Source organism: Hypanus sabinus, chromosome 27 (assembly GCF_030144855.1).
Source record: "Hypanus sabinus isolate sHypSab1 chromosome 27, sHypSab1.hap1, whole genome shotgun sequence".
Taxonomy (NCBI): domain Eukaryota; kingdom Metazoa; phylum Chordata; class Chondrichthyes; order Myliobatiformes; family Dasyatidae; genus Hypanus; species Hypanus sabinus.
This window is the reverse complement of record NC_082732.1, coordinates 21450758-21934233: the sequence shown is the minus strand read 5'-3', so window position 1 is coordinate 21934233 and position 483476 is coordinate 21450758. Positions and strand designations below refer to the sequence as shown.

Sequence of the window (483476 nt, the reverse complement as noted above, 5' to 3'; positions counted from 1 at the left end):
ACCAGATCTATCTTTATCCATGAAGAAGCTGAAACTAATGGTGTTATGATCACTGGAATCAAAGTGTTCCCCTACACACACTTCCGTCACCTGTCCTATCTCGTTTCCTAATAGGAGATCTAATATTGCATCCTCTCTAGTCGGTACCTCTATATATTGATTTAGAAAACTTTCCTGAACACATTTTACAGACTCTAACCCATCTAAGACCTTTAACAGTATGGAAGTCCCAATCAATATGTGGAAAATTAAAATCCCCTACTATCACAACTTTATGTTTCCTGCAGTTGTCTGCTATCTCTCTGCAGATTTGCTCCTCCAATTCTTGCTGACTATTGGGTGGTCTATAACACAACCCTATTAATGTGGTCATACCTTTCCTGTTTCTCAGCTCCACCCATATGGCCTTGGTAGACAAGCCCTCTAATCTGTCCTGCTGTAACATTTTCCTTGACTAGCAATGCCACCCACCCCCCCCCCCCCCCCTACCCTTCATCCCTCTATCACATCTGAAACATCGGAACCCTGGAACATTAAGCTGCCAGTCCTGCCCCTCCTGTATCCAAGTTTCACTAATGGCTACAATGTCATAATTCCATGTGTCAATCCACGCCCTCAGCTTGTCAGCCTTCCCCACAATACTCCTTGCATTAAAATAGACACACCTCAGAAGATTATTACCACCACACACAACCCTTCTATTTGTGACTTTGCATGAACCTTTAACGTCATTTATTTTCACCCCTGCTCCACTATCTGCTCTGGCACTCTGGTTCCCATCCCTCTGCAAATCTAGTTTAACCCCCCCCCCCCCAATAGCACTAACAAACCTCCCTGCAAGGATATTGGTCCCCTTGTAGTTCAGATGTAACCCGTCTCTCTTGTACAGGTCTCATCTGCCCCAGAAGAGGGCCCACGATCCTGAAATCTGAAACCCTGCCCCCTATACCAGTTTCTCAGCCACGTGTTCATCCTCTAGAGCATCCTATTCTTACCCTCACTGGCACGTGGCACAGGCGGCAATCCTGAGATTACCACCCTCGAGGTCCTGCTTTTTAACTTCCTACCAAGCTCTCTATACTCACTCTTCAGGACCTCTTCACTCTTTCTTCCTACGTCATTGGTACCGATGTGTACCATGACATCTGGCTGCTCACCCTCACATTTCAGAATGTTGTGCACACAATCATAGACATACCTGACCCTGGCACCCGAGAGGCAGCAAACCATCTGGGAGTCACTGTCACGACCACAGAACTTCCTGTCTGTACCGCTATCGAGTCCCCTATCACTACCGCTCTCCTCTTCTTCAACCCTTTCTTCTGCACTGCAGAACCAGACTCAGTGCCAGAGATCTGGCTTCTGCAGCTTGTCCCAGGTAAGACATCCCCCCCAACAGTATCCAAATCGATATACTTGTTGTTGAGAGGAATGGCAGGGGAACACTGCTCTGCCTGCCCTTTCCCCTTCCCTCACCTGATGGTAACCCAATTACCTGTATGCTGCTCCTTTGGCATAATTACCTCCCTGAAATTACTACCTATTAACTCGTCATACTCCCGAATGATCCGGAGGTCATCCAGCTCCTGCTCCAGTTCCCTAACACGGTCTGTTAGGAGCTGCAGCTGGATGCACTTTTTTCAGGTGGCATTGTCAGGGACACCAGAGGTCTCCCTGTCTTCCCACATCCTGCAGGAGGAGCATTCCAACATCCTGCCTGGCATTCTCTCTACTCTAAACAGACAAAACAAAACTTACCGGAACCTACTCTCGTCTCTGCCTGTTCATGCTGAAGCCTGTTGAGCCAAAGCCGTCCCACTCTGCTCCCTCTCACTCCGCTGCCCGCTGGATATGATGGTCTTTTTTTTAAACCCTTGGTGCTCTGTGTCATGCACCTGCACAGTCTAGCCTCTTTTCCCCGAGCAGTAAATAAAAATGACTTCTCTCTGAGATTCCTTCACTCATTCACTCTTAGCCTCTTGCTTCGATTTAAAATTCCTGGGACAAAATTTTCCACGCACAAAGCCATCTCGATGACCCCCTAATCAACCAATGCATTTCCAAATTCTGTTGGATCCTATTTCTCAAAGGCACAACAATACCCATCCCTCACTCTACCAGTACCTTACCCTTGGCTATTATTGATACAAATATCTCTGCCAGGACCCCAGCAATTTCTTCCCTAGCTTTCCACAATGTTCTAGGATACACCTGATCAGGTTTGAATGGTTTATTAATCTTTATGTGCTTTAAGACCACTAGTACTTATCTTTCATAGTGTGCCTTTTTCAAGACATCATTGTTCTTTTCCCCAAGTTCCTAGCTTCCATAGCCTTCTCCATGAGAAATATTCATTTAAGACCTTGCCCCTTCCCACTGCTGTCTGTAAAGAGTTTGTACGTTCTCCCCGTGACCACATGGGTTTCCTCCAGGTTCTCTGGTTTCCTCCCACAGTCCAAAGACGTATCATTGGTTGGTTAATTGATCATTGTACAATGTCCCCTGATTAGGCTAGGGTTAAATCGGGGGACTGTTGGACAGTGCAGCTCGATGGGCCGGAAGGGCCTATTCTGTGCGTAGATCAATAAATAAATAAATATCCTTTGGCTCCACACACAGATGATCACACATTGATTGTAAAGGAGCCCTATTCTCTCCATACCCTTTTCCTCTTGAAACATTTATTGAATATCTTAGGATTCTCCTCTACTTATCTACATGTCCTCCTTTAGCCCTCCTGACTTCCTCTGCCCACAGCATAATGGGAAATAAAAAAGGTCCAACAAAATCATCAGCTCCAAAGCACTATGACTAACGTACATGCCAGATATGTTGGTACGAGAAGCAAGTGATTTGGCTTGATCATGTCAGCAGTACAGACAACAATCAGCTAAACAACAGAGCCTGTACAGTGAGTTTGAAGAACACAATAATAAGGATCATTGTTCTAAACTCTGCAGCAAGAACAGCATCCTTGTGGCAGATGATGATGCAGTTCATAAAACAATATACCAGAGCAACATAACAAAGAAATCTGGACATCAAATTGAAAGATCCCCTCAACCCAATGTGTAGAAACTGATCTCTTATTTATCAGTAATAAATATACTTGTCATTATTGCTTGGACAAGATGAGAAAAAGTGAATGAAATCTAGATTAACAGTAGTTCGCTGGAGAGTTGCTTTAATACCCGACTACCAAATTAACGGAGTTCCAATCTCATATTGTTTGGTCCATTTATTTTAAAGTATGTTTCTCTCCTTTTCAGTTTGAAGTTCCTACATTCCAAATACCAGTCCCTGAATGGAGACCTACTTTGTGGCCTCTGCCAGTGCCACCCTTGTCCCTGCTTAAGAGGCGTGAGTAACAGCCGTGGGTGACTCCTCCCTGACACTGTCCTTCAAGGAATTATCAAAACTCTACTACTACTACTATTTGTCTTCTCCCACCCAAAGGCACAACTATAGTAAGAAACTACTTCAAAGGATAGCCATTAATATCCATTTCACTACCTGTGTTACTGGTAGGCTACTGCACCATCTCCTTAAATCACTTCAGTAGCTTTAATCGCTAGTTCCCATTAATGTGAAAAATGCAACATTATTTTAGAGAAGAACATTAGCCAGGAATCAGTGTTTCTCTCCTTCATTTCTGCATGTACTTTTCAATTTTCTAGTGTTAGAATTTCAGTTAGAGATTACCTGACACACTTTAAATGTCCATGGATACGCTTCCAGTGCAATTATTTTCATATCTTCTTCAATCCTTTCCTTCAACATGACCATCTCTTATCCTTTATTCACCAAGTAATCAGGCCAGAAATACACTGTATTCAATTCAAAAGCTCAGGAGCAAGCAATTTGGGACAAAGGCAGAGCAAGAGGCATTAGGTTGAGTAGGTAGTCTCAATGTGGAGCTTTATCATCTAATTATTGATATACTTTCTAATACTAATGCTTTATTGTTTTCTAAACTGTGGAAATTTACTGAAATAAAATTACACCCTGACATAACCAATTGCTCATACAAGTCAACTCTTTCTTTGCATTATTCAAAGTGGATAGCAACGCAGAAGTTAATTTTTTACACTGGGAGGGAATTGGGGACATTTGTATCACAGAACCACAGTGTTTCACTTGCCCAACTACTGGTATAATTCCAGTGTTTGTGTGCTTGTGTGCAAAGCTGGACCGGCGCCAAGATAGGTACTTCAACCAATCTATCACTACTCATCCAGAGAAAGATGTGTTAATATTCCTGTTAGGAAACGTGACAAAGACAACAGTTTGTTGCATGTTGAATCAGTATGTCTCTGGCTCCGTTACCAGCATTATTTTAACTCCAGATAGAAACACCTTGTGGATCATCCAGCTTTTGAATTTTCTTCGTATGGCACAATCGGGATCCACTTAAACTGTGTTCAGATTTACTTCTGTCTCAGTCATGGCCAGACCACACATCATCATTGCCTAGACTTGGCTATCATCCTGGTCCTTGAACCATGAACGGCTTGACACATTAAGGTAGTCCACACCCAACTGGCTCAGTGGAGATGGAGTATATGAAGATGTTGCAGCATCAGAATTTTCCATTGTTCTGCCATATTGGATAGGATCTGAATGACCAAAACTGTTAATACCACTAGGTGATGTTGTTTCTCTGGAAGAAAGGAAAGAATATTGTGATTACAACAAGTATAACTATTTACACTGATATACTATCTTTAATGTTACAAAAAGTTCTAATATACTTTATAGATGTGTTAAAAATGGAAGCATGTTAGAAGGGTGAGTAAACGCTAAGTTAAAGATTACAGGACTTTATAGAGGATCTTACGAGAGAAGAGAAGAGTAAGTGAGTTATGGTGGGAACTCTAGAGCATAAAGCTCGAGTTAGAAGAACAGAATGGTCTTGAAGTGCTTCTCAGGCTGCAAGAAGCCACATGATAATGAAAGGATAAGCTATCAACATAAAAAGAGAGCAGATGCGTTTACATAGCACTGCTTATGATCTCAAGACTTCCCAAAGGATTTCACAACCATTGGTTTTTAAGTGTAACCACATGCACATGAATTTTGTGCATGTTAAGCTTCTGGAATAATAATAGATAAACTGTTTTCATTGATGCTGTTTGAGGGTTAAATATAGCTGAGAGAAGCAAATAATAGAGGATAAAATCAAGTCACGGAAAGGAAAGTGTGGGAAGAAGTTACAGCAAGGATTTGGAGAAAATAAATAATTAGTTCAGAGATAATTAGTTGAATCAATGGGAACAATGCATGCACCTCTATTTCTAGCTCAGAGGAAATGAGGCAAAGTCAACTGCCTTTTCATTTAGCAAAGATTAAGGAGCAAACTTGGAAATTTGTAGATCAATGTGATCATCAGTACACCAAACTGTTGGATGGTAGGCATGGTTTGTTTGTGGTAAGAGTTAATTTTCCACTTGACATCTTTGACTTTCCAATTATTTTGTTGGAAGGTGGATGCACAGAGCTGTATTCATTTTTGTTCGTAGTATAATTACTTCAAAGTTCATGGATTAAGTTGGGAATTAATTATTGAGAAACTATACTTGATCTTCGTGCAACATAGCTTAAAAAGAGATTAGTTAAAGTTCCATTTCACGATCATTACTCAGTGATTACTGTGATAAATACACATGCCAGGAGATTGGATTTGTTGTGATGCTTTGCATACTATGCTAATGCATCATACGGATTAAACATATGGCTCATAGGTCTATTAGCCATTAGGAAGGGATGGAAACTAACAATTAAAATAATATCTGTATTTATTCATAGTACCGTGTTGAAGTTAGGAAGTTGTCATTCATTACAGAGGAGTCACTGTACAGAAACTTGCAAGGCTCATCAGCAAAGGATACAGATAAACTGTCAGGTTGATGTAACTTGCCAGGATCCTATTAGGAAAGTACAGACAAAATGTAAAACTCATGAAGGCAGCAAAGAAGTGGTGTTCTCACTATACTATTAAACATTATAGCATTCCATGATTGGCATATATACTTCAACCCTTTACTCATAAGAACAATGCTATAATTCCCTAGGCATGACATAAAACCAATTTTAAATGAGTCTAGTGCCATACATACATCCTTTGTTAGCCCATTACATATTTTATTCCACATTCTGAGCAACTGCAAAGTGTAAAAGAAAAAGAGCAGTTATTCAAGTGAACCCCCCATGGGGAGTTGGGAGGTATATGTTTCAAGATTCATTATTGTTTAATGTCATTTCCAGTACACTTGTGTAAAGAAGAATGAAATAATTATTACTCCAGATCTGATGCAGTTAAAAAAACACATTAAGATAAAGATAATTAAAAAAAGCACAATAAATATAAATACACAAGATAGGTTATATACATAGATTGATTGTATCTATGATTGTATGTATTGATTGGCTCTAGAAATCGTGGACGCATTGGTAATCATTTTCCAATGTTCTATAGATTCAGGAACAATTCCTGCTGATTGGAGGGTGGCTAATGTTGTCCCACTTTTCAAGAAAGGAGGGAGAGAGAAAACAGGGAATTATAGACTGGTTAGCCTGACATCAGTGGTGGGAAAGATGCTGGAGTCAATTATAAAAGAGGAAATTACGATGCATTTGGATAGCAGTAGAAGGATCAGTCCGAGTCAGCATGGATTTATGAAGGGAAAATCATGCTTAACTAATGAGTTTTTTGAGGATGTAACTATGAAAATAGACAAGGGAGAGCCAGTGGATGTAGTGTACCTGGACTTCCAGAAAGCTTTTGATAAAGTCCCACATAGGAGATTAGTGGGCAAAATTAGGACACATGGTATTGGGGGCAGAGTACTGACATGGATTGAAAATTGGCTGGCTGACAGGAAACAAAGAGTAGCAATTAATGGGTCCCTTTCAGAATGGCAGGCTGTGACCAGTGGGGTACCGCAAGGTTTGGTGCTGGGACCGCAGCTGTTTACAATATATATTAATGATTTAGATGAAGGGATTAAAAGTAACGTTAGCAAATTTGCTGATGACACAAAGCTGGGTGGCAGTGTGAAATGTCAGGAGGATGTTATGAGAATGCAGGGTGACTTGGACAGGTTGGGTGAGTGGGCAAATGTATGGCAGATGCAGTTTAATGTGGATAAATGTGAGGTTATCCACTTTGGTGGCAAGAACAGGAAGGCAGATTACTATCTAAATGGAGTCAAGTTAGGAAAAGGGGAAGTACAACGAGATCTCGGTGTTCTTGTACATCTGTCAATAAAAGCAAGCATGCAGGTACAGCAGGCAGTGAAGAAAGCTAATAGCATGCTGGCCTTTATAACAAGGGGAATTGTGTATAGGAGTAAAGAGGTCCTTCTGCAGCTGGTGAGACCCCACCTGGAGTATTGTGTGCAGTTTTGGTCTCCAAATTTGAGGAAGGACATTCTTGCTATTGAGGGAGTGCAGCGTAGGTTCACAAGGTTAATTCCCGGAATGGCGGGACTGTCATATGTTGAAAGATTGGAGCGACTGGGCTTGTATTCACTGGAATTTAGAAGGATGAGAGGAGATCTGATTGAAACATATAAGATTATTAAGGGATTGGACACGCTGGAGGCAGGAAGCATGTTCCCGCTGATGGGTGCGTCCAAAACTAGAGGCCACAGTTTAAGAATAAGGGGTAGGCCATTTAGAACAAAGATGCGGAAAAACTTTTTCACCCAGAGAGTGGTGGATATGTGGAATGCTCTGCCCCAGAAGGCAGTGGAGGCCAAGTCTCTGGATGCATTCAAGAGAGAGTTAGATAAAGCTCTTATAGATAGCGGGGTCAAGGGATATGGGGAGAGGGCAGGAACGGGGTACTGATTGTGTACAATCAGCCATGATCACAGTGAATGGCGGTGCTGGCTAGAAGGGCCGAATGGCCTACTCCTGCACCTATTGTCTATTGATTGTATGCCCATAAATTGATGCTAGCACAGGAGTGTCTGTACATAAAGTGGCTCTGTCAGGAAGTGGTGGTGGGGCTGTGGAGGGATGAGTTAGTGGGCGGTGGTGTTGATCAGCATTACCGCTTGGGGAAAGTAACTGTTTTTGAGCCTGGTGATCCTGGCACGGATGCTACGTCGCCTCCTCCCTGATGGGAGTGTGACAAACAGTTCATGAGCAGGCTGGGGGGAACAACTTGGTTCAGGTCTTGGGGGGGATGATCAAATCATAGGGTCTTCATTGTAGGTTTGGTGGGAGATGGTGGGTTGTTTTTCACCACTGGATAATGAGATAGGGTGAGTTAAGGAGCCTTACCCAAGTTGAGTTCCCAGTACCAAGCTGAGGGCTGCTCTGGGCAAACCCCTTTAAATCACATTGCTGAAGATAATAAAGTGTTAATAAAACTTCGTTGTTTGAACTTGACCAATGACACGTGCAATCACAATATGGACTCATTTCCTCCATCTTGCATGGGGAATAACATTAATTGTGTACCTGACGTGGAAAATGCATAATTGGTGCAATTTATAACATATGGAGTTGGCGCATGGCCTAGTGGATAAGGCATCGGTCTAGTGATCTGAAGGTCACTGGTTCGAGCCTCAGCTGAGGCAGCGTGTTGTGTCCTTGAGCAAGGCACTTAACCACACATTGCTCTGTGATGACACTGGTGACAAGCTGCTTGGGTCCTAGTGCCCTTCCCTTGGACAACATCGGTGGCGTGGAGAGGGGAAGGCCTGCAGCTGGGTAACTGCCGGTCTCCCATACAACCCTGCCCAGGCCTGCGCCCTGGAAACCTTTCAAGGTGCAAATCCATGGTCTCACGAAACTAACGGATGCCTATAATATACGATGGGAAGTCATTGATCAAATTTTCAGAGGAATGATATGACCAGAAAGAACTGTAAAAGTATACCACTTCCGTGGGGGGGAGGGGGGGAAATTGAAGCCATAATTAAACATTTAGTTTCTAATGGAATTTGTAAGCAAATATCTAAAAAAATTAAGGAATTATTTTTGTAGTTCAGGGAGATACATTGTAATAATGATTCACTTGGCTTCTGTTGAGTCTATTTAGCAGAGTTAATATAACATTTATTGGCAATTGTGAATACAGGACACATGCACGTTATAAGCATGCATGGTATTGACAGTTCTAAGTTATTAATAATGACTCCTTTTCAATTCGTAGAACCATATAAGAGAAGCTGATACATGAAGCTTACTGACATTATCCAATAGTCTGTGAACTTCTTACAGACAAGTAGAGCCATGGAGCTATATGGCACGGATTCAGGCCCTTTGGCCCAATGCATCTACACCCACCCAGCCAATCCCAATTTCCTGTGTTTGGCTCCATACTCCCCAAGACCCACCCTCCAAACACCTATTCAAGTGCTTTTTAAATGATACTATTGTGGCTGCTTTAACCAACTCCTCAAGCAGTTCATTCCACATACTTACTACTGTGCATGAAGAAGTTGCTCCTCAGGTCCCTTAAAAACCCTAAGACTATGCTCCCTAGTTTAGGGCTACTTGACGAAAAGATGGTAACATCCATCTTATCTACTATGCCTCTCATAATTTTAAATATTTCTGTAAGGTTGCTCTGTTTTATATGATGTATTGTGCAACATATTGTTTTCTTATTCGAGCACTGTCAGAGTATTAGGTTTGATTTCTGAGGGGGCATGACCTCAGAAACAAAATTTATATTTATATAATAGTTTGATTTGCTAATAAGCACTAGCTTTTGGATTCACAACAGCCTATCTGTCATCTTCTACATGTAGAAGGTAGGTAGCAGAAGTTTCTGGTGTTGTGCAACCTGTCTCTGAAGCCACCATTCAGCACTCACCACCTAGGTATGCACGACAAATTGTGAGATTTTCCCTCTGCAAACTGCTCAAACAGGGGTAAGATTGCACTGATGCCATGACATTGGAAAGGCACAAAGGCAGTTTAAGGCTTGTAATTCACAGGTCTCATTGGAATTGAAAGAAAAAATGTGAAATGGTTGGATAGTGCAGGAACCTCTATCCAGTTTACTCTGTATCATGTACCGTCTTAATCATTTTCAGAGAGTTCTCCAGTGACCCAAGCCGTTCACTCAACTTCGTTGTCTCTCCTTGAAGTTGTTTGCTCTCCTCTTCTAAAGAGCTAATCCTAAAAAATGAATGATGGGCAGATGATCAATATCTGCTGCACAGGTGTCAGGCAGGTAGCCTGAATTATGTTTATTTCTCTTCTTCCTTATGCCCACAGTTTTCACCCTCAACGTCACCTTTTGTTAAAAGATGTTACATATTGCTGGATGTTACATAGTTACATGTTACATAGATGTTACATAGTGCCCTCAAGGACACAGTTATTATTGACTATTCTTCACATGCAAGTCTAGATGGTGTATGTCTAAAAATAATTAACACATTTTAGCACAATTTAATTCTCACCCAATATCCGCATACATAGCAGGAATTACCAAATGATGAACAGGCTAGCTAATGCCCTTCTTCCAAAGACAAAGGGTGCTGAGGCCAATATCTTGGCCTCAACTGTGAGATGCTGACCGGCATAAACAAACAACATAGACTGTGGGATCTTCACATGTTGAAATTAACTACAGAGAGTTGTATACTTAGTCAGCTCTATCATGGGCATCTTTAAGGAGCAATGCCTCAAAAAGACAGTGTCCATCATTAAGGAACCCCATCAACCCCATGACATGCCCTCTTCTTATTGCTACCATCAGGAAGAAGGTACAGAAACCTACAGAAACACACACACAATGATTCAGGAACAACTTCTTCCCCTCCGCCATCCAAGTTTTGAATGGACGTTGAACCCATGAACACTACCTCACTGCAATTTTTTTTTCAATTTTTGCACTACATATTTAATTTAACTATTTAATATATATACTTTAACTCATAGTTTCTTTTCTCTATTACTACGCATTGCATTGCACTGCTACCGTAAAGTTAAATTTCATGACATATGCTGGTAATATGAAACCTGATGCTGATTCTGATATGCAGCAACATATGTCACAGGCAAATCATTTATTATGCATCTGTACCTGCTTGCTTCACTAGCCAACATCCTCTCCAAGCTTTAAATTGAACAACAGAATAGGGAAAACAGATTCTCTGTCATCCATCCTAATGGACGAAAAGAGAGGCAAAGAAAAATGGATGGTTCAAATGCAAAGAAATCATTCCACTTAACAACTAGTCTACCTTCAGTTTTAGACTTGAACTTGTTACTTTCACTGAGACTGTTCCTTAGGGCAAAACATGGGCTGCTACAGCCTGATTGTGGAAGGACCAGTCTGCTCAAACCATATTTCCTTTTCTAACGCTGTCCAACCCAAGACACGAATTGCACCAGCATGCTATTGCCCCCAGGTTGTCTCAAAATTTCAACCATTATCTTGGAACTTCTTCTCTTTTATATATTAAGATTTTCACTGTATTTCTCTTCATAATACAAAACAAAGGCAACAACTGCTATCATGATATCATCAGTGTTACTCACAACATAAAGACGGCAGCACAGTCTGCTAATGGGCTTTTTATTCCTGCTACTAAGAATTTCAGACCCATTGTACCACCTGGTTATGGACTACACTTCAATACAGCGCCTTAGATAATTAAAGTACTGCAAACAATTGTTTTACAAGTCATTAACATGTTTTCAATCCCAAATCTGAATAAAAAATGTTTCAGTCAAATGTTAAACAACACACTCATACTTACATCAATCTGTTATTCAACCAATTATCTTTCCCATCTCCACTCCTTAAGCAGCATTTTGTATTGAGTTCCAGCCTCCCATAACTTTACCAGCTTTACTAGTTCTGGCAAACTATCACAGGTGCATTACCAAAATATTTCTATTGGCTACTCACTAACGTGCCTACATTTTAGCCTTTACTGGACAGCATTCAGAATCAGGAATTGCTAATATGTTTACTATTTTTTTAGCCAAGGAAAACTGAGGCTAGATGTAGCCACAGATACTGTGGGTATGATCAACTAACAGCTTTCAGAATCAAACAATCCACACACCTGCTCAGCAGTATGGGCAGCAGATATCAAAGACTTACTATTTTCTCGACCAGTTTACACAAATATATTGTGCCTTCATATCTGTTGTGGAAAGCAATGTGTTGGATGTGGAGGATCATGGGGTGATAGGTAAGGATACAAGGGACTCTATCACTGTTAAGGTGGTGGGAAAATGGGGTGAATGTGGATGCTGAGGAAATGGAGGAGATGCAGCATCAATGGTGGAGGAACGGAAACCTCATTCTCTGAAGAAGGAGGACATGTCCTGGAAAGGAAAGCCTCAATCTGGGAACAGATGCGTCAGAGATGAAGGAACTGAAAAAAGGAAATGGCATTTTTACGGGAGATAGAGTGGAAATCGGTAGGCTTATAAAAGATGTCGGTCGATAGTTTGTCTCCATAAATGGAGACAGAGAGATCGAGAAAGGAGAGGTGTCAGAAATGGACCGTGAATTTAAGGGCAGGTAAAGGTTGGAGGCAAAGTTGAGTTCAGTATGTAGCCAACGAAAAGGCGGGCATAGCTGGAGCCCATGCAGGTGCCTATGGCTACCCCTCGAGTATGGAGAAAGTGGGAGAAGCCAAAGGAAAATTGATGAGGATGAGGACCAGTTCTGCCCAACCAAGGAGGGTGATGGTGGAGAGGAACTAGTTGGTTCTCTTATTGAGAAAGAAGTGGAGAGCTTTAAGACCTTCTTGATGGAGGACAGAAGGGTATAGAGACTGGACATCCATGGTGAAAATGAGGTGGTCAGAGCCAGGGAATTGTAAGTTACTGAGCAGATTTGCCTGGTTGTATCTTTAAATATATTATTTATTCAAAACATTTCAATTTTAAAAATGGACTTTAAAAGGTGTGATTGGGTTGGCTCATGGCAGATGAGTTTGAGCAAAAATTCCAGTTCAGAATATTTCAAAGCTCAAAGTCTATTTGCTATCACTGACAGATAGCATTTTGATACTAACTTGCTAATCCAATTCCTGCAATAAAACTGGACAATACAGAACCATACCTGCTAAGCAACATCAAGTACTGACCTGGATGCTGGTTTCTTGCATTTCCTTTGGGATTGCTCGTTAAGACTTTTTGTTGATGGTGCCGACGTGTGCGCACCAGGGCTGGTGGATCTGAGGGAATTGGGGAAAAGAAAAATTATAATGTGAAAAAGAGCATTTCTTAATTATCTGCTTAAGTTATTTACACTGGATGGTAGCACATTGAATTTCAATGCAGATGGTTGGTGGCAACTCAGCTGTGGTTGGCAACTCATCCAGGAGAAGGATTTCAAACTTGGCTTACGTATTGACTGACAGCGACAACGTAGGCAGCTAGGACACGACATCTATAGTCTACCCTGACCAATGGAGGGCCTCAAAAGCACATTTGATTAATTTAAAAATAACCAAAAATTGAAGTAATTCATGTAAGACTGACAATTATCCTATTAGAACTTGACACTGCTGAACAACCTAAAGCAAAGGAAGTCAAATATGTTTCTGTGATTTAAATAACAGCAATGACTTGTTTTGGCAAATTTTATAGAATTCAGTATCTAGGTCCTAGGCTTTGGAAATCACTTCTATATCTTTCCAGTTCATCGTGCTTTGATGAGGTGCCATATGACTTCACCGTCAAACATTTTTAAATATTTTCCTTCTTGATCATCTCTTCTAAATTTGGGATAAGTTTTGCTGATCAAACCATTACCTCTTCTGTTCACTTATCAAATGAAAAATGTATAAATGCACATTTAAATTAAGAACAAGAGTAGGCTATAGCTCTTCTGCAATGTAACTCATGTTTAAGGTCTATACATTTGGTTCAATAATATGACTTCCCTTAAAACTGTCATCAGCCAGAGGGAAAATAGTGGCAAATAGATTTCTATTACTGGGAAATTTGCGAAAGCTATTATTAAAGATAGCATAACAAGGTTATCTTTGGGTTGAGAAGTGGTAGATGAAGTTCAATATGAAAAGTGTGAAGTGATAACAACTTGGAAGGTCATACTTGAAGACAAGTGTACAGGTAAGATTCTTGGCAGTGTAAAGGAACAGAGGGATCTCTCAAAGTTGCTAGATGGTTAAAAAGGTGTGTTATCCATCACTGGCTGGGGGTTGACTTCAAGAGCAGTGAAGTAATTTTGCAACTCCATAAAACTCTGGTTAGTCTACACTTGGAGTATCGTATATACATTTGAGTCCTGCTGAAGGGATTCGGCCCGAAACATCAACTGTACTCTTTTCCATAGATGCTGCCTGGTCTGCTGAGTTCCTCCAGCATTTTGTGTGTGTGTTGCTCGGATTTCCAGCATCTGCAGATTTTTTCTTGCATGGAGTATCGTGGTCAGTTCTGCTTGCCTTGTTACAGGAAATACTTGGAAGTTTTTGAGAAGGTGCAGAGGAAATTTACTAGGATGCTGCCATGTCTAATGAGGAAAGTCTGAGCAAGCTAGGCTTTTTCTTTGAAGCAATAAAGGACGAGAGATGACTTGATAAAGGTATATAAGATGATAAGAGGTTAGCAATGGCTAATACAAGACGGCACAATTTTAAGGTGAATCAAGTATAGGAGGGATGTCAGAAGTAGGTTTTTTTTTACACTGAGAGTGCTAGGTGCGTGGAACATGATGCCAGGGGTGCTGGTAGAGGAAGATACATTATGGACTTTAAAGAGTCTCTTATGATAGGCATATGGATGAAAAAAATGGTCAGCTGTGCAGCAGGGAAGAAGTAGATTGATCATGAAGTAGATTAAAAGGTCGGCACCACATTATGGGCCATAGGGCCTGTACTATGCTGTACTGTTCTATGTTCTAAGACACTAAGAAAAATTCTGTCATGAGACAAAACAATATGAACTTCTGAAAGGGTAATTGGGTTTGACCAATTTATTAGAGTTCTTTGAAGAGGTAATGTGTGCTGATAAAGAGAAACTGGTGTATGTATTGTTCTTTAATATCCAAAAGGTATTTAAAAATCATGTATACAAAATTTTTGGTGTAATAATCACACTTGAAAAGGCAAAGGTTTCATCAACAAAAAATCTCAACTTTAGAAAAGATTATTGAGATGGAAAAAATATTAAAATGTTTGAGAGTACAGTTAGATGTACTTTAATCAGGATCTTGCCTTGAAACATCAACTGCTATTTCCTCTCCATAGATGCAGCCTGATTTGCTAAGATTCTCCAGCATTTTGTGTGTGTTGCTTTGGATTTCCAACATCTGCAGAATCTCTTGTGCTGAAAGACTGCTTCTCTGCTTGTAGCTATCTGATTGTTAAACCGATTAGACCACTCTGCCAATTGTTGATCGCTTCTGGCTGTTTGTATTATTGTCTTGTAAATTGCAGGTTATTATTGTGTTGTCTGTGTTTTGTGCTGGGCACCGAACAACAATCAATTCTGGTATGCTTCACGTTACTGCCAATAAAGCGATTCTGATTCCGATGTCTGTAACTGGGTCCTTTTGCACTTCCCTCCTTCAGGTATCACATCAACATGCACACATCATTTTAAAATAAGAAGGGCGTGAGAAAGTTATCGAAGAAATAGAACAAACCCCAATTAAAGACCAAGGGGCTTGGGGATAAAAAGGAACGATATACATTGTAAACATATCCTGAAAAATAAAAATAAAATTTACAAGACAAAGCTCATTTGGTACATCAAGCTGACTGAAGCACCTTGCTACAATGTAAGGCAGATAACTACCATCCATCGATCATATAAAAATAAACCCAGTGTCTGCCGTGCTTTGCAGTTGCAAAAGAGTTATTCTGAACAAGACTAGACCCTGCTTCTGTCTGTTTTGTATAATAGCAACATGCTTTTGATTCTATGTCAAATGAGCTGACAATTACTATTATAGGAAAGGGGCTTATGAAAGAAATGTGTTTTTTCATTCTACAGTAGTAGGATTTTAAAATAATTCTAAAAATCTGGCTCATACCATCAGGTACTGACCTAGCATCCTCCACAGTCTGCTCAGGTTTCTGGTCTCCTGAATAATTTCCCTCTTGCTTAATTAAAAAGCAAACCTTTAAAACCTGAATAATTATGCATGCAGCGTGTGTACCTGTGCTTTACATTACAGGAATTGTTCCGTACAGCATTCTCTTGCTCACTTAACTGCTGTAGAAGATCTTTCCTTTCAACAAGGAGTAGATCGTTTTCATAAGTAACCTTCACATTCCAGGCGTGTTCCTGCAGGGTGGTGAGAAAAGATATTATGAGCATGAACAAATATTGTCAGTGAGAGAATGGCTGAGTGTTTAGGGAGCATGCACCCAAGTTCATTGACTAGACCTTGAAATATTGAGTTCACTCCCAGAAGGAGGAGCTATGTGTGGGGTGAGTGGTAGAAAAGAGTGGAAGAGCTTCAGGGGCAAGACCTAGAATCAATTGGCAGGAGGTGATGGACAGGGTATCTTTCTATATGCATTACCAATGCAGGAAAGAGTATCAAGATCTGACATATGTGTGAACAACAATTTCACCTGTTCTTCAAATGTTCTCCCATAAATTAACATGCTCAGACATCTGAATATTACCCCCTTCACAAACATACAAACACAAACACACAAAACAATGAATCACTCAAATGTAATAACAATATCACTGTTGCTTTTTTAAAAAAATAAAGTAAGCATCTCTTGTCAAAATTGATTGACATTACAGACAAGATTGCTATGAAACAGATGGGTGTTGTCCTCATTGTGAAAGTGCTCCCTTCCATTCTGCCAGTTGATGTGTCTCTGCCCCAGTGGTGCAATCTTGCACGATGGTGCCTTTAAGATGCCTTCCTTTAACCTGAACTTTGGTTTTCTCCGGACCACGGTTGGCAGGCAAAGAACACAGAGCAGTACAGCTCAAGATAGGGACTTCAGGCCACAGTGTTGTGCTGTCCTTAGATCTACTCTAAGATTAATGTAACTTCTCCCTTCTACACAGCCCTTCATTTTTCTTTCTTCCATGTACCTATTTAACATCCCTAATGTATTTGCGTTCACTACTGTGCTTGGTAGTGCAATCCATGCACCCACCACTCATTGTGTAAAAACTTCCCTTTGACATTCCCTATATTTTCCTCCAATCACCTTAAGATTATGACCTCTCATATTAACCATTTCCATCCTGGGATGAAAAGGCACTAGCTGTCCACTCTATCTACACACCTCCCATCAAGTCACCTCTCATTCTCATTTGCTCCAAAGAGAAAAGACTAGCTCACTCAATCTCTCCTCATAAGACATCCTCTCTAATCCGGACAGTATCCTGGCAAATCTCCTCTGCATGCTCTCTTTAGCTTCCAAATCCTTTCTATAATGAGATGAGCGTACAATTTCTTAACAACCCTTTCAACATGCACAGCAATTTCGGGATCGATGGACATGGGCCCTGTTAGGTGCCCCAGGATTCATATTTTCCGTGGACAACCACTTTAAAATGTTGGGAGAATGAGTCTGGCTTTTGGACACTGTGTGCTGCTAATGAGAGGGAGAGAGAGAGAAGAAGGGGGGCGGCACCCAGCCCAGATGTGTGAGAGAGAGACAAAGATTTAAAGTTATGGCTCCATAGCTGATTATTTACTTTTGCTCCAAGGACACTTTCTTTGCCTGCTTGTAAGATTCTTGCTGAGACAGCAAGGCGGGACCAGGTGATAGACGGCTGGTGCCCAGCAAGTGATGATAAAAAAAAAGCAGGTCTGCTAAGACACAGGCAGATACACCACGGGACACTGAAAGAGCGTTGTGCACCCACGAGAAGGTGGGGGCTTGTGTGTGTGTCCACCCTCGCCTGGGTGACAGGCTTACCACTGAAGAACAGTCTGGCCTGGTATGGAGGGGTCACAGTCGATGATCACAACAGGACAAGAAGACAACGGAAGGTTTGCCTGCAACTGCATCACCTCTCGCTCTCTCTCTCTCCCCAATGGTACAACAGCAACTATCTCAACCTAAAGCTAAACTGAACTGAACTGAACTCTGCACCATCATACAACTATTCAGTTATCCCTAGACTTCGATAGAGCGTGGTTTTGATTCCTATTTCCACACCTCTGTATATATCATTGCTAACCTGTTTTATATGTACTTGCATTTTATAGTATTGTATTACTTAGTTTACTAATAAACACTTTGTTACAGTAATACCAGACTCTGACGTATTATTCCATTTCTGCTGGTTTGGTAACCCGGTCACGGGGTACGTGACAGCCCCAAGTTCCCTCTGTTCCACTACACTCTTATGAATCCTGCCATTAGACTCTGTACTCTTTCTTTCTTTTTCAATCTTTTTATTGAATGTCATATATATATAAAAAAAAACATGACATAATAGACTCTGTACTCAGTCTTCAAGTTGAACCTTCCAAAGTGCATCACTTCACACTTTTCCAGACTGAACTCCATCTGTCACTTCTCAGCCCTGCTCTAAAACCTATCGATTTCCCATTGCAACCTACAACAATCTACTACACTGTCCAAAACACCACCAATCTTCGTGTCATCTTCATCTCAACCACATCTCCCCTAATTTCACAATTCGGCTCTAATCCTCTCTCCAACAGCCAAAGAAAAAAGATATGTTCACCTTGTCCTCACGTTTTATCCTATCAGACCCAACATTCCACACATATTCCATATTTCCTTATGAAATATAAGACCATTTTAGATATTGAGCCAATGCCAGTTAAAGAACAATTGTCTTCTGCATTAATTTTCCCTGTAACCTATTCTCCCAACGTTCAATAGTTCAACTTAATATCAGAGAATGTATACAACATACAAATTGAAATTCTTGTTCACAGACATCCAAGAAAACAGAAGACAGCCCCAAAAAATGTGGCAGTAGAAAGGTTAGAACCCCAAAGCCCTACTACTTCCTCCCACACACAAGCAGCAGCAAAGCAATGACCCTCCCCTCCCCCACTTATTTCAGCAAAAAAGCATTCCTATTACTTACAACCAACTCTAACGCTCTATCATGGCGGCAATTCACAGAGATCAGTTAACCTACTAACCCAGATGTCTTGGGGATATGGGAGAAAATCAGAGCACAGAGCATGGGGGGAGTCCCATGTGACCAAGGGGCAATATGTAGGCTTTACAAAGGGAGCGCTGGAGGTCAGGTCTTTTTTTTTGTTTTGTTTTTACAAAAATAGCTGCTACTCTTTGGATTTACCTTCTCCATCAGGTTTTTCACCAGTTTAATCTCCGTTTCCAGATGTTTTATTTTACTATCCCGCAGCATCACTTCACGGATAAATATCTCCTTAGCTTTGCGTAGTTTCTGTTTGTGTCGCAATTGTTTCTCATTATAGATTCTGATGAGGAAAAAAAAAACAGAATTTGGATTTATTTGCAATCTTCATGTCTTAAGATGTCCCAAAGTGTTTTGTATGAAACTAAGTCATTCATCTAGAATGTGCTAACACAGCAACCAGCACTAATGAAATAATCACCAGAAAACACTTTAAAGAAGTAGGATATCATCAAAGATTCTAGTGGAGCAGCACCTAAGAAAATAATAGAAGTTCCATGAACCAGAAAACATACAAACTGTGCATCTTATAGTACAATTGCCATATTTGTTATCTCAATCCTATTGGTGTACAAAAATAGCATTCATTATAGAAAAATTATTTGCTAACTGGGGTGGTGGTATGACCATTCAAAGAGAGTCTTATAAAAATGAAAAGAGGCAGTGGCTGACAATGTTTAATATATTACTGCTGTGCAGGTGAATCTGATTATATTAACGGACGTGGGTAAAAGTTAAGCCGCCCATTGAAGCTTCTGATGCTATTTCACTATCATATCAATATAGGTCAGAAATGAGCTAATTCTGCTATAAACATCAATTGCATGCTATTCCGATTCCATGCAATGGTCTCTCTCACTTTTATTTTTAATCTCAATTCCTGTGCAATATATTGAACCTAAGCATCTACTGCTTAGGAACTTGGATTTACGTTAGAGTTGCTACCATGGATGACCATGCCTCTAAAATCCTTTTACTTTTTTCATGAGGAATGAACATCTCGTTTTAAAGCTCAGTATCACTAGAGCAGTTGTTACGACAAATCAGCAATTCTTACACTTCCAGTTCTGCATTTAAAATCTTCATGCAGTTTAAAAAAGAAGCTGTGCCTAGACAACATGGTTCCTTCCCACAGTATTACCATCCCTAACAGGTGGCCCGGTCAACTTACCTGACTTGCGAATCTAATTGTTGGAAAACATTCTTCAGTTCTTCCTTAAGCTTGTCTATTTCTTGTTGGCGTGAGCACAGATCATCTGATAACTTATCATTAGTCTTCTGAATACAGAGATTCTACAAGGAGAATGGGTTCCATTAGAATTTAGAAATACTAATTAATTTTTTAAATTAGAAATATTTGAAATAATATAGTGACCCAGTTAGAAAATGTATGGGTTCTTCATTCTCTGACAACTGAAAGATGCACAAGAGAACAGTATTTGGGAGCAGGGAGGGGGCAATGCAGTTTTAGCTGTTCCCTCTCTCTCAGCATGAATATTCTATCCCACTAAAAGTATTTTTAATGCAATTGAATAGCCATTTTGTACTTTGTTTGCAAATACAGTATGCTTTACATGACACTGACTCAGAAATTTGGCAAGGATGAGGGAGCTGGTGAGCAAAGTCAAATAGTGTGGAAGGAAATTAGGATTGGCAGATCAAGCGATTGGCCAAAAATAGCAGAAGTGGGGATCTCAGGGCTATAATTATGGGTCTGGAAGATCAGTCGGAAGAACACTATTGAGCTGAGGAGTTGGTTGGATATATGATTAAGGGTTTGCGATCAGTGGATAAGCTATCAGGGCCCTTGGGGACTATGAGAATGAGGGGTGAGTGGGGGCCAGGGAACAGAATGGGGTGCAATTACTCAACAAACTGCAAAGAGATAGATACCAGGCAGAGAACCAGATGTGGGAAAAGTCTTTTAACTAATGCTGAACCATGCCTCGGCTCTCTGGTTAAGGCCTTCAAGGATTTTAGTTTCTAGATATTTGATATTACTGTACGTGTCCAGTAGCAATTCCAAAATTTATCGTAATTAGTAACTGGTTCAAATTAAGTTCACTTAAAGATGCACATAAATGTTAAACTACTGATATTAGAAGAATTTCCAGGCCTATTGATGCACCATCAATAACTCTCGGAGATGTGAGGCGAGATATAGGCTTTTATTGGCTGGAAGAAAGAACAAGCAGCAATTGACCACCACACTACATCCTGGAGACTGAGACTGGGACTGTGACTCCAATCGCCTTTATACCGGGGTCTGTGGGAGGAGCTACAGTCAGTGGGAGGAGCCACAGGAGCAGTTAGCTGGATGGCATGTCCAGACAGGTATATGTAGTTCACCACACCTATATGTGCAGTCGAATGAAATCATCCCATTGTATAATCTCCCAAGTGTGTTTCTGTCTGTATTCCAGCCTCTGACACATTCCTATTCCCAGAGTGCTTAAAAGGCTCAAGCAACTCCTGGGCAGACAGAGTGATGTCTCGGTACAATTTCATGCCAAATGATGTGTGGGAGGGAAAATGGAAAAAACAAAAAGTCACCTCCCATGGACAATACAGCTGAGGTTCACTCAGTTCTATTTCACCCTCAGATGCTAACCTCAGAACACATGGACTCTTTTTCTTTTTCCAAAACCTGCAGCTGTGCCCCCTGTTGATGCAATTGCAGCTGAAGATCACATTTGCCACGTGATAAACATCCTTCCTTTTCTTGCATTAATTTTAATTGTTGCTGTAGCTCTTCCACATTCTGATCTGCACGTTTCCTACAAGGAAAGAGTAATGGTAATAGTAGCATGTTTAAATATAGAAATCCCCAATATGTACATATAGGAAGGGTAGAAATGAAGTCCCAAAAAAGACACAAATGATATTCTCTTGCTTTTCAACAAAAGTAAGTTCAGCTAAAAACAGCACTGATTTTTCATCATCTTCCAAGAATTCCTAAATGGATCAGACAGCCACAGTATACATGGAGCCATCCCCACTAAAAGTTTGCACCACAACAGTGCTCTTGATCTTCTAATCCAAACACTTGGAGGTGTGCACCCCGCTTTACAAAGTTACTCGGCATCCCAAATTACTCAGCTGCTCAATGCAGCATCAGAAAGCTGAGCAAATCCCTGCACGTCCCTCAACATGTAACCTCCTGTGGCTGGGCAAGAAGAGGCTGCCTGCACAGGCTGGAGTAGCAATGGTGTTGAAGTGTGGGCTCTGGCTGGAAGAGTTAGTCTAGGGACTGGCAACATCAGTTCTAAGTGTTGACAAACATGGAAACTGTGCAGTAAATTCCTAGCAATGGTGCACACTCACCCTTCCAGCCAGATTCAGACTGGCATTCCCTCTTCACACTGGGCAGTGGGGCAGGATTCATTGCTGGATCTGTGCCAGGTTCCCAGCACAGCAGACTCAGCAGCAGGGAGGGCAGGAGTAATAAACTGAAAACATTTCTGTCTACATGTGTAATGCTGTAATGATCCATTTTCAGACTGATTCCACTTGTCTTGGAAATGCATCCTGACAGGTACAGGACTAAGTGTTACCTGCTACCCATCAGCCCAGGCCTGAATATTGTCCTGGTTTTGCTTCATTTGGATGCAGATTGCTTCATTATCTGAAGAGTCGGATGCTGCTGAACATTGTACCATCATCAGTGTACATACCTACCTTACAAATAAAGGAAGGTCATTAACGAAGCAGCAGAAAATGTTTGGAAGCTTTGGCACGGGGAGCAAACAGCTAAACCCAAATCCACCCTGTTACCAACAAGGGGATCCACAGAACAAAGTAAAGATAAAGGATATGATCAATTTTTCCTGTTCCTAGCCTGGTTAAACTGAAGCCTGGCACCTCTGAAACAGCCTGACTAAATCTCCAATTTAACCCAACTCAGAGTTTTAACACTCAATTCCTATCCTGTGGCACAATTCTATTCAGCTATTTGTTGGTGGTGTATCAAAGCTATTGCAGCATTGGCCACCAGAAAATGTATCCAGAGATATTGCTGTAGAATACATTGATTCAGTTCATAATTTGGACTTTGGCATTAGATTAACTTGTTACATCTGTTTCAAACTTTGGTTAGACCATATATTGTGTGCATTTCTGATCACTGTATTACAGGGAGGATGTGGAGCCTTTGGAGAAGGTGTAGAAGGGGTTGTTGCCTGTATTCAAGTATGAACTAAAATAAGATAAAATAAGATAAAATAAAATAAAATAAGATTGCATAAACTTGGATGGTCAAAGGTCTTATGGAAATATTTAAAATTATGAGAGACATATACAGGTACATAGTTAGTCTTTTTCCCAGGGTAGAAATGTCAAATACTAGAGGATGCAACTTTAAAGTGAGAGGAAGGAAGTTTAAAGGAAATTTATGTGGTTAGTTTATTGTTTTACAAGAGGTGCCCATTACACACTGTAAGAAGTGATGCTGATAGTGTGTTCAATTGACATTTAGGCAAATGTGTTTAGGCAGGGAATAAGGGATATAGATCTCACAAGGCAGATGTACAGTTTAAATTAGCATCATGATCAGCAGAGACATAGTAGGCCAAAGGCCTGTTGCTGTGCTATTTCGTTCTATGTTAATATCAGCGCACTATCTGATCTATATATCAGCCTCGGCATCCAACACAGCGTTCTCCGCTACTTCCGCCACCTTCAATGGGATCATACCACCGTGTATATCATTGCTCCCCTCTGCATCTTCTGCAGGAAACACTCCCTCCGTGACTCCCTTGTCTATTAATTTCTCTGCAATAATGTCCCTCCAGGCACTTAGCCCTGCCAGCAGCCAAAGTGCCGAAGCCTCACTTAACCTATGAATTTGCTGTGCTCTATTGTGTCTGGTGCTCCTGATGTGGCCTCCTCTACATTGGTGACAGTGGCTATAAATTGTAGGCCACTTCATCGAGTACCTCCTCTCTATCTGCCAGAAGTGGAACTTCCCAGTGGCCAAATAGTTTAATTCAATTCCCATTGCCATTCCGACATGACAGTCCATGGCCTCCTCTTGTGCCATGATGGGGCTACCCTCAAGGTGGAGGAGCAAAACCTTATACTCTGTCTGGGTAGCCTCCAACCTGATGGCATGAATATGAATTCTCCTTCTGGTAATTTTCTCCCCTCCCCTCTTCTATTCCCCACTTTCACATCAACTACCTATTACCTCCCCCAGTGCTTCTCCTTCTTCCCTTTCTCCATTAGTCCATTATCCTCTCCTATCCATTATCCTTCCTCTCCAGCCACTTGCCTTTCCTACACACCTAGCTTCAGCTACCACCTTCTAATTCCTGACCCCCCACCTTTTTATTCTGATGTCTTCCCCTTTCCTTTCCAGTCCTGAAGAAGGGTCTCGGCCCAAAACAGCCAATGTTTATGCTGATTGACCTGCTGAGTTCCTCCTGCATTTAGTGCATTTTGCTTTAGATTTCCAGCAACTGAAGACTTCCTCATGTTTATAATAAACAAAGTTACAGTAACAGGGCACTTGTCTCTTCTGAGTTTACCTCTGAATAGTTTCCGCTTGTAGCTGGTTGCTGAGTTTGTCTGCTGTTTCTCTGCTTTTCTTAAGTTCAGCTTCCAATGTCACCCTGTCCGTTTTGTGAGCTTCTGACAGTAATAGTTGATGCTGAATGCTGCTCAGTTGCTGCTGTAACTCTGCAGTCTTCAGGTGCAGGATAGATTATTTGTGGAAGTAAGAGAAGGACAAAAAGAGAATAATAAAACATTGTTCATTGATTCAGAACAAGATGATCCCAAATAATAGGCTAATCAAAGAAAATTTAAATGAATATCTGGGCAAACAAACTTGGAAATGACACTTGGAATGAATAGATTTTTTTAAATGCTATTTTATTTACTAACTAATATACTTTGCAAAAGATGCACAATGTAGATCCAGAATCCAATTCAATTATTTATTGTGATTATAATAAACTTAATAGCTAAGTTGCACCTCTCCATTAGTTCTACATTAGTTCCTGTTTTATCAATGCATCTGACTGGGTAGAATACAAAAAGACTTTTTAAACTGAAATTACATTAGGTGTGATTTTATCCAAAAACAACAAGGGTGTATATGAAACAAGCAAAAATCTGCAGAGGCTGGAAATCAAAGGAACACACACAAAATACTGGAGGAACTCAGCAGGCCAGGCAGCATCTATGGAAAAGAGTAAACAGTTGACATTTCGGGTTGAGACCCTTCATCAGGACGGTCAGTATATATCTGAACTGACTGAAAAATGTTAACCACATGCATGCATCAATGAAAAATCCAAAACTGGCATCCATTGACTTAAATGCAATTTATATCCCTGCTTTTCACTTCCTATTTGCCATCAGCTTCAATCTGATTGATTGTTCTGTCCCTCTTTTTGTACCTCTGTTCATATATGGCACACGTCTCCTCTAGAAGAGACATGTTCTAACCAATCTAGAGAAGACGAAGCTTGCATCCTAGAGTTACCAGGAACTTATGGTGAAAGATGAATGTTTTGTTTTGCCACTGGAATGAAAAATCCATCTTATCATTTGGAATATTAAACAGAAATATATACTGAGAGATACAATGCCAACATTTGCTATCTATAAACTGCTCTAAATTTTTCTTTAAGTATAATCATGAAAGGCAGAAACACAATCTTCTGCTACAAGTGAAACAGATTCTACCTTCTGATCAAATTATTTCCAATCAGTCCATTTATAATACTTTACTTTTGCTTTACCATTTAACGTTGTAATTAATATGGCTCATGATTAAATGTCAGGATTAATTGATAACATTTCTGCAACTTTGGTTGTGACTTTCCCTTTTTAAAAAGAGCCATCTCAGAACCACAATTCACTCTGAGACAAGACACTGTAGCACATTCCATTCCATGGATAAACCCGTGAGTTCAGGAAGAGAACAATGATATCCTCAAACTGACTGACATTGAAGGTGTTGGTAACCATGAAGTGTACAGAAGTAGAAAAGTCCTTTGGCCCTGACCGTAGGACATGATGGGAAGCAAGGAAATGATTGCTGTAGCTCTGGCAGAAATTGTATGTATCTTTGTAAGCCATGGGTGAGGTAACAGAAGACGAGAATGGATAATATTGTGCCATTATTTTAAAAAAGACGTCAAGGATAAGCCAGTGACTATAGGAACTATAGGCCAGTGAGCCTTACATTAGTGATGGGTAAGTTACTGGAAGGTATTTATTTGAGTTTGGAAAGGCAAGGGCTGATTAGCAACAGCGTGACTTTGCTTAGATTGAATAAGCTTTATTGGTCTGTAAGGTTAGAACACATCAGAGTGAGATGGCCAAATGATACAGAATCAGCTCAGTGGGGAAGGCAGAGGCTAGCTGTAAGGTTGCATTTCAGATTGGAGACCTGCGAACAGTGGTGTGCCACAGGAATCAATGCTGGGTCATCTGTTTATATGACATATAAATTAATCATTTGGATGAGCATGTAGGTGGCATGATTTCTAAGTTTACATATGACATAAAAATTTGTGGTATCGTGGACACTGAATAAGGCTGGCCAAGATTACAGTAGCATGCTGATAACTAGGAAAATGGGTAAAGGAATAAGAGATGGAATTTAGCTCAGGTGAGTGCAACATGTTGCATTTTGAGAAGTTAAAAAGACTTCTACCCAAAATTTTATAAATCTTAAACCTTTGCTAGGACATAGACAGTAAATGGCAGAGCCCTGGGGAGTGCTTTCCCTGAATATGGGCTTAGTAGTGTAGAGGACATATAGCAGGCTTGATTACTTCAATCACTTTAAGTTCCCTGGCCCTGATCACCTCATTTTCGCTAGGTACATCCAGTCCCTGTACACTTCTGTCATCTTACAGGAAGGCCTCAATACTCTCTGCTTCTTTTTGGACAAAAGACCTAACACCCCTATCTCCCCTCCCCCCAGTTCCACTTAACACAACACTCCTCCATCTGGCAGAACTGGTTCCTCACCTTCAACAATTTCTCTTCTGGTTCCTCCCACTTTCTCCACACCCAATATGTAGCCATGGGCACCCACATGGGCCCCAGCTATGCCTGCCTTTTTGTTGTCTACATGGAACAATCCTTGCTCCAATCCTGTACTGGTAATGCTCCCCAACTCTTTCTACGCTACATTAATGACTGCACTGGTGTCCTTTCTGCACTAACGCTGAGCTCAACAATTTCATCAATTTTGCCTCCAACTTCCACCCTGCCTTCAAATTTACTCTAATCTCTCTCTCTCTCTCTCTCTCTCTCTCCCTCCCCCCCCCTCTCTCTCTCCCTCCCTCCCTCTCCCTCTCTCTCTATTTTATAAAGGTACTGACTCTCACAACTACTTGACTATACCTCTTCCCAACCTGTCACTTGTAAAAAATGCTATTCCCTTTTCTAAGCTCTTCAATGTCACTGCATCTGTTCTCAGGATGAGGCTTTCCATTCTGGAACATCTGAGATGTCCACTTTCTTCAAAGAATGGGGTTGTGCATTCACCACCATCAATGCTAACTTCACCTGTATCATCCCCATTTCCCATACATCTGCCCTCATATCATCCTCCTGCCACCTTATCAGGGATAGGGTTCCTGTTGTCCTTACCTACCACTTCATGAGCCTCTGTATCCAGCACAACATCGTCTGTGAATTCAGCCATCAACAACAGGATCCTACCACTAAGCATATCCTTATCTCCTCACCTCCCAGCTCTCTGTGATTCCTTTCTCCACTCCTCCTTCCCCACTGACCTCCAGGGTAGCACTTACCCCTGCAAGCAGGACAAGAGCTATATGTGCTCCTACACCTCTTTCCTGCCTGTGTGGCTTCCATCTTGATGGCATGAACATTGATTTCTCTACCTTCTGGTAATTTCACCCTCTCCCCTTTCTCTCTTATTGCATTGCCCATTCTGATTCCCCTCTCACCCCTCCTCCTGCCCATCACTTCCCTCTGGTGCCCCTCCTCCTTCCCTTTCTTCTGTGGTCCATTTCCTCTCCTATCAGGTTCCTTTTTCCTCAGCCCCTTCACCTCCCAGCTTCGTAATTCATCCCCCCTCCCCACCCACCTTCCCCCTCACTCGGTATCACCTGCCAGCTTTTACTCCTTCTCCTAACCCCATTTGCTTATTATGGCATCTGCCCACTTCCTTTCCAGTCATGATGAAGGGTCTTGGCCCAAAGCATTCACTGTTTATTCCTCTCTATAGATGCTGCCTGACTTGATGAGTTCCTCCCAGCATTTGCTCAATCCCCTCTGTAAATGGCAGACATTGGATGTGAATAAGTTGCATGTGGCACTGAGTATAGGAGTTGGGACATCACATTGCAGCAATATAAAACACTTGCTAGACTGTGCATGGAGTGCACAGTAGTGTGAAGATATGGTCACCACACTTTAGGAAAGCTGTTTTTTTTAAGCTAGAAAGAGCACAGAAAAGATTCTCAAGGATATTGCTGGGTCTGGAGTCATAGGAGCAGATTAGATATGCTGGATATATTTTACCTGGAGTTAGGAGATTGAGGAATGACCTTAAATAGGTTTATAAAATTATGAAGATATCCAGTATATACATACATGGTCTTTTTCCCAGGGTGGAACTAGAGTGCATAGGTTTAAAGTGAAAGCAAGATCTTTCCACACAGAGCTGGTGGATATACAGAAAGAGCTACCAGAGGAAGTGATACTTGCAGGTACAGTTACTGTACAATATTTTAAAAAACACATGGGCAGGTACCTTGATAGGAAAGTTTCGGAATATGAACCAAACTCAGGCTAATGGCATTTTCTTAGACAGGCATTTCAGTCAGCACAGACACGTCGAGCCCAAGTGCCTGTTTATTACTACTATGTTGACCCAGGCCTAGGGGTCCACAGTCGGGCACGATGACGGACTCTCCACTCCTCCCTCTCCCTCATTAGTGTGTTCAGCTCATCTACATTAGCCACGCCGCCATCTTCTAGGAGCGTGTTGACTATAGTCTTGGGAGGGTGTCCAGGGTTCATCCTCCCATGCGATGACTAGGCTGGCAGGTAGCTCAGGGTGGCGTAGACAGTGCCCAGCTAGTTGCAGTCTTCTCTCCTCGATTCTAGCAGTGAGCATCGGTAGGTCGTCATAGAGCTCAACATTCGTCATGTGCTGTTGCCAACTCACGTCAAGAGCCATCCGGAGCATTCGTGTATAGCAACCATCTAGTGACTTTCGCATGGTCTTGGTGAGTGTCCACGTCTCACATCCGTACGTGAGAATGGACTCTATGACTGCTGTGATGATCCTCTTTTTGAGCCCTCTGGTCAGGTTCAACCTCCAGATTTCCTTCATGGTATTCATAGTCCTCCACGCCAGTGCCTTCCATATCTTTACGTCCTTCTCCAAACTCATCATTCTTGACCCGAGGTACTTGAAGTCTAAGACTTTCTTAATGGTATCATTCTTTACGGTTTTGAGAGAACCTTCGTCGCAGTTGAACACCATGTACTCTGTCTTTTTAGCGTTTAGGTGAAGTCCAACTTTATTGCACTCAATTTCCACTTTGGTCAGTAGCTGCTGTGCTTCCTCCATCTGGTCAGAGAGCAGGACTATGTCATCTGCAAAATCGAGATCTGTGAGCATCACTGGTCTGACCCTGGTTTTATGGTAAAACCAAGCTTGTCATGACCTTTGGTAGCTTGATGTAGAGCATAATCAAGGAGGATAATAAAGATGTAGGGTGCCAGAGTGTCTCCTTGCAGCACACCAGCTAGGAGCTCGAACACCGCTGTTTCTCCGTCTGGTGATACCCCCTGGTGCACTTCAGTTAACCAGGGAGGAGCGTGTATAGGCACCCAGCTGAACTAAAAACAAAACCTGTCAAAAGGCAGTTTAACTCCTTGTGCATCAACGGCCACCCACTGTCTGTGTGAGGAGTGGCACGTCACACAGTCTTTTGTTTTGTGCCTTGTGAGGCATTATGATGACAGACAACACAGCAAACCCTATACTTCCAGAGCTGGGCATGCTCTGGAGCTCTGCAGAGTGCCCAGACCCTGGGCTGGACAGGCAGTATGAAGACGCAACCTCAAACCCTATGGGGAGGATTGAGTCCAACAAGGGGGCCAAGCGAACTGCGCTAAGGTAAAAATGATTATCTCAACCTTCAATGCAAATACCATCCACCTCTTGCCTTGATGCACAGAGTTGGCATCACAGGCAAGTAGATACGAGATCTCCATCCTGGGGATCCAAGTACACCGTCATGTACACAAAGACACAAGCTTCACAGAGCTAGAGGGGATGCACCTCATCACCTCTTCTGCATGGAAAGAGCTGGCGACGATGTCAGCACAAGGCGGAGTAGGGCTGATGCTGAACCTCAAGTTGAAGAAGGCTCTGAGTCAGTGACAGAATCATTACTGCAGAATTCGATGGAAACCCAGTGATCTCTGTCATCGTCTGTTACTCCTGTACAACTGCAGCGAGGAGAAGGAAGTGGAGACCTTCTACAGTAAACTTCACAAAGCTGTCACTTCAATACCAGTACATAACTTCCTGGCTATGCTTAGCGATTTTAATGCCCAGGTTGGACTGGAAGATGGTCCATACTCATACCACGACTTTACCAACAGAAATGGACAATACCTAGTTGATATCAGCCAGGAACACAGTCTCACTGCCGCCAACACACAATTTAAGAAGTGAGCTGGCAAACTGTGGACGTATGTAAACAGAGCCTCCCTCAACAGGAAACATCTCAATTACATCTTCGTCAGAACAAAATGGTGTAATTGTGTGATCAACACAGAAGCCTACAGCATCTTCAGCTCGGTCAGTTCTGACCACAGAGAAGTGTCAATGCAAGTGAGACAGAGACTGCAGCAACCCAAAGCCACAGGTCCCAAGGTGAAGATAGGCTGGAAGGCATTCTCCTCACAACCTATTCTTTAAACCCAGTACACTGTGGAAGTGAGAAATTGCTTCGGCCCACTGGAGAGGGAGGATGAAGAAACTGCCACCGACCACTATCAACAACTCATAGATGCACACACAGATGCAACAAAGAGTCTGCCTACTGTGAAGCGAATCAAAAAGAGCCAGATCTCGAAATATCCTGATGTTGTCACAGCAAGAAGTGTGGTCTACCCTGAAGAAGTGTGGTCAATGTTTGTCGTGCCGAACTTAGAAGGAGCAAAACAGAAGAGCTAAGAGACAAGTTCAAGACAACAAAGAAGAATTGCTTTGCCATCTACGACCGACTGAAGGAAGAGGAATTAGCTGAGAGGATTAGAGGGGTAAAGGCTGCTAGTGAAGACAAGCAGCATGGAGAAGCATGGCGCCTAGTCAATGAGATCAGCAGACGGAAGAAGTCCCCATCAGGTCAAATAAGTGGTAGAACAGCAGAGGATCGTGTCCAGACATGGTTTACCCACTTCAAGAACCTGCTGGGAAGCCCTCCAACAATCACGGAAGAGGAGGACATACCCATGATACTAACGCAAATCGACATCGATGACGGCCCATTCACCATTGAGGAACTGAAGGCGGCCAAATATGCACTCAAACAGGGCAGGAGCGCTGGACCAGATGGGATACCACCAGATGTCCTTAAGAACTGTGACCTGGACAACATCTTGCTGGACATACATAATACGACACTGACAAAAGGTGACAAACCAGAGTAGTGGTCACTCTCAAACATTATCCCAGTCCCCAAGTCTGGATCCCTCATGAAGACAAATAACTACAGTGGTATCAGCTTCACCTGCTTCTTAGCAAAGCTATGCAATCAGGTGGTCTTGAACAGGATTCGCACCACCATTGACCTAAGCTAAGATTCAGTCAGAATGGTTTTCAGCAGAAGTGCACAACAGTAATGCAAACACTTACTCTCCATAGAATCATCGAGGAAGTCAGGAAGAACAACCTACCAGTCATGCTTACTTTCATCAATTTTCGCAAAGCTTTTGACTCCATTCACCGAGGGAAAATGCTGAAGATCCTGAAAGCTTACGGAGTGCCAGACCGTCTACTGAGAACAATAGAGTCCAGCTATACCAAGACAATGGCGAAAGCTGCCTGTTTCTATGCTGTATAACTCCAAAAATCTGGGAATCTAGAATTATTTTAATAGTATCTGTCCTACCCCAGTTATAGCATTGTTGCTGTATCCTAATATGACCAATGTGTGGATATGGACAGGAGATACAGATTAGATACAACTCAGGTTGGAGGAACAACACCTTATATTCCATCTGGGTAGCCTCCAACTTGATGGCATGAACACCAATTTCTCAAATTCCGGTAATGGGTCTCCCACACCCTTCATCATTTCCCATCCCCCCTTTACCTCGCTCACCTTATCTCCTTGCCTGCCCACCACCTCCCTCTGGTGCTCCTCCTCCTTTTCTTTCTTCCATGGCCTTCTGTCTTCTCCTAGTAGATTCCCTCTTCTCCAGCCCTGTATCTTTTTCGCCAATCAACTTCCCAATTCTTTACCTCACCCCTCCAACCCCACTCCCCAATTTCAGCTATCATCTTGTGCTTCTCCCTCCTCTCTCCCCACCTTCTAAATCTGACTCCTCAACTTTTTATCTCCAGTCCTGCAAAGGCCCGAAATGTCGACTGTATTCTTTTCCCATAGATGCTGCCTGGCCTGCTGAGTTCCTCCAGCATTTTGTGTGTGTTCCTCAGATTTCCAGCATCTAGAGATTTTCTCTTGTTACAGATCAGATAAGTTTTAGATTGATTTGTATATCACTCAGACACACACACACGCTAATGCCTTGTGCTTTACAGAATAAGTCTCCAGTCTCAGTCATTTTGCTGCTTTGAGTTACCTCCCCTAATTTTTTTCCTAACCTTAGCTCAAGTTCACTGCATCACCCTCCCTTCCTTTGATACTGTAACACAAGGAAAAGTGCAAAACTATTGATTTCAGTTTCAACATGATACGATTTTTAATGGAACTCAGTGTAATGATAAAAGGCACCCAAAAGGAAGCATCTTTTTACGGCAGATACATGCTTAAGGATTAAATTAAAAGAAAACAAAATAACCTCTCCAAAGTAAATTCAGAATCACCTCCCACCTTTTTCTCTGCACGCATATATCTGTTCTTTTCTGCTGTGAGATCTTCTTGTGTGCTCTTTAACTGTTTTGCAAGATGGAAGTACTTGCTGGATTCCAGTTCCATTTCTTTTAGTCTCTGTTGTTTAATTTCACATTCTGATTTCAGCATTATGTTGTGTTTGTCCACATCTGATAGACTACACTGCACTGCATTTAAATCCACTTTCATCTATGAATAAAGAATTATGGATATTTAAACACTTTATTATGTCCTTTACAAATGTTCCGTTGCTAAATCTACACCAGATCTATCTACTTTCTTTTGCAACTCTCACATGTTGCAATTCAATCTACTTCAATATTTACACGGCAGTCTATTCCACATTTCAATAACCTCTACATGAAATGTTTCTTCTCATTTTTGCATTTGCTTTTTGTACTGGATCTTTCAATCACATCTTAAAACCATCCCTGCCCTGGTATCTCAATAAAAGTATATCATTCCCTGTAATGAATAGCTGGCTGGTAAGCCCACTACAGATGCTTATAGCTGACTTACTGTTGCTGACTTCCCTGACGATGACCTGGACCCAGGCTCATCAATTCTCTTACAAACTCAGAAGGAAAATCTTTAGATTGTCTCACAGCCAAGAAGCTTTCAGCATGATGAGATGGTGGAAGTGAACAGAGGCCAAGGTGAGGTTCAGTAAAGTTATTTTTCGTATTTTTTGACTTATTGCACAGTTAGAGCGATGGGAATGGCTGTCAGGGCAATGGAATGCCCCTCTTGTGGGATATGGGAAGACAGGGAGACCTCAAATATACTGGATGACTCCATCTGGAAGAAGTGCACCCGACTGCAGCTCCTTACAGACCATTTTGGGGAACTGGAGCTGGATTTGGATGACTGAGGAATGAGGAGTAATGGGAGTTACAGAGGGGCACTCACATAAATGTTGCAGTTCATAGGTAGCTGAGTAACTGTTAGGAGAGAGACGGGGAATAAGCATCCAGTAAAAAGTACCCATGTGGCCATTCCCCTCCATAACAAGTGTACTGCTTTGGATAATGTTTGTGGGTGCATGAACTACTGGGGGAAAGCTGCAGCAGCGAGGTCTCTGGTACTGGGACTGGCTCTGTCGCTCAGAAGGGAAGAGGGGAAAAGAGCAATCCAGTAGTGACAGGAATTCTTTGGTTATGGAAACAGACAGGAGACTCTGTGGATGAGAATGATGTTGCCTCCCAAGTGCCAGGGTCAGGGGTGTCTCGGATTGAGACCACAGTATTCTTAAGGCCGAAGGTGAGCTGCCAGAAGTCATTGTCTACATTGGTACCAATGACATAGGCAGGAAGGGTGTCAAAGTCCTGCAAAGTGAGTTCATGGAGTTAGGAACCAGGTTAAGAGACAGGACCTCCCGGGTGGTGATCCCAGATGGTGTCACATGCTAGTGAGGCAAGTGATAAGAAGATGATGCAGATGAACATGTGTGGGGGTGGGGGAGGAAGGCAGCATATTTTTGGACTATCAAACTCTCTTTTCACGCAGTTGGAACTTGCACAAATCGGACAATTTGCATCTGAACCGGAGTGGGAGCCAGTATCCTTGCGGGAAGGTTTGCTGGTACTGCTCAGAGGGTCTTAAGGTTAAATAGCTTAGGACTTTATTACCTGGAGGATAGGAAAATGGGGGGAAGCCTCACAGAGGTATACAAAATTACCAGGGGTATAGATAGGGTGCGTGCATGCAGACTTTTTCCCCTCAACTTGGGTAAGACCGGAACTAGATTTCATAGGTTTAGGGGGAAAGGTGAAGTATTCAAAGGGAACCTGAGGGAAAACGTCTTAACTCAGAGGATGGTGTGGGTGTGGAGTAAGCTGGTAGATGCAGGTTCAATTGTAATATTTAAATAATAGTTTGAATTGGTACATGGATAGGTGGGGTTTGGTGTAACATGGCCTGGGCACATGTAGATAGGACTAGGTAGATGATTAGGTTGGCATAGACTAGATATGCCAAAGGGCCTGTTTCTGTAGTGTAGTGCTCTACCACTCTATTATACAACACACATGTGCAAGGTCTAAACTGTTTGCAGTAACGGCATCTCAAGCAAAGTAAATGTTGGCCTGTTATGTATTTACAATTAATGTACCCATTGTAACACCACTTTCTAAGCCACACTATATTGTTTAAACAGTCACCATGCTGAACAAGGATGCATCTTGAAACTAATTTCTTGATTGCAACAATCATCAAACTCATACTTGCCAGCAACTCAGTTCCTACAACTCAGAAGGACTTAAGGAATCAACGTTCTCTTCTTGTTTGTTTTACTCAAAAGACACTAAGTTTTAGATTCTTAGTTTTGATCATTATTGCATGTGGCACTCACCCTGGTATTTTCCTGACCAAGTAGAGAATTTTGATTTTGCAGATCTATTAGTTGTTCTCTCTTGTACTTCAGTTCTTTCTCAGCGCTGCTGCACAGGTTGTGCACCCTCTGTAAGTCCTGTCGCAGTTGACGTGACTCTTCTGCGTAGCGGGCCAACAAGGCTTCTTGAGACTGCCAAATTAAAAAGAATGCCTCAGTTTTCAAAAAGAACTTCAATGTTATTTACACTTAACTCTACCTTCTGTCTTTCATTCTCCAGGCTAAATAACATCAAGGCCAATATGTACATTGAGAACTACTGTTCTGTATCCATTCACTGATGTGGATGGACAAATAGTGTTTGAGGATACAGCAACTGACATAAGCTTAACACTGATAAAATGCAAGCTGGATATTCATTATGTTGGAAACTAGGGAGCCGAATGTGCAAAAGTTACAGCTAAGACGATTTTGAGCCACTTATTCATGCCATAGAATAGCATGCAATGACCACAAGGGAGAATCTATCTGCCAACTCTTGATGTTCAATTGAACTACCATCTTTGAGTCTTCCATATCATTAATCAGGAGAATATTTATACTGGGGACTCAGTAATCTTATAGACCAGAAGCTCAAATGGATCAGACATGTAAACAGAAGAAAAGGGCAGAGGTTGAGTATTCTGTTGCAAGTGCCTCACCTCTTGAAACCTTAAAGTCTTTCCTCCATCTACAGAGTCAAGTCAATTACATGCTGGAATGCACTCCCCTTACCTGGATGAATTCAGTTCTAACAATTTCCAATCACCTTGTCACCACCAAGGACAAAGTAGCATATTTGAACTACTATCCCATTAACCCCACCTTAAGTATTCATTCTCACCTCCGCATGTAGACCGTGAATGCAGAGTATACCATTTACACAATGTAATATGCATGTGAACACCACAGCCCACAGGTTTTCCTCCAAATGGCACACACCAATATGAGTTGGAAATATACAGCGTTGCTGTTTTTGTTTCTTAACATTGGATACAAATCCTGGAATAGCGCTCTTACCACAAAGACAGGACATTTTCAAAAAGGTAGTTCACAACCTTCCCAAGAGCAATTAAGGACGGACATCAATTGCTTTCCAGTATTGCCCAGATCCCATACAAACTTAGCTTACAGGAAGATTAAATCTAGGACATTACTGAGGTCCCTTATTTTGAGCCCAATAATAATACAGTAAGCAGGTTTTCACTGATTACATGGCGTCTACATTGCTGACAAGCGAAAAGCTCCTGAACTAGATGCTTATTCTACAAAATTACCCAAAAAATAAAGACAGTAAAATGTAAAATGTTACCATGAAGGGCAGTACTACTTTCTTAAATAAATGTTTTAATAAAAGGAAGATACAGTACACTAGGGTGCATAAATGCCAAATTCAGGAACATTAATAATTCAGATTTTACAGCCTAAATATGAGTTTACACCCTTATCAGAGGTCCATTGAAACCATTCTAGTTTGTGTAGTCCAAAGAATTCCAGGGTCCTAGTTGCCTCCAGAATAATATGAACATAATTAAAATTAATTGGAATTTGTATTGATACCTTTAATGCTTTCAAATACAACAGATCAACACAGCACGGTATTCTACTCCAAGATTGATCTAACCTTCTCTTCTCACACAGCTCTCCATTTTTCTTTTATGCATGTGCCTGTCTATAAACAAATGGATGGTGACGCTTTGCATGCAGTTCTGATGGGAATCATCAAATATTTGTGTTAAGAACTACTACAGCTGAGATCTACAGTCACATATGGGTATTTTAGTAAGCAGTATTGTATTAAGCTATTAAAAAATTTATTGACGCTCAAAATCAGTGGACCCCGGACTGTAGACTCAGTTACAAGTGCAGTTCCTCTTTAAGAAAATGGAAGCAGGGACTGCACGCTACTCTACAAGTATGATTGAAATACAGTGGCTTTAGAGCCCCCACTCGATTATCCTGCTGCCAAGTGTACAGCCTCTGGAAAATTAAAATGAAGACTTCAGAGCAAAATTGCAGTTCCAGAGGAACATCAGGGACTGCTGTGTACTTTGCTTCACAGAAATGTGACTCACCAGCGCCATTTCTGACGCAGCACTGCAGCTAAATGATTTCTGCATTCGCTGTAAACACATGCTAGTTGAGTCTTTTAAAGGTAGAGGAAGTGGAGTATGCTTTGTGATTAACTCATCATGGTGCACAGATGTGGTGGTTTTGACTCAGATCTGATCATCTGACCTGAAACATCTAGCAGTCAGATGGCATTCTTTTTTACCTGCCAAGGGAAGTTTATGCCATCATCCTGGTAGTGCCTCAGGCCAACATCAGGCAGGCACTGGAGGAGCTGAACACCATAACTACCAGACACAAAACAGTGCAGTCCTGTCAAACAAACAGTGCCTTCCCTGTCATTGCAGGAGATCTCAACCAGGCCAGCTTGAAGAAGTCTCTGAACAAATACCACCAACATCACCTGTGGAACCAGAGGGGCCAACACACTTAACTACTGTTATACCACCATCAAGAACGTTTCCCATGCCATCCCATCGGATCACTTAGTTATACTTCTACTCCCAGCGTATAGGCAGAAACAAAAGACCACAGCGCCAGTGGCAAGGACCAAGAAGGTATGATCAGTGGAGTCAGAGGAGCACTTACAGGACAGCTTTGAATTGGACTAGATAATATTTAGGGATTTATTTTCAAATCTGAATGAATAAGCCACAGTTGTCACTGACTCTATGACGACCTGTGTGGATGAGTGTGTACTTTCGAGGAAAGACCTGATACATCCAAACCAAAAACTGTGGATGAACCGGGTGATTCATAGTCTGCTGAGGGCATTCAAAACTGATGATCCAGAACAATACAGAAGTCCAGGTACGACCTATGGGCAGCCATTTTAAGAATAAAAAATAATTCAGAACAAGGTTAGAGATGAAATCAGATGTACGTCAGCTCTGGCAGGGTTTGCAGGACATGACTTCTTACGAAGCAAAACCTCACATCACAAATGGCTCTGATGCTTCACTCCTAGATGAGCTCAATTTCTGTTATGCACACTTTGAAAGAGAGAATAAAACCACCCAGGCAAATCCCTGTGGCATCTGGTGACCTTGTGATTTCGGTCTCAGGGGCCATCATGAGAACATCTTTCAAGAGGGTGAACCATTGAAAGGCATCAGGCCTCAATGGTGCACCTGGAAGAGCTCTGAAAACCTGTACCAACCAACTGGCAGCAGTATTCAAGGACATAGAACCATAGAACCCTACAGCGCAGACAACAGCCCATTCAGCCCTTCTAGTCTGTGCACCTTCAATTTCTCTCTGCTGTAGTGGGAGGTTCCCACTTGCTTCAGAAAGGTGACAATTATATCAGTGCCCAAGAAGGGCAGGGTGCATTGTCCCAAAATCTGTCACTCAATGGCACTCACATCTACCGTGAGATTGGTCATGGCTAGAATCAACTCCTTCCTAAGCAAAAATCTAGACCCAATTTGTCTCTCCCCACAATAGGTGTATAGTGGATACAAACTCACTTGCTCTCTACTCAGCCTTGGATCAGCTGGACAATAGTAACACCTAAGTCAGACTGCCATTCATTGATTACTGCTCAGCGTTCAATACAATCATACCCTCAGTACTCATCAACAAGCTCCAAAATCTGGGCCGTTGTATCATCCTCTGCATCTAGATCCTTGATTTCCTCACTGGGAGATCACAGTCTTTGCAGAGCAGATTTAACATTCCCTCCTTATAGACAATCAACACTGGCGCGCCACAAATATGTGTGCTCAGCCCACTGTTCTACTTTCTCTAAACCCACGACTGCGTGGCTAGGCACAGCTCAAAAAGCATCTATAAATTTGCCAATGATGCAACCTTTGTTGTTAGAATTTCAGGTGGTGGCAAGGCAAGTTACATCAGCTGGTTGAGTGGTATCGCAACATGGAATTGATGGATTGTGGACTTCAGGAAAAGGAAGTTGAGAGAACACATCGAGGGATCAGCAGTGAAAAGGCTGAGCAGTTTCAAGTTCCTGGGTGCCAGCATCTCTGAAGATCTGTCCTGGGCTCAACATACTGATGCAATTACAAAGAAGGCACAACAATGGCTATATTTCATCAGGGGTTTGAAGGAACTTGGTTTGTCACCAAAGACATTCTCAAATCCCTACAGATGTTTCATGGAGACCATTCTAACTGGTTGCTTCGCCATCTGGTAGGGAGGAGCCACTACAAAGGATCGGAAAAAGCTGCAGAAGGCTGTAAACTCAGCCAGCTCTATGATGGGCACTAGCCTCCCCAGCATCAAGGGCACCTTCAAAAGGTGATGCCTCAATAAGGTGGCATCGTTCATTAAGAACCCCCTTCACTCAGGACATACCCACTTATTGCTACCATCAAGGAGGAGGTACAGGAGCCTGAAGACGCAGACTCCATGTTTCAGGAACAGCTTCTTCCCTCAGCCAACAGATTTCTGAATGGACAATGAATCCATGAACACTACCTCACTCATTATTTTCCTGTTTTAAACTGCTTATTTAACTTTTCTATAAATACTTACTGTAACTGAAAGTTCTGTTTTATTATTGTGTACTGCAATGTATTGCTGCTGCAGAACAACAAATTTCATGACATATACCAGTCATATTAAACCTGGTCCTGATTCCAAGTTTCCTAAATGTCCTTAATGCATCTGCCTTTACCCCGACCCTTGGCAGTGTGTTCCAATCACCCACAACTCTTGTTTAAACAAACACTACCTCTGACATCCCCCCCATACTCTCCACCAATCACCTTAAAGTGATGTATCTTATCTGTATCCATTTGTAAGCTATACTATCCACGGCACCACTAACCTTCATGACATTTGCAAACTGACTAACCCACCCTTCCACTACTTCATCAAAATCAGAAAGAACAGAGGTACTAGAACAAATTCCTATGGAACAACATTGGTCACCAAACTTCAGGAACAATACACACAATCTACTACCACCCTCTGTCTTCTGTAGACAAGGCAATTCTGAATCCATGCAGCCAGAATGCCTGCTGACTTTCTCAATAAGCCTACCATGGGGTATGGGGTACCAAGTGCCTTCTTAAAATTCATATACACAATATCCATTGCTCTACTTTCATTAATTTGTTTTGTTACTTGTCAAAGAATTTGGACTTAGGATGAACACTCTGCCTCTCACAAAGCCATGTGTTCAGTTCTGGTCATCTTATGTTGCTAGGCATATTCTGAACACTGATACTGAACCATATTAGGAGTTGTTAGAAATTAAAACAGAAAATGCAGGAAAAACTGAGCAGGTCAGACAGAGAAACAGTTAATAGTTTACATCTGGGATGCTTCATCAGAACTGGAAAAAGAGAAGGAAGTTAGTTTAGCCAGCACAGAAGATGGGGAAGGGTTGGGTGGAACATACAGTAAAAATGGATGACCTAATATGGCAATTAAGATTTTTATTGGTGTAATGTTTTACTAATTTCGTACAGATGGTCCACAAAGCAGTGATTTAAACTGTATGGTGGTTCCTACAGAGTAGCGGAGGCCACATAGTGAACACCAAATACAGTACACAAGACTGAAAGAGGTGTAAGTGAATCACAAGCTTTATCAGGAAAGCTTGTTTGGGTCCTTTGTTGGTGGAATAGGAAGAGATGAAAAGACATGTGTTACATCTCCTGCAGGGGGAAAGTGCCACACAATAGGGACTGGTAGTAAGGTGGGGGAGAGGTAGAGTGGACCAGCGAGTTGCAAATGGGGAACAGAAGGGAATATATGCCCACCTTTTCTGCTTTTTAAAGTAAGAGCTTTCTCTCTTTAACAGTTTTGATGTAGAGTTCCCAATCTGAAACATTACTTATTTCTGTTTCCACAGGTGTTTCCTCAACCAGCTTAGTACAGACAGAGTTATAAGGCCAGAAGTCCAAAAATTTAATTAAATATATGTTAAGAAGTATCCTTAAAAACAAAAGGAAAGAGAGAGAATGGTTTAAGGAATAAATTAAATAGAGCCTAGGCAGCCATAAACCTTACAAAAGGTATTAATTGTTGCTATTAGCTCCTTTTTCCTGAATTGCAAACCTAGATAAGAACCTTCAAAGGTTAGTATTGTCACTGCTTTATTGGACAACAGCTATAAAGCAGAAATTTAGATAAGAAATCCAGGATGATCATTCCATTTTCCATTTATATGGTACCGAGGTGGAATTGTAGTGCTGTAATTCTTTTGCGAGTTGATATTTCAGCACAGCTTAAGTGCTTCTGTCAAATTACTAAAAGCTATCACAGAGAATTAGCAGCAATAATCTTTGAGAATACTTCTTAAGCTTCATTTACCTTGAGTTTATTGTTTGATTCCTCAAGCTGTAATTCTAGGGTTTGTTTCTGCTGGCAAGCATTCTTCTGTTCGAATTCTAGGGAAGACTGCATCTGGCTCACTTCCATCTTTAGAGCCTGGAGCTGCACCTAAAACAGAAGTCAGTCACTTATTGTTTTGAGCAGAAAAGACATAGTAACCGCAGAATGGCGAGTGGCCTTCAGATTGATTCTCTGGTGCTCTCATGCAAGAATGTTTTATTACAGGTGCCTTTAATAATGTTGAGATGGTGCATGCTTTTCACTGCAATTCGTGCTCATTACATAGGGTGATTCATTCATCAGTAGCGGTATACCATATTATAAATGTAATATTATGAAGCCTCGGAATTCTACGCAAAAACATCTGAAATTAAATTAAATAGACCACAATTTTGAACACAGCAATATCCCACAAACAATGAGGCAAATAATTGACATTTTTACATAACTCAAAATGAGGAGGGCTAAGGAAAGAGGCGTAAATGCCCTACTAGATTAAATTGGAGTGTTCAACTTCACCCTAAATAGGCCAAGAGAATCAACAAAGTGAAGTGTGATGCACAATCTCCAGGAAATGAAATAAGAGATTGTGTATGTTGCATTAGAATTGTTTCTACAGAGCACTTTAGAAGCCATAGTGGGAACTAGAAAAGTGGGACAAAACAATGGGTCAATTAATGGGTCATTATCAACACAATTCTTATCAATTAAATTCCATTTCTAAAGGTGCCTAATAAAATATTACAAATTCAGGAAAGTATACATTAACTGACACAGTAACTTGTGTTGAAAATGAACTTCCACGTTGGCCTTTAGAATGACAAGATCATAAGACATAGAAGCAGAGACGCTATGTAAACCTGTATTACTTTTTTATATTTGGTTTTTATCTCTTAAATGATATTAATCATGGCACACAACTTTTTTCCCAAAAAAGCAGTAGTGAACCCCCTAAAAAAAAAGACTCAGCATGGAGCTGCATCTCAAGCCTGCTTGGCTCTTCAATGAACGATTGTGAGTTCTGAAATCAGCTTCCTCCACTTTTAGTCACAAAACAATGATTCAATCTATATTTGGTTCCTCCAGAGTAGGGGAAAATTGGCCTGAATATGTGGAAGATCTTTAGGATCCTTGACCAAAATGACAAATACAACATTTACAGTGTAATCTACCTGATTGATGCTGTCTTCCACTTTTTCTTTGGAGAGCATTAGGTCATTCAGCTGTTTCTGTATGTTACATACTTCATGGGTCAGGCGCTGGTTCTCCTGTTGGCAGCTTGCCATTTGTTTCCGTACTGATAAGTTCTCCTCTTTTAGAATTTTGTTTTCCTGCTGGTAGCAGATGAACTGCTGCCGTATGGTTACGTACTCCTGATTCAGAATCTGGCTGCCCTGCTGGTTGGTACAAAACTGCTGCTGCAAAATAATCTTCTCCTGATTTAGCTGCTGATTTTCCTTTAGCACTGTGTTGAGCTGCTGCTGCAGACATTCTACTTTCTTTGCAGAATCGTCAGTCATTGTCTTGCTGAGAAATTGAATGTTAGGGAGACAAAGTTAGCATGGCGTCATTAGCTTCCTTTCAGTGGAAGCTGAAGGAACAGCATCTCATACTTTTCTTGCATACTTTTGAATCTATGGGCCTGGACAATTGAGTTCTGCAACTTCAGACCATAAGCACAGCTTTTTTTTTGCCACAGCATGTGCTGATAATGATTCTGCTGTTAAAATTTATAGCAATGGCACATCAACCCATCTCTTAGCTTATCACTTCCACTCTCTCATTTGCTTTCTCCATCACCAGCCCTCAAACCTTAAACATCATTTGGAATTGTTCAAAACCCACCATCTATAATAATTTTTCAGTTTAAAGTGACTTGGAAGCTTTCTCTCTCCATTGATGCTGCTTGCTCAGGTGTGTGAGGCAAATTCTGTTATTATTTCAATTGTCCATCATGTTATACAATGTTCATCTGATTCTGGCATTTTTAATGTAGGATGTTCAGCATAATCTTTATTATCACTTTTTTTGTAAAGTTCCGAAAGTTATTTTGCCTCTTTCTTTATAGCAGAGACAAGGATCAAGTACAGGAATGCCAACTCATTTTTACCTTGTTTGGTCTGAAGACAGTGAAACCATTTGCACTATCTTTTTGCACTACCTCTGAGACCAAGAACTTCCTCATTTAAAATGCACGACATTGAATATCTGTAATAACAACAGGAGCTGGCACGGAATTTCAGTAGGTCAAGTAGTTATCTTAGAGAAACAAATAAAGGTAACATTTTGGGTCCCATGATGATGTTTGTATATTGGATGACTCTCCCAGCATCAGGTATGAGCCACATCCTTCTATCCCTGAGATAAGAATGTAAGTAACTAAGCCAAAACTAAACACGTAGTTAATTCTTCATTGTGTTAGGTTCAAAAAGCCAAGATAGCTTGTTAATTGATTGACACCAAGCATTTTCTTAATGAAGCAAAGTTTGTAGATAAAATCTTATAATTTGGATAAAAATGGCTCAATTTTAGTGTTCACTGCAAATGTTACAATATTTACTGTTAATAACATTTTTCACTCTAACCTGTTTAATGCCTCTTCGAGTTTGAGTACAGTGCTCTTCAATTCATCTATCTGGCACAGATAGCCATCTGCCATATCTTTCCATTCATTGCTTGATGTCTCCTTCTGGCTTTTGCAGACGCCTTTGTAATCCTCCACTACCTTGCTGAACTAATAAGTAAAGTCAAACTAATTCTTACTGAATCTGAATTACAATATATTACAAAGAAAAATGAAGAGTAAGTGGACTATCTTTTGAATTACAACAGTTCAATTCATTCACCCATAAAGCATAGTAAAATACCAACAATCTTTACAATGTTGACACTGCTCCTTGGATCATCCTTCAACTAATTTCCTTATTGGCACAAGATAGAAGATATTGATTCTAATGTTTGGGTAAGTATAAATTATTTAAGACAGGGGTTCCCAACCTTTTTTATGTGGTGGACTCCTACCATTAACTGAGGGGTCCATGGACCCCAGGCTTGCATGTATTATCTCGCACATAAGTTTAGAGCAGGGTTCCCAACCTGGGGCCCACAGACCTCTCAGCTAATGGTAGAGGTCCATGGCACAAAAAAGGTTGGGAACCCCTGGTTTAAATCATCCTTAATGAAACGTGGATTGCAGTAAATATCAACTTCAAATGCAGTATTGCTATGTGCACACTGACAATATACAAGAGAAAAAGAGTGCTCAACACATGGAATTGACCTGGAAAAAGCAATGAAGACAGGAACTCTGAATTGTTCAAGAAACAGATGTGACGTCAGAGGATTGCTCTTTCTGCACTGAGATTATGGTGATAATTTACCCATAGCATTTTATGATCTTGAAAGCAGACAAGATGATTATGTTGATAGAACCTTTTTTATGCATAACAGCTTGCTAAATCCTAATAACAGGTTAAGAAATATAAGATCGCTGGGGTTCCCAATCTTTTTGTGCCATAGATCAATACCATTTAGCAAGGAGTCCGAGAACCCCAGGGTTGGGAATCCCTGGAATATAGGAACAGCACTGCTCCTTTTATCCTTCAATTCTTCCATTCAGTTAGATTTATGGATCATCTCCTCTTTAACTCTTTTTACTCTCTTTGATTTCATAATTTTCAATACCCATGCCTGAAACAAAATGGTTTTTGAGGGGTGGGTAAAATAGTTCACAGTTTCCACTGCACTTAATATAAATAAACAGTACTTGAATGGCCCGGCTTTAATTTTAAGGATATACACTCCAAATGGACTTTCCCAGAAGAGGGGAATTTTTTTTCCATTCATCTCATTCTGTCAATAATTTTAATTTTGCTTTATATATTTAACATTTTACAGTTATCCTTCATGGCTTTCTGTTCACACTCGTGTTCAGTGCATATGCATGTAGACTATTAACATATTGGAGTGAAAACCATATGACTGTTTAATTTAATTCTAGTTGGATCCCATCTGGAGTTTGACATTCTGTTCTGAGCATCATATCTCAGGGGTGGCATAGTGATGCAGCTAGTAGAGCTGCTGACCACAGGGTGCTGTCCATGTGGAGTCTGCATGCTCTTCCTGTGACCACATTATGTTTCCTCTGGGTACTATTCTAATCCAAAGATGTGTGGGTTGATAAGTTAATTGACCAGTGTAAACTGCCCCTAGCAAGTAAGCAGTTGTAGACTCTGAGGGGAAATTAATGAGAACATGAAGAGAATAAGAACAGATTTAATGTAGGGTTAGTGTAATTGGGTGATTGATGGTCACCATGGATGTGGAGGGCCAAAGAACCTGTTTCTGTTCTGTATCCGTTACTCAAATAACTTTGTTGGAGGTGAAGTGCATAATGGTTAAGCTGTAAAGGAAAGTTCCATGGACTTCTGTTTAGAAATATAAAGGCAAATGGTATGTTGGCATTCATAGCAAAAGGATTTGAGTACAGGAGCAGGGAGGTTCTACTGCAGTGTACAAGGCCTTGGTGAGACCGCACCTAGAATATTGTGTGCAGTTTTGGTCCCCTAATCTGAGGAAAGACATCCTTGCCATAGAGGGAGTACAGAGAAGGTTCACCAGATTGATTCCTGGGATGGCAGGACTTTCATATGAAGAAAGACTGGATCAACTAGGCTTATACTCACTGGAATTTAGAAGATTGAGGGGGGATCTTATTGAAACATATAAAATTCTAAAGGGATTGGACAGGCTAGATGCAGGAAGATTGTTTCCGATGTTGGGGATGTCCAGAATGAGGGGTCACAGTTTAAGGATAAAGGGGAAGCCTTTTAGAACTGAGATGACGAAAAACCTCTTCACACAGAGAGTGGTGAATCTGTGGAATTCTCTGCCACAGGAAACAGTTGAGGCCGATTCATTGGCTATATTTAAGAGGAAGTCAGATATGGCCCTTGTGGCTAAAGGGATCAGGGGGCATGGAGAGAAAGCAGGTACAGGGTTCTGAGTTGGATGATCAGCCATGATCATACTGAATGGTGGTGCAGGCTCAAAGGGCCGAATGGCCTACTCCTGCACCTGTTTTCTATGTTTCTATGATGGCATAATACATAATTTTCCAACATTCATTCATTCGTGTCACATGATGTGGGTGATCGTGTTTTTTCCATGACCGTGATTGTTCTTGGGAAATTTTACTACAGAGGTGCTTTGCCACTGTCTTCTTCTGGGCAGTGCCTTTACAAGACGGGTGACTCCAGCCATTATCAATATTCTTCAGAGATTGTCTGCCTGGTTTCAGTGGTCGTATAACCAGGACTTGTGATGTGTACCAGCTGCTCATAATACCATCCACTACCTGATCACATGACCCTGGTGGGGATGCTCAGGTGCTATACCTCCTTTGATGTATCTCCACCCCGCCACCCAGTTTCCAACAGTACAAGTGTGGAAATTGATTGGAATACAACATAAACACAGTCTCCCTGGTCTTCAAGGTTTTCCCAAAATTTAACTAGACATTTCCCATTGAGAATCACTCTGGCTCCAACGAACTGTTTCCACATCTAACATGCACGCAGTCATTCTGTGTAGTATCACCATTTAATTTCTCTTGGCAACAGAATTTCTATTGTGTTGCTGGGAGATATCACATTATTTTGAACCAAAGCCGATCTTTTGTTGGTGACTTGCGCCCCACTAAATTTTAACAACATTGCTTACTCTGAGGCTACAACATGAAAGCAATTCCTACCCATCTAAGTGCTGGAAACCCAGATTCAGATGGGTTTCCTTTTAGTTATTTTCTTACCACTTCAAACATTTCGCTCCCCACAATACAAATCCCAATATCTTACAAGCCATGTTTGATGCCCTTACCCAGCTACCCCTCAGCACAGGCCACCCTCCTCAACCCATGCACCCATCTCCTGACCCAGTCCCCAATCCTTTCCTCACATACTGTCCACACAACCACAAAGCACAACTGTCCCACTCACCAATAGCTATTTAATACAGGTCCCACCAATTTCAATTCCCACTGCCTACTTTTGCTCTGGATCCCTTCTAGAACATGATATTGGACACTACACCCCCAGTCTCTCTCCCTACAAACCCCAATGAGCTGTAACCAAGTTTCTTTTTGTGCTCCACCTTAGCGAGGGAAGACCCTACATTAAGATTAGTTCAGTAGTGATTGAGATCTAGAAACTCAGTTGCTATTGTACTTGCCACCTTTTTGGACAGTTACTGGTGCAGAGTGTGGCTGTTAAACAACACGGCTCTACAGAAGCCAGAGAATATATATTCATAAGTCAATATCCCTACCTTGTAAAGAGATGTTGAGACACTGATGATCAAAGAAGTTGACAGACTGAATGGAAAATAAACTACTTTCTTTTGTGAGGTAATATAGAAATAGGAGGGAAAGGAAATTATTAGAGCTAGACCTTTTAGGGTTGTTGTCAGGAAGCTCTTTGTTCTAAGGTCAAAGGTAATCTGGAATGCTCTCCCTCAAATAGCTGGAGCCTAGGATGATGGATACATTTTCATTGGGCAAGCATATGAAAGATCATAAAGTTTAAATGTAAATTAGTCATGATCAGATTGAACAGTGGAATATGCCCACGAGGCTGAATGGTTTATTCCTGTTCTTATATCCTGTACTGGGTGGTGGGGTGAAGGTACATCTCTACCTAAGGAGGCTTAAGGTGCTCCTTCCCTCTGCTAGGCTGCAGGTCACCTTTGGGCAAGGTGTAGCATCTGTTTAGCAACGCCCCCACCCCCTGCCAATCAGAGTCACATTAATCCATGGGAGCAGGTGGTGGATGGTCGTATAAGCAGCTGCTGCATATCACAAGTCCTGGTTATGCGACCACTGACGCCAGACGGTATCTGAAGAGTATTGATAATGGCTGGGGTCACACTGCCCAGAAGAAGGCAATGGTAAAACCACTTCTGCAGAAAAAATTGCCAAGAACAATCACAGTCATGGAAAGACCATGATCGCCCATGTCATATGACACAGCATATAACGAATGAACAAATGATATCCTGTATGTGAGGTTGTTCTCCGGCATAGGAGCCCCTTTGATAGGACTGCATCTCTCAGAAGGGGACAGGAAGTAAATGCGCCTGATACATTATCCTTGCACTAAAATAAACTGAGCATCATAAATGAATTTCATTGCAGGGAATATACATCTTATAAAAGGCATGTTATAGTTTAGTACATACTATCTATAAGCAGGGGGTTAGGGAGATAACATTGTATATGAAGTTGTTATCTCAGGACTAACTCCAGTAAGGGTTAGTGACCACATATTACATTGATATTGCACATTAGCTGCTGTCAGGTAAGATCCCTCCACCTTCTCCTCTAGAATACAGTTTTCCTTCTTCATCCTTTCAAGAGCTTGATTTAATATTTGATTCTGCTCTGCTGCTGCATGATAATTCTTCAGCTCCAAATTCAGATGATGCACTTGGGTTTTGAAAGCTTCCAACTCCTGTAGAAAGCAGGAAACTTCATTAAAATAGTACGGTCTAGAAATTATAGACACAAGAAACTGTAGGTGCTAGAATTTGGAACCATACACATGAAAGTCGGAGGAACTCGGGCATGTCAGGCAGCAGAAAGGTGGACAGTCAATGTTTCATCTGGACTAAAAGACAAAGGCCAGTATAAAAAGATGAAGGGAGGGGGTGGGGTAAGTGGATCCTGGTGAGGAGGATGATAGACAAATGGGAATAGTGCCAGAAGTTGGGAGCTAATAGGAGGAAATGACAAAGAACTGAAGATGATGAAATTTGATAGGAATAGAAGGTGGGGCATGAAATAAAGAGAGGGAGGTGGGAAGAGTAGAGGACTGTAGTGGGGAAGGGAAACAGGTGGCAGGAGTGTCTCGATAATAGGCAAATGGAATTGGAGAAGGGGAAAGAGACAGTGTGATGGGGCATGGCTAGGTCAGGAGGAGAGAGAAAAACGACAGGGAGAGCAGCTTGACAATGGGCAGAAGATGATTGAGTTTTACAGGAGGGGCAGATGGTGCTTCCTATTATGTTTGGAAGGCACACCGCACAGTTGTTTGGAGGTAGGTCATGTTGTAGTTATGGGGCCACTGATGCAGCAAAACATAGTAGATTTTCCTTCTGAATATGTGTAAGAGTTGCCATTTCTGACCAAGTCCAGTTTTAGGGGAGTTTGAGTGGGGAAATGAGGGGTCCAAACTAGTGAGTGTGGAGGAGGGGTGAGTGTGGAGGACTTGAAGTGGTGATTAATCCTTGGAAGATTAGAGCCAGGAGAAGATATTCTGCCAGCAGAGAATCAGGGCCACAGAATATCGGCCAGTCAGAGCCTTGGCCAATGAAGGTGATGGGAGTCTGATCAGTGGGTACTACAAGACTTTAAATTACATAGTTGCCATGGTGGTGTTTGAATTTGAGTCTCTAGATTATCAGCCCAAGCTTTTGGATTGCTGACATTAAAACATAAAATGCTGGAAATCCTTAGGAGGTCAGACTACATCTGTGGGAAGAAAAACAGCGTGAAAGTTTAAGGCCAATGAATTGCTGGTCACCTGACTTCATTGTTTTACTACCATTGATAAAGAGGAGCTTAAAAGAGAGGACATTCTGTATCTTCTGCATGATTTTTATTCCTGAAATTTATATCTTAGGCTTTATATTTTATTTTATATTTTAATATTTATATTTTTTTATTTTATATTTAATTATATTTATATTCAGCCCTCCAATAATTTAGGATTCTCCAGCACTGTACTTTTCAGCTTTGTATTCACCTGTGGATGTGGAGTTTGTGTCTGTGTATTTTGACCAGATATCTTTTCCTGCTGTTTTTTTTAAAAAACTATTCACTTGCAAAGTATTTCAGATCTGAGGAAGGGATTATATCTTAACCATCAACTAATTTGCTTCTTGACTGATGGTGTTTGATTAGTTTCTTTTGCATTTTCTGTACTTACAAGATATTTGAACTCATTTCAGGTTAGTTCTAATAACTACTTGTACCTGTGAAATGTCTTCAGCATAGCAAAATTCCCCTAGGAATTTGCATCAGCAGGTCAGAATTAGAATCAGGTTTGTTATCAGTGACATAAACACAAGAGATTCAGCAGACTCTGTAAATCCTGAGCAACACACATATACAATGCTGGAGAAACTCGGCAGGTCAGGCAGCATCCACGGAGGGGAATAAACATTCGATGTTTTGGACTGGTTTTGCCCCTCCACAGATGCTGCCTGAACTGCTGAGTCTCTTTAGCATTTTGTGACTCTATTATTACTGACATACGTAGTGAAATTTGTTAACATAAGAGATTCTGCAGATGCTGGAAATGCAGAGCAACACACTCAAATTGCTGGAGGAACTCAGCAGGTCAGGCAGAAGCTATGGAAATAAATAAACAGTTGACATTTTGGGCCAAGACCCTTCTTCAGGTCATGAAAAGAGGGGGGGGGGGGAGACATCAGAGTAAAAAGATGGGGGAGGAGAAGGAGAATGGCTGGAAAGTGATAGGTGCAGCCAGATGAGTGGAAAATTAAAGGGCTGTAGAAAAAGGACTCTCATAGGAGAGGAGAATGGACCATGTGAGGAAGGGAAGGGGAGGCACCAGGGGAAGGTGATAGGCAGGAGAGGAGAAGAGGTAAGAGGCTAGAGTGGGGAACAGAAACAGAGAAAAGAGGAAGGGAAAACAATTAATGGAAAGAGAAATCGATACTTATGCCATCAGCTTGGAGGCTACCCAGACAGAATATAAGGTATTGCTCCTCCATCTTGAGAGTGGCAAGAGGAAGCCATAGACCAATTATGTTGAAAAAGAAATGGAGATGCAAATTTAAATGGTTGGCCACCAGGAAATTCCACTTTTGGCGGATGGAATAGAAGTGCTCAACAAAGTGGTTCCCCAGTTTACGCTGGGTCTCACCAGTGTAGAGGAGGCCGCATGCAATAGATGACACTGACAGATTTGAAGGTGAAATGTTGCCTCATCTAGAAGGACTGTTTGGGTCCTGAATGAGGAAGGGAGGAGGTGAAAAGCAGGTATTGCTTTTCTGTTATTTCCAGGGATATGTGGCAGGAGGAAGATTAGTGGGGAGGGACAAATGGACAAGGGAAACACAGACGGAGTGTTAGCTGCGGAAAGCTGACCTGGGGTGGAGGTAAAATGTGTTTTATGGTAGGATCCTGTTGAAGATGATTGATGTTGCAGAGAATATGTTGGATGCAGAAGCTCATGGGGTGGTAGGTGAAGACAAGAAGAATTCTGTCCCTGTAAAGGCAGCGGGAAGATAGGTGGGTACGGATATCCAGGAAATGGAGAAGATGCGGGTGAGGGCAGCATCAATGGTGGAGGAATGGTCGCAGATTGCACCTTAATTTCCAAAAGAAGGTTTAAAATCTTCGAAACTATTTTTATAATCAGGTCACAGCCCTATAGAAAAGATAGTGGCAGACCTTCCTATCCTACAGATGAAGTTCCCACATCCAATGCCAAATTAAGTAATATCCACATAGTCCCACCTCATCTTCCCGTGTTTTTGACTGCTCAGCAGCTGCTAGTGTAGATTCCAACTGCTCCCGCTTTTTAATTTCTTCATCAAGCTTTAGCTGTGTGCTCTCCAGTGCTTCCTGACTCTTCTTTATACGCTTTTGAAGGGAATACAGAGACCAAATTAAATGATAATTGATAAAATACAGTATATGCCCTTTCAATCATAGCTTCTTTTAGAAATGCCTCATGTCTATTTGCTAAAGAAGCTTTTCTGCTAACAAGTTAGTGCCAATGATGCTGAAAGGCAGTCATCAGTTAATGTTTATGTGGGAACCTGGGCAGTAAACGTAAAACAATACGAGTCCAGGCCCAATTCTGTCCTCTTACAATGTCCAAAATGAATATCCATTAAAATCTAAGTCACAATCCCAAACTGATTCTTTTTTATCAACTCTAGATCAGAGTCCTCGAAGAGGACCATAACCTTGTCATGGTTTGGAGGATTGCATGCCTCAATGACCCAGACAGTGACGTTGACTGGAGTCTGGGCTTCACACTTTGGCTCTTGGTACGGTCACCCATGTCAAACAGGTCAAAGGGTAGAGGCCAGACTAAGAGTGGTCCACCGGTCCTTCAGGTTCAGGACTAGCAACCTTGACTGGTAAAATAAAATCGTAATGGAAACAGCAATGAAGAGTCCTTCTATACAGACAGGGATGGAGGGCCTTCATTGCTGCCCTAAACTCCAGTGGCATAACAGGAAGTATGTAAGTAAGTTAGATCAGAGTGCTGATGCTAAAAAATGTGCCCATTTCTTCAAGATTGACACTGAGATTTTTCAACAGATAGCAGAAATACAGTTTACTTTCAGCTTTTTAAAAAAATTTATATTGCTTGTTGGGCACAGCTGGAGGTTTGAGAGATCCCATTTAACAGTGATTATCAAAGGTACTCCTAGCATATGCTTCAATGTCCTTAGCCTTTGCTATAATTCCAATACTCTAATTGAATTTTGTAGGAGGTGTAACAGAATCTAAACAACCCCAGAGCCAGGGGGCAGCTTGAAACAGAGAGAAAATCAAAAAAGGTCATTGTTAATGCTGGGGCATACTGGTGCACTGAATAGGGGTATTCAGAAGGGTATTCTTTACACCACTTCAGTTAGGTTGCTCCCAACATACTAACAAGTATAAATCAAATACCATTTTCTATGTTAGGTGAATCATTTTACACAGTCCAGGGGAAATTCTTGCTCACCTCCTGGACATCTGGGTTTATATCTGGAAAATGACTTTTGGCTTTAAGGTCCTTGTATTTTCGCTTCAGTTTTAGGTAATCAGCTTCCATAGTGCTGATCTGTGAATAGAGATAGATAGAAAATAACCCTCAGAAAAAGATTTAAAACATTCCCAGAGGCTTTTATAGAACATGTGAGTTAAGAAAAGCTGTCAAATTCCATTTCTGACACAGAACCTAACACAACACAAGACAGCCTGGTTACTGTGCTTCACCCCAGCACTGAGCAGTCCTCTTTGAAGCATACAATATATGTGATACCCTTCATCAAAATACTCCAAAGTTATATTGAACTATCCCATTACAGATGACTCCCTGCCTTCCTAGAAAACCATTCATTTGCAATTGTTCATGCCCGAACCCATGTTTCCCATTGAATCCCATGTAACAAGTGGAGTTGCGTTCCTACAGGATGTTTTCCCTGAAGATAAACAGGTACAAGATAATATCAACTTTTGCTACAATGCTTACTCTGAAATGATGTTGCATTGTATTTGACAGATTATTAGCTAGTACAGAGTTAGATGTTTGGTGTGAGGTGGATCCCTTTGGGGAGGGCAGAAGTTGCAGACAATGACGTGTTTGATGCGTAGGCTTGTTGTTGGTAGATAAGGACAAGAGGCCACTACTGTTGAAGAGGCGGGAAGATTGTGTGAACACGGATGTTCGGGAGGTGGAGGCCATGATGGTGAGGGCAGCATCAACGATGGAGAAAGTGAAACCACATTCTTTGAAGAATTAGGACATTGCCGATATCCTGGAACAGAAAACATTATCCTGGGAACAGATGTTGCAGAGACAAAGGAACTGAGAAAAGGGAATAGCATCTTTACAGGAGACACAGTGGGAAGAGGTATAGTCAAGATAATCGGCAGGTTTATAAATGATGTCAGTCGACTGTTTGTCTCCAGAGATGGAGATGGAGAAATCGAGAAAGGAGGAGGTGGTGTCAGAAATGGATCAAGTGGATTTAAAGACAGGGTGGAAGCTGAGGGCAAAGTTGATGAAATGACAAACTCAGTGTGGGTGCATGAAGCAGCACCAATGCAGTAATCAATGTAGCGGAGGAAGGGTTACAGAGCATTACCAGGGAAGACTTGGAACATGGACTGTTCAATGTAGCCAGTAAAAAGCAGGCACAGTTGGGATCCATGTAGATTCATGCTTGTGGACTGAAGGGTATTCTTATACTTGTTAATAAAGGATGCCAATAACGCTGTTAAACAATAGGACTAGGTTACAAGCAGGGGTTGTTGTGACAGGCCGTAACAGCTTGGGCTCAATTCAACAAAATGTCTGCTGTAAAAAGTCAAACATATAAAACAAGTGAAATAGGGAAAAACGCTTAATAAAGAATCTACCAGTTACCTATTAATGAAATCTGATCATAGTAATTCTGAAAAATACAGAAAAGCTCATTTTGAAAAGCTAGTTTTCCACACTAAGTTCAGAGGGCAAATATTTCCCACTCCCTTAATTCAGGAATCTTGACATTTCTTTTCCATCCAACCTCAAAATTCACTGTCCTTTGCAGCATCAGTATTATCTTGGAACACATCACATTTGTGTAGAATTGTCTGTCTGTAATGAAAGTAAAATCGAGGACACAGGCTGCCACAAGGATGGTAATTCAAAGAATCTTATTACTTTTCATGGATTATAACCACTCATTTTTTTCCCAAACAAAATGTACTGTCATTATATCTGCCCTTTCTGTCTGAGGTTTGTCTTAGTCTATTGTGTGCTTCATTACCATTCCCATCAGAATCATTTTTCTAGAACAAACACCATTTTAATTTTACTTCCCTATTTGCCTTAAAGATTTTGTAAGTGCCAAGTGAGGATAGGCTTGGGTTGATCCCCTCTTGTCAGTCAACTCTTAAAGGTTTACGTAGTGAGGGAATTTCATCTAGACACAACTAAGAGAAATGATCAGATAAGGTCTCTTCAATCCAGACCTGAATTTCATAAAAATTGTACTATAAAAATACACAGGTATATTATAAACCCACCATAATCTTCAATCTACACAAGAGTGATCAATTGTCATTTTCTATTCAGACTAACCTTGGCTTTGAGTACTTCCTTTTCACAGTCATTGCTATGCCTGTCATCTTTTGAATGATTCTGGTAACTTTCCACAGTGGATTCAAGCGTCTCCTTCATCAGCATCACCTCTTCAAGCTCTTGTTGATATTTATGCAACTTGCGCTGCAACTCATGGTTCTTGGATTCAAGCTGATTAATCTCATGGTGGCATCTGGAGCACAAACACAGTTCTGCCTTTTAATTTAAAAATATTTATTCTTCCACTTTTGATGGCATCCTTCCTTTTCTATTAATCCACATCATAGCAGGATTTCTACCCTTTATAGATGACCTCAATAAGTTATTAACAGAATACTTGTGACAGTATTCAAGTCTGGTCTTATTCTCAATGGGTCATTACAAGAATGCAGTTTGCACCAGGGATTACTAAACTGTGACCTTGATAGGAAATCTGAGTTTCAACTCAACTCTACCACCAGGTAAACTCAATGGTGCCTTCATTAACAAACAAACTAGACAATAACATTTAGGAAAGAAAAACAATAAACTATTATATTAATAATAATTTACTGTTACCTCTCAAAATGTTTAACATATTATATATTGTGATATTGGGAAAGACAGATTCTTCTTGGCGATGCTGTTTGAGAAGGAATGTTAGAATGGGCAGCCTGGTAGCATAATGGTTAGCACAGCGCTTTACAGTACTGGCGATTCAGGTTCAAGTCCCACCACTGCCTGTAAGGAGTTTGTACGTTCTTCCCATGACTGTGTGGGTTTCCTCCAGGTGCTCTGGTTTCCATATTGGTTGGTAGGGTAATTGGTCATTGTTCGGGTTAGGGTTAAATTGGGGGATTACTGGGCGGTGTGGCTTGAAGGGTCGAAGGGCCTTTTCTGCACTGTATCTCAATAAATAACAAACAAACAAATAAATAACTAAAAAAAAAGGTTAGGAAAAAATTAACTAAGAGAATACCATATTCCTCGGTACCATAATGTGTCAATTACATGGGACTTCACATCATGACCTTCTGATTAAGTGATTAACTGAACTAAATTAAAGAATCAGTCTTGTTCACTGAAGCTTCACAAACTGAAACATTCATAGACTGATTTACCCTCATGTGGCAAGATATAAAGCTACATATTTTTCTATCTTATGTTAAGTTGTCTAATTTCTCTGGTATATTCTGGTGGTTCTTCCTGAAATGATCCCATTTTTTCTATGTAGTCTGCCCTAATAAATACACAGGAAAACTGAAAAGAAGCAGAAAAGGAACTAAGAATCATATCCTTGAGATACCCAAAATATTATGCAGAAACGTGTACACATTAAAGGTTCAATGGAATTGCATCACATTTGTTTTGAAGGTCTTTAGAGGTATAATTCTTCAGTATAATAGAACCAGAAGTTGGCAGTCCATGAGATAATCAGTTGAGGATTTTAATTTCAAGATAGACAGGAGATTGCAGATATTGGAATCTGGAGCAAAATACAAAATACTGCAAAACTCGGAAGGTTGGGGAACATCTGCAGAGGGAGATGGGACAGGTGACATCTTGGGTCAAGACCCTTTATCTGGATTGAGAAAGTAGAGGGGTTTTGCATGCCTGAAGTTAAGGTTTGCACTGGAATGAAGAGTGTGTTAGAACTAAAAGGGAGTGCTTCTTCCAACTTCTCATTACTGAGGAATCCAGTTCATCTATCTCTCAGTAGTTATACATTGGTAGTGCTCTATTAGCAATCTTTCCAGATGAGGTGTGGCAAGGTCTGAGGCTGCCACAACACTGCTAATCTTCTCTATACAGGAAATCATATTATCTGCAAAAACCGTGAATATTTTTCATCAATAATAGTGTTCAGAAACAGCTAGAACAGAAAATTATTAAGTAATATAAATATGAAAAATGTTTTTAGTGAAATTATACATCCTGTGCCTTTCTTGTTTCATTATCTTTATACATGTGCTTCAGTCTTTGAGCTACACGGCAATGTTCTATGTGACAATAGTCTACTTTCAATCTCACCAATATCTTTGACTCATGAGCACCTCTCAATCCAGCTGGACTAGGTTCACAATACTTGAAAATTCAATTGAAGCTGCAGTCTGAAATCAGTAGCTGTGGTGCATTAGTGAATGTTATGTCTCTCAGGTCATGGTGGGAAGTGATTTGAAACCTACTTGAGGGAAAAGCATCAATGACCTAAACCTGCACAGTAGCTAACAGGGCAGATGGTTTAATAGAACGTTGGCACTTAACTGCTCCACCACTATTTCCAGTTTAAAGGCACAGCAAGGAGTATAACAGCTTTACAATTTCAGGAAATTAACTGTAGATATCAAATGTGCAGCATTTTGATCATTTGCATCGTAAATTTTGCCTTTTGATGGCTTGGCTTTAACTTATAAGATTGTTTCCAAGAATGGTTCTGTTTGACCTATTCCCTTCTCTCTCAAGTGTTATACCACCAGGTAAGGCCAATTTGTCTCCAAGACTGCTCTTTTTAAAGGTAATTTGATTTAAGATGCTGTTATCAGAATGAATCAGTAAAAGGTAATCAATTCTTACTAACAGAAGGGGAAATCAACCCAGAGGTTTAATGAGCATCAAGGAAGAAATCTGGTAAAGTGGAGGTGGAGGATGGGTATCATTTCGTTTGGGATGGTCATTTGGAAGAGTGAAAAATAAATGCTGAAGAAAAACTGCAGTTGCATTAACTGAACACCTTGGGCCTTATCTCAGATATTGGGACCAATGCAATAAAAGAGACCTTTAAAAGAGCTAGAGATTAGTTTACATCAACTCACATATGTAGCAACCTTTCCAGATGAGGCATGGCAAGGTATATGTAGCATAACATGTTAACAGTATCGGTGTACATGCAAATTTGAAGCAATTTGCTTACAGAACTACATGATGAATTTGCACTGAATAACTGATCTCAAACTTACACAGTCACTTAACAAAATCATTATGGTGCCCTCAGAGAGTGAGGTAAACAGTTAATAATACTAACACAACATCAATAGGCAAACCATCAATGCAGTCTAAACAGAATTAAACAAAAAAAAACTAGAAAGGGACACAGGAAAATGAAATTGAAACAAATGGAGGCTTCAGTGAAATAATAATTTTTGAGAATTACCCACAGAATAGTTACAAGAAGAACTGGAGATTCTTTACGGACATTTTAAATTATGTGATAAATTATGGTTTCTGCATTGTTATATTCTGATTATTGCAGGCATCATTTTCCACTGCTTTAATTGTACATGTCTAGTGGATTTTTGAATAGTTTGTGGGGCTCCTATTAAAAGTTAAAAAAGATAAGACTTTGAGCAATTTAGCAACTTTACTGCCATTGAGATGGAGATTTTAAGGTAACCTGATATCCTACAAAATATCAGAAGTAAAAGTTAGAAAAGGGGTCCTTATTTTTATAAATTTTATAAGTTTCTCCTTCCTAGCCAAATGAAAAGTGGTGTGAACAAAAAATGTGCTGCAAAATTGGATGAAGACAGAAAGTAGATACCCGTGAAAACAATGTATGAACTGTCATATCTTGATATTTATGATGCTTTATGCACTCGCTGAGAGAACAGCCAAAGGAGAGGGGTAGCTTATGCAGAAGCTGCTAATCAAGCAGTGTTAGGAAGCATTGTTAATTATATCTTTTCTACAAACCATATGTTTTACTAAACTGTGTTAAGAAAGAGAAAACAACAGAGAAGCTTTACGGATATTGGGCAGAGAATATGTAAGTCCCTAAACGTAAATCTGTCATTCATTCTTTGGGATTTTCTTCTGTTTCAAGGATCTCTGCAAAGAGTTAGAATTTCAGATTGTATATTGTATACATTCTCTGAAATTAAATGGAACCATTAAACTATTTAAAATGTCAAAGCAGGATGATGAAGAGAATCATTAGGCACATTGGTATCTAATGCCAAACAGGCAGTGAATACCTTCCTTTAAGCCACTTAATAATACCCTATTTTCAATAGAATGACATTATAAGCAAATAGCATGAACTCAAATCATTGGATCAAAGAGACTCCACTGAGCTACTTCTGGTTAACTTCAAGATAACACTGTTGCTTTTCACAGCATCATGAAAGGCGTTCCTGAGAGAGAGCTATCTTGGCATCCCTTTTTCCTTATTTCCAGTTCTCTATAGTACAGGATCTATGCACCTTCTGTGGAGTTGCTCTGTTCTTGGATGATGACTGTCATAAATTGAAGGGGGTGTATCAGAGGCAGTTGATGCTCGTTCCAAATCTTGGTTAAGGTCGTCCTGAGTAAAAGAGATAAACAATGAAAGTGAAACTGGTAATCACAATAAACAGTGGAGATGAAACCTACTGGTTTAAGAAAGGGGTTGGACTTGGTATGAACCATGACGCTGCCTGCAAAAGAGAGACGGTGTTACGCGGAGGAGGTGGGCAATCTAACAGTGACTGATTGCCTTAGTTGCTTCTGTTATGATCGCAAGACTCTGTAGGACATTAATGGTGTGGAATGACGCAAGTCCAATTCATTGGTTTACTGGCAAACAGCAGGGGTGGATAGTGGAGGAGCTGGGTGGCCTTGGTCATAGAGAGGAATAGGCCTCAAGCTGTGGTGTCGCCTGTTTTAGAGCCGCCAAGGGGGAGCGTCTGAGCTGGGAGTGCAGGAACTAGTGTGGCCCAGCATCCATGCTGGAGTCAGTGCTGCCCCCCAGTGTTTGCTCAGCAGAAGACAGGCTGTATTGCTTTCAACTGCAGACTGCTGCAACATTCAGGGATCAGGCTTTCAGACTTTCTGTGTGACTGTATTTTGCCATTAGCTTATTTATGCTAAATGTGCCTTGTGCTGTGTATGTCTTTTGATACTATATTTTGCATATGAGTAGAGAGATAAGGGATGTCTAGTCACAGATGGGAGTAAATAATCACTTCTTCAGAGCATAATGGTTGACTATTTTGTGGCTTTCAAACTAAATGGAAATGAATATAAGACGCAAGCTTCTTCCATAAATACAGAGTGAACTGAAGAGGAATATTAAACCAAAGAACTAAGTACCTTGTTTCTGCCAGACCTACATTAGTTACATAATCACCAATACAAATGAACATTAATGCAATTAATCTGCACCAGGTGCTCATTCATTTTCCAGATGAAAGTAACTACTTTTCATAACCTTTCTTATAAATACTTCTATTTCAGTCATCTCTTTGAAGGGCATGTCCCACCCATGGCGCCATTCTGTAATGGTACATTTAGACAATGTAGCTTAAGGTTACCGAGACCAAATTTAGCAACTTGATATGTACAGCTCACTACTATACAAGACTAGGCATACTGTAGCTGCGCGGTGGGAAGTGTGCATTACAGCCTGGTATGGGAACACCAATGCCTTTGAGCAGACAATCCTACAAAAGTCGTTTAATAGTCATTTACTGCTATTTATTTATATTTGCATTTCACAGTTTGTTGTTCATTGATCCTGTTTACAGTTACAGTTTTATAGATTTGCTAAGTATGCCCACAGGAAAAAGAATCATATTGTGACATGTACGTAAGCTGATAATAAATTTTACTTCAGACTTTGAACTTTATATATACTAAACAAATAGGAAAGCAGGTTTTCTTTACTACTTACCCTAACAAGTAAATTTGAGGATTCATAGGATTTTTTTTTCTTACGAACAGGTGTTGAATGACTTTCTATTAAAGACTGGTCTTGGATATCCAGTTTTTGACCTGGATCCCACTAGGGAAGAGTGAGGAACAATAGAAGAATAATTGATCTTGTATTTGATATACCTATTTTGATAATAAATTTGAACTTCAAATGGGGGGAAAAAGGATGTCTATTTCATTCATTGATTTTTGGAGTTGAACTCTGCTGCTTGCATCTAAAAATTACAAAATACAATTCATGAGGGGCCCTGCAGCAAGCATATATTAACAGTCAATAGATTTCTTTACAGATCAAAGAAGTAGTTAGTAGTGGGCAGTTCAGAGCTGGCTACCATTGGATGACAGCCTGATGACTTCCAGATAATTTTCTTCTGCAGTTTGGTGGTGCAACATTAAGACTTTATTATCTCAGGAATAATGGAACCTATGACTAACGTCTCAAGACAAAGTCCTAGTGTGCCTGTAGCTCTCCAAGAGAAGCAGAATAAGGGGAATTGTATTACGATTGTGTAGGTCATTCATTCAAGGGACTGCTTTCAGAGAGTGATTGGACAAAAAATTGACCCAAATATTAAGTTAAATTGATTTTAATTTGTATACCATTCATCCATTTATTGGCAACTTACAACTACACTGAGGTCTGTAGAATTGAAAGATGGTTCAACGTGTTCCATGTGGTGGGGATCACTGCCTTGTCCAGTCTGTGGTGGTTGGAGCTTTTGAAGGCTTTCTACCTGTTCAGAAACATGAAATATACACGTAAGCATTTACTACAGAGACAATATGAGCTGAAGAGGAAAGGTAAGCAACAGAAAAAAAGGAATGAAAGAAAAAGTGAGAGTATATATTCATGAGTGTGAATGAGATAGAGGCTAAAGTAAGAAGCAATTGAGAGATGATGTGTATGACAGAAAGATTTTGAATGAGTATCTGAGAAAGAGTGTATTAAATGTTGAAACTTTGAGAGAAAGAACATGGGTGAGTGTGAATGTGACAGAATGACAATGTGAAGAGAGAGGGAATGTGTGAGTGAGAGGGTGAAAAATTGAGGCAGAGGGTGAGTCAGTGTGAGTCAAACAGAACATATCAGAATCAGGTTTAATATCACAGGCATACATCATAAAATTTTAAACACAAAGAATTCTGCAGGCGCTGGAAATCCTCAGCAACACACACAAAATGCAGGAAGAACTCAGCAGTCAGGCAGCATCCATGGAAATGAGCAAACGATCGACGTTTTGGGCCGAGACCCTTCTTCAGCACAGGAAAGGAAGGGGGAATATGTCAGAATAAAAAGGTGGGAGTGGGGGAAAGTGATAGGTGAAGCCAGGTGGGGGAGAAGTAAAGGGCTGGAACAGGAGAAATCTGATAATAGAGGAGAGTGGACCAAAGGAGAAAGGAAAGGCACCGGGGGAGGTGATGGGCAGGTGAGAAGAGGTAAATGGTCAGAATGGGGAATAGAAGAAGAGGGGAGTAGATGGGATTTTTGTTTACTTTTTTTTACCATAAGGAGAAAACAATATTATGCAATAAGGTTTGTGGCCACCCAGACCGAGTATAAGGTGTTGCTTCCCCACCCTGAGGGTGGCCTCATCTTGGCACAAGAGGTCTTCCAACCAGCCCTTTAATTCACTTGGTCTATTTCTGACACCTCTCTCCGCTTTTGTTGATCTCTCTGTCTCAACCCTGCAGATAAAATGTTGACCAACATTTTTTATAAACCTACCAATTCCTACAGCTATTTTAATTATATATAATTAAGATAACAAGTTTTTTCAAAAGTGTTGCTTTCTCAGAATTTTTTTTTTGTTTATAATAGACTGCTTGAAGCAAAGCACAAATATAATTTCAGAATACTTGTATCACGTAGGAATTTGGAGAAACAGCAGATTAACTTTTATTGAATATAATGTTTTTAATTGCATAATGGTGCTAATGCTTTGTAATTGTTCAACTAAGTTGAAAATATTTTGTTAATGATTTTCATTTATACTCAGTGTCTGAGGCTCCTCGCTTAAGTGTCCAACAATAATTCACCAGCATTGATGGATTCCAATTGCCCTGGTATCTTTTCTCCATGACTGCAATGTCCTGGTGAAACCTTTCACTATGCTCGTCACTAACAGCACCAAGATTTGCAGGGAAGAAGTCTAAATGGGAATGCAGAAAATGAATCTTTAGTGACATGTTGCATTTCATGGTTTTATATGCTTGAAGCATGCTTTCAACCAGCTGCATGTAGTTTGGTGCTCTGTAGATGCCGAGAAAAATTTCAACAACTTCCTTGAATGCCTTCCATGTGATTTTCTCCGGTCCCACTAGAAATTCCTCAAATTGCCTGTCATTGATGACCTGTTTATTTGTGGACCAACACAAATACTTTCCTTAATCTTGGAATCAGTTATTCTGGGAAATATCTGTCTCAAATATCAAAATCCTTCATAGAAATTTTTGTGCCTGGTGATAGCAGATTCCATCCTTACAGTCCTGAACTCAATAATTATTACTAAAACCTTTCCTGCCATGAAGCAGCTGCACCATCTAAGCATGCCCAAGCATGCCTGGACAAGATAGGAAACTTTCCAGCTTACATTGTAGGCGACATTTTAATTGACTTGAATTATGAATTAAAATAATAAACATAAGTTTATTTTAAAATGGTGTGTGATAGGGAAATTTCATGGTGATTTTCATGATCAGTAGCCCAAAATTCATTAAGATACACCTAAAGGTATTCAGGAACCAAAATCTTTGTTGTCCAGTGTATTACCTCTTCTCACCCAGCTCCTGTAAAAATGCTATACCCTTATCTTGTTTGCTTCGGCTCCCCCACATCTGATCCCAGGATGAGGCTTTCCTTTCCAGGACATACTCCTTCTTCAATGAGTGGGGTTTCCATTCTTCCATCATTGATACTGTCCTCACTTGCATCTCCTTCATTTTATGAACATTTGTGTCATCCCATCTTCCTGCCGCCTTAACAAGGACAGAGTTCCTGTACTTACCTAGCACCCCTTAAGTCTCTGCATCCAACACATCACTCTCTGCAACTTCCACCATCTCCAAAGGGATCCTACCACAAAACACATTTTACCTCCGTTACCCCCCCCCCCACCTATACATTCTGCAGGGTCTGTGATTCCTTTGTTAGTTCTTCCCTCCTCACTACTCTACCTCCCAGCACTTATCCCTGCAGGCAGCCAAAGTGCTACATCTGCCCAAACAGTCCTTTCAAGTGAGACAATGCTTAATTTACAGATCTGCTGGGTTCATCTCTTGTGTTCGGTGCTCCCAAAACGAAGACCTCTACATTGGTGAGACCTGACGTAACTTGGAAACCCGTTTGTCAAGCGCCTCTGCTCCATCCGCCAAAAGTGGAACTTCCCGGTGGCCAAGCATTTAAACTCTGATTCCCATTCCCATTACATGTTGGTCCACTGTCTCCTCCTGTGCTAAGATGAGGCCACCCCCAAGGTGGAAGACCAATACCTTATATTTCATTTGGCATCTTCTCACTCCTTTATCACTTATCCCTGATAAGTGATCTTCCTTCCCTTTCTCCTCTAGTCCACCTTCCTCTGCTTTTGGATTTGTTCCTCTCCAGCTCTTTACCTTTCCTGTGCACCTGGCTTCACCTATCACCTTTCAGCTTCCACTCACACCATCTTTTTATTCTGGAATCTTCACCCTTCCTTTCCATTCCTGAAGAAGGAGATCAGTCCAAAGTGAAAATCATTTGTACATTTCCATGGATGCTGCCTGGCCTGCTGAGTTCCTCCAGCATTTTGTTTGTGTTGCTTAGATTTCCAAAATCTGCAGACCTCCCCATCTTAAATCTGTCTAAGGAATTTTCCTTAACTCAATGATAAAAATGATAGATTTTTCAGAGGCGCCATCTTTATTCTTACTAGCTTCACATTCTTTGCCACTTCTTTACCTCTTAGCTTCCTTTCTCAGCTCTTTATGCAGGCTACTTAGAATTTGTATCACATAGTGGAATAGAAAATGTTTGTTCTCTGACATTAAGGTATGAACATCCAATTTTTTGAAAAAAAAGTAGAGCTTTTATGAGTGGCTGCATTATACCAGGTATGGAGGCCCCAATGCACAGGATTGAAAGGGGCTACAAAGGTTGTAGGTTCAGCCATCTCCATCACCAGCTGAAGCCTCCCATGTTAAAAAGCTGGCATCCATCAGTAAGGGCTATCACCACCCAGAACATGCCTTCTTCTCATTACTACCATCAGGGAGAAGATACAAGAGTCTGAAGACTCACACTCAAATGTTTTGGCAATAGCTTCTTCCCCTCTGTCATCAGATTTCTGAAATGGTCCATGAACACCACTTGGCTATTTCTCTTTTGCATTATTGAAATTTTTATGTAACTTGTAGTAATAACTTATGTCTCGCACTATACTGCTGTCAACAAACAACAAAATTCACAACATATGTCATGATAAAAACTCTGATTCTGAAACCGAATGGCCAGAGCTGTAGTTTTTAGCGTGTAATGATCACAGTTCAGAAATAATCCTATATGCATTTCAGCTTTCTAGTTAGTTTGCTCCTTGCAGCAAAGAAGAAGTGATTTTAAAGGCAGTGTATGGGATCATGCCATTGGAAGGAAGCAGTTAAGGGAGACCCTGGTATGATGTTCCCCATGACAATGGGGAACCTGCTCTGTTGCAACTATAATTGGATTTTTCTCTTTTCCTGAAGGTGATCAGGATTATGGTATGCCCTCCTCTTCCCAGATGTAAGTTATGAGTCTGTAAGTTTGACACTGATTTTTTTTCTCTACTAAGTTTTAGAACAGATTCATTTTCTCTAAAGGCTTTGTTTCTCAAACCTTTTCCACCACATAACGAGCAGTCCAATGGAGTCAAAGATGCCTGTGTCAAGGAGAGAGTTACGGTTGAGAGTTCTTCAAAGTGCTCTTTTCAGGGGTAAATAATTGCTGCTCTGCTTAAATAAATTTATCTTCATTAGTTGGGTATGCCTTTGAACGTATGAGCCAAGCGTCCACACATTACACGGTTATCAGTGATTTGGTGGACCTCCCACACACTTTCCATTCAGTATCTTTTATTTATAACATATGACTACTTTGAACCTTAGCATCAGATGCTTGTGGAGCTCTTCTCCTACAGGTATGGTGGAATTTGCAGTCCTGGAACATCTTTTGTTTGAGGTTCCTCAGACCATAAGATCATAAGAAATAGGACATTTGGCCATCAAGTCTGCTCCATCATTTTATCTTGGCTGATTTATTATCCCTCTCAACCCCATTCTCCTGCCTTCTCTCGGTAACCTTTGATGTCCTGACTAATCGAGAACCTGATCTACCTCCGCTTTCAATACTCAATGACTTGGCCTCTGAGGCTGTCTGTGGCAATGAATCACACAGATTCACCACCTTCTGTGAAAGAAATTCCTCCCCATCTCTTCTCATTGCATGTCAGTCTTTTCTGAGGCTATGCCCTTTGGTCCCAGACACACCCAGTATAGGAAACATCTTCTTTACATCCACTCTATCCAGACTTTTCAAAATTCAATAGGTTTCAATGATTTCCCCGCCCCCCCCAATTCTTCTAAACTCCAGTGAGTACAGGTCGAGAGCCATCAAACACTCAATATTTAACCCTTTCATACTTCTAATTGTTCTCATAATCTCTTATGAACTTTCTCCAATGTCAGCTCATTTTTATCTTAGATAAAGGGTCCCAAAACTGCTCACAATACCTCAAGTGCAGTCTGACCAATGCCTTATAGAGCCTCAGCATTACATCTTTGCTCTTATATTCTAGTCCTCTCAAAATGAATGTTAACATTACATTTGCCGTCTCTTACCACCCACTCAACCCATAAGCTGACCTTCAGGATCCTGCATGAGGACTCCCAAGTCCCTTTGTACCTCTGATTTTATCCTATACTTATCTCTTTTTACTTAAAGACATAGATTATTTACTGTTTAGTAAATAATCTATGTCTTTACTTCCTCTACCAAAGTACATGACCATACACTTCCCAACACTCTATTCTATTTGTCACTTGTTTGCCCATTCTCCCAATCTGCCAACGTCCTTCTGCAGACTCCCTGCCCTCTCAACACTATTTACTCCTCCACCTATCTTTGTATTATCCACAAAATTGGCCACAAAGCCCATCAATGTCATTATCCAAATCATTGACATATAATGTGAAAAGGTCCCCTATGGAACACCTCTAATCACTGGCAGCAAATCAGAATAGGCCCTCTTTATTTATTCCTACCTTTTCCTTCCAGCCAATCAGCCAATCTTATATCCATTCCAGCATCTTTCCTGTTAAGCACCCTCCATGTGCAGCACATTGTCAATGGCTTCCTGAAAATTCAACTGAACAACATCCACTGACTCTTCCTGCCTGTTACGTCCTCAAAAAATTGCAACAGATTTGTTAGGCAAGATACCCCCTTAAGGAAAGTTCAGCTATTTTATCCTGTGCCTCCAAGTACCCCAAAGCCTCATCCTTAATAATGGACTCCAACATCTTCTCAGTCACTGAAGACAAGCTATTAGGCCTATACCCCCCTTTCTTCTGTCTCCCTCTCTTCTTAAAGAGTGGAGTGACATTTGCAATTTTCCAGTCCTCTGGACCTATTCCAGAATCTAGTGATTCTTGAAAGATCATTACTAATGCCTGCACAATCTCTTTACCTACCTCTTTCAGAACTCTGAGATGTAGTCCACTTAGTCAGGTGACATATCAACCTTCAGACCTTTCAGCTTCCCAAACCCCTTCTCCCTAGTAGTAGCAACTGCACCCATTTCTGCTCCCTGATACTCTCGAATTTCTGGCATATTGCTACAGTTTTCCACAATGAAGACTAATGCAAAATACTTATGTTCATCTGCCATTTCTTTGTCCCCATTTGTCTACCTCCCCAGCGTCATTTTCCAGTGAACCACTCTGCCCCTCTATTTATATATCTGGAAAAATACATTTGGTCTCCTCTTTTATATTATTGGCTAGCAGCTTACCTTCTTATTTCATGTTTTCTCTCCTTATGGCTTTTTAGTTGCCTTCTGCTGTTTTTTAAAAGCTCCCCAAACCTCTAAATTCATACAATTTTTTTCCTATATTGTATGCCCTCTCTTTTCCTTTTATGCTGTTCTTTGACTTCCCTTGTCAGCCATAGTTGCCTCATCCTCCTTTTAAAGTAGTTAATCATTTTTGGGATGTACTACCTACAGCATGAGCCTCAAAACACTGGAGGGATACCACAAACATTGTTTCTGTAAAATCCTCTAAATCTATTGGCCGGATGGGTAGGCCAGATATCAGAGCTCTCTCATGGCAAGAAATTAATGGCAGAATGGAATCAAGGATGCTTTCAAGGCCTCTTTAACAAATTGAGTAATGTTGGTTGAACCCGAATCAATTTTGAGCATTCAACCAGCATGCAATAATTCTGAATATTTCCAATTTCCTCAGGAAAAGCTTAATTTTACATTTCTCTAAAAGATCAATTCCAAAAGAACCACAAGTTTTCATCCCTTTTCATTAGCCAAACACTCCAAAGGCTGGGACAGGAACCCATCAAGAATCAGACAACTTCACAAAAAATGGAGTTAACATTTAAAAATGCAAACATGAAGTAATCTGCAGATGTTGGAACTTCAAGCAACACACACAAAATGCTGATGGAACGCAGCAGGCCAGGCAGCATCTATAGGAAGAATTACGGTCAACGTTTTGGGCTGAGACCCAAGACATTTTAAAAATCAGTTCTACTTTTTCAATCTTTTTATTGAGTTTCATATCAATATAAAAAAAACATAACATAATAATGAATAGGTTATGAATACAATAGACTTAAAATTACATTGATAATAGGATAATAATATCCCATTAAACATCAACAACAAAAAAGTACATTAATCAATCGAGTCTATATAATTATATATGAAAAAAAAACAAAAATAATCATCAAAAGAAAAAGAAAAAAAATTAAAAATGTGTAAAAGAAAATATATATATGAAACAAACACTAAACTAAAACTAACATGGGCAATAATAACAGTTTATAAGTATATGATAGTGTCAAAGAACTCCGGAACTCCATACCTGAACAAGAATAAGCAGAGAGAAGGTCTGGGAAAGGCCAAATTAATTCATATTGAAATGTCGAATGAACGGTCCCCAAGTTTCTTCAAATTTAATTGGAGTCAAAAATAGTGCTTCTAATTTTTTCCAAACTCAGATAAGAAATAGTTTGAAAAAGCCACTGAGACATGGTAGGAGGATTTACTTCTTTCCAATTTTGTAATATAGACCTTCTGGCCATTTTTGTTACAAAAGCAATCATTCGTCTGATTGAAGGAGAAAACTGATTACCATCCTCATTTGGTATACCAAAAATTGCAGTAATAAAGTGAGGTTGTAAATCGATGTTCCAAATTGAGGAAATGGTAACGAATATGTCCTTCCAATAGTTATGTAAAGTGGGACATGACCAAAACATGTGGGTCAGTGAAGCCACTTCTGAATGACATCTGTCACATTGAGGATTAATATGAGAATAAAATCGAGCAAGTTTATCTTTAGACATATAAGCTCTATGTACAATTTTAATTGTATTAAAGCATGTTTAGCACATATAGAAGAAGAATTAACCATTTGTAAAATTTTTTCCCATTTATCTGTTGGTATATTGTATCGAAGTTCTTTTTCCCATTGTTGTTTAATTCTATCAGACATCTCTGGTTGTATCTTCATAATCATGTTGTAAATAAAAGCAACTAATCCCTTCTGACAAGGATTTAAGGTAAAAATCAAATCTGAGAAATCCGTTGAAGTTGAGTTGGGAAAAGATGGTAAAACTTTATGTAAAAAATTTCTGATTTGTAAATATCTGAAGAAATTAGATTTAGGTAATTTAAATTTATTGGAAAGTTGGTCAAAAGACATCAAAGTATCTTCAAAAAAAAGGTCACGAAAACATTTTATACCTTTCCTTTTCCATATGCTAAAGGCTTGATCTGTCAAGGAAGGTTTAAAGAAAAAATTAAATAAAATAGGGCTATCAAGAACAAAGTTTTTCAGAGTAAAAAATTTCCGAAATTGAAACCAAATTCGTAATGTGTGTTTAATAACAGGATTAAAAATCAGTTCTACTATATACTAGAACAACCCTAAGTTAAGAATCTGCCTTTTACGCTACCTCATTGGACAGGAGATAAGTCAATCACTTTATACCTTTACGCACCTTATATCAGCCAGCTCTGATCATTTTGAATGTTTCTGCTACGATCATGTCAAATTGGCAAATAAAACCACAAACATTCTACCAATTTGACTAGCATCACTTGTGCAGGAAATATGTCTTTTATTTCCACCGAGACCACATCACAATGACATCACAGAGCACCTCCACTCACCAGGATGACACAACACAGAAGTTTTCAAGTTTTCTTTTGTAAGGGTTCATCTTTTAATTCTGAAGGACAATGTCACTATACAAAAAAAAGGTGCTATAATCATCTGAAAATAAATCATGAGCGTATGGCATTAGAAAAGTCAGGGCAGAAATCTCATCTTAGGGATTCCTTTGGAATGTATGATATTCCTTCTGACAGAATTTTTACTTTATTACATGTTTGATTTGGAAAAATATTTTATGTAGTGGAATTTATGAATTTCTAAAATTATCTCTTGATTTTTCAGTATCATGGTGTTTATTACCCAAAGTAACTGTCAGTTTTATATGACAGAACAATAGGCCATTTCCAAAGTGCCATTCATGTTTGCATGAAATTAGAGTTATGTGTCAGACCAAAAACATAAGTTCGGAATACCTTCATTGTTAACAGATGTTGTATACAAATATTTTTATTCCAGGGTTTATTTTAATTTCAATTAAATTCAAAAACAATTTTAAATTCAATTGTGATAGCTACATTCACAGTATTATATTACTGAACATGCTTCAGTGTGATCATAAGAATGCATTATGATACTTGCTAAAACACCAATACTACATGCAATGAGGGTTTCATTCCTCAATCATTAGGGTCTCCTAGGTTAATGACGCTAAACAAAAACAAACACTTCACATGCGAGTCTGTCAAGGTTACCTATTTTACTTATTACTCCTGGTTCAGCCTCCCCTACATCGATGAGACCTGGCACAGAACAGGAGACCGTTCTGTCGAGCACTTTTTCTTTGTCCCCTCTACTGCCACGATGAGGGCAAACTCAGGTTGGAGGAACAACACCTTATTTTCCATGGGGTAGCCTCCAACCTGACAGCATGAATATTGATTTCTCTCACAATAGAGAGGGGGTAATTTCCCCCTCCTCCCTCCCTCATTCTGGTTACCTTCCCAACCCTTCTCTTCTCACTTGTCCATCACCCTGCTCTGGTTCCCCACCTCTTTTCCATTCTTCCTTGCTCACTGTCTTCTTGTACCAGATTCCTCTTCTTCTGCCACCTTCTTACTTCATCACCCCACCCACCTTCCTCCTCACTTGATTTTAGCTATCATCTACCAGCTTGTAATCCTTCTCCTTCCCTTCCTCCAACCTTGTTATTCTGGTTTTTACACTGCCTCCCCTTTCTTCCAGTCCTAATGAAAGGTGTCAGCCCAAAACATCAACAGTTTATTCCTCTCCAAAGATGCTACCTGACATGCTGAGATTCTCCAGCATTTTGAATGTGTAACCCACCAAAATTAGTACTTTTCTATAGTTTCTTTGTTATCAAAAATAAGCAATAGGAAAATATACAAATCAAATTATAGTTTTTATAAACACAAAAGATTCTGCAGATGCTGGAAATTCAAAGCAACACATAGAAAATGGTTTCCTTGTTTATGAAAAAAAATTATCTTTAGTTAAAGGGTAGGTTTTCTTCTTCTTCACTGATAGTGGAAGGAAATATTTTGGTTGATCTTAAAAGAATGCATCTAGTTATCATTTAAATAAAATCAGATGTGTTCTATAAGCAGCCAGTACCTTTTCTCACTGCCAAACTATGTGAACAAAAATCACCTGAATAGTCATTAATACATGATAATCCACATACCCTATTGCTGCCCTCTTCCATCTGTAAAATTCAATTCCCTTTCTCATTTGTAACCTTTCTTAACCTTCCAGTACTTCTCAAATTAAAAAGTACACTTTTCTTACCTACTTAGCATACTTACTGTGTTAAGAGTCTCAGCCAGAAACATTGACTGTTTACTCTTTTCCATAGATGCTACCTGGCCTGCTAACTTGCTCCAGCATTTTGTGAGTGTTGCTTTGGATTTCCAATATCTGCAGATGTTCTTGTGTTTATTCTATTTACTGGCCTGTTACTCCCTCAACTTATTCTCTTTCACACAATCTCTGAACTGAAATTCCTCCTATCCATCAGATCTTCCTCCTTTAAATCATTAAAATTATTACCTATCATTAGTTTCTGATTTACTTTATCTTTTACACGTCTCAGTGTGGGTCTGAGATCTGGAATTTGTTTCTTAGCAATAAAAAGCTTTATTCAGATGTAGGATACTGACGTTCTTGAATGCATTTACAACAGTTTTCGACTTTTTCTGACAAACTTGATCTTAAGGATGGTGTACTGTTCAAAAAAAGCTAAAGAATATAATTCTATAAATTTGATTTTCTAGATCACAGCTCAGAATCTTGGATACATAAAATTTAAAATAATCATTTGTACTGAAAAAAAAATGTTTGCCCACAATGGTGCAAGAAACTTACTGTTTCTAAGAGAGATTTCCGTTCAGTGTCCAACGATTGTACACGATGGCGTAATGTCTGAATTTCTTGATCCAGTCGAATGTTCTCTTCTTTCGCTTTGTCTAGTTCTATGAAATCTGTGAAAAAAACAAGAAGACTTGATTTTCTTTCAGACTGTGTCTTCCCTTCTTCAGACTCATTCACCTCCTCTGCAACTGGTCTTTTCTCTTCCTCAGGCACTTCCTTCACATCTACATCCACAGGTGGTTCCTCTCTAGTATTAGGTACTTGCTTTTCTTCTGTGGAGGTTGGTTTGTTTTTCCCAAATATTTGCTTCTTTTTTGCAGATAATTGCTTCTCACTTATAGATAATTGTCTATCTTTCCTTGGCTCTTTCTGACCTGCACTGAATATTTTCGAATCCACACCATACTTATTCCAATCCACATCATCTTCAGACAATTTTTTATCTTTTATAGAAAACAGTGAATCAATTATAGTGGATTTCTTCCTTTTTCCAGACATTTTCTCAAATATTGCAACCAAGTCCTTTGGTGCCATAAAACAAATCCCCTTCTGTTATGTCTGAAACATCCAGCATTTAGCTTGGAGTTCCATATTGCTCCAAAATTTATACATCAGTGCATCAGAGAGGAAAGGATAACATTTTGGGGCAATCACTGGGACATCATTAGTTTTATATTTATCATTGGCCATGTAGCCATGAGACGTCAACAGGCAAACAGCTACAGATTAAGAAAAACTTTGTGTACAAATTAACACAGCCATCATGCAGCAGTGATGTCATGCTTTATGATGCAAAAGTGTTCTTTCTCCTTTTCCTGAAGACTGGTGACATTTCAGCTTGTGTCTTTTAAGTACTGGACAGCTGAGTTCAGCAAGGAGTAGCAATGTTTTGACAGGTATGGGTTATGGCCGCTTCTCAAAAGAAGAGTTAATATATAAAGCCATGAACTAACAGATATCTACTACCACATAAAATAATACTGAAAACACTGTTACCAGCCTGACTTGGGTATGGACACAGAACTCCAAGTATTCAACGGACTTATATGAACAAATATGAGGTAGGTCTCACATTTTAGGACTATGTCCAACTCAAAGTATGCTTCTTCTTACCTTCTCTCCTTAAAATAATGCGATTTGTTGGGTAATGTTGTTCCATACACCTTGGAGCTTCTACGTGTACAAATCTAATTAAATCTTGTTGAGTAAATGGGAGCTTTCCTTAATCTTGTTCAGGTCCAGTGACCATAGCTGCACATTTTCTAGTAAAAGGTCTTGAGAAACCTGGCCATTCCCCCCCTCATTTTCTGACTAAAATAATCTAACACTAACTAGAAGTCAGCTAGTGCTCCATGGAGATCATGCTTTAATATAAGTGAAAACACACTTACAGCATCCTTTTTGATCATTTATTTATTGAGGTCATTGCCATTTGCATTTTTACAGTGGAATTCATTGAACACGAAGAGCTAGACCCCATCAATTCTACTGACTCAGGAAGAATAAGATCAGAAAATACAACAGCATTTTTAAAATTAGCTTGGCACACTGAAAACAAATTAATAAAAGAATTCTATTTACATAATAGACAAAGATTGAGGTTGATGGCTGTAAAATACTTTAATAACATGAATAATTGGAGTGCCTTGAATTTCTTGACACTGTTTTATGATGTAATGAATCTGTAGAATTCCACAAAATTCTTAAAAATTCTTAGCACCACACCACTGGTATTGTATAGCTGCATCCATGACATCCACAACCAGTCGCTTGTGTATCAAAGTTTTACCAAAATCCACTGTTTTATGTACACTTCCCAACCAGAGACACTCAGCTACCATGGAACTAAATATCTTTCTTTCAAGACTATCAATTTAAAGCGTAAAATTCCACTGAATATTTTTGCAGCATGATAATTATTGATGCTAGTTTGTAATGCCATTCCCATAGTGAAGGCAGACAAGCAGGCGAAACTTAGTTTAAAGTAAATTTTTGTTTTGCATACAGCAACTGTGGAGTGACATAGGAGGTTACCACTCTAAAGCATTATAAATCAGATATCAATGTGACATTTTCTACCTGTAGCTTCCTGAATAATAAGTTAGCAAGATAGCAAAGAAAAGCCTGGAACATTGTGTATAGCAGAAGTTACAGGACCATACAAATTAACAAGTAAGGTGGACAAACTGAAGGTGTGGACTGTCTCTAGGAAATAGGATATTGTGGCTATTATAGAAAAATGGCAACACAATGTTTCAGGGAATAGTTAAGAGTGGAGGTGGTGTTGCCCTTTTGATAAGGAAGGACATTACAGCAGTTCTTAGAGGAGATGTTTTAGAGGGACCGTCAAACAAGACAATTTAGGTAAAACTTAGAAATAAGAAGGAGATTGTCACCTTGGTTGTGTTACATTAAAGATCGTGGGAACATGAGAAGCAGATTTGTTGAGAAATTGCACATAGTTGTGAGAATAATAGAGTAGTGCTAGTGGGAGATTGCAGTTTTCCTGGTAACAATTATGCCACCCAATAGATGGGCAGAATTTGTAAGGAGAATCCAAGACAATTTCCTCATAAAATATAATGGAGGAACTTACACAAGAAGGAAGCAAAACTGGACTTCCTCTTAGGGAATGAGGTGAGCCAGGGAACAAGTGGCAGTTAGGAGGCACTTCAGTGACTATAATTTTATTTGTTTAAAAATAGCTAAGGAAAAAGGTAGAATGGGTCCAAGGTTAAAGTCTTGATCTAGAGCAGGACTGACTTTGAGAGCATTAGGCATGATTTAGCTGGGATCAGCTGGGTGACTCCATTGGTCAAGAAGGGTAGTAAGGATAAGGAATTACAGCCCACGGAATCAGGAAAGCTACTGGCAGGAATTCTGAGGGACAAGATCCACCATCACATTTGCTCATCAAGGCCTGTTCAGCATGGTTTTGTGCATGGGAGGGCATGTCTGAGGAATCTTTTGGAATTTTTGAAAGAAGAAATTAAGGTGATAGATGAAGGTAGGGAAGTTCATGTTATCTGTTTGGACTTAAGTAAAGCCATTGACAAGGTCGCACGTGGCAAGCTGATATGGAATGTTAGAATGCTTAGGATTCAAAACTGGCAGGATGGTAGGAAGTAGAGGGTGATGGGATAAGGTTGATTCCCCACTGGAGGACCGACTAGTGGGATTCCCCAGGGGTCAGTGCAGAGAGCACTTTTACTTATATAAATTATTTGGATACAAGTCTGTGTGCATGATTAGTAAGTTTGCTGAGGATATCATATTGGTCTTATCGATAGTGATGCAGGTTACAATGAATTGCAAAGACATTTTGAACATTCTGGCAGCTGAGCTGAGGAATGGCAAATGAATTTTAACTTAGGTAAGTGTGGGGTGATGCATTTTGGATAGATAAACCAGGATAAGACTCGTATAGTAAATGACAGGGCTTTTTTGAGTGTTACGGAACAGAGACCTGAGAGTACAAGTACACAATTCACAGGGTAGTGAAGAAGGCGTTGGCATGCTGGCCTTCAGCAGTAGAGTATCAAGTTTAGAAGCAGGAGTATTGTGGTGTGGTAATTTATATCACTGATGAGGCTCTTATATCTCCTCCCTGCTGGTAGTTATGAGAAGATAGCATGTCCTGGATGATAAGGGTCCCTAATGATGATTGCTACCTTCTTGGGGCACCACCTTTTGAAAATGTCCTCGATGGTGAGGAGGCTAGTGTCCATGACAAAGTTGGCTACAACTCTCTGCAGTTTTTTTTTCTTGCATTAGAGCCTCCATTCCAGGCAGAACCAGTCAGAATACTCTCCACTGGATATCTGCAGAAATTTACTAGAGCCTTTGGTGACATTACAAATCTTCTCTAATATCTAATGACATATAGCTGCTGGCATGCTTTTTTGTGATTGCATTAATATGTGTCACTACTGACCGCTCAGCGAGGACTGTTGTGTGTTTTCCCGATTTCCCCTTCCTGAAGTCCACAATCAATCTCCTCAATGTTGAGTGCAAGGTTGTTGTTGTGACACCAGTCACCCAGCATACAAACGTATGTTAAAGATAACGTGGTTAATTGCCTCTCATTTATCAGCAAAATTACGGAAAGTGTTGCCAGCGGAGTTATCAAGCTGCACATAGTACTGATGACCTACTCATAGATAGATGCCAAGCTGGATTTTCTTCAATACTATTCACTAAAGAGCTGAGTTCCAAAATGAGGCCAGATTGACTACTCTTGAAATAAAGGCATCACTTGTGGGAGTGTGTGATCAAAAAGCCTGCTAAAACAGTAGTCAATGGACAGCAAGGGGCAAATATTCCAATGCCTGGTGTCATGTCACACACACAAAAAGGGAGCTGTTGCCACTGGAAGTAATTTATCTCAGCCCCAGGATGCCAAGGCAATGTCCTCTTCAGTAGTTGATCTTCTTTCATCCTAAGATCAGAAGGACTGTTTGCTTGTAATTGCCCATAGTTGAATTCTATCTGCAGTTCCTCAGAAAATGAAGAAGACTGAAAATGTATGTAACAAGACCCTCATAAATTTTAGGCAACTAAGTACCAGGCCATGACTAATTCTAATTAAAATGAGTTTAATTTTCTATCCTTGACATTCAATGGCATCACCATTGCCAAGTTCTCAACAATTTCATGGGGATCTCCATTAATTACTCAATTGAACCAGCTGCATAAATACAGTGGATCCAAGAACTGGTCAGATGCAGGGGATTGTGTGATGAGTGGCTTTTCTCCTGATAGTCTGTAAGCTTTTCACCATCTTTAATCAGGAGCATAATGGAATACTTCATAAATGAAGCTAGATATGACATACAAAAGATTTCAGAGCCAAGTTGATGCTGTTCTCCCATGTACTTCCAGCAGAATGTCACTCCATTTCTACTCCATAGCCACCTGTCAACCACTCGCACTTTTAGTACCTCTATGTGGTAAGGAGATGTTTGCCTGACAGAATCAGTTATATTGATATACTAACTCATTCAGCATGAGAATGCAGTCTGAATTCTAAAATTACTTCAGTTACCTGAACCGTGGGTAATTTCCAAACAGCTTACTACTGAACTAAAGGAAGCACGTTCTGAAAGGAATCTTTGGTTTTCAAACAGAGTCCCCAGATATGTATATCTGTACTGCTTGACTGTTTTTTGTTTGTTTGTTTAGCACACACTAGTTGTCCATTGCTACACTCCATTATTGTTCTGTACATGAGTCTGAAGCTGGAGTCCTGTCTTGCTGGGATAAATCATCACTCAGAGCTCATGGAAGTTTGGATCAAGTGCAGGATCCGAGACCCAACTGAATTCATTGGAAGTTCTAGGCCTACTGATTGGTGGTAGGGGAGGGGGACAAGGAATGTTACATCTTTCCAGATCACTTTACCTGATAAATAATTAAACCCGTAAACACTGAAGTGATTTAATTAATGTTTTTATTTTAAAAATCAATTTTCAACAAGTTTAATAGCTTTTAAATGTCTCAAAACCAAAGCTATTTAAGAACCATTAAAATACTTCACAAATTTGAATCAATGTTTTGCCCGCAGTTTTGATTTTGGTTAAACCAGTCTCAAATATTCAAGAGTGGGATCTCAGCAGTCCAACGTTAGAGGTAGATTTACTATCCCGATACGGCAGGTTGGCTTGACAACAAATGAGATCCTTCACATCTGGACCATATAAGTATGGTTGTGTGAGGACTGTGAGTATACACTTCAAATAGTGAGCCAGTCCAAGTGTGCCCAAAGTTGCCAAACATAGAAAACTGTACCCATTGGTGTGATTACTGTGTGATCACTCTAGCATGACATTTCATTAGGAAAGCTTTGTATAGCAGCAATTTTTAGTTTACCTGATAATTTGACAATTTTCCCATGCACTGTGGACGTTGATGGAGCAGAAAGATTTGAGGGCATAACACAAGAGATTCTGCCTGATCAATTGTTCCGTGTTGATGAATGATATTCACCTGAAACGTCGACTGTTTATTCCCCTTCAAAGATACTGCCTAACTTGCTGAGATCCTCCGGCATTTTGTGTGTGATTTGAGGTCAGTTTGTTTTAACCCACACTCACCAGTGCTGCAGTGTACTTTCTTCTCCGTGTCCAATTCATCCGTTAGTCGACGTATCTCCTCGTGTGCCATCTGTAACCGGTGTGCTGCTTCATCCAGGTCCTGTTCTGCTTGTTCCCGTAGTTTCCTCTCTTTATTTAAGTCAACTTCGTGGGTCTATGGTGTTAATCAATGCAAACAATCAAAAATGAACAGCTGAGATGCTCAAGAGTCACACAGACATATGGGAAGAGTGATCAACATAGACTGAAAAATAAGTAGAGGAAACTTGTAAAACCCCAGGAGTACCAAATCTCAGTAGCTGTCTGGCAAAACTACTGACACTACTTTTTCAGGTTGATCTTCCTCCTTTAGAACCTCCTCAGTTATTATTTCTGAATAATTTGTTGATTAGAACCTTTGTGCTAAAATAATGAGGATCTGTGTTGGGCAAATAGAATGCAATGACATTTTGGGCTAGGATTCAGATTCCACGTAAGGTACAGTAGCCGATTTCAGGTAAAGAACCATTCCAACTCAGGTCCTATTTCTGATTACAATCCAATGGCCCTCGCTGGAAAATGCAAGAACGTGAATGTTGACTAGAAGTGGCTTGGGAATCAGCTGGGATATCAAATTCCTGGTGAAATACGGAGGGCCATTGTGCAGACTTGCATGATTATTTGGATAAGTGGTTGAGATGACTGTGCCCAGAAAATGTTAGTGGCAGGAAGCCTCCACAAGGTGAAAGTAAAGGGTGAAGATGGAATGTAGAGAAAATGCCACGAACATTCTATGCCATGCATTGACAGAATTTATATTCACATAATGAGTTTCTAATTTCAATTATTCTATTATAAGGAGATACGCAGTTTATTAACATGCATGAAACATAATTTCCATTCAAGAAATTGTGGTAAAACAACACATTACCCATTGTCAGTCCCTCTTCCTTTTTAGCATCTTCTCTATGAGCTCAATGTAGCAGATAAATAGTAAATCTAACATTTGCAGAAAGAGTACATGCATTTTAATTCTAAAGTTCCATTTATTGCATTAATTATTGACTTTACAAGAACTATCACATTAGAATCAAGCTATTTGCACAGATTTAGTTGATCAGTATAGATAGGCATTAAACTAACATTCTGGTCTGTTAGGGAATAAGGATAAGAAAAGGAATTATTAGGAAGAGGATAATTTCATACATGCAAATTCTGGTTATTGCAGAAGACATGCTAGGACCTGGTGAGTGTTGCAATAACATCTGGCGTTCTAGCATATTCCGAGTCTCAGACAGAGCAAGGCAGTAGGAATCTACAGAATCCCATAAAACAACATTACGCATCAGAGCACATTTGTAATTTAATAAAGTGGCTGGAAACAATAGTGTATCTTGGAGTTGAGAATAGGGTTTGTGTCCTAGGAAAATGAAATCAAAGAAACATGACTGCAGCATCCAATTGTTTAAAATTTAGCCAATATCTTTGCTGACCACTCATCCTGTTGCAGCTGATTTATCTGATGTATACTTTCAGAAGTCCATTGACAAGGTGCTACACATGAGGCTGCTCCACTAGATAAGAGCCCATGGTTTTACAGGAAAGATACTAGTATTGAGAGAAGACTGACTGGCAGGAGGCAAGGTGGGAATAATGGGAGCCCTTTTTGGATGGCTGCCAGTGGTTAGTGGTGGTCTGCAGGGGTCAGTGTCACGGCCGCTTCTTTTCACATTATATGTCAATGATTTAGATGACGGAATTGATGGCTTTGTAGCCAAGTGTGTGGGCGATACAAAACTATGTAGGGAGGCAGGTAGTGCTGAGGATGCAGGGAATCTGGAGAAGGACATAGACAGATTCAAGGAATGGGGAAAGAAGTTGCAGATGGAATGCAGTGTTGGGAAGTGGATGGTCATGCACTTTGGTAGAAGGACTAAAGGCATACACTATTTTCTAAAGAGGGAGAAAATTCAGAAAACAGAGGTGCAAAGGAATTTGGGAGTCATCGTGCAGGATTCCCTAGAGGTTAACTTGCAAGCCGAGTTGGTGGTAAGGAAGGCAAATGCAATGTTAGCATTCATTTTGAGAGAAGTAGGATATAAAGGCAAGGAAATAATGTTGAGACTATATAAGGAATTTGTCAAACCACACTTGGAGTACTCTGTGCAGTTTTGGGCCCCTTATCTAAGAAAAGTTGTGCTGGCATTGGAGAGGGTCCGGAGGAGGTTCACGAGAATGATTAGGAAATGAACGGGTTAATGTACGAGAAGCATGATTTTAGAAGAATGAGGAGGGATCTCACTGAAACCTGCTGAATATTGAAAGACCTAAATAGAGTGAATGTTGAGAAGATGTTTCCAACAATGAGGGAACTTTGAACTAGAGGGCCAGTCTTAGAATAGAAGAATGTCCTTTTAGAACAGAGCTAGGAAGAACTTTTTTTAGCCAGAGGGTAGTGGATCTGTGGAATTCCACAGACAGTTGTGGAAATCAAGTCATTGAGTATATTTAAAGCAAATGTTGATTGGTTTTTGATTAGTCAGGGTGTCAAAGGTTATGGGGAGAATGAGGTTGAGAGGGATAATAAATGAGGCATGACAGAATGGTGGAGTTGACCGAATGGCCTATTTCTGCTCCTATGTCTTAGGCCTTATGGCTTCTTTGCTTTAAAACTGATCAATGATATCATCTACTTTCCTTGCTTCAAAACTATTTTAATATGAAAATAGATCAAAATTACCAAAATGAATTGGGCTATGGCAGGAAAATGGATGCAACAAACTTTAATTGACCAAGGCCTACAAGCAGCTACCAAATTACAAAGATTCTGTTGAATTTGAAAGTCTTTCTGTTTGAGTTCTGATTTAAGTTCTGTTGTCCAGAGCTACGACAGAAATTGGGTGCTTCATAGAACATAGAGAAGGGAAAGGTCTTTTTACCTCCAAATCTGTGCTGACCATAATGCTAATATACACTGTCAAAATGCCTTTTAAACATTGTTATGATACCTGCTTCTACCCCTTCCCCTAACACTGCATTTCAGGCACCTTATATTGTGGGGAAAAAAAACTTGCCTCGCTACTCTCCTTTAAACTTTCTCCCTCTCACCTTAGACCTATGGCTTCTAGTATTTGACATGTTCATGCTGAGTAAAAGACTTTGACTACCTACCTTATCTATGCCTCTCGTAATTTTATATATTTCTATCAGGTTATCCGGGTATCTAAAGCCCTCCTTCCCACAGCAGCTCTTGAGCTACATACTCATCTGTACTATCTTACTATTCCTAGCCTCTTGATTAGATTCGGTACTTGTGGAAGGACGGGCATGGAATGAAAGAAATTCAAAATGCAAAAATCTACAGATGATGTAAATTTGATATGTACGTAGAAAACACTGTAAATACTCAGCAGGTCAGGCAGCAACTATGGAAAGAGAAACAAAGTTTCAAGCTGATGACTTTTCATCAGGTGAAATAATCATTAGGGTTCGCTCTCTAACTTATTTTGTGCATTATATTCAACATTTTGATTAAACAAGCACGAACTGAAGAAACCTCCATGGTTAATGAGTTAACACATGAGATACTGTTGCATGTGAGTGTGGAGTAGATCTTGAAGGATAGTGAGGAAAAAGGGCAGGAGGCATCTCAGTTAACTTCCTGATACATAACATGTAGGATAAGTGACCAAAAAGCTGAATGTGATGCTGCCTGACTTGTCACATGTTTCCAGCAATTTCTGATTTTATTTCAGAATTCTAGCATCTGCAGTTGCTTTGATTTTCACTCACCTCATGATTGCAAGGTTGAAGGCAGCTCACCACCATCTTTTCTAAGGTGTTTATGGAAGGGGAATTAAATGCTGTCTCAGCCTGTGAACCCACATCACTTATATAAGAGAAAAAAAACTAAAATCCTGTCACTTGGCATCTGGCACAACACAGGATGTAGTGCATTGGAACATCACACTGACAGCTCCTGTGCATTTCTCTTACTTTTCTTGCCAGTATTCAAATTCCAATTGACTACATTCTATATCAAACTATTTAAGGTGTATTTCTATATTGCATCTTTGAAACAACAGGGAATATAGCCTTTTGCCTCCTTGCCTCCCACTATCCTGAGTTCTGAGTAACCAGACTTTACCTGTTGTCTGCCTTTTCTCTGCATCTTATAATTCTTCTCACCTTCATTCCTCATCCTAATGTAAGATGCTCAGCCAGAAAAGTTAACCCTGTTTCTCTCTTGATAGACGATATTCATATTACTATGTACATTGAACATTCTGTGTTCTTACCTCAGCGTTTTACGTGTGCTTACTTATGAAGGTTATGTTGATGGGTATATGTATATGGAAAGAACCTCTTCATTCTTTATTACAAAAGGCAACAGCACCAACGAGCAATTGTTTTCACTCTATCAGATACTGTTCGTACAAAATGAATAGAACTATTTTCTCATTTCAACACTTTAAATTAATCTACTTTAATGTGCTGAGCAGCAAAGTAAAGTATGACACCAGCAAGTCTTTTTACTTTGACATTAAAGTTTATAAATGCAGAAGGTATTGTTTCAAGGAAGAGAATATTTTAGATGCAGAGTATGTATGTTTTGCTGCCTTGCTCTGAATAGACAGAGCCAGTATCATAAAAGGTGCATTCTGGCTATGGGCTGAGAGTAGGTCAGACCTACAGCTATGTCTCTGGAGACAGTGTGTGCCTGCTGACGGATCCCAAACAGCTTCTTCCATGGGCTCAATGGTTGAGATAAAGGATCCTTTTGAAACAATAAGGTAAAAATTTACAATTAAAAGTGAAAAGTCATAGAAAATAGAAATAGCTTCCAATGATAATGAAATAATAGACAAGACATTAAAGATAAAACTAAAGATATCCTTGAAATCAAAAGCCAGTTGGCATTTTAGTGCTAAACTACTACATCCAAGTTGTGGCTAGATCACGACATAATTCCCAAACCAACTACTCTCACCTGGTGTCTCAAAGCTCATTTACTAAGGATACCTCTGACTTAGTGTCTCGCCTGAATACAGATTTTCATTCTTTTCTCTTTCCCAAAAGCAAATTACTACCGCTAGTGTATATATTTTCAGTGGCCACTATATTAGATACATTTGCTCATTATCTAATCAACCAATCATGTGGCAGCAACTCAATGCATGAAACCATACAGAATTGGTCAAGAGGTTCAGTTGTTGTTTAGATCAAATAACAGAATGGGGAAGAAATGTGATCTAAGTAACTTTGACCACGGAATGATTGTTGATGCCAGACGTGGTGATTTGCGTATCTCAGAAGCTGCTGATCTTCTGGGATTTTCATGCACAACAGTCTCTAGAGTTTAAAAAGAATGGTGCAAAAAACAAATCACATCAAGTGAGCAGTGGTTTGGTGGGCAAAAACACCTTGATAATTAGAAGTCAGAAGAGGAAAGGCCCGACTGAAACAAACCTGAAATAAAAGCTTCAGTAACTCAAATAACCATGCTTTACAACAGTGCTGTGCAGAAGAGCATTTCTGAATGCACAAGTCACAGATAAAACCCTCTCAAACAATGATCACACCTACATGGAGCACTGTCGGAGGGAAGCAGCATCCATCATCAGGGGCTCCCATCCCCCAGGCCAAGCTCTCTTCTCACTGCTGCAATCCGGAAGAAGGTACAGGAACCTCAGAGGACTCACACCATCAGGCTCAGAAACAGAAATTACCCCTCAGCCATCAGGATCTTGAACCAGTAGGGACAACTTCACTCAACTTCACTTGCCTCAACACTGAAATGTTGCCACAACCTACGGATCCACTTTCACAGACTCTTTATCTCATGTTCTCGATATTTATTGCTTATTTATTTTTATTATCATTTCTATTTTTCTTTTGCATTTGAACAACTTCTTGTTTGTTGCACATTACTTGTTTGTCTGCCTTGTTGGGAGCAGTCTTTCCTTAATTCTATAATGGTTCTTGGATTTACTGAGTATGGCTGCAAGAAAACAAATCTCAGGGTTGTATATGATGACACATATGTCCTTTAATAATAAATTTACTTTGAACCTTGAACATGTCTAACCCTGAAGTGGATGGACCACAGCAGCAGAAGACCATAAACGTAAAATCAGAGGCCACTTTATTAGGAACAAGAGCTACGTAATAAAGTGACCACAGAGTGTGGATCACAAATGTCCTCAGCACTTCACTTGGAAGACCATCTTTTATAAATAAATCTAAGTTGTTAAACAGTCAATGGAAAGGCCATCATTCAAATGCAAGTCTAATATTTTCAGTTTTACAGTTTATGCTTTCCACTGATTTCTTTTGTCATGTGCTCAGTTTGGGAATTTGGGGTTACACTCACCTCCCTGTTACTCTTCGATGCCTGCCCTGTAATTGCATACACAGTGCCTGAATGCAGAAAATAAACATCAATGATGTTCCCTACTATTTTCAATTTACAAACACTGTGCACTGGATTAGACCTCTGGACCTCAATATCTAACATTCAAGTATAGCACCATCAGGACAAAACAAAGAGCACCCAGTGAATTTTAAATTTTGCTACAGAGTTTTACACAAGCCATCAAACACCACTGCAACTGTCATAACGTTGTCATTCCAAGATTTGTTTTTGAACCAGAAATATAACTGAGATCAGGGCACCTTGCATGATTATGCCACATGGGGAGCCGTGGCCCAAGGAAGGTGAGATGGGATAGGGATGGGGAAGTTGAAGTGAAGAGCAAACTTGCACATCAGCAGTATCTTTAGCATGTGTGTACACTCATGTGTATTGCTCTCCAATAAGTCATCAGACAGATGTGGAAATCAAATATTTTGTTTTTGCATTGTCTTAGATGGCCAAGAATCTGTGAAAGAGATCACCTAATTCTGCACAGATCAGGTTTTCAGCCTGAGGCCCTTGTTCCTAATAACTCAGTTACAAGTTATCTTGACCAATCTCAGACATAACAATTTAATTCTGAAGCCATATGTAAATTATCCTTACTTTGGACAGAGTATCGTTGACCTTATAACATGCAGCAGTCCAAGCAACTACAGTGTAAAATGTCAACTAAAACAGTCACGCAAGGCTTTCAATACATAATTAAAAAGTCCTGCCAAACTTTCCTTAATCCTTAAACTTTTCAGCCTTCTACTATCCAAGTCTCATACCTGAAATTTCTCAGCTATTTTTATTAATACTTCTCATAATTTTAGAACACCCAAGAAGATTTTATTCATTTTCCTCAATAAAATCACTTCATTCTTATTAAACAAATTTATCTTCATTTCTCATCTGCAGACAAGATCAAAATAACTTTCTTATCAATAAGTGACATGTAGCAATCGCACTACAACAATTATAATTGTACAATCATGTTACTGAGACAGATTGATTAGGTAATGACACTTTTTGCGTTGCAATGAATCTCTCAGCATAGACCACAATAAAATTAAAACATGCTTGCTAATCCTGCTTTCTCACTGTCCTTCCCTTGCTCATTTGTGATTAAACCTCTTCCAACAATAATTTCCAGAAAATGAGCAGCTTAGAATGTTTCCTTTCTTCTACCTCAACACAATACATTAAGCCTAAACCTGGAAAAGTGCCACTGCAATAACAGTTTTAAGTTTTCTTATTATATGCTTTTCAGGTTAGTTTTCCATTGGTGAGGTTCCCAATTTAATTAGTGGATTTTTTAATTATGTTGTCACTGCCAAGCTGTAAGATAGGAATTTAGAAATGATGGCAGCTTATAATCACCATTTGCTGCAAAAATTTGTTACTTGTCAAAGCAAGAAAATAATTTTTATCCTTTCAGTTTGATCTGAGTTTGAAACCATGGTTTAGAAATTAAAGGGAAATGGATGATATTTCATTAAGTGCAGTCTTTAGCACAATATTTCAATTTCAATTTGATGAATGAAACCCTTTTATTACTCTGTCAAAGAAAGTCTTAGTTCCATGGAGGATAACAAGAGCATCAGGGCACTGTGTTCCATAAAGGATGAACATACTTTTGTCATAGTTTCCTTGGTATGTTGCATGGATTCCCTCTGCTGTTTCAATTCCTCTTCAAAGGTTTGCTGCATCTGGTTCAGCTCTCTCTATAAGACAAAAAGCTTCATGTATGTAACATTTGCATTGCCAACATATGCAAAGATCATGAGGAAGTCAATCTGACTTCTTTAATAGCTACTGCACAATTAGCAAACAAAGCTTCGATTTTGGTTGGCTCACAAACCCAATAATTTAATTGTTGGCCTTTGCTACAGTACAATAAAAATCAGTCTTTCTGTTGTCTATTGTGTTCTATAGGTCCTGCAGAAAACATCACAGGAAGTGCTTTATCTTTGTAAAGAATAATAGCAACTCCAGCAATGAAGCAGAGTAATATTTAATTGACCAGAATTTCAATTTCTCTGTAAATTTTCATTGTTAATGGAGGGGATTGTGGGAGAGGTAATTCCTCTGGTAAGGCAGAAATCAGAAGTTCCATGATATCATTTAATGCAATTTTGCTTCTTGATCTATTTCAACATTCTAAAATAGTATGTAGCAAAAGTAAAATAAAAAAGTGCAGTTAGAGGCCAAACCAGAATATTGAGTGAATAATAGAAATAAACTTATGATAAATATTAATCAATTTTAAAGTGTATAACCGTACAATTTTATTTTAATGTTTCCCTTTTTGTGGTCAAACTGTATTTTTCCCCACTTAAGTTAGCAATTGGAAGAAAACAGAAATTAACAGAATATTCCACTTTTGAAAAATTATTCAAAATTATAACTTCTGAATAGAACAGACTTTCTTCTTTTAACTACATATCATAGAAACAGCATAGCAGTTTCTTACCTGCAATTGTATCCCATGGGGATCCCCTTTAAAATTCTCCACTTTCCTCTCTGCCAGTTCCAATTTTTCCAGCAGTGTGGCACGCTCCACAAGAAGGTAGGCTACTTGCTCACTCGAGCCACCGTGAGTGATCGCTGCAAGTCCTTCCTGATGCAGCATCTCCTGCACTTCCTTTATTTGTGTTTCTGCATATCCATCAATCCAAAATTATTTGAATTAATAATGACTAATAAGATTTTTTTTAAATCACTGAAATTAAAATTAAATTAAATCACTTCAATCACTTTCCTATAAAACCTTGTATAATGAAGGAACAGGACCAAGTGCAGGGAAATGGAATTACTATAGATAGGTACTTGATCGTCAGCATAGACATGGAGTGTTGAAGGAGCTGTTTATATGCTATGTCTGTCTGTCTAGGTACCATATTGGACGCGGATGTTGGTGACCACGGTTTTCCATACAGATCTATCCCTCATTCCTTGGATAACTTCCATTTCCTCAATATGTAGCCACCTGGCTAGGCTTTTGATGTACATAAGTCCAGGTCTTCCTCTATCTTTCCAGAGAGTATGAGTTTTTCTAGTTCATCTTTCCGCATGATGTGTCCTAGGAATCTGAGCTGTCGTTCTCTTACCGTTGGTATGAGTGATCTGACTGCTCGGGCTCTTCAGAGAACTTCTTCATTTCATGTGTGTGTAGTCCATGGTATTTTTAAAATTCTCCTGTAGAACCATAATTCAGCTGCTTCTAGTCTCTTTTCCATTGCTGGGGAAATGGTCCAGCATTCACTTCCAAAAGTCAGGACAGAATAAATGTATCACTGCAGTATTCTGTTTTTAGTGTACATGCTCATCTTTCTGTCTGTTAACATGGTCTTCATTTTCTGGAAAGCTTCTTTCGCCATTGCTATTCTGTATTTGATATCTGTGTCACACCTGCCATTACTTGTTATTTAGCTGCCCAGGTATCTGAATTTGTTGACTTGTTTGATGTTTGTATTTCCGATCTTGATCACACATTGTGGGATGTTTGCCTTTCTGGAGATGACCATGCTTTCTGTCTTCTTGGTGTTGATTGTGCTATATTACTTTATAACTCTATGTATAGCCTAATGTTATGAATCTATTTACTTTGCAATCTAACTTCAATGAAAATGAAGTGAGATTGAAAATACACAAGATAAAATGTACAAATAACCTTATCATATGCAATAGCATTTACTGTAATGGCCTATGCCAAATTTGAGTAATTTTCACTTGAGCATATGCGACCATTCATGCAGAAGCAGGTTTTCATGTTCATAGTTGGCGGGTCTGTCAATCCTCCCAACAATTAACCACCCCACCTTCCAATGATCTCCAGTGTTCTTCTCCCACTGTTTCTACTCCACCACAATCCTCTCCTAATTCCAACTGATCCTTGTACTCACTATCTATTCATAAACTATAAAGTCTATCATTTCCGTTACCTGAGTTCCGTGGTGCTAAGCTATCATGTTCACGTGCATTCTTCGCTTCACATGAGGGCGATAGCATCAAAAGAAATCTCAATAGATACTATATATAAATCTAAACATAGTAATGATCTTTTAAAAATCATTAGACTCTGGCATGGTGCCATAGGATCGGAAAATTGCAAATGTCACATTTTAAGAAAGGAGGAAGGTAGCAGAAAGGAAATTATAGTTAGCCTGACCCCAGTGGTTGGGAAGATGTTGAAGTCAATTGTTAAGGTCAAGATTATGGAGTACTTGGTGACACAGGAAAGGACGAAGTCAGTAGGGTTTCCTTAAGGGAAAATCTTGCCTGACAAACCTGTTGGAATTCTTTGAGGAGATTATACGTAGAATAGATAAAAGGTATGCAGTGGATGTTGTATAATTGGACTTTCAGAAGGCCTTTGACAAGGTGCCACACATGAGGCTACTTACGAAGTTAAGAGCCCAGGGCAGAAAGTTACCGGCATAGTTAGAGCATTAGTTGATGGGTAGGAGTCAGCAAATGGGAATAAAAGGATCCTTTTCTGGTTGACTGCCAGCCACTAGTGGTGTTCTGCATTGTTGGGACCACTTCCTTTTATGCTGTTTATCAATTCTTTAGATGACGGAACAGATAGCTTTTTTGCCAAATTTACAACTGATAAAAAAGATTGATAGAAGGGCAGGTAGTATTGAGGAAACAGGTAGGCTGCAAAACGGACTTAGACAGATTAGGAGAATGGGCAAGAGAGAGGCAAATGAAATACTATGTTGGAAAATGCAAGGTCATGCACTTTGGTAATAGAAGTAAATGTGCAGATTATTTTCCAAACAAAGAGAAAATACAAAAATCTGAGATGTAAAGGGACTTGGAAGTCCTTGTGCAGAACAACCTAAAGCTTAACTTGCAGGTAGAGTCGGTGGTGAGGAAGGCAATTACAATGATAGCATTCATTTCATGAGGTCTAGAATACAAGAGCAGGGATGTGATGCTGAGGCCTTATGAGACACTGGTAAGGCCTTACCTTGAGTACTGTGAACAGTTTTGGGTCCCTCATCTAAGAAAAGATGTGCTGGCTTTGGAGAGGTTCCAGAGGAAGTTCACAAGGATGATTCCGGGAATGAAAGGATTATCACACGAGGAGCATTTGATAGCCCTGGGTCTGTATTCGCTGTAATTTAGAAGGGTAAGGGTGGGGAGGGATCTCAGTGAAACCTCTCTAATGTTAAAAGGCCTAGACAGAGTAGATGTCGAAAGGATGTTTCCCATGGTGGGCAAGTCTAGGACAAGGAGGCAGAGTCTCAGGATAGAGGGGTATCCATTTAAAACAAAGATGTGGAGACATTTCTTTAACCAGAGGGTGCTGAATTTGTGGAATTTATTACCACAGGCTGCTATGGAGGCCAGGTCATTGAGTGTATTTAAGGCAGAGCTTGATAGGTTCTTGATTGGACATGGCATCAAAGGTTATGGGGAGAAGGCCGAGGAATGGGGCTGAGGAGTGGAAAAAATGGATCAGCCATGATTGAATGGTGGAGCAGACTTGATGGGCCAATGGCTTAATTCTGCTCCTATGTCTTATGGTCTTATAAGGATATATAATGGAAATATTTCAAATAAAAATATGTGCAAAATGGGACTCAATTATGTCAGTGTTCTATGTCCACTTAGCTCTTGACAGTGACTCCACACTTGCAAATTACTAAGTATTTAAAAATATTTCATATTAGTCATGAAACTATATAAACGAAGGCTTGGTGCAAAAACTATAATCTAAAGTAGAAATGCAAACTTTACCTCAACTAGTTTCCATTCTCCAGCGACTTTGCTGTGAGTAGCTTCTAAGTGACTGATTTTGTTAATAAAAATAAGAAATGTCAAGTCTTCTGACATTTGGAATTCTAGCACACTAATAAGAGAATATTTTTAACAGGTACAAAAAGCAAATGGTACATTAGGCTTTATTGCAGTGATGTGGTATATAAAAGTCACAATTGTACAGGACTTTGTGGATACTTGAAGAACTATGTCCAATTTTGACTCTTTATGCAGGGAAACATATCGGAGGGTTGCAAGGAAGATTCACTATTGATTGCCCATATAAAAGGGCTAGCAGATGAGCAGAGTTTGATTAGAATGGTCCTTTCTTTCCTGGAGAATAGGAGGAGGAGGAGTGAGAACATTGAACACTATAAATTCTTAGCATTCAATTTGTTAAGCTCACAAAAAGAATGATTTCTCTAGTTGGTGATTCTAGAATAAGAAATTCAAATTTGAGGATAAAGGATCAGTTCTCGGCTCACCACCAGGTTTGGGTATGCTGGCACTATGAGTTCTTGGGCACTAAAGGAATCAAGGGATATGGGTACAGGATGGGAATATAAAGTTGTTGGAGAAGTTCAGCGCTAATATATTGAACTAGACAACGGGGTGACCCGTTGGGGGTGCCCTTTGAGAGAAAAGTAATGCAGTCTGATGTGACCAGAATGAACATTAAATTTTCAAGAATGCTATTGGTATTGCTTTGTTTTGGAAATTGAAGATGAAAGCCGCAGTTTATTAAAGAAGAAAGATGCATAGCAAGGCAAATATAGCTCCTCCTGGTTTAACGATGGACACTTCTCGTTTTTAGTTTTCTAGTTTTCCTCTGATGGATCGGAGAGTCGGCTGACAGCTCACCCCAACTCCCCCTCCCTCTGTAGAACCACTATCAGTTGTCCCTACTTACCGTCTAACCTGGGTTTCAACTCGACCATACGAACTACAGCTCCCACAATGCTCATTGGGACTGACAGACTAAACGCAGACACGGTCCCTTTCCGTTGGTGTGGGTGGGTGGTGTTGACGGGTTATCACATGATATGTTTGAAGAAGCTGAGCATTTCCCAGTTTAAACTTTTGGAAATACTGTTCAGTTTCGTCCCTAGCTCTGACTGCAATCTGCTTTTCAGTCATGGATCCATTTCTATCCTGCAGTTCCAACATCAATTTTTTTTTAAAGTGGTGCCCCCTCAGATTTTTGTAATTTATGATAGTCAGCTTGAAGATGAACACTAATATAATTTTAGACTACTTGCATCACATAGGAATTAAGAGGAACAAGAAATTAACTTTCATTGAATATAATGTGTTTAATTGCATAACAGTGCTGACGCTTTGTAATAGTTCAACTAAGCTAAAAAAAATTTTGTTGATCTTTTGTGCGAGTCTTTTTGCTTACATTTCTAACAATAATTAGCCAGCATCGATGGATTCCAGCTGCCCTGATACTGTTTCTACATGATTGAATATCCCATTGAAACCTTCCAGTGTACTCAGATACAAAGCAGTAACACCAAAGCCTCTAAGATGCTGACTATTCTTGATGATGTGGTTGGTGCTCTTGTAAATGGACATTACCGCTGTCCTTTGACTGCAGCAAAGGGTTTGATGGGTGTCTCGAAGCACGTCATGATGATAAGATTTATTTGTCTCTTATTGATGGGTGGCAGTGAGATCTGTCCCAATCCTGCACATGCTGATGGTGATAAGTGACCGCTTGAAATAGAGCTCCCTGTCCTTTTGCTTCTGTTGGTGTCCCTGCTGAGGCTGGTCTTCCGCATGCATCGTGGTGTCGCGTCCTGATTCCCATGATGGTGGATCGGCTTTCGGGTGAAAACGGAGCCATTGATTTTGGCAAGTGAACAATTTTATACAAATGTATAACCCTGAACTTTGCCTGCATTCTGTAAGTTAGTGCATTTAAGTCGATTTAGCCAAAAAAAAATGCCGCTGAAATACACCATTTGCGCTAACTGGAGGTCACAAACAGACAAACAAAGCATGAGAGCTTTAGTAGTATATAGATGGCGAAGCATTAGTAGTGACCTATCGAGAATCACTAGATTCTGGAATGATTCCAGAGGAGTAGAAGATTGCAAATGTCACTCCCCTCTTTAAGAAGGAAGGGAGGCCAAAAAGAAGAAAATTATAGGCCAGTTAGCCTGACTTAAGTGGTTGGAGAGATTTTGCAGTCTATCATTAAGGATGAGGTTTCAGGGTACCTGAAGGCACATGGCCGACATCAGCATGGTTTCCATAAGAGGAAATCTTGCCTGACAAATCTGTTGGAATTCTTTGAAGAAATATGAAGCAGGATAGACATAGGCGGGTCAGTTAATGTTGTTCACTTGAAATTTCAGAAGGTCTTTGACAAGGTGCTACGCATGAGGCTGCTTAATGAGATAATAGCCCATAGTATTACAGAAAAGATTTTAGCATGGATAGAAGATTGCCTGGCTGGCAGAAGGCAAAGAGTGGGAATAAAGGGGCCTTTTCTGGTTGGCTACCAGTGACTAGCGGTGTCTTGCAGAGGCTGGTATTAGGTCTACTGCTTTTCATGTTATATATTAATGATTTGGATGATAGTATTGATGGCTTTGTGGCCAGGTTTGTGGACAATATGAAGATAGGTGGAGGAGCAAGAACTCTGCAAAAGGACTTAGACAGACTAGGAGAACAGGCAAAGAAGAGACCGATGGAATATAATGTAGGGAAGTGTATCAATGCACCATCAATAACCCTCGGAGACGAGAGGCGAGATATAGGCTTTTATTGGCTGGAAGAAAGAACAAGCAGCAATTGACCACCACACTACATCCTGGAGACTGAGGCCGGAGCGGTGTCTCCAATCGCCTTTATACCGGGGTCCGTGGGAGCAGCCACGGTCAGTGGGAGGAGCCACAGGAGCAGTCAGCAAGCAGGGGGGCATGTCCAGACAGGTATATGTAGTTCACCACAATGGTCATGCACTTTGATAGAAGGAATAAAGGCACAACAGGGCTTTATTAAGATCAACCTAAGCTTTGATTCCATCCCCATGAGTCAGCTTGCTGAAATATATTAACCATAGTTAAACATTACTAACAGACAGTTGTAGACAAGAAAGTTACTGATAACAGTGAATATGAGTAAGGAAAGAGGTAATGGAAATGTGAGCACATCTCATCTAGAAGGCCACAGCTTCTAACAAACAAATCCATGGCACAATGACTGTGTGTCAAATTAGAAAGGGCACCATATTCTGACCTTGCTCCAGCTGCAGCTGTTGCAGTTTTGCCTTCAGTAATTCATTCTCCCGCTCATATTCGGCCATCACTGCCTCTTGTTCCACTGATAAATTGCGTATATGATCCACATAACTATCCACCTACAGAAGGAAGACCATTCCCATGTCACTTTTAGGCAATCTAGTTATGACTACCTAAGAGAGAAAATGAAAAAGAATCAAGTAACTGTAGCCCGGTTAGAAAATGTTAGGATTTATTATTAAGGAAGAAGCAGCAGAAAAATAGTTGATTTTAATGATAGGTTATATTCAACCTACTTTTCATGGGGAAATTAAGAAAATGAGGTTTAGGAAAATGAGAGGGTAATCTCAAAGAGACATACAAGAATTCAAGGGGGCTGGACAGAGTAGATTCTGTTGACAAGTCTACAGCAGGAATGTATTTAACTCAAAATAAATCAATATTGGATCAGGTGATTCTGTAAGGGCCCTTCTATAGTTTTCAAATTTACAATTTCATGTCTCAAAAAAAATGTGAGGAACAATAGAGACTTCAAATTTTTTACTGAACTTCTAAAACAAGTCATGAGCTGAAGGAAATTCAGGAGCTATATTAACCTAAGGAAAGGAATGGAGTTTTTAGACCAGGCAGCGACATGTGTTGTGGAATTTAACTTACTGGTCTCTTCACTAAACACTTGAGCTCTGGCTTTCAAAATGATTTAAAAGTTGACAAATAAATACTAACCATGGGTACACCAAATCTAGTTATGTAAGCAAAAGTTTTTAAATGCATTAAACCTCAACACTAGAGGAAACCCCACTCACCAACTTTTAAAAAATGCTGATAAATTCAGAACTTTTCCCTCAAAGCATTTTTGTTGCAATAACAATCAAACATCAAATTGAATGGCATTTCAAGAAAGACAATAGACTTGTACACAGTATTGACCAACTTACAAACCTGCAAGAAAGAGATGGAATAAAGATAGTTGCATCACGGGGCAAGATTGCATTAATTGAAATGTGATTCTTATTTTATAATTTGGATCAAACTTTAGCAACTCACAGTGAAGGCATAGAGAGAATTGATCCATCATATACTCTTTTGACAGATCAAGCAGCAAGTGGGGTTTAAAATCAGATAGAAATAAAGAAGGCTGATGTAAATATGTTTCAAGTTAAATGAGAAGAATGTGTTAAAGTGAAGAGTGTACAGGTGTTTATACAGAGAATAAAGCTTGGAAAGAACTTTGTGTTCAACTGTTTTGTGAACCATCCCAGATAGGTTTGAGTCAGCTTAAGGAAAGTGAAGTCAGTCTAGATGTGAAGATGTTTACCCTTGTGGTAAAGAACTGAGGAACTTTCTGTCATGATGAAGTCATTCACTTAAGACTGTGATGAAGGGGAAAGATGTAATTCTTCGTAATTCTCTACTCCAAATATACATGATAGCTAAGTTTTTTGGACCATTGAGGAATCAAGGCTAATGGGGACTGGGTAAAAATGGACACTTGAGGCTAAAAATCAACTTCAGTGAATGGTGGAGCAGGCTGAGCAACCAGATGACTTAGTTGCTTGTATTCTTTGCATTTTTGATTGGTACTGGGTGTAAAGAACTAAGGCTTAAACAGAGGAAACAGGAATTTTGGCAACAGTGAGAGATTAAGTGGTGTTAGAATTCCAAGAGATTATTGAGACTTTATACATGGTGAGTGATGAGCTCAGATAATCCAAATAAAACTTGCAACTTTAACAATGGTGAAGAATTCCCAAGCAATTCTAAACCACCTCGGAGGCCACCATCCCAGGACCATTATGTACAGTTTTACTGTGTAGAAACTTTTAAACACTATGATTTACTGAACAGTTGAAGAAATCTTAACAACCAACAAAAAAACACTTTTCCTTTCAGAGTAAGAAAACTGAGCTGGAGAAGTTAGCACCATCTGAGGAAAGAACTAAGAACTCAATTACCAGACTGGATATAGTGAGTACTTTTGAAGAAGGAAAAGAGACACCAATCAACACAGATTCAATGGTTAGCATGAAAACAATTGCTCATATATACTTCGTCTAATAAGGTTCCTTAAGGTTATCATAGCCAGGGTTGTGGCGGGGGGGGGGGGGGGGGGGGGAGGGTAGTGGTGATAAGCTCCTATTGCCTACTAAATGCTCCTAATGGTATGTGTTTCAAATAGTCCCTGACAACCATCCAACTCCTGGCCTTCACATGTGGCTTAGCTACTAAGCCTGGCAGTATCATTTCTACTGATGGGAGAAGGAGCAAAGGCAGGTTACTGCTGGCTTAAAACCAGTCACTTCGGGCAGATGGGGCTCATCAGCCATGGTTGACAGCTCATCTAGGAGAAGAAAAACTCAGATCTTAAACTTCCTCTGCTTTGCGGCTATACCCATTCATGGCGAAGGCTCCAGGACTAAACCTCAAGGAAAAATCTGGAGCTGGAGTTCTATGTTGAGCTCAACACTGACTGGCAACTCCTGTGACACTTCTGGTGCCAAACTGTATCAGTCTCTGCCGTTCATTTGGATTCATCAGCTGCGTGGAGAGGGGGAGCCTGCTGTATGAACAACAGCTTTCTCTGCATATCATACTGCCTAGATTTGCATACTGGCTCATGTATTATGTAGACAGCTAGGGTGCAGCATCCATTGTCAACCCTGACCAAAGGAGGGCCTCTAAAGTCCAATAAAAGTTGCAGATAAGAATAAAGCTGTTACAAGGGAACCTATCACATAAAAGATTTTGATGACAAATATCACCTCTTTCATCTCAGCAGCTTGTTGTTTTTGCAGATCTTCCAGATCCTGTTTGGTAGATTGCAACATGGCCTCAGACCGCTGATATATACGCCAGAGATGACACAAATACTCATTTCCACTGCAGGCATTAATGTTAATTCCATCTTCTCTCAGTCTATTTAGTATATCCTCCAATTCCACTTTCTCCTGAAAAGAAATAGCATGAGTCAAGGACAGTTTACTAATTTTTGGAGAAGAGTTATTTTATACAGTGAAAATCTAATTTTCTATTTATTCAATATATTCAATATTTAAAGATGTATATGATGTGATTCTTTCTATATTCATAATAAAATTGCATTTCCTTAGTTAATCTTCATGCAAAATTGTAAAGGGTCTTCACTTCCATAGTGCCTTTAACCAATGTCCCAATACCACATTCTATTATTTATATTGACAACTAGGTTCTTTCCCATCAAGTACTTGACCCGAATAAGTGATGCCAAATTTACTGATAATTCAGAAAGAAAAAATGCATCTTTACTGTGAAACTGATCATATGAATGTCATTACTGTTAAGGCAACACTGTTTTCATCATCTACAGTTTCATTATCTTCAGATCTGAAACACGTTGTTCTCTGAAAAGGAGAATCATCTTGATACAGAGGTCTATACCATTGTGGACTCTACATTATTTGAACTGGAACCACAGCCTCTGAAGATATACTGCTCAAATTCTCATTTAACAAAACCCTCTATACCTGATCCATTATCAACATCAATTTGTATCATTAAAGCTTTAATTTATGCAGTAACTTTCTTGCCAGCTTCCCCAAACCAACTCTCCAAGATTTAGAAATCCTTGTATGCTTCTCAATGCCTGCCAAGCTCAGATACTGATAATTGAAGTTTAAAATTGCTTACTTTGAAATCTCACTGAAATAGGTATCTAAAATAGATTTTGAAAAAGCACTGGGCAAATACTTAAATACTGATATTTCTAAACCCATCGTGGCTCTCATAAAAACATTCTTCTAAATAACCTAGAATCTCAGAATATGTCAAAAAGATAACAATCTCAGAGTTAAGAAAATAATCTAGTAATGTTACATAGAAAAAATTAAAACCATCTGAACCAGGATACGGTGTTATAACAATAGCAACAAAAAGCAGGCATAATGCGTTTAAAGTATGTACACCATTACCTAGAGGCTCTCCCAATTAGCAATGGTGCATTGAAGTAACACTGTGCAAATGGCAGCCTCTACATAGCTGGTGGAATAAACCGAAGTCAATAATAATGAGACTAGTCACAGTCAACATGGACTTATAAAAAGAAATTCATATTTGATATATCTGTTAAGAGTTTTATTCAACTTGTAATTAGAAGAATAGATAAAGGACAAGAAGTTGAAGGGTTGAAATTGGACCTCCAGAAGCCATTTTGTAAGGGACCTTACAAAACAAAATTAAACAAAATTAGAACATATAGAATTAAGAGTAATACTAGTATGGAATGAGGAATGATTAATGAACAGCACATAAAGAAGATAAACAAAGTAGGACAAGCCTAATTCTTCACCTAGGTATTATGGTCTTTCAGTGCCAAGAGATGGAAAGGTGTCGGTGACACAAGTGAGACTGCAGGTGTTGGAAATTAGGAGCAATACTCACAAAATGCTGAATTGACTAAGCAAGTCAAGCAGCATCTATTGAGAAAATGAACAGTCAACAGTTCAGCCCAAGACCCTTCAGCAGGGCTGGAAAGAAAGGGAGCAGCCAGAATAAAAGGGGGAAGTCAGTAGGGTGGGGAAGGAAGAGAATGAGATGAGAAATTGAGAGGGATAGGTGGAGGAAGCAAAGGGGTGAAGAAGTCAAACTCTGATAGGAGAGGACAGTAGATCATGGAATTAAGGAACTGACATGGAGAACAAGTGGGAGGAAGATGAAGATAATGGGCAGATTATGAGGGCAGGGGACAAAAAGGGGAAAGAATTACTTTTGCTTTTCTTTGACCTTGTTTTGACAGGGATAAGGGAAATAAGGCTAATAGGACAATCAAAGGGGACTAGCTATTAGAAGTTAGAGAGACTGATGTTGACGCAATCAGGTAAAAAACTACCAAGACAAAATATGAGATGTTGCTCCATATCTATATCTGACAATGGAGGAGGACTTGTCAGTGTGGGAATGGGAAGTGGGATAAAAATGGCTAGCTACAAGGAAATCCTGCCTGTTGCAGTGGACAGAGCAAAGGTGTTTCACGAAGCAATTCACAAACCTATGTCAGGTATTGAGAGGTCTTTTGCACAGATTATTGTAAAGTAACATACAGGTACAGCAAGTAACCAGAAGGCAAAATATTTCTATGGAAGTAAAGTACATGTGCACAGACACCATTCTTGTAATATTTGACACCAGACTTGTAATATTACGTACAGAGCTGGGCTTCCTACCTGTGACCGAGAAAGCATAGCAATGGCTCCCGAGATTAGTTCCTGTGATGAAGATTTTGTCCAATGCATTGAAATTAAATAAATTGAAACTGCATTTTCATGATTTTAGGAAAAGATACATGATCAGATTGAATCAGCAAAATTCTTATGGGGCTTGAGAGGGTAGGTGAAGATTTGATGTTCCCTTTACATTGTATTGAACCAGGTGTCACCATCTCAGAATGAGCTGGCCATTCAACATTGAAAACGGCATGAAATTTCCTCCTTCATAGAAGAATCTTCAGAATTCTCAAACCCACTCTGAAGATTCAGTTATTAAGTATGTTTAAGGCAAAGATCAATAGGCATTTAGATATTAAAATAATCAAGGTATATTGTTAGTACAGGAAAGCAGTCCAAAGGTAAAGATCAGCTGTTAAGTTACTGGACAGAAGAGCTGGCACTATTTCTACTTCTTCTTTGTTCTGCCCTTATAGAAAACCATAATGAGTAGTGAAAGAGTACAAGTAGAAGAAGGAATGGCCTAGAGTGTGTGGTGGAGTCAGATGGTAATGTGGAATCAGGGGGCATAAAGGGGAACAATATTGAGATATCAAGTATTAAATATATTACTTGTGGTTCAGAAATGGAATGGATGGTAGAGTTGAAGAGGAGTGGATGCACTTGAGGAGCAATTACACAGAATTTCCAGCATAATTGTCAGACAAGCAAGTAGGAAGCCTGAAAAACATTAGCACTATGTTTTAAAAATACTGAATTTTCTTTTATATGCTTTGAAATATCTTGAGCTTGTGAACAGACGTAGATCATGGGAAAGATGAAACATTTTAAAATCTACAAAAACCATCCTGTTCATGTCTCAGAAAAAAAGTTTGAAATCCTAGTCCAATTACAATCTTCTCAGCTACTCCCTCAATTTGAACCCTTTTGGTACATCATAGATAATAGAATTAGGGATAGGCTATTCAACATCTCATAGCAATTCCACTATTCATTAAGATCGTGGCTGATTATTTGATCCAAGCAACACTTTCCAACACTAACCCCAGATGTCTTAATATTAAAAAGAAAGCTAAAGAACTGTGCTCAATAATTAAGTATTTGCAGCATTGTTAGATGTCTCTCCTTCATTGGCTGCTCAATTGCTAGTCAAGTCAAATCAAGTTACTTTTATTGTCATTTCGACCATAACTGCTGGTACAGTACATAGTAAAAATGAGACAACGTTTTTTCAGGACCATGATGTTACATGACACAGTACAAAAACTAGATTGAACTACATAAAAAACAACACAGAAAAAAACTACACTAGACTACAGACCTACCCAGACTGCATAAAGTGCACAAAATAGTGCAGGCATCACAATAAATAATAAACAAGACAATAGGGTAATATAATCACAAGACAAGACAAGGCTAACATAATGACCCTCATTCATAAATCCATTTTTCGCTATATCTACTATTTGGCCTAAATTTCAAGCCCTGGGCATGCATTTCATTCTTTCAGCTTGTTCTTTGCATTATTGCTCTTTCTATACACCATCTCATTCCCTCAGTTTAACCTTAAAAACTTGTAAAACTTCCATCTGGAAGTAACTAATACCATTGTCTGTTTGATGTCTATTTTTGAATTCATATATTAAATGCTTAATGACTTTAAGAAGATTTCTAATTTGGGTATTGAGCTGACTATTCCATAAAAACTTTAAGAAATACAATCTGAAGAGACTCAGATTACTTTTATCAAACTTTACTACCAAAAGTAACTCTATAATGAATAAATCCACAGAATAGTACTTACAGAAATGGTCAATGACACTGCCATATTCCAGTGCAGCTCCTGCAGCTATCCAAGGTACGCTGTATCAGGCACCTTACACTTACAACTTCTTACTATGTGGCACAGTAAATATAACACTGGGATGGACCAGAGTGTTACCATGGAGTAGCTCCATTTTACCCACACTGCAGTGGTAGGAGTGCTATTTGGACTAGTAGTAACATGCTCTTCTACAATATTGAATTCTAAACCCTATATCTGTACAATAGTAAACTTAATTGCAGATTAATCTTACATCAAAGCCAGGGTTAGAGCAGCATGGGGTATTCCTGCACAGTGAGTTTTAAATCCTGTAAATGAAGCACTAGCATTCTACATCCAGATTGCATTGATACTTTGCATTGTATAGCCAAAGACAATAGACAACAGGTGCAGAAGTAGACCATTCAGCCCTTTGACCCTGCACTGCCATTCTGAGATCATGGCTGATCATCTACTATCAATACCCGGTTCCTGCCTTGTCCCCATATCCCTTGATTCCCCTATCCATAAGATACCTATCCAGCTCCTTTTTGAAAGCATCCAGAGAATTGGCCTCCACTGCCTTCCGAGGCAGTGCATTCCAGACCCCCACAACTCTCTGGGAGAAGTTGTTTTTCCTTAACTGTCCTAAATGACCTACCCCTTATTCTCAAACCATGCCCTCTGGTACTGGACTCTCCCAGCATCTGGAACATATTTCCTGCCTCTATCTTGTCAAATCCCTTAATAATCTTATATGTTGCAATCAGATCCCCTCTCAATCTCCTTAATTCCAGCGTGTACAAGCCCAGTCTCTCTAACCTCTCTGCGAAAGACAGTCTGGACATCCCAGGAATAAACTTTGTGTATCTACGCTGCACTGCCTCTACAGTCAGGATGTCCTTCCTTAACCCTGGAGACCAAAACTGTACACAATACTCCAGGTGTGGTCTCACCAGGGCCCTGTACAAAAGCAAAAGGATTTCCTTGCTCTTGTACTCAATTCCCTTTGTAATAAAGGCCAACATTCCATTAGCCTTCTTCACTGCCTGCTGCACTTGCTCATTCACCTCCAGTGACTGATGAACAAGGACTCCTAGATCTCTTTGTATTTCTCCCTTACCTAACTCTACACCATTCAGATAATAATCTGCCTTCCTGTTCTTATTCCCAAAGTGGATAACCTCACACTTATTCACATTAAACGCCATCTGCCAAGTATCTGCCCACTCACTCAACCTATCCAAGTCACCCTGAATTCTCCTAACATCCTCATCACATGCCACACTGCCACCCAGCTTAGTATCATCAGCAAACTTGCTGATGTTATTCTCAATGCCTTCATCTAAATCGTTGATGTAAATCGTAAACAGCTGCAGTCCCAATACCGAGCCCTGTGGCACCCCACTAGTCGCCACCTGCCATTCCGAGAAACACCCATTCACCGCTACCCTTTGCTTTCTATCTGCCAACCAGACCGGATTTCCATAGCATTAAAAATAAGTTGTAAAAGATGGAAAAGTGAGGTAAAGGACAAGAGATTTCTGAATCCCAGCTGTCAATTAAATATTGCAAAAAACTACAGCTTTAGAGTAGTTCAGTATTCTCCTCAACATTTTATAATTCTCTACAAAGCTTAGGCTTATTACAACTTTAAATATGTTACCATGCATCCTCAGAATTTTGGGGTCCACTCTCTCGGCCGAAAACATCGTCTGTTTACTCTTTTCCATAGATGCTGCCTGGCCTTCTGAGTTCCTCCAGTATTTTGTGTGTGTTACAAGAACAAAATGTTGGTGTTCCTCGTTTAACCGAAGATGGCAAAAGTCATCTGAACACTGAACACTGTTTCAAACAAGAGAAAATCTGCAGATGCTGGAAATCCAAGCAACACACACAAAATGCTAGAGGGACTCAGCAGGCCAAGCAGCATCAGTGGAAAAGAGAACAGTCAAGGTTTTGGGCTGAGACACTTTTTTTTGTCTTCCATACAAATGAAAATGGCTCCTCTGTATTTTTCCATTTACAGGACATTGTTTCCTCTCTTACTCTGCTAAATCCAGGTGGTGTCCTGCTCTATATAGGACTCAATGCCTCAGCTAGATTATTAATACGAAACAAAGACAAAAAGACTTGTACATATTGCTTTCTTTGCAATTTCAGTATGTTCTGAACTGTATCAAGTGTCCCTGAAGTGCAGACCACAAGGATTGCTCTGGTTCATCTCTATCTCCTCCAAGTACAAATAAGTATGGGCAATAAACAATTGCCTTGCCAACAACTACAGCAACATACCATAACAAAAGGATCGACTCTAATGCAGTAAAGCATTTTAACATAACAAGCTCCCGCAGACAGCTTCGCGATTAATCACTAAATAATCTTTTTAATTGATCAAGAAACTAGAAACTACACCTGAAGTCTAAAAACCAGCCAACAGCACAATTCTTAAATAAAGACAGAAAACCTTGGGAAAGACTCAACATGAGGAGCAGCAACTATGGAAAGAGAAACACTTAGCACTTAAGGTCCAAGATACTTCATCGGAGTTGGGAAAGTGAGAAAAAAGATATTATAAATAGCAGAAAAGACAGAGAAAATGGAAGGGTTGAACGGGGGAACTTATTTCATAAAATAAGACAGGATGATTAAAAATGTTAGTTAAGCTCAGGATCAGTACCTTTGTGTGTAATGTGTTGTTTATGGTAAGTCTGCAGGATATGCACAGCAGATCAGAAAATACAAAAAAAATTGGGAAAAGGAGAAAGGAAAAAGTCAAGCCAAAATAAAGGTAGACAAATATGCCCAGTTCTAATACACGCAGAAAGAAAATATTAGTCAACTATTTGGCGAGTTTGATACTGAGTCCTGCAGGTTGCAGTGTCTAGACAACAGATGAGGTGTTGCTCCTCAAGTTTGCATTTTGTGAGGGCTGGCCATTTTTGCCTACTAGCATTTTGTCTGAAAATGTCCTCTCCCCTCCCAACATCCCCCACCCCCACCACTGTATTATTTTCTTTTGTTTAGTCTGGTCTGCTGGTTTATTACTATTAACACAAATAATGAATTTTAATTACTGGCTTTTTAGTTAACATGTTTCAGGGGAAAGAAAATTGGTGTACAATGTACACTACTAGAGAGGTAATGATGGGTACAATTTGACATCTTAAGTGTAACAAATGTATAGTTAACCATAATTGCTTTATCATACTGCCACAAGCACTAATAGGTCACTCAAATGGAGCCTCAGAAGCTGCAAGAAATAAAAAAAAAGTGCAAAGCACAGAAAACCAACAAAACATTTACAGAGAATCCCCACAATCTAACAAATTGCAGTATTCAAGCACATTGACACACCTTTTTGATTAGGACACCAGGATAGAACCCCAGCCATGAAAGAGTTGCAAATCCTTAGACAAGTTAGAACATGTCAATTAAAATAGCTAACGAGCATATATCGATTTCTTAGCATACTATACAACAGGAACATCAGACTAGCATGCTCAAACGTGGGTTAATATTTTACTGTGATTCAATACACATTTACAAATTTCCCGAGAAAAGGATTGTATGAACATTCCCTTCAAAGTAAAAAGAAAGATCAGATTCCAAATTCATTTGTTAAAGGAACTGTATTATCCACATCATACCGTAGAGATGTGTGGTGGAGTGAATATACTGGTTGTATCACAGCATGGTGTGGAAACACTAATGTCCTTAAATGGATAATCCTACAAAAAGTAGTGGATACAGCCCAGTCCATCATGGGTAAAGCCCCCCATTACCATTGAGCACACCTGCATAGAGCACTCTTGCAGGAGAACCACCACCACCCAAGCCATGCTCTCTTCTCGTTGCTGCCATCAGGAAGAAAGTACAGGACTCACACCACCAGGTTCAGCAACAGTTATCACCACTCAACTATCATGATCTTGGAACTAGTGGGATTAGCTTCACTCGCCCCATCACTGAACTGTTCCCACAACCTACGGATTCACTTTCAAAGGTTCTTCATCTCGTGTTCTAGATACTTATTGCTTCTTTATTTACTATTTATTTTTCTTTTGTGTTTGCACAGCTTGTCTTTTGCAGATTGGTTGTCCATCCTGCTGCGTGTGGTCTTTCATTGATTCTATCATGGTTCTTGGATTTACTAAGTAAGGCCAAAAGAAAATGAATCTTGGGGTTGTTTATGGTGACATATATGCACTTAGATGATAAATTTACTTTGAGCAGAAGCTACCAGTCATTTGAAGATTAGAGATAATATTTTAAAATTACATTGCAGCAAATAAGTCAGTATTCCTCCAAGGAAGAAGCCTCTAACACTAATGAGAGAAAGCCACGTTTTTAATGGAAGGGAACTTTAAGTCTGACGGCAAAAATAAACCAAGATAGATTCCTTCTCTGTTGCAGTTTTCACCCACCATGGCAACTTGAGAAGTGAGCTATTGTCACCTATTGTCACCCTCCAGTCTATAAGGTCTGGAGGTTGAATTTCTAGTTGTATTGTAATACCTCGCACCTGACTGCTTTGTCATTATCACCATGCAAAGAACAGAAACACTAATACCGCAATAAGATCTGAAATGGTAGATTAGATTTGTCTGCTGCAGTCTCTAGAATGGAACTTTAAAAAGTTGACACAGGATTTCATAAATAGTCAATCTAGATATTGAGCACTCTTTTAAAGATTGCTTACATCATGCTTTAGCCATATACTCTAAGATAGTACTTAGAGACAATTACCTCAGTAAAATTTGTTTTGTTTCTAATGCAAAGCGGATAGGGAAACTTTCATTGATGTCCAACTAATACACAAAACTGCACATGTATTTACGCCACAAAGACATGTTACATTAAAAGAGGTCAATGAGTTTGTTATGTCTTTGAGGGTGTATGACTGGCCCATCCAAACACTTTCATCCTCGAATTATTTTATGCCACCTTGTGTTTAATATCCAGTTCAATTCCCTCATGCCTTTGGTCAATGACATTGAAATATCTATCTTTTTTGGGTTCAAGGATAATTTCTAGCTCAGATTTCTTTCATTTTCTCTCAGCTACTCTTCATAACCTCTTGTGCTCGCAGACAGAATTGTTTAACCATGACGATATTTTACTAAGTAATTTTTTTAAACCATAAGGAAGGTCACTATGTTTAATATGGTTGTCAAGTTGTTGTTGAAAGAATCAACCATTTCATTTACTGAGCAGTTTAAGATAGTCATCAGGAATCATATCAGGTGCAATTCCACACCCTCCTCACACACATTCCTCTAGAAATTTACATATTGTGTCTCTGTAGATGCATTTACAGTCTCCAGATAAAGCAGAAAAGAGTTCTGCCTGACATACTACAAGATCAACAGCCCTACGTATTTGTTGTTCAGGTTCTTTATTACAAACAAGAGGTAGCACCACTCTGCTTCTCCTTAACTTTACCTTCCACCCAAGTTCCTGTTAAAAATCCTGGCCCCTCTTAACCTTATTCCACACGTTTTTGCCATTGGATTGGGTGATAATGGGAACAAAGATCAGGTAACATGGTGGAATGACTACATTGTGAAAATGCTTTAAAGTAGAAGAAATAATATAATTGAATTCTCCATTTAGTTTTTCTAGTAGAGGAAAAATTGAGTAAAAGACTCATATTTTAAACTTAAATAGGAGCAACTGAGCGGCCAGGAAAGCATTAAAATAAACTGGCAACTTAGTTTAAGGGATCAGTCAATCAACATGCTATGGCAGATATTTTAAGGGAGCTCAAAACACACAGAATGAATATATTCCCCTAGAAAATTTTAAAAATTCCAGAGGGAGAATCTACCATCCAAGGTAGATTGAAAAAGTTAAAGACAGTATTAAACTTAAAGAGAATATTTAAAAAGACTGAAACATTACCAAGAATAAAGAAATTAAGTAATAGAAATAAAAATAGATAATATTTTTGAAAGAAAAGTTAACAAAGTGCGGGTCAATCCACAGTAAATCACTCTGGAAAATCTGATGGAAATCAAGGATATTACCGATAAATTTGCTAATCAGGATACAAGTGACATCCCACAGACAGCTGCAAGTCAATAATTAGAAGTGAAGGACAAATTCAGGATAATTACAATCACCAAGGAGTGGCACTGAACAAAAGTGTGGGAGCTACCCTAAGAAGGCTGTCATAGGCTGAATCAGTACACAGAAGGGAGACTGAAAATCCGGTTGAGTAGTATCATAACAACCTCTCACACAATGCCTGCAAGAGCAAGGATCTGATTATAGAGGAGAAGGAAACCAGAGGTCCATAAGCCAATCCTTATCGGAGGATCAGAACCAGAGAGAGTCACCAACTTTAAATTAAGTGTTATTATTTCGAAGGACTTGTCCTGAACCCAGAACGCAAATGCAATTATGAAGAAAGCATGGCTGGTTGCACCTCTAATTCCTCAGGAGTTTACAGATATTTGTAATGATATCTAAAACTTTGACAAACTGCTATAGATGTGTGGTGGAAAGAATATCGACTGCTTTCATTCCAGCCTTGTATGGAAACACCAATGCCCGTGAATGGAAAATCCTTCAAAAAGTAGTGGATAGGGCTCAGTCTATCACAGGTACAGCCCTCCCAACCATTGAGCACATTTACATGAAACACATGTATTATTATTTCTTCTTTTTACATTTGCACAGTTTGTTCTCTTCTGCCCTGTGGTTGAATGCCCTACTTGGATGATCTCTCATTGATTCTGATATAGGTACTCTATAGATTTTTTGAGTATGCCCCACAAGAAAATGCATCTCCGTGTTGTATATGGTAATATATAGGTACTCAGATAATAAAATTTGCTTTGAACTTTGAAGCTCCTGGGACCTGATAGACATCAGGAAATTGCTACTGAGACAGTTGAGCACTTGATTTTCATTTTCCAACTTCCCCTATACTGTATTTGGAGAAGGTTCCATTTGATTGAAAAATAACAAATGTAAATCTTGTTTACAAATGTAAAAATGTAAAAAGGGAGATAAGAATATGAAACTCCAAGCAATTTAGCTGAGATTTGTTATAGGTGTTACGTACCCCGTAACTGGGAGTCTTACCAGCAAAGATAGAAGTGTCCGTTGGAGTCTGGTGATACTATTTTCAACAATACTTATTAGCAAAAATATACAAAATAATATCAATGTGAATATACGTTAGCAATACTAAACCTAAGAGTGCAGGTATAATAATAATCACTAATGAAACAAGCTCTATCGTTGTCTAGGGGATAATGAATTGTCAGGTGGAAATATAAAGTTCAGTTCAGTTCATGCAGGCTGAGGTAGTTGTTGATGTGTTGCAATTGTTGGAGAGGGAGAGAGAGAAAGAAAACGGGTGAACAGTAACAGCTATTATCTTGCCAACCTCCCTTTACAATTTTGATCCGTCGATGCGTTGTTGTTGTGGCCATTCATGTATGACCCCTCCGTCCTTTAACTAGACCATTCTTCTGTGGTGGACTCGTCACCCAGGCAAGGGTGGACACACATACAAGCCCCCACCGGTCTCGCTACAAAACACTGAGTTAAAATTTACCAACCCTTCGTTCGGTCTCCGATCTCCCACCCTATCTCGTGGGGGTTCTGATGCTCACTAGCGTTTCTCCTGGTGCGTCTGAGGGGTGTTACCCCAGACCTCACTTTTATCCCCACTCACAGGGTCTCAGGTGTTAATCAGGTTGGGATGATGTAACCCATCAAACCAGCCCACTCTGGTTGCCCCCTGAGGGGTTTCAATGAATAGAACAGTACCAAGTAAACAATCTTTCTCCACAAGACAATAGCAGTAAATCAATCAGTAGGAGACGTTCCACCTTAGCTGTGTCTCTCTCTCTCATTAACTTTCAGGAGCTGTTATCAATAACAACTGCCCTGGCAGCTTTCCTTTGTCTCTCTTACTTCCTTGATAACAGCATCGAAATAGTAGCGATTTGCGATTCTCCAAAAAGGGGGGGGGGTATGGGCAACTCTGCACCCTTCTGCCCAGAGTTGTTCATCCTTCGTAACACCCCCATCCTTCTAAGAATTTTCACCAAAGGGGAAAATTAACTAATACAGAGTCTTACAAAATTACAGAATCTAACAAAATACAGAAGAGTTTTTTTAACTACAGAGCAATACAGATATACATTCAACTTAGCATCTAAACAGTTAGCGATTACATTGTCACTTCCTTTAATATCTTAATATCTTGTACCTTAATAAATTCATGCAGCATCAGACTCCAATTTAATAACCACTATTTTTATTCCTTTTCTTCAGCAAAAACAAAACTAAAGGGTTGTGATCTTAAGTATATATTACAAAATGTGAACCAATACATGTGTCATTATTCTGTAGTACATTACTAAAGTTTATGCAAATACTAATTTTTTATTTTACTTTTAAACTCAACAGTCAATCTTCCATGGTGTTGTCTTTATTATTTACATGCTTTGTTGAAATCCCTCAAAACCAGATCCTGTTATTTAAAGTGGCATTTTGTCAATCTTTGCCTCTTTTCCATTTAACTCTCACGTGGTTAGCTTGCTCACCAGTGTGGAATAGGCTTTCCCATACTCCTTTCATAGGAGTTATTTTATCAACAATGTTTTCCAAACTTAGCCCATCTTCTGAACTTCCACACAATTCTTTATTTTTAAGCAAGTCATTAGTTTTATCTTCAGGACCCTTCATTTTATTAGTTTTCAGTTTAACACCTGCAAGTGGTTTACCTTTAAATTCCAAAACAAACTGTAATTGATCCACAGGCACCTTGTTAACAAGCCATTGTTCCTTCAGCCTGGTTACTGCTTCTGAAACCAATCCAAACTTTAAATTTTCTTTATTTAATTTAGGCACTACACTTTTCCCTTCTCCTTCAATAATAATATTCACATCACCAGCTCCCATCTCCTCACTAACTTTTAACACACCTTCTAACACAAACAACTGAGAATTCTCACTTCCCACTGGTACCAAGGTTAACCCTTTCTTCACTGAACCAAGTCCATCTGAACCAAAAGGACTGCATTCCTTTTCAACTAAATCAGATACCTCAGACTTTTTCTGAGTTTCATTGCTCGGTTCAGTACCATGTGCATCCACATCTTGAACACACTCAAACGGGACGTCTACCTCTTCCAGGCTTTCCATACCAATCCCTTTTTCAAATTCTAAGTTCCCCTGATCCTCCCAGTTACTCTCTGGGCAACTCCCATCCGCAGTAAACTCAACCCTGCGGGTTAAAACAATTTCATCTGCTAACCCAGCAGACTCCTTCAAGGTAACGGCATTCTTTTCATCTAGGACTGCCCTCATGTCATTATCGGGAACACAATTAAATTTTTCAACTTCTTCAAACAGTTCCGTCAAGCCAGACAGATCATCCATGTCCAACCCTGGACCTTCTAACTGCCTTATCTGTTTCTCATCTTTACTCTGTGCCTCTATAAATTCCCTCTTGGCTAAGGGTAGGTCTACCTCCTCTCCTTTACTCTCTTTCACCTCCCTATTCTCCGTTTTACCATCCCCTAACCCCTCTTGGTACAGGGTCGGTAAAAACGTCTCAGCCAAATCGACACTGGACTGATTTAAACTGGTCTCTTTTTCAGCTGCCTTTCTCGACATGCTGCGAGTGATCGTGCATGCAGGATAGATCTTGGAATCTAGGGGCAGGTCCTCAGCCTTTACAGGCTTGCTCATCAGCTTCCTTGCTGAACACACCTCACCCCCTGCTAAATCATTACCAAGAAGGACGTCCACGCCGTCTCTCGGTAATTCTGACCGCACCCCTATTTCAACTGGTCCAGATACCAGGTCACAACTTATAATGATCCCATGTAAAGGTACAGCTTCTGTCCCTTTTCCTATGCCTCTCAAAACTACCTCTCCAGTCTTAGGACCAAAATCTAGAACCTTACTGATCCTCACTGGAACTGGGGTTTCTCCCTTTTTCACAGACACGGTCCCTTCTGAAATAAATTTCTCATGCCCCTCTCGTGTTTTATCTACCTGGGCCTTTGTCGTCAATTTGCTGATCGACACAATACACCCTGTAGGGACTGCTGCGTTCCCTTTTCCTGTCTCCTTCCTCAGAGCAAAGCACTTAGATGCAATATGACCAACCTTTCCACAGTTAAAACAGGTCAAGCCAGGAACCCTCCTGCCAGCCTGCCTTTCTTCCTCCTTCCCTTTACCACTAGCTCCCGGCTTATTTTCTACCTCAGCCAGCGGGCCTTCTCTACCGTCCCTACAGTCTTTCTGGTAACTCTTATTCGAGGAAAACTTTGTCTTGTGGGTTAGGGCATATTCATCTGCGAACCTGGCAAATTCTGATATAGACTTATTCAGCTTCTCGTTCAAATACATCCGGATATCATCCGAAACACAACCTTTAAATTCCTCAATCAGAATTAGCTCTCTGAAATGATGGAAATCCTCCTCCACCCTTTCTGCCGCACACCAACGATCTAAGAGCACACCCTTCTCATAGGCAAACTCTGCATACGTCTGATTCCACACTTTCTTTAAATCTCTGAACTTCTGTCTATATGCCTCAGGTACCAACTCGTAGGCCCGAAGGATACCCTGTTTTACTTCCTCATAATTTGCAGACTTCTCCACAGACAACGCCGCATATGCCCATTGTGCCTTCCCTTTTAACACACTTAGTAACAACGCCACCTACTGATCTCTGGGCCACTTCTGATTCACCGCCACCTTTTCAAAATGCAAGAAATAACTATCAACATCTGTCTCCTCGAATGGAGGTACTAACCTAAACTCCCTACTAACATTAAACTTCTCCTCTCGGTCTGCCCCGGGACTCTTCTCTCTTGCTTTAACTTCTCCATTTCCAGCTCATGCTGCCTTTGTTTCTCCTTCTCCTCATACTTCCTGTTTTTCAGCTCTTTCCTCCTTCTCAGCTCTTTCTTTCTCCCTTTTCACTTCTAACTCCTTTAGCTGGAGCTCATACTCCCTTTTCTTCTGTTCCACATCCAGCCTCAATTTTTCCAACTCTACCTGAGCCGTCCCAATAGCTAGTACCTTTTCAGGGATATGTTCCAATACCTCAGCCGAAAACACATCCTTCTCAATATAATACTGATGTGGCCCTCCACATCTCCCACTTTTTCATTGATGACCTCACCTCTGTGAGATTTAATCCTTTCGCAATATTTACAGCCCGATTCACTGGCCCTCCAATTTGGTATCAAATCCCGGACGAGCCCCCAATTTGTAAGTACCCTGTAACTGGGTGTCTTACCAGCAAAGATAGAAGTGTCCGTTGGAGTCTGGTGATACTATTTTCAACAATACTTATTAGCAAAAATATACAAAATAATATCAATGTGAATATACAGAGAATATACGTTAGCAATACTAAACCTAAAAGTGCGGGTATAATAATAATCAGTAATGAAACAAGCTCTATCGTGGTCTAGGGGATAATGAATTGTCAGGTGGAAATATAAAGTTCAGGGGAGAGAGAGGGGGGGGAGAGAGGGGGGGGAGAGAGGGGGGGGAGAGAGGGGGGGAGAGAGGGGGGGGAGAGAGGGGGGGGAGAGAGGGGGGGGAGAGAGGGGGGGGAGAGAGGGGGGGGAGAGAGGGGGGGGAGAGGGGGGAGAGAGGGGGGGGAGAGGGGGGGGGAGAGGGGGAGGGAGAGGGGGAGGGAGAGGGGGAGGGAGAGGGGGAGGGAGAGGGGGAGGGAGAGGGGGAGGGAGAGGGGGGGAGAGGGGGGGGAGAGAGGGGGGGAGAGAGGGGGGGAGAGAGGGGGGGAGAGAGGGGGGGAGAGAGGGGGGGAGAGAGGGGGGGAGAGAGGGGGGGAGAGAGGGGGGGAGAGAGGGGGGGAGAGAGGGGGGGAGAGGGGGGGGAGAGGGGGGGGAGAGGGGGGGGAGAGGGGGGGGAGAGGGGGGGAGAGAGGGGGGGGAGAGAGGGGGGGGAGAGAGGGGGGGGAGAGAGGGGGGGGAGAGAGGGGGGGGAGAGAGGGGGGGGAGAGAGGGGGGGGAGAGAGGGGGGGGAGAGAGGGGGGGGAGAGAGGGGGGGGAGAGAGGGGGGGGAGAGAGGGGGGGGAGAGAGGGGGGGGGAGAGGGGGGGGGAGGGGGGGGGGGAGAGGGGGGGGGAGAGGGGGGGGGAGAGGGGGGGGGAGAGGGGGGGGGAGAGGGGGGGGGAGAGGGGGGGGGAGAGGGGGGGGGAGAGGGGGGGGGAGAGGGGGGGGAGAGGGGGGGGAGAGGGGGGGGAGAGGGGGGGAGAGGGGGGGAGAGGGGGGGAGAGGGGGGGAGAGGGGGGGAGAGGGGGGGGAGAGGGGGGGGGGAGGGGGGGAGAGGGGGGGGAGAGGGGGGGGAGAGGGGGGGGAGAGGGGGGGAGAGGGGGGGGAGAGGGGGGGGAGAGGGGGGGGAGAGGGGGGGGAGAGGGGGGGGAGAGAGGGGGGAGAGGGGGGGGAGAGAGGGGGAGAGAGGGGGAGAGAGGGGGAGAGAGGGGGAGAGAGAGGGGGAGAGAGAGGGGGAGAGAGAGGGGGAGAGAGAGGGGGAGAGAGGGGGAGAGAGGGGGAGAGAGGGGGAGAGAGGGGGAGAGAGGGGGAGAGAGGGGGAGAGAGAGGGGGAGAGAGGGGGGGAGAGAGGGGGGAGAGAGAGGGGGAGAGAGAGGGGGAGAGAGAGGGGGAGAGAGAGGGGGAGAGAGAGGGGGAGAGAGAGGGGGAGAGAGAGGGGGAGAGAGAGGGGGAGAGAGAGGGGGAGAGAGAGGGGGAGAGAGAGAGAGAGAGGTAACAGCTATTATCTTGCTAACCTTCCTTTACGATTTTGATCCGTCGATGCGTTGTTGTTTCACGTATGACCTCTCCATCCTTTAACTAGACCATTCTTTTGTGGTGGACTCATCACCCAGGCAAGGGTGGACACACACACAAGCCCCCACCGGTCTTGCTACAAAACAGAGTTAAAATTTACCAACCCTTCGTTCGGTCTCCGATCTCCCACCCTGTCTCGTGGGGGTTCTGATGCTCACTGGCATTTCTCCTGGAGCGTCTGAGGGGTGTTACCCCAGACCTCACTTTTATCCCCACTCACTGGGTCTCAGGTGTCAATCAGGTTGGGATGATGTAACCCATCAAACCAGCCCACTCTGGTTGCCCCCGAGGGGTTTCAATGAATAGAACAGTACCAAGTAAACAATCCTTCTCTGCAAGACAATAGCAGTAAATCAATCAGTAGGAGACGTTCCACCTTAGCTGTGTTTCTCTCTCTCATTAACTTTCAGGAGTTGTTATCAATAACAACTGCCCTGGCAGCTTTCCTTTGCCTCTCTTACTTCCTTGATAACAGCATCGAAATAGTAGCGATTTGCGATTCTCCAAAAAGGGGGGGGGGGCAACTCTGCACCCTTCTGCCCATCAGAGTTGTTCATCCTTCGTAACATAGGGAACATGTTTGAAGCAAACATTGAGGATCATTCAGTAAAGTTCGAGGTCATGACCAATTTATTAAATTTCTTTGAAGAAGTAACATTTACACTGAAAGTACAGTAAGATTTCTAGAAGGCTTTGATGTGGTTCCTTATCAAAAGTTATTGTAGAAAGAAAAGTTTACTGTGTAGGCTGTAAATACATAGAACGTTGGCTGGTTAATAGGAAACAGTAATTATGAATAGATTTGTTTCTGAATGGCAAGGTGCAAAAAGGTGTAGCACAAAGATTGATGTTAAATTCTCACCTTTTACAAAGTATATAAACAACTTGGATGACAGCAAGACAAGAAATATGAATGCTAAATTTGCTGGTAAGATAATAAGGTCAAAAATGTAATACAATGCAAACCAATGTGAGAATGTACAATTTTGGCAGGTAAAATGAGAAAGAAAAACACATTTTCTAAATGTCAATCAATGCTAATGGAACATTCCCTGAATTTAGGGAATGTTGTAAAATTAAAACCAATGCCCCAACGCTGTAATCATTTCTAAGAGAAAAATACTTTTTCAACCAACACTGTCACACAGAGTCAAACTGTTATGCAGCACAACATACATGTTCCATTATTCTAAGATCACTGGAACCTTTTATCAGCACAGATCATTGGTTGAAAGCATTAACTCTGCTTCTCACTCCACAGATGCTGCCTTACTATATATTTCTGGCATTTTTTTTTGTTTTCAATTAGCAGCATGCCTTGACGTCTCTATGCCTAATTTTGTGAAGAATGAGTTTGGCCATTTCATCCGAATTCTGCTGCAGGCAGTCCTTGGAGCAAAACTAGTGCAGAAGAATGTCTTTGATCTCAGAATAATCTACATAGAATGTCCTACAGACCCTACAAGGAAATAGATAAGGGTCCCATGTATGGTTCCCAGAGCAGACTGAGAGTTATTTAGCAGAATGGTTCTTTAACAGAACATTCAAACAAGCACCAATGTCTTGGAGACACAAAAGAACGATGAAGAATCTTGACTGAAATGTTAAATGTTCTCCATTGTTGCCCGATTTGCTGAGTGCTGAGTTCCTCCAGCTCCGGTTGGTGAAGCACCAACATTTTGGCTGTTGGCAAAAAGCATTCTTCTCAGTTCGTCCAGCTCAGGTCCCAGAGGCATTGCACACTACACACGAAGCTGGCTGTGGCAGAGGTGAGACTGTCATCTGTCCCTTACTAAACCATGGGTTAATGAAGAGATACTGGAAAAAGAGTGGTCTTTATCAAAGTTTATCCAAAGGTGTTAGTTAACACAGGACTGTATATTATAAGGATTGCCTCTATGGTTGCCTACTGGGGTAAGCATCAAGTTCTACTGGAAGATAATTCATTCAATGAAGAATTCCTAGAAGTCGATTGGTGAAACAGATAAAGGGCAAGAAAAGGGGGAATCTGATAGAAGACAGAAGACCACGGAAGAAAGGAGAGGGAGGTGATGAGTAGGTAAGAAGGGGAGGTGTGGGAGGGAAACAGAAATGGGGAATGGTGAATGTGAAGAAGGGGGCATCACATCCCTCTGGTGCTCCTCCCCTTCCCTTACTTCCACGGTCTTCTGTCCTCTTATCAGATTCCCCCCTCTCCAGCCCTTTATCTCTTTCACCAATTGGCCCCACCTTGTTCTGACTTCCCTCTTCCTTTCCGGTCCTGATGTAGGGGCTCAGCCTGAGATGCCCGCCGTTTACTCTTTCCCACAGATGCTGCCTGGTCTGCTGAGTTCTTCCAGCATTTTGTGTGTTGCTTCCTGACAAAGAATGATAGCTAGAACCAGTCAAGGTGGTTTGAGTATCTCAGAAACTGCTAATTTCCTAGGATTTTCAAGCACAAGTCTTGAAAGTTTACAGAGAATGGTGTGAAAAAAAAAACAATTTAAAAACTTCCAATAAGCAGCAGTTCTGTGGGCAAAAACATTTCGTCAATGAGCGAGATCAGAGGAGCCTGACCAGACTGGTTCCAGCTGACAGGCAAACGACAGTAATTCAAATGACCGCGCGTTACAACAGTGAAGTGCAAATGAGCACCTTCGAACGCACAGCACGTCGTACCTGGAAGTGGATGGGCTACGGCAACAGAAGACCACGAACATACACTCAGGGGCCACTTTATTAGGCACAGGGGGTATCTAATAAAGTGGTCATTGAGTGTATGTCATATACTTCTGCTATAAGGAAGAGGTAAGTAAATCAAATACCCATTCGTTGTTCATTTATCACAATTCGTGCATGCATGGTTACTAAGTGAAAATAAATTGGGTTCAGTTGGCCTTTACCGTCAAACTACCCGCCAATATGTAGATCCGGAGCTGTAGGCACCGAGGAATCCCATATTTTGTGAACCATGAGGGCACAACGCTTGAAAGAGTGAATTGAAATTGCGTTTTAATGTTTACCTCCCCACTGCCCTCCATCTTCCACCCTTCACGCTCAGCAGGTTCCTTCGACAACTCCTGCTCCTCCACCTGTCAGGCCGTGTCCCGACCTCATGATGCCGCCGCCACACCGGCTGATGCACCGAATCGATGCTCCGCCGGCCTCCGAGCCCCTTTCTCGCTACGTTCACGACAACAGCGAGGATGGAGAATTTGGGCCAGGGCTGCTTAACGACGCTGTTTCCGAGTTGAACATTGAAGGGGACCCCGCTGTATTGGATGCAGCACTGACAGTCGCTCCACCCGGGACGTGTCAGCATCCACGGCGGCCCCACCTTCCCAGCGCGGCGCGGCCCCGTTACCAGGCAGCTGGCACAGCCCACCCGAATAGTCCAGGGGAGGGCATTATTCAGATGTCTTCCAAATGTTGTCAATTCGCACCAGTCTCACATTACCGTCAAGGTCCAAGTCTAAATAATTAATAAAATAATTCCTGATTTTAATTGTCAATTAAATATCTTTTAACTTGCAAAATATATCGTGAATTAATTTAAGTACCCCCTCTACCGACGGCAATGAAATTAACCGGCCGTTGTCCGAGTAGAAAACAATTCCGGGTTGACAAATAAACGCAAAATAAATAATGAATTTGCTGCACATTCGAACTACAACAATCTAATAAATAAAAAGAAACATCTATCAGCATATTTAAAATCTGTGGAAAAGCAGTGATTAATATTTCATGGTTTGTCTCTGTCCTGCAACGGAGAACGATAATAATTTTTGAAGGTGTTTGCCGGGGGACATTAAGGATGGGAACACCAACGACTTCCTGTTGGAGACCATGCGAAGGTAAGAAACAGGTCTGGATTCAAGGGAAGGGATGTTGTTGGAAGGAGAAACGAGTTTTGTTCGGGGAAGCGGAGGAATGGAAAAGATTAAGGGTTTTGTTTTCAGAGGGGAAGAGTTCAGGTCAGGGAGGGTTCCTGGTAATAGAGGCGCGGGAGCCGAAGGCGAGAATTGCCGGCGAGGAGATGCGTCGCCTTTTTCCGCTTCAGCATCTCGATGCGCAAGATATTCTGCAAATAGTGGAGGAACTCAGCAGGTCGGGCAGCATTATTAGCGGAAAATGAGCAGCCGACGATTCAGGCCGAGGCAGCACAAAACGTCGACTGTTCATTTCCCTCTACAGACGCCGCCTAAAGCACTGAGTTCTTCCAGCATTTTGTGCGTGTTCTTCAGCTTCGCGAGTCGCTTTACCGCCAGCAAGTCTTTATTTAACTGCATGGTGCGCGATCCCACGACCCTGAATGTAATGTCAACTGGATAACTGTTGTAGGGGGCTGCAGATGTTGCACTGTGGAGCAACATATAAAACAATTTCTCCCCTTTATCTTTCACTTGGATGCAATCTGAATGAGATGTAAACCTGCATAAATTGTGTGAGAACTGTCAGTTGAATTGCAGTTGGTGATTAGAAAGACCTGTTGTCGAGAAGATTTAATGCCTCACCTCCTTTCCTTTGTCCACTCTTCTTTCCCATCAGATTCCTTCCTCTCCAGCCCTTTACTTTTCCCACCCTCTTGGCTTCACCTATCACCTTCTAGCTAGCCTCCTTCCCCTCCCCGCACCTTTTTATTTGGGCGTTTTCCACTTACCTTTCCAGTCTTGGAAGAAGGGTCTCAGCCCAATATGTGGACTGTTTATTCATTGCTATAGATGCTGCCTGGCCTGCTGAGAACTGCAAACAGATCGCTTAATACCATAATTAAGACTTGTGCTTCATCCCTTTAAGACCATGATAAACATCCTATTCAAACCAATCCATTTGAAAGTTTAACCTGCTCACTGATTGACCTGCTAAAGGGTCTGGACCCAAAACATCGACTGTACTCTTTTCCATAGATGCAGCCTGGCCTGCTGAGTTTCTCCAGCGTTTTGTGCATGATGTGATAATGATAATGAAGATAATCTGTAGATACATTTCAGTCGGGTTGGAGACTGTGCCATAAAACTTGCTCATTAGGTATAAAGAATACCTTGATTTTGTACATTGCTGTACTGGTCTGCTCATGATTGTGTAAAGAAACACTAAATTCTGCATTTAAAAATATACAGGAATATGTGTACATAACCATCTGTGCCAATAACACGTACATTGAAACACACAGTGAAATGCGCTGTTTGTGTCAACGACCAGTACAGTCTGAGGATGTGTGGGGGCAGTCCACAATTGTGGTCATGTTTCTGGCACCAACTTAGCATGGCCACAATTTACTAATTTGGGAGAAAATCAGAGCCCCCAGGGGAAGCCTACGAGGTAAATGGGAGAATGTGCTAACTTCTTGCAAACAGTGGAAGCAATTGCAGCCTGGGTATATCATTGTGCAAAGTAAAAGCATGATGTTATCTAAATTTGTTACTCTTAGACTAAGTATTTTTTATATAACTACATTTTTAATTATTGGTTGCTTTGCCCATCTAGTAGAAGAAAGCCCAGGCAGCCGCAGAGGCAGCAACAGGATGATGACAGTGATGACCCCAAGAAGTACAGCAAGTTACCAAAACCAGATATTGTGAGTATTAAAAAGAAGAGTATGTGGTAATCCTTTATGTTACTTACATTACATGGCTTAATGTGACATGGACTTGTATGTGGAAGTGGTCGATTTGCTTCAACCGTGGTTTCAAAGGTTTAATGACCTTGTGCATGAGAGTGTAAATCACGTACACATCATCCATAAGAAAGATCAAAAGTCACCCATCTATTATATTTGTCAGACCCAGTTATCCTCATCTGCACCATTTCATTTGGACTACTTTGCATCAGTTATTATAATTGAAGCCTGTTTGCTAGAGCAGCTATAGATGCTCCCAAGTATTATGCCTCTATGAATAGAGATATCTTGTTGAGTTGAGGGGTGTGACAGAACAAGTTGCAGAGCTATAGGAAGGGATGGTCTGATTGCTTCATTAGGAGCCAGTGTCGTCCTGGTGGGCTGAATAACGCTTTTGTGCCTAGTATGTTTGGAATCAACTCAGCAGCACCTCTACAACCAGACAGCTTTGGTTCTGATTACAGCAAGAAACTTCTCACTGTTTATTCCCAACAGTCATCTTCCTATTATCTCCAACAGTCCAGATAACATCACTTGATAATACCTTTAAATTTCTATTAGCCACCATGTAATAAAAAAAATCACCAAAAGCAAGGTGGCCTAATGGGTTCCAGCAATCTTGGAGCAGTTTTAAAAGGCTTTTTTTTTAATATAGCCATTGTATGATAGCTATGGAAAACCTTTATATAGTTGCAAGAAAAAGTTTGTGAACCCTTTGTGAACCTGGTTTCCTACATTAATTACTTATAAAGTGTGGTTTTGTCATCATCTAAGTCACAATAATAGACAAACACAATCTACCTTCAATTCTTTAGTGATCACATTGTTTAATCGTGCACAGTCCAGGCTGGAAAAAGTATGTGGAGCCTTGTACTTAATAATTGGTAGAACCTCCTTTAGCAGCGATAACCTCCACCAAACGTTTCCTGTAGCTGCTGATCAGATTTGCACAATGGGGAAGAGAAATTTTAGACCATTCCTCCATACAAAACTGTTTCAGTTCATCAATATTTCTGGGATATCTTGCATGAATGGCCCTCTTCAGGATATGCCACAGCATTTCAATTGGGTTGAGGTCTGGTCTCTGACTTGGCCATTCCAAGACATGCATTTTCTTTTTAAACCATTCTTTTGTTGATTTACTCTTGTGTTTTGGATCATTGTTTTGTTTTGTCATCCAACTTCTATTAAGCTTCAGGTGACGGACCGCTATCCTGACATTCTCCTGTAAAATGTCTTGATACAATATTGAATTGGTTGTTCTCTCAATGATGACGATCTGTCTGGGCTCTGAGTCAGCAACGCAGCCCCAAGCTATGATGCTTCTTCCACATGCTTCATATTTGGGATGAGGTTTTGGTGTTGGTGTGCAGTGCCCTTCCCCCCCCCCCCCAACATAAAAGTTTTAATTTCTGCTAAAAAGTTTGACTTTTGTCTCATCTGTCTACAGAACATTGTCCAACATCTAGGTGGTCTTTTGCAAGCTTGAGATGTGCAACAATTTTATTTTTGGGGAGCAGTCGTTTACTCCATGGTGTCCTTCCATGAACACTTCTTGTTCAATGTTTTTATAGTGGACACATGAACAGAGACTGCAGCAAGTTCTAGAGATTTCTGCTGGCCTCTTGCTGTAACCCTTGGGTCCTTTTTCACCTTCTTCAGCCCTCCATGTTGTGCTCTTGGTGTGATCTTTGCAGGGCACCCACTCCTGGAGAGAATAGCAACAGTATTGTATTTCTTCCATTTTTGTAGGCAATTTCTCTTACTGTAGACTGATAAACACTCAGGTCTTTAGAAATGCCCTTGGAGCCTTTTGCAGCTTCATGCATCTCTGCAATTCTCCTGAGGTCCTCTGAAAATTGTTTTGATTGAAGCATGGTGCAGATAAACAGATGAGCAGGCTATGTCGGTAACCTGACTTTCCTTTTTATAGGGCAGGGCACCCGACCTCGACAATCCAATCTCATCTCATTGGTTGGAGCACCTGACTCCAAATAGCTATTGTAGATGGCATTATCCCCAAGGTTCACATACTTTTTTGAACCTAGGCTGTGATTGTTCAGATGGTGTACTCAGTTTAACGAAAAGTACAATTGTTTGTGTGTTACTAGTTGAGGCAGATTGTATTTGTCTATTATTGTGACTTAGATGAAGATCAGACCACATTTTTTGGGTAACTAATGTAGAAAACCAGGTAATAGCAAAGAGTTCAAACTTTTTCTTGCAACTGTATTAAAAAGCATGCTTGTTCAGTCTCAGCTCTCATACTGTTTAATTTTGAATGTACTGAATGAAGGATGTCAAGGGTACCAGGAAGAAATAAATTAATTATATGAGGAGATGACGATTCTCGTAGTAGTCCAGCTTAAGAGATTTCACTTAAAAACTACAATGAATTGCTTAGTTTGTTTAAGGAATAACTATTTGCACTGGAGGAGAAAGGGTGTTGAAAGCAGATTCATTAGTAATTTAGATTAGAATAGTGGTCACCAAACTTTTTAAGCCCGAGATCCCCTACCTCAGCCTTAGTAAAAGGCAAGATTGACCCCACATCAATTAGCTACACGCATGCGCACCAGGACAGAAAAGACCAGAAGTAAAACCCCACAACTCGGAAGTAGAAATAATATACAAACACGGGGGGGGGGGGGGGGGGGGGGGTACCCATCCTTTTTTTTTGCACCGCGGACTGGTTTAATATTGATAATATCCTTGTGGTCTGGCCGACGGGGGCGGGGAGGTGTTAAACACAACTGGAATACAGCGATACTCGAAGCAGGTTCCCTATGTACAGCCTATTCTAGTTTTCGCGGCTCGGGGCTTCTGTCCCACTTGCTCACGTTTTTTTCCACTGAGAAAACCCAGCAGGTTCATCTTTAAGTGCTGGGTGCTTGGACTCAGGGTACTGAAGCAGTTTTGAGACATTGCCTCATTAGACAGCCTCCGGGCCCGAACTCAGCCTCCCACCCACCTGCCGCCAGGTGCCTTGGCCAGGTGTGGCTGGTCATGGGTGGGGTAAGAGGACAATGTCAGGGCCGTAGGTCCCCGTTCCGGGGCTGCGGCGGTCACAGTCCGGAGAGTGCGGCTGACCGAGCAGGAAGTGCGACAGAGCACCCGCCCCCCTTGTAGGATCTATCGGCCGACAAATGTTTGTTTCAGTAGATCGCAGCGCGGTAACTACTCTGATACTTACAAATCGCTGAGTCTGAATTAGGTTGTCTGTGAATATTTTAGCACTGGGTTCCCCATGAACATTCGGTGTGCTAAACAGGTTCAGAAGCAGCGCTCCAGGCCAGTAGTGAGGGCACTTCCCGCCAGCTGCCCAAGGCCAACCGGTGATCCCTGGCGCGAGGGTATCACTGCGTTTAGTGCCTGATGACTTTGCGTGGCTTCAAGTTCAACAATGGGCTGACAGTGAATGAGGAAAAGTGCAGCTGACTCATATCGTTTCCTCGCGGCCCGGTGGTTGGGGACCACTGAATTACACTGCGTAGTGCGGGAGAGCTACACGCATGCGCTCTGGACAGAAAGAACGAAACTAAAACCCCACAACCTGGAAACAATCTCTCAACAGTATTTTTTTTTCCCCTTTTTTTTCGGGATCAACTGGGAAAGTCTCAAAGATCGACTAGTCGATCGCGATCGACGGGTTGGCGACCACTACATTAGATTATGAGGGCACTCAGTCCTCATTTATTGTCATTTAGAAATGCATGCATGCATTAAGAAATGATACAATGTTCCTCCAGAGTGGAACAAAAAAGCAGGACAAACCAAAGACTCACACTGACAAAACCACATAATTATAACATAGTTACAGCAGTGCAAAGTAATACCATAATTTGATAAAAGCAGACCATGGGCACTATTTTAAAAAAAGTCTCAAGTCCCGATCGACTCTGATAGTCCACGATATCAGGCAGCAAAAAGGGAGAAACTCTCCCTGCCATAAACTTCCAGGCACTGACAACTGATGCATTGGAAGCACCCGTCCACAGCAGACTCTGAGTCCATCCGAAAACTTCGAGCCTCCAACCAGCCCCTCCGATACAGCCTCCCGAGCGCCATCCTCTGTCGAGTGCCTTTGTCCTCGTCCCGGCTGCCGAAACAAGCAAAGCCGAGGTCTCGGAAGCCTTCTCCTCTGGAGATTCCGGACCGCACAGTAGCAGCGGCAGCGAAGCGGGCATTTCAGAAGTTTCTCCAGATGTTCCTCCACGCTCTCACGTCTGTCTCCATCAAATCAGAATTATGCACGGATCCCTACTTAACAAATACCAGATATCATTCACCAGAGAGGCCGCGCGTGCTGTGTCGCGCCGCCATCTTCTCCTCCCTCCCTCATTATAATTTTCAAAAGGAAAGTGAATAAACATTTTAACGGCTTAAATTGTCAGGGAATTAGATATATCAAATAACTTTGAGAGGATCAGTGACTGTGAGGTTTTTGGTTATTTAATATTACCAGCACCTGCAGTGCTTTGCTAGTGTGAAAGAATTAAAGTAGATTCTGGGAACAAATAGAAACTCCCTGCTAATATAGCTTTAATCATATTTTAAAATACGAGGTTTCAGCACAGCCAAGTTATTGGAGAGATGGCAAGTAAGTTTCTTCAGAGGACTACGTAACGTAGCTGTTAGCACGACCCCACTGCAGCTTGGGGCATCGGAGTTCAGAGATCAGTTCCGACATCCTTTGTGAGCAACTTTGTACATTCCTTCCCTTGTGAGCATGGCTTTCCTCTAGGTGTTCTGGTTTCCTCCCACAGTCCAAAGATGTACCAGTTTGTAGATTAGTTGCTCATTGTAATTTGTCCTGTGATTAGGCGGGGTTTAAATAGATGGGTTGCTGGGTAGCTCAGAAGGGCCTGTTCTCCACTGTATCTCCAAGTGAAATCAATAAATCTTATGGGATTATATTTGCATTCCATTGAAGAATTGGGAGCAAGTTGATCCAGACTTTTAGTCACTGATTTTGAAACCTTGGAACTTTGAATAGCAATGGGGTATCTTGCAGGCTTGGTTTAGTTAGTTAATTTTTTTGTGATTATGATGTTGAAGTGTGAGATGGATATGATAATTGTGTTTGGATTGAAACCACTTACATTTTCCTTGTAGAATTCCTCAGAGTATTATAATGACGACGTTGATGAATTTCACGAGAAGAAACTTGAGGTAAGTGTGAAATACTACATAAAAGTGACTTGACTTGTCTATAATCTTTACAATAAAGGGGGAAAAATAAGCACAGATGAAATTGTGTTAGTTAGTTTCCTGTGATGTTATGGTAACCAGATAATTTGATTTGTAAACCACAGGTGAAGTAGAAGTAGGGGTTTGGTGTGGAATTAACAGAAGTTCCAGAAATTCGGGAGTTTAATAAATTATTCCACAGCGCCAGCTGAAACTCACTGGAAAATCAATGTTGCTGTGGGAAGGAATGTGATATGAAAGTATGACACAATTACAGTGCAATTGCCATCATAAATGTAAGCGTAAGATTTAAAATATTTATAATTAGCAGCAATATTGGGTAGTTTGGGACATAATAACGATAACATATGTATTGCCACACAAGAAATTTGCTGTGCATTTTACTGATTTTTCAGTGTGAAACATTGACAAAATACTACCTTAAAATAATCTGTATTTGGGGAAAGTTGTAAAAGGAGGAGCAGGAAGACAGCAGTTTTTATACAAGGTAATTTTTAAAGTGCACCCAAAGCAGTTTTAGCATCAGGAGTCCAGAGGTGCCTTGATGCTCTTTGTTTGCAGTGTGGATAATCTACAATTTTGTTTTTCAGAAGCTGCTGGCTGATGGACCTGCACGTGATAATTTGAGTGAAGATTCACTTGATGAGGTGTGTATGTCCAATTCTGCTGGGCTGTTGGTCAAGCTTCTGGGAAAGCCTTTTGAGTAATGTCTAAATTCCCTGTCGAACAAGTAGATTAAAAATCAGTCCAGAATTTTTTTTTCTTCTCATCACTTTGAGGGAAAACAGGAATTGTGGAGCATTCCAAAGCATGTTTTTGCTGATGAAATAGTTTAAACTCTTGCCTCTGTTGTAATGTAGGCAACACTGAACTACTGCAACAACTCACAATCAGACCATGGCTATATAAAATAAACAATAATAATGTGGAAGAGTTTCTCTTACTGGCCTTCAAACAAGCTTTCCACTGTTATTTGAACGGCCAGACAACCTCAACTGAAAGATGATATATCTTATGTTGTGCTGAAAAACTAGCCTAGGTTTCAGTGCTTGACCCAGGAGCTCTCTCATGCACTCTTTAAGGTACTAAAGAAAGTAGTCAGTTATTCAAACCACCAACAAAGGTCTTGATAGGACCAGAAGACAATGAAACTTGTTGAGAATCTTATTGGAGATCTGTGGGTGTTACATTTCTGTATGCAGTCCGGGCTGATTGTGTATGTGATGGATGTTAATTATGTCATTTGTAATGTAATGCAGCTAATGGTTTTTTACATTGCCAGTTTATTCAACTAATAACAAATAAAATGTATGACTTCATTCTACTTTGTTTTTGTTTACTACAGCCAGCTCAAAGTGTAAACACTTTCATCCACTTTCTGCAAACTGTTAGTTGAAATTGGTTAAAGTGGCTTTATTTGTTCACCTTATTCACTCACGCACTGCTCTTAACATGTGTGCATGATGTTTCTGAATTGGGATGTATCGTGCATGACAATATGAGGCTTCATTGGCCCTCCTAAATCTGATACAATTACTGCAGTCTCCTAAGAACTTGTCCAACCCTTCCATCTACATCAATAATCTTAACCCCTCTTGTTTATTTAACTCGTTTGATTTGGCGTTCTGCATTCCAGAGGGCCTTGAGTGTTCTGCTGTTTACTTGGGGCCATCTGTAGATTTTTACCACTTTACATTTCAGTGGTTAATGAGAGTGAAGAGAAAGCAGCTATAATATTGAATGAGAGAGCTGGTCCAGAAGGCTGTATGGAATATCCTTTTTCCTATTTTTATGCTTTCACTGAGTTAAAAGAAAATTGCCGACAAACTCTTGTGTTTGATACTGTTCAGTATATATTTCCCTTCTGTTGTCATGCAGCAAGAGTATATTACTAGAAATTAATTTATTAAGCACTAACAGATTGGATCAAATATATGGCTACATATTATGTCCTTTTAAAACAGGAAGAGGTAATGCCTCTGGACCTTGCTGATTCTGATGAAGATGATGATGATGAGGGAGAGGCAGAAGCAATGGAAGAAGATGATGAAGATGAATACGAGGAAGAGGTTGACATGGATAGTGACCTTGAAGGCAAATTGGAAGAAGGTTGGTTTAGGTCTGGGGTATTATCAAACTTTGTGTAATCCATCAGATGACTAATTTCTTTCCATGCCCAAGCCCACCCTGAAGCTTTTGTGGAGACCTGGAGAAATAATCCATAAATGTTACTCTTAATAACAATCAATACATGAAGATATTGCTGCAAATGCTGAATTTGTTTCTTCATAGTAACATTCATTGTTGCTACACCTTTTTCTTTTGCAGGTCTCCCAAGTGCATTGGCCTGGGGACAGAAGAAGAAATCGTATTATAGTACTGATTATGTTGATGAGCTTCCTCGTAAGTACTGGAATTTGGCCTCTTTGGCACTGTGGCTAGCTCTGAGGCTCAGCTGGAGAGTGTAAAGTCAGGCAGAAGAGTGGTGACAAGAAACTCATGAGTTGGCGACGGACAGGTGATTCTATGCTGTGGCAAAGAGGTGAAAAAGCAGGATTTCAAAAGTAGTTATCTGGATTACTCCTGGTGCCATGTATTGGTCAGGGCAGGAATAGAATGATAGAACAGATAAATAAGTGGCTGAGGAACTGGTGTAGGAGACCGTTTTGGGTTCTTGGATCATCGGTAGGGTAGGGTTGATTTGTACAAGAGGGATGGAGGTTGCACCTTAACTGGAGTGGAGTCAACCTGGTGGCTGGGAGGTTTGCTAGAGCTTCTGGAATGAGGGTAAAACTAATTTGACAGGGGATGTGAACCAGAGCACCAGGTCAGAAAGAGGAGCGATTTAGAGGAAGGTAGATATGATGACTAGTAGGAACAGGAAGGAGTGAGGTAATAGATACAATGGGACAGATGGATTGAAGTGTTTGTATATTAATACTAGGAGTATTATGGGCAAGGGTGATGAGCTTAGAGTATGATGTTATGGCCATAACAGTGACCAGGTTGAGAGAGGGACAGAAATGGATGCTTAATGTTCCAGGTTTTCAGTATTATAGAAAAAAAAGAGGAAGAGGTAAAAGGGGTGGGGAGAGTGAGTTGTGCTATTAATCAGAGACAATATCAGAGGTGATATAATGGAGGGCTCATCCACTGAGTCTATATGGGTAGAACTCAAAAATAAGAAAGGTGCAATCTCTTTGATGGCATTATACTATAGACACCACCACCCCCCCCCCCCCCCCCCATAGCCTCCAGGACATTGAGGAACAAATATTTAGACAGATCAGCGAGATGGGTAAAAACAGCAGATCTGTTGTAATGGATGACTTCAACTTTCCCAAAACAGACTAGGATCTCAGTGCAAAATGAGACAGAAATTGTCAAGTACATCCATTAGGGGATTTGTAACTCAATAGGGTCCAACTAGAGGTGGAGAGGGCTGCACTGGACCGGGTGTTCGGTAATGAGTCTGGCCAGGTGACAGTTAGGGAATAGAGACCACAACTCCTTAAGCTTTAAGACAGGTTATAGGTAAGGATAAATATATACCTGGCAGGAGTATATCAAATTGAAGTAGGGCAAATTATGCAAGTATTAGGCAGGAACTAGAGAGCATTAATTGGGAGCAGCTGTTTTTGGGCTGACATGTAGAGGGTGTTTAAAGACTGCATAGAGTACAGGACAAGTACATTCTAGTAAGAATAATGGCAAGATAAGAGAACCTTGGATGTCGAAAGAGGTGGTAAATTTAGTCAGTAAAGAAAACAAATGTATGTAAGAAGCTAAAATCAAAGTTCTTGATGATTATGATGAAGCCATAAAAGATCTCGAAGGAATTAGGAAAATCAGAAAGGGTCATGAAAAGTCTTTTGTAAGTAGCATTAAAGAGAATCTGAAGGCATTCTATACATGCATCAAGAGTAAGAGGATAACTGGGGAGCAGGAAGGATCACTGAAGGATAAAGGAGGGAATGTACTTGGAGGTGGAGGATGTAAGTGAGTTCCTAAATGAGTGCTTTGCATCAGTATTTACAAGGAGAAGGACTTCAGTGTGGAACGTGCTAATAACAAGAGTATTTCGAGATAAAGGAGGAGGTAGTATTTGTTTTCTTAAAGAATATTAAGGTGGGCAAGTCCCTAGCATCTGATGGGATATTCCGCAGGTTACTGAGAGAGCTAGGAGATGAGGGTGCCAGGGCCTTGATTAATATCTTCATGTCATCTGTAGCCACAGGCAACGTCCTGCAGGACTGGTGAGTAGCTAATGTTCTATGGGATAATCCTGGAAACTAGACTGGTGGCTCGTGTCAGTGAAGCTGTTAAAGAGGATTCCTAGAGATCCATGGCTTAATTAGGGGCAGTCACTATGGCAAGTTGTGTCTTACTAACTTGATGGAGTCTGTATAGAGCTATAATTATCCCTTCTACCTATTTGTTACCATTTATTGGATGTTGTGTTATTTTAAAATTTAGCAGAAGTTGGCAGGTTTTTGTCATTGCGCTTTTACTGGTACCAGAAGAGAACATGCATTAAAACGTCCTGTGTTTTAATATACCTTTCTCTACTTTTTAGTCTGTTTTTATTTCTGTAGCTGTTAACTGGATTTTCAGAGGGTATTCTGTCCTTCCGTTTGCAAGGACAGTTCAATTTTATATGTTTTTTTTTCTCCCAAGACAGATGCCTTGTCATCACTGTCATAGTCAGAAAGAGGCGACCACTCTGAAAATGGGCTTCTACAGTTCTAACACCCCTGTGGCGTATTGTTGTGTATCTGAACTGAGGCAATGCAAACTCACCCTAATGTAGATTTTAACCACATTGACCCACAACTTCAGAAATACAACATACTGTCTCTGACTTGTAATGAGATCTTTGAACCAATAGATACAATGGGGTGGTTGAGATTTATAGGAGTGTTTTGTTTTAATTTGATAGATGTCTGGTTTGTCTCTGGGTGGCATGCTGGCCGTGCTTTGATGTAGTTGGACTTCATAAACTGGTCCTGGGAGATATGGGGAGGCAGAAGTTTAGGAATTTTCCTTATTTGCCCTTTAATATAAAAGTCCACTGTACAAAGTTTCAAATCTTTCTCAATTGTATACCCAACAATCTTGAGATTGTATGCAAGGAGATATAGTTCTTTATGGTATGATCTCAGCGTTTGCTGTTTACACACTTGCAGGTGGAAAGAAACAAGCAGAAGCTCTGGCTGAGGCTGAGGAGGAGGAACAAGAAGCTATAAATATTCAGAAACGGTTGGCAGAGAATCTGTCTGAGGATGACTTTGGACTCGATCTTATTCAGGTAACTAACCGGGCATGTGGAGGTGTGAAAGATTTTGCCACGAGCTTAGATGTGCCAAGATAATTAGTGAGAACTGTCATTGGAATCAATTTCCTGCATATTTTGGCACAGTATTCTAGCAATTCCTAGGCTGCCTGTGACACTTATTTCTGAATCATTTTAACTATGTCTGTCTTCTAGATGTTAGTGGTATCTTCTTCATTTTTAAAACTTATATTGGATCAGGGTGAAACCACCATTTTCCTGATTCTGTGTTTGGGGCACACCTCTGCTGATCCTTTAAACTCAGTCAAAAAAAAAGATCCGATCCATTTTTGGCTGCTAAAAATGTAGATTTTAAGGCAGTGGCTTTACAAGACAGGTAACAGCCATTATCAGTACCCTTCAGAGATTGTTTGCCTGGCATCAGTTGTCGCATAACCAGGACTTGTGATATGCACCATCTGCTCTCATGGCTTCATATGACCCTGATCAGGGAGGCTAAGCAGGTGCTACACCTTGCCCAAGGGTGACCTGCAGGCCAGCAGAGAAAAGAAGGGGCTTGAACATCCTTTGGTAGAGACCTATCTCCACCCCATCACCCGCTGATTTCCTCCCTAGTAAAAACAAGGTAACCCTCAATACCTTTTGAATGAGATTAACCATGGTAGTTCAACGACAGGTAGAAGTTTTTTTTTCCTGTTTAGGATGTACTTTTCCTCCAGTTACTGGATCGCCTATACAGAGATGCATTTTTGAAATCTGTCAGAAGGTCAGTGATGAACCACACTGAGTGGTAATAAGTGGAGGCATGGGTGCACCTGAGTTGGCCTGGTCTTCTAAACTGCCACTGCACCTGAACCGTAATCTTTGTATTAATTTTGGCTTTTCATTCTCTGGACCCTTCTCTATAGGATCTGAATACTTTTTTCCAGATTAGAAGAGTTGTGTATTCTGGTCCTTTTTACAGAAGTAAAGCTGTTTTCATCTTAAAACATATATGTATTCTTATTTTACATTTGAGCTCAAAGCTCAACCTAGCTTCATTGAATCTCAACTATCTGCCCTAAAGGCATCTTTATTCACCCCCTGCTCCCTACCCTTTTTCTCAACTGCAAATGACAGGAATATGTAAGGTCCTCTGCAAATGCAGTCAACTTTGTCTGTGCTGCTGGAAAAAAGGCATGAATCCCTGACAGGAAATGGTCCTGTTGCTTGTATTTGATTTTTGTTGCTGACCCTATCAGCTAATCTCAGTCAGGTTAGACTGAGCTGAGGTCTGCTTTGTATTTGGTGGGAAGGAAATCACTAATGGTAATTTTCCTTTGACTGCTGATGAATCTGCAGCATTTTTTATATGGATCCAGGTGATAAAATTTCCTGCCAGCCTGAGTACAAATAAAGATAAGCATTAGGACGAGGCATCCATGGGGTTACTGCTCGTCTGCATTCTGGAATGAAGTAAGGTTTGCTGAAAAAGTCAATTTGATTATTACAGAGTTTTCTCTTCATAGGCATTCGCCCAAGAGCAGGAAGCAGAGAAGGCTTCTGGGAAGGATCTGAAAATTAAAAAAGATTTGAACAAAATGTCCCAGAAAGAGAAGCTGAAACTGCTGAAGAAGGAGTCACCTGAGCTGCTGGAACTCATCCAAGATTTCAAAGAAAAGGTCGGCTAAGCTTGCTGGTTGCTTGAGTTCATTGAACTGTTTTACTGTGTTTTCCGAATATTCGGTGGCACACAGAAAAAGTTGAAAATTAGTAAAGTAGTAATATAATGTTCTAGAGGTAAAAAAAGAATATTTTAATGGATTCTGATTTCTAAAGAACAAGTAATATTATTTCATTGACAAACATGGTGTTTTATTGGTGAGGATTCACAGAGATTTTATAGTGCTAGTGCATTTAGACCTTCTATCCATGCTGAATTCCAGGTGTCATCCGACCTGAATGTTAACATTCCCAAATGGGGACAAGTTCCTTGGCTGATTTACCACTGCGTGAGATGAAGACCTAACCTTGTGAACATTAATGGAGATGAAATGAGGGGAAAAAGTGTGAAAATGGAAGGTTGAATATAGTACAGGATTTGGTTCTTTCAAACATCGGCATCAGTTACTGTTAGTTATTAGGGGATTAGTTAGCTTAGCATTATTCTGATCAGACTCTTTAAGTTCTTTTCCTTCAAAGCCAATACTTGTAGCTCCTTATCTGCACTGGGAAAAATTATAGATTATAAATTTTAAAAATTGATTACTCTTGGCTTTTGGGAAAGTACATGTTTGACATTATTGGTCAGGCTATAATTCTTCACAAAATAAAGAACTGTTGAATTAAAAGAGATCTGAAGTGGAGCCTGGATTAGAATGAAATCCTGTTGACTGTCTTTATCTTTTAAACAGTTGTTATTTCTTAAATATAAAATAATTTTCCAGTGATTGTTTAATGTAATAGGCAAATGGACTTCTTTCCCTTTAAGGCAAAGCATGTCTGAAGTTTGCAGATGTAGAAATATTTCTGTTTGTGAGTTACCTAGGAAGTAAGATAGTTGGATATTTCTGTTTTAGCTATTGGTATCTTGCTTATTAGGATTGTTTTTAAAATTTCTGCAAAGCAAACTGATAGTTTTGTGATTTCTTTCTTGCAGCTTGTAGAATTGAAGGAAGAGCTGCAGCCTCTGATGGAACTGGTGCAGAATGGTAGGATACCGGCAGAGAAGGTATGCTGAGAACATAAACGCAATATGTGGTAGGTGGGGATCGAGGGGTACAGTGTGCCTTGATTATATTGTAATAAATTTTGTTCATTTCACAGGATGTCCTGTATGTACAGACAAAGTACCATCTGTATCTGAAGTAAGTTTCTTTGCTATAATTTTAGAGAATCATGACCCTTTTCAGAGCATGATACTCTTGGAGATAAAGTAAATTTAATAAAGCCCAATTTGATAGCCATTGATCAGGTGGCTAAGTGGAAATTCCAATGCAGCTGAAAGCATTTTTTGACTAATAATTTAAACAATGCCTTGTGATCTAAGAGTGTCAATGCCATGTTAACATTTTTTGTGCATTTCTTGGAAAGTTATTCATGTGAACATCTATGAGCATGACATTGGCCGTCTATATCATGGAAGTGCCAGTATCAATAGGACAGGTGTTCTTGGATGTGACTGGTAGTTTTTATAAAGAGCCACCATTCCGATGAAAATTTCAGACCCGTAGATCTAGCAGAGAATTGGATGTCCCATTAGTTTCAATTGGATTTCTCGACCTGTGGATTAGGAAGTAAAGGATAAAGTGGGCTTTAAAATTATTCATTGAGCATCTCATGATTATACTTTTTGATGTTATTATTTCCAAAATAATAATGTTATTAAATTTATTGACAGCAACTTTACTTCTCCAAATATCCTTTTTAAATTGTTTACAGGCTTTGACACAACAAAACTCTGCCCCTGCCTTTGCTTTACATCAAAGCTGTCAGAGGACAGGGCTTCTATACTCTGTTACCCGAGGCCCAGTTGATGATCTGCCTCTCTACAGGAAGACTTTAGGTTCAGACCAAGGGAATAATTGTGAAACATAGTTTACTTAAGATTACATACAGTTTATTAGCAAGCTTGCGCCTCAGTTGATATTACAGAGCCCCCACTCATAGAGCCTTGAAAATCTGTAATCAAATGAGCTTGAGCACTGTCTGGGGCTGCTTGTTAAACATTTGTCATCACATAGTACTCTGATCATTGCCAGGCATCATTGATTAGTGGTTACAACAAAGCAGCTTTCTCATGTAACAAGCACTCCTTCCTTGCAGAATAGTTACCTTGCAGCATTATTCGCACAGCATGACTAGCCAAGCTGCGAAACAAGTCAGTCAGGCTTTAGCCCTTTTAATTCTGTGTATAATTTCTCACAGCGGCCTTCAGCCAATTTGGTTGGCTTTCTGTGTTTGAGCCAGCAGAGAATGATTGGATACATAAATAGTAGCTCCATGTGGTAGGCACATCTGGAAGACCTGCGCTTATTGTATAGAGTTGAGAGCTCTTAACATGGAAAATTGGGATTTCTTGTACTGTACCTGAGTTTTGTATTAAATAAATTAGGACTGTGACATACTATATAGAAAAGAGAACATATGTACTATTACTAATGAAGTGTGTGATCTACAGCTACTGCACAAACATCAGTTTTTATCTGGTCCTGAAGGCAAAGCGAATCCCAGTTCAGAACCATCCGGTGATTGAGAGACTGCTCAGCTACAGAAATGTGAGTACTATGGAGCTAAGCTAATCCAGGGTCATTCTTTTAATATTTTTAACCTATTTGTTACTGTTTATTGTTTTTCTTTTACATTGTGCTATCCATGACTAAGGGCTTGGGATCAATCTGCGTTCTTGTTTCTACCTTTGGCGTCATACAAGGAATTGTTAGACACCTTATAAGACTAGATGCAGATGCTCATCTCTGCTTTTCTTTCCTGTCTTTCCTTGTCAAACACTCTCCATCCCCAAGCACATCAAATTCATGAGATGTTGGATGGATTTGATTGAATTGTCTCATTTACATCTCAGGTTACATTACTTGAAGAACCTGATTGCTGGAGTGTGAGGCCTTTAGTTAAACAGTACCTCAATTGTGGTAATTTACAGAGGATAACAATAATGTATTTTATCCTTCTAGCTGATTAATGACCTGCCTGTAGTGGATGTGAAACTGCCATCTGATATCCAGCAGAATTTAAGGCAGAATAATAAAAATCTTAAATCAATTAGTGGAAAAGATCAACATTTCTCCAAATTGAAGAAAATGCCATCTCAAATGAGTAAACAACCAAAAGCCGGACAAAGAACAAAAGTAAAGGCAAGTATAGAAGAGATTGCTGTTAATTAGAGGTGGCATGATTCTAATTGAAGCATGGGGGGTGGGGGGTATCAGATGTAAACTCTCTACAAATTTGAACATTTCCTACTTTGGCTGTAGCTGTTCTAGAATGTTGATCGCTATTTTGGAAGCTGAAAATCTGGTGAGCTGAATCTCTGTAGTATGCAAGTCAAATTGATTATAGTATTTATGAATTCAAAACTATTTCAAACATTTCCCTCTAGGCAGATCTTATGAAAGTTTAAAGTCAGACAATAAGCTTAAAGCTGTCACAGTTACACTCATCCTTTAGCCATATCTCTTTCTCACTCCTCCTGCCCCTAGCGTTTTAGCTAAAGAGTTAACAATCTACATAGTCTAGTCATTTAAGTATTGGGAGTTATTAAAAGTAATTATACCAGGTACAGTGGGGAAAGTGTGTTACTGACTGATATTTCAGAGATCTGGACTATTGACACAGTTCCAATCTCATTGTGGGAATCAGGGCATTTGGGTTCAGTTAATTAATTACTGATAATATGTAGTACAGAATAGTAAACATTGGATTTAAAAAATAACATCAGGAAAAGATATGTCATTTTTTCTTAGCTTATGTGACTCTTGTAGTTAATTCTTAGCCATCCTCTGAAATTCTGCTGTGCTTTGGAGGTTTCGTGCCTCAGTGACCCGGAGAGCGATGTTGGCTGGAGTCAGGGCTTTATGCTTTGGCTCTTGGGAGGGTCACCCATCCCAAACAGGTCAGAGTAGAGGCAAGACTAAAAGAACGGTCCACTGGTCTCCAGGTTTGGGGACTGTATTCATGGATAACAACCCTGACTGGTAAAACAGAATTGTTATGGAAACAGCGATGAAGAATCTTTCTACATCTGAGTGCGACGGTATTCCTGAGTCATAATGGCAGTAGAGAGATCCTCTGAAATGACCTGGGAAACAACTTAATTCAAGAGCATTTGGGGTAAAGGTCATAAATGCTGATCTTCTCAGCAATATGCACACCCTGTGATTTAAAATGTTTAAAAAAAATCGAAGGGAAAGTACTTAAAAGTCTAACATGAACTGCAAGACTTAAAATGATTTTCTGAATGTTTTGTGAAGTTAAATGTTAACAGGTGTATCATTTTCTGTAGATGTAGATGTGTTCTGCCCTTTCATTTGTTCGTAAGTAAATGGGATTAATGTTTTAATGTAGGTCACTAGTGAAGAAGTGTCTAAGGATCTAAAATATGATATGAGTGCCGAAGCAGGACTGCTATGTCATAATAATATGAAAGACACTCTGCCCCAGAAAAGAAAAATGGAAAAAGACAGGTAAGGAATACTTAGGGTTTTAAAATATTTCCTGGATTGAATCTAATCAAGAGTGACTGTCAAGGGATACATTGCACACTAGATGAGAATAAGCTCCCCAAGTTATTTAATGAGCAAACATTGTACACGTAACACTAGTCTCAGACAGCCAAAAAAGATACACCAACTTAGAGAAGTGCAGTTGAATGGATATGTTGGACAAATGCATGATATTAAATATATTACTTAATAAGAGTATAGACTTTAAAATAACTAGTAGTATTTTTTTTAAAAATGTGGAAGTGCAAGCTTCTCAGGATGTTAGGTAGTAACTATCTCACACATCCAGTATTGGGCTGCTTGTATCTGCCATGTTGTTAGTAGTTTGAAATGGTAATCGCACTTACAGATGTCGCTAAAAAGGGAGGCATTGTAATCCTGGGAATAACAGTGGCTGCCATCTTTATAGTTTAAAAAAATGTAGTATTTAGTGTTGTAAACAAAAAAAAAAAAATCATTTTATGAATGGAGAGAACTGTTCATGTTATAATTATTCAACATTTCTTCAGTTTGATTCTCTGGTAAGGTTGAAATTACACCATATCAGAGAAAGAATTGGGTAATAATGTAAAAAAACAAATTGAGGGCGAGCTTTTTCTAATTGTATTTAGTTTCTTTTTAATTTATACTTATTTGTTCATGATTGCCTCTGTATCTTTTATTTCGTGATGCTACCTGCTTAAGTATTTTTGAACATGCAATAAGTGAGCAGGGTTTCCTTAAAGGGAAATCTTGCCCGACCAATCAGTTGGAATTCTTTGAGCAAATAGCGGACAGGATGAACAAAGGAGAGTCAGTGGATGTTGTTTACTTGGATTTTCAGATGACCTTTGACAAGCAGTCGCACATGAGGTTGCAAAGCAAGATAAGAGCCCATGGTATTACAGGGAAGATAGATGATTGGCTAACTGAAATGAAGCAGAAAGGAATAAAGGGGGTCATTTCTAGTTGGCTGCCAGTGACTAACAGTTCCAAAGAGATTGGTGTTGGAATCTCTTCTTTTTACATTATGTATTAATGATCTGGATGGCAGAATTGATGGCTGTGTAACGTTTCCTTCGGGTGTAACGAACGCCGAATTTAACGTCCGGATAAACCACAGCCAATGCAAACCAGATCGCAGTAAGATTAACCATTTACTGTTCACTCTTCACATTAACATATGGTGAAAACTGTTGATAAAACAATACAAGATTGATACAGTATTTGTTCCTTCCTTAATATCACATTTCAAGTGTAAATACTTGCAAAGGTGACTATAACTACATTACACTAAGGTGCAGTATACAGGGAGAGTTTACCTGCTCCATTGACTACTTTAAATACACTTCCATGCAAACTATCCGCGACTCTTTAACTAACGAAAGCATAAACATTATCTACCGTCGTTACTTCTAACAGGATCGGCATTAACATCTTAGTTCAATATATCGATTATCTATTAACTTACAGCGTTGCTCTCACTGTGATTTCTCATGCCTGCAAACAACTTCTGCTCCGGTGAGCCTCGTGGAAAGCCCCCACCCTCGCGCTAATTTCAAACCGGTATTTTCCCACAAGACGCGGCGAAACCGGATGTGACGTCATCGCATGCCGATGTATTTTACATGCAATGAATATACTTTAAACACTCCTAATTCTAACTAGAAAATACTATTGAATGAATTACTAAGCGAAAATATTATAAACTAAATAACTGTCGTAAAGACAGCACAGGCTGTATGGCCAAGTTTGTGGACAGTGGAAGGGATGACAATATCAAGGAAGCAGGGACTACAAAAGGACTTGGACAGGTTGGGAGAAGTGACAGATGGAATACAGCGTAAGTTTATGTACCTGGGTAGAAGAAATAAAGCTGTAGACTGGTGGTTCTCAACCTTTTTCTACGTGTGCCCCACTTGTGACTTCCTTTTACCTGTGCGGCCCCCACCCTCCCTTAGTTGCTAAAGTTGTTTTTTGGTCAACTGTATTAATTATTCTAATATATAGTCAGTATTTGTTTTAACAGGCTATAGGTATTGTATGTTAAATATGTTACAAGTGTATTTGGAAAATGAAAGCTCTGAATAGTATACTTTATATAATATTCTTCCAAGCACAAATGAAAAACCACTTAATATAGTCACTTCAGGTATTTGGTGAGATCCTTGTGACGGAGGCCAACTAGTGAGTTTCTGAATATCTGATTGCAACTTGGTTAAAGATAATTGAAAATTACCTTTGATTATGTGCTTTTAATAATTTGACTGAAACCATGTTCAACTAAATAAGAGGCGGGAAATCGAATTAAACCAACTGGCTGTGTTTAGCAGATGACCCCACAGCAGTAAATGCAGCCTTCATGCCACATTTTATACATATTATAACACGTACAGGTCAGTGGAAGGCAAACAGAATCGGCCTCCTGCAGCATATTCGCTGACTGGCCTTGCTATAGATAGCCCCATCCAGTCTGCAATTTGTGATTTGGAGGTGGATACAGTTGGGGGGAGGCTAGGCTATCTCATTTGCATCATCTAGCGTATTTTCCCATTCATTTCATTTAGTTAAATTAGATAATTCTCTTTTTAAATTTACGTATTTTAGTAATTTTTCATTAAGACAGTAAACTTGTCATGGCGCATTCAGAAACTCCTATCGCGGGGGGGGGGCGTCAAGTGATGACGTAGGGTCGAGACGTTGGGAATCCAGCTCCCTCGTAAAAAGTAATGAAATAGGGTTTAAATGAAGAAGAGTTAACAAATATCTACTAGAAACTATTTATAAGTAGCTCAGGATTATCTTTTGATATGGCTCCTAAACTGAGACAGAAGAAAGCTACTACTTCAAAGACTGCGCAAATCAGCGGAGAAAAAGGCCTAACCGTCTCAGTGAAGCCTTGGACTCAAGTTGGATCTCCTCCCGGCGAAGTGCATGGCACTTCTGATGATGCGGGACCAGAAGTTGCAGCAATGTCGGCAGTCTCCAAGAAGAAATGGCAAGAACAACGCATGCGCGAAAGTATGCATGAACAGATATTAACAAAACTACAAATCCCAACTACGGTTGGAAGTGAATCGGAAATGGAATCAAACTCTTTGGGAAATACAGAGGAAGAAGAGGAAAAGAAGGAAGAGATTAAAGGAGACATAAAAGATATTCTAATATATGTTATGAATTAAAAGCTATAAGAAGGATGCAGACTAAACTCGATAATGTGGTGGAAAAACAAAAGAAGATGGATAATAAAGTTAAAGAGATGGAAGTAAAAGTGGAAGAAAACACTGAAAGAATAGATAAGATAGAAGACAATAATCTTGCCTGGACAATGGAAAGAAAACGGATGTTGGAAAAAATAGATGCGCTTGAAAACTCTAGTAGACAAAATAATATCAAAATTGTTGGTCTTATGGAAGGTACAGAGGGAGAAAATCCAATAAAACTCTTTCAAGAATGGATTCCGAAAATGTTAGAAATGAAAAAAGGAAGCCAAGTAATTGAAATTGAAAGAGCACACAGAGCTTTAAGACCAAGACCTCAACAAGATCAAAATTCAAGATCAATTTCAATAAAATGTTTAAGGTACCAAGATAAAGAAATGATCTTGAAGGCAGCTATTCAAGGTGCTAAAAAGAGAAATGGGCCATTGATAATAGGAGGGAAAAGAGTTTTTTATTATCCAGACATAAGTTACGATCTTCTGAAGAGGCGGAAGGAATTTAATCAGTGAAAAAATCTTTATGGGAAAAGGGCTATAAATTTTTATTGAGCTATCCAGCAAAATTGATAAATTTTCCTGGATAACGAAGAAAGAAGATTTTTCGTTGACTACCGGAAAGCAGAGGAATTTGTACAAGAATTACCTGATGTCCACGAAGAAGTAAAGAATTATTAAAATGAAATGGACTAATGATGAAGACTGTAAAAAAAATAGTTGAGGAGTATTAATTGGGAGTAGAGACATTAATTTTTTTTTCTTCACTAATATATTTTCTTTTTTTTTGCGGGGGAGCTGGAAGAGCTCCTGATCGATGGCTGCGTGTTTCACATGTACAATCATGACGATTGCCATGACTCGTAAAATGTGGGGGGGGGGGGTAATGTTGTGTTCTTTTTATTCGCAACATTAGTGGGGGGGTACTTTGTTTTTTTTCTTATATTTTAGTTATCTTTCTTCTATTTTTCTTCTTTTTTGCCTGGATGGTTGGGGAGAAACTCATAGCAACAAGGAGAATTTTAAAGAGTTCCCAAGGTATTATGAATGATTAATTTACTTAATTTTTTAAGTTTTAATGTTAATGGAATTAATGGACCTGTGAAAAGAAAAAGAGTTTTAACATATATTAAGAAAATGAAAGGAATGATATATTTTTGAAAATTTGGCTCCCATCTCTACAAAAGATAGGATTAAATACATAGGTCCTTTGAAGATAAAATGATAAAGTAATTGGGGTAAGTAAAAATAAATATTAAAATTATTTTGAACTCCATGGAACATGTGGGGATCCTCCGATATCCAGGCAATCTTTCGCTCTTTTTTTTCTTTCTTTAGATAAGGGTTAATATTATTTTTCTCACTATTTATCACCACATTTATTCTTTGTAATTTTCTAAAAATTAATAAATAAATAGATTTTTTTTTGCAAATTAAAAAAAAAACTATCTCTCTTAGTTTCTTGTTTCTTACTTGTGGCCCCTTGGGAGGCCATATGGGCCACATTGCTCAGAGAACCACTGCTCTAAGCAGTGGAGCTCCACTCTGACATGTTTATATCCTGATGCTTTAACACTGGGTTTTATCTTTCAGTAATGAAAGCACTGCCACGGTACAGGAAATGCTTGGTGCAGATGAAAAGAGAAAGATCACTTATCAGGTATATGAATTGCTTCTAACTTTGTCATAGTTTGCTATTTTCTGCTTTAGTTCAAAGTAAATATATTATCAAAGTACATACAGTCTTATTATAGTCTTATTATATGTAAGTCTTACAATAAGCAATAGTCTTATTATATATAGCTAGGATGCCCAAGACTTTTGTCTAATATATTTGTCAATGTGGAGCGGAGGCTGATGTTAATCTGGCTGAGGCAGGTGCTGGAGCAGACACACACAGTCCTGAAACACCAGGCAAGATCATTTGATTCCAAACAACTTGTTTATTGATCATTACTGAATATCCCTCTTGCGCTTCCCCGCTCCGTCCCCTCTCCCCTTTTTCCAAATCATGATTCCCATCTCCCTGCCCACCTTCCCACCCTTAGTCCACAATAGAGACCATATCAAAATTAGGTTTATAGGTTTATCATTACTCACATGCATCATGAAATCAGCCCGAAATGTTGACTGGTTACTCTTGTCCATTGATGCTGCTTGGCCTGCTGAGTTCATTCAGCATTTTGTGTGTGTTGTCATGAAATTCGTTGTTATTTTTGCAGTAGTAGCAGCAGTAAGTACAATACATAAAATTACTACAGTACTGTGTAAAAGTCTTAGGCACCCTAGTCATATATGTTAAGATTTTTGTATGGTACTGTACATGTCATCATATACAGCCCTGAGATTCATTTTCTTGCGGGCAACGGGAAACACATTAGAATCAGTGAAAGACCACGCTCAACAGGACAGACAAAAACCAAGCTAGAAAGAACAACAAACTCTGCAAATACAAAAAGAAAGAAAAAAAAATAAATATCAAGAACATGAGATGAAGAGGAGTTTTCTAACCTTTTTATTCAGGGGTTATCTCATTTAATAGAATTTCCCATGTTCCATGAGTTTATATTGATGTTGACTATTCATTTTTTTAAATTACCCTTAATCTTTATCAAAGAGGAGTGCAGTTGATACTAGCTTGGATTTTGTTGTTTTATAATGTGATATTGGAAGCTAATCATTATGTATGAGGTTGTTTGTGGCGAATCCCAAGTCAGCATGAACAAACTAACACATGCATACATGCATTCCAATCAAAACTGCATAATAAAATTGATTCTGTATCAACTTTTGTCTTTACCTACTCATCAATGTCACTGATCACTTTCGTCTGGAGACTATCATGCATATTGCTGCTTAAGTTTTTATTTACAACATGAAAGAAATTATTTACTAACCAATTTGATCTTAATGCCCATCTTTCTCTACAAATCTACAGATAATTTTCAGTTTCCTGTTAACTACAATTCTGTTCTTGTATTATTTATCTTGCTTATTTGGTTAAAAGTTCCCTTTCTGTTAACTATTTTCAGCATCGCTCTGGAATTATTCATAAATATTTATCATACATCCACTTTTTTGGTTTGCAATTGCTGTCTGTTTTGGGCTGATTTCACCAAGCTCTGGCCTTGGTTCCCACACCTTTCCCTTTGTAGAAACATATCTGGCTTGTACTTAAAACAGTTTCTCTTTAAATGTCTCTTACTGATCCATTACAAAGCACTGTTGTTCGTTGGTTTCCCTTTACTTTGGCCATACTTTCAAAGTTGTGCTTTGAGATAAAGAGCTTACTATAAACCAGTGCTCTTCTGTTATGAGCAGTGCTTCCAAAATGTTGTCCCACTTGACTTGCCACATATTCCTGATCAGTGTGGAAATATTTTGATTTAATGTCATATCTGTTAGTCATTATTAGGTAATTGAAGTATCCCAATATCACCTGCTGTTTGATTTCCTTGCAATTTGCTGCTGTTGCCATTAGATGGCCTATTAAAATATTCAGCGTGACATAATTGCAATCTTACTTTTTAAATTATTCTTATTAATCATGTATTAACATATATTTTAATATTTTTTCCTTTTGCTTCATGCTAGTTCCCAGTGCACTTGCCAATGTTGTGTAAGCTCTTCAAGGCCTCATTAGTAAATCAAACTAGCAGGCCTGACCTACTAAGCTGCAGTTCATACATCTTGAACGGATCACTTCTGTGAAGGAAATGGTCCCAGTGCCCTTAGAATCAGAAGTCCTCTGACTTGAGCAGTATCATGTTTTTAATCATGTCAAATTTGTTTCCTTTCCTGAAGTCCTCAAAGTCTGACTGGAAAACTTCAAATTGCTGCCCTATATTCTTTGTACTGAAAGTGTATCATACTTGTCTCTTTCATTGTCTCAGGGTCCAACATCTTTCCCTTCCTCCTGACAGAATATTGGAACCCTTACCCTAGTGGTAGGCTGGAAACACTGCAAGCATTAAGTGTCAGTTTGAGTATGGCATATACCCCTAAAGATTCCTCCACTCACACTCTCTGCCTTCCCCTTGAATGCCCGCACACATATATCCTGAATGCACTCTGCCTGCAGGTTGACCATCTTTTGAGCTTGATTTTGAGGTTTGATTACCTGGAGACTGTTTTGGATATCTTTTTCTACGAACAGAATATTCAATTATAATGATCAATTATTGTAACCCCGCCATAATTTTCTCCAGTTACTCACTAAACTTTGCATGGCATTCACAGATCGCCAAAAATAAGGGTCTCACACCCAAAAGGAAGAAGATTGATCGTAATCCTCGAGTCAAGCACAGAGAGAAATTCAGACGAGCCAAAATCCGACGGAAGGGTCAGGTAAGTGAAAGAGTTGCTAAGATTTTATTTTTGATTTAGGGTTATCAATATCCTGTAAACATCAGACAGAATGTTGGGCGCCACAGTAGCATAGCTTTTAGTGCGATGCTATTACAGATCAGGGCATTCGGGAGATCGGAGTTCAGTTCTAGTGCCGTTCTGTAAGAAATCTCTGTCAATCCTTCCTGTGGAATGTGAGGGTTCTCAGATGCTCCGGTTTCCTCCCACAATCTAAAGACTTAACCTGGTAGGTTAATTGGTCATTGTAAATTGTCCTGTGATTAGGTTGTTAATCGGGGTTATGAGGTTGCTGGGGCAGCGTGACTCAAAAGGCAGGAAGGACTTATTCTGTGCAGTATCACTGAATAAATAAATAAACATTTTAAGTGTCTCAGTTGTTAAATTACCAGCAAAAGGAGACCTCACATATTCTTAAATGAATAATACTAGAAATGGCTCCCTTGGTATTTCCATGAGAGCGTTGGTCAAAATGTGTAAAACACAATAAGCAATACAGTGCAATGTTTTAAAATAGAACAGAATCTACAAACCCCATTTCCAGAAAAGTTGGGATATTTCCCAAAATGCAATAAACAAAAATCTGTGATGTTAATTAACGTGAACCCTTATTTAACTGACAAAAGTACAAAGAAAAGATTTTCAATAGTTTTATTGACCAACTTAATTGTATTTTGAAAATATACACAAATTTAGAATTTGATGGCTGCAACACACTCAACAAAAGTTGGGACAGAGTTAAAATAAGATTGAAAAGTGCACAGAATATTCAAGTAACACCGGTTTGGAAGATCCACATTAAGCAGGCTAATTGGTAGCAGGTGAGGTATCATGACTGGGTATAAAAGTAGCGTCCATCAAAGGCCCTGTCTTTGCAAGCAAGGATGGGTCGTGGCTCACCCCTTTGTGCCAAAATTCATGAGAGAATTGTTAGTCAGTTCAAAAGGAACATTTCCCAATGCAAGATTGCAGAGAATTTAGGTCTTTCAACATCTACAGTACATAATATTGTGAAAAGATTCAGAGAATTCAGAGACATCTCAGTGTGTAAGGGGTAAGGTCGGAAACCACTGTTGAATGCATGTGATCTTCGAGCCCTCAGGCGGCACTGCCTAAGAAACCGTCATGCTACTGTGACAATTATAGCCACCTGGACTCGGGAGTACTTCGGAAAACCATTGTCACTTAACACAGTCCGTCGCTGCATCCAGAAATGCACCTTGAAACTGAATTACGCAAGGAGGAAGCCATACATCAACTTCTATGCAGAAACACTGTCGAGTCCTCTGGGCCCGAGCTCATCTCAGATGGACCGAAAGACTGGAGCCGTGTGCTGTGGTCAGCTAGTTTTAGGAAAAAAAAACGGGTGTCAAGTTCTCTGTGCCAAAAATGAAAACGACCATCCTGATTGTTATCAGCGAAAGATGCAAAAGCCAGCATCTGTGATGGTATGGGGGTGCATTAGTGCCCACGGCATGGGTGAGTTGCATGTATGTGAAGGTACCATTGACTCCAAGGCGTATATTAGGATTTTAGAGAGACATATGTTGCCATCAAGGCAACGTCTCTTCCCGGGGCGTCCATGCTTATTTCAGCAGGACAATGCCAGACCATATTCTGCATGGGCTACAACAGCGTGGCTTTGTAGTCACAGAGTGTGTGTGCTTGACTGGCCTGCTGCCAGTCCAGATCTACCTACTATTGAAAATGTATGGTGCATCATGAAGAGGAGAATCAGACAACGGAGACCACAAACTGTTGTGCAGCTGAAGTCTTATATCAAGCAAGAATGGACAAAGTTTCCTTTTGCAAATCTACTACAATTAGTATCCTCAGTTCCAAAATGATTAATAAGTGTTATTAAAAGGAAAGGTGATGTAACACAATGGTAAACATGCCTCTGTCCCAACTTTTGTTGAGTGTGTTGCAGCCATCAAATTCTAAATTTGTGTATATTTACAAAATACAATTAAGTTGGTCAGTAACACTATTGAAAATCTTTTCTTTGTACTTTTGTCAGTTAAATAAAGGTTCACGTGAATTAACATATCACAGATTTTTGTTTTTTTTTGCATTTTGGAAAATATTCCAACTTTTCTGGAAATGGGGTCTGTAGTATTAAACAGATCTATTTTAAATATTCATTCAGAAAAAACTAATAATTTTAAGGTGAGAACCCATCACAGCACAGTAAGGGGAAAATCAAGCCTATCTGAATAAAGGCGTGACACCAATCAACTTTCATAGCAGCTGCCTTGATTAGCTCCCATTCACTAGCTTAAACAGTTCATCATTAGTGAACTGCAAAATGACTTGCATCAGGAAACAAATTGCCAAGTCTTCGACACACCAAGCTACAGCTTCTACCACTTATGAGGGCAAGGGCATAGCCACATTGGAATGCTTGGTAATTCTTCAAATCAAACACAGTACTAGTCTCCTTCATTGTCTCAGGATCCAACATCTGACATCCTTTTCAGATGGCAGCAGCTTGCCACCATCCTAGGAGAATTGGGGATAGGTGATAAATTGCTATTGAGAACAAATGGTAGTCTAGTTTTCACACTGAATTCTACATGGAAGCTTTTGGTGATGCTGCATTATTTGTGAATGGCTTTGAATTTTACACCTAGTATGTTTCTTGCAATTAAGTTGTAACTATGTCCTAAAGTATTAGACTTCAATGGTAAAGGAATGTCAGCATAGGACTTTTTCAGAATTCCCCCCCCCCCCCGCCCCCAATTTAAAGGTATAGAAATCCACAGAATGCTTTTTACAATGGTGAGATCTTGATTGATGGAACTTTTTATACATCACTTTTATCAGGTGCGAGAGGTCCGCAGAGAGGAACAGCGATATTGCGGTGAGCTGTCAGGTATCCGGGCCGGAGTTAAGAAGAGCATCAAGCTTCATTGATCTTGCTTCTGTATCAAATATCTTCAATTTGGAAATTAATGTATCAGCTACTCTGCCTCTAAAGTATTTAGAGTTTTGTAAAGAATTTTGTATTTTACAGTTTATAAATTTACTAAAACAGATGTACCATGAATGGACTTGCGGATAATGTAATTTCAAGCTATTAAATTATTTGTGCATCCAAGGATGATTTTTTTTACAATTGTCTTCAATACTATAGATATGCCCTCTTCCATGGGAACTAGCATCTTGAAATATGTTAATACACATATTCTTACCACTATTGCAGACAGAACAATGAGTAAAGATAGCAATGAATGAGTAGGAATGTTTTAATTCCAATCTGTACACGGTGCATATTTAATACAACTGAGTTGGTGTGTCGTGACAATCATCAAAGAAGGGAAGTTAGACAGTAAACTAGGTACATCTTTGCTTTATTTAATATCAGGGTTAAGATATCTATTGTATTCACCAGTCTCTACAACTATAAAATATTTGATAGGTTAATATTCTGAAGTTCACATCTCATTAACAGTATTGATAGATTTACTCCTATCCCATGACAATGAAGCATTTCTGTACTGAAAAAAGCAACGTTGTGCTCTCCTCAGTTATAATAAGTTCCATCTGTTTAGCAATAAGATCCCATGTTGCTTTTTAATTAGGCATTAGCAGGACCAAGGAGGAGCTCGAAAACCTGACTGCTGCTCAGATTTAGAATTATCCAGACTAAAATTAAGTACATTTAAAAAGAACATTAAACAAAACACCAGTTCTCCCAGCTGGTTTTGTTCACATTTGCAAGATTTTGTCCTTTTGTTCCATCGTTCCAATAGTTCATTCTATCAACTGTTCCCTATACATCTCCAATACAATACTTACTCAGGATTTGTGTTCTTTTCTATAAAATTAGTTTGACATTCACTTAAATGTTCCACAATCTTCTCTTCAATTTCTCGATGTTGCTTCGCTTCCTTCTCTGAAAGTGCGAGATCAATTTGTGAATTCTCGGTGACTATGAGTACGTACACCCTCCGCGTTTCAAGAATGTTGGCAACAACCACCTGATGTCTGTAAGTTGCTAAAGCTTTACGTGCTCGAGCAACCAGCTGTGACGAGTCAGTCTCCAACTTAAAGGATGTGACAAATGCATGAGGAGCCCAGTCCTTCACAAGAGGAGCAAGCATCTTGGGTACCATTTGCATAGTTAACTAAAACAAAATATAAAAATAACGGTTAAATCACCATGATTTCTACATTCTAATATTTTCCTACAGAATGTTTATTGCACTTCAGTTTTAATTTCTTTAACAAATTTATGGGGCAAGCCAATTAGAAAAAGAAAACTAGTACAGGTTGAGTACCCCTTATCCGAAAAGTGTTTAGAATTTCAGAATATATAATGAGACAGCTTGGGATCACCATCATTTCTGACTCCAAATTTAAGTGCTACCGGCAATCAGTCTGTCTTAAACTTGATCATCACATATGTATTTAACAGTAAAAATCCCATACCATTATAACAACAATAATATAATGTGTGCAGGTAACAGCATCGGGAGAATACCTGAATCAGCTGTTGAACAACAACAAATAATGGCAGGCTTTCAGTCTCCACCTACAATGGCGTGTTTGATTAAAAGTCTACAGTGCACTATTTGCATTTTACTTATGTTTTTGTAAGGTATATAAACAATCAGCATCGTAGACTTGTTCTGGTGTTAGATTTTTATCAGCAATGTTCTTCAATCAATAAATTTCTCTGCTGATTTGTGATCAGCAGACACTTTAAAAATTTAATGCCATGCCTGTCCTTAATTTTCTGCAACCAACCTATAGAATATTCACAAATACCTTCAATTTTCAGTTCATCATGATAGACCCTTGCTTGTTTCATTATCAGTACACCTTTTAAGTGGCATTATTTTCACTGACGCTGACAAATCTGTTTCAAATACATGATTGAAATTTGTATTATTTTTTACTTTAAGCAGTAATTTTCTATTTTTCATTAACTTCTGTCCATTGCTTAGGTGAGGTCACTTTCTCAGAACCGATGTGCAGAGATCAGCGCTTCACCTGGGAACCTACCCAGCACTTTGTGGAATTTTCCATTTGTGACCGCGCTCAATTACTGGATTTCGGAGGTTTTCCAATTTTGGATTTTCAGATCGGGGTGCTCTCCCTGTACAAACTACTCCAAAATGCTTCAAAGTAGGAATTCCCCATTTATAATAAAAACTACTCCAGATGTAGTCAGACACTTAAATCACCTGCAGAGGGCTAGCACCCGACTGAATTTTATGCTCTGGCATCTCTGATGCAGGAATGAAGAAATCCGACACGGCTGCTGCAAGGTAGAACATTGCTCTTGGTCCTATAAAAAGATGTATAGAGGCATACCACAAGTTAGTCAATAGATTCTCCTGACTTCTAAATCCTGTAAGAATTATTCCGTTCTACTGAATAGATCAATTGTTCTTTGCCCAGACCACTATTTCAGAAAGTTCATGGAACTCAGTATCTGGAGTAAGTACCCCATCCACCCGCCACCCCACTCGGGATAGGGTTCCCCTTGTCCTTACCTACCGCACCACCAGCCTCCAGGTCCAACATATAATTCTCCGTAACTTCCGCCACCTCCAACGGGATCCCACTACCAAACACATTTTTCCCTCCCCCCCCCCCTCTGCTTTTCACAGGGATCGCTCCCTATGCAACTCCCTTGTCCACTCATCCCCCCTCCAACCCTTCCCACCGATCTCCCTCCTGGCACTTATTCTTGTAAACGGAACAAGTGCTACACCTGCCCTTACACTTCCTCCCTCATCACCATTCAGGGCCCTAGACAGTCCTTCCAGGTGAGGCGACACTTCACCTGTGAGTCGGCTGGGGTGGTATACTGCTCCTGGTGTGGCCTTTTATATATTGGTGAGACCTGATGCAGACTGGGAGACCGTTTCGCTGAACACCTACACTCGGTCCGCCAGAAAAAGCAGGATCTCCCAGTGACCACACATTTTAATTCCACGTCCCATTTCCATTCTGATATGTCTATCCATGGCCTCCTCTATTGTCAAAATGAATCCAAACTCAGGTTGGAGGAACAACACCTTATGTAACGGCTGGGTAGCCTCCAACCTGATGGCATGAACATTGATTTCTCTAACTTCCGTTAATGCCCCTCCTCCCCTTCTTACCCCATCCCTGACATATTTAGTTGTTTGCCTGTTCTCCATCTCCCTCTGGGTGCTCCCCCCCCCCTTTCTTTCTCCTGAGGCCTCCCGTCCCATGATCCTTTCCCTTCTCCAGCTCTGTATCATTTTTGCCAATCACTTTTCCAGCTCTTAGCTTCATCCCACCCCCTCCGGTCTTCTCCTATCATTTCGTATTTCCCCCTCTCCCCACTACTTTCAAATCTCTTACTATCTTTCCTTTCGGTTAGTCCTGACGAAGGGTCTCGGCCCGAAATGTCGACAGCGCTTCTCCCTATAGATGCTGCCTAGCCTGCTGTGTTCTACCAGCATTTTGTGTGTGCTGTCGCTTGAATTTCCAGCATCTGCAGGTTTCCTCATGTTTGATCTGGAGTAAGTGGTTTAATTGTTACTGCAGCTATACACAATGTCAGTGGTAATGCATATTCAAAGAAAATTATTCTGTTTACGTAAAGAACACAAATCTCAATTGAATAATGCAAATATCATCAAATCTAACGGTCAAGATGGCGTCTTCATTCCACACTCCTTCGGTCGACATCTGGATAGATCATGAAACCAGGTATTCCACTTCTTTTATGCCTTTTACGTTTAGTTTTCATCTTGAGTGTGATTCTGGAACTGTTGGAGCCTGTGATTTGCAGTTTGGAGATCGTTTGGTTATTTCAGCGCTCTGCCATCTCCGAGGGGATTCTGTGAGGCAGAGGCAGCGTGTGGGAACCTCATGGCATGAAGGCTGCAAGCCGATGTTCAACTCCATTTCACTGATTAAAGCAACAAGGGAGACTGAAACACTGGCTGCTGGCCTTCTTAAATCCCTCTGCTGTCGAGGGGGGAGGATGACTGTCTTTTTATCGCTGGTGAAATTGAAACACAGGCTACCTTTGGGCATTGCTCTGGTGCCAGAGAGGGGAGACTTTTATTGGTTGGTGAGACTGAATTGCCAGCTGCCTGCCTTTTAAAATCGCTGGGGGATTTGCTCTGCTGCCAGAGAGGGAAGACTGCCTTTTTAAATCGCTGGTGAGATCACTCTGCAATGAAGAGGGAGACTGTTGCCCAGGTTTTCTGCGTTTTGTATGTGGACTTTTTTTTAGTCTTTTGGGTTTTTATGTTTCTTGCCTGATCTTTCTCGTTTTTTTGTGTGTGGGAAGGGGGATTTAGAGGGTCGATGTGCCTGTTCCATTTTTGTTTGGTTTTTTTTGTGTGGGGAGGAGGGATTTGGGGGTTGATGGTCATGCTGCCGTTCTTTTCTTTCTTGGTTTTGTGGTAACTTCTAGGTTAAAAGAGGATCACTCGCCAACTTCATGTCCAAAAGAACAAATTTATCTGGGATGGCAAAACCGATAGTTACATACAGAGGCTTTCACTGAACCATCCGGCATGACGGCAAGCTATACAAACCACCCCCCCCCCCCACCTCCAAACCCCGGGACCAGCCTCTCTTTACGAACAGCTTCCCCTGGTGGGAATATTCCTATATTACCATTATCCTAATTAGTATTAACTTATTTTTATAATCCTCACATTACAACAGGTTTTGTGCTATCTGGAGAAGAAAAATTTCAGAGTTGTATACTTTGATACAAATGAATCTTTGAACCTTTTAAATATCAAACTGACTTAGACTAAGAGCTGTCTTTCCTCTATGTACCTTAAAGGCAACTTCCCAGATTTAATGACAGTCTATGAAAATATTACAAGCCTGATATTTCAAAAATGTTATTACCAACTATCTGAAAATTCACACATTAAATACAATTTCCTTTTCTAGGATTCCTTAGATGGTGAATTCTAGAAATCTGAAACCAAAACAGAAAATAGTACATTATGCTTCATCTAGAGAGAGAGAAAAAAGGAATTAATGTCTCAGGTCAAAAGACCTTTTTGAGTTACATAGAACAATACAGCACATTTACAGGCCATTCGGCCCACAATGTTGTACCAACCCTGCCTCCCATATAACCCTCCACCTTAAATTCCTCCATATACTTGTCTAGTAGTCTCTTAAATTTCACTAGTGTATCTGCCTCCACCATTGACTCAGGCAACCTTTTTATTAAAGGTTATAAACCTGAAGCATCGATTGAGCTTTCTCCCAAAATGCTGTACAACGATGCCGACTCTGGTAATCATGATTTTCTAAGTGCCTTGTACTACCACTTTGCTGACAGGTTCCCATTAATCTCTGTCAGGCTAACAGACATGGGGCATGGGGGGGGGGGTCCTCAATTTCTTCCTCTCCTTTCACAGTAGCAGTGTTATCTCTGCTACCTTGCAATCTACTGTGTTTTTTCTGGAATTCTTTGGAATTCTGAAAAACCATTACTATTGCATCTATCAATCTATCATCGTTTTCAGAACCCGGAGCATGTGTGAATTCAATAGGCTGAAGAGCCTGTTTTTGTGCTACCTGGTTGATATAAAGGAAGGGAGGATTGATGTATATTGCACAATATTGGTCAAAACAAACACTGCAGTTTGGAAAGGGATGGTTTTTACTGGAAGTATCATCAAATGGGGCAATATGACGAGATGAATATAGTAGCCATAGATTCCCAGAAAACTGTGATGAGGGAGTCACGTGCCCACAAGCAATAGAAGGGGCCAACAGAGAGAAAAAAATATGCAAAGCAAATTTCTAATAAGTGTTAAAATAACATGGGATTTCAACTAAATTAATATGTACTGGCGGAGAATCACTGACCAAGTCTCCCCGGATTTACTGCGTTGAATGTCTTATTTCACTCTGAAATAGCCTATCCCTTATTTTGAGACTGACCGCTCGTACTACGCATCAAAGCTGGGAAAATATCAACTCCGTCGACCTCTGGAAATTCTGTATACTTCAATGAAGTCACGTCATTTTCGAGACAAGGTTTAGCTTGTTCAATCTCTCCTCATGAGACATCTGCACCCCAAGAACCAGTATGGTAAACCTCTGCAGCACTGTATAGCAAGTAAATCCTGCTTTCAATGAGGAAACCAAAACTACACAGTAATGGTCTCACCACGGGCATTAGTGTTGGAAGCAAGCAGAACATTTACTAAAAAAGGGAAGTTACAGTACGATAGCCAAAACAGTAGTTAGGCACCGCTACATATTCCAATAAAAGCAAACCTAAACTGCAGATACCCTACAAATATGTGATTGCACTCGTGAGATTACAACGGAATAGCTACAGAACAGCTTGTTGCAAGGACAAAATACAAAGCCTTCCAAGTTGTAGGAAATCCCTGACAGACTCTGTACACATACAAAAACAAACACTCTTTAAACGTTCTCCTACCAATGGGGTTAAGCGCCTGAGCCGCCGCCCTGAGCAGGTACAAGTAATCAGACAAGGTGTTGAACTCCATGGACAGGAGCAAGCCGGCTTCTCGTACGGCGGTGTAACGCTGCAACACCGGCACGATGTCCGGCAGCACTGACTGGTCAGCTTCCACCCGCCAGCAGGTGGACGAGGCGTCCTGCACGGCCTTCAACGTGTCCAAGATATTGAGGCCAGAGTAGCGCCGGGAAAATGGGAAGAGCGAGCGGTGGCGGTGCAAGAAGATCACGGCGTAGCCCAGGTTTAGGAAGTACTCGGCGGACACGGCGCCGCGCCAGCCGCTGCTGAAGTTGTCCAGGAAGCGGACGGTCCGCGACTCAAGCGGCACCTTGGTGCCGCCCGAGGTCACCAGCACCACCCTGCGGCCTTGGCCGGCGTGTTGCAGCGCGAACTCGGCCATAGCCTGGGCCGAGGCGTCCGCGTTCGGCGGCGGTACGCAGTCGGAAAAGAACCCGGTCCATTCCGACTCGCCCTCTGCCTCAGCCACCACCGCCGCCATGACAACTGGTTCCCTCTCTAATAGCAACCGGCAGCGAACCGTGCACCCACTCAGTCTTCCGCCCGGAGTTCTCCCCTCCAGGGTGGCAGTCATTGACTTCAAACATCATTAAACAGCACTTTGATCATTTCGATTGTTCTCGTTTACAATTGAAATTGGTTTGTGATATGATATTTTTGTAGGTGAAGCAAGTTCTAGATTCTGTGGAGTGCTCGACAACGTGTAAGTCCGTAGCAACGAGTCGCAAGTCCCTAGCAACGTGTCCCAAGTCCTTAGTAACACTGCACTTCAGGAGCTGAGAGGGTTTCCGATAAGAATTGATCTCCCAAGATATCGACATGCTAAGTTCCTCTATTTATCCGCTTGCTAATCCCAAGGGTGTCAAAATGGAATGTGAGATATGCCAAAAAACCGCTCACGTTATGTGCACCCAGTGCAGGGTTACTTACTACTGGTGAGTAAAGGCTTGCGTTTCACCGTGGCTAAAACCAGTTAGGCAGCTGACCAAACAAGAACTATGGGGAAGGATTCCGACTCCATTTCAGATTTGTTTAAAGTTGCTATCAATAGTTGAATGAACTAAAGTACCCATTTTACAAAGGAACAGAGAAAATAAACTTAATCGTAAAGAAAACAACGAACATCTGGGGTTTGCTAGACCTATGAAATTGTACTGACAGTTAAAGCTTTCCAGAGTACAACAATTTTCATTAATTTGTGATTCAGACAGAGCAGATTTATGAAGGCATCAATTACAAAATATTCAAATACCAATAAAATGACAATTCTGTACAAATGCAACTTCAATGATAATGGGAAAACATCTAGCACGTTGGTGAAAACAACTGTAATCAGTTTTTTGTTACTAAAGGTGAAATTTTAAGCTGGTACTGGATTAATGCTGAAAAGTACAATATTCCTTTAAAAAAGAAAATGCAAATACCTCAAATAGAGTCAGATCAGTTGCTGAATTTACTTGTAAGTGTGAGATTTTATTTTTTAAAAGTTCATTTTCTTATCCACGGCTTAATTTTCTGGGCAAAATAAAGTATTGAAAATTTCCATTGAAAAAGAATATCAATGAGAAATGATCAAAATAAATCTGCCTTAGGGTTAAATTCATTCTAAGTCCGCTCTGCAGAAGCGGAAGTTTGCGTAAGTCTACTGACGTTGTTGAGATAAGGTGTAAGTGGACTATGAAACTAACATTATTCTGTTAACCAACACATCTTTAAAATCTTCTTCCAATTCCAGTGTTAACAATATGTGAATAGATTGTAGATTTCTTGAGTCCACGTCATAATTTAAATCTCTTTCCATCATTTCCCAAAGATCCATCCTATCTTATTTTCACTTCCATACCTTGTGCCCTCTGCAAACTCATCACTTTTGGCATCTACTTTCTGTTGTCGAAACCCCATTCCTGTTATGCTGTTGACTACCCAACTTTCCTTCTTGCTTGCTATCTAATGTCACTCTCTAATCTTTCTTTCCTTTCAGTTACCATCCCTTCACTGTGCATTTGAGTTTCATTCCCAAATCTCCCAATCCCACAAGTCACATACACTCATCGGTTGGCATCTTCAGGTCCCACGTTGACTACTAGTTCGCCAAACCTCAAATTTAAAATTCTCAATCTTATATTCAAGTCTTTCTTTGACTGCAACCTCACTATCTCCTTATTTTCCCTTCAACATGAAATTTTCTCTTTCCTTTGATTCCTTCATTGCTATGTTCACAAAGACAGTATGCTTTCAACCATCTAGAATTCCCTTCTAAATTTCTGCATTTCTCATGTATCCTTTGACCATGCACCCTGATATCTTCTGCTTTCTCTTGGTGGCCCACTTTACAGTATACCTGCTTGCTTTGTACCAGATCTTATTTTCATAGATGCTGCCTGACCTGCAGAGTTCCTCCAGCATCTTGTGTGTTACTCTGGATTTCCAGCATCTGCAGAATCTCTTGTGTTTATACTTAGGAAGTAGTTTTAATAAAAATATTGAATATAAATATGCCATGCCATCTGGAGTTTCTCTATTGGACATTAAGCCTGGGACTGTCTGCCTATTTCAGTGATTATGCTGGATGTGATAGAAGTATGGCACTTTTGAAGAAAACCAAACCTTTTCCCCAGAGAACATTTCACACTTAACTAACACCTCATTGGTCATTTCATTACTCCTCTTTGCAGGAGGGATTGACATGGGGCAAGTTGGATAAAACAAAAATCACTAGCCAGATAGGTATAGACTGTATAGTATTGAGTCTAGAATGGTTCTATGAGATATGATTAAAATGCAACATCACAACAACAACCATTTGCTCAATATATGGTCAACACATATTTATTGACTGAGCCAGCTTTTGTGCATTCCTTCGTTACGGATGATCTCTCATCAATAAGTGCCCATAATTGTCTTCTCTCAGTGATGTAACACACCAAGCAGCGGATTGGAATGGAATCCATGAGAAGATTTGTCAGCTTCTGATTCCAGTACGGATGCCACTGCCATTCTTCAGCTCTAAAAAGGAGCGAGATCACAGTAAGGAGCAGCTGGTGCAGAGACAGGTAAACACCGAGTATCTTTCATCTGCTTTGTTAATTCTTCTTGCTCAAGTTTTCTCTTGTCCTCTCCACTAACAGCAACCATAAATGTCATCCTGTATATGTGATTTTAGGCAGAGTTTTTCCAAAATAACGGCCAGGTGTTGGGAAAACGTCTATTCCAGTCTGCACTACAGTCCTCAGCAGCACTTTACACCAGGAAGGCTGTCTTTTACTTCAAAATTTGAAGTAAATTTTATTATCAAAGTACATATATGTCACCATATATAAAGAGATCCATTTCCTTATGGGCTTACTCAAGAAATCTATAGAATAATAACTATAACAGAATCAATGAAAGACCACCCAACTAGGGCGTTCAACCAGAGTGCAGAAGACAATAAGATGTGCAAATGCAAAAAGAAGAAGCAATAGTAGTAAATAAATAAACAATAAGTATCGAGAATATGAGATGAACAGTAAGATTAAATGTAAGTCCATTGTTTGTGGGAACATCTCAATGACGGGGCAAGTGAACTTGAGTGTAGTTAATCCCTTTTGTTCAAGAGCTTGATGATTGAGGGGTAGTACTTGTTCCTGGACATGGTGGTGTGAGTCCTGAGGCTCTTGTACCTTCTTCCTTATTTATTCCTTTACTGAGGTGTTAAACTTCTATTCCTACTCCCGTTGTTTTCAACATTATCTGAGTCAGCACTGATGAGAAAATAGACTCGGGACTTGGTTATCTATATGTCTGAACTTGAAGTGGGCAGTTAACAACTTAATAGCCTGAAAAGCCACATTGAAGGTGCACTCGAGCGAGGCTCATTGTTCAATGAAACAAGCTGTATACACCCTGCAGCTCACAAATATGGGCTTCTGTCATGGAGAAAGTGGAATTCACAAAGCAATCTGTAGGAGAGAAAAGAGATGTATATGAGGAGAGGAGTGGTGAGAAATGACTGCACTGGGGGATGGATGGCAGGAGGAGAGGGGGATTGGGAGCTTGGTAAAACAATCAATCAGACAGTTGGGGAAGAGTGATTGATGATGGGTGAATTGGGAAACAATTAGAAAAAGAGGAAATAGTCAGGGATTCTGAAAGATGGGAGCCTGCTTAATAGTCCAGGAAGGATACATCTATAGGGAGATAATTGGGGAAGGAGAATCATTTTGGTGGGGGTTCAGTGTGAGGAGGAGGGCAGTAGTGAGGAAAGACCTGAGAATGAGGTTAGGCAGTGCAGTTGAGAGCGTGATCACTGATGAAAATCAACAAAGGTACCTGAAGGATAATGGAAGCATAGGACCTCCCAGTCACATTCCTGATATAGTCAACCATCACTTTGAAGTAGGCTGAAGTAAACCTTGACTCTCCGGTTGAGCCTTGGTTCATTGTGCAGGTCTACACCATTAATGGGCAGCAATAGAGCAAAGGACATAGGAGCAGAATTAGGCCATTCAGCCCATTGAGTCTGCTCTGTCACTCTATCACGGCTGATCCTGGATCCCACTCAACCCCATACACCTGCCTTCTCACCATACCCTTTGATGCCCTGATCAATCAGCAAACTATTCACTTCTGCCTTAAATATACCCATGGACTTGGCCTCCACCACAGTCAGTGGCACAGCATTCCACAGATTCACTACTCTCTGGCTAAAAAAATCCCTCCTCAATTTTCAGGCTGTGTCCTCTAGTTCTGGATATCCCCACCATAGGAAACATCCTCTCCACATCTACCTTATATAGTCTTTCAACATTCAGTAGGTTTCAATGAGATCCCACTGCATTCTTCTAAATTCCAATAGTACAGGCCCAAAGCTGCCAAATGCTCCTCATATGTTAACCCCTTTATTCCTGGAATCATCCTTGTGAATCTCCTCTGGACTCTCTCCAATGACAACACATCCTTCCTGAGATATGGGCCCTAAAACTGTTGGCAATACTCCAAGTGCAGCCCAACTAGTGCCTTATAAAGCCTCACCATTATCTTCTTGCTTTTATATTCTATTCCCCTTGAAATAAATGCCACCATTGCATTTGCCTTCTTTACCACAGAGTCAACCTGTAAATTACCCCAAACATGAGGAAATCTGCAGATGCTGGAAATTCAAGCAACACACACACAACGAAGGGTCTCGGCCCGAAAAGTCAGCTGTACTTCTTCCTTTAGATGCTGCCTGTCCTGCTGCGTTCCACCAGCATTTTGTGTGTGTTGCTATAAATTACCCCTATGGGAATCTTGCACAAGAACTCCAAAATCCCTTTGCACCTCTGATGTTTGAACCTTCTTCCCATTTAGAAAATAGTCCGCACTATTAGTGCAAGCCAAGTTTATGAAAATGATATTAAATCAGTCAAGGTTTCATGGATACATTCATTTGTCACATGGTACATTGGAAAAAATAAATCTTCATTAGCTGTTGGAAGGATTTAATGCAGGGCTGGAAAAAGAGCCTTATACTGCACCTTAAACATATAAATTGTGTGTCGCTGCTTAGTATGGACATTAGAAAAAGTGATCAATAATATTAAGAGACTAACATTCAAATTCTTCTGAATATAATTTTGTAATTTCTTCTTAAGATGTATCACAAGAAAATAATCTAAAACAATATTCTAAGAACAGATCCAGAAATATAAATTCAGAAAAGAATGAGTTTTATAAAGCATTTGAATTACATCTCCAGGATCATCCAAAGTGCTAAAATGGAAACAAGGCACTGGGATTATAATGCTAACAAGCATGACAGCCAAACAGCACGTAACAAATTATCACAATGTCAGTAATAGAAAACAGTGGTGGTAAAGAAAGTGGAAAAGAGATAATAGGTCTCTCGAAGTAAGTGACGAAATTTATTACCACAGAAGTGCAGGTAGATGACAAATCTGTTCAATACAAAAGGGTACCAAAGATGATTTGGAAATACAAATGATCTCTGGAGAGAGTGAGTCGTAATCATGTATTGCTTGATTAAACCTTGTAATGATTGGATATTGACAGAGGGCAAGTTTTCCAATGAATCACAGGGAAAGCAATGTCAGAATTAGTTTTACATTTCTTAAGATAAAACAAAGGAATTTTGGTATTTTGGTGGAACTGTTATGCACCCTAACTGTGTATAAAAATGTCTTGTAATTTTTTTTTTTACAATTTCTGCAATTGGAGACTGTGCAGACCACACCCATAAGGTGATTAGGCCCTTCTCCTACTAGGAGATTGATTGAATGAACACAGTGCTACTGGGGCATATGCACGTATGTGATTTTTTTTGCACAAGAATGATCTGTGAATGAGTCAATTTTCTTGAGCATGAGTCAAAAAATAGATAGATGCCTGCTGAAAAAAGTAATACAATAGCTATGGGGTCTTAAAATATACTGAGCAAACCAAATCAGATTAAATAGCATAGAGGAAAAGAAACATCTGGAGTGTACAAGAGATTGTTTTCTAGATCAGTATGTTGAGAAACCAAAATGGAAGCTGGATATTTTAGATTTAGTGTTGTGAATGAAAAAAGATGAATTAATTCTTTCTCCACGTTTTGTCACTTCCCCATGCAACAGCAGGAGATTCAATACCTCTTCTTTCACCTCCTCCCTCCCTGCCACCCAGGGACCCAAAGTCTTTCTGGGTGAAGCAGTGATTCCAATCCAGTGTAGTGCATTTGGTGTTCATAATGTAATCTCCCCTACTCTGGAGAAAACAACTGCAGGTCGGATTAATGTTTTGCAAAACAGCTGCATTCCGTTCACGGGAGTGACGGTGCTGCATTAATACCCTTATTCCATTCCAGTCTGACCTCTTTATCTGTGGCTTCTTGCACTGTTCCAGTGAGGCCCAACAAAAGCCTGAGAAACAATAGCTCATTTCTGTCAATTAGGTATACTGTATTAAGTAAAAAGTCAACCTATATTCACAAGGCAGTTCACAAGGAACTTCATTCATAACTGATCATTAAGTTATGTTTGTCACTTGGAAGTGTGAGTTACTTGAACTGGCGTTAATAAAATTTTTTAAAATGCATCCAGGGTTCTTGCTTCTTGTCAGATTGTTGTACTGATTGTAATCCTTGTCAAAATACATTTATATGTGGAATATCAAATGTGGTTACATTGCTCTCCCATTGTTGAACAGCTTGTCAACATCCACTTTCTCAATTAGCACATGAAGCTTGGGGCATGAGGTTTGATGGAGTACCACTAAATTGTTTCTATAGAAAAGCCTTTCAGTAAAAGTTGAACTACAAAATTACTCATTTCTCTTAAGTGGATGTCTTTAGCCAAGCACATTATAGTCATAATATTAATTGGTTGCTGTAGAAAGTAATATACTTAACACAAAAAAATTAATGTTAATTAATACTTAGACTTACTGTATGAGGAACATCCCGCAGCTCTTGGGCTGTATTCCCCGGAGTTCAGGAGAATTGGGGGGGGGGGGGAATCTCATAGAAACATTCTAAATGTTAAAAGGCCTGAATAGATTCGATATGGCAAAGTTATTTCCCATGATAAGGGAATCTAGAACAAGGGGGAACAACTTCAGGATTGAAGGATGCCCATTTAGAACTGAGATGCGGAGACATTACTTTAGTCAGAGGGTGGTAAATCTGTGGAATTTGTTGCCACGAGCAGCTATGGAGGCCAAGTCATTGGGTGCATTTAAGGCAGAGATAAGTTCTTGATTAGCCAGGGCATCATAGGGTATTGGGAGAAGGCAGGGGAATGGGGCTGATTGGAAGAATTGGATTAGCCCAGTATTGAATGGCGGAGAAGACTCGATAGGCTGAATGGCCTACTCCTGCTCCTATATCTTATGGTCTTCTTTTTCTTTGGCCTCCTACAGTGTTTCAGCACCTCATCATCCATCTAGACAGGTTGCGATGTATGGGAACCTATGATGAATTCAGCAGTTGCAGTTTGCTGGCCTTTCCTGTTTATGTCAGTGCTCTCATATAATGCCAACCTCCTGTGAGATTAACTTACTTTGGCTCTCTTTACACAGATGCATGTCAGATCCGCAACGTAGTTTCAGTATTATCTCTTCCAGCAATTCTTGTTCTCTGGTTCTGGTAATTCTAACATGTTCTTTGCTTTCTTTTCTCTCTCCATAACAGTTGGCAATTAAATATTTGTTACCTGGACAACCTTTGAATGTCCTTCTGTTCTCTCTGTTCTTTCCACTCTCTCCAACTTAAAACATACTTGTTTCTCCCCCCTTTTTCCAGCTCTATCAACTGGGCTTACACCTAAAATATGACCTTCTCCTTCTCTCCACATACACTCGTTGACCTGGTGTGTATTTCCAGATTTTCTGTTTATCTTTAAAATTTCCAGCATCTGCATTTTCTAGGTTTAATAATATTTAACACTGATGGTTTATATTTCTTCCTAATGCTTTTGCTTTTACAGAAATATCTCATTGATCTGACACGAACTGTGGCTCAAAAGCTTCTGTTTGAGGGTAAACATGAAAAGGCTATTCCTGGAGCCTTGCAGTCCATGCGCTTTGCATCTGCTGTTTACGGCAGCCTCTCCGCTGAGTTAGTGCCATCGCAATTACTCCTGGCTGAAGCTAGTATCGGTAAGAATGTTCAATGTACTATGTGGATTGCCATGTCACCTGTGAGGAACTAAACAGTCGTTAAACTACGTCATCACAAACTGTCCATTTTTGATATTAAGAAGATAAATACAATTGTTTCCTAAATGGCACGAGGACCTGAGAAACAGAAAAAAATATCTAAGGGTCCAAGTACAGAAATTTGTAAGAGCTACAGAATAATTGCTATAACAATTTTCAAAAGTGGATTGCTTACCTTTATGTTGGAGGGCTAGAAGTCGCATTACAGTGGTTGAATTCTAGAGTACTGTGGTTCTAGGCACTGAACTTCAAGAAGTGAGGACAGAGCAGTTTCACCAACATAATTCTCAACTAAAGGGGTTAAATAATGAGGGATGATAGCATAAATTAGTTGTGTGATCAGTTAAGTATGGATTGCAAAGGAATTTAATTGAACAGCTTATTAAAGGAGTGGACTGGAACACTTAGAAAACCATTACTTCTTCATTTGATTGCTTGTGGGGTTCCCACCTCCCCCCCACCATTTTCATCTTCTTGCTTCAAAATGTGTGACTAAGGCATACTTCCATGAAAAAAAATTGCATTGCCATGGCAGTGATTCTTCTTGGAACTTTGTCAACTCCAGAATGGAGATTGTGTGTGGAAATATTGAACATTTGATCCCTTTGATGTATATTAATTTGTAATGTTGAGGCTTTATAAAGCACTGGTGAGGCCTCACTCAAGAGTTTTGTGAGCAGTTTTGGGTCCCTTATCTAAGAAAGGATGTGCGAACATTGGAGAGGGTTCAAAGGACATTCATGAAAATGATTCTGGGATTGAAAGGCTTGTCATATGAAGAGCATTCGATGGCTCTGGGCCTTTACTAACTGGAATTCAGAAAAATGAGGGGTGACCAATGAAACCTATGGAATGCTGAAAGGCCTCAATAAGAGAGGATATGGAGAATGTTTCCTAAGACCAGAGGACCCAGCCTCAATAGATGGTCATCCTATTGGAACAGGAATGAGGAGGAATTTCTTTAACAAGAGAGTGGTGAATCTGTGGAATTCGCTACCACAGGTGGGCTGTGGAGGCCAAGTCATTGGGTATATTAAGGCAGATTAGTCCAAGCATGAAGGGATATGGGGAGAAGGCAGAAAACTGGGGCTGAGAGGGAAAATGGATCAGCCATGATGGAATGGCCTCGTTCTGCTCCTATATCTTATAGTCTTAATTTTCAGAAAACTAACAGATTTTAAAAGGAGGATGTGCTTTCTTTCATTGAACTAGAATCCCATTCATTGAAAAGTGCTTTATAATAATTTTTCTGTGATTTTCTCATACAATAACAGCAAAAAATTGAATATTTCTGGAGTGTTAATAAAGCATTTTTACTCTGGTTCCGATATTTGTTGAGAGCCTTTTCCAAGTGTTTATCTTATATGTCTATTGAAAGTCTGTGTGTTTAGCCCCCTGCTCTACCCACTTTATATTTATAACTGTGAGGCTAAGTACAACTCCAGGTTTGCTGACGATACCACTGTCATTGGCTGAATTAAAGGTGGCGTCGGATCAGCGTATAGGAAGGACTGAAAGTCCGGTTGAGTGGAACAAATCCCTTTAAAGGAAAAGACTACAATAAGTAGTGGATACAGCTCAGTTCTTCACAGGTAAAGCTCTCTCCACCATTGAGCACATCCAGAAGGAGCAGTGTCACAGGAAAGCAACATCCATCATCAAGGATCCCCACCATCCAGACAGTGCTCTCTTCTCGTTGCTGTCACCAGGAGGAAGTACAGGAGCTTCAGGACCCACACCATCAGGTTCAGGTGCAGTTATTACCCTCAAACATTAGGTTCTTGAACCAAAGAGGATAAATTCACTCAATTTCACTCACCCCAACACTGAACTATTCCCAAACCTATGGAGTCACTTTCAAGGACTTTCTATTTCATGTTCTCAAAATTTATTGCTTGCTTGCTTATTTATTTATTTATTTATTTAATATTTTGTATTCAGAGTTTTTTTTTGTCTTTTAGAAACATAGAAACGTAGAAAACTGACAGGCCCTTCAGCCCATAACATTGTGCCGAACATGTCCCTACCTTAGAAATTACTAGGCTTACCCATAGCCTTCTATTTTTCTAAGCTCCATGTACCTATCCAAAAGTCTCTTAAAAGACCCTATCGTATCCGCCTCCACCACTGTTGCCGGCAGCCCATTCCACATGCTCACCACTCTCTGCGTAAAAAACTTACCCCTGATATCTCCTCTGTACCTACTCCCAAGCACCTTAAACCTGTGTCTTCTTGTGGCATCCATTTCAGCCTTGGGAAAAAGCCTCTATCATACGATCATACACATCTATCAGGTCACTTCTCATCCTCTATGGAAACGAGCAGTCAATGTTTTGGGCCAAGACCCTTCGTCAGTCCTGCTGAGTTCCTCCAGCATGTTGTATGTGTTGCTTTGACCCCAGCATTTGCAGTGTATTTCATGTTTACTCTCATCCTCTGTCACTCCAAGGAGAAAAAAGGCTGAGTTCAGTCAACCTGTTTTCATAAGGCATGCTCCCCAATACAGGCAACATCCTTGTAAATTTCCTCTGAACTCTTTCTATGGCTTCCACATCCTTCCTGTAGTGAGGCGACCAGAACTGTGCACAGTACTCCAAGTGGGGCCTGACCAGGGTCCTATATAGCTGCAACATTACTTCTCGGCTCCTAAATTCAATTTCACGATTGATGAAGGCCAATACACCATACGCCTTCTTAACCACAGAGTCAACCTGCGGCGCTGCTTTGAGCGTCCTATGGACTTGGACCCCAAGATCCCTCTGATCTTCCACACTGCCAAGAGTCTTACCATTAATACTATATTCTTCCATCATATTTGACCTACATTTATCTAGGTTGAACTCCATCTGCCACTTCTCAGTCGTTTTACATCCTATCAATGTCCCACTGCAACCTCTGACAACCCTCCACACTTTCCACAACACCCCCAACCTTTGCTCCATCAGCAAATTTACTAACCCATCCCTCCACTTCCTCATCCAGGTATTTTATAAAAATCATGAAGAGTAAGGGTCCCAGAACAGATCCCTGAGGCACACCACTGGTCACCAAACTCCATGCAGAATATGACCCATCTTTGCCTTCTGTGGGCAAGCCAGTTCTGGATCCACAAAGCAATGTCCCCTTGGATCCCATGCCTCCTTACTTTCTCAATAAGCCTTGCATGGGGTACTTAATCAAATGCCTTGCTGAAATCCATATACACTACATCTACTGTTATTCCTTCATCAATGTGTTTAGTCACATCCTTAAAAAGTTCAATCAGGCTTGTAAAGCACAACCTCCCCTTGACAAAGCCATGCTGACTATTCCTAATTATATTATACCTCTCCAAATGTTCATTAATCCTGCCTCTCACTATCTTCTCCATCCACTGAAGTAAGACTCACTGGTCTATAATTTCCTGGGCTATCTCTACTCCATTTCTTGAATAAGGGAATAACATCTGCAACCCTCCAATCCTCCGGAACCTCTCCCACCTCCATTGATGATGCAAAGATCATTGCCAGAGGCTCAGCAATCTCCTCCCTTACCTTCCACAGTAGCCTGGGGTACATCTCATCCAGTCCTGGTGACTTATCCAACTTGATGCTTTCCAAAAACTCCAACACATCCTCTTTCTTAATATCTACCTGCTCAAGCTTTTCAGTCTGCTGCAAGTCATCACTACAATCACCAAGATCCATAGTGAATACTGAAGTAAAGTATTCATTAAGTACTCCTCCGGTTCCATACACACTTTCCCACTGTCACACTTGATAGGTCCTATACTTTCTCTTCTTATCCTCTTGCTCTTCATATACGTAGAATACCTTGGGAATTTCCTTAATCCTGCCCACCAAGGCCTTCTCATGGCCCCTTCTGGCTCTCTTAATTTCCTTTTTAAGCTCCTTCCTGTTAGTCTTATAATCTTCTAGCTCTCTAACATTACCTAACTCTCTGAACCTTTCGTAAGCTTTTCTTTTCTTCTTGACTAGATTTACTACAGCCTTTGTACACCACGGTTCCTGTACCCTACCATAACTTCCCTGTCTCATTGTAACATACCTTTGCAGAACTCCACACAAATATCCCCTGAACATTTGCCACATTTCTTCTGTACCTTTCCCTGAGAACATCTGTTCCCAATTTAAGCTTCCAAGTTCTTGCCTGATAGTGTCATAATTCTCCGTACTCCAATTAAACATTTTTCTAACTTGTCTGTTCCTATCTCTCTCCAATGCTATTGTAAAGGAGATAGAATTAAGATCATCCAAAATGCTCTCCCACTTTTGCTTGTGGGTTATGTGATTGTCTTGTTAAGAAAGGGTTTTTCATTGATTCTGTGGTGTTTCTAAGTATTTACTGTGAATGCTCAGAAGAAAATGAATCTCAGAATTGTATACGGTGACATATATGTACTTCGATAATAAATTTACATTGAACTTTTGAACCTAGCCAGTTAGTAATTAACAGGTCAGAAATCAGAGCAGAACTTAATATTGATTCAATCTACCAACCTGTGCATGCTGCTTTACATTGCTTACTACAATTGCCAACCAGAATCAGATTCATGTCACTAACACATGTAATGAAATTTGTTGTTATGCAACAATTAATTTTTTATGAAAGACATAAAATTAGTATAAGCTACAAAAACACAAATTGCGCAAAAGATGAATAGTAAGATAGCGCTCATGGACCATTTAGAAAACTGATGGTGGAGGGGAAGAAGCTATTCTTGAAATGTTAAGTGTGGGTCTCCAGGCTCCTGTACCTCTTCCCTAATGGGAATAACACAAGTTCCAGAAGATGAGGTTCTTGGATGCCACATTCTCAAGGCAGCTCCTCTTAAAGGTGTACTTGATGGTGGGAAGGGTTGTGCCCAAGATGGAACTGGGCAAGTCTATGACCCCTGCAGTCTTTTGCATTCCTGTGTATTAGCACCTCCATGCCAGACTGTAATGCAACCACTCAGAATGCTCTCCACTGTATATCTATAAAATTTGCCAGAGACAAATCTCAAACTCCTAAGAAGAAGACCCACTGGCACACCTTCTTCATGATTGCATCAATGTGTTGGGCCAAAAGTCAAATGAATTATATTTATTGGGCTTGTGTGTTAATGCACAGTTGGTAAATATCTCCGTTTTCTTCTCAGGCCTTGGCCGATTGTATGAAGCAGAAGAATATCTATCTCAAGCTCAGTGGACAATGATGAAGACCACGGAGTGTATTAATGCCATTCAATACAAGTTATACCGAAATCTGGGTCTGCTGTACACTGCCAAATGTGAATATGACAAAGCACTCTGGTACTTTGCTGATGATGTAAGTATTTGAGAAGAAATCAGTTGACAAAGAGAAACATTAATAATATTCTTTCTGTTTCATTTTTTTCCCTCCCTCCAATCTGGAAGCACAAATAAGGTTTGTAGAAATACATCCCAGTCTTCTTAACCAAGTATGTCACTAGTGTAGCTTCTGCCTAGCTGAAGGAACTGATGGAGATAGCCACAGTGTTTAAGCTAAATCATTCAAATGCTTCCTGGCAACATTTTTATCCTATATTTAGGCACTATTTTGTGCTCTAGGTCCTTCCACTCTAGCTCAGTTGTTTATGTATGGTAGAACACAGTGGGTTCAGGAGCCTCTGTTGAGACTCGAACACAAAATCAAGGCTGATACTCCAAAGAAGCACTGCATTGGCTGAATTAATCATCTCAAATATGTTAAACTGAACCTGATCCATTGCCTGAAGTAGTATTGTGAACTACAGATGGGAGTTGTTCCAGATTTATTTTGTACATATTTGGCACAACATTGTGAACTGAAGGGCCTGTATTGTGCTGTAGGTCTTCTATATTTCTATTCCCAAGGCAACATTACTAAAAACACACTGACTGATCATGTATCAAATCTGACTATGTAAATTGACTGCTGCATTTCCCACATTGCAACAATGATCACATTTCAGATGCTCTTTATTGACTCCAAGGAGCACTATATAAATCTTGTTTTTGTGTAATGAGGTACTCCTCATCCATAACTATTGACATGAATAATAACGTCACCTTATCTCGATCCATCACCCTTTCTCATGAACAGAGAAATGAAGAAGTGTTTTCCTTTCCTCTGTACACCATACCTCAGCCCCTTTTCAGGCTTGTTTGCACAGTGAATGTTTATTCTTAAAATATTCAGCATTATCAGCATGATTATTATCCTCCTTTTCATGGTCATGAGTCAAAGAGTTGTACTGAGGGCTTTAACTAACTGAGATGAGAGGTGGAGCCCGCTGAGAGAGAGAGGTGGGGAGGGAATTTTAAAAAAAAACAGTCAACATATAAATAGAACAACAAAAGAGAGTAGAGGAAAACATAAAGGAGGACATTAAAAGGAAGAAAAGGTTTCAGAGCAGGGTCTGAAATATAAACCATGAAGTGAGAATAAATCATATTAAAAATGAATTAGACTGCTTGCCCAGCAATCCACACAGTGACCATAATGAAACATAATCATGTGCTGGCAAGAACTGGCCTGCTAGGATTTATTGAGACATGGCTACAGGAGAAGGAATTAAATGTTCCAGGTTATAGCATATGTACTTAAAATGTTTGAGAGGGGAATAAAAGGAGAAAAGGTAGCAATACTTATCAGGGATAAAACAGTGGCATTAGAAAGGTAAAACATTGCAATAAGGAAGACAAATGGGCTAAAAGACAATAAAGGAGCAATTGCACTAATGGGCACAGCAGTGTAAAAAAGGGAAATATATATGCACATCAATTAGGGAATATGCATAAAACATTTAAAAAATCACAGGGAATTTAAGCTATCCCAATATTACTTGTTTATGAGATAAATGAAGAGGAGGTGGAAATGGTGTTTCCACCAATTTGTAGAGGTCTCTTTCCTAGCTCAATATTTGAAATATTTAACAAAGATGTTTGTCTATTGCATAAGGAATGACCTAGAGTAGGTAGGGGAGGGGAACTATGAGGCAATATTGATCTTAACATTATGCACTGCAAAATCATAACACTATGCCAAGAATCAGGTTAATAAAGTGGAGAAAAACTGATTTTGAAAGGCTGCAAACTTGAAATTAAATGGGTAATAGTGTTGATACCTCAATTAGAACATTGGAAACAATTTTAAATGGTGTATAAATGAGTACAAGAATGTTTTAGTACTAGGAAAGAACATCTCAACACTCACAATGCCATATATAGATTTTTTTAATCAATGCAAGATTTTGATTGGGTGAATACAGTGAAAATGATTCAATTAGGCAAAAACAAATCTGAAGACTATCAATATAGAGACTAAAAAAATCCAATAAGCAATTCAAAGAGAAACTTTTTACCTAAAGAGTAGCAAGAATGTGGAACTTGCTACCCCTGGAAATGGTTGCAGAAAATAGTACTGATGATTTAAGCTGAAGCTGGGCAAATACATGAGAGAAAGGTACAGAGGGCAATGCTGGTAGATTTAGATGAGGAGAGATGAGAAGGTCTGGGATGGAACATGAGTGCTGCTGTGGACTAGTTGGGCTGAATGGCCTGTTCTATGTCTCAAATTCTGTACCATTCTTCCCTGCTTGGCATACATTTTCCTAATGAATGTTCGCTCTAAGGACATCTTTTTTCCCAAATCTGATTCTTCACTTAGCAGGGATTTCACTCACTTCAACAATAGTGGGAAATTGATTTCATTTCTTGCAACATTACTGGAGCCTCCTTATAAATTGTCATACAGTAGTCAGGCAGTGAGTTGCACAAATACAACAAGCAGTGAGGTGCCTCTATCTGGAAAATGACAGATGAACAATAATGTTAGGGAGTAACTCTAGCCAGGAGGGCATGAATTCCACGCCCCGCTCCCCCGTGACAAACTGGCAGAACTGAACCGACTAAGTGTGGATCAATAAAGTGCCATTGTGTCATCTTCTTCCTTCAACACACCTTCTGAGTACTTCATTACCAAACTAAATTTTATCTACAGGAAATAATAGTAATCTGCTTCGCACTTATAAACAAATTTTCAAATAACAAAGGATACTATGTCAATTAGGGAGACCTGTCTTGCAATCTAATCTAAAGGTGTGCTGTAGAGATTCCAATATGCATTTCCCTCATAATATAAACACTAGGGCAGGGTTTAGTGGGGGGGGGGGGGGAGAAACACAGGTAATCAGTCTTAGTGCATCATGTTTTGATATATATCAAGCAGGAATGGGCATAGCATAGATGAATTTATGATTAAAATTTGAGCTATTCTGCTTGTTCACTGGCATTACTTGACAGAACAAAATATGTCATTGAATGTAAAACTATTTGAAAGAAACTAATGGCAGAAATTTACCTTTGACAGATTTACCATGCTACTCGGGTATTTGGTGTGTCCGATATTCACGTAGCTGGTGGGTATTACCATATGGCCAATGTGTTTTACAAACAAGAAAAGATGGACATAGCAGACTCACTGTACTCAGAGGTAAACATCAGAATTGTGTAACCAGCATAATTAGTCAGGCTAAGTGGCAATTTACCCATACTGGGAACAGCTCCATAGGTGTTCAAAGTAAGTTATATTACTTGATGGTAAATCAAAGTACATATATGTCACCATATACAGTCCTGAGATTCATTTTCTTTGGGTTTACTCAATAAATCTACAGAATAATAACCATAACTGAATAATTGAAAGACAGCTCACTAGAGCATTCAACCAGTGTGCAGAAGAGAACAAACTGCAATACGGAGTTAATAATATTAAATAAATAAGCAATAAATATCAAGAACATAAGATGAAGAGGCCTTGAAAGTGAGTCCATTGGTTGTGTGAACATTTCAATGATGGGGCAGGTGAAGTTATCCTGTCTGATTCAAGAGCCTGATGGTGAGGGGTAGTAACTGTTCCTGAACCTGGTGGTGTGAGTCCTGAGGTTCTTGTACCTTCTTGCTGATGGCAGCAGCAAGAAAACACCATTTCCTGGACAGTGGGGATCCCTGATGATGGATGTTGCTTTCCAGTGACAATGTTTCATGTAGATGTGCTCAATGGTTAGGAAGGCTTTACCCATGATGTGACGGCTGTTCTCTTCCTATACTTGCTGACATTGTCTTAGCCCAGGACAATTCAGCTTCTCTCTTAATATGAAAATTCGATTTCCAACAGCAGTTTATACTAAAAGATATAGGAGCAGGATAAGGCCATTTAGCCCAAGTCTCCTCAACCATTCAAACATTCTGATTTTTTTTCAACCCAATTCTCTGCCTTCCACTGTAACTTTTAACTTTCTTACCCATCAAGAACCTATCTGTCTCTGCCCTATATATACCCAATGACTTGGCCTCACAAACATCTGGCAACAAATTCCAGATTCAGCTTTTTTTGATCAAGAAATTCCCCCTCTTCTGTTTTGAAGGAGCATCCCCTTATTTCCGAGAGGCTGTGCTCTCAGATTCTATACTCTCTTACTAATGGAAACATCCTCTCCATATCCAGTCTTTCAGTATCTGTTAAGTTTCAAAGAGATTCCTCTCATCCTTCTGAATTCTGTCAAGTACAGGCCCAAAGACATTAAACAATCCTCATATGTTTATCCTTTCACTCCTGGGTTTATTCTTGTGAATCTGCTCTGGATCCTCACCAACACATCTTTTATGAGATAAGGGGCTCAAATTTAATCACAATAATGATTAATAGAAACTTAGAAGATACGTTCAGAGCCCCTTTATAAGACTAAACAGGATTGGGAAAGAGAGCTTAGTTTTAGTATTTCTAGTGAGAATTGGGATAGAATTCTTCAATTAGTTAATACATCATTGTTATGTGCCAAACATTCACTAATACAATTTAAGGTTGTACATAGGGCCCACATGTCCAAGGATAAATTAGCTCATTTTTACTCTCATATAAGTCCTATTTGTGATAGATGTCATTCTGAAATTGCGTCTTTAACTCACATGTTTTGGTCGTGTTCATTGTTGGAGAAATATTGGAAAGCTATTTTTGATATTATATCTGGGGTTTTGAATATTGATTTACAACCTCATCCTATTACCGCAATTTTTGGTTTACCAATGTTAGATTCACAGCATTTATCTTCTTCAGCCCGTCGAATGATTGCATTTCTAACTTTGATGGCTAGAAGATCTATATTGTTGAACTGGAAAGAAATTGATCCTCCCACTGTATTTAATTGGTTCTCTCAAACTATGTTATGTTTAAATTTAGAAAAAATTAGAAGTGGTACTTTTGAGACTTCTATTAAATTTGAAAAGTTATGGAGACCATTTATTCAACATTTTCATATGATGTAATATGACCCTTTGCCAAGTACATTTGATTTCCCAGCTTTTAGCTTATGGATTTTGAGAGGACCGGAAGTGACGGCATTGATGAATACTTATTTTTGTGAGATATTATAAACAGCCCACTTTTTTTTTTCCTTCTCTTTTGTTTGTTTTTTTTTCTTTTATATTACTTATTAGCTATAGTTATTAGATTAGATTAGTTAGTTCTGCATTATATAAATTTTTTTTTGTTTTTTTTCTTTCTTTTTTCTGTTTTTTTATATTATACATTATGAAATATTTAGATTTACTATGTCCATACATATATCTTATGGCTTATGTCTTGGTAAACTCATTTATATTGTAACTATTATGTATGTTTTTTTTTCATATGTAATGGAATGTGTATGTTGGTAATTTCTTTATCAATATATCATCTGTATTTTGTCCATATTATTAATATTAATAAAAAGATTTAGAAAAAAAAAACTTAGGTGGTTTCCCAGTACCAAGTCCTGTGATATAATCCTTAGCCAAAAGGAACTAATGCCAGTTGTGGTTCTCAGCACTAAGCAGATGAACTGCATTAACAGATAACTGGGAAAAGTTAGGTAACCAACGTGGTCATGATTGAGTTACAGAGAAGGTGTAGGAGGATATGAACAAGCTATATGAATAGGTGAGGACATGGCAGATAGAAGACAATGTGGAAAAATATAGGGTTGGAGTACTAGAGGAGAGATATCTTTTTGGGTCCTAGTGAGAGCACAAATGGAATTAAGAGATTTATCAGTCCAGAATTCATAAGAATAAAAGGTAATCTCAATATATAGTAAACTTAAAAGGGTATGACAAGGTAGGTGCACAGTTAATATTTGCCTCGCTGACTGGTCTAGAACCAGGAAGTAAGGCCTTAAAATAGGGGGCTGGCCAAAGTGGACAGAGGAGAAATTTCTGACCTAGAAGATGAGAAATCTTTTACATTCTCTACCTAGGTGGGTTACTCATTTGCTGAGAATAGTTAAGAAAGAGATTGTTGGCTTTTAAAATATGAAGAGAAACAATCTATATGTGTATAGTGCAGAAAAGTGGCATTAAAGTTAAAGATCAGCCTTAACCGATTGAATGATGGTGCAGACACAAGGGACTAAATGACCTATGCCTTCTGTTTCTTGTGCTATTAATCTCACAGAGTCACCAAGAGGCATTAATTTAATTCATTAGCCATTGTTAATATTTCAAATTTACTGCTAATAACTTCTATACATACAAGCAAAAGTCGTATTTCCTGTCGAAAGATAGGTGTAGTGAATGAATTATGTAACCTGCATAAAACCAGAGTATTTTAAATTATAAAGGCAATATTATAGCAGGAAGGGGACTTTTTGGGACTGGAAGATGAATTGAATTAATTTGTTTTGCTTAAACTGGAGCAGATTTAATCTTGATCTAATCACACCTGAATACCTGGTGCTCAAACAAAATGCCTGAAATAAGAAAGTGATATCATGGACAGGCATCTCTGCTTAAATTCTGAAAGAAGTTAAAATTGGCAACAATTCTTTTTATGTAGGTTATTGCAATTTAATTATAGGGATGGGTGGGAATATATTTAGCATTTTAGGACTTTGTGCATAGGTTTGCATTATTAAGACCATAAGACACAAGAGCAGAATTAAACTATTCAGCCTGCTCCACCATTCAATGATGGCTGATGTTTTCCCTCTCACCCCTATCCTACTACCTCTCTCCTTAATCTTTGATGCCCTTACTAATCACTAACCTGGCAACCTCCATTTCAAGTACACACAATAATTGGGCCAACACATCTGTGGCAATGAATTCCACAAATTCACCTCTCTTTGGCTAAAGAAATTCCTCAGCATCTCAGTTTTATAGGGACGATTTTGTATTCTGTGCCCTCTGGTCCTAGACTGTCCTATTATTTGGAAAAAATCCTCCCCATGTTCATTCTATGTAGGCCTTTCAATATTCAGTAGGTTCAATAAGATCCCTTCCCCTGCCAATGAGTACAGGCACAGAGCATTCAAACATTCTTCATACGTCAACCCTTTCATTCCTAGGGCATTCTCATAAACCTCCTCCACTGACAGAACATCCTTTCTTAGAAATGCAGACCAAAACTGCATGCAGTGCTCCTAAGGTGGTCTGACCAATAGCCTCAGCATTATTCCACTGCTTTTATATTTTGTATAAAATATATCCTGCACAAGAACTCAAGTCCTTTTTCACCTCCGATTTTTGAGTTCGCTCCTGCTTAGAAAAGTCTACACCTTTGTTCCTTCTACCAAAATGGGCCACCTTACACTCCCTACACTGTATGCCATCTGCCACCTAATTGCTCATTCTCCTAACTTGTCCAAATCTTTCTGCAGACTACCTGCCTCTCCAACTATCTTTGTATCATCCACAAACTTAGCCATCAATTCCATCATCCAGATCATTAACATATAACATGAAATGAAGTGGTCCCAACACCGACCCACATGGAACACGACTAGTCAACAGCAGCCAACCAAAAAAGACACCCTTTATTCCCATTCTTTGCCTCCTGCCAGTCACCCGATCTTCTGTCTAAGCTAGTACCTCTCCTGTAATACCATGCGCTTCTACCTTGTTTAGCAGCCTTGTATACAGCAACTTGTCAAAGACCTTCTGAAATCCAAGTAAATAGCATAATTGACTCCTTTGGCTAGCCTGCCTGTTATTTTCTCAAAGAATTCCAACAGATTTACCAGGAAAGATTTTTTTAAAAAACAGAAACCATACTGACTTCAGTCTATTTGCCTCCAAGCTCCCCAAAACCTCATAATTAATAATGGACTCTAACATCTTACCAACCATTAAATTTGGGCAAGCTGGCCTATAATTTTGTGTCTTTTGCCTTCCTCCCTTCTTAAGGAGCAAAATGCCTCCACAATCTCTTCAGCTACCTCTTTCAGAACTCTGGGGTGTAGTCCATCTGGTCTGGATGTATTCATGTTGGAGAATGAGTCATATAAATAAACTAACTTGAACAGTATTTTTGTCTAGTAAAGAATAAAAAGTTCTCAAATGAATAAATATACAAAATATTTTCATGCAGGTGACCAATATCTGGAAAAATTTCTTGGCTGAACTGGTTGAGACAGAAATACAAAAATCTCTGTGGAAAGCTGGCCTCAGTTCACCAGAATCTGGCACCAGCCTTGTTGATATGGAAGATGTTTTTGGTTAGTGCCTACAACATTGTCTCTTTTCTTAAAGTACAGTACTTATACAAAAAGCTGTGAAAGTAACATGAAATGAAACCAGTCAGTCAGTCAGTAACATGAAATGAAACCAGAGAATATTAAGGACAATGTCTCCAAGGTTAGAATCTGGAAGTTTTTTTCCCCAAATTCTCAACACTTAAAATCAAAATTCTCCTCACTCATCAAGAATAAATATTGAATTGACAGCCCTACTTTTAACAAAGTTATCATGTAGGAACCAGATTAAACTGAATGATATTGGAAACCACTTGCCGAGGAGTGATAAGAAGGCACAGAGTGTTAATTGTCAAACAATTAACATAAATTATTGTCTTCAGAGTGTGAATAGGGAAAGGATTTAGTGTAATAAAAAAATCTAAAAAGGTAAAATAAGTGTAGCGTTTGGAAGTTGTCTAATCATGCATTTGGAATATTAGGGCCATAATCTCTAATGCTCTTACATCAGAATTAATTTTTATTTAATTGAATTTTTTTTCATTCTCTATCATGGTCACCAACCCTAGATGAAGCATAGCACCACGAGGTTTGGAAACTTCTTATAGCTCACCAAAATTACCATGTTATTTAAATGTTATCTAAACCAATAAAGCTATTGACTGTTTGACAGTGCAGACCGAAACAGTCACAAACCATCCTCTCAAAACAACAGAAGTGGTGGCAAACACTCTGCTAGATTTGTCAGGAGCCATCTAAAAATTTGTTGTAATGGTTATTAGGTATTCTCAACTCAACTTTTCAGAGGCAAAATATTCACAATACTGTATAAAATCTTAACATAACCTCTTCCTCATCTTTCAGTAATCAGTTTCTATTCTCATTGACTAATTGGAAATTGATTTTCAGGGTTCAATCTGATGAAAATAATTTTAAATACTTAAAACATCTCTATTTTGCTGGGAATAGTCTTGTATTATAATACTCATAGTTTCTCATGCCTGATACTGGTATTCCAGTGAATATGCAATCTCTATTTGGCTGCAAAATCGAATACCCCTGAAGTAGCAAGAATTGAAGTGATGTGACTTGGCTATTACTTTGTACAAATTCCTAATTAACTGGTCTGTATTCTCCATTCCCTTTGCTAAGACTTTAATCCTATTGATTAAATTTATGCTTCTGCCATTCCACAAGTCTCTCCAGCAGAGGTCAGCAATAAGTAACCAGAAACGAGAGTTGTGGCTAATCTTTCTCGGTCTCTAAACTAATTGTACTCCAGAAATTTTTTGTTCCAGATGGAAAATACCTTCAAGTGATATGTCAGGTCGGCTTAACATGTTACTGGATCCAATTGATAGGCAGGATAATAAACTAAATTTTATACCAACCATCTACCTACAGTATAGTTAGCCATTCAGGTAAAGCAATGAACCATATGAATTTACTCACTCGAGTGTTTTCCTTCTCTACTAGTTACTAAATGTCAGGAAATACAGAATGGGTAAAGTATTTCAATGTCAGGTATGTAACTGAAACCTGCTGATCAAATGGTACACATACCAACCCTCTGAGTTAACTTGTGCTAAAGCCACCATTTTGAAGATACATTGCTCTCTAATATGTAGTATCAGCTTACAACCAAGTCTAATGCACAAATAGTGATTCTTTTACTGTTGTATATTCTTTATATCTTTCATAGTTCACACATTTATCATGCAATTATGCAAAAGGTATTCTTTGGACAACTATTTCCTTATTTTGGGTGGTTTGCAGCACATAGCTACCCATGGTTAAGGATAATGCAGCCCCTCAGAGAGGAATGTATGCCAGCTGTTCATAGAAATGTATGGACAAGACCCAGCTATGTAGTTTCTTCAAGCCTCCTCTCCTATTAAATGAGATAATAGGCGATACGTGACAACCACATACCTACCTATTCCCTTGTACCTTAACTGTTAATAAAATGTATTAGTATCAGACTTAAAAGTTGCCAATTATACATTCAATTGCCCTTTGTAGAAGAGAACTCCAAATTGTGAACAGAAGCGTTACCTTTTGTCCTGAAATGGATGACTTACTCTTTTAGTGTACTCTCCTTGATCCCTAAACAATGGAAATACTTTCTCCATTCTTAAAATACCTTAAACTTCAGTAAAACCATTCCTTCACTCTCTCAATTCCAGGGAATAAAATCCTAGTCTACAGCATCTCTCTTTATAATTTAATGCATGGAGACTAGGATATAGTGTCTTCACCATGTTTCATCCTAGTCCACTATTTCCTAAGATGTCAGAATCAGAAGCAAATCAGGTTTATTATCAGTGATGTTTATCATAGAATTTAGTGCTTTGTGGTAGTACAGTACAGAGACAAATTATTATTATAAATGACATAATAGTGCAAAAAGGGACTGTTCAGAAACCTAACGGCAAAAGGGGAGCTTTTCCTAAATCATTCCATACCTTAAGCTCCTGTACCTCCTTTCCAATGGTACAGAGAAGAGGATATGTCCTGGATGATGAGGGTCCTTTGTAAATAATGCTGCATTCCTTAAGCACCATTTTTGAAGATGTCCTTGATTGTGGAGAGAATTATGACCATGATGGAATCTACAAACCTCTACACCCCTTGCGATCCTGCACATTGGAGCCTCTACCAGGCTGTGTTGCAACCAATCAAAATACTCTCCCACTAAGGAAATTTTTAAGTCTTTGATGACAAAGCAAATCTCCTCATTCCTAATAAAGTAGACCCACTGGTGTGCCTTCTTTGTGATTAGATGTAATGTCAATAATTGCTTTTTTATTATACAAGCTTTTAAGAATTTCTTCTGAGATTTTAATTGTTTTTCTGTATTGTTTGATTCTGCATTTAAGATGCATCTCAGAAAGCAGAAGCAGTCAAGATCCTACATGTGATTTTTGACATGAGGAACCAAGAGCTCCTCGTGAAAAACGGCAAGATTGGAAATATTGCTCACACCCTGGCAAGGCTTTATTATCTGTTCCAAGACTTTAGCAAGGTAAACTTCACATTGCTGTTTCAGGACAAAAATTCACTACCATGCACAAGTCATTAGAAATTGACGCAAATAGACTTGACTGTTGACTAAATCGTTTTGGACACCCAGCAGTAAGGAGGGTGTCACTTAGCAGTATGGAGTGCAGAGGAGATTGAGATGTCACTGGGACTGGAGGGCTTGAGTTAGGAGGAGAAACAGGATAGGCTAGGACATTTCTCCTGGAGCACAGGAGGCTAAAGCATGACCTTAAAAACTTGCATAAAATCATGTGGTGCATAGATAGAGGATGGTCACAGTATTTTCCCCCAAGGAAGGAGAGTCTAAAACTAGATGACATAGATTTAAAGTGAGAGAATTGTAGATAAAATTAATAGATTGGGTGAAATAATGCTACAAGGATGGTCTTTCATTTTCACTCTATAGAAAGGATAGAACCAAGAACTTTCCATTGGATGCCCGACCCAATGTATACTTAGGTTTCAGCTGGAATAGAGTGCAGATAAAAAATGCATGAATGGGTGGCTGGAATGCTATTTGGATAAGCACAGAAACAGACCCTTGGTTCCAACTCGCCTATATCCCACCTTACTATCTATCCCGACTTGTCCAACTGCCTACCTTTGAAAATATCACTAAGCCAGGGGTTTCCCCAACCTGCGATCTATGTACTCCTTACTTAATGGTATTGTTCTCTGGCATTAAAAAAAGGTTGGGAACCCCTGCTCTAAGCCTTACCAAACTATGTACCTGTCCAAATGGCTTTTTAAATATTGTAACTGGATCCTCATCTGCAACTTCCTCTGGTAGCTCATTCCACCCTCTGTATGGGAAAAATTGCCCCTCAGGTCACTTTTAAACGATCCCCTTTCAGTTTAAAATTATGTCTAGTTCCGTACCTTTTAATAAGACTGTGATAATCCACTTACTTATGCTCCTCATGATTTATATACTTGGATGGTCATCCTCCAAGCTTCATCCACTCCAGTAAAAGTACATCTCAGCCCATCCAGTCTCTCCTTATAACTCAAGTCCAACATATTCAGCACCAATACCTATGGCACTGTACAAGTTATAACATGACTTTCCAATTCTTGTACTCAATACCTCAACGATGATGGTAAACCTACTACTGTACCTTTTTCATCACCCTACCCTTCCTGTGTGGCGACTTTCAGGGAAAAAGAAGTATCTGGACCCATGTGTTTCTGTTAGGTTCTTGGGGGGGGGGGGGGTCTTCACTTGAAATATTCTGATTTTCTTTGAATTGTTTGAAAGGATTGTGTTTAAAGCTGGGATCAATACAGCTTTGAAGTCAAGATTTAGGATGGAGTGAAAGGTGGAAGTCTGTGATCTTGTAGTGTAGATTTGAGGTTGTATGGCCTCTTGCACAAGATTCCTGTAGGGTAATAAAGAACAGAAAAATTTCTGTGTTAATCAAAGGCTATTTATGTATCTTCATTTAATGGTCTCATGGCTTGTTGCAGGCAATTGAATATGGGGAACTGGCTTTGGAAGACAACAAGATGTTTGTACACAAAAAAGAGATTGCAACAATCCAACATCTTCTCACAATGGCTAAAAAAGCACTGTCATATCCTGGTGGAAAGGGACCGTCTCCTTATGATTGGGCTAACTCGTGCTAAAAAATTGCTATATTATTATGTCAGGTTATTAATTTTGAATGCCAAAATGGAGATGTGGTTACATTTTCAAACACCCACATGGAAGGGGACTGAGACTTTCCAATATTTTGGCAATATATTAATAAAAACAGAAAACTATCTTTGTGTTTCTTGAACAAAATATTACAGCAAATGAGATTGTGAGCATTACCTGCGGCAGTTAAAAGCCAGTATCATACAAAATAAATGAGTCAACCCCACAGCCATGTATTTATAAAACACCAAATGTTTCACAATGCTATCACAACTACTGTACAAGTCAGTGTTTTGTGTTAATACATCAACTGTGTTATGCATAGCATAAAAGTCCTCGTGAATGGGAGTGGTGGGGTAGGAATACAGAGTTAGGAATACAGAAAATGACTAACCATCTTGGTTGACACCAAAATAATTCCCCGGTTTTGGAAATCTGAAATCCAACCCAAAATTGATCAAAAACTGCAAATAGCAGATGAACTAGTGGAGAGCAACCTAACACAGCAGGGGTTTTCCACCATTGTAAAGTGGCAGTGCAGATTTATCAAAAAGGTAGCACCAACACTTAATAATGACAAGCATACCAGAATAAAAGTTACTAAGCACTGTTAGAAACAGAACAGAATCTACATTTATTTCTATTGTTATCTGTTATATTTGGTATTTCAATAAAGGCAACTGTGTAACAGTAAAGACAGAGGTGAGTATAACCTCTACACTACATACCAATATCTTGTACACTTAGAAGGATAATGTACTTGACCAGTGTTGTGGATGTGCACTGAGCTATGTTCCTCCCAGTCCCACCATGTCAACTTGTTTCTTTTGGTCAAGGGAGGCACAAGGCAGATTTAGAAAAGACAAAATATTGAGAGGTCTAGGCAGGGCAAATACGAAGAGCATACATTTAAGATCATTAAGATTATGGAGTGGGATGGGGTGTTACACTAAAAAAAGAACTAGAGCTCTGGGGATTTGGAACTTATCCCCAGAGGATTAATATCCTCTGTAATATCCTCAGAGGATTTGGAACTTAAAGAACTGTGGAAGCTGAGATCTTGTTGTTTAAAACAATGTCTACATGAACAAACTAAAAACAGGCTACAGATTAAGACCTTGAATCAGGAGGATAAAATAGCCAAACGTGCCCAATATCCTTCAGTCTACTAAATAATTCCAAGACTGGCTCTACCCCTAGAGTCATCATGCCCATGTCTCCAGCCACTCACTTTAACAATGTTTCTCAATGAACACAGCATCTTTTTTTTTCCCAGCATTAATTCATAGGATGAAGCAAGCAACAGCCCTATTAATTCCTCATCCTTTTTTCCAGTCCTGGTGAAGGTTTCAGCCCAAAATGTCAGCTGTTTACGCTTTTCCATGGACACTCCCTGGTCTGCCAAGTTCCTCCATCATTTTGTGTGTGTTGCTTGGATTTCCAATGTTTGCAGATTTTCTTGTCTTTGGTGCTATTTTTAAAAATGCCAAAAATAAAGGCCATCTCTATGATTAAAGGAATTAAATTTTATGGGAATCTGGAACTTGATGTCTTCGAGGCTGGGAGAGCCAGAATCTCAGTTTATAAAGTACCAGGATGGGCACTTGATGGGCCACGATGTACAAATCTAAGAGCTGGGCACTTCTGTTAGTCCACATGGTTTTTCTGGTCAAAAATGACCAAAATCCCACCCATGATATCCAATAAATCATTGTCAAAATTTACAAGTAGAAAGCAAAGAACACTGGTTCTGAAGGCAGTTGTGGCGTACAAAACCAATGAAAATCCAAAACCAACTTCTAAGTGCAATGAGTGGTTAAATGTTGAAATTTTACAAATTCTTAGCAATATGTTTTCAAAAAGGTTGTTTCACTGTAGTATAATACATCAGTGCACAATGTAACCGTTTATGGCTCAATTGTTGGAAAATACACAGCTTAATAAATGTTAGTTTCTGTGAATCATTTTATTACATTCTAGAAAATTTGAAACAAATTTTAAATCATGATCAATGTAACTAATACTACAGCTGTGACTTTTCAACTAGTTATTTAAATATCACTTGAGGGAGTTTTAAAAACTGCTAGATCCATAAAACATTCTGTAAGCTCCAAAGTGATAACTGCAAAATGGTCTAGGTTGATAGATGACTAACATTCTTTGGGGGAAGAAAAGCGCACAAACTTGGATCTATAGTGTGGTGTTGCTTAACAAATATAATATTACAGTTTTTATTATTAATGTTTAACTCAAAGAATATGGATTTATTTTTTTTAATATTCACTACCTTGTGGACCTTGCACAACTATTTAGTTCCATAGAGGCCAAAAGAAATGCATGGTGTAATAGTGGTTCAGAATGTAATCATGCTACTGCCAAAACCACAAGGGGTGAAATGGGGGAGGAAGGGGTAAGCAACATATTTAAGGCCCTTTTAGTATTCTGCTGAAATTATATACCCTGCACATTTTTTCCATTTTAAGAGTAGCATCTAAATAGAGGTATCCTGTTATTCTATCATGTATTGTTTGAAGTGCTTGCTTTTAATCTGAATCTTAAAAGACAAGAATATTCTAAGAATGTGAAAGTAAATGTTATCATGTTTTCTGTCATTTGTGTAGTTCACATCACAACCATTTATCCATCTACAAACGTAGTAAAACTCCAGTTGGTTTATTGTTAAAAATTCACATACACATAGGAAGGAAAGTACAATACTGATTTCAAGAATTCAGTTTACTTCCATTCAAATGTTCATGAACCCACTACCAAGTATTCTCAATTTCATTAGTCCTTCAAATTTTCAAATAATGCAAGTCAACCACTTACCATTTAACCACACTCTTCACATCTTTACAAATCACAAAAAAACATACATATGCGCTCTCTCTCTCTTTCACACACACACACACACGGAATGCAAAAATAAATTAGTAACCCACTGTTGTAATAGATGACTGCCAAAAAAGACCAAAATAGAGAAGAGTTTGTTTCTTCATGGCAAAAGCAAAAGGATAGTTTGCATTTATGGCAAAGGATATCACTCATATCATCAGAATCAAAATCATAAAATGAGTTAATATGTTTTATTATACCTTTGGGCTGCAGTTACTCAGATGTCAACAAAAAAGCTGTACAACAAAGCGGCGCAAGTAGCACATAAAGTAGCACCAGGTCTACAAGTGGAACATTTTCTATTTTAGTTTCATATTCAAATGACAAATCACAAGTAGAACAATATTTATTAAAAAGTAAAAATGTTTTTTAAAAAGTTTAAATTTATAAAATATCATTTTCTGTGAAAAAAGATGAAAAATTTACGCATTTATAAATTTTCAAATTCTAGCTGCCAGTTGGACAAGATAAAAAAAAAGCTACAAATTTAGGTTTATAAAAATTCACAACTTATATACAAGGTCCTTTTGGTGCAAATCATTATTACACCATTCAGAACTGCAGCCCAAGGGTCTAATAGATTATCTGAACAGAATGCATACTCTAATTTTATTTTGCACTATTTGAATGCCACAGTCACTTTTACAACTCCTGGCTGTTTGATCCTGAAGACAAGGTAATTGCACATTCCACTACTGGCAGATCCTAAATCACAAACCATGTTGCAAGTGCAATGTAAAATCAAGGATATACATTCTGAAAATAATAAACTGCATCACCTTTTAGCTTACTGTAGTTTACCCAAAAAGAAAAAAGTAGTGGGTTACTTTTCACAATACATTGACCAGAATGGAAATGGTGCTAACTTATCCCAACAAGGATGACTGAAAACAAGTGTAATGCACATCTCCCAAGCTATCTCCAGTAAAAGTAATTTACACAAAATCATCAAGAATTGATATGTAAAACTGCCTCAATTATTTTCCTAATGTTGTCAAGGATACCTGGTTGTGCAAATGCCTTATACCCTATCTTATTTGTGGCCTTCTGACTACTGCATCAATCACATTTGAGCAAGGCACCCAGTCTAGCATGCAGGCATACTTTCACAAAAAAACAATTTTGCTCTAAACAATGCTCTACAGAGAAAAGCAGTTAGTAAAACCATCAATAAATTCAACTTCATAGCTGTACAGTTCAGTGCATCAGAACACTTACAGCTTATTCATACAGTGTACATTTTCATACCTTTCCCTCCCATTCCTACCCCAATGTTTAAAGAACACTTTATGAAATAAGCTGTAAAAGCATAAACTCATTTTCAGATGTTCAAATACATTTTTCTCTTAAATACAAATGATTTAATTCCTACCTACGTAAATATGCATAACATATTATTTATGCCCGAAGAATAAGACAGGGTTTCCACTCCTGCTCTCCCTCAGTTGATCTGGAAACACACCCAAGTATCAGGATTGGCATAGTTGTCTCAGTTTCACACTCTAAAATGAACTGCTCTGAAGTCTGCTAGTGCAAAGTGACAGGTGTTGGAATGTGATTCAACACTAAATCAGGAATTCCAGGTTTTTTCCCCCCGCTTTATTTCTCTGCCTGTTCTATCATGCCGATCCTAGAACACCCACTTACAATTTCAAGGATTATGTTAAAGAAATCCTCTGAAGGTGTTGCAAGTGCTAAAGATCGGTAATAATATTTCTGTTCCAGTGCTCACATCTCAAACCAAATTAGAATGAAAGGATATATTTTCTGCCAGCGTCTCCCATCTAAATATTGTGCAACATTTTAGTATTTTTGGTACAGAGTGGTGGATCTCATAACTAAAGTTATTATCGTGTCCTTATTTGTTTCCTCCAATTATTTCTGATAACTACATTGCACTGGGTTAGCAACTACATGACCCTTGTTTGTTGTTTACGTTCAGAACACAATCCATAGAAGGGAACATTGTGCAAGTAAAGAAATACACATCTGTAAAAAATTCCACAAGTGTATAGCTTGCAATGTTTAATTTTTGTTTAAAATCACCATTAGCAGATTATAAAAGTAAAATCAATTTAAATTTTAGATTTGCTCAACAGCTAACTGCATATCATGAATTATCTCACAGGTTCACTCAAGTGTTAATGTCTTATTTTAACCAGGATACTTCCACTGTGCAAACCATTGCATATGCAACTTGTCACAGTATTACTAAGTAAAAACTTTAATATTTTAAGTTACTGAAAGAGATGGGGCAGTGCATCAAAAACACTCCTGTTGCTTCCTTATCACCATTTTCATGCTGAACTACTGTTTTTAAAAAAAAAATTGTCACTCTTCAGTTGCCAGAGTTAATTACACTAAATTTTTCAGGACTTATTTGTGCAAACAGAGAGGCCCTTCATTCCCTTAAATGCTCTGAAATTGCAAACCATCTCTACTTGTATGTAATTTTCTATCAGTTTAGAACTCTCCAATTTCACATAAAAACCGTATGTGCTCCATTAGTTACGTCTCTCCCTCAATAACATTAAGACACTCCCCCACTCATTTACCCAAATTTTAGATGTTCACAAAGATGACAGAAAATTCCAAATTTAAAGCCACCTTTGTACAGATGCATAATTTCACAAGGGCACAATTCAAAGAGAACACAGAGAAAAAGAAAAAGTCATTAACAGTGCATGTGAAAATGTGCCTTCTTTTTTCCAGTTACAATTTAATCTAGATTAAAACCTTGTCATTCTTAAAATATCACTTGTACAGAGAAATCAAGGAATTTCTTTAGATAAAACATCAAGGCTAACCCATGTTGTTAGAAAAAAATGTGAGGATTGTGAAAGTATATTGTTTGTGCAATAAATGTTAACTGCACAGAATTTTCTGTTTGTTGTTGAAAGCATTCAGAAAAGTGCAAAAAACAATTGCATCTTCTCCTTTGTTTTTACTTCGGTAAAGATTAGGTGACAGTTATACTTGGTGACTCTCAGGCACTTCAAAGGCAAGTTTGAGTAGCAAACATTAGTAGGCTTTATGACTTGGAGTCAAAACCAGAATATTACAAACACTACTGGAAATAAGAACCAAATCTGTTTTAATTTTTTGGTACTGTTTATACTTCCTCCTGGAGATTAGTTCCCTTGTCCCTCTAGACCAGGCACACCAAAGTCAAAGTGATGTATTTATGTCTTTAGTTGTCAAGAAATTGTATGCAAAAATATTTAAGATTTTTAGTCAATGTTTAACTGCATGAAGTAGGTCCTTTTTTACTCCTTAATGCAGCTGAAATGTTTCCAAGAATTGTTAATATTTATTGAAAAGCGGGAGCTGGAGAAGAGTTGAAGTAGTCAGATTATTATTTGAAAGTAACGCCTGGAATTTGAGATATTTTCCAAAATAGATGATGTTTAAAAATTGCAGTACATTATATACTTTATAGAAGTAAATATTCACAAACCATCTGAAAAAGACAATTACTTCAAGGAAATATTGGTGCAAATCTTTCAGCTCCTTTAAAACTGCAATAATTTTCAAGTTAATTGAATTATATATAATACATCTGCAAAAAGAACTAGCTTCTGAAAATCAGAATAAAAACAGAAAATGCTACATGCAAGAAAAATAGATCTAAAATGGTATCTCTGTTTATCTCGTTCCATAGATTATGTGTGTCCTGCCAAGCATCTTCACCACTTTCTCTCTATATGTTGGGTAAATGCAGTTCTCCCAGAAGGAATTAATTAAATAAAACATAGCTGTTGTGCAGACACAAATCATTATGGTCTTCATGTACCCATCACTGCAGTCAGAACCTGTCTTTTACTGCTTTAATTACTCACAGATCAACAAACTACTTCCGAGCTTTCTTGGATAGCAATGGTGCAGAGTGCCTAACACCATGTTTGCGTTAATATGTAAGCATTTGTGAGATACATGTGCAGCTTATTGTGGAGCATGCAATCATAGTGAGTCCTGTATACAGTAATACTTCTATTACATTTAGAGATCTGGTTTCTTTTCAGCATCTCAAGCCAATTTCTTTGGGCAATAGGCCAAAATTCAGCAAATGAACAAATCCTATGGCCAAATCAGGTTACTTCAATCCCAATGTAATAATTATTTTTAATACTACATTGTCATTTTTTAAAAATTGGTATATTTAATCCATTAATGTGGTTAGTATGCAGTTAATCCCACCTACTAATTGCCACTTAATGGAGCCATTTTACTTGATTTTTTATTATGCAATAGCTAGATAAGATGATGGCTTTTAAGTATTTACAACAGTGATGATGATAAAAGCTTATATTTGAACTATTTTTGAATCTCTAGTATTTCTAAATAAATTTTTTATGCTTGCTGACATTTATACTCCAAAAGACACACAATCAGTAATGTGCACTCAAACTCACTAATTTCTGAAACTCAAAAAGCACAATATAATGCTAATGTATTAATCATATTGGAATCTATAATTCATAAATACAGACACTATCTTTTTACAACAGAGGCTCAATGACCATCTTTGCAGCTGGCTTCTGATATATCTGAGATAATCCAGTCCATCTCTCTATAATCACAAATTTTGTGGATATTACCTATCTAACAGATAGTGGTATTTTGGCATATAAACATCAAATTTGTGATTTTGAATTATGTAAAATGATTTTTGAATTCCTATTAGCTTTGAGATACTATGTATGTGTGTGTATATGGCGCCTTGTGGACTTCACCTGTTAAATCAGCTGGTTACTATGCAGATAAGCATTTTACATTTCAGCATAATGCACAATAATAAACAGGGTAAAAATATTGGAGACAATAGTTCAAATGGGACAACTAGTTTATGTTCATTTTAAACTGTAATGCTGGTATAAGTGTTGGGAAGCAAAATTAAAATGATTGAAAACACGGGCTTCATACCACATATCAACTTAGTTACTCGTGAAGCAAAAGGACATTGTCAAAGAATGAGACTACAAAACCCATTTATTTCCATGTTATGCCTAAGATTGTTTGTATGGAGTTACAAATTAATCAATTGAGTTGATAAAAATGAAGAATTTATTGATCTCATAACTGAATCTCCACTAAGATACTCTCACATTAAAACAAAGGGAAACTTCTTCCAAGCAACTTATTTTCCCATTGTTTCTAGTCTCATATCAACATAACCTCCCTTATCCATTAATTTGCCTGGCAGACATCATATTCCAAACTCCAAAATCTATTCAGATTATCAGATGATTAACCATGTAGTTTTTCACACTACCAATTAAATTCTCTAATTTTCTGCAAGATTCTATTTTCTGAATATTTTAACCCTACAATTTAAAAATCTTCTGTTTAATGAGTGGAAGAATCAAAATTGCAGTTTGTATTATATTTGGTGTGTGCTGTAATTTTTCCCCATCATCCTTAATTTGTTTTGAAGCCAACTGAAACACAAGTTTATAAGTGACTACATGCTCCAGTATACTGTCAGTATAATGTCAGATTTGTTAATTAGCACAACAAGCTTGAACTGTTCCCACCAAAATTCCTGAAAAATGTTCTGTATAGGCAGATTTTATCAAGTAGCTCTGCTAATATAGCAAACAGAAAACAAGGAACATGAAAATTACCTAATCTAAGGAAAGGAAAATAACATAGAAGGGCAGTTCATTGTACAGAGGTAAGAGATTGACTCAAAATGTAGAAATTCAACCATGCCAACATAGGGAGATGTCAAGTAGAGGCAATGCATTTCCCAACTAGAACTGATGAAGGCTTTCCCCCCACAACATTAACTGGTATCTGCCTTTAAGACATTAACCAATTACCTTCTTATTGCAAGGCAATGTCTTTTAATCAATCATCCTATTGTGTTACTGATTTAAGTTTAAAGGTCGTGGATAACAAATACTTCCACCAACCCCAATGGCATCAAGACACGATAACCCACCTGGAGTGGATTGATGGTTGTAATCAATCAGGGTTATGCACAAATTCAGACTTAATAGTTAAAAGGCAAGAAAAAAAATTACATCACATCCTTTTAGATAATTCTTTATCCTTTTCATCCAGCTGAGCTAGGAAAGCACTTCTGTTTATACCTGTTAGTAGAGCTTCCTCTTTTCACTCACTCAATATTTTAATTTCAGTATTTATGAGATTGTTCATGTTGTAGCCTGGCTCAGGCAGTACAGTGTGCATGGACCTGGAAACAGTAGTGTCAGTATCCCTGACCTCCACTATTTCAGGGTCACTCTCGCTGGAGCTCGATCCCACACTCATAGTGAATACACTCTCTGGGACGGAGCTAGCAGGAGCCCCCACCTCTGGCTCACTTGTTTCACTAGCACTAGAAACTACAGAAAGAAGTGACATTTTCCTGGTCAGTCTGCTTGGCAGTAGCGACAGGGCATAGTCCGCTATGATACTACTTACATCCAAATTGCAAGCTTTGTCAAAGGCTTTGAAACCTACATTTGCATTGGCTTCACACACTACAAATGAACCATCATCTTTTCTGAGCAGATCAATACCGCAAATGTCCATGCCCAAAATATTGGAAACCTGGATTGCCAACTGCTTGCCCTGCTCACTCAACTGGTACAGCACACCAACACCTCCTGTCAAACAAAAAAAAACATCAGTTCAGAACTCAAAGAAATGATAATTATTAACAGTATTAACAAAGAGAAAGACTATTTGTACATGGTTACTCATGAAACAATTGTTTTCTACATGAAGCCTCTAACTAGATTCTGTGCTGCAAAATTAAAATTCAGACTTCTAGTCCAAGATTATTTTAATTTGAGCTTATCTAGAGGCAGTGTGTGGGTCTCAAGATAGTTTCTCAAGGTTGATATAGCTGGTGGAGGTAATGGAACAAGCTCCCACTATCTATTAAATGTTCACATATTAAATGTTCACAATGTCATATGCCTCAAATAGCCACTCACAAACAAGTCCAGCTCCTGGCCTTCACGTACGGTTTAGCTACTAAGCCCGGTGGAATTATTCTACTGAGAGGAGAAGGGGAAAAGGCGAGTTACTAGCACCTTAAATCCCATAACTTCAGCCAGATGGGGCTTGTCAGTCATGGTTGGCAGTTCATCAAGGAGGAAAACTCTGATCTCAAAGCTCCACTGCCTTGTGGCTATACCCACTCATGGGGAAGGGTTTGAGAATAAACCCCAAGGGAAAAAACCTGGAGCTGGAGTCCCTAAGGCAGCCTTATGTTGAGTTCGACACTGACTGGCAACTCCTGCAATGCTGCTGGTGCCAAACTGTATCGGTCTCTGCCGTTCCTTTGGATTCATCAGATGTGTGGAGAAGGGGAGATTGCTACATGGGCAGAAGCTTTCTCTCCATATTGTACTGACCAGGCTTGCACATCTAGATAGCTAGAATGCAACATCCATGGTTGACCTTGACGGTGGCCTCACAGGGTCTCAGATAATAAATTTAATCAGCATACACTATATCAATTCCACAAATCTTGGATTAAAGTCATTACTTTATTCCTAATACCAAATGCCAACGTTTACATTTTGTGCTCACTTACATAAATCATTTTTTGATGGTAGAATGTAACAAGGGATCAAATATCACGTTGGCTTTTGCTGCAAGTCAATTTGAATACAACATGGTGACACCTTACGACAATTGTGGTCCTGGTATGATTATACTGAAATACCATAAACAGCTCTAGTCTCCCTACACATGGAACTTTGCACTTGTGACAAAACAAGCACAAGATTTCTTAGACTGACTCCAGGGCAAAGGTTTGTCTTAAAGGGAGAGGTTAAATAAGATGTGCCTATATTCTGTAGAGTCAGCAAAAAAAACTTATTAAAATATGAAACAGTTCACGGAACCCGGACTAGGTAGATGCAGGGATGATAGTTTTCATGGTTGTAGTATCAAGAACCCATCAAGATAAAAAAGCAGCCCATTCAAGACAAATAAGAAATTTTTCATTGAGCTTAGTAAATGTTTATAATTCTTTATCCAAAAAGGTTGTAAAATCTGATTTGTGGAGGACACTCAAGGCAAAGACAGATAAATTCTTGGATATTGAAGACTTAAGAGATATGGTGAAGAGTGTTGCTGAAGTAAAACATCGGCTATGATCTTATTGCTTGGTGTGCAACTACAAGCCAAATAGCCAATTCATGCATCTATTCATCTCTGGTTTTTCTTCACCAAACCATTCAAACAAAAATACAAACCATTCTCAAATTGGGCCATGTTCTAAAACCACTATTGACCTCCTCATGCAGCTACTCCCACAGTGCTGCAAGACAGTGAATTTCAGAATATTCTTTTTAAATGGCAATATATGTCAAAGGCAGCATTAATGTAAGATTTACAATGAAAACATGGAGATATTGAGCTCATTGTTTTGCAGTTTTGTCCTTCTTAAATGTCAAGAGGAGAGGCTGCTGATATAACCAAATTTCTGTCATTGTATATGCCATTTCAAGTTCAAGTTTAATTTTTATTCAACCATACATGAATATAGCCAAATGAAACTGCATTACTTCAGGGCCAAGGTGCAAAACACAGTACCGATAGTCACACACAGCACAAGGCACATTTAAGATAGCAAACACATGCAAGATATAAATAAATACAGTCACACAAAAAAAAGTCCAAGCCCCTGAGTCCATGAATGTTGCAGAAATCTGTGTCGACCACAATACAGCTCGTCTTCTGCCGAGTGAACATTGGGGACCGACTCCAGCTTGCACGCTGCGCCACACCACCTCTGGTGAAGTGCAGCAACTCCGACATCTCTCTCCTGCAATCAATGCCACGCAGGTTCCCCGATGTCTGCCCCGATGAATTGGATTTGCAGCATTCCACATTAACAATGTCCAACAGGGTCTTGCGATCACAAGATGGTGCATAAGCTGGATATCATGTTTACCAAGAGGGACAAAAGAAAAGCTAACTGTTGCCTTGATATGGTTGAGCTCATTGAGTGCTGTTATGACCACACCCATCCAGACAAATGGGTTCATAAACCTCACGTGAACCTTTTAAGTACAGAAGCTCATGGATTACCAGACAAGCTATTTATTACCAAGTCAATAGCTTCTAGTCTATGCTTGATCAATCAAACTGTGCTCACTGATGCTCCTTAAGATATTGATGATTGTGCTTTTAAAGTTCAGTGGAAGTTGGCTTTGCCTGTTCTTGCTAGAGGTAGTCATTATCCTGAAGTTGCAATACGGACATCACCAAAACTTAACAGTGCAACCACTGATTTTGCCCAAAGCCTTTTTGATCACAGGAGTTCTGAATGGAGCTCAACACAAACTATATGCAAACACAGGCCCTCCCTGCATTACAGACAGCTTACTTTTGGACACCTTGTACATACAAATGAGCATTACGGAAATCAACAGGAAGGATGGGATCGATTTTCTGGCCACTGCCCCAGGGACAGGGCATTTTAAATCTGCTCTCCCTTTCAAGGGATAGGGTCAAGCTGAACAGACCGACTTGCACACTCTTGAGTCTGGCGGCTACTCTTCCTGTACCTTCTGTTTTATTGTCACAAATACATCTGTGATCCTTTTTCACATGCTTTGTTCACTTCCAACTCCCAACCAGTTTTAATTATGAACATTTTTCAGGAATGAAATCCTATTGTGACCTGGAATCTTTTTATAACTCTACTCCTGACCAGAAGCTGTTGAGTTTGTTATGAACAGTAATGAATCGGCTAACATTGCCAGCAGAAAACTAGCAACATCTGTAGGCATAATTAGAATCTTCAATTTGTAATTCCTTGTTTTCACAATACAACAAATGGATGATTTTCCCTCTGCCCCTTAGTGTTATCCTGTACATTTCATCCAGTTCTGGCTTTTAATAGTAATGGAGACAATCTGTTGAAATTTATTAAAAATGTCTAGCAGCAAAATCAAATAATGCATTTGAAGGGAAATTAAATTATCCAGATATTATTATTTTACAAATGTGCACTTCAAACTACAGTTACTTTAAAATATTTTAGTTTGGGAATAGGGGTAAATTTGCAAGTTGCTTTGCGCATGGTGTGAGATGTTAATAGACAGAATTCCTACTAAAGATAGTCTCATCAAGAAGAGCTCTTCGATCAGGCACAGAAGAAATACAAGGTAGTTGGTGAAAGGTGAAACCGGGAGTGGGGAGGGGTGAAGTAAAGAACTGGGAAGTCAATTGGTGAAGGAGATAGAGGGCTGGAGAAAGAGGAATCTGCCACCTCCAACAGGTGACCACCATCAAGCACATCTTTTCCTCCCCGCCCCCAACTTTCTGCAGAACCTTTATGCAACTCCCTTGTCTATTTGTCCCTCCACACTGATCTCCTTCCTGGCAATTATCCTTCCAAGCAGAACAAGTGTTACACCTACCCCTGCACCTCTTCCCTCACTAACAGCCCGGGCCCCAAACAGTCCTTCTAGGTGAGGTGACATTTCACCTCAGTCTGTTAGAGTCATCTACTGTATGCAGAGCTCCTGGTGCGTATCGGTGAGACCCACCGTAGATTGGGAGGCTGCTTCACTAGCACCTACACTCCGTCTATCAGAAAAAGTGGGATCTTCCAGTGGCCATGCAGTTTTATTCTACTTCCCATTCTGACGTCAGTCGTGGCCTCCACTCAGGTTGGAGGAGAACCCACCTTCTCCCCACACCAATCCCCATCCCCTTTTCCCTCTCTCACCTCATCTCCTTGCCCATCCATCACCTCCCTCTGGTGCTCCTGCCCCCCTTTTCTTTCTTCCATGGTCTTCTGTCTCTTTCACCAATCAACTTTCCAGCTCTTTATTTCATCCCTCCCCTTCAGGTTTCACCTATCATCTTGTTTCTCTTCCCCCCTCCCCCTATCTTTTTAAAGCTACTCCTCAGTTTTTTTCTCTCCAGTCCTGCCGAAGGGTCTTGGCCCGAAATGTCGACTGTTTACTCTTTTCCACAGATGTTGCCTGGCTTGCCAACTTCTTTCAGCAACCTGCATATGTTGCTAGGATTTCCATCATCTGCAGAGTTTTGTTTGTTTGTCACTGCTAACATGTAGTATTTTTACAGTGGGCAATCAGTTTGATGAGTTGCATCCCAGCAATTTCCATTTACTATGGATTTAGACCCAATTCTGCCATTGCCTCTAGACCCAAAAGCCAAGATAAGGGCAAGAATATCTGCTCTCTTCGCCTCCCAGCCCTTCCCCCACACTATCACTTTAGTTCTGTGAAAACAGTGATTAGAAATCAAATCAGATTTAATTGTGGACAGCTTTTATTTTGTGATTATATGCCTCAACTTTTCCCATCTTAACTCACATCAAAGTTGGGAATTAAAGTTTGTATAAATAATTCTCTACTGACTTTATTAACAGAGATTCTGGAGGAGCCACAAGTTTTCAAGTAAGACTTCTAAGTGCAAAATCTCACCTAGTGAACAATTGCTTTGCATTCTTCCATCAGTGGAGCAGCGCAACATCGCACCAATTACTCGGCCTCCCACCATCACTACACGGATATCCTTCCCATGAGATTCCTTTACATATTTCTGGAAAAGGTACGGAGCATCATGTCGTATTAGGTGAGATAAATCTGATAAATGATGCTTGTCTCGTGCCAGGAATACTGCTTTACCTGAAGGGAATGACAAACAAGTAAAGCTCTGTTTACATTCTGTTCCACTATGTAACAATGCACAATTTCTGTCAGAACCATAAAGAATAAGCTTTATTATTTTTTTATTTAAAAAGGGGCACTAGCATTTTCTATAAGCAAACTATTTTCATGATCCAAATAAGCTGCACATTAATGGAGTGGAAGAACTTTCCTGTTCTGAGTTTTGCATGTATGCCCTTATGGGCATTTTGAGTGCAGTCATTGACTGCATGCACGTTTTGAAATAGAACATAAAGCTACACCTGTGTGAATCCCTACAGCGTCTGGTGATTCTGTGATCTCAGTCTCCATTGATGTTCTAACATCAGCTTCCAAGAGGGTGAACTTCACAAGGTGTTAGGCCCTGATGGTGTACCATCTGGCGGGGTTGTTCAAGGAGATCTTCAATCTCTCATTGCTGCAGTTGGAGGTTCCCACCTGCTTCAAAAGTGCAACAATCATACCAATGCCCAACAGCAGGGTGAGCTGCTCAATGATAATCGCTCAGTTGCACTCACATCTACTCTGATGAAGTACACTGAGAGGCTGGGGATGGCTTGAATCAACTCCTGCCTAAGCAAAGACCTGGACTTGCTGCAATTTGCCTATCACAATAAGTCTACAGTGGATGCAAACTGCAGCTAAGTTGGTGAGGCCAAATTTTGAGTATTGTGCACAGTTCTGCTCACTTACATACAGTAAAGATATCAATAAGATTAAAGGAGTATAGAGAAAACTTACAAAGATTTTGCTGAACTTGAGAACCAGAGTTGTATGGGATTGTTGAATAGGTTAGGACCGTATTCCCTGGAGCATCAGATATTAAGGAGAAATTTGATAAGACATATACAAAATTTATGAAGGGTATAGATAGGGTAAAAGGCTTTAAGTATTTAAGGATGGTTTAAGGATGAAAGATAAAATGTTTAAAGGGAACATGAGAAAAAACTTCACCAGTGAGTGACACTCACATCTACTGTGGTGAAGTGGTTTGAGCGGTCGGTTTTGGCTAGAATCAATTCCTGCCTAAGCAAGGGCCTGGACCAGCTGCAATTTGACTATTGCCACAATAGGTCTACATGTATGCCACCTCACTGGCTATGCACTCAGTCTTGCATCACCTTGATAATAGTTATACAATACCTATATTAGGCTACTGACTATATCTCAGCATTTAACACTATCATACCCTCAATTGTAATCAACAAGCTCCAAAACCTGGGTCTTTATACCTCCCTCTGCAACAGGATTCTTGATTTCCTCACTGGGAGACCAGTCAGTGCAGGTTGGAAATAACATCTACTCCATGCTGACAATCAACACTGGTTCATTTGAACGATGAGTGCTTAGCCCACTGCTCTATTCTCTCTACACTCATGATTGTGTGGCTAGGCACAACTACTGTTGGCAGAGTTTCAGAAGGTGCGAAGCAAGCATATAGAAATAAGATAGATCAGCTGGGTGAGTGGTGTCACAATGACAGCCTTGCACTCAATATCACTAAGACCAAGGAAATGATTGTTGACTTCAGGAAGGGAAGGTCGAGTGAATATACACAGAGGGAAAGGTTGAGCAGTTTCAAGTTCCTGGACATCCGCATCTCTGAAGATCTATCCTGGGCCTAATACATTGAAGCATTTACATAGAAAGCACGACAGCGGTTATATTTCAATGTGAGTTTAAGAAGTTGATATGTCATCAAAAACACTAGTTAAACTTCTACCAATGTACCACGGAGAGCATTCTAACTGGCTGCATCGCTCTCTGGTATGGAGGGGCCACTGTACAGGATTGGTAAAAGTTGCAGAAAGCTGTATATGCCAGTGATATTAAGCCTGATTCTGATTTCCATGAAATACCAGCAATGCTGTCAAATACTAGTTTGAAAGACACCATCTGTTCTTGAAATCAAAGCAGGTGAAGTCTTCATGAATAAAGTGATCTTGGTACAAGTCCATGCAATGTGCAGCTGTTTTAAAAAGTCCTGTAGACATTCAGTGACCCTGACCCTCATGAGAACAGTTCAGACATGAGAGTGTGCCTGATGGTCACATACCCTAGGTGATGACAGCTTTGAAAACTTAGGGCAATGAACAGAGATCAAAGCTGGATATTGTGCCTATGAAGCTTTTCACCCACAGGCTTGTCCTTGCCTCTAACTTAGAGGCCTCTATCCTAGACCGATGTTATGTTAGCATAATACTACTTCCAGTGTTGCTAACATTATCCACATTGTTAAATATCAGAGAAAACACTTAACTGAAGCTAATTCTGGACTTTGGAAGGTGTATGAGAAGTTTGTAGTCAGTTAAAAAGTTCCCCAATGTAAACTGGATGTTCCTTTAAGTACCAAAAATAGCAGCAAACTAACTATGGGAGTGAGGCCTTTTACATTGGTAAAAGGCAGTGTACAAAGGAAAGCGTCAGTTCATGTACACCTTTTGGTGGGATATCTTCAGCTGTACTAAAATAAACCCAACATGCAAATGCCTTAGGCAATTTTGCAGTTGGTAGAATTTCACTTTGTACTATTTGCTGGTGATCTACTCCAACTAAAATTGAGTCTACACAAATTGCATTTATAAAATGACCAAGATGCAATCCAGTTGTGGATTCTTGGCAGAATACATATGTGCTGGGACAGATATGACACTTCAACAATTCAGCCTTCACAAATATATCCTATATTTAATCTCCTTCACCCCTTTTGGCTTTTGTCCTTAAGGAAAGTGATTAATAAAAAAGTAAAACTAAAATTTGAACCTAAGTTTTTACTGCCTACACACTCAATGGCAAAATGAAATTTGTATGTACCTCGATGACCTCGTGTGTTTTTAACAACTACTGGATATCCCAAAGGTTCAGCTTCATCAATCATTTTTGCAAAATTTTCATGACCACCTGTTGTAAAAATAGATAGAAATTATGGGTTATTGTACAATCAAGAACATGACCGCATTCATTAATCCCCAGTTTTCTCTTTCCACTTGTTAGTGTAAAGGAGAATATTCCCCACCCCATTCTTTTCACTCAATTTACTCAAGATGAACAAAATTATAAATTCACCTTAAATTGAAACTATACTAGACTTTTGCTAGCTCTACTTCATTTGACCTAAAACACCTACCATCTTCTCAATCAGGTCCAGCATTCTGGTCCCAAATGCTTCCACTTTTATTCTTTGCAAAGAGATGTAAATAGCAGGAATATTGGTTTAAAGTCTAGTAGGACATACAGTTTTCATAACAAAAAGGAGGTAACTAAGTTTGGCAAGAAAACACATTTATAGTTTCTATAGTGCTCTAAATTTAGAATAATAAGGGTGACATCTATTGTAGATACTAGAGTCACAGCATTACATTACAGAAAGTGTTTCTGTGCCAAAAAGAGTTTTAATTGTTTATTTATCTATTAAATTCAATCAAAGTAAAATACTGCTTAAAAGCTTGCAGGATAGTCAAACTGATCCATTTCTACCTACCATAAGAGAAAGTGTCAGGTAATGGTATTCCATGACCAGCTAGTTCCTGGAACGTCCAGAACTTGTTAACACAGTGCAATATGGCCTGAGGTCGATTGGCCAAGCGACAGCCCATCTTTTCAAGGTGGCGCAATAATGTTATATCACTGTCATTCTGTACTGAAGGAGTGGGAACTCTTACCACCACCACCTGAGGGTAACTGGTTATCAGCTCCTGTTTGATACGCAGTCCTGCAAAGATCAATAGAAAATAACCATCAATAGCACTACACAAGTATTTAGTTACAGTATAATTTCATTCTATTAAAAGATGACTGTGAAAGTTTCTGTCACAGGAACATGAATATATTTTATATAGTTTTCAAATATATCACTTAATCAATTCCAAGAAGGTACAGCAAAACAGGGTTAATAGCAAATAGGTACAGAGAATCTTTGGGTTATGCAAGGATTGTCCAATCCTGAGAACTGGCCATAATCGGATTTTTCCCACAATACAAAAATGAACCATAAACCCCAGTGTTGTACAGAATATCTGCTGTGTGCCTGGGATCCTTGCAAGCTCCAGGCACAGAGCTCGAAAAAAGCGACATAACAGACTTTTAACATCGTAAACCAGCGAGTAGTTTGTTATCTCTCCCCACTCGTTGGAAAATGGAGTCACCTCTTTCTCCCTTATTACGGGAGAGAGAGCCTGCAGCATGTTAAATTATTGGGTGAACAATGTAGTCTTTAGGGTAACTGCAAATCTGTGTCTTTGCTACCGCTTTTCTCATGCTTGAGTGCTGGTAGCAGGAGCGCTTTATTTTTTCCGTTGTGGGAGGGGGATTGTTGCTCGCAGCCGCTTACATGCGGGGGGGGGGGGGGAGACTTTGGGGTTCTAACATTTAACTGTCATTCAGTCTTTTGGGCACTCCTCTGATTTTGCAGATGGTTGCAAAGAAAAAGCATTTCAAGATGCATATTGTATACGTTTCTCTTACATTAAATGTACCTTTGAACCTTTGAATATACTTCCTACAATTTATTCACTCCATCAACCATCTTACGTTAACCATTATCCATAATTATTTGAACACATACAGTATCCTATCAACGAAGACCATGAAGCAGTTTAATATTATTTGTTAGTCTTCTATAAATTTTTATGCAAGAAGTTGCAAGTTGCAAGATTTCTGCAAGTCTGGTGTTTTGTAACCTGTGGAAACCCAGTACAAGGAGCTTTCATGTCTAAGCTATCTCTCTGGCACTCAACTCATTATTTCAGCACATCATAACTGCAGTAGATTAGTAAAAAGTTCACAGGTGATGGGTTCTGTAGAAAAGAACTTTGATCAAAGCTGTTACGCAGGTTGACTCTGTGGTTAAGAAGGCATATGGTGCATTGGCCTTCATCAACCGTGGGACTGAGTTTAAGAGCCAAGAGGTAATGTTGCAGCTATATAGGACCCTGGTCAGACCCCACTTGGAGTATTGTGCTCAGTTCTGGTCGCTTCACTACAGGAAGGATGTGGAAGCCATAGAAAGGGTGCAGAGATTTACAAAGATGTTGCCTGGATTGGGGAGTATGTCTTATAAGAATAGGTTGAGTGAACTCGGCCTTTTCTCCTTGGAGTGACAGAGGATGAGAGGTAACCTGATGGAGGTATACAAGATTATAAGAGACATTGATTGTGTGGATAGTCAGAGGCTTTTCCCAGGGCTGAAACAGCTAGCAGGAGAGGGCATAGTTTTAAGGTTCTCGGAAGTAGGTACTGAGGAGATGTCAGGGGTAAGTTGTTTTTTTTAAAAAAAAACGCAGAGAGTGGTGAGTGCGTGGAATGGGCTGCCAGCAACTGTGGTGGAGGAAGAAACAATAGGGTCTTTTAAGAGACTTCTGGATAAGTACATGGCACTTTGAAAAATAGAGGACTATGTGTAATCCTAAGTAGTTCTAAGGTAAGGACATATTCAGCACAGTTTTGTGGGCCGAAGAGCCTGTATTGTGCTATAGGTTTTCGGTTTCTATGATAAACTAACAAAGCAAGGAAAGTCAGCTATTTTAAGTTGTAACAAAAGTATCTTCAGGAAGATAAATGAACAGATTGCATTGCAAATTCCCCTTCATTAAAATTTTGTAAATGAACACCACACTTGATTAAAGGGAAAGGCATTGGTTAGATTTATTGCAGCATTAAAAAGAACAAAATGCAATACAAAACTGAAAGATCTAGAACACAGCACAAGGACCAGTACAGCACAGGAACAGGTGCTTTAGCACACAATGTTTTGCCGACCCAATTAAATTAGTAATCAAATGGCCAAATGAACTAATCTCTTGTGCATTTACAATGCTGATATCCTTCCATTTTCCTCATATCATGCACTTACCTAAACAACTCTTAGAAGTCCCTAATGTATCTGCCTCCACCATCACCCCAGGACATGCATACCAGGCACCCACCACTGTGTAAAAATCTTGCCCCTCACATCTCCTTCAAAATTACCCCCTCACCTTAGATACATGCCTCTGATGTTGGCTATTTCAACCATGGGAAAAAGATACTATCAGTCTACTCTATGCCTCTCAATTTGATAAACCTATCAGATCTCCCCTCAACCTCCACCTCTCCAGAGAATACAAACCAAGTTTGTCTAACCTCTCCTTGTAGCACATGTCCTCTAATCCAGACAGCATCCTGGTAAACCTCATATGCACCCTCTCCAAAGCTTTAACATCCTTCCTGTAAGGAGGCAATCACAACTGTATGCAATACTCCAGATGTGGCCTAATTTGAGTTCTATAAAGCAGCAATATAACTTCCTAACTTTTGAACTCAGTACCTTGACTAATTATAGCAAGTATGCCATATGTCTTGTTAACCACCTTATCAACCTGTCTAACTACTTTCAGGAAGCTATGAACTTGGATTGCAAAATCCCTCTGCTCATCAATACTGTTAAGGGTCTTGCCCTTAACAGTGTACTGTCTCTTTACATTTGACCTACCAAGGTGCAACGCTTCACATTCGTCTGGGTTAAGCTCCATTTGCCACTTCTCTGCCCATAACTACGAATGATCTATATTCTGCTATATTCTTTTGTCAGTCTCCTGTGCTATCCACAACACTACTAATCTTTACATCTTCCTCCAGGTCATTTATATATATTAAAAACAACAGAGATCCCAGTACAGACTCCTGCAGAACAGCACTAATCACAAACCTTCAACTCAAGTAAGTCTCTTTGACCACTACCGTTTGTCTTCCATGGGCAATCCAGTTCTGAATCCAAATGGCCAATTCACCATGGATCTCATGGGTCTTAATCTTTTGGAGGAAAAATCTAGTTACTTTTAAGGATCAAATTACTTTTCATATAGATAACTTTCCATTAGAGAAAAGCTCTAATGCTGATTCTCTGTCAGGGAGCAACATGGTTCACAGTTTATGCACACAATTGTAAAAGAAGTTATTTCTAAAATGGTTTTGAAAAGGCTGTGGAAAAATTATTCCTGAGTCAAAGTTTAAAGTTCAAAATAAATTTATATGTCACCATATACTACATTGAGATTCATTTTTTGCAGATAATTACAGGAAAAAATACAAAAGAATTTTAGAAAAAACTATACACAAACAACCAATGTGAAAAAGGCAGCAAATTGTGCAAATAAAAACACAGAACTTGAGTTGAAGTGTTTTTAAAAGTGATCTGTAGGTCACAGAATTACTTCATAATGGTTGTAGAATAAGTTCTTCAAACATTTGGTGTGGGACCTAAAGCTACTGAAACTCCTGCCTAATGGCAATAATGAGAAAAGGGCATGGCCTGGATGCTGGGGGTCTTTGCTGATGGATGCTGCTTCCTTGAGGTAACAGTCCATGTAAATGTACAAAATGGTGGGGATGGCTTTGCAGCCACTTTCTGTAGCCTCTTCTGTTCCCCGGCTTTAGTGCTTCCATACCAGGCTGTGATACAACCAGGATTCACTTAACTGTGTATCTATAGAAAGTTCTCAAAGTTTTCAGCAGCCTGCCAAATCTACACAAACTTCTGAGAAAGTAAAGGCTGTGTGAAGCCAACTTTGTGATGACACTTATGTGCTAGTCACAGAACAGATTCTCTGATAAACTGTACTGACGTCAAGGAATTTAAAGCTACTGATCCCTCTCCACCTTCATCCACCTAATGAATACTGGCTCTTGGACCTTCCATTCCTTCCTCCTGAAGTCATGATCAGCTCTAAGGCTTTACTGAGTGAGAGTGAGAGTTTGTTGTTGTAGCATCACACAACATTTTTAATCCTCCTCCAATACACCTTTGATTTGGCCAACAGTGGTGTCATCAGCAAACTTAAATTCAGTACTGGAGCTGTACTTAACCACACAATCATAAGAATAAAGTGAGTACAGCAGGGCAAGCAATTTGAGGATCCATCATGAATATTTTCATGCCACAATGTGGATTTTGTTAACCTGCTAGCTTCTCCACTGTAATACAACTACCAGAACTGGTAGTTATATTTCCCCAGTAACCCACAACACCACCACTTTATCATTTCCTGTCAGTGCCCTTGTGTACAGACATCTGTATCTAGTGTCATTTTACGTACATACAATCAATGTATACAAGTTACTTTATGCATTTTTAAATTGTTGTGGTCTTCATCTTATTGTTTTTTGCTGCACTGATTCACAGTAACAATTTTGTTCTTTACACTTGTATAGTGGAAACGATATTAAACAATTTTGAACCAGAAGTAATAAATATGAAGAGAATTTACCATGACAAAGTGCAGCCTATCAAATAATCAACTTAAAGGTCTTGTCACCCTTTAATAATTGCACCAGCATGCCAATGGCATTTTGAATATTTATTTCCCCTTTGAAAATTAGAAAACTTAAACAAATGCAATTTAAACCTATTATATGTAATGCTTTCAGATGATGATATGGATTTTATACCCAGGAAAATTTGAGCATCAGTCAGTCAATTTGAAACACTTGGGTCTTTATGGCTTTATATCTTTAAGAATTTACAGAAAGTTTAATATGCCCATTTTATGGCTGGCTCCTTCAACCAGAATAAGACAGTTTTAGAAGTCGACACAAGACAGAATGTAAGAGCAAAGTTTGCTGATTACTGTATCAGCCTGATAAGCGTTTGCTGTAATCAGCATTGTTATGACTCGTGACAATAGAAATTATTTGTTCCATAGAAATTCCTTTATAATATACCCTTTGATATTCTTCCCTCAGCAACAGTCCAGATAAAACCATAGTGGTTAGCATCCAAAAATATTCACATAATTGTTACACAATTTTGGATGAATAATTTACGATATCAAACCACCATTTTTAATATTGATTAAGCAGTAGTTTGGCTTTTATAAACCAAGCTTGAAATAAATAGAGACACACCTAACAGATTATAAATTCACAACTGAAGTACCTCTGGAGTTTTGGAGGTTTTTAAATAATGTAAATGGCAGTCACAATACACACACACACACACTCAAAATACGAAAAGGGTTTTAAAAAATAAATTACTGTGTAACTAATTTAAATGAAGTACAGACTAAATTAGAAGACCATCAATACCTCCACAATACTACAAAACTGTATTAGTTCCTAATTATTACTGACTGAGGAATTAATCCAATGTACACTGCCACGTTCTTTTGATTGTATGTAAATGGAAATAAAAGTCAATACAGATACCTAGTTCAGATAATGGGTTGGCTTCATACAATACTTTTGATGATTGCATCTGCCAAATCTTCATTTTTATCATAACATTCAAGACCATTGTCAATATCTTCACAATTCCTAACTTGAAGTAGTGAAATAGTTTCATTTTCACTCCTAGATGTTTCTGGCATCTCCAAGCCTGAATGCTTGAAAACACAGTGAGCAAAATAGTTCTGAATTGTCTGTTTGCTTATTTCTTGCCAATTATCAGTTGACAAAAATCACTGGTGTTTTTTTTAAAACACAGACACAACCAATGCTATTAAAAACTGTTCGCTCCAAGTATGGTGTAGTGTCTAACAACCACACAAGTGCTTGCGACAGACACTAGTTAGGAATTGTTTGACAATGGTCTTCTGTCTCAATTATGCAGCATAATTTGCCAAATAAACAAAGGGAATCTTGGCTATATTCTTGATTAATTTTTGTTCTTAAGAGCTGTCCAAATAAGCAACTGCCCTGATCAACTGATGTCCTAGTTAACCAGAAACCACTGTATTTGGTTTAGTACTCTTTTCATGCAGCGTCCTTGGAGTACTCAGAGAAAACTTCCATATTTCATCAAAACTAGACTGAAACCCAAATTTCAGATAGAGGGCCACAGGAAATTCTCTAGTTCTATTTTCTCAATTACTTTTTGTTCTTTAAGAGTTGTCCCAAATAAGTGGCTGCCCTACTTAAGGGTGATTCAATTAAACGGAATCCACTGGTATTTCAATTAGCAAGCACTTGGTACTTCTAGGGAGTCAAAGGCTAGTTTGCTTAGTTTTTACTTGCGCATGAAAACTATCATGCCAGGACCAAATCTTACGAATTACAGTGCACTCATTGGATAGGGAGACTAGATCTGTATACAGCATTTCAGATGTGGTAGAGTGTAGAATTCCACTCCTGCTTCTATTTTTGATGTTTTAAGGTCAGATATTACATATGGAAAGTAATACTTTATACAGCAAAGTTATGTAATTCAGCATCAGATTGTCACAAATCCTGATAGTCAGGCATCTGGCTCAATCATTGGTCCACAAACTGGGGTATACCACCAGAGTTGGGATTTCAGACTGCAGGCCAGAAGTGCATTTGGAATGTGGACTGGGATCTGCAACAGCAAGATCCATGAAATTAAAGCTGAGATTCATTATGCCTGTATATTTTGTGCTCCCTTGAAACTCACTGGGTGTACTAGAGAATTTATTGTACTATTGCTACAAAACAAATGGGGGGGGGGGGGGGGAAGTGCCCTGAAAATGTGCTAGACCAACACCAAATTACCACCAATGCTGGTTAATGGTGTTTTACTGTACTACATTTCAGATGTGCTCTTATCAATGGAATATATAACCTCAAAATAAACAATAGCATTGTTAGTTTTCCCTCATCATGTGTAGCACTGGCATACCATTTTTTGAAATCATTCACTAGGAATCCAACCTTTCTGGATGTCAGTGTTCTGCAATCTTTCACCAATTAAATTAGTTTTTTAAAAAAAAATTCCTGTTAAAATGGACACTTTTCCCCACGTAGTCCTGCATTTAGCATTATCTTTGTCCAGTCTTCCTTTATATACCTCTCTTCACAACTTACTTCCTTTCCTACCTTCGTGTTATCAGCAATTTACATACCACCTTTAGTACACCAAGTAATTTAAATAAACAGTAAAATATTAACACTCCAACATCTATCCTCAAGGCATATCGTTCATTTTTACCAAATGGAGTAAAAAATCCCTATTTATAGTCAACCAAAAATCTTTTCACAAAATAAGCTTTCACAATAACTTTTGTTGCACCTTAACAAATGCCTTCTGTATATTAAGCATTGCACATCATTGGTTCCCCATTAACTGCAGCATATCACTTAGAGTCACAAGGTTGTACAGTTTATAGAAATGGGTTATTTGGCCCAACTTGTCTCTATCAACCATAACGCCAATCTATGCTAATCCCATTTGCCCACATTAGGCCCTTATCCCTCTATTCCTTTCCAATCCAAGTACCTGCCCGAATGCCTTTTAAACATTGCAATCGTATACATCTCCACCTCTGGCATGTTGTTCCAAATAATAACCACCCTCCTCTGTTTGGAAAAACATACCCCTCAGATCCCTTTTAAATCTAACCCTTCACCTTAAATCTAAGCTCTCTAGTTCCCCTCACCACCTTAGCAAAAGGACCATCTATCCTCTCTACAGTACTGTGCAAAAGTCTTAGGCACATATATAATTAGGATACCCAAGATTTTTGCACAGCACTGTATTTGTCAACGTGGAACATAATGCAAGTTTTTAAATCTGGCAGGGTCGAAGGATGTTGGGAATGGTGAGGGCAGATCCTACAGGAGAGGGTGGGACAGGAGGTATAGGAATATCAGGGGCGGGGGGGGGGGGGTTGCGCAGGTACAGACACACCTAGCCCCAAGACACCAGGCAAGGCCATTTGATCCCAAACAATTGGTTTACTAATCACCACAGAATATCCCTCTGGTGCTTCCTGCTTCCTCCCCCTCCCCACCCCCAAACCATGATTGGCCACTCCCTGCAACACACACAAAATCCTACAGGAACTCAGCAGTCAACATCTGTGGCTGAGATCCTTCAGCAGGACGCAGGCTCTCAGCCTGAAATCAGTGACTGTACTCTTTTACTGCTGAGTTCATCCAGTATTTTGTGTGTGTTGCTTGGATTTCCAGCATCTGCTGATTTTCTCATTTACGATTCCCCTCTCCCTGTTCCCTGTCCACTTCCCACTAATTCCGCAAGAGATCCATACCAGAATCAAGTTTATCATCATTCATGTCATGAAATTTTTTTTTATTGTGGCAGCAGTACAGTGCAATACATAAAATTACTACAGTATTGTGCAATTGGCTTAGGCACCATAGCGAGATAGATATGTAGAAACAGAGAGACACACAGAGGTACATATGCCTAAGACTTCTGCATAGTACTGTATGCCCTTCCTAAATTTTATGAACCTCTTATGAAGTCATGCTTGAACACTTTACATTGCAGTGAGAATAAAACCAACTTAAAACAATCTTATAAGCAAAGTCCCCATTCCAGTCAATATCCTAGTGATATTTTTCTGCACTCGTTCTTATGTTACCATACTCTTCCTATAATGCAGAAACAAGAGCTGTGCACAATACTCTAAGTGCAGCCTTATCAATGTTCCATGCAGTGTCAACATCCCATTTCTTACAGTCAATGCCTTAGCCAACGAATGCCTTCTTCACTACACTATCAACCTGCGTCACCATTTTCAGAGAGCTATTAATTCTTACCCCAAGGTCCATCTGTACATCAACATTCCTGAGGTCCTTGGTTTACTGCACGTGTCCTCTTAGTTCTTTTTCATGTCCCATATCTCACACTTTGACTCATTTATGTCTCTCTGTATTCTCACAACCTTCTGCAGTTTTATTTGATTTTCATAAACTTGGATCCAGGTTGCCAACACACCTTAGATCCCATGTGTCCTAAACTACTGGGCCAGTTGCACATAAAATGTACTTACCAATCTGCCTTAACCAATTCCCTTAGTTACTGCCTTGAAAATTTGATCAGATATTCAAGACTGACATTCCCTTGCACAAAAGAATGAGCACTCTGCCATGACAGGAGAATAAAACGAGGTATAGATTTAAGATGAAAGAGGGGTCAATGGAAAAAGCTTCCTCTCCCTCCCTAGAGAACATTGCATATATGGAACAAGCTTGCCAATGGAGGTGGCAGACAAATGTATAGTTACAATGTTTTAAAGATGTTGGTACATGAATAGGAAAGGTTTGGTCGGATCCAAGCAAATATGATTAGTGTAGATGGGTTTCTCATTTAGCATGGACGAGCTGGGCTGAATGGTTTTCGCCCCCTCCCCCCCAGCTTTACAACTCTGAATCTATGTTAACTCCTTTAAAGAATTCCACTGAATTGGTCAAATGTGACTTGATTTCTCCTGCACAAGACTATGCAGGCTCCATGTTTACTCCTTCTTCCAGGAAATACAAAAATCAGTCAAACTTGTCTTCAGGTTTGCTAAACTTTGTTGATTTTGCCACTTTAATCATAACATTTTTAAAGCAACCTATTTGCCTTTTTTAGAAACAGATTTTTTAAACCTATAACAGATGTTAAGTTGACAGCAGATTCCTGCTTTCTGGCTTCCTCCGTTTTGTGAATAAATTTACATTTACAATAAAGTTATATTTGCTATTTTTCCATTCCAAATTGGACCTGCCCTTAATCTAGAGAACCACATAAGGTTAAAACCAACATATCAATTACTTTACTTGTCACTTTTAAGACTTGAAGCTAAAGTCACCAGGATCTGGAGACTTGCCACCCTACATATTTAAAATTTGCTCAGTATTACATTCCAGGTGATTATAATTGTTTCAAATCCCAATTTACAGCTTTTTCTGTTAGATAACTTATTTCCTCCATATTTAAAACTGATGGAAGATTCTTGTTTCATTTATCTGCTGCCTCTTTGTTTTCAATTATGTCCCTTTACTCACTTGCAACTTAATTTTTTTTTAATGTATTTGCAGAAACTCCCATCTGTTTTCATAAATCTGGTTGGCTTTATGCCGTACTCCAATTTTCCTTACTCATTAGTATTTAACCATTTGTTACTGCTTTTATATTTATGCAATTAAACCAATCTGCCATCAATCTTTGTGTAATTATGTAATTTTTCCTTAAATTGGATGCCACCTTTAACTTCCTGATTAATCTCGTATACTGGGAAAATTTAGAATATTTGTGCATTCTGGGAAAAAAATTCAACTTAATGTCTCACTCTCAGTACAATAGCTTTGACAATGCTAGTTGAATGGCTATATTTATTTAATACATTGCAGCATTTTAATTTTAGGTCAAAATTTATATCATGGATTAAATTAATATACCATAAACCCTTGGCTTCGGTCTTTACCAATAATCAAAGATCTCCTTTTTTTTTCAGTTATTCCGTGGTACAAGGCAAGGCTGTCCTTTAAGTCCTTTACTATTTGACATTGTTTTGGAACCTTTGGCTATAGCCATTCGTGAATCACCTAATATTTTGGGTATCACTCGTGGGGAAGGGACGTATAAGTTATCATTATATGCTGATGATTTGTTACTATAACATATCCGACCCTGAGAGATCTATTCCTGCTATTTCGTCCTTGCTTGCTCAGTTTAGTAACTTTTCTGGTTATAAATTGAATTTTAACAAGAGTGAACCATTTCCATTAAATATGCAGGTTCCAATTTATTAACATTTACCATTTAAAGTTGTCACAGATTATTTTACTTATTTGGGTATTAAAATTACCAAAAAACATAAAAGATTTATTTAAAGTTAATTTCTTACCTTTAATTGACCAAATTAAGCAACTTGCTACCAGGTGGTCTCCATTATCTTTGTCATTGGTTGGTTGAATTAATGCTATTAAGATGATGGTATTACCCAAATTCTTATATTTATTTCAACCATTACCAATTTTTATTCCTAAATCTTATTTTGATATTATTGACTCCAAAATATCTTCCTATCTGTGGCAGAATAAAAATCCTAGACTAGGCAAAAAATATTTACAGAAGCCCAAGAAGGAGGGTGGTTTGGCTTTGCCAAACTTGAGATTTTACTATTGGGCAGTTAATATATGATATTTAATATTTTGGACACAAGAGTCGACTATAGCAGCTTGCCCACAATGGGTAAATTTGGAATGTAAATCTGTACAAGACTTTTCATTGTTTTCAATTTTAGGATTTTCACTTCCTTTTTCTTTATCTAAATTGAATAAATAAACAAATAACTAATCCTATAGTCAAATATACATTGCGAATTTGGTTTCAATTTCGTAAATTTTTTGGTTTGAATAAGTTCATTTTATCAAGCCCTATAATATCTAACTTTTTTTTCGGCCCTCTTTTATGGATCAAGCTTTTGTTTTATGGAAAACAAAAGGTATAACATGTATTTGTGATCCATTTTTGGATGATAGCATTATGTCCTTTGAACAGCTATCTAATAAATATAATTTACCTAAAACTCATTTTTTTTGATATTTGCAAGTTAGAAATTTTTTGTATAACGAGTTACAGTCTTTTCCGAAACTATGTCCATCGGACATTACGGAAAGAATTTTAGCTCTGAATCCTTGTCAAAAGGGTTTAGTAGCTGTCATTTATAATATGATCATGAAAATACAGCCAGAAGTATCAGAAAAAATTAAGAAGGAATGGGAAAAAGAACTTCATTGTCTTATACCCACTGAGCAGTGGGAGAAAATTTTACTATTAGTCAATTCGTCTTCTATTTGTGCTAAACATGCCCTAATACAATTTAAGGTTGTACACAGAGTTCATATGTCTAAGGATAAACTTGCTCGATTTTATTCTTATGTTAATCCAACCTGTGACAGATGTCATTCTGATGTTGCTTCATTGACCAATATGTTTTGGTCTTGCCCTTGTTTGCAAAATTATTGGAAAGATATTCAGATCTATTGAAATAATACTGAAAATATCAATTTCCAACCGCATCCTATTACTGCAATTTTCGGTTTACCAATGGCAGATAATAGTTGTTTATCCTCCTCATCTCGACAAATGATTGCATTTGTTATGTTAATGGCTAGAAGATCTATTTTATTGAATTGGAAAGAAATTAATCCTCCAACTATATTTCAGTGGTTTTCTCAAACTATCTCTTGTTTGAGCTTAGAAAAAAATTTTAAGTGTTGTCTTTGATCCTTCAGTTAAATTTGAAGAAACTTGGAAACCATTTATTCAACATTTTCATATGAGTTAAATTGTCTTTTCCTAAACCTCACTTTTATTATCCTTAATTATTTGGATGGAGGTTCAGAGTTATTGGCACTACTGTATATATTTGACATTATGCAATGGCCCATGTTGGTTAGTGTTTTTTTCTTCTTTTTTTGGGGTTTTTAAAAAATTTCTTTTGTTCATAAATACTATGAGTTTGGGAGGTTATATATATATTGATTATCATATATTTGAATGCCTACTTAAACTATTAACTAAATACTCTCAAACTCTCTGTATTCATGTTTCATTTATGTTTGCTTAAAAATTAATAAAAAGATTTAAAAAGAAAAAGCTTTGACAATGCTGCATTCCTTCAGTAACGTATATGGATACAATTATGAAAAAGGCATGGAAGCGGAGATTTGGTACGTCACCAAAAACCAGCAAATTTCTAAAGACATACAGTGGAGAGCCTTGACTGGCTGCATCACCACCTGGTATGGGGGCACTAATGCATAAAATTGGGAAAAGCTCAGGGGATTGTGAACATCCAGCTAGCTCCATCATGCGCACTAGCCTCTCCACCAGAGGACATCTTCAAAAGAGACACCTCAAGAAGGCAGCATCCATCATGAAGGACCCTCACCACTGCAGGAGCCTGAAGACACATTCTCAATATCTCAGGAACATGTTTTTCTACTCCATCAGTTCATGAACCCGAACTCTATTTTTCTCTTTATGCATTTTTTAAACTCCTTACTTTAACTTAGAACTATTATAATATAGTACTGCTGCCACAAAACAATTTTCACAACATATCAGCAATAATAAACCTGATTCTAATTCAGTACTATATTAGTCCTTAATATTCTTTGGTCTCAAGTCTCTGCAGTAGAATCTCAACCCAAAGACTTCTGTCTACCACTAAATTACAGCTAACTAGGTTAAATACACTTCAATTTATCTTCAAAATTGTAAATTCTACAAGATCTTGGTATTATAATTCAGAATTTCTATAAAGCAGCTCTAATAATTAGCCTTCTACTGAATTCCAGCCCACGAAAATTCAAAGATCAACCACTACACAAGAAATATAAACACAAATACACTTGTTGCCTGAATGTTGTTGAGATTGCTCATGAATTGTAAGGAGGAAGGAAGTAAGGATCAACTTTATTAGCAATATGCATTTACATATGTTAGGATTTGCTGTGGCATTGGTGTGACATGTAACAAAAAAAATCAATTACAAAGCTAATCTAAAAATAAAGAAAAACTTTGAGATTTAAGTATGGATATGGACTAAAGTGTATAAACACATAAAAGTGAAGCTCCAGTAACTATGATCTACATTAACAGTGTCATCACAGGTACAGTTCGAAATTACTATTATATTTGTTTGCCTTCAGGGTTTGAATCAGAATGAAACCTAATGAAACACATAGAAAATAATCCAAATGGAACAAGCTTCATAACTACAGGGGTAAAGGAATGGGAAGGAAAGAAGGTAGAATATCAGGTTTGGATAGGCCACCAGCAAAGTAAAACAACTTCTGTTGTCCAGAGACTCATGAAAATATTTACATAGCCACACTGTAGCATTTAGCGCATGTTCATGAATAAGACACATCAACTAAATGGGGCCAAGCTACACGTTTTTACTTTGTGTTTGACGTATTGTGAAGCTGCAGCACTAGACAACCTATATTGCATGGTGTTATTTTCATATTCTTGCATACAACACAGAATCGAATTGTTTATGATATGTATTGGCCCATGACATTAAAAATCTCAGTGGCACAGAACTCTGTACCAAATCATCTGTCAATACTCTTTCCCACTTACAGAATGAAAAATAATTTATCACACATCTTTTGTTCGTCAAAAGGTGATATTTGATGTGGACTGAAGGAGGTGGAAGTAGGCCATTCAGTCCATCACAGCCACTCCACCATTCAGTAAGATCTGATAAAAATACTCTTGCAATTTCCTACCATGTTGATGATTGAACTAAATTAGGAATTGACTTTCAAAGAAAGTTTTTTTTAAAAAAACACCTTGAGATCCTTCTTGAATATAGCACCTTTCTGGCTTCAACAAATTTCTGACACCTGACAAAATTGTCTAATTCTCCATTAATAACATAAATGCTGTGAATCCAGTGGAGAATTATTTTACGTCCTTTAATTTAGCTGGGGTTTCATCTCATTGGCTCTTGCTGTGCAATTATTTTGGAGGGAGGAATGAGTCATACTTGAGTACTTTAATCCCTTGGATGGCATATTTTAAAAGCAGTTCTACATATTCAAGATTTGGGAAGTATGTCTATCGATAATAAAGAATCACTTTCCCTTGAATGGAGTTTGGCATCTGCAGAAGCTATCCAACTTTCCTATCCTGCGCTACCGAGGTTTACAGTACTAACAGTAGGGGAAGTGGTGTACAAACTTGCATGATACAATGAATAAAATGAATATGAATGAGAATAATGGTCTTTTATCTGCCATATGCTTGCAAGTTTGGCAGCAAGAAACTTACAAAAGGATAAAAGACAACAAAAAGCAAGTGAAAATGATTTTGTTTTTATGGGGTGGGGAGACTAAAGTCATACTGACAAATAGTGATACTTACAGATAGTGTATGCTTTATATTGCTTGATGTATTTGGAAAAGCTGATAACTGGATAATGAGCAAGTAGGCCATTTGAATTTTCATGGCTCTCTTGAATGAGATGTACACTTTAAAAAATTAAGTTATACATTTTATTTTGATAATGCTTTGTTTAATGGAAAGATAGAATGAGTGACTCTTTGCACTAGTCATGCAATAACTACGGGGAAACTAGGAAAGAACACAATGTTCTAATTTGTGTCAAGAAAACTTAAATTTATACCAACTGTCCCAGTTTTCTGTCAATTAAAGAAGAAATAGTTGAGTGTACAAGTGCAATTCCAAGGCCACCAGCAGGCCAGGGATACTTCTCAAATGCACAAATATCATACCCCTGTTATGGTCAATGTATGGCACTCTATCCAGTAGGTTGCAAGACTCTGAACACAAAATCTAGATTGATATGCCAGTGCATTGCTGAAGTAGTGCTGTATGCAGGTGATCTCATGAGGATGACACTTTAAACTGTGGCCTCATCCACCCTCTCTAATGAATGTGTGAACCACTCAAGACAATATTTCAAGGAAGAACTAGGGAGTACTCCACTGGACAAATTAATATCGACTCAAGTTTAAAAGAAAAAGATAAGCCAAAGTTTGTTATACTAGAACTATTGGACTCTTGTGTACAAATCAGTTGTCAAAAATCACAGTATAAATGCAGAGTTTTCTTTCTCTATTGGACCAATTTAATTTAGTAATTACTGCTTATGACAATATATTGGCAGAGGATGCAGTTGGACACAACAACTGTCAACTAAATTTAATTATAAGCATTCTGAACTACATTTTATCAAACTGGAGTTGCTTGAGATCGACTTGATCTGTAACAGAATTAGAAACCTATACAAAAACATCTGGATGTTCACAATGGAATTAACCTTTGTAAGTCCTCTTAAACACATGATTGTCCAATTATGCATTTTCACTATTTTACTTGTCTGCATCTTTATCCATCACACAAGTCACCTCCATTTGGAAATAAAACAGTTCTTTACTTTCTATGGACTATAATAGGACATCTACAATATGCAAAGTTAGTAAAAGAAAACAAAAAAATAGGGTAGGGTTTGTGGTGGCTGGGCACTTGAGATCCATCACAAGACAAAAAGACTGTTTACATAACATGATTAACAGCTTATACTCCCTACACAAATAACACTTCTTTGCCACATTAACACTTCCATTTGCCAAAACCTTCCAGCATTGAAATTGTAATTTCAGATTTAATTTGAAATGTCTTTTTTTTTAAATCACAACAGTAAAATCTATTTGAAGGTCATAGAAAATTTCATCAATTGTTTATTCTGGTTTAAATTGACTTGTTTCCCCAAAACAACAGTTGGCTCATGGCAGCATTTAATTTTAAATACACGTACCTTGGAGTCATCCAAATCAATGAATTAAAGCAGTGTATAAAACGCTGTGGAGAACAAGACTGCGGTAACATTTTGATGCCAAGGATACATGATTTAAGACTGATTTGAAACTTAACCTCAAACTTGAAACATATGCAAGAATATGTTCTGTTGGAATGGAATGTGGGTGTCAAAGTAGTGTAGCTGTTAGCACAACACTATTTACAGCTTGGGGCAGAGTTCAGAATTCGATTCTGACATCATCTGTAAGGAATATGTATGTCCTTTGTGGAATGTGTGGGTTTCCTCCTGGTGCTCCAGTTTCCTCCTGCATTCTAAAGACATACTGGTTACTAGGGTAATTAACTGGTAAGTGTAAATTGTTCCATGATTAGTCAAAGGTTAAATCAAGGGTTGCTGAGCAGCCTATTCTGCATTGTATCTCAATAAATAAATACTCCAAGGAAGTTAGAAATAACAAGGGCCGACTGTAACAAAAAATGAATAGTATGTCACAATGTATAATGTTGAATGACTTATAACATCAAAATTCCTGCAGTAAATATATTTATAATGTGCTTTTTGAATGTGCTTGATGCCAAATTAATATTACAGCTGGAAGTACAAAACCTTTAAGTAGGATCCCATTCAAAGCTAAGCTTTGAGAGGATAGTAGACCTGGGCTTTTATTCCATTTCAATACATTTATACTCCCTTTAGCAAGGTGTAACAATTTGATTACAAGGTTACTTATTCTCAGGAAGGCAATGAGTTAAATGGATTAGAAGATTAAATAAAAGTATGAAATTAGAAAAACTGGAAAAAAATTCAAGGGTAGTGAAAAACAGAGTACCGAGGAAATTATTCTAAACAAAAAATGCTACATGGTACCTTAAAGGCATTCCATAAACACCAGAGATTCTACAGCCACTGTAAACATTGAGCAACACCCACACATAAAGTGCTGGAGGAACTCAGCAACTCAAGCACCATCTTTGAAGGGAAATAAACAGTCATCATTTCAGACTGAAATCCTTCATCTGGACCTTCCTGATGAACAGTCTTAGTCTGAAATGTTGACTCTTTATTCTCCTCCAAAGACACTGCCTGACTAGTTGAGTTCCTCCAGCACTTAGTGTGTGATAAATTAAGGGCATTGTACTCCATCTCTGAGATATAGATCCACTAACCTTAGTTAAAGAGAATTTCGGTATAATAACAGCATCGCATTCTTTTGAAAAGTTTATTTTATTTATTTAGGAATATAGTGTGATATAGGCCATTTGAGCCATGCTGCCCCAGCAATCCTCAACAGCACTAATTTAATCCCAGCCTAATCACCAGACAACATACAATGACCAATTGAACTACCCGCTACGTCTTTGAACTGTGAGAGGAAACCAGGGGATCCAGAGAAAACCCAGGAACTCCACTGGGAAGACAAAGGAATTCCTTAGAGGACACTGGGAATGAATTCCAAACCCCAACACCCCAAGTTGTAATAGTATCACGATAACCTCTACACTAGATATGAAAACAAGCCAGGTTCAAGGCACTTGGCTGGGGTTTTAATTTCATAACCAAACAGACTTCTCTTGACCAGTGACAAATTTTTCAGCCACAGGAACAGAGTAAATTTTTAATTTTTGCAAATCCTTTAGAGTACTAGGTATATTCATAGATGTGCAGAAAAGTTACCAATTGGCCGCAGAAAGATTTACACTTGTATTACTTGTACTCAAAAAAATGAAATAATCAAGAAATACTGTGCTGCTAAAGATAAAGGGGACACTTTCAAAATGCAGGTGTTCAATTTCTTTGGGATGCAGTCCATTTGGGAATCCAAGAACATGAGGGTATAAATCACTTATTACAGATTAAATAATTTTAGAATGAACAACATGCAAGGAAATATAACTCACCACTGACTAGGGTGAGTGAAGTGGAAGAACTGATAAATTTAATAAATACAGAAGGGTTGAAAAGCAGAGATAAGGTGTACATTAGGCAAATGTACTTGATAAGAGGTTTATCTGAACATTATAGGTAGATAATTAAATATCCAAATTGCTAATTTCCATACAATCTATTCAAAATCAATTCCCTCCAATCTTGCAAAATTATAACTTGATAGACTGGAAAAGATAGCCATTCAACATTTTACATATTCTACCCCTTAGATAATATTCTACCCAGAATCTGAATTTTGCACTATATATTTCCCTTTCTTTCAATTATCTAACTGGGCTTCTGCTCCAATACTGCCTATAAAACAGTATGTTGCTGTTTACTTAATTACCTTTGGTAACATTTGACACAGATCCCTCATTAACTGAGCATGCATAGCTTTTCCTTCATCTGGTAACTTTACTGGTAAACTTGTTGAAAAATGGATTAGTTAGACATGAACTACCATGCACAAAGCCATATTGACTATTCCTATCAGTCCCCATCTATCCAGTTCCTTCGACTACCTTCCTATAACTTATCCATTACTAACGTCAGCCTCACCAGCTGACAATTTCCAATCCTATTCTTAGAGCCTTTCTTAAGCAGTGGAACAATATTAGCTATCCTCCAATCCTCCAGCACCTCACCAGTGGCTAAGGACATTTTAAATACAGGCAGCCCCCGGGTTACAAATGAGTTCCATTTCTGAGTCCATCTTTAAATCGGATTTGTACGTAAGTCGGAACAAGTACATCCAGTATTATTTAGCGTCAGTTCGTCAAACGCTTGTCCTAGTATATAGTATAAATTTTACCTTTCTATGCATATAAAACACTTAAGAAACATATGTATTCCAATAATTAAACCACTGCGTTGCTTAGTAATAATTGTCGCTTTCACCGGGGCAGGACCTTTCACATGCTCCATTATTCTCACTTTATCCTTTAAGATTGTTTTGATCGTTGACTGACTGTAGCCCAACGTTTTTCCAATGACCGATGACATTTCACCTCTTTCCACACACTATTATTTCCACTTTATTTTCAATTGTGATTGCTTCCTGTCAACGGAACAGAAACACTGTGGGCATTGGGTCTGGAGCTCCGCCGGGTCCTAAAGACCACCGCACTGAGACAGGTTAAATGGGACAAGTGGGGGCTGTGCTGGGTTTGGGGTATTTGATCCTCCACAATATTCCGTGTGGGAATTTAAACTGGAGGTGGCAGTGTTTTTTTTTTAAATGAGGTCGAGTTGCGAGCTCGACATCTGTCACTGGATCAAACTCGGGAACCTTCGTTCTCGAGCCCGGAGCTGATCTCACTGCACCACCAGCTGACTGGAAAAGTGGGGGGGGGGGGGGGGGGGCTGGGTCAGGATGAATCTTGCCAAGAAAAATTTAAACGAAATACAAAGTTACACACTCAGTGTCAATGGCAACAACTTAAAATGGTGGACGGTGTTCTCCCTCCTTGGTTCGTAAGTACGAGTTGTTCATAAGTGGGACATTCGTAACTCGGGGACTACCTAGACCTCTATTAGGACCCCTGCGATATCTGCACCAGCCTCCAACAAGGACCTGGGGACTTATCCACCCTAATTTGCCTCAAGACAGCAAGTACTGCCTCCTCTGTAATCCATATACTGTCCATGACCTCACTGCTGCTTTGCCTCACTTCTATAGACTATAAATACAGATGCAAAAAAATCAATTTAAGATCTCCATCTTTTGATTCCATGTATAAATGCCCATCTGTGTGTGCTCTTCCACCAGCTGCACCATTTATACACTCCTATTGCAGCATCAAGTTAAGTTAGTTAACTCATGTAATCGAGCTTGTAAGTACTTACAAACTAATCACGCTATAAAATGAATCAAAAATGTCACTCTTTTATTGTAGAGGTGAGCAGTTGTTAATGAGGTAATAAACCACAGTTATTCCTTATCAAACACTGCTGCAAAAATAATAATAAATCCCTCATATGGATTGTAACACACATTTAAAAATAAATTTTTCTGAAGCATTTGATACTTGATTTTCAGTGTTAATGTTTATTCTTTTCTTCATTTACTGTTATGTAAATGTGTATAAAAAATTGGAAATTGTCCCATTCCCCTCCTTGTTTACACCAAGATTTTAAAAAAAATATTGGCTCCTTTGCTTTATCATATCACAGCTGCAGAGGGGATGGAACTGTAAGTATGAAAATTACTTACAGTATGTAAATTGAAAATTACTAGATAGATCCTTCAAAGCTTTCTTGAATTCAGAGGTGAGTACCACTACCATTTGGGTACATAAAATCTGGGCCATTCACAAATTTTCACTGAGTTAGTTGCTCATGATGCAGAAGTCCCTCAGCATAAAACTGACAACCTCACTTGAGGTTAACATGGAAGCTGAAAAATATCACAATATGATTACCTCAGTTTTTGATTTAAGCACATTGTTAGCAAAGTGCAGGAATGGCCATAATACTACATACTCTCATGTTCTTGACTTAGAATTTGATGTGGGTATAGGAAGAGAAGTGAAGGATGGAGACAAAAGACCTGGACAAAAAAAAATGTTAGAAGAACTCTGCAGGTAAAACTCTGAAGGACAAATGATGAATCAGTACAATAATTACAGAAATATTAGCAGAGACTTCAGATTAAATATGATGAAATCTTTGGACTCACTTGAATTTTGCTTGATTTTGTCCCTTCCTGTAAAAATAATACCTATCTGATTTTCAATACTGAGCAAAATTCACTAAGAATTTGTGAAGTTTTTTCTGGAATAGGCAATGCAACATCTGGACAACTCTGAGGCAACATCCCCTGGAACAGCAGCCAAAGAATTTTGCAAAACAGAGCTAGAGATGTATGCTCAAAGTTCTGTATTTTCCCTAAAGACACCCAGCATTGGCCAATACCCGTCTAGAAACGGCTGCTGTAACAAGCAAATTATTATGAATTATACTATGAAAATTGCAAACTGGTTGAAACAAAATTTATAAAACAATTACTTAAAAGATTTCCATGGTCAATGGTATAAGGAACTTTTATTCATTTGTTTGGTGTTCATGTAATGTACAAACTCAAGTTTTCCAATACTGTCCTGTCTAAAGGCATGTTTCATCCTGTGCCTCTTCTATTGCCTCAGCTCTTTTCCCTTCCATTCTAGTTTTAAGAAATGCAAGCTCCAACAACTTTTATATAAATGTCCCTCCATGATGATCTTTCTCCATAAATTTTACCCACTGCCTCACCAGCTTATGATGAGCTTCATCTGCTACTGATACTCCATCATCCCCATTTCTTTGGTCACAAGTATTTATGGCAGACACTTCTTTAACTTTCTATCAAACCAAGTGACTACCTCGAAATCATTTCATTACAAACTGTTGATATTATATCAACTATTTCAATTTTTCCAATCTTCTTACTCGATCCGATCCTCCTATAAACTTGTATGTATTCAAAGGTCAATACCAAAATTGTGACTAAACACAATGGGCAGCACTGTTATTGCTTGGGAAATCTAACTTTACTTTGCAAATACTACAGGAGGCCTCAAGTAGTCCTATGAACCAAGACTCCAGACTCTGGTCCCCTCAATTCCATCCCTGTTAATATCCTGGGAAGTGAAAGTCAATTAGATGAACTATATAGAAACATAGAAAACCTACAGCACAATACAGGCCCTTCGGCCCACAAAGCTATGCCAAACATGTCCTTACCTTAGAACTAGCCAGGCATACCCATAGCCCTGTATTTTTCTAGGCTCCATGTATCCATCCAGGAGTCTCTTAAAAGACCCTATCGTTTCCACCTCCACCACTGCTGCCGGAAGCCCATTCCACGCACTCGCCACTCTGAGAAAAGAATGTACCTCTGACATCTCCTCTATACCTACTTCCAAGCACCTTAAAACTATGTCATCTAGTGCTAGACACTTCAGCCCTGGGAAAAAGCTTCTGACTATCCACACAATCAATGCCTGTCATTATCTTGTACACCTCTATCAGGTCACCTCTCATCCTCCGCCGTTCTAAGTAGAAATGACCACGTTCACTCAACCCATTCTCATAAGGCATGCTCCCCAATCCAGGCAACATCCTTGTAAATCTCCTCTGCACCCTTTCTATGGTTTCCACGTCCTTCCTGTAGTGAGGCAACCAGAACTGAGCACAGTACTCCAAGTGGGGTCTGACCAGGGTCCTATAGAGCTGCAACATTACCTCTCAGCTCTTAAACTCAATTCCACGATTGATGAAGGCCAATGCACCATATGCCTTCTTAACCACAGAGTCAACCTGCACAGCAGCTTTGAGTGTCTTATGGCCTAGAACACCAAAATCCCTCTGATCCTCCACACTGCCAAGAGTCTTACCATTAATACTATATTCTGCCATCATATTTGACCTACCAAAATTGACAGCCTCATTCCGATCTGGGTTGAACGCCATCTGCCACTTCTCAGCCTAGTTTTGCATCCAATCAATGTCCCGCTGTAACCTCTGACAACCCTCCACACTTTCCACAACACCCCCAACCTTTGCTTCATCAGCAAATTTACTAACCCATCCCTCCACTTCCTCAACCAGGTCATTTATAAAAAAATCAAAGAGTAGGGGTCCCAGAGTAAATCCTTGAGGCACACCACTGGTCACCAGTGTCCATGCAGAATATGACCCCTCTACAACCACTCTTTGCCTTCTGTGGGCAAGCCAGTTCTGAATCCACAAAGCAATGTCCCCTTTGATCCCATGCTTCCTTACTTTCTCAATAAGCCTTGCAAGGGGTACTTTATCAAATGCCTTGCTGAAATCCATATACACTACATCTACTGCTCTTCCTTCATCAATGTGTTTAGTCACATCCTCAAAAAGTTCAATCAGGCTCATAAGGCATGACCTGCCTTTGACAAAGCCACGCTGACTATTCCTAATCATATTATGCCTCTCCAAATGTTCATAAATCCTGCCTCTCAGGATCTTCTCCATCAACATAACAACCACTGAAGTAAAACTCACTGGTCTATGATTTCCTGGGCTATCTCTACTCCCTTTCTTGAATAACGGAACAACATCTGCAACCCTGGAACCTCTCCCATTCCTCATTGATGATGCAAAGATCATTGCCAGAGGCTCAGAAATCTCCTCCCTTTCCTCCCACAGTAGCCTGGGGTACATCTCGTTCAGTCCTGGTGACTTATCCAACTTCATGCTTTCCAAAAGCTCCAGCACATCCTCTTTCTTAATATCTACATACTCAAGCTTTTCAGTCCACTGTAAGTCATCCCTACAATCGCCAAGATCCTTTTCTGTAGTGAATACTGAAGCAAAGTATTCATTAAGTACCTCTGCCATTTCCTCCAGTTCCATACACACTTGTTTGGTCCTATTCTCTCACATCTTACCCTCTTGCTCTTCGCATACTTGAAAAATGCCTCAGGGATTTCCTTAATCCTGTCAGTTAAGGCCTTCTCATGGCCCCTTCTGGCTCTCCTAATTTCTTTCTTAAGCTCCTTCCTGCTAGCCTTATAATCTTCTAGATCTCTATCATTACCTAGTTTTTTTTAACCTTAGTAAGCTCTTCTTTTCTTCTTGGCTAGATTTTCATCAACCTTTGTACACCACAGTTCCTGTACCCTACCATCCTTTCCGTCTCATTGGAACGTAACCAGGCAGAACTCCACGCAAATATCCCCTGAATATTTGCCACATTTCTCCCCCAAGTTTCCCTGAAAACATGTGTTTCCAATTTATGCTTCCAAGTTCCTGTCCAATAGCCTCATATTTCCCCTTACTCCAATTAAACATTTTCCTAACTTGTCCGTTTCTATCCTTCTCCAATACTATGGTAAAGGACATAGAATTGTGATCACTATCTTCAAAATGCTCTCCTACTGAGAGACCTGACACCTGACCAGGTTCATTTCCCAATACCAGATCAAGTACAGCCTCTCCTCTTGCAGGCTTATCTACAAATTGTGTCAAAAAACTTGCCTGAATACACCTAACAAATTCCACCCCATCTAAATCCCTCACACTAGGGAGATGCCAATCAATATTTGGGAAATTAAAATCTCCTTTACTATTACTCCTTTCTAGAATCTGTCTCCCTATCTGCTCCTCAATGTCCCTGTTACTATTGGATGGTCTATAAAAACACCCAGTAGAGTTATTGACCCCTTCCTATTCCTAACTTCCACCCACAGAGACTCCGTAGACAGCCCCTCCATGACTTCCTCCTTTTCTTCAGCCGTGCACTGTCTCTGATCAACAGTGCCATGCCCTCACCTCTTCTGCCTCCCTCCTAGTCCTTTCTGAAACGTCTAAAGTATACAAAAAGTGCTTTTATAGGATTAGATCAGAGTTTGAGTATTCTGTGGGGGAAAAAAAAGATCAGTTGATGGGATGCTCATTTACCTGGATGAATCATTTAAGATGAAGCAGCACTCTTGGCTGATACCTCATTCAATACAAGCTCTCAAACCCTCTGAAACTAACTCATTGACTCAGCAGTTGTACTGTCTGCAAAATAGCATCTCCTAAACCATTAGCCTGTACCAACAAGAATAATAAAGCAATCTTCTGCAAGTTCCTTCTAAGTCCCACACACAAGAGCACAACAGGACAAAATGCCAAGGAAGATCATTTAGCCTAATATGCATTCACTAAAATCAAGGCTGACCTTTTAAATTGGCACCACTTTCTTTTATTCCCCTAATGTCTTTAAAAAAAAATCTATTGATCCAATAAGCAACTTAACCCTTTTGGCCTTCTTGGGTCTAGAATTCCAAAACATTTACCACACACTAGGTGAAGAAATTGTTTGTCATCTTCATCACAATGGGCAACTACTTATTTTGACTTGATGCCAAACAGACTTGCAAACATATAGTTATTTTATTCCAACATTGCAGAATCAAAATCCAAAAAGAGTATCATTACAGCAAGGACTGCAGGAATTCAAGCCAGCTTATCACCATTCAGAAGCAGGTTTATTATCACTGACAAACAGTATGTTGTGAAAAGTGTTGCTTTGCAGCAGTACAGTGCAATACACAAAAGACTATAAGTTACAGTAGGAAATATAAAAAAAATTAAAATGTGCTAAAGAAGAACAGGAGGTCATCTTAATGAGTTCACTGTCTGTTCAGAAATCTGATGGTGGAGGGGAAGAAGCTGTTCCTAAAGCTTTCTGTGAGCCTTCAGGCCTCCTACCCCATGGTAGTTATGAGACAAAAGGCATATCTGGATGGTGATGGATGTCACCTTCGAGAGACATTACCTTTTAAAGATGTATTTGATAGTCAGAAGCTAGTGCCCATAATGGAGCTGGACCCTAGGCAGCTTTTTTCAATCCTGTGCATTAGTATCAGATGGCAATGCAACTAATCAGAATGCACCCCATGGTACATCTGTAGAAATTTGCCAGAGTGTTTGCTGACATACCAAATCTTCTCAAACTCCTAATGAAATATAGGCACTGGTGTTCCTTCTTCATAACTGCATCAACATGTTTTGGTCCAGGCCAGATATGTTGACAACCAGGAACTCGAAGCTGCTTACCCTACTGCTGATCCCTCAGTGAGAACTGGTGTGTGTCTCCTGATTTCCCCTTCAAGTCCACCATCAATTTCTTTGCCTTAATAACACTAAGTGCCAGGTTGTGGTTGACACCACTTAACCAGTCGATCTATCTCACTCCTGTACACCTTTCTGTCACTATTTGAGATTTTTCCAATAGTGGTGTCATCAATGAATTTGTGGATGACGTTTAAGCCACACAGTCACTCGTGGAAAGAGTAGAGCAGTAGGCTAAGCACACATCTTTGAGGCGCATTGCATTGACTGTCAGCGTGGAGATGTGACTTCTAATCCGGATTATGGTCTTCCGATCACAAAATCAAGGATCCATTGAAGAGGAAGCTAGAGTCCCAGTGTTTGAAGCTTGGTGATGAGTACTGAGGGGATAATGGTGTCAAACACTGAGCTATAATCAACAAACTGCATCCTGACATAGGTCCTTCTGATGCCCAGATGGTCCAAGGCTGAGTGGAGAGCCTGTGAGGTTACATCCGCTGTAGACCTACTGAGGTGGAATACTGTGGTGGTAGGCAAATAGTAGCGGGTTCAGGCCTGGTAAGGCAGAAGTTACTTCTAGCCACGATCAATCTCTCAAAGCAGTTTAAAGTAGATGTGGGTACTACTGGGCGATAGTTATTGAGGCAGCTCACCCTATTCTTCTTGAGCAGCATGACTGAAGGAGGTCCTTTTGCAACATGTAGGAAACTCCAACCACTGCAATGAGAGATTGAAGATGTCCTTGTCACTCCAGCAAATTGGTTGGCACAGGTTTTCAGTGCTCTGCCAGGAACACCATCAGGGTCTGATGCATCTTTCTTGAAACATGCTCTGATGTCAGTCCGAGACAGATATCATAGGAATTTCGGATGCTGTAGGGATTTGCAGAGGTATAGTTTTATTCTTCTTTTCAAAGCACACAAAAAAGGCAATTTAGATCATCCTACTTGATTCTAAGGTTTTGACTTGTAGGAAGAAATGGCCTGCAAACCCTGCCATAGCTGACGTGCATGATTCTGTCACTAACTTCTGTCGGTCATACCTGGACATCTTGTAGAGTCCTGGATTAGCAGTCTTGAAAACCACAGATCTAGCAGTAGATTGCAAATCTCAGTTTTGGGTTGGGTATACACATCTACACAGGTCTTGATGAACTCAGTGACAATTATGGCATTTTCATTTAGATTTGAAGATGAAATCTTGAATATGGTCAGATTCAATATGGTAATTTCCAAGATGGCGGCACGACGCAGCTTGCAGCGGCCACTCCAGAGCTGATTATCTGTTATCTGTGAAGTGGGGTGCCGTGTGCAATCATAGTCGATTGAAAACGGACATGGGAGCACAGAGGAACATTGGGAAATCTCCAGGAAGACCTTCTTTGTTGCTGCTGCTGCGAGGTCCGGGACTCTGCTGGGAAGAACAGGCCCCCAGTCCTCAGGGTCGCGTCGCTGATGGTGGGGCCATCTTAATACACTCGGCAGAGGATGGTGCTCGGAGAAGCTGTGCCGGAGGGGATGGTCAGAAGCTCGGAGGTTCGATGGACTCGGAGTCCACTGCGGTCAGGTCGCTTTCGGTGTGTGCTGTGTGTGAGGCTGGGTTCAACGGAGCTTTCATTGTGTGCTGCATCTGCAAGGCTGAGTCAGGCGGCGCCGTGGAAGTCCACAGCGGGGGTATTCCCTTCTGCCGCTGGCGTGGGATGGCGAGTCTGTTGGGACCCTGGGGACCTGTGGAAACTGTGTGGTGATTTCTTTTGAACTTATAGTCCTTTAACATCTTTGGACTATTTTTACTGTACCCATGGTCTGTTTTTTTTTAATCAATTATGCTATTGTTTGCACTGTTGTAACTATGTGGTTTTATGCAGGTCTTGTAGCTTTAGTTTTTGGTCTTGTTTGTCTGGTGGATTTGGAGCTCCTTTCCGGGAAACGCACTAAGACAGTAGCGCGATATTAATACGCAGCAGCTTCTCCGGACTCTGGATTGGGGATTGCCAAACGTTATGTGGATTTTCTGGTGTAGTCTGTTTTGTCATATGCTTTTGTGATATCATTCTGGAGGAACGTTGTCTCATTTTTTTAACTGCATTACGTTTGTGGTTTCTAAATGACAATAATCTGAATCTGAATTCAAAGCAGTCCTTTAAGCGCTCCTCTGCCTATCTTGACCATATTGTTGCATTCCTCACCACTGGTGCTGCAGTCCTCAGTCTCTGCCTATGTACCCGTAATAGAACTATAGCCAAGTGACAAGATTTGCCAAAGTGTGGATGTGGCAATAACAAAACAATGAAATAACGTAACAATGAAATACTGAGCTTGCCAGCTGTACTCAAGTAAAAAGTAATCAATTACCTACATAAATTTTCTAAAAATATTATGCTACCAAATGCCAAACAAGTATATTAAAACTGAACTATAACTATAGTTCACCGGCTTTACACCAAATCAAAGGCAAGCTATTGAAGAAATTCACCACACAAATTTAGTCTCAAAGCGTGTCTCCACATCTTCAGATCTGGCTAAATAAAGTCTTTGACTTCTGAATATACCAAAGTCATTCAATAAATAGGCAGGAAAATAAATAACAAAACAACTGCTTAAAAATGCAAAACATTATTAAAGAATTACCATTTGAAATTTTGTCATACTACATGCTGACAGACCTACTGCAACTTTCTGGCATTGTTTTAATTTCATATTTATGTATCTTTTGTATTTTTCCAAAATACATAACTAATTTAAGGATATTCTTTAGTATACTACTTAAAGGCTTACAATTCCCTCAAACCTATTATTTAACTTTGAAGAATCTTCTTGCATTAAAACCTTTCTACAATGGTTCTCTGAAATCTTTGACTACAATCCAGCAATCAATAGTTTAACATTTATTTGTCATCCACAGATAGAGAACAGGACAAATTGCGGTGCATACAAAGCATAAACGTTGCAGGGATTTCAGTGAAAGTATTTTAGTTATCAAGTAGTTGAATTGCCTTTGTCTGTATACATGAAAAGGACAATAGTAGGAATTCCCTATGTCAGTAGAAAACGATCCATTAATTCAAGCTGCAGTTACTGCAGTGTTGACCCCACCCCCACAGTCTGCTCACGTAACCATGCATACACTTCTCTGCCAACAGGATCTGCACTCTTAGCAACACGGGTTACAAAGCACCTGAAAATAATTAAATGGATTCAATACATTTGATACTGGCTTCCCCAGTTCTTAGATTTAAAAAAGTACACTTAGTTCTTATACAGTTCACTCAGTCCAAATGCACAAAGAACTAGTAACTGTGTTTTGTTTAATTCCATTCATGCTCTCTTTTTCCTCCCCCAATCTTCTCCCCACCCAAATAATTTCATATATTAGATCTCAAATTGAATACTACTTTTGCTTATTACTGCATACTAATTTCTGGCAGCTCATTATTTAACTGGATTGTTCTTCTCAGAGCAGTAAGATTAATAACGTACTCAACCACTTCTTCCAAAGGGTCTGTTAATGAATCCAGGCCTTCCATCTTACTTGACAGGAAGACCCACATTCCAAAGTAACTATGATATTATTTGTGCGTCTGGTTACTATATTTGTTATTAAAGTGATGCTATACTAGATTAAATGAAAAGCCTGTGATGCTTCACTACCCTTTTCACTCCTCCCCTTAAAGGTGATAGCTCACCACTCAGCTTCAGAGTTTTTACTTTTTGCTAAATCTCATCTAAGTGGCCTGGCCATCTGGAATTCATTTATGGTATCTATTTTGATAACATTGAGTCTACATGACAAGGAAGGATGAGAGACAGGTAAGAGCATTCAACTAGTTATAAGGATTAAAGGCACATTTGAAGATTTTGGTATTACATACTGAGTCAGGAAAAAAGATACACAACTATACAGAGCTGATGAGGATAATAGAGACTCAGAGGTTATCAATGCATAGGATTAGCCTCAAGATAATGCCCAGGCAGATGATGGAGATTTATCTGTCTGGTGCTTAAATGGAATAAGTCATTAATCATTCAAAAGTGGACATTAGAATCATCAGTAGGATACTCAAGACCCACTTCAATAATCAAAAAGATAGCTACTGAGTTGTGGATGAATGCTGGTCAAGGTACTGTATACATTTTCAAATACTCTCCCCAAGTTGCAGCATAAAAATAAGAAATAGGAAATAGAACCAAAGATAGATATTGAAGGAATTTACAAGCAGAAACTGAAACCAGTGCAGTGAAGAAACCAGATATGACTCACTGTGTTAAAGGGTGCAAATAGGCCGATAAAGATGGAAAAGTGAAATGTATGAGTGGACTATCCATCACAACAGTTCTAGTGGACATCATTTTCTTTAGCACATGGGATAAATTCAGCTTTGAAGCAAAGTACAAGGCACTATACAAAATGTTAATGTCATGGAGTAGAGAACAATGTATTTTATGTTCCAGAAACATCCATTGTTAAGATCATGAATAGCTTAGAGTAGACAATATCTTATGCTGAATTTCGTCTTCAACTTGTGCAGAATTGACGGAAAGAGAATGTTACTAGTTCATTTCTGAACACAAAATACAGTGATTCTTCTCACATAAATGGGTGGTCATGCACACAAAATTATTCTCCATCAAATCGAACTACATTATTTCCAAATACATAAATGCAATATGTCCGAATTCAGAATGAAAATCAAATTTAAACGTTTTATATTAGGTCTTAAAATGTAATGACTCTGGTCTGACAAAATCCCTTAATCTGTCCCATTTAAATTCAACGTAAGTTTCTTCACTTGGCAAATAAGATTAAATTCGTTAACACCCTGCCAAAAAAGTAGACCCAGTGTTCATTTCAATGTTCCAGCAGCAGAAATGCTAATTTTCTAGTCCACTCCACTACTGACACAAAGCTTAATCCCAGGAGTTATTTCGTATTATGGTGATAATATTTCAATGCAAGCAAGCTTTTGCATTAACTATTGTGAAAATTACCAAAGGAAAATCTGGACTTGTATTTAGTTAAGATACTAAGCACATTAGCTTAATATAAAGCTGGAGTAGCTGTAAGCTTTATACGAAGCAGTCAATATAGGTTGAGCACCCCTTATCCTAAATGCATGGGGCTGGAAGTGCTTCAGAGTTTGGAATTTTTGTGTCTATATAGTGAGATGCCTCCGGGATAGGACCCAAGTCTAAACAACATCTATTTATATTAGAGATACAGCTTATACATATATCCCCAAAGTAGCTTTGTATAATATTTTAGTGCACAAAATAGTAATGCTTACATTGAACTATCAGAAAAGTTAGTTATCACTAACTTGGCCACCAAGGTGGGACTTCAGTAGCTGTTTGGCATCGCCATCATTCCTGACCCTGATTTTACCTGCTACTGGTAGAAGTCTTTGTCTTACACCTGTTGCTCACACACATGTACTGATGCAGCTGTTCAGTGTGTTACATCAGCAATAATCTTGGCAAACTCAATGAGTTTCTCTGCAGCTTCATGATGAACAGTCACTAAATATTCACAATTACCTTCAACTGTCAACTTATCGTGATAGACCTTTGCTTGCTTCATGATCAGCATACCATTAAGCAGCATATGTTTACTCTGATGCAGAAGAATCCACTCTTTCAATGCAAAATCAGGATCTTCAGTTTTCACTCATGCAGCATTTTTCTATTTTTCATTAACTTCTGTCCATTACATATGTGAGGTAACTTCTCAGAATGGTCTGTGGTGCCCAGAGACCTGCGCATTCCATTCTGCACCTTGTAGAATTTTCCATATGTGACGTCACGTCAGCGTTCAGAAAATATTTTCTTTTTCAGGATTTCAGAATTTCGGATAAGGGGAGCTCAACTTATATATTTTGTTCAGGTGCTGCAATGCATACGTAACTGTACAACATAAACTTATCAAGAATTCTGCAACATTTTAAGCTATCAAGTTACCACTGAAAGGGAAAGTGAAGGTAAAGAAAGGAAAACAGCAAACCATCAAATAATAAAAAAAATTAGAATAATATGGCACTTCAAAAGCAAAATAACTCGAGGCATTTCACAGGAGCCCTGATAAACAAGATTTGACAGGAAAATCAGGGAGATCTGTATAGATGACAGAAAGTTTGGTCTGAGGTCGACTAAAAAAGGAGCATATTAATAGGAAAGGAACCCAATTCATTTACAGGCAAACTTTCAAATTCCCAACTGGCTAACTTCTGACTCTCCACTTGCCACAACAGTCCTGCAACGACCAAAATACTCATCCAACCCCAGCTTCAACACCTTAGCCCCCAGTGAAATTAACTTCCTCAGTCATCCTTGCCAATTCCTGGTTTAATCCTCAATATCACACTCTTAAGTTCCAAAGACAACATAGTACTTATCAAGTATGATTACTTAAGATTATCTACAACTTCTATTTCTCTTCAGCAGTCTTCTCAGTTTTCCCTCTTCAATCTCATTCATTCTCCTCTCCAGTAACAGCCTTAAGCAAATCGTTCACATTGAGGCTACATCCACACTACACCAGATAAGTCCGTAACCAAAGCTTTTTCTCTTCGTTTTTACCCTCCGTCGACACTATAACGGCATTTTCATCCCCCAAAACTGGAGCTTTTCAGAAATGCTGTCCAGGGTGTGTAATTTTGAAAATGCCACTTGGGCAGATCTGTGTGGACGGGGTAACCAGAGAAATCTGAAAACACTGTCAGACAGCAGCACACCATTTCATTGTTTTCCTGAATGCAACCCGCCCACACAATCTAACAATTTCAGAACAGACAGCAATGAGACTGAAGCCAGAAGAGTTAGAAATGTACTCACCAAATACTTTGACCCTTAACTTACTGAATAAATAAGTATACTCACTTTGCCGTTTTCCATCCTTGCTTTTATGAAGGTGGTTTACCTATTTATGCAAGTACTTCAATAGATGTGTAACAGCCTAATGTAACATTGTACGGAAATACAACATAATACTGATGTTTTACACATTTAACAAGGTGCTTTATTAATGCAACAGAATTAGTCAGTTTTTCAATATTCGTCATCAGCTGGTTCATACTGTCGTGAACTCTGTCGGTTGCCTCCATACGCTCCAGTAGTTATTTTTTACTGTTAAGTCCTCCTGCGCGAAAGCCAACAGCTGCCCGTCATTTAAATTTTTATAGTCTGTAACTGCACAAACATGCACTTTCACAGCAAGATTCAACACCAAACATGTAGCTTGTTTTCAGTAGATGTGCCCTGCTCAATGAGCAGTAGGAGGAGATTCACCGAAATTTCCCTTTCAATGTGGATAGAGATATTTTTTAAAACGCTTGGTGTGGATGCTTATTGTTTTTACTCGAAACTGGTGTTTTCAAAATTATCCAGTCTAGTGTGGATGTAGCCTGAGACAAACCAGTTAGCTTATCTCCTGTCACTTACCTTCTTTTGCTCATTGATCCAAACTCGTTACAGCATTCTCCTTAGTGAACTCCTATTTTCTAGCAACACACAGCCTTTTACATTATTATTCAGTAAGCTTCCATTTGTGTGCTCTAAGAATGCATACCAGTCTTGCTGTTTACAAAATAGACACCAAAAATAAATGCCAGGAAATATGACAGGGAGGTTAGTAACAATGGATAAGCATCTCCACTGACTATAGGATAAACAAATGAAGCAACTACTTCACAAAGTCAGTAAGATCAAATTATTGACACAATAAATTAAAACATGGTCAAATTTATCTGACCATACTGCGAAGGAAAAATGTGCAGTCCAAGTTCTTTGGTTCATTGAATTTAACTAAAGTTTAAGCAATTTTTTTCTTGTTTTAAAAAAACTCAATAAAGTACTGCAAGGAATGGCTAACTTTAAATCTTTACTGATCTTTCCATTTTCATCTCTGACTTACTCCTACAGTACCTGATCCTGTTTCACTCTCCATACTTTGTCTTTCAAAGCTTCAGTGCAAAGCTGATGTATGCAAACTTCTTTCTTCCTTATCCTAAATCCATATGGAATACTGTGTTGATGAGCTCAATGCCTTTTAGGCAGGCTTTGAAAGGGAGAATTAAACCATACCTCTGCAGCATCCTGTGATCTCTGTCTTTGAAGCTGATGTTGGTATGTCTTTCAAAAAGGTGAACTCTCACAAGGCGTCAGCCCCTGATGGTGTAACTGGCAGAACTCCGAAAACTTGTGTCAACCAGTAGGTGGGAGTGTTCAAGGATGCCTTCAATCTCTCACTGCTGCAGGAGGAGGTTCCCAGCTGCTTCAAAAGGGCAACAATCATATTGGTGTCCAAGAAGAGCAGGGCGAGCTACCTCAACGACTATCGCCCAGTGTCACACCACACATCTACTGTAATGAAATGCTTTGAGAGGTTGGTCATGGCTAGAATTAACCTCTACCCAAGGTCAACAGACAATAGGTGCAGGAGTAGGCCATTTGGCCCTTCGAGTCAGCACCGCCATTCAATGTGATCATGGCTGATCATCCACAATCAGTACCCCGTTCCTGCCTTCTCTCCAAATCCCTTGACTCCGCTATCTTTAAGAGCTCTATCTAACTCTTTCTTGAAAGCATCCAGAAAATTGGCCTCCACTGCCTTCTGAGGCAGAGCATTCCAGAGATCCACAACTCTCTGGGTGAAAAAGTTTTTCCTGAACTCCGTTCTAAATGGCCTACCCCTTATTCTTAAACTGTGGCCTCTGGTTCTGGACTCCCCCAACATCGGGAACATGTTTTCTGCCTCTAGTGTGTCCAATCCCTTAATAATCTTATATGTTTCAATCAGATCCCCTCTCATCCTTCGAAATTCCAGTGTATACAAGTCCAGTCGCTCCAATTTTTCAACATATGACAGTCCCGTCATCCCGGGAATTAACCTCATGAACCTATGCTGCACTCCCTCAATAGCAAGAATGTCCTTCCTCAAATTTGGAGACCAAAACTGAACACGATACCCTAGGTATGGTCTCACCAGGGCCCTGTACAACTGCAGAAGGACGTCTTTGCTCCTATACTCAACTCCCCTTGTTATGGTTCTAGACTCCCCCACTATTGAAAACATCCTTTCAATCAGAAAGGACCCACTGCAATTTGCCTATTGCCACAATAGATTTACAGTGTGTGCAAACTCACTGGCTCTCCACTCAGTCTTGGATCACCTGGACAATACTAATACTTAAACCTGGATGCTGTTTATTAATTATAGCTCAACATTCAACACATTCATACCTTCGGTTCTAATCGACAAGTTCCCAAACCTGGGCATCTGTACTTCACTCTACCACTGGATCTTTGACTTCCTCACCAGGATATCACAGTCAGTGCAGATCGGAAATAGCATTTACTCCTTAATGACAATCGACACTGGTGCACCTTAAAGATACTGCTCTATTCACTCTACACAACTATGTGACTAGGCACAGCTCAAACACCAACCATAAATTTGCCGATGACAACTGTTGTTGGTAGAATTTCAAATGGTATACAGCAGTGAGAGAGATCAGCTAGTTCAGTGTGTCACAAGAACCTTGCACTCAACATCAATAAGACCATGGAGTTGTTTGTGGACTTCAGGACATGCCCTCTTCTCTTTGCTACCATCAAGGAAGAGGTTCAGGAGCTTGAAGAACACACTCAGTGTTTCAAGGAATTTCTTCTTCACCACCATCAAATTTCTGAACATTTGTTCTTATGTATCTCACTAGTCTGCTCCTGCACTCTATTCATCTTTTCCAGATTAATCCCATGATCTTCCTTTGTTGTATTTTGACATTCCAAGCCTTTATCGTGGATCTAATGCTAAATTCAATCTCTCTGAAAGGTCCAGCCAAACCACTTTCCTTGTTGTACCATTTACTTTTCAGAAAAGGAGATTCAGTACTTGTAAATTATATATTAATATAGAATTTCCCCATCACTTTAACAACACTACAAAAGCTAATAAAACACTTCATATTAACATCCTCAATAGTATGCTTTTCTCAGGTTTAAAAACAACTAGTTTCTGACAGATCACAGATATTACACCAACTCTGCTTCTTAAGTTTTCTGACCCAAGAAGCTTCTTATTCTACTTTAGCTTATCCTTTACTATAAGACCATAAGACAAAGGATCAGGACTCTGCCCATCATGTCTGTTCTGCCATTTGATCATGGCTGATTTATTTTCTCTCAAAATAACTCACTGCTCTTGGGATCCAGTACCAATCTGATTTTCCACCATCTACCAGCATATTGAAAACCTCTATAACTGCTGTAATATCACAATAGTAATGGGGGATTATTTTTACACGCCTTTTCTATCTCACATTGAAATTTCTACTCTACATCCTGGCTACTTATTTAGAGGCCTATTTATAATTCCCATTATAAACAGGCCTTTTCACCTGCAGATTCATAACTTTACCCACAGAATTTTATATTTTCTACTCCTATGTCACTTCATTCTAAGGATTATTTCATTTTTTAAACCAACAGAGCTACCCCAGTCCCTTTGCCCACCTATCTTTACAATAGGATGTGTACCCTTGGAGGTTTAGCTCCCAGCTGCAATCTTCTTTCAATGACAACTCTGTGATGCTCACAACATAATACCTTCCAATTTCTAGCTGCACAAGGGCACCTACTTTGTCTCATATACATGCAATCAAAATATAGCATCTCAAGTCCTACATTCACATTTCTTCTCAATTTTGTCTCCATATTGTCCAAGTTAAATTCTTACCCTTTTCTAAACTTTCTGCCTTTTTCTTTCATCTCAAAGCATTTGGAACCTCTCCTGAACCTTTTTCTTTTACTTTATCCATTCTTTTCCAAGCTGTTGGACCCATTCTCCCATTTAGTTTAAAGCCCTATCCACAGATCCAGTTATGCAGTTTGCCACAAAATGAGTCCCAGCATGATTCAGGTGGAGCCCATCTCATCACAAAAGCTCCCTCCCTCCTCAATGTCCCATGAATTCAAACACTCTTCTCCCACACTAATCGTTGAGCCATGTATTTAACTCTGTGATCTTAATGATCCTCTGCTGATCTGCACATATTACTTCTTTAGTTGGGCATTTTAATTAGTACTTAGCTACCAAATATGCTGTTCTTCCTGCATAGTTGATACCGCGTGGACTACAACAAATGGATCTTTCCCTTTCCAATTCAAACTTCTCTGATGGTCAGATGAGATGTCCCAAACCCAGGCACCAGACAAGCAACATAATTTTTGGGACCTTTCATCTTTGTGGAAGAGAATTGTGTTTATTTCTCTGACTATGCTGTCCCTCCTTACAACCATATTTCTCTTCTCTCTTGCATCTTGGCTTACTGAACCACAGTTGCTCAAGCTTCCTTCAGCCCCCACTCTCATCTGCATAGTGAACAAGAACCCCAGACCTGTTGGACAAGTTCAAAGGATGAGGCTTCTCCAGCACCACCTCTTGGATCCACCTACCTGCCACTTACAATTACACCCTCTAGTAGTCCCTGACCACATTTGAAGTAGTTAATCTAATGGTTGTGACTGCCTCCTAAAACAGTATCCAGGTAACTCTTCCCTCTCCCTGATGCGTTCGAAGCTCCAATTCCAGGTCATCAACTTGTTGCCAGAGTTCTCCAAGAAACCAACATTTGTTGCAGATGTGGTCACCAAACTACAAAGAGGTCCACTAGCTCCCACAACATGCAGCTACAAAACATCACCTGATCCTGCATGCCTACTTTATTTAGTTAGTTGTAATTTGTCATCTTTTTATTTAACTGTACAAAAAAAAATCACCTCTTCTTACCTGTGTCTCCTTGCTGAAGCCTCTCAAGCCAAAGCCTCAAAATTCCTACTTCCACAATGACCATCCTACCTCCTTTTTGATTTTTCCCCTTATAAATCTTAAATATCTTGCGACTGTTAAATCGTAGTCTTTGCTACTTTTGGATCCACATCCCTTGTTATTGCATTCAGATCATAATCATTCATTTCTATTTTCATCATTGATGAATACATTTTTGATACCATTTCCCATTTTCCTCGTCTCTTCCACTATTACTTCTTAATATTTATTACTGGAAAAAAATAATTCAAGTCACCTAGGACCAGCCAGTGGTGTTGTGACATCAGCGCTGAACTCTTTGAGGCAGATAGTCCCAAGTTTGAATCCGGCTGGGTCCCAACCTGGGCAACAGCAGTATCTGCGTGGAAGAAAAGCCCAGCAATCTACGTCTGTACCTTGCCACGAAAACCCTATGGACAGCTACACTATCCATAGGGTCACCACGAGTCGACAACGACGCAACAGCACTTAAAGTTAACTGTCCAGACTTTGATGCATTATTAACCAAGAAAATGATTAACTCCATCTTTTCTGCTGACACTTACAATTACCCCTATTTTCATGCCACTAAGACAATGAGAATTTGGGGAAACAATCAGCCACAGTAACAAGCAAATGTGAGGCAGTGAAAACAGTTGTTAGGAGGCAAACTATTGAAAAGTTCCACTAACATTTTGGTCAGCATGAACTTGAGCTAAAGGGCCTACACTCAGTGGTCACTTTACTAGATACACCTTTTTAGCACTGGGTAGGATACTCCCATTGCTTCCAGAACAGTCTGACATCTTTGCAGCATGGAATTAACAAGGTGCTGGAAACATTCCTTGAAAATTCTAGTCCATGTTGACATGATAGTATCACACAGTTGCTTCAGATATGTAGGCTGCACATTCATGCTGTGAATCTCCTGTTCTACCACATCCCAAAGGTGCTCAATTGGACTGAGATCTGATGACATTGGAATACACTGATCTTATTGTCAAGTTTGTGAAACCAGCATAAGATGACTGGTGCTTTGTGACATGACACATTATCCTGCTGGAAACAGCAATTTCCCCGCTGGTAGATTCTGGCCATAAAGGGATGCACATGGTCAGCAACAACACTTAAGTTGTGGCATTTGAACAATGCTCAATTAAATATTAAGGGCCTAATGTATGCCAAGAAAACATTCCCAAGAAACCATTACACCACCAGGCTGAACTGTTGACACAAGGTAAGATGGATCCATGGACTCAAATTCTGACCCTACCATCTGCATGTCACAGCAGAAATAAGAGATTTGTCAAACTAGGTGATGTTTTTCCAATCTTTAACTGTCCAGCTTTGGTAAGCCTAGGCCAGGGGTCAGCAACCTTTACCACTGAAAGAGCCACTTGAACCCGTTTCCCACAGAAAAGAAAACACTGGGAGCCGCAAAACCCGTTTGACATTTAAAATGAAATAACACTACATACAACGTTTTGTTTTGCCTTTATGCTATGTATAAACAAACTATAATTTGTTGCATTTATGAAATTGATGAACTCCTGCAGAGAAAACGAAATTACATTTCTGCATGCAACAAAAACATTTTGAACTCCGAAAAAAAGACGTTGGGTTGAAGGTTACTTTTAAGTAAAATACTCAACGTCTATTTGAGTCCTTCTTGTATTTATGAAAAACGCCAAACTTAAATTTGCCACCAGCAGCAAACCAAAAATAACGTCAGCCAGCTGTCAACCTGAAAAATGAAAGGACTATTTCACTGAACAATGAAAACATATGAATATACGTAAAATAATAGGCAATTAAAATATTTATCATACTTGTTCAGGTTGACTCACACCTGACAATGCAGTCGTATTCAGTAGGGATGGATCGATGCTTAGGGGAGTGACCGGGAAGGATAATGTGTTTTTTTCCTCTCTGAACTCACAGAAGCGTTTCCCAAACGATGTTTGCATTGCGATGATTGCAGAATGTAAATACTCCGAATTTATCATGTCGTGACCTTGTTTGAACTCTCTCAAATTGGGGAAGTGAGACAATGTGCCTTTCTGTAAATCTCTGGCAAGCAACGTCAACTTGCGCTCGAATGCCAAAACATCCTCCAACATGTGCAGGGCTGTACGTCCTTACCCCGTTGAAGAGCTGTGTTCAGCGTGTTCAGGTGCGCTGTCATGTCTACCATGAAGTGTAGCTTTTCCAGCCACTCTGGCTGTTCCAGCTCAGGAAAGTTGAGCCCTTTGCTGCCCAGGAAAGTTTTCACTTCTTCCAGACACGCGACAAAGCGTTTCAGCACCTCCCCTCTGGACAGCCAGCGATAAAAACACGTTGTAGCGGTGTGCTACACGCAGTCAGTAAACTGCAGTCAAAGATAGCTTTATTCGAACTAAACAGCCTTGCTTTTAAGCCTCCCTCAACCCGCCCCCCATGGGCGTGGATGCTGCAAAAGACACGTACTCACAAACCCCCGTAGGCTATCTCCCTTAGCCTGAACGCTGGCTAATTGTGAGCCGGTTCGGATGTGTCAGGAAATGGGTCGCCACAACGTCTTATTTAGATTGTACAAGATCACCATAATCTTCAAATTTAGAATTACATTTCAAAAACTAACAAACTAACATAAAATACATTTTAATTAAATACTGACCATGTAGCGGTGTGCTACACGCAGCGCTAAAATTACGACACGGAGTCGGTAACTGCAGTCGAAGGAAAAAACTTTATTCGAAATCTTCAGCCTCACTTTTAAGCCTCCCTCAACCTGCCCCCCCCGTGGTGCAGAGGCTCCAAAGCTCTGTGCTCGCAAACCCCCGTAGGCTATCTAATTGTGAGTCGGTTCGGATGTGCCAGGAAAAGGGTCGCCACAACCAATTATTTCCCAAAGCAACAGGGAGCCGCAGCACAGACGTAAAAGAGCCACATGTGGCTCCGGAGCCGCGGGTTGCCGACCCCCGGCCTAGGCCAACTGTAGCTTGAGTTTCCTGTTCTTAACTGACAAGAGTGGAGTCCAATGTGGTCTTCTGCTGCTGTAGCCCATCAACTTCACAGTTCGACGTGCTGAGCGTTGCATTTCTGCACACCACTATTGTAACACGTGGTTATTTGAGTTACTGTTACTTCTGTCAGCTTGAACCAGCCTAGCCATTGATCTCTCTCATAAGCAAGCATTTTCATTCACAGAACTGCCACTCACTGGATGTTTTTTCATTTTTGGCACCATTTTCTGTAAACTCTAGAGATTCTTGTCATGAAAATCTCAGGAAATCAGCAGCTTCTGAGATACTCAAACCACGTCGTATGGCATCAGTGATCATTCCACAAAGTTACTTAATCTCATTTCTTCCCATTCTGATGTTTGGTCTGAACAATAAATGAACCTCTTGATCATGTCAGCATGTTTTATGCACGAGTTGCTAGTACAAAATTGGCCAATTAGATATTTGCCTTATGAGCAGGTAGCCACTGAGTACATTTCCATGTTGGTTAATTCTGTGACTTGAGTTTCACCATTTCTCCTTTGTACATTCTGTCCCCATCATTTCGAAAATTTCTCTCCTGATCAAAGATTCAAATGTACCAGCGGCAACCTAATACCTAATAACTTAGAGATATTCATGAGAGCCCTGATTGGTTGGCTACTTGACCATAACTGATTTACAATTGACATCTAACCTGTGTTCACCTCACATCTACAGCTATCCAACTATCAACAAGAAGCATTCAAGAATGCCTGTCCAATCTACTTCTCTTCCTAGCATTCCTAACATTCTTCAATACGTAGTCCAATGTTAAACAACAATTTAGAAACTAATGCATAATCTCCTGACATGCAGGACCACAACAATGAATGCTGTATCATCATAGTGCAGAAACAAAACTAATTTCTCCTGAGCTGAAGCAGTCCCAACAATTGATTTGAGCTTCAGTAATCTGTTACACATCAAAATCACATGCCACTTGACTTCAACTGAGTACTCAGATTGTACATCTGGACTTAGTCTGAACAGCACAGCAACTAATTCCAAAACTGTTTAATCTACATTCTTTTCACAGTAAAAGATCAACATGAAAATACATTTACTCAGTCATGACAATTAATTCAGACAAAATATTGCTGCAGTCAGTCTTAATAAAACACCCAAGGTACATAATCAGAAAAAAAGTACGTCACACAAGTTAAAAATATTAAACAACTACAACAGATCTGACCCAGTTCATGACTTACTCCATGCAACAGAGTTTTAAAACAATCCTCAGGACATACAAATAATTCCTACAGCTCTAAAAACTATTTCCACTCACTCCTTCCAAGGCCCAAATGAAGAGACTAAACAGGAAAGTGGTAATATCACAAGAAATGTATGTCAACATATTCCCACCCCAGTAACACAGGAATGTTAGCCCAAGGTGAAAATGAACGATACATATGACAATAAACAATGGGGCCATCTAGAGGCATTGAAAATTGGAAAGAGACAAAAAAAAATCACAAAAATAAAACAATGAATCTAATATCAAGATAATAGGCTTTAATCTACATTAGAGAAGCTGTCCTGTAGCCTTATGTTGAACTTCATTGCCACAGGGTTGGGAGAAAGACAACTGTATGAAAGTGGGCCACAAAAATTAGTTATAGATACTTGTAAGCTCAAGTCATACATCCTGATTAAGCAATTAATCTACATTCTGTCTCTCCAATAGCAAGATGATTGCATTCTGCCCGACAAATGCAGTATGGTAGATTGAAAACAGCACAACTAAATTTCATCTTATTACAAATTCCATCCATTCAAGCCATTTGCAAACTGCATTTGTTTAGATCTTCCCCTTTTCCTTTCCATTTAAAACATGCTTATACACCGGTTTCTCCCTGTTTCCCCCCCCCCTCAAGGTTAATGATGGCAAAAATATGATTTTGTTCTTCATAGACACTGCCTTGCCTCCTGTACATTTCCAGCAATTGTTTATATTTCAGATTTCAGTATCTTACCTTCATACTTTTAAGAAAGCAAAAATCAATCCCCTCTCATTATGATCTTAAACTTTGTTAACCTGCACTCCACTTTCTCTAGCTGTTACCCTTTATTCTGCAAGCTATGTAATGATTTGATCTGTGTGAACAGATCAAGCCAGGCTTTTTACTGTCTCTCAATACATCTGATAATGTCAATTCCAATTCCAAGCTTTCAGCATGCAACCATGCTTTGAAAGCGCAAACTATTTTGTTCTATGAAATTCACTGCAAAACATCCATGAAGTAGAAAAAATTTTAAATTTATAGATGTGGAAAAGACAAAATCTTGCTGAAGATTTACAAAGATCTGAAAAAACCTCAAAGCTAATTTAAAAGCAGCCTGCAGGTTTGGTTAATGCCAACAAACACATCAAGACCATTCAACAAATAAAATGGCTGGAGGATTCAACGCAATTTCAGAATGATTTAAACCTGGAAGGAACAGATTCCTGAATTAAAGAACTGAACAAATAGAAGTCAATATAAACAGTTTTAAAATTTCAGATATGGATTTTTACTGTCTTTTACCCAGTTCATTTTCACAAATTAAAAATATATAACTAAAACTTGTTTACCACAATGACTCAGATTGAAATCACGTCAGAAACAGAACATGCTGTACTCACATATTGACAAAGAACTTAATGTACATATGATGCATGATTCAAGCCTTGAGAATGATTTCCTTTTCTAGTTTTGTCTTAAATGCAGCAAAAGTTAAATCAAAAGTCACAAAATCATGAGAGAGCAAAAAGGTTTTAATTATTTAAGTCAATACCTGGTGCACAGAATTGTCTCTCTGGTCGTTAGCACTACAGGAATGCTGGAGTATTGGCCTTCCCCGTGGTACTCTTCTCTCGACGTTGGGTTTCATTGACTTCAATGAAACCAGGGTTGATAATGCAGCAACCACTTAGCACCTTCAGAAAAAGATTGGGGTGGAATTTTGTCTTTGGTTGAATTCATATTTAGTCATAAGACTAAAATAATTCTTGGCCATAATTCCTCAGTGTGCTAAATCCCAGGTTCAGACTTAGACCCCCATGCAAGTTTTTACTTTATTCTTTAGAAAAATGAAAACAAGCAAGCAAAAATAACCCACTAGGTACCATGCTTAAAACACTCAATACATGTTAAAGTGAACATGTATTTGGCATACAAACTAAGATTGAATTATAAAACGTAGTTCTGAGAGAAATTTAATTCTTGTACATGACAGACTCCTTCCAGTTAAGATTCTGAATTTCAAACATGGGTGCAAGTTTATATATATTCCTCTACATGTTAATTTATACAAGACACATGCTTATAACCATTTTATCTGAAATATTTTTTAAAAAAGAACCTTTCCGATTCACTGCTAACACAACAGAATATGGGATACAATATTCAATACTGAGTCAGAATTTTTAATTTTAATCAAAAGCATTTTATTTTCCAAGCAAATATGCCCTAAATATCCTTGTGATCGATATTACATCATTCTTTACATCAGCCCCTTCGTGTACTGGAAACAACCTCCATCCCAGAGACCTCAGTGGATAAACTAAATTGACATTTCAATGGAGTTATGAAAGAATGCTGCCAAGTTGATTATGATACTTTTTTTGTGAGAGATTAAATCGAGGTTCCACCTACTCTCCAAGATGAATGCAAAGGATCCCATGGCACTAATTCTACTAAAAGCAATCTATTCCAGTATCTTGGCCTATATTTTTCTTTAGAACTAAAATCATATAATTATAACCTGCTACTCATTGTATGTAAACTAGCTGCCATGCTTTCAACAACAGCAGCTATAATTTTTAAGAATCTCTGGTTAAAATTTAAACTGCTAAGACATCCCAAAATAGCAAAATATTCTAAATAAAAAGTTTCCATTTTCAAACCATAACGAAAAAGAAATGCTTAATGATAGTTCATAGTTTAAAAAAATCAGGGGTAGGGCAAATGAATATTATAACTGAAAGTTTTTTAAACTACAGGAAGCAATCAGCATATATGATTCAGGAATTCAAAATACAGTAAATTGTGTGTTTTAACTATCCAATCAAACAGACCAAATATTTAGTCAACAAACTACTAACTGTATACTGTACATTTCGTAATATAACATATTCGTTTCTATGTATTATGTGACTTGGTCAATAGAGAACATCAGCAAAGTTCAGTAAATTTATTATCAAATTACATACATGTTACCATATACTACCTCAAGATTCATTTTCTTGCAGGCATTTACAGAAAAAATACAATAAAATTTTACAATATACTATACATAAACAAAGATTGCCAAACAACCAATGTGCAAAAGAAGAAAACTCTGCAGATGAAACCAATATTGAGAACACGAGTTGTAGAGTTCTTAAAAGTGAGAGTCTGTAGGTCACAGAACCAGTTCATAGTGGTGAATGTTATCCATGCTGCTTCATGAGCCTAATGGTTATAGAATAATAAGAGTTCCTGAAACTGATGTTGTGGGACCTAAAGCTACTGAAACTCCTGCCTAATGGTAGTAGCAAGAGGAGGGCATGGCCTGGATGGTGGGAGTCATTAATGATAGATGCTGCTTTTTTGTGATAGCATTCTATGTAAATATACTCAACGGTGAGGAGGGCTTTGTCTGTGAAAGACTGGGCTGAATCCATCAACTTCTGTGGTCTTTTCCATCCCTGAGCATGGTAATTTCCATCCAAGTCATGGTGCAACCACTTAAGGGTACTCTGCCCTGTGCAGCTATTAACATTCTTGGTGAAATGTTGAATCTACGCAAACTTCCAAGAAAGTAGAAGCTTCTTTGTGATACTTACGAGCTGGTCAAAGGACAGATCCTCCAGAGAGACATCTGACATCTTTAGCTCCATCACACTGAACACTGGTACCCCCAGGCCATTGCTGCTCACACTGCTGATGCACACCTGCACTACTAGAGTCAGCTCTAAAAACATCATTAAGTTCACTGATGACACAACTGTGGTTAGAGATCAGCAACAATGATGAGTTGGCACACAGAAAGGAGATGGAACGGCTTGTAGGCTGGTGTGAACACAACAGACTTCAGTCTCAAAGTGATGATCGAGAACTTCAGGAAGGTGGAATCTGGCCACTCCCTACTGCACATCAACATTTCCTCCATGGAGAGTCAGAAGCACCAAATTCGTTGGAGTGCACATCATGGACAATCTCACATAGTCCCTCAACACCTCCTCTTTAGTCAAGAAAAAATCTGTAGCGTCTCCACTTCCTGAGGGGATTGAGGCAAGTGAAGTTCTCCACGCCCATGCTAACCACATTCTACCAAAGCACCATTGAGTGTCCTGACCTGCTGTTATCATCGTTTGATGTGGAAATTCCAAGGCATCTGATCGCAAGACCCTGCAATGAATTGTGAGGACTGCTGAATCACTGGGGGTCTCTCTCACCACCCCTATACAGGACACATACCAGAAGTGCAGAGTTTGCAGAGCCCTCAGCATTGTGAAGGACCACACCCATCCATCCCACAATTTCTTCGACGTCCTACTGTCAGGAAGGAAGCACTGCAGTACAAGAACAAGGACAGTTCTGCTGGTAACAGCTTCTTCCACCAGGGTGAGAGATTGCAGAACACACTGCTGCCACCCAGTACACATTATGACAGCACAGTCACATATTTACATGTTGTATATTTAACTATATGTCATATATGCACTTTATCTACTTTTACATGTACAGAATATTACCTGTTAATATTATTGGGTTAACATTAATATTGTTTTATATGCCATATTTGATATATGTACAGTTGTTTTGCACCTTGGTCCCAGAGAAACATTTTGTTTAGCTGTTGCCAAGGTATTTAAAACCACTAACCCTCTTCACCTAAGTTTCTCTAATTTTGACTGGCGCTTGGACCTACAGCTTGCTTTGGTTTAGCTGACATTGGGTGGAGGTTGTGGCAGTACTCAACCAGACTTTCAATCCTACTTTTATGTTATCAGCAAACAAATACAACATTGGAGCTGTACTTAATTGCACAATGCTAAGAATAAAGTGAATAAAGCTGGGTTCACACAGCCCTATACTGTACCTGTGCAGAGTGAGAGTGTGGAGATATTTTTGCCAATCTGTTCTAACCAGGCTCTGCCAGTGAGGAAATCAATGAATCAATGATTCAGCTGCATAGGAATATTCCTCTGCACCTTCCAGGGGTCAATTCCATGTTAGTAATAATTGCATTAAAATAAATTATTTAATCAGTCCAAATCCTAAGCACCAACTACCCAAGTAGTTTGTGAATGTTCCCTTTGGTCATTTTTTTGCCTATCATATTAATTTTGTGCTCTCTGGTTATCACCTTTTAACTACAGCAAACAGATTCTTTTACTTAATCTAGATAATCTTTGCAACAAAAAACACACACAGATCTTACTAGTCTCCAAAGAGAACAACCCTAGTTTCCCCAGTCTATCCATTTAATTATGAAACTTAATCTATTGATACAAACCTATTCCTTTTAATTTTGCATGCTTTTTAGGGAATAAAGTTCACTGGTTTAGCACAACTTACTGGAGTTTGTATTCTGTACTTCTATTTCTATGGGAGTATAGCAAGTAATATGTCTGTCTAAATAGGCAGAAAGCAAACTACCAATGACAGGAGTCTTAATAATCAGTTGACACAGAATTAAAGATGGTCGACAAAGAACCAGTGGCAACACGTGGGAAAATGTTTTATACACTAGGTAATGACCTGGAAATCATTGCCTCAAAGGGTAACAAAAGTAGATTCAACTACATTGTCAAAACACAATTCAATAAAGAAATACTGACAGTCATGACAAGATTTCCACTAGGGTGTTTCAAAGCACTTGACAGTGGGGGGAAAAAAATGAGATAATTGGGAAACAGGATCAACTATGTGGCTCCTTCAATGATCCAGCACAGGTAAAAACTGATCAAATTGCCTTCTCCAGTGAAACATCATTTCATGACTGAACTCAAGATTTGAGGTCAGTATAATATACAATTAGAACCTTTTAATTACTAACAAACTTCCAATGCACCTGCTGTTCCACATATTCAATCCACCTGCTTTCATTTCAAAGCACTGTATTGCCATGAAGATTAGTGACTTGGAAATTCTTACAGTATGCTTATTCCAGTATTAATACAATGTTAGTAATTTCCTTGCCCTATTTCAGAAACTACGTATTGAAATAAAGTTTATTTGTTGCAGCCAGTTCAAAACATTGCTCATTAATCCCTTACATAATGCTATTTTGTTTCAGAAATGAACATTTTCTACATCAGCATTTTTCTTCAGGAAATAGTGGCTTCCAGTTAATTGGGCCATCAGTTAATCGAGGCAACCACTTATTTGGAACAGCTCTTAAAGAATAAAAACTGATCATGAAAAATGGCTGGAATTCCCTTAGTTTATTTGGGACACTATGCCACTTAATGTGGACAGGAGAATGTTGTTAAACGGTTTCTCACTACTGTCTTTCGTGTGCACTTGTGTGGCTATTAGCCACTACACCATCGTGCTTATGTTTGTTCAAAGAAGTGATTTTTGTCACTGATAGTTGGTGAGAAATATCAGAATTGTTTTACTCACTGCGGTTTCAAACATTAAGGCTTGGAGATGCCAGAAACTGCTGGGAGTGAAAATCAAACTATTTCATACTTCAGCAATTAAGAAATTATGAAGAATCGAGCTATTGAAAATCATCTTTAATGTTACATTGAAAATGAAGATTTGGAGGATGCAATTGTTGAAAGCTTTGTATGAAACCAGTCTCTTATCTACACCAGGTGTCTGAGCTCATTTTATTCATTTATAGTCAAAAGAACATGGCAGCGTACACTGCATGAACTCCATCAATAACTTAGGAACTACTACGGGTTGAGCAAGCCTTATCCAAAAGGTTTGGGGCTGCAAGTGTTTCGTATATGTATGTGTGTATACACACATCTTATACATACACCCTGAAGCATGTACATATACCCTAAATGCAGCACCAAACACTAGAACATCAGGACTGAGAAACATAAGGGAGAAGGTACACCACCATTGACATTGTGAGATGGAACATCAGAAGCAGTAGAGGGATCTGGAAGCGAATGCTCTCGGGATAAGGAGGCATTGTGCTGGACAACTTTTTAAAATGCTTCTTCCAGTGTCGCCTGCCTCATTAACAAGGGTTTTTGTCAAAGCAATCTTTCTTTGATTTTATAAACTGATATGATTTCTTGTTCTGTTATGAATGTACATCACCACAGCCCTTTAATTTCTCTGCAGCTTTGTGATCAGCACTTTATCACAAATCCTTGAAAATTTAATGCCGTGCCTTTTCTTAAATTTCTGCAACTAGTCTGCTGCAGTCACAATTAACTTCAATCTTCAGTTTGTTATGATAGATCTGTGCTTGTTTCATGATCAGCTTACCATTAAGCAGCATACGTTCACTCTGACACTGACAAACCCACTCTTTCAATACACAATAAGATCTTCATTTTTCACTTTATGCAGTGCTCTCATTAACTCCTCATTACTTTTAACATAGCATTTTAAGAATTTCTCCTTGTTTCTTAAGGTTGTAGATGGTGGTCGCTCCAACAGCATACTCTTAACAGATGCTTCACACTTACACCACTGTCAAATTTTTCCAAAGTTTTTCCTCTTCCTTTTCACTATTACCCTTGGGGAAAACTACAGGCCTTTTTGACATGCTCAACACCTTCATAACACAGAGCAGAGAATAAGCACATAACACATGGCAATCACCGTGAGTAATGAATGAAGGCCTAGCTACATTGAAAACAGGGTCACACTCAGGGCATGCAATGTCAATTCTCAGAACTATCTGTGGTGTGCAGAAACTTGTGCATCACCTGGAAATCTTCCCAATGCCTTGTGGTATTTTGCATTTGTGACATCATGTCAACGCTCAAAAGAATTACAAATACTTTTGAATTTTTGGGTAAGGGGTGCTTAATCTGAACAGTTTTATAGCATAATAGCAGTATTGGTGGTGTTCTAATTTGTTCTGTATTTCAGTTAGATACATAATGTTACTCCGTTTGTCTTTTTTTTTAAAGCACCTTTTTAACTATTTCCATGAAACTCTGACTAACTGGGGCAGCCGCTTAACTGGGCCAAAATGTACTCGTCCCAATTAACTGGAAATCACTCTACTAACTTTTTTTTTTACAATCCAGTCTAGCCAAATGCCCTTTTCATGTGAATGCAAAAGTTACATTTAACATATATGAAAGTTCCTCACTTTTACCAGTTGAGTCATACTTTATTTTTGTAAATACACAGTAAGAAGTGAAATGTCATGAGGCTGCAAAGATCCCTGAAGGAAAGCTTCTGAAAATAGATTGTCTCCTACTTTAAAGAATGCAGGCACACAAGTTTTGCTGCTACACGAATCTGAAGTATCAACCAAACACAAGTATACATTCACACTTGCAACAGGTATTTGGCTTTATTATAGAGTTCTCAAAACTACCAGGCATTCATACTACTGCATTCAACAGGAAAGAGCAGATGACTATATGACTGAAGAAATGGCGTGGAGGAAATGTCTTAAGTCACTGGAAACCTGTTGTGGGGAAGCTGGAGTATGCACAAGCTGGATAGCTTGTAAATAGAGATGGGCCAGTACTCAACTACCTTGAGAAATGAAACTGGCAGGTAGCGGAAGTGTCAACAAAGGAGAACTTTGGAACAGTGACCATAATTCTGCAGATTTCCAGTCTGTTATGAAAAGTGGTAAGATTGGTCTACAAGTCAAGGTCTTGAAGTTTGGTGAGGGGTGGTAGCCGGGAAGGATGATTTCAATAGCGCAAGGGTGGACGGAGAACATAGAAATCTACAGGCACTTCAGCCCACAATGTTGTGCCAACCATGTAATCTACTCTAGAAACTGCCTAGAATTTCCCTACCACATAGCCCTCTATTTTTTCAAGCTCCATGTACCTATCTAAGAATCTCTTAAAAACACTATGATTCTGCCTCTACTACCATTGCTAACAGTGTATCCCACACACCCACTACTGTGTGGAAAAACTTCTCTGACAGTCCCTTTGTACCTGCTTCCAAGCACCGTAAAACTATGCCCCTTCATGTTAGCCATTTCAGCCCTGGGAAAAAGACTCTGGCTATCCACACAATCAATGCCTCTCATCATCTTAAACACCTAACAGGTCACCTCTCATCCTCTGTCGCTCCAAGGAGAAAGGTCAAGTTCACTCAACTTATTCTCATAAGGCATGCTCCAAACCTGAACCTGACAAAAAACAGACCAGAAGCAGATACTTACAGGTAAAATGAGATCTGACAAACGGGAGTTTTCAAGAAAATTTAGAGATTGTTGACCCCAGGCCAACAGGACCATGAAATATCCTTGGCAAAAAAAAAAGGAAAATCCCAAGATATTTATAAGTATACTCGGAGCAAGTGGATAACCAGGAAATGTGGGTACCAATAGAGACCAAATGGATAATCTATTTGTAGAGCCAGGTAATATGGGCAACGTCCTAAGTGAATATTTCTCATCAGTATTCACAAAGGAGAAAAGCACAGATGATAGTGATTTCAAAGTGTATGTTAATGGTCAGTAGCAAGTCAGTATTAAGAAAGGGAGGTATCAAATGTCATGAATGCATGAGTGTAGACACTATGGTTGAGATCTATCCCAGGATACTAGCTACAGGAAGCAAGGGAAGGGATAGCTGGTACCCTGATGAAGATTTTTTTCATCTTCATTGAGGTACCACAAGACTGCAGAATAGATTATGTTGTTTATGTATCTGAGAAGGGCAGCAAGGATAGCTGAGTTATTACAGGCCAGTGAGCTGTGGTTGAAAAATTTTGGAAAATTTCTGGTCAGATCCGAAAGATGTTTTGAAGACATGCGTGCAAGGGGATCAAAGTGAAGAAAAAGGTAACAAGGAAGTACAGTTTTTAAACAGCTGAATTAGCACAGCTGCTACTCAAAAGCTATTAAGTTTACCAGGATGGAGGTTGAAGCAGAAAGATAACACTGGTAAGGGCCCATATCTTCTAAACCTTTCCAATCCATGTACCTGTCCAAGTACCTTTTAATTGTTGTTAATGAACCTGCATGAACCACTTCCTCTGGTATCTCAGTCCATATAATGACTGCTCAGTCTCAGTGAAAAAGTTGCCTGAGGTTCCTATTAAATCTTGTTCCTCTCACCTTAAATCTAGGTCCTCCAGTTATCAATTCCCCAAGCCTGTGAAAAAGTCTGTGCACATTAACCAAGTCTTCCAGCATTTCTCCCATCACTAATGATGATACATTCAACTAGAGCTACCACAATTTGCACTGTAGTTTCACAGGGTTTTTGGAAGTAACTAATCAGGCTTTGGAGATTTATCTACCTTTAAGTTTTAAGACATCCAACACCTTCTCTACTTTAATGCAGATTACTAGCCAAGACTTCCATTAACCATCAAGTTATGTCCTTATGTCTCTATCCACAGTAAAGTCCTTGCTCATCTCCTGTGACTCTAACAAAGATGTCCACTTTGGTCTTTGATGGGGCTCTATTGTCTCCGTAGTCTTTTTATCTTTATACACTTAAAATCTAATTGATTTCTCAATTTTGTCTGTTAAAGCTTTATCATGCCCCCTTTAGCCTTTCTGATTTTGTTCAAGTTTGTCATCTGACTGTACTCTCCAGACCACAGTACACCCACAAAAAATATCACACATAGCACACAGGAAAATATTACCACAAATAAGTTAATAAAATTTAATTCAAAGTGCAGGTGGTGCATAGCACAGGTGACAGTAAACAGCTCAGTGTCCTAGTGACAAGACCTCAATGGTGGCAGGATATTTCATTAGTCTCACAACAGTTACCAGTCTGGCAGTCCAGTCCTGATGCTCCTGTACTTCTTTCTTGGAAGTTGTGGGTCAAAGAGATTGTGGGATGTGTGGCAGGGTTCCTTAATGCTTCAGGCCCTTTGTATACAAGGCTCCTTGTAAATGTCTCAAATAGGGATAGGGAAACCCCAATGATCCTCTTGGTGATTTTTGTTATCCTCTGTAGGGTCTTGTGGTCTGATGCTTTAAAAATATTGTAATGTGGCGACACATTTCCTGGCACATCCGAACCGGCTCACAATTAGATAGCCTACGGGGGTTTGCGAGCACAGAGCTTTGGAGCCTCTGCGCCACGGGGGGGCAGGTTGAGGGAGGCTTAAAAGTGAGGCTGAGGATTTTGAATAAAGTTTTTTTCCTTCGACTGCAGTTACCAACTCCGTGTCATAATTTTAGCACTGCGTGTAGCACACCGCTACAGTAACCCTATACTCCTGGAGGGATTCACTTAATTTCAGCTGCTTATACCTGACCCATGGCTCCTCCTTAACTGATCAAAGCCTCAATATCACTTGTTATCCAAGTACCCAACTTCTGCCAGGCTTGCCTTGCACTAACAAACATCCATATTTTCAATTCTCAAACTCTTAACTTTTAAAAGCCTCCCAATGCCAGATGCCCCTTTGCCTCAGAACAACTTACTGAATCAATTTTTGAAACTCCTGTCTAATTGTCAATATTTGCCTTGCCCAAATTTAGACCTTTAAGCTATGGACCAGATCTGTCACTTTCCATAACTAATTTAAAATTAATAAAACTATGGACACTGGTCTCAAAGTCCCTTCCCACTGACACCTCAGTGACCTGTCCTGCCCCATTTCCCAAAAGTAGGTAAAATTTTACCATCTCCTACATGGGGCCGTCAAAGTCTTGTATGAGAAAACTTCCCAAACTCATTTAATAAATTTCACCCCAACTTAGCCCTCAACACGATGGCAGTCCCAGTCTATAATCAAGTAAGTTAAAATCCCCTACTCTGACAATCGTGTTATTCTTGTGAGTTCCTCTAATTCCCATCTCTATTTAGGAGACTCTAGTACAACCCTAACAAGGTGGTCTCCCCCTTCTCAGCTCCACACAAAGCCACTTGATGATCTCTCAGTAATTTTATATTGGACTATCATGTTCTCAATTAGAAATGCAACTCCCTCTCCTCTCTTTTTTCCTCCTCTATTCCACTATAAAATGCAAGACTAGGAGTAGAATTAAGCGATTTGGCCCATTGAGTCTGCTCCACCATTTCTTCATCGCTGATTTATTATCCTTCTCAACCCCATTCTCCTACTTTCTCCCCCCATAACCTTTAACACTCTTACTAATCAAGAACCTATCAACCTGTTTTTTAAATATACTCAACCTAAAGGACTCATATCCACATAAATTTAGCTGCCAGTCCAGTCTCTACTTTATCCATGTTTCTGTAAATGTTATAATATGGCAGACCAATATATGCATGCCTTGAGTTCATCCATCTTAGTTGTCAAGCTTCTTGCATTGAAATAAATAATTTTATCAGAGTCTTTCCTCACTCCCTGCCATGTTACTGCTTGGCAGGTCTACTGATCTAACTGTCATTAAATTCTTTCTCATTTCTGGCCTTCCATCAGCCTCACTTCTGCTTTGGATCCCACCCACCTACCAATCTAGTTTAAGCCATCCTTAGCAGCACTAGTAAATCTGCCTGCCAATATACTGTTCAAGTGCATCACATCCCTCTTGCACAGGTCATTTCTATCCCAGATGAGACCCCAACGGTCCACAAATTTAAATCCCTGATCCCTGCACCAACTTCTTAACTGTGCATTCATCTGCAATATCCTCATATTCCTACCCTTACAAACACTTAGCACTAGGAGATTATTACTATCCTTGAGATCTTGCTTTATATCTTTTCTTAACACGTTACATTCACTCCACAGGACCTCATCCCTTTTCAACCTATGTAATTTGTAACACAAATTACAACAGGCTGAGAACAAACAGGCTGTTCTCCTGTTTCATGAGAAATGTTCTGCAACCACTCAGGCATCCTTGCAGGTGAGTAATACACCATTCTAGAGCTCCTCTTGCAGTCAGAGAATCTCCTGTTGGTCTCTCCATTAAGTCTCATATCACCATAGTCCTTTCTGCCGTCAGCCTTCTCTGTTAATCCTCAGAGTCAGTCCTGGCTGCTGCTTTCTCCTGACGTTTAAGGGCAATGGCCACAGCAGAATCTTGCACTCCATCTACCCCTTCTGCCTTTCCTAGTGGAAAGACTACTACCTGCAGCCAGGTACAACCACCTCACTGAAACACTTACACATGATGCTCTCAGCATCCTGGATAATCATTAATGTATCAAGCTCTAGTTCCATAGCACAGTTACTAGGAGCTACAGCTAGTCACTTACACCAAGAGTAGTCCTCACAGTCGTAAGTTCTCCCTGCAGGACAAGCATACCCCTGTCCTAACTGCCATCTTAATGCACAAATCGATCCTGGTGAATCTGCTCAGTGATCTGTGCATATTTGGAACTCCTCATTACGTTTAAAACAGATAGATTTCAAATCAGTAAAAGCATCAAAAATTATAAATAAAGCTCAGTAAGCTCAGCTCAGACAGTCCTATTGAATGGCTTTACAAAGAGGCTGCTTCTTCTGCATTCTGCCCTTCAAGGGTCATGTAGGTTACCATCCCTACCTATTTCGCCATCAATTAAGCATAGGCTCCCAGAAAGTTTTGGTAAGAAGTGAGCCAGGAGAATGTTAATCTGAATGTTGTACCTTTTTAAGGATTGCTTCTTGAAGTCAGACATGCAAGTTTTGTACCCCCTCTTTTATGAGATGACATTTTCCTTTATTCTTGGTAGTTTCTGACTAGATTAATGTGAAGCTATTTTATGCATAACTGCTGTTCACACAAGGCTTATTAACTCCAAAGAGGACTCTGCTGAAACCATTCACTGGAAAGGTGGCTGGGTTCCCAGTCTGGATCAATCTACTTGTGACTTGCACAATATTCTGTCCCATACGCACAGGGAAGTTGGACTTGATCATTTAAATAATGTTCAGTTTGATCCTTCAGAATCATTAAAAGCTGTTATTTTTCCCCCAAAAAAGAACCAACCCTAGTAACATAATTCTATTCACATGGCACAATATTAAAGTTTGGACATTATACTGATATTTACATCATCTGGCCAATCCAGACAGAATGAAAAGCGGCAAAGTGTACAAACTGTACAACTTCTGCCCCAAAAAAATCCTCACTAACAACAGGTGTCCTATTACTGTCATTGCATCAGTCAAGGCTGCAAAGATTGCACTGTGTGTGAAATACAATATGTGTATCAACTTTCCATTTTAATACTAGTTTGTTAAGAACTTCAAACTTATTTTATCATTTATTGAAACCTGTAGTGACATAAATTTCAATATTTGTATATTTGTAAAATTATGCAAAATAACTATACATAGTTCACAAAATCTGTACCTCATTACACCTAATAGTTGTATTAACTTCTATTTTGAACCATATGCATTCACTATTCAAAAAAAGGTGTAAATTCATTTCTGTAAAATAAAAACACTAAATCCATTATCTGCAAGTCTTTTCAATCATTTTAATAGCATGGAGTAATTTCATCAGATTTGATACTTTACAAAAAAATTTCAGGGTGTTCCATCCCGATTTTGTGTCGCAGAGGAAGCAATGTGCTTTATTAGAGTAATATGGTAAATGGCTAGCACCATCAGGAATGAACAAAAACTATCTTTATAACAGTATAAAACATGGAGATTCAAAAAAAATGTTTCAATATTCACACAAAGCAAAAAAGTCTTCCTATTTGGCAATATATTTTTGTAACTTGACTACTCCCTGAAAGTAGTTTATTCCCCCCCCCCCCCCCCAATAACTGTTGAAGTGATCTGTGGAAAAGTCTGGCCATTGCACTACAGGTCAAATTACTGTTGTCATGATGCAGACTCTATATTGAGGATGATTAAGTGGAGATTGGACACCCACTTTTCATAGGCTATTTTAAATGGAATCTTAAGATTCTGATTCACTACTGATGCTTTATGCCTGACTCCCAGGGACCACCTACATTTGTCTAATTAAGCAAGCATTAAAAAATTAGCACCTCATCTTCTAATCAGATACTTCTGAGCATCTCATGCTCAATGCTAAATTCAACAATTTTGGATGAAAATAGCAAACTTGTCTTTTGGCACTTCTTTTACTCTTTATTTGCCTTATATTGGGCGAATTTTCAATGTTTTATTACTCCTTTTATCATTTAATCTCTTCTTCCATCCTATTTTCATCCAATTTTTAAAGACTCCTAAATGTAATTATCTGTCCAGTTTTGACTAAAGTCACAAGCCTGGAATGTTAATGATCTTTCTTTATTCCACCCCAGTCGCTGCCTGGCAGGAATTTTCAGCACTTTCTGGTTTTGCTTCAATCAGGTTTGAACTGTGCAAATTACAGGAGACCAGCAATGACAGAAAGGAGAAAGCTGATTCGCCAAAAGGTGTCAGTCTGGTTGGAAAGCAATGAACTGAAATGGGGAAATGCGCCTGTAGTGTGTACTGCGGATACAGATAAAGTATAAAGATAAAAATTTCGGAGAATGTACAATAAGAACGCTAGTGATCAATTACTTTGGAATGGGTACAGACGGATTTCACATACCCAAAGCTCCTTGCTCGATGGTGATGACTATCTCGTCCATCAAGACCATGCGAAACTCTACCTCCTCCTCGGCGCATTTTTGGCGGAGAGCGCGTTCGATCTCCTGCTGAGGGTAATCCTGCAGGATCCTGCGATCTGTCACGAACCAGACGCGGGCGGACATGACTCGCACAACAAAACGGTCAGCCCAAGAGCGAGCGAAGAGGGGGGAAGATTAACAGAGGACGGTGTTCGGGGAGTGGGAGGCGGTGATTGATGAGGAGCGGAGCCAGCCTGAGGCAACGGTCTGGGATGGAGCGACGGAGGGGCGGGCGCCACTTCTCCGCCCGCGGGCTCCGGTCCTCCTCAGTCGCCCAGGGCGAAAAAGACAGCCTGTGAAAGTGAGGGATGGGAGGGAGGAGGAAAGAGAGAGAGGAGAGGGGAAAAAACACGCAATCGTTAAACCGGGAGTAGGTGTCAGTCCCGACCCGCAGTAACTGACTAGGGGGAGGGGGAGGGAAAGGTGGAGGTTATGGGGATGGGGGTGGAGTAAAGGAAACGGTTTCTATTCACTCTCTCCCCTCAATTACATTAAAGAGAAAAATTTCGAACCGCCTCAAGTGAAGGGTCGTCCCCTCCTTCCTTCGATGCCCTTTAATGGGACGGATAACGGTTATTTCCTTTGTTCGACAATGTTTAGGCGACTTTCTCTCTCCGGTGGTGCGAGAGCCTCCTCGGTCGCTCGACTACCGCGGACCGCGCCGGGCTCCTGCCTCCCTCCTGCCCCGGTTTTGTTGTGAGTTGGGCGACCCGTGGGAGGGAGGCGGGGCGCGACAGCGCGGCGCGGCCGGGCTGGGGAGGGGGGCGGGAAAGTGGGTCAGCGGGCGAAGCAGCCGTCCAGTGCGCAGGCGCCCAGCATCCCTGTGGAATTTCCACCCCCCCCGGCTTGAAGCGCGATGTAGAATCGTCCCCACCCCCCCCCCCCCCACGCGCCGGGCGCTCGCGCTCGTGTCTCTCTCTCCCCCCCCCCCCCCCCACCACCGCCGCGCTCTTCCACGCGTGAACGGGTGCGGGCACCTGAGAATTCACGCACGCGCCCTCCCGTGGGGGGGGGGGGGGTGCGCATGTCAATCAAAGCCTCCCTTCGTTTCCTTCTCTCCCCCACCCGCTCACCACTTTAAAGAGAAACTGACCCTCACGTTTCTGTGCACTTCGTGAACGTGCGCCCCTCCTCCATTCACTGTGTGGGCATACCCGGGGTACTGGAATGTCGACGTCTTACCCGTCACTTAGTGCGCTAGCGATTTCGACAAAAGATCAGCGCATTTTGATGCATCTACCTGCTTAAAAAATTAAACTGGCTCTGCAACTCACTGCTGGCTTCCGATCAACGCTGACACGTCTGGGTGACAATTCGCGTGGTTGCAGCCTCCTCTGTGGGCGGGGACGTCTCGGGTGTGCGCTTCTCTGGAACGAGAAAAATAGTCCTCGCTCGATCGCAGGGATTTTGCGTGTGTTTGGTATGGAGACAGTGAATGTAGCGTCTAGTCCTGGGAACCGGGCAGAACTCGCTGTAACCAGATACACGGAAGGATGTGGTATTCGGTAGAATATGCCGGAATAACGACGTAGCCTCAGACAATTTACAATACGCATATTAAATACATACACTGTAGATACGTTATTTTTGTTGCATGCGAATTTTCCCGATAGAAACCGTAATCAAATTTTTAAATGTGACATTGTTCTGATGGTTGGTGTCATTGTGTTTCATACGATTTGGATCGTTGAAACATGGCAACGCGGGGTAATTATCGCCACTTACCTGTGCGAGATATGCAGAGGTATCGTTAAATTGAACTCAATTCCTCTTCAAAAAAATTGTTGTAGCTGCCCTTCCATCGAATCAAGAATTGTCTTTAGTTTCTTTTTTTAAATAAAGCAACGATATTAGCACCAGTAACAATAAAAGGTAGCTTTTTAAAAACTTAAAACCAGAAGCGTTCTGATGAAGAGATATCGACCTGCTGCCCGACCTGCTGAGGATCCCCTGCATTTTCTATTTTCATCTCGGACCTTTAAGTGTTTCAGGAGAGGAGTCAAGTATAAATTCTAGAGATTATAACAAGGACAAGTGAACAAATCATTGCAAATACGGAATAGGAGATGTGTGCAAAGCCAGTCCAGAAGCAGATTGACCCCAGGAACACTGAAAATTTTAAGAAGCATACAGGAGATCGGTAGAGTGTAAAGAAAAACAGTTAACGTTCCGGGTTCTTTGTCAAAACTGATAAAAAGGAGATGTTGCAAGGCTGGAGGGTGTTACAGAAAAGGAGGAGGAACTTAAAGAAAATAAGAGTTTTAAGTGCAAACAGGAATGTTGGAAATTAGGTGGCATCTGTACACAGTTCATGTTTCAGGTCCAGGATAACTTGGAGAAGTAAGAAAACAGGCATATTTTAAGTAATAGAGAATGTAAGTAATGGGGTAAAAAAAAACAAATTAGCTATCTGTGATAGGATGGAGACCAATGGTGATCCAAGTACGTGGTTCCCTGGAAGTATTATCACAGATAGAAGGTGGGGGGGGGGGGGTGAAGAAGGCTTTCTACACACTGCCCTTCATCAGTCAAGGCACTGAGCATAGAGTTTAGGATGTCATGTTGCAGCTATGCAGGACATTAGTAGGCCACATTTGGGATATTGTGTAGTCCCTGTCCTATAGAAAAGGTGCAGTTGGAAAGAGTACAGGGGAAGATTTAAGAGCTACTGAGACCCGCTGTGCAAGTTGAGGTCTTTTTCAATGGACCATACGAGAATTTATACACTTTTTATAAAGGTGTATGAAATCATGAGGGATATAGATAGGGGCAATGCAGGCAGTGTTTTTCCCAGGGTTGGGGATTCACAAGAGCGGAAGTTTAATGTAAGGGGGGGAGATGTGAAATGGGAACCTGAGGGGGCAACTTTCTCACATAGTGGAATGAGCTGCCAGAGGAAGTGGCTGAGGCACATATATGAACTTAGATAATGGGACTAGATCAGATCAGACTAGATCAGATGGCAGTCTTGTTCAACATGGACTCTGTGACTCTTGTTGCTGGCTGAGAAGGCTGGTGGCTTGTGACTGTATGGAATACTTCTGAAGTAGTTGAGGACAGAGGAGAGAGAAGTGTGGACCTATTGTGACACAAACTGGAAAGGCAGTTTATCTAAAATTGTTGAATTCGTTGTTGAGTCCTGTGGCTTGTAATGTGCCTAGTTGGAAGATGACATGTTATTCCTCAAGATTATATTCCTCTTTATTGGAAATGGCAGCACTACAATTTTTGTAGTAGTTGAAGTGATAGTGAGAGGGCATTTGGGAGATAAGATACTAATGCTGTATGTTTTATATTTAATGTTTCAGTAATTTTAAGTAACATTGTAAATGCCTTGATTAAGCATTCTTTGTTTACATAATTACTTGCAGATTGTACACAAAAGTACATGAATGGCATACATCATTATGGCACCACATCATGTGTGCATATATCGCAAAAAGTAAAAATGATTGAGACACATTTATCCCTGAGCTCCCTGTGTTTTTCTTTCCATTAGTTTTGGATTTATAAAACCTAACAGTGGAGACAAGTAAGTTTTAAAATTAACCCGAGACGACTACCTACCTATTGAAGTGCAGTGAGACGATTGAGTTTTTTTTTAAAAAGTGCAGGATGATGTTTGAGTTTGTAAAAAAAAACAGAACACGCTGTTTCTTTGCAAAGGGCTGAGGAACACAGTCGAGTTTTTAAAAGGCAGAAAATAGATGAAATTCATGGGTTCATCAACTGTGAATACGGGTGATAGTAATCATAATTTTTTTAAACAAAGCATAAATAGTTGGCTACATCAGAAAGATAGACATGTACAATTGCAAAAGAGGTAACTGGAATATGTAAACTGAGCAAATTGAGTAGTATATTGAAGCAAATGAAATATCCAGTGAAAAGTGAATGCCAGTTTTACTGAGTGTAATAGGTAGAAAAACATACAGTTTGCGTAGAAGCTTGACTGCTCCAGCCAAACCAGCCACAATGAGCTTTGCTGATATTGTGAAAGTAATGTAGGAACATTGAGAACTGAAACCATTTCTGATTGCAAAACATGTTAGGTCTCATAATTGGAATCATCAACAGCATGCAGATTGGTGTTCTATTTGAAGCTGCAACTTCACTTTTTATCTTTGTCTCTTTTCGGTGCAGTCCATTTATTTTTGTCTGCCCATTGGAAGGGGAGTCCATTTCAGAGTACGTGGCTGAATTGAAGAAATCATATGAACATTGCCATTTCAGTAATGGGCTTAACGATGCACTGGTAGATCATTTAGTTTTTGGGATCTTACAAGAAAGCATTTCAAAATAGCCCCTAACTGAAGCACAACTCACATTTAAAACAGCAGCCGGGGCACAGTTGAGTTGCAGCCAGGAATGAATGTGTAAAAAATTGCAACATCTAAACAGAAACTGGAACAAATTGTGCTACCATTGTAAAAGGAGCAAACCTACACAATGCAGGTTTAAAGATGAAACTGGCAGAAAATGCAACAAAGTAGGACACATACAAAGAGCACGTCAGGCAGACAGAAATAAATGGACTGCACAGAAAAGATAAAAAGTCAAGTTGCAGTTTCAAATAGAGCACTAATCTGCATGCTGTTGGTGACTGATTTAATAATGAGGAGTGCGATACCTGACTGCATAGCAGTGAGATTTACAATGTGAAAACTAACAATAGATAAGCAACATGTGAACAGCAAATTAATTAAAATGGAATTGCATTCTGGCTCCGCTCTTTCAGTCATTCCCCAAAATGAGTTTTGAATGGGATATCAAAGATACAGAACAGAAGCCTGCAGATATCCAGCTAAGAATTTATACTGGAGAAAAGATAACTCCCGTGGGCATGACATTCCTAACAGTGAATTGCAACAACCAAGCCACATTTGGCTTATATGTTGTAAAAACAGGGAGGCCAGCATTGGCTTAGACTAATACAACTTGATTGGCAATCCATCCGCCATTTGCATGCCACACCCCCTGCAATAGAATCAATTGAAAGCGAATTTAGAAAGATATTGGATAATGCTGGTTGACATCATGGGGCATAACAATTCACATCCAGCTAAAGCTATACTAAAAGACTGCTGGGAACATAATAATACAAATTATAATAGATTATATTATGGATCGGGGGATGCAGTAGCACAAAAATATGGTCTACACAAGCTGGAATATAGCCCTACAGTTCCATTATCTGATGTTCCTCCATGGCTCTTTACAATACATACAGTGGATATAAACCTGCAACAACTTTTTAAAAAGTCTAAATGTGGAATCAAACTGATAGAACAAGAATATATAGACTTGCATTTTAGAAACAAATTAGTAATATTTACGGATGGATCAAAAGACTCTAGGTCTGGCCACACAGGGATTGCAGTCTACATTCTTCAGTGCAAAACTAGCATTAGGAAAAGAACATCAAACCATTTATCAGTGTATACAATATAGCTAAACAATCACTCAAATCGTCTATAATAGAGGTCCAGATCCCTCTAAGCAAAGCAGAAGTCAAAAGCATTATAAAAACACGTATTGAGGAGACATGGCAGAAGCACTGGGATGAGAGTGAAACAGGGAGACAACTGTACAAAATACAAAGGCAAGTCCGATACCAAAGAATCTCAGGTGGCCATAGAAAGATAGAAGTGATCGTCAGTCGTTTAAGAATTGGTCACAGAAGTTTTAATTACACATTATACAAAATAGGGAAACATCCAACTGGGTTGTGTGAATACTGTAATCAACCAGAAACAGTTGAACATGCATTGATAAAATGTAAGTATGAAAGAGAAAGAGTGAAGATGATAGGAGCGCTTAAGATAAACAAAAAAAATTACTGTGAGTACAGAAGGCATTTTAGGTGGGAGTTCAAGAGAAACGTAGACCTATATCATGAAGTATCTGAAAGACTCTGGTTTATTATATAGAATTTAGGGAATGCAATTCTTTTCATTCCTCCTGTTTATCAAACGATCCACACTCCAGTCGAGTAGGTGGCAGTAATGCACCTTAAAGCTGGTTTGCCAACCGCCATAAAACAACAGAAGAAGAAGATGAAGAAGATTGGATAATGCTGCAGCAGTGTTCAGGGATGGCTGTCATGACCCCTTCGGACCGGCGAAGGACACCGGTAGGCGGCAGGTCTCGACGAACTTGAACATTATTATTAGAGTTCTTTAATGATTACTGTTATCATTAAGTTGCCACTGTTTTCGTCATGCGAATACGATTTCCCTATGCTTCCTGTTCTTAAGTGATTAGGTTTTGATTTTTGACCCGCACGAGTTTACTGTGTTTTATTTTCTATTCAAGGTTATTCTGGACCGGCGCTCTTCGCTGAGTGCTGGATTCCAGTTCTGTGTTCTCAAGTCCCGAGTAAGCGAACTCTTAGTTTAACTATTCCTTCTATTATTCTCCGAATAAATCGTCGTCGTTAGTTTCTGTTATGGAGCCCTGAGTTTACTTCGAACTGAGGTCGGCTCGCCTCAAGACCGTTACAGTAGGACTCAGACAGCTCTGGACCCAACGGAGAATTGAACAACTTCGCACGACATTGGCCTGTCGAGGACAGGTAGTTTGGACGGCAAAAGTAATTTCTGCAGGAGATACTTAACCTACACGGGAGATTCACGTTCCTCGGGGATGGAGTGTGGTTCCCAGTACTACCGTGGAGAGTGAATTAGCCTGCCGGCCTGGAACGGTACAATAAGAATCCCGAGTCTCGCTGCGTGTTCTTAAACCAATGCTCCTTGACTTTGAATTAAAACCCGCGTTCCCCCGGACGTGGGTGAGGTGCCCTGTATAATTTCCCTCCTCTCGGGTAGGGTCCTAATCAGCAACGGGTTTATGGGAGAAGGGTGCTCCAGCGTGTTAATGATAGAAATTTATTTCTGAGAATAATAAAGTGTGTTCTCTTTTATCTTGCCAGGGTTCAGAGGCAGACAGCAGACTCCTCCAGCCACGTCAGGGAACGTGGTCCGCGGCCGACTATTCCGCACCCGAGCGGGTGGAACAATGAGGCTCCGGTGGCTCCGTTTAGACGGGATTGCGACCAGGGACCAGATGGGGGATTTCGATGAATTTGTGAACATGACCATAAGACTCGACGACCGTATTACTGAAAGGAGGGAGAGAGGTAGCGAGTTTTCAAAACTTTGTGATACCTACTCCGGTTCCTCAATCCGATAACCACCGCGGATCCCCGCTGTCGACTCCGGAATAGCCCATACAACTTGAAAGAACCCAGGTGACCCCAGCGGAACCGGAGAGAGACGCAGGGGGCAGTGGCGTTGCTTATGTTGGGCAAGGCCGGCCGTTTCCAAGTCACCTGCCCCGGGTTATTGGGGAAATCTCCCAGGACTGTGCAGTGAGCGAGGAAATCCAACTATCTGAAGTCCGTCTCTCTTGCTCTCGTTTCGTCAAGGCCCGGAGTGGTTTAATGACTACCTTAATAATTAAGCCATCACTGTTTTTCGTGACGCTCGTTATGTGACTACGGTTTCCCTATGTTTCTCGTACTTAAAATGATTAGTTTTTGGTTTTTGACGCCCATGGGCTTCCTGTGTTTTATTTTCCCTTTAAGGCTTGCTGGACCAGTGCTCATCACTGAGTCCCAGATTCGAGTTCTGTGTTCTCAAGTCCCGAGTAAGTGAGCTCTTAATTTGATTATTCCGTGTATTATTCTCCGATTAAATCCTCGAGTTCTGAGTTTAGCACCTGGGTCTGCTCCGCTGAAGATCCTTTACTGCGGCCATGGGGAAACTCAAACGTATCGAAGGTAAAATGGCGTTAAATGAAAATGCCACAAAGTTTTGCAAAGAACATCCGGTTCCTTATACCATCCGTGATATCGTAGCCGGTGAGCTGGATCGCGTGGAGGCTGAAGGAATTCTTTCCAAGGTTGAGTGGAGCCCCTGAGCAACGCCAGTGGTCCCAGTAGCCAAGAAGGATGGGCCTGTCAAGACCTGAGGTGATTTTTAAGGTCACCATCAACCCAGTACTGAAAGTAGATCAATACCCTCTGCCCGGGATAGAGGACTTCTTTGCAAATCTTTCTGGAGGAGAACACTCAGTCAAGTGAGTCTGCAGATAGAGATGGAAGAAGAATCTAAAGTTTCTCACCACACACACTCACAAAAGGCTTTATCACTATAACAGCTTGTTTTTGGAGTAGCACCTGCACTCTGGCAGAAAGCTGTGGATCAGGTGTTGCAGGGCTGCTCAGGTGTCCAGTATTATCTGGTTTTGTTACCAGGTGCTCAGTATTATTTGGTATTGTCACCCAGGTGTCCAGTATTATCTGGTTTTGTTACCCAGGTGTCCAGCATTATTTGGTATTGTCACCCAGGTGTCCAGAATTATCTGGTTTTGTTACCAGGTGCTCAGTATTATCTGGTATTGTAAGGATGAAAATGAACATCTACAGTACAAAATCTCAAGACTGCTTTAAAAGGCTAAGATTATGGGCTCAGAGCATGATGCAACAAATGTGAATTCTTTATCACACCAAACATCGCTTGCTGCCTTGCAAACTGTGTTGAGAATCCTCTTCTCAAGGACTGGCACCCGACAACACTCTGTCAGTGACAGTGAAACAGTTTGTTGCCAAACAGTGAGTCATTCCTGGTAATGAATGGAATAGGATGTATTGCATCTGAATTGTGCTACGCAGCTACGAATGGTTCGGTGGAAAAAATTTGTCTAGCGTCTAAAGAATGCACTGTGAGTGATGTCAACAAAATGCATTAGACTGACACTGAATCAGAAGCTCACCAATTTCCTCATTGCATATCGCCATGAAGCATGCTCCACAACCAGCAACTCACTAGCTATCCTGTTACTGGGTCAACCCTTGCACACACACTTGGATCTTCTCAACCCTGATCTCAGGGTATGCAGGACAAACAGCTGAGACAAACTAAGGACTCCTCAAGGAAGTAGGTTCATTGTTTTCACAAAATACACTGCAGGTACTGGGGTCAAAGCAACACTCACAACACACTGGAGGGACTCAGCAGGTCGGGCAGCATCCGTGGAAATGAACAGTCAATGTTTTGGGCTTGACAAAGCAGTCCCACAATCTGTGTCGGGTCTCACTGATGTAGAGGAGGCCGCATTGGTGAGACCTGACGCAGATTGGGGGACCGCTTTGTCGAACACCTCTGCTCCGCCCGCCACAACAGACAGGATCTCCCGGTTGCCACCCACTTCAACTCTGTTTCACATTCCCATTCAGATATGTCCATACATGGCCTCCTCTACTGCCATTATGAGGCCAAACTTGGGTTGGAGGAGCAACACCTCATCTACCGTCTGGGTAGCCTCCAGCCCCTTGGCATGAACGTTGAATTCTCCAACTTCCAGTAATTCCCTTCCCCTCCCTTCCCCCATCTCAGTTTCCTTCTGCCTCCTCCTCCAGCAGCCTCATTGTTCCACCTCCTTCTACTACCCATAGTGCTTTCCACCTATATTCCTTCTTCGCCTTTGCTGCCTATTCCCTCCCTGCTTCCCTTCCCCTACCCCTTGATCTTTCCTCTTATTGGTTTTTCACCTGGCACCTTCCACCCTCCCCCCCACCTTCTTTATAGGGCCCCTGCCCCCTCACCCTTCAGTGCTGACGAAGGGTCTCAGCCTGAAACATTGACTGTCGTGTCCACAGATGCTGCCCGACCTGCTGAGTTCCTCCAGCATGTTGTGCAGGTTCATTGTTTCACTCCTGAACAAATAATCTTGGTGAGGGACTAAAGGTGATCAAAAGGACAAAACTTGACCAATTTTCTACATGGTGGGGATTGGCTCTGATGTCATCTGGAAATGACACTTTGATCATTTGAAGTGCAGAGTCGCTTGTTTAAGAAAGGTGCCCAGAGCTGTAAGAACCACTTGCTGCGGTCCCAGAGTCAACTCCTACAAACACCACAGAGGAGGCCCCAGAACCTGAGATTGTCTCACAGCCACAAGTCTCATTTGCCAAGCAGAGTGACTCTCCTTGTCAGGAAAGACATTATCCCACAAGAGTAACAAAGCCACCACAGCATTTAAATGTTTAGGCCTGTACGGGACAATTTAAAATTTACTATGCTGCGGATGTCTATAGTAATTGCATTACATAAGTATTCTGTGTGTGGATGCCTTGAGAATTGGAGTTTATAACTAAGCAGAGTGGAGTGTTGTGAATTTAATTCAGTTATATTTGAGAGGTATCGCAAATATATTTAAGCTTTGTTTACATAATTCATCACAGGTTATATGTAAAAATACTTGAATAGCATATGTTATTGCACCACATCATATGTGTGTGTCTTGCTAAAAGTAAAAACCAAGTAGACATGTTTATCCCCAGGCTCCTGTGTTTTTTTCCAATATATTAGTTTTGGAGTTACAAAACATAACACTATAATTTTTAAAGATGAGTGGAAAGGAATGAAGTTAGACCAGAAATAAGGTCCTGAATTGGGGAAAGGCATACAAGCAGGTGGGTCTACATCCAATGTATGGAAAACATTCAAAAATGAAAATTGAGAGTTGAGAGGCAAGTGCAGTGAATTCCAAGAATCTTGGATATCAAAAGATATTGAGTGTTTGATTTTAAAAACAAGCATGTTACAGGCATTGAAAACATGACCTTGTATACACCCCTCAGGAGTATAAAAATGTAGGAGGATACTTACAATAGTGGGAGGAGAGCATTAAACATTAGTGGAAAACAAGATCATTTAATGTATGTGAAGGATAAGAGGGTAATCACTGAATGATTGAGGCCCATTATATGCCAAAGCAGTAGTCTGTGCATGAAGCCATTTTCAAGTGAAAATAAATATTTAAATGAATATTGATCTTTAGATTGTGTTGGTTGTTATTGCAAATGGCGCATTTCACTGTTTTGATGTATGTGTGAAACTCTTCACACTTACTGTTAGAAAGGAGGCACACACTCAGCAATTTAGGAACAGCTTCTTCCCCTCTGCCATCCAATTTCTAAATGAATGTCGAATCCTTGAGCACTACCTCACTACTATTTTTTTGCACAGCCTATTTTAACTTGGCTAATAGACATGTATGCATAATGTAACTTAGTTTTTTAATATATTTATCAGGCATTTCATTGTACTGCTGTTGTAAAGTTAACAAATTTCACAGCATATGTCAGCGACACCAAACCTGATTCTGATAAATGAATCAGTCATCTCTTCAAGTAGCCAGAGAATTTTATAGCAGGTGAATTTATGGAAGGGAACAATAAAATTCTATATGTTGTCATTATACTGTAATTGATTTATTATTATTTTATTTCTTCTAAATCATGTATTGCATTGAACTGCTGCTGTTGAGTTAACAAATTTCACGACACATGCTGGTGATAATTTACCTGATTCAGAATAGCAAATGTGAAACCTTTATTCATGATAGGCAGTGAGGGTAAACCAAGTAATTATAGGCCTTTGAATTTAACATTCATGACATGGAAATAGTTGGTGAAAAAAATATGAAGGACAAGATTAATCAATGTTAGTCATCCTAGTTTTGACCAAATTGTTTGAAACTTTCAAAGAGGCAAAGTGGTTGATATACTTGACATGGACTTTGATATGTCTGACATCATGCATTTAGTGTGCATGTGATCCAAGACAATTAACAGATTGGATCCAAAATTGACAAGGTAATAGGAGACACATGGTGATGGCAAAAGTTTTGTTCGTGACAAGAGGTGCTGGGAACCTTACTGTTTGCTACTATATATATTAATAATTCAGATATGAATGTAGGTTATGATTAGTAAATTTGCAGAGGTCACAAAAATCAATAGGTACATTTAATGTCAGAAACGTATACGATATACATCCTGAAATTCTTTTTCTTCACAACCATCCACAAAAACAGAGGAGTGCCCCAAGTAATGAATGACAGTTAAACGTCAGAACCCCAGCTACCCCCTCCCATGCACAAGCAGCAGCAAGGCAACCATCACCCCCCCCCCAACACCAGCAAAAGCATCAGCGCCCCCACCGAGCACTCAAACGTGCAGCAAAGCATCAATAAAGACATAGACTTGCCGATTCACTCCAAAATGTGACCCTGAACTGCCAGCGCTTGTTAATTCAATTCTCCATTCCACTTCTACTCTTAACAAACTGTAAATCATAACATTTTGCAATACTGGAAATAACTCAGTATGTCAAATATACCATATGTAGAGAGAACAAAGAAAATGATTTCACATCCACATGGTTGAACCTTAATTGCTGTCTGAAAAGGCCTAGCAAACTATTCAATTGTATCCTCAGTGGAAACCATTCAACCTCAAAAAAACATAATAGTGTAATTGGAGAGATCACCAAGCATCAGTCAGATTTGGGCCAATAATGCAAATTCAAATCCCATTTCAACCAGAGAATTTGAATTGATCTAACAGTTTTTGTTCACTAATATGCCTTAGGAAGGGAAATCTGCCTCCCTTTATCCCATCTGACCTATATATGACTCAGGCTCATATTATTGACTCTCTACTGTTCCCTGAATTGTTCTAGTAAACCATCTCTTACAAAAAGATTAGTCTGGACAGATTTCCCCAGCATCAACTAAGCACCACATTTGGACATGGTAAAGTCTGTTCCAGATATTGAAAAACTATTGCCACTAATTTCCTGAGACTGGAGTCAAAATTAGGAGAACTGTAGCGCAGGCAAGACAGACCTGATGTAGTTATACTTGCCGAATCATGCTCCTACAGCCAATGAGCTGTATTCCTGTATCACAATCAGGACCAATCCAGCAATGATATTCAGCTTGGAGAATGACTCTGGAAGTAATCAACATTGTTTTCAAACTCCACGAAATTTCATGACATGAGGCCTAGCAATGGGTCAGTATCCTCTCCTGATTATGTCCTCTGTTCTCCCAACTGATGAAGCTGTACTCCTCCAGTTGAGGAACACTCAAAAGAAGCATGGAAAGTAGAAAGGAAATATAATGGATTCTAGGTACAATGATCACAACCAAGAGTATCTCAATAGACAGCTGTAACCTTTTAACCTCTTTAAACTACCTGTATTAGGCACACCTGTCTGTCAAAACACTAATAGGAATGAGCACTTCATAGCCCATGTGAGAAGTCCCAACTTTACATCCAGGACACCGTCCATAGTGTGCGGCTCAAACCTCATACTAAATGGGATAGACACAGGCAGATCTGTAGTTCAAAATTTGGGCTTCATCAGGCACTGTGACCTTCAGCAAAACATGATCGTCCTATGGCAGACAAGTTCTTGCTCTATCACTATTATCAAGCCAGGGACTAATGCTAGTTCCATAAGAAGTGCAGGTACTGTATGTGTGGCACCAACATTGTGAAGTTACAATGCAGGACATGATGCTTGCTCCACAGCATAAACGGCTAAGCCAAAGTTAAGCAATCTATAAAAGAAAGATCAGATCTCTGCAGTCCTGTTATATCTAGTTGTGAATTTGTGGCAGACAATAAAAAAACTAAGCAAGAAGGTCCAAGGAAATCTCGTCCTCACGGAGTTCGGGCACGGCTTAAACCAGATTTAGGCCTCAATGACAAGACTGTGCCATTTGCAATCATCTATCACCAGGAATGCAGTGCATCATCCGTCTGTTTCCTCCAGAGCTCAGTTTGATTCATTCACATGACAAAGCATTGAGAGCGTTGATTGCAACAAAAACTGTGGAACCAGATAACGCCCAGCTTTAGTATTGAAGACGTACTCCAGAGCTCCTCCTCGAGCTGAGCTGTTCCAGTACAACACTGGCTTCTGTCCAAAACTATTATGACTGTTATAAAACAGTTATCAGTTCCTGTTGTTATAAGATGCTTCAACAGATCTCTAAATGATAAAGATGAACTCTCTCTCAGTCTGCCTCTTCAGGCCCTTACTCTTTACTTGTCTATCTGCATTGCATTCCCTCTGCAACTGTAACATTATATTCCACATTCTGCTTTTTGTTCTGTATTATTTATCTCAATGGTCTCATGTATGGAATGACCTGTCTGGATGGCATGCAAACAAAACCTTGGCGTATGTAACAATAAAAAATTAATTGCCAATTAGCAAAAAAAAAGACACTCAATTATTTTCTATTGATAAACAGCAAATCCAACCTAACTAAATAACACAGAGTCAATTTCAAGTCATCAGCAAAGAAATAGAAAGTGCTACACGAGTGAATCTGCAGATGCTGGAAATAAATAAAAATACAAAATGCTGGCAGAACTCAGCAGGCCAGACAGCATCTATGGGAGGAGGTAGTGACGACGTTTCGGGCCGAAACCCTGCTGAGTTCTGCCAGCATTTTGTGTTTTTAAATAGAAAGTGCTGTTGACTGTGGGTCAAGTAATAACTTGGTTACACTCTGCTCAGCATTGCTGAGTTTAGGTTTTTTTTACAGGACAGCTTGGCTCCCCACACTGCCTAGTGGTCATAGAAAAGTACAGCACAGAAATGCCCTTTGGCCCATCTAGTCCATGCCAAAACCATTTAAACTGCTTACTCCCAATGTCCTGCACAGAGACCACAGCCCTCCATACCCCTACCATCCATGTACCTATCCAGCCTTCTCTTACATGTTGAGCGAGTTCTATGCACCACTTGTGTGGCAGCTCATTCCACACTCTCATGACAGACAGACGTACTTTATTGATCCCGAGGGAAATTGGGTTTCGTTACAGCCACACCAACCAAGAATAGTGAAGAAATATAGCAATATAAAACCATAAATAATTAAATAATAAGTTAATCATGCCAAGTGGAAATAAGTCCAGGACCAGTCTATTGGCTCAGGGTGTCTGACACTCCGAGGGAGGAGTTGTAAAGTTTGATGGCCACAGGCAGGAATGACTTCCTATAACGCTCCGTGCTACATCTCGGTGGAATGAGTCTCTGGCTGAATGTACTCCTGTGCCTAACCAGTACATTATGGAGTGGATGGGAGTCATTGTCCAAGATGGCATGCAACTTGGACAGCATCCTCTTTTCAGACACCACCGTCAGAGAGTCCAGTTCCACTCCCACAACATCACTGGCCTTATGAATGAGTTTGTTGATTCTGTTGGTGTCTGCTACCCTCAGCCTGCTGCCCCAGCACACAACAGCAAACATGATAGCACTGGCCACCACAGCCTCGTAGAACATCCTCAGCATCGTGCGGCAGTTGTTTAAAGGACCTCAGTCTCCTCAGGAAATAGAGACGGCTCTGACCATTCTTGTAGACAGCCTCAGTGTTCTTTGACCAGTCCAGTTTATTGTCCATTCATATCCCCAGGTATTTGTAATCCTCCACCATGTCCACACTGACCCCTTGGATGGAAACAGGAAAATGTGCTAAAGCCTTTCTTTACGACCCTATCTACCCGTGACACCACTTTCAATGAATTATGGAGCTGTATCCCCAAATCCCTTTGATCTACCACACTCCTCAGTGTCCTACCACTTACTGTGTAAGACCTAACCTTTTTGGTCCTACTGAAGTGCAAAACCTTGCATTTGTCTGCATTGTTTCATCTGCCATTTTTCAGCCCATTTTTCCACCTGATGCAGATCGGTCTGCAAGCCACAATAGCCTTCCTCAGTGCCCATTACAGTCCCAATCTTGGTGTCAACCGCAAATTTGCTGATCTAGTTGACCACATCATCCAGATCATCGATATACTGTAGATGATGAAAAAAAAGGGCTCAGCACCAATCCCTGTGACACACCACTAATCCCAGGCCTTCAGTCAGAGAGGCAACCATCTTCTAATACTCTCTGGCTTCCCCCACAAAGCCAATGTCGAATACAATTTACCATTTCAATTTGAATGCCGAGCGACTGAACCTTTTGGACCAACCTCCAATACGGGACCTTGTCAAATGCCTTGCTAAAGTCTAGGTAGACGATATCCACTGCCCTGCTTTCATCCACTTTCCAGGTAACTTCCTCAAAAAAAAAACTAAGACTGGTTTGACATGACCTACCATGCACAAAGCCATGTTGACTATCATTAACCAGTCCCTGTCTATCCAAATACTTACAGATCTGGTCTCTTAGAATACCTTCCAATAACTTTCCCACAGCTGATGTCAGACTCACCAAACTTTGATTTCTTGGTTTATGTTTCAAAATTTTTAAACAGCGGAACAACATTGGCTATCCTACAATCCTTTGGTACCCCTCCTGTTGCTAAGGATGATTTAAATACCTCTGCTAGGACCCCTGCAATTTCTGCATTTGCCTCCAGTAGGGTCAGAGGGAACACCTTGTCAGGCCCGAGGGATTTATGCACCCTGATTTGCCTCAGGATAACAAACTCCTCCTACTCTGTAATCTGTACAGGGTCCATGATGTTGATGCCAATTCGTCTCACTTCTATAGACTGTGTCCAATTCCCAAGTAAATACAGAAGCAAAAATATTATTTAATATCTCCCCCATCTGTTTTGACTCCACACAGGGATTACCATTCTGGTCATGCACAGGACCAATTTTGTCCCTTGTAGTACTGATACTAGAACCTATCTGGAGAATCCGTTAGGATCCTCCTTCAACTTGTCTGCTAGGGCAACCTCATGCCTACTTTTAGCCCTCTTGATTTCTTTTTCAGGTGTTCTCTTGCATTTCTTATAGTCCATAAGCACCTCATTTGTTCCTACCTGCTTTTTCCTCCTTTTTTCTTGTAAGCGGGACCTCAATATCTCTTGAAAACCAAGGTTCCATACACTTGCTACATTTACCTTTAATTCTAACGGGCACATTTGAGCTTTGTGCTCTCAAAATTTCACTTTTGAAGGCCTCCCACTTACCAAGTACACCTTTGCCAGAAAACAATCTGTTCCAATCCACACTTGCCAGATAATTTCTGATACTATCGAAACTGGCCTATCTCCAATTTAGAGAATCGACCCGCAGGCCAGACCTACATTTTTGCATATTTACTTTGAAACTAATGGCATTGTGGTTACTAGATGCAAAGTGTTCCCCTACACAAACTTTTGCCACCTGCCCGGTCTCATTTCCTAATAGCAGTTCTGGTATCACACGGTCTCTCGTTGGGATTTCTATGCACTGATGAAGGAAACTTCCCTGAACACATCTGACAAAATCTAACCAATTTAGTCCATTTACAGAATGGAATCCCCAGTCAACATGTGGGAACTTAGAATCACCTACTATAACAACCTGTCGAACCTGACGAACAGTCCTGACGAAGGGTCTCGGCTCGAAACGTCGACTGTACTTCTTCCTATAGATGCTGCCTGTCCTGCTGCGTTCCACGAGCATTTTGCGAGTGTTGCTTGAGTTTCCAGCATCTGCAGATTTCCTGGTGTTTGTGTGTTATAAAAACCTTGTGTTTCTAGCAACAGTCTGATCTCTTTGTTCATCTGAATCCCTAGGACAGTTGGGTGGCCTGTAATATAGCCCCACTAACATGATCATACCTTTCTTATTTCCCAGTTTCACCAACAGCACCTCATTAGATGAATTCTCCAGTCTGTCCTGATGGAGCACTGCCGTGACATTTTCCCTGGTTATTAACGCCACCCCTCCTCCTTTAACCCTTCCCTCGCTGCTATGTCTAAAACAACGGAACCCCAGAATATTGAGTTGCTACTCTTGTCCCTTCAGCAACCAAGCTCACTAACAGCTACAACATCATAATTCCAGGTGTTGATCCATGCCCTGAGCTCATCTGCCTTTCCTATGATACTTCTTGCATTGAAGTATACGTAGTTCAGGGCACTAGTCGCAGTATACTCAACCTTTTGATTCTTGACTTTGTCGGAGGTCTTACAAGCATCTGCCTCCACAACCTCTCCTCTAGCTGTTCTGGCACTCTGGTTTCCACCCCCCTGCAACTCTAGTTTACACCCCACTGTATAGCATTAGCAACCCTTCCAGCTAGAATATTAGGCCCATTTCCAGTTCACGTGCAAACCGTCCTGTACAGGTCCCACCTTCCCTGGAAGAGAGCCCAGTGATCCCAAAACCTTATGCCTTCCCTCCTACAGCAACTCCTTAGTGCTAAACTGTATAACCTTCCTATTTCTGGCCTCACTAGCACATGGCACAGGTAACAATCCTGAGATGTCCTGCCCTTTAACTTAGCACCCAACTCCCCGAACTCCCTATGCAGAACCCCGTCACTTGTCCTACCCATGGCATTGGTACTTACATTGACCGTGACCTCTGGCTGTTCACCCTCCCACTTGAAAATGCTGAGGGCTCGATCTGAGATGTCCCGAACCCTGGCACTCAGAAGGCAACATGCCATCTGGTAATCTCATTCTCACCCACCAAACCTCCTTTCTGTTTCCCTAACTAATGAATCCCCGATCACAACGTGCCTCTCCTCCCCACTTCACTTCCGAGACACAGAGCTAGACTCAATGCCAGCTACCCAACCACTCTGTTAGGTCAACCCACCCCCACCCCCAAAGGTATCTAAAGTGATGTTGAGGGAAATGGCCACAGGTGTACTCTGCACTGGCTTCTTAACCCCTTTCCCCTTCCTGATTGTCACACAGTTTCCTGTGTCCTGCACCCTGGGTATAACCACCTCTCTGTAAGTCCTATCTATCATCCCTTCAGTTTCCCGAATGATCCCGAGTTCATCCAGTTCCAGCTCCAGCTCCTTAACACGGATTGTAGAAGCTGCAGCTGGATGCATTTCTCAGTTGTAGTCGTCAGGGATGCTGGAGGTCTCCCTGCCTTCCCACACTCTGCAAGATGAGCAGTTAACCATCCCGCCTGGCACGTCTACTGTCCTAACTGAGCAAAAGTAAAGAAGGGAGGGGAAAGAAAACACCACCTACAGCTTTTCTTTTTGTGCATTCACTGACTGAAGCCTCAAAATCACCAGTCTAACTAACTCTGCCCACTCCAATGATGGCTGCTGTGCTTGCCACACCTTCCTTTAATTTGTTCCTGCTAACCAATCCCAAACACTGATAGGTCATTGGTCAGAACTCCAAAAAAATACTGCTGTATTTTGTTGCCTTTTTATACTCCGTTAGCGAGCCTGAGCGAAATTCCCTCCTCTTAAGCTCCTGATCTCCCAATCAGTCGCTGGTCAAATCATCCATGAGTTGCTGCCTTTTTCTACTCTGTTAGTGAGCCTGAGTGAAGGTCCCTCCCGTCAAGCTTCAGATCTCCCAATTGGCCAGAGCTCCATCAAAAAATCTGCCACGTTGCTGCCTTTTCTACTCTGTCAGTGAGCCCAAGTGAAAATTCTTCCTCTCGGGATTCTGATCTCCCGATCAGAAGGTTATCTTTACTAATGTTTTCATGGATAGGTGCAGTAGGCAGAGAGATGAACTGCATGTAAAGTACATTTATACAGGGCATTGAATCTCCTACATTTACAGATCCAGTGATGGAGGAGTCTAATATGTTGCCTGTAAGAAATGATTCTGTAAATACGACATGCCATGCAATTGCTTGTTTTGTCTCTGAGATGACCCTCGCAGTTCAGGCACACCTCCAAATGTCTGCATCAACAGACTGAGCGGGAAGCCTGAAATCAGTGACAAAATAAATAAATAAATCACTGCCAATCTATCCATTCACCCCGCCGCCCCCACAGAAACTGCTTGATCTACTGAGTTCCAACAGTAGGTCGTTTGTCATATGTCCATTTTAGCTTTTACTATATTTTCATACAGCTGTGGAGATGCCAAATGTCTTGCTCAGATTTAGCTTCTGTGTGGGTATACTGTATGGCTTGCTCAGATGTCAGCTGTTTACACTGTGTGGTGAACTACATATACCTGTCTGGACACGCCCCCCCCCCCCCCAGCTGACTGCTCCTGTGGCTCCTCCCACAGACCCCTGGATAAAGGCGATTGGAGGCACTGCCCCTCCCTCAGTCTCCAGGATGTTGTGTGACGGTCTCTTGCTGCTGACAGTGCTTTCTTCCAGCTAATAAAAGCCTACCTTGACACACGACTCCGAGAGTTATTGATGGTGCATCACACTGGTTCAATTGATCTTCTCATACTTAAGGAGCAAGACTTCATCCTCTGGAATCAGACTTCCCCAATTCCACGTAGTCACTTAACATTGCATTTACATCTCTTCTAAACCAATCCTTTTTAAAATCCCATCAGCATTGACTTTGGCCTTGTACTATCTTTTCTATCCTCATTCATTTTCTGCTATCTTTCATTTCATTACTAACACAAGACATAGAAGATGTAACGGGGAATTTGACTCTTCATACCTGCTACACCATTTCACAAGATATTAGTGGATCTTTCTACTTTACACACCATATACCAGTTGGTTGAGTGGTGTCATAGCAACAGCCTTGCACTCAGTGTTAGTAAGATCAAAGAGCTGATTGTGGACTTCAGAAAAGGTAGAACACAAACCAATCTTCAGAGGGATCAGAGATGGAGAGAGTAATTTCAAGTTCCTGGGTGTCAATGTCTCTGAGGACCTAACCTGGTCGCATCACATTGATATAGCTATAAAGAAGGCAAAACAGCAGCTATATTTTATTGTTTGAGGAGATTTGGTTTGTCACCTAAATCACTCAAAAATCTTTACAGATGTACCGTGGAGAACATTCTGACTGGCTGCATCACCATCTGGTTTGGGGGAGCTACTGCACAGGATCGAAGTAAGTTGCAGGAAGTTGTAAAATTAGTTAGCTCCATCATGGGTACTAGTCTCCGTAGTATCCAAGATATCTTCAAGGAGCAGTGCCTCTGGAAGGTAACGTCCATCATTAAAGATCCTCACCACCCAGGACATTCCCTCTTCTTATTGTTAAGCTTAGAAAGGAGGTACAGAAGTCTGAAGTCACACTCAATGATTCAGGAACAGCTTCTTCCCTTTTACCATCCAATTTCTAAATGGACATTGAACCCATGTACACTACCTCACTACTTTTTTTAAAAAAATTGTTTGTTTTTGCACCACTTATTTACACTTAACTATTTAATATACATATACTTACTGTAATTCAGTTTTTCCTATATATCATATATTGCATTGTACTGCTGCCGTAAAGTTAACAAATTTCGTGATAGATGCCAGTGGTATTAAACCCAATTCATTTTCCAGCCCTATTTCCACATCCCTTAATTATTTTAACAGTCAGAAATCTATCAATCCATCATCCCGTGTTTTGAATGCAACCAATAATAGTGTCGCAGCAACCTTCTGGGTAAGGGAATTTATCCGCATTTCAGTTCTAAATGATTGAGCCCTTATTATGAGAACAATTCTTGGCTCCTTGACCAGAGGAAGCCTCTTCCTTATATCCGCATTGCCAAGCCCCTTATGAATTTTAAACATTTCAAAGACATCATCTCTCATATTACTAAACCTGAACATACTCAATCCCTTATGACAGACCTGCTATTCAGGAATTAGTCTGATAAGTATATACTGCACTCCCTCTAAAACAAGTACATATTTTGTCAGGTAAGAAATCCAAAATTGTACTCAAAACTCCAGGTGAAACTCACCAAGGTCTTACATAAAGGTGATAAATCATCTGTATTTTTGTTCTCAGATCCTGTTGCATCTGCCTTCCCCAATATCTTCTGCACCTGTCTGTTTGTTTTCAGTGACTTGCACACATGGACAGCCTAGTTTGTTTAAATATCAACTTTTCTTGCTTTAAAAGTACCTAGCATTTCTGTATTCTCTTCCAGAGATTAACGTCACTTTTTTTTCTACAATGTATTCCATTTGCCAAATTTTGATGCTTCAGTAAGACTGCCTTTATTTCCTTGAAGTCTCTTAGCCTCCTTATCATATGCAGGGTGGTGGTGGGTTATGGAATGAGCTGCCAGAGGATGGGTACAATTACAACATTTAAAATATATTTTGACAGGCAAATGGATAAAAACATTTAGGGGGCTATGGGTTAAATGCAAACAAATGATACCAGGCTCAGGTAAACAACTTGGTCTGTCTTTGCTAATGCTTCTTTCTTGTATTTCCTCACCCATGTTGGACTATTGGTTCTCCAGAATTGCCATATAATCATTAGACACAGGAGCAGAATTAGGCCATTCGGGCCAGTTAGTTGCTCCCCCATTCAGTCATGGCTGATTTATTTTCCCTCTCAACCCCATTCTCATGCCTACTCCCCATAACCTTTGACATGCAAGAACCTATCAACGTCCATCTAAAATATACCCAATGGCTTGCCTTCAAAGCCACCTCTGGCAATGAATTCCACAGATTGGCCACAAACTGGCTAAAGAAATTCCTCCTCATCTCTATTCTGAATGTGAGGATGTGCCCTCCCCACCATTCTAGATGTTCTCCTAATGTGAGGCTGTACCCCCTGGTCCTAGACTCTCCCACCGTTGGAAACATCCTCTCCATGTTCACTCCACCAAGGCCTGTCAATGTAATCGCCTCTCATTCTTTTAATCTTCAATGAGTACAGGCCCCGAGCCATCAAACACATCATGTTAACCCTTTCATTCCCACTATCATTCTCATGAAACTCCTCAGGACCCGTTCCAATGCCAGCACACCTTTCTCTTAGATAAGGGGCACAAAACTGCTCACAATACTCCAAGTGCAGTCTGACCAATGCCTTTTAAAGCCTCAGCACTACGTTCCTTCTTTTATTTTCTAATCCTCTTACATAAATCACCTGTCCTCTAGGTTTAGGGGTCCAGCTCAGGGCTAACAATCTTGACTAGTGAAAAAAAATGGTTACAGAAGGACACTTCGACATCTGAGTATTCCTGAGTCTCCACCCAGGATTTGCACAACTGACAATAGTGAAAACCAAGAGGAAGCTACAGGCACGATGAATGAAATCCTGAACACCACTAAGACCTAGACCAAAGTTGTTTTTTGGAATAAGTGAGCCATGTACAACACCAGCAAGCTAACACAGATGATTGCAGAAATGTGTCATTAAAACCTACATATATTGGGTGTCAGTGAAAGCAGATGGACAGGGTTTGGCAGACTAAAGGCAGGAACTGGTTAAACGGTTTTATACTAAGGAAGGGAAGAAGGTCAGCATCATTTTGAAGAAAGGCATTGAGAAGTGCTTGCTTGAGTGGAAATCATTCAACACTAGGTTGGTGAGAGTGAGGCAGAAAGGGAAGCAAATGAATATGTCTGATCCAGTATTTTGCTCCAACTAACGATAGTGACATTGAAGAAAAGGATGTCTCCTATGAACAGCTGCAATCAGAGGTAGAAATAACACCACACCATGACCTAATCATAGCCACGGGAGATCTAAATGCCAAAGAGGGAAATAACAACACACACTTCACTAGGATCATGGGCAACATGGATGTGGGACAATGAATAACACTGGTGAAAGACTGGTGGAACTCTGTGCCATGACAATCTGGTTATAGGAGGGACCTTCTTTCCACACCATGAAATCCACAAACTGACATGATGCTCACCCAATGCACGAGACAAGAAACAGTTTGACCATTTGATGTCCAATGGCACATGGAGACGATCCTTGCGGGATGTAAAGGTGAAGAGAGGAACGGGTACAAGAAGTGATAACCACCTTGTTGTAGCAGTGATGAAGCTCAAGCTGAGAAGCACTGGGACCAGAGCACGTGTACAGGGAAGTTTTCTCGTTGAAAAGCTCAAGGACACCAGTGTGAGATCTGCCTTCACCATTCAGCTTAAGAGCAGATTCCAGGCCTTGCAAGACCTTGATGAGGATGTGTCAGTAGACAGGATCAGCATATTATAGAAATGGATTGTTTCAGTCTTCAAGGCATGCAGCAGTCTTGTGTAGGATACTGTTATGAGTGATGAACAGATCTGATGGACAATGGGGTGCAGAGTTACCCATCCCCCCCCCCGAGAATCACGAACCATTACTGTTACTATGCTGCTCATGAGAGAGAGAGAGAGAGATGAAAATCATGCAAGAACATCTTCTACACATAAGAGAGGGGAGAGAGACTGTTGATTTACTGTATTACAACTTCTACAAGGGTTATCTATCTTCTACTATTTTGCTCGTTAACATTCCTCAGGAGACAGCAGGAGTGGCCAGATTTGATGGACACAGTCATTCAGAGTTGATGGATGGCTGACACCCCGTGAGTAGGGATAAAAAGACAGGTCTGGAGAGACACCCTTCAGGCACACCAGGAGACACACCAGTGGACACTGATTGAGTGTTGGAAACCCACAGGAAAGGTGGGAGCTTCAGAGACCAAACCAGGAGATCGGTCAGTAAACTCACAGTGTTACAGCAGGGCCGGTGGGGACTTGTGTGTGTGTGTGTCCACTCATGCCACAGTGACGAGTCCACCACAGACGAATGGTCTAGCTGAATGACAGAGGGGTCATAACGACATGCCGGATTAAGAAAGGAGTAAAAGGTTTGCCTGCTGCAACAGTTGCTGTTACATCTCTCTCACTCTCTCTCTCTCCTACGATTACAACACAACAACCATACATTACAACTCAGCATGCATGAACTGAACTGAACTTTATACTTTTCTATGACAATTCATTTACCCCTAGACAGCGATAGAGCCTGTTTATTATCGCTTACTATTATTCCTACACTTTTAGGTTTATTATTGCTCACTTGTGATATATATATATCATATATATGCATTATTGGTATTGTTTTGCTTATTTTACTAATAAACACTTTTGAATACAGTACCACCAGACTCCAACGGATTCTTCTGTCTTTGCTGGTCAGACACCTGGAAAGCTGGAAAGAAGAACAAAAAAATGAGTACAGCAGGATACATGGCAGCCTTAGAAAAAAGATGGAAAATTAAGAAGAAAGTGTTTGATGCAAAGTCAAACTTAAGGTGAAACTTCAACTAGCATACACTGAAGCTAACAAAAAAGTGAGGAGACTTGTAAGAAAGGGTAAGAGTCTACACGGAAAGCCTTGCAGAGGAGGCCGAAGCAGCAGCCAAGCAAGATGATCAGGGAAATGTATAGAAGGTTTCTAAATTGTTATGTGGCAAGTTCCAGACCAGATCCAGTGGCCCTGTGAGAGATAAGAATGGTCTGCTTTTGACAACTGAGAAAGAGCAAGAAGCATGATGGAGAGAGTATTTCAGATAATTACTGAATGCACCACCAGGAAATGAAAATCCTGACATACAAGAGGCAGCAGAGGACCTAAACATCAACACAAATCCACCCAAAAAAAAGGTGTGATTAAATCATTAAAGAACAGCAAAGGTCCAGAACCGTACTGTTCAAAGCTGAACCAGAAGTTGCAGCAGCCACTGGTTACTATAATTTGGGAATGGGGGGTGAGTACCCAAAAACTGGACAAAGGGGGTTATTGTTAGGGTCACCAAGAAAGGAGTGCAAAGTGATTGCAACAACTGACGTGACATCACACTTCTGTCAGTGCCCAGCAAGATTCAGGTCAAAGCCACTGTCCAATGGATTACACATACTGTCGGTGTGTGCTTGAGGAAAGGGAGAGCTGGCATCAGGAGAAGCACAGGCTCTGTTGACCAGGTCATCATGCTACATAGCATCATTGAACAGTGCACAGAGTGGCAGACTGTGTGTGAATTTCGTCGACTTTGAAAAGGCTTTTGATAGCATCCACAGGGAGAGCCTCTGGGAAATTCTCAGATCATATGGAACCCCTTCCAAAATTGATGAACTTGTCCAGAGATTATGCTAATTTCACCCGCACAGCTGGGAACTACAATCTGATCTTTGAAGTCAAGACAGGAGTCAGGCAAGGCTGTGTGTTGTCAGAAATATTGTTTAACCCGGTGATTGACTGGGTTATGAGACAAACAAAGAAAGCTAAGCAGAGGGGCATAAGTTGGGCTCAATTCTCTAATTTAGAAGACCTTGACTTTGAGGATGACCTCACGTTACTATCACATACACACCGGCACACATACCAGAGAAAACTCAGCACATGTGTACCTTTGGTGGACAGGTTGGACTCAGAGTCAACCAGCGAAAGACTGAGATCGTATCCTTCAGTGTCGAGTCTCCACCTCCCTTCAAGGCATATGGTGCTCACTTGCCCTGCACCGGCAGATTCACCAACCTGGGCAGCATCATGTGGCAGGATGGTGGGACCAAGCACAACATCCAGTGCAGACCCAGCAAAGCTAGAAGCATCTTCAGATCAATGAGCAACATATGGGGATCAACCAAGTACAGTCCAGACCAAGGTGAAGCTACATCAGAGCCATGATCTGTCCACACTCTTGTACAGGACAACGCTGGCGCGTGACAGAGAGTGATCTTGTCAAGCCATCATCATTCAACGCCATGAGACTCCGGAAGAACCTCTGGCCAAGAGAGATCTTCAACCATGCCCTATTCCTGCAGTGTCACCAAGAAGACACGGCCACAATCATCATGAGGAAACCCTGGAGATGGATTGGGTACCTGATGGGAAGACAGGCCAACTCCATCATCAAGACAGCATTTCAATGGACCCCTGAAAGGCAGAGGAAATGTAGAAACCAAAGACAACTTGGTGCCATACTGTAGAGGCAGAAATGAGGACCATGAACCACAACTAGAGAAGATGGCCAAGGACAGACAGAGATGGAGGACCTTCATTACTGCCCTAAATGCCAGCAGCATGGCAGGCAGTAACTAACCAGGTATAAATGAAAACATTGCCTTTGTCTTCCTTACTACCAAATCAACCCGCAAGCTAACATTTAGGGAATTATGGATGAGGACTCCCAAATCCCTATGCACCTCTGATTTCTGAATTTCCTCCCCTTTTAGAAAAGAGTCTCAGTCTTTATTCCTTCTGCCAAAGTTCATGACCACACATTTCCCTACATTGTATTGCACCTGGCACTTCTTTGACCATTCTTGCAATTGTTACGAATGTGCCACAACTCTGAGGGGCTGAAGGGTACAAAGTAGCCCCCTCCTTTGTGAGAATCACAAGATCGCTATTAATTCAGGTCTGGGACCCAGGAAATGAGAGAGAGACGTGCAGAACACACAAGTTTGGAATGTGTCCTGGCCTCCGAAAGGCGGAACCATTGATAACGGCTATTGTCTCTTGGAGACGGAATTATGTATTGAGTACTGTACTATTCATCGAAACCCGTCAGGGGACAACCAGAGTGGTCTGGTTGAGGGATTGCATCATCCCAACCTGATTGACATCTGAGACCCCATGAGTAAGGATAAAAGAGGGTCTGGGGAACAACCCCTTCAGACGCACCAGGAGAAACGCTAGAAATCCCGTGACAGCATTTAATAGCGACAGCCGGTGGGAACTCGTGTGTGTGTGTCTATCCTTGCCCGGATGACGAGGCTTCCACGGAACGGCTTAGCTAAAGGACCGGCTACAAAAACAGAACTCTTGAAGGATCGACATCATAAAAAGGAAAAGCTGGCAAGTTTCGAACATCTGTCTCTCTCCAACCAAAGGCTGCAGCCTGAATGAGCTAGTGACTTTTATATTTCCATTGGACAATACATTATCCCCTAGACAACGATAGAGCTTATTTCTTATTGATTATTATTATACCCGCACTTTTAGAGTTAGTATTGATGACGTATATTATCTGTATGTTTGCATTGGTATTATTTTTGTGTATTTTTACTAATAAATACTGTTAAAAATAGTACCATCAGACTTCAACGGACCTCTCTATCTTTGCTGGTAAGTGACCCAGTTACGGGGTTCGTAACACAATCTGTCCAGGTCCTTCCGTAGATTCCCTGCTTCTTCAACACCGCCTGCCCCTCCACCCATCTTCATATCATTCTCAAACTTGGCATAACGCCATCAATTCCATCATCCAGATCATTGACATACAAAATGAAATGAAGTGGTCCCAATCCCGACACCTGCCGAACACCACTAGTCACCAGCAGCCAACCAGAATAGGACCCCATCACTCTAACTTTTCGCTTCTGTCCATGTTAGTACCTTTCCTGTAATACCAGGGGCTTGTTCAATAACCTCGTGTCCAGTATCTTGCCAAAAGCTATTTAAAAAAGCAAGTAAACAAAATCCACTGACTCTCTGAAGAGTATCTTGTCTGTTACTTCCTCAAAGGATGTCAGATTTGTCAGACAAGTTTTTCCAGTAAGGAAACCATACTGACTTTGGCATATTTTATCATCTGCCTCTAGGTACCTGAAACCTTATCCTTAATAATGTACTATAATATCTTTTTAATACTGAATTGGGATGAATTGATCCTGCACCTTCCGAATTACTCCCAGAAAATTTACTTCGCTACCATCATCCACTTCCAATCAATGCAGACCAGCTCCTCTATTATGCCTCTTTAGTTCCCTTTACTCTACTGTAACAGCGATACAATCAAATCGGGTTTATTACATAACAACCAATCCAGAATTGCCTTTTCAGTAGTGGGCTTGACTACAGACTGCTCTAAAAAACCATCTAGTAGAGATTTAACAAATTCCTTCTCTTGATGTCCAGCGCCAATCTAATTTTCCCAATCTACCTGCATATTCAAATTCCCCATGGCCATCATAACGTTGCCCGTTTTCCATGCCTTTTCTATCTCCCAATGTAACTTTGGCCAGTTGGTGGTGTAGTGGCATCAGCACCGGACTTCAGGGCGAGAGGTCCTGAGTTCGAAACCAGCTGGCTCCTTTCCATCCGTGCTGGGTTGAGTGTCAAGCTAGCAACTCGACCTCGTTAAAAAAAAATGCTAAAGAAATGCCGTATGATGAGCAATCACCAAAAGTGATTGGTGCAAAAAGCTTGTCATGATGGCACCCTGATGACTCCACCAGGAGGGGTTAAGGGCTCCCTTTACACCCCCCCCCTTTATTGTAACTTTTACCTGGCTATTTATTTGGAGGCTTCCGTGTAACTCTCATCGAGGTCTTTTTACCCTCGAAGTTTCTTAACTCTACACTCATGAATTCTACATCTTCTGGGCCATGTCACTTCTTTCCAAGGATTTGATTTCATTTTTTACTAATGGAACCTTCCCACCCCATTTGCCTACCTGCTTGTGCTTTCAATGTGATGTTTATTGTTGGATATTAAGCTCCCAGCCATGATTTTCTTTCAGCCACAATTCAGTGATGCATGCAAGATCAAACCTATCAATTCCTAACTACACCAGAATCACCTACATTACCACCTGTACTGCATTCATTCGAATATGACACCTTCAGTGTTTCACCACCCCCTTCCTAAATTTCTCTCCAAGTTGTTTGAAGTTAAATCCTTACCCATTTCTAAACTTACGTCTTAATTTTTAATTCTGGCGAATCCTGCACTATCCATCCCTTTTCCTTTAACCATACTTTTCCAAGCTGTTCAAACCACTCCCTTCTATTTAGTTTAAAGCCCCATCCACAGCCCTCGTTGAGTGATTTGCCAGGATCTTGGTCCCAGCATGGTTCAGGTGCAGACCATCCCATTATATCCACACCCTCTTCCCCAGTACTAGTGCCAATGTCCCACAGATTCAAGCCCACTTCTCCCACGTATTTAGCTCTCTGGTCTTGCTGAACCTGTGCCAATTTGCATGTGGCTCAGGTAACAATCCAGTGATTATTACCTTTGTGGTTCTGCATTGTAATTTAATCCCTAGCTGCTCAAATTCACTCAGATCCTGCAGCGGATAGTGAGGTCAGCTGAGAAGATCATCCGGGTCTCTCTTCCCACCATCACGGACATTTACACTACACGCTGCATCCGCAAAGCAAACAGCATTATGAAGGACCCCATGCACCCCTCATACAAACTCTTCTCCCTCCTGCCATCTGGGAAAAGGCACCAGAGCATTCAGGCTCTCACGACCAGACTATGTAACAGTTTCTTCCCCCAATCTCTCAGACTCCTCAATACTCAGAGACTGGACTGACAACAACTTACTGCCCTCTACTGTGCTTATTGTCTTGTTTATTATTTATTGTAATGCCTGCGCTGTTTTGTGCCCTTCATGCAGTCCTGGGTAGGTCTGTAATCTAGTGTAGTTTTTTTTCTGTGCTGTTTTCATGTAGTTCAGTCTAGTTTTTGTACTGTTTCATGTTGCACCATGGTCCTGAAAAACGTTGTCTCGTTTTTACTGCGTACTGTACCAGCAGCTATGGTCGAAATGACAATAAAAAGTGACTTGACTTGAGTAAATGTGACCACTTTCTATATTATTTCTACATCATTGATACCCACATGGACAATGACAACTGGATCCCTCCCCTCCTCTCCCACTCCAGATTCCTCCGCAGTTCAGGTGAGATGTTGCAAACCCAGGCATCAGGCAAATAACAGCCTTTGGGCCTCTCGATCCTTGCGGCAGAGAGCCATGTCTATTCCCCTTACTATACCATACCTAATTATGACTGTGACTGTTACGTGCTTTTACTCACAGTACGGATGGCCATCTGTTTAACCAAAAAGAGGGAAAGTGCATGAGATGTCCAAGTACTACCTCATGTGGAGATAGACCCGTTACACAGTTTGGAGTGCCACGCGTTGCCACGAGAGCCAGTGGAAGCACCGCCGGCCACTTTAGCCCAACTTCCATTTACAGTTGAGCTATCCTGCTTTTCAGGACTCCATTTTGTCTTTCAGTTGCCTCAGTAGATTGTAGCTGGTAGGGGTAAGCAAATTGATGCTTACACTGCGAGGCTTTTGTCAACTCGTGTATATATTTGTAAAGTGAGTATATAGTTGTAAAGATTATCTCATGGAATCTAAAATGGGAATAAATTCCCAGAATAAAAATTTAGTAGCATTTAAAACATCATTTCTGTGAGTTTGATAAGTCTCGACCAACTGAGAAAACAAGTATACAGTAAGTACATAATTGTAACCCTTACATTTGGGTAATTAATTAAAGATGTACAAATGCCCTCCAAGGGTATGGCCCAGAAGCAGCAGATAATGACAGTGTCTTTCAGGATTATGCCTCCGGCCAGTGATAAAGTTTGCTGTTACTTTTCTTGCTATGCTTGAGAATCCTGATGCATGCCACTCATTTTCAATTAAACTCACCGTCCTTTAAGTCTTGCACAGAGTGTGCTTCAGCCCACGAAGTCCTTTCAGTCTCTGATGCAGCTCGCTGTAATTGTACTGGTTCATCAAAAGAATTTGAAGTATTGGCAGCCTGATCACACTGGGGTACCATGTGGCCGTAAGAATTTGCATATGCTGTCCTGGCAGCGGAATCAATACATTTTTTGCCTTTAGTTATTTCAGATTCAGATTCAGTTTATTGTCATTTAGAAACCACAAATGCAATGCAGTTAAAAAATGAGACAACGTTCCTCCAGAATGATATCACAAAAGCACATGACAAAACAGACTGCACCAGAAAATTCACATAACGTTTGGCAATCCCCATAACGTCATCATTCCTAGTAATATGAACACACATTTTATAACAGTTAGAGGAGGCTTGGTCCAAGAGCAGTGGAGACAATTTAGTAGTCACTGATCACTTTAACAATAAACTGCAAAATAACAAGCCACAAGGGAACACGCAACAAGAGAGAATAGATACTTAACATGACAAGGTAACTGAAGGCTAGGAGCAACTGGATGAGGCTGGCTGGTTTGATGGGTGAATAAGGACAGTGGATAAGAGCTGGGTTTAAATAGGCTGCAGGTGATGAGTTGGAAACAAGCGGCAGGTGACTCCTGTTAGCTGGGTGGAGACTGGAGTTGCTTGTATGTGCAGGTCTGACAGGACCCCTCCTCCTTTTACTGAAGGTGATGGCTCAGTTGAGGTATTCCTGCAGGAATTTGGTGATGTCAAGGGCTTCCTCCATTTCCACACATTTACAGGGTGGGGTCACCTGAGGTTGCAGGCAGGTGAGTCCTCAACTCGGCGGTGAACTAGATGACCAGGCGAAGTGAGGGTTGTGACTGGAGAGCCGGGGTAACCCAAGATGAGAGAGGTTGGGTGAGTTGAATGGGCTTGTGGTGCTCTCCGATGTTCATGTCCACACCCTGACCATCCCAGACCCCAAGGTACATCCATCAATGGCCATGATGCAGAAGGGGTGTGAGATAGGCTCGACAGGGAGTCCAGGTATCATACTCAGAGTCTGGTCCAGAAAGTTGCTTGCTGTGCTGGAATCCACCAAAGCCTCCTGTGTGTGTGTGTGTGTGTGTGTGTGTGTGTGTGTGTGTGTGTGTGTGTGTGTGTGTGTGTGTGTGTGTGTGTGTGTGTGTGTGTGAGTGTGTGTGTGTGTGTATGTGTGTGTGTGTGTGTGTGTGTGTGTGTGTGTGTGTGTGTGTGTGTGTGTGTAGAGCTGTCAGGGTGTGGACAAGACAGAGAGAGAGTCAGGCTATGGTGCTGGAACGAGGGACTGGGGTGGGGAGCTTACCAGATAGAAGGCCCCTCCTCTCTACCTGCTGGTGCTGTTTATCTGGATGTTTGATTGGCTGCTCCTCAGTAGGCGCACAAGTTGCTTCTCCCCCAATGCTCACACTCTCTGGGGTTTAAGGGAGCTCTCCCTCACTGCATGGGTTTGGACGCATTGCTGAAATATGCAGCCTGCAGCCTGAAATATTTCTGGGAACGGAACTAGGGTTCCGGCTGGAGATCTGAAGGGTTGGACCATACGACACTGGTCAACATGGAGGGACAGAATGGTGAGGCTTTCAAGGTCGGTGGGCATCTCATCTTTAAAATGCTCCCAAGAGGCCACGATAGTAATGGGCCAGCAGTGCTTCCGCATCCCAGGTGTGAGGGTCCTGAATTCCACGGTGTAATCCAGCGCCAAGTGCAAGCCTTGACACAGGCCTCTACCTCCTCTCCGCATCCCGGATGGTCGAAAACCTGGTACAACTCGGCGGTGAACTCCTCATATTCACCGCAGATGGTGCCCTTATTGTCCCAATTGGTGGCCCTAGTCAGAACTGACCCAGTGAAGAGAGAGATGATGAAGGCAATCTTGGCTTGATCCGTAGAATGCAGAGATAGCTGCAGCTTGAAGTGCAAGATGCACTACAGCAGGGATCCTTCGAACTGTTTGGCATCGGAATCCAGTGCGCTGAGGGAGAAGGCTGACGGTTGCTTTTGAGTATTAACATGTTCCAATATTCCACCATTACTCTTCTTTTGTGTACCAAGATGAATAACTTAATATTTTTCCACAATACCCCTTGAACCCCTCTTTTATCGTTCTTCCTATTATCCGTTTGATCATGGTATTTTGTTCCTTGGCCAATCAGGGACCCAAGCACTGATTCCTGTGCATTGCATTTGTCACAGATTTAAATAGTCACTGGATCTGTGAGTTAATACACATACAATATACATTAACACGCAATTACAAATAGGGTTTTACTGAGTAGAGAGATCCAAAGTCTCCAAGCCCAAGTTAAATTGTTCCCAAATGTGAGCAGAACAAATATTCCCCAATACATTAGCCACATTTTAATTGAAAACCCAAATGTTTTAATTGCATTTTTGATTAGTAAGCTAAAAATCAGTAATGGACACTGTAACATCAGTATGATGGTTTGAGAGCTGATTAAAAATTCTGGCATGAGATCGGTTACTCTCTAAGACATACAGTAGATTATTTCAGAATAAAGGCTGCCAGAAAAAGAATTTCAGGATGTATGTTGTATACATTTCTCTGATTTTAAATGGAACTATTGAAAGTCTGCTTTTCCTTTGTGTTTCTGAGAACTTGTTTGCCTCTTAAAGCCACTGTAAGAGATGCTCCTTTGCACAACGTTATTGTTTTATAAGAAGTACCTTTGTCTTGTTAGCTTAAGTCCTCCAATATCTTTGAGAGCAAGAAAAAAACTGTTTTATTTACTCCTCGGTCTACAGAATGGTGGTAAGTATGTTAAGTATATTTGCATAATAATACACTTGGGCAAATATTGTGAGGGTTGTGGGGTCCAAGAAGAATGTGGTAGCTTACCTCAATGATTATTGACCAGTAAGACTGATATTCACTGTGAATGTCTTCAAGAGGTTAGTCATTAAGCATATCAACTGGCTGAGGAGTGACTTGGATCTGCTCCAATTCACCTATCACAATAACATGTCAACAGCAGATGCCAGTTCATTATCTGTTCACTCAGCTCTGAAACACCCGCATAATGAGCAAGTGCAACAGGCAGTGAAGAGGGCAAATGGAATGTTGGCCTTTGTTACAAGGGGAATTGAGTACAAGAGCAAGGATGTCCTTTTGCATTTGTACAGGGCCCTGGTGAGACCACACCTGGAATATTGTGTATGGTTTTGGTCTCCAGGTTTAAGTAAGGACATTCTGGCAATTGAGGAAGTGCAGCGTAGATTCACTAGGTTGATTCCTGGGATGGCAGGGCTGTCTTACGCAGAGAGATTGGAGAGATTGGGCTTGTACACACTGGAATTGAGGAGATTGAGAGGGGATCTGATTGAAACGTTTAAGATAATTAAAGGATTTGATAGGATTGAGCCAGGAAATATGTTCCAGATGTTGGGAGAGTCCAGTACCAGAGGGCATGGATTGAGAATAAGAGGTCAGTTATTTAAAACAGAGTTGAGGAAGAACTTCTTCTCCCAGAGAGTTGTGGAGGTGTGGAATGCTCTGCCTCGGAAGACGGTGGAGGCCAATTCTCTGGATGCTTTCAAGAAGGAGCTGGATAGATATCCGATGGATAGGGGAATCAAGGGATATGGGGACAAGGCAGGGACTGGGTATTGATAGTGAATGATCAGCCATGATCTCAGAATGGCGGTGCAGACTCGAGGGGCCGAATGGTCTACTTCTGCACCTATTGTCTATAATGAAGGTGCATACATCAGGATGCTCCTCATTGACTACAGCTCAGCATTCAACGCTACTATCCCCTGAAGTTAATCACTAAGCTCCAACACCTGGGCCTCGGTACCTCCTGTGCAGCTGGATCCTCGATTTCCTCACTTGCAGACCCCAGTGAGTACAGATTGGCAACAGTATCTCCGCCACACACACGATCAGCACAGGTTTACCTCAGACTGTGCGCTTAGTCCCCTGCTCTGCTCACTTGCTACTTATAATTGTGTGGCTAAGTACAGTTCCAATGCCGTATTTAATGAAGAATTGGTATTTAGAAGGGGGATTGAAAATCCGTTTTGAGTGGTTCCTCAACAACAACCTCTCTCTCAATGTCAGCAAAACCAAAGAGCAGATTATCGACTACAAGAGGAAGAAGCTGGAAGTCCACGAAACAGTCCTTAGCAGAGGTGGAGAGGATCAATAGCTTTAAATTCCTTGGCATTAACATATCAGAGGATCTGTCCTGGGACCAGGTCGTAAGTGTCATCACAAAGAAGGTGCCACAGCATCTGTAGTTTCTTAGAAGTTTATGTAGATTCAGCATGTCTCTAAAAACTCCAAGAAACTTATATAGATGCACTGTGGAAGGTATCCTAACTGGTTTCATCATAGTCTGGTACTGAAGCACCAAGGTCCAGGAATGGGAAATGGGAACGTGGTAGATACAGGCCAGTCCACCACAGGCGAAGCCCTCCTCAACAGTGAGTACATCTACATGAAACACTGCTACAAGAATTCAGCATCCATCATCAAAGACTCATTACTAGAAGGAGGAATAGAAGCCTAAGGTGCCACACCACCAGGTTCAGGAAGAGCAGTTACCCTACAACTATCAGGCTCCTGAATCAATGCAGATAACTTCAATCACCACTACACTGAACTGATTCTAAAACTTACGGACTCTTTAAACTCAGGCTCTCAGAATTATATTTACTTGCACAGTTTGTCTTCTTTGCATATTGGTGCTTGTCAGTTTTTGTTTATTTATATGTAGTTTTTCAAAAAAAAAACTGCTGCATTCCCTTCTTTTTCCTGCAAGAAAATGAATCTCCAAGTAATTTATGATTACATCTACAGTACGTACTTTGACAATAAATTTATTTTGACCTTTTAGTGTTGAGGGAATGATCGTACATGGAATCATGGAATAAGTCTAAAAGCAGACATTCGGTCCATTGTCAGCTCTTTGAAAGATTTATCAAATTTGTGCCAATTATGAACTTTGTTCTCCATCACCTTGTAATTTTTATCTATCAAGTATTTATCCAATTAGCTTTTGGAAATTAGTACTGAATGTCCCTCCATCACTTTTAAAGCACAGCATTCTCATCAAAACTTACTGCATAAAAAATGTTTCATCATCTTAACTCTCTTTTTCATAAATGTACTTATTTTGTTAAAAGTTATTTTGTTAGATAAAACTGCAACTCTTTGTCTATTTGTCGAATAAGGGTGCTTAATAGTACTTACAAACTGAAGTGATTTGTTTCACTGCCCTGCTCTTGTCTGTGAAAGCCGAGGTTTCTTCAATAAGACCTGACCTGACCACACCTGACCACAGATCAGAAACAGGCAAAATGGAAGAATCTGCTCCGAAGGAAGTGGTAGCAGAGGAATGGCCAGAGTTGAAGTGGATTTAGGAAATGAAAATCGTGTTCGTCAAATATGTCAAAGATTTTTGAGTTTGCAACTGGTTGAATAAGGGAACCAGTGGAAGCAGAGAATTTGAACTTTAAGAAGATGCCACACAAGAGGTTATTAAGCAGAAGTGCAATTTCTGGATGATTTCAGGATTGGTGCTGGAACACAAGCAGTCCATAATCTTTACCAGTGGTTTAGAAGCAGGCATCAAGTATAACATACCCAAGCTTTGAGGCTTGGAGAGGCCACAAGGAAATAAAGGCATGCTAAGGTGATGACATGGCAGATGGGATATAACATGGAAGATGTAAGATTTGCATTTTGTTGGGAAAATATGAAATAGAGTACTATATAACTGGCCAGCTGGTGGCGTAGCGGCATCAGCGCCAGACTTCGGAGCAAAGGCTCCCGCGTTCGCAACCAGCCGGCTCCCTTGCACGCTTTCCATCCGTGCTGGGTTACTAGCAACTCGGCCTCATAAAAAACACCGTCACGACAGTGTCCCGATGACTCCACTCAGAGTTAAGGGCTTTCTCCTTCTTCTTCTACTATATAACTGGTGAGAAACCCAATGGTCATAAAATTCAAAGAGTTAAATAGTACAAAATAGTACAGTGACATCAATGGAGTGGAGTGAGCGGTCGATGATTCAGGCTGGGATGCTTCGTCATAAATGGAAAGGAAGGGGTCAGAAGCCAGAATGAAAAAGTGTTCTTCAGCTCTTCCACCTATTCATTCCCAGCTTCTTATTTCATGCCTCGCTCCCCTACCCATTCACCCACCGCCCTCACCTGGTCTCGCCTAACATCTACCAGCTTGTTCAGTTTCAGCCTAGACCAGTGTTAAAATAACATTTGATGAATGACAAACTTAAAGCATGTCTGTCCAATGGAATGCTATTCTGTGAAAAGAAGTAGGTGCTTCCAGCAGCATCCTACTGCAAAGAAGTCTGAAGGAATGGGGATCAGTTGTTCCTTGGCAATTTCCTGATACAGTACACGTCACACTGGAACTATCAATTGACAACCACTGAGTACATGGACTTTGTCGCTGCAATAGTGAGGTGTCGCTGCTGGATTAATGCTGCCATCTTGTGGGCCTGAATTGCAAGGAAGAATTTACTAGAATCAGAATCTGGTTTAATATCACTGGCATGTGTCATGAAATTTGTTGTTTCATGGCTCCAATGCATTGCAATACATAATTAATAAAACAGTATATAATAGTTAAATGTGTATATTTGCAGAGTTAAATTAAATAAGTAATGCACCATGTTCATGGGCTCAATGTCCATTCAGAAATCTGATGGTAGAGGAGAGGAAGCTATTCCTGAAACACTGAGTGTGTGCCTTGAGGCTTTGGGAGCCCCCTCCCTGTTGGTAACTATGAGAAGAGGGCATGTCCTGAGTGGTGGGGGTATTAGTGATAGATGCTGCCTTTCTGGGGCATCACTCCTTGAAGATATCCTGGATACTGTGGAGGCTAGTTCCCATACTAGAGCTGGTTGAGTTTACAACTTTCTGCAACTTACTTTGATCCCGTGCCGTGAACCCCCCACCCCCACCCCGCCACCCATACCACACAGTGATGCAGCCAGTTAGAACGCTCTCCATAGTACATATGTAGAAATTTGCGATTGTCTTTGGTGACATACCAAATCTGCTCAAACTCCTAATGAAATATAGCCACTATTGTGGCTTCTTTGAAACTGCATCAATAAATTGGGTCCAGAATAGATCCTCAGAAATGTTGACACCTAGGAACTTGAAATTGCTCACTCTTTCCACTTCTGATCCATCAATGAGGGCTACGGTGTGTTCCCTCATCTTACCCTTTGGCCTTGCTGATGCTGAGTGCAAGATTATTGTTGCAACACCTCTCAACTAGCTGATATATCTTGCACCTGTACACCCTCTCATACAGATCACAATGGTTGTATTGTCAGCAAATCTATAGGCAGCATTTGAGCTGTGCCTAACCACACAGTCATGGGTGCAGAGAGAGTAGAGCAGTGGGCTAAGCACACATCCTTGAGAGCTACACAGACAATGGTCTTCCAGTGAGGATGTTAAGGATCCAGTTATAGAGACAGGTACAGAGGTCCAAGTTTTAGAGTCTTTTGGTCAGAACTGAAGGAATGATTATGCTAAACACTGAGCTATAGTCGATAAACAGCAGTCTGGCGTAAGTATTGGTATTGTCCAGGTGATCCAAAACCACGTGAAGAACCAATGAGATCACTGTAGACCTATTGTGGCGATAGGCAAATTGAAGTGGGTCCAGGTTCTTGCTGAGGCAGGAGTTGATCCTTGCCGTAACCAACCTCTCAAAGCACTTCATCACTGTAGATGTGAGTGCTACTGGATGATAGTTATTAAGGCAGCTCACCCTGCTCTTCTCGAGCACTGGTATGATTGGTGCCCTTTTGAAGCAGGTGGGAACTTCCGATTGTAGCATGGAGAGATTAAAAATCTCTCATTGCTATGGTCAATTCTCAGACCTCTCCCCTTCTGTCTTTTTCCATTCCACATTCTCACCCCTTCTCTTCTCCTCAACTGCCTATCATCTCCCTCTGGTGCCCATTCTCGTTCCTTTTCTCCCATTGTACGCCATCATCTCCTTTAAAATTCCTTCTTCTTCAGCCTTTTCCACCTATCATTTCCCAGCTTTTCACCTCATCTCCCCTCCCGTACCCACCCACCTTCCCCCTTCCTCCTCACCTGGCTTCACCTGTCACCTGCCAGTTTGTACTCCTTCCCGTCCGTCTCCCACCTTCTTATTGTGGCTCCTTCCCCTTTCCTTTCCTGTTCTGACGAAGGGTCTTGGCTCAAAACATTGACTGTTTATTCCTCTCCATAGATGCTGCCTGACCTGCTGATTTCCTCCAGAACTTTGTGTGTGTGTGTTTTACTCCGGATTCCCAGCATCTACAGAATCTTTTTTGCATTTATTACCAGAAAGGTACTTTGAATTCGTTGAACTTGAATTCAAGATAGATACGAAAAAAACACACACAAAATGCTGGTGGAACACAGCAGGCCAGGCAGCATCTATAGGGAGAAGCACTGTCGATGTTTCGGGCCGAGACCCTTCGTCAGGATACTGAAAATATCAAATACACAATATTACACAAACATCCCTATTGCTCTTCATTATTACAACCAGCTGCCTTTTAATCTCATCTTTAGTTCATTTATACCATTTTTATTTCAGAATCAAGAGGATATAGGTTCTATACAATGTAATCTGGTTCTATACTTTGATATAATACTGAGGAAATACTGCACAGTCAAAGATGAAATATTTCAGTGAGGGAAATATTCTAAGGCTCTGAGTAACTCCTTCAAGTGTACATAAAAGACCCAATTATACTCTTCAAAAGAAGAAGCAAAGGAGTTTTCTTCCAGTACCTTATCCAACATTTATTCATCAACGAACTCCAAACAGATTTTCTGACTTTTGACTCATTGCAAACGGGCCTCCATGTATCCTCACATTACAGCGCAGAGTTCATTCAATCATTGGCCTTAAAGCATAATGGGATATTTTAACATCAAGAAGAATATTGCAAGCTGCAGTTTGAAACAATGAAGACAAAAGGCAAAATCCATTCCATGTGTTAATTATGCTTTGTGTGAGGAAGACCTGGTATCATTCTCAAATTTACCACTTTATGATCTACACCACCTTCTGTTCTTACCATTTGAGGTAGGGCTTTCTTAGTTGTTTCAATATGACGTAATCTTCTAATACAAGCATTTGTTTCAAGGTCTTGAATAATTCCTTTGCAACTTAGTGGCAAAACGGGAAAATTGGTTTTAGTATGTCATCCGTCCATTGACGTGTGCTGCTTTTTCCTCGCGGTTCAGTCTTAATGTTTGGAGGGACTCCAGCCCCATTCAGTGTTAGGTCAGAGAGCTATAAAGTTTAATGATGTCAGCTGGAGGTTAATGGACTCTATGAAGAAAGAGAAAACAGAAGCTGATAAGGAAAGTGTAGGTAGAATGCAAAAAGTAATCTAATATGATGTACAAAATTCGGATGGTAAGAACTTCTTTTGATATGCAAAAATTTAGCTATGTGAGACTGTTGCAGACTAAAACTTCAGGCATTCTATTGGAGATGAAGGAAATGGCAGAAAAATTAAAGTACTTTGAACTTGTAATCATGCAAGAAAACTCTGATCCAACAGTCTGGGATGAACTGGAAGATCAAAGACAGTGGAGTTAGTATTAGTTTTGGAGCTTTAGTGTTAAAATTAGTATTGGAGAAGTTAGTGGGTTTGAAAGACACTAAAATCCCTGTGATCATGTGACCTGCATCTTCTAGTTCAAATGCAGTGCATTTAAAGTTGTATCCTTAGATTCTAGAAAAACTCCTATAGATTGGAAAGCTGGAACTGCTCCCACACTTCCTTATCTATAAAAGGAGGGAGAGAGCAAACAGGGAGTAAACCAGTTTGCCAAATATCAGTAATAGTGGAGCTCATAGATGAAGAAGATTAGCTTTATTTTTCACAAGAAACATTGAAACATACAGTGAAATTGCATCAATTGCATACCTTTGCATCAATGACCAACATAGTTTGAGGACGTCCTGGAATTAGCTGCAAGTTACTAGCGCCAACATAGGATGCCCCCAATTTACTAACCCCAACCCTTACTCATATGTCTTTGGAATGAGGGAGGAAGCTGGAGCACTTGGTGTAAATCCATGTGGTCACGGGGAGAACGTACAAGCTCTTTACAGACAGCAGCAGGAACTGAACCGTGATTGGTGATTGCTGGTGCAGTACATTACACTACTGTGCTAGCTGTGGGATATATCGTTTTGCAAATGGTAATAGCGCACAGAAAAATAACTGTAAGATTGCACACAGTTAACATGAAGTTATGAAAGCCAACCCTGTTATAACTAGCAGAGTACAGTATATCAGAGGAACCGGTGAGTGCTGTGTATTTGGACTTCTATGTGCCTGTTAATAAAGTGCCTCAGAAGAGATTATCAAATAAGATTAGTGTGCTTACTATTAGGAGAAATGTGCTGGTGCAGATTGAGCATTGGCTCATGAATAGAAAACAGAAGATGGGAATAAACATGTAATATTTGGGTTGACAGACAGACAGACATACTTTATTGATCCCGAGGGAAACTGTGAATAGGGGTAAATGCAGCAGCCCCAAATATCATAATCTGGATCATGTGTTCATCTGAGGGGAATCAAAGATAATGCTTCCAAGTTTGAGGCAATATAAAATTAGATAACAATGTAATTAAGAGAGGTAAACAAAGAACTTTCAAGGAGATCTAGATAGGTTAATCAAGTCACCGTAAGTCAAGGTAATTTTCATTTAACTAGGTACATGTATGCCATCAAATGAGACGGTGTTTCTCTGAACCAGGATGTAAAGAACAGTACTACGCACAACACACAATAACTTAAGAATGTTAGGATAAAATCTACAGATAAATTATACATAAATAAACAAAGTAAAGTGCATAGATTAAGTATTGTCAGGTGCAGAACAGATTAACTAGTGACACTTGGAATGTGATGTGGCAGGGAGTTCAGAAGCCTAATGGCCTGACTGGAGAAACTGCTTCCCATCCTGATTGTTCTTGTTTTTATGCATCGGAGTCTCCTGCCTGATGGTAGAAAGTCAAAGAGGATTCTGGATGGATGGGTGGGATCCTTGATAATACTAAGGGCCTTGGTAATAATTGATGATACATGGCAGATGAAATATAATATGGAAAATGTGAGGTCATCACTTTGGTTGAAAAAAATAGCAATGGTGAGTAATTGAGGGGTGTTGGCTTTCAGAGGAATCTGGCTTTCTTGAAAATTAACATATAGGTACAGCAAGCAATCATAAAAGGAAACATGTTGGCCTTTGGGGGGGTACAACAGAGATACCCTGGTTCAGTTATATAGTGTCTTAGTGAGACTGCATCGGGAACATCGAGCACTCGGCTCCGTCTAAGGATAGATATATGACGAGTCACTGGATTGAATGCTTGGATGACAGGTTTGTTGTATGAAAAGCAATTAAGCAGGCTGGGTCAATGCACCTCCTGATTTTAGAAAACTGAGAGCTGACCTCATTGAAATGTATAATGTTCTTCAGGGATTGACAAGGAGCATGCAGAACACGAGAAAAAAAGGAGCAGGAGGTGGCCACTGTGCCTCTCGGGCCTGCCCCACTGTTCAATGTGCTCAAGGCTGAACTAAGGTGGTTTCATTTCTTCCACTCTGCCAGCTCACCTTAACTCTCACATGCATATACCTATCTCCACCTTAAATATATGTAATCATTTGGCCTCTACCACTTTTGGGGCAGAAAATTCTGGAGATTCTCTACCCTTTGAGACTGGTGGCTTAGTGGCATCAGCGCCGGCCTTCAGAGCGAAGGCTCTTGAGTTCGAATCCAGCCTGCTCCCTTGAAGGCTTTCCACCTGTGCTGGGTTGAACATCAAGCTAGCAACGCAGCCTTGTAAAAACAAGAAAGCCTGCTAATAAAACGCTGTTATGAAGGTGTCCCGATGACTCCACTCGGAATTAAGCACTTTCTTCTTCTTCTTCTTCTACCCTTTGAGAAAAGAAATTTCTAAACACCTTAGTTCTAAACGACCAACCACTAACTTTGGTAGCTATGACCCTTGTTCATGACTTTACCATTTGTGGAAACATCTCATCGTCTATCTTGTTAAACCCTTTACAATCTTATATGTTTGAATAAGGAGTTCCTTGTTCTTCGAAACTACAAGGAATGCACACTGTCCAGCCTCCCTTGATTTTTCAGACCCCTCATCCTAGTAATAGCACTAAGGAATCTCCTTTGGACTGCCTCCAAAGCATATGCACAGTATTCCAGGTGAAGCCTCATCGATATCGTGCACAACTGCAACAGAACCATCCTGCTATTAAATGCCAAGCTTTTCACAATGAAGGTTAAAATGACTATACCCATGACTGTGTGGCTAGGTGTAGCTCAAATACCATCTATAAATTTGCTGATGATACAACTAACGTTGGTAGAATCCCAGATGGACACATGAGGGCATACAGGAGCGAGATATTCCAACTAGTGGAGTGGTGTCGCAGCAACAACCTGGCACTCAATGTCAGTAAGATGAAAGAGCTGGTGGTGGACTTCAAGAGTAAGACGAAGAAACACAAACCAATCCTCATAGAGGGATCAGAAGTGGAGAGAGTGAGCAGCTTCAAGTTCCTGGGTGTCAAGATCTCTGAGGACCTAATCTGGTCCCAACATATTGATGCAGTTATAAAGAAGGCAAGACTGTGACTATACTACATTAGGGGTTTGAAGAGATTTGGTATGTCAACAAAAACACTTAAAAACTTCTATGGATGTACCGTGGAGAGCATTCTGACAGGCTGCATCACTGTCTGGTATGAACTGAAAGAAGCTGCAGGGGGTTGTAAATTTAGTCAGCTCCACCTTGGGTACTAACTAGCCTACAAAGTACCCAGGACATCTTTAAGGAGCGATTTCTCAGAAAGGCAGCGTCCATTATTAAGGACCCCCAGCACCCAGGGCATGCCCCTTTCTCACTGTTACCATCAGGTAAGAGGTAGAGAAGCCTGAAGGCACACAGTCAATAATTCAGGAACCGCTTCTTCCCCTCTGCCATCCAATTCCTAAATGGACATTGAACCAGTGAACACTACCTCATATTTTTAATATATATATTATTTCTGTCTTTGCACAAATTTTAATCTATTCATCATACATGTACAGTAATATATTTATTTATTTACTCTTTTTCTCCTATATTATGTATTGCGTTGAATTGCTGCTGCTAGGTTAACAAATCTCACGACATGTGCTGGTGATAATGAACCTGACTCTGATTCTGATCCTAAAGTTTTGCATGCCTTCTTAACTTGTTGGACTTGCCTGGTAACTTTTTTTTTGCCCGGTACATTTATTAGAACATCTGGATCCCTCTGAACTTTACTCATTTGCTGCCTCTGTGCTATTCAATAATAGTCCACCTTTTGATTCCTATTACCAAAGTGTATGACTTCATTCTTCCCCACGTTAACTTCCAAATCACAATATCCTCATGACTGCTTTCCCTTCACCTATTTCCCCTTCATTGGCAAATCTCGAAGCTTAACATTTCATTCCCTCTTCCAGGTTATTAATATAAAACAACACTACTGAGTTCCTAGAACTGATCACCGGGGTTCTCCACATGTCTCAAAAGTCTCATTTATTCCAATTTTCTGTGTTCCACATGAGAGCTAGTTTTCAATCTATGCTAACACATACTCTTAATTTATGCGCTATCCTCTTAAGTAGCCGTTTGTCAAATATCAGCTTCGGGCTGTGCAGCCCAGGAGTACTGGGGTGCCTGAATTTGGGACCTAGAATGTGGCACAACTTGATGCTTGGACAATTGAAACGCCAGTCCAGACAGACTGGGAGCCCAAATGTCGGGTATAGAGGCAAAGGCCAGGCTTATTTTCACTTGCTCTCCAGCGAACGTCCATTCCTTTCTCTGCAGTGCCGAGGCTGGCGACTGAGCCGGCTGCTGTGCGATCCTGCCCTGCTGGTGTGGAAACTGGGAACTGAGGCATGGTTTGGGCCTACTCCGGCTGCTCTGGGAGCGGAGATGGGACTTGGTCTAGTTCGGGATCCAGTTGGCTTGCTTCTATTGCTTGCACAGTGTGATTTTTTTTTCCTCTCTGTTTTTCTCTGCACAGTAGATTTTGTTTTTTTTTTAAATATTGGGTTATTCGAGTTCCTTGCTTTGAGGCTGTCTATAAGCAGACAAGTTTCAAGGTGTATAATTTAAACATTCTTTGATAATAAATGTGCTTTGAATCTGTCAATCTTTGAATCACTTGCAAATCTAAGTATACTACATCTATGGGTTCCCCTCTATCAACACTCTTTATCGCATCCTCAAAGAATTAGAGTAAATTTGTCAAACGTGATTTACCTCTCATTAACAAACAAGAGAAAATCTGCAGATGCTGGTTTACCTCTCATCAAACCACATTGTCTAGCTTTGATAATATTCATCTTCCCAAACTGATTAGTTATTTCCTTTCAGTTAGTTAATTTAGCATCTTGCCAACAATAGATGTAAAACTAACTGCTCTTCCGTTCAATTCCCTGCCTTTGGTCTTTCTTGATTTTTGAACACAGGTGTCACATTGGTTGTTTTCCTATCATCTGATATCCTCCAGGAATTTACCAAGTTTTGAAAATTTTCTTCCTATGTGTCCACTATCTCAGTAGCAACTTCAGAGTCTGGTTCATTATCGCTGGTACATGTCATGAAATGTGTTCCTTTGCAGTAGCAGTACTTTGCAATCCATAATATTTTTTAAACTACAAATTATAATAAGAAATGCATGTAAATATTAAATTAAGGTAGCAGTGCAAAAAGAGAGCAAAGCAATAAAGTAGTGGGGTAGTATTCATGGGTTGTATATCCATTCAGAAATCTCATGGCAGAGGAAAAGAAGCTGAAGAGTTGAGTGCGTGCTTTTAGGCTCCTCCTTCTTGATGGTATCAATGAAAAGAGAGCGTGTTCTGGGTGATGGGGGTCCTTAATGATGAATGATGCTCCCTTGAGGCTTTGGCTTCTGAAGGTGTCCTGGATGATGGAGATGGCTGCGTTTACAACTTTCTGTAGCCTTTTCCGTTCCTGTGCAGTGGCCCCTCCATACCAGATGGTGATGCGACCAGTTAGAATGCCAGGAGAATGAAGGGAGAATATCAGGTGGTGGAGAGCACCCTTGTGGCCATTCCCCTCAACAATAAGTACTCCATTTTGAGTACTGCTGGGGGATGACGACCTCCCTGGAGGAAGCAACAGCGGCCGTGCCTCTGGCACAGAGTCTGGTCCTGCGGCTCAGAAGGAACTGAAGAGGATGGCAGCAGTGATAGGGGACCCTAGAGTCAGGGGACAGATGGGTGATTCGGTGGGTGCGAAAAGGAAACACGAATGGTAGTTTGCCTCCCGGGTGCCAGCGTTTGCAAAGTTTCTGACACATCCTCAATATCCTGAAAATGGAGAGTGAGCAGCCGGAGGTCGTGGTGCATATTGGTACCAATGACATAGGAAGAGAAAGGGAGGAGGCCTTGAAAAAAGAATAGAAGGAATTATGAAGGAAGCCGAGAAGCAGAACCTCAAGGATAGTAATCTTGGGATTATTGCCTGTGCCACGCAACAGTGAGGATAGGAATAAAATGAGGTGGCAAATAAATGTGTGGCTGAAGAATTGGAGCAGAGATTTCTGGATAATTGCGACCTCTTCTGGGCAGGTGTGGCCTGTACAAAAGACATGGGTTGCATTTGATTCGAGGGGAACCAATGTTCTTGCAGGCAGGTTTACTAGAGCTGTTGGGAGTGGTTTAAACTAATATGTCAGGGGATGGGAACCAGTATGATAGAGCTGAGGATGAGCCAGCAGGTTTACAAGCAGATGATGGGTGTAACATGAATGTAAGGAAAGACAAGCTAATGATTGTGTACAAATGGAGACAGAGCAAAGAGTTGAATTGTACCATAGAGACAAAATTCAAAAGGGCAAAGAATGCAGGATTGAAGGCGCTGTATTTAAATTTGCGTAGCATTCGGAATAAGGTGGACAAAATTGTAGTGCAATTACTGATTGATTGATATGACATTGTAGGCATCACTGAATCATGGCTGAAAGGAGGCCACAGTTAGAAGATTAACGTCAAAGGATATACTTTGTATCGAAAGGGCAGGCATGAAGGCACAGGCGGTGGTGCGGCTCTGTTGGTAAGAGAGGAATTACATCCTTAGAAAGAAGTGTCACTGGGTTAGAGAATGTTAAATCTTTGTGGGTGGAGTTACGAAACTGCAAGAGTTTAAAAAAAATTATGGCAGCTCTTTTTCCCTTATTAGGGAGAGGGAGAGCCTGTGATGTTCAATTACCAGATGAACAAGTAGTCTTTCGGATGCTGCAAATCTGTTGCACATTTGCGTGCTCGTTCGGGGGTGCTGATGCTTTTCTTTGCTGGTTGGGGAGGTCATTGCCTTGCTGTTGCTTATGCTTGGGGGGAGTTGGGGGGGCTTTGGGGTTCTAACACTTAACTGTCATTCATTCTTTGAGGGCACTCCTCTGTTTTCGTGGAAGTTTGTGAAGAAAAAGAATTTCAGGCTGTATATTGTATGCATTTCTCTGATTTTAAATGTACCTATTGAAATCTATTGAAATAGTAGCCAAGATGTGGGGTTGAAATTGCAAAAAGAGGTGAAAAAAAGGCATGTTAATAAGAGTGATATCACAATGGTAATGGAGGACTTCAGTATGAAAGAGGATAGGGAAAATTAGGTTGGTATCGGATTGCAAGAGAAAGCTTGTTAAATGCCTATGAGATTGCTTTTTAGAGCAGCTTGTGCTTGAGCCTACTCGGGGAAAGGCCATCTTACATTGGGTGATGTGTAATAACCCAGATCTTATCAGGGAGCATAATATAAAGGAACCCTTGGAAGGCAGTGATCATAATAGGATTGAATTCAGACTGCAATTTGAGAGGGAGAGGCATAAGTCACGTGTATCAGTATCACAACGGAATAAAGGAAATTACAGAGGCATGAGAGAGGAGCTTGCTAGGTGAATTGGAGGAGGATATTGGTATGGGTGACGGCAGAGCAGAGACGGCTGAAGTTTCTGGGAATAGTTCACTAGGTGCAGGATAGATATGTCCAACAGAGGAAGAAGTTCTCAAATGGTAGGGGTAGGCAACCGTGGCTGAAAAAGGAAGTTAAGGACTGCATAAAGGGTGTATAAGATGGCAAAAGTGAGTGGGAAGTTTGATGATTGGGGAGCTTTTAAAACCCAACAAAAGGCAACTAAAAAAAACTATAAGAAAGGAAAAGATGAAAAATGAGGGAAAACTCACCAACAATATAAAGCAGGATACTAAAAGTTTTTTTCAGTTATATCAAGAGTAAAAGATAGGTGAGAGTTGATGTTAGCCTAATGGAAAATGATGCTGGTGGGGTAATAACGGAGGACAAAGAAATGGCAGATGAACTTAACAACTACTTTGCATCAGTCTTCACTGTGGAAGACACTAGCAGTGTACCAGAGCTCTGTGAGTATCAGGGAGCAGGAGTGAGTGTCATTGCTATTGCAAAGGAAGAAGTCCTTGGCAAACTCAAAGGTCTTAAGGTGGGTAAGTCATCTAGCCTGATGGACTACATCCTAGAGTATGGGTATATTTAAGGCAGAAGTTAACAGTTTCTTGATTGGTCGGGGGGTAGTCGAAGGATATGATAAGACAGGTGTATGGGGTTGAGTGGGATCTGGGATCAGCCATGATGGAATGGTGGAGCAGACTCAATGGGCTGAATGGCCTAAATCTGCTCCTATGTCTTACGGTCTTAATGCTCTCTACAGAACACCTTCAGAAATTTTTGAGTGTCATTGGTGAGATATCAAGTCTTCTCAAATTCCTAATAAAATATAGCTGCTATCTTGCCTTCTTTGTAATTGTATCTATATATTGGGACTAGGATAGATCTTCAGAGATCCATGAACGGCTCACCATTTCCACTGCTGATCCCTCATTGAGGACTGGTGAGTGTTCCCCTTGATTTCCCTTTCCTGAAGTCCACAATCAACTCCTTGGTCTAACTGACGTTGAGAGCAAGGTTATTGTTACAATACAACTCAAACAACTAATCTATCTCGCAACACACACAAAATGCTGGTGGAATGCAGCGGGCCAGGCAGCATCTATAGGGATAGGTACAGTCGACGTTTCGGGCCAAGACCCTTCGTCAGGACTAACGGAAAAAAGAGATAGTAAGAGATTTGAAAGTGGGGTGGGGGGAGACCCGAAATGATAGGAGAAGACAGGAGAGGGAAGTTGATTGGCAAAAGGGATACAAGGCTAGAGAAGGGGGAGTATCATAGGACAGAAGGAAGAAAGAAAGGGGGAGGGGAGCACCAGAGGAAGATGGAGAACAGGCGAGGAGTTATTGTGAGAGGGAAACACACACACACACACACACACACACACACACACACACACACACACACACACACACACACACAAATATATAAATAGGGATGAGGTAAGAAGAGGAGGAGGGGCATTAACGTAAGTTTGGGAAATCAATGTTCATGTCATCAGGTTGGAGACTACCCAGCTGGTATATAAGGTGTTGTTCCTCCACCTGAGTTTGGATTCATCTCGACATTAAAGGAGACCATGAATTGACATATCGGAATGGGAATGGGAAGAGGCATTTATTCCCATTCCGATATGTCAATCCATGGCCTCCTCTACTGTCGAGATGAAGCCACACTCAGGTTGGAGGAACAACACCTTATATTCCGTCTGGGTAGCCTCCAACCTGATGGCATGAACATTGACTTCTCCAACTTCTGTTAATGCCCCTCCTCCCCTTCTTATCCCATCCCTATTTATTTATAACATATATATTTTTCTACTTTTTCTCTCTCTTTCCCTCTCACAATAACTCCTTGCCTGTTCTCCATCTTCCTCTGATGCTCCCCTCCCCCTTTCTTTCTTCCAAGGCCTTCTGTCCTATGATACCCTTCTCTAGCCTTGTATCCCTTTTGTCAATCAATTTCCCAGCTCTTAGCTTCATCCTTCCCCCTCACATCTTCTCCTATCATTTTGGGTCTCCCCCTCCCCCTCCCACTTTCAAATCTCTTACTGTCTCTTTTTTCCGTTAGTCCTGACGAAGGGTCTCGACTTGAAGCGTTGACTGTACTCTTTTCCATAGATGCTGCCTGCTGTGTTCCACCAGCATCTTGTGTGTGTTGCTTGAAACTCCAGCATCTGCAGACTTCCTTGTGTTTGTGATCTATCTCGCTCCTGTACTCCTCCTCATCACCATCTGAAATTTTGCCAACAATAGTTGTGTCATAAGCAAATTTGTAGATGTTGTTTGAGCTGGGCCTAGCCACACAGTCATGGGTATGTGACAGTAGAGCAGTGGCTAAGCACACATACTTGAGGTGTGTTAGTGAGACGAAGATGTTATTTCTGATCCGCACTGGCTGTGGTCTGCCGGTGAGGAAATCAAGGATCCAGTTGCAGAGAGAGATACAGAGACGCAGGTTTTGGAGTTTGTTGATTCGAACTGAGGGTATGATTGTGTTGAACGCTGAGCTGTAGTCAATGAACAGCAGCCTGACGTAGGTATTGCTGTTGTCCAGGTGATCCAAGGCTGAGTGGAGAGTCAGTGACTGGCATCCATCGTAGAGCTATTGTGGTGATGGGCAAGTTGCAGTGGGTATAGTTCCTTTCTTGGGCAAAAGCTGAATCTGGCCATGACCAACCTTTCAAAGCACTTCATCCCTGTAGATGTGAGTGCAACTGTGCAATAATCATTGAGGCAGCTCACCCTGATCTTCTTGACCACTGGCATGATTGTCACCCTTTTGATGTACTTCCTTCCTTTAAGTACCTTAGAGGTTCTTAAAGTGTCTACCTTGATAAAGAATGATGCAGATAAATTGTTTCAACACTTTTTTTATGTCTTGTTATTAATTCACCATTCATGTTCACCATTGGTCTCTTGTCTCCCTTAGCCATCTTTTTCCCATTCATCTTATTGTTTGTTTTGATATTAGAATCAGAATCAGGTTCATTATTACTGACCTATGTCATGACTTTTTTTGTGGCAGCAATACAGCGCAAGATACAAAAAAAAAACTATAAAATTACAAGTTTTCTCTCAAGATCAGTTTCCTCCCTTCTTACGAGCTTTTTTATCCCTTCACAGTTGAATCGTAAAAGCTTTCCAGTCCTCTGGCGTACCAGATGCACTATTTTATAATATTATCCTTGACCTTCTTTCTTAACCAAAGATTGTGCTTCTTTCTCATGGAATCCCTCATTCTAAATGTGCTAAATTCCCACTCAGTGTTATGCACCAGCTGTTTGAATATATCCCACTGTTGATGTACTGACCTGTCTCTTTAGCTTTTTTCCCCAGTGCAGGTTAGATAAATTTACTTTCATACCATTATAATTGCTCTTATTTAAGTTGAAGGCTGTGGTTTTGATCCTGTGATGTTTCCATAATTCTACCATATTATGGTCACTTCCTGCTAGGTATCTTTAATCACAAGATCTTTTATTAATCCCTCCTCATTTATCAGGAGCAAATGTAAAATCGGAGGTTCTGTAACACTCTCCCTTGTACAGTACCGTTACTATTCTGGTTCATTCGATCGCTATGTAGATTAAAATCTCTCACAACAATTGCAGTTCTCTTCAAACAGCACCTGGACATTTCACTACTTACGCTCAGCCCTTTCAAGAGCTCACGATTTGAGGGCCCTTAGACTTCTTCCACCTATAAGTTCATTGCTCTATTTGTGATTTCAACCTAAACTCATTTTATACGAGTATCAGCTACCTCTACATCACAATTCAACACCACTCTGATATCTCTCTTGATAAACAGTGCTATCATGCTGTCTCTTCCATTGGCCTGCTCTTTTGGAACACTATACAACCTGAAATATTGAGCACCCATTGCTAGTCATCCTGCAATCACATCTCCATAATAGCAATTAGATCATACTTGTATGAGACCATCTGTGCTGTCAACTCCTGCAGATGCTATGTGCCTTCAAATAAAGTCCATTAAGTTTAGATTTTATTTGATAGTTTTTACCAACTCTGTATTTGCTTTGTACTTCTGTTTACATTTTCCGCCTGGCCTGTCACACTTTGCTCCTCAATCCCCTCTTCATCATCCTGTGCCACTGCTCTCTCATTTCCTTTTCATTTGTTAAGCATCCTGTCCTTGATAGTCTCCCCTTTCCTATTAGTTTACCCCAGCTGGAGTGTCCAGAATCAGGAGTCGGTCTCAATGTAAAGCTGTCCCAGAGCAGAGATCAGAAGTAATGTATTCATCAAGAAGAATGATGAAATCTTTTGAATTCTCTACCCAAGACGGCCATGAAGACCTGCCTATGATCAGAATCAAAATTGGAACCAGGTGTATTATCTCTGACATGAGTTGTGATTTTTGTTGTTTTGTGGCCGCAGGAAGGTGCGAGGCAGAAAAACCACCCTGTTACAAACGTAAATAAATAATGCTAAAGAGGAATAAAGAGATGGTGCTCATGGACCTGTCAGAAATCTGACAGAGGAGGTGAAGAAACTGTACCTAAAATGTTGAGTGTGGGTCTTCAAGCTTGTGTACCTCTTCCCTGAGGGTGGTGAGGGTCCTTAATGATGGATGCTGCCTTCTTGAGACACAAGATGTCCTCAACGGTGGGACGAGGAGTGGCTGAGTCCGTAATTGAGCTTCAATGAGTTAACAGCCCTCTGCAGCCTCTTTGGACCCTGCACACGGAATGGTGAGAAGGGAGAAGAAAACACTGCCAAGATAAAAGGAGGCAAGTTCTAAAAATACATGGGCACATGAGCTTTTCAGATTTTTTCCTCCTCAGTTTAGTGGTGCTCGTTTGGTTGGTTAACATAGTTAAAGATAGTAAAATGTTTTGGTCAATGCATCATCTAATGATTGCTTTTAAGTTTGTGTAAGCTCAATGTGCTGAATGAGTTGGGAATGTTTCTGACAATGTTGTTAAGGAAAGGAAGTTGCAAACTATCTGCTCTTCACATTAGTCATTAGAGTATTCCTCCCACTTTCAATCTCACCATCACGGAAGAACAAAATATTTACAGCTAGATCTCCACGTATCTCAGGATTTTCATCAAGGGTAATTTTTGCATTAGTCAATGTGCTAGAAATTTGTCACAGATACACTTTGAAAAACCTGGCAAGTGCTTGCCCTGTAATTGGTGTGTACGTGATAGGGAACTCACTGTAAGGAGACTTTTGCAAAGTATCTTACCCAGGGATGCACCCACTTTCTTCAGAAAGCACCTGAGATCAGGGTGGACCCGAGATTTTTGGATCTGTGGCAACGGAGTGCTAGTTGCTGAACAACCATGTTACCCTTTCTGGATTTTTGCAGTAAGTCCTTTATGATAGCTTCACTTGATGTGGTCTTTCTATGTCAAACTGAAACATGTTTGAACTTTTATCCTGATGGAAATTCAAATTGTGCATTACAGATTGTGATGATGTACTTGGCCCACAGTATTTCATAGATAGGCATTCTGAGATTTCTAAATTATCGCCTCACATTACAAGATCACAATGGAGACAAGGTTTCGTCTTTGCAATGATTGCAATATTCTCATTTGTACATTTTTTGGAAATTGCCTCTTTTGTTTATTTATTTATTTGTTGAGATGCAGTGTACAACAAGCCCTTCAAGCCACGCCACCCAGCAATCTCTCAATTTGATCCTAGCCCAATAATGGGACAATTTACAAAGACCAATTAACCCACCAATTGGTATGTCTGTTATTACATTCTCCCACAACAGAGATGCTGAGTTATCACAATCAACTGGAGGCTTTGATTTCACTACACTGAATGTGACCAGAAGGTTACCTTCAAGGAAATAGAAATAGGAAACTAAAATAGAAAGTTATAAAAATAAGAACTGAACATATGGGTTGCAAGACATTTACATGCACCTGTCCAACATTTCTTGTTCTCAAACTTCTCAATGAACTACATTTGAAACACTTCTCTCATTTGGTATGGGTCTACAGTGACAAAAATATATGTGACTAAATATCACGGAACATCCAACAATTTAAAACAGTTTAAAGATGTGTCACCCATCTTGCAATTAGACAGCAAATATGGTTGCCATGGATTATTTTTGAAGTAGAATCACACTGGCCATATGCTCATAGCAAAGGCATTTTTAAATAATGCTGGTGAGGTTACCAGAAAAACATGGTCTTGTAGAGGTCAAGTCTTTCATTGTCTTTACTCAGTCCTGCAGTGATATTGGGACTGGAAAGGTTAAATTTTAAGAACAATTACAGAAATGATATTCCTTGGAGCTATGGACGACTGAGGCATAATCTGATCTTGAAGTTTAAAATTTGATAAGTTTGATACAAGAAAATGTCTAACCTTGTGTAGGAAGGCTGTTTTATGTTGCTATTTGGTAAGTGAAGTTATAGATAGAGTTACCAAACAAACATCCTTCAGTGGAGACAGTCAACATTCTGCTAACGTCAAAGGTTAAAACTACATATTAGACGTCATGTCATGTAATTCTTAAAGGTATGTGCACAGACAGTATGCATTTTGTGAACTACACCATAGTAGAGGAATCAAATTTGATCAGATATAATCTTCCAAGGAGAGATAGACAAGTCAGAAAATGAACCAGAAAGCTATTTTTAATGCACAAAGGGTTGTGGAAGTTTTTGATAGCCCTTCAAAAAGCTGTGAATCAAAGGACCATTGGAGTGTGCAGTATTGAGGGTTTTTATTTATAGACTTGTAGGATTCTCAATTGCTCCAGCATTTTTCACAAAAAAATATTATCATTACAAGGTTTGACCAATACATGACAAAAAAGGCAAGAGAATGGTTGAGAGGCAGAACCAGGTGAGTGGTGGAACAGGACAAAGGACTGGCTGGCCAACTCCTACCATGAAGATCCTAGAATATTTCTCTGGATTAAGTGTTAAACTCTTGTAATAAATAGATTACCTTTAGAAATGTACTCCACTACCCAGATGTGTAAATGGTTCTGTACATTAGAGTCATTATTACACTGTTCAAAAACCAGTGAACATTGATTTCCATGGCAACAGTCACATTGTTAAAGCAGACCAATAAGCTTTGACTTTAAAACAGAAAAATGATGAATTCTTAGAATGATATAAATTATCTATAGTGACATTGCTTTACATTTCAGTGACAGAGCAGAGAACCAATATGATTATTAATGCAGCCACAGAAACTGTCACAAAATGGCTCAACTTAAAACACAATCGCCTGATTCCGGAAATCCAGAGAAATTGCTTTATAGTACTACATAGGCTGAAAATATGCACGGTAATCTTTGTCAGTGAGAGAAATTCTGAAATTAGCGGACAGCTTTGATCAAGTTCTAGTATATACCAAGCACAATTATATTGATGTGAACGTTCAACTATCACTTATTCTTTTCCCCAACTTCTCCTTGTACAACTAGAATGATCAAAATGGTGGAAATGCCCTTACTGTTTAATGAAATTTGAAAAAAAGTAACAGTTCAAGGGTACATTATCCAATAAAAATATGTTCTGGAATATAGTCCACACCAAAATATTAATTTATAAAATTCCTTTACAGGGTCGCATCTCTTCTTTTTGTTTCAGCAGGTTTTATTTTGTATTATTGTACTCATAATTTTAGTATTTTTCATTATTATTCTTTTTATCCTAGTTTGGATGATCAATGAGAGGTTCGCTCAGTATTCAAGCTTTGTTGATAATGAAATAAAGATTGAATTGAGTTTAATGAGTGGTTACATCACTGGACTTTACAGCAGAATTCTCTTTAGTGTTGGAATAATCATCTAGAATTCATAATGAAATAATTCATCTGTGTTCAGAGCATGCAATACCATACAGCTTTTAATTGAATGATATCTTTCTATTACCATGTCATCAGCTTCTAAAAGTGAACTTCAAAATCCTTGTGGCTTTATCAGATGGTAGAAAAATTAGTAACTGAAGTGCATTGATTACATTTTTCAATCAATAATCTAAAATAATCACCACAAGAACATAAACTCAGTAGCCACTTTATTAGATACACCGGTATACCTGCTCGTTAATGCAAATATCTGATCAGCCAATCATGTGGCAGCAACTCAATGCATAAGAGCATGCAGACGCGGTCAAGGAGTTTATTTGTTGTTCAGACTGAATATCAGAATGGGGGAAGAAATAAGATCTAAGTGACTTTGACTGTTGGTGCCAAACAGGTTGGTTTGGATATCTCCGAAACTGCTGAACTCCTGGGGTTCTCAGACACAGCAGTATCTAGGGTTTACGGAGAATGATGCAAAATGTAAAAAAAAATGAGTAGCACCAAAAATGCTTTGTTGATGAGAGAGGTCAGAGGAGAATGGCTCAACTGGTTCAAGCAGACTGTAACTCAAATTGTCACAACCTCGAGTCATCAGGGGGGTATTCTGAGGGCATTGAGTTTTTTTGCTGTTGGGTTTCTTTGTATTCTTTGTTTTATTATAATTATCTGTATTACTACTGTTGGGTTTCTGTGTTATTGTTAGGTCTTCTCCAGTTTACACTTAATTTGCAATTGTCCTTGATTTCTTCCAACTAATTCTGAAACTCCGCAGGTGGCCCATTATGTATCCTTGGAGTTTTGTTTCCTATTTGAACAGTTACTTGTTGGTTTGTAATTAGTCTGGGGTTTTATAGTTGGGCACAGATTATTTTATACCCTGGAACATAAATAAAGGATTGTGCTAACCCCCCCCCCCCCCTTTGCTCAGTTGTCTCAATCCCTGCCTAGTGAAGTTCTAGCCGAGTTACCTAAGACCTTGCAAGTTTTTTTTTATTGTTTAACTTTGGCTCTTTTGTTAATACAATTCCTTGTTTTGGTTAACCCTTCCAAGTCTCTGTGATCCTGCAGTGTGACACAAGTAACAATGTATTATAACAGTGGTGTGCAGAAGAGCATTTCTGACTAAACAATGTGTTGAAAATTGAGATAGAAGGGCTACAGCAGCAGAAGACTACAAACGTACACTCAGTGGCCACTTTATTAGGTACAGGAGTTGTAGTGCATATCCCTTAAATACATTCAAAACAAATTGTATTAGTCTTTTTTTAGATTTTATCACTAACCTTATCAAATTTCAACCATCTCATTTAATATTGAAACATATGTCTGTTGGACAGAACCAATGTGAGCAATGATAGAAAGCTTGAAATCACTGGGTACCAGTTCATTCAGAAAGGTTCTTTGGTGCCAGCTATTCCCCTGATTAATTTGCCAGTAAGTGTTCAAATTATTTGATTATTCATTATTTATTGAGTGTTGTGATTGGCCTATTGGGGTGTGAATGGAGAATGAATACCAGCTGTTCTGAGGACTAGTAGTTCATTTACCAGTTTCAATTCCTTTTTATAAGTAAATTAAAATCTCTTAAATATGATTCTAAAACTGCAGCCCAGTCATGTCCTGTAGGATCTAAGAATAGACATTTTGTCATTTTACATGAATAGCAACTTGGAAAAGATTACTTTTAGAACTGTTGCAAGATGGGAGCCAAATTATTAATTAAATACGATGATCCCCAGGTACAATTTCTAAGTTCATTACCATCATGTTTTTTCATTTGTGGTCCATGAGCTCTGCAATACATATTCAAGCAGCCCACAAGGACAAAAGTACAGACAATGAAATCTAAATGTTCAGTATATTCTAATCCACACAGCTTCCTTCTGACCAGAATCCAGAAATCACCATTAACCTAATTGGATCATTATTTTTATATAGCAATGTTTGAGGAAAAGAGACAAGAACAAAATGGAACCAACAAATTACCCCAAACCATCAACTATTGAAAAAGGGAAATAAAAGTTATTATCATTTTGCAAGTGTTTTGGGGAAATTTTGAAGCTGTCATCTTGTTCACGCAATGAGTTGAAGATTTAACACTTGCTTTAGCTGATAATGGGTAACAAAATATGATATTTAAAAGTAAAGTGTATTTGTTCATTTTGAAGTGGATCTCTACCAATGTGTTTTCTATCAAAATCGTATTTCCTTGAGAAGATTTTCACTTAACTGCATGAATGTTTTGTTGGATATCATGGTGCAATTTGAGTTGGGGCTTGGTTAAACGGCAGAGGTTTCATGACCCAATGCACATGCGATTTCCTGTACATGTGAAATCTGTGCATTACAATACAATATAGTACTATAAGCCCAAGTCTATACTGGAGCTGCAGAGAATTGCAAAGTTCTCTGATGGATAGTAAGAGTGGACATTCACCTGCATGCATGCTCCCAACCTCTGTAGATGGATTGCTTTTCCGGCCATGCAAAAGACTCTCAAGAATGAGATTGTAATAGAAAGGAATCTAACCAAGGCACTTTATCAATCTGGAACGGGCATGGAAAGTTCATTTATTGAATTGTATACATTAAAAATTAATTTGCACTCCTCTTTCTGAGCACATTATAGGTAACCTTAATGAATTCTTTCAAATACACCAGTGTTTAGGTCAAATACACCTGACCAACTGCTTCCCCCCACCCCTGTCACTCAATATAATGAGGATGCAGTCATCAAAATACTGGAAATCTACTTACTGAATTATCTACTGAAAATCTACTTATTGAATTACAGATGATCAAACTGCATACGTTAAATATTTACATCCATTCTCTTCTCTAACGCACAAAGCCCATGGATTTTACGACAACGGAGTAGCACCGAACTAGAATGACTGCTATACAGTGAACAAGGGGAAAATGGAATATTTAAGTAGTGAAAATGGAATGTTATGTAAGTAATTTTGTTCATGGGGAATAGGATATTTTAAAACATTAACCCTTGATTTTACATTTTTATCAATTCACAGTTTCAGGAGAACGATTTGCCTTTTTTTCTCCTTCCAGACCAGTTTTGAAAGTGATCGTACAGAACTTCTGACCAGCACCAGATGGTTTTACAGGGGGCCGGGGGTCCACCATCCACCGAGGTCCGCTCTCTCTTTCCGGGATTCTGAGTGCCTGGGCTGGTGCTGCGGCCCGGCCGGCGGAGCGCTACATTGAGTGGCAAGTCCCTGCGAAATAGTTCCGGGTGTAGGCCGAGCCTGGAGCTGACACGGACCGGGACTGGGAACGGGTGTGGGAGCGGGAGTAAGACTGCCAGCGGCCAACACCCCAGCTCTGGCAGCGGGGTGCCATTCTCAGGGAAGCGAGTCGCAGAGGGTGAGTCCGGCTGGGGACAGCCTGGAGTGGCGTCCGAGTCAAGCTTCTTTGGGGGCGGGGGGTGCACCCGCCAGGGGTTGGGGGTGGGGAGAGGGGGGTGTAGAGGAGGGAAGGGGGTGGGGAGCAGAGTCCGAGCCAGCTCCTCTCGGCCCTGGCCCTCACCAATTATCGATACCGAAGCCGAAAATAGACCCTGAGGCCCACGTTAGGGGAGAAGACTTATTGTTGTGGCCTGGAATGGAGGCAGCATCCCGGGCCTGGTCGTGAAGCGGGTATCGCAGGCCTGGGATAAACTGGGCATGAGTGACACTGGGGCTGCAGTGCATGGGCCGCCAAGATTATTTTAATTATTGGTCATCGTAATGTACTACACAGAGGAGAGGGAAAATATTCGAGACATTTTGTGCACTCTGCTTGATTTCAACACTTGAAATGGTGGAGTTTCATTGGATCTTTAAAAAAAATCCTGCTTTTGTTTTTGCATGTGCAAAATATATGCACTCAGTGGGGGTTTTTTTTGAAAGCTCTGATCGTGGGTAATCCAGCGCATTTTCTTGGATCTTGTTAATAAAATATTCACACTGCCCTCTTGGGTTGTTGAAAATACCGAGTAGTACGATCCTGCATTTTGCCCTTTACAGTTTAGGATTGAATGTTGAGCTCTGAAGTGAAGTACAAAGATTGTCATTTGGAGCGGCATGAAAGATCAGATTGAGATAAACTAAAGTATTGCATAACGTGAAATCGTTTGTATTAAATGCACATGTCTATCTTTTCTTTGCCGATACCTTAATTAAGCCTAGTATTTTTCTATCAGTGATTTGCATCATTTTTGACAGTACATGTCAAACTTCATTTGCCCACTGTCAATGAATTAATGGTATCTCTTTGCTACTTTAGATGAGGGAAGGCTCTCTATAGACAATCTTTTCACTTTACTACTGTTTTGAAGGAATGGTAGTATTAGATAAATTAGGTTGTGAAGTTACATCAAGGTAGTGTGAATTCTGTAATAATTTAATAGCAGACATTTTCACTCTGCTAGTAGTTGTGGTTATCTTGACTTTGGGAGAACAGGATCTTACAGCTTGTCTGAATAATTTGCAGTTTGTGAATGATTACAAAAATAAGCTCAATGTGATTTTGGTTATTCTCTGACATAATTTCCTCATGCACATAGCTGTTGATTTTTATGAAGGCAGTAAACAGATTTGTTCAGCTTGTTCAGTTTTCAGGCTCTTTGGCAGCTGTCTCCGTGTCACTGAGACAGTCCTGAGAACCAGTTGCCAGCAAACTTTTAATTTGTAAAATTCCAAGAGAAAATTTGAGGTACACATTTAGTACAATTTTATTACTATTTAAAATATAATTTATGTTTTATTTGTTTTTGCTCATTCTTTGTCAATTTTCATTAATATTTTGTAAAATATATTAGTGGCTCTTTAGGAATTATTTTTGATCCAAAATTAGTCTGCTTGACTGAAACCAGCCTTGGCATGATGTACATGTATGTGGATGCCTGAGGACTTTTCCAGTTGGTTATCAAGGGTTGCAACCCTCTTCTATTTATTTTCATTCATTCTGTGTTGAATCAGTTAATGTTCAGAGCCTGATAACTGAAAGTACAGCCTTTTGATCAGTACTGCCCTGGCCTTTGCTTTTATCTAGACATTTAGATAGCTTTAAAGAAGCACTTTAAATCATATACACTTGCTTCTTCAGCATTTTCTCTTAAACATTAGACTTGAACCCAGATGGCTTAAATGTTCTGTAAAATTAACTGGACTGTTTTGTGTGGAATATGGTTGGTAATTTAAAAAAAAACTGGAGGACAGAGAAAGAGAATTTTGTGTGTAACTTGAAGTATGCAGTAGTCATTAAGATTTTTCAAAAATGAAATAATTAACCCTATAATCACAGAAGTAACCTATGTAATGTACCCTAATGGTGTACCCTATAGGTACCTATGGTGACTTAAGAACCAAGCTTTGATGTTTCTCTTTCCTACAGGAAAGACTGGAGGACAATCAGACACTTAGTTGGTTATCAGCATACAGTACAATCTACTTTGATGAAGGCTTCTGTGCCTTTGACTTATCTATGGTCAGAGCTTGTTTAACAGTTTGGTGAATGTATTCCCTCCGTCACAATACAGTATCCTCGGTGTGCTGCCTTTTAAGGAACATTTCAGGTTTTTAAATTCATTTTTCAAATACCACTGTCAGTATATTCCCAAGCAGTACCACGACCTTTTACAAATGAGTGTTAGCCTCAGGACGGCCTTTGGTTTGGCAAGTATTTCTTTGCTCAAGTACTTCAAGTGAAAAAAATGCTAATGTTTCCCCTTTATTTTTGATCTTTCTTTACAAGGTTTTGGATTTGGTTTTGTTCTGTCATTTGTGCGGAACTTTGGGGCAGTTTATTTCTCTTAACTTCTCAACCACTCTCCTGTGTTGCTGCTCCCCCCACCCCCAGCCCCTCACATCTTTGCCACTTTCCCGCCTTGCCCACCTACCTATTTTCCCCTTGTCACTTGGATTCGCCTATCACCTACCAGCTCATGCTCCCCTCCACAACCCCACTGCCTGTTTTATTCTGTCTTTTGCTTTGTTTCCAGTCCTGTTGAAGGGTCTCAGCCTGAAAAATCGACTTCATAGATTTTGCCTAACCTGCTGAATTCCTCTAGCATATTTTTGAGTATTGCTCCAGACTTCCAGTATCTGCATTCTTTCTTGATTCTCCAGTCTTTATTTTTAAGTTCGGCATGACATCAAATCAGTGCAATAATTTTGGTGTGAAACCAGTATACTCTATGTTCAAAGCACCAATGCCACTCAAGTGGATTCTTTGAACAGTGCACTTATCAAATGTTTGACAGTCAGGCCCCAGTCTCGGTATCTAGTGGTAGCAGGACCTCAAGATTGTAGTCCTTCCCTGTAAAGCCTTATCATTGGCAGCTCTGAGCTTTGATGTGTCCCTGGAGCCTGCAGTGAGTCAGTCAGCAGCATTCACTTACAGACATCCCAACGCTGTAAAGGCCAGTCAATTTTTGGAACTAAAATTATTATCGTCACATGTACCATGTGGAGTGAAAAGCTTGTTTTGCATCTGCATTCTTACAGATCACATCATTGCATAGTGAATTGTTCTGATACAAGGTGAAACAATAACAATGTAGAATAAAGTGCAACAGATACAGAGAAAGTGCAGTGCAAAGTAGACAGGAAGTGGCAAGATCATAAGGTAGATTGTGAGGTTAAAAGTCCATTTTATTATACTAGGGAACCATTCAATAGTCATATTGGATAGAGGTTGTCTTTGAACTTGTGGTATGTGCTTTCAGACTTTTGTATCTTCTGCTTGATGGGGCAAAAAGAAGGGAGAGTGGTTGGCGTTTGATTCTGTTGGCTGCTTTATTGAGGCAACAAGAAGTAGAGATAAACATGAGAAAATTTACAGATGCTGGAGATCCAAGAAACACACCCAAAATGTTGGAGGAACTCAGCAAGCCAGAAAAGAGTAAAAAGTTGATGTTTCAGGCCGAGATTCTTCCTGGGACTGGGAAAAAAAGAGATGAGGTCAAAGCAAGAAAGTCGGGGGGGGGGGGGGAGGGGAGAAAGTAGTACAAGGTGATAGGTGAAACCAGGTTGGGGGGGAGAAGTAAAGAGCTGGGAAGTTGGTTAGTGAAAGAGATAAAGGGCTGGAGAAGGGGACAACTGATTGGAGAGGGTGGAAGACCTTGGAAGAAATGGAAGGAGGAGGGGCACCAGAGAGAGCTGATGAGCAGTTAAGGAGATATGATGATAGAGGGAAAGGGGGAATGGTGAGGGGGTGGCAATTACCAGAAGTTTGTCAAATCGATGTTCGTGCCATTGGGCTGGATGCTACCCAGACAGAATATAAGGTGTTGCTCTTCCATCCTGAGTGTGGCCTCATTGGGGCAGTAGAGGAGATCATGGATTGACATGTCCGAATAGGAATGGGAAGTAGAATTGAAATGGGTGGCCACCGGGAAACCCCGCTTTTTCTGGCAGATGGAGTGCAGGTGCTCAGCAAAATGGTCTCCCAGTCTTCATTGGGTCTCAAGCGTCACCTCACCTGGAAGGATAGTAGTATAGATAGTCCATGGAGGGGAGGTTGCTTTCCAAGATGTGCTGAACTCTCTGTAGTTTCTTTCAGTCATGGGTAGAGTAGTTACCATACCAAGCCATGATATATCCAGATGGAATGTTTTCTGTTGTGCATTCATAAAAATTGGTCATAGTCGATGCAGACAGATCAAATTTCTTCAGCCTCCTGAGGATAAAAGCCATTGATAATTTTTCTTTGCCCAGGCATCTATGTGGTTGGACCAGGATATTGGTGATATTTACCCAGAAGAACTTGACATCTCAATTTCAGCACTGTTGATGAAGACAGGAGCATGTGTTTTACTTCACTCACCCCTCCCCAAAGTCAATGACTAGCTCATTTATTTTCCTGACATTGTGGGGGAGGTTGTCCTCACATGTTACTAAGCTCTCCTGTACTTTGACTCATTGTTATATGAGACATGGTCCACTGTGGTGGTATAATTGGCAAACTTGTATATAGTTAAAGCAGGATCTGGCCACACAGTTGTGAGTGAACAAAGATTTGAGTGAAAGGCTGTGGACTCAACCAGTGAAGTACCATTGTTGTTATCTATCCTTACTGATAGCAGTCTGTTGGCCAAAAAATTGAAGGTCCAGTTTCGGAGGGAGGTGTTGAGTCCCTTGTCTCAGAGTTTGGAGATCTGTTTTCTTGGAATTATAGTATTGAAGTTAAAGCTGTCGTCAATAAATAGTCTAATAGTGTAATGTAAGTATCTTTACTGCCCAGATGCTCCAGCGATAAGTGTAAGGCCATGGAGTAGGAAGCTGAAGGGTTTGAAGGTAGATACCCAGACCAGAGGGACCACACCCCAGGGTTCTGAAGGGGATAGCTGAAGAGATTATAGAGACATTAGTATTGATCTTTCAAGAATCACGAGACTCTGGAACGATTCCAGAGGACTGGAAATCTTAAACGTCACTCCACTATTTAAAAAGATAGGGAAGCAAAAGACAGGAAATGATAGGCCTGTTAGCTTGACTTCAGTGGTTGGCTAGATGTTGGAGTTATTATTAAGGAAGAGATTTCAGGGTACTTGGAGGCACACAATATATAGGCCAAGTCAGCGTGGCTTTGTTAAAGGGGAGATCTTGCTTGACAAATACGTTGGAATTCTTTGAGGAAATAGCAGCAAGTAGGACAACTAAGTTGGGTCAGTGGATGTTGTTTATTTGGATTTTTAGAGGGCCTTTGTCAAGTTGCTGTATGTGAGGCTGCTAAACAAGATTGGAACCCATAGTATTACTGGAAAGAGACCAGCGTGGATAGAAGTTTGGCTGAGTGGCAGAGGCAAAGAGTGAGAATAAAGAGGGCCTTTTCTTGTTGGCTGCTGGTTACTTCTGGTGTTCTGCAGGGATTGGGGTGGGGTTTGCTACTTTTCACAAAGCACATTAACGATGTGGATAATGGAATTAATGGAGTTGTGGCCAAATTTGTGGATGATATAAAGATAAGTAGTGTTACGAGCAGGGGTTCTACAGAAGGACTTAAACAGATTAAGAGAATGAACAAAAAAGTGGCAGATGGAATATAGTGTAGGGAAGTTTATGGTAATGCATTTCAATAGAAGGAATAAATGCATAGACTATTTACAAAACAAAGAGTGAATTCAGAAATCAGGTGCAGAGGGAATTGGGAGTCCTTGTGCAGGATTCCCGAAAGGTTAACTTGCAGATTGAGTCAGTGTTAAGGAAGGCAATGCAATGTTAGCATTCATTTTGAGAGGAATAGAATAGAAGAGCAGGGATGTAATGTTATGAGATGTTTGATCAATTTGTGTGACAATTTTGGGTCCCATGTTGAAGGAAGGATGGCAGATGAGAGGATCCAGAGGAGGTTTATGAGAATGATCGTGGGATTGATGGCTCTGGGCCTTTACCTGTTGGAGCTTATAAGAATGGGAGGTGGGTGGGAGGGGGGATTTCATTGAATGCTATTGAAAGTTGAAAAGCCTGAATAGGATGGACGTGGAGAGGATGTTCCCAAATGTAGGAGAGCACAGGACCAGAAGGTACAGCTACAGAATAGAAGGACGTTGCTTTAGAACAGAGATGTGGAAACATTTCTTTAGCCAGAGGGTGGTTAATCTGTGGAATTCATTGCCACAGTTAGTTGTGGAGGTTAAGTGATTGGGTATGTTTAAAGTGGAGGTTGATAGATTCTTGCTTAGTAAAGGCATCAAAGGTTATGGGGTGAAAGCAGGAAAATAAGTCAGGCAAATAGTGAATGGTAGAGCAGACTTGATGGGCCAAATGGCCTAATTCTGCTCCTGTGTCTTAAAGACCACTTTAGACCAGTTCTAGCAGTAGACGAATTGCAGTGTATCTTTCACTTGCAGCAACAGTTTATGTTCCCACTAGTATGTGCCCCAGGGAACAGCCTGTAGATCAGTTGTACTCTATAGTAACTGTCTGGGTCAAACCTTTGCAAGGAAGCTTGAATTTTGTTTTCAGGGCTTCATGGTAAAAACACTACCAAGAGGTGGACAATCAGCTCATCCACATCACATCCATTTCAAGATCAGCATATGTTGAAAGTGAGCCTCCTATTCCTCTCATTTCCACCTAAGTGAAATCTTAGTGCTTGTTGATGAGATATGCTGCTGGGGAATTCCATTAATTGGCTTTGGTAGTTTGATCAGGAAATTACTTCTCAGAATGCATTGTGTCCTTCTCCCGCAGCCCCTCCTTCATAGGTCTTTGAAGGCTGGTGTTAGACAAGCTTAGGATTTGTCCAAAGATGTGTTCATAAGTGCTTAAGCGTGGTTGAAAAGCAATGTGTGGGAACCTGGTTATTTCTTTCCAGTTCACAACTGGAATCTGCCAAAGCCAATTGCAGTAACTTGTTTGCCTGATATAGGATTAGTTACCTCAACACGAGCAATTAAATCTCAGGTATTCTGGTATATGTGGTTTGCCTCTGTTACCTTAACTCACCTGTACTATTGGCATATTCAGCAAATAGCTTTAAGAAGATTGTGGGTTCCAAATGCTATTTCTATTATCAGTGTGCATGAAATGGAGTCTTTTGTCAATTTGTTCTTAACAATGTTGCTTGAAGGAATCTAGCGCTTTTCCATCAAAACTCTTGGCTATTTTGGTGAATTGACTTTATTTGGTATTTTTATAATTTTACTTCTGTTTGAAGTATATTGAAAATTGCTGTATTTTGTGAATTATAATAAATGTGTTCTCATTTAAATTCTGAAATGAATAAATAGCAGTTTAAAATTGGGCATTAGTCCAGCGTTCAGATTGATTGGATTTGGTTGTACAAAAGTCAAAGGTAAATAAGAGTTCTCTGGACTCGCTCATCAGACTATAAAATGCCTTCCCATCTAAACATGCATAACGCCATCCATAAGCTGAGGGGGGTGGACAGGAAGATTTTAACTTTCTCTTTTTAAATTTCTAATCTTAAAGCAGTTACAGAAAGTTATAATCATGATGCAGATTGGAACTGATAGTTCAATGATTGACATTTAGAACCGAATTGATCCCTGTCAGACTTATATGCAGGATATTGGGTACAGCATGACTAATTTGCACTTTAAGTACAACCAAGGCCAATATCTCTGCAGGCAGACTTGCTGATGCTGTTGTAGAGGCTTCAAGATAGTTTGGCAGAAGAATGGAAAACTGAGCATAGATTCAGAGAGAGAAAACTGACCTGTAAACGGAAGACAAAAATCTAGTGGAAGCTTGGAAGGTAAAGAAAGCCAACATTGGAAAATATTCTTTAAAAAAAATTCAGCCTGTGCTTAATGCAAGGAAGGCACCAGGTCAGTGAGCTGAAGGTAAAGGTCAACATGGAAATGTACCATAGTCATTATGGATACTCAGCTGAAAGGCACAGGAATGGTTGTGGTTACTTTTCTGACAGTAGAGGAAATGAAAGCTGGTGTTGGTAGGTTCAAGAAGCATTCAAGGCTATAAGAAGGGGTAATATGTCAAAGGACTATATGGTTAGTGTAAGGATAAAGCACAAACTCACTGGTTTGAGTGTACTTGGTGGAGTATCAATGGGACAGGTCTTTGTAGTAGCACCATTCAATTAGGTTTAGCATAGTTATGGAAAAAGGCAAAGCTAAATTAGTAACATTTAAAAAAAAAAGACCTTTTACTAGGCTGACAAGTGAGTTAGCAGAAGTAGAGTGGAGCCAGCTGCTTTGTAGTAAATTTGTTTCAGAGTAATGGGAGGCATTCAAGAAAGAGTTCCAAGAGGTTCATAATACATTTTGGCAGGCCTGCAGTTTTGAACCCCCGATTGACTGACAGGGTCCACAGAGAGAATGATAATGCAAAAAAAAGCTTAAATAAGATGCCAAGATATTAATACTTCAGAATCCAAGAAGAATGTACGAAGTGTAGGAGTAAAATTGTAGGAAAATTAAGAAAATTGCAATGCAAAATAATGTAGGAAAAATCAAAAGATATTTTAAACTAAGTGCAAAAGGTAACTGAAGAAAGTGAGACCTATTAGTGGAGATGGAGGAAAATGCACAGTATTTTTCATGAATTCCTTGTAGTTGTCCTAATCAGGGAGGAGGACAGTGCAAATGTTGCAGTTAGGGAGGAAGTGTGAAATAAGATGTGCATCGCAAAAGAATTAATAAGGGGGCCTAATACCTTCTGGAGGTGGATAAATTATCAAACCTGGATGATAGTGATCTCATGCTTGTAGAAGAAGCGAGGAAGGAAAGTGCATAGACTCTGTCTAGCAGCTTTTAGTTATCCCTGCTTACAGGAATAGTGCTGGAGCCTTGGAGGATTGCAGTTGTTGTATGAAAGGGAAGGAAGCAGTAAACTGACCAATTATGGGTCAACTTGTTTAACTTCATTGGACAATTTATTGGAGTCTATTTTAACAGTCGGGAGAAACCTCATATAGCCTGAATTCATCTAGATCAGTTGTCTTAGATTTGTTAAGAGAATGTGTGACTAATTTGAGTTTGGAGGCGAAGAAGAGGACCAATGAGGGCTGTGTGTAAGATGTAGTGCATTTTGATTATGATAAGGCTTTTGAAATGGTCCCACATGGAAAAGGACTATATCCTGTAGTGACTGGCAAACTGGATCAGTGGTAAAAAGCTGAGGGTAGTAATTGATTTTTTTTTAACTGGAGTGCTGGTATGGGTTGAGTTTCACAATTATTAGTACATAATTTCTTGCAGTTTGTTGTAAATATTAATACATTAAATTTAAATGTATAGCACATGATTAAAGTTTGCAGATTATCCAACAAAATTTTGTTTGACTAATTTTGATCTGAAGGGAAAAAGATGATTTTGTCAATTGGGCAGAAAAGTGGCAAATAGAATTTAATGTAAATATGTGAGAATGCATTTGGGGAAGGTGCAACAAAGCAAGCAAAATAGAATTAGTGATGTAGATATAAGATAGAAAAGTAAATGTTACTAAGCTGAGAAATTATTTAGCAATAGTGGCCTAGAGAATTCCTTTCAAACCAGTGGGAAGCACAGCAAACTTGGAATACACACTCTGATTACTTAGGGTGGATGGTGCCTGGACTGGAAAAGTTTACCATGGTGAGAAATTGGCTGTGGGAGTGAGTTTTCATTGGAACACAGGAGGTTGTAGGTTGGTTTTGAGGTATATAAAATTGTGAAAGTCCTCGACAGAGTTAACAGCAAGGACCTGTTTTTCTTAGCTGATTTGTCAGAGCCAGAGAGCATTATGAAAAATGCTTTGATCTGGTGGGTAATAGCTTCTGGGACTCGCTGCTTGAAATGTAGTGGAAGCAGAGCCATTACCACATTTCAGAATAAGTATTCAAATGTATACTTGGATGGCCATCACCTGCTGTGTTACAGATCAGTGGTAGAAGGTAGGAATAGCTGGGTAGCAATTTCTATTTTGGTTGTTATAAATCTGATAGGGCAGATTGCCTCCTTTGCCTTGGATTTTCTTTTGTTGATTTGCCAGATGGATCACCCATGGTCCTGGAACTAGCAATTGCCTTGTCAGTGAGGGCTGGCATTCTCCCAGCTTGGGTCCATGTAGCCTTGATTACATTACATTAAATTACTATCTCAGAGCAAACGTGAGTCTTAGGCTTTTATTCAGCTGGATCTGCATTCTTAGGATTCCTGTAGTGGGATTGATGGATGGAAGGAGTCATGTGAGATCCAACAACTTTGTGGTTCTCTCAGCAGTTTAAGTGTGTTGATGGATTTCACTATACTAGACACGAAGAAAAATGAACGGTTGACTTGGGAAGTCGTTTCTGAATCTGTAACACAATCTGAGCATTTGACAGTTTTGCACACAAATGTTACCTGATATCCTTTGAAATTTTCAATATGCAGTTGAGATTTGGGGCCAACCTTGATAGCATTGGAGTATAGCTTCAAATCTGTTATTGCAGTAATCTAACAGTATGTCCTAAAATTAATACTTTTCAGTGATGTAGTATGCTTGAGTGATTTAGTGATGTCTGTTGTTAACAACTGTGTTCACCAGTAAGAACCATAAATATTGCTTCTAATGGCAGTAAGAAAAGATTTGATGGTAGCTAAGGTGGTGTTGCTCTGGAATGGTTCTGTTTTAATGAATTCTTCTCAGGAGGTGATGAATCCAAAATGTGTTATTCCAGGATACAACAGCAAACCAAAAAGCAGTTGACAGCTTCATCCCAAATTTAAAGTAATGGAGATGTAAGGGGGTATGAATTTGGGGGATTGAATTGTGCAGTATGTTTAGATGTCAACTTAGCAGCTGGTATCCGTAATTTAAAACTTGCATGTTAAGAAGAGTGACAAAGTTTATTGAACATGGGACAGCGATCACCCTTCCAAGTATTTGTATGCCCAACTTGGAATATCTTGTGTGCAAGCCACATTTATTCAACATTTACATATTCATCATTAAACAACTGTAATGGGGTCAGCTCCCTGACTAAATTTTATTTGTAAATGCTGTCAATTTTAGTGCTAGTCCTTGTTGCTCTGTAGACCAGAATTAGACCTGAAGAACAGACTTGCTGAGCCGAATGGCTAAATTCTGATCCTTTGTGTTATGGTCTTAGATTTTTTTCTGATAGATCTTTATGAGATGGACCATTGGAGCAACCCAAAGTGCTGCAATAAATGTTATGAATATACTAGTAATTTCTACAAATACATATTGAATGCCTTTACTACAAAGAACACATAATATTTAACAATTTATTTCTACCATTCATATAATATGGCTGTTGCTTTTGCATACTGGACAGCTTTCAGTATCCATTACTAATTTCCCCAGAACTGAGTGGCTTGCTAGTTCAGTTGGAATTGCAGTTAAAATTGGGAGACAAATATAAATTTCTTTCTTCCGGATCATTTAATCTTTCTGGTAGTTTCCATGCTGTCATTATTGCTGTTCAAGCTTGCGACCAGTAGTATTGGCTTTGCCCGCTAGCCAACAGGTTTCCTTCATTCAACCCTTAGTACATTGAATTCTGTTTAAGTCTTCTATACTACACTTAGGTGATTGTACCTTCATATATTAAACAATGTTGTTTATTTTGTCTTGTGCAGAGTAAGAGTAATCTCTTTTAATAAAGTTTGGTGTTTGCAAATTCTCACACCTGAGTCTTTACATTTAACCCCCTCTTCTGCCCCCAAAATTTTCTCAGAAGCTATTCTGATCACATTCCTGAAAAAAGTATTCAAGAGGCAATTTAAGTTTCTAAAAATGTTGCTGAAATTGTGGTGTGCAAATTTCTGCAGAATGTTGATGATGTTGTAATGGCTATTGTCTTCATGTTACTTTTCCTCTCTACTTTTATTCCAGTCTTTTCCTATTGCTGATGGTAATTGTACACTATAAACCATATAAAACATTTAATTTGTATTGAAATGCAAAGATCTTCAGAATCAGGTTTAATATCAGCAGCGTATGTCGTGACAGTGTTATGTTTTAGTTTAAATACTTTGGAAAGAATTGATTTGTCGGTTGTGTGCACATTCAGAATTTAAGCCTGTTGGGTGCTTGAATGGAATTGAAGTACGAATGCTACTAATCTGGAAAATTAAGCATTTAAATATCAGGCAATTTGTGTAGTTGCATGTTCTATAGTTTCATTATGAGAAAAGTTTGGTGGCATGTTTACTGTTTGCCTCTGTTGGCCTCGTCTTAACCAGATGACTGTCCATGTCTAACATTTGGATTCCTTTGTTTATAGGCAGCTAGTATCACTGCTTAATTCCAACGCAGAACAATACAGAACAGGAACAGGCCCCTTGGCTCGCAGTGTTGTGCCAAACTAATCAAATGGCCAACTGAAGTAATTTCTTCTGCCTTCACAGTGTCCATGTCCTTCCATTTCTGGCGCATTCATGAGTTTATTTAAGCACCTTTTCAGCAGCTCCATTATATTTACATCCAATCACTCAAGGTAGTGCATACCAGGCACCCCACTGCCTGGTATGCCCTCAGGTATTAAACATGTCAACCCTAAGAAAATCATGGTGGCTGTCTATTCTATTGATGCCTCATAATCTCATAAACCTCTATGAGATCTCCCTCAACCTCTGCCTCCAGAGAAAACAACCAAAGTTTGTCCAGCCACCTAATCCAGGCAACATCCTGGTATATCTTTTCTGCATTTTCTCCAAAACTTTGTTCTCTTACAACTAGTTCAATGTCCAGAACTGAATGCAGTATTCCAAATGCAAACTGACTCGAGCTTTATAAAGATGCAAATTGATACAGGAATTAATATCTTGATGCTCATAAAAATCTGCCTGGGGTTGTGCATATTTAATTTCCTGCAGCCAGGATTGATGGAATTTTTACTATATTACTCATTCTTGAAAATTGTCATTTTTTTTTGAAGATGGTGTAGTACAGTGTACCCATATGAGAAAAAAATTCTCATTCATCCTGAAGCTTCATGTGGAGTCTTGTCTGTGTCCCTAATATATTATCATGATTGCTGCTGCTGTTGATTCTGAAATAATAGATGTTTTAATTTAATGAAATTTTTCCTAACAAAAAGCTGATTCACACTGAAGTCCATTTTCACAGGAATTAACTGTCCTTGTCTTCATTTTCACCATGGTTGCCATTTGTGAATGACCCTTGGTGAATCTTTGACTGTTTGCAGGTGCGTTTTGCTTATCTGGCATATAGGACATCCACTCTCAGAGGGTTTTATTAAAGTTATTTCATTCTAACTCCAGTCTTCAGCTAGATCAGGCTATTGGTCTTGTCTTTTACTACTTTCTTGTTCAGATCAATGCCTACGGATCAATAAAATCTCAGACCAGTTTGATGGATTTTACCTGGGTATTCAGTGAATAAATGGCTTTTGTTAGGTCAGTTTTGCATTTATATAAATAAAAATATAAAACACACACATGCGCGTGTGCATGCTAACCTGCTTTATTTTAAATTATGTGCATTGCTAAATGTGTGCAGGATAGTTGTGTAAATGCAGGGTATCTGGCTCCAGGATGAGCAGTTGAATAGTTCGAACTTAGTGGTACATGAAGACTTTATTAACATTATGAACGCTATGTGCGTGTGTTTGTATTAACATGGGAAATTAGGTTTTTAAGCTCAAGGGTACTGACATAGCTGATCAACACAGATGAATGGGATTAAAGTTAATGTTGCTCTATGCTGCTGGACTGAACCACACTTGGATTTTTAACTTCATCCACTATGTTGATCCTGTGTTTGGGAACTTCTTTCATTGTTAACATTGGTATATTATTTCAAATTGCTTGTTAGTAATATTGGGCAGACAGAAGAAGAGATGAGGGTGGTGAGCTGGGTATCGAATAATGCTGGGTATAAAAAAAGCATTAAATTATGCAAGGTAGCAAACATAATCTATGCTTAGTCCCTTAAATTTAGTTGGCAGAAGAGTGGTTAAGCAAAGTGTTTGAGATGACTAGTGGGCTTGGTCTGGTCCTTTTCTGGGGAGGAAAGGTGCATAGTCTTAAAAATTAAACCAACTTCATCTAGGGATAGAATCCAGCAGGCAGAAAGGTAATATAAATTTGGAATCTCACAACTTTTCTGCCCATTTCTGCTGCTGGCTCACTCTACCCAATGACCACTATATAAAGGCATTCAATATTGGATCAGTATTGGTGAGAATATTAAATATCGACGGGGCAATTAAAGGAAATTGTACTTTTATATAATTTTTCAATTAACAAAGTGATAATTTATTGTCTCAAATTGCCCCGATCTGCCTAATTTGGTAATTATTTTTGAGGACATTTACACATCAACCAAACTGTTGAATCTGGAATTATACAGTGGATTCCAATTAATTGGGCCATCAGTTAATTTGAAGCAGCTGCTCATGTTGGGCAACATTTAAAGAACAAAAACTAATTGAGGATATAGCCGATAATCCCATTGTTTGTTTGAGACACTTATTGGGGGGAGGAGACTGTTGTTGAACAGTTTCTAACTAGTGTCAGATGTGTGCGCTTGTGTGGCCGTCAGACACTATGCCGTGCTTACACAGAAGTTTTAAAATAGTAGCACTTGCATAAGCTTGAGTTGAAAAGCAGTGAATTTTGTCACTGATAGTTGGTGAGAAATAAGCAGTAAGACAATTCACAACTGGTTTGATGACCACAGTTTAAAATGGTATCAACAATCATTTTGAATGTTAAGTGAAAATGAAGATTGGAGGATGCAAATGTCAATCACATTCTGCAGGGCAGTTCATTACCTACACTAGGTGTCTGGGCTGATTTGTTCATTTGAAGTCTATCAAAAGAGCACAAGAGTGTACAGGTACACTGGATGAATTCCTACATCTATGACAATTAGAAATTAATATACTTTTATATTACGGTAGTAGTATTGAAACATAGAATAGTACAGCACATTATAGGCCCTTTGGCATACAATATTGTGCCGACCCTCAAACCCTGCCTCCTATATAACCCCCCACCTTAAATTCCTCCATATACCTGTCTAGTAGTCTCTTAAACTTCACTAGTGTATCTGTCTCCACCACTGACTGAGGCAGTGCATTCCACGCACCAGACACTCTCTGAGTAAAAAACCTTCCTCTAATATCCCCCTTGAACTTCCCTCCCCTTACCTTAAAACCGTGTCCTCTTTTACTGAGCAGTGGTGCCCTGGGGAAGAGGCGCTGGCTGTCCACTCTATCTATTCCTCTTAATATCTTGTATACCTCTATCATGTCTCCTCTCATCCTCCTCCTCTCCAAAGAGTAAAGCCCTAGCTCCCTTAATCTCTGATCATAATCCATACTCTCTAAACCAGGCAGCATCCTGGCAAATTTCCTCTGTACCCTTTCCAATGCTTCCACATCCTTCCTATAGTGAGGTGACCAGAACTGGACACAGTTCTATTTGTTCCATATTTCATTTAAATACACAATTTGTTACACAGTTAAACAGTAGTTTATCATTTTATACCTCTAGCTGCTTTCATGAAATTTTGGCTAGTTGGGGCACCTGCTTAATTAGGCCAATATGTATTGGTCCCAGTGTATCTCAATTAATTGGAATCTACTGTTACCGGCAAGATCAGCAGGGTATTAATAAAGTGTCCTGCTGAAGGGTCTTGGCCCTAAATGACAACTGTACTCTTTTCCACAGATGCTGCTTGGCCTGCTGAGTTCCTCCAGCATTTTGTGGTAATTTGGATTTCCAGCATCTGCAGATTTTCTCTTGTTTGTATTAATATAGGTGGTTTTTTTGTGTCACGTTTTGGTAGTTTTATGAAGGTCGTAACATGGGCTTTTAAAATAGAAATTTCAGAATATTAGCTGAATTTAAATTCCATAGCTGCCAATGTGGGATTTGAACTCTGGACTCTGTTATTAGTGGAAGCTCTTGATTATTGGTCAGGTATCTAACATGTAAATTAAGTTTGAATATTTGAATGACCTCCTCCTGTTTCTTTTCCTTTAAAGATGTGTTGAAGTACTTTGTAGCTCCCATAACTGAGGAATGGTATCTTAATTTATATGCTTAAGTCATGTTGTGAGACTGAAAACCAGAATTGTCTAACTCAGACTGTAAACAGCTGGGTAAAAGTAGCCAATAATTATTAAATATGTTTTTTACGTGCTTTATTTCACAGATTATATTCATACAGTAGGCTTTAAGTTGGAGAAATGTTTGAAACAAAAATTAAATAGCTCCAGTGACTGAATATTAAATCATTAATAATTCTTCATAGGCAATCCCTCAGGATCGAAGATGACTTGCTTCCACTTCAGTTCTTTGGGTCCTCGGGTGGCTGATGACAGTATGGGATTTGCAGTCTCTGGCACAGGTGGGTTGAGAACTGAGGGAGGGTGGGTAATTTCAAAAGTGGTTTGTATCTTTTGTTGTTTATGTAGGGCTTGTGTTCCCATTGAATGAATTAGCAGTTCTCAGTGCTATGCTGACTGTCCCCCCCCCCCCCCCCCCCCCATTCTGAATAATTGTGGGTCATGGATTCCTAAGAATGTTGGGGAAGCTTTGAGAGCACCCTGGAAATTATTTTTTGCTCTGTCCACTTGGTAATTCCATTTTGAGAAGCTGGTGTTGGACATATGAGCCATATGGTGTACCCCTTGTAATTAGGGCACTGGTATCCGAATCAGGTTTATTATCACCGGCAGGTGACGTGAGATTTGTTAGCTTAGCAGCAGCAATTCAATGCAATACATAATCTAGCAGAGAGTGAGAAAAAAAATAAAAACATAATAAACAAGTAAATCAATTGCATATATAGAATAGATCATTAAAATGTACAAAAACAGAAATACTGTATATTAATAAAGTGAGGTAGTGTCCAAGCTTCAAAGTTCATTCAGATGGCAGAAGGGAAGAAGCTGTTCCTGATTTGCTGAGTGTGTGTGTTTAGGCTTCTGTATTGGGAGAGGATTATGATGTGTTGGTTTGCTGATCCTGCCACTGGAAATGGAGGGTTATTTTGAAGCAGTGTTGGTATCTTTCTGGTGTCTGAAGCATACAAGTTGTTTGTTAGACTATATACTTTTGTATCAGGTTTAAGGTCTTTTAAAAACATTCATTGATGGTTTTTTTCCTGGGGTGGAGGGGAATGTCAAATATGTGAAGATATATGGCATATAGTGCTTATCAAAAGTATTCACACCCTTGGAAGTTTTCATGTTTTATTGTTTTACAATATTGAATCACAGTGGATTTAATTTGGCTTTTATGACACTGATCAACAGAAAATGACTCTTTCGTGTCAAAGTGAAAACTGATCTCTACAAAGTGATTTAAATTAATTACAAATATAATATACAAAATAATTGATTGCTTAAGTAGATAGATAGATAGATACTTTATTCATCCCCAAGGGGAAATTCAAACATTTTTCCAGTGTCCCATACACTTATTGTAGCAAAACTAATTACCTACTGTATTTAACAGTATAAATATGATATGCATCTAAAATTACCCTCCCAAAAAGCATTAATAGATAGCTTTTAAAAAGTTCTTAAATAGTTTACTAAAGTGCATTGAGTGGTAACTTAAGCTCAGTCCTAACCCTGGCACTTTAATATGTCTTGCCCAAGTCAGTATTTAGTAAATGCATCTTTGGCAGCAATTACAGCCTTGGGTCTGTGTGGATAAGTCTCTAACAGCTTTGGGCACCAGGACACTGTAATTTTTCACCCATTCTTCTTTACAAAGCTGCTCAAGCTCTGTCAGATTGCATGGAGATTTTGAGTGAGCAGCCCTTTTCAAGTCCAGCCACAAGTTCTCAATTGGATTGAGGTCTGGACTCTGACTTGGCCAGTCCAGGACATTAACTTTGTTGTTTTAAGCCATTCCTGTGTAGCTTTGGCTTTATGCTTGGGGTCATTGTCTTGCTGAAAAATAAAAATCTTCTCCGAATTCGCAGTTCTCTTGTGGACTGCATCAGGTTTTCCTCCAGGATTTCCTTGTATTTTGCTGCATTCATTTTACCCTCTACCTTCACAGGCCTTTCAGGGCCTGTTGCAGTGAAGCAACCTCCGCAGTATGATGCAGCCACCACCATGCTTCACAGTCGGGAGGGTGTGTTTTTAATGATGCTGTTTAGTCTGATGACCAAAAAGCTCAATTATGGACCTCAGAACCTTCTTCCAGTTGTCTTCAGAGTCTCCCATATTGTTTTTAGCAAATCCTAGTTGAGATTTCATGTGAATTTTTTCAACAGTGGCTTTCTTTTTCCCATTTTCCCATAAAGCTGTGACTGGTGAAGCACTCAGGTAACAGTTTTTGTATGTGCAGTCTCTCCCATAGCCACTGAAGCTTGTAATTCCTACAGAGTTGTTATAGATCTCTTGGTGGCCTCCCTCACTAGTCCCTTTCTTGCATGGTCACTCTGTTTTTGAAAACAGCTTGCCATGTTCTTTCCATTTCTTGACGATTGACTTAACTATTCTCAAAGGATATTCAGTAGTTTGGAGATTTTCTTATATTCATCTCCTGACTGGTGCTTTTCAATAACTATCCTGTGGAGTTGCTTGGAGTGTTCTTTTGTCTTAATGGTGTATTTTTTTGCTAGGATACTAACTCACCAGAAGTTGGAGCTTTCAGACATGGTCTATTTTTACTACAATCAGTTGAAACACCTTGACTGAACTTGGGTCTCCAAAACAGATCTCCATTTAACTAATTATGTGACTTCTAAAATCAATTGGCTGCATCAGTGATGATTTGGTGTATCATATTAAAGGGGGGGGGGGCTAAATACTTATGCAATCAATTATTTTCTGTTTTATATTTATAATTGATTTAGATCATTTTGTAGAGATCTGCTTCCCCTTTGACATGAAAGAGTCTTTTTCTGTTGATCAGTGTCAAAAAAAAACAAATCCACTCTTACTTAATGTTGTAAAACAATAAAACATGAAAACTTCCAAGGGGGTGAGTACTTTTTATATGCACTGTACTCTCAGCTATTTTACTAGGAACAAGAGTGGAACTCTTGTAGCCAATCTACTTCAAAGTTCAAAGTGTGTGTTCAGAGATGATCTTTTGCACACCACTGTTGTAATGCCTGGTTATTTGAGTTACTGTTGTCTTCTTGTCAGCTTGAACCAGTCTAGCCATTATTCTCTGACATTTTTGTTTCTCTGCACCATTCTCTAAAAGCTCTAGAGTAGTAGTTCCCAACCGAGTCCACGGACCCCTTGCTTAATGGCATTGGTCTATGACATTAAAAAGAGGTTGGAAGTCTCTGCTCTAGTGGCTGTTGTGCATGAAAATCCCAGGAGATCAGCAGTTTTTGACATACTCAAGCCATCTCATCTGGCATGAACAATCATTCTACAGTCAAAGTCACTGAGATCGCATTTCCTCTCCATTCTGATATTTGGTCTGAATAACTGTACCTCTTGACCATGCCTGCATGCTTTTATGTGTTGAGTTGCTGCCGAATGATTGGCTGATTAGATATTTGCATTTACAAGCAACTGTCCCTAAAAGTAGCCACTGGGTCTATTTTATGTGACAAGACTTACTAGTATTCTGACTCTTCTATGTTTTGATATAGACTGTTAGCTGCCGTCAAATATTGCTGATTAGTATGGAAGTTGTTTGTTCATTAATTAAGGTTTAGCTGAAGTCTCTTTAGTCACATGACCCTATTTAAACAGACCCATTAATTGACCAAAAAACAAAGTTTTATTCCATTGCTAACGTTCATATGTTGTAGTTTACTGAAGTGATGAGCTAACCTGTTTACCTGCCGTTGGTATATTGTTTCCTGTGCTTGTTTCTTATTCATTTCACTAAAGATCAATTGTTATTTTGAGAAAGATTTTATGTAGAATGTTTGGCAGATGTTTTAAGTTGTATCCAGAACATGGGAGTTCAGTGAAATCTTAGAAGGTAGTGGTACTAGTAGTACAACTAGTACAACTAGTAGTGGTACTTGAGAGTTAATTTTTGTCTTATTTTTATTCTCTATTTGAATGGTTCTCTCTGTCAGAGCTTCTCACATTTTTTAAAATCAAATCTCTTAATAAGCACTTGTATTCCAAAAGAACAACCTTAGCTTTCCCACGTAAGTAAACTATTATTCCAGGACTAATTCTGGTAAGGTTTATTTGCATTCTCTTCTAAACTTTCACACCCTAAGGTAAGTGTAGCTCTCAGAACTCAAACATTGATCTAGTTGTGACTGAGCCAGCTTTTCATACATGTTCATTGAAGCAGGATGAGACCAAAAAGGTGAGTGTATAAAACCCAATATTCCAAGTTCCGTGAATCACAAGCAGATAATATTACAGCTTGGTATAGTTGTATATGTTAATTTTGTTTATTTTCATTTTACATTGTGATTATCAAAGGTGATTGCAGGTCTTGGTTTAAAACACTTGTTGGACTGGAAAATGGCCGAAGTGGTGGAGTGATGGTGGTTGTATGGTACGGCTATCAGTCTTGGTGTCATTTGTGTTGTGGGACAGTGGGTGCAAACTATGGTTATCAACTTTTGCAAGCTTCGTTACAATAATATTGTGATAAGAGATCTGGTATGGAGAGCTAAAGTGAGCTTTCAATGAAGAAATTTTATGAACATGTAATTTGTTGAACACATTCAAAATCAATTTAATTGCAAACAAGGGAAAATCTGCAGATGCTGGAAATCCAAGCAGTACACACAATGCTGGAGGAACTCAGCAGGCCAGGCAGCATCTGTGGAAAAGAGTACTGTCGACATTTCAGTCTGAGACCCATTATCAGGACTGGCGAAAAAAAAAGAGTCAGAGTTAGAATGTGGGGGGAGGAGAGGAAGAAACATGAGGTGGCAGGTGAAATTGAGCTCTTTACTTCACTACTCCCTGTCTCCTGGTTTCATCTTCACGTTATGTCTTCATTCAAATGTGCAATGTGCAATTAAAGTAATTTATAAAAAAATATGATGTACAACAGGGTAATCAATATAACCTAGAAATACAGTTGCATACATATATAGAAATACATAGAATTAAACAGACTGGTGGCCCGGTGGAAGAAACTGTCCTGGAGCCTGTTGGCCCTGGCTTTTATGCTGTGGTGCCATTTTCCAGATGGTAGCAGCTGGAATAGATTGTGGTCGAGGTGACTTGGGTCCCCAATTAGCCTTTGGGCCCTTTTTTTTATCACACCTATATTTGTAAATGTTCTGAATCATGGGAAGTTCACAACTACACATGCACTGGGCTGTCCACGCCACTCTCTGCAGAATCCTACGATTAAGGGAGATACATTTCCCATACCAGGCAGAGATGCAGCTGGTCAGGATGTTTTTGCTTGTCTTGGGTGTGGTGGCAAATTCTTGAAAGTGACTGCCATCCTGGGAATATTTTTGAGTGCAAGACTTCATGTAGTGGTTATTGCTGTACTGAATGATGCTTTTCTCCAGAAGCTGAGGGGGCTGGCTTTGTTTTTCTTTTTTGCAATTTGCTTTTAAAAAGTGCAAAATTGAGCAACAAAAATTTGGAGCAATATTTTTTTATATATTTATTTTTTAATATTTATTTGCTGCAATCAGGATGAGGGCCATCTAGACTATGGGTGTACCCATCCAGGCACATGAAAATGGCTAGTGTCTGAAAGTTGGTGAGTTTTTCTTAGTTCCTCTACCAAGGATTATTGATGGTATGCTGAATAGTTCTTTAAAGAAATCAGGCAAAACCTCCCAAACTTGTCTTTTCATCTCTTAAGTCTTTTGTTTGGGATTATGGGGATCATCCACAATTTACATATTATGAAGGAAGTGATTTTAATTTTTCTTCCCCCTTGTCGTCCCCTGATGCTTCATCAAAAGGTAAATTTGTGAAAACTGTTTTGGGTTGGATATTTCCATATCCATAGGAATAGAAGATTTCTTATACAAATATTGAAGGGTTTTGTGAACAATTTTTCATGTATGAAATATTGACACTTGACTGATTATATTAAATGTAACAAAAGTCTTATTTTGGAGGTCTCCTAAACTGCAAATGTCTTATACCTGAAATATTTTCCAGACGAGGGATCCAGGCAAATCGTAGCCAGAGTTAGCCATGTGATGAAACATGGACAAATGTCAGTTTTGGCAGGCTATTTGTGTTTTCTTTTTTGAGTTAACTCATCTTGTACCCAGACTCCTTTTGCAATCTGAGGACATCATTCAGATTGATAGTGCAGAATGACAAGCTGTGCACTTCTCAGTGGTGCAGTTTCACTGAGATATAAATTGCTTGCTATATTCTGTGCACTGTAACAGTAGAATCAGAAGCAGGTTTGTTATCACCAGCATGTATCGTGAAATTTGTTAGCAGCAGCAGTTCAATGCAATACTTAATATAGAAGAAAATAATCAAATAATAACTAAATTAATTACAGTATACATATATTGAACAGATTAAAAATCATGCAAAAACAAATAATATGTATTAAAAAAGGTGGTGTTCAAGGGTTCAATGTCCATTTAGGAATTGGATGGCAAATGGGAGAAGCTGTTTTTGAATCGCTGAGTGTGTGCCTTCAGATTTCTGTACCTCCTACCTGATAGTAATAGTGAGAAAAGGGCATGCCCTGGGTGCTGGAAGACCTTAATAATGGATGCTGCCTTTCTGAGACACCATTCCTCAAAGATGTCCTGGGTACTTTGCAGGCTGGTACCCAAGATGAAGCTGACTAGATTTACAACCCTCTGTAGCTTCTTCTGGTCCTATGCAGTAGCCCCCGCCATACCAGATAGTGATGCAGCCTGTCAGAATGCTGTCCAGAGTACATCTATAGAAGTTATTGAGTGTATTTGTTGACATACCAAATCTCTTCAACTCGTAATGAAGTATAGTCACTGTCTTGCCTTCTTTGTAGCTGCATTGATATGTTGGGACCTGATTAGGTCCTCAAAGGTCTTGACAGCCAGCAACTTGAAAATGTTCACTCTCTCCACTTCTGATCCTTCTGAGGATTGGTATGTCCTACCAATTTTACATTAAGTTATTTTGTCTTACTAAAGTTGAGTGCCAGGTTGTTGCTGCAACACCACACCACTAGTCGGCATATCTTGCTCCTGTATGCCCACTGGTCATCATCTGAGATTCTACCAACAATTGTTGTATTGTCAGCAAATTTATAGATGGTATTTGTGCTATGCATAGCTACACGGTCGTGGGTATAGAGAGAATAGAGCAGTGGGCTAAATACACACCCCTGAGGTGCACCAGTGTTGATCGTCAGCGAGGAGGATCACTAATCTGCACAGATTGTGGTTTTATGGTTAGGAAGTCGAGGATCCAATTGCAGAAAGAGGTACAGAGGCCCAGTAGCTTTGAACTGCTTCATTGTCCATGAAGTAGGATGATAAGTCTTAAATACTACATCTTTCTTTCCAATAAGGATTCTAATTACATCCTTCCCTCCATCAGTTTTGGTTTGGGGGTGGAACGGTAGTGGGAATTTACTAGTCAGTTCATGATCTGAATGTAGAGGTAAAATTATCTTTAGGTCTTCCTTTGATAACTTTAGACAATCCATTCACAGGCATGTGCTGTACACTTCCTTATGGAAATATTGTTTATCAGACAAAGGAATAAAAAAGATGAAAAATGAGAGAGTATTCCTTATAGAAATGAAATAGCTATCAACATCTTGGTGGAATTTTTAATGATACAAATAAATAATGGGTAGAATGAATTAAAACATTGTAAAGTTGCTGTATACATGAGTGCTTTGGACTTTATGAATAGATTTTAGGGAAAATTTTGTGTACTAACTTAGATTCCAAAAATTACAAGTTTGGTAACTGCTTTGTGCTTATTTGACTTTGTGTTTTGAAATTAAGAGAATTGTGAACTGTATTCTTCAATGTACTTTTGTTATTAAAATGAAAGATCCTAAAGGCTTTTTAATTTTGTCTCCTGATGATTAGCATTAAAATGATTCAGATCTGTTTCAGAAGAAAGGATTTCATGGTGTATATTGTATACATTTCTCTGACTTTAAATGTACCTATTGAAACCTATTGAGTAATAATTAAAGCATGTTAAACAATTGTCGGAAAATGAAATACATGAAGCTGCAAATATGAAATTAATGCAACATTGTAAGCACTTTGAGGTATCATGTGCAGAGAGAAAAAATAGTTAATATTGATGTTCTGTGTTACTGAAATGTTAATTGTACTTGGCCCCTCTGAGTAGTTGACCTATTAGGTGCAGTACTTATTAGGTGAAGCTCTAATCTGCCCTGACTGCATACCTTAGTCCCAGTTTCTGAAGCGTGTGTGTAGTTTTTCCTGTTTGCCACATATTACATCTCTTGTGAGGCTAGCATTTTGTGCCAATTAAATCAAAGTTGTATTCTTACTACTCAGAATCTGGTTTTCTTCAGTCCATGCTGGATTTAGATCCTGGAGTGAAAATCTAGTTTAATCCTCTCCTTTGCAGATTTAGATTTTCAAATTTAAAATTCCTGAAGCTTTTGACTTTGATTTTAATTTGAATTTAAGAAAACTGCTAAAGCAATTAGTTTGCTCTTTCAACTGATTGTAAGTTAGTTGGACTTCCAATAACTTAGCCAGATCAGAGAGAGCAAAATATGTTATTTTCCAAATCTGTATAGTGCTTTTAGAAGTTACATATTTTGGTCTCCATGGTGGAATGTAGTTTATTGCTTTGAGCTTTCACAGCCATCAAAGGATCTGTAATAGTGTAGTTCATTACCCTGCTCACAATCCCATCACTTTGCCAAGCTTCACTGATTCTAATCCTTAAATTTTATAAATATCACTGCAGCAAGATTCTGTAGGTTTTTATTGGAGGTTTGTTGTTGCACACACTTAGTTCCTTTGAACTGTATGATTACTGTTCCCTGTTCCCATTGCTACCCCTGTGGTATGTGAGTTGCTGCCCCTGCTCCAAAAAACTGGTTCAACGAAACCCCTTTACTGTATCTGTCTTTATATTTTTATCCTGTCTTCAGAAGCCTCCCTTGATCTGTTTACTATGGCTTAGAGTGAATACTGTTTGTCCAAGCATCTATTTATAATGTGATTGTTTGTCTCTGCATGTGGATGGTCTTTAAACCTATTTAACCCCCCCCCCCCCCGTTCTGAACATATCAGCTGATTAACTCCAGCTCAAGATCTAGAAATCCACTTTTCATTTTCACTTTTCATCACTTTTAATTCCACATCCCATTCCCATTCTGATATGTCTATCCATGGCCTCCTCTATTGTCAAAATGAATCCAAACTCAGGTTGGAGGAACAACACCTTATATACTGGCTGGGTAGCCTCCAACCTGATGGCATGAACATTGACTTCTCTAACTTCCGTTAATGCCCCTCCTCCCCTTCTTACCCCATCCCTGACATATTTAGTTGTTTGCCTGTTCTCCATCTTCCTCTGGTGCTCCCCCCCTTTCTTTCTCCTGAGACCTCCCGTCCCATGATCCTTTCCCTTCTCCAGCTCTGTATCACTTTCGCCAATCACCTGTCCAGCTCTTCATCCCACCTCCTCCGGTCTTCTCCTATCATTTCGCATTTCCCCCTCCCCCCACTACTTTCAAATCTCTTACTATCTTTCCTTTCGGTTAGTCCTGACAAAGGGTCTCGGCCCGAAATGTCGACAGTGCTTCTCCCTATAGATGCTGCCTAGCCTGCTGTGTTCTACCAGCATTTTGTGTGTGTTGTTTGAATTTCCAGCATCTGCAGATTTCCTCGTGTTTGCTCCACTTTTCAATGTTTGTTTTGTTAATCTATTTAATTTGCCTTTCAGGTTAGCTAGTTTTGCTGCTGGAGAAGACATTTGCTGCCAATAAGTAATATTATTACCATCTTCAGCTGTCTAAACAAAATTAAATGTGACTACTCTATAACACTCCTTAAGATGTAACATCATATTTGTCCTGTGGTGTCTTAAGTATATATTCACAGACTCCTTTTAATAGGTTGAGAGTTGCTGCCACACAGACAACTTAGTTGTATTTCACTAAAAAGACTGTAGACTGCTTTGTCAAAGGGGAGAACTTAGCATTAGACATCATTTTGAGGAGGTATTTCACACATCTTTTCCCCATCTTGCTTTTCTCCTTCCTATCTTGGCAGTGCCCTTTTCCTATTGTCAGCCATAAAACTATCGTGTACCATGTGTGAGTCGGAGCAATGATTTTGAGCTTGCTCTCAGAGTTTATAAAGAAAGCGAATCAAGGCTAAGTTTAAGTTACCTGTTTAATTTTCAGCTAGAATGCTAAATAGGAGCCTTGGCTTTCTGTTCTTCATTGGGTGTAGTCGTTACAGGTATGATTGTTAGGGGAAACTATAGCTTCCTGATCTGCGTGTTTCAGGTCACACCAAGTTCTGTTTTACATGTCAGTGCCTTAAGGGAGTCCTGAAAAACTTGTTGAGACAATTTACTGACAAGAATTCAGTTAAATTTTGAAGGGTGGTAATTTTTCAATGAAATTGAATGTTGTCAGCCTTGTTTGCCCTCTGCAATCCAGTAATCAGTATTCTCTGTACTGGCATCTTTACATCTATGGTAATGATTTCCAGGCTTTTAGTTTACAAGTTTTATCAAGGTCTGAGAGGTAGCTGCCGTAATTCTTTCTCCCTTCAAGGCAACTAATTTGTAGCTTATGCCTCAGGACGTGGGTATTGCCTCCCAGGGAAAAAAGCTTGTGGTATTTAACACCACTGTTACATTGTCATTGTAATAAAGAAAGTTTTGGTATTGTGTAATTTTGATCTGTGAAAAATACCCACAACTAAAGATTTTAGTGTTCCAGACTTGTTTTTTTTGATGTTTTGAACTGTTGGATGAATTCCTAATGGCTACATCTTGGTTACCGGTCACTTTTGAAAGGTATGTTTAAATAGTTGAAATTACATTAAAGCATGCTGGTATAAGTACACTTCAGAATCTCTAGCTTTTTATCACCAGTGTCAGTTTGACTAAGTCGATGGTTATTTTAACCTATTACTTTTTTCAGGGATTCATCAATAACGTGTACTTAAATTTAGCCTTTAATGCATGGCCCCAGGCATTTTACAGGAGTTTTATAAAATTATTTAACACTGGGAGAAAGATTTACCAGGCCAAGGTTAGGGACCATTTGGGAGGATGAAAAGAGTTTGTGGAACACTTAACCATTATCGCAACCCTAGATTCGCTTTAGAGGAATTCATACCTAGCAGTTTGCCTGATGTGAAAATACAATGCTGTGGCGACCCACTTCCTAGCGCACTCGAACCAGCTCACAAATAGCCAGTGCGCCGGCATAAAGGCCAGTCCCAAAAGGGCGTCAGGTCTGCTTCACTAACAAAGGGAAAAGTTCGCACGGGACTGTGAATACGTGCCTCCTACAGCATCCGCGCCCAGGGAGGGCGGGATCAGGGAGGCTTTAAAGCGAAGCCGCGAAGTTTGAATAAAATCTTCTTTAACTGCAGTTTACCGACTCCGTGTCGTTATTTCAGCGCTGCATGTAGCACATCGCTACAATTGGTGACCCCGACGGTCCAAACGATATTTGGACCGGAGATGAATGACGCTAAATCTGTTCATGCAGTTTCGTTGAAACTGCCAGGTTTCTGGACGCTGTGACCTCACCTGTGGTTCCAGCAAACAGAAGCCCAATTCCACGTTCGGCAGATAACCTCAGAGGACACACGTTTTTACCACGTGTTGAGCTTCCTCGACCAGGACACAGCGGCCCAGATTGAGGAGTCCGTACAGTCTCCCCCAGCGGACGGCAAGTGCACGGAATTCAAAGCCCTGCTCATAAGGACTTTCGGACTCTCACGGCGCGAGCGGGCTGCCCGTTTACTGCACCTGGATGACTTGGGAGACAGACCTCCATCTGCTTTAATGAATGAGATGCTGTCTCTGGCCGGAGGACACAAGCCCTCCCTCATGTTTGAGCAGGCATTCCTGGAGCAGACGCCTGAGGACATACGCCTGCTGCTGTCCGACGCGGATTTCAGCGACCCCTGGAAGGTGGCAGCCCGGGCGGACTTGCTGTGGAACGCCAAGAAGGTGAGTGGGGCATCCGTCGCACAGATCACCAGGCCATGCTCCCAGCAGTAAACCAGACCAGGCTCGGCCACAGAGCCCGCTAACCCCAGAGGCAGGGGTGGGGAGCCCAACGAACAATGGTGCTTCTACCACCAGCAGTGGGGCGCAGAAGCCCACCACTGTAGCCCGCCCTGCAAGTTCCCGGGATGCGCCTGGGCCAGCCGCCACTGATGGCTGCGGCGGCTGGCCATCGGGATAGCCTCCTGTATGTGTGGGACAAGCGGTCGGGACGCCGTTTTTTGGTCGACACCGGTGCCGAGATCAGCGTCTTACCTCCGACGAGTTACGACACCCGTAACAGGGCACCGGGTCCCCCCCGAGGGCCGTGAACGGCAGCACAGTAAGGACCTATGACACCCGTCAGGTGCAGCTACAGTTCGGCTCCAGCCAGTTCACGTGGGACTTCACACTGGCCGCCATAGCCCAACCGCTTCTGGGTGCGGATTTTTTGCGGGCTCACAGCCTACTGGTCGACCTGCTCAGGAAGAGACTGGTCCACGCCGAGACCTTTCAGACGTTCTCCCTGGGTGCAGCCCAGTTGCCAGCCCCTCACCTCGAATCCATCACGCTGTTCGACAACGACTTTACCAGGGTCCTGGCGGATTTCCCATTGGTTCTGGCACCGCAGTTCACAGCAGCCATGCCCTGACACGGCGTACAGCACCACATCCTGACCCAGGGACCACCCCTCCACGCCCGCGCTCGAAGGCTTCCCCCGGACAAGCTCTGACTGGCGAAGGAGGAGTTCAAGAGGATGGAGGAATTGGGGATCATATGGAGGTCCGACAACCCATGGGCCTCCCCCCTGCACATGGTGCCCAAAGTGACAGGGGGCTGGAGACCATGCGGTGACTACCGCAGGCTGAACGAGGCTACAACACCGGACCGCTACCCTGTGCTGCACATTCAGGATTTTGCAGTAAACCTGCACGGCGCACGGATCTTCTCCAAGGTAGACCTCGTCTGGGGATACCATCAAATCCCGATGCATCCTGACGACGTCCCCAAAACGGCACTCATCACCCCGTTCGGCCTTTTCGAGTTCCTCCGCATGCCGTTCGGCCTGAAGAATGCCGCACAGATGTTCCAGCGGTTAATGGTTGCGGTGGGATGTGACCTGGACTTCGCTTTCATCTATTTGGACGGCATCAGTCGTCAGGAGCATCTGTCTCACCTCCGTCAACTCTATGCCTGACTGAGTGAATATGGTCTAACAATCAACCCGGCCAAATGCCAGTGTGGGCTTGACACCATCGACTTCCTGGGCCACAGGATTACTAAAGACGGGGCAACCCCTCTGCCCGCTAAGGTAGACGCAGTCCGCCATTTCCCCTGACCCACCACAATCAAAGGCCTTCAGGAATTCATGGATATGGTAAATTTCTACCACCGCTTCTTCCCTTCAGCTGCCCGAATCATGCGCCCCCTGTTCACCCTGATGTTGGGTCTGGGCAAGGACGTTACCTGGGACGAGGAGTCCGCTACCACTTTCATTAAAACAAAAGAAGCCTTGGCAAATGCCGTGATGCTAGTGCACCCCAGAATGGACGTCCCTACCGCCCATCACAGTGGATGCATCTAACATGGCAGTCGGTGGGGTACTGGAGCAACTCATCGCGGGTCGCTGGCAACCCCTGGTGTTTTTCAGCAAACACCTGCGACCGCCCGAGCTCAAATACAGTGCTTTCGACCGGGAGCTGTTGGTGCTGGCAATCCAGCATTTCAGGTACTTCTTGGAAGGTAGGCCCTTCACCGCATTCATGGACCCCAAGCCGCTTACCTTTACGTTCACAAAGGTGTCTGACCCCTGGTCATCCCGCCAGCAGCGCTATCTGTCCTACATCTCTGAATACACGATCGATGTCCGGCACGTTTCGGGTAAGGATAATGTCGTGGCGGACGTGCTCTCTCACCCTAATGTTCATGCCCTTTCCCAAGGGGTAGACTTTGAGGCGCTGGCAGAGGCACAGCAGGCAGAAGAGGAGATCCCTAGTTACAGGACCGCAGTCTCCGGTTTGCAGCTCCAGGACCTCCCGGTAGGCCCAGTTGAGAGGACCCTACTCTGTGACGTCACCACCGGCCAACCCCGTCCCGTTGTCCCAGCAAACAGGCGGCGCCGTGTTTTCGACTCCATTCATAACATAGCGCACCCCTCCATCAGGACAACCGTCTGGATGGTCTCCAGCAGGTTCGTTTGGCACGGTCTCCGCAAGCAGGTCAGTGAATGGACCAAAACGTGCATGCACTGCCAGACGGCTAAGGTGCAGTGGCACACCAAAGCTCTGCCACAGCAGTTCCACCACATTCATGTGGATATCGTGGGCCCCCTGCTAGTGTCCGCGCGGCACCTCCTCACTATCGTGGACCGGTTCACCAGATGGCAGGAGGCGATCCCGCTCACCAACACCACCTCCGAATCTTGCACCAGGGCACTGATCACCACTTGGGTGTCCCGCTTTGGTGTACCAGCCCACATTACCTCTGACAGAGGCGCCCAGTTCACCTCCAGCCTGTGGTCAGCTATGGCCAGCCTTTTGGGGACACAGCTGCACCACACAACTGCCTACCACCCACAGTCGAACGGCCTGGTGGAGAGATTCCACCGTCACCTAAAGTCGGCTCTCATGGCCTGCCTGCGAGGAGCTAACTGGGTGGACGAGCTTCCCTGGGTCCTACTCGGCATCCGCACGGCGCCCAAAAATGATCTGCAGACCTCGTCGGCCGAGTTGGTGTACGGCGCACCCCTGGTCGTCCCCGGGGAGTTCATACCAGCCCCAAGGGGGCACAACGAAGAACCCGCAGCAGTCCTGGGCAGACTACGCGAGAGGCTCGGCAACCTGGCCCCCATACCCACTTCGCAGCATTGGCAGAACCCGACCTGCGTACCCAAAGACCTGCAGAACTGTAAGTTTGTGTTTGTATGAAGGGGCGGGCATCGGCCACCGCTGCAACGGCCATACGAGGGGCCGTTTACGGTGATCAGGAACAACGGATCCACGTTCGTGCTGGACGTTGGGGGGGAAGAGAGGATGTTTTCACGGTGGACCGCCTCAAACCGGCCCATGTGGATGTGGCGCAACCGGTCGAGTTCTCGGCACCGCGGCGCAGGGGCCGACCTCCCAAACAGGATCCAGCCCAGACTGTGGACATTGGGGGGTGTATCGCCGGTTCTGGGGGGGGGGGGTTATGTGGCGACCCTTCCTAGTGCACTCGAACCGGCTCTCAAATAGCCAGTGTGCCGGCATAAAGGCCAGTCCCAAAAGGGCGCCAGGTCTGCTTCACTAACAAAGGGAAAAGCTCGCGCGGGATTGTGAATATGTGCCTCCTACAGCATCTGCGCCCGGGGAGGGCGGGATCAGGGAGGCTTTAAAGCGAAGCCACGAAGTTCGAATAAAATCTTCTTTAATTGCAGTTTACTGACTCCGTGTTGTTATTTCAGCGCTGCGTGTAGCACACCGCTACAATGCAAGGATTTGAAAATAAGTGTGAGAATTTTATTATTGAGAACATCATGGAACAGAGTGATAGACAAATGTGGATTGATGGAATTTTGAACATGAATAGGCTGAAATTCGAATGAATTTAAAATTTGGACAGTTGAATTGGAGGCTTGTAGATTTCTCTGAATAGTAAAACTTCAGGGTAATGGTCTGTGAGGGTTTCAGCCACTCAAAACAGAAGAGACAGCAAGGTAATGTCTTTGGGATGGAAATGGGCAGTATCATTGATCCAGTAAGATGGTGGCACGCTTGGTTGCAGCAGCTTCTCTAGGTCCAAATAAAGGTGTAATTATTTGACCTTTATATTTTTTTGTGCAATCACAATTAACTGCTGGATATTGAGAACATCATGTGCTGCAGGTCTGACCCACTGGCAAGTAGCTTGATGGTAGTGGAGCTGGATTCATTGTGCACTGTGTTGTTGGTGGTTGCAGCCACCGAAGAAGGAAGATGTAAGAGGCGATGCGTGGTCCAACAAATAGTGCAAATAATTGTCTTGGCGGTGTTTCTCATGATCACAAGACCCTGGTACACATTGGGAATGTAGAATACCGAAAGTCCAGTTCGTTGGTGAGATCAACAGTAGGAAAGCTGCATGGTCTCGGTTGTGTGCAGACCAGGCCCTTGTGCCTTGGGCTCAACCGCCCTGGAAAGGTGATGCTGGAGCTGATGTGCGAGAGAGCTGGAGTCTGTGTTGGGTTGGGGGCTGCCCTGTCCTGTCTGTGCTGCCCTCCAGTGTTCTCTCAGTGAAGACTTGTTAGATTGCCTTTGTCTGCGGTTGCATTGGTACATGATGAGGATGGCCGTGAGTCAGGGATTTTTGTGACTGTTCTCCGGCAATTGTAACTATATGTGATTTGTGTGACTGCTGGGACTGTGTGCTGCACCTTGGCCCTGGAAGAACACTAATTTGTTTGTCTGTATTCATGTGTATGGTGAATGACAATTAAACTTGAACTTGCATAGATGAGATATGAAGATTGTCTTTGGGCCAGGTTCTTGGACTTGAAATGGTGGCTGTGTAATGGAGCAAACTACAGTGGTGGTGAGTGCTCCATGTCTGAAGTAATATCTGTAGATTTTTTTAAAGCTGAAATGACCTAATTGTCCAGATATACATATTAATAGCCACATTGAGAGTATGAGGTTCTCTGTACAGCATTCTTACTTCAAGTAATGAAACTGAAAATAGAAGTTCAAGTTATTGCTATTTGTGGAAATGCAGTACACAATGTTTCTGGCACACTTGTTCACAAGCATCATTACATTTCAGTGGTTTGATGTGATAAAATGGCTTTATCAATATAAATTTCTGTTTCTTGCACGACCAAATGAACTTGCTAAATGAATGTACTAAATGGACAAAACACGCATCTATGTCAGGATGCTGTCATCGATTATAGCTCAGCAGTTAACACCATCATTCCCACAATCCTGATTGATAAGATATAGAACCTGGGCCTCTGTATCTCCTTCTGCAATTGGATCTTCAACTTCCTAACCAGAAGACCAAAATCTGTCTGGATTGGTGATAATATCTCCTCCTCGCTGGTGATCAACACTGGTGCACCTCAGGGATAGAGCCTACTGCTCTACTCTCTCTATACCCATGACTGTGTGGCTATGCATAGCTCAAATACCATCTTTAAATTTGCTGATGATGCAACCATTGTTGGTAGATTCTCAGATGGAGACAAGAGACTGTACAGGACTGAGATACACCAACTAGTGGAATGGTGTTGCAGCAACAAACTTGCACTCAACATCAGTAAGTCAAAAGAGCTGATTGTTGACTTCAGGAAAGGTAAGATGAAGGAACACATACTAATCCTCATAGAGGGATTGTAAGTGGAGAGAGTGAGCAGTTTCAAGTTCCTGGATGTCACGATCTCTGAGGACTTAACCCGATCCCAACATAATGATGCAGCTTTAAAGAAGGCAAGACAGTGACTATACTTCATTAGGAATTGGAAGAGATTTGGTAGATCAACAAAAATACTCAAAAGCTTCTATTGATGTACCGAGCAGAGTATTTTGATGGGCTGCATCACTGTCTGGTATTGGGGGGGGTGGGGGGGGTGGGGTTGCTGCTGAACAGGACCGGAAGAAGCTGCAGAGCATTGTAAATTTAGTAGGCTCCATCTTGGGGACTAGCTGACAAAGTACCCAGACATCTTCAAGGAGCATTGTCTCAGAAAGGCAGCATCCACTATTAAGGACCCCCAGCACCCAGGGCATGCCCTTTTCTCACTGATACCATTAGGCAGGAGATACAGAAGCCTGAGGGCGCACACTCAGTGATTCAGGAACAGCTTCTTCCCCTCTGCCATCCGATTGCTAAATGGACATTGAACCCATGAACACTACCTCACATTTTTAGCATTATTTCTGTTTTTGGATGAATTTTTGATTTATTCAATATACATATGCTGTAAACAACACACACAAAATGTTGGTGGAACACAGCAGGCCAGGCAGCATCCATAAAGAGAAGCACTGTCGACGTTTCAGGCTGAGACCCTTCATCAGGACGTCCTGACGAAAATTAATGTTTGGATGAAACGAATTAGTGTGTCAGTGTAAAGACAAGAAAATCTGCAGATGCTGAAAATCTTGGCAACACACAAATGCTGGAAACCCTTCTCGGCCTGAAACGTTGACTGTTTACTCTTTACCGTAAATGCTGCCTGGCCCACTGAGTTCCTTTGTGTATGTTAGTGTGTAGGTATGGCATCCTCTTTAATTCATGTTGATGTGTTAAACTGCTGAGCCTTTGTGCTGGTGTTTCTAGCTTCTGGTTTCTGTAATTTATTAATATTCAGCAATAGTGGAGAATAGGTCTGTTTAACTAAATCTTCAGTCCCAAAACTTCCTCCTGTACTCTGCTTGGTCTTTATGTAAGAATGTGAACAAACTTTTGGGTGGGCTGCATGGCAGTGAATTCTGATACCACATTCATGAATGTGACTTAACAATTATCTATTCAAGTGCAGTTTCCGGAAGCATCAGTTGTACCTTTTCCTGTGGCGCTGTATTGTCATCTTAGATAGTGTCTTGTTTGTATTAACTTCAAATTGCATGAGAATGCAGCTGGTTGATCTAATTCCAAGACTGGTATGTTACCAGAGACTTGCAAATTATCATAGATGTACAGTGGAAAGCATTCTGACTGAATGCCTGATATGGAGGCTTTAATTCATAGGATCTCAAGAGGCTGCAGAGGGGTGTATATTCAGCCACCTCTGTCATGGGCATAACCCTCCCTTCCACTGAGTGGCATTTATATAGAGTGCTGCCTTAAGAAAGCAGAATCCATAATCAAAGACTTCTGTGATCTAGGCTGTGCCCTCTTCTAACTACTAACATTGGACAGGAGTTATGGAAGCTTTAGATTCCACACGGCTAGGTTCAGGAACTCTTCCCTCTGCAACCATTAGGCTCCTGAACTGACATTGATCATTTCAGTCATCACTACTCTGAAATGATTCTATGACATGCATACTCACTTTCAAGGACTTTTAAAACTCACGTTTACACTATTATTCTATTTGCACAGATTATCACCCTTTGCACTTTTGTTGCTTGCATCGTTTTTCATAAAATTCTATTGTACTTTTTATTTGTTTAAAAGCCTGCGTGAAAATTTTTTCGAGGTAGTAAAAATACAATATATGTACTTTGATAATAAACTTATTTTGAACTTGAAGATACCCTTGATGTTCAAGAGGCATCCTTGCCAACTGGGCCATGTCCTCTTCTCATTACTAATGTTGAGGATGAGATGCAGGAGCCAGGAGCCTTGTACTCAGCTTTTCCTCCACCATCAGATTTCTGAGCAATCCATGAACACAACCTTTTTATTCCTTACTTTGTGCTATAGTGGATTCCAGTTATTTGGGGCAGCTCTTAACGAATAAAAGCTAATTGGAGAAACTATCCAGCATTTCCTGCTTTTATTTGGGACTCTCTGCTGCTGCTTAATTAGGCCAGGGGACTTGTTGAATAGTTTGTGACTCGTGTCAGATGCATGCACTTGTGTGGATGTTAGATGCTACACTGTACTTAGAGCAAACAGTTTTTAAATAGCTTCAGTTGTGCGTGCTTATATTAAAAAAAACAGTGATTTTGGTCACTGATAATTGGTGAGCAATAAGACAATTTAGAACAATTTAGAATTTAGAACAATTTAGGCAATCAAACTGTGATTGCAAGCATACAGGCTTGGAGGTGCTAGAAATGGCTGGGACTAAAAATGAAACGACTTCATGACTTCATATTAGGAACTATAGAAGTATCAACAATCACCTTGAATGTTACAATGAAAATGAGGATGCAGTTGCTGGTAGCATTTTATGAAGGCATCTATTATCTACGCTAGATGTCTGCACTGATTATAGTCAATAAAAAGAATATGATAGTTTACAGGTACACTGGATGAATTCTTCTGATAACAATTAGGAACTAATAGTTTTATAGTAGAGTAGTAGTATTGGTATTCTAATTTGTTATGTATTTCACTTAAATATATTATTTGTTACTCAGTTAAACAGTAGTTTGCTTTTTAATACCTTTTTAACTATTTCCATGAAACTTTGGTTAATTGGTGAAACACTTAATTGGGTCATAATGTACTGCTCTTAGTGTGTTGCAGTTATCCAGAATCCCCTATTTATTTGTAAGTTATAGTACTTTTTGCACTGTACTGTTGTCTCTTATACTATAGGTCGGTGATAATAAATCTGATTTTGTGAATGATTATGACAAGTTCACATCCTCAAGCTTGGCAGCTGTTACATAAATCAGTTTCTTCAGTTCTTGCTGTTCTGTTGAACAGTTCATGTGAGGGAAGTGAAGAGATGCAAAGTGGCACACTTCACTGTCAAAACTAGACTTCAAAAGAAAGTTTTGTGTTTTTTGGTAGGCTGTCAATTTCAGTGGGGAAGTTCTCAAGGGCCTTCATGTGTTGTTGCTGACAACCACTGCAAAGCATGAAGTGCTGACTTCTTGGGTAGTTGTTGGTGTACTGAGGTTGTTTTGTGCTTTTGAGAGCAAGATGAGACAAATCTGTTTTTTGTCTCTCATGAGTCACTTTGATTTGAATTTCATTTGAAAGGAGATAAGATCAACTTAAAGCTTATTTGAAGTGGTTGTTTACAGAACAAATCAAAGTTTGTTTTAGTAGTTGAGAGCATTTAAGTTACAGTTTTAGAGCATTGTCCCAAATTTGTAGGAGTATTATGCTAACCACCATTTAGCGTACATAACAGATGTGTGCCAGTGCTAGCTCCTTATCCAGCACTGCTCCATTAATGTGTCTTCCAATCAGAAAATTGATTATCGTGGGAGTTACTGTGGACGTGCCATTGAAAGTCATGCCCCAAAATTTAAGGAATTTTCTTTGACTCCTTTTAATTTGCATTGAACTGCTGCTGCTAAGTTAACAAATTTCACGTCTCATGCCGGTGATAAATCTGATTCTGATTCTAAGTGTTAAATCCAAAAGTATCAAGCACTAAAAACATGGTCTCAAAATTATGCCACTGCCCTTTTCACTTTTCGCTTCCCTTCCCTTTGAGCATTCTAGTGAGGTAATTAACTCTGCACTGTTCTGGTCCATGCTTCCATTTTTCTCAGTACCCACTTTCTTATGCAGTCATAGAAGATTCAGCTCTCTCTTCTTTACCACTTTCCTCCTGGATATGCAGGGACCCATACAGTCCTTCCAATTCATTTATTCTTTTAGATTTTTTAATAGATCTCTTTTCAAACTTCAATTTGAATTATGGTAATCTATTCCATTCTCAATCTGACCTTTTGTCTTTGGCTTAAGGAACATAAATTATTTTACAACTGATTGAAGTCTCAACCTGAAACGTTGACTTTTCCAATTTGCTTCAACCTTAAGGAATCATAATTAAAGTCTTCAGTTTGTTTAGACCATAAAACATAGCAGCAGAATTGGGTCATTTGGCCCATTAAACCTATTCTGCCATCCAATCATGATTAATTTATTTTCCCTCTCAATGCCATTGTTCTGCCTTCTCACCTTAACCATTAAGGCCTTTACCGAGCAAGAATCTGTCAATTTCCACTTCAAAGATATCCATTGACTTGGCCTCCACAGATGGCAATGGCAGTGAATTCCATAGATTGATTCACTATCCTCTGGCTTAAAAAAATCCTCCTCATTTCTGTCCTATTCTGCGGTGATGACCTTTGGCCCTAGACCTTTCAATATCTGGTAGGCTTCAATGACATTCCCCTCCTTCTCTTCATTCTCAACACCATTGAGTACAAACCCAGAACCATTAAATGCTTCTCATATGTTAACCCTTTCATTCCTGGGATTATTCTCATGAGCCTCCTCTGGACACTCCCCAGTGCCAGCACATATTTTCTTAGATAAGGGCCCAAGCTATTTGCAGTACTCCAAGTGTGATCTAATCAATGCCTGATAAAGCCTCATCAATACACCATTACTCTTACATTTCAGTCCTTTTGAAATGAATGCTAACATTATATTTGCCTTTCCTATTATTGACTCAACCTGCAAGTTAATCTTCAGGGAATACTGCACGAGGAGTCCCAAGTCACTTTTCCGATTGCTGAATTTGCTGCCTATTTCGAAAACAGTTTATACCTTTATTCCTTCTACCAAAGTCATAATCATGCACTTCCCAATGCTTTATTCCATCTGCTCCTCCTCCTCCCAATCAAAGTCCTTCTGCAGGCTCCCTGCTTCCTCAACACTACCTGCCCCCCCCCCCCCCACTTATTTTTGTCAGGAGATGGATACAAGAAAATTTCCAAGTCACTGACTAACCCTTGGAGTACAATCATCAAAAAAATTGAAAGAATATGGCACCACAGTAAATATGCATAGTGCAGGCTGTCCTCAAAACTTGAGTAACCGTGCAAGAAGGGGAGTAGTAAGGGAGGCTACCAAGAGACCCATGACAGCTCTGGAGGAGTTACAAGCTTCAGTGGCTGAGATGGGAGAGACTGTGCATACAACAATTGTGCCCGGGTGCTTCACCTGTCACAGCTTACTGGGAGAATGGCGAAGAGAAAGCAACTTTTGGGGGGGTGGGGAGGGGAACTCACATGAAATATCAGCTAGATTTTGCCAGAAGGTACATGGGAGACTCTGAAGTCACTTGGAAGAAGATTCTCTGGTCTGATGAAACAAAATTGAGCTGTTTGACCATCAGACTAAACATTATATTTGGCATAGGCCAAACATCGCACATCATCAAAAAACACCATCCTTACTGTGAAGCATGATGTGACTGCATCATGCTGTGGGGATGCTTCACTGCACCAGGCACTTGAAGGCTTGTGAAGATAAAAGGTAAAATTAATACAGCAAAATACAGGGAAATCCTGAAGGAAAGCCTGATGCAGTCAACAAGAGAACTGTGACTTGGGAGAAGATTTGACAATGACAATGACCCCAAGCATAAAGCCAAAGTGATACCGGAATGGCTTAAAAACAACAAAGTTAATGTCCTGGAGTGGCCAAGTCAGTGTCCAGACCTCAATTCAATTGAGAATTTGTGGCTGGACTTGAAATGGGCAATTCATTCAATCTGACAGAACTTGAGCTGTTTCGTAAATAAGAATGGGGGAAAAGTTAGTGTCCTGATATGTAAAGCTGATAGAGAGCCGTATCCACACAGACTCAAGGCTGTAATTGCTGCCGAAGGTGCATCTACTAAATACTGACTTGAAAGGGGTGAGTAATTATGCAATCAATTAGTTTATGTTTAATAGTTGTCATAAATTACAATTTGTAGAGGTTTGTTTTCACTTTGACACGACTCATTCCTGTTGATCAGAGTCAAAAAAGCCAAATCAAATCCACGTGATTCAATGTGGTTAAAAAAAAAGAAAACTTCCAAGGTGGGTGAATACCTTTTATAGCCATTGTATCACCCATTAGGGTCTCTTTTACCCTCGCTGTTTCTTAACTCTACACTCAAAGATTCTACATGTTCTGATCCTATGTCGTTTCTTTTGAAGGATTTGATTTCATTTTTTTTATCAACAAAACCATCCCACACTCTTTGTACCCTTGCCTGTCCTTTTGATACAATGTGTATCCCTGGTTGTTAAGCTCCTGACTGTAATCTTCTTTCAGCCACAATTTAGTGATGCCCACACCGTCATACCTGCCAATTTCTAACTGTGCTGCAAGCTTATCAACCTTGTTACATGTACTGCACATAGTCAAGTATAACACATTCAGTCTTGTATTCACTTCCCCTTTCAAGTGTGTCTTCATATTGCTGTTTGTAAACTTCAACTTTGTTTTATTCTTTATTCTGGAGTCCTCAATAACATTTCTTGCACTCTCTTTTCTTTTCAATATTTTATCTGTACTTTTCCAGGCTGTTCAACCAACTTTTAGTTTTAAGCCCTGCTCATAGCTCTTGTGCGATTTGCATGGATCTTGGTCCCAGTATGGTTCAGATAGAGTTCGTCTCATTGTAACAACTCCCTCTTCCCCAAAGTGGTGACACTTTTCTACGATTTCAAACCCACTTCTCTGACACCAATCTTTGGCGCTCTGATCTTATTAACACTATGGCAGTTTGCATGTGGCTCAGTTAATGACCCAGCTAGTATCACCTTTTGGATTCTGTATTCTTGTTTGGTCCCAAGCTGCTCAAATTCAGCAGAACCTCTTTCATTGTTCTTCCTACGTTGGTGGTATCCACAATGATGATGACAGCTGGATTTTTTTCCCCTCCCATTCCAGATTTCTCTGCAGGTCAGATGAGATGTCCCGAACCACAGTACCAGGCAGACAATACAGTCTTCTAGATTATCTGTGTTTGCAGAAGAGCATTGTGTCTATTCCACTGACTAGGCTGTCCCTAATTACAACCACATCTCTCTTTTGCCTCTTGAAAGGCTTCCTGATCCATGGTGCACAATTTTGTTGCTCAGGTTTCTCACTCTCACCCTCTCGGTGGGCAACAATTTCAGACCTATTGAACAAGCTCATGGGCTGAGGCTCCTTCTGCACTACCTCTAGGATCCTCCTACCTGCCTCAATCTCAGTCATACTCTCTTGTTCCTGGCCGCAGTGTGAATTTGAAGTGAGACTAATGGTGAGACTGTCTCCTGAAAAACTCTGTCCAGTAACCCCCCCCCCCCCCCCCAATGTATTGCAGTGTTTGAAGCTCAGGTTATAGTTCATCAACTTGGAGCCTGGAGTTCCATGATTAACCAACACTTGCTGCATATATGGTCACCAGGAATCACAGAGAGTTCCACCAGCTCCAGCTCCCATGTCATGCAGCTACAACATGTCACCTTATCCTGCACCCCTATTTTATTTAATTTGTTATAATTTGGTATCTGTTATCTACTCTATAACAAAAAAAATCTTGCCTGTTCTTACCTGCCACTCACCTGTGCCACTCACTTGTTTAAGCCTCTCAAGCCGTAGCCGTAGATTTTAGACTAATCCTTTAGCCCACACACATAATTGCCTATACAAAATAGCCTCCTGGACCTTTCAACTTTTAGGACTTGTAAGAAGGAGAATTTAATGGACACGGGCAAGGAGAATTTATCATTCAAAATGAAATCTAAATTTGTTTTTCATCACCATGACAGAGATCTGAATGTTTGGGCATTAGAAATACTCAGTAGCCCCTTTCTAGGTATCTCCTGTACCTAATAAAATGGTCACCGAGTGCACGTTCATGGTCTTCTGCTGCTGTAGCTCATCCATTTCAAGATTGGATGTGCTGTGTGTTCAGAGATGCTCTTTTGCACACCAAGTAACCACTAACATGTTTTTTTTGAGTTCCTGTTGGCTCCCTGTCAGCTTGAACCACTCTGGCCATTCTCCTCTAACCTTTCTCATTAACGGGGCATGTTTGCCCACAGAACTGCTGTGCGTGGAAAATTCCAGGAAATCTGCAGTTTCTGAGATACTCAAACCATTACATCTGGTACCAACAATCATTCTACTGTCAAAGTCACTTAGATCACATTTCTTCCCCATTCTGATGTTTGGTCTGAACAACTGAGCCTCTTGACCATGTCTGCATGCTTTTATGCTTTGGGTTGCTGCCAGATGATTGGCTGATTAACTATTAGCACTTTTAACAAGAAGGTGGCCACTGCGTGTAGTGTTAACGACTGCCAAGTGTGAACCATGGAAAATTCTTGGTCCTCTACCCTTATATATGTCTGTCAAGGACTTGATGTCATTGACCAATATTGTGTCTAGGAAATTGTAGCTAGGAAATACGTGTTGAATACATGTTTCTGTGCAATTTCTTGACCCACTATCTGTGATGAATTATAGCTTGGCTAAGTGGAGAGCCAGAGTCGTCTTGAACCTTCTGCTAGCAATGCTCTTACTTTTTGTCAAAATAATAGTATCAAGTTTTTGGAGCAAGTAAGTGATTCAGTCTCACCATTCAGTGCTGTAGGAATGTTGGATTAGTACAGGTAGCAAATTTTGAATGACATGACATATCAAACCAACGAGGTAATATTATGTCTGCTTATATTTATGCAAACAATCCATTAATTAAAAATGTGGGCTCAAATACTTTCTTGACCACTATGTCTAAAAAAAACCCATAAGAATTCAGCTCATATTTTTGTTTGTGGAATACTGCTTTATGCATAATGACTCATCTTTGCTAAACTTGCGTCACTGAGTAAAGAGTTTTGAATCTTTTTCAGGATGCATATAAATGGTATATAAGACACAAGTTGGAAAAGCAAAATCTGCAGATGTAGGAGTTACCTTTCTAAAGCTGATGAATGCCAAGTGGATTTGTTCCTTTCTCTCTCAGATTAATGCTCCCTACATCAAGAGTATGATGTTTTCTGGTTCAAAGCAGTTCTGCACTTTGAGCCCATGTATGCTTTGAGCTGCACTGAACTGAATGGCCTGTTGGAATATTAAGTAGGTCAGGCAGTGTTTGTAGAAAAAGCAGTTAACATTTCAGTTTGATGAAAAGCAGTGATGCAGCAGTTAAATTATCACACTAGCAATCAAGAAGTAATCACTAACACTCCAAGAACCTCTGTTCAAATTCTACCATTAGAAATGTAGGATTTACATTCAGTTAATAATCTGGAATTTTAGATTAGTTATAACAATTTGTCTTAGTGATGACCACAAAAAATAGTAGATTGTTGACAGAATCAGCTTATCTACTAATGTCTTTCTGGTCATGATATCTGGCATCCTGATCAGGTCTGGCCTACATGAGTCTAGATCCAATTCACAGTTGACTGTAAGTATCTCAATGAAATGGCATGGCAAGCCACTTAACTACTATGCTTAAACAGAGGAGGAAAATGAGTGAACGACTTGACATCGACCTAGGTATCTAATTTGCATAGGGCAAAGTTGCTCCCAGGTTTGTCCTGGCGTATAAACCTTGAGAGCTGTCCACATACTAGTCCGGCTTTTGCTCAATATAGTCTCTCACTCAGAATGATACTTCAGACTCAATTAGCTAGATTTCTCTATTGTAATTGCTAAGTACTTTTTGTACCAAGTACTTCCTGTCCCACTCACAGGACAATTTCACTTCCACCTGGGTTACAGGTAGGAAGAAATAGCTCTTGGATGTCCTCAGTATGATTCCACACATCATGAAAATCTGTTGGTATCAGGCCAAACACAGACAAGGAAATCTCTTGACCACCATCTACCATCAATCTTTTAGTTGATTAGTTAGTGTTACTCCTTATTGAACAATACTTGGAAGGCGTATTGAAAGTGACAAAGGCACAGATGTACTCAGGGTGGGGGGGCTTCAATGCTCAGCACTCATCAATGTCACCATCATCAACTCAAATCCATAGACTACTGCATTTTGTTAGACTTCTTCTGACTCCGCCTCCTGAAAGGACTCCATTCTCTCATTTCTTCCATCTCCATAAACCATGGTTTCTTCTCTTACCAGAGCTCTTGACTGCATTTTATCTATTTCCCATACTTCTGGAGAGAGAAGGAACATATCCTGGTCCTTACTTTCCATACTATCAGCCTTTGCCTTCAATCCTTTGCAATTTTTACAGGTTTCTTTCTTTATTAGACATATTACCCTACTCTCCCCTTTCAACATTTTGAAACAATCATTCCCTTTTCCATTCTTTGTATTCTTCTGTCCCTGACTACGTTTATCCATTGTATGACTTTTTCCCCCAGCACTGCAGAAGATGTGGTATTGTTTCACTTCTTCCCTTCCGATCATCCCTGGGTCTAAACAGCCTTTACAGATAATATTTACTTGCTTTTTTCTAATCTAGTGTACTGCATTCCGTTTTCTCAACGTCACCTCATGGAGGAACTAAATGTAGGTTTGGTGTTTGATTTGTGAAAACTGCACTTAGTCCACAGGAGTGACCCTAAACTTCTGATTGTTGACCACTTCAGTTCATCATCCCATTCCTACACTGACTTCTCTGTTTATGGCTCCTGCTCTGTTACAAGAGCTAACACAAGTTCAAGGAACACCACTTCATTTTTTGTATGGGCACGTTGCAACCTGTAAGGTTCTATATTGAATTCTTCAACTTGAGGCAACTTGCTCTTTCTGTCTATCAGGACTGATTTTTTTTTTGCCTCCCATCTCATTTTTAAAATTTGTGTATTACTGTCTGTTGGGCATATCCCAGTAGCCTGCACTATAGAATTTAATAAAATTAACAACACATTACAGAGTCAAAGGAGATTAACTTCCATTTTTTTCACTCAGAGAAATTTGCTTTGTTTCATTCATTGTCCTCTCCCCATCTCCTCTGCTCCCTGAATAACTTTCTTGGTCCTGATGAAGGATTCCAAACGTGCAACATTAACTGTTTCTCTTTTCACGTATGTTCTCTGTCTTTCCCCTGCACCTTCTGTTTTCCGTTCAAATTTCCAGCAACAGTATTTTGTCGCATACTCTTGATGGCATAAGTTAGCAATCCTCAATCTGCTCCACTTGCTTTGACAAGTAAAATGATCAAGTAATTCAATGCAACCCAGGGCAAATTTGCTGTGTATTCTCTGCACAGCCCTAACCATTCATTCCCACAGCCAATGGCGCTCGGTGGCAAAGTATATTCCATTAGCTTGCTCTGGGTACTCTGACAGTTCCCTAAACTGCAACATCTAACACCCATAAGAGAGAATCTGCAGATGCTGGAAATCTGAGCAACATGCACAAAATGCTGGAGGAACTCAGCAGCCAGGCAGCATCTTTGGAAAAAAAGTACTTTTTTTCATAAATGCTGCCTGGCCTGCTGAGTTCTTCCAGCTTTTTGTGAATTGAATTGAATTGACTTATTTCTTATATTCTTCACATGAGTAAAAATCTTTGTTGCGCCCTTGTCTAAATGTGCAAAGTGCAATCATAATAATTTAGAATAAATAGAAGTCATTGTAACATAGAAATACACTCAAATCAGCATGAGTTAATCATTCTGATGGCCTGGTGGAAGAAGCTGTCCCAGAACCTGTTAGTCCTGACTTTTATGCTGTGGCAACATTTCCCAGATGGTAGCAGCTAGAATAGATTATGGTCAGGGTGACTGAGGTCCCCAATGATCCACCAGGCCCTTTTTTCACACCTGTCTTTCTAAATGTTCTGAATCATGGGAAGTTCACAACTATGCATGCGCTGGGCTGTCCGCACCACTCTCTACAGAATCCTACGAATAAGGGAGGTACAGTTCCCATACCAGGCGGTGATGCAGCCAGTCAGAATGTTCTCAGTTGTGCCTCTGTAGAAAGTTCGTAGGATTTGGGGGCCCATACCAAACTTCCTCAACTGTCTGAAGTAAAAGAGGTGCTGCTTTGCCTTTTTCATCACACATGGTGTGTATAGGTCCTCAGTGATGCGGATGCCAAGGAACTTAAAGCTGTTTACCCTCTCAACCCCAGACCTATTGATGTCAATAGGAGTTAGCCCATGTCCATTCCTCCTGTAATCCACAACCAGCTCCTTTGTTTTTGCAACAATGAGGGAGAGGTTGCTTTCTTGACACCACTGTGTCAGAGAGATGACTTCTTTGTAGGCCACCTCATTATTGTTTGAGATTAGGCAAATCAATGTCATTTCGTCAACAAATTTAATTAGCAGATTAGAGCTGTGGATGGCGACACAGTTGTGGGTATACAGGGAGTAAAGGAGGGGTCTTAGTACACAGTTCTGCGGGGTTCCTGTGTTTGAGAGTTAGAGGGGTGGAGGTGAGGGAGCCCACTCTTACCACCTGCTGGTGATCTGACAGGAAGTCCAGGATCCAGCTGCACAAGGCAGGGTCAAGGCCGAGGTCTCTTGAGTTTCCTGTTGTGCCTAAATGAAATTATGGTGTTGAATGCTGAGCTGTAGTCCAAGACAGCATTCTCACATAAGCATGTGTTACATCTAACACCCAGTACGTTTTAGCCCAATTAAGCAGCTGTCCCAATTAACCAGTTTCATGGAAATAGTTAAAAAGGTATAAAAAAAAACAAAATGAGTAACAAGTTATATATTAAATGAAATGGAGAACAAATTACAACACTACCAATACTACTGTGGTACTATAAAACTGTATTATTGGCTATCAATGTAAGTATTTATCTTTGTCGTGTTCTTTTGACTGTAAATGAACAAAATCAGCGCAGACACCTAGTTCAGATAATGGACTGCCTATTGATGAATGCATCCTCCAAATCTTCATTTTCCTTGTAACATTTAAGATGATTGTTGATACCTTCAAATTCTTTGTAGTTCCTAGTTTGTTGAAATAATGAAATAATCTCGTTTTCATTTCTGGCTGTTTCTGGCACCTCCAAGCCTCAATGTTTGAAACTGCAGAGAGCAAAACGGTTCTGAATTGTCTTACTGCTTATTTTTTCACCAAACATCACTGCTTTTTGAACACAAGCACACACAACTGATGCTATTTAAAAACCGCTTGCTTGATCACAGTGTTGTGTCTAACAGCCACACAAATCCATGTGACTGACACTTGTTAGAAGCTGTTTGGCAACAGTCTCCTGTCCCAATTAAGAGGCAGAGTGTCCTAAATAAACTAAGGGAATCTCAGCTATTTTCTGAATTAGTTTTTGTTCTTTAAGAATTGTGCTGAATAAGTGGTTGCCATGATTAACTGATGGCCCAATTACCTGGAATCCACTTAGATTGTTCCTCCATCATTATTGCTGGATCTAAATCCTAGAGCTGCATCTTCATCAGTATCGTGAGAGAAACTGCAGCAGTTCAGAAAGATTCAACACCACTTTCTCAAGAATTAGCTATGAGCAATAAGTTCTGGCCTTGCCAGTAATGGCCGAAGCCAGAAAAATGGCAGGAAGAAAGGGATGCAGGACTTTATTTGAATTCTAGACCTATAGAACTCTAATAAGCAACATTGTTAAATTACCAGTTTCTGTGTAGATGTTATGAATTATAGAATTGGTTTGAAAGAAGTTTAATGATCTCCTCCAAATAGGTATTATCGAGAGAACCAGTTGCTCTAAATTCTTCATGTTGTGATGTAGTAGTAGTAGCAATCTTTAGATTTGGTCTGAAAATTGAATTAATAGTGTTTTAAAATTTGGCTCTGAATTTATTCTACATTGCTATTGAAATGTTTTCCAGTATCTTCTATTCCATTCAAAATCATGTTTATATTGCATTTTTAATGAAGCAACTGTGCTTAACTGAAGTATCATATATCATAATTAACTATTTCAAGATTTTGAACTGGGGAAGAAGCTGTTTCCTGGTCTAACAGACCTCGTTCTTGTACTGTGGTTCCTTCTTCCCAATGATAGGAGGTCAAAGGGATTTTGGGATGGACAGGAGGGGTCCTTGACAATGCTGAGGGTTCTGCAAATGCAGCACTTCTGGTATGTATCCTGGATTCTCTCAGCAGTCCTCATTATCTGTTGTAGGGTTTTGTGGTCAGATTCCTTGCAATTCCTACAGCAGATGGTGATACAGCTGGTCAGGACACTCTCAATTGTGCTCCAGCAGAATATAGTAAGAAGGGCATTAAGGGGTCTTATGTGCCCAGTCTCCTCAGGAAGTGGAGGTACAGCTCTGCTTTCTTGACTGAAGAGGTGGTGTTAGAGACTAGGTAAGATTATCTGCGATGTGCACTCCAAGAAGCTTGGTGCTTCTGACCTCTCTCCACGGAAGGACTGTGGATGCACAATAGGGGTGGGCATCTGTACTTCCCTGAAGTCCGCAATCATCACTTTAGTCTTGTCCACGTTGAGACATAAGTTGTGTTCCCATCAGTCCATAAGCCACTCTACATTCTCTCTGTTTGCTGACTCATTGTTGCTGATGAGGTCAGCCACTGCTGTGTCATCAGGGAACTTACTGATATGGTGAGAGCTGGATCTAGCAGTACAGTTGCGTGTCAGTAGTGTGAACAGCAGCAGACTGAGCACATAGCCCTGGGGGCATTGGTGCTCAGCGTGACGGAGCAAGCTAGTAATGTTGCTGCTAACATGGACTGTCTGAGGTCTCTCCACCAAAACCGGAGTTACAGAGGGAGGTGTTTAAACACAACAAGGACTGTTAGAATGATAATTCGTGTGTTAGAATTATCCCCAAGTTGCACTTTTAGCATATGGATTCATTGGAAGTTGGTTCCATACTGCTCTGTTTGGATTGGGGATATTGGAAATTCAGTAGCTAAATTAGTTTAATACTCTCTTGACTTTAGACGGTCTGTAGTTTGGACTAGGGAGGGAAAATTGCTTATATTAATTACTGTAGTAATAGAAAGTATGAGCCTATCCTTGATGGGTACTGCATCCAAGTGAACATTAAGTTGTTTTAGTGTTTTGATATGTTTTGGGAAAATAAATAAAAAGCTGTGTCCAGTACTTATGAACTTATACCAATTTGACATGAGTCCCCAAATCCTCGGGACTTTCTACAGGGGCTCCACTGAGAGCATCCTGGCTGGCTGTGACACCACCTGGTATGGGAACTGTACTATCCTCAGTCACAGGGCACTGCAGAGAGTGGAGCAGACAGCCCAGTGCATCTGTGGATGTGAACTTCTCTCTATTCAAGACATTTACAGTAGCAGGTGCATAAAAAGGGTCTGGAGGATCATCAGGATCTCCAGCCACCCCAACCACAAACTCTTCCAGCTGTTTCCGTCTGGCAAACTGTATCACATCTTTAAGACCAACAGCCTACAGGATAGCTTCTTTCGCTGGGCTATTGAATTTATCAAAACACATTGATCTGATTGCAAATCTGACTGTACACAAAACAATTATGTATACAATCTTGGTGTTTTGGCAAAATCCTTCCACATTTCCCTTCCTTATTGCTTGTACATAACGACGGAGACACAATGTGAAGATTTTTACTCCCTCATGTTGTGGCTCAGGAGAAACTTGTGGCTCAGACATGAGCTGCTTGTTGCAATATTCAGAATGAAACTGAAGAGCATCAAGAAAACCAACATACCAGCAAAGTTTGATGTTAGACCATAAGATATAGGATGCCGTGGAGGTGAAGAACAGGATGGATTAAACCTGGTAGAGAGAAAGCCAGAAGAACTATGGATAGAAGAAAGGAGCATTATACAGAGGTGGCAACAAAAATATTGCAAACAAAAAGAAGACCAGTAAAGCAAAATAGCTTTTTGCGGAGGCTGTACAAGTGGCTGAGCAGCGAAGAGAAGTGAAGGCCAATGGAGATTGGAACAAATACCTCCAACTGAACGCAAAGTTCAAGAAGATAACAATTGGGAGAATGAGAAATCTATTCAAGAAGATTTCATGCAAAAATTAGTATATTAAAAGACAAAGGAGGGAAGGACCTTACAGAAGCAGAAGACTTTAAAAAGTAATGGCAGGAATACACAGAAGAATTGTACAGGAAAGATCCCAACAGCGAAGGCAAGAGCAATGACTCCCTCATCCATCTTGAGCCCGACATTCAGGAAGGTGAAGTGGAATGGGTGATAGAAAACATTGCCAATAATAAGGCTGCAGGATTTGATAGGATTCCAGTTAAATTGTTGAAAACTTTGATCTGGAAAACCCAACAATGGCCTTTAGACTGGAAAAGATTTGTTTATATCCCAATTCCCGAGAAGGGAAATGTAAAGGAATATTCAAATTACCAAACAGTTTCACTAATTTCACATGCTAACAAGGTAATGCTAAAGGTCATGCAAGCAAGACTCCAGCAATATACGGAATGAGAACTGCCAGGTGTACAAGCTATCACAAAGTACACTGCAGATGCTGTGGTCAAATCAAGACGTATAAGAAAGCTGGATGAACTCAGCAGGTCGGGCAGCATCCATTGAAAGGAGCAGTCAACGTTTCGGCCCGAGACCCTTTGTCGGGACTGAAGAAGGAGGGGGCAGGGGCCCTATAAAGAAGGTGAGGGGAGGGTGGAAGGTGCCATGTGAAAAACCAATCAGAGGAAAGATCAAGGGGTGGGGGAGGCGAAGCAGGGAGGGGATAGGCAGGAGAGGTGAAGAAGGAATCTAAGGGGAAAGCACTGTGGGTAGTAAAAGAAGGCAGAATCATGAGAGAGGTGATAGGCAGTTAGAAGAGGAGACAATGAAAATGGAATGGGGGAAGGGAACGGGAAGGAATTACTGGAAGTTGGAGAATTCAATGAATTTCTTCCAGATAATATTATTGAGGACACCCTTGCCTGCACAAGTCGAGTCTTTGTATGTAGAAATAGATTCCTGTTTCGGAGGATCTTCTCTAAATCCTCCATGGCTGCTTTGACAGGAGCAATTCTTTGTTGGATTTCTTGACTGCTTACTGCTTTGGTGTTAATCATTGATCCAAGTTGAAACTGTCAGTCACTTCAATTTCCTCTCCATTGATATTGAAATTGCTCGTGCTGCCAGTCTGTTAAACGTAGTCAGGAATATTGATTTCCTCGACTGGTTGCAAATAACCAGTTTGTATTTTTCCCACATGATTAAGTTATTATTTGATTGTTTATATGCTTGCTTTCCCATCAGTCATGATTAGATATTTTTGATGTTTAAAGGACTCATGTGTCCTTGTACACAAATTACCGGATTACAAGAAATATAGTGTGAGGTAGAAGATCAGGTGTGATTGATGAATGGCAAAGTAGGCTCAAAAGGCCAGTTGGCCAACTCCCATTTCTTGTGTTCTTAAATGCTTTGTTAGGTACTCCATTCAGGTTGACCCTAGTTGTAGTACTTGATGTGGTAAGAATTGAACAAAGCAAGTATTGTTCTAGCATTGCCACCTGCCTTTTAAAAGACTAAACATCCTACCTTTATTGTTTGTTTCATGGATGGAGCTCCAGTTGTTTTGGTTATCAAAATGCTAATCTTTGGAAGACTTCCACTTGGCTGCAGTTGCTGCTGAAAAAGCGATGCAAATCAAGTGTTTCACTTCTTTATAACATTTCTCAAGAAAAATTAGCAACTTGCTAAAACAGGGAATTGTGCCTGACTTGGTGTTCCTCTGTTCTGGGGACTCAGCCTTAATAGAGGAACATTCATTTAGAACAGAGATTAGGAATTTCATGAGGCAGAAGGTAGTGAATCTGTGGAATTCATTGCCATGGATGGCCGTGGAGGCCAAGTCATTGAGTATATTTCAAGTGGAGGTGATGAGTGCTTAATTAGTCAAGCTATCAAAGATTATGGGGAAAAGGCAGGAGAATGGAGTTTAGAGAGATAGCAAATCAGCCACGAATGAATAGCGGAGCAGACTTATTGGACTGAATGGCCTAATTCTGTTCTGTCTTGTGGGTTTTAATTTAATACTGTGCTTTTTAAGGTTAACTCCCAAAATCTATTATGCTTCAAAAGGTTTTAAGACCTTAAAGTAATAAAAGTTTATAACCCAGACATTTTAGTATTATCTAAATTCTCTGGAGTTGTGATGTGTTGAAAGTGGGGTGCTTAACATCACGCCTAGTAATGTCAAAATGCAGTTGACTCTTTGAGTTTGCCTTTCACCTAGCTGCAGGAACCATTTGATGTCTAGGAAGTCTGAAATTATTAATCTCAAAGCCAGGAAAATAAAAATATAAAGACAATATGGAGAAAGCCTGTTTAAGTTCATATAGAACAACTGGCCTGCCAGGCTGTTGAAGAACCCTTTTAGACAATGTAGTATTGGAGCTTAAGACTTTGAGTATGTGCAGGGCATGGATGAATGGAGCAAATGAAAACCCTTTTTAAAAACAGTTTATCGAATTATTTTGTGACCAAGAAAAACTACATCTTCTGCCTTTTTGCCACATTTGAGTTTGTTCTGTGAGTTAGAGTTTTACAAAAAAGTACTGGTGAAGCAACAGCCAGAAAAATGCAGTTTTGGTCTCTTTCTGGAAGAAAGGATATATTGGTATTGGTAACAATCTAAAAGAGATTAATTAAGCTAATTGATTGGAAAGTTTGTCCAACCACTTGTAACTATCCAGAGGTTTCTGGAGGCTGTATAATGGGGGAGGTGGTTGGTGTTATTAAAAGTGGAAGTAAATAAATCTTGCAAGATCAGGGGATTGGTAGTTCTATGGAACTGGCAAAGGAGAAGAGATGAGGCCTGAGGCAATTAATCATGATCGTATGAATGGCAGAGAAACTTCTAAGGGGCAGCGTGTACTGCTCCTATTTTCTGGCATGCTTCATTTATTAAGGCACATCCATTTCTGTGGACTGTGTTGGTTATGTGCTTTTCATTTTCCTAATTGCATTTCAGTTGCCATAAATATCCTAATTATGCAGGTTAATTTACTTGTTAACTCTTAATCAGTATGCTGTGTTGAAATTTGTTCCTTTGACATTAGGGTAAAATGAGTAGTGTTATCTCTTGGATGTTGGGCATTTGTTTCTGTGAGATTCAATTACAGTTTGAATAAACTGAAAAATATCTCTCTTTTCTCTATTAGTACAAAATAATTTAAGAACTATCTGAATTGGATTTCTGAAGTAAATGGTTCTGCACTGCACAATCTTGAGTTAGTGATCTAGAAAGTGGCAAATGTATGAGATGTCAAATGCTCCCAGCACGTCCTACATTGACAAAAGCTAAATCTGCTTGCCATTCAACTCGAGCACTTAAAAAAAATCATTGAGAGATTTTTCTTGTGTTGTTTAGCAATGCTGTGCTGACTTATTGTACTGGAAGGAGGACAAGAAAAAAAATACAGTTAGCAAGTGGTCTGTATTGTACAGCAAAGTCAATTTACTCAGCAAAAAGAGTGGAGGTACCTGTGATTTAACCCGATAAAAGTAGGGTTACAATTTAAAACTGCGATAATCTGGCACCCTTAGGCCTTTTGGTGTCAGTCTGGTAGAGTTTTTAGGTTTTTGGATGATATATTTTGGATGAGCCTCAACATATCACCATTATTTAAACATACAGTATAATAAATTTTTCAGTGAACCCATTGACATTAAATGGAGCGGGAAATATGTGAACACTCCAGACACCAGTTCTGGCAGCAAACATACACATATTCCTAACTTCTAATGCCCCATACTTTGACTCTTTTTGTTGGCTGGGCCCCCTTGTTCTCTGAATTTCTGGCTCTTTACCTCATTTGCACTTGTATTAGCCATTGCCACCCTGGGAGGGGAAAAGTGCTGGTTGTCCATTCTATCTATTCTTATTATCTTACACACCTCTATAAAGTCACCTCTGATCCTCCTGTGCTCCAAATAGAAAAGCCCCATTTGGCTCAGCCTTTCCTCTTAAGTCATGCTGTCTTATCCAGGCAGCATCGTAATAAATCTCTGCACCCTCTGCTATATTGAGGTGATCCAGAACTGAACACAGTGCTCAAAGTGTGGCCAAACCAGAGTTTTATCAAGCTGAAGTGCTTCATGAACTCTGTTCACCAACTAATAAAGGCCAACACACCATTGCTTTTATAACCACTATATCAAATTACATGGCAGCTTTGAGGGAGATATAGACATGGACCCCAGGATCCTTCTGTTCATTCACACTCTTTAAGAACCCTGTTATCTGCTTTCAAGTTTTGATCTCCCAAAGCGCATCACTTCATACTTATCCAGATTGAATCTCATCTGCCACTTCCTAGACCTGCTCTGCATTCTGTCAATGGCTCGTAGTAACCTACGACACCCTTCTACACTATCCAAAACACCAACTTTTATGTCATCTGCAAATGTAACAACTTACACTTCCAGTTCCCCATTCAAGTCATTTATAAAAATCAAAGAGCAGGGGCTCCTGTGGAACATCACTTGTCATGGACCTCCAGGCAGAATGCACTCCACTTATTCATATTCATACTGTGTGCAAGCCAATTCTGAATCCACGCAGCCAAGTTTCCCTGGATCTCATACCTCCTGACTTTTTAAATAAGTCTACCATGGGAACCGAATGCCTACTAAAATCCATATACGCCACATCCACTGTTCTACCTTCATCAATTTGTTTAGTCAGTACTTTGAAGAATTCCATCAAGTTCATAAGGTATGACGTACCCCTCACAAAGCAATGCCCACTATCCCTAATCAGATTGTGCTTCTCCAAATGCTTGTAAATCCTGTCTCAAAGAATCCCCTCCAGTAGTTACTCACCACAGATGTAAGACTCGCTGGTCTATTATTCCCAGGATTAGTTCTGTTACCTTTTTTTTTGAACAAGGGAATAACATTAGCCACCTTGCAGTCTTCTGACAGGTGCCAAGCAGTGATGCAAAGATCATTGCAGAGGGTGCAGCGGTCTCTTTCCTCGCTTTCCATAGTAACGAGGTTTATCCCATCTAGCCCCTGCTCTTATCTAGCCTAGTGATTTTACGATGTCCATCACATCCTCTTAATATCAACATGTTCTAGCATATTGGCCTATTCTATCCTGACCTTTCATCCATCAAGGGCCTTCTCTTCGGAGAATACTGAAGCAAGGTAGTCAATTGTTAATGAATATAATCCATAAATTTTCTAAATAATAAACATACACAACCATTACTTTGAAACATTTTAGAGCTTTACTGTGTTTCAAATTACAAACTAATACTCAGTTACTATTATGAACTATGAGGAAAGTGTTGCCTCAAAAATATCACAGCAGTACTGTGATTTCAAATATGTTGTTTCTGAGAAAGTTAAGACTGGTTAAATTAAGACATTCACTCATGTTGAACTATGTACTTAGAAATGAATTTGAAGAACTGTCAATTGTTGACAATTCTCCTTTGAATTCTTGTTGACATGGTTGGAACATTAAAAGCTTCGAGTGCTGACTGAATGTGGATTTAGTCTTAGGAATTCAATCAAATTAAAATCCAGTAACAGACTAGAAATGGAACATTTAGATGATCTATTTAGGACTAAGGCATATTTAATCTAACTGTGAAATTAATCTGTACAGTGTTTATAGACAACGTATTTGTAATTAAGACAGACCAGAAAAAGTTCATGAAATGTGAAACATTTTCTACGTTGTACTGTATTTCATTACACCCTTCAATTAATAAAGAAAATCAAAAGTGTGTAATTTTTTCAAATTTCATTCAAAATATTCACTGTATGAATATTATGTTATTTTTCTGGTGTTAAATAAATAAATAAATTTCCTGCTTGGAGCAGTGGCTGGTCCATACAGCTCTAGGAAAAGAAAGTAGAGGGAATGTTGCAGCCTTGTCTGATCCTCGCTTCCTGAACCTTGCGTATGCTTCCTACTTCCTCTTGACTAGATGTTCCACTTCTCTTGTCAACCATGGTTCCTTCACCCTACCATCCCTTCCTAAATGGGAAAACCCTATCCAGATCCCCATGTAAGTGCTCTCTAAACAGCTTCTACATTTCCATTAACATCTGAGTACAAGTTCCTGCCTAATAGTATCAAATTCACCCCCCCCCCACCCCCCACTTCCCCAGTTAAATAACATTTTCTCCTCTCCCTATCTAAGGCTATGCTGAAGAGGTTCCTGACAATTGTTGATGAATGAAATGCTTTTCCTTTTTTCAAAAAAAAAGGTGCAGAATTGCAAGGCTCTGGTGCCACGTGCACATTTTCAAAAGGATTCCCTTCAGCTTTCAGATTTGGGTGTGTATGAGGTATAGTGTGATGTCAGGTACATTGGTATTTTTTGTATACTATTCTTTCTGGATGACACTTTGTAAATACATAAAGGCATCAAAGACAATGTCATAAATTTCTCAATATTGAGTAGGTTTCATGTCTTGGCTGGTTGATCCTAGCTTTACTTCCTTACAAACATTTGGCTTATTGGGTCTTCAAAGACTTCTATTCATCTGTTGGGGGGATGGGGTGGGGTGGCAATAGCAACTGAGGGAAGAGCTTGCTTTATGAGTTATAATTAATTGGGTGGGAAAATGAAATCAACTCATTTAAAAAAAATTGCATAGCACATTGACGTCTGAGTCAATAAAGTATAATGTTGCCCATGGATAAAAAGAAATGTCATCTTAATACCTTTTTTTACTTCCATGTGAATTACTTTTATCACCCTGAGAGTTGAACTTTTTTGCTCCTTTCTAGTCTCTAGTTTTGTCTGAAGTCTAGTTCCTTTGTTATCCACATCCTTATTAATTTTGGAATGTTTCTCAGATGATTACATTCAGAATCATCTCCATTTATAATTAATTTGTGACTTGGCTCGATCTGCTTTTGCAAACCTTTCAATGTTAGTCACTGTAACCTTTCAGTTAATTCCCTATTCTTATCCAGAGGTGGGACATTTACGCATTTCTGTCTATTTTCTGCAATATTTTTGCCCTTTCTGCTGAGTTATTTATCCTTGCTCAAAAAAATTCCTTTCTGCAGTACCCCTTGTCTTGGTCACCTCTCACAAAAGGTTGAATTACTTATATTTTTGTATAATTCTAAATGCATATGCCTGACCTGCATAAAGCACTTGTAATGTGGATTCACCTGCTGGCTCCTGCTCCTCCCCCACCTGTACTTTACTTTCTACCCCCTTTTCTTTTCAGTCCTGAGCGAAGGGTCTCAGCCTAAATCACCATCTGTTCATATTCCTGCTCAGATGCTGCCTGATCTGCTGAGTTCCTCCAGCATTTTATGTGTGTAGGTATTAATGCTATTTTTTATTTTCCAGGTTTTTGTCCTTTGTATTTATTGTTATAGCAATATTTTTTGACCATCTCTACTTTTCTGTGCTTCCCCGCCTCCATTTTCTAGTTGGTGATTAGTTTATTATTATCGTAAGTACTGAGATACAATGAAAGCTTTTCTTTCCATGCCACCCGGACAGATCATTTCATACATAAGTTTGCCCGTAACAAATAAATTTACTTGTGTGTAAAAAATCTTTCAGTCATTTGCTGCTTTAAAATATCAGTGTGAGCATGAGCAGAACAGAGTATAGCTTTTATAAAGGGTAACCTTGCTGAATTATCAAAGTTGTGAAAAGCAAAAATACCATAACACTTGAGGGTTAGCTACCATAAGCACTAGTTCCTTTTTCACTTGTGGGTTAATTGTTGGGTGGATGGAAACTTGTGTTGAAGAACTGGGGAAGAAAAAGTAGACTTCAATTTGAACACTGGCTTTTCCTCCAAAACATAATTCCAAGATTTCCCGATTAATTTATCTTGACATATTTACAAAAAACGTTCTCCAACTTGATGGTATGAACATTGATCTCTCTAACTCCTGCCAGTTTCTCCCCACTCCCTTTTCTCTTTTTCCGTTCCCCATTTTTTTGAGTGTGTTGTTTAATAAACTCCATCATAATCACTCTAATCATTGTGGCAATTTGATATAGTTGCTAGGCATATTCATTTCTGGCTGTGTGGAAGGATGAACACCTGAAACTATATAAAACATTGTCCATGGTGTTTTTGTTCTGTGGTAGGTTGGCTTATCTGTGACCAACAAGATCAGTTAGTGAAGGTATCAGATTCAGGGAAGGGAGACATAAATTAGCTTGATAAAGCAGCAACTTGTAACGGTTTTAAATTCAGAGGAGAAGCAGGTTATGAAGAGGGAAGGGATGGGTGGGTGGGGAAGAAAATAGTTGGTATGGAATGTAAAAACTGACATTAAAGCTTCTGAAGATATGCAAAGTGGGAAAAAAAGCTAGTGAAAATGAATATTTAAACAGAACAGTGGTGCAGCTTAATAGACCTGCTTTCTCCATCTCAGTGATTTGAGTGTCTGTGTGGAGTGTGTACATTCTTCCCTTGATCCTGTAGATTTTCACTGGGTGCTCTGGTTTCCTTCCACATATTAAAGAAACAATCAGGTTTAATATCACCGGCATATGTCATGAAATTTGCTGTCAAATGTAATACATAATGGGAAAACGTGAATTACAGTAAGTATATAGTTGTTAAATAATTAGTACAAAAATTGAAATTAAAAGTAGTGAGGTAGTGTTCATCGATTCAATGTCCATTCGGAAATCGGATGTGAAGGGAAGAAGCTGTTCCAGAATTGAATGTATGCCTTAAAGGTGGCCTGGATATTATGGAGGCTAGTGCCCAGGATGGGGCTGATTAAGTTTACAACTCTCTTTTTTTTCTAAATCTTTTTATTATTATTAGTAATATGGACAGAATACAAATGATATATCGATAAAGAAATTACAAACATACAAATTCCATTACATATGAAAAAAACATAAACAATAGTTACAATATAAATGAGTTTACCAAGACATAAGCCATACAATATATGTATGAACAAAGTTTACAACTCTCTGCAGCTTACTTTGATCCTGTGCAGTTGCCCTCCCAACCACCGCCCCCTGCCCCCATACTGGACAGTGACGTAGCCAGTTAGAACGCTCTCCACCCTACAACTATAGAAATTCAAGTGTGTTTTAGATGGCATATCAAATCTTTTCAAACTCCTAATGAAATATAGCCACTGTCATGCCTTCTTTGTATCTGCATCGATATATTGGGCTCAGGTTAAATACTCAGAGATACTGACACTCAGGGCTTGAAATTGCTCACTCTTTCCACTTCTGATCCCTCTGAGGAATTTACTTGTCTTATCCTTTCTGAAGTCCACAGTCAATTCTTTGGTCTTACTGATGCGGATGCAAGGTTATTGCTGTGACATCACTCAACTAGCTGATGTATCTCACACCTGTACACCCTCTCATAAAGACCATTCACATTCTGAAATCCTGCCTACAATGTTTGTATTGTCAGCAAATTTATAGATGGTATTTGAGCTGTGCCTAGCCATGGGTGTAGAGCAGTGCGTTAAGGTGTGCAGCTTGTAAGGTTCACAGTAAATTGATCTTTGTGTGTAGGTTGGATCTGGCTGGAATTGATATAAATAAAGTGGTTTAAGGTAGAATGAGTATATTAAAAAAAATCAGTGCTTGATGGTTGGTATGGACTTGGGACAAAATGCCTGTTCCCATGCTATGTCTAAGACAAATGTAGGCCCCTCACAGACAGAAACAGTGGAATTTATAAAAAGGATCAGAGAAATGGCAGACTGAATGACCAAATATTTTGGTTCGGTTTTCATAAAAGGAAGATGCAAATAACCTTCCAGAAATGTTCGGGTAGGGAGTAGTAGTAGTGAGGAAGAAATAAAAATTATTCAGAAGTTATAGGGAAACTGATGAAATGAAAAGCTAATAAATTCCAGTTTGTATCTCTGAGAACAAAGGATGTAGCTCTAGAAGCGGTGAATGTGCTGGTAGCCATTTTCCAAAATTCTTTGTATTTTCACATACCACTGTTTTGGAGGGTAGCTAATGTAACTTCACTATTATAGGAGGGAGAAAATAAAATTATTGTCTGGTTTGCCTAATATCTGTAATGGGAAAAATGTGAGGGGTCCTATGTAAAAGATATAATAAGATGTAAAGAGCTGGGGAACCCCTTCCTGTTAGACTGTTTGAGGTAACTTATTTTTGATTCTTTCTTACTTCTCTTCTAATATTTGTATATCTGTACACTTGTAATGCTGCTGTGACACTGTAATTTCCTTTGGGATCAATAAAATAGCTATCCATTTATAGCAGAACATTTGGAAGTCAGTGACAGGGTCAAAGTCAACATGGATTTGTAAAAGAGAAACTATGCTCTTCTACTTTGAAGTTCTTGATTGATGTAACTAGTAAAATGAATGGGAGAGAACCAATGGATCTTGTATATTTAAACTTTCAGAAGGTTTTGGACATGGACCCACGTAACAGTTAAGTGCAAAGTGAAAGCACATAGGATAGGGGTCAGGTTGGCCATCAGGAAGCAAAGACCGGAGTAAATGGTCTCTTTTTGGAGTGGTAGGCAATGATTAGTAACACTGTAGGGCTATTTATGAAATTAATGATTTAGATCTGGGAATTAAATGTAATATCTCTGCAGATTACACAAAGTTAGATGCACTTTTGAGCTGTGCGGTTGATGCCAAGAGACTCCAGGATGATTTGCATAGGTTGAGTGGTTGGGCAACACACGGCAATTGCAGTACAGCATGGATAAATGAGAAGTTATCCACTTCAGTGGCAAAGCGAGGAAAGCAGTTTATTATCTGAATAGCGAAAGGTGGGTTTTCAGAGAGATTTGGGTGAGGGGGATTTGAAGTCAGGTTATTAAATGTGTTGAGGCATTGGGTATAGTTCTTAAGACAATAGAAATAAAAGGATATGGGAGAAAGCAGGAAGAGATTACTGAATTTGGATATTTAGCCATGATTGTATTGAATGGTAAGACTGGCTCAAATGGATGACTGGCCAACTCCAATTTTCTTTAATTTCTTTGAGCCCAGTGTGAGTGTAGAAAGTTAAAGACCAGGATCAGATCAACAGTGGGAGAAAGGATAACCATTATGATCAATAACACAACACTTGCAGGGTTACAGTGGACAAGACAGACCACACAGGAAGATAAACTGAAAATGAATTGGATGACCATTTGAACCATGAAAAATACCCTTTATACTTTAATATTGCAATCAAAATTTGTACTTGTGGCATGCTAAGTCATAAATGTGGCTAACCTGAAATACTGACACTTTACCTCAGTGGGGTGGGTGTCGGGAATGTTAATATTATAGTGGGAATCAGATAAAAACTTGCATGACTCTTTCTCTATTGCACTAAAAGATTATGCTTAACAACTGTTAGGATATTCAGCTCTTCCATTTCTGGCTATCCAGTTTTTCCATTTATAGCCAAGATTTTTTTATGGTAGGAAAGCCCAATGAAAAAAATTCTTCATTATATTAAATGTAATGCAAAGCTAAGGTTAATTTTACTGAAGTGAATTGTGTTTGAATGTACTACTTGAACAGAATTATAACCATCTCTTTTATTCTTCTAGAATAAAACAACTTTCTGTTTGCGGTGAATTGAGAGTCTGGGAATTATCTGCAGTGTGGCTTCTTTGTTGAGAGAGGAAGATCTGACCGTGTGGATTACAAATTAATTTGGGAGCTGGTGAAGAAGACATTCAGCACAATGACGTCAGAGCTGGAGAGCAGCCTGACGTCCATGGATTGGCTGCCACAGCTGACAATGAGGGCAGCCATTCAGAAAGCTGATGCTGCTCAGAATGTGGCTGGTGGCGGGGTTACAAAGAAGACCTCCCTTCTGGATCCAAACACTACTCTGGACCAGGATGCTCAGAACAAAGATGGCAAACCACCATACAGTTATGCCAGTCTCATTACCTTTGCTATTAACAGCTCCCCAAAAAAGAAGATGACACTTAGTGAGATCTATCAGTGGATCTGTGACAACTTTCCCTATTACAGAGAAGCTGGCAGTGGTTGGAAGGTGAGAATGTTATATTGCCTGAGTGCTGTCAAAGAAATTATTGCCGGAGAAATAAAACATATTCGACTTGAATATTCATTTTATTGGTGGCAAGAGATAGCTGTACTGGTGACTGTTATAATTTCAAATGTGTTACGCTGAACTGGAGAGAAAGAAGATTTGAATGGAGCCTGGCACTTTTGTCTCACGGGTGGAAAATGTATGAACTAATGTTACTTATGGATAAGAATTTGCTTTGTTGTGCTCCTTCTCAGATGGCTGGCCTGCCATTGGCTTCCTTGATATTTGGCCTGACATTTGTAAGATACTAGACACAGTAGTCCTGTGAATTGCCACACTTTGAGGTGAAAATTGCTTCCTCCTTTCAAACAAAGACATGTTAAATTGTGAAAAGATTTGAAGTCCACTTTACTCATGCAATTACGCTTGCAATTAAATAATTTTAATGAAGAACATTGCCCTAATTTTAGATATTGTAGAATTAACAGCAGTTTGATTTTATGTAGTACTTGTGTTTTCAAATGTTGCAAAATATTTTGAGCAAATGCATTTAGAAAAATGGAAGCAAAGAGATTTACACCTTGAAGGTGACCAAAGGTTTAGACAAAGATTAGTTTTAAAAGAGTAAAACAATCAAGAAATAGATTTAAAATTACTAATGACTGGTCAATTTTGTCTGTGGTTCAACCTGGGTTGAACTTGATCTTTGACCTTGAGTATCATCTTCAGCAGCCTATTTCACTTTAAATGTTTTGGTTCTAAAGTTATTGTTGTTCGTTTCTGATGATGAATTAGAGTTCAACTTTATTTTGAAAATGAGCAACAACTCTAAGAGAAAATGCAAGGAGTAGTACCAACCACTAATCCTGACAACATTTTTGAGCCTTCAAAAGCTTTTGACTCAATTAACTGGGGGTGACTTGCCACATTCTCCTCAAATTTTGCATGTCCAGAGAAATCCATCTTAAGTTTGCTTTCATGCAAGCCGTTGGATATGCAACAGACCAAATCTCCTTGAAGACTAGTGTCAATCAAAACAGTGTCAGTGATACAATAGTTTTTCCAGCAATGTGGCATGTTGCCTCATTGACTTTGTCTGCCTCACAGACTTTGTGGAGCTACTTTTCAAAACTGATTGAAAACTATTCAACCTATCTAACTATCCAAATTCAAGGTATCCCACCTCAGTTGTTGAGCTGCAATATGTAGACATTATTTGCATTTATGTTCATTGGCTGGCATTTCCTAGCCATCATGGACTTCTAAGTTGAGCAGCAAGTTTGGGGGTGCGATATAGGGAGGAGAAAGAGGAATTGTCAACTTTTGGGTTGAAGCCCTTCATCAGACCAAACATAATTAGTGAATTACCTCTGAATGATGATGTGTGAATTGTTTATTTCCCTCCATAGATACTGCCTGTCCCATTGATTTTCTCTAACATTTTGTGTGCATTGCTCAAGATTTACAATATCTGCAGAATCTCTTCTGTGCAGAAAATGAAGGCATCTCGCCCCTTCCCTCTCAGTCCTGAATAAGGGTCTCAGCCCAAAACGTCAACTGTTTACTCTTTTTCATAGATGCTGACTGACCTGCTTGAGTTCCTCCAGAATTTTTGTGTTTGTTTTGCTTCAGATTTCCAGCATATGTAGATTTAGATATGTAGATATGAAGACGGATAGTGTGGTAGGTCATTTGTTGCTCCAGACTCCAGCACTTCTGGTTTTGTGTCTCAGTGAAGAAAAAGCAAAGATAGATCATGCACTCAATAGCAGCAAGGGAGGGGTTTTCTACAAACCTGCTCTCTGCTGTTTGACACCACCCTCTGCCAGTAAAGGTTCCAATGAGCCTTTGTCAAATATAAACCATATTTCGGGAACCATTGCTGAAGGTAAATGGTGAAATTCTCCTTTGCCATTGGAATTTCAAAGTTCATCAGATTAATGCTGATAAAAGGACTCTGCCTGAATTGTTGACTATTCAGTTTCTGTGCATAGATGCTTTCTGACCTGCTGAGTTATTGAGATACAATGTGGAATAGGCCCATCAAACCACACCACCCAGCAATACCCCAATTTAATCCTAGCCTAATCATTGGGCAATTTACAATGACCGATTAACCTACCAACCAGTACATCTTTGGACTGTGGGAGGAAACCAGAGCACTTCCTCCAGCAGTTTATGTGTGGCTCACATTTCTGATCACTGTCCTCCTAAATGTGTTTTAGATCTGGACTCCCTATAGCAGGCATATCAAAACACCAAGAAAGATACCACTGTCTCTTCAGAAACCTACAAATCCACAGGGAGGATAAGCAAACCGATGTTGGCATCCTTTCCCAGCTAACATCTGCAGCCTCGTGGGCTTAATTACACTCAGTCATCTGCATTCGACAGACCCACTGTTTTTATACATGGCTGCAGTATACTGAAATGTTCTCTTCCTAGGATGATGGTTGGACTGGAGTGGGTATTAGGCAGTCAGAAGGGGGAAAAAATCAGTGATGTACTAAATCAGCTATTTTTAAAGAAAAAATTGCAATATTGTCATTGATAAGTGGGTCATCATCAGTCCTGAAGCTTGGAATTTGCCTCCCTGAATTATCAGAATTGAGGCTTCAATTTTGGTGAAAGCACAGAAGAATCAGGTAATTTGCCTGCTCCACCATTTGAATATGGCTTTTATTTTTCCCCCAACCCAATTCCCTTGCCTTCTCCTCGGTCTGTTCGAAAGGGACATAATTCTATTTTGAGGCTGCGCCCTCTTCTGGTTTTAGATTCTTCCACAATTGGAACCATTGTGTGTTTCCACTCTTTAGGCCTTTCAATATTTGGTAGGTTTCAGTGAGACCTCCTCGTTGTTCTAAACTTCAACAAGTTTAGGCCCAGAGTCATCAGATGCTCCTCGTATGTTAATTATTTCACTCCCAGGCTTGTTCTTATAAACATCATCTTTGATTCACATTTGAGTCACTTCCTCTTTAACTCCAAGGGATGATTTACAATTATGTGAGAGTAATGAAGATGTTTTGGTGTAACATTTTAACCAACTAACAGGCTCCTATTTTAGTTAAATGTAATCTCATTGTGTTGTTCTTTCTCCTGACAAAGGCTTTGGTATGTTTTTTTTTCCTCGGCACTCCCATGAAAAGTTCACAAATTCCATAAAGGGGGAGAAAAGGTGATTTTGATCTCTTAATTTGCAAACGTATTTGAATATACAATGGTTAGCAGAGATAGGAGGCTTTCTTTCCATACCTGGCTTTAGCATTATTTTTGGTTACCTTAAAAATGATAGCAATTTGGCAAGAGACTAGCATCCAGCTATTGTAAAACAGTAAGTGTTTTTTGTTCTAACCATTTGGGTCCTTAGACAATGTCGTGCAAATTAGGTTCATCAAAGTTGTGCCTTGTTTGATCTTGATGATTGCAATTTGCAAAAAGCTAAGTGAATGCTAAGGCTTACTCACTTGTTACCAAGTGTGAGGCTAAGGATGCATACCTGTTTCCTGGATGATTCTTAGGAATCCAGTTAACGTTGTATAGAGGATGCCATTTTATGTTTTTGTTTCCCCACAATAACTTTCTCGACCAAAAGATAAAGAATAATTGTAATGGTACCTTTGAACTCCAGCCTCTGGAATACTCACCAGTTGCAGAAGGACTTGAGTATGCAAGTGGACCGTCCTGCTCAAGGGTGACAGCCCAAAACGTTAACTCTTTAATCATTTCCATAGATGCTGTTTGACCTGTTGAGTTCCTCCAGCATTTTGTATGTATTACTACGGTATCTTCTGCCTGATGGTAGGGGGTCAAAGAGATTGTTGGACAGATGGAAGGGATCATTGACAATGCTAAAGGCCCTGCATACACAGCATTCCTGATAAATACCTCTGGTGGGTGGAAGAGAGACCCTGATAATCCTCTCAGCAGTCCTTACAATCTTTGTAGGGACTTGCAGTCAGATGCCATAGCACATCCTGTACCAGATGGTGATACAGCTGGTCAGGGCACTCTCAATGGTGCTGCTGTAAAAATTGGTTAGATTGGGGGGGGGGGTAGTTTTGCTCGCCTCAAACACCTCGAAGGGGAGAAGCTGCTGAGCTTTCTTGACCAAAGAAGTGGTGTTGAGGGACCAGATGAGGTTGTCTATTATGTGCATTGCCAGAAACTTGGTGCTTCATGGAGAAGCTGTTTTAAGTGCAGTGTGGAATGGTCAGCCTGTATCTTTCAAAAGTCCACAATCATTTATTTAGTCTTGTCCAAGTTGAAGGTCAAGTTTGTTGTGCTCACACCATTCTACCTCCTGTCTGGATGGTGCCTTGTTGTTTTTACTGATGAGGCCAACTACTGTCATCAGCAAACTTGAAGATTTGATTTGAACTGGATCTGTTATGTGTCAGCAGCATTTACAGCAGTGGGTTGGAGCACACAACCCTGGGGAGTACCATTGCTCAGCGTGATGGAGATAGAGATGTTTCTGCCAATGCAGACGGGACTGCCAAGAAGTCCAAGGTCTAATTACAGAAGTAGGTGTTGAGACCCAAGGAGGGCAGTTTACCCACCAGCTCTGAGGGATAATTGCTGAGCTGAAGTCAATAAACAGTATCCTGGTATATCAGGCATCATTTGCCATATGAGACAGGATGGAGTGTAGAATCTGTGGCAAATTAGTGGACTGATTTGAGCAATAACTGAACTGGAAAGGGTTTAATGTAGCAGGAAAATTTTAATCCGACACATAACCAGTTGCTCAAAGTTCTTCTTTATTATTGAGGTCATACCACTGGATGGCAGTCGTTAATGCAAGTTACTGTTGCCCTCTTTAGCACTGGGATGATGGTGGCTGCTTTGAAGCCTGGGGGCACAGTGGACTATTCCAGAGAGACGTTGAAGATGTCCTTTAGACCTTCTGTTAACTGGACTACACATTCCCTCAGTACCTGACCAGATATGTTATCAAGCCCTGCAGCTTTATGTGGTTGACCCTGGCTGAAGTTTTCCACACATCAGCTATGGCCAGAATGCTTCTCGGGGGGTGGCGGGAGGGGGTAGGAAGTGGGTCCTTCCTAACTGGCCATCGTTCTATGCATCAAACCGTACAGACGGACTTGTAGTCCATTATGGTTATGATCTGAATGCCCTGCCACATGTGCCTCCTGACTCTGGTGTCACAGCAATGATTGTATGTTCTGTGTGAATATTCCCCTTTTGCTTTTCTGATGGCTTGGGAAAGTGCAGGTCTTGCTAAGCTGAGAGCTGTTTTATCCCCGGGTCTGAAGGCAGCATCCTAATCTTTCAGTTGTGCTCGGACTGTGTGTTGCTTGGATTTCCAGCATTGGCAGATTTTCTCTTGTTTAATGAAAATGGGACTGCGTTACAAACAAAACTTGAACAGTTTCAAGTACTGCCAGATGTGCTACAATCTCTCAAAGCCATGTTGCTATGGAACACAAGTAACCCCTTACCACAGAAGTTATCGGACTAGGAGTTTATGAAACTGTTTAAAATGTTTTTTTACACAGGACTCCTTTGTGAAGCATACTCCACACTAAGTCCCCAAGGTAAAAATAGAACATTCCCACTAATAGAGGCCTCTGCTACTTGTTTGCACCGCCTCCATGCACCGCATGTCACCGCATGCACCGCATGTCACCAGAGGTAAGAAAGAATAATTTAGCCATATTCAGAGCCTTGTTAAGTAAACTTATTTTCATTTATACTTCTGCCTAGATTAATTATAACATAGACTTTAATACAAACGTGAGTGTGGTACTGACATCAGATATTATGGATCCTTTACAAGGGTATTCCATGAATATCTATGTTGCTTTTGGCAGATATTAGGATGGTTGGGAAATCTGGAATAAAGAAAATTCACCTGCATTCAATGTATTTCAGTTTTTAAAAGCAGTATGTATCTGTTCCCTTGGGTGTCTGTTGCCAGAGAATCTTAGGATTAGAATTGAGCCTTTCAGGATAGAAGCTAGCAAATATCTCTGCAAACACGAGGAAATCTGCAGATGCTGGAAATACAAACAGTGACAAACACAAAATGCTGGTGGAACACAGCAGGCCAGGCAGCATCTATAGGGAGAACAGTGCTTCTCGTCGACATTGCTTCTCCCTATAGATGCTGCCTGGCCTGCTGTGTTCCACCAAGTATCTCTGCATGCAGGATGGTGTAAATTTGGAAATCTGTTCCATAAACAGTTTATGCAGGTTAATTTTAAGTGTATTAACCAAAGACATTTATACACATGAGGAAATGTAGGGTGCATGGAGCTGAATAGCAAAAGAGGGCTCTGGTGCTTGAACACTTGCTTCTGATCCTAATTTTTTTTTAAATATAATGTCTTCCCACAGGATCATTTTCGGTTGCATTAGTTTTTGAGATTTGAACCAATAAAATGTCACAGTTTTGACCTCATGTTGTGAGAACAGGAATCTGTGTTTGGAAATGGCCACCTGTAGTTCAGTAGCAATTATTTAATTTTCTAACTTTATGGAACTAATGATTGCACATTTAAAGTATGTGAAAGATGTATTTTGTATGAAGAGTGGAAAAAGTGTAGGTTGGTGTTTGAAGGTGTGACAAAGAAGAGTGAAAAGGACCAGACCAGGTTTGATGACAACTTTCCAAGCCCATTTGCAGTTTATCAGCTTCTGACTGTTATCTTTTGCAACTGTATGAGCCTGCACTGACAAGAGAAGTGGAAAGTGAAGTGCTTATTAGAAAACAACATTAAGGCTTGACTTCCACATTGGAAAATAATGAAGCAGCAATTACATTGTATGTCTCATTAATGTTCATACATAGGATGTATCGGGTTCCCTCAGTTGCAAATCCTCCTAAGCAGAGTTTGCGCATATATTCAGATATTATTGAAGATGATGGCTTTAATTCTTAATGAAAATACTAGTCCTCTATTTGCCTGTTCAATTCAATACAAAATAGTGAGTCTTATATCTAAAGACTAATAAAGAGTTTTTTTCTGTAACAATTCTCCATCAACTAGAACAACCAAAGCCATTTAGCTGATCATCTCATTTGCTCTCTGTGTATATTTGACTGTTGCATTTCTCACCATAACTGTAATGACTACAATTCTGAGTTAATTTATTAGTTGCAAAATGCTATGCCTTGTGCTGGGGATGTGATGAGGAAGAAAATGAAAATTCTTACATTGGGATAGCCGATCATAATATGTGAAGAAAATGGGAGTGGCTGTGGAGAATCCTTTTTTATGTGGTGAACTGCAAAAGAGTGCACACAACTCTTGCGGTTTGGAGACACGAAATTGCTGTTGTATGAGCAACAGACAAACTTGACAACCGAATGGCATTTGTGGAAGCAAAGTGATGGTTGACATTTTGAACAAGAAAAAAATCAGCAGATGCTGGAAATCCGAGCAACACACACAAAATGCTGGAGGAATTCAGCAGGCCAGGCAGCATCTATGGAAAAACGTACAGCCAATGTTTTTGGCGGAACTCATCCAGCAGGGTCCTTTTGACAGGTTTTGGCCTGAAATGTTGATCGTACTCTTTTTTTACCATAGGTGCTTCCTGGACTGCTGAGTTCCTCCAGTATTTTGAATGTGTTGGTTGACATTCTGAGTTGAGACCCTGCATCAGGACTGTAGAGTTTAGATAACCAGTATATGGAAGTCTGCATTCCTTTAGGATGTGTGTAGAAACAAGTCTAATTGAATGAAACCCTTGCAGTTGGTAAATTTGAGAAATCCACCAGACAGCAACCAAGGTCATGACTGAACCCGAGGCTATGGAGCTACAAACATTTAGCGTAAAATGTTGCACCACTCTGCTGCCCTTTGCCCTTTTAACTTATTTGTCTAATTTCTCTCCTTAACAGGTATGATGCCTGGTATTTTCCTTTGCAGGCTCAAAGTGAGATGACAGTTTATTTTCATATTTGTGGTTACATAGGCACCTGGCAGTAAAAATTCTCCTGATATGTGGGTGTTTTCAAAGCAGCATTTCTTGTTCAGAAGTATTATGTTGCCTCCACATTTTAAAAATCATTATGTTTTCCTGATATTTAAAAAAAATTCACGTAATTTAAATTTATGGTAAAAGTAAGTGTATGCGCACACACAAAGATTATTTACATGTGGCAATCAGCAACAGATTTCAATGAAACTCTTAGTAATTCTGGTAATTTGTCTTTACCCCAGCCTGTGTTCCTTTTAATAGCATAACTCTTTTATCTTCTTTACGTACCTCTGATGACACTGCTGCAGCAATACAATTCCATGGGTGCCAATTACCTCTTGCTAACTAAGCCAGATGGTCATTCCTAGTGTAGATACAGGCAAAGTTAGAGAGACTACTTGTGGCATCTGCTCGTTGATGGCAACAACACCAGGCATATCTCAAAGATGCATGCTTAGGCTGCTACTCTCCTCTTTCTATGCTCAAGACTATGTGCATTGCTCAAACGCCATTTATAAATTCACAGATGATACCATTATTGACAGAATCTCAGATAGTGACATGGAGGTGTACTGTAGAGAGATGGATTGGGTGGTTGAATGGCATCACGCAACATCAACATGAGAAATTGATTTTGGACTTCAAGAAGGGGAAGTCAGGAGAACAGCAGCAGAAAAGGTGAGCAGCTTTAAGTTTCTAGTTGTCAACTGCATGGCCCAGAGGGGTACCTGGCCAAGTACTAAAGACCTGTGCTGATCAACTGGCTGGAGTTGTTCACCAATATGTTTAACCTCTCACTTTGGCAGTCTGAGGTCACACTTGATTCAAGCAGATTTCAATTATACCAGTGCCTAAAAAGACTGTAGTAACCTGCCTCAATGACTGTCATCAGTAGCATTTATGTCCACAGTGATGAACTGTTTCAAGAGGTTGGTGATGGAAGCATATCAACTCATACCTGAGAAGTGATTTGGATTCACTCCAATTTGCCTGCAGAACAACAGGTCCACAGCAGATACCATTTCATTGGCTCGTCACTCAATCCTGCAACATCAGGACAGCAAAGACGCAGACATCAGAATGCTCTTCATCAACTGCAGCTGGGCATTCAATGCCCATTATCCCCTCAGAACTAATCAATAAGCTTCAAGACCTTGGCCTCAGTACCTTCTTATACAATTGGATCCTCTGTTTCCTTCACTGCAGACCCCAGTCAGTTCAGGTTGGCAACAACACCTCAACAGTCTCCATCAGCACAGGTGCACCACAAGGCTGTGAGTTTAGCTCTGCTTGCCTTATACTAATGACTGTGAGGTTAACCCCAGCTCCAATGCCACATTTAAGTTTGCTAATGACGCTCCGGTCATTGGCTGAATCCGCATATAGGAGGGAGACTGAAAAATGTGGCTGAGTGGTGCCACAGCAAATTCACGCTTAATGTCAGCAAGACCATGGACCTGATTATTGACTTCAGGAGGAGGAAACTAGAGGTCAATGAACCAGTCCTCATTGGAGGAATGAGAGGTGGAGAGGATCAGCAACTTTAACTTTCTCAATATTATCATTTCAGGGGATCTTTTCTAGGCCAAGCATGTAAGTGCAATTACGAAGAAAGCACAACAGTGCCTCTACTTCCTTAGAAGTTTACGAAGATTTGGCATGACATCTTAAGCTTTGACAAGCTTCTATAGATGTGTGGTGGAGAGTATATTGATCAGTTACATCACAGACTGGTATGGAAATACCAATACCTTTGAACGGAAATTCCTGGAAAACAGAGTGCATACAGCCTAGCACAGATAATGCCCTCCCTACTGTTGAGCATATCTACACAGAACACTGTCGCAGAAAAGTAGCATCTATCATCAAGGGCCCCCACAATCCAGGCCATGTTCTCTTCTTGCTGCTACCATCAGGTACAGGGGCCTCAGGATCTGTACCAGGAACAGTTACTACTCCTCGACTGTCGGGCTCTTGAACCAAAGGGGGTAACTTCAGTCAACTTCACTTGTCCCATCACTGAACTGTTCCCACAACCTATGGATTCACTTTCAAGGACTCTTGAAATTTGTTATGTATTTATTTTTTATCTCTTTTATATTTGCAGAGTGTTGTCTTTTGCTCATTGGTTGGTTGTGAGTCATATTGGGTGCAGTCTTTCATTAATTCTATTGTGGATTTACTGTATATGCTCACAAGAAATCTCAGGGTTGTATATGGTGACATATATGTACTTTGATCATAAATTTGCTTTGTACCTTATACATTCCTGAGGATCTGTCCTGGACTGAACACATTGATACAATCATGAAGAAGGCATGCCTGCGACTGTACTTCATTAGGAGTTGGGTAAAACCAAAGACTCTTGAAAATTTATGTAGGTGTGTGGTGAAGAGCATTTACAGCCTGGAATGGAAGCTTCATTGCATAGGATTTCAAGAGGCTGCAGAAGTCTGTGGCATTGCTTCAAGGTGGTATCAATTGTTAAGGACCCTCTCAAATATTACTGTTGTCGGGGAGGAAGTACAGGAACCTTAAAACCCACACTCAATGACTTAGGAGCAGATTCTTCTCCTTAGCCATCTGCTTTCTGAATGGTCCATGAATACATTCATTGTTTTATTTTGTTGTACTAATTATTTGTTTTGTAATGTATAATAATTTTATATCTTTGCACTGTACTGCTGTCACAAAAGAACAAATTCCACATCATACAAGACAGTGGTAATAAACCTGATTTTGATTCAGGACCTTATTCAGTGATTACATTTCCAATACGTGACTTTGGTGACTGATCTTATCTAGTGGCACTGAGGCTCAGTTTTTGTCCTGATTGAAATCAATATGAATCTAGAATAATGCTGATCTATGGCATTGTCATCCTATGCACATGCTCACCAGGTCACTTGGGGGAATACCTCAATGTATGTTAATTGCTTCAACAGTGTGATGCAATAGTGTAAAGCTTGTGTTTTGTTCTTGGGCGTATCGACTGAAATCCCTGTCCTATACAAGTAATTGGATTACCTGCCTTGGATTATAATTCTTCCCACGTACAAAATAGTTCTGTAATGACTCAACTGAATGAGACTGACCTTTGCACTGAAATTAAACATTTCTGTTTGCCTTGTGCGTCAGCATAACTTGTGTAACAACTTCATTATTATGAGGTTTGGTAATTACTTTCATAATGTGTATGCTTGTCTGTCTGTGTTCCATGCATTACTATGGTGATCATGGAACCATAATACCAGGTAACATGCAAGTCAGTTAAAGGGAAGAATTAGAGAAATGAATTTTTTTTAGATTAGGTTATGAGGACACTCAGTCCTCTTGTCATTTAGTAATGCATGCATTAAGAAATGATACAATGTTCCTCCAGTATGATATCACAAAAACACAAGACAGACCAAGGCTAACTGTAAAAACCACATAATTATAACATATAGTTACAACAGTGCAAAGCAATACCGTAATTTGATAAGGGCAGACCATGGACACGGTAAAAAAAAAGCCTCAAAGTCCTCGAGAGCTCATCATCTCACGTAGAAGGAAGAAAAACTCTTCCTGCCATGAACCTCCAGCGCCGCAAAGCTTCACGATGCAGCCTCTGGAAGCATCTGACCACAGCCAACTCTGAGTCCGTCTGAAAACTTCAAGCCTCCGACCAGCCCTCCAACACCGAGCACCATCTCTGCCGAGCGCTTCGACCCCGGCCCTGGCTGCCAAGCAACAGGCAAAGCCGAGAATTCGGGGCCTTCCTCTCCGGAGATTTTTCGATCGCACAGTAGCAGTGGCAGCGAAACAGGCATGTCAGAAGTTTCACCAGATGTTCCTCCGTGCTTCTCATGTCCGTCCCCATTAAATCAGAATTGTGCACGGCCTCCTACTTAACAGATAACAGATATTCATTCCTGGAGTGGCCGCGCGTGCTGCCGTTGCACAACCGTCTTCTCTTAAAAAAGTTGAAAAGTCTTAAAAAAGAGTTGAAGGGCAGTATAGTGGCACAGCAGTTAATGCTGCAGGCTCACAGTCAGTGGGAACTTGAGGGAGCTTGTACATTCACTAACTGCGGAAGTTTCTTCTTGACACTCACGTTTCATTATGACATTCTAAAGAAATGCTGGTAGGTTAATTGGCTGCTCTATACTACTTCATAGTGTAGGTCAAGGGCATGTTTGATGGGCATGTTTGAAAGAATGAATTTCAGGGATGCAGATAAATGAAGGGGGAATGGGACCAATGTGATTACTATCTGGTAGTTGGCATGGATCCAGTGGACTGTATAGCAGTTCAGAGTTCCATGATTTAAAAAAAAAGATGAACCTTGTCACTCTTCCATCCAAATTCTCTCTCAAATATGTGCAGTGGTATAAGAAGTAATTTTAGTATAAATATAAAATTATTTATGCCACTGAAGAAGTTCCTGCCTCCTGACTGATGCACTTATCATGCACTTGAAGTATTGTTGCAGTCTTTAACCTAGAAGTTCAAGATTCAGTATCGTTTATTGTCATTCTCCAGTACACGAGTGTAAAGGAGAATGAAATAACTTTTACTCCAGATCTGATGCAGTGTAAAAAAAAACTAGGCATAAAGAACACAAAAAGAAATCAAAAATGCACATTAAGTATAGATAAGAAAGCAATTCTATAAAACACAATGTTCAAGTAACTGTTATATACATAGACTGATCGTATGTGCATAAAGTGACGCCAGTGATGTATATGTACTGTTGTGGTGGTGCGGTGGGTGTGTTGGTCAGCCTGACAGTTTGGGGGAAATAACTGGTTTTGAGTCTAGTTGTCCTGGCTTGGATACTGCGTGGCCTCACCTCTGATGGAAGTGGGACAAGCAGTTTATAGGCAACTTGGGTGACATCCTTCATGATGTTACGGGACCTTTTCTGGCACTTTTCTGTATAAACTGGTGCCAGTGATACTTTGGGCAGTTTTAGCCATGTGTTGTAGAGCCCTCCTATGTGAGACAGAGCAGTTTCCGTACCTCACAGTGATGCAGCATGTTGATGTGATAGTATTGGGTTTGCTGGTTCCTTCAGATTGTCATAGCCAGGGTAGGTAGTGTGGATAAGCTCCAACTACTTATTAAATTCTCCTATTGACACGCGTCTCAAATAGCCCACAACAGCAAAGTCCAGCTCCTGGCCTTCACGTGTGGCTTACCTAGCAGGCCTGGTGGAACAGTTTTTACTGACAGGAAAAGGGGCAAAGGCAGTTTACTGGTGCCTTAAAATCAGTCACTTCGGGCTCATCAGCCATGGTTGGCAGCTCATCTGGAAGAAGTAATACTCCGATCTCAAGCCTCCTCAGCCTTGCCGCTATAACCACTCATGAGGAATGCATTGGGAGTAAACCCCAAGGAAGAAGTCCGAAGCTGGAGTCCCTAAGACAGTTGTGTTCAGTGCTGACTGGCAACTTCTGTGATGCTGCTGGTGCCAAGCTGGATCAGTTTCTGCCGTTCCTTTAAATTCATCAGCTGCGTGAAGAGGGGGAGCCTGATCCACATGCTTGTTCTCCATATCGTATTATCCTGGCTTGCGCATCATGCAGACAACTAGGATGCAATATTCATGGTTGACCCCTACCAATGGAGGGCCTCATGATTGAGTATTATGACCACGAAATTCAAGAGTGCCAAGAGGACCTTTTGAATATATGTAGCCACAACTACTATCACTTAAGGGAGATTATACTGTAACTACCCAATGTTCAAAGACTAGTTTACTTCACTGTTCATTCTCATTGTGAGTTTAGCTGCCTATACATTTAAAACTTAAAGGATTTTATCTTAAAAGTTTCTAAAACACAATCTATTTCCAAAGCACAAAGCATTTCTCAAACATAAAGGTTTAAGGATTTCCAAAACACAGGTATAATTCCTGTGATCTAAAAAGACATACCATAATGCAGATAAGCAAGTTGCACATCACAACACTAAAGCTAGAGGAATGGATTTAATTCTCTCATGTTTCTTGATGTTCTTTACCCCATTCCAAATAAGCCTGAACTGCTCTGTACATTTATATATTTTTTCTCCCATTTGAGTGAATTCACAAGCATGTGATATTTCCTCACATCCTTTTAACGTAAGTGTTTGTGGAGACTTGGATAATGCTGAAAAGCTAACTTCTGAGTACATAAAACTTTTCCAACTGTGAACACATCAGTTATTAAGATGCTATATGATATTATCTATCAGCTTCTGCAAGCTTCCTTGAACTAAGCAACATAAAAGTCAGCCTGTCTTTTTGAAACAACCTTTGTCTTATACTCTATACTTGAGCAATAATAAAGTAGATGAAGTGATTCTTTACAGGTAGAGTGCCTTCAAAATGCTTTTTTAACTTCAGGGTGCTTTCTATTTACATTTTAAGAACTGAAGATTATTGTCCATTTACAAATAGAAGTTAAATAAAGCAATGTAGTTGCAAGTTTACCTACAACTGTTTGTGACTTTTCAAATAGCAGCTATTATTTAGAAAGCAAGCTTAGCAAACAGGAGGAATTGAATATCTATCGCATTAGGATGTTGTCTGAAGTTCAAAGTACATTTATTATCAAAGTAGGTACACGATACAACCTTGAGATTAGACTCCTTGTAGGCAGACACAAACCAAAGAAACCCAATATAATCCATTGACAAAAGAAAACTGCCAATATACAGGGAAAAAAAATTGTGCAAGCAATAAAAGTAAGCAAATAACATTCAGAACTGAAGTCCACGAAAGTGAACTACAGCTACAAAGCCAGTCATCACTGCAGCCGATCCAGGGGCTCCTAATGCAGGCCACAACCTCAGTTCTGCACAGAGATGAGTAAACTTTGTAGAACACAAGCTGAGCATCACCCCGTCCCTCACCTCTGGCCCTCATACCCTGACCTATTCAATCTGGTTCAGCACTTAAATCACTCAAACTTCAGTTTGTTCCTTACTCTTGGGTCCGGGCCTCACTGGACTCTGCCTCACTTTGCATCTGCTGCTTTGAATCAGCTCCAAGCCCATTCGAGCAATAGCCAAACATTGGCTTATCCCTGGCTCTTGGGCCCAGGGCATGCTACCCTGATTTGTTCCACAAGTGCCATGCTGCAACTATTCTGCACCTTTGAGTCACCAGTTCACACCATGAAAACATTGGGTCCTACTGGCAGTTCAAAAGCTCAGCTCCAAAAGGGAAGTTACAGACTATTGAATGCCGAGATTGTTTTTGAGAAAAAGTGAGTTATAAAGTAGTTATTAGTTGTGTTTGCTGTCAGCAAGTCGTCACTGTGCTGTACCAGTGCCATCTTAAACCAGAAACTCCACATTTGTAGAAGATTGTGAGTATTGGTGTGCATAAACTAGCTCTCTTCAGCTTCTGCAGAAAGTAGAGGTGTTCTTGAGCTTTTTCGACATGGAAAATATGTTCTGGGACCATGAGAGGTTTTGTGAGATGTGCAATCCCAAGAGTTTGAAACTGCTTGAAGTTTCTATTCCTGTACTGTGATGTGAAGAGGGGAGTGAGTGGATCTGCACATATTCATACTGACTTGGAAATCAAATTTGCTGGTCATCTAAATTCCTTTACATTAGTAGTACACCTATCTTTCTCAGCCTTTGTGGTATCCTGCACAACCCTTGCACCTTCATATGGGTTTCATAGTTAAAAATTTTAAATTGCTCCATCCTGCAAGTTGCTTGATAAAGGTAGAGGTACAGAAAAAAAGAGTGTAGCCTGTTTGCCCCACAGTTGTTAGCATTATTTATTAGTCAAATATATTGTGTAAATTCCAGCACAGCTATGTCAGAATCCTTCTTAATAGACAATAGACAGCAGGTGCAGGAGTAGGCCATTTGGCCCTTCTAGCCAGTACCGCCATTCACTGTGATCATGGCTGATCGTACATAATCAGTACCCCGTTCCTGCCCTCTCCCCATATCCCTTGACCCCGCTATCTATAAGAGCTCTATCTAACTCTCTCTTGAATGCATCCAGAGACTTGGCCTCCACTGCCTTCTGGGACAGAGCATTTCACATATCCACCACTCTCTGGGTGAAAAAGTTTTTCCACATCTCTGTTCTAAATGGCCTACCCCTTATTCTTAAACTGTGGCCTCTAGTTCTGGACTCACCCATCAGCGGGAACGTGCTTCCTGCCTCCAGTGTGTCCAAACCCTTAATAATCTTATATGTTTCAATCAGATCCCCTCTCATCCTTCTAAATTCCAGTGTATATAAGCCCAGTTGCTCCAATCTTTCAATATATGACAGTCCCGCCATTCTGGGAATTAACCTTGTGAACCTATGCTGCACTCCCTCAATAGCAAGAATGTCCTTCCTCATTTGAATAAGATACTGGAAGGAACAGAGCATTACAGCACAATAGAGGCCCTTTTAACCTGATCTAAGCCTTCCCTCATAAGTAGCCCTCAATTTTTCTATTATCCATGTACCTATTTAAGAGTTGCTTAAAATGCCCCTAATGTATCTGCCTCAACCCACCATCCATTGCAGAACATTCCATGCAGCAGGCATCCTTTTTTTTAAAAAATGCTACTTACCTTTGACATCCCCGGCTATTCTTCCCTCCAATCACTTTAAAATTATGCCCCCTCATTTTAGCCATTGCTGTGCTGGGGGGGAAGAAAATCTCAGGTAGCTTTCCACTCAATCTTGTACACATTTATCAAGTCACCTCACATCCTCCTCCACTCCAGTGAGGAAAAACCCTAGCTTGCTCAACCTGTCCTCAAGATGAACTCTTTAGTCCAGGTAGCATTGTGATAAATCTCTCACTCTCTCTCTCTGTCTCTCTTCCCCAGAGGCAATCAGAAATGAATGCAAGTGTGGTCTAACCAGAGTATTATAGAGCTGCAACATTGCCTCATAGCTTCTGAACTCAGTACCATGACTAATGATGGCCAACACATCATACACTGCCTTAACGACCCTGTCAGTTTGCAAGGTTACTTTGAGGGCTCTATGGATGTGCTCTCCAAGATCCCTCTTCCTTCGTACTGCTAAGAATCCTGCCATTAATCCTGTATTCTGCCTTCAAACTCGACCTTCCAAAGTGAATTACTTCACACTTTTCTGTGTTGAATTCCATCTGCCACTACTTTTCCCAGCTCTGCATCCTTTTGGTGCCCTGTTGACAACACAGTACTCACAACGCCACCAACCTTTGTGAGATCTGCAAACATACTAACCCGCCCTTCCACTTCCTCATTTTGTAATTTTTATAAATGACTGAAGAGCAGGGGTCCCAGAACAAATCTCTGTGGAATGCTACCAGTTACTGACCTCCAGGCAGAAAATGCTCAATCTACAATCATCCTCTGCCTTCTATGGGGAAGCCAGTTCAGCATCCACACAGCCATGCTTCCTGACTTTCTCAATGAGTCTACCATGAGAAACCTTGTTATATGTCTAACTAAAATCTGCATACACCACATCCACTGCTCTACCTTCATCAATGTATTTCGTCACATCCTCAAAGAATTCAGTAAGGCTCTTGTTATGATCTTTGCAGAACATCCACTCCAAGGGAGAGTTGTAACAGCAATAAATTTCCTCCATTTGCAGACAGTTTCTCCTACTGTGGACTGATGAACGCTCAGGTCTTTAGGAATGCTTTTGTAGCCTTTTCTAGCGTCATGCATCTCTACAATTTTTCTTCTAAGATTCTCTGAAAGTTGCTTTGATCAGGACATGTTGTATATAAACAGATCTTTCTTGAGAAGAGCAGGCTCTGTCAGTAACCTGACTTTGTGTATCTATTTTTATAGGGCAGGGGACCTCTTTGACCCACACCTCCAATCTCATGTCATTGATTGGAAAACCTGACTCTAAATAGCTTTTGTGGAAGGCATTACCCCAGAATTTCACATTTTTTTTAACCTAGACTATGATTGTTTAAACAGTGTATCGGTGTTGTATGACTTTGCAACTAATGAACGTCTCATTTTTGATCACAGAATAGAAACTTAAAGTGCAGAAAATATCATTGGATAAGTCAAGCCTGTCACAAGAAAACACTCCTTAAGGATATATTTCCTTTTACTTGGTTTATAACATGCTGAATACTGATTTCTGCCACCACAATGCTCTCCTGCAGAGTGCTCTTCTAATCAGATGTAACACTCCGAGTGTTGCTTGGATTTCCAGTATCTGCAGATTTTCTCTTGTTTCCTCTTTTAATTGTAGGGCTTCATTTCATAAAGTTAATGGTCCTTTCTATTGCTGGGCTTGGCAGCTACAAAGAGAAGTGATTGGGGGGAAAATACAATTATCTGTATTTCTTCTACACTGAGTCTATCTTAAGAGTAGCTTAAATCTATTATTGCTGTGCAGTTTTACAACGTGTAGACTTTCCTTTGTAGTTGTTCATTTTTCTGCTCACAGTATGATACCTGGTTTTGGCTTACAATCCTTAGAGATGGAAGTTGTTTAAATAATCTTGTATTCCACCTGTCCCTATACCTTAGCCGAGAGTCCTGTAACAGGATATGTTGAACTGCCATTCATGCTACCTAAGCCTTGAGTAGCTCTGACATTGCCTGCTCATAATTGATCTACTTAGTCCTAGCCTGCAGCCAGACCTGGACTAATTTACTGAGCATTTGCAGAAAGTTTAGATAATGGCGTAGAACCACAGCACAGTCAGAAGGGACTGACTATAAAATTAGTGAGTTTGGAAGGTAAAAAGATTAGAATTGACTCCTCAGAAATTTGAGAATCTTGATAGTATCAACTTCAATTGGAGGACATTCATCTAACTTCTTCTGAAAAGTGTAAAAAGGTAGAAGGAAGAAAATTGGGGAAGAAGATGAGGAAAACACTAACATTAGGAATGCAACGTACACTTTGTTCCACTTGTGCTGGTCTTGCTCCCTTTTGAATTGATAATTGAGCTATGCTTCTAAGTCTATCCCCTTGGACATTTTCAGGTGGGCTTGCTTTCTGCACTGTCCTCTGTTTTCTGTATTTGCTTGTATGTGGCAGATTAATAAGACATCTATATTTGAGAAACTTTATTCTTTTCTCCTTAGCTTCCTATAGTTCAGCTGGAGGACCTCATCCTTTGTCAAGGGGACCAATGTGGACCCAGTCCTCTGAATGTTAATTGTTATCTGTGACATGAGGGTTGCAACAGTACTTTATGGAATTATGTCTGTGTTTAATTCTGCTTGTTGTTGCCTCCTTAATTCCTACGCCCTCCCACTTTCTTCTCCTTCAACCCTTTTGCACTTTATACTTGCTTTCAGATGAATGTTAAGCTGAAGTGTAGTACAAATACTTTTGGGCTTGGGTAGAATGGGAGCTTCTGTGGAATAACAAGTTCTGATTTTTTTTTAATGTGTTGAAGAAAAAAACAAGCTAGTCTAAAATGATGACTCCAATGGTATTTTGCTGGTTGAAAAAAATCGAACTTGCTGTTTTTTTTAATTACCTCAGTTAACTTTTGATTATTTTAATAATCTCTTTTTGTATTTTGTTGCAGAATTCCATTAGACACAACTTATCATTAAATAAATGTTTTCTGAAAGTGCCTCGGTCCAAAGATGATCCAGGCAAGGTAAGTTTTGCAGCCATTTTGTTTGTGCAGTGACCTAGTACTCTCAAACCAGTGTAGAATGAAATTTAAAATGAAAGCATAATTTTAAATTATAAAAATGTACCGAAGATTCTTCCTGCAGCTATTTTCAGTTCTCACTAATAAGTTAAATTATGGCAGTGAAGTGAAACTGAACAGAATGGAATAAGATCTATTTTAGTGATAGGACTCTACAACAGGGTGATGTGTTGATTGCCAGTTGTCCTGTTGCTCGCTTTTAATAAGCAAATTTATCAAAATACTTACTTCAGACTGTGGATATGTCAAGTTTAATGGGTTGAAGTAGACCATTAAATATATTTTCTTAAAAGCAAGATTGCTTCCAAAAAAGAATACAGTTATGGAATTAGTCAGCATGTAGAAAGAAATTTTAATTTCTGACACTAGTTAAGTAAACTATTTTGAAAATCCTTAATCTGGTTTGTGAAGTTACATACTTATGTTCTCGTCTTCCAATTGACATAGAAATAGATGTGTAAACTTGTAAATGCACTACAAAATAAGGCGGAGTTACTTCATTCTTGCCATCTTGTTACACTCTTCAGGCACATTTGATCCAAAATGTGTAAAGTGATGCTAGACCAAAATAATAGTTTAGCTGAATATGCTTCAAGATGAAATTCCGAGCTAATGTTTAGGGTATATGAAAGAGCTGTTGCTATGTAGAGATTGAATGAAATTGAAGAAGGATAAGAGGTGACTCACTGAGTAGCCAATTTGGAGATCTATAAACCCTTAGGTGCATATAAAGAGACGATATAAGGGAAGGGACTTGGAAAAGGGGAGGTGGCAGAGGATGTGGAGGAATTCAAATAAAGTGTATTTGAGTTTATTTTGTTCACAACAGCCTGTCTTGCTGAGTGTTTCCATCATTTTAAAATTTTGGATGTTATCTTTCTGGTGCATTTGCAGTCTTGTTATCTGTCCATTGTACAGCAATATCAGACCAGAGATTGTCAGATTAATTAACAAGCAAAATGTTACTTGTTAATTGAGTCGAAATTCATAACTTTTAATACATCTTCATGGAAGTTTTTCTATTTGAAAGGTTTGTAATTAAGTTGGGCCTCCTTTGTTGTAGAATTTAGCAAAGTGCTTGCTTTTGATTTACCTATGTACAGTCACTCAAATCAAATAAGACTAAATTAAATGTATACCCAGTCTTCAGTTTGCCAGGTTTCCTTCTCAATGTACGAGTATCAAGGCCAGCGCTTAGGTGATTGTTGCACCCATTGATTAAACGGTTCCATGGTATGAAGGCTGGCAATTTTAGTAACAAGATTTAATACTTAAGAATGAAATTAAATGGAAAGTCTCTCTCCAAAACTAATAAAAACATTGACTCTGAAACATATGGCTACAATTGTTTGTTTATTGAGAATAGGCCCTTATGACCCTTTGAGCCACGCCATCCAGCAACCCCTAATTAATCCTAAAATAATCATGCGATGCGACAGTTTACAATGACCAGTTAACCTAACTGGTACGTCTTTGAACTGTGGGACTCGTTACAGATGACCATAAGCCTTAGGAGCAAAATTAGGCTACTCAGCCCACTGGATCTGCTCCACCATTCCATCATGGCTGACCTCAGATCCCACTCAACCCCATACACCTGCTTTATCACCATATCCTTTGATGCCCAGACCAATCAGGGAATGACAAACTTCTGCCTTAAGTATACACATGGACTTGGCTTCCACTGCAGTCTGTGGCAGAGCATTCTACAGATCTACTGCTCTCTGGATAAAAAAATTCCTTCTTACCTCTGTTCTAAAGGACCACCTCTCAAGTTTGAGGCTGTAGTTCTGGATACCCCCACCATAGGAAACATCCTCTCCATATCCATCCTATCTAGTCCTTTTAACGTTCGGTAGGTTTCAATGAGATCCTCCAGCATTCTCCTAAATTCCAGTGAATACAGGCCCAAAGCTGCCAAATGCTCCTCATATGTTAACCCTTTAATTCCCAGAATCATCCTTGTGAACCTCCTCTGGATACTCTCTGATGACAGTACATCCCTTCTGAGATCAGGGGCCCCAAACCTGTTGTTAATACTCCAAGTGCAGCCTGACTAGTATCTCATAAAGGTTCAGCATTATTTCCTTGCTTTTACATTCTATTCCCCTTGAAATAGATGACAACATTGCATTTGCCTTCTTTACCACAGACTCAATTTGTAAATTAACATTTTGGGAGTCTTGCACGAGGACTCCTAAATCCCTCTGTACCTCTGATGTTTTAACCATCCCCCCATTTAGGTAACAGTCTGCACTATTGTTCCTTTTACCAAAATGCATAATTGTACGTTTCCCAGCACTGTATTCCATCTGCCACTTTTTTGCCCAGTCTTCCAATTCGCCTTAAGTCCTGCTGCAATCGCATTGCTTCCTGAGCAGTACCTACCCCTCCACCTATCTTCGTATCATCTGCAAACATCAATTCCTTTTCCAAATCATTGACAAACAATGTGAAAAGTAGTAGACTCAATACTACTTAGGAACATGACCAGACACCGGCAGCCCCTTTTATTCCCACTCACTGCTTCCTGTCTGTCAGCCATTCTGCTATCCACGCCAGTGTCTTTCCTGTAATGCCTTAGGATTTTATCTTGTTAAGCAGCCTCATGTGTAGTACCTTATTAAACACCATCTGGAAATCTAAGTAAATGACATCCACTGCCTCTCCTTTGTCCACCCTTGAAGAACTCCTTTAAAGAACTCTAATAGATTAGTCAGGCAACATTTCCCTTGACAGAAACCATGCTGACTTTGAATCGTTTTATCATTAGTCTCCAAGAACCTCAAAATATCATCCTTAATAATAGACTCCAACACTGAGGTTAGGTAAACTGGCCTATAATTTCCTTTCTTTTGCCTTCCTCCCTTCTTAAAGAGTGGAGTGGCATTTGCAATCTTCCAGTCCTCTGGGACCATGCAAGAATCAAATGATTCTTGAAAGATCATGACCAATGCACCTGTTATCTCTTCAGCAACCTCTCCCAGGACTCTGGGATGTAGTCCATCTGGCCAGATGACTTATCCACCTTAATACCTTAGAGTTTGCCAAGCACTTTTTTGTTTGTAATAGCAATGGTTAATGTTTGTAATACTCCTGCTCCCTGGCACTCACAGACCTCTGGCACACTGCTAGTGTCTTCCACAGTGAAGACAGTTGCAAATTACCCATTAGGTTCATCTGGCATTTCTTTGTCCCCATTACTACCATTTTCCAGTGGTCCAATATCAACTCTCACCCTTTTACTCTTTATATAATTGTAAAAAAAATGATATCTTGCTTTATAGTAAGGCCTAGTCTGCCCTCATATTTCATCTTTTCCCTTCTTATGCTTTTTCAGTTTCTTTTTATTGGATTTTAAAAGCTTCCCAATCATCCAACTTCCTACTCAATCTTGTTACCTTAAATGCCCTTTCCTTGGCTTTTATGCAGTCCTTAACTTCCTTTGTCAGCATCTTTTGCCTACTCCTGCCATTTGGGAACTTCTTCCTCTGTGGGACATATCTATCCTGTGCCTTGTGAACTATTCTGAGATCATCCCCACTGGTATCCTCCTCCCAATCACCTGGACAAGCTCCTCTCTCATACCTCTGTAATTCCCTTTATTCCACTGCAATATTGATACATATGAATTATGCTTCTCCCTCTCAAATTGCAGTATGAATTCCATCATATTATTATCATTGCTTTCTAAGTGTTCCTTTACATTAAGCTTCTTAATAAGATCTGTGTTATAACACAACACCCAATCTAAGATACCCTTTCCCTGAGTAGGCTCAAGCACAAGTCACTCAAAAAAACCGTTTTGTGGGCATTCACCAAACTCCCTCTCTTGTGATCCAACACCAATCTAATTTTCCCAATCCCCTTGCATATTGAAGTCCCCCATTACAACTGTGTCCTTACCTTTATTACATGCCTTTTCCAGCTCTCTTTGCAATCTCAACCCCACGTCTTGGCTACTATTTGGAGGCCTGTATATGATTTCAATAATTTTTTTTACCCTTGCAGTTCCTTAACTCCATCCACAAACATTCAACATTTTCTGGCCCTGTGTCATCTCTTTCTAACGATGTAATTCCATCTCTTGCCAACAGAACAACAGCTTCCTGCCTGTCCTTTCAATACAAAGTGTATCCTTTGATGTTAAGCTCTCAACTCTGGCCTTCTTTCAGCTACGACTCATTGATGCCCATAACATCATATCAACCAATCTCTAATTCTGCCACAAGTTTGTCCACCTTATTCCAAATGCTACGTGCATTTAAATACAGCACCTTCAGTCCTGCATTCTTCACCTTTCTGAATTTTCCCTCTGTGGTACAATTTAACTATTTGCTCTTTGTGCATTTGCACCCAATCATTAGCTTGCCCTTCCTTACATTCATGTTACGTCCATCATCTACTTGTAAACATGCTGGCTCATCCTCATCTCTACCATACTGGCTCCCATCCCCCCCGCCATATTAATTTAAACCACTTCCAGCAGCTTTAGTAAACCAGCTTGCAAGATAATTGGTCCCCCTCGGATTCAAGTGCAACCTTCCCCTTTTATACAGGTCATACCTGCCCTAGAAGAGGTCCCAATTATCCTGAAATCTGAATTCCTGCCCCCTGCACCAATTCTTCAGCCATGCATTTATCTGCTCGCCCTCCCTTTTCAGGATATTGTGGATGCATCCAGAAGTATCTCAGACCTTGGCACCTGGGAGGCAAACTACCATCTGTGTTTTCTTTACGTATCCACAGAATCGCCTATCTGTCCCACTGACTATAGAGTCCTCTATTACTGCTGCCATCTTCTTCAGTTCCCTACCCTTCTAAGCCACAGGGCCAGACTCAGCTGTTGTTGCTTCCCCCGGGTAGGTTGGCCCCCTACAACAGTACTCAAGATGGAGTACTTACTGTTGAGGGGTATGGCCACAGGGCTACTCTCCACTATTCTGACGTTCTCCCTTCCCTCTCCTGACAGTCATGCATTTATCTGTTTCCTTGGGGTGACTCCCTCCTTGTAGCTCTTGTCTATCACTGCTTCACTTTCCCTATCAAGCTGCAGTTCCAGTTCCCTAATACAGTCTCAAAAGAGTTGTATCTTGATGTACCTGGCGCAGATGTGGGTATCGGGAATGCTGGGAGTCTGCTGGAAATCCCTCATCTGACAACCAGAGCAGAACACTGACACTATAGGCATATACACCCTATTCTCTCTGGAACTGAATAAGAAATAAGGAATGAAATTACCTCGCCTCCACCTGTTCTCACTGAAGCCTTGTTGAGACAAAGCCTTTCTACTCCGACTCAAGACTACCCTGACGATGACCACTCCCGCAATTACTGCTCCGCTGGGCAGTGTCTCTCTTTTATGGAGACTGGGCTTTTTTAAAGCTCTTTGTTGGACCTGCGCAGGAATTCTCCTGTTGTGTTTGCACAGTACTCCAATGAAGTTGGAATTGAACTCAGAACTCTGACTGACGCTCCAAGCTGTAATAGTGTTGTGCTAATTCCTCACTACATGATCTACAACTAATTTCTGGGGACATATTTGGAACAGTTTCTGATTTAATCAGCAGTTTCTGCAAAAATGATCTGATAAAATACCTTGGGTTAAGTGGAATAATGTACTAATTAATCATCAACATCCCAAAAGAGAGTGGAAATCATGATTTTATCCTTACTTGTGAAATAGTTTGTTGTTAGGTCATGTCGCTTCCAATGTTCCTCCTCTCACCTTGATCAACCATGTGATTCAGAGGTATGGTTGCTGCAGAGTACAAATGTAGGGTCTAGATTAATATATTTGCAAAAGCAAACAGTCTTTATCTAATGTCAGATTTATAGATTCAAGTTTAGGTCTTTAGTGCTATTGGTCTATAGGTAGTGTAACCAGTGGAGTTGAATGTGTATCCACAATTGGCTTTACTATGTTGCATAAAAGTGACATTATGTAATCTTTGAGATTTAGCGATGTGAATGATAGACTTATCACATTTAGATATTGTCTTAAGATTTAATAACTGGTTCTGTACAGAAAGAATTTACAAAAGTTTAGATTTGAATTGTAGTAAGAGATTTGCATCGTTGGCAGCAGTTAACTGCCATAGGCTTTCTCTTCGGTCGTAATTATGTAAAATACAAAGTGAAAACACATTAAAAATAAAAACACTCAGAATTAAATGTGTAAGGTAGTTAGAAGCTAATCTATCAAGCAAAAATGACTGACTTATAGAATATTCATTGTGCTTTATGCAAGAATATATACCAATGACTGAAAGTGCACAAAACAGACATCAATTTCATGAGAATGTTGGCTGATTCCAACTTGTGTTGGTCATTTTTTTAGGGTTCATACTGGGCTATTGACACTAATCCAAAGGAGGACACACTGCCTACTCGGCCAAAAAAGAGGCCGCGATCAGGAGAAAGGGTAAGTCTAGATACTATGTTTATTATATGAAATTATGAATAGAATGAAGGATGTTGACTAAAAATATTGTTTGAAATTGGAATTGCAATGTTGCATGTTATGAGATGTGAAATTTTTTGCATCTGCAGTTAGCCATGGAGTGAGTTTTATGAGGCTGTACTTTGATGTATTGTCTTCAAAATGAACTGTAACCCCTTTCCTCTTTCTCTAAAGTACTTGAATGTACTATATAAATGAGAGATTTTAGCTAAACTTCTAAATGTTCAGTACTAATTTGACATTTAGTAAAACCTAAAACCTCAGTGGCCACCTCAGATTTTGACTGCAAATTCTTTGTAAAGTTGTTTGCTTACTGGTCCTCTGCTGTGGTGGCCTTTTAAGAAGGAATGAATTGAGGAAACTTATGAAATATAGAATTAATATTTTTGAAAATGATGAAGGCTATGCTATCCCCATTCAGCTGGTTGCTCAAATGTTCAGAAATACAGGTTGCTTTGAATTCCAGCATTTGCAGTCTGTTCCATGTCCCTGCACATCCTGTGTCATAATAAGTTAGAAAGTTCCAGCCCATAATCCATTTTCAGTTGCTTGAGGGTATAATTAAAGATAACTGTAAACTATTTGATGAGAATTAGTTTGAGAGATATAACTCAAGAATCCCTAATTGCAAGAAGAAGGTTAACATTTCTGTCCTGAGGAAGGGTCTCGGCTCGAAATGTCGACAGTGTTTCTCCCTATAGATGCTGCCTGGCCGGCTGTGTTCCACCAGCATTTTGTGTGTGTTGTTAAAATTGCTGTATACATTTTAATGGTTATATCGTAGGATGTTGGCATATTGCTCTAGTTGGACTTCTAATTTTTCAGGTTTGAAACATTTCTGCTTCAGGTTCTTGGGACAAATGAAGTCTCTCCATGTTGTTATTTAGTTTTGTAAGTAGCAGTTTTTATGATGTGAATCTTACAACTAATGTCTTAAGTCCCTTTGCTTTCTCTATTATAGGCATCAACACCCTACAATTTGGACTCAGAGCCGTTAGGAATGGACTGCATCATTTCTGGAAGTGCCTCTCCAACCATGGCAATCAACACTGTGACTAACAAAGTACTGCTATTTTCTAATTCCACCACTTTATTACAAGTAGTGTTTCGTTTAGATATTTATCACAGCTTGCTTACTTACTTACTACTCATTATGCCTGCTGGTATTTGGGACAGAAGTGAAGGTCCTCCATCTCTATATGTCCTTGGCCATCCGCAGATGTAGAAGAGTGCTTCATTGCTGTTTCCTTAACAGTTTTGTTTGACCAGTTAGGGTTGTTGGCCCTGATCTGAACCACCAAACCTGGAGAACTGGAAGTCTGGCCTTTGACCTTTTTGGCATGAGTGACTCTACCACAAGTCAAAGCTTAAAGCTCTCACTCGAGCCAATAGTGCCCTGCCGTTCTTCATAATAGTTTGACAAATCATGAATATAGATTAAAGATTTTTGGTAGAACATTAATGTGTGAGTAGAGAAGAAAAAAATATTCCATTATTGTGCTGTCTGGATAATGCAGTTTCCTGCAGGGCTTATAGACAAGTGCTTAAACAAAATGGGATTACTTTAAGATAATTTTTGTTGGAATTAGACATGGTGGACAAAATAGTGACTCTGTGTACTGTATATTTTTAAATTTGTTTTATTTGATTATATCTGACTTTGATGGGCTGGTCACGATGTTTAAATGTTTAAACTAGACTGATATAAATATTTCTAAATGTTCTTAAACACTCTTTGCAAGAGAGTACAATATTCCCACAAACTCCTGGGACTCCCTGGCCTATTACTGTATATAGAGGAGCAGTATTGGGGATAATATCCATTTAAACTCCACTCCCCCACCCCCAATGTCAAGCAAAGCCCATTTATGGCAGAATCAATGGTTTAATATTGACCTTATCACACTTAATAGAAATGGAGTGCAAGATGATCATCCACGATCTCTGAGGATTGCCAAATAAATTATATTTGAACCTGAATATTGGAGTACTTGATCGAATATGGCAAGTTATCTTGGGTATTGCAGCATTGAACTGAAATTACAGCTGTGTAATTCCACATAAACCCAATATAAAGATAGGTTAATTTCTTCCAACATATCATCTTGTATCAAGTCACATCTTTAGGATTTTCCATTGGCAATCTTGCACTGCAATAAATGGCTAAACTGCTTAAAAATAGGAGAACCAGGGAATGGGGGTAAAAAATATAAAATTGGCGTAAGCACGTAAAGGTATTTAAGAACATTACTACAAAGTAGGGATTTTAAGGCATGTTGAAAGAACTTGGGAAAAGATGTATCAGAAATGAAGCTCCACTGAACCTTATGGCTGTTGGACTTCCTCTCTAGTGTTGAGGTGGTAAAAATACTGTATGTATTGCCTTCTAAGTCTTTTAACTGTTGCTTAATCAGCTCTAATATAATGGAGTTATAGACATTTTTGTTGTTGCATTGGTTTGCTCTGTAGTGGACATAATCTTATAGAATTGCAGTTGTCATGCAAGCTAGGCAAAAAAATGCAAAGTAGTGTACTGTATTAAGTAGTAGGGGGCAGAAGGATGTTGATCTTGAACTTTGAGGAACTTTGTTTTCTTTAGGACAGAAGGCTGAGGGAATGTTTAATTGGCTATATAGTGTCTAAATTTGAGGGGCCTAAATGGTATGCCATTGGATTGAAGGTTTCTTTTCCTTCATTGGAAAAACCAGTAAACAGGAACATAGGTGCAAAGTAATTGACTGCTTCTTTCTGATGAATGTCAATGGCTGTAGGTGGTTGACAAAGTTTTAAAACTGGGAAGGGTGAGTATTGTTAAATAGAAAAACTATGGAGCCTATATACGCTGGAATTTTAGTTGCTGAGATGTATTAAACAAAACCATTGAATGCTATGAGTTCTTCAGTTGTCATTGCTCAAAAGTAAATCAATGTAAGCATTATGTGAAGATAGGATTGGGTTTGGTTCCTTCCTAGATCTGTGTAGAGTTCGGCTTCCTGAGCAGATTAATTGTACTTAAGCAGGTTACAAACAGGAGGGCAGTTTATAATAAAACAAAATCTAGATCCGTGTCCCAAAGTATTCACAAGGTGAAGTGGTAATGAATCATCCAAGTTACAAACTGAGCACTGTATTTTATGATGCCTTGCAGATTAACTGTCACACCATTAATTTGGCCTGCATATTTTATTCAAAAGATGTCACAATTCCTAATTAAATTTGCATTGCAATGACTTGAAAGTCTTGAGTTGCAAATTAAATTTAAGAAAACATATGCAAAATGCACATTGATAATCTAATTTTGCTAAGCAATATTGCACAGTAATCGTTCTTTTCAATGGAAGGTGACTCTTGTTGCATTATACTTTCCACTGGTGATTGTAGCCCTTGAGTACTTGAAGTAAACAGCTGTGATTCATGTGTGAGCAGTGGAATTTTGCAGCCTGTGAAAAACATAAGAGAGAAAGCTGGTTGTCTTATTTCCTGTCTGAAGGCCAAGGCCATCAACAAGTTTTGCCTTGGAGTTAGCACCTCAGTGGATTTATTTTTACTTCTGGAATGTGGAGGTAGCGGAGGGACAAACTGAGGTTTGCTTTAATAACCCAGTTAAATCGGCACAGATTAATGGCTAAGAATGGCTTGGTTAGCATTATACAATGCCTTTTATATACTGGCTTGTTGGAACAAGGAATAATCTAGATTTGGTGTTATTATCAAAGAACAGCAGAGGGTAATTGTGTGAGAGAGAAGACTGACACAGGTTCACTACACAGAGGTTAAATGTGAACAGTGTTAAAACAAAATCTTGTCACTCCTTACAGGAATGTGTCAATGAGAGTGCATACTGAAGTGGAAATTCCCATTCTAAAAATAACATAATAAGATATTATCTATAGTGAGTTACTGGTATTTTCCCAGTTGTGATACCTCACCTCTTGGAATAAATATTTACATATGAGACTGAAAGAGAGAGCACTGTTTACTTTGAAATCCCTAGTATGTAATTGAATTTTGGCACTTTATTTGGTTAAACTTACACATAATGTTTTGCACCAAAGAGTCAGTGTGTTAATAATCTTGTGTTTGTATAGTTAGAAGAGTTTCATTAAAGTTCTAAATGCACAATGCTTGTTTTGCTTTGCATGAACAGTACAGTGCAGTGTAATAAGTCTCCTTTTTTCAAAATGAGTTGTTTCTGGAGAGAATACCTTTAGCTATAGTGCTGGGATGATGTCCCAATGGTTACTCTTATTATTTGAGGCTAGATTTGGGTTTGAATACTCCATGATTAATTAGTAACCTCACAGTAAGAATTCCTTCATAGAAAAGTGTTTGCATTAAGGTAGAATTATATATTCAATTTGAGAGGGACCCAGTTATGTCAGAAGTGAGCCATGAAAAATAGAGTTAATAACATAAGAGCAGGGTGAAATTAGCCAAGGTGGAGTGGGGAGTAAACAGTCCCATTAGATAAACCTTATTTTAGAATTCTGACATATTGCTTGTGCTTTCCATTGAAAAATGAAAAAGATACTGATGGGAATGTGATGCATCACTTAAGGGAGAGCATATTAGGCTAAACAGAGACTTGTAGTTTTGCCAAGGGCAGTAAATCTGCAAAATCTGAGAACTTCAGGAGCAGGCCAAGAAGATGGGATTTGATGAACTAACAAGAAATTTGAAAATAACTATTGTATAAACTTCACTGAAGCAAAAATGAAGATGAGGAAGGTAAAGGAAGCTGAAGTAATAATAAAGATGTCAGAGTTGTAGAACACTACATTGCAGAAACAGATTCTTCAGCCTATCTAGTCTGTGCCAAGTTATTGCACTTGCCCAGTCCCAGAGCTCTGCACCTGGACCGTAGCCATTCATATCCCTCCCACCCATGTACCTCTCCGTATTTCTCTTGCACGTTGAAATAGAATCTGCGTCCACCACTACTGCTGGCAGATTACTGCACACACTCACTCTGAGTGAAGAAGTTCCCCCTCATGTTCCCTTAAGCATTTCATCCTTCACATTTAACACATGACCTCTAGTTCTAGTCTCACCCAACCTCAGTGAAAAAAGCCCGCTTGCATTTGCTCTATCTATACCCTCATAATTTTGCTTTCCACTATCAAATCTAACTCATTATCCTTAATTCAGAGAATAAAGTCCTAATCTATCCAACCTTTCCCTGTAGCTCAGGTCCCTAAAGTCCTAACAACATCCTTGTCACTATTCTATGCACTCTTTCAATCTTACTCATATTTTTCTTGTAGTGGGTGACTAGAACTGGACGCGATACTCCAAATTAGACCTCACCGATGTCTTGTACAGCTTCAACATAACACTACAACTCCTGTACTCAGTGCTTTGATTTCTGAAAGCCAACATGCCAAAAGCTTCACTTATGACCCTATATACCCATGACGCCATTTTCAAGGTGTTATGGATCTGTATTCCCAGATCCATCTGTTCGACTATACTCCTCAGTCCCTTATGTGTAATCCTGCTCTGGTTTGGCCTCCCACTTGTCTGCATTAAATTCCATCTGCCATTTTTCAGCCCATTTTTCCAGCTGCTCCAGATTGTGCTGCAGACTTTGACAGCCTTCCTCACTGACCACTACACCACCAATCTTGGTGGCATCTGTAAATTTGCTGATCCAGTTTACCACATCATCATCCAGTTCATTGATATAGATGACAAATAACAATGTAGTCAGCACAGATCACAAACCTTGTCAGAGAGACAACCGTATTCTCCCACTCTCTCGCTTATCCCACCCATGAAGGCAGTTTCTAATCCAATTTACTGCCTCATCCTGAATGCCAAGCAACTGAACCTTCTTGACCATCCTCCCATGTGGGACCTTGGCAAAAGCTGTGCTAAGGTCAATGTAGACCCACTGCCTTGACTTCATCAACTTTCCTGGTAACTTCTTTCAAAAACTAAAAGATTAGTTGAACACGACTTGCCGTGCACAAAGCCATGCTGACTATCCCCAGTCAGATTCTTAATCTACGCAGATACTTAAATATCCGGTACCTTCGAATACCTTCCGTTAACTTAACCACTACTGACATCAGACTCACCAGTCTATAATTTCCTGGTTTATTCTTAGAGCCTTATTTAAATAATAGAACAACATTAACTATCCTCCAATTCTCTGGCACCACACCTGTAACTAAGATCATTTTAAATACCTCTGCTAGGGCCTCTGCAATTTCAGCACTAGCCACTCACAGGGTCTGAGGGAACACTTAGTCAGACCCTAGAAATTTATCCACTTTAATTTGTCTCAAGACAGCAAGTGCCTACTCTTCTGTGATCCATATACTGTCCATGACCCCACTGCTATGTTGCCTCACTTCTATAGACTCTGTATTCATCTTCCAAGTAAGTAAAGTTGCAAAAATTCAATTTGATGTCTCCCCCATCTTTTTTGGCTCTGTGTACAGGCCACCACTCTGATCTTCAAGAGGACTAATTTTGTCCCTTGCTGTACTTTTGCTTTTAATATATCTGTAGAAACCTTTCGGATTATCCTTCACCTTGTCTGTTAGAGCAACCTCATACTTTCTCTTAGCCCTCCCGATTTCCTTCTTGAGTTCTCTTCCATTTCCTGTATTCTTCTAAGTGCTTTATTTATTCCTTCCTGCTTAAACCTGCTATGCACTTCCTCAAAAATCAAGGTTCCTTAAATCTATTATCCTTGGCTTTTATTCTGACAGGAGCATATAAACTCTGTACTCTCAAAAGTTCACTTTTGAAAACCTTCCACTTTCCAAACACACCTTTTCCAGGAAACAACCTGTTTCAATCCAAACTCACCAGATCCTTTCTGACACCATCAAAATTGGCCTTTCTCTAATTTAGAATCTCAACTATCCAGACCTATCCTTCTCCATAGTTACCTTGAGCTTAATGACATTATGATCACTAGTGGTTCATGCCTCAGAGATTTTGTCTTCAGTATAGAACTGAAGTACTGGAGAAATTAAGGGGATTTTATGCCAATTTTTCATAATTCCTTAGCTTCTCTAACAGCCCGAGCAACGATAGTACTACCATAAAAGGAAGAGGAAAAGACACTCTGAGATCCAAGTTCTAGATCCATGTTTCCTTGCCCCAGTTGTAGTGTGTGTAAATTTGATAGGAAAAATTAAAAGTATGTTTTTCATGTGGGATAAACTGGTGCATGTTGATGAACCTAGGATCTTGGGATGTTAGTACACCAGGTGCAGGAAGTTGATGTGCACGGACAGCACACAGTTAAAGAAGCCAATAGCAGTTGATCTCTTGTTAGGGATCTGAAATTAGGGGGGAAAATCAAGTGAGGAAATGTTGCTGAAATCATGCAGGATTTGACAAGATCCCGTAAAAAATATTGTGTAAAATTTAGTTCCTTGTTTCAAGAAGGATGGTTATATCCTGGAAGTGGTGCCATTTTGAATCACCTAGTTTATTGGAATAGCAACATTAAGATTGACCTATGCTTGAGAAAGATTGAGAAAAGTATTGAGAAGCTATTTATTTATATCACTAAGCTTTTGAGGGAGATCGACAAGACTGGACAGACTCAACCCAAAACAGAAGATGTTGGAAGCATTCAGCAAATCGAGCAGTATCTGTGGGGGTGGGGGGATCTGTTAATGGATGCTACCTGCTCCGTGTTTTCCTGTCATTTTTTTGTTTTTACTTTGGATTTCTAGCATCTTCAGTATTTTTATTTACTCTTATGGACAGACTAGAACCAATATTCACAACTCGGTAGGGAGTCAGCAGTTTAGCAAAGTAATGAAGAAATCTGGAATCTTTGCATATTACAAGAAATTATTTTGCGGTATGGAAGCAGTAGTGACCTTCATTGGCTACTGGAATATGTTCCGGGGGCGGGGGGAGGTTTACTCTTCTATATCAAAGTTTTTATAATTTAAAGGAAATATTGAATTGATATTATTGCAGTTGAATCATACTGGTAATGCTTTGAAGTGTTTGTTTATTGATGGATACACTTTATGCTACATTGTTCCTTGAACAGCAGGAATGCAGTCTGAAATATTTGAAGTTATACTCTGATGATAGCTAGTTTGGACCAACACCTCTCTCTGCTGAAGTAGATCCTTCTTGTTCCTGTGTTCCTAGTAGATTTTAAGAATTTTAAAATATACCCAAGGTTTTAGTATTTTTTAAAATCTGTAGCCATTGCCATTGGGCGTGATTGCATCCAGCTACTTCTAGCCAAACGAATATAGTACCTTGAGCAAGTTGATGCTCAGTGTTTGTGCTGTAAGCATCATTAAACTAATTTTTAAAGCTTATTCCTTTTCTGTTTGAAAATGTATTTTGTATGTTAGTGTAAAAATTAATTGTGGAATTTTTCTCGAAGATGTACAAAAGCTTGGAAAAAGTGAAACTGGTTTTATGTAAAAAAAATACAGATTTATGATGGTGCTGTTGAGGCTTATTGGTGCTGTAACAGTACATAATGTTTTTTTTTGAAAACTTTTTTAATTGCGTTTTTAAGTGATTACAGAGTAAAGTATGGAAAAAAAATGTATATAACCCTTTCCCCCCTCCCCTTAACCCCTCCCCCCTAACTCCGCTATAGAAAAAAAAGAGAAAGAAAGAAAGAAAAAAAAAAGAAAGAGTGCCTGGTCGTTGGAAGATCTCCACATGCTCCGTGGAGTTCGTAATAACTTTAGTATATATATTTATTTATTTCCCCAAGTAACCAATTATTTCACCTTCAGAGCACCTGTATAGTTAGTCCTGTCTTTTATAAATAAGGGCACCAAATTTTCAGAAATGTTTCATATTTATCTCAAATTATAAGTAATTTTTTCTAATGGAATACAGCCATAACAGTACATAATGTTGTGCTGAATTAATTAAATTAGTAATCAAATGCCCAACTAATCTAATTGTTTTTATCTACACAATATTGACATCCTTCCATTTCCTGCGCATCTGTGTGCCTGTTGCTCTTAAATCATATCATGAAGAATCCCTAAGAATTCTTACAGTAACTTCCCTTCTACTGCCATGATTCTCATCGGTCTATAGTTTCCAGGGTTATCTGTTTCCGTTCTTGCATAATGGAACAACTTTTAACTATTTGCCAGTTCTCCAGAACTTGTATAAGATGATGAGAAGCATTGATCGTGTGGATCGCATGTGAGAATGCTGTTCTTGGACTACAGTTCAGCATTCAACACCATAGTTCCATCCAGGCTCAACAAGAAGCTCGGAGACCTTGGCCTTGATCCTGCCATGTGCAGCTAGGTCCTGGACTTCCTGTCAGATTGCTAGCAGGTGTAAGAGTGGGCTCCCTCAGCTCCAACCCTCTGACTCTCAGTGCAAGTGCCCCTTAAGGCTGCGTACTGAGTTCCCTCCTTTACTCCCTGTATACCCATGACTGTATGGCCTCCCACAGCTCCAATCTGGTAATTAAATTTGCTGATGACACTAATCGTAAAACAATAATGAAGTGGCCTACAGGGAAGAAGTCATCTCCCTGACACAGTGGTGTCATGAAAACAACCTCTCTCTCAATATTGCAAAAACAAAGGAGCTGGTTGTGGATTACAGGAGGAATGGAGACGGGCTAACCCCTATTGACATCAATGGATCTGGGGTTGAAAGGGTAAACAGTTTCGAGTTCCTTGGCATGCACATCACGGAGGACTTCAAGTGGTCTATACACACCAGCTGCGTGGTGAAAAAGGCACAACAGCGCCTCTTTCACCTCAATGGTTGAGGAAGCTTGATATGGGAATGCCAAATCTTAGGAACTTTCTACAGGGGCATGATTGAGAGCATCCTGACTGGCTGCATCACTGCCTGGCATGGGAACTGTATGTCCTGTAATCACAAGACTGCAGAGATTGGTGTGGACAGCCCAGTGCATCTGTAGTTGTGAACTTCCCATGATTCAGAACATTTACGCAGACAGGTGTGTAAAAAGGATCATTGGGGATCCAAGTCATCCCAACCACAATCTGTTCTAGCTACCAGTTGGGAAGCAGTACCGCAGCATAAAAGCCAGGACCAACAGGCTCCAGGATAGCTTCTTCCACCAGGCCATCAGACTGATGTACTCACGCTGATTTGAGTGTACTCTATTATATTGACTGTTCTATTTATTATAAATTATTTTAAATTACTATATTGCACATGGCACATTTAGATGAAGATGTAACATAAAAATTTTTACTCCTCATGTATATGAAGGATGTAAGAAATAAGTCAATTCAATTTGATAGTCAGAGGCTTGTCCCCAGGGCTGAAATAGCCAGCATAAGAGGGCACAGTTTTAAGGTGCTTGGAGTAGGTACAGAGAAAATGTCAGGGGCAAGATTTTTACGCAGAGGGTCCTGAGTGTGTGGAATGGGCTGCCGGCGATGGTTGTGGAGGCAGATACGATAGGTCTTTTAAGGGACTCCTGGATAGATACATGGAGCTTAGAAAAATAGAGGGCTATGGGTAACCCTAGGTAATTTTGAAAATAAGTACATGTTCAGCACGGCATCAAGGGCCTGTATCATGCTGTAGGTAGAGGACGCAAAGGTCAAGGCTCCAGCAATATTATCTCTTACCTCCCTCTCAATAACTGGGGTATATCCCATCAGGCCTTTGGAAGTTATCCACCTGAATGTTCCTTAAGAGACCCCACACTATCTACTTCCTTATTTTGAAATCCCCTGGTAAATTGGCCTGCTCCACACTGATCTCCCTATCTTCCATGAACATATCCCTGGTAAATACTGATGCAAAGTACTCATTTAGGACCTCATTCACATCTTTTGCCTCTAAGCACATTATTCCTCTTTTATCCTCGAGAGGTTCTACCAGCTCCCTAGTTACTCTCTTGTTCTTGATGTATATATAGAATGTCTTGTGATTTGCTTTAATTCTTCTTGCCACAGATTTTTCATGACCCTCTTGGTTTTCCTAACGCCTTTCTTGAGTTTTTTTTCCTGGCTTCTTTGTAATCCTCAAGAGCTTAAACCCTTTTCTCTTTCTTAAATAAAATCAACCTCTCTCAACATCTGAGGTTAAAACTATGAGGGTTCAATGGCAACTTGCTCAGGTTATTGTCCATTTGGTGGGCAGAATTACAAATAGCAAATCTTGCTGCAGCTTGAGAATGGTAGAAGACAGATATTTAATTTTAATGAGTGTGTTTTTGCTACATTTCACAGGAAGCAACAAGCTTAGGGTCTTAAAATTATGGACTCTTTGGTTATGCAGGTAACACTATATAATACGGATCAAGATGGAAGTGATAGTCCTCGCAGCAGCCTTAACAACAGCCTGTCTGACACGAGTTTAGCGTCTGTCAACCTGAATAATGTCGGCTCTGTCCACAATTATGCACAGGCAAGCTTAATTCTTGAATAACCTTTTGTTTTAAATAGCTATTGCATGTTGTTATTGAATATAATTATGTATCTAAAGTATTCTTTTGAACCTGTCATGCCCAAACAGTGGGGGAAGAATGGGAATAATACAACAGTTACATTCAAATTGTGAAATAGTGCAACCTGACACTTAGAATATGAATATGTGTGTGGAACTCACTGGCACATGCAGTGCTTGAGGCAAATGGTATTGATGCATTTTAGGAAAAGCTCATAAGCAAAATAAAAAGGAATAGTACAACGACATGATCAGGTGTAATACGATGCCATGAGATTTGAGTGGAACAGTAACACCTGTACAGTATAGTTGGACTAGTTTTTGTCCTCTAAATGTCAGAGAATTTTAAGATTTTTCAGAAGTTTACAGTGTGCTTTGAGATTCAATTTCAGATGAATGAGGGATAACTTAATTTATAAAAGGAACTAAAACTATTAGAAGTGTACTTAAAATGTTTAAACTTATTTACTGTAATCAAATGTACAATGAAAAGTATGAATACTGATGAGGCAAGTTACTTCTGGATCGGAAGGATGAGTTAACATCATTCATACCACCCTTATCAAAATCAAATTTTAAAAGTAACTTCACAAACAGTATGTAGTCCTTTTTCCCCCAAGGTTAGTGGCATAATCAGTTATGCAGTTTTTTTTAATAACGTAGCATGTAACATGGGTAAATATTCCTTGATGCTAGAATATGCCCTATGTTTGGGTGGTCTGGTTGGTTTCAAGATGTATTTAATTTCTCTGGTACCCACCACGCCTTCTATCTCATTCCTATCTGTAGTTGTGTAAAATGAAAGTTTTTAATTGGGGTACTGCTTCCTAATCTCTGCATTGAAATGGATTTTATCCATTTGTCCAGGTGACAACTCGAGCAGATTCAGTCCCCCAGAGCCTAACACCACAACAGCAGCAGCAGCAGCAACAACAGCAACAGCAGCAGCAACAACAGTACAGTATGCCCGAGAGGGACACTAAACCACCCTTCTCAGAATACAACTTTGAAGATCTGAGTGCCTCCTTCCGAAGCCTTTACAAATCAGTCTTTGAGCAGTCTCTCAGCCAGCAGGGTGAGTATGGATACTGTCACATGTGTTTCACAAGTTCTGTATTAAAATGCACCATGGTAGCATAGGGATTAGTGCAGTGCTATTACAGCTGGGGCGTTGGAGTTCAGAGTTGAATTCTGGCGCTGCCTGTAAGAAATTTGTACATCTTTCTTGTGTGTGTGAGAGTTTCGTCTGGGTCCTCCCTTTTCCTCCCACATTCCAAAAACTTACTTGTTCGTAGGTCAATTGATCATTATAAATTGTCATGTGATTAAGTAAGGGTTAAATAAGTGGTTACTGGGTGATGTGACATGTTGAGTTGTAAGAGCCTGTCCTACGCTACATAACTCAATAAAAGAACATCATACTATTTATGTTGCTTTGAGGGTTTTATCTATGACAAATTCTGTTGCCATCAGTAATTGAAAACCCTCTAACTCTTTAAAATTATTATTCAGTATCTTTTTTTGTGTTGAAATGTTATCTTTGATATTTTTGCTATTGTTACAACATCTTTATAAGCACTTGGAAAGGGAAATGGTTATTGTTCCGTTCTCAATAATCTGGAATGTGATTTGGCACTGGGAGAGCTCACCTGGGTTTGTTAAAATCTGTATTCAAGTTCAGGGTCTTCCATTCAATCCACGGTAGTTTTGCTTCTGGGATTTATTTGTGTCTTATCGCACATTTAACTGACATTATTTGAAAATCAATCTAGGATTTTCTGGGACTCCCTACAGTTGTCAAAACCTGATTCAGTGCTGCCTTCCTTCCAAGAAAGAAGTGTATATACTACGGGACAGAATGGTATTAAGAGAATCATTCAGTAGAACTAGTCCATAGGCACTTTTTCTTGGCAATAAGCCACGGTGACAAGATTGCAATCAGAAGTTGACTGATTAACTACAGTTATAAATGTGCTTTTGAGAAGATGAGCTATGACTGTACAATTAAACAATAAATTGAAATTAGTCATTTGTGAGAATAATATGTTTTATCTTTTACTCTAACATTCGTCATCCAATATGTTTCCCAACTCGAACTCATTGATTCCCAGGACCTTAATCTTGTTATCATTGTGAGCACATTTAAAATATATACCCGGATTACAGCTTATCTTTTTTCAGCTTGAAATGTCATGCGTGATGGATCTTGGCTAATGGTTAATTGTTATGAATACAGTAAAATGGGGGTGATACTTTTTTTTAATGCACAATGATTTTTAAACACAAATACATGACTTTTACATTGCATCTTATTTTAGGGATGATCAACCTGCCTTCGGAGACTTCACAGCCAACCCATACATCATGTTCCTACCAGCATTCTCCCAACAGTACTGTTAGCACCCATCCGCACAGTGGACAGAACAGCCTGTCCAACAGCCATGCAAGCAGCCTTGGAGGTGGTGGGGGAGGGCCTCAAGTACAATTGCCGCAACATCAGATCCACCCACAACACGCTCATCACCAACACCATCAGCACCAACACCCACAGCATCAGTCAAACCAGCAACATCATCAGCAGCAGCAGCAGCACCACCACCACCATCAACAGCAACAGCACATGGCCTGTAATATCGGTGAGTCTGCTTCTCTCGCCTTTGCACTGTAATTTCTGAATAATAATTATTGTGTCTTTTGGGATACAGGGTAAAGAATGGGAAAGCATTCCGAATCTTCCCAACTTTCTGCCTGCTCCTCCTACAGCTAAAAATAGAATTTTAAGTATACAATTACTCAGGAAGACTTCCTGGATAAGAATAAATGAAGCTTGATTGTTCTCTACCAAAGAAGCAAGTGTAATTTTTGTGAAATGCTCGTACCTTGTTCCCTCTCCATCTTTTGCTTCTTTCTTTACTCACCATCCAGCTACTGAAGTCTAGCTAGAATGTGGTTCACTTGATAGCTTCCTTTGACATCAGAAAACCTGCATTCAGTCCCACTCTTGAGATTAGAAAGGCAGGTTGATGCACCATTGCAGTAACTCACCATCTTTCAGGAAAGATTTTTTTTAAATTTCTACCCCCTTGAGCGAATATATTTTTAAAAAATACTGCAGTGCATCATTTTTTGGAAAAATATAGTTTCCTTGGTGTTCCTTCAGCATTGCTGTAAAATAAGTGTTTCTTCCTATCAATAAGGACAAAATAACGAGACGTAGATAGAAGTTGTTCCAGCAGACAGAAACTATATGGATTCAGGAAAGGCAGGTCCTGTTTGGCAAAGCTATTAGAGTTCTTTGAGCACTGTGGTTAGAGGGGAATAGGGTGGATATTTTATACTTGGATTTCCAGAGGCGTTTCATAAGGTTCCACATCAGTCTTATCCGTAAAATAAAGATGCATCTTTAGATGGAGTTGTGGTTAATGTATGGAGGAGTGGTTAACCAACAGAATGCAATGAGTTGGGGTAAATGGGCATTTCTTCCATTGAAAATCAGGATGAGCAGAGTGCCGCAGGGGTCAGTGCTCAGCCCACAGCTGTTCATGATATACAATAGCCACTTGGAAGAAGGGATTGAGTACTGAGTGTAGTGCACCTGAATTTACTGATGACACTAAATTGAGTGGAAAAGCACAAGTCTGCGAAGAAGTGTAAAGATAGGATAAGGGTCTGGCAGATGGAATACATAGTAAGTAATAGTGAGGTCATCCACTTTGGAAGGAAAAGGAGAAGATATTTAAATAGTGAAAGATTGTAATTGTGCAGAGGGATTTGGGAGTGCTTCCGCCTGAATTGTGAAAGATTATTTTCCTGTTGCAACAGGTTATCAAGAAGGCAAATGGAATGTTGGCCTTCATTGCTCGAGGGTTTGAATTTAACAGCTAGGAAGTTGTGCAGCAACTGTATAGAGTACTGGTGAGGCCAATACGGAGAACTGTGTTCAGTTCTGCTCTCTTTACTCGAGGTATACATCTGGTTTTGGAAGTGGTACAGAGAAGTTTCACCAACTTGATTGTGGAGAAAAGGGAGTTAGCTTGTGAAGAGAAATTGACTCACCTAGATTATCCTCACTGGAATTCAGAAGAATGTGAGGGGATCCTATAGATCCTATAGAAACATTGAAAAATATGAAAGGGATAGGGAAGATACAGTCAGGGAAATTGTTTTCACTGGTAGATGAGATTAGAACTACTGGGCATAGCCTCAAGATTCAGTGGCTTAGATTAGGATGGAAGTGAGGTAGAACTGCTTCTGGAATTCTCCACCCAGGGAAGCAATAGAAGCTATCTCATTATATATTTTTAAGACACAGTTAGATTTTTCACATAATAGGGGAATTAAGGGTGAAAGGGAAGAGACAGATATGTAGAGCTGGGTTGACATCCAGAACAAGCAGAAGCTTATTGAATGGTAGATAGGCTCAAATGGCTGATGGTCTACTTCCTTTGTTCTTATGGTTATTGCCACATAACTGAGCAATTCTTCTGTGGGGCAATTGGTCGCTGTGTTTCCAGCATCAATGATTAAACTTCTGAGTTATTACTTTGTATTTAAGATACTTTGGAATGTGGAAGTTGACATCTAAGATTTGCCTATTACTTGTGGACGCTGATCCTAATTTTCTAGCATTCCCTTGTGCATAGATTATTTGGAACGCAGCACAAATAAGAAGGGGATGTGTTGTGTCGGAGGTGGGTGAATGAATCCTGTGACCTTTCCATCTCTATGGTTTATTGTCATACAAGCTTAAATCGTTGGCCACAGTCAATCAGGAACACTGTAGCACAGTGTAGTCTGTTTAGTTCACTGTTGTTCCAACCCTTCACCCTACTCCAAGATCAATCTTACCATTCTCTCATACTTAGCCCTCCATTTTTTCTACCATCCTTTTGCCTATCTAAATATTTCTTAATACCTTCTCCACCATCTCCAAAGCATATGGAACCTGAAACAGTACAGCAGAGTTATAGGTCCTTTGACCCACGATGTTGTGCCAGCCTATTAGTCTTCTCTAAGATCGAAACAACTCTTCCCTCATACATTTTTCCCTCCATTTTTCTATCATCCATATGCCACAGTTGATTCTGTAGATGCTGAAAAACACGAGAAACTGCAGATACTGGAAATTTTGAGCAACACACAAGATTTTTGCGTACGTTGGACAAAGTAGGGAGGAATCAGGAAGCCCCGCTCAGAGGGGCTTATCCTTGGAGAGGTGTCGAAGGTGGTAACTTGTACTTCCATCCCAGTTTTTATCCTGTGAGCCCTCCCCACCTCATACGACATAATCTTCATTTCCGTTTTCTCCTTCTCAGGGCGTGCAGGGTTTAGCACCTTGAGGAAGTATGATGTTTTGCCCCTCTTTCGGGTGTGGATGTAAGCTTTGGAGCACTTGATAAGCTTAATATTTATTTGATTTGGTGTTAAAATTGACATCAATAGCATTGTTAATCAGACCACTGAACTTACTGTACCATTTACTAAATTGTCATTAGTCAGCTGATGAATAACGGTCTCTTTTTTTTTATATATCCACAACTTGGCAAATTTCTTTCAGGATAATCACATCTGAATTACTTCATAAGACACAAATTCAATTTTTGTGATAAATTATCTATAGGTTTGGTTCTGCTCTCTGAAGTGACTATTACTTTAAGCCTTACTACAGCCAGGTACATCTGAAGATCATAAATAAAGAAGGCCCCTAATGTTTTTCATATTAATACTACTCTACAGGTGTTGAAGTATTAACCAAGTAAGTCACCTTGCTTTTTTAGTATTTGAAATGAGAGCAGAAGAGGTCAGTGAGCATGCTGTTCAGAAAGATAATTACTGGTGATCTACTTTAAGCCGACTTTCCATTCTGATTGTTACGTCCCTGATTCCCTTGTTAAACATACATTACAATAAGCCTTGGTTAAATGCAGCAAAGGAGTACCTGCAGCAGTCTTTAGCAGATAATTCCAGAAATTTACAGTCCCCGAGTACAAAAATTTCCTCATTGCTGCTGAATGACGACCCCTTATCTGAGAACACTGCCCCTCAAACTTAGACTTGCCAACTAGAGGAGTCAACCCCTCAGCATTCACCAGTCAATCTCAGATTCTTATGTACTTCAACAGATTGACTTTTCAATCTTTTAAACTCTGGAATATAGGATTCACTGTTTTTTCAGAATTAGTGTGTTATTAGAGTGACACAACTGGTAACAATGGGTGCAAGCTATTCTTGATTTCATTCAATTCTTAATTTCAAAGATGAAGTGAAAACACTTCCTGCAAGTGTTGGTAGCAGGGTTTCTCTATGATTCCAGATGCTTAAGTGCTTTCAGTATTCAGTAAAGAGTTTAATCATGTTTTCATGACCTATCTCCCCTGTTTTCCTCCAGTAAGACTGTACCACATTGGTAATCCAATAAAGTCAAAAATCATTTTAGTTACTTTTATTCCGTTATGGACCATTGGTTGCTGCATTATCACCTCCATTTTCCACTCTATTTGTGTAGCTTCCTAATTACCGATGGCCCGTTATATACAGAGGAACGTGAAATTGATCTCCTTTGATATTTAATGCAGGGACTGTAGCGGTGTGCTACACGCAGTGCTAAAATTACGACACGGAGTCGGTAACTGCAGTCGAAGGAAAAAACTTTATTTGAAAACTTCAGCCTCACTTTTAAGCCTCTGTCAACCGGCCCCCCATGGCGCAGAGGCTCCAAAGCTCTGTGCTCGCAAACCCCCGTAGGCTATCTAATTTGTGAGTCGGTTCGGATACGCTAGGAAATGGGTCGCCACATAACCCCCCCCCCCCAGAACCGGCGATACACCCCCCAATGTCCACAGTCTGGGCCAGAACCTGCTTGGGAGGTCGGCCTCTGCGCCGAGGCGCCGGAAACTCGGCCGGTTGCGCCAGGTCCACATGGGCCGGCTTGAGGCGGTCCACCGTGAAAACCTCCTCCTTCCCCCCAACGTCCAGCACGAACGTGGACCCGTTGTTCCGGAGCACCATAAACGGTCCCTCGTATGGCCGCTGCAGCGGTGGCCGATGCCCGCCCCTTCGTACAAACACAAACTTACAGTTCTGTAGGTCTTTGGGTACGCAGGTCGGGTGCCGCCCATGCTGTGAAGTGGGTATGGGGGCCAGGTTACCGAGCTTCTCGCGAAGTCTGCCCAGGACTGCTGCGGGTTCTTCCTCTTGCCCCCTTGGGGCTGGTAGGAACTCCCCGGGGACGACCAGGGGCGCGCCGTATACCAACTTGGCCGACGAGGCATGCAGGTCGTCCTTGGGCGCCGTGCGGATGCCGAGTAGGACCCAGGGAAGCTCGTCCGCCCAGTTGGCACCTCGCAGGCGGGCCATGAGAGCCGACTTCAGGTGACGGTGGAAACGCTCCACTAGCCCGTTCGACTGTGGGTGGTAGGCAGTTGTGTGGTGCAGCTGAGTCCCCAAAAGGCTGGCCATAGCTGACCACAGGCTGGAGGTGAACTGGGCGCCCCTGTCGGAGGTAATGTGGGCTGGTACACCAAAGCGAGATATCCAGGTGGCGATCAGGGCTCAGGCGCAAGATTCGGAGGTGGTGTCGGTGAGCGGGACTGCCTCTGGCCATCTTGTGAACCGGTCCACGATAGTCAGGAGGTAACGCGCTCCGTGCGACACTGGCAGGGGGCCCACGATATCCACATGAATGTGGTCGAAACGCCGGTGGGCGGGATGGAACTGCTGCGGTGGGGCTTTGGTGTGCCGCTGCACCTTGGCCGTCTGGCAATGCATGCACGTTCTGGCCCATTCACTGACCTGTTTGCGGAGTCCGTGCCAAACGAACCTGCTGGAAACCATCTGGACAGTTGTCTGGATGGGGGGATGCGCCAAGTTATGAATGGAGTCGAAAACGCGGCGCCGCCATGCTGTTGGGACGACCGGACGGGGCTGGCCGGTGGCGACGTCACAGAGTAGGGTCCTCTCACCCGGGCCCACGGGGAGGTCCTGGAGCTGCAGACCGGAGACTGCGGTCCTGTAACTCGGAATCTCCTCATCCGCCTGCTGTGCCTCTGCCAGCGCCTCAAAGTCTACCCCTTGGGAAAGGGCATGAACGGTAGGGCGAGAGAGCGCATCCGCCACGACATTGTCCTTACCCGAGACGTGCCGGACATCCGTCGTGTATTCAGAGATGTAGGACAGGTGGCGTTGCTGGCGGGATGACCAGGGGTCGGATGCTTTCGTAAACGCAAAGGTAAGCGGTTTGTGGTCCGTGAACGCGGTGAAGGGCCGACCTTCTAGGAAGTACCTGAAATGCCGGATTGCCAGGTAGAGCGCCAACAGTTCCCGGTCGAAAGCACTGTACTTAAGCTCGGGTGGTCGCAGGTGTTTGCTGAAAAATGCCAGGGGTTGCCAGCGACCTGCGATGAGTTGCTCCAGCACCCCACCGACTGCCGTGTTGGATGCGTCCACTGTGAGGGCGGTAGGGGTGTCCATTCTGGGATGTACTAGCATTGCGGCGTCCGCCAAAGCTTCCTTCGTTTGAACGAAAGCGGCGGCGGACTCCTCGTCCCAGGTAATGTCCTTGCTCAGACCCGACATCAGGGCGAACAGGGGGCGCATGATCCGGGCAGCTGAAGGGAGGAAGCGGTGGTAGAAATTGACGATACCTACGAATTCCTGAAGGCCTTTGATCGTGGTGGGTCGGGGGAAGTGGCAGACCGCATCTACCTTAGCGGGCAGAGGGGTTGCCCCGTCTTTAGTAATTCTGTGGCCCAGGAAGTCAATGGTATCGAGTCCGAACTGGCATTTGGCAGGGTTGATTGTAAGACCGTACTTACTCAGTCGGGCGCAGAGTTGACGGAGGTGGGACAGATGCTCCTGACGACTGCCGCTGGCTATGAGGATGTCATCCAAATAGATGAACGCGAAGTCCAGGTCCCGTCCCACCGCGTCCATTAACCGCTGGAACGTCTGTGCGGCATTCTTCAGGCCGAACGGCATGCGGAGGAACTCGAAAAGGCCGAATGGGGTGATGAGAGCCGTTTTGGGGACGTCGTCAGGATGCATCGGGATTTGATGGTATCCCCGGACGAGATCTACCTTGGAGAAGATCCATGCGCCGTGCAGGTTTGCCGCAAAGTCCTGAATGTGCGGCACAGTGTAGCGGTCCGGTGTGGTAGCCTCGTTCAGCCTGCGGTAGTCGCCGCACGGTCTCCAGCCCCCCGTCGCTTTGGGCACCATGTGCAGGGGGGAAGCCCATGGGCTGTCGGACCGCCGGATGATCCCCAATTCCTCCATCCTCTGGAACTCCTCCTTCGCCAGTCGGAGCTTGTCCGGGGGAAGCCGCCGAGCACGGGCATGGAGGGGTGGTCCCTGGGTCGGGATGTGGTGCTGTACGCCGTGCCTGGGCATGGCTGCTGTGAACTGCGGTGCCAGAACCGATGGGAACTCCGCCAGGACCCTGGTGAAGTCGTTGTTGGACAGCGTGATGGAGCCGAGGTGAGGGGCTGGCAACTGGTCTGCACCCAGGGAGAACGTCTGAAAGGTCTCGGCGTGTACCAGTCTCTTCCTGGGCAGGTCGACCAGCAGGCTGTGAGCCCGCAAAAAATCCGCACCCAGAAGCGGTTGGGCTACGGCGGCCAGTGTGAAGTCCCACGTGAACTGGCTGGAGCCGAACAGTAGCTGCACCTGGCGGGTGCCATAGGTCCTTACGGTGCTGCCATTCACGGCCCTCAGGGGGGGACCCGGTGCTCTGCTGCGGGTGTCGTAACTCGTCGGAGGTAAAACGCTGATCTCAGCCCCAGTATCGACCAAAAACCGGCGTCCCGACCTTCTATCCCACACATACAGGAGGCTATCCCGATGGCCAGCCGCCGTAGCTATCAGCGGCGGCTGGCCCTGGCGTTTCCCGGGAACTCGCAGGGCGGGCGACAACGGCGGGCTGGTGGTAGAAGCACCAGTGTTCATTGGGCCGAGGGTTGGCGGGCTCTGCGGCCGGGCCTGGACTGGTTTGTTGCCGGGAGCGGGGCTGGGAGATCCGTGCTCACCTTTTTGGCGTTCCACAGCAAGTCCGCCCGGGCTGCCACCTTCCGGGGGTCACTGAAATCCGCGTCGGACAGCAGCAGGCGGATGTCCTCGGGCAGCTGCTCCAGGAATGCCTGCTCAAACATGAGGCAGGATGTGTGTTCGCCGGCCAGAGACAACATCTCATTCATTAAAGCCGATGGAGGTCTGTCGCCCAAGCCATCCAGGTGCAGTAAACGGGCAGCCCGCTCGCGCCGTGAGAGTCCGAAAGTCCTGAGGAGCAGGGCTTTGAATTCCGTGTACTTGCCGTCTGCCGGGGGCGACTGTACGAACTCCACGACCTGGGCCGCTGTGTCCTGGTTGAGGGAGCTCACCACGTAGTAGTAGCGGGTGTCTTCTGAGGTGATCTGGCGAATGTGGAATTGGGCTTCGGCTTGCTGGAACCATAGGTCCGGGCGCTGTGTCCAGAAACCTGGCAGTTTCAACGAAACCGCATGAACAGAGGCGGCTTAGGTCATTTCTGGTCCAAAAATCGTTTGGACCGTCGGGGTCACCAATTGTAGCGGTGTGCTACACGCAGTGCTAAAATTACGACACGGAGTCGGTAACTGCAGTCGAAGGAAAAAACTTTATTCGAAAACTTCAGCCTCACTTTTAAGCCTCTGTCAACCGGCCCCCCATGGCGCAGAGGCTCCAAAGCTCTGTGCTCGCAAACCCCCGTAGGCTATCTAATTGTGAGTCGGTTCGGATACGCTAGGAAATGGGTCGCCACAGGACCTCATTTTCCATGTAGGTTTGTGGTCTTGTCACCAGGGCTCATTACTTGGGCATTTCTGTCTTAACCTAGGCCTCCGGTTATCTCTTATTAACATAGTAGCAGCCCACTGGCTGCCAATGAGGCCTTTGAGATGATATTGGATGCTGTGTATGATGTATATGAATGACCTGGATGAGAATATTGATGGGTAGGTTAGTATGTTTGTGAATGATACTAAGATTAGTGCAATGTAGATCATTTGCAGATATAGGCTGAGAAATGGCAGGTGGAGTTTAACCCAGATAAATGTGAGGGCAAATGCAAGAAGACAGTAAACTGTTAGGGGCAAGACCTTTAACGGTGTTGCTGAGTGGAGCGATCTGGGGGTCCAAGTTCATAGCTCCATGGAAGTGGCTACACAGGTTGATAGGATGGTTTATGGAATGTTTGCTTTTATAAATTGAGGCATTGAATTCATAAGTCAAGCAGTTATGCGGCAATTTTATAAAATTCTGGTTAGGCCACATCTTCACAAGTTTACATGCATGCAGTTCTAGTCGCCCACTATAGGAAGGATCTTGAGGCTTTGGAGAGGGTGCAGAAGAGGTTTACCAGGATGCTGACTGGTTTAGAGGACGCGCGATGTCATGCAAGGCTGGACAACTTGGGTTGTTTTCTTTGGAGTAGTGGAGGCTGAGGAGAGATCAGATAGAGGTTTATAACATTATGAGAGGCATAGATTGAGTAAACAGGGAGTATCTTTTTCCCCAGGGTGGAAATGTCCAATACCAGAGACCATACAGTATTAGGCTAAATGTCTAATAACGGTGTCAGTTATTTCATGTCCTATTAAAGCACTGCACAGTAGCAGCAGGGATGCCTAACCTTTGCCCTCCAGTTGTTTTGCAGTTATTAAGTAACTGCCTGTTTCTTTCATGTTGAGTATTCTGCTGACACTGGAGGCATTATACCATAATCAGCATAAAATGTATTTATTGATTTAGTGATACAGCGTGGAATAAGTCCTTCCCACCCTTTGAGCCAAGCTGCCTCAGCAACCACACAGCCTGATTTTATCCTAACCTATGATGACCAGTTAACCTACATGGTACATCTTTGGACTGACAGAGAAAACTGGAGTACCCAGGGAATACCCACACATTCCATTGGGGAGGACAAACTACACTGAAATTTTACAGAATGCTACTGGAATTTAACTCCAAACTCTGGAATGCCTCAAGCTATAATAGTGCCGTGCTAACCGCTACGCTACCGTGGAGCGCCAAAATGCGTATGCACATCAGCCAAAGCACCCACTGATACAATTTAATATTCCTGCATTTCAAATTTGAGTACTGTCTTAGGAGGGCTTGTTATGCTGAATGAATTTCTGGTTACTTGTCTGTCATTAGTTTGGGAGCAATAAACTAAATTAAGGTTTGAATTACCAACATTATGGATTTATTGGATTATAAAGTCATGACCTTGATATAAATTTATTTGCCAAATTTTGCTGAGTTAAAACAATCTTCGGCAAGAAGGAGTGACATTATAGCAATTTCTGAAATTCTGAACATATTACTTCAACTGACTTAGAAGTATATTGTATCTGAAGGTTGTTGATTGAAACTCCACTCTCGGGCAGAGTTTGGACAATCATTTCTGTCCAACACCAATTTGTGTTGAATTAATTGGAATTGAGGTGTTTCTGATAGAGTTAAGAAGCTTTGTCTTGTTTACATAGAGTAGATTTTTCAAAATTGCTTGGGACTCTATGGTAGAATTGGAATTTGCTTATTATGGCCAGTGTTGTTCATAGGATAACTATTATGAAAAAAAAATTAAATCTGTTCATTCTACAGTTGCAAGAAAAATTAGTTATCCCTTTGCGATTACCTAGTTTTCTGCATTAATTACTCCTAAAATGTGGTCTGATCTTCATCCAACTCACAATAATAGATAAGCAATCTGCCTAAACTAGTAACACACAAGCAATTGTACTTTTCATGTCTTTATTGAACACATTGTTTGATCATTCCCAGTTCAGGATGGAAAAACTATGTGAATCCTATTGTTTTATAACTGGTAGAACCCCCTTTAGCAGCAATAACCTTCACCAAACGTTTCCTATAGCTGCTGATCAGACTTGCACAACAGTGGGGAGGAATTTTAGACCATTCCTCCATATAAATTTGTCTCAGTTCATCAATATTTCTGGGATACACTGGAAATACTGAAGCTTACTATTAAGCTTCAGGTAACGGACTGCTATCTCACAGTTGGGATGAGGTCTTGGTGTTGATGTGCAATGCCTTTTTTCCTCCAAACATAGCAATGTCCATTTCTGCCAAGAAGTTCAACTTTTGTCTCCTCTGTCCACAGAACATTTTCCCCAGAAGCATTGTGGAACATCTAGGTTGTCTTTTGTAAACTTGAGATGTGCAGTAATGTGCTTTTGGAGAGCAGTATTTTTTCCCATGGTATCCTTCCATGAACACCATTATTGTTCAGTGATTTTATTATAGTGGATACGTGAACAGAGACTTCAGCGGGTTCGAGAAATTTCTGCAGGTCTTTTGCTGTTACCCTTGAGTTCTTTTTCAGTTCCTTCAGCATTGCACATTTTGCTCTTGGCAGGATGCCCACTCCTAGGGAGAGTTAGCAACAGGACTGAATTTCCTCCATTTGTAGACAATTTCTCTTATTATAGACTGATAAACACTCGGGTCTTTAGATATGCTTGTGTAGGTTTTGCCAGCTTCATGCATCTCTGTAGTTCTTCTGCTGAGGTCACTTGAAAGTTGATTGATGCATGGTGCACATAAACATATCTTTCTTGAGAAGAGCAGGGTCTGTCAGACTGTGAGTCTTTTTTAAAGGGCAGGGCACCTCTACAACCCACACCTCCAATTTCATCTCATTGATTGAAACATCTGGCTCCAAATAACTTTTGTAAAAGGCAGTACCCCAGAGGTCCACATACTTTTACTTATGGAGGCTAATGCCAGTGTTGTTTGCACATTGTCTGAAGAACACATTGTTTACATATCAGAAAGTAAGTGTTCAGATGAGACATTCTTTGGGTTGTTTTGCAAAAGCTGTCCAAGTGGTTTTAATACCGATTTTATATTTGGTAATTCATGTAGGATGCACTGAACATCTCACTATAAATCAGCTTGTCAATAGAGCAGTTACACACTAAAGTTGCATTCAGATGTACAGAATAGAAAGGAAATACATTTGATTATGTATTTGAAGTGAAAAGAACAATTTTGGAAATGTAGACACAGAAAAGGTAGTTAACCTTGCAGGTTGGAAATATTTAACAGCTGACACTATTATTTGCTAAGTATTCTATCAATGTTCCGTCTTTGTATTTGAACTGTAATGTGGTCATAGCAATATTTACTTATGTTTTCATCGACATTTATTCATTGTAAATTGCTGTCAACATTATCCATTCAGTTTTTCTCTAAATTACCACAGAGTGTCAAGCTTTTATCACCAGATGGTTCTGATAGTCAGATAGCGCATATATATATATATATATATATATATATATATATAAAGCACTTTGAACTCCCCTTTACACTTGTGCAGTTACCCCATCTTTTTTTCTCCCCTCATTCATTCCTATCCACTAACCAATACACCAGGGGGGATCTATCATTAACCTGTCAACCCAGATGTCTTTGGGATTTGGGATGAGACTTACACAATCACAGGGAAGGTTTCAAAGGAGAAATGCTAAAAGGGAACATGAGGAACTTCTTCACGCAGAGGGTAGTGAGAGTGCAGAACGAGCTACCAGTGGAAGTGGATGGGGTTTCAGTTTCAACATGTAAGAGACATTTGGATAGATACACAGATGGGTAGGGTATGGAGGGCTCTGGTCCCAGTGCAGGTTGACAGGACTAGGCAGCATAATAGCTTGGCATGGACTGGATGGGCCAAAGGGCCTTTTTTCTGCTGTAGTGTTCTATCACTTTATGACTCTATAACTCGTAAACTTCACAAAACACCAGAGGTCAGGATTCAACTTGAATTGTTGGAGCTATGAGCCAGCTATTATATGAGCAGTAAATCTCTGAAACTGCTTTTTAACCATTGGAAAATCATTGAGGTAAACTTTTAAAATATGGTGGATTCCATTTCATTGGCCATCAGTTAATTGAAGCAGCCACCAATTTGGAACAACTCAAGGTACAAAAATAAATGAGAAAACTAGCCAAGATTCCCATTGTTTATTTGGGGCATGATGCTGTTGAATTGGACAGGAGACTGTTGCCAAACAGTTTCTAACTAGCACAAACACAAGAAAATCTGCAGATGCTGGCATTCCAAGCAACACTAAAAATTGCAGGAGGAACTCAGCAGGCCAGGCAGCATCCATGGAAAAGAGTAAACAGTCGATGTTTTGGGCCGAGACCCTTCATCAGGACCGGAAAAAAGATGAGAAATCAGACAAGAAGTTGGAGGAAGGGGAGGAAGAAGTACAAGGTGGTAGGTGATGGTTGAAACCAGAAAGAGAGGGATGAAATAAAGAGCTGGTAAGTTGATTGGTGAAAGAGATACAGGGCTGTTCCCACTCTGACATATCAGTCTGTGGCCTCCTCTACTGCTGTGATGGGGCCACTCTCAAGGTGGAGCAGCAACACCTTGTATTCCATCCGGACGGCCTCCAGCCTGATGGCATGAACATTGATTTCTCAATCTCCTGGTATTCCCCATATTCCACCATTCCTGTTTTCCCTCTCCCTCTCCCTCTCCCTCTCCCTCTCCCTCTCCCTCTCCCTCTCCCTCTCCCTCTCCCTCTCCCTCTCCCTCTCCCTCTCCCTCCCCCTCCCCCTCCCCCTCCCCCTCCCCCTCCCCCTCCCCCTCCCCCTCCCCCTCCCCTCCCCCTCCCCCCTCCCCCCTCCCCCCTCCCCCCTCCCCCCTCCCCTCCCCCTCCCCCCCCCTCCCCCTCCCTCCCCCCCCCCTCTCCCTCCCCCTCCCTCCCCCTCCCCTCTCTCCCCTCTCTCCCCTCTCTCCCCTCTCTCCCCTCTCTCCCCTCTCTCCCCTCTCTCCCCTCTCTCCCCTCTCTCCCCTCTCTCCCCTCTCTCCCCTCTCTCCCCTCTCTCCCCTCTCTCCCTTCTCTCCCCTCTCTCCCCTCTCTCTCTCTCTCTCTTTCTCTCTCTCTCTCCCTCTCTCCCTCTCTCCCCCTCTCCCTCTCTCCCCCTCTCCCTCTCTCCCTCTCTCCCCCTCCCTCCCCTTATCTCCTCCCTTCTCATCACTTCCCTTTGGTGCTCCTCCACCTTCCCTTCTACTCTCTCCTGGCAGATTCCCCCCCTCCCGAGCCCTTTATCTCTTTCACCAATCAACTTCCTAGCTCTTTATTTCACCCCTTCCTTTCTCCTGGTTTCATCTATCACCTACCACCTTGTACTACTTGCACCCCTTTCCCTACCTTCTTGCTCTGGTTCTCATCTTTTTTATTCCAGTCCTGAAAGGTCTCGGGCCAAACCATGGACTGTTCACGCTTTTCCGTAGATGCTGCCTGGCCTGCTGAGTTCCTGCTGCAGCATTTTGTGTGTTTTGCTTGCAGTTTCTATCTAGCGTCAGTTGTTGTGCATGAAGTGTGGCTGTTAGACGCTACACCATGCTTAGAGTAGGCAGTTTTTAAGTAGTGTCAGTTGCGTGTGTTTATGTTCAAAAAGCAGTGATTTTTGTCACTGATAGTTGTCAAAAAATAAGTATTAAGACATTACTGCCAGTTGCGTTTTCAAGCATTCAGGCTTGAAGATGCCAGAAATGGCCAGGAGTGAAATGATTTCAGTACTTCGGTAAGAACTACGAAGAATTTGGAAGACATCGACAGTCATCTTGAATGTTACAATGAAAATGAAGATATGGTGGATGCAATCACTGATAGTATTGTTTGAAGGTGTTTTATTATCTGCAGTATGTACTTGTGCAGATTTTGTTCATTTACAGTCAAATCAAAAGAACGTGACAGTGTACACTGGATTAATTCCTCCATTGAAAACTACTTGGAACTAATACACAGTTTTATAGTGCTGCAGTAGTTTTACTAGTATTATAATTTGTTCTGTATTTCATTGATATGCATAATTGGTTACTCAGTTAAAAGGTTTTATACCTTTTTCCATGAAATTTTGGCTAATTGGGGCTGGCTAAATGTAATGATCCTTATGTGTCCCAATTAGCCAGAATCCACTGTATGGCAGTTAACTGTATTGACTTCCAGAAGTTCTGAAGTTTATGGGTTAAACAAACTTAAGTTGAGTCACACCTGAGATGTCTTAAAGTAAAGGGCATAAGTTTAGATAAGGTTTTGGGAGCTTAAAAGATATTTGAAAATATCTTAAAAGATATTTCACCCAGAGGTGGGATATTTTGAAATCTAGAATGACTGCTTGAGTAGATGATGAAGGCAGTTATTCTCACCTTTACGTAATGTTTAGAGGAGCATCTGAATTGCCAAGTTAAAGGAGCTATGGACTCATTTCTTTTAAGTGGGATGAGTATAGATGAGTAATTGATGATCATGTACATATGATAGAATGAAGCCCCTGTTTCAATGTTCTGTGACTCTATATTATTATTTATTAAGTGAACTAACTTTAATGCGTTGGGTACTATGGTTTCTTTTGAAATAACTAATAACTTTGATCAAAATTAATTGTGCACTGCCAGTAACCATTTTATATCGTCTATCAACAGGTTGGTCATTAAACAGTCTGAACTTTCACAAGATGATTTGATTTCAGTGATTAACTGGATTATGTGCACATCTGAAATGAACATTTTGCTGGCTAAATGATAATTATATAGGTTTTGAATGTGACTCCCATCTTTGGTAACGTTTAGGGCCGAAATAGCCCAATGATTTAAGATCAGAACTTGAAAAGCTTGATAACTACATGGTCGTAATTAAGCTGAGATTGAACATGATAAAATTTCACTTCAGTCTCTTTTGAATGTTTATAACACCTTTTTCTAGTGAGTCAGTAAAGTATTCTTACTGCTGATGGAAGAAACAAGCAACTTTAATTGGTATACTGAAATTCTTGTAGTTCTAATGTGTATAATCAAGAGTTGATTTTGAAATACAGCAACTTGTTCTTACTGTTGTTTCACAAAAAAATTGTACTGATTAGTATTTTGTTGGTATTGCCTGAGAAAAAAAATCCAATTTAGTATATGCTCAAATCTGTACTTTCTTTGTCAACCAATTACATAAAGCTGATACTGCAATAATAGAAAGAGAATGGCTTAAATTTTCACAGCAATGCTACTAATCATATTTGTCATGATCGTGTTCTAATGCTCTTTATTGATGGATTTATGGCTGTTATAGGCATTCCTTCTGATTGGTGCATGAATCTGGACACTCTGAAGGAGAGTTTCCGTATTGCTAGCAGTTTCAACTGGTCTGATGTGGATCTTTCCCAGTTCCAAGGTAAGTCATTGGTAACGTGGAGCTGGCTCACTAACCATGGGCCATTTGGAGCTGTCCAAGGTGCAGGTTCTTCCTGTAAGCAGAAGTATCAAAATGAAGACCTGGCAGTTTTAAAATATATGAAATCCAGAAGGTCTGTAAATCACTTAGACCTAAGCAATGTTATAATTAAGCACTTGTATCTAGGACACATTCTCTTTTGCTGTGGGTGGTTAAGGCATAGCTGTTTCTGCTATAATATCCTTCCAAAATTTGAGAGCAATATCAATGAGCTACAGGGCAGAAATGTTTTGTGGTAAAGTCTCATTCATGAGTGCAATCTCTTGCAAGTATGCATTTGGTTGTGGTCTCATTCAGGTTCTGAAATTATTGACTTATCCTGCTTGTCAAGACAACCACACTTCCAAAAACCAACCTGATCCTGTGCACACAAATTTGGCTGATAGTTGTCTTCCTCAATGTGTGTAAACTGAATTAGGGATGAGCATTTTTCATTTTATTAGTTATTTTGTTTTGTTAAACCTTTTATTTATGTTGCTGTAGTTTTTTTTAAGATACCTGCTTTACCTATCAGGCTGTGGACCCATTGGTTCTTTAGCCTCTTGTTTCCCTGGATTTTCTCCTTAACGCTCTGTCGTGCATTTTATCCGCAGGTCTGATGGAGAGTATGAAACAGGCGGATCTCAATAACTGGTCACTCGATCCTGTTCAGTTTGCGGACTTGTGCTCTTCCCTAAACCAGTTCTTCACACAAACTGGTCTGATCCAGTCACAAGGGAACATGCAGCCCTCCGTTTGTCACAGCACAATGCATACGCAGAAACCAAACCAGCACATCAGTACAGGTATAGACTCCAAAATGTAGAGCTAGTTACAGCTTTTAATTACTCAATAAGGTTTTCACATGGTGAAGCTATAAAGATGATTAACCCTTTGTTTGTTAGGCCATGGCAATTCAGTAAATTGTTGTTCAGAGTTCAGCCCAGCAGTAAATGCGAAGCAGGCCACTTTTGTTTTAAATTTATGTTCACTTTTTATATGTTTTAGTTATTTTGGAAGGGCAAGGTAAGCAGCCATCAATTTTGTGCAAAGGATAGGAGTTTGGTTTTATCTGCCTCTGAATATCACCCACTGCAAAATATACTGCATCCTTGAAGCCAAATTGGCAAGGCTGTCAGTTGAAACACTATGCCCTAGGCAGCCTTTAACAATCTGAGCAAGATGCTTTTGTTCTTAGAAAGAATGAAAAGGATGTGTGGGGGAAACTGAAGCAAACTTTCAATAAAATTAACCAGATTTTCAGCTTGGTTTCTAATGCTTTACCTTTGCAGTTTTAGTGAGCAACAAAAGTGAAAACCAAAATATGCTGCACGTTGCATTACTTGTTAACAACATGCTTTGCAATTCAGCTGAGCCTGCTGATGCCTTCCCTTATTCTCTAACTTCTAACCTACAATTTATGTTTACAGCATTCTGTTATCCAAGTTTAGCAGCTGCAGATTGTACCTGTCCTTTGAAATTAACTGTTTCTATTTTAATTTTTAACAGCTTTTCTGCTTTCTGTGCTTCCGTTTACCAGTATTCTTTTATTTTTTTTTGCAGGTTCCTCCAATATCCCACTGTTAGTTTTGCTTCCTATTGTTGACCATTTTGTTGTCCCTTACAGTTACATCTGTCTTACACTAGATCAGACTCTTTGGTTTGCAGCTGTTTTGTGGCTTTCCCACTCCACCGTCCATTGCTTTCTAATTACATTTGACAGCTTTTCTGCTTTCTGTTTAGACAGCTTTCAGTTGCAGGCTGCAGCTGTTTTTCCCCTTTGTCTATTAACTATTTGTGGCTATGACTATTATTTCCTATGCTGTTCTAAACTTTCAATTAATGGTGTTGTAGCACGATGCAATAGGGCTAACCTGTCCACCTGATAAAAGCTAAAAGATTAATTCAAACCCAGCATGTTGAAGTTAGTAATTTTAGTGGCTCTTTTGTTAAGTACCTGTGTCAAGTAAACCAGAAAATTCCAGTTTAGTTCCCTGTGGTGGCTTTAGCCAGTAGTAGGACACTATAATTACTCTCAGCATACTGCAGTTACAGAAATGAACTTCTTTTATGATGTTAAAGAAACTTCACACTGCAATTGACTGCGGTAACCATTTGAGCTGTTCAGTGTGCAGTGTGAGGACAGAATTGAGTGTGGATGTGGTTTAGCTGAATTGTTAATTGCCCCACATGATGAATGAAAAAGGTGGTTTATTTCTTTCGGTGTCATTGCTTTGCACCCAAGAGGCATTTGGCTTAATTTGAGATCTAAGCATCGGGAAGATGTGTGAATAGTTTTCCTTCTCTGTAGGGAAATGTTGGTCATTGCTTTAGATTTGGCCATAATGTAATTGCTCAGACAAGATTTTGTGTTGAATATCACATTTGATTTTTGTTATATTACCTTACAATAGAGCAGAAGACCATTCATTCCTTTGAGTCTGTGTTGGCTCTCAAACTAGTTTCATCTATTGCATCCCTTAACTTCCCTGTAAACTATTCTCTCGCATATCCCTTCTGATTCTCCTGTTACCCACCCTACAGTAAGACCAATTGGTTACTGTAAATCATTGCAATTTTGGTATGAAACCTCTGGTGACAGAAAATGAGCAAAAAATTAACTTGCTCTTACAGCACAGAAGGTTAGCATTGAAGCTAGATTTCTGTGGCTGTGAAACAGTTGCACTATCTGCAGTGCTATTGCACACTTGCCTTCACTCAGCCCATTGTCTACTTTTGTTATTTCAGAATCAGAAAGTGCACCCTTTCCATGACTGATAGTTTCTCAATTGGGTCTGAGAAGCAAAATTGCCATGAGCTTAACAGCTAATATTTAAATAACTACTTATGAAAAACTACAATATGTCTGTGTACAATAGTGTGTGCATTGGTAGGCAAATGTTCATTTTAACATTCTGTTTCACTATTGGGATGACTCCGCCCCCCCCCCCTCACACACACACACACACACTTAGCAGACCCGTTTTCATATATTTTTGGATTATGAGGGATTTCATCATTATCTTGTTACTGCCTTTTCACATGGCAGTGTAAACAAGAAATAGAATATGAGCAGGAATGAGCGATTTAGCTGATTTTTAACCTCTGCCATTTTCCTGCAAAAATCCCTATCACTTGATTCACCTACTATCTAAGAATCGATCAGTCTTCCTTGAACATATTCTGTTACTGAGCCTCATCAACCCTGCTGTGTCGAGAATTGCAGAGGTTCACTGCTCTCCGGAGAAGAAATTTCTTCCCATCCTCAATTCAAAATAACCATACCCTTATTTTGGGACTATGACCTCTGGTTCTTAACACCTCAGCCTGGGTGTGGGGGCAAGGAATCAGGGAATCATCAACTGTATCTTTCAAGTCTACTTACAATTTTGTACGTTTCAATGAGTCGCTTATAATTCGAATAAAGGGAACAGGCTTGATCTGCTTAATCTCTCCATGGTTCAATCTGTTGCATCTTCGCCATGCTTCCTATCGTACCAGGTTGACAAAGACAGTGGACAATATTCTGGTGTAGTTTTGTCAGCCTTTGTGTTATCTGTTAGGAAATACTAGAGAAATCATATCACTCTATTCCCAAAATTAGTGACATGAAAATAACTTCAGGGAAAAAAGTTAATATAATACTCAATTTGAATAGACAAAGAATATTTCTTTAAACTCGTTCCAAAAGAAAAGTTTGACTTAAATTAAAATGTGTCTGCTGCTGGGATATGGATTGCTTCCATTGTTTTCCATTCTACACATGGATATACCAACAGATTAAGAGCAGAGTAAAGCATTATTCACACTGAGGAGCTTGCCTTCATCTCTGTGATGTTTGTAATGACTTTGAGAGGCATAGCCAAGTGTTTGAGTAGCTTTGGCACTTGAGACTGAGTTGAATCAACCTATCAACCTTGAGATGTTGATCTACTGGTAAGGTCACATTTAATCACAGGCCCAGAGATTTAAATGCAGTCCCTTTCATCAGTTTTATTGATTTGGTTCTTACTCCAAATTTGAGATCAACATCTAGATGACAGAAATAAGCAGGAAAATGTGTTGGGATTAATCTGGTACTCCAGTGGGACATAAAACTAACATTTTTCATCTTCAAATTTTGTGTAATATTGAGAAAAGGCAGAAGGATCTACTTGAGCATTAAGGAGTTTGCATTAGCCTCCCTAACAAAGAGGCCAGCAAGAAAAAAATATAGTCACTACCTAACCTGTTTTACAGATGAGAAATGCTGTAGTTGACTTAAAAATGACACCCATGTCTTCAGTTCTGTTTTCTTAGATTGCTCTTCTTTTAGGGATCAGGCCTTGTATATATTCATTTGGATCTGACATTGATGCTGGATCTGGTTGTTTCAGGCTGTTGGTGTTTTTTTTATTTCTAATAAAGTGGTGATTTCTCACTGCTGCACCACTTTCTCACACAGGAAGCTTGTACATTGACTCCAGACAAAACCTTCCTGCTTCAATGATGGGGCCCCCTGGGTACCCCCATCTCCCACCTCTCAGTACCCCAGGACCAGCCATGACAGGTAACTGCCCCATATTAACTGCTTATCCCTGGGATAATTACCCTATTGTTTTCTCCTCCTCTTTCTCTCCCCTTTTGACCTGCATGTTGTATGCATGTCTGGGATCCTGGGTGCATCTTACTTGCATGTGTCTCATGAAGACAAATGGTTAGAAATGGAAATGGATTTGCAGTCGATTTGGATTTTTAATGCATCCTTAAATATGGGAGGCAGTTTTGAAAATGAAATCATTTTGCTCTTTGATCATTTTGTTAATGTGTTGATGTGAGTCTGTTGATATAGCTTTTGTTTCCAGGGTGGAAGATTGTTTTCAAATTCAAAAGCGCTTCCCAATTGATTGTCTTCTGTAGCATCTTGATGAAATGAAGAAGAACCATCTAAAACATAGGAGCAGAGTTAGGCCATTTGATGCATCGAGTTTGCTCTGCCTTTCCATCATGGCTGATTTATTATCCCTCTCAACCCCATTTGCTTACCTGTAACATTTGACACCCTTTCTAATCAGCAATCAATCAACTAATGAATTTTGCAGATTCACCAACTTCTGGCTGAAGAAATTCCTTGACATCTCTGTTCTGAAACAGTACCTCTAGTCTTCCCCATTATAGGAAACGTCTTCTCTGTGACTATCTAGGCCTTTCAGTGTTCGATAGGTCCCCTTGATCTCTTAAACCCGAGTGATTACAGGCCCAGAGCCATCATAAACTCCTTGTACATTAACACTTTAATTTCCAGGATCATTCTCGTGAACAACTTCTGGACATTCTCCAATGCCAGCACATCCTTTCTTAGATAAGGGGCCCATAACTGCTCATAATACTTAAAGTACAGTCTGGCAAAAGCCTTTTGAAACTTACATTCTTGCTATTATATTCTAGTCCTCCTGAAATGAATGCTAACATTGCATTTGCCTACCTTACCACCAATTCAACTTGCAAGTTAACCTTTAGGGAATCCTGCACAAGGACTCTCAAGTCCCTTTGCGTCTCTGATTCCTAAATTTGTTCTCCATTTAGAAAATAGTCTATGCCCTTATTCCTTGTTCCCAAGTGTATGACCATGTACTTTCCTACACTGTATTCCACCTGCCACTTCTTTGCCTATTCTCCTAATCTACCTAAATCCTTCTACAGACTCCGTTTCCTCGACCTTACCTGCCCTTCCACCTATCTTTGTATTGTTTGCAAACTGGCTGTGAAGCTATCGAGTCCGTTATCCAAACCATTGACATATAATGTGAAAAGAAGCAGTCCCAACACTGGAACCTGTGGAACACCTATGGCAGCCAACCAAAAAAGGCCCCTATTATACCTCCTGATGAAGGGTTTCGGCCCGAAACATCATCACTACCTCCTCCCATAGATGCTGTCTGGCCTACTGAGTTCTGCCAACATTTTGTGTTTTTTATTTATTTCCAGCATCTGCAGATTCACTTGTGTTTCCTATTATACCTCCTTGCCTCCTGCCAGACAGTCAATCTTCAGACCTGCTAGTATCTTTCCTGTAATACAATGGGTTCTTATCTTATTTAGCAGCCTCCTGTGTGGTATCTTGTGAAAATCCAAGTAAACAATATCCACTGAGTTTCTATCTTCTATCCTGCCAGTCATTTCCTCAAAGAAATCGAACAAATTGGTCATGCAAGATTTTCCCTTAAGGGAAACCATATTGACTGGCCGATTTTATTATGTGCTTCCAAGTACCCAGAAATTCTTTATAATAGACTTCTTTTTTTCTTGCCAACATCTTATCAACTGCTGAAGTGAGGCTAATTAGACTATGATTTCCTTTCTTTTTCTTCCTTCCCTCTTTAAAGAGTAGAATGACATTTTCCAGTCCTCTGGAACCATTCCAGAATCTAATGAAAGATAATTTCTAATGCCTCCACAATCTCTTCACTTACTTCTTTCAGAACCCTGGGATGCAGTTCATCTGGTCCAGGTGATTAATAAGAGCATAAAACTTGTGTGCAGTATTAAACTATTTGACCCATCGAGTCTGCTCTGCCATTTGATCATGACTGATCTACTTCCTTGTCAACCCCTTTCTCCTGCCTTCTCCCCATGGCCTTTCACACCTGACTAGTCAAGTACTTATCAACCTCTGACTTAAATACATCCAATGATCTAGCCTCCATGGTTGCCTGTGGCACTGAATTCCACAGATTCACCACCATCTGGCTGAAGAAATTCCCCCTTATTTCTAAATGGGCTTTCCTCTATTCTAAGGCTGTGCCCTCTGCTTCTAGACTCCCCCATTATAGGAAACATCCTTTCCATGTCCACTCTATCTAGGCCTTTCAACATTTCGATAGGTTTCAAGAGCCCCCCCCCTCCATTCTTCTGAATTTCAGCAAGTACAAGCCCAGAGCCATCAAACACTCCTCATATGAGTATTTCATTCCTAGAATCATTTTTGTGAACCTCCTTTGAACTCTCTCCAACATCAGCACATCCTTTCTTGGATACGGTGCTCAAAACTGCTCACAATACTCCGTGAGGCCTCACCAGTGTCTTATAAAGCCTTAGCATTACATCCTTGCATTTATATTGTAGTCCTCTCACACCACCGACTTGACCTGCAAGTTAATCTTCAGAGAATCCTGCCTTCGAACCTTGCATCTTCCCAAGCGCCTTCTCTTTAATATTAGCAACTACACTCCGTTCTTTCCCCTTAAATTCTCAAATTTCTGGCACACTGCTGGTTTCTTCCACTGTGAAGACAGATACAGAATTATTATTGAGTTTGTCTGCTACTTCTTGGTCCCCATTACTGCCTCTCAAAGGTACATTTAATGTCAGAGAAATGTATACAATATACATCCTGAAATGCTTTTTCTTCGCAACCATCCACGAAAACAGAGGAGTGCCCTCAAAGAGTGAATAACAGTTAAATGTTAGAACCTCAGAGCTCCCCCCCCCCCCCCCCAGCTTCCCTCCCTCTCTCCCGCATGTAAGCAGTAGCAAGCAAAGATCCCTTCCGCCCACCCACCGGCAAAAAAGACTGCTCATTCACCCGGCATACGACATAGCACAGGCTCTCTCTCTTCCTAGTAAGGGAGAAAGAAGTGTCTCCGTTTCACAGCGAGAGGGGAGACATAACAAGCAACTCACTGGTTTATAATGTTAAAAGTCCTTTGCGTTGCTTTTTCCGAGCTCTGTGCCCAAAGATCTCGGGTCTCCGTGCACACAGCCTTAGATCTTCCATCACCCCCGACACACTGATCTCCTGCCTGGACCCCGACCTCCGATCCCCCCACCCCCCCCATCTCCAGAGCTACGAAATCTCGAACTTCTGAAGGCGAGTGAAGCTTTTAGGCCGCGCCCTTGGCGTGCCAAATAACGGCCAGTCGCGAAACCCTGAGAGCAGGTCTCATTTCCGCAAAAAACCATAGTCAGCATGTGACTCCAGGTCAGGGTCTTCAAAAGAACCCTGAAAGGGAAATAAATAGAGCTATTAAAAGATGGAAATAGTTATTTCCGAAGATGCAAGCAAAGGAGTCACTGTTAGGCACCATTGTCTCCTCCTGAGCTCTCCAGTGTCATTTTCCAACAGTTCGATATCCACCTTCTTCTCTTTTACTCTTTATTTATTTAAAAAAAATCCTTTGGTATCCTCTTTTATATTATTGGCTAGCTTACTTTCATATTTCATCTTTTCTCTCCTTAGTGCTTTTATAGTTGCTTTTAGTTAGTTTTTAAAATCTTCTCAATCCTCTAGCTTCCTGCTAATTTTTCCTATATTACAGAACTGTGCAAAAGTCTTCAACACCTAAGAACTTTGTACTGTATTTGGAGTGGATAGCGAGTTTATGAATCTTGTGGGAGTTGTGGGATGTTGGGAATGGTGAGGATGGAGCACCATGAGGGTGTGGGATAAATGGCGGAGGATGCATGCCGGGTAGGGGGTGGTACAGGTGCAGACACGCTCAGCCTTGAAACACCAAGCAAGATAATTTGATTCCAAACTATTAGTTTATTGATCATTACGGATGCCTCTCTGGTGCTTCCAGCTCCCTCCCCTCTCCCTTCCCCCTTTCCCAACCACGCCCCTTCCCACTCTCAGTCCACAATAGAAATCCATGTCAGAATCAGGTTTATCATCACTCAAATATGTTATGATTTTTTATGTATTGCAGTACAGTGCCATACATAAAATTCTGCAAAACTAAATGTAAGTCTTAGGCACCATAGCTATATACAATTGTCTAAGACTTTTGCACAGTACTGTTATTCGCCCCCTCTTTTGCTTTTCATGGTGCCTTTGACTTGCCTTGTCAGCCACAGTTGTCACATCCTCTCTTTAGTATACAACTACTTGTTTGGGATGAATCTATCCTGCGCCTTCTGACTTGTTCCCACAAAATCCAGCTATTGTTGTTCTGCCATCATCCCTACTAGTGTCCCCTTCCAATCAACTTTGATGAGCTTTCTCATGCCTCTGTAGTTCCCTTTACTCCACTGCCATACTAATGTAACTGATTTTAGCTTCTCCCTCTCAAGGTGCAAAGTGAATTCTATCATATTATGATCACTGCCTCTTAGGGTGTTCTTTTCCTTAATCAAATCTGGTTTATTACACAACACCCAATTCGGAATTGCCTTTTTTATAGTGGGCTCAGCCACAAACTGCTTTGAAAAGGCATCTCATAGACATTCTACAAAGTCTTTCTCTTAGAATCCAGTATCAATGTGATTTACCCGACCTACCTGTATATTGAAATCACCCTTGACTATCATAACATTGCCCTTTTTACATGCCTTTTCTTTCTTCTGTTGTAATCTGTACACCACATCTGTACACATATATGTGTATCTAGAAAATAAGTGAAGTCCCAACACTTAATTTTGCAGAACACTACTGATTATAGACCACCAATCAGAATAATGCCTTTCCACTCCTGCCCACTGTATTCGATTTTGAGACATGACCTCCTCCCTTAACAAACCCATGTTGTCGCTCCCTAATAAGTCTGCTTTTCCAGATTCTGCATTGTATTCCATTGCCTTTACAAATAGAAATCTTTATGTTCTCTGGATTAAGTTCTAACTTGCCACAGTTTTGATCCTGCAAGTATAAAGCTTTCTCTTCCCTGTGAACTACAAGCCAATTTCTCTATCATCAGCAAACCTCTCTATAATATATCTCTTTAAGTCCAAAGCATTAATATTATTATAAGTATAAGAGACACAGAAAGGAACTTAATGGAACTGAGCACAACCAGTGCTCATTTCCCTTCAGCCACTGAAATATCTTTAGGTCAAATTTGCCACCTTTCCTGGGATTCCATGAAGCTTTACCTGGCTGTCACGTGGAACCTTGTCAAAACCTCTCTAAAATCCCTTTAGACTATATCAAATAAAACTCAACTTTAAAAAATGCAGTTGGAAATCTGGTACAAAACTGGAAAATTTGGAAGCACTCAGCAGGTCAGCCAGCATCTGTGAAAAGATAATTAACATAGGGGGTTGACCCGAAGTGTTAAATCTATTTCTCTCTGCACAAACGATGCTTGACCTGCTAGATTGCATTGAATAGGCTTTCCTTTTAACTTCAAAAGAAATTTATACAAAGTTACTCTCTACAGATTCATGCTGACAATACTTGATTAATCTGTGCCTTTCTAAGTGAGGGTTTATAATGGTCCTGTGAATTGATTTAAATTATTCCACTCCATGAATTCCTTTTTGATAGTGCAGTCCATCTACAATTTATAATTCCACACAGCTTTAATTGAACCGTTCATTTGAACATGAACAAATTTCCTCCCCACTCTTTCTTTCCTTTGAGCAATATTTAACTTTCTAAGCTGAGCTCAGTACCAGCTTGGATCTCAGTTTTGTGTATACAGATCTGTTTTACCATTGAAAGTGGGGATTTTCATTCAAAGGCTTAATGCACTTACAGCCGGTGTATGAAGAAACAATGCAGTCTTTAGTGGTTTTGTTTTTAGATTAAAATTGTGCCATTTGCATGCTTTGCATAGCATGAGGTGATGTAGAGTTTCCAGTTATTAGAATGCACTGACCTTTCTGTAGAACACTGGAAGCAACATTTCAAGAGTGAAGAATGTAAAATGGTTTTGTAGTTTCCAATATTTCTTGATTTTAAACACTGGCAAGTCAAGTGTGTAAGATCAAAATGCCATTTTTGGAGCATCGACCTTGTCATCCTTGAGGATAGTGTTACGTACCCCGTAACTGGGTGTCTTACCAGCAAAGATAGAAGTATCCGTTGGAGTCTGGTAATATTTTCAAAACAGTGTTTATTAGTAAAATATACAAATCAATATCAACAATGCAAATATACAGACAATACACATTAGCAATACTAAACCTAAAAGTGTGGGTATAATAATAATAATAATAAACAAGCTCTGTTGTTGTCTGGGGATAATGAATTATCATGGGAAAGTATAAAGTTCAGTTCATGTAGGCTGAGGTAGTTGTTGGTTCTTTTGTTGTAACCGTTGGGGGTGGGGGGGGGAAGAGCGACTGAACAAACAGTGACAGCCTTCCTTTACATTCTTTATCCGTCGATGTGTTGTTGTGGCCATTCAGGTATGACCCCTCTCGCCTTTAGCTAGACCGTTCTTCTCTGGTGGACTCATCACCCAGGCAAGGGTGGACACACACACAAGCCCCCACCGGCCTCGCTATAAACACTGTGAGTTAAAATTGATCGATCCTTCGTTCGGTCTCTGATGCCCCCACACCTTCTCGTGGGTTCCAACACTTAAGCAGTGCTCACTAGTGTGTCTCCTGGTATATCTCTTGGTGTGACTGAGGGGTGTCTCCCCAGACCTCACTTTTATCCCTACGCATGGGGTCTCAGGTGTCAATCAGTTTTGAATGGCTTAGCCCATCAAACCAGCCCACTCCGGCTGTCCACTGAGGAATTTTAATGAACAGAATAGTACCAAGTAAACAACCCTCTCCAGAGCCATGAATCTTACAGGAGTCATAATATGGTGGAACAACAAGTCTCTCTTTCCCGGTGTTATCCCTCCCTTGTCTGAAGCAAATGTTCCAGTCCCAGTATGTTTTCGTTCTATCTCTTTCTCTCTCATTAGCAGCATGGCAACAGTAATGATTTGTAATTCTCCCAGGGGAGGGGACATGGGCAACCCTACACCCTTCTGCCCATCAGAGTTGTTCATCCTTCATAACAAGGGTTTGGATATAACGTTCAGCAGCGTAACTATGTGTATCAAAAATGTTTTAATTTTATGTTGCATTTTTGTGATATTGTATTGTATTTTAAGAAACTCTCGTAAGCTGGACTGCCTGGTGACATCAGCACATAAATGAACCTGCAGACCAGATCATCCCTGGTTCTGTCTTATTCTCACTAGACTACCTTGAACAGGTTGCTTCTAGTTAAGATTAGTGAGGGAAAAGATCAAAGATTCCTAGTTGTTTAGTTGGCAGAGTACTTCTCAGACAAAAGGAATATTGAGCTCAGAAAACCTACACACTTGAATCTTGATGCAACAGTGAAATGTCCATACCTCCATTAAATATTCTCTTAATACATCTAACTTCCAAATCTTAAAAACAGTTTTCTTTGGTTGAAATTAGTTTGGGCTAGAAATGAAAGTGATGTGATTCGTTGCTGTGGCAGGAGCTGGTAGGATGTTTAGTGGTTATGTGTTCCTAGCAGACTGGATCCTCAGAGAAATTTTGCTCCAGTTTTATCTTTGACCTTTCAAATAACAATGCTGAACTTAACTGAATTATCACCAACACAAGAGTTCGCTATCATTTGGCCAGCCTCGCTCTCAAGGCAGAATTTCACCATTATACTTAGGCTTGTTGGGCTTGCTACATATTGGCTAAGAAAAATATGCAGTAAAATTGCTGGAAGAAAACATACTGTTCAAAAGTTGAATGAAATTTAATTCTTGTACAAGGGCTAGAAATATTTGTATTTAACTATCAGCTTTTAAAAAGAGGCATGGGGATGAGGTTGTTGAGCTTTAACAAGTGTTTGGTTTAAAAATAGAAATGGGAAATTCAAAATCAATTTGGGATGAGTAAAAAATTAGAATATTTAAGTTATTTGTTAACCTGTTTAGTGGAAATTCTTTAGTTTTCTGTGATTGCAGGCTTGTTTCAAGAATGATATGTTGTCCCCCATGTGCCAGCTTCAAAGACATCAAAGACTGCAGTTATTCTGGAGATGAGTTGTGGACAACTAAAGATTGTGATTCATGTGGGTACCAATGACAAATGTCAAATATAGAATGAAGTTCTGCAAGCAGGTTTTTGAAGAGTTGGGAAAGAGATTGAAAATGTGAAAGAGTGTCAGGTCTGTGGAATACATATGCTGCACTATGACAAGTCCAGGAGTTTCTAATAACCTGGATAACCGCAGACTTACAATGTTGAGGCTTGAGCAGCACATTAAATCATTATAGTTCAACTGAGAAGCAGGAGTAGGACCTCGAAAGTTATAATTCACTGATTACTTTTGGTGTACCTCACTGCTGAGTAAAAAGAACAGTACAGAAAACTGCGTGACAAAGGTGAATGCATGAGGGAGGGCTTTGAATTTACCTCAAATTCTGGGAATGTAGCAACTGTGTAGGTGGGATTGGCTGCCCCTCATTGCATCAAGAACCAATATTCTCAGAGGCAGGTTTGCTATGGTTGTTATTGCAAGTTCTGAAAAATGTTAGGAAAGTACATGAAAGATTTTGGAAGGCAGGGCGATTAAAGCACATAAAATCAACAAAAGAGTCTTGTAAATATGAGGTGTTTGCGAGCAGTAAGTTGATCAACATTGATCGTATACAGAAAATGTAGTGCAAATGTTAGGATATTTGTTTTAAAGAAGGACTGAAGCTTGACCTAAAGAAAAGTAGGAGTGGCATACTCTGATTAGAGGCTTTTCAAAAGTAAAGAGAATGCCAATATTTGTTGAAGAAATTATCACCACTAAGAGGGATGGAATGTTAAACAGATAATCAAAACTGTAAAACAGTAAAAGAGCAGTTGTGCTACCGTATTGTATTGTGGTCCTCCAAACTGTTTAAGGGGGATTAATCACAAATTTCCAGGCAAATATGTAAAAATGCACCAAAATGGTAAAGTGCTAATGGGAGGTGAAAATCATAGATTTTAATTGGTTAAGTAGTAATTGTGATATGGTCAGTATTTTTAAAAATATAGCAGACAATCAATTCTTAAATTCAGAAAAGATTTTCTTAGCAGATATGTAGCAAGCCTAACAAGGTTAAGTGGAATGGTGAAATTCTGCTTCGAGATTTGAGGAAAGAGGCTGGCCAGATTGGAAAGCATTTTAGTGTTAGTGCTAACAATTCACTTAGATTTGGCGTGGTTATTTAAGGAACAAAGATAAAGCAGGAACAGAAGTCCTAAGTTAGGATATTGCCAATTTTACTAGACTGAAAAGTAGTCAGCAAAGATAGAGTGGAACTCATCACTTGTTGCTTTTGGGGTAATGAAGGACCACACTGCAGTATTGCAAAGTAACTATATTGAGAGCACTTGGATGCTGAAGTCTATGGGATAGAGGTGCAGGGGATTGGATAAGACAAAAAAATACATGTCATATCATACTTAGACAATCTGCCACATTTAATGAATATGCAAAAGAGTGAAACAGAAAAATACAGTAAATGGCAGAAATGAAGAAGTAATAGTGGGTAAAGTCTGAGAAAACAAAGATGCTTAATGCATTCATGAAAAGCAAGAAGATGACAAAAGCAAAGAGGAGGCAGAGGTATAATCTGCATGTTGAGGTAGGGTTCCACCTGTCTCTTATGAAAGAGAATGAAACTTTCATTATTGAAGTGAATGAAATATTATATAAGAAAAGCATTGTGAAAGTAGTACTTTTGAGATGATCTCTGAAAGTTGGTAAGTTAGTGGCCCAAAATTAAATGTATCCCAATCTTTTAAGAGAAATGTGGAAGAAAACTGGAATTTTTTATCATAATTTTTCAATCTTCTCTGCCTACAAGAGGATGACTGGAGGACTGTAATGAACCATCTTTTAGAAAAGGAGGAAAGGGTAAATGGAATAAATAGAGGAATAAACTTCAGTAGTGGAGAAGTTTTCGTAATCATTTGAGGGATAGTGCAAGCCTTTGCTTGGAAAGATTAACCTCAGATCTGGATTAGTCAAAAGAAAGCCTCATCTGATTAACATGTTTAAATTTTTTGAGGAAGTATCAAAGATGAGAGCATTTTGTTTGAAAATATCTGGATTTCATTAAAAGCTTTTGGCAAGTCCTGCAAAGTGAGCTGATTAAGGCAGAATCCTGTCATGCACAAGAGGGCAGCAAATTGGTTTCAAAATTGGGTCAGTGGCAGAAAGCAGGGGATAATGATTGCTTGTTTTTACCACTGGGAGCTTGTTTCCAGTAGAATTCCATGAAACTCCAAATTTGCTAGTTATTAATTATCTAGACAAATGAAGAAAAGATAGAGAAGCTTACAAATGATATAAAATAGTTGTGTAGTTTTTAGAAGAGGAGAAATGCTTCCGTCTTCAAGAGGATATAGATGATCTGGCCCGAAATGTACCACATGCAAATCAATTCAGAGGAACCTGAAGTAATTTTGGAACCTGTAAAGAGCAAGTGATCTTGAAATGAATGGTTGGTATGAAGAAGCAGGAGAAAGAGAGAAACTTGAACAATGTCCATAGATCTTTAAAGGACACAATGCAACCAGCAGAGATGGTTAGTGAAGTATGCTCTCATTTAGAAATTGAGGCCTTCTGTTGGGCAGAGTTGGCTGTGGATTTTGTGTCCTGGCTGTCTTGAGAGCAAGCTGTCGCCAGGCAACAGGCACCCTCTCTCCACGCAACTGATGAATCCAAAGGAATGGCAGAGACCGGTACAGTTTGGCACCAGCAGCGTCATAGGCGTTCTTAGTCAAGATTGAACTCAACGTACGATGGCTTTGGGGATTTCAGCTCCAGATTTTTTCTTTGTGTTTTCTCTCAAAGCCTTCCCCATGAGTGGGTACAGCCACAAGGCAGTGGTGGTTTGAGATCAGAGCTTTCCTTCTCTTAAATGAGCTGCTGACCATGACTGATGAGCCCCATCTGCCCGAAGCAACTGGTTTTGAGGTGCCAGTAACCTGCCTTTGCCTTTTCTCCTGTCAGTACAAACGGTTCCACAGGGTTTAGTAGCAAAGCCACACTTGAAGGCCAGGAGCTGGACTTGGTTGTCAGAGGCTATTTGAGATGTACGCCTAAACTCTCCCATTTAGAAAACAAGAACAGGAATGAATGCAGTGCTTTAGCCACAGAAGTAATGTACAGTATAACTCTGACATAGGAAAGGTATGATTGCACAGGAGAAGGTATGAGGATGTTATCAGGTCTAGAAAGATTGGATCGGCTAAAATTGCTTCCTTTGGAACACTGGAGGTTAAGTAGAGAATTATCTAAAGTTTTTTTTTAAATAGAGGAGCCACAATAGTATAAATAGAAAAGATCTAATTGCTAAAAATCCTGACAAGGGGGTGTAGATTTGGAATAATTAGAAGGATTAGAAGGGAGATGAGGAAACACTTTTTCAAGCAGGTTGTGATGGGGATGGTGGGTAGGAGAAATTCTAAAATTATAGCCTGAAAGGATAAAACCACCTTTGTACTTAATAAGTGAATGTTTACTTGAAGAGTAGTAACCTATTGATCAAATGCTGCAAGTAGGATTGGGTCATGTCGCCAGCGTGGATGTAATGGACTAAAATGCTGTAATTTTTTGATTAGGGTACAGTCCTGCCTAACCTGATAATGCTATTTTTCTCAGTTGGGTGGGCTTTGGTTTTTATCAGAGCCAAAACCTAGACTAATGTTGGGAAGGAGCTATCTACTGTTATGCTGGTCTTGGGTCCATTGTCGTTGGAAGGTGATGCCAGGGTGAAGGACATCAATTAAAGTAGATCATATATAGTGGGTCATTTTCAATGGCATTCTAAATTTGTTTCCTGTGAAATCAGCAGATCTCTCTCACTCTCTGCTCACCGATGTACTGACACTTTCAGATCAAGATTTGTTTGTCCGTACTTTTGCCATTTCTATTTTGTGAGCCTCAGTGGGGAGTAATCTTACTCAGAACTGTTTACATCTGTTTGATATTTCCCCCAATTTTTAGCGCACTTCATTAAAAATAATAGGAATTATCCAGCTTGTACAGGCTACAGTTACACTGTAAGTTGATGCTCTGACTCTTCTGATTGTCCAAAGCCTTTCATCAGTTGGAAGGTGCAAGAAATAAATGTGATGGAATAATTTCCACTTACCTGGATGATTGTAACTCCAGCAGTACTTGAAGCTTGACTTAGACAACTGCCCACTGCATAGCATCCTAACCACCAGCTTAACCAATCACTCATTCCACAACTGGTGCTTCTTGTGCCATCTCTTTTACAGGGACTGCAGCTGCTTGACAAAATTCTTTCTCTCCCATTTTGCCACCTAAAGTTCCTAAGTCACATACCAACCTGACATTGAAATGTATTACTGTTGCTACATTCTTGCTGGGTTCAAATCTGAAACTCCTTACCTTCTGTAGGGATTCTTTTATTGCAAGTTCAGAAAAGGGATTCACTGCCAATTTGTCAGAGCCACTAGCTGTAAATAGTAACTGATGGCTTGACTAGGGACGTCATGTTTCTGTAAACTGGATACTTGCAGATTATTATGATTTAATCTTAGCACTAGTGATACATTATTTTTTTAACTCCATTGCATTCTATTATTATTTACTTGTTCTCGCCTTTCACGAGTCTTTTGTGCAAAGTGATATTTTCACTGGTTGTGCAGAAAATGTTCTGTGTAGATTCAGAGTGATTACTTAAAAGATTGTTTTGATGTGGAGTTATAGAGCACTATGGCACAGAAATAGTTCCTTCAGCCCACCCACACATGCACCGTGTGAGTGAAGTTGTTTCCCCCCAGGTTCCTCTTAAATATTCATCCTTAACCTATAACCTCAAATTCTAGTCTCACCCAGTATCAGCAGAAAAAGCCTGGTTGCATTTGCACTATCTATACCCAACCCTAATTTGCCTCAAACAGCAATCACCTTCTCCGCTGTAATCTGTATACAGTCCATTATCTCATTGCTGTTTTGCCTCAGTTATATAGTCTCTGTGTCCATCTAAATGCAAAAATTCTACTTAAGAGCTCCCCCATCTCTTTAGGCCCCACACGTAAAGGATTGTGCTGGTCTTCTGCATTAATTCTGCAGTTTTCTGCGGATCAATATCTGCAGTTTTGAAACTTTGGCTTTTAACAGGGTATTTTTAAGTTTAAAAAGTTCATGGGTCAAAGGATCAAAGTTTAATTTATTATCAAAGTATGTATGTGGTATACAACCCTGAGATTCTTCTCCAGATAGCCACAAAACCAAGAAAAAGTTTGGAGAGAAACAGCAAACCCCTACCACTGCACAAAAAAGAATGGCAATGCAACCATCTACCCCCAAACACCTCTTCCCCCACACGAAATGCAACAAGAACATTTGCCTCCAAATCCCCCTCTCCTTGCACAAAAAGCTAATCCAAAAAAAGCACCAAGAACATTGACCTTCAGACTTCCCTCCTCTGCAAGAAGCACATCAAGAATGTTGACCCCCCCCATCCCCCTTCCCTTCACAAAAAAGGAAAGAATGGACAAAAGCACAATATAAAACACTTATAAGACTGAAAAAAAAAGAGTCCATAGTCCAAATCCATATACTCAGAAAACCTCGGTAACATCCTCTGGGCAGAGCAGTGGGCTCCATGCTCCGGCAGCAGAGTGATCCCACCAGCGATCAGAAGGCAGGCAGCCGCCGCTTACCCTCCGCCTTCGCCTCAATGTTTCAATCTTTCTAGTCACTTTAATCAGGGAAATGGAGTCCAACATCAGCTTGCGCCCTCGCCTCGAGGCTCACACTCGTTGCCTCCTAGAATCCCTTTGGTTGACAGCAAAGCGCTGGATCATCTAAAGGATCTCCAAGCTGCAAATCACAGGCTCCAACAGTTCCAGACACATATTCCAGATGAAAAACAGATGTAAAGGACATAAAGGAAGTAGAATAAAAAGTGTTGTGGCCAATCCAGAAGATGGTGACTGAGGGAACGTTGTATGCAGGGACCATATTGGCCAGAGGCTATGATTTATAGCTGCTTTGAGAGCCTAAACTTTGACAGCCTGATTGAAGTAATTGTGGAATCAGAATCAGTAGTAACCCATCGGTTAATAATGCATAGGGGTGATTGTTAAGTTCGTGGCCTAAGGTAGAAGGAGATGTGTTATTAACTTTAAACTTTCTGCATAATCACTCAAAGAGTTGACCTGCATGTGCATGTAATGAGAGCTGTATAACTCATCTCCTTCTACCTTAGGCCACGATCTTATCAATCACCCCTGCCATGGACACTTTCTGGAGATCCAAGATCCATAGGCTCCACAACCGCTGGACTAAGTGTGTAAATGTAGGAGGGGACTATGTTGAAAAATAAAAGTGCTAGGTTTTCTAAAATTGACTCCTACTACCATAGGCCACAAACTTATCAATCACCCCTCGTATTTCCCAGTTATGAAATTTAATTTCATAAATTAAATTTAATGTATTTTATGATACATACCATTGATAATAAACCTGATTCTGATTCACAATCACACTTGTCATTCACTTCACCATTTAGTCAGATTTTCAGTAAAGCATACCCAATGACACCAATTCCTCCAAGCCATATATTCTTTGTGTATGTAATCTCAAAAACAGATGCATTATAACTTCCATGTAATTTCTGATCTAGAATGCAAAGTCATAATCCTTCTGCATTGCTGCTTCAATGATCTTGGTTAGAGTGATAGATAGCTTGAACATAAGCCAATGTACAGGTCACTGAATGATGGTTAGGATTGCGAATCCAAGAGGAAAAGGTGGGACAAATTAGATATGGTTAGTATACTTAACGATGGCGATTTTTAAAAAAATGAATGCTGATGGTTTATGCTCATTGCAGTGCGAGAGCCTGTTGGCACTTTGATCATTTGGGCATTGAATGGGGCATTAGACCACACATTTCTCCAATGGAATGCATCTTAGAAGGAAGAAGAAATGAATTTCTTGAAAAAGAAATAAAACCAGTGCTGGAAATACTTAGCAGGCTGGGCAGCATCTCTGGAGAGTAAAATAACTTCTCTAGAGAGCAGGGAATCCGAAATTTTTTTATGCCATGGACCCTGACTGTTAACCAAGGGGCTCTGTGGATCCTAGGTTGGGAACCCCTGCTCTCGAGAGTTAAACAATTTCAAGTCCACGAAAAGTCATTAACCTGACGAATTAAATGTTTCTCTTTCCACAGATGCTGCCAGTTCTGAGTGTTTCCAGCATTTTCTTTGTATTTCTTTTGTTTTTGCTGTCCCCTTACAATTAAATGTACATAGAGAAGTGTGGCACAGTAACAAGCTTTTCCAAATATGAATAAGTCCTGTTCCTAAGAACCATCTCTGATAATTTCCTTACCATGGATGCAAGGCTCACTGGCGTGAAATTTTCTGGATCATTCCTGTTGCCCTCTTTAAACAACAGAACAACATTGGCTTTTCTCCTAGGAACTTGCCTCAGGCTAAAGAAGATATAAAAAGTCAAAACCCCAGCAATCTCCCTATTGTTCACTTAGTATCCTGGGGTTTGTAGCATCAGGCCTTAACGACTTGATGTTTTTCAAGCAATCCGACAGCATGATGTATGATTCTGTTGTGTTTCTTTGTGGCTGCCTGCAAGAAGATGAATCTCAAGGTTTATGTGGTATATGTGCTTTGATAATACACTTGAACTTTGAACTTTCTGTTGGCATGCCTTAAAATATCAGCACAGCCCTTTCTAGTCGTTATCATCATCCATGTCCTTGATGAATGCTGATGCAAAGTACTCATTAAGGATTTCACCCACTTTCTCCAGCCCACACTCAGACTTCCTCCTTTGTCCTTGACTGGCTTTATCTTACCTTCTTGCTCCTAATATTTGTATAAAATGCCTTGAGGTTCTCCTAATTCTACATGCCAAGGACACTTTGTCACCTTTTAGCCCTGCTACTTTGTTCTTTCTTGCTTCCTTTAAGTTTATGCAACTTAAGATACCTCAATTTTGCATATAGGAGGAGAGATTTTGTTTTTCTGTACAAAATAAGAAACAAATAGACTAAGTTGCTTGCTCTGACAGTTTCTTAATGGGTTGAGTATAATCACAGTGTAGAGTCCTCACACACAGTGAGCACCTAATAATAGACTTCTTTGAGCGTGGCTTGTTTATTGTAAGAATGAACCTGACATATCCCTCCCAAAAACTGGAGCTGCAAGGTCAAATATAATTTGATGAATAATGTAAGCGTATTTATAGCTACATTGGACATGTTGAAAGGTTTTTAATGACCCCAGGAATTGAGGGTGAACTAGATTTTAGCTCATTGGACTTTTCCTTAGTCACCCTGAATGTGCAAGGTGAAGTTTATATAAAATATTGAAAAACCAGATTATGACAGGTATCTTATTAAAATGTATTAGTGTGGCGTGAGTAGAGGTCCTGTTAAAATCTGTGATGGGTTGGATTTGAAGGGTTCCTTTAAATATTTCAAACTGTTTACTGTCACTCCAGCTATGTGAAATCATTCAATTTTATTGTAACTGCAATATAATTTAAAAGTGTTAAATAGTTGATGTTGCAGAAACACAAAACTCACTCCATCCTTTTGTTTCATATTATAACTTATTACTGTGCTTTTGCTCTGCAGGGCACCATGCAGGAATGAACCAGCAACACATGATGTCGCCTTCCAGCTTTCCAATGCACAGACCGATGTCTCAACATCACAACCCTCCAGACGATATCCAGGATGATTTTGACTGGGATTCCATTGTCTAATTTGCCTGTCAATGTGACTCGGATGTTCTTTTAGCTTCTTGCTTATTTGTGTCGGCCATTGCTGGCCACAATCGCTGGACTGCTGCCTGGACATGGCCCCACCACCACTCTGCAAGAGAGCTGTACTTTTTTTTGAGGGGGGTGGGTGGGGAATATGCCCTCAGCTTGCAGTCACTACCGAAATGTGGAGATAGCTGTTGGCCCCTCAGCGGTGGAGCAGCGGTAACAAGCAATGAAGCTTTTTCTGACTCTGAACAGATTTTTTTTTTCATTTTTTTAAATCAAAGGGGTGTGTTAAGGGTTGGTATCTGAGCACTGCTCATGTGAATGATGTGGCTTGGATGTGATCTAAGGTTCTGGAAGGATGGTACATTCAGTGCAGAGATTCTCTCCTGTGTGTGGTTTTATTTGGAGGAAGAAATGCACACGGATAGGGGATCAGAAAGCTGGCTTCTGGATGGTTTCTCCAAGAAGAAGCCAAGGGTGCTGTCAGTAGTTGGGAGGGGAATATTTTACAAAATGAGTTTCTTTTAAGAGAATTTTGACTAAATATGGTGCTGCAGAAAAACCTCTCAATTTTCTGTTGAAAATCCAGTTGCTGTACCAGGATTAGTATTGAAGAAAATACTAGGGTAACTGGGGAAAGTGTTCTAACGCTCCAAAGATTGCCTTGCTTTGGCTTGCATTATCTTTGAATCTTCAGCTTTTGTGCATACAACACCAGCTTTCCAAGTCTGAACTGTTGGGATTCTCCCCAGAGATCCCACCTGGATGCTTATTAATGAGGCTACTACATCTCACCAGAAAGGTAGCACAAAATTCAGGTTTTCAAGTACCATGTGCCAAGTGTTGATGTGGTTTTTGTTGGCATCCCAGTGATAAATGTAGTTTTGTGATGGCAAAGGAGTCTGTCCCTCTCTTTGACTGGTAGTGGCTATAATCCAATGAAGTATCCTGAGATGAATGTTCAGCAACTTCTGGTGAATTTGTGTCTCCAAGTCGCACATAGTAAAATATAAAGGAGTGAAGCACAGATTACAGAATACATGCACGGTGCAATCTTATAAAATGTTAACCATCCCTTTTGCTTTACCAAAAGTTATATGATCATAGTAATAGCTAAACTGGTTACTGCCTTCCTCTTTCCTCTGGCCAAGGTGGAAAAGGCTGCAGTGCATTGCATCCTGTCGAGGGATGCTGCAGGGGAAGTATATTAACCGATAATGCATTTGTCAGCTTTGCATGTTCAGTGGTGGGGAAATGAGAATTTCATTATAGGAACCCCATTCTGCTTTTAATACTTGTGTTGCATCCTTTTTCACTTTTTTTTTTGATTTTAATGAATTGGAGCTTCTATATATGCACTTTCTGGGGCTGTGCCTACTTGATTATTTCCATCCCCTTTTTAAAAAAAAGAATCATTACACCATCAAGTAGTGCTTTCAGACTTCAATACTGATATATGGATGCATAGCCTTTTTTGTTTTACACTTTAAATTGTGATTCAAGTCAAATCCATGCCTGTCTTAAGATTGGGGCAGTAAGAACTTAGTAATAACTTATTGAATGAGTGTTTCCTAGCTGAACATTTGTTCTTGCTAGTGCATGGTTTTCTTTTGCTTTCCAGCTTCTTATTTTTTTTGTTTGTTTCATTTAATGCCCTCTATTGAGCCAGTGATTAAGTGTGTTTTATTATGTTACATTTTGTAAACATGGTGATCCAGGAGTAAAAGATGTCAAAATAGACCAGGCACACTATTGCCCTAAGTTTGTCACCAGAGGCTGCTGGGAAATTATGGCTATTTAATGGCAGAGTTTACCTACTGCACAAACTTGATTTACTGATTTTTTTAAAGGTATATTAGACTTGAGAGTTGGTAGTTCATGATACCAGTACAGTGATTTTGCTCACTGGAGCATTAAACTTGGTCGTTTTCTGGCCTGATTCAAGACGAGGAATGGCATGAATCCTGATGTGTACCACTGAGCAGGGATTTGACTTGGGTCATTAATTCTATCTATAAATTTTTTTCCTCTTTAGAAGTGCTGTGATTCCCTGGAAGTCGTGTTGCAAAAAAAAACTTCAAAGCATTTTGTGATCAATAATCAAAACACCATTTTACTTGAATTTTCCCACTCAAGTTAAACAGTGTAATTACTTCTGCACAAGTCAAGTGAGCTGCACAAGTGCTTTTTTTTTTAGTTATACTAGTTGCAATTTCTGCAATCTTAAGCTCTTCATTTGAAATAATTTTACTTTTTATCTGACACTTTTGGAAAGCTCTGACTCACATTGTGAGCAATGCAGGTTAATTCTCTCAGCAAATCTTTTAGTTCTTCCTTCAATTTCACCGGTATTTGCCTGATAGTTTTCACCTTTATTCTTATAATCCTGTTCCAGTGGCAAAATGGTGGGATTCGGGGGTGATTTTTGGGGGGATGGGGTCCTGTTGAAGAGAGAAGCATTAACATATAACTCAAAAAGTTTGGCTATGAGATTTTTATTTCTTAATTGTTATCTGCTCTGGAGGCTCACTGTTGTACTCTTTGGCATTTGGAAGTAGAAGTATAACCTGCTTTAATTCAGTCAAGGAAAACTTAAACTACTTCAGTGCAATTAACAAGAGCTTATTGTTTATAGAATTCTAGCACGTCAAGGTTTGTGTGTCATTACTATATAATCAGGATTTAGCAGTTATTGCTGAAATGTTTTGTCTTCTCTCACATGACTACTGAATAAGCAGAAGGAAAAGGGGAAACTCAAATATTAGGAAATGTGCAGCATTTGAAGAGAAAAGTAGGTTAATGCTCCATTTGTGAACCCTCACTAATTTTTTGATCAAGCAATGTTATTCTCATGGAAGGTCTCACTTAACCTCTCTTTTTGTTTCATGTGGGCCTTCACAATCAGTTGAAGCATTTTCTGCTTTTTAACTTTTATATTGGTACCTAATGAAGTAAACCCAAGTAGATTATTAGTTGGAGATGTGAAATAAATACATTTCCTTAAGCACAAACAGTGCTCACTTGATTCTCTTGAGTCGTGTGGCTGACCTCTTCAGCTGAAATTGCGATTTTTATGAAAGCACAGTTTCACTGCCACAAGAAGCCCTCTGGTACCCTCTGTAATTGGACCCTGCAGCTGAGACACGGATAACTGGCAGTTGTAATTGCTGTGGGTCGCCATTATATTCTCCCTCAACGTCTTCACATAGTGGTACACTACTGGATAGTGAACAGGAGCAGAAACCCTAGAATTTTTTTTCAGGCCCTCCCTCCTCTTACCACCACACATACACATCATTTGCGATCCTCACAGAGATCAGCAAAAACTAGAGGTGAGTTGGTTTGGAGGCAGGGTGGTGGCAGAATTGTATAGTATTAAAACTGGCCATTTATTAAGCACAACTACAGCAAAATATCCATAAAAATGTGCATTTAAGCCCAGTTAGCATTTAGCACTTTAGCTTCAGGGTAAGGATACTAAGTTTGCAGTAAGGAATTAAAACAAAAAAAGAATATTTAACTAAATGGTATAAGCCTGCTGTGCAATGGCAAGGTATACTGAAGTGGAGGAGTCAGCTGGTGCACTTTGTATTTAAAGTTAATGAAAGTTTTGGGAGGAGGAAAAAGATTGATGTTGAATTTTGTATTGCAAACATCAATAATTTTTTCTCCAGTTTTGCTAATAAATAAGCTAAATTTGAGGTATAGATCTATTACATAAAGTCTGGATCCAATCCTTTCTGCTGCTTGATTTTGTTCCTAATATTGTCAAGTTTCAGCTACTATAGTAATTATTTTTCTTTACCATAATACTTTTCTGGAAATCTCCTTGTGCTGTAAACTTACTGCTGTGCTTTGACAGATTGAATAGGACTAGAGTTTGAATTGCAACTACAAAAAAGTTTTTTTTTAAGAATAGCAGTCAAACAAAATCTTTTGCCAAAGATTCCAAGCTATGTCCTAATTTGTAAATAAATCAAACTGGAGATTTGTGTAACTTTTTACAGAATTTAATAATTAAAATTGTATTTGATCAGCCAAAACTGAAGTTTTTATAATAGTGCAATCTAGCTACTCAAAATACAATGCAGGGGAAAGCAATGCCACCAGCTGGCGACAAGATGTATGCCACAGTTCCTTTGCAGGAAAGTAGATGTTAAATTCAGCCCTAATAATGAGACACTTTCTTAATTGTCGAGATCTTAACCCCTACATAAGATATTTCACTATTTTATATGAAATGTTAATCAGAAATTTGACTTTTAAGATTTTGCATTTAGATCTTGATGACAGGGCAGGTACAAGTCAGATTTAAATTTTTTTTGTTCCACTTTTATGAAATTTTAGCCCATTAAAATAAGGCCCAGTTTGCAGTGTAAGTGCCTGCTTAAAGTTAGTTGTTCAGAGTATGTAGCTACAATTCTGAAAAAGTTGCTTATGCTTGTATCTGTGATTGGTTCCTAATATTGTCAATTTACTGCTACTCTCATTATACTTATTAAAGTAAGTACTTTACAGCACGAGGAGATTAACAGAAGAGTTACCGCTGTGCTTTGACAAATTGAGTAGAAATCAATTCTCAAAAATAATGTTGGTCAGAGTCACCTTGCCTGCTTCCAGATCGTAGCAGGATGTTTTTTGGGTCTTGACTGACATTGGGTGAGGTGATTTTATATTTGGATGGATAGAATTGTGAAGATATTTTTTCAACTGCTCTTTCTCTCTGAAACCGAGATTAGTAAAATTTCCAGGATGAATTAGTTTACATGGATTAAAAATTTCCTCAGCGATACACTTATGCTACTTTGAAGAAATCTGCTTGGCACTGAAACTAATTAATGATTAGTTTCTCAGGGGGATTTTGAAGAATTAATTGGTATTGGTTCCCTCTCTTTACTGTTACTTTGCAAATATAAATCTTAACTGCAAAAATTTCCATTCTCTTGTGCATAGCTAAAGCAATTTGTTTCTTATTTTCCTTTCTGCCCTGCAGCTGTTTATCTCTGCACTGCCTTCTACACTCTTGATCAACTCTTCTCTCCCCTTTCTATGGTTCCATTTTGTAATTAATCAGCTTTGTAGCTTCTGAAGGCATAGATTTTATGAAAGAAATTTTGACACTTTTAGTAAATTTCTGAATGTCAAGTCTATATATGTATTAATAAAATAGAGTAGAGCTAATGTAAACTCACCTAACTCCACAATACAAGTAACATTGGAAAAATGCTACCGCGTCTTGCTCCTGAGCTCCCTGATTCCTGCATATTAAAACAATTTTTTAAAGAAATTACTTTTTTATTGTAGGAGCTGCCAATTGTCTGGGCAAATTATTTCAATTAATCTTGTTTAGATTTTAGATTAAATTATAGAATTAACTATGAGAAGCTTCAACAGCTTATTTCTGAGAGGGATTGGTGTGCTGAATAGCTTTTTTTTCCTTCCTGTAACAGCATTTATCTTCACATCTATCACTCAAAACCTGCAGTGTAAAGCAGGCATGGGCTTTGACTCACTGGATGTGCTTTGCCTGCTTTTGGGAGGCAAGAGATAACATCAGACATTGGGTAGTGCCTGAAATCTAATTTTAAGAGTCATGCCATTGGCTGGATCCCATTGTTTACAAATGTTGGCATACTTTAAAACCCCAGTTAGTTTGTGTCATTTTAAATGGATTTACATTAAAATGACCAATATGTTGTGAATGTTTTTTTAAAATATATATATATTTTTTGAAGTTTAGCTTTTATGAGGAAGATGCCAGCTTAACCTGAATACTGTTGGATTGTTTAGAACATCCACTATTTTTAAAAAAAAAGTAAGTTGTAGAAGTATTCAAGATCTATTAGTTCAAAAGTCAGTGCAAGAAAGTACTGATCAGTCCCTCGATCAGTGTGCTTGAGTTACAAAGTAAAGGGCTAAATAAACCCTCTCTACACACAGTTTAGATCCCCATGGAAATTAATCAGTTTGTTTTGCAGTCTGCACTGTTAAGAAATTTTTTATGCATGTAGTGTTGCGTTCTTGCTGTTTTAAAAGAGAATAAAATGCAAATAGTTTCAAAAATATATTTACGGAATAATCTAAGTAGCAGAAGGCAGCAGCACATCAGAAATTTTAATGCTGCTCTATTTGACAGGTCTGCCATAAAGGGCAGCCTACTTTGTAATACAGTATGTAGGATTATAAATATTACTGACCACCTTTAAAAGGTGGATTCTATTTTTAATAAAACATTAATAATCACAAAATTGATACAGATATATAATATGTAGGTTAGCCTATACCCTTTTAAAGAAAACGTTTAATTGACTGTCATTGTAGATTGAGGCTTCCCTTGATAAGGAGTGGGGGAGGGGGGAATGCTCCACTACAGTTAGGGGACAGCAATTATGTCAAAAGCAAAGACATGGGCTTGTTTATCTAGTAAAAAGTTTCTGGGTCCTGTCACTTGGCCTTGCTTGTCTTTGTTGGGTGATTGCAGCCATTCCTCAGGCAACTGGTGGTTTGATGATTAATGAGGGCAGGAGGGAGGGAGAATGAAGGAAAACAAAAACCTTTTGTGTTTGATTTCAGGCCACAACAGAGTAATTGGCAAGGTAAATAAGCCCTTGAGGAAAGCAAGAGGGAGAAACCAAATTGAAATACAATAACTATTCTCAGACTGAGCATTGCTAAAGGTATACGACTTGGGAGAGCCAATCTATATGAAAGCCATCTTCAAAAAAAATTCTTGAATGCAGGAGTGGAGAGGGAGACTCCAAATGTTCACTTTCACAGAAGAATGAAGTAAATTTTAAAAGAAAGTGTGATAATTACCATTAACAGTTGGCAGAATCACTACATTAGTGACTGCTGCTGTTGGAGCACAACTTCAACTCGTATAAGTGGCGGGGGGCACTTGTGGAGGGAAAGTGTAGTTGGTAAAGGAATGTTTGCTGTGTGAATTCAAAATTAGATTATTCATTTACAGTGCTATGGATAAAACCAGGGATCTTACTCTTCAAGTAAGGCAACCCCTATTTTTGTATTCCCTACTTTCTGAATGTTGAAACATTCAAAAGGTATTAGCAAGGTTGGATTCCTCTGTTCCAAAAATCCTGATGAATAATTTTCATTTGTATTCTTTTGACCTGTTGTACATTTAAATGAGAGAGAAAAAATGTCCCTAGCACCTCTATAGTTGAAAATGCATATTCAGAGTTTGAAATCAACTTTGTTCACAGTGTGCTGGAACCCAGCAGTGGTAGCTGTTGTGACGACAGAGGGTCATAATCCCTCTGAGGATTTTTTTTCTTTTTTGACTGTTGTAAATGTATTTTTTGTTAATTCATGACTGCCTCTAGCAGCATGGACAGATTCCTTGCAGGCACCAAATATTTTTAAAAAATCAATTGGAATTTGAATTTCCTGATAATTACTCATTGAAGTCTCGGACAGATACTATTTTCTTCATGAGGTTTTGTTGGAACAGGAGTCTGAACCTCTTTGGAGTTGGCTTATCTTCACTTGTATGCACTGCCATTGTCTTATGTGAAAGCTCCCTATGTATTTGCAGTAAAGAGGAAAAGAGGATACTTTGGCAGTTTTTGAATATGGGCTACAAGCAGGAGGAAAATCAACGTTTTTCCAGCATAACAAAAGCAATGTTGGCTTTTGTGGCACATTAAAAAAAATGAATAAAAAAGTGTTGTGGTGTTCATGTGCTTAATTGTAAATATATTTGTCTTTGAAATTGTCCTTTTATTTTTTGGGGTGGGAAGGGGGAAATGGCAGAGACCAGGGTTTTATTCTATAAAGGAATACAGAGTATTTTGATATTGTGCATTCCAAGGGTGATGTGTACATATATATGATGTATATAATGATGAAATCATTATCATTTTGTGCAGCACCAGCTCTTCTCTGTACTGCTGTTCTACAGTCAGTGTTCCAGTGTTTGTATTTTTTTTGTTACTGCACGTTTTATTAATCCTAGCTGAAAGAGAAATGCACAACTATCCTTTGTATCAGTTTACTGCTGTAAAATACTACCAAATGTCATTAGTTGTTGCTGCCAGTCGTGATATGCATGGATGGCACTTATAATAAATGCTATAGCTTCAGTTGTGTTAATGGCTTCTCTTTTAATGAGATGTAATCAAATTTGCAATAGCAGAGACTGCGTGTGAACCAAACTAACCGTGTGGAGTCTCTGTGTGCATCTAATACTTTGTGTGTAGCATTGATTTTTTTTTTACAAGAAATCCAGACTGACAGCTGTACATAGACAAAGCTTGTACTTAAATATGGCTCTCAACATAAAAGGACACAAAAAAAAAACAGTCAATGTTGGAAAGAAAAATTAAAGCTAGGGAATTGTTTTTCTCTGGAAGGTTGTGAAGGTAAGTAAACAGTTGAAGTGTCTTTGAGAGTCGGCAAGCTACAAGGCTTGATCTTTCATTGGCAGAGGGAGAATTTGAGGAACTGAGTACACTTTCAAGGGTATGTGACTGATGATTTCCAAAAATGGGGCAAGTATAAGAAAATATGTGAAAATAAGAATGACTGTCTTAAATGCAACACGTAGCCATTCAAAGGAAGCATTAGTGTGGTGGGTACAGTAGGAGTTTCTAGCAATGCAAGAACTGCACAAATAAAGATGATGGATGATGTTACTTGATTTGTCTTTAAATTGAGGACTACCCAAAATGATTGTTCATGTGGCTTCATAACTACCTATCCAACTCAGATTGTTGCCAAAGGGCCATTTATATGTGTATGCCTTACTGCTGTGAAAGCTGTTTGTGCTTGTATGCAGGAGGCACTAATACCAAGATTCTATATTTGCATCTGAGCAAAGGGCTCACTGCTGCTCAAGTACCAGATGATGCGGTAATGCGTGCACATATTGAGTGCATCTGCATATGGGTCTCAGCAACTCCAACTAAAGTTGAACTCAATACAGTGGCAGTGGATGAAAGGGCACAAATATGCTATCTTGGGTCAAGATAAACTCTGGACTGGGGCACAAGTATAGACACTTACATACTACTTATTCTGGTTTCATGATACCTGACATGGAAAGGCTCTAGGGTATATTGTTAGAATTCTACATTTCACATCAATTGTCTGGTGACCCATCCATGAAACGTGCAGAGGACATTTGGTTAAATATCAGTGGAAAGTGTCCCCATTCTTCATCTATATCCCTAAATGTCATTTTCTACACAGAGTCATTAGATAACAGGAGATCTAGTATGATTTTATACAAAGAAAGGAGTTGAGACTAACTGTCTCAATAGTTGAGGCTAATTGTTATAAGCCAGCTCAGAGTAGCAGCTTTTCATCTCACCATGGAGGTATTGAAGATTCCAGATTGTTTAATGTCATTTCCAGTGCTCAAGTGTAAAGGAGAACAAAATAATTGTTACTCCAGATCTGATGCAGCCCCAAAAAAAACACAATAGGTAAAGAACGCAATAAACATGTGCATAAGATAACTTATATACATTGATTGTATGTCCATGAAGTGACACAAGGCTGGGCTGCCTGTGCATTAGGTGATTGTCAGGAAATGATAAAGTGATGGTGGGTTAATGGGTCAAGATATTGATCAACCTTACTGCTTGGGAAAATAACGTGTTTGAGTCTGGTGGTCCTTGGGTGGACGCTACATAGCCTCCCCCCTAATGGGAGGAGGGTAAACAGTCCATGAGCAGGATGGGCATGATCCTTCATGATATTGTTGGCCTTTTCGCAGCATCTTTTTTGTATTAATGTCTTTGGCAGATAGGCTGGTGCCTGTGATGCGTTGGGCAGTTTTGACTTCCCATTGTAAAGCCTTCCTGTCCGCCTCAGTACAGTTTCTGTACCTTGCAGTGATGCAGCATGTTAGGAGGCTCTCTGCTGTGCATCTATTGAAGGGCATGTTTATTGATGTGCATAGTCCAGCGTTTTTTAGCCTCCTCAGAAAGTAATCTTGATTCTGTAGGATGTGTCCTGGGACCATGAGATGAGCAGCCTCAGGAATTTGAAGCTACTCGCAGTGCCATCAACGTGAAGAAGGGTGTGAGTGATCAGAGTTCTCCTGAAGTCATTAATCATCTCTTTTGTCTTGTTGACTTTGAGGAAGAGATAGTTTCCTGGCACATGGTTGAACAAAGACATACAATTAATTTATTTTTTTAATTTCCTGTTCCTGGTTTGCATGTGTGGAAATTGCTGTCTTCTGTGTTTCAAACACAGTTTGAGTCCTAATCAGCCTGAGTCTTGTCACCTCGGAGTGGAGATAATTGTCAGAGAATTTTTAAGATAAAAGCTTGATACCAACCTTCAAGTGGTGGATCTTTTATTTCAGCATGGTATCACGGGCCGTCCACATGCGTGGAACACTGAGTTACAAGGAAATCAGCTTGTGTTTATATCTAGTAGCAGACAAGTGAGCAAAACCAATTCCCTGTTAGCAAGATGAAGAGCTGATAGTTCATAATGATTTGTGACTCATCATCTACTCTTACCTGTGTTACCACTCTTAAGGAGTAGTAGTGCCCAGCACAATAATCTTAGTTATGCAGACATACAACATAATTGGAAAAGCGTAGGATGTCCACAAGATCACAAAGCTTTAGCAACACACAGCTCTTTTAATCCTATCTTCGAAATTTTCTTCCACAGATAACATGGCAAAGGACAGTAGAGAGAACTGTGAAGGTATCCAACTGGTTATTGTATACTTGTTCTTGGATGGATGTGGCATATTCAAAAACTTCAGATAGTCTTTTCTTTTATAAATGAGATCAGTGAATGACTAATAATAATGTGGGAATCCAGCTCAGCCCAGTTGCTCACTTCCCTTCCACCAGGGATCCACTACTGCTTTACATTGCAGAGTACTAGGGTGCCCAACCATTGTCTTCATTGGAATAACTTGAGATATTGTTGCAAGTGTCTGAGGAAGATTATTGCTACTTACTGGGCAAAGGGATTCTCAAACAAAGCGATGCAGTGAAGAACAGAAGCCAGCAGTGGAAGCACCTGGAACAGCCCTAAATTGGACATCAGACCAGATGTGCAAGAGCTGCTCTTCTAATGAAACAAGGTACAGTACTGAACAGCAGAGAAACTGATGCAGCTTGAAGAGAGATGTCCATCATGCTACTCACTAAAGGTAAAATGGTGTTCCGTTGTGGACACTCTTGCTATCTGAATTACAGGGAATTAAGGCCAAATAACCACCGGCCTAGTTGTAATCAATACACCAGGAAGCAAACCTGCAACTTCCTTGATCTATGTGACTGAGTTTTATTGTGAGCTGTTCTCAAAGGTCAAATCCTCATGAAACTCACTACTGATTCCTGTGGTGCAAATGTGGGACAACATGTATCAGTTGTTCTTGTACAAAAATATAACCATTAAAGTATGGAAGATGGTAAATATGTAGTCCAAATTTGCCCACTGGGACAAAGTTAATGACAGTTGTAGATTTTAAAAAGTGACTTTTAAATATTTGAAACCACTTTTGTAAGGAATGATGGATAAATCTTTGAGAATGGATTGGGACTGTGGTTTCTGTGCATTAATTTTTAAGGATTGTTGGCTTATGTCATGTAATACATGGCTTTATAACAACTTGAATAACTTGCTTCTAGAGTTATATAATAATTTTACTACTTATCTAAAGCAGGTGCAGGAAATGCTTTGAAAAGTGTCCTGTATAAAATTGTGGTCCCCATAACTTACACAGCAATCAATTATTCCATGGATGCATTCAATGATATTATAACAGACTGTAGTTCTTTTGCCTCAAATGCCAAATCTTGTTTTGCAGGTTGGAGCCAATTTGACCATAGACTAATGGATTGAGTAAGATGTCAAATACAATAGCTATTCCAATAAACTCATTCTGGTGTTTTACAGTTCAAATTACTGTCATTCACTATCTGTACTCGGTAGTAACAATGGAAACATATTCCCTGTGATCTTGACTGGATATTGTCTCTCTCTCACATAGACTTCTCCAATCCTTTTAAAGGCTGGTTGAAGCATTTAAAACTAAAGTCGCTCTTTCAAAACTCCTTTATTATATTGACAAAAAGGAAATGCACAACAGTCAACGTAGTTTTCATTTAAACTCTACCTTCTCAATAATAAAGGTCCTGTGCCCTTCCTATATTGACAGATGTCAAAGTTCAAATTTCAAATTAATTATCAAAATACGTAAGTATACTATAGACAATCATGTAGTTCCTATTTGATCCTTCTTTCAGATTGCTACTGCAAAGATGTGAATGACTGCTAGGTCTTTTATTCAAAACTCTTCATTCCATGAAACGTAATTGGTTTCCAGCTATGAGGGTGGCTGTTGAGACATTGATCTTTAATGAGTAATGTAACTAACAAAAATGTACCTCTCTTCACCTTAGGGCACAAGTTGTCCAGAGAATGTAGATTTTAAAATTGGAAGTATCTGACCTTTATTTCTATGTAAGTTTAATTTGGGTCTGTGTACAATGATGTAATATACATTTATCCATCTGCTTTAATTTGTATCTGTTAGCTAGGTATGAAGCTTGCAGCTAAAGCAGATGGCAAATGTTTGCTTACAGTAATCCTATGTTTTTAAAAAATCTGAGAACAACTCTGCATAAAATTACACCATTTGGTCCAAATTGTCTCTGCCAGTATTTATGCTCCACTAGGGTATCCTCTTTTAACCTTTTCACTGTATTCTTCTATTCCTTTCAACCTAGTTTATCCTACTTTTTTGTGTATCAGTTATCTGCCACTTTGTTAAAAATACTTCCATAAAGAAAAGAAAGATGGATCAGGCAACGAGAAAGGTGATTGCATGCATTAACTGAGCCTACAGTTTTAAAAAAAAATACATGTGTATAATTATATACCTAGTTTCTCCTTGCATTTTTAACAAAACTACAAAAGCTTATTTACACAACAAATGTAAAGTACAAACATTCAGTATTTACAAGACAGTGAAAAAATTCAAATTAAAATATGATTATTACTGTCTGTAAAACAGTCAGTTCCCTGGGGGGCCCACTGCTCCCGGAAATCCCCACTGTGCCCATTCTCACAGTATGACCTTGCTGGTATTACAAGTATAGATAATATTAGTCGAGATTCATCAGCCCACCCCTACACAGAAAATGAAGCAAGCCTTTTTCTTTTTCGTAGCTGAAATCTCACTTTTCAATTGCATCCAGTGACTGCCAGATAGAGAATGATTATTTGCAGACAAGTTGAGTCAAGTAAGCCTTGAAACTGAAATGTAGTTTGTTTATGAAAAATGTACATTTGGATAGTTACCTGGAACAGGCTGGTTCATAGGAATGAAAGAGATGGAAGTTTGGTGAGGGCGCTTCAGTTCTGCTCTCCTTTAAGTCTACTGATATGAAAGAACTCATAATTTAATGAACTAATAATTGCTTAATCTTGGTGCCAAGTATTTAATAATGTGTTGATCAATGAAATTAATCACAAATGTTACAGATGTTTTAACGTCACATCATCTTAGATCTAACTACTTTCTGATTTGAGTTTTGGAGGTGGACATTAGTAAAGGTTAATTTAGGATTACATATTGATAAAGTTAACAGCATTACCTTGTCTTTGTATTTTTAAAGTTACAAAAGCAGCAATGAAGATCATCTATCATCGCAACCATATAAACTGTAATGAATGTATTGGTTGCTTGGTTCTTCCTTGGATGATGAAGTTATCTTCAGAGTCTAAATTTACAAGAGGTAATATGCGTTCTTCCAAATTTCTGTGCCAGGTAAGCTCAATGTTACTTGCACACATGTATTTGTAACAGAAAAACCTTAGCTCTACTCTGTCATTTTGGTACTGCCAGAAGCAATTTCCTGGGATTACCAGGAGAGACAGAAGCAAACGAGACAGCCATACTCTGCAGAACTGTGGCAGGCTCTCCAAGGTGCTAGGAACAACCTACCACCCAATTTTCTTATAAAACTGCACAACTGTGTAGCTAAGTGAATTAATGCAGTTTTAAAGGCAGAGGGTGGTCGCGCCAAATATAGATTGATTTAGTTTTTTTTTCTGTTTACTGCTCTTCATAATACTTTTTTGATACTTTGAAACTTTTCATTATTTTTGAAAGCTTTTTCGCTTTGCAGGTTTTTTTTTTACGAGTATCTAAGATCTTTTGCACAGTACTGTGAGGGAAATTCTGGTAATAAGACCACATTGACCTCAAGTACTCGCCGCTTGTCGATCGTAGGGATGAGGGGAGGTGTGTGTCTCCGTGCTGAGATGCTGCAATGGGAAATGGAGAGAATTCTTGGATCCCATGAAGTATGGAGAAAAGAGAAAGAGAGAGGAAATGTGGAGAGAATAGAGAATCAAATCCATTGTAGCACTGAGGTCAGTGTCAATTTTACTGTTTTACTTAACTATAAATGGACCTCATTCTATCAATGATTTTGGTTTCAATCCGTTAATGCCTGAGGCCACCCAACCCCTCTCACTGGAGCTGACAGCAATCCAGTCCCTCAATGGTTAGGGCATGGAACCACCTTGAACACACTCATTGGGATCAAAAGCTCTGTTTCTATTCTATGTTCCTACATAATTTCATTCAATCAGTTGTTTTCTGTGACTGTATCAAATTAATCTAAATTCCTTTAACCTAATATCCTTTTCCCACCTCATCAGTAGTTTCCTCTCCTCTAAGATCTACTGAAGCAAGCACCCTGTGGAATTTACAGCAACCTGTCTGACCCCCAACCCCTTCCCGTCTAAGATGGAGATTTCTTACCTGCTTTAGAACTCAATCTTGAGTCTCTTTTTAATTTCAGTGTGTTTAATTTATCATGCAAGGCATCCAGGATTCCATCTATTCCAGGATTTAGATTTTTTTTATGGCAGCAGTACAATGAAGTACATGATAAATAAATATAGAGAAAAAGACTGAGTCACATTAAGTACATATGACTATTTAATAATTAAGTTAGAGTAAATAGAGCAAAAAATCAGAAATAAAAAAGTAATGAGGTAGTGTTCATGGGTTCAATGTCCATTTAGATATTGTATGGCAGAGGGAAAGAAGCTGTTCCTGAATCACTGAGTGTGTGCCTTTAGGCTTCTGTACCTCCCTCCTGGTGGTAACGGTGTGAATAGGTCATGCCCTGAGTTGTGGGGGTCCTTAGTGATGGATGCTGCCTTCCTAAGACAACCTTGAAGATGTCTTGGATCCTACAGAGGCTGGTACTCATGATGGAGTTGACTAATTATCTTGTGCAATACCCACCCACCCACCCCCCATACCAGATGGTCGTGCAGCCAGTCAGAATGCTCTCCATGGCACATTTGTAGAAGTTTTTGAGTGTTATCATTGACAAACCAAATCTCTTCAAACTCCAAATGGAATATAGCTGCTGTCTTTCCTTCTTTATAGCTGCATCAATATGTTGTGTCCAGATTAGGTCCTCAGACATACTGACAGCCAGCAACTTGAAATTGCTCACTCTCTCCTCTTCTGATCCCTCTGTGAGGAGTGGTTTGTGTTCCCTCGTCTTACCCTTCCTGAAGCCCACAATCTGCTCTTTGGTGTTGCTGATGTTGAGTGCAAGATTGTTGCTGTGATATCACTCAACTAACCGGTATATCTCATGCGTGTATGCCTCTTGTCATCATCTGAAATTCTGCCAACAATGGTTGTATCATCAGCAAATTTATAGATGGCATTTGAGCTATGCCTAGCTACACAGTGGTGAGTGTAGAGAGAGTAGAGCAGTGGAATAAGTTAGTTCCTTGATTTACTTGTTCCTTGATACCTTATTACACGTCCTTTCAATTCAGGAATAATTTTCGATGATCTGCCTCAAAACTAAGCTCTGGTTACACTTAATTTCCACATTGCTTGGACCTTAATGATTGATTGGTACCTTGCTGCCCAAGAAACTTTTTCATGAGTAGGACTTCTAAAAGAGATTACCTCCATTAGGTGACATGGGGAGAACTGGCCAGTCTGCAGCCACAGAAAAATATATCACTACAATCTGTAACCTCGGAATTGACCGTAACGCTCATCATCATTATAACCACTTCCTTCTCTAATGCGGAGGGTAGATGGCCTTTCTGGCAGCATTATCATCCTAATCAGGTACTAACTTAGTGATGCTGTTACACAGAACTATGTGTATAGTGAACAGCGTGCAGGACACAACTGTGTTCCCACATCCAATGTATCAGATCAAAATGTTTTTAGTGTGGCCCTATCCAGTGGTGAGCAGTTAAACAGACTGATTAGAGAAAGTAGCTTCAAGAATATTCCCATCAATGGTGGCATGAGGGCTAAAGATGAGGTTGAAACATTTACAAACACATTTAGCAGGAAATGCTGAGCAATGGTCCATTTCTGCTTCCTTTTGAGATTCCGCTGTCACAGAAGCCAGCAGTCAGCCAGCTAAATTCACAATCAAGAAAGACCGAATATACTGGATACAGCAGAGCCTGTGGACAGCAGTATCCCAGCTATCCCACTGCATTCTATATCCAGCTGTAACCAAGCTGTTCCAGTGCAGACACAACACTAGCATCTACCCAGCAAAGTGGAAAGCTGATCAGATATATTTTGTTCACAAACAGCAAGATAAATCCAATGTGATTGTTAGATAGATAGATAGATAGATAGATACTTTATTCATCCCCAAGGGGAAATTCAACATTTTTCCAGTGTCCCATACACTTATTGTAGCAAAACTAATTACATACAGTATTTAACTCAGTATAAATATGATATGCATCTAAAATCACCCTCCCAAAAAGCATTAATAAATAGCTTTTAAAAAGTTCTTAAATAGTTTACTAAAGTGCATTGAGTGGTAACTTAAGCTCAGTCCTAACCCCGGCACTTTAACATGTCTTGCCCCTGGTGGTTGAATTGTAGAGCCGAATGGCATTGGGGAGTAATGATCTCTTCATCCTGTCTGAGGAGCATTGCATTGACAGCAACCTGCCACTGAAGCTGCTTCTCTGTCTCTGGATGGTGCTGTGCAGAGGATGTTTACTGACGGACCAGTCTATTTTCAATGATCAGCAAAACAATAGAAGATAATGTTAGAATGGCCATCAAGTAGAACTAGTTCTCCTCACTAAAGACCCCAAACTAGACTACTGTCCTTTAAAATACAATCCATCTTCCATCGCATGCCACTGGGCACAAAGTTACATCATGTTAACAAAACTAACCCAACCGGCTGACATAAACATTCCTAAGTTGGACAAAATGGCTCCTTATCTTCAGCTGGAGCCAAAACACTCTTACTAAATAGGACACACTGCTTTTGCAAAGAACTGTTTTTTTAAAAAAACTCATAGCTTAGCAATAGAAAGAGTAACCAGGGCATTACAAGAGTAATATATAAAATTCACTATAAGTTACAATAGAAATGCTTTTTTTTAAAAAAAAGTGTAGAAAGGGAGAAAAATTAGTGATGTGGTGTTCATGGACTGCTTAGATGGTGGAAGGGAAAGCAGTTGTTACTAAAATGTTGAATGTTTGTCTTCAGGTTCTGGAACCTCTTTCCTGATGATAGCAATGAGAAAGGGCAAGTGCTGGATGGTGGGGCCCTTAATGATGGATGCTGCCTTATTGAAATATCGCCTTTTAAGATGTACTTGATGCTGGGGAGGCTAGTGTCCGTGATAGAATTGGCTGACTATATAACCCTCTGCAGCTTTTACTGATCCTGTTCATTGCCTCCTCCATACTAGTCCAATCAGGTAGAGTACTCAACTCTGTACATCTAGAAATTTGCTAGTGTCTTTGGTGGCATACCAAATCTCCTCAATCTCATAATGAAATATAGTCGTTGGCGTGCCTTCTTTGTAATTGTATCAATCTGTTGAGCCCAGGAAAGATCGTTGGTGATGTTGACATCCAGGAACTTGAAACAGCTGTTTCCACTGCTGATCCCTCATTGAGGACTGGTGTGTGCTCCCTCAAGCTCCCCTTCCTGAAATCCACTATCTATTGGTCTCACTGATGTTGAGTGCAAGGTTATTGTTGTGACACCACTCATCAAGCTGATCTACCTAACTCCCGTATGCCCCCTTGTTACCATCTGAGATTCTGCTGACAACAATTGTGTCATGTTGAATTTATAGCTGGCATTTGCACTGCGCTGAGCCACACCATCTTGGGTGTAAAGGGAGTAGAGCAGTGGGTTAAGCACATATCCCCAAGCCTGTGTTGATTGTCAATGAAGAGGAGGTGTTATTTCCAACCTGCACTGACTGTGATCACCCGATGAGGAAGATAAGGATGCAGTTGCAGAGGGAGGTACAGAGGCCCAGCTCTTGAAGATTATTGATTAACATAGTACCCCTTATCTAAAATTCCAAAATCCCAAAAGCACTGAAATCCAAAAACTTTAGAACACTGACATGAATATGAATCAGAATCGGATTTAATATCACCAGCATATGTTGTGAAATTTGTTATATGAAATCACAAATGGAAGATTCCACAAGGTGCTAAGAAGGTTCCCAGGTGATGCGCAGGTCTCTGCAGACCACAAACTGTTCTGAAAAGTGACCTCATATATGTAATAACAGAAGTTAATGAAATATAGAAAAATCTTCATAGAGCGAGAAAGGAAGATCTCGAATGTGTATTGAAGGAATGGATTTGTCAGAGCTACAGTGAACATAGCCTGCTTAACAGTAAGCTGATCATGAAACAAGCAAAGATCTATCACAATGAATTGAAGGTGATTGTGGATATTTAACAGAAGTTTAAGAAAAGGCGCAGCATTAAATTTTTAAAGATTTGTGGTGGTAAAGTGTCTGCTGATCAAGAAAAATTCATTGAGTTTGCCAAGGTTGTTGCTAATGAAAATCTAATATGCTGCATATATATATGTACATAATCTAATATGTACATACGTCTGATGAACAAAGCACAAATGAGAGAGTCTGCAGATGCTGGAAAGTGTAAGACCAAGACCGCTTGCCAGTAAAATATAAATTCAGTTGGGAATGATGGCGATCCCAAACTATCTCATTATATATTCCAAAATCTAAAACACTTCTGGCCCTGAACATTTCAGATCAGGGGTATACAACCCGTACTGAGGGAATGATGGTATTGAATGTTGGGTTGTAATCAATAAACAGCAGCCTGACCATGTTCAACCTGCAGTGCTGAATTAATCTGAGCCCCAGCATCAGAGAAGCACATTTTAATCCAGTCAATTCATTCCACATGATGTCAAGAAATGGGTGAGGCCATTATGTCTGCATTCCAAAACTTGCTGTGCTTATAGCTAAGCTATTCCAGCACATTTACACCACTGTGACGATGTGGGAAATTGCCCAGTTCACAAAAAAAACAGGACAAATCTAATCTGACAATTTCACACACAATTACTTTACTTTCAGTCATTAACAAGCTGTCAATGATAGCATTTACAAATAACATATTCACTAATGCCTGATTTGTGTTTGCTGGAATCATTTGACCCCAGACCTTATTACAGCCTCAGTCCATATATGAAATCAAACTGAACTCTACAGATGAGGTATGGAGGACTGCCCTTGTCAGCAAGGCAGTATTTGACTGCATAAGAATCAAAGTTCCCTGGTAAACTGTAGTCTTCAAAGGGAAAATGCTTGTGGTATTCATACCAGGCATAAAGGGAAATGGTTCTAGCTGTCTGAAGTCAGTTTGGCGTGCAGTGGCAAAGTACTCACCCAATTGCTATGTAAATCTAAATTTCCACTATCTAAAACACAAACCTGGAAAACTATCCACTTCCCTGGATAGGTGGGGCTTCAGAAATTCAACAGCACCCAGGGTAAAAGAAGTCTGCGTGGTTTGCAGCCTAACCACAGTCCTGAATAGTGTTTTCCTTCAGTAACAGTGCAATGCTGTTACAGAATGCACCATCTACAACATGCAGAGAAGTTACCTGATCAGTTACAAACCAGTCATTTCTCCTATTAAGCAGCCTCACAGGTACACAACTATGTATAAGACCATAAGACACAGGAGCAGAATTAGGCCTTTTGGCCCATCAAGTCTGCTCGGTCACTCCTGATCCTTTTTGCTCCTCCTCAGTCCCACTCCCCAGCCTTCTCCCCGTAACCTTTGATGCTGTGCCCTATCAAGAACCTATCAAACTCTGCCTTAAATACATCCAACAATCTGACCACCACAGTAATTTACGGTAATAAATTCCACAAGTTCACCCTCTGGCTAAAGAAATTTCTCCACATCTGTGTTGTAAATGGACTTCCTTCTATCCTGAGGATGCTCGCTCTTGTCCTCGACTCGCCCACCATGGGAACCATCCTTTCCACATCTAATCTTTCGAGGCCTTTCATCATTCGGAAGGTCTCATTAAGATTCCCCCTCTTGGTCCTTCGAAATTCCAATAAGTACAGACCCAGTATATCCTCGTACGATAGCCCTTTCATTCCCGAAATCATCCTTGTGAACCTCCAATGCCAGCACATCTTTTCTCAGTACAGAACTGTTCACAATACTCAAGGTGAGGCCTCCCCAGTGCCTTATAAAGCCTCAGCATCACATCCCTGCTCTTATATTCTTGACCTCTTGAAATGACCACTAATATTGCATTTGCCTTCCTTACCACCGACTCAACCTGCAAGTTAACCTTCAGGTTGTTCTACTCAGGGTCTCCCAAGTCCTTTTGCATCTCAGATTTTTTGAATTTCTCCCCACTTGCACGTCCCTTCTACCGGGTACAGAAGTGTCAGATGGAATACAATGTCAGGAAGTTGTATTATGTCAGGATGTCAGATGGAATACAATGTCATGCATCTGGTAGAAGGAATGAAAGCTTAGATTATTTTCTAAATAGGGAGAAAATTCAAAAATCTGAGGTGCAAAAGGAATTGGGAGTCCTTGTCCAGGATTCTCTAAAGGTTAACTTGCAGGTTGAGTCACTAATGAGAAAGACAAATTCAATGTTACCATTCATTTTGAGAGGACTAGAATATCAAAAATAAGGATGCAATACTGTGGCTTTATAAGGTACAAGTGAGCCCTCACTTGGAGTACTGTGAGCAGTTTTGGACCCCTTGATCCAAAACTGATGTGCTGATCTTAGAACATAGAAATCTACAGCACATTACCGGCCCTTCGGCCCACAATGCTGTACCGACCATGTAACCTACTCTAGAAGCTGCCTAGAATTTCCCTACCGCATAGCCTTCTAAGCTCAGTGTACCTACTAAAAGGACCCTATTGTATCCACTTCTACCACCTTCACTGACATGGCATTCCACACACACACCACTGTGTGTGAAGAACTTACCTCTGATATCCCCTTTGTACCTACTTCCACGCACTTTAAAACAAGCCCCTTTGTGTTAGCCATTTCAGCCCTGGGGAAATGCCTCTGGCTATCCATGCAATCGATGCCTCTCATCTTCTTATACACCTCTGTCAGGTCGCCTCTCATCCTTCATTGCTCTAAGGAGAAAAGGCCGAGTTCATACAACCTATTCTCATAAGGCACGCTCTCCAATCCAGGCAATTTCCTGGTAAATCTCCTCTGCAACCTTTCTATAGTTTCCACATCCTTCCTGTAGTGAGGTGACCAGAACTGAACATTCCAGTGGGGTCTGACCAGGGTCTTATATAGCTGTAACATTACCGCACAGCTCTTGAACTCAATCCCACAGATGATGAAGGCCAAAACACCATACGCCTTCTTAACAACACTAACCTGCGCAGCAGCTTTGAGTGTCCTATGGATTTGGGTCCCAAGATCTTACTGATCCTCCACACTGCCACGAGTCTTACTATTTAATATTATATTCCGTCTGTCTTCAAATTTGACCTATCGAAATGAGCCACATCACATTTATCTGGGCTGAATTCATCTGCCACTTCTCAACCCAGTTCCTCATCCTATCGATGTCCCGTTGTAACCTCTGACAACCATCCAGACTATCCACAACACCTCCAACCTTTGTGTCATCAGCAAACTTACTAACCCCTTCCCTCCACTTCCTCGGCCAAGTCATTTGTAAAGATCGCAAAGAGGATGGGTCCCAGAATGGATCCCTGTGGAACACCACTGGTCACTGACGTCCATGTAGAATACGAACCATTTACAACCACCCTTTGCCTTCTGTGGACAAACCAATTCTAAATCCACAAAGTAAGGTCTCCTTGGATCTCATGTCTCATTACTTTCTGAATGAACCTCACATGGGGAATCTTATCAAATGCCTTACCTGAAATCCATATATACTACATCTGCTGGTCTACCTTCATCATTGTGGTTTGCTACATCCTCCAAGAACTTAATCAGGTTCATAAGACATGACCTGTCCTTGACAAAGCCATGCTGACTATCCCTAATCAGATTATGTCTCTCCAAATGCTCATAAATCCTGTCTCTCAGGATCTTCTCCAACAACTTGCCCACCACTGAGGTAAGGCTCACTGGTCTATATTTTCCTGGGTTGACTCTACTCTCTTTTTTGAACAAGGGAACAACATTTGCAACCCTCCAATCTTGTGGTACTTCTCCCATCCCTATTGATGATGCGAAGATCATTGCCAGAGACTCAGCCATCTCCTCCCTTGCTTCCCACAGTAGCTTAGGGTATATCTCGTCCAGTCCCAGTGACTTATCTAATTTAAAACCTTTCAAAAATTCCAGCACATCCTCTTTCTTAATCTCTTTCTTACACTCAAGCATTTCAGTCCACTTTAAGTCATCCCACAATTGCCAAGGTCTTTTTCACTGGTGAATACTGAAGGAAGGTATTAATTAAATACGACACGAGTGAATCTGCAGATGCTGGCAATATATAAAAACACAAAATGGTGGTAGAACTCAGCAGGCCAGACAGCATCTATGGGAGGAGGTAGTGACAACCCAAAACTTCGTCACTACCTCCTCCTATAGATGCTGTCTGGCCTGCTGAGTTCTACCAGCACTTCGTGTTTTTATTAATTAAGTACCTCTGCTTCATCCTCCAGCTCCACACATTTTTCCATTCTCACTCGTGATTGGTCCACACATGTTTCCATTCTCACTCCTGATTGGTCCTATTCTCTCACGGCTCATCCTCTTGCTCTTCACATACTTGTAGAAGGCCTTGGGGTTTTCCTTAATCCTGCTCGCCAAGGCCTTCTCATGGCTCCTTCTAGCTCTCCTAATTTCATTCTTGAACTCCTTCCTGGCACCCTTGTAATTTTCTAGAGCTCTAACAGTTCTTAGTTTCTTGAACCCTTTGTAATTTTTTCTTCTTAACTAGATTTTCTACATCCTTGGTACACCATGGTTCTTTTACCCTACCATCCTTTCCCTGCCTCAATGGAATGTATCTATACAGAACGCCATGCAAATGTTCCCTGAACATTTGCCTCACTTCTGCCATGCATTTACCCAAGAACATCTGCTCGCTATTTATGTTCCCAAGTTCCTGCCTAATCACATATTTCTTCTTACTCCCATTAAATATTTTCCCAAATTTTCTTCTCCCATCCCTCTCCAGCGCTGTGGTAAAGGAAACAGAGTTGTGATCGCTGTCTCCAAAATGCTCTCCCACTGAGAGACCTGACACCTGACCAGGTTCATTTCCCAACACCAGATCAAGTACAGCCTCTCCTCCTAGGAGATTGAGAGGGGATCTGATTGCATCATATAAGATTATTAAGGGATAGGACAAGATAGAGGCAGGAAATATTTTCCAGCTGCTGGGAGAGTCCAGTACCAGAGGGCATGATTTGAGAATAAGGGGTAGGTCATTTAGGAAAAACTTCTTCTCCCAGAGAGTTGTGGGGGTCTGGAATGCACTGCCTCGGAAGTCAGTGTAGGCCAATTCCCTAGATGCTTTCAAGAAGGAGCTAGATAGGTATCTTATGGATAGGGGAATCAAAGGATATGGGGACAAGGCAGGAACCGGGTATTGATAGTAGATGATCAGCCATGATCTCAAAACGGCGGTGCAGGCTCGAAGGGCTGAATGGTCTACTTCTGCACCTATTGTCTATTGTCCTTGGAGAGAGTTCAAAGGAGGTCCACAAGAATGATTCTGGAAATGAAAGGCTTATGTTATGAGGAGTGCTTGATGGCTGTGGGCCTGTACTCAACTTAAATAATAAGAATGGTGGGGGGAGGAGGGAAATCTCATTGAAACCTACTGAATGTTGACAGGCCTAGATAGAGTGCATATGGAGAGGATGTTTCCTAAAGTTGGGAAGTGTCAGACCAGAGGACACAGCCTCAGAATTGAGGAGTGTCCATTTAGAACATAGAAAGGGAGGAATTTCTTTAGCCAGAGGGTGGTGAATCTATGGAATTCACTGCCGCAGATGGCTGTGGAGGTCAGATCGTTGGGCAAATTTAAGGCAGAGATTCTTGATTTACGGGGAGAAGGCAGGAGAATGGTGTTGAGAGGAAAATGGATCAACTATGATCAAATGGTGGAGCAGACTCAATAGGCCGAATGTCTTCTGGTCTTAGCGAATCACCGGTTTCCAATTACTCACCTGCTCCTTTTATTTTTGACCCTCGAAGATACTCTTGAGGGCATTGGCTATTCAAGGCTCCCAATAAACATGCTGGTCTTGTAGCTTGTTGAGATAGACTTTGCATGGACTATTTCTGGCTTTTCTTGCTCCAATCCCTTTTTATCATTTTATTTAGAGATCCAGCATGCAACAGGCCCTTTTGGCCTAACAAGTTGCTCCACCTGCCTATTTAACACTAATCCAATCACAGACATGTGTAAAGACCAATTCGTCTACCATGAGCTGAAGAGCATCTCTGATCTTGAAGTGGATGGCCTATGGTAGCAGTAGAGCATTCTGGGTTCCACTCCTGTACCTAGTGAAGTGGCTACTGAGTGTGTGTTGTTTCTTTGAGTAGATTAATGGCAAAAATCATACAGGGACAGTGGAATGGGCAAATTGGATTGATCCCCTAGGGCAGCAGTTCTCTGATGGGCTGAATGGGCTCTCTTTTGCATCCTCAAATGTATAAATGTGTCCTGGATATGGTGTGAGTAATATTACTGGATGAGTAGTTTAGAGGGCAACATTAATAAAGGCAAATGTGAATTAAGAATCAGTTGATTAACTTAAGGAATTGAGGGTGAGAACTAATGTTCCAGGGAAACCGGATTTGGTAAGAAAATTCCAGGAAAAATAATGCTAAGGCATTCAGAAGGGCAGTCAGCGGTGTGCAAAGACGGTTTAAGACTGAAATTTGGATGATACTGGGTAAGGTTTAATCAGTGTTGAAGAGGGCTGAACAAATTTATGTGGGCCTTGCAGAATTGGAAAGAGGTTTCAATATACCTACAAGGTGTGACAATTTAGGTAGGAAGACTAGAATTTTTTTTATATCATATAGACAATGAACCATGACAGTGGGGTAGAGAAACAAAGGAATCTTGATGTGTCATAGATTTTAGTAAACTCTTTCCCCCCCCCCCCCACCCACCCCCCAAAAAAAGACAAGCATCAGCAGTTTTTTCCTAGGAGAATACAGCTGAAATGTAGGGAAAGGCAGTGGCATAGTAGGTGGTCGGATAATTCGGAGCCTCTGGCATTCTCTGTGAAGTTTGTACGTCCTGCATATAAAGGTTTCTTTACATCCCACATTTCCAAGATATGCTGTTTTTAGATTAATGTAGTTTTGATTTATTTATGATTAATTGCAAGTATGGGTTATAGTTGAACGGGGGAAGCTGTGCAACAGAGTAGGTTACAGGGAAGTAAAATGGGAACGGCATTGTTCTGAGCACTAGTATAGACTGCTTGGACTGAATGTCTGCTTTTCATGTTGGAAGGAGGTTTGAAAGTGTGAGAAGCTGTACTGAAAATGTACTGAGTGCGGTGTTGGTGCCTTAAAAATTACTGAAGAGGTTGAAGAGATTTACAAGGATGATATCTCAGTGTAAGGGGATGTATCAGCCTCAGCTAATGGCTGGTAATCAATGATGGATTAAAACCCTCTGATCCCATGTAATCTCAAACCACAATCTGTGATACCTTCTGTAGGAGATCACATTCATCTGAATTCCCCTCCGCAGCCGCCTGTGGTGACAAATTCCACAGGTTCACCACTCTCTAGCTAAAGAAATTCCTCCTCATCTCCATTCTAAATGGACGTCCCTCTACTCAGATTGTGCCCTCTGGTCCTACACTCCCCCACTATCAGAAACATCCTCTTCACATCCATGCTATCTAGCCCTTTTAACATTCGATAGGTTCAATGAAATATCACCAATTCTTCTAATGGCCAGCGAATACAGGCCCAGAGGCATCAAATGTTCTTCATATAATAAACCTTTCATTCCTGGAATCATTTTCATAAACCTCATTTGAAACCTCTCCAATGTCAGCATATCCTTCCTTAGACAAGGGGTGCAAAACTGTGCCAAGTGAGGCTTCACCAGTGCCTTATAAAGCCTCAGCATTACATTCTTTTTATATTCTAGTCCTCTTGAAATGAATGCCTACATTGTATTTGCCTTCCTTACCACCGAATCAATCTGCAAGTTAACCTTTAGGGAATTCTGCATGAGGACTCCCAAATTCAATTGCAGCTCGAATTTTTGAATTTTCTCCTCATTTAGAAAATAGTTTGTTTTTATGCCTTCTACCAAATGCATGAACATACATTTCTCGACACCCTATTCCATCTGCCACTACTTTGCCCATATTCCTAATCTAAATCCTTCTGTATTTTCCCTGCTTCCTCACCACTACCTACTCCTCCACCTATCTTCCACAGTGAAGACCGACACAAGATACTTATGGAGTTTGTCCGCCACTTCCATGTCCCCATTACTACCTCTCCTGCAGTCCAATATCAACACTCATCTTTCTTTTATTCTTTATATATTCGAAAAATCTTTTGGCATCTGCATTTATACTATCTTCATATTTCACCTTTTGCACCCCTTTTGGCTTTTTCAGTTGCCTTCTGTTAGTTTTTAAAAGCTTCCCAATCCTCTAAACCTCTAATTTTTGCTCTATTATGAGCCCCCTCTCTCTTGCTTTTATGTTGGCTCTGACTTCCCTTGTCAGCCATAGTTGTGTCACCCGGCCTTTAGAATACCATTTTGGGATGTATCTCTACTGCACTTTCTGAATTGCTCCCAGAAACTCCAGCCATTGCTGCCTGGCCAGCACCCCTTGCAATCGACTTTGGTCCGCTCCTCTCTCATGCCCCTATAATTCCCTTTACTCCTCTGTAATACTGATACATTTGACTTTAGCTTCTCCTTCTCAAATTGCAGGCTGAATTCTATTGTGTTATGACCACTGCCTCTTAAGCATTCCTTTATCTTAAACTCCCTAATCACAACACCAAATCCAGTCTTGCTATTCCCCTAGTGGGAATTCTTATCTCATAGGCATTCTACAAATTCTCTCTCTTAGGATCCAAAATCAGCACCAACCTGGTTTTCCCAATCCACCTACATATAGAAAGCACCCATGACTATCGTAACAGTGCCCTTTTGGCATGTATTTTCCATTTCCCATGGTAATTTGTAGCCCCAGTCCTGGCTACTGTTATATATAACTCCCATCAGGGTCTTTTTCCCTTGCAGTTCCTTAACTCTACACACACGATTCTACACCTTCTGATTCTGTGTCACCTCTCTAAAGATTTGATTTCATATTTTAACCAACAGAGTTACCCACCCCCTCTGCCTTCCTCCTTGTCCTGTATATCTTTGGATGTTAGGCTCCCAAATATAATCATCTTTCAGCCATGAGTCAGTGATGCCCACGTCATACCTGTCAATCTCTAACTTCAGAAGATCGTCTACCTATTCCGTACACTGTATGCATTCAAATATAACACCTTCAGTTCAGTATTCGTCACCCTTTTTTGATCTTGTCCCCCGTTACACTGCAACTCATCCCACAGACTGCAATTTCATCTGCTCGTCCTTCCTGACAGTCTCACTACACACTGCTTGTGCTTGTATACTAACTGCCCCATCCCCCTGGGTAAACCTTCCCCAACATTTCCAGCAAACCCGCCTGCAAGGATATTGGTTCAGGTGTAACCTGTCCCTTTTGTGCAGGTCAAACCTTCCCCAGAAGAAGATCCCAGTGATCCATAAGTCTGAATCCCTGATCCTGCACTAGTTCCTCAGCCACACCATTCATTTGCCAAATTGTCCTGTTCTTGCCATTACTGGAGCATGGCACGGGCAGCAATCCAGAGATTATTACCCCAGTGGTCTTGCTTTTCAGCTAGACCTGGCTTCTAAATTCACTCTTCAGAACCTCCTCCCTTTTCCTACTTGCGTCATTGTCAATATGTACCAAAGCTTCTGGTTGCTCCGTGACCCTGGCACCTGCAAGGCAACATAACATCTGGGTTTCTCTATCACATCTAGCGTCTACTCCTCTAACTATGGAATCCCCTGTCACCACTGCAATCCTCTTCTCTCCTCACCCTCCACCACCTTCTGAGCCACAACACCAGACTCACTACTGAAAGGAACCAAGGTGTTTCACATACCCTTAGCTTGTCAATTGATTTTTTTCCTGGGTTCTGCACTTAATTTTGATTTCATTTAGTATTGATTCTACAATCCTGAATGAGGGAAATACAAGTTGTAGGAAAGGAGGGCTGAATTCTCCTCTAGTAAAAAAGAATTCTTTCAAGTTTTCTCATTCAGGGTTAACTAGAAAATCATTATCAGAGGAGACAGGGCAATAGTGGTAGTAACAGGGTAAGGCTTCATTCAGCACCTGGTCTGTACTGTACTTGATCCAGGAGGATGAGATACAAGCCTTAAATAATAGCTATCACATGTTGAATAGCATGGAGAGTTAGAAAGATTAATGGTTGCAAGAGGTCCGTGAGCCAGTCCTCATCAGGCCAGTAACTTCAAATTCCTGGTGTCACTATCTCGGAGGACCTGTCTTGGACCCATCATATAAATGTAATTGCAAAGAAAGCATGACAACACCTCTACTACCTTAGGAGTCTGCAAACTTGTGTAGGTGTGTGGTGGAAAGTATGCCGGTTGCCTTCAAGGGGAAAATCCTACAAAAGGTAATGGATTCAGCCCAGTACGTCACAGGTAAAACCCTCCCAACCATTGAGGACATCAACATGAAACATTGCTGTGGAAAAGCAGCATCCATCATCAAAGATCCTCACCACCCAGGCCACTGCTGCCATTGGGTCGAAGATAGAGGTGCTTCAGGACTCACACCACCACCATTCAATAAATTACTACCCCTCAACCATTAGGCTCTTGAACTACAGTCATTCTATTTCTGGTGTTCCCATAATCAATGATCTCACTTTAAAGACTCTTTATCTTGTCATTTCATGATCTCATTATTTATATTTGCATTTGCGCAGTTTGTAGTTTTCTATGCTCTTGCTCTTTCATTGATCCTCTTTACAGTTA

At 40.3% G+C, this 483476-nt stretch overlaps 6 protein-coding genes across 16 annotated transcripts; 3 read left to right on the top strand and 3 right to left on the bottom strand.

The window, feature by feature from the left end:
• Positions 1-495: 495 nt before the first annotated feature.
• On the bottom strand, positions 496-117900 carry ccdc30 (coiled-coil domain containing 30). Of its 2 annotated transcripts, XM_059951886.1 has the most exons (28): positions 117575-117900; positions 97474-97659; positions 94710-94830; positions 88162-88346; positions 87323-87412; positions 83982-84065; positions 79310-79463; positions 73212-73327; positions 62090-62197; positions 59975-60075; positions 55797-55989; positions 53691-53789; positions 52463-52588; positions 49290-49427; positions 44508-44656; positions 43095-43449; positions 41902-42030; positions 35530-35700; positions 33159-33368; positions 24612-24769; positions 21698-21863; positions 20258-20379; positions 19228-19369; positions 16121-16248; positions 13080-13169; positions 10038-10140; positions 5809-5924; positions 496-4660 (listed from the first exon to the last, which is right to left on the bottom strand). In XM_059951886.1, the coding sequence occupies exons 1-28, from the start codon at positions 117590-117592 to the stop codon at positions 4471-4473; spliced, it is 3948 nt and encodes a 1315-aa protein (XP_059807869.1). In that variant the 5' UTR covers positions 117593-117900; the 3' UTR covers positions 496-4470. The 2 variants fall into 2 exon arrangements, with proteins under 2 accessions (XP_059807869.1, XP_059807870.1); XM_059951887.1 differs by lacking the exon at positions 83982-84065.
• Positions 117901-118284: 384 nt separating this feature from the next.
• On the top strand, positions 118285-147551 carry utp3 (UTP3 small subunit processome component). 3 transcript variants are annotated; one of them, XM_059951890.1, is made up of 16 exons: positions 118285-118405; positions 120039-120129; positions 125287-125343; positions 125973-126029; positions 127347-127491; positions 127711-127785; positions 130569-130690; positions 132184-132336; positions 133314-133385; positions 133481-133521; positions 134835-134931; positions 135346-135525; positions 136736-136854; positions 141680-141746; positions 144326-144433; positions 147278-147551. In XM_059951890.1, the coding sequence occupies exons 1-16, from the start codon at positions 118398-118400 to the stop codon at positions 147365-147367; spliced, it is 1482 nt and encodes a 493-aa protein (XP_059807873.1). In that variant the 5' UTR covers positions 118285-118397; the 3' UTR covers positions 147368-147551. The 3 variants fall into 3 exon arrangements, with proteins under 3 accessions (XP_059807873.1, XP_059807874.1, XP_059807872.1); XM_059951891.1 differs by having other exon boundaries at positions 118383-118405; positions 120042-120129; XM_059951889.1 differs by lacking the exon at positions 118285-118405 and adding an exon at positions 118467-118525 and having other exon boundaries at positions 120042-120129.
• A 237-nt stretch (positions 147552-147788) lies between these two features.
• ppcs (phosphopantothenoylcysteine synthetase) lies at positions 147789-154668 on the bottom strand. The gene is made up of 3 exons (XM_059951898.1): positions 153873-154668; positions 149644-149747; positions 147789-148581 (listed from the first exon to the last, which is right to left on the bottom strand). The coding sequence occupies exons 1-3, from the start codon at positions 154504-154506 to the stop codon at positions 148249-148251; spliced, it is 1071 nt and encodes a 356-aa protein (XP_059807881.1). The 5' UTR covers positions 154507-154668; the 3' UTR covers positions 147789-148248.
• A 66-nt stretch (positions 154669-154734) lies between these two features.
• Positions 154735-184382, top strand: zmynd12 (zinc finger, MYND-type containing 12). The gene is made up of 8 exons (XM_059951896.1): positions 154735-154867; positions 156844-156985; positions 162377-162548; positions 167749-167918; positions 170964-171086; positions 175998-176124; positions 178980-179125; positions 180610-184382. Exons 1-8 carry the CDS (start codon positions 154752-154754, stop codon positions 180766-180768), a joined length of 1155 nt encoding a protein of 384 aa, XP_059807879.1. The 5' UTR covers positions 154735-154751; the 3' UTR covers positions 180769-184382.
• On the bottom strand, positions 183439-257910 carry rimkla (ribosomal modification protein rimK-like family member A). Of its 4 annotated transcripts, none has more exons than XM_059951894.1 (6): positions 257578-257910; positions 256259-256630; positions 198812-199042; positions 198145-198231; positions 195106-195309; positions 183439-190290 (listed from the first exon to the last, which is right to left on the bottom strand). In XM_059951894.1, the coding sequence occupies exons 2-6, from the start codon at positions 256419-256421 to the stop codon at positions 189794-189796; spliced, it is 1182 nt and encodes a 393-aa protein (XP_059807877.1). In that variant the 5' UTR covers positions 256422-256630; positions 257578-257910; the 3' UTR covers positions 183439-189793. The 4 variants fall into 4 exon arrangements, with proteins under 4 accessions (XP_059807877.1, XP_059807876.1, XP_059807878.1 ...); XM_059951893.1 differs by having other exon boundaries at positions 257612-257910; XM_059951895.1 differs by lacking the exon at positions 257578-257910 and adding an exon at positions 257431-257569.
• A 57462-nt stretch (positions 257911-315372) lies between these two features.
• Positions 315373-462175, top strand: foxj3 (forkhead box J3). 5 transcript variants are annotated; one of them, XM_059951881.1, is made up of 13 exons: positions 315373-315547; positions 331867-331962; positions 376447-376901; positions 396356-396430; positions 402828-402911; positions 403912-404013; positions 414192-414320; positions 415227-415434; positions 416678-416995; positions 432476-432577; positions 433231-433422; positions 437061-437165; positions 453937-462175. In XM_059951881.1, the coding sequence occupies exons 3-13, from the start codon at positions 376584-376586 to the stop codon at positions 454065-454067; spliced, it is 1764 nt and encodes a 587-aa protein (XP_059807864.1). In that variant the 5' UTR covers positions 315373-315547; positions 331867-331962; positions 376447-376583; the 3' UTR covers positions 454068-462175. The 5 variants fall into 5 exon arrangements, with proteins under 5 accessions (XP_059807864.1, XP_059807865.1, XP_059807867.1 ...); XM_059951882.1 differs by lacking the exon at positions 331867-331962; XM_059951884.1 differs by lacking the exon at positions 433231-433422.
• The last annotated feature ends 21301 nt before the right edge of the window (positions 462176-483476 follow it).

Coding starts and splice junctions, on each gene's coding strand:
- ccdc30 (XM_059951886.1), bottom strand. Junction 88,347..94,709: donor ACAGCTGCAGCTGGAGCAAG/GTCAGAATATGG, acceptor ATGGATATGCAG/AAACACAAATAAAGGAAGTG. Junction 53,790..55,796: donor AGGAAGTACTCAAAGCCAAG/GTTAGTCTGAAT, acceptor CTCTATTCACAG/ATCAGCACTATGGAAGCTGA.
- utp3 (XM_059951889.1), top strand. CDS start 118,482: ATGGAAAAGATTAAGGGTTTTGTTTTCAGAGGGGAAGAGTTCAG. Junction 130,691..132,183: donor TTGGACTCGATCTTATTCAG/GTAACTAACCGG, acceptor TTCTCTTCATAG/GCATTCGCCCAAGAGCAGGA. Junction 141,747..144,325: donor AGAGAAAGATCACTTATCAG/GTATATGAATTG, acceptor TGGCATTCACAG/ATCGCCAAAAATAAGGGTCT.
- ppcs (XM_059951898.1), bottom strand. CDS start 154,506: ATGACTGCCACCCTGGAGGGGAGAACTCCGGGCGGAAGACTGAGTGGG. Junction 149,748..153,872: donor TCAGGCGCTTAACCCCATTG/GTAGGAGAACGT, acceptor ATCTTTTTATAG/GACCAAGAGCAATGTTCTAC. Junction 148,582..149,643: donor CGGGTGCTAGCCCTCTGCAG/GTGATTTAAGTG, acceptor ATTTTGTTTTAG/TTAACTATGCAAATGGTACC.
- zmynd12 (XM_059951896.1), top strand. CDS start 154,752: ATGCTAAGTTCCTCTATTTATCCGCTTGCTAATCCCAAGGGTGTCAAA. Junction 154,868..156,843: donor TGCAGGGTTACTTACTACTG/GTGAGTAAAGGC, acceptor GTCTTCTCTCAG/TGATGTAACACACCAAGCAG. Junction 176,125..178,979: donor TGATATGGAAGATGTTTTTG/GTTAGTGCCTAC, acceptor TCTGCATTTAAG/ATGCATCTCAGAAAGCAGAA.
- rimkla (XM_059951894.1), bottom strand. CDS start 256,421: ATGTCCGCCCGCGTCTGGTTCGTGACAGATCGCAGGATCCTGCAGGAT. Junction 198,232..198,811: donor ACCTGACACTTTCTCTTATG/GTAGGTAGAAAT, acceptor TTTTTACAACAG/GTGGTCATGAAAATTTTGCA. Junction 195,310..198,144: donor AAACACACGAGGTCATCGAG/GTACATACAAAT, acceptor CATTCCCTTCAG/GTAAAGCAGTATTCCTGGCA.
- foxj3 (XM_059951882.1), top strand. CDS start 376,584: ATGACGTCAGAGCTGGAGAGCAGCCTGACGTCCATGGATTGGCTGCCA. Junction 396,431..402,827: donor CCAAAGATGATCCAGGCAAG/GTAAGTTTTGCA, acceptor TCATTTTTTTAG/GGTTCATACTGGGCTATTGA. Junction 416,996..432,475: donor GCACATGGCCTGTAATATCG/GTGAGTCTGCTT, acceptor TGGCTGTTATAG/GCATTCCTTCTGATTGGTGC.